Source organism: Cygnus olor, chromosome 6, assembly GCF_009769625.2.
Source record: "Cygnus olor isolate bCygOlo1 chromosome 6, bCygOlo1.pri.v2, whole genome shotgun sequence".
Taxonomy (NCBI): Eukaryota; Metazoa; Chordata; class Aves; order Anseriformes; family Anatidae; genus Cygnus; species Cygnus olor.
The window spans coordinates 11877001-12281985 of NC_049174.1; the positions used below are offsets into that span (position 1 = coordinate 11877001).

The 404985-nt window shown below is 42.4% G+C and overlaps 12 protein-coding genes and 2 long non-coding RNA genes across 28 annotated transcripts; 6 read left to right on the forward strand and 8 right to left on the reverse strand.

The window, feature by feature from the left end:
• Nucleotides 1-814: 814 nt before the first annotated feature.
• On the reverse strand, nt 815-56230 carry FAM207A (family with sequence similarity 207 member A). Of its 5 annotated transcripts, none has more exons than XM_040561770.1 (6): nt 56114-56230; nt 53614-53722; nt 14682-14750; nt 9943-10096; nt 3860-3928; nt 815-1466 (listed from the first exon to the last, which is right to left on the reverse strand). In XM_040561770.1, exons 1-6 carry the CDS (start codon nt 56213-56215, stop codon nt 1340-1342), a joined length of 630 nt encoding a protein of 209 aa, XP_040417704.1. In that variant the 5' UTR covers nt 56216-56230; the 3' UTR covers nt 815-1339. The 5 variants fall into 5 exon arrangements, with proteins under 5 accessions (XP_040417704.1, XP_040417700.1, XP_040417701.1 ...); XM_040561766.1 differs by lacking the exon at nt 56114-56230 and adding an exon at nt 55704-55851; XM_040561767.1 differs by lacking the exon at nt 56114-56230 and adding an exon at nt 54187-55334.
• A 4016-nt stretch (nt 56231-60246) lies between these two features.
• Nucleotides 60247-75557, forward strand: ITGB2 (integrin subunit beta 2). Of its 2 annotated transcripts, none has more exons than XM_040560822.1 (16): nt 60247-60446; nt 67464-67530; nt 67883-67971; nt 68245-68428; nt 68844-69014; nt 69277-69518; nt 69910-70065; nt 70666-70761; nt 70886-70975; nt 71298-71438; nt 71724-71908; nt 72741-72985; nt 73337-73556; nt 73662-73867; nt 73950-74116; nt 74392-75557. In XM_040560822.1, the coding sequence occupies exons 2-16, from the start codon at nt 67467-67469 to the stop codon at nt 74455-74457; spliced, it is 2322 nt and encodes a 773-aa protein (XP_040416756.1). In that variant the 5' UTR covers nt 60247-60446; nt 67464-67466; the 3' UTR covers nt 74458-75557. The 2 variants fall into 2 exon arrangements, with proteins under 2 accessions (XP_040416756.1, XP_040416757.1); XM_040560823.1 differs by having other exon boundaries at nt 60284-60446; nt 67434-67530; nt 74392-75556.
• Nucleotides 75558-77921: 2364 nt separating this feature from the next.
• On the reverse strand, nt 77922-91302 carry KMO (kynurenine 3-monooxygenase). Of its 2 annotated transcripts, none has more exons than XM_040560825.1 (15): nt 91169-91302; nt 89152-89221; nt 86395-86492; nt 85475-85564; nt 84866-84914; nt 83417-83504; nt 82601-82766; nt 81993-82064; nt 81349-81470; nt 80067-80214; nt 79536-79593; nt 79358-79440; nt 78945-79046; nt 78792-78851; nt 77922-78132 (listed from the first exon to the last, which is right to left on the reverse strand). In XM_040560825.1, the coding sequence occupies exons 3-15, from the start codon at nt 86482-86484 to the stop codon at nt 77959-77961; spliced, it is 1302 nt and encodes a 433-aa protein (XP_040416759.1). In that variant the 5' UTR covers nt 86485-86492; nt 89152-89221; nt 91169-91302; the 3' UTR covers nt 77922-77958. The 2 variants fall into 2 exon arrangements, with proteins under 2 accessions (XP_040416759.1, XP_040416758.1); XM_040560824.1 differs by lacking the exon at nt 91169-91302 and adding an exon at nt 90887-91025.
• Nucleotides 91303-97225: 5923 nt separating this feature from the next.
• Nucleotides 97226-105313, reverse strand: C6H21orf58 (chromosome 6 C21orf58 homolog). Its single transcript, XM_040561513.1, has 8 exons — nt 105126-105313; nt 103909-103966; nt 101913-101980; nt 100757-100900; nt 100570-100684; nt 99627-99766; nt 97740-97936; nt 97226-97241 (listed from the first exon to the last, which is right to left on the reverse strand). Exons 1-8 carry the CDS (start codon nt 105183-105185, stop codon nt 97226-97228), a joined length of 798 nt encoding a protein of 265 aa, XP_040417447.1. The 5' UTR covers nt 105186-105313.
• A 6976-nt stretch (nt 105314-112289) lies between these two features.
• On the forward strand, nt 112290-215183 carry PCNT (pericentrin). Its single transcript, XM_040560982.1, has 54 exons — nt 112290-112470; nt 117106-117318; nt 119283-119333; nt 120046-120225; nt 121614-121757; nt 123196-123360; nt 124555-127026; nt 127133-127225; nt 127442-127618; nt 128569-128824; nt 130664-130722; nt 130899-131073; nt 132687-132823; nt 133299-133410; nt 135023-135055; nt 137240-137504; nt 144865-144952; nt 145972-146188; nt 147893-148131; nt 149314-149789; nt 150861-151437; nt 152227-152460; nt 154468-154632; nt 157566-157712; nt 160546-160697; nt 161659-161873; nt 162342-162553; nt 164324-164486; nt 165606-165749; nt 171499-171728; nt 172189-172308; nt 172841-172861; nt 176967-177194; nt 182268-182438; nt 183780-183932; nt 184509-184679; nt 184938-186060; nt 189044-189573; nt 191392-191491; nt 191925-192079; nt 193747-193944; nt 194233-194406; nt 195060-195255; nt 195839-196061; nt 196574-196724; nt 198550-199257; nt 199751-200028; nt 200801-200903; nt 203174-203338; nt 205289-205527; nt 207252-207340; nt 208781-208934; nt 211941-212068; nt 214797-215183. The coding sequence occupies exons 1-54, from the start codon at nt 112399-112401 to the stop codon at nt 214838-214840; spliced, it is 13485 nt and encodes a 4494-aa protein (XP_040416916.1). The 5' UTR covers nt 112290-112398; the 3' UTR covers nt 214841-215183.
• On the reverse strand, nt 138967-141889 carry LOC121071990. Of its 2 annotated transcripts, none has more exons than XM_040560981.1 (3): nt 141358-141889; nt 139441-139537; nt 138967-139007 (listed from the first exon to the last, which is right to left on the reverse strand). In XM_040560981.1, exons 1-3 carry the CDS (start codon nt 141877-141879, stop codon nt 138982-138984), a joined length of 645 nt encoding a protein of 214 aa, XP_040416915.1. In that variant the 5' UTR covers nt 141880-141889; the 3' UTR covers nt 138967-138981. The 2 variants fall into 2 exon arrangements, with proteins under 2 accessions (XP_040416915.1, XP_040416914.1); XM_040560980.1 differs by having other exon boundaries at nt 139441-139540.
• Nucleotides 215184-221971: 6788 nt separating the features above from the next.
• On the forward strand, nt 221972-339724 carry DIP2A (disco interacting protein 2 homolog A). The gene is given in 44 exon segments (XM_040561434.1): nt 221972-222183; nt 254797-254868; nt 267200-267319; nt 273452-273571; nt 282380-282625; nt 287340-287468; nt 289416-289535; nt 291729-291926; nt 293613-293704; nt 293937-294047; nt 294825-294948; nt 295224-295333; nt 295741-295843; nt 296920-296984; nt 297309-297402; nt 297875-297994; nt 300209-300323; nt 301450-301589; nt 308775-308911; nt 310082-310130; nt 310133-310161; nt 310655-310782; nt 311890-312004; nt 313147-313348; nt 313895-314004; nt 314148-314228; nt 317460-317492; nt 317494-317523; nt 317525-317585; nt 318423-318487; nt 318489-318545; nt 318883-318994; nt 319189-319298; nt 319777-319907; nt 321081-321249; nt 322395-322443; nt 322446-322564; nt 324489-324518; nt 325695-325756; nt 327504-327561; nt 328042-328116; nt 328775-328949; nt 331592-331715; nt 334422-339724. Coding segments are annotated over 44 exon segments (4740 nt in total). The 5' UTR covers nt 221972-222086; the 3' UTR covers nt 334675-339724.
• Nucleotides 321075-328113, reverse strand: LOC121072149. Its single transcript, XR_005821031.1, has 3 exons — nt 327980-328113; nt 326298-326391; nt 321075-321154 (listed from the first exon to the last, which is right to left on the reverse strand). It is a non-coding gene; the product is annotated as an uncharacterized LOC121072149 (long non-coding RNA).
• On the forward strand, nt 330119-331440 carry LOC121072150. Its single transcript, XR_005821032.1, has 2 exons — nt 330119-330264; nt 330589-331440. It is a non-coding gene; the product is annotated as an uncharacterized LOC121072150 (long non-coding RNA).
• Nucleotides 336768-352431, forward strand: LOC121072144 (zinc finger protein 664-like). 6 transcript variants are annotated; one of them, XR_005821028.1, is made up of 4 exons: nt 336768-337957; nt 340087-340238; nt 351457-351493; nt 351751-351833. XR_005821028.1 is itself a non-coding variant. In XM_040561438.1 (3 exons), exons 1-3 carry the CDS (start codon nt 336768-336770, stop codon nt 351928-351930), a joined length of 1407 nt encoding a protein of 468 aa, XP_040417372.1. In that variant the 3' UTR covers nt 351931-352431. The 6 variants fall into 6 exon arrangements, 3 of the variants coding, with proteins under 3 accessions (XP_040417372.1, XP_040417373.1, XP_040417371.1); XM_040561438.1 differs by lacking the exon at nt 340087-340238 and having other exon boundaries at nt 351751-352431; XM_040561439.1 differs by lacking the exons at nt 351457-351493; nt 351751-351833 and adding an exon at nt 340351-340722.
• Nucleotides 342491-364837, reverse strand: S100B (S100 calcium binding protein B). The gene is made up of 4 exons (XM_040561442.1): nt 364535-364837; nt 345708-345958; nt 343908-344060; nt 342491-343417 (listed from the first exon to the last, which is right to left on the reverse strand). Exons 3-4 carry the CDS (start codon nt 344043-344045, stop codon nt 343277-343279), a joined length of 279 nt encoding a protein of 92 aa, XP_040417376.1. The 5' UTR covers nt 344046-344060; nt 345708-345958; nt 364535-364837; the 3' UTR covers nt 342491-343276.
• On the forward strand, nt 352508-363250 carry LSS (lanosterol synthase). 2 transcript variants are annotated; one of them, XM_040561436.1, is made up of 21 exons: nt 352508-352627; nt 352977-353115; nt 353243-353351; nt 353713-353834; nt 354069-354165; nt 355020-355155; nt 355380-355488; nt 355836-355954; nt 356393-356490; nt 356625-356652; nt 357068-357124; nt 357689-357760; nt 358466-358516; nt 358667-358816; nt 359623-359719; nt 359895-360000; nt 360553-360618; nt 360952-361032; nt 361319-361489; nt 361899-361977; nt 362192-363250. In XM_040561436.1, exons 2-21 carry the CDS (start codon nt 353037-353039, stop codon nt 362375-362377), a joined length of 2013 nt encoding a protein of 670 aa, XP_040417370.1. In that variant the 5' UTR covers nt 352508-352627; nt 352977-353036; the 3' UTR covers nt 362378-363250. The 2 variants fall into 2 exon arrangements, with proteins under 2 accessions (XP_040417370.1, XP_040417369.1); XM_040561435.1 differs by lacking the exon at nt 352508-352627 and adding an exon at nt 352747-352906.
• Nucleotides 364838-365363: 526 nt separating the features above from the next.
• TMEM237 (transmembrane protein 237) lies at nt 365364-380776 on the reverse strand. Of its 2 annotated transcripts, none has more exons than XM_040561441.1 (13): nt 380693-380776; nt 378212-378243; nt 377230-377240; nt 376636-376692; nt 374878-374991; nt 374507-374621; nt 373664-373824; nt 372940-373063; nt 371730-371921; nt 370690-370763; nt 370065-370158; nt 369704-369825; nt 365364-367812 (listed from the first exon to the last, which is right to left on the reverse strand). In XM_040561441.1, the coding sequence occupies exons 1-13, from the start codon at nt 380720-380722 to the stop codon at nt 367745-367747; spliced, it is 1194 nt and encodes a 397-aa protein (XP_040417375.1). In that variant the 5' UTR covers nt 380723-380776; the 3' UTR covers nt 365364-367744. The 2 variants fall into 2 exon arrangements, with proteins under 2 accessions (XP_040417375.1, XP_040417374.1); XM_040561440.1 differs by lacking the exon at nt 380693-380776 and adding an exon at nt 380332-380581.
• Nucleotides 380777-381731: 955 nt separating this feature from the next.
• Nucleotides 381732-403193, reverse strand: MPP4 (membrane palmitoylated protein 4). The gene is made up of 21 exons (XM_040561444.1): nt 403005-403193; nt 401037-401158; nt 399984-400061; nt 399400-399480; nt 398708-398839; nt 397936-398017; nt 396934-397019; nt 396393-396464; nt 395759-395955; nt 394506-394570; nt 393692-393709; nt 392629-392667; nt 391346-391366; nt 390076-390090; nt 388882-388923; nt 387842-388012; nt 386736-386816; nt 385713-385806; nt 384781-384889; nt 382993-383127; nt 381732-382154 (listed from the first exon to the last, which is right to left on the reverse strand). Exons 1-21 carry the CDS (start codon nt 403060-403062, stop codon nt 381963-381965), a joined length of 1890 nt encoding a protein of 629 aa, XP_040417378.1. The 5' UTR covers nt 403063-403193; the 3' UTR covers nt 381732-381962.
• Nucleotides 403194-404985: the final 1792 nt, after the last annotated feature.

Below are 404985 nucleotides of genomic sequence, written 5' to 3' on the forward strand. Positions count from 1 at the left end.
TCACAAGCACATCAGATGGAAAAAAAAAAATCCCTGCTCTTCCTTACTCTACAAGTACCTCCTTGGAGAAAATATCCATCAAACCCCTCTGCTCCCCTGGGCATGCACCTTTTCTACAGCTGTGCCAGTTTCTGGAGACGGACACTGAAAGATAAAGCAAGTATGGGGAGAACACTGTACTGGTAAAGTGACCAACTGACCAGTCTGCCTAGACTGTCTTGCTGACTGAGATGGAAATCAGAAGGGGCTAACAGAGAGGAGAGGAGACTGGGGAGGGGAGGGAAGGGAATGAAATGGAGAAGGCAGGCAGTGTCTATTGCTAGCTCAGGGATGCAGGGCGAGAGGGCTGAAGGACTTTGGAGAAGGGGCTGCAGGTTCTCATAGTCCTAACCCCAAATTAGAGCCAGGCCTTCTTGTGGTGCCTCCTGCCTCGTGAAGTCTGGCAGCTCCCACCACTCCCACTGGTCCAAAAGCTCACCTCCCACCAGGTCCCACCCGTCCATTTCCCTCACTCCTCCCACCACAGCAAGTCACACTTTTCATTTGCTCCCAAGATTCCCAGACTCCACTCCAAGCGATCTTCTTGGGGCTTTCTCCCTACCCCTGTGTGACCATGGGCTGAAGCAAGCCTTTACTGTGAGTTAAACATAACCTGCAATGATTTCAGGTGTCTTCTGTTGCATGCTGCAGCAGCAGTCTAGCGGTTCACTATATACTTGGAAGAAAAAACATTCTTCTAAGTAATTTTTCCAGTGATGGGAATAAGCTCATATTTCAATTAGTATTTACCAAAACAAGAGCCAGACAAACTCAGTACTGTGTGAATGCATTTATTCCAAAGCTAAATTCTTCACATAAAACAATGTCTCTGAACAGCAGCATCAGTCCTTACACAGATCTACAACAACCTTCTGGGCCTCAGGGCTTGGGGTCTTAAACAATCACAAAAGAATGGCAGTGAACTTCTTTTCATAGTTGTCAGCAAGGATTGGGAGGGAAGAAAATGCAGATACATTGCTACTGGCACAAGTTAAGAAACTGTGCCTGCTCACAAGAAGAGAAGAGGTGTCAAGACACTTCACAGGGAGCTTAATGTCTGCACAAAGATCACACAGAACACCCTGCTCTCTGCAGGCTGCTTGCCAAGGAGCAGCCGCCACTGTCAGGAGAGAACTGCATTATTCCTGCAGACAGAAAACAGGACTGTTGGGTTTAAGAATATGCTGGACTCTTTTCTGAGGACTGACATGGCTGAGAGGTCATGTTAGTGATGTGTGCTCGTTTGTGGCCTGGAGCCCTTGCACCAGCTCCAGCTGCACATTTGGTCCCAGCTGATGCCCTAGAGGGGTTTACCTTCCTCTTCCTGCCTCAGCCTCTTGGAGAGATGCTCACTGATGGCCATGAGGGGGTTGGCTTTGTACGTGGGATTTGCAATGACCTCATGAAACCATGCCACTTCCTCCTCTCTGAGGAGAGAAAAAAAAAAAAAAACACACAATTGGTTCATGCAAAAGGAACTGAGAAGGAAAAAGCTCATAAAGCAGTGGGTTTCTATACAGACAGAATTGCCCTCAGTGTAAACCTCAGAAAGAAATGATGCAAGAAATGGACATAAATTACCCAAGGACAATGCTCAAATTGCTGCTAGCTCTGTGAGAGCCAGCGGCTCAATCTCATGTCACAGTCAGAAACTATCATATTAGTGTCCCTCATCACTCGGAAATTTTTCATAGCTTTTCGCTAGTAAATCAGGAAAAAGAGATTGTGGGTATCTGGTAAATCCACACAGAATGAAAACTACTTCAGAGTGCATGAGCACAGAAGCAGATTCTGCACTTGAGAGCTCATCTACTGACTGTTTATTGCTCAACATAGAGGCTTGGTAATCCTACAAGCAACACTCCTTAGACACCATGACAGAATTACCTTTCTGTAACACTTAGTCACAGCTGTTTGCTCTGAAAATGATCTTGTTTTAAAAAGTAAACAAGCAGGGAGGAAAAAGAACAAAGCAGGAGTAGTATAAAATTAAAAATATATATATTTTTCATATAAGTCACATCCATTGCGGCCTCCCCGTCTCCCCCAGACTCCCTGGCTCTCCATACCCCAGCCAGACACATTTCCGTGTTCTTCGTGGTAGTTGCAATCAGCAGAATGCTCTTCAGTTTGCAGCATGTAGTAGCTCATTTCCTCCCTACTACAGCCCCTTCCCCTTCAATGTTGGTCCTACCCCTCAAGGAGGAACACAGAGAAGTCAAACCTGAAGCTCGGGTTTTGGCAGCCAGGGCAATGTGGGGAGGCTTCCTCCAGTCCTAACTAAAGTCCTAGATAATAAAGCTCAAGATCTTCCTCCAAACTTTTTCCCTCCCAAGAACCACAGACTTCCCAGACCACCAAGGTAGTATACATGCCAGTACTGACTGCATCTGTCCAGTTTTGTACAGAGGGAAAGACAGAGGCAGGCAGGCAATCTCACATCAGCTTGTTGATAAGGAAGATGGTGGTGGAGTTGCCTATTTGGATCTATTCACAAGTCCCTCCCCCAAGGAGTGTTCTTTACCCATGATCTCCACCACAAAGGGATGCTGGTGGCACTCCAGGCCATGACCCTTCAGCTTCTGCAATAAGCCAATGAAGGACTCATCCAGAAAGGCAGAACTGAGCAAAAAAGGCATTGCAGCACAGATACTAGGGAGTTTCAGGCAGAAAAGGATGTTCACAGAGTGCTGAAGAGTAATGCTGGGATCTGCAGACTGACTGTTCTCAGCCCCAGTGTGAAGTGGAATGGCCCAGAACTGACGGAAACAGCAGAAGAAGGCATCACAGAAAGCAAACACTCTCAGATCACAGGGTCTAGCTCCAGGAGAGCTGCGCTGAGGGACAATGAAGTTCTTGATGCCTGGTGTTGGTATAAAATATCCAATAGATTATACAGAGGAAAAAGGAATTGCTAGACTCTTAGCAACGTCCAGGAATTACTCAAAAGTAATTGAGTGCTTCATTTCATAAGAAACTGGCAGATGCCAATGCACAGCTGTCCCCATAAGGGATGTAAGGCTTTTAAGTTGACATTCCAGAGGTGTTCCAGCAGAGCAGCTGTAAGCCGACTGCAGATATTCAAGAGCTCCTCACCTACACGACTGCTCAAGGCTTTCCAGAAGTGTATCAGCTAAAACTACACGGGCCTAGTGTCTTAAGAGACAGAGCCACAGCTGAGTGTTGCAGCCCCAGCTCAGCAAGCTGAGAAAAGGGATGTACCTCCTGGTTGATAACCACATTGTCTGTGCCACACAGAGGGACAGAGCATGTGCATTGTTGCTTGGTACAGCCAAAAATCAAGACAACTGCGGCCAGTAGAAACAGTTGGTGTGGGTTTGTCCTGAAAGCCCAGAGATCTTACACAGAAGGCCCAAACCAGGTCCTTCTTTTCAATACGACAGGAAAAATGAATTCTTTAAGGAGCAAGTGCAGCTTCCTGTGCTCTTAGATGTTACATGAAACAGAAGTGCAAATGGACTGAAACCATCCAGAACTGACTGAGTCTGGTAGAACTGAAACAGAAGGACACCTGCAAATAGCCTGCACTATGTAAAGAGGAGATTCAAAGCTGCCACCAGTTCTAGGGCCTTCAGGTGTGTTAAGACTGAAACACTGGAACTGTTTGCACAGAGAGGTTTTGTGATCTTCATCCTTGGAGATACTGAAAACCCAGTGGGACGTGGTCCTCAGCAACTGGCTGTAGGTGACCCTGCTTGAGCAGAGGGGTGGACTAGAGCACCTCCAGAGGTCCCTGCCAACCTCAACCATTCTGCGATGCTGAGCAGGAAGACTGGACATCTGATAACTGAGTACTTACAAAAGCCTGTGTTTCTGAGCTTGTTTCATCAGACAGAAGTCCACTGGTTCTGACTTTGCTTTTACATGCCTGTGGAGAGAAGCAACACAAGTGAGTAAGTGCTACAGAGGAGAGATAATTTATCAATTGCTGAGGAGATGGAAGGAATCCAGTGACTCTGCATCTGCCTTCCCAGAAAGTACAGGTAATTGTCCTGTATGGAAATTGTCCTGAAAGGCAATTATTTCCACAGCCAGACAGTAATGGAAATATAGACTCCTTCCGCCACACACTGATGACAGCTCTGGAGTCATGACTGAACATGCAGGAGGTAAATGAACTAAAGAAAAATCGGATTACTTAGTTCTAGAATGGGTCATTAGATGACCATGCCTGGATGCCTGATTTCTGCTTATCTGTAACTTCCAGGTCAAACCAATACTGTTGCTAAGAGAGAAGATCCCACTGAACTTCCCCTCCCCACCAGTCATACATTACCCCTGCACATCTTGTGTTCCTTGCTAACACTGCAGAGCTCTAGCATTTGCACACGTAGTTTATAGGCAGCGCCATGGTTACTCAGCAAGAATAGAAAGCTGCCAGCCTTGCTACTGACCAGTCCTGCAGTGGGACCACTGGTATATAATGCATCAGTTATATTTTAAGAATAGCAGTCAGTATTCCTTTCTCCCTGCGAACACATACTGGCAAACCTTTGGTGAGGATATAAGTTAGCTGCAAACAGATTAGCTGAAGGGAAAGCACAACAGAGCCTTCTCTTTTGCAATCAAATATAGGCCCTATAAACCCCATAAAATTACTAGACAACCAATTCATTCTCAGGAACACAGGATGATGTGCAGCTGAGGTACAGCGGCAAGCACAGATCTGCACTCTCTGCACCCATTTCCTATTCCTGGGCAAAGTCCAAGGAGACCAGAGGTGTAATCCCATTCTGCACAGGTGCTGAAAGCATGTGATGCCTAATGCCAAGCAGCAATAGAGATTTATAATAAAGACAACTGCTGAGCCCAAGCAAGGGACGCGCAGGAACGGCAGGGGCTGCTTTTGGGACTTGAAATGCATAAGGAAGGAAAGCTGTGGGAAAACTAGAGAGCAGGAAAAAAAAAAGCCACTGAACTAGAACAGCAATGGCATGGTGGCAGCTGATGAGCAGAGCTTCTGCATGCAGGTGCTCTGAGTTCAGAGAAAATCAGGACCTTGAAGGGGAAAGAGGGATCTGACTGAAGATGAGAACTAGTAAGGGACAGCACAAGGCATTGGTTGCTGCAGTATCAGAGCCCACGGCTGCTCCTACCAAAGGATCACATGACATAAAGCCTTGGGCAACACAGTGAAAATAAACCAAAAGGCAGGAGCCTGACCCCACACTAAAACTATGCGCCAGGCTCCCAGCCTGGCCACAGCAGGACTACCTGACTCTCCCTGCTGTCACCTCTGAGAGTGTGTATTGGGAAAAAAAAGTCCCCTTCTGTTTTCCTCTCTGACCTTCTACCCTCCATTCTTTTATTCTGCTATTTTCCCGTTCTCCCTTTCCTCCTCACCACCTGTCCCATGCCCCTCCATTTCATCATCCCTCCCCATCTGATCAGTTCCTGCTCCTCCTCCTCATCTTTCCCTCTCTCAATCCTGGCTCATTTCATTCTTCCTCAAGGGGGATCCTGGTGCACTCAAGCTGATGAGGGCTGCTCTCACCACTGCCCCAATCACATCTGATTTCCCTCCATCCCAGGATGGTGTGCCCCAGTGCCAAACCTCTCTGACAAACCAGACAAACCCAAACATGGTTAATGCACATCAGCCAGCCTCCGCAGCACACAGCCTGCAAAGGAAACGGAAGCCAGGCAGATCAATGTCCACACACTGCTCGCATACCCTGCAGTCCCTCTCAAGGTCACCCTGGCACTGCTGGTGTTACACAACAGACCTGACAAAACATGAGGAACCGCGATCAGCAGGAGCAGACAAACAGCTCTCATCATGCTGCTGCATCCACTGGTATTGCAAGACACAGAAAAAGCAGGAAGCATCTCTGCTCTCCTCACATTCATTAACTACTTGGCACAGGAACAGTTTCCTGGTCACAGTCCCAGTTTGCCTGGCTTGCTCATGGAAGCAGAGAGAAATCCCTTCAGAAATTGGATGGCAATCCATGGTCACCAGAGCAGGGGCTTGCAGACTCTGTATGCACCACCAATTTGCCATGGCAGGCCCTTCAAAGACGAGCAGCTCTGCAGAAAGTGAGGACGAGTGAATAAAAGCCTTTCTCAAGTACATCACAAGGCCCTTCAAGATCATGTGCCTCAGAGGGACACATGCCTCTGCAGCGTACCAGGAGAGCTGGGCCCGCATTAGGGTGCACCAGCCCACTTTTGCTTTTAGCCACTCCACTATTTTAAAGGGCTCAGTGCTTCTGAAGGCTTTTCGGTGCTGTGCAACAGCTCTGCCCCACTGGTCTGACACGTTTGAAAGGTTGTTGCCTGACCTTCCCCTACCAAACCACAAACATGCTGCCTGCTCACTTGGACTGCGAATGCTAGCCCTGTTTCACTACACTTCATTGCCTTCATCCATTATAAAACTGAATAAAATCTCACTGTAATGCTCTCTTACCCAGCAGGAGATCAAATTCCTGGAGAATCTAATCTTTTATTAATAACGCTGACAAATCACCAGAGTATTACCCTCCATTTATGTAATGATTCAAATCCTATAAAAGCTTTCTCTGACTATTTCAAACACTTTAGTGCACGCATCCTCATGCAGTACTGGAAACCACAAGCCAGCAAACAGACTGCTTCCATGGAAAAAGAGCACCGTAGATCCTTCATGCCTCTACCAAGGGGGACTGCTTTTTGGTTAACACGTCACAGGCAATCTGCGTGACACCAGTCGAAGCCGAGCTCCCACATCTGCTGTGCCACCTGCAGATAGTGCTGACCAATTCCAAATTCTCAGCCAAAGCAGGACTTCTCTACCCTCCTGTGCCACAGCCCCACTGGGCTTTCTAGGTATCACAGCAGTGTAGCATGAGCTCAGGCTTCCAGCAAGAGAGGGGGGCTGCCATGCTCACACAATGAGATCTGGGTTTGGAGAGAAACAGAGCCATCAGTGCTTCTCCGAGGACATCGAGCTACAGATCTGTGCAAGACAACAGAAATCTTCCATGAGTACCACACATCTTTTGCCACAAAATGTATTACAGAACAGAGGAGTGATTGTAGTGAGTCAGCTGAAAGGACTGCTTTGGCCAGTACTCTGCCTTGAATTCTGCAGCAGATGGCCAGGGAGGGGTAAGAACAGGGAAAGCATATGGCCACATCCTCACCAGCATTCACAGCTCAGAGACTTTGAGCCAGTTGCTGTTTATATACATGCAGTAACCCTCCACAGCACTCTCTGACTGGATTTGTAGGTTTCACCTGAACCCACAGGTTTCCCATAGTCACAATATCCCTCAGCTAGGAACGGTGCAGCACAAGAGAGCCTCCTTCTGTTTGCACTGAATCTGCAATTTGCTAGCTTTGTTAGATGTCCTTTATCTCTCATAACAGAGAAGACAAACTATTTCCTAACCACATAACACTTGATTTTATAGACTATTACATTCCCAAGCCTTTTTGTCTCCAACTCCTGTCCAGGCTGAGGACTCCCAGCTCACTAAGCGACCCCTTGGTGCAAAAGCTGTGCCAGACCCTTCATAACCATCTTTGTCAGCCTTCTCTGAGCCTTTTTGAGTTCTACTCTATCTTTTGAGATTGAAGTAGTAAATTATATATACAGTAGACTATACATATATATATTTGTAATGGGAAAAGCAATCCTCAGAGGAAGTAACCTACCTGTTTTACTTCCCCTGTACATAGTTTCCGCAAGCCATTTCCCCAGATAGCTGGGACTCAGCCTCCAAGAGGGCTGGGAGGCAATGATGAGGGCGAATAGCTCCTGAACACAACCTGGAGTAAGATGCTACATATGGTTGTGGCACATTATCACAGAAAGAGGGCAAACCCACCTGCTTATGCTCAGATTAAGCCCTGGCCCAGAACTCCACTCAACCAACTCTCAGTGCTTTGAGGTACTGTGTGTGTACTTCTGCTACTTATTCCCACTGAAAGAGAGGACAGACTGACTGAACGGCTGTTTAAAAAAAAAAAAGTTATTCAAACAATTAGGAGCCAAGTTAAGGAAGAAAATATTTTCCCATGCTTAGATGCAAGGTACTTAGTTGCTGTTTGTCTGAGGGGTAACTTTCCAGAAGAACAGAGAACTGCCAACTCAGCCATGCTCTGTAGCTGGGCATCCCATCTGGGTCAGAGTTCATTTCTGGGGCATCCAGCAAATCACACGAGGTTTCATGGTAGTTCCAGCCTTGATCTTCAACCAAATAAGAGGGTGCTCTGCCAGGCAGCTTTATACTTGGCTGTTCTCTAATCCAAATGCTTGCTTATTATGGTCAAAACAAGTCTCTAGTTCCAACCCATAGCGAGCAACTGGAGAAGAGGTGTGAGCAGTTGTGCATCATGTAGAGCTTTTATTCTGCACTGGGGGTTGCAAAAGCAGTTGCAGCACAGACTGAAGAGCCAGGCAGAGCACTGTGTTTCCTTTGAAAAGGAAAAAACACAAGGGCAATCAGAATGTACCCTAAGCCTGGCTGGGATGGTTGAAGTATTATTGTCAGAGGGTCAGAAACAGCTCTTCACTTTCAGTACAGCAAAGGGAAAAGGAAAAACATCTTTCTGCTCTCACCCAAAATCACATTCCAAGCCAACAGGGTGAACAGAGTCTGGCCAGGGAGTAAAGCTCTGCTCAGAGGGCTTGAACTGCTTCAGGAGGAAGCCTGAAGGTCTGAAAGGACAGAATGCCAGGCTGCCACACAGCCAGAGGCTCAGGCAGGAAGGAAGCCAACAAACCTAGCAGGCAGCATTGTGCTTTGAATCCTAACCCTCCAGATCTGCTCTCCTCTGTCACACCACAGCTCTGTGAATTTGGGTAAGCCATCATCTCCATCTTCACCACTTGCAAAACAAGAATTAATCCCCTTTGAACGGTACAGATATAACCTCCTAGATGATGAAGCATCACACACCATTTGCTGAAAGTGATCTTGAGAACAATTTTCATTATAAAAACACACCTCAAGTGCAAATTCACAGGTGGGCTAAGCAGCATTACATTCTTGACACTTGTGTGTCAGTCCTGCAACTCCCAGAACATCCCACTTCTCCCAGCCTGTCTCACGCCAAGTCTCATCTGAGCAATACAGGTCCTCTCTTAACTGTGGATTTAGAAGTGTAGTGGGTTTACATAGCAAGGTTTTGGTAGTGGGGAGCTATAGGGGTGGCTTCTGCGAGAAGAATCCAGAAGCTGCCCCATGTCAGATAAAGGCCCCGCCGCTGGCCAGAGCCAGGCCAATAAGCGATGTTGTTTGCGCCTCTGTGAGAGCATATTCTTGAAGAGCTGCTGCCTGTGGAAAGCCCATGCAGAATCAGTTCGGGAAGGACGGCATCCTGTGGGAGGGACCCCACATTGGAGCAGGGGAAGTGAGTGACCGAGAAGGAGCAGCAGAGAAGAAGCGCTATAGACTGACCGCAACCCCCATTCCCTGGTCCCCTGCGCCACTCGAGGGGAGGAAGTGGAAGAGGGTGGATGGGGGGAAGGTGTTTTTGGTTTCTTTCCTTTGTTTCTCACTTCTCTAGCTTGTTAGTTAATAGGCAATAAATCTTAATATCTCCCTACTCTGATTCTGTTTTGCCTGTCATGATAATTGTTGAGCGATCTCCCCATCTTTATCTGTACCCTTGAGCCCTTTGCATCATATTTTCTCCCCCTTTCCCTTTGAGGAGGGGGAGTGAGAGAGCGGCCGTGTTGGAACTCAGCTGCCCACCCGAGTAAAACCACAGACACATTTAAGCTTCTTGTAGAAAATGATTTCATGGAAAAGGGTGAAACGTAGTTGAGAACGAGCTCCTGTTCTCCTAACTGGACATCAAGCTTGCAGTGCCAATAGCTACAAGCTGAGCTGAAGGCCACTTTATCCTGGAGGAAAAAGAGAAATACACAGCCCATTCCAAGACACATACCTCTTGGGTGGCTTCCTGTCCCTGACACCTGCGGTCAGGTCAGAGAGCTCAGGTAGGGCTTCCATCAATGGCTGCATGTCTCCCACAACAGGTGTTGCCTTCCGTTTTGCTTCAGCTTTTTGCTTCTGCTTGGCTAGCTTCACACTTTCTATTTCTGAATCAGAAATAAGACGTTATTCAGGTAAGCGGAAATGTTTTTCAAACCACGATCTCCTCACACAGGCATACAGTAGACAAGGGAGAAGTATTTAATTTCAGTTGTTCATTTAGGATTGGGCAAGTCATGGTCTCACCTTCTTGGCTCATGGTAGAGCTTAAGCACGCATACACTGGATAAACTGGGCCCTTGGAAAAGCATGGTACCCAGGGGTAGGCACAGAGGCAGCTGGATTTTCCTTGTAACCACGCTTACTAATCTCCTTGCAGCAGCTCTGATCAAGGCTGTGTGCACATAAGGATCCAGCATGTTACAGATGTCTCCCTTCTGAACCAAGGAAGCTGGGCACAGAAGGCTGCAGGCTCCTGCCCCAGTCCTTCAGGCTCCCTGCTGTAGAAATTGGTCCTGCAGCTGCCCAAGCCTTATGGAACCAGCAGTCCTCCTTGCAAGCCCCAGCAGAACATGTTCTCCTCCAAGAAAGCCCACAGAAGCCCAGCACTGTGACAAACCTCCAGCTGAGCTGCAGGATGTCCCCATCTGTCCCCAACTCCCCTTGGCAGCATCACCAAAACCAGCCAGAGTTCAGCAGGATGCACAACCTCCTTTTCCTCATGCCACTGGAACTGGAAACCCACTGCACTGCCTTGACAACCATGCGGCTGGTGCTGTGGGGGACACAATGGAGAAATCCTACTTCCTTCATGTGCACCCAAGGGAGGCCACACCAGAAGTACAGGCCTCTGCTTATGGCCTTGGACAAACACACACTGCACTCCTCACAGCAAACCATACCCTTCTGACTCAAGGCAGCCAGTTTGTCAGCACTGTTTTTCCTTTACCACATCCATCTTCCTCTGAATCAGACAAACACAACATGAACATATTGCAAGGATGAGCCTCTAAGCTAAGCTGCAAACTCCTCATTTGGACAAGATGGCGTGCAGTAACAGCAGTTACACAGCCAAGCACAGACACAGGAAGGCCAAGGGCTTCCAACACAATCTGGCCACAGAAGCAGGACTAAATCAGCAGAAGTATTTTTGGTGGAAACATGAAAGCAGCCAGTCTACAGAGCACAGGCAAGATGCCACTTAGGATTCTGGGTCTAACCCAGCTGCCTACATTCAAGAAAGATGAACTCAAATTTACTCGCTAGCTGCTTGTTCCTTCAGTATTTTTGTCTCATTTGCCCCCCAGCTAAGCTGTTTCAGTTGAAGAACAACAGTTTTTGATGAACTGCAATTTTTGCTGTACATGGATGTTTGTGACAAATCTGGATTGTAAATGCTTCTCTTCACAGCAATCCCTGCCAAGAACACAGCTTTCTGTTCTGCATCACTTCTTTTTTTGGTCTGGCTTTATGAAGCTGACTACTTCAGTGCTTTCATAAACAGTATGTGCTCAAAATTTTCAGACACCTGATTCTGCACAAACATCCCAAATTCTTTTCCTATGAAATCTTCTGTGTCTGAGGAGCCATACGATATATGTATTCTGAAATGTGCATACTTCTAATCTCTGAAGCATTGCATAATTTTTTTCCCTCTCTAGTCTCTCCTATGATGATTTATTGAAATGAAAAATTTCCAAGTTTTCCATTTGCACTAATGGACTGAAATTTAGTTCTCAGGGTCCTGGCATCCAATGTCAAGAAAGCAGCCCTGGGTTAAGAAGAGACAAACTCTTGGAAAGATTTACGACAGAAATTTAATCATAACAACTTCAACTGTCAAAGCTGTGTTCCCTTTTGAGGATAAGGGGAGCAGGCCAAGCAAATATGGCAAAATCAACAGTAAGTATTAAGTTATCTGCATCAAATAAAAATCAATGAGTTTCTGTTTCAGTTGATTGAAGCTCCTTAAAGTCAGTTGTGACAATGTTAGAATGCCAAGCTTCATTAAAGAATCACCATCCCTAGAAATATAATTTCATTTTGTTCTGCCAGCTAATAACAACAGTTTTTCTTATTGATGTTTATATAAGCTCTTTCCAGCTGTTCTCAGTTTTTCCTCAATAAAAAGCTGCACATCTGGTACTAAAATTTGCCTTTTTAAAAAAAAATCTCAGGGATTTCTTACCCTCAGTAAACCATTTGCTAGAGAACACTGGCCACAGATTTAGCGAGGAAGTGAAGTCAGACAACAATTTAGGCACTTCTGTATCTCTGAAGCACTGCTAATAACTAGTATCTTCTTAGACAGAGGTAGTTTGACCTGAAATTTTCTATCCTGGTGTTCTTTGAAAAGCAAAGCCAGCGCATTTCAGTTGTTTTCCCTCAGTTTAGTAATTTTAGAGCCAAGAGAGGAGAAAAGGGGCCATTGCAGGGCCAAAGCATCATACATAATCTTGAGAAAGACTTATGCAAGACAGACATATAAGCAGGAGGGCATGATTAAAAGAATGTAGAAAGTGTGCTTTTAGGCTCTCCTCACCTCCAAAGTGACTGACCTGAACTATGGGAGCAGTGCTGTCACCTAGCTCCAGGAGCATGCCCTCTTTCTTGCAGAAGACATGAGTCCTGTGTACCCCCTTCTACTGTTGATTCTGTGTCACAGAAAACTGCTGAGGGCTTACTTTTCTCCACAATATCTGGTACTGGTCACGGTTAGAGACAGGATATCAGGCCAGGAACATCTCAGCTGTGCTCCAGCAGTCCCTTCCAATGTTTCCCCAACAGTAACAGATATACACACAAACAGAGAACTTTAAGAGCACCAAAACAAAGTGGCAGTCCAGCTGTTAGGACTGCCACAGCCATCTATGTTTTTTGCTCAACAGGGACAATGATGGTTGTAGTTGTGAACGGAATTTGTTGTTTAATGATAGGGAAGAAGCTTCCTTAGCAGTCATGGTGTTAAATTACCATCTTTTAATGTAAGGGGAGACACCTCCACTGTGACTGGTGCAATGACAGGTTGATGGACTCAAGCTCAAAGCACAGTGAGAGCTCAGGAGCAGAGAGCATATGGTGCAGCAGAAAGCCACATTGCTCAACACCAAACACAGTCTGTCAGCAATTCTGTTGGGCAGAAAGGTGTTAAGGGAAAAGCCTGTCCCAGGAACAGCTCCAGGTGGCAAGAGGAATCCCTCTGCTACTCCCCATCCCACCAGCAGTACCTCCGAAGCTGACATGGAGAGGCTGCTTCTGCTGCCAGCAGAGATGCCAGTGAGAGAGGAGCTGTGATGTTCCCTGCTCCACCAGGTGAGGAATAGCAAGCCTCTTGCACACCCTCTCAAAAGGTCCCCAAACAAGGCCACCTCCAACTTGCAGGATGAGGTTCCCTGACTCCTGGCTCCCACTGGCACCTGCAAGTGGGTCCCACACACAGCTGCACAGAGAAGGTAAGACCTGACCTTTAAAGATGATTCACCTTGGTGAAACCATGCTGGCTGTCTTAGATCACCTCTTTGTCTTGTATGTGCCTTGATATTGCTTCCAGGAGGATCTTTTCCATGATCTTGCCAGGCACAGAGGGGAGGCTCACTGGTCTGTAGTTGCCCAGGCCCTCCTTTCTACCCTTTTTTAAAATGGGAGTGATATTTCCCTTTTTCTAGTCACCAGGGATTTTGCCTGACTGCCAGGACTTTTCAAACATGATGGAGAGAGGGCTTTTCAGCTATATCAGACAGTTCCTTCAGGACCCTGGGATGTGTGTCATCAGGCCTTGTAAACTCGTTCAGTTTCATCAGGTGGTCTTGAACATGTTCTTCACTTACAGCAGGAGGGACTTTGCTCCCTCAGCCCTCACCTACAGGTTCAGGGAAACAAGAGTTGTGGAAAGCCTGACTGGCAGTGAAGACTGAGGCAAAGAAGTTGTTGAGTACCTCAGCCTTCTCCATGTCTGTTGTTACCAGTTCTCCCTTCTTGTTTATCAGAGGGGTTACACTCTCCTTGGCCTTTCTTTTCTGAGCAAAGTACCTATAAGAATCTCTTCTTATTTTTTGCATCCCTTGCCAAGCTCAGTTCCATCTGTGCCTTGGCTTTCCTGATCCCATCCCTGCACATCCGGACAGCATCCCTGTACCACATGTTCCCAGGCCACATGTCCCTGCTTCCACTGCCTGTGCATTTCCTTCTTGTCCCTCAGTCTGACCAGCAGGTCCTTGCACACCCATCCTGTTTTTCTGCCCTTCCTGCTTGCTTTCTTACACAGGGGAATTGAGAGTTCTTGTGCTCTATGAAAAACATCCTTAAAGAGTTGCCAGCTCTGTTCAGCTCCTTTGTCCCTAAGGACACTGTTCCAGGGGATCCCGTCCACTAAGTCTTCTTTAAATAGCTGAAGGCTTTTAAGTAGTCACATTGCACATGGAGAAAGATCAAAAACAAGGACACAGACTGAATTTCAGTGTAAATGCCCTTTGGAGAGGGGGAAAAACAAAAAAAAAGGACTTTTATCCCACATTCTGTGAAGCGGACTTGAAGGTTTCTGAGAAGTGTTCAGACTCCCTGACCCCCAACCCTCATCTTGCCACAACCCAACACTTTCACCCACACCCCATCTACAGAAAAATACATCAGGGTTACCCAGGATTACCCTGTGAAATGTCCCCCCATACAGCTGTGCTTTGGAGGAGTACTTACTCTGTAGCCATCTTTCTTTCCTCAGCTTCATTTTTTCTTTTTTTGAAAGAATTGGTTTTTCTTCTAAACCTAGAAAAAAAGAGATATGAGATGGAGCTTGGCTTCTGCACACTAATTCTCTGCTGGACACTTCACAAAGACAGTACTGCAGAGTCTGTAATCTTTTGCTCAACCTTTGTCGCCTTTGGATGTGTCAACATGTTGGACAGGCTGCCCACAGACTTACATCACATCTCAACTCAGAGCTGAACAAATCAAAATTGGCTCCCTGTCAATTACAAAATAAGAAGGCAACAAGATCAGCAGCATAGGCCCTGCTTTTTGGTAGCTCAAGGCTTTTCATGAGAATTTTGCACCTCATGTTCTGCATTCCCACAGGAACCTGGCCTGAGTAGCTGGCATCTCCTTCTGAAAGCTAGCCACAACCGTTCATCACTCCACAGGCATCCATGTACCAAGACAAGTTGCCACAGATCTCTGTTAGGTCTGGGTTTATTTCCTTTTTGAGGCTGCATGAGCAACAGATTGCTAAACCAAGATAAATCTAATAAACCAGTGAGGACAGACCCAGAGCGCTTACAGTTTCCAGAAGTGGAAGCAAAAAGCAAGTTTCAGTCTGAAAATATGCATACTGATAAAACTAGGAAGACAAGTAATACAGACTGCAGGCATGCAGGGACAGAAGGAAAGGCCTTCTGACACAGCTGCTGGGCATCCACGTAAGCAATTGGCCCATCCTCAGCTTCTGCCCAGACTGCAAGTGGCAGGCAGACAGAGGTCTGGAAATGGTCTGAAAAATGCAGATCTGTGGAATCCCTAAGTAGCAGCCCGTTATTAATAGCTTAGAAAAAGGCTAACACGTACTACACATTAAATTTGCTATTTGGAAAATGGCAGTTAATTGCTGATATTCAATACCAAGTCCCAAATGTTCTTAATAGAGGTGCACTTCAGACACTACAAATTTTTATCTTACCTTCCTATTTTTTTGTTTTGAAGGAAAAAAAAAAAGACTTTATTCAACTTTTCTCATGAAACATCCTGTGAATATTGCTACAGGAATGCCAATAGAGGAATAAGCTCCCCAAACACTACTCCTCTCAGCTTAGGCTATTCTTAAGCCTAGAAAAGAAAAAAGTGTCCTTTCTCTCCCCCTTCAAACAGAATTCAAAAAGAATAAAGGAATTTAATACAACTCTGAAAACAATTCACTGAAGACAACAACTCTGAAGTTTCAAATCTTTCAGGATGATTTAAACAAAAGCAGGATCAGAACTTAATAATTTCAATGTGTGAAAATCAGAACAAGCCTGATGAGGTTGGGGGGACTTTTACATAAAGGCAGCAACAACAGCAACAAGTTGAATTTGAGTTTCTAAAGGACACAGAGAATGAAGCTGTTGCTTTCATTGCCTCTTGTCCCAGAAAAATGTTACTGCAATTAATATACCAAAGAAGCAAGAAACAAACCATATCTAGAAGTGATCAGTTATTTAAAAAGCTCATCTAATAATTTTAAGGGTAAATTTCATAAATCCATTTACTGTAGCTTCAAAGCAGATGCTACGACAACTGACTTATGTAAGTTTAAATCATGATTAACTGCCCACCTCTCTTGATTTAGTGGGGTCTGGGACCCCCCTGAGCCTACCCTCCCACTGCATTGTCTGAACTGGGAATCCAGCCCACTAGGCTCCCTATCCAGCCAAGGGACAGACAAACGTCAACAATCCCACTGCAGTCTGCTGCTCATCTTCTTGAAAGGACAAGATTCCAGATGATGCCTAGGCAGCTGGTCTCCTGACTTCTTGCCCCAGCCAGGATCTATGCTGTGCACAGTGGCAGAGATTCAGGCAAATGAGAGCACATGGCACCAGTCTCCTGGCATAATCGCATGTCCCCGGTAACCAACTTCCAGCTGTCATTCCCCCACACCATCACCACAAATTCCTGTGATTTCACTGCCAGGGAAACAATAATGGATCACAAGAAGCCAGAATGTAAATAGCAAAACACATCCCAATGATGTCTGAGCGGGTGCTCAGACTGGAAGCCTTCTCCCCGCATTTCTAGCGGATCCCAACTATATGAGCAGTTTCAGATTTCAGAAGCAAAAGCAGGGGGGAGATTTGCCCCCTTGTCTGGAAACATGCTCATTACTTCATTGGGAAAACAGCGCCCAGTGGGATTTGTTAATGAAAAAAATTCAGCCAGCTGGCCAATTCTAGTAATAACATCAATTCAGATATTTATTTATTTTTTTTCCCAAACAGCAGCAGAATATTTAAGGAAACACAAAAGCTGTTTTCTTGGCAGGAGCCCAACCTCTACAAGCAGAATGACAAGCACTCAGCACTGGGGCCTTGAGCTGCAGATTTCCAGGGCAGTGCCAGGGAAGGGGAGCATCCCTCCACAGTCCGTGGGATGTGGACTAGGTGGGCAGCCTAATCTATCTGCGTTTTGGGGCTAATTTTAAGGGAGTATGGGGGGCAAATCTTATGGACCAGTGTTAGTCTTGACAGAATGGTGTTCGGGTGTTTATTACAGAGTTTTTAGATGCTGTCTGACACATTAAAAACCACATCAGCCGTGACAGCTAGGCCATATTAACCGTCAGAGAGCAATTAAGGTCCCACGGGCCAAGACAGCTCCACAAATTCAAAGGCCTTACCATTGGTGATTATTCCCAAGGAAGCACACATGTCTAGCAGCTCTCTGGCTGGAAGGCGCTGCTTGTGAACACTTGTCAGGGTTTCAGCCTCCCATATGCCACAAAGGCATCCAGCCCCCACCTGGGGAGGTGACAAGAGTGAGGTGCCACTTCATCAATTCATCCCACGTATCTGCAGAGGTCACCAGCACTACTCCTCCTGCAGCGCATGGAGTGGCCAACCCCTACCCTTCCGCACCAAGCCCACAAAGAATAGCACTGCATATTCCAGATATTTACACTTTGTATATCCCTCCCCACCCATCAAAAAGGGGTTTTTCTGTTGTTGCAAGTTGCCAAGTTGTGTTTGGCAACTTCCAGTTGCAGTGGTGAATGCCAAAGCCGCTGAAAATTTACTGGAGAACTTTTCCGTCAGAAGAGGCAGAATTCAGTTAGTTAACTAACAGCACAGGCTCTCCCCAGGCAGTCTTTATTTTTATTTAGCTTGCAAGCACCTCTGAGATCAAAAGTCAGACTGCAGCTCCATTTTAATTATTTTTCCATGAAATACAAGGGGCTTGGGTTCTCTCCCTCCCACCAGCCCATTCTACATCTAATTTAACAATGCTTGGCTTTGAATTTTTTTTCACAGGAAAAGAAGGTTACCAAAACCATTTACATTAGCTGAGGGTAATTCACAGACTGTAACTTGACAATTATTCCTTTTAGTGAGGATGTGCTTTTCTTCCCTCCCATCTGTACAGTACAAAACATCTTAAATAAAAACAAATTATCAAAATAGCAACATCTTTCTGCCTCCTACATCAAACGTTTGATACTATCCCTGGCAATTCTCAGGATCCTGCTTTCATGGCAGAGAAGCAGGTTATTTCAGCACAACTTCATTTCAGGAACAGTTATGGGTTGTTTTTGTTCGTTTGTTTCCGTTTTGTTTCTCAAGGACTGCTGTCAAGGTATTTACACGAAAAATATATACATCTCCTACCTTAAAAACTCCCAGTTTACCACTGCTAGGCATTCAGAAACAAACCTGCAACAAGCACAGACACAAGACTGGGTTTAAGGCATGATACCACAGGTTTCTCTAAGCCATAGGGTCTCACTTTCCAAGTTTCAGTCCACAACAAAGAAGATGAAAACAGGGGCTTCACAGGCATATTGAAACAGTTCCTGGAAATCACATTGGTTCAAGGATTCAGTTGTGAGCAGAAATATCAGACACAAAATTGCACCTGTGCTACACCACACTATAACAGAGGGTTCTGCAACACAAGCATCTGCTCCTTCCTCACAAAGCTACAGCAAAGCACCAACTCCCCTTCTGGTAAGTTATTAAAAAATAGCATGTAGTATTAAGCAGTATTCCCAGAACTCTGGTGATATGTAACAGTGAGGCAGCTGCTGCTTGAAACATAATATTTTGGCAAAACAGGGTACAGTATAAATTGAAGTTAAACAACAACAGATGTGTTAATTTCAGCCCCAGTTGTTTAACTGCAGCAAAAATGAGCATATGCCTACAGCTGCTGAATAAATTCACTGAAGAAATTTTGTAAAGAGTACATCCGAAAGTGGAAGACTGGGTGGGTTTTCTGTTGTTGGGTTTTTGATGGGTTGGTTGTTTAAAATTACACAGTGTCACTTGTGAATTGTCTGTTATTCTTTTTCACTGAAAGAGCCTGAGAAACAGCAAAACACTTGCATTTCTCCCAGTTTCCTGGTGGAAAGCAACCGTGGTGTGACCTGACAGAAGCCCAAGCAGAAGCCTGAAGGTGTTCATTTTTTTCCTGCAAGAAAACTGACAGACAGCACAAGCCAGGAAGAAAGTCAGCCAAAATGTTCCCCAACAGTGAGGCAGCACTCCCTGGGCATCCTCATCCCATTCAGCAGCTCAGCTCCCAACAAGGCAACTTCAAGTTCTGCTTCTCCTCCAGAAAGCACTGCTCCAGAAGCGTCTGAGGAGACCAGGGTACATGGGACTACTGAGACCTAGACGTGAGGTGGTATGGGGACATGGTTTAGTGTGTGACAATGGCAGTAAGAGGATGGTTGGACCAGATGATATTGGAGGTCTTTTCCAATCTTAATGATTCTGTGAAGGCCAGGGGCAGGGGGCTGATATTCTGGCTATTTGCCCCCTTGCTCTTATAGAAGACCCCAGAGACAGCTTAGTAGCCTGCACAAAACGCACAGAGACCATGGCAGGGAGTGCTTGGGTTTTACTGACTCCAAGTCCTGGTACCCTCAGTAGTCTTGGAAAACAATACTGAAAAGCATATGATAGCCCTCAATGGGACAGGACAGGTTTCACCATGGATACAGTGTCTGCTTTTTATATTCCAGAACAAGCTACATTATTTTTGATCATGTTTAATCATTACACCAACACACAAGCTTTCCTTCTTCCCCCAATGAGAAAGGCATCCTATTTCAAATACTATCTGCACTCCCAATCCTTCCAGAACCCCATGGTTATTTAAACAGCCTAGTTCCAAACCCCGCTTCGCACCCCAAGCAAGGGTGACTAATGTCCTCATATTGATGTCACGCCTCCAAAAGGCCTAGTAAACATTCCCAGACTCCAACCAGCTACAGCAAGGACGCCAAACCTCCCTCTGCAAAAGATTCATCTCCAGTTAGCAATACAAGTGACGTCACTCTGGTCTTCAAAAAGGGCAAGGAGGACACAGGTAACTATAGACAGGTCAGCCTCACCTCCATCCCTGGTAAGGTGATGGACAACTTATCCTTGGCCTTGTCTCTAGCCACATCAAGGATAAAAGGGTCATTAGGGGCAGTCAACATGGCTTCAGCAATGGGAAGTCGTGCTTGACCAACCTGATAGCCTTTTATGAAGACATAGCCAGGTGGATAGATGATGGAAAGGCAGTGGACATGGTCTATCTTGATTTCAGTAAAGCATTTGACACCATCTCCCACAGCATCTCCACAGCTAAACTGAGGAAGGGTGGTCTGGACGTTTCGGTAGTGAGGTGGACTGTAAACTGAAGGAAAAGGCTGAAGGAAAGAAGCCAGAGAGTTGTGGATAATGGGACGGAGTCGGGTTGGAGGCCTGTATCTAGTGGAGCCCCCCAAGGGTCTGTCCTGGGACCAGTACTGTTCAATATATTCATCCACGACTTGGATGAGGGAATGGACTGTGCCATCAGCAAGTTTGCTGATGACACACAACTGGGAGGAGTGGCTGACACGCCAGAAGGCTGTGCTGCCATCCAGCGAGACCTCGACAGGTTGGAGAATGGGGTGGGGAGAAACTTAATGGAATATAATGAGGGCCAGTGTAGAGTCCTGCATCTGGGCAAGAACAACCCCAGACACTAGTATAAGTTGGGGACTGAACTACTGGAGAGCAGTGAAGGGGAGAAGAACCTGGGGGTCCTGGTGGACAGCAGGATGACCATGAGCCAGCACTGTGCCCTTGTGGCCAAGACCAATGGCATCCTGGGGTCTATCAGAAGGGCTGTGGTTAGTAGGCCGAGAGAGGTTCTCCTCCCCCTCTACTCTGCCCTGGTGAGACCACATCTAGAATATTGCGTCCAGTTCTGGGCCCCTCAGTTCAAGAAGGACAGGGAACTGCTTGAGAGAGTCCAGCACAGTGCCTACTACCGATGTCACCCACTAAACCATGTCCCTAAGCACCATGTCCAACCTTTCCTTAAACACCCCCAGGGACAGTGACTCCACCACTTCCCTGGGCAACCCGCTCTCCAGAAGTCCCCGGTCTGCTCCCATTTCAGCAGTCCTTCCCACCACTAAGGCTAGGTCTCAGACCACACACACGAGGAGTCAAAGGTGTGCAGCAGAGCCTCAGCTTTTCTACACTTAGCCAAGAAACCTCCTTCAACCTCCTGCCTGCTACAACAAGCAGAGAAAACTCACCGGCCTGCCTCTGAGGGCAACTTAATGGCCCCAGCCACCACAGAGAGAAGCAGCAGCTGGGCTTTGTTCACTTTCTTTATCACCACTGAAGCTTAAGAGTCAAGTCTTCATGAAGTGCAAGACTGGAGCTGAGGCCAAAGTCTGCTTCAGACAGCACCAGGGGGGCCACCATACATTTCCTTCCCTCTCCTTCAGGAGAGTCTGATCTGCTCAAGATACTCCATAAGAAACAAACCAGCACAATTCTGCCAACGCCAGGTTATAAAGCTGATGAACTTGTACAGCAGTATTGAACATTACGATAGAGGTAAAGCAACTTCCTCTGTTGTAATTCAGACATAGGGGACAATGGAGTTATGCAAAGCCCTTAAGTCCTGACTCTAAGTGGGGAGATGTCACTGAGCGCATGGGCAGTCCTCCCTTCTCAAGGATGCCAGCCTTCTCAGTGTAACTGCACCCAGCCCTAGTGCAAGTTTTGCAAACAAGCTGCACGTATACCCCCTTGGGAGAATACCAATATCCCTGCTTCCTGGTCCTGCTTGGAAAGACACTGGCCCAAGATCTGCGGTGCCTGTTCCACTGCCAATTCCCAGCCTTGTCTGTGGAAGCCTATCAAGTTGCTCCTCCTCTCCTCTCCTCTGGCACACATTATTTCTGTGAAATAGCACAGGTGCTTGGGGCATGAAGCACTACACCAGTGCATGCATTTGTAGCCTGGGTCACACATAGTGGAAACTAGGGCTCATAACTGCCACATTACTATCCTCATCTCTGCCACAGACACTTCTGGCCTATTTCTTTCTCAAGTTTTGTACAAGCTGACATTTCTTCAAATGCAGCAGAAAAATAAAATTCTGTTCCCTTCAGCAAGACAGCTGGCACTTTTTCTCTGCAGAGATGGTTTCTAAAAACATCCCTAGAGATCCAAGAGTTCAAGCCCTTAGCTCTTATTAGCATGCTTTCTCAAATGCCATGCTTCTAGTTGAATAAATTCAAAATATCTGTATCATTTTCCAGATTGCATATAGGGGAACAAAGAAACTTATAATGGGGCCTCTGTTTTTAACACTTTCATTGTGCAAAGGTGACTGACAAACATAGTACCTTCAATGTGAAAAGACTACAGAGACAAGGAGGTCAGCCCTAGGAAGAGGTAGTGATGAACACTGCAAGTGTTATGTCATATGTAGAAGGTCTAGGGAAAAGACAGAGAGAATACATCCCCATTTATGAACACTGACCTTTGAGAAAGGCTTGCAGCAAGGGCAGACCACGCAGTGCTACAAGGTACTGGGAATCCCTCTGTTGAACTCTACGTGGAATCATAAAACAGTTAAAAGATTCATGGAAAATTAGTAAGAAAGATCAAAAACAAACCAAGGAGGTTAGACCTGACCACCTCCTTAACACCTGATCATGCAGAGTATCAGGGTTTTGTTTTCCAGTTAGTTTTCCAGACAGAAAGAGCATTAGAAGAACCTAGAGCCAGAGCCTCTCAGCTCTGCTGCAGAACATGACCCTCCTTCCCTGGTTGGTGTGATCTAGACAGGTCCAGTCTCTTGTGAGCCCATCCTCAGTTTGTGTAGGAAGGAAAGTGCACAGATCTGTGGCTCCCTTCTCAGAAAAGACCTGCCCTTGCAAAAATAGTATTTGAAAAGTCACCTTGGCAACAGAATTCCTTCAAGCATGCATACATAAGGCAATGACTCATAGGTTTGCCATCACAACCTGAAAACAAGGTACCAGGAACACAGGGAGGTGTCATTCTCAGCTGCCTACCTCCCGCAGCCAAGTATTTTTAAGGTTTGTAAAAAACCATGGGCACCCCCAACATGAACGACCAAAGCAAACTCCAGGGAGTCCACAGTCTGGACAGTCCAACAAGTCCCCATCCACAGAGGACAAAAGCTTATATAACTACAAAGAAAGATATAAAGACATTTGCGTTGGTACTGTACTTTGAATAGGGAGCAGTAGGAGGAACAGCAGGATCAAATAAAATGCATTTTCTATAAAAGCTTAGACAGCAATAAATGAATGAGGTTTGCTTCAAGACCAAAATTGATTCATGTTTACCAATGGAGAAATTCCATCCTTAGGGCTTACTAAGGAAGACAGAATAGTGAAATATTGCTAAGCTTTTTGACAATGCCTCGCAGGTTGGTATTTTAAAGAGATTTTCCTCAAAATATCATTTCCATTCCCACTGAAAAGATTATATTTTACTATATTCTCCTTTGAGGAGTTTGAGAAATTAGTAGTTCAATACCTTCTGCAGTATTAGATCTTGTAAGATCTCAATTTGAAAGCAGTACACTATTTTATTTTACCCAGTGCTTGTAATTTATGCAAAATGTAAGAAAAAAAGTTAATTTACCTTAATTTGCTTGTCTTTTAACAGTATATTAGCTACTAGATAACTAAATGGACATTGTCTAGGGAAGTCTGCAACCAAAAGCAAAAAAGAAAAATCCACATGAAAGTTTGGTGCATTGGAAACACTTGAACCTTCAGGTCACACAGACCTGCTCCATCTTTGCGGCCTACAGCTTCCTCACGAGGGGGAGTGGAGGGGCAGGCACCGATCCGTTCTCTTTAGTGACCAGCGATAGGACCTGAAGGTATGGTGTCAGGCTGCGACAGGGGAGGTTCAGGCTGGATATCAGGAAGAGGTTCTTCACTGAGCGGGTTGTCATGCACTGGAACAGGCTCCCCAGGGAAGTAGTCATGGCACGTAGCCTGTCAGAGTTTAAGAAGCGTTTGGACTGTGCACAGCTAAATACACAAAACTTGATTCAAGGCTGCACCTTCAATCCTCCCTTTGCATCTATTTCTACATAACTACACATAAAGGTGTACAAAGAGATGCTGTTTCTCCAGTAACATGCAGCTTAAGATTCCCATACAGGCCAAAAGAGCTGCTCTGTCCTTTCCCCACAAGGAATTTACCAGAGGAGTGCACAGCAATCCAAGACTGTCAGAACAAGCCATACATTTAAATGTGGCAAAGAGTAACAGCGACAGCACGGGTATCCCTGGGCTGTGAGAGTTTGCATCCAGTCGGCAGCATTTTCTGTAAAGCACAATGTCCTTTGGCTGGCTGCTGAATGCTGTCTGCTCTCCATGCAGAAGCATACTGCAACTCAGCATGGGTTTTGCAAAAAAACCCATAAAATGATAGGCAGCAAATTCTCTCCATGGCTTGGGAAAACCCATGGATAGAGTACACATTCCAAATTACCACATTCCAAATACAAACAAACTCAGAACTTAAGGAAACATGAACTGAGATTCCAAAACTGTCTTCATCAAAATCCTTTTGTTTTGATGCTTTCTACTTTAGCTCATTTGTTTTGGAAATGCAATGTTGCAAAACAAAACAATTTCAAGGCTTTTTCCTCATTTTCTTTGACTATTCCTCACAAACAATTCAGGCTTGCAAATGAAGTTTTAGGCATTTTTTTTCCCAATAGAAATGCAGATCAGGAACAACTCTATAAAGAAAAAAAAAAAACATCCTTAAGATTCTCCTACAGTAACCGGACATCCTGCAGCACAACTCTGTCAGGCATCTTAAACAGACAGAAGATGCTATATCTACACTACTAGACTAAAAAAAAAAAAATAAAAAAACACATTGTACAAAGTTCTGTGCTCTAACAGACATCAACAGCATTTCTCCAAAGGGGGAAAATCACACAGCAAACCATTGTGTAAATGGTATTTCTAATGACAAACCCTTTCACACTTTTCCATGCAGCACACAAGCTTGGTTTCGTGTATGGCTACTTCCAAGCTTTGAATCTAAATGTTCTCCTAACATTCATGCCCTACAAGTCAAGTCACAGGTCAGCCCCCTCCATACAGGGCAGGATATACCATGAGTACAGTGGTTTACAACTCTACAGCCCACCCACTCTATTCTAGGAAAGCTTGACTTAAGTATTTGAAAATACTTCTGGCCGGTTTGTTCAGATGGCCAAGACTGGTTACTCTCTGTACCCAGAGAGGGAGACGGACCAGTTATAATAACTGAATATTCGCAGCTCATCATCAAGCACTTGCTATACCACAACTGTGCTGATTTAAACAGCCACATAATAGGCTAACCTCACATTTAAGCCCCCTAACATTTTAAAACCTTCATAATAAAACTGGGTTGAGCTCATGAGAGATCACAGTAATTAAAAGGGAGGGACACAAAAGGGAAAGCTCTGTACCTCCCACCATGTTCACTAAACTCAGGCTACATGATACTTTTATATGCTGCTTGTAGCACTTGCTAAGCCAGCACAGGGACACAGTTTCGCATTAAGCACATGGCTCATATTAAAGAAGTTCTCCGACCAGAGGTTTTGAAAGATTTTTCATGGGCAGAATCCAGTGTGATCTGGTACCAAGACATCAGAGTAGAGAAACTTTTTCCCCCCCATTTGTGCTTCTTGAGTCCTGTATCCACAATGTCTGTCTGTAATCTCTCTGTAGGTCTAATGGAGGCACAGGACTCTGAGCAGAGTGGAGGCCACCAGGGGGCAAAGAAGACAAGTTCCATCTATCTGCACACTCTGTAACAAAAGACCTGACAGAGGAAGATACCTTACAGCAAACAACTGATCAGCTCCCCAGTCAGGTCAGTCCCTGAAAGCTACTCACTCCATCCAAGTAAAGGAGATGTTGGCATTTACCAGGTCTCCAAAAGGTGGGATATTAACTACAAGTATTTCAGCTTGGCTTCCAGCAAATGAGAAGATTTAGCAGTAACCAGTGGGGTGGCATAGGGCTTCTCCTGGAAATTTATGGCCAGGAGAAAATAACAAGCAAGAACATGTCAAGAAATGACAGCACCAGCAAGTTATCAATGCTCAGACCATCACTGACAAAAGGACTCAGAACTGTTAAAGACTAAGATGAAAGCAAACAGCACATGCACACTACTACTTAAACTGTTAGGTACCAAACATTATTGGAATGGCACATTGTTATACATAATTAATATATTAATTAATTTGTCTGCTGAGTGCACACTGATCAATACTTAATTTCATTCCTAGGCAACACAACAACGTCAGCCAGAAATTGAATTGAGTAGACAATGCAGATACATAACTTCAGGGTAAAAACAAAATCATCACAAGAGCAACAGTAAGTGGGACCTGTACAGAAGTCTCAGCAGTATACGCAGAGTAGAGAGATCGTATCACAGACATCTTCACAGTGAAGGAGGAAGTAGAGCTTAGCTGCAAAGGTCAGAAGAATGTCATAACTGGCTGAAAGTTCAGGTTCAAGTGACAGAAAGATCTTGTGCAGAGGGGAGGAGGAGAAAGGCAAGAACAGATAGGGAAAGGGCAGAAACAGGGACATTAAGTGTAGTGAGACATGCACAAGGCACTATTAAATATACAATGAGGTTTGTCTTCTGATAGATCAGTCCAGGGCTGCCAGGCAATGGATGACCTGGTAAATACAAAGTACACAGAAAGCCCACCTGGGCAGAAGCAGGGAGCCATGCTTTCAGGAAGGCAGGGGAACCATTCTGTTCTCAGCCTGGCAATTCAAAGAGGTTATCCATTCAGATTACTCCTGCCCACAGGACACATGAGGGGCAGATAAGCCAAATTTTATCTCCTTTCATTAATGGTTAGCGAATATGTATTCAGAGGCAAAACAGATGGCAGAGAAGAGCTGGGAGAAAAGTTTGTTGTTTTTTTTTTGTTGTTGTTGTTTTTTTACCCCTCCATTATTTCCTCAGTTTCCAGTTTGCTCAAGAGGCACCAAATACCTTATCCAAACATCTTCCCTTTCAGAAATAGCTGTGATCGTGTCAATCAGTGCTTTTCGTAAAAATCCAAACCTATTACTTTTCAAACAGGACAGCCGTCCCAGAAGTAACATCCAAGTCTGATCTCTGCATCCCAGCCATTCCCCGTGGCAGCCACTGATCCAATGGCAGTGAGGACTACAGATTTGAACTTGCCCAAACTAGGAGAGGGCTACCTAAAATTAATTTCTGCAGTCCTCCCTGTTTCACAAATATCCAGAAATACAAGCTCACAATGAAGATCTCTGTTAAGCAAGAAAGAAAGCATGTGTGTGAAACTGTGGGAAATCCTATGATAACTCTTAAAGATCCACACAACTGTTTGTTTTCCCTGTCTTTTCTTGGGAGATTCATGAAATCAGCACCTGAAGTCTGCACAGGTTTCAGCTGTGAGAACCATAAGCCCTGTCCCAAATGTTGCAATCTTGTCCTAAAAAAAAAGGATTTGCCAGGTGGCCCTGACTGAACATACTCCTGTAATACCATCACCGCAAGTAACTCTCAAAAAGCCTTTTCAGCAAGGCTGTGCTCTCAGAAGGCAAAAGACAAGTGTCTTGATCTGCAGGAATGACCATCTTGTCTCCATGGTCCTGAGAACTATATGGCCTTTGGCTCAGTATGCCACTAAGCTCCAAGCACAGTGGCAGAGATGTGACAAGGAAGCTGAAACGAGACCTCTCTTCTTCTCCGCTCCCCCACACCTTCCATTAAACCTCTGTCAAGCTGGGATTCCAACAGCCAACACATTGTTCCAGGAAAACACATCAGGCAAGAGACAAAAAGCCTGCGGTGTAGGCAGCCACACCTAAGGTATGCAGTCCTCAGCCTCTGATAGGCTCGTGCATCAGAGAAGTAGCCTTGATTTAACAAACTCTCCATTCAGTAAATCTCATTTCTTGGCACACTAGCAGCCCCTTCCACTACATGTTTGTACAGGCCATGTTTCCAGCATGCCACTCAATATGCTAGTGCCCCACCTACTGTTAAAGAGAATGCTCCCTTCAAGCAGCAAATGCTCAAGCACAGCAAGATCAGTTGCTCCTGCACAAAACTCAGGGACCCAACATTCACATTAAAAATCAGAATAACCTACCTGCAACACAACTGGGAGAGAACTAATTTATGTCTCCAGCATGGCTTTCCACCAGGATGCAATTCTAATACAAAAATGGGACTGCCAATACAGGCACACTCCTCAAACTCTGCTGAGAGGTTCAGTGGGAGTCTGGGGAGCAGGGAAGAGGCCTGCAAGGTGCCGACCTGCCCCAGGGGACACAGAATGCCATATTGTATTGCTCATCTCTAATGGAACTAGAGAAAAAAAAAATCAACTGTGATCGACTGCTCTGTTATTAACGACAGAGAGACAGGGCTCTTTCCTCTGGAAAGATCGACATGCAATGTGCAGCCATATCAATACCAGCGGCATTATCAGCACATGACACTAGGAAACTTGGCATGGAGACAGGAACAGGCAGGCTCCAAGAGAGAGCAGCTTTGGGTGTAGGGAAATGAGAGCTTAGCTTGCCTAAGAGCTTGCTGTAGCACCAGAACAGCAGTCCTGACCCCCTTCCACCATGCCTTCCCCACAGCCTCCTTCCCCAGCTCCGACGTGCATCTACAATGTGCAGATGTAGCTTACTTCCACCTGGGTTAGTTCTCTGCTAGTTTAGTAGGCTGAACCAAATCAAGTCAGCATCAGGCCAGGAAGACCACATGGTCAGGAGCAAGCCACCTCATTTCAGGAGCAGAAAGTTGTTCTGAGACAGCTGAACTGATCATTCAGACTTCATCCCGGAGACGTGAACCATCTTTAATGTGTTATAGACAGAACTTGAAATAGATCAGTAGCAACACATCTCCAGGCCAACTGTTTCCTTTATTCTGGCCTGACATGAAAGAGCACAGGAGCACACCACATGAACTCACAAGGCAGGACAGAGGGAACTTCTGAAGAAACGCTTGGGGCTGCAGGAACAGAGGGGCTCAAAGGATTTGGCACTGGCAGTATCTACTACCTTCTGCTTCTTCAAGCTCACAGGTTTGTTTTTCATAATGGTTATTAAGCACTAGAAGATGCAAGTTCCCAGCCGCAATGGAGCATTACACATGATAAATAATTCATTGAAATGTCTTTCAATACATATCTGCTAGGGTTCTTTAAGGAAATATTCCTTGTGACAATTCAGCCACTGTTACCATCCCCAGTGTTACCACTGCACGTCTGAGAAGATGCAGCACACAACCACAGCACCAGGCATTACAACTTGGCAAATGAGGGCGGCATAGGATCAGCATCAGTTTCTCATCATCTCTTCCAATACAAAACTGGGGGAAACCAAATGAATCATTTCCTCCAGGATTTAATTTTGATCTTAACCCCCACTGGTTTCTTCACATAACGTGGAGTACTGCTGTGGAGCACCTTCTCCACTTCTAGGATATTGTGAATGCCAATTATTTCTATTCTACTTACAGACGTTCAAAAAAAGCAATTGGACAACTCTGCAAAAGAACAGAAGCAATACTGTACTGAGATGATGTCTTGGTTCAGAAAAATCTTAAAACCACAAGTTGCTCAAGAATGAAAAGTATTTTGAGGAAAGTACTGCTTCTGGGAAGTACTGCAACTTTCCACTGCTGATTGCTGCCAAAAGATACGATTACCCAGCTTGGCTATCCTTTTGTTCTGACCCAGCACACCCAGTTGTGTAGGAAGGTGGGTGAGATCTTGTCACAGTCAGAGGTTCAGCAGTGACAGTACGAGGTCCAGCGTTGACCAAGCCCTGATAAACAAGAGAAGCATGGAAATCATTGCTTCGTGTCTCTGGCCTAGAAATCTAGCTTGGTATTACCAGCAATGGGCATGACACTGGAAATTAAGTACAATTTCAGCAGTTTGACTAGTGAGGATCATTATCATTGGTTGTTGTTACAGTTTCTTTCACAGATGTCTCTAGACCAGAAAGCCCTCAATGATCAAAAGCCTCAAAGCCTCAATGATTGAGGCCACACCTTGAGTACTGTGTTCAGTTTTGGGCCCCTCGCTACAAGAAGGACATGGAGGTGCTCGAGCGAGTCCAGAGAAGGGCGACCAAGCTGGTGAGGGGTCTGGAGAACAAGTCTTACGAGGAGCGGCTGAGGGAGCTGGGGTTGTTCAGCCTGGAGAAGAGGAGGCTCAGGGGCGACCTTATCGCTCTCTACAGTTACCTTAAAGGAGGCTGTAGAGAGGTGGGGTTTGGTCTATTCTCCCACGTGCCTGGTGGCAGGACGAGGGGGAATGGGCTCAAGTTGCGACAGGGGAGGTTTAGGTTGGATGTTAGGAAGAACTTCTTTACCGAAAGGGTTATTAAGCATTGGAACGGGCTGCCCAGGGAGGTGGTGGAGTCACCATCCCTGGAGGTCTTTAAAAGACGTTTAGATGTAGAGCTTAGTGATATGGTTTAGTGGAGTACTTAGTGTTAGGTCGGAGGTTGGACTCGATGATCTTGAGGTCTCTTCCAACCTAGAAATCTGTGTCTGTGTCTATCTACTAAAATCATGCTAAAAAATAATGAGGGGATGAAAGACTGCAATCTGTGAATACTATTGCCTTACACCTAAATTACTCTAGGAAGATCAGCTGAACTGTCATGGCATGCGATAAATTTATTCTAAGTGCAGAGAGAAGTCCTGCCCTCTGCTTTTTGCATGCCATCAAGAGCCCAGGTGTGAAGCTGCTATTTGTATTTTCGGACAGAAGCAGAAAGGCTGACCTGGATCCTGAAACGCATCCTGATTTCAAGGTTCTAGATTCATTCAAATCAAGCAATAAAAATGCACAGCTGTGCTATTTTGATGGCCAAGACCGTGTTTAGGCTCCGCATTGCTGAAAGCAAATGACATAGCCAATTGCCCACAGGCCTGGCTGACCTACCCCATCCCTCGCCTTGTAGACACAGCTTCCCCAAAGCAACCAAAGAAACACCTAATTCTCACCATCAGACAAGGAGCTGAAAAAACTAAGCTCCTAAAACATCCCAGTACTTTCTACTCTGAACAGCAGCCTGAAAGTGCAAAACAGAAGCAGCATCAGAAACAGCTCAGAAGGTCAACATCAAACCAGCAGTTTTTGACCTGCATTAATACCAGCCCATCCAAAGCCTGAAAACAATTTTTCATCCTCCCCCATTTCATATTTTCCTTTAATGTTTCCAGCTACAGATTTCTCAGTTGGGTTCTGCCTCTTCCTGAGGACCTAATTAGAAGAACAGACAGCCAAAAGGCAGCTGCCACTATAGGGAATAAGGCAACATGTGGCATGGGAGAAGGAAGGCAATCAGAGGTATAGAGTTGGTTGGAGCTGACTTGACACCATGGCTTCCTTTCCCAGCCAGACTTGGACTCTTCCATTTTTACTCCACAAGAGCCATGTTGTTAGACCATGGAGAGAGTTAAGGAGGGGGAAACAGCTGGCAGAGGAATCTTAACTGGAAAACTTGAATGCATGCTCTGAACAGACAGCTTTTTGGTATGAGCCCTGAACATATTTCCCAGATACATGTGTTGAAAGAGTTATGATAAACACACCCTAAGACCTCTTCCCTCTCTTCTTCCTCACTGCTTACTTGGGAAGCAGCTGAATAGTTTAGTCTCTTGTGGCAGAAATGCCCCTCCTCTTGTCCTACAATCCTGTTAACTGTCCAATGAATGAGCCACCTCCACAGTACTCTCTTGCTTTCCTACTCACTCTCTAGGGGTACTGGAACATCAAGACTTTCCTCTCAATACAAAGAAAGAAGATTTTGGTAAAAGATCAGGCCACCAAGACTAACAAAACACAAACAGAATATCAGCTCAAAATTGTGCCAGGAATCTGGTGGTAAGAGGCTATGCAAACACACCAAGGATACAGGAGCTTTCAGGTACAGATGAAAGGGCACCGAAGAAAGTGTCCAAACGGGCTCTTTCAGTCCAGTTGAAGCAAAGAAAGCCAGAGAGAGTTCTCTCCCTTTGCAAGACTAGGTATACTCTATGCACACCTACTGCATGCTATCTGAGCATCTCAAATGCAAAGGTTTCAAAGGTGCATGCAGAGGTGAAGACCCTCTGCCCTGCAAATGGAGGAGATACATAGGAGAGGACTGAAAGCCTTAGCCTGTTTTAGAAATGGACATAAGGTGAGAAGGATGGTTAGGGCAGGTGGCCACACGATCTAAGACTTTGCAGTGTGCAGAGAATGACCATCAGAACTGCATTTGCCAGAGTCATCGCGTGGACAACAGCTCTGTTAGCTAGGTCAGGCAGCTTCCTATTCATTTCAATCCTCTGTGTAGGATGGGCTGAAATCTAGTCCTACATAACCTCACAGAAAACAGATAAGATGGAGGTTTGTGATTAATTAAGCTAGCAGAGAATAAGAGTAGAGAAACAGTGAAACTGAAAGGCATATCCTGCCTGCAGCTTGATGGTACAGCAAGACTGAGCTACATGAGTAGCTACATGAGTACATTAAACCATGACAAAATGGACATAACATTTAACCTGAACTGTTGCAGAAATCCTGCCATGTATTATAGGGTAGAAATCTATCATCGCTGCAGCTCCACAGTGCTGCAGACACACCATGGCAGGGCTGGGGAAGAAGGGAGGATGTGGCAAGAGAGCTCTCTTCCTTCAGGTCAAAGCTTGCCACACGACAGCTCACCTCAAAAAAAAGGAAACACCACTTCCTGCAAGTCAGCAGTATATGCAGGCAGGACAAGTTTTATCATATTGACACAGATGTGTAAACACCTTCATCTCTAAAAAACACAAGTTATCATGAGAAATGTTATCTTTATTGAAGATCATTTTGTGTTTTTTTGTAAACATGTAAGTCTTAATTCAGTGGACCAGTGCCTGCAATTTGTTAATGCTGTTCGTAATCTTTACCTTGAATTACAGATTCCATCTCCTGGGCACTTCAAATCCAGTGTAAGAGTCTGATTTTTTTTCTACCATATATGGCTTTGTAATAATGGAAGCTAGAAATAGCTATTTTGTATTTGTCATGATGAAGCAATCACAGAAATAAAAATTGTCACCCAGCAGAACCAAGAGCATGTGAAGGAAATTACTAACTGCAGAATGAACTACCAAGCTTTTTGACAGGACAAGAGGCATAAAATGAAGCACAGGAAGTTCCATCTGAACATCAGGAAATGCTTTTTTGCCCCCCCCCCTTCTCTTTTCTTTTTTTTTTTTTTTTTTTAAACCGTGCATGTGACCAAGCACCAGCAGAGGTTGCCCAGAGATGCTGGGGAGTCTCACTCATTGCAGATACTCAAAAGCTGTCTGATCTAAGCATGGCAGTAAGTTCATCTCACCCTAAAGTACTGAACAAGCTACTCCGTCTTCCCTGAGTCGCATTCCCAAAGCTCCAGGAAGGGTCATACTCAGACATTTACCAGGCTCGTCCTTTGCTGGGACACAGGGACAGGAAGCATGTGTCTTGGGTTTATGTGGCAAGGTTTTGGAAGCAGAGGGGCTGCAGGGGTGGCCTCTGTTAGAAGAGTCCGGAAGCTGTCCCATGTTAGATAAGGGCCAGTTTCAGCCAGCTCCAAAGGGACACGCCACTGCCTAAAGCCGAGCCAATAAGCAATGTTTTGTGTACCTCTGTGAGAACAGATCTAAGAAAGGGGAAAAAAAACTGTGGTACAACAGCAGCTGGGAGAGTGAGGAGTGAGAAACAGCCATGCAGACACCATGGGCAGCACAGGAGGAGGGCAGGAGGTGCTCCAGGCGCAGGCTAAAAAACTTACAGGTTTTTCACAGCACACACAACATAAGAGCACCAATGTTGTGACACATGTGGCTACACATCTCCTACTGCTGCAAGGACAGATATTACTGCAGTGTAAAAATATTAACTCGCAGAAAGGATGAAAACAAGAAGTCTTGTACATCCTCTTGTACACAGCTCTTGGGATCTTTGCGTGTCCTGAACCCAGCATCTAGTTTCACTTCATTTCTTGCATGTATTGCATTGGAAGAAACTAGGAACAAATCTGATTTCTGTACACCTCTGTGGCAACCACATTTTACTAAACTTCATCAGCTCCTCTGTTCTCAGACAGTCATCTTTTCCAGGCAAAAAAGCTCTGATCCTTTTAATCACCACTCATATTCCATGCCTCAGCATCAGTGCTGAAAAACTGAACTACAGATAAACATGGATGCTCTGAAAAGACTGCATTTGACTGCAAACGCTGTTTTTAGTTCAGATCTCCAGGTTGGCTAATAGCTTTTCCCTTTACTGTGAGACACGTGTGCCATTTCTGTCCCTGTGCTAAAGATGTTCAAGTGATCCCTGGCATCACCTTCTACACATTTACAGTCAGGCAATGCCTGTACACCACTGTAAATAAAAGCAGAAGCAGGAGTTACTAGAGATGCTTCCTTAACTGCTCTGATCAGTCTTCATGAAGTAATTGCTCTGAAGCTTACTTAGAGCTCATTAAGACCACAGCAAAATTTCCACTAGGTTATTTTAACTCTTGATTAATTCTCATTTCCTGGCAGATTTTCTTAGACTCTTTAACATGTCTGTTCTTAGGTTTCCTGTATTATGGATTCTTTTCCCCACTCCTAACATGCCACACATTGACAGGGAAATGAAAAAAGTAATCACATGTCAGAGCTTGCCCTTGATTTTTAAGTCTTTGTAGTAGATTAGTGTACTGCACTCTTCCCACCCCCATGCTGTCCTATCTATTGCACAACCGCACGTCAAGGAGTTAATCCAGCCATCTGCAGCTGTCAGAGTGCCTGCACACCAAGAACCCAAACACTTAACAGTTTGAGAACATCAAGGGAACAGAAAGGCCAACCGTATCTTCTGTCATTTAACACCCATACGTTAAATGTCATCGTATTTACTACTTCTACCTGACAGCCTGCTCAGTCAACATAAACAAGATGACTTTGACTCCACACATGGAGAAGAGCTCGACAACTCAGCCTGTATAATGCCTGCAGTCTTTCATTATTTATGTAATCTAAGAATTGTTAGCTAGATATTTGTCACATTTTGATCAGTTGGTTCCCACATCACTTGCGCTGTAAATGGCTTTATAAACTGCCACACACAGAAGCGTGACTGCAACACTGACATAAATGTAAAGTAGGAAGGAGGGTGAAAGCATCTGAGAAAGCTTTCCAAATTGTTTGTGACAGGCACATCTTTGACCTCCAGCTCGCAACTCACTGCTCACCTTTGCCTACATGCAGTTTGGCAGCAAGCAACACAGAGCAATGCCCTTGCACAACATTGCTGGCACCTCATTACCCATTCTTCCCCTCTCCTGTTTATCGAAGCGTGTATAGCAGATCTTAAAACTAAAAAGTATTCGAAGAATGGAGCTAAAGAAATAATCACTTGGGGAAGTACAGGGCAAGTAATCCAGGCTGTTCTGATCTGTCATAGGGTGAAGAGGTAACTCAATCCCAAACCTGAGCAGCTACTCTGCAGGCGAGCACCTGCTGCATCCGGGTATCCTTTCCCGGACGAGATATGCATGTGGCCATGCATATGTGTAAACTGAAATTCATAATGAAAGCACTCATTCCAGGAGGTACCCAACACCTCAGGTTTCTCTCCCTCCTTATGGGTACAGGCTGCCCCACAAGTGGAATCGGTCCAAATGCTGCTTCACCACCTCTTACAGCCTCCGACATTTCCAATTGCTGCTGTTTTTGTGCTGTCTCAACTGCTCTTCTGCTTCAGCAAACAATTTAGAGCTCTCGAAACCCCTGAGGCACTAATATGATCACCAGCTCTGCCATCTTATGCAACACACTACAGTCTGACATCTCGCTCTCTGGACAGCCCTATGTTCCCACCCCCACTTCTGCCTGGCTCCGGGAGACACACGGACGCAGCCCCACAGCTCAATCAAGCCCCTAGACAGACCTCACTGGACACCTCCTAAAGCATTCCTCACCTCCTGCCAAAGCTAAGCTTTATGACCCTGCTGGGTACCCTTATCTTTTCCGTAACAATTTTCATATAAGACAATTTCCTTTTTTCAAACAAATCTTAAATTAGAGCAAGCGTCTCTAATCAAGTATGCCCACTTGGCTCACTAAATGAAGATAAAATCTTAAAAAAAAAAAGAAAAATGAAGATCAGGGCCCTCTAGGAGAGGAGCAACCTATTGTTTTCTCCATACTATTACCTCTCCCCCTTTCCTTTGTTTGAAGCTTGCAAGACAGGATCCATCACCAACTCTGGAATGACGTTCTGATGTTAGAATCTATTTCAAAGCAAGGAAGTTTTACAGGATGTCAGGACTCCACTATGTTGTACTTCATGCTGCCAGCAGCATGCACAGACAGTAACAGGCCTCAGCAGATGGCACGCACAACTACACGGCATTCGTAACATTAGCAGAAATGGGAACTCTCACCACAGCTCCATCTACCCAACACATCGATGAGATCAGCAACCGCCAGAAGCAAGCTGTTGTAAGGACAACCATGTTATGAACGGAAGGCAGGGGCTGAGGAAGAACAGAGTAGGTGTGAAAACAGAGTAGGTGCTTATGTGACACACCCTGCTCTGCTCTCAGCTTTCAGGGCTGCCAGACATTTGGCATTCCTTGATCTTAGCACCAAAACAGAGAGCCCCATGTTCCTCAAACAAACAACAATAAAAAAAAGACTACACACACTTTCCCAAATAACAGTCTTTCAGTATTTAAGTTTACTATACTCAAAATACACCTATCCAGAACACCAGCATTCCCATCAAAATACCTGGTTAGTTCTCAGAAGAGAGGGACTTTCACTGGAGGGGGGAGCAGCAAATTCTTCCACACTGCACTGGAGACAGTGCAGGAAGAGCACTTCTTTATGGTGATGAAGACTGCTGGCACAAGCCCTGTGTCTGCTCATTTCCTGATACATACTAAACAGTCAAACAGGTTTAGACACCATGCACCTACAGTCTCATCACTGGTCTTATCACTGTAGCATAAGGCTGAGTTTAATCTCTTTATCCTACTGACAGGATATTAATTTTTAACTCATATGCCAAGAGCTGCCCAGTGCTATGCCATATTTTTCACATTTTTCTGGCTTTGTTCAGCATCTCTTTCCTGGCAAGGAACTACCCACTAGTCCTACCTTTGCTGAGGTGTCACAATTAAGACATGAAGAAATGCCAGCTTCTTGGTGGATCCCAAACCCAGAGTGGAAAGCATAATTTGGACTTCTCCAGGATGTAAGAGCAATCCAAGCTGCTATGCCAGGAATAAAGCTTGCCAGTATCAAGAAGGCTGTTCCACTTGAGAGGTTCGTGAGCTTGAATATTGCCACCCTATAAAATATCATAGGACAAAACAGGGCAGCCAAATGCTGTGCTAGAGCCCCCCACCCATGTGACCTGCGGCTCAAGCCTCAGCAGAACATGTGAAGATGTGTCCCTTAGGGTGATGGAGAGGGAGGGATGGAAATCTGTAAGACCATGTGCAGACACACAATACATTCTGGGAAAGACAGAACAGAGTCATGTCCCCCCAGACAACCCTCACGCACCGGCTACCATTCTAGGCCAAGGAGCTTCAGAAAGATGAAGATTCAGCAAAGGTTCTCAAAACACAAAACCTATTTGTACATCTTCTGAAATATTGATTTTCTTCTAGTTAACATAGTTTGATTCTACTGAGCACCTTGCAAAATCAGAGCCATCTGCTGGAAACCAACAGCCAATGATGCTAAAACTGAAAGTGCTAAAAACTACTAAAACTGCTAAAACTGCTATTCCAGCTGCTTTGAACCAGCTTACATATCCCAGAGAGGTCGCCAGTGTGCAAAATATTGCTCATAAACAAAACATGCACTGATGATTTTCACTCCTAGCCAGGATTTCTACACAGCTCTTTCTGAAGGCAGAAATACACTAGCTGCCAAAGCGAAAACAGGGCTATAGCCTTCTTCTATGGATGTTACATAATAAATAAGGCATTTAAGTATGGTGATGTTGGACTCCAAATCAAATCCTCACTTACCCTTTAAAAACTATGCCATAATTATTTATAGTATTTATATATTATGGAGTATGCGGGGGGGGGGTACTATCAGATCTCATTTAAAGATTATATTTAGATGAAAAAGTCTGGTTCTTTAAGATTTTCTTCAAGCAGAAAAAGGTAGCAGCAGCAGCTGGGGTACAGCAAACAAATCAATAGATCCATATTGACATATAGGTCATATAAGAATTAGGATGAGCGAAAAACCCGTTAGCTGTGAAACATTCCTTTGAATGCTTTTTCTTATAGGATGTTAGCCGCCTGTGGTTTAATGCTCAGAAGCTCCATCTCCTTAAAGCCTGCAACATTTACAAGCTCCCAAGAAGCAGGTTTTACTATAATTGCTCTATTCAGCTTTATACTGGGTGGCATTTTCATATGAACATCATTGATTTATATACCTATTGCACTAGGAAAAGCTGAAGGAAGAACTGGAAAATTTTGTTTTGCATCCTGTAGAGCAGAAAAATATCATTCAAAAACACAGAGCTGACCTAGAAAAAGGAGGAGTTATTCTACTGCCCTCTAATGAGCACATCTAACATCTAAAAAAGAGCACTCTCAGAGAGATGTTCTGTTCTGCCACTGGCACGTCCTCTCCTGCTACAGAGCTGTTAGCAACGTGGTCACTGCTGAAGCAATACAGCACATCTTACAGACGTGCAGGAGAAATACCTGGATGGATCTAAGACCTATTCTGTTTTTTTGTTTGTTTTGTTTTTGAGCTTTAACTAAAGTATATGACCATGTACTGTTCTGTTCCCCTTTCCTTCTCCAAATACAGGGAAGAGGAGATAAGCTCCTAATTCCAGTCAGGATACAAGCAAATATACCAGCTCACCTCTGCAGCTTCCATGAGGATCATACTCCCACCAAAGTTCTCTCCAAAGTACATTTGCTGTATTCACCTTTTGTGTTCCTTCCTTGGGTCCATCTGGATGCTACTAATACGTTAGATCTCTTCATTCAAATGAGCAAAGAAAATACCATACCTTAAGGTTTGAAGTTAGACTATACATTCCACTTCCAGAGAGGGACAAGATGTTGCTAAGAACAAATGGTCAACAAGAATCAAGAGGAGAAAGGAACAATAACTAATTCTGGAGCGTGTTGATATGACAAGACAGTTGCCTTACAGCTTCAGCTAGCCTCTGAAGAAGTAACGAGTAACTAACTTGGGGGGCAACATCTGCCAGCCCCAAGGTTCTTACTTTCTGTGGTTCTCTCTTGGACTGGAATTAATCGGTCTGCGTGTCTAAGCCAAACAGACCAATGTACCAAGCCTGTACAATGGTTTGTGCACTGGATAGCAAAGACAATCTGTCCTGTCCTTTCAGTTCCAACCTGCTTTTGAAGGCTGTAATGTGGCACATGAGATGCCAAGGCTTTCAAAGAACACATCACCAAGTAGGTCACATCTGCAAGCATCTGTAACCTAACAAAATCATTAAGTTCAGGTATAACATAAACATGGAGGAATGACCTTCTTCAACAGCTGTCCGCACTAATGAAAAGTGAGTCACAGGAAAGGAATTCAGTTCTCTTGTGCAAAGGTTTCTCTGAATCTGGCCAATATTCAGAGGATATTCAGTCCTACGATTCTATAACTTTCAGTTAAAAGAGACGGCAAGGAAGGCAGAGGAACAGCCACAGAGCAACAATTCTACCTGGTAATGAATTTAATCACAACTTTTACAGAGCTACAGTAATGTGGTGGGTTGACCTTGGCCAGCTATCAGATGGCTACCCAGCTGCTTTTGTACTCCCCCACCTCAACAGGGCAGAGGAAGAAAATAAGATGGAAGAATTCATGAGTTGTGATAAAGACAAGGAGGTCACTTATCAGCCATGAGTAAAACAGACATTGGGAAAAATTAAGTTAATGTATTGCCAATTAAGAACAGCTGGATGGTGAGAAATGAAGACAAACACTTGAACACTTTCTCCCACCCCTCTCCTGGGGAAAGGGTGAAGCGTGGGGAAAAGCAGGTTTGACTTCAGTCCTTCATCCGTGACTCCTCTACCTCCTCTCCCAAAATCCAGTGGCACAGGGGAGTGGGAAATGGGGGTTGCTATCAGTCTGTAACACTTCATCTCTGCTGTTTCTTCCTCCTTCCAAACTTCCCCTACTCCACCATGGTCTCTCCATGGGCTGCAGGGAAACCTCTGCTCTAGCACATGGAGCACCCCCTTCCCTCCTTCTTAGCTGATCTTGGTGTTCACAGGTCTGTTTCTAACTTTTCTTTCCTACGCCTCTGCTTGTCCAGCATTTTACCCTTTCCTCATTATATGTTTTCCAAGAGGCGTCACTGCAGCGGTGCCCTGCAGCGGGTCCATTGGAGCTGGCTGTGTCCAGCATGGGGCAACTCTGGTATTTTCCCACAGAGGCCCCCTGCAGCCTACAGCTAGCAAAACCTTGCCACCTACCTATCCAACACAGGTAAGTAGGCCAACACCCTCTTTTTTGGGGGAAAAAAAGACATGAAGTTTTCATAATCCCATATAAACAGTATCTACAAATTTGTATGCTATTTCCATAAATAAAAACAATACAGGTATAGGTACTAAAGCGTCACATGTACCTGCGGTGGCAGAGAAGTACATGTAAGCCCAGCCTTGGGGTCAAGAACAACAGACAAGGACCAAAGCGATAGCCAGATACTTCACCAAGAACCATCTTAAAGATAAAAGTGCTACTGAATGAAGCAACTTAAACTCAAAATCATGGTTTTTGCCAGCAGATTTCCTGCAGTCTGGAACAGCCTTCATATACCTCACTGTAAACAGGCATGCCATGTTGTTTCAAATCAAAGCACATTACAACACAGCTCCTATGTGTATAGACACAGCCTGTATTCATAGCAGCTAGCAATGTCTCACCTATGTAAAAGAAGCCCTTTCTCAGTTATATAAGAACACCCAGTGTCCTGAATTTACAAATCATCTTTATTTTGAAAGGAATGATCGGAGAACAGGTGTAATTAAGTAAAAATAAGCCACGTAACTAGGAAATGCACTAGAAACAATCCAGTGCAACGCACACGCATACACAGCTATGCAAGGCATGAGTGTCCACGATATCCTTAGAAGCCAAAATTCTTGACGCAGACCTGTCGACTACCTGTGTGCTTCTCATGCACAATCAAGCAAGAAGCACTAGTGGGCCAGGAAGCAAGTTTGCCTCTCCCATTTTCACTGAGATATCCTGTCAGACCCTCGGAAACAACGTTTCATTGTAGTTCGTTGTCAATATCACGTACTACATATAATGCTTCAAGCTACCTTCATGCTGACAGTCACTCTTTGCCTGAACATCTGCTGGACAGTCTGTTCTTTTGGAGGATCCAGGATGTGTTCTGTGGTTAGCTTCACTGCATATTTATAACACTTAGTTCAATATAAACCTGTCCAAATTACCATTTCCAGCTACCCAGAATATTCCAGAACCCACTGTATTTAATCCTTCTATATTCTCAGTTCCTACATTCAGCAAAGATAAAGTCTGTCAAGATTTACAGTGCAAAAAACTCCCTCTATCAAAAAACAAGCAAAATAAACCTTACTTTCCATAAGCCACTTGACCAAAAAGCTAAACCCGGATTACGTGCCGTTACCAATTATGCCACATATGAGCATCAGTAATGCTACTTTTGGAACAATTCAGTAGACAAACAGACTTTAAGTTTGTGCACAAAGTTCTACTTAAGCGTAAAGAAAATCTTGTCCACAAGTTGTTCACAAAGACTCTTTTAATACCTCTGTATCTCAAGGATCCCCTGAACAGAATGGATCTCAGCACAGAAAACAGCATTATATACTATTTCTTAAGTATGCATTGTGATTTTGGTGGACTGAGAGAGAAAGATGGCTCCAGGAGAGGACCAAGTTTTCCCGTGATTACAACCTATTGGCCATCCTCACTGTAACTGAAGGATTACAGGTTATCTGCGAGTGAGGACCCCTATCAACTGATGCTATAATAAAAACAATTAAAGAAAAAAAAAAAGCCACCAACCACCCCTCTGGCAAGCTACTATAGTATAGTATAGCTACTATAGTAACTAATACTAGTTACTATTCCATTAAAGGATAAGGATAACTTAGATGCAATAATACTGTAAATCCCACTTAGTCTGAATTATAGACATCGACTCTTGAGAGATCTACCATTAAATACACAATCTATAATTCAGATAAAACCCACATTAGCAGGGCAGAGATTTCTCTCTCAGTAGATCAGCAACCTGATTTAATATAGATGGCAATCTTAGTGTAGTTGCCCATTGAAAGAATACCCAGGTAAAATAAGCTTCCTCACATGGACATTTTCCAGTGGTATTATCAGAGGAAAGAAGAAACGGACTTATTCTTGCACCCCAAAAGCATGTTAAGGCAAGCCAGAAGGGGCAACCAGGAAGAGACAGAGACCTTTCTTCTCATCCACTTTTACCAGTCTCCAACAGTATTCTAAATAGAGTATATATTAAATATTAAACTTCCAGGGTGCATATTTTAAAAAATATGTTTGACAGCTTGACATCCGTTCTGGTGAGAAGAGAAAGGCTCCAACTTCCAGAGCTGTCATCCTGGCCCTCTCCACAAGCACTTCTTCATCCCTCATGGGATTCTCTTTTCTCAATTCACTCGGTATTTAACTGTGTTTCCTGGGGCATGGAAGGAAGTTTCATTTCTGAGACTTGGGTGATATCTTTGCCACCAGTGCAGAACTATGCCTCCTCTCTTTTGAAGCATTTGTAATTGTATAACTCAATTATGCCAGAGCTGTAACATTAGAACATCAAAGACATGGATTTTAGTTTATAATGCTCTTTTGTAACACCGCAGCTCCAGTATTCTCCTAAGTAGGGCTGACTTATTTTTGTGTAAGTAAGGATGTCTGAACATATTAAACTGATTTAACATGAGAAAATCATGATGGATTAGTATCCTTTTAAAGCTTTGGGAATCATAATCACACAGAGCAAGACACTGCATCACACACAGGCTGCTGTGCCCCATCTGGTCTCAGTGCTGCAGAGCCCTTCAGCAGCACAAGGGGCTGCCACATTTGACCTAAAAGCACATACTTGAGCACTCAAGTCTTACAAAGGCCAGAGGACATGGCATCACAGCAGCACAGAAAAGTGCCCCAGAACACTAGCCTCACCACGGGAGTCCCAAACCCACTGTTCATTGAGCCCTGCCCTCCTCACAGCCCAAGAAGCAGCAGGCAAAGGCTGCTTCCCCAGCAGCACAGCGCTCTGCCCCGTGAGGATGACTCCAGCAGCTAGTCTGGGACTCTCTCACATCCAGGTGAGCGCACACACTTCTCTCCATCAATGGTGGCAAATGTCACGCAGCAAACACAGCCACAGGAATCAAACAAGAATATGAAATAAAAAGGATCTGACACATCTTGCAAACTCCCAAGATTCTTTCCATGCTCTTCCTACTACTGATGGCCTCCTCTCCCTTAAGGCAGGCTGCAAACATTGTGGCAGCTCCAAGCACTCTGAAAAATGTTACTGTTTGTGTAGTGCTGAGTACCATGACCACCAGCTAATTGTAGGTTTCTATTTTAAAACATTAAGAATAAGGACTTAGCCACAGCTAGAGGGAGAGGAAGGAAAAAAAAGTTAATTACTTCCATAAATATTAACACAACTGATTTCTGTGATCTGGCAGAAGGCACTCACAACATGGAAACAGTCTGTCTCCAGAAGAGAAGGCAAAGCACTTGAAGCAGTGCAGATTTCAGGCACTCATTTAGCTCTTTTCATTTAATTGCAGTGACTCTAATTAAGTTGGTGTTTCACACAGCTATTCTCACAGCAGGCACCACACTGCACAGACAATTAATTGCTAAACCGATTTTAAGCAACATGGATTTTTCTCTCTCTTTTTTCGGGGGGGAGGGGGGGGGAGGGGGATAGTGTGTGTAAGACACCAGTGTCTTCAGCTTACAATAGTATTCTCACTCCAAATTCTCCCTGAAATTCTCCCTGAAGGTAACCATCCACAACAGTTCACTGTTTTCCATTTTGAGCAGTCCCCACAGCAGTTTTGGATTTGGACAACTTGATTCTTGAAGTAAGGCTCCACTGATACTCATCCTTTAGACCTAAGCAGCAGAAGAGCCCTCTGGCATTGTGGTGATTTGTTGCAGCCTACAGGCTTCTGTTAGAGGGTTATGCAGACTGAGATTATCTGACCTCACCAGAGAGGCCTCCCATACCATCAACCACTGTCAGAGTTCCTCTCAAACACTATTCAGTTCTATAAAGGCCTGTTTATTAGTCAGACACCAAAATTTCCCTTACAAGGTCATCTAGCTCTGTCAATGTAAGAGCAGCTCCGAAGGACGCAGCTGAAGATCAAAAGAATTTTAGCCAAAAAGCAATGAAGTAGGAAAGTATGGTAAATTGCCACCTTGAGAAATTTACCCACGCATGGTAAATTGCCACATGTTGCCTTACAAAGCTATCCTGGACACAGCCTCGTTCTGCCATCCTGATCAGCACAGACTGTTCCCAACTCTGCATACACTCTCTCCATTTTAATTCAAGCTATGGCAGTCTCCTCACAGCTCTCATCCACAGTCAAAAGCAGCTTGCCAGTACTCCTACGGCCTATAATGAAATTATTTTCAGCTACCATCAAGCCTATAAACATATTAATAAGTTGTATACTGGGTATACTGGGTTTAGATATAGATATACATATATTTAGACATAGATATACAGGCAACGTCATTCACAGCCATTTCTAGATAACATGCCATTAGTCTTGGGGCTGGGGGAAGAGATACAGAGTATCATTTTTCCTGCTTAATCCCCACCCAGCACTTCCCTTTTCAAGGAATTTTTGCTTTCTTGGAATTTTTTTTATTAAGGTTTCTAGCATTTTCACAGAAAATGTCAGAGGAAACATCAGCTTATGTTACACGCATGAATGTTGTCAATTGCCAGATGCACGTCTGCACTCTTTTCTGTCCTCCACCCTCTCTCTAGCTCCTGCAAAAGCTGCCAGCCTCTGCATATTTCTTTCCCACTGTAGACTCTGGTCTTGCAAGACAATTCAATTTATCCCTCCTGGAGGAAAAAAAAAAAAAAAAAGAAAAAAAAACGGATGCACAGGAACAACTATTTCCTACTGTTTGAGCAAGATTCACATTTGTATGAAAGACAAGAATAGCTGAAGAAGGGGAAGGGAAAGCCAGCAGCCTGAGGGTCTGCCAGTTCTCTGCAGAGGCCCAACCAGCCCACATGCCAGTTTAAGGTCTACGGCTCTACGTGGCACATGTTTATTATATGCATCTTAATCATATGTGTTCAATAGGAAAAAGCTCCTCCATAGTGCTGGCCAGCACTAGGTGAGAAGAAAGGAATGAGGCAGCATGGTCAGGGAAGAGAGCACTGCAATCTGTTCTGACACATTGAAGAACAGAAACTGAAGTCCTGGGACACATTCTTGACCTGTACTGGCTTCATGAAAAGCACAGACAGCTTACACAAAACACGTGGATGGGAAGGAGAAAGGCATGCAAAGGAGGGGGATGCAGCACATGCCTGTGCAGGGAGACAGCACTCTAGGGCTGAGGGGAGGAAGAAGGGGGCTGTGCTTTGACCATTCCTGTCTGCTGTTTGGCTAAAGGTACGGTAGACAGAAGAATACGAAAAAGAAATGAGGAACTGCCAAATCATTTGCTGGCTGTCCAGAGCCTTTTTTTCCCTAACGTCTCCCAGGCCTGTGCAGGGAAGGGGAGCTGCTCTCTACTACAGGCTGGAAACCCACAGGCATCTGTGACAGTCTTTTAGGGCAGGAGGCGAGGGATACTGCAGAATTCCTCTGCCTGTCCTGAGACCACAACAAACAGCAGCAGCAGCAACAGCCACTCACATCTAGGGCAACAGCTGGCAGCTTCTCCCCCCACGCAGGGGCTGCCTGTGCTGCTGGGAAGCATTGCATAATGCAGCCTTCACAATTCCATGGGAGTGAGTGGCATCCCCTCCCACAAGCCAACCCCCCTGCTCTGCTGAAAGGGTAGGTACAATCATAGAATCATAGCATGGTTTGGACTGGAAGGGACCTTAAAGATCACCTAATTCCAGCCCCCCTGCCATGGACAGAGACACCACCCACCAGACCAGGTTGCCCAAAGCCCCATCCAACCTGGCCTTGGGCACTGCCAGGGATGGGGCATCCACAGCTTCTCTGGGCAGCCTGGGCCAGGGCCTCACCACCCTCAAAGCAAAGAATTTCTTCCTAATATCTAATGTAAATCTACCCTTTTTTTAGTTTAAAGCCATTACCTTTACCTTGTCCTATCACTACACACCGTGACAAAAAGTCCCCCTCCTGCTTTCCAGCAGCCCCCTTTTGGTACTGGAAGGCCACAGTGAGGTCGCCCCAGAGCCTTCTCTTCTCCAAGCTGAGCAACCCCAGCTCCCTCTGCCTGTCCTCATAGGAGAGGTGCTCTGGACCTTTGATCATCTTCACAGCTCTCCTCTGGACTCGTTCTAATAGGTCCATATTCTTTTTGTGCTGGGAGCCTCAGAGTCAAAATGCAGTACTCTAGGTGGGGTCTCACTTTAAGCCCACAACAAAACCCACAACAAAGCCACGTTTTATTTGTATGGGTTCTGCACAAGTTCTGGCAGTACAGCTTCAAGTGACTGTGGTGGAGCTTTATTCAAACTCCAAGAGTTCCTTTAACTGGAACCAGCTACACTCTGGGTACCCAGTTTCATCTTGATATCCAGTCCCCAACCATAAAAACAAGAAATCCCAGCTCAAATGCTACTCAAATAGCAGTTTCTCATAGGGCAGTGTCCACATGACAAGTAGAGATTTTCAAAGATATTAAAAATCATTTCAGTGCAACACAACCAAAAGCATCGTGAATAAGCTACCTCTGATGTCAGCGTAAGGGAGAGCATCTCAACACCCCCAGATAACACACAGACTAAAACCTGGGCAGTTAATAACAAAGACAGATGGAGCAGGAACATCCTGTCATTTTGGACTATCACAGCACATCACATTTTACACACACGTTAGAGACGCTACATGAACTTCTCATGGGCCACTTGCTGTCATCGTCAATTTGCAGAGCAAACCACTTTCACCTCTTCCCGTCTGCAAAGTGCTACAGTGGGGAACAATTTAGGAAGGTAGCTCCCCACAAAACAAACAGAAGACAGACATGACAGCTACTGGTACAGAATTAAAAGCTGAGGAAAGCTGACAGCAGCAGAATCACGAGATCATAGAATATCTGGATTGGAAAGGATCCACACAGATCACTGAGTCCAATTCCTGGGTCGCCAAAGGAACACCCATAAATAAATAAATAAATAAATCCAGCAGCTTTCTGTGACAAACACCCAAAGCTTGCATTAAGAAAAAGCAGCAAAGGCTTAAAACTGATGTCCACAAAGGATGCAATCATGAAAACAGAACAGGATTAAGATGCTTTTAGTCGTTCAATTCCTAAATACTCCAACATGCCAGGAAAGAAACAACCTGGAAACCCAGCTGCAAAAGGCCAGCACTGTACAATACACAGGAAGGCAGAGCTGCTTCCAGGAGGCTACATGACATGGCAGGCAGCACACTGTACAGAAGGTGAAGAAGCCCAAAAGGTCTGCAGTGGTAATACTGCCAACATCTCTGGCCTGTTCTGACATCATTATCACATCTCCAAAAATCTGCCTAAAGAAGGCACACAGCGCTAGCGTTAGACACAGCAGGAAGGGCAAACTCACACCATGCTCTGCAGGGTAACACAGCAAACACCTTACCAACAGAACAGACCTGCTCCTACTAACAGCACAACTCTGATTCATGCAGAAACATTGCATGCAGAAACATGATCAGAGGTGAGGACAGAAGAGAAAGAACTGCAACATTTAAAGGCCACAAACAACCAGCCAACCCAACGCTTTTCTACTTCTTGCTTGAGGCTACAAAAGGAGAACAGAATTGGACAAGTAGCTGCAGAGCCCATGTAGAAGGAAGCAGTTATCTGATATACACAGCAAATCTGGAATGCCAGAGCAGAAGTTGAGGTGCAAACAGAGGGGGATAGTCAGTAACTTTGCAGAGGCAGGCTCGCTAAGAAAAGGAATTCACAGATTCTCCATGAAAGGGGAAAAGTAAGGCTATGACCCAGTCTGAAGATTTCAGCAACTCCAAGACATCCAAGTCTTGCTTGGCCCAATTTTATTCTCTCCTATTGTCACATTTCTTCAGGGGGAAAGGGACTTCCTTCTTTGTCAGGTGCTCAGTCATCTCACTCCTCTGATCCACTGATGCAGGAACCTATACTGCGGAAGTGCACTGGTCAGCAGAGGACCAAACCTCTCAAGATACGATGAGTATGGCAGAGATACTAGGCAGCAAACATGCCTGAAATGTACCTAGAGCATCATGTTGTGCAGATCCTGGCTTCAACAACAGCACAACCTTTGTTCAGTCTAATGTCAGTCTGTGTCCCCCACCTTAGTAACTCCTGCCATGCTCCCTTACTATCTCCTTAAGGATCCTTAACTGGTGCAGGATGAGACATAACAAACAGTTTCAATTTGTATTTCACATTTCCCTGTCTCACTAGTGGCACAGAAGAAGCTAGCGCAATCTGCAGGAAAAGCTACTCTTGCCACAACCTCAGAAATCAAGGTGACAAACTAAGGTTTTGCAAGCAATTCTAAGCTGACAGTACTTGCTGCCACAGTACTGTTACATTCCCAATAACACATCTTGTCACAATTCTGTTCTGGAGAAGCTGAATATAAAGCAGAAAGCTGCCAGTCCAGTTGTTCAGATCATTCCAGAACTGGTTCATTATCCATTCAAGAAAAAAAAAAAAAAAAAAAAAAGACATTCCCAGGCATGTAGTCTGCCAGAGTCAGAGTTGAAGAGACCCCGGCTTCAAGGAGTAAATGCTGAGGAAAAGCTAAAGCAACTGATCAAAATAATAAATGTAAGAAAATGTTTTGGGTGGCACAATATAAGAACAACATAAAAGTATTAGAGAGCACCCAACAGAGGGCAACAAAGATGGGGAAGGGTCTAGAGGACAAGACATACAAGGAGCAGCTGAGGTCCCCTGGTTTGTTCAGCCCAGAGCAGGCTAAGGGGAGGCCTCATGGCAGCCTGCAGCTCCCTCACAAGGGGAGCGGAGGGGCAGGCGCTGAGCTCTGCTCTCTGGGGACAGCGACAGGACCCGAGGGAATGGCACGGAGCTGGGACAGGGGAGGGTCAAGCTGGGTGTTAGGGAAAGGTTCTTCTCTGAGAAGGTGGTTGGGTGCTAGAACAGGCTCCCCAGGGCAGTGGTCAAGGCACTGACCTGCCGGAGTTCCAGAAATGTTTGAACAACACTCTCAGACAGATTGTCTGATTTTTGGGTGGTCCTGTGTGGAGCCAGGAGTTGGACTCAAAGATCCTTGTGGGTCCCTTCCCACTCGGGTTATCCTATGGTTCTGTGATCCTACCATTAAGAAGCAACTCCCACTCCACATGACAGGCCATTATTTCTGAGTTAGTTGGAAACATCGAATTCCCACGCTACAGAGGCTTACCCAGATGAGATTTATTCACTCGTACTAGTAACAGAGGTCCTTGCATGGATTAGATTATGGCAAAGCATTTAATTTGCATTACGTCAGTGGCTAAGTAAACTACACTGATAGGAAGGAATCATTCAGCAAGCAAGTAACTCATGGACTTAACTCCCAGTGTTCACAGTAATGTTGCTGGCTTTTGTCACCGACAAGCATGTGGAATCCAGTGTTAAGATGAGCCAATGAATGAAGACAAGGAGTGGAGCAGGAAAAGTAGTTGCAGTAGGTCTGCTTCACATCAGGGCATGGGTTAGAGCTCCTTCTATTAAAATACTTTCTGCTTTAGACCACTGGCTTTCTACCATCACAGATGCAAGAGTCACCTCAAATGAATGCCACTTTGGTGACGTTTTTTTATTACAATTCCACCTTCTCCTTCTCATGCTGCATGAACTACTGATTTCCAAACAAATTAAACCAATACCTTTCAGCAAACACAACAGGCATTCTGAATCAGCCTTGTGTCTAAGGAAAGCAACGTGATGATTGCCACAAGAATAACAGACATTCTGAGAGGGAGCCTGGCCTCCACCAGAGGCAACAGAAATCCTCATAAAAACAGGACCTTCAGCCAACGAGAAAGAACACCAGTTTATCCTCCCAAAACAAGAGGAAATACAGTGTAGAAATTCAGTACACAAGAGATTTTTTTTTTTGCCACTACCACCTGATTTTACAAATATGCCAGATGATTCAGTGAATTCAAAATGTTATCTCTGCCTCCTGTGCAAGCCGACTGCCCATGTCATAAGGGAAAGAGGAAGGAATCACACAAGCATGTCAAATGGGCAAAGGATGGACAGAGTGAAAGAGGGGAACCATGAAACACATCCTGTATATGAAAGGTTAAGACAGAGGTCAAGGAACCTGAGTAAAGTATCCAGCCAAAGATTGCGGACCTGATGGTACCCACCATAGTAACCTGCTCATTTGAGGTAGAGAAGGACAAACAGACAAGAAAGGGAGCTCCACAACTCTCCAAGCCTCCCAAGCAGCCCCACAGAAGCAGGCCTAGCAGCCTCTTCCCCGTATACCCACGCTTTAAGCTGTCTGAGGAGACCAGGCTTTCCAGGTCTCTTCTGCTGATTCAGCCAGCCACCACCTTCTCTTAAAGAAGCGAAGGTGTGCACTGACAGGTTGCAAGCCAGCATCACCATCTCTTCTTCCTTACTTTTTCAGCAACAAGCAAGATCTCAACCCCACACATCCTTCTGGCCGCTCCCCGTCTTGCACCTTCAGAAGCACAAGAGAACATTCCAGCACACAGAGCCTTTCTACTCAGGCTCTGCCAAGACAACAGCTGGGTCCCATACTTCAAGCCCAGAGACAAAATGTAGAAGTCCAAGTGGAGAAAGGAACAGGGGCAGGACAGAAGTAGGAAGGTTGAATGCATTACCAGGAAACATCTTATGCAGACACCTTTAATAAAGTTGAAGTGCCGTGGAAGCACAGCTTCTCTTGGGCGAATTAAAGGGCTGGTTTTCTGTCAACTGTAATGACTCCCTTGCTGCATTCAAGCCTTGCAGGCCTCTTTAAGCCCACACTGAAGTCTTCCTGGCTGTCCCTAAAAATGTCCCACAGTACAAGGCCAGATTGTAACAAAACACAGATACCAGCAATGTTGAGTAGTGTTAAGCTTCCAGAGGCATGCACACACACATGCAAGGACAAATATACGAGACTTCTCAACTGCCACATTAGCATCTTTGGCAGAGGAAAAAAAATCTTCAGCTCTGAAAAGCACAGAAGATAAAGAGAGTACCTACAGTCTGCCAACTTGACCTTCTCAGAGCTTGAAAAGCGAGTGGGAGAGCAACACTTCTTTGTCTTGCTATTAAATCTTAAAATAACAGTGCGTGGGAGAATCCTACCCTCCTGCCCTGTGCAGCAAGCTAAGAGGAAGACAGGAGAAGCTCAAGTTGAATTTTCTGCTGAACAGGCTCACAGCTGACCAGAGACCCCAGGAGACACAACACATCTGCGTAGAATCTCTTTTCTAAGCCTAGGATGTCTGTCACTGTATGAACAGCCAAATCACAGTTCACTGCATTAACATAAAAAAAATGTATTGATTTCCATAATGGAAAAGCCTCCGTATGCCTCCAGACGATAAGATACAAGAAAAAAAGCACACAGCAGCTTGGAAAGGTTGAAAAAAATAAATCACTTTTTGCCTCACTGAATTACAGTTTTGAGTGTTCAGGCAAACAACTATTTTTAGCTGATTGTTCGGAAAGCATGATGGAGCACAAAGGATTGGGTCAGCATCGCTATCTGCAGGAAGCCAGCGTGCAGCCTCGGGAGAGGGTTAAACATTGCCAGGCATTGCACATCTGCATCATCAGCACTGCACAGGGACCAGCAGCACAGATCTATTTATAAACCAGATGAGTGCAGCTGCAGCTGGCAATGAAAGACTGGGATTGCAGGCTGTCAACCTTCAACAACGTTGTCTAATTTAATTAAAAAGATGGCCATGTTCACATGCACATGTCCTTTTCCCAAGAGACTTATGAACAATAACCTCACAGTTTTGAGAGCAATATACTTCATAAGGGTTTCTGTGCAGAGAGCAAGCATCCTCACACAATCTTCCCATTCCCTCATTCTGTGACCAAAACGTGACTGACAGGCTATGGCTGCCACAGCTCACCATCACTTGGGTAACCACAGCCCTCGGGTAATTGCTGAGTTTGTTTAGAGCGCCGACTATGTGGTACATGCAAACAAACTCACTGCAGCAGTATTAATCTGCATGGAGACAGAAAATTGATTTAGTTTGTAAATGAGGTATTTGGGAGTCACATACCTTTTCAAGATTTCTGCACCAGGTCAGATCGCTTGTGCTATCAGTTTTCATTTAGGGAGGGAAAAAGTTTCAGATATACAAAGCTCTGCCTGCCACTAAGCAGCTAGAGGGAGCATTTTCTCACCGTGGAACAGGAAACAAAAGCCTCTGTCATCTCCTCCTTGTTACCTCTCCCACTCAAGACACTCCCTGCTGAGCTGGACTCTCCTGCCCAAAAATCCTTGAGCAGGGGACCTAGCAACAGCACAGGACAGGAGAAGAGAACTGGCTGCTCTCAGGTTGCCATGGTTAAAGCACTGCTGAGGAACAACAAGCAAGATTAGCCTGGTCAGGACAAAGAAAGCCCCTGAGATTTGCTGACAAAATATGGGGGCCTGAATTGTACCTGCTGGGGTAGAGGAAGCCTGGAGATCAGATGACAGCCTGGACACTGCTGTCCCCTCAGACCCTGGGGGCCAAGAGCCTTTGGCTGTGTGAGGACAGCCCACACATGGGGGCTCCAGCTGCACAGTCCATCCCAGCAGCAGCCACTTAGGCTGAAGCTAGCTCCCCACTCAGGGAACATTAAGGACAGACGGTGCATGTGCCTTTCTGCCTCCTCCAGCCCCAAGCTGAAGCCACCTTTAAAAGTCCCTAAGGGAACACAGGAAGCTGGGCCAATATTCATCAAGCTACTGCCAGGCCAAATGCTGCAAATGCAGTCCCAAGTGAGCCAAATGGGTGTTTGCTCACAACCTAAACATGGCATTCGAAATACAGCACCTCAGCCCCATGTTAATACAGAACAAAAATATACGTTTTCCACCCTGATGGCCACCAAACAGAAGTACAAAGGCAGGACCAAAACCGGATGGCTTTCTGAGCCATCCCTGGTTATTCTGCTCAGGTACCAGATGGTCCAAGCCAAGCGCACAGCATGGAGGGTACCCCATTACCACAGACTTAATCCTGGCCAAATAACCACAGTACCAGTCTACCCACCCAGCTGGACTTGCACAGCCTCTTTCTTCGGCTAATCAAGCCCTGTGGGTACCTGCAGACCAACATGCTGCTTCTCACCTGTTCTAGATGAAATGATGCTTCTGGAGTCCAAGTCAAGTTTCTTCACCAGTGTATCGGGGTCAATATTCAGCCCAGAAAAGATGTCAGATGAAGAGAAGTCCCAGTCCTTATCCAAAAGGAAATATTAAACAGGAGTCAGTACCAACACCACCAAACAACATTTAAAAAAATAAATTAATTAATTAAACCCAGTACCATCCCACCAGGAGCATGTCATATACTCCAGCACTAATGTGCAGGTGCCTCTCCTGAGCATATACTGAGTCACCTTGCTGGCCTGGTACCCCAGGGCTCTGCCACCCAGGAGGAAGTCTCACAAAGTCAAGCACTCCCATTTTCATGTTTTGGAACCTGGCTCTCATTGGCTTCCTAACAGATTTCTACCTCAATCCCATCTCACCTCACTTATTTGAATGCAGGTGTTACTCCTAGGAGAATTATGAACTGCACCCCTAGGAAAAGCCAGATTTATAACACGTATGTAAATAGAGAATGATACAAAAAGGATTTGCCCAGTTGTTGCCTATGTCTGTGGACATTAAGCAGGTTCAGTGACTATTAGCAACTTACCAGATCTTCAGTATCAAGTTCCTTTAAGCATAAAGTACTTCCATAAGCCCTAAGCTTTGCATTAGCCTCTCTGGTTTGCTTAGAAGAACGTACTATTTTAACCAGGAGCATCTCTCAGTACAGGCACACAATTTTATGGAGGTATAAAAACATATAGACATGGTGCAACCTATTCCTCCCTCCCCAAAGGAAAGCTGTAGATGCATAAAAATCATTTACTGCTGTTCCTGCATTCTTACTGCAAGGGTGGAAGGTATCCAGCTTTAACCTGAACAGCATATTAATAATACAGCTGCTGAAACTTGACATGATGTAAGTCTCCTAAATGCTTATGCATAAAATGACAGCTCCTCTCCACCTGCCGCAACCAGAAATCAACAGAGACGCTGCAAAATGAGCCAGGCGGTCTCTTACTCCTCCGGTCCTGACACTCACTGGTAACAACGCCCGCCACTGCACCCAAGTTACCTGCTACAAGGCAGTGCAGGCACACAGGTACTCCCACCCTCAAGCAGTAGCATAAAGCCTAGCAGATGTTTGTCACTGCCACCTCCCTTGGCAGCCTCTCCTTTCCACACAGCCTGGTGCTGCAGGTGCACAGACACTGCATGCCAACTAAGAATATTTTGGAGTGGCTGTAACAACCACCAGAGCAGCATGCTGGGACCCTCATGGCACACATGCCAGCGCCTCTCGTCTCATCTCCCTGCCTGTTTTGGTAAGCCACTACCCACATCAGCTCACCCATGCTAGTGACAACACGGGCAGGCACCCAGCAAAGGACAGTGCTACAGCAGCTTCAAGGGCATCACGCAGCTTTTCTAAGAATGAAATGGAGGCCCACATTTAGGAAATTTTACTCAGTCTTCAGCTGTTCTGACATCCTGCCAGTGGGCACTAGGCCTGTATCACAGCAGTTCACCACGTCAAGGACCGCTTCCTTTGACATCTCTGCTAAGCCACACCTGGAGCTGCAGAATAGTGCCTCCCAGAGCCTGCCCCTTGCATAAAGAAGCAGGGGAGATATGCCAACCCCAGCAAGACATCACACCGCCGTGGGGACAACCTCCAAAGGTAGCATGGCAACAGCCACTAAATGAGATTTCACAGCTCCCCAGAAACTTCAGAGATCTGCGCAGAGACGAAGCAGCACCACCAACAGATACCAAACGTCAATCCTTTGCGTTCACAGCTCGGATAAGAGGAATCACCTCCACGACAGAAGAAGGACTTAGCTACACCCGTCTGGAGAAGCTTTTAAAAGCCAGGCCCGTGACCACCAGCAGCAAACTATCTCTTTACTCAGGTTCCTTCCACAGGCTATGCCTAGACACCAGCACAGCCACCCCCCTCAGGAGGCGATACACCCCCCTCTCCCATGGTTTATTGAACTGGCCGCAGTCGCGCACGCGCACAGAGCGCCGCATGGGGTGCGGCTGCTGCTGCTGCTGCTGCTGCTGCCGCTGCTGCCCCCGTTCCGCTCCCCTCCCCTCCGCCCCGCTCCGCGCCCCCGCTACCTTCCCGGCGGGCGCGCTCCAGCCGCCGGGGCCGGGGCCGGGGCCGGGGCCCGCCGGGTGTGCCAGGCGGGGCGCGGTGCGGTGCAGCCGCTGGCGCCGGGCTTTCCCCACCATGGCCGAGCGCGGCGCGGGCCGGAAGGGGGCGGTGGCCGCGCCGTGCCGCGCCGACAGCGCTCCCCCGGGGCCGCCGCCCGCCGCGCCGAGGTTAAACGTGGAGCCCGGCTCTGTACCGCAGGGGAAGGGCCGAGGTCTCTCGGCACAGGCGGCGCTGTCCTCTCCGACGTGCCGGAGCGGCTGAAGGCACGATGGACTTACTGCCCAAGAGCGGGGCCAGCGCCTCTGGCTGCCCCAGGGGCACCGCCTGGCAGCACACCCCGACACATACGCAGGCGTGTGGTCACAGGCGTCACCTGAATGGTCTCTCCTGCCCCAAAAATCCCCAGGCCCTGTGGTGCCCCCCCATGTCTGGCACCCCAGGATGGGTGGGCACATGCTCTGCTTCTGCAGGGCATCAGGTTTTGTTTGTTTGTTCCCCCCCCCTTTTTTTTTTTTAATCTGCTTTTTCGAAATCGCACAAAACACCATGACAAATACTGTGCTCATCAGTGATGGGTTTCTCAATGAGAAACCTCTCCCACTGGCAAAGGAGAGGTTCCTGTTTCCTTCTGCGAGATCCTTGCTCAGCCCTGGCAGGCAGACAGAGGAGCAAGGACTTGCTGAGAGGCAGCTTGGAGTACAACAGCAGTTGCTACTTATCACCTACACTTTCCAAAGCAATGTCTACAAGGTTTTGCTCTGCAGCAGAATGAGGAGGAGACTGTGAGCCAGGGAAAGCCAAGACTAGCATCAAGGCATCCGTCTCCCACCACAGTGGCAGGCAAGGATTGATGCCATGCCACGGGGTCTGATCAGTTTGTGGTGGCGGGTACATGAGGTCTGTGTGCGTAGCAAATGATGCACCAAGCCAGTGGGATGCAGCAGGGAGGAGCTGGCGACCTCTTCATGGGGACAAAGGATGTGGGCAGAGCAGGAGGAAGTTCCCAGCAAGGTGATGATGCTTGGGGTAATGGCAAGTCCAGTGTAGACACATGCTCACAGCCAAGGATTCCCCCACATAAACATGCCAGGGAAGAATTAACATTCATCGGGAGCAGAGAATAACAACAGGAAGAGTTCAGTTGCCCTGCCATAGGCTGGGGAGCACTATTCAGGAGCACAGCAACAGCACTGACACCTCTGATCACCAGAACCAGCAACTTGTGGCAAGTACTGACCAGAGACCACCCGCCAGCCAACTCTTGGTCGAGTCCCCAGCACAGGCTGGCCACAACTGCTCAAGAGACATCCTGCAAGGAAGGAGGAGAAGCAGTTATCCATGCTAGTTCCAAATAGAACTAGTAAAAATAAAGGCAGTTGTTGAAAGAAAATAACAAGAAATGGTTAAAACCTTGAAACAGTCAGTCTGGAGAGCATTCAGTGACCCTGTGGTGACAGACTGTGATCAAACATACAGGCCTCTAAGGGATGCCTACCTGCAGCAGGATTAAACAGCAGCAGCAAGGAAAAATAAAATGTAGAAATAAAAAGACAACCTTTAAAAAGTGGAAGTTGTGCCCAAATCAGGAAGTGTGAGAGATTAAAACTTCAAGCAGATGAAAACTGCAGTGGTAGAGCTGCCTTCTCCAGCCCTGGCCCAGTCCTGCTTGTGTCTCTTTTCCCCATCAGCATAAGATCACAGAATAGATCATAGAATATCCCGAGTTGGAAGGGACCCACAAGGATCATCAAGTCCAACTCCTGGCTCCACAAAGGTCTACCCAAAAATTCAGACCATATGACTAAGAGCACAGTCCAAATGCTTCTTAAACTCCAACAGGCTTGGTGTAGTGACTACTTCCCTGTGGAGCCTGTTCCAGTGCATGACAACCCTCTCAGTGAAGAACCTCATCCTGATATCCATCCTGAACCTCCCCTATTGCAGCTTGACACCGTTCCCTCAGGTCCTATCACTGGTCACTAAAGAGAACAGGTCGGCGCCTGCCCCACTGCTCCCCCTCATGAGGAAGCTGTAGACCACGATGAGGTCTCCCCTCAGCCTCCTCTTTTGCAGGCAGAACAGACCAAGTGACCTCAGCCACTCCTCGTACGACTTCCCCTCTAGGCCCTTCACCATCTTCATAGCCCTCCTCTGGACACTCTCCAACAGTTTAATGTCCTTTTTGTACTGTGGTGCCCAGAACTGCACACAGTACTCGAGGTGAGGCCACATCAGCGCAGAGTAGAGCGGGATAATCCCTTCCCTCGACCAACTAGCAATGCCATGCTTGCTGCACCCCAGGATATGGTTGGCCCTCCTGGCTGCCAGGGCACACTGCTGGCTCATATTCAACTTGCTGTCAACCACAACCCCCAGATCCCTCTCTGTGGGGCTGCTCTCCAGCGTCTCATCACCCAGTCTGTACGTATAGCCAGAGTTGCCCCATCCCAGGTGCAGGACCCGGCACTTGCTCTTGTTAAACTTCATACGGTTGGTGATTGCCCAGCACTCCAATCTGTCCAGATCTCCCTGCAAGGCCTTTCCACCCTCAACAGAGTCAACAACTCCTCCAAGTTTAGTGTCATCAGCAAATTTGCTCAGAACACCTAGTCCTACATCCAAATCATTTATGAAAACATTGAAAAGAACTGTCCCTAAAATGGAGCCTTGGGGGACCCCAGTGGTGACTGGCTGCCAGCCTGATGTAACCCTATTTACAATAACCCTTGGAGCCCTATCCATCAGCCAATTGTTCACCCATCAGTATGATGTTTTAATCTATCTGTATGCTGGATATTTTGTCCAGTAGGATCTTATGAGAAACTGTATCAAAAGCTTTACTGAAATCCAGAAAGATTACATCAACTGGCTTTCCTTGATCGATTAGATGGGTGATCTTATCATAAAAGGAAATTAAGTTTGTTGAACAGGACCTTCCCCTTGCGAACCCATGTTGGCTGTGACCTGTGACTGCATTGTCCCCCAGCTGCATTTCAATAACTCATTAACTATGAGATTAACTATGGGTTGGCTAATGCACACAATAAATAGCCTGGACTAATGAGCTACCAGCACTGATGTGCCTGGTGGGGGGGGGGGAGGGGGAGGGGGAAGGAGGTTAAGGTTCCTTGGGAAGTGTTCTGGACAATGCTTTGCTGTGGATATCAACCCAGGCCAGGCTGCAAGAGAGCATGAGGAGCAGCCCAGCAGGATGGGGGAAACACCAGCAAGCTCCAGCTCTGTGCTACAGGGACTCATCATGTGCCCACATCTGGAGCTCCCCACTGCCCTGGCAATCCTACACCCTTCACTTGACCCTTTGTCAGCAGGGCAGAAAGAGTTGGCAAAGCCAATGAAGGAATGGAAGAGAAAACAGCAGCCCAGTAAGGAGTTACACAGGATGCAAGGTCAAAGTAAGAATTACAACAGTTCCTCTCACTTGCCCACACTTCCTCTTCCAGGTCCACAGCACAATCAGAAGCTCTGCCAGCTTTCCCAGCTCCATCCATGCCATCCCACTGCACCAGCGAGGCTACAGCCATGCTGATGCTCCTGAATGTGGGGCATTGCAGCTATCCCTGGTGCCTGGCCATGAGGAAACTAGCTCAGAGCCCTGCAGTTGTCTTCCTTAATAAAAACGTAACATGTAGAACATTTGTCAGAGCTCTGAAATTTGCTGCTGGCTTTGTGATTCTGTACACTTGCTGCAGGAGCTTCAGGGAAAGTAAGCCAAGCTCCATAACTGTAGGGCATGCATAGATGCCCCAAAATGCATCAAAGTCACTTAACATGACCTTGCTGGAACTGAGACGGCAGCGTGCTGCAGTATACTGCCACTATTCATAATGAGCACACCTTGCGCACACTTTATACCAGCTTTTGAAACCAGTCCTCACTAAAGCTGTGAAAGGCCAACAGATGCAACCCCTGCAGCTAAAACCTACAAAGCAGATAACAAGAGTCCCACATTAATTATCTAAAAAAATTAAGACACCATGTATTTTTTCCTTTAGCACCCTGAAGAGGTTAAGAGATAGTTGCTTGGTGTCAGTTCCTCTCTGCTTAGGGAAATTCAGCTGTGGGTGTGCTGGGAGGAGTAACTGCAGCCTGTATGTCAAAATCTGAAGGCTGCTCAAAAAAACACGTCATAAACTGAGCTTTGCCATGGTGAGAGCAGCACTGGCATCCTCCTTCAAACAGGAAGGACCTGTCCAGCCCTGCCACACCAGCAGCTCACCTGTGAGGCAAAAAACACCAGAGCCAGGCTGGGGCTGAAGAGGAGACCTCGCTCCCCTGCCTCCCAAGCCAAGGGTACCAGCAGCTCCCCATGGGACCAGTTTTCCAGTTTCCCCAATACCAGCCTTGCTTGCCCACTGCACTGTTTCTGGTGATCTGTGCAAAACCAGAAATGGGCATTTTTGGAAGGTCCCTTCACCAGGCGGGCTGGGGCATGGGGTCCAGGGGTGGGGCTCGGCCTTAACCGGGGTGCGCAGGGCAAGTTGGGTTTCGGGAAGGCACCCGCCCACAGCCACCACTCTGACTTCCTCCTTTCTCCCCTAGCCAGCAACAAGACAGAAGGAGGAAAGATCTGCACAGTGCAGAGCTCCCAATGACCAGCTGCTGCTCCCAGCCAAGCTAGAGAGCTTGAGGACCACCAGCCTCACTTCAGTCCCAGCAGAGGAGCCGCAGAGAGGGCTTGATGCGAGGCAAGTATTACATTTTGGTTTTGTACACCTCCTTTCTTGGGGGAGGCAAATGGGTGACAAAGCAGTTTCGTAGCCAAGGAGTTTCCAGTGAATTTGTTTCATAATTCTTAATCCAACCTCCTGTCAGGCAAGTGCTTGGGTGTGCTGCAGCTTGATGTACAGCCACGGGGCTCATCGCTCCCTCTGGTCAAGCGCAGCCTTGCCAAAGGCAGACTTGCCTGGTCTGCAACATATCTGCTTTCGGAGGTAGGAGTGAGCCTGGAAGTACAGGTGGTTATTATGGGCAGGTGTCGGACCCACAACAGCTCCTTCCTCACCTGCCTGTGGGCCTGGAAAGCAGAAGGGAGTTGGTGCAGTACAGCATGCTCCTGCTCTGACCCAGGGTGATCCCATTGCACCCTTCCAAATAACTGCTGGGGGCCGCACCAGCTCCTGTGTGGGAGCCACCCAGAGCAGCCCCCGTCCCCTGGTCACTCCTGTGTGGCTGCAGGACGTGATCGCTCAGATGGGGTGAGGGAGCCAGCATGTGATGGGATGGTGTGGCACAAGGATGACAGGAGGCTTGGTGCAGTGCCATTGCTGGCACACAGGCACAGAGGAACTTTCCCTGAGTGCAGGTCACACCTTGCACCTATGAACAACCTTGACTTTATTGTGAGTAGGGGTTGGTGGCAAAACAGTTGCAAATGGTCTGTCCCATCAGGGCTTGCTAAATGAGGATGCCTTTGCCAGGGAAGGTCAGGAAAAAGAGCCAGGAGCGGGTGAGATCCTTGCTCTTCTCCTTCATCTCTCTCTGTATGCATCACCTTCTGCAAATGGCCACTGAAAATGCATGGCAGAGGCAGGGAAAGCAGCAGAGGCTGCAGGTGAGCTTTCCCTGGGTAGAGCAAGTCCTTCGCCAAGTCTCAGATACACAGGCAGAAGCTTGCTCGCTAATGCAGCAAAAGGAAAATGTAGGGCATACGAAGTACACCCCACGTGTTATGGAGAGGCCAGACAGACTGCCACTGTTCAGTTTTGAATCAGACTAAAGCAGACAAACTTCCATTTTCGATGATTTTTAAAAGGCTGTCTCCCAGCCTCACAGGGAGATGAAAAGCAAACTCACAAATGTTCACAGAGATACTGCGCCATGCGGCTGACACGGGTGCTGGTACATAGCTGCTGAAAAGTATGAGAGTTATAAATGTTGCATTTTTCTACCACGGTTTTCACATCCTGCTTTACTTGGTGGTTTTACACTCTGCCGACCATTACTCATCCCAGGGCTATTTCAACTGCAAGTGACCTCAGTGGGCTAGTGATCATGATGCCTGACTTATTTTATCAGAGAAGGACACATTGCTTGAAACATGAGACAGTAGAAGTCTTCCACATCTGCGGCCTCTCTCCTGTGTCTCTCAGCACAGCCCCTTGTGCCAGGATCGGAGGTGGCTGGGCAGGTGCCCCAGTCTGGGTCACCACAGGCAGGAGGCAAACTACTTCTCCATGCCACTGCCAAAGGGTGGGATGCTCGCCAGGAAGCTTGCAGTCAGAAAGCACCAAGGACACAAGAAACAGCTTGTCTGTTCCTAAACAGTGTGTGGGTAAACATGTCCCTGGTTAGTCTAGGACAAGCGCAACAGGACATTGGCACTGGTGACAGCAGGAGGCTCTGATCAGTGATCCAGGCAGACCCTGAAAGGCTGTTTTATATATCCATATTTACCTATCTCTATATAAGCAATGATAGATAGATAGATAGATAGATAGATAGATAGAGATAGATGATGCAGGCAGACCCTTCAAGGCTACTTTTATTTATATATATACACATACATACATAGAGATAGATGTGTGTGTATATATATATATATAAATAAAAGTAGCCTTGCAGGGTCTGCAAGGCTACTTTTGTATGTGTATATATACACATACATACATAGAAATAGATGTGTGTATATATATATATACACATATGCACACACATATTTTGCACGGAGGGGATGCATCTGTCTCAGCCAGAGATTAGCCCTGTGTATGTCTGTCTGCCTTGATGGAAACTATCCATCTTGCCCAAACTAAGCAAAAGAAGTGACATCTACCTCCCCACCTTGCTGCGCCCCACACCACTCATTATGACACGTGTATGGCAGCCTCACTGTCACAGGCAGATGGTGCAAATGTTCTAAGAGTCCTTCCAGGGTACTGCACATGGGAGACCATCCTCCTATTTCACAAGAAAACATAGACAATTAGCAAAGCAGCGACAGAGATTTACAGACAAAGGACCGCAACACCCATCTCTGCTGTTGAACGCCTGTCTTATTTATAGCAATGAGACTGCAGCTAGCTTTGACACTTCCCCTTCAGACCTATTTATAAATCCCAGCTTGCTACCCAGTGCTGCTCTCCAGCCTGCTCCATCCCAGCAGCACCCCAGCACCCGCCAGGTGCCCCATGAGGCTGCCTTGCTCAGGTTTGCTCCTGCCAACATGTGGGATAACAGCACCTGGGGCTGTCCTTGCACATGTCCCCTGGGGCTGCCTTCACACTGCCTGTCTCGCAGAACCTGCCAAGCAGGAGGATGAGCTGTGTGCATCCCTCTGCTTGCTGTAACTTTTGAGAGAGAGGGGAGAAACAAACCTGTCCCCAGCAAAGGACAGGCAAGAGCAATGCACGTGGAACCAGCCATGGCAATGCAAGTCCGGGACTGAGCCACATGGATGGCAAATGCAGATGGAGAACATGCTGCAGGGGCCTCTGCCTGTGGCCTCCTAACACAGTCAGACAGAAACCCTTCTCTGAGTGCTGTGAAGAGGCAGACAAAAGCAGAAGCCCCATTTGTTCCCTTTGAAGGACACCCTACGTCACATACATACTCATCCACCCACATAGCAGTGAATAACTTCCCACCGCAGCAGAAGAAAAGGAAGCAATACACTTTCTGCTGCTGTTCTCCCCTTTACACCCCTGCTGTGGGGAAAGAAACAACTGTTAACGTTATAAAGGCATCCAAATCCAGTCCAGAAAATTAACCCTACAGTATAAAATTCATTAGCAAACAGAGCTGGGTTTACATTGAGGTTCCCAATCTATTTCTGCAGACTGGGAGGATTTTTTTAATCCCGTTGTAATTGGAGACCCACTCCCTTTTATGGGGTGAACCTGTAAGTATGAACCTACTAGTTCCAGCAAGACAAGCGCAAGATGCTCACAGAGCCTCAGTCCACAGCTGAGGCTTATACAAGCTCCCCTCACCCCGGCTTAAATAAGTCACACACAATCAAAGGCTTTTTCTTCCAGAAGAGGGAGAAAGCTGGCATGAGGAGTCATTCTAAGAGGCAGACAAGAGGTGCACCAGCTGTGAAACCCAGCAGGAGCCAGCTTGTGAGAACATGAAGAGTTTATCCTTCTGCACCTACTCCTGCAGAGCAACCTGACTGCAAGCATCACCATCCTGAGCTCACAAGGCCAAATCCCTTCTGACCCCACAACAAGGGAGGCCCCCAGGCTCTCTGCCTTTCTAAGGCAGCTCCCAGCACCACTGTCTCCCTCAAATGCCCTCCTGCACCTCCCCCTCACAGCTGCCTCCCCAGACCTAAGCCAACTTTAGTAGTAGCAGGAAAAACATCTACAGCTCTTTGCTTTACCTTTAAAAATAGAGCTTAACAGAGAGAAGGACCAGCCTTGTGGCTTGTAGAAGCACTGGAGACAAGTTAGACACATTTGGGTGTCAGTCAGGGGAGTGTTGCAAGAAACGAGGGTGGGAGAGGCTCTTCGCTCCTGACAGCACCATAGCTATTGCGGGGGCACAGTCTGTCTCTGTTGTCCCTGTTTCTCCTCTTGCAACAAAGGCTTTGCAGAAATACGAGCTCATGCATTTTCTTCACCCCTGGGCACCACCAGAGCGCACTGTGACCTTCTGAGCATTGGGCACACCTTGTCCCAGGTTACCTCACTGCACTCCCACCAGAACAAGGATCTCTGCCAGTAATAAATCTGCCTTTAACAGTGCAAGAAGGAGCAGGGAGATGAATATGTTTTCTTACAGACCTGGAGAGAGGCAGCTGTAGGTTACTGCAGGGCTGGGAAGACCCTTTACCTTTCATGACTTTAACAACTTTTACCTGTTACCTGCAAGCCTAAGAAGTGCTGACAGAATTTGGAGGTGACAAAAATGTGTTCTTTGGCCAGCTAAGCAATGTGCAAGTGGCAAGTGTGTTTCACGCCTGTGGTCTGGTGGAGACCAGGCCATCACGTGGGCTCAATTCATACCTTACCATGACATTTAAAGCAGCTAAAAATGAGTTGATCCATTAGGAACTAGAAAAATAATAGATGTGGGAATGTTTGGGAAATGCTTACACGGCCCAGGCACTCTTCGCCCCTGGCTTGTTACCTGTGGAATGCCCGCAGAGACACAAGGGGCATAGTCACAGGCAAGGATGGGGCTGCAGTGTGCATGTTTGCTTGACAAAATAGCACAGCAGAATAGAGTCCTGTGCTGTGTCACCACAGGGGTTTGACCTGGTATGTGCAGGTGTGAGGTGACACTGCTGTTGGAGTGCTGCTGGGGAGGTTGGCTCCAACATGGGTCTCCCAAGGCTGCAGATCTTCACATCCAGATGACTTCCACTATACGCCATGGTGGCAGCCAGCCGTTGCAATCCAGTCACATCTCTGAGTCCATAGGACAGCTAGGCACCAAACCTCACTGTGCAATTGTCACAGAATGACACCCATCTATCTCCCTCAGCAGCCTCATAGAGCTAATAGGGTGCATCTGGTCTTTATGTGCCCAGGAGTAGACCAGACCTTTATTCAAGGCTGACCAGCATCATCCTTGACTTCTCTGGTGCCCTACAGCACCTGAGAAGCTAAACAGAGACATTCTCACGCTTCAGCAGCAGATCTGAGCAGCCGTATTTACCAGTCTGGCCTCAGCACCTTTTGAAAGTTTATCTCGCCTCTCGTTTCCTTTTCACTCAGAGCTGCTCAGTTTGGCAGGTTCACAGGAGAAGCTGATGGCGCTTTACAGCACTTGCAGGAACCAGGGAGGGGCTATTTGGTTGCTCAGGGCAGTGTAAGAGCTATTACAAAACCAATGAACTGTCTTTCTGATGCTGTGTCTAATACTGTAAAAAAGGGAAATGTTTATTGTTTCTCTGTGCTTTTTTTTTTCCTTTTTCCTTTTTTAACAAATTTCTCTTTTCTCATTCACCCGAATATGTCCATGTTGTAAGGCCGCAACTCTGTTGGGTTTTGCTCTAGAACTGTGCTGGGGGAAAGCTGTTATGAGAAACAATGGTGATAATGACCATGACTTTATCAACAGCATGGTAAAACCACTGCTCCTGGTGCAGTCCAGAGTGGCCACACTAAGAAGCATGCAGGCTCATGTCAACTTATTCCTGCCCTGCTTCAGCACACTGCAAGTAGGTGGTGGCAGTACACCTCCACTGTGTCCTCCACAGCAGCCCAGGGTGCTGCATGCTCGTTGCTTACCAGCTCACATTTCTGCTGATTCCTGAGAACAATTTAGCCACTGGATGGCTAACATTAGTTTCTGGAATCAGGAGATGTACTTTGGAACAAGAAACAAGTAGTGTGAGCAGCTAGAACAATTTGCACCTGGAAAACAAGTTTGAGAACAAGGATTTCAATCATGCTATGAACTGCTGGTGTTACAGCACAAGTTGTGCCTTGAGGACAACAAGCACCTGGGGGCTTGCAGGAGCCCTGGACGATGTGCTGGGTGTCCTTTCCTGCACACTGGTCAGAGATGTGCAATCTCTGTGCACAGAGATGTGCAAAACCTCCACCCATGGTGTCACCCCCCCAGCCCCCTCCCTGCTGCTCTAGAACAGCATGGATCTGATGCCAGCATCCTGCCCTTCCTCTTCATCCTGCACACTTGCACAAGAGCTAGTCCAGTGGTTGCCACACTGGCAGACTGGATGCCACCAGGCAGCTGGAGTGAGTCTCTCCACTTCCCTTCAGTGGCCTCGCCCACGAGATGGGACATGGCACCCATGGGCGTGTGACCCATCTTGTACAGCACATGTGCCACAGGGCTCACAGGCATGCGGGTGGGAAGGTGCCACCAGCCTCTCTCATCCAGCATGGATGAAAAACGCGAGCCAGGGAAGGAAACGCTGTGTAAAGTTTCTCAGTCTCTCTTCGAAATAGCATCAGTTTCTCCCTGTGGAGAAGGAGAAGCATTTGCTCTTTCCCTTCCGCTCTCCCCTCATCAGAGCTGCCTGGTCCCTAGTCCTAGTAGGGTGGTGCATGCTGTGGGAGCCTTTCTGCGGCGTAAGAGAGCATTTTTCTGTTATTTTGGCCAGTTGGACTAGTTCAGCTCATTTAAAGTTAAAGCCGGCAGTAATGAGAAAGGGGGTTAGAAGTTTTCTTTTCCAGCACTTATCCCAAAATTGTATTTAAGGTTTGTACTGCTTGTTGGAAACCCTCAGCAGGACAACTTATATTAATTCACTACATGAAATATTTAATTTCCTTGATGTATTAGTTAAATGTATAGAAAGTACAAACAGACTTCTTTTCTGTGCTGTTAGTTAATTCATCAAAAGGCTTCTTTTGTTTATTTTATCTCCAATTTCCATCCAAATGTAGCTTAACACAGAAGCTGAAAACTTCACATCTAGTAAAAACTAAATGTAGTGCTTGAGATTTTCCAGTATTGCATATATGTGTAAACACAGATGTAAAAGAGTCTGGATAAATACCACCTCAAGCTATGTAGCAGTTTAGCTGAATGCGTACTGACACAGTGCAAGTTCCCGCCCTGCTGACTTTTGCATTTAGTCAAAAAGATGTATTTAATTGCCGACCGACTTATTTTTCTAAGAGCATGTGAGCTCTCATAGAGGGCACTCTCTCAGGACCTACTCTGCAGCGGGAAAGAGACATCCACCTGGTGCCACCATCCTTTGCAGCCACTTTCTATTGGGTTTGACGTCTCCCTTCCCTGTGGCTGCTGTATGCCAGGCTGTCACAGGGGTGCCTTTTGTCTTGCAGAAAATGACACGTGACTGCTGCTTCTGGCTTCCAGCAGTGACCTGGGTGCTGCTGCTGGTGACAATGGGTGAGTCCCACCTGTCCTTCCTCCCTGCCTTATCCTGGCACCTAACATGGGAAATGAGACAGTGCTGGAGGCAACTGGAGGCAGGCACCAACATGGCACTAAACATGGCACTGAGAGCCATGCAAGGGTCAGCCCTGCGTTTCCCAGGATCGGGTGTTAACTCAAGCCCGCCTGGCCAAGGGACAGCAAGACAGGGCCTCCAGCATAGGTCTTCTAGGCTAAGTGGGCTCAAGGCGGTTAGACAGTGTGGGTGCCCACTGCTGGGAGTCTGAGCACCCCACAGCTGCTGCTGGGGCAGACTGGCTTCTCCTGGGTGTCCCACCATATCAAACTCATCTTCTCCCTGTTTCAGCCTTCACCATGGAGTGCCCCAAGATCAAGGTGGGGACATGCAAGGACTGCATCCAATCTGGCCCTGGCTGTGCCTGGTGCAAGAAGCCGGTAGGTCCATGTAGCCCCCCATACTGTCAGTGAATGGAGAGCCACCCTGCGTGCTGTACTAGTGCGGGCCTACTCCGTGGCGGAGCAGGTGGACAGCATCCTGGGGGAGTTTCATGCCCTACCTGCTTGATGAGGTCAGGAGGGCTTCAGCCTTCCTTTCTCCACCAATATCCCAGAGACCCAACAGACATGGTTCGGGAGCTGGGTAGTGTGGTAGTGTGCCTACTTATCTCCCACTCCTCTGATTTTTCCTGTTGATGTTGCAACACACAGAATTTCACCAAAGCTGGTGAGCCGGACTCCATCCGCTGCGACACCAGAGAGCAACTGCAGCAGAAGGGATGCCCACAGAGCGAGATTGAGTTTCCAGTCAGTGAAATTAGAAGGACACAAGACAATGCATTGAGCAATGATATACAGCTGACTCCCCAGGAGGTGCACCTGAAGCTGAGGATAGGTATGGTTTCTGCAGTGTTGGTAATAATCTTCTGCTCACCTCCAGGCTCAGCTGGGTAGCAACTAGAGCTGGCCAGCATTTGTTACACATGCTTTTTGCCCACCCACCCCGCTTCAAAACTGAATGGGCTGTTGGCAAGAGATCGCTCCTGCAGGGGAACTGAGGGCCCTCCTGGAGAGAAGGGAATTACAGAAGCTGAGGAGTCCCAGAGGAAAAGCCCCAGTGAAGATGTGAAGACAGGTGACAGCTCAGAGAGGGCAAGGATGGAGCATGTAGCTATGCTGATGCATGTTGTAGGTCACGTTTCCTCCACATTTCCTCCCAAAGAGAGAAGGATCCCAGCACGGGGTGGGTGATGAGGCAAGATATGACCCTGCACAGCACAGCTGCTGATCCTGCTGTCCCCGTCCCACAGGGCAGCCCGCTGTATTTGATGTGAAGTTTCGCCGTGCCTTGGGGTACCCCATTGATCTCTACTACCTCATGGACCTCTCCTACTCTATGCTGGATGACTTAGAGAAAGTGAAGAAGCTGGGAGGGGAACTGCTCAGAGCACTGGAGAGTACCACACCCTCTCGACGCATAGGTGAGCCTGTCTGGCACAGGGCCCCCACACAGCTGTTTGCTGCTGGGAAGAGCCATGCTTTGCTGGAGGGCAGAGCAGAATGCGGGATGCAGGAAGTGTGAGCCATCCTCTGCCAAGCTGGAGAGCATGCCAGGGCAAGGGATGTGTATGCATACTTGGCACCCCACATGGGAGCAGGAGGTTGTCCATGCCCAGTGCCATGGGGACAACCACTAGCCCCTACCTGCTTTTGCCCCTAATACTGCGGTCCTGGGCACCCTAGGTTTTGGCTCCTTCGTGGACAAGACAGTTCTGCCCTTCGTCAACACACACCCTGAGAAGCTGCAGAACCCTTGCCCCAACAAGGACAAGCAGTGCCAGCCTCCCTTCGCCTTCAAGCACATCCTCTCACTGACCGACAATGCTAAGAAGTTTGAGAGCGAAGTGGGGAAGCAGTTCATCTCCGGGAACCTGGATGCCCCAGAGGGGGGGCTGGATGCCATGATGCAGGCAGCAGTGTGTGGGGTGAGTCCCTAATGGGCTAGCGCCATGTCCTCCCTGCTCGCTGCAGCTGTGGGCAGGTGTGAGGTCTGCTGCCTCTGCTTACGGTTCCTTCATCAAGAGCTGGCTCTGTCCCTCTCCAGGCAGGCTGCAGATACACATTGTGTAATTTCAGGCCTGCAGTCCATGTGAAAGTACTAATTTGGCAGCCGGGCAGGTTATGCCCAGGCTGGGTACAAGAGAGCATTTCAATCCAGAGCCTCCTGAATCTGATCCCTGTAATCCTCCTCCATACCCTCCACCCCTTGCCATGGCTGACGCGTCCCATTCTTTGGCAACAGCAGTGCCATGCCCAGGCACCATGGCCCCAGCCCTGCTCAGGGACAGGTCTCAGTGCTGTCCATGCCACTTGCAGGACTTGATTGGCTGGCGCAATGTGACGCGCTTGCTGGTGTACGCTACCGATGACGGCTTCCACTTCGCTGGTGATGGCAAGCTCGGGGCCATTCTGACCCCCAACGACGGCCAGTGCCACTTGGAGGACAACATGTATAAAAAGAGCAATGAGTTTGTAAGTACTCCAGGCTGTGTTTCCGGGTTTGCTCAGTGGCTCCGCACCCTCAGCCCATGGGGGCAGCTCCTGTTACCTCTGCAGTGGAAGCTGACAGCCCCTGCGGGGCCCCAGGAGCCTGCCCCAGTGTGGCAGGGTGATGGATACAGTGCACCCTGGGAGCAGAGGCAATTCTGCCTTGGGTGCCCCAGCTCACGCCTCTGTTTCACCACTCAGCATCAGGCAACGAATTGCTGTTTGGGGTTCTCTGTGTGACCTTCCTCACAGCAACTGTATCAGCAAAAGCCAGGCACTGACCTCCGAGGTAGCATGGAGGTAACCGGAGACATCACCATTCAGGTGGCAGTCTCCCTGTGTTTTACCTCAACTTCATTCCCACAAGCAGAAAAGAATGTCACTTAAAAGCATATCGCTGAGACCACAAGATCATCGTAACCTAAAAACTGAAGAGAGCTGCGCCAGAGCCGAGGCTTCCTTGTGGCCACACTGCCACAAGCTGCTGGTGGTGCCGGGACTGGATGGCGGCTGCACAACCCTGGTGGCCCACCTGCCTACTGGTGGGGGAGGTCACGCTCAGTGCAGCCCCCTCTCCTCACACAGGACTACCCCTCTGTTGGCCAGCTGGTACAGAAACTTGCCGAAAACAACATTCAGCCCATTTTTGCTGTCACGAGTAAGATGGTAGACGTTTACAAAGTAAGTAGACTTCAGTTGGTTCAGGTGCTTCCTGCCCTTCCCTGTGAGGACAGATGTGCATCCGTCCTCCTGCTATTGCTGTTGTATGGGGGAAACTGCTCACTCCTTTGCTCTCCATTGGCAGAAGCTCAGTGAAATGATCCCAAAGTCAGCAGTGGGGGAGCTGAATGAGGACTCCAGCAACATAATTGAACTCATTCAGGTGGCCTACAATGTAAGTGATGGATGAGGATGTATTTTACCTATCTGGCAGGACTTAAGCAAGGAAAAGTTCCCATCGTGTATCCTCATCATCAGAGAGCTGGTGGAACTGGGGTTTAGGGGATGGGACACACTGAGCCACTCTGCCCACGGCAAGCAAGAAGCTTTCACCTCTCTGATGCCATTGCCTGCCATTCCCACCCCACTGCAGGAGCTGAGACTCTGGCCTGGAGTGCTCCCTGCCCTTGTCCCCTGGGCTGGGGGAAGCAAGCCCCCATCCTCTTGCTTCTATCTCTTCTTGGGCTGACTGCACTCTCTCCACCATTTCCTCACAGAACCTCTCCTCACGGATCATCCTGGACCACTCCACCCTGCCAGATGTCCTGGATGTCAAATATGACTCCATCTGCAATACAAAGAAGGTAGTCTCGGATGAAGCAAGAGGGCAGTGTGACAACGTAAAGATCAATGATGAGGTATGTTCTCCTGTATTAGGAATGCCATACAGCTCGCAAGTTCCTGCTGCCATTCCTGTCTAACTGCAGGAACCCAGCCTGTTGTTCCAGAGTTTTTGTTCTCATGAATTTAAGGTCCAAAGTGTCCGAAATACAGTGGGAGAGGGGTGGATCCTCCATTGTGCTGGATGTGTGTGTGTGTGCGCTCAGCCTAGGGCTGATACCACCCTCTTATTACTGAAGCTATCTGATGGTCTCCAGCCCTTCCCTTCCCTTCCCTTCCCTTTCTCACTCCGCACCTTCTAGGTGACTTTCAAAGTGAAGGTCACGGCAAAGGAGTGTATCAAAAGCCAGTCCTTCACCATCCGGCCGCTGGGCTTCACAGACACGCTCACCGTCCACCTAGACAGCAACTGTGACTGCAACTGCAGAGAGCAGCCTGACCAAACTGCCTGCAGTGGAAAAGGCAACATCGTCTGTGGTATCTGCAGGTGAGTGCTGTTCCACCCAAAATATTATTTCAAATGTGGCCAGTACTGGGGAGCTGCTAGGAGAGGGCTGTTGGGCCAAGCCGAGGGCAGCTGTGTGCTGTGCTTGGTTCCTCACAGCAACTTTGTGCCTGCAGGATGTGGGGCCTGGTGAGGGCTCAGCAGAGAGATTTACACTGGGCAGTCAGTCATGGGCTTGCCCTGAAGCTTTGAACCAATTTTCTTATTTGGAGCAGCAGTTAAAGCTCGTGGTGACAGGGGACACAGTGAGGTCTCTTCTGTTTGTGGAGTCTCTGCTGCTTTCCAAAGTGCATCCATGCATCCGCCCAACCAAACATCCAACCACCCTTCTATCTATCCAACTATCCACCCATCCAACCATCTACCAGCCCATCTGTCAAGCAGATGCAACTTTCTGTAGAAAGCTCTTTAAAATCTCACTTCTGAGCTGCAGTTCATGTATATCTTTAAGCATAATTGTTGCTTTATGGCCCTTCAGTGAGTGGGAGAGGAAAAGACTGGGTTTCCTCAGGAAACACTCAGATCTCCTTGCAAGGGTTTGGAAATTATAAATATAAAAATGATTTCCGGGCAACCGTTTGGTGTTGTAAATATAACCAGCACAGAGAGCAGCATTTCTGAGGTCTCCCACTGACATGCTGCCCAGAATTAGCACCAACACGTGGTGGTGCGGACGCCTGGTGACATGTTTGTTTCCGGTGAGGCTGTCCCAGATTTGCTCCACTTTGGCTGAGGTCTGAGCCCAGCCCTGCACATGCTCTGCAGCATTTCTTGCAGCTGATGACCCAGACTTGCTCCTCTCCTCTCACGGCAGCTGCAATTCGGGCTACACGGGGAAGAACTGCGAGTGCGAAACCAAGGGCAAGACCAGCAAAGAGCTGGAGGGCAGCTGCCGGAAGGACAACAGCTCAGTCATCTGCTCAGGACTAGGGGACTGCGTGTGCGGGCAGTGCGTCTGCCACACCAGCGACGTGCCCAACAAGCAGATCTACGGCACCTTCTGCGAGTGTGACAACATGAATTGCGAGTTCCACAATGGCTCCCTGTGTGGCGGCACAGGTGAGCAGCTGGGCTGCCTGAGCGTGGGCAGAGGGAGGGTCATCTCGGTGCCTGAGCTGCACAAGCACATTTTCATGCTGCCCTCACAAAACCCCTCCTGGAAAGGCAGCCCTAGTCCCAGCGCAGTGGCTTCTTCCAAGCAAGGATGTGGCCAGAGCTGGCAGAAAGTGACCAGCTCCCACTTTTCACTCTTCCCCCATACCCATCCTCTGTGTACCAGGGAAGATACCTCTGGATAACATGTGGGTAGAGTAGACAAGTTGCATTGTCAGGGCAGCTCCCTGCAGCCCCCTCCTCTGTAGGCAGCCCTGAGCCTTGCAGGACCATGAACAGAAAGGTTTCCCCCCACAGAGCGCGGGCACTGCGACTGTGGCAAGTGCAGGTGCACGTCTGACTACCAGGGCAGCGCCTGCCAGTGCAAGAAGTCGACAGAAGGCTGTTTGAACATCCGGGGGAAGGAGTGCAGCCTCCGTGGCTCCTGCCACTGCAACCGCTGCCAGTGCCGGGGGGGCTATCAGCCCCCGTTCTGTGAGGAGTGCCCCGGCTGCCCCTCGCCCTGCAGCAAATACGTGTGAGTGATGGGGCTTAGTGGTGGGGCAGGTGTGGGGACAGCCACTGCTGGGCTGAGGGGCTCTGCCACTGCTGTGGAGATAAGTCACAGCCACCTGTGTTGCAGCTCCTGTGTGGAGTGCAAGGCCTTCCAGAGCGGGCCACTGGAGAAGAACTGCTCTGAGGCCTGCAGCAACATCCAGTATGTTGAAGGGTCACAGGCAGGGAGCCGGCAGTGCAGAGAGAAGGACTCCAAGAACTGCTGGATCTCCTTCCGCATGTCCCAGGATGATGGAGAGGAGATGTACACTGTCACTGTTGACCCTAAGAAAGGTACCCCCACCCCAGTCCTTGTGCCCCTGCCCTACCAGCTCTCCCAGGGGCTGCAGATGAATTGTCTATGTTTGCTCTACAGAGTGCCCGGAGCCTCCCAACATCGCGCTGATTGTAGGTGGGACCATTGCTGGTGTGGCTCTCATCGGCCTGGTGCTCCTGCTGATCTGGCGGCTCTTGACAGAGCTGTTTGACCGCCGGGAATACCGCAGGTTCGAGAAGGAGAAGTCCAAGGCCAAGTGGAACGACGTAAGAGAATCTGTCTGCAGTAGTGGGGCACACCGGGCCTTGGGACACCTGCATGCAGGGAGCATGCAGGGAAGATGGGCACGGAAGGGACATCTCTTGCAGAGGCAGCCACGGCTGGCAGTGCCCGGAGTGTTGCAGACCTGGATCTTCCCACTGCTTGACCTTGGGGCTGCCAGTGCTGTCTGCATCATTCAAAGTCAGGGAGGGGTGGGTAACACACTGCTGAAAATCCAATACTGTACAACACTGAGGGACATTCACCTTTTTCCCTCCAGGCTGATAATCCCCTATTCAAGAGTGCCACCACCACCGTTGTGAACCCCAGATTCGATGGGCAATGAAGTGGAGCAACACCTGTCAGCACTGGGCCTCCCCATTAAATAAGGAATTGCCAAGCTAAGGAAATCTCAAACTAAGGCTCCCACCTCTTCTTTATTCTGCTGGTTTGTTCCCTTCTTCCAAGAGGCCACCAGCACATCATGTGCTGACTGAGGGTCTGCATGGCACCTGTCTCTCTGCATGGCGCTCGCTGGTTGTGTTTTGGGAGGAGAGAACAGCAGCAGCTTTGCCATGGACAGGGCTGCAGAGCATGTCTCACCAGCAGGGAAATACTATAGCTCCCATATCAGTTACCGTCTGTCTCAGCTAACTTTGCCTTGTGGCATGATCTTCAGACATCAAGTTCCAAAAACAGCATAGTGCACATAGTGCTTCCAGCTGTGGTTTCAAAACTGCTATTTCCTTTCTGCTCTAGCAGGCTCTGCTCCAAGGCTCCTCCATGCCCAGCCTTCCCCTGCTTCACTGCTCTCCACTGTTGCATTTGCAGCTCGTTTCCAAAGTACTCACTTCTGAGAAGGATGTGGAGGGCCCCCAGGATGGGGGGGTCTGCTCTGGATGTTGCTGTACCTGGAGGTGATGGGCAGCAAGGGAACGTGCACTGATTTTTTTTCTAAATCACCAGCTGCTCCTCAGTGTTGATCCCTTCTCAGAGCTACTGCGGGCTCCTCCACATTTCTACCTGGGCTCCTGCAAGCTTGGCTTACCTCCAGCAGGCCTTCAGACTGCTGCATGACAAGGAAGCAAAGGAGCAGCAATCTGAACCATAGAAGATCAGCACCAGAGGTAATGAACATGTGAAACATCGCCTGCAGCTCAGACCTCAGCAACAGCTTCTTCTACCATCTTCCAGGTCTAGATCTACATCAGATATGCTCAGGACCAGGAATGCAAAAGACCTGGCATTACACAGAGCATCCCCAGCTCAGTGCTTTTTCAAATTCTGCACAGCAGCTAGTTCCTCTTATGCCATCACCATTATTTTGAAATATGTGTACAGTTTGTATTTGCTTCAAGTTTGGGAATAATTTGCATATAGCTATATTATGTCAAATCTCTGTTTGCCCTATGAATATGTTTAAAGTTAATAAAAATTAATATATAAATACATCTGTCCTACTAAGAATCAGGTGCTAGGGCAGCAGCTGAAGCACATATCAAAAAAACTTCAGCCAAGTCCCATCACGGATGCCAGCATCTCCCACAGATGAAGTGCTTGGGAAAGATACTGGCTAGAGAAACACGCTATCTTTAATCTGATTTGGCAGCTATGTCCTGAAAGGTGCTCCCTTGCAAGTCCAAAACAGCTTACAAAATGATGCAAACCAGTTCTTGTCCTTGCCTATGAGCAGCTACACGTAAACCACCTTAAACAAGAGTGGCTGTACAATATCAGATGAAAGGTTAATTTGGGGCATTTAGCTGTTCTCCAGCAATGACTGTCAAGGTCTGTGGCAGAGTAAGAAGGAAAGCACATCTGATACTTCCCCCAGACTTTCCCAGTTTGCAGCTATTTTTGGCTCAAGGACCCTGATTCAGTGCAGCTCTCATGCACCCCACACCTGGCTGTGTGAAGACTCCAGAGGCACCACTCTAGGGCTCTGGGTCTTTGATGCAATGCCCATTGCCAAGTACCCAGACAGAGGCTTTTATTACTTGAACATGAAGAGAGAATCTCCCTTATCAGTAGTTGCGGGTCTTACTGCTGGCGTATGCTGTGCAGTACAAGTACAAATGTGAACAAGTTTAGCGGAACAGATAGAGAAACTCAATGGGGGATGCAAGCACAGAGATCCAGACCTTTTCAAAAAGAAATATGACCAGTTATTGCATTAGACAGAAGTATATCCTAGGGTATGTACAAAAGCCAAGAGGAAAAACAGCGAGCTAAGAGGGTCCTTCATGCCCCTTGGTCTTGCTTTAGCCCAAAGACTTGGTGGTGGAGCCTGTGGAGACCTGCCTGCAACAGTCATAAGTATTTCACAGGCAGGTGTGAAGTGGCCCTTCCTCCAGACTTCAAGCAGTGACACAGAACATCCTTTCTTAAGGTTTATTTCTATCAAAAATAAATTAGCTGTATTTTCCTTGACTTGGCGAAAGAAAGCTAGCTGATTTTCAACCAAGAACCTTCGAAACGCTGTTTCAAAATCACAAATTAGCTCACGTTCCCAAGTTCACATGAAATATAGCACATCTAAGCAGGGCACACCTTTTGAGCACACTGGCCAGTGCATACACATGGAAGCTGAGACAATGCTGTTTTCAATGTCTTGGTGACTGCTACCTGTGAGGGGCACAGGAGGTAAGGAAGCCAGGATGGAGGCACTTACCCAGATAGCACACAGACAGCAGTGGAGTTAAAAGAAATGTGTCTTGATGGAAAAGCAATAAAGAAAAAGGGTTGCAAATTTTAAATAGCATTTTCAAGTGCAAGAATTGCAGGCCAATTACATGTGTATTTTCAGTACTTAAAGGAGGCTTATAGAAAAGAGAGATAACTTTTTGCTCAATCAGATAATGACAGGACAAAGAGGAATGGTTTTAAACTAAAAGAGGGGAGATTTAGATTAGAGGTTAGGAGGTAATTCTTCACTCAGAGGGTGGTAAGGCACTGGAACAAGTTGCCCAGAGAGGCTGTGGATGCCCCATCCCTAGAGGTGTTCAAGACCAGGCTGGATGAGGCCCCGGGCAACATGATCTAGTGGGTGGTGTCCCTGCCCTTGGCAGGGGGGGTTGGAACTAGATGATCTTTAAGGTCCCTTCCAACCCAAGCCATTCTATGATTCTATGATCTATTTTTCAAACTATGTGGTAGCTTTTGAATTATTTATGTGAAAATACCAGCAATATGACAGGGATATGTTTCTTTCACAGACACGGATTACTAAGGTGTTTCAGAAGGAGAAATGTGACTCTGCCTGCAGAGTGCCTCAAAATGGGTGCTGCATGAGCCTGCTCAGCTCTAGAGCCATGGGTGCAATAGGCATCCTCATGCCTGCAAGCAAAGCCTTCTAAGTATGAAGCTGAGATACCTGGAGATATCTCTCATCCAACTGGAAAAGGATGGAGGGGAGGATAAAAGGTGGGGAAAGACCAGATTTTGGTAAGAGTTGACTTCTGAGCCAGCAATATTGGGACAGTCCCAGTATGGACTGAGACACCCTGACAAATTCAAGTGTCTGGCTGGCTGGGAGGGTGTGTGCTCCCCACACTACTGCACACAAAACCCATGCCCAGCCCGTGACATGCAGCATTGCTCAAGAGGCAATGCTACTGAGATTAGGCAGAGAGACATATGAGCCCTTGCAGAGGCTCCGTAGGCTCTCTGTAACCCAGTGAGTTCCTCTGACCTGGGGAGAGGAAGAGGGACCACTGCTTCCCTTGGGGAGCAGCAGACAGAAGGTCTGCAGGATTTGCCAGGCTACATCCCAAGAAAAAAAAATAATACATCATCAAGCTGAAACAGACACCTGTGCCTTTGCTTTTATTACATCCGGGACCGCCCCTTACATTTGAGCCACTTGGGTGCTGAAGGGAAATTTTCCAGTACTCCTGATGTAATGGCACCAGCCCCACAAGTTCTGTATGCAGATGTCTGAGTTCCATGCCAGTCTTTTTATGAGCAGGTAGGTGCCGCCTAGTCCTGCTGCCCCCATGATGAAGAGCCCTCGATTAATTATCTGCAAGTACAAAGAAATCCTGGCATTGTCAGGAGCTTGCTCCCACCCTGCAGTACAAAGCAAAGCACCTGCAAATCACCTGCAGCAAGCACACACAGCTGCTAACTGGCACTCAGTGCCTGAAGCCAGCCCTCACTGCACTGCAGGCACATGAGAAGGGCTACAGACCTTTAGTCCTCAGAAGCAGGACCATAGGTCACCACACAGCTAATCACAGCACAGGGAGCTCAGAACAGGCCGCTTCCTGCTGCTTTCAACATGTACTGCCTTCTGCTGCAAGCACATCCTGGCACAGTGACCAGCGAAGCCCCTTGGCCAAACAACCCAGATGCCTGGTGCCAGCCAAAAGAGCAGCCCTCGTCCAGCACGTGCCAGGAAGATGTCAGCTGTAAGGATTATCCAGGCCGAAGGAGCAGCTTCAAGCAGGGAGCTCCCAGCACTGGCTAATGAGGGAAACACATGCTGGGAACACACAGGACCCTGCACGTGCATGGCCCCCTAGGCTTGATCCTGTGCCACCCTCCTGCAAGTGGGCTGTCTCAACACCTTCACCCCCCTGGCAATATCCCACCACCAAAGCTCTCTCTACTGCAGCTGGGCAGTGCCAGTATACAGGATGTGGGGCTCACAGCAAGGGGAGGACGGGCACAAACTCTTACCTTTTTCTGCCATTTCCAGTGCTGAAGTGCCTTGTGGTAGCGAATTCTGCTGAAGGTCACCTGCGGGGATTGCATGATCAGGTCACCACCTCTGAGCCAGGTGGGAGCAGCTCACAGAGAGCTAGGATAGTGGGGAGCAAGCTTTGGCCTTACCATTGTGTAGAGTGGGATGATGGTAGAAGGCATGAGGGCATGGAGGAAGTTGTCTACCCGCTTCCGGAAAATGAACCATGTTGAATTGACATGCTCTCGCATCTGTAAGAGAGCAATCCACCACCAGCTTGCAGGATGTCTTGGAAGAGCCCCATGCTCTTTGGTAGCTCTTCCCCAAGCTCTCACTGCATGTCTCAGGCAGGCACCACGGGGAGCAGAGCCTGCCTGGCCTGAGCATTCCCAGCACAGAGTAAGCAAACAGACAAATATGGGTGACCCCTGACAAGGCCCAAAGGCAGCACTGCGAGAGCTGCCATCTCCCTGTCCAATTGTGGGTTCTTCACTGGGTAACAAGGCAGGACACCGCTGCATGGATAGTCCCCAGGACCACAGCCTGTGTGCTGTTTGCTTACCTCTATGTAGTTGTACATGGCTAGATCTGAGATTGCATGGTCATCTGGCACCCTCAGCCTAGAGAACTCAGGGAGGCAGGCACCTGGGAAAAGAAAGCAGCTGCTCACAGGCAGCTCCCCAGCAGGGCCTGCAGCTGCTTTCAGCTCCAGAGAGCTTCCCTTCAGCCATCTCACTCACCAAGGTCATTGTGGAACTGGTCCATTAATTCATCAAAGACCAGACAATCCTCAAAGCCCTGGGAGGAAGATGGGAGGGTAAATAGGCAGCAGGAGTCACACATTCACAAGAAATGCCCTCATATACTCTTAGTTAATGTAGCTGTTGGCAAGCATAGTGTCTCACTGACCACAGCTTCTGAGCAGGAGGCTTCCTGCCAGGGATCTTGCAGAGGAATGGTAGCGGGTGGCCTTTCCAGGCATCCTGGGTCTCCTACTGGACCACCCATCTCCACCCACCCCCAAGCAGTCCTCTGCCTCGTGGAAAGGTGGCACCACCGTCCTGTCCCTTGTCTGCTCCCCAGAATGCAGCCAGGTCCAATCAAGCAGATAGGTATCTGGAAGGAGTTCAACACCTGCCCATGCAGAGGACATCAAACTATGGAATGGGTCAGCCCTTGAGTTCTGTGGAGCTACACTCTAAAAACGGGCATTTCTGGGTGAAAAGAGTGGGGACCTGACTGACACAGTCCAGGCCAAGCTGTGAACTTACTGCATTCATGCCCTGTCCGTAGAAGGGCACAACAGCATGAGCAGCATCTCCCATCAGCACACACCGGGAAGCAAGGTGGTAGGAGGAGCACTTCACAGATATCATGGCCTGGGCTGGCAGCAAAAAGTAATCGTGCTTCAGCTCTCGCCTTCAGGCAAAACAACAGATACTTCACTTGGTGGGACTGCAAGAGACAGCAAGAGCAAACCATGCCACGTCCAAGCTTAGGAAGCTAAGGCCACAGGCACTGTCCGCCTTGGTATGCAAAAATCACACCTGTTCACTGTTATATTTGTGCTGGGAAAAACAAGTGGAACACCTATTTCATGAACTTCCCACTACACATTAAGCAAGCGTGATGTACGTACATTGAATAACATGATTTCACAAAGGCAGATAGCTTTGCTTCCCATAGCCGTGGCACAATATATTCAGACCAGTCTTGCTCAGGATCCTACTGACACCAGTCAGTATGTGTGCTGGAAAGGCTGGTTCTGGTCACCACCACCACCAGGACCCTCAAGGGCAGTGAGATGCTCCAGCTCCATGCTGCTGCCCTGGTGCCATTTGCCCAGTAGTGAGAGCCAGCCAGGGTCCCATTGCACAGGGAACATCATGCTGCTGGGAACTGCCTGCTCTTGTCTCACAGACCTGACTCTCGTTTTAGATACAGTTAAGTGCCAAACTTTGCATAGTCAGCACAGTTTGGATTTTTTTTTCCAAGAATGACATCTGCCAGCCTAGCTTTTCTCAGTCTGTTAGCTGAGTTACACAAATGCTGAGATTTTAGATATTTCAACAGTGGGACTAGCTTCATACTGCTGTTTTCTGTGCACAAACCTCACCTTAGCTCTAGTGGAGCCACTTTACTCACTCAACCCTAATATAAAAAAGACCCACAGGTTATTATCTGCTAATCCATCTCCTGAGTTCGAGATCTTCAACAGCAATACAGAAGCAGTAGGAGGTGACCCACTTTTCACTTCCCACAGTGGCAGGGCCTGGACTGTACCTCCAAGGTACAGAACAGTGCTCAACTGTGACTTAGAGATTACTGCAGGACGGGACTGTGTCTTGCTGCTGAGCCTGTTACTCCACTGAAGAAGCAATGTGGACCCAAGACTCTCTGTTCCCCCTCTCCCACAGACCATGAAGAGCCACTCTAGCAGTGTTCACATGATGCTGGCCCACCAGCTTCAGCAGAGTCCATGTCACAGCAAGCACATCCCCTGGTGTGGTGGTACTGTGCTGAGGAGCAACAAGGGGCAATGGGGACACTTACTCTCCAATGAGGGGGATAGAGTCTGGAAAGTAGGTCTGGAAAAAATCCAGTACTTGCTTGCCAGTCGTTAGCTTCTCGAATTCCTCGAAGGGCATGAAGAGTGTGCAGGTGAAGGACTTGTCCTGTCAGCAGGGGAGGAAGTTTGGAAAGAAGCCCAGAGGCCACAAAAAGTACCTGATGCATGGGACAGCAGCTCAATGCCCAGCCTGTTGGTCACCCAGCTGTTGCAGTGGCCAGTCTACCCAGTGGGGACCAGCGCCTAGTCACCCCATGTCCCATGGGTGTTTACATGTGCTGGGCATTGCTGGGGTGAAAGGGGTGGCAGACAAAGGCAGTGCAGGATTTGCTAAAGCAGGCCTGGCAGGCTGCATTTGTACTCCAATATCTGGTGGATATCATCCAGCTGCAGATAGGGAGGCAGCTGAGGTACCTGCTCAGCTCTGTGGAACAAAGCTAGCTCTGGGGGTGCTGCCCTGCACCCCCCAGGTGGGGGAAACACCTGGCTCACGCTGGGGGTACCTCCAGGCACCTCTCCAAGCAGGCATCAGCCCTCCCAGCCCACGCCACGTGTCTGCCACCACAGCCAGTTCCTTCCCACAAGCTCCATTCCCATGCCCCAAAGGAGCGTGCCTATGGGTTATCACCATGTTGGGCAGTGCAATCATCATGAAGGTGTTTCTCGGCCAGATGTGGAGGTAGTTTGGTTCCATGGCAAACTGAAAGAGAAATAAAATCACCGTGTATCCCCGATCTGCTGTGCCTGGCTTCTCCAGCCTAGCCTCAAGTTCCCTCCACACCAGTACACTAGTTCCTGTCCCTTGTACCTCAGGAAGAAACAATGACCTCAGGGCCCCTTTCCACTTCCTATAGTGTCTAGTGAGACACAGAGCAAGAGCAAGTGCAGGGCAAACCGGGGAGAGATCTGCTGGTTTGTGCTTGCTGTTGTCCACACAGGAACATTTGCATAGCCCCAAGAAATCTCAGAGCTAGAATGAACTCCATAGCTCTGGGGCAGGCCTCTTGGGATTTCCAGAGCCTAGCACTAAGACATTGGCCCCACCAATGAAAAAGAAACTCTGAAAACAGAAAGAGATGCCTGCCTTCTCCTAGGAAAGCTTTAAGCCCTTGGGAGGCTGACTGAACCCCAAGTGAGAAGTGAGTTCCTCTAACACTGCTGTAGCAGAACCATTATGAGAGGCAATGGGTGTCATACCTGAAGGGGCTGCAGCAACCCTGGGACAGGCACACTTACGTCTCCATCCCTCGGGGGGATGGTCAGCTCCATGTAGCCGTGAGGAATGTACTCGTGACTGTAGTTGAAGCGCGTTTGCCTCATGAACTGCTTTCTGACAGTTGAGAAGGCTCCATCACATCCCACAATGAGATCGTAGGTGACTTCCAAGGGCGGCTGGTCAGATCTGGAGGCAGGAGAGTCCCTTGGAACAACCCCGCCATAAACCCCAGGCCAGCTCATCATCCCAGGGCACAGAAGACCTGCCTTTTGCAATTTGCTGCAGAAACGCCTGGGTCACCTGCAGCATTATTAATCTTCCAGGATATGGGGAGAATGCCTTTCACTGAAAACATCAGAATAAATAGTTTTTCTGCAGACTGTCAAATGTGTAATTCTGCCACATCTATCCAAGTACACAGCAGGCACTGTTGGTATAATGCTGCTGTTGCGTAGACCCTCCATCCCCAGATAAACGGGATGACATGACCAAAACTTAACACAACTGTGAAACAAGGTCATTACCTGCCCTTTCCGGTGAGCAATCTGACCCTGAAAGCCAGCACTACCGAGACTGGCACGTTTACTTCTTGCACAGGTCAGCAAGCATGTGTCTCACCTGTTACAAGTCTGCTGGGGGAGGAACTTAAGCTTTTTCAGCCTCTCTGTGAACTCTGCTTTGATATCTCTGCTTTCCAAAGCTGATGCCAAGTTTTGTCCACTCAAGAGTAACACAGTAGTTTTGAACAGAAATTGCTCAATTGTTTGAGGTTTTATGAATTATTAAGCAGAAATGACCGAACACAGCACTTTATCCCAGGCTTGTACAGGACTTACCTGTTTATGGTTAACATCCCCAGCTTTGCATTGCACTCCATGAGCTTGTGTCCAAAGTACAGTCTAGTGTTGGAGTATTTCTCAGCAGCTGTGAAAAGACAACTACAAGTAGAGGCTTGTACTGACCCCAAAAATATTTCCAAGGGATCCCTAAATTACAGGGATTTTTTGCTGTTACTGCAAGTCAGACTGTTGTGCTGAGCAGTGGCAGGCAGGTGGGGCACACTAGGATGTGTTTAGTTAACTCTGGTGAAAACTATTTAAAAACTGCAAGGAAACCTAAAAAGATTTCTTTCTTCCCTGCAGCGACATGGGTATTCACCTTTCTCCACCATCACTATGTAGTATTTCAGGACAGGACACAGTGCCTGCAGCCAATGGGAAGTTCAGGGAAATGTCACAGTCCCTAGGGGTGTTTAAGGAAAGGTTGGATGTGGTGCTGAGGGACATGGTTTAGTGGGTGACGTTGGTAGTAGGGGGATGGTTGGACCAGATGATCTTGAAGGTCTTTTCCAACCCTAATGATTCTATGATTCAACCTGGACAGCACACAGATTACACACTTTGCCGCAGTTTCTATTTGGCTAATACTATCGTGGGCCACAGAAAATGCCACAAGATGTAGCAAGGCTGAGGAGATACCTCCTGTTTTGGCTGGCAAAGCCCCAGTCAAGAGCAAACATGGGGAGAGCTGCTCCTCGGCGGTTTCTGCACCTGCAGAAAGGCCTCAGGGGGACTTGTCTGAATATGCTTTTGCTGCAGAGGAACAGCAGAGAAACAGCACAGGAGGAGAAAGGGAAGACAACGCAGAAGCACCAGCTGCAGCAACGTAGCCAGCGCAGCTCTGCGACAAGCATGTGGCCACAAAGACAGGACTTTGTACATTTTTGTAAACAGAGAGGACTGTACCCAAGTTAGCAAACTGCAGACTGCTCCTGCAAACAAAAACTCTCCCAGACTCCATGTCTTATCTAACCACAAGGGATAAAACATTGTTCTTTCTGAATTCCTCAAGTGAGTCTGAATTCTGCAAATTGCTCAGCTGGCACTTCCCACACTCAGCAGATGATGTGTTGTTCCTACCCACCTCAACCCTCTGTGGAGAGGGTAATTAACTACAGAGCAAACAACCTCACCAGACCTTCACCTCTGTAACGTGCAACGCAGCTCCTGCCTTGTGTTTCTGTTCATTTCTTACCTACAGCTTGCTCTTCCATGGATGCTAGAAGATGGTGTTGAGCACTCGAATCTCAGATCTACAGTGCAGGCAGAGGATTTCATTTCAAGTGCTACTGCTGAATTCTTCTTAGTAATGCAGCTGGTTTGCATATGTGCAAGAAAAGCCTGGGGCTCAAAGGCACTCAGCTGCAGTCTCCCGTTCATCAGGCAAACCCTAAATTTTTGGTGACTAGGACATAAAAGTGTTTGCAAATGGACCTGGAAACTTACCTGTTAACAGCTCTCTGTTTAAGTTTGCTCTGTCCACAGAGAGAATGTACTGCAAAACAAACAAACAGAGAGTGCAGAAAGCATTTCTGAAGGCCATTTTTCACAGGAAGATGACACATGCCACCCCCTCAAAATCCCCTAGTAATGGCCCTACTGAAACTGGGGTGCTTCCTTCATACAATCCCATCCTCACTCACAGCATTAAGACCATAAGCCCAGGCTGGGCAGACGTTCAAGCAGGAAACCAAAATGAGACTGACCCAGGCGCACTGCAATGAATGTACTCAAGACGAGCTGCACAGAGAAGCAAGGGAATCAAAACCTGTACATTGTGTTTGCCAGAAAATGGAAGATCTTTACAGAATGATTGGGATGCATAAACAGCTACATCAGACTAAGTATGGCAAGTCTAATGATGCATAAAATTAACGTTGTGTATTTTTTGCAGGATGGGGAGAGAGGAAATCCTGAGATGAGGGTAACCTAATTTCTTCCAGAATGCTGTTGTCTCCATTTTGGCAGGTGCATCTCACTCCCCTCCCACCATCCATCACAGAGACCCCTTGTACTCTATGAAGCACCTCCAAAGGGAGAGCATGAGACAAGTACCTGGTTCTTCTTGCCATATGGAATGGAGTATTTCTTCCCAGATGGCGTGTGTATTCTCCGTGCATGCATGGGGATGCCTTTGGACACAATCTGAAATAGAAGGGAGGAGAACCCAGTTTTCCCACCAAAGCTAAGCCGTCAAGGGGCAGGACACAACCCACAAAGTGCCATCCCCCAAACACCACTCTCCAGGCAGAATGGAGCAATCTCTGCTCATAGGGTTTCTGCAGCCAGCCAAATTGCTGGGAAAAAAATTGCAAGGTAAATGCAGCAGGATGGAGTTGGGGGTCAGCATCAAACGACAGCCAGGTGCAGGGGTATGAGCTGATGAAGCCTGAGTTCCCCTTTGCAGACGGACAAGGACCAGACTCGGAGAGCAGTGCAAACACCTGGGTGTTACATGGCAGTGGGCACTCCAGGACAGTGCTGGGTCCTGATCACAGAAGTCAGCATGCAGGGGGACCAAGAGTCAGTCCAAAACTTGCTGAGGAAGCTAGAGAGAAGAGCAGGCCTAAAGGTCAAGATCTGGGGGGAAAATACAGAATCTGGCATGTCAGAGGGGAAACTTGCCCCTTCATCACATCCTTCTGTCACTCCAGCTCTTTTGGGAGGCCACTTGCTTCTGCCCTTTCCAGGAGGGAGGAGAGGTGGGCACTGGCAGGAGTTGCCTGAGTGGTGGCCACCCAGCGAAGCTCCCTCTGCCATGCACAGAGCCCAGCTGCCTGGGCCTGGGCATCCCCAGCAGTGGCAGCTGTGCCGCGACGTGGCAGGGAGCCAGGCTGGAGGCATGCTGCCGGGGTGCTTGGCCTCAGCCTCCCTGAAAGCAGAGCTGCCCCTGCAGTGGCACCTGTCCATCACCAGCTGAAGTCAACAGCATCTCGACCCCAGAGACCCTGCATCTATAGAAGCAGTGAGGGTACCTGCTCTTCCATTCCCACAGCCTGGAGGGCCTGGCGTCCTCTGTGGGACAGGGCCAAGTTAATGCTTCTGCCACGGGCAAAGCTGGACATCCGAATATCTGCACAGAGAGAGCAGTTGGTTACACAGACACCTCCTGCATGGCTGCACCACCTGAAATCCCTGCAGCGACATCAGGTGGATGGTGAGGAGTCTCCCACCTTCCCCCATCCCTCCACTGCGACCAGCTCTGCAGCATCCTGCTGAGAAACCTGGTCCTGAGATGCTCCTTCCTCATATGGGATGCTGTTTTACATGCCATCCACACAGCAAAGTGGGCAGGTCACGTTCAGTTGCTGGGAAAGTATCTGAGCCACTGGAGAGGGGAATGGGCAGCTGAGTGTCCCTTCCTCTGTGCCTTCTCCAGTCTCAGAGAAGCTGCTGCAGCTGAGTGCAGCAAAGGAGCCACAGGGTCCTGACACCTCTGTGTAGCACCAAAGGACGTGTTATCAAAGAGAGATGCTTCCCACCTAAGCAGAGGGAGCTGAGCAATTAATGTCTGGCAGCTTCTCATCCTCTGCTGAGTGCCACTGATGCTTTTCAGGACACTGGCAAGTCATGCTCTCAGATTTCCCTGGCTGTCCAGACAGTGTGTGTCACAGAGCCTCGTCCCAATCCTGAGACAGATGCCATCTTAGCAAGAGCCACAGGTCCAAAGATTGGGCAGAGGGGTAGGATTCATCCTCCTTGGAAGGCAGGCGAGAACATCCATCCTCCTGGCAGCAGCCAACTTATGGTGTTTCAGTAGCAACAGAAGTGGATGGACATGTAGTGCTGCTTCCAGCACCTCAGTCACTTCAGGAATGATGAGTGTTATCCTCACAGTAACAGCTGAATGCAGCTTGCTTCAGTTAATTTAACCACAGGGTTTTTTAACCCAAGAAACTTCTAGCACATAGAACATCCGGCAAAGAGTTTAACAGTTCAACAGCTGTGAAGAACCATTTCCTTTTGTTCTGAACTTGCAACCTACTGGCTTCATGTGAGGCTGGCTGCTGTTCCTGCCAGAGTGAGCTGCAAACAGCTGCTCATGACGCAGGTCTTCACCATGCCCTGCTGTAGTTGTGCTTCTTCTGGTCTTAGGAGTCTCGGTTGGGCTGGTCCTCCCTGATGAGAAAGCTGCTCCCCACCTCTGGCTACCCACACCGCCCATCCTGAGACCTTGTCTGTAACTGCTTCCTGCTGCAGGGGCTCAGAGCTGTGCATGGTGCTCAGGATGGATGCCTGGGAGTTCTGGCCTGCTCCAACAACTTCCCAAGCAAGATGCTATCAGAGACCACATTTCACATGGGGCTTCTCCTACTCTCACTGCACATTTCAGTTGAGTTTCACCCTCCACAAGTGTCATTCTCATCTTCCATTTTGCTGCAGAGGTAGTGAAGGCAGACGATCTCTCTTCCTTTCAACAAGCACCTGGGCACCGGGCTGTGCCAGAGCTACAGCCAGTTCAGGCAGGAGCGAGAGCATCTCTCTGCCATGGAAGCCACAAGCTGCACACTCATGTCACCCTCTCTGAGCTGCTTGTCTGGGACACTTCAGAGCATGCCCACACATACTACTGCAGCAGTGCCATGCTGCTGCTCATCCCTCCAGTACCTGTAGTACCAGGTACCCTCCAGTACCTCCACACCTGTTTGCCAAGTCCTACTTCTGCTACAGCTGGAGCTCAGAGTAAGGGCATGTGCAGCTCACTTTTTTCCCCATGACTAAAGGTCTTCATAACCTTCAGCTTGCCCCATACATCACTCCTCAACTCACAGGCACAAGCAGAAATGAGGAGAATGAGGAAATAACCTGACAAGAACCTTGCTTTTCTGACAGCTTAAGAACTCACTTCTGCAAACACCCATGGCTAACACATAGTGCTTGCTGTTGCATGCTGTGCCAGAGATGTGCCCACTCATTCTGTGCATCATTTGGAGCCTTTTCAATGTGGTACCCAAGTTTCTGAGCATGGGCTGTGATGTTCCAGCTCCTTTGACAGCATAATGTAACTAGTAAATACAAACACTTCTGCATTTTGACAGAGGCAGACAGCTCTGCAGTAGTCATGCTTCTGTGTGCCAGGGAAGATTACACTGAGAAATGGAAATACTCCACTGAGGGCCTCTTGTGAACTGTCACACTTACCAAAATGTTTCTTTCCACCCTAATAGTTTCTGAACTTGTAGCTTTCTTCCAGTGCTTCCAGACTTTGCTACTAGCCTTCCTTGAAGGCAAGGACAACCCTCTTACTGAACATGGATTCACTACACTTAGTGACAGGAGACCCTCCTCACCACTATTTATGCTGTTTAGGAGTCAAGTCAGTGCTTTTAGCCCTATGAGCAATGCTGCAGTATTAACAATAGCAATTGCTCCCAAAGTGCTGACAGTTCAATGGCACCGTGCTATATTTCTTAATGCAGAAACTAATTTTTGAAAAATAAGGATTTGAATCAGTATTTAAACCAAGGCCACAAAAAAGGCATAATATTAATATCTGAAGGGCTGGTTCTCTCCACACAAGGCAGTGTATTTCAAATAAATGCTTCCCCCAACCATCACAGAAGCTAAAGGAAAGAGTGAAAAGGACATCCACAACATGACACTTTCAGATTCTGTTTTCTCCCTGCAGCTTCAGTGAGGTCATGCAGTTCCTCTTTTGTTTCTTAAAGGGCTGCTACGAGTAAAGGGACACAAATATATTATTAAAGCAGTAATGTTCAGGCTGCACTTACCTTCTCTGGCTTCATAAACATCAACATGGAAACCTCGTCTAGCAAAGAAACAGGCATTTAATGCACCCACCTACAAGAGAAGGATCGGGAATGATGGATGAAGTGTTTCACTATTAGCTATATCACAGATCAATACTGAACTGCATCTCCTTCACAAGGGAAAACAGCAGTTGGAGGATGCAGTCCAGCAGAGATGAAGAGACCCTTTGATCAAGAACCATAGAGGACTTCTTCCTGGAGAGAGGGACTCTGGCATCCCTGATGGGTCTGCAGAGCCTCCAAGATCATCATTACAAAAGTTAGCCATCACAGCTCATTACATAAAGTAATATCAAGTTCAGGACTTGCTTACTTGTCAGTAACTGTGCAGGACTAACCTATTCAGCCAGAAACAACAGGAGCTGGTGCAGGCAAGCTCCCTCCTCCTCTCTGAGCTATATATATGACACTAAGGGACGTGGTGTAGTGATGGGACTCAGCAAGTTAGGCTGACGGATGGACTTGATCTTGAAGGTCTTTTCCAACTTAAATGATTCTATGATTTTATATTTATATTTCTTGGTGGAATTCAGGCTACTACAGCATTCTCCTGGGAACTGGGGGAAAAAAGGTAGACCTCTGAAAAAGCAAGATACTACCTTAAAAAGGACAGCACACATCCCACTTTTCATTTAAATGGATGCCTTTTTCTTCTTTAACTTCCATCATTAATCACTGTCAGAATGAACAGAACTACAGACTCTTCCCACTCTTTTTTCCAGCAACATAGGGACCAAGAAGCTAACAGCCAAAAAGTAAAAATGGAACTTCAGGTGCTGTAAAGCTACATGCTGTCTTTTAAAGTCAGACAACTCTGCAGCTAGCAATGGAAGAAAAATGGTCCCAAACAAAAATGGAAGAGGAAGGCATTTTCTGTTAGCTTAGCATTTACCAAGTCTCAGTCCTTGCAAAACATTTCACATTAGGGACTTAGTTAAAGCCAGGAACAGCCAATGCCATGGAAGATCTGGCAGTTGACTCTGCTTTAGGTGCCCTGAAAGGACCAAAGTGCAACTTGTTCATTCCCCGTCCCCCTACTCCCGTCCCCCCGCGACTTATACTACTGTGCAGGAAAGAAAAGAGGAGTACCTGTCCTGGTACATGTACAATACCCAAACAAGGGCTGTATTAAGTGTACCTTTAAGTCTCTGCAATATCTCAGCAGCAAAGCTTTCCCTCAAAGAAGATCCCTTCTCTTAGTAAAAAGTCCTAGCTGCACTAACAATCCTTGCTGCCTCCTGCCATGAGACCCCAACCAGCTCCCTGATAATACCCTGCTCTCTGGCAGAAAAAAATAATTTTAAGAAAAATAGGATTAAAAGGAGCATTGAGATTTGAACTCAAGAGAGACGATATTATTCCCTTAATTTGCAAAACAAATCGGTTATTGAACTATGCTTCAAAAAAGTGAACATCATACAAAGGTGAAAGATAATATGGGCAAGAGATTTGACAACATTTTTCCTTGCCCATGCCAACCTGCCTGGTTACACTTGCTGTGTGTGCAGAGCAGCTCACTTGTGCTGGAGCTGCTTTTCCAGAGACCTTCATGTTCAAGCTCAGCTAGGAGCTTGAAGCTAGGAGCTCACCTTCATGTTCAAGCCGAGCAGTCACCCACTCTACTTCCCAGCAATGCTTGCATAGCCCCAGCTCCCTGGGGAGCACAGACAAATAGCAGACAAGTTGCATTTCCTACCAGACCACCTCCAACAATGGCAACTCTTTTCCCACGTGTGTTGCTGGACTCCATTGCTGTAACAGCCTCTCAACAGTGAGCTCTGAGCACTGCTGTCCCTGGGGAGGCTGCTGTCTCCTCTGACCCTGCTGCCTGCTCCCTCCTCACCAGAGGGAGGAGAATGGAGAGGATGTGGGTGGCTGAGTCATGCCTGGGTTCATTCCCTAGTTAATGTTAAAGCTCAACTCCCACCTCAGGCTGCCAGCACACCACGCTGAGCCTTAGGTAGAGACGTTTACCTACCTTGGTGTGAATGTGGTGTCCTTCAACATAGGCTCTTTTGAAAATGGCAAAGCAGTTCTGCAATCTTCAAGCACATAATGAAATGTAGCCTCCCTGCATGTGGAACAAGAGGAGAACTTGCATGGACCTGGCTTTTGGTTGCATTGCACTGCTCGTCCTTGGAATGAGTGGCTCTGCTGAGACAGTGCTGCACACAGGAAGCTTTTAAGAGGGAGGAGGTAATTCACCTGTTTTAGTACTGGGATGTTCAGGAATAAATATTAGCATTCTGCTTGTCCTAACCAGGGGACATATGTGTTTTGTTATCCAACCATAAATGTATTCTCTGACCATCTTGAAATTCAATTTTCTACTGTTCCAATAATGTTTATCCTAGACACAAAAACTAAAGGACAGTGAAAATACGTAAGTTAACATTCAGTAACTACCATTTATTGCAAAGTGAGCAATGCACTGCCCAAAACTACATATCTGTCTCAATGAAGCATGACCGAATACCCACACTAGCACATTGCAGTTCTCCATTGCATGTTCTGGTGCAGCAAGGCCCACCTGCTCCCAACAGGATGGGGAACAAGTGCAATGCCAGCAAGGCAGGGGCCCACTGGACATGGCCCCAGCCCACAGCGCCAGGCAATGTGAACAGGTCATGCCCAGGGACGGCAGCCCAGGGTCAAGGCTGCAAGAAAAGACTATGGAGATAAGAAAAGCCTGAGGTCAGGACCAGGTTCACTGATGGCAGTCAGAGTCAGGCACAGCCTCATAATCACCAGGCACATCTATAGTGGCAAAACCACCCTAAAGTTAGCCTACACCGAAGAGTCAACACGACCCATGAGCCACAGGCCCAAGCTTAAAGAGATTGCTGCCCACCCCTAAACCTCAACCCTGGTGGGGGCCCCAGGTGAGACTATTCAGGGCCATTAAGGCCTGTTAATGTGCTGGCACTACATGTAAACTAGCCACCACGCCATACAATTTTTCTGATCTATGTTACAATGAATTGACCCATGATAGCTAACTAACACATACCAAAGAAAACAGAGTTAAGAAGCTTACTCAAGGCAGGATCCACTCTGTTTTCAGACAACCCCTTGTCTGCCTGAACAGCTCCAGAAGCTCTCTCAGGATGGAGGTTGTGTTGTCTCCCTAGATTTGTTCCAGCACACTATCATTCCTGCAGGCAGCAAGCTCTCCTGGTGCCACGCTTAAATAACCCTTCTTTGATTTTGAGTCTCTTTTCATCCCATTCACAGAGCCTCCATGCAGCAAATGGTCATAGAAGGGGGAGACGTATTTTGAGGTAACTTTTGCGTAGTAAATAGCAGTAAAATTATTTATTGTTTTCAGAGCACAGAGAGCAAACCATTAGCTTCCAGCAGTGACATTTGTTATTTGGAAATATCACTCACAGCACCCTTTGAATACTTGTCCTGTAGGCTTTACAGATTACTCCACCACTGTGGCTTACCAGTTTATTAACAGCATTTTAAGGTATGCTAATTAACTCATGGACTCCTGTGGATAACACACTACACAATCATGTAGTTAAATTTGGTCTTGTAATATTGCTTTCTTAGACAGCTGGATCAGGACTGCACAAGCAGCTTCAGCTGTGGTCTGTGATTTTAGTGATCTGTGGATGCTTTTTCTGGGCAGAGGTCAGTAATGAGTGGAGTTACTCAGGCGTCAATACTGGGTCCAATCTTATTTAACATCTGCATTAACTGGATGCATCTATATTATCTGTATTAACTGGATCTGGATGATGGGGTAGTAAACTCGTGGATAGTAAATTCATGAACAACACGAACCTGGGGGGAGTGGCTGACTCATCAGTCAGCCATCCAGAGGAACCTCAGCAGGCTGGAGAGGTGGGCTGACAAAAATCTCATGAAGTTCAGCAAGGAGAAGTGCCAAGTCTAGCCTCTGGGGAGGAACAACCCCAGGCACCAAGACATGCTGGGAATCACACAGCTGGAAAGCAGCTCTGCAGAGAAGGACTTAAGAGTCCTGGTAGACACCAAGTTGAACATCAGTCAGCAATGTGCCCTTGCCACTAAAAAAAGCTAATGTTATTCACGGCTGCATTAGGCAAAGTATTGCCAGCAGGCTGAGGGAGTTATCCTTCTACTCTACTCAGCACTGGTGAGGCTGCACCTGGAGTACTGTGTCCACTTCTGGGCCCTCAGTACAAGAGAGATGTAGACATACTGGAAAGAGTCCAACAAAGAGCTACCAAGATCATCAAGGGACTGGAGCACCTCTCCTATGAGGAGAGGTTGGGAGAGTTGGGACTGTTCAGCCTGGAGAAGAGCAGGTTCGTGGGGGATCTGATCAATGTATACAAATGCCTGAAGGAAGGGTGCAAAGAGGACAGAGCCAGGCTTTTTTCAGCAGTGCCCAGCGCCAGGACAAGAGGCACTGCGCACAAAATAGAACACAGGAGGTTCCGTCTAAACACCAGGAAGCACTGATGTGCTGTGCAGGTGCCAGAGCCCTGGCACAGTTGCTCGGAAATGCTGTGGAGTCTCCTCCCTGGAAATCTTCAGAAGCCACCTGGACATGGTTCTGGGTGCCCTGCTCTAGGTAGCCTTGCTTGAGCAAGGGGGTTGTACCAGATGGCCTCCACAGGTCCCTTCCAATTGAACCATTCTGTGATTCTGTGAGAGCTCCAGCGATGGAGGCAGGAGGCATGATCCTGTAGGGAGAGCACCTGACCCAGACAGTACACAGAAGTATATAATGAAGTACATGGTCCTTGTAGATGCTGGTCTGCAAACTGACCAAAGCTAAATACTGGAATAAATTGTCCAACATTTAAGGGTTATTTCAAATGTAATGCCTAATCTAGAGGTGGAAGGGAAGGTTGAGGGGGTGCTAAATGTTCCTTGCAAAAAGTTTAGTCCTGCAAACCTGCTTTAAGATACACATCTCTGAAATGACTGCTGTTATCTCATGTTATCTCATGACTGTTATTAGCTGAGTCTTGTTCTCTATAGTTAAGTCATTTAATCTCTGTAGCACTGGGAAGGCCCATCCATAGGAGAACATCTATTGAAATGTTCTAGTGTTTAACATACATAAATTGTACTAAAACCAGTAAAAAGATTTGGGAGGGAGAGTAAGAGACCCATTTGTATAAGTCCCTCTCTTTCCAGCCCAGTTAATAAAGTATCTCTCTGTAAATGTGGTAGGAAATACCTGACTTCTTCTGATCTGAAAACATATTATCAAAGGTGGATGCTTTCAGGAATGACCACCTGGACTGACAGCTTGCTAAGAGCTCCAAGTGTAGTGGAAACTGAGCACTGCCACAGGCTGGAAGTTTTTATTCCAAGATGGTACAGATCAGCTCCTTTTGTCAAGTGTATTTGCTTACCTACTGAAAAAAGTTCTTGGCAAACTGGACTAAATGTAACCTATCAGGGATTATCTATACTGAGTGCAATATCTTCTCTTCTGAGTAGCAATTTCAAATAAAATGTAGGTCCCTGGGTTATCTTCCTCAGACTTGGTCACAAACTGCATCACGGAAAAACAGCGTAAGTTCTTTTTATTTTGGAGGAATGTTTCAACAGTCATGGCAGCATTTAGAGTCACATATCTCCTTTGTCCTACAGCAGATAACTTGTTTAAAAACAGGTGAAGATGGGAAGACTTTAAGAAAACGCTACTAAATCACTGATTTTCCTTCTGCATTAAACATAATTAGGCTGCAGAGAGCATGGAAAAGATATCACTTGGTTAAAACTTTGAGTGGGTCTTCCGAGGAATTCTAAAGGAAAACAAACAAAACACCCAGGATAGCATGGCTTTTATGCCTGGCATCTGAAAATTAGTGGGAAAAGTAAAAAGGGAAAAAGCTTGATTAATGTTCTGTAAGAAAAAATTATACTAAAAAAATAAGGAAGAAACCTGGGATTTTTTTTATTTTATTTTATTTTTCAGAGTCTAAATCCTGATTATGTGAGGGAAAGGTTGAGAAATAATGAAACAAATATACATACACATGTCCAGGCTGCTTAAGTCACTCTCCAAAAACTCTGGAAAGAAAACCATAGGCAGCATTGTGAATGTGAGGCTCAGGAGAGACTGAGAGTCAGAGCCCTCCTGGGGCAGAACGCATGAACTGCAGATAGTTGGAGGTACCGGCATTGCACTTGATGTTCAAATCAGATGACCGCAGAAGCAATTTTCTTTTTGTTTTTCTCCATTGAGAATTATTTATTCAAATACTGCAAGCCATGTCAATCCAACTCATGCAGTTAGGGCAGAGTGCTGATCTTTAGGAAAATCAAATGCCAGGATTTTGCTCTACTGTGCAAGTAACTGGCATTTGGACTGTTCATGTTCATTTTTAATTCCACAGACAGGTAATTCCTGCAGTACAAATTTACCTGTGAGGAAGTAAAGCTAAAAAGGTTGAGAGAGGTGCGGTGGTTTAACAATGCTAGGTAGCTCAGCACCACCACACTGCTCTCTCACTCTCCTTCCTCAACAGAACAGTGGGAGAAAGTACGTTGAAAAAAGCTTGTGGGTTGAGATAAGGAAAGACAGATCACTCACCAGTTATTATCACAGGCAAAACAGACCAAGCATATGAGAGATTAATGTAATTTATTACCTATTGATAACAAACTAGAGCAGTGAGAACTAAAATAAAACTAAAAACACATTCCCCCCCCCCCCCCCCCCCGCCAATCCTCTCTCTCTACCTCCTCCCCCCAAGCGGCATAGGGGAACAGGGGAACGGGGACTGCGGTCAGTCCATAATGCTTCATCTCTGCTGCTCCTTCACAGTCACTTTGACACGGGGTCCCTCCCACGGGATGCCATCCTTCCTGAACTGATCCTGGGGGGACTTCCCACGGGCAGCAGCTCTTCAAGTACTGCTCCCACATGGCTCCGTACCATGGGGTCCATCCGTCAGGAGCAAACTGCTCCAGCACAGGTACCCCATGGGCAGCAGCTCCCCCCAGACTCCCTGCTCCTGCGTGGGCTCCTCTCCACAGGCTGCAGCTCCGGCCCGGGGCCTGCTCCTGCGGGGGCTCTCCATGGGCCGCAGCCTCCTCCAGGCCACATCCACCTGCTCCACCGGGGGCTCCTTCACGGGCTGCAGCGTGGAGATCTGCTCCATGTGGGACCCATGGGCTGCAGGGGGACAGCCTGCTCCACCAGGGGCCTCTCCACAGGCCGCATGGGAGGTTCTGCTGCCTGCCTGGAGCACCTCCTGCCCTCCTTCTGCACTGACCATGGTGTCTGAAAAATTCTTTCTCAGTTTCTCACTTATCTCTCCCAGCTGCTGTTGCACAGCACTTTTTTTCCCTTTCTGCTCTCACATAGGTACAGCCAGCACTGCTCACAGCCCAGCTCTTGCCAGCAGCAGGTCCCTTTTGGAATCCACTAGAGCTGGCTGTTTTCTCATATGGGTAAGCTCCAGCGCTCTGCTCACAAAGGCCTCCCTGCAGCCCCCCTGCTACCAACACCTTGTCATGTAAACCCAGTACACGAAGAACACGTTAGCTGATGAATTTTGGCAATCAATCCCTCACTCAGGAATCCTGTGTTAGTTTGCATTACCCTCCCCAGGAAGGGAGCTGTCCACTCAGCAAAGGGGCATTTCCCCAAGTTACTGTGGGACTGTTTGGGACAGGATGTCTTGGTTCTGTGGAAAAAAAGGCAAAAATGTTGTGATTGCTTGCTGCTGCTCTAGGCTTGGAATATGCGAGGAAACAATGGATAAGCAGAAATGGGTAAGCAGATTGCAGGTGTGTGGTACATTTTTTCTGAGGATCTGCAGTCTTTCTCTTGCTCACTTCTTGTACCAACAATATGCAGATGTACAGGCATCAGGCTGTCAGTCAGATTATTTAGGAACTCTTCAAATACAGGTTGATCTCCATGATGGTATGGTACACTTGCAGAGGAACACATACTGTCAGTATGTGGGCCACCTGCAACAAGAAAAATGTCTTTACTGTGTTTGGTAATAGCCAACAGCCCATGCTTGCTGCAGCTGCAAAAGGACAGTATAGATGTATAGAATTTCATAATTCATGGTGGAAGGTAGCTAAAGAGGGAGAAGACAGATTAAAAGTCATGAGAAGAACAACTTTTTTCTTCCTTTGCTGCCTTCCCCCCCCCTAATTAAACCACTCCCTGTCTCAACCCACAAGCTTTTCTTTTTTCAACATATTTTCTTCCACTGTCCTTCAGAGGAGGGGGAGCTAGAGAGCAGTGTGGTGGAACTTAGTTGCCCATCAGCATAAAACCACCACACCTTGGCATGAGCAGGCTGGCTTATGGGGCAGCATGGCTGCTCATGTGCCTATTCAGGCATTAGTCCCTGGTATCATCTCCTTGCACCTAGAAAGCAGTCGAGGACAGGAAGCAGGAAAGGCACAGGCAAGTGAGCCTTGTGAGGAGAGGGCTGTATACCTCTGCTTGGGGACTTCAGCAGTGTTTCAAGAATATAAATCCCATGGGGAATGTTAGCCTGAATGCAAAACACAGCCAACTCTTATTTAGTGGGTAAAACGGCTCATATCGTCACAGTCCATTGACTTACATCTGCACAGCTGGGAGCATGCTGCTGGCCCAATGACTAGCTGAGGATGTGGGTGGGAGCCTTTCGCTTGGCATCAGGAGACCGGCAGGCATGGCTGGGGGTAGCAGCCCCGGGGGAGAGTAATGGTGGTGGTGATGCACTGCGGACAGCTGGGGCCTGTCTGTTTTCATGGCCATGGGAGTGGCGAGCTGCAGGTCCTAGTTGGAGAGAGGCAAAGGGCGATTTGTTGGATTTGTACCCCCTAAGAAAGGGAGCTTAAGGTCTCCAGCTGAGCAGCTGGTTTCCCAGTCAGTCGCCTCTTGGTACAGGAAGTTCATCTCGTGCCCAGAGATTGGTTTCACAGGCTCAAACATACAGGGCTCAAACATACAAATGCTCAGTGAATTCAGATTTCACCTGGATATTCAGAGTAGTTTGTCACACCACGCTATGTCAGAAAAACCTACATTTTTTTGGTGGAGTAGCCCTGAGAGGAAGGTGGAGAACACTGTTCATCTGCTGCCTCCTTTAGACGCAGCCCCTTTCACCCAAGGTGATGCTAAGCACAGCTCTGACACATTTCTGAGGAACTACCAGTGCTGCCTGCCATGTCCACGATGAATCTGTCCCAGGACAGCTGCTGAGGAAATAGATGATCCCTTGCATGCCATGCTGGCTATGGTGGTGCTGGCTCCTGAGATGTCAGTGTCCTGAAACGTGAGAGTGAGCAGCTGCTGTTGGAGGCATTCCATCTCAGGCAGACATTTGGTCTCAACAGCTGCAAAAGATGTCAGCTTCCAACTGCAGAGGCCATGGGGATGGGTTATGGAAGGCTGTGTTTCCTACCCTGCTGTTAAATGTAGGGCACGGGATTTTAAGCCATTTGTTGCTTTTGCGAATAGCAGGTAGGAAAGGTGGGAGTGAACTGGTCAACTACTGCAGAAGTGTGGGTGTTGCTTTCTTAATAAATGGCAACATCAATCACCAAGACAAAGAGAACAGAAATCCTTCTTGCAGCACTGGGAAGTCATGTTTAGCCTGAAAATGGAAGGGATGAAAAAATATAGGGGAAGACTTTGCAATACAAAGATATCCTCCCTGAAGATTAACAGTCCTTGCTGCTTAGGTAATAAATGCTTCAGACTAGAGACTAGAAATACATTTTTCAAAAGCACTTAAGGTGGCTAAGGAGCTATGTAGCACCTTGTTAAAAATAGCTTAGGAACTGTGCACCTAAGGATATGTTCAAAATTACCTACATTTTGTTAGGCACTAGACATATTTTGGAAATAAATCTATAGGGATCCACACACAAAAATATCTGTAAGATGTCTTTCCAGAGCTTGCTAGCCGTTGATTTTTGGTGAGACAGTAGCTAGAGCTGTGGAGCTCCAAGTATGACCACAAAACCTGTGCTTCAGCTCTAGCCAGTTTTAAACTGCCAGGTCAAATTTCACCAGTTACAGGATTTGTAACACAAGTATAGTCCTGCTGCTTGCAGCAAGTGGACAAAAGTCAAGACATACTGCTACAGACTAAGTAAATCACTGGTGCTATGAAGACACCTGGATACACCAACACAGATGATGTTTCAATGAAAGTCAATAGGTGTCAGGCTCCCAAGGCACCAGGTGCAACAGCAGATGCCTAGCACAGACCTCTTCTCTGTATGTTAGTACTTCAACTGTGTAGGCCAGATACATTTTAAGAGCTAGACTGAATCTAGTTTGCACTTGTGCTTTTGACGTCTTCTGTTGTGTCCTCACATGGTGCTAAACAGGACTGCATGTGAGACCTGCGGGACACCCTGGGCAGCAGAACTTGCATTGTGCAGTCCCTGCAGCCCCCAGAGGACAATAACTATTGTCCTACATGAGCAGGGATGCCCTTTGGACACTGTGTCATTACCTGTTGTGTGTGCTGAAGCAGGGGAGAGCTGGATCCAGCAGGCTGTGTGAATGCCACTGATGGCAGAGACTTCAGCATCATATTCTGCATGATGATCTGGTGCATCTGTGCATTCTGCATCAGCATCATCTCTACCATATCTGTGAAGAGGTCACCCCAAGGAAGAAAGTAAGAGCTTTATCAGCAACAGAGGCATCTCAGTAGGGACTGCCCTCCAGCTTACAGACTGGTCACTACAACTGAGATAAAGCAGCAGAAAGGGACACTTGCATAATATTAGAGTTATGTGGCCAGGTGGTGCAAAATGAATGTCTGTGAATAAGACCATTAAGACCAGGTCTCCTGTTTCTCCTCCCTTCCACAAGAAAGCTGCTGTTGAGCATCTTCTCTCTGTTAGTTCCCCTGCAAGTCTACCCCTCTAGCTACGCTCATTGGCAGGCTGGAGAAAATCTGTGCACTGGAGCTCTCTCTAGGAGACTCTAGGAGCATGGACAGGCATCTTATGGCACTCTCTGTGGCTTTGGCTCAAGATTATTGTTGTCCACATGAGAGGTTTCTTTGACTTTACATGATACTGCAGTGCCACCTTGAGATTCCCTTCCACGTGCATCACATCCATATACCATGATCTCTGGATCCTAATTACAAAGGACCTGCACAGTGGAACTATTTTAAGTATGAGGAGGAGGAAAAAATAAATAAAACCAACTCTTCTTTTTAACTGGTCATACCAAAGCTATTGTAAATATATCAACTTCAGAATAGTCATGTATGAATTTGGACTAATTTGTTTTTGAAAATACATTCCTATTCAAATAAACCCAGTTGCTGAGTTGCATGCTGTCCCCTGACAGCATCCAACTTCCTCTCACAGTGGTACATTTCCTAGGTATTTCCCTGTGCCCGGTGATGGGACCTGACTGCTAGACCCAGGGAATGATACCTTCTTTAATGCTTCCAGAGCGGGGAGCTGCAAAAGGCTGGGCAGGGGGTATCTGTGCTATCAGCGGGGGCAGCTGTGGTAGCTGCTGGATGATAGTAGCAGGCTGAGGAGGCATCTGGATAAGGAAAGAAAATGGAGATGTCAGGATTGGTTTTGGCCAGTGTTTCCTAGGAGTGAGGATCCTTACCACCTGCTGGATAATCCTTGGTGCCTCTGCTTGGGGTGCTGGAAAAGGTAACTGGTAGATGGGGGGGGGGGCAGCTCTGCAGTTCCTAAGGTGTCCCCCAGCCAGTGCAGAAGGTTGTGACAGCTCTTCCAGAAGGTGCTGGTCCTGCAAAATCAAGTATCTTCTTGAAGAAAATTTGGTCACAGAAAGGCTGGCAGTATTGCTACACTCCCTGGATTAAATGGGATGAACCTTTGGAAGTCTGCAGCAGGGCACAGCTTTCCTCACCTAACAAACTGCTCCAAAAACTGCTGTGTGTAACAGGCAGACCGCAAGTGAGTGCTACATGAAGGGAAGAACTCAACCAGAACTGGTGCAAGTATAGAGAAAGTGTTTCTTCATGCATATCTCAAGCATGTACAATCTTCAGTGTGAGCAAGAGGGAATGGAAAGAAGTGAAGACCAACGTGCAAACATGTCTGGGACAATGTTTCATTAATGATTGATTCCGTCCACAAATGAGGAATAAGTAACTGTTGTCCTTATTTTGGCAGCATTAAGAAGTCCCTTATTTGCATTTTGGCATTAACCCAGAGAGCTTCTGATACAGCAGTTCAGAACAAACAGCATCAACACACCAGATAACTGAGGTGGATGCAGATTTTGTTTGCAAGAACTGCTGCCCTCCAGCCCCTCTACCTAACTAGCAGGACCCAGCTAATGACTCTAAATGTGAAGAGAACTGAATACTGCCCAGCCAAAGAATTAAAGAACAGAGAGGAACTGAATCCACATGGGCAGCAGACATGCAGATAACCTGGCCCTTTCTGTTGTTTGTGTACATAGAGGTCTTTGCCTGAGAGGGCTTGGCTCAGGGAAACACAGCAACTCCTTGCCCATGTTTGCAGGAGGCACTAGGATTAACCCGCCTGGATCCACCACTGGGCATGTCCTGAGCACAAGCTCAGTCAGCAGAGCACATGGGCTTTCCTCAACTTCCCATCAGCCTCCTTCTTGTCGTTCTGTTGGGAGGCTCACTTCTCATAAACAGGGCTCAGTGCATTCACACTGCTTGTTTAAGATAACATCTAATTTTATCATTCAAAGTCTACTCTTGTGTTCACCACATTAAACTGCACTCCTCACACAGTTACTTGACAACATGGAAGGCTCTTACCCTAAGCTCCTGCAGGAGATCTTTCCTTCGCCTCAGGGCACTTTGAAGCATATCCTCCTGTCTGTTCCCTGAAGGAGGAAAAGTCCATTATCTTTTTAAAGGATCACAAAGACAGAGCTATTATAACACCTGCATTATGAGTTTAATTCTGGAAAACATGTTATGAGATAGCTTGATTTCTTCCAGAAAAAGCTTTAAGCTACTTTTCTTGTCAAATCCATGAATGGATACTGACTTTATAGCCCATGTAGACACAGCTGCTTGGCAGCTCTACAAAGGCAATGTGCCTTCTCTGAAAATAAACTTTTCAGATTGCTCTTTAAAGCCCCCTTTTAACCTCCTTATTTAACCTCCTTAAAAGAGCTTCAGGCTTAGAAAATCATTACAGCCTGAAACTTTCTAGTTGTACTGTGCACATCCAGAGGATGATTGTAAAAAGTGTAAAAACAAAAAAAAAGTTTATGGCATATCAAAACAAATTCAGTTCTGAAAATCAACTTTTGTTTCCTTTTTGTTCTGAAACATCATCTTTTTCAGATCTTCCCACAGAAGAAGCTGATTTTGAACTCTGTTGAAATGAAAACAAAAAAGAACATTTTCAGATACATTGGAGGCATGCCTAGCATCTATTCTGAAAAGCATCACTTAGTATTTTGAAGCTGAAAGTTGGATTTTTAATTTTTGGCCACCGCATTGGAAATTTCCAACTATTTGAACATCATCTCAATAAATATGAGCTCAGAGTAAATTCTAGAAATGTTACTGATCTTCTACTGGTTGGCTTTAATCCACAGATAATACAATTATAAGCACTGCATGTGTAATTAGATCCTGAATTTGGTTCAGGTAAAGAGAAGGAATCCCAGCTTGCTTACAAAATTTCCAAGGTTTAGACAATTCTTTACGAAAGCTAGAGAACCAGGTAGAAGTTGATAAATAAGGGAGTTCAAAATAACTTGTGTCTTTATAAGAGTCTTTCAACAGCTGCTGTGATGCTTCACTCATGAGTAGCATGTTCCCTTCAACACTACTTGCATGGAAGCTATGCATGTTATGTGCAATGTATTAACCTTTTTGCACGGCATTTCAAGTTTCCTGGTAAAATGAACATTGGTGTTCCAGCTCTTACCAATCGAGTCCTCCAGACCAACTTTTTCAGTGTAACGATCTGTTTCATAAGCTGAGCCACTTTTCTTTTAAATTGGAAATCATGTTCTGGTCTGCACAAGGCTGTGTCATTCAGGTTCAAACGTGCAGAACAGCATTAGTAATAGACTGGGCCTTCTTCTTGAACTCCTCAGAGAGGCATGGCCATCATAACAACTCTTTTTCAAGCACATAGTCACTTATGCTAAGCATACAGCTGGATTGAGACAGGGCTTACTTCTGGGTATAGGTGTTAGTACAACCAAAACAACCAGCAGTGTGCTCCAGCTTAGCCAGCATCCACAGCTGAGAAGCCACAACAGAAAACCTCTGCAGGAAGTCATTCTTTGTTATGGCAGTGGACCTGACTAGCTGATTGTTTGCCTTTAGCCAAAAAAAAAAGTTGGAGAATTTCAGAGGGTAAAATGCAGACAGCTGCAGTGTTTAGCAAGGCCATTCTCCTTGCATCAAGACTTCTAAGGTTACTGGCTTGGATAGGACCAAGACACATATGCTGATTAATATTGCTGTGCATGCTTCACTGGGACTTGCATTGGCTACCTCAGGGCTGTATGCATACTTAGATACCCAGACTGAGCTAAAACAGCACAGACTCAAGTTTGGAGCCTCCCTCCTGTCCTCCAGACAATGTCCATGCCACCAGAAGCTGAGACAGAGAAAGTTCTGATTATTCAAAAGCCCAGACACTGAGCACCCAGGGGCAGAGGCCCCTTCAAATTTTTAGGGAGGAGATGTAATCATCTGATGTGATCCACCGAGGAACATGACTGAGAACATCACTAAGCCCTTTCTGTATCACATCCATAACCAAAAAAAATGTTTCTCTTACTTGCTCTTGGGACAGGTGAATCCATCTTCCCTAGGTTCTCCTGTTCCTTTTCTAGTCTCTGTTGGTAGAGCCACAACAAAAATGATTGTCAGTTAGGCAGCAAAGTTCACGACAATTTTCAACTCCATATTACAGACATAGGTTTGGGATGGAGGAAATAAAGCAGAAATGGAGGCAAGGGACACTTTTAACTGCTAAATCAGCCATGAGGGCTACTAAAAGTATATAGAAGTATGAAATGTCTCACTATAAATCTAGTCATAGCAAAAAAACAGTAATGCTTTCAACTGTCGAGGCCATCCCAGACCTAGAAATTGATAGCACATTGAATCAGAAGACTTATGCATCACTTATTTTGTAGGGTAGAGAGAGAGATCGTATGAAGAACTTGATACCAGACAGTTTTGGATACTCAGTGCACTTACAGGCCTAAGTGGCTCTGACCAGCCTCACCTGGGGCTTCCATCCATACCCCCTGCCCATATGCAAGGGAGCTCCTTTAATCTCAGCTCTAGGTCTTCAGTTCTTTCGTGAGCTGTACTGGATGAATACTGGTCTCCAGTTCAACCACAGCCATGCCTGTGAGTGGCCACAGATCCTATGAACCCTGATCCCAACCTGCAGACATTCCCCATTTTGGCCTCAGATCTGCCTTATCACCATGAGCTTAACTGATGGATCTGGACTTTTGGTTGAACCCTGCCACCATCTCAACCTCTACCCTGCTTGCCTTGCTTGGGCCTGGCCCCTGTCCTACTGGCTGTGCTTTATGGTCAACTCCCTGCTCCGCAGGGAGCAGCTGCCCCTTGTGGCTTCCTGATGCTCAGAAATTGGAGTAGAGACCTTTCCCTGATGGACAGGCTCTTTTTTGTCTCCTGTGTTCTGCCCAGCTCCATACTTGTGAAAGCTTTCCCCTCAAGCGTCTGGAACATCTACGACAAAAGACTACACCTTGAAGAGAGAGGTTAGATGCCACTTCAAGCATTCACATCTCCAGGCAAATTGTTTTTCCTTATAGACAATCTTTAAGTGGCTTTTACTTGTAGCACTACTGCACATTGGTCTGCCTCTGCTTATGCGATGATAAAAGTTCTCAGTTCTGCAGGTCCTCTTAGTATCTCAATAGAAATATAATTGTTTAAAATACAGTGTTAATGCATAAACACACAACAGCAAAAAGTAGAGCAAAGGTGACCACTGTGGAATTATTACCTTACCTTTTCTAGGAGTTTGAGTTTCAGTTGGGCCATGTGATCCACCACTGAAGGATCTGTCATTGTAGTAGTCCCCCGGAAGAGCAGGCAGGCAAAAGAGTGTTAAATAGCTAAGCAAAGGCAAATAGGTTTTCAGTGGTCCCTTCTTCCAATCCACAATCTTCATAGGAAAATTCCATTAGGGGGAAAAAATAAAACACAATTGGGAGAAACAAGGGAAGAAAATAAAAGCTTCAGTTTCAATGCCAGGTCAAAATGAATACAGATGTCCACCACCATATCATAGACACAGCTTTTTTGGTCATTTCTGTCAGTGCATTTTTGTGCTGCTGGTTGCAATGGTCACAGAAGGGTAACTCAGCGTGAGTATTTGTCTATTCTTAATGGTTGCTAGCCTTTCACTGGCAGTGTCTCTAAACCTTGCCCTCTGCATTGATAGGGTAGTCTTCTACATAGCTCTGAGTTTTGTTCCTGTAGCCTGGTTGCTAGGTTTGCAGTGCCAATCCACAGTATAAACAATTTCATCTCCAGGTGTAGAAGTTTGCATGTAAATATCCATTTACATATGGGACAGGGAGAAAAAAATAAACTTTCTTTTTTTTAACCATAAGCCCAATGCCAAGGTTCAGATTATGATCTGACTGATTGATACCTGATAACAATATTTATCTGACTGTAAGAGGCCCATATGCTTTTGACATAGCCTTTCATGAGTTTTCATGACCAGATAGTAAAGAAAAAATGAAAAAAGAAAAATAAGGGGTAGAGCTGGAATTCACCCCAGGATGAGTAAAACAACAAAGAGGCTGTATTATAACAGCCTTTTGTTTACTATCTTCTGAGCAGTCCCCCTGGGCTGCCTTCTCCCTCCTAGCAAAGCCATATCAGCATAAAATGCAAAGCAACATTTACCAGAGACAGCCATAAAATCAAAATCAAGGCATGAGAAAGAAACCAGGTGATATATACTCTTCCTTGATATCGTATTTCAACCCAGCTCTGCCCCTAGGAGAGGAAAGTTACAACCCCTTCCTTACTTGAAGGCCATGGAAAAGCCCCAGTAGAGCCACTGCTGACAGCTGGAGTGGCAGATAGACAATTGTACTTAACTCTGTGGGAGCAGTACAGATCACCTCCTCTAGCTGTGACCCACACAGCACGTATGTGCAATCTGTCCTTAAAAACACACAAGTGGGTAGTCACTAGAGAGATTATAATAACGGAGACGTGGGTCCCAAATATAGCTGCACTGTGACAGACCTGGGGGTCAGCTTTCTTTGACAGGAGTCATTTTTGATTGCTAAGAACAACAAAGCAGAACACAAAACACTGTCATCTGCCAGCAGTTTAACATTTTTGATCCCTTCACCTTTTTGGCAAGTGCAAGAGCCTTTGACAGGGAGTTGCCTAGGTAACAACTTTAGCATAAGCCTCATTATGCAAGTAAACTGTGTAAGTATAGAAATATAGTTTACTTAGGCAAAAGAAACAAAAAAAGAACTTTACATTTAGATTGTTTAAAATCTAGATTCCCCAAAAAATTATTGGAAACTTTAAAATTTGTTATACAAAATAGCATTTGACTCCTCTCCATGTGCTTTTCCTGGTATGGAAAAAGTGGCTTATACTCCTGCATCACATCCCCATTCAGATGTCTCTTTTCTAGGCTAGAGAATCTATTTATTTCTTCCTCAAACAGCAGATTTTCCTTACTTGTTAATTTCACAGCTTGGAGGAGGCTGGGAGAATATAATGCAAGTGCCCACAAGGACAGTTCTTACATCCAACTCTTGGCCTGTGCTATCAGCCACGCTTAGAAGGTGCTGCATGCTACACTTCTGATCAGACCTTGTTTGTCTGGCTGTTTGTCTCATGTTTATCCTAGTTGCTTCTCTTTGTACTGTTGTGGTTTAACACGGCCGGCAGCCAAACACCACACAGCCGTTCGCTCACCCTCTCCCCTCCCTCTCTGGGATGGGGGAGAGAAACGGGAAAGTGAAGCCTGTGAGTTGAGATAAAGACAGCTTATTAAGACAGGATAATAATAATAATAATAATAATAATAATAATAATAATAATAATAATAATAATAATAATAATGTGTACGACACAAGTGATGCACAATGCAATTGCTCACCGCCTGCTGACCGATGCCCAGCCTATCCCCGAGCAGCCGGACCCCCACCCCGGCTAGCCACCCCTATATATTGTTTAGCATGACGTCAGATGGTATGGAATACCCCTTTGGCCAGTTTGGGTCAGCTGTCCTGGGTCTGTCCCCTCCCAGCTCCTGCTGCACCCCCAGCCTGCCCGCTGGCAGGACAGAGCATGAAGTTGAAAAGTGCTTGGCTTGGCGTAAGCACTGCTCTGCAACAATTAAAACATCAGCATGTTATCAGCACTCTTTTCATCCTAATCCAAAACATAGCACCCTACCAGCTACTAGGAGGAAAATTAACTCTGTCCTAACTGAAACCAGGACATGTACGTTTCCATTTCATAAACTCTCTTGTGATGGGGTGACCAGAGCTGCCTGCAATATTTAGGCGGTGATGTAGCAAAGCAAGAGCTGCATTGGTGTTTTCAGACAACCACAATAGCAGCCAGCCTGTTATTATTCATTGCTGATGCTGTAGTAGCCTTTTTGACTGCTGATGAATTTTAAGTTGATGTTTTACTATTAACTGGTTTACTAAAGTGCACCCTAGCAGTTAAGTTTCTAGACCCTTCATTGCAATAGAAATATAGGGTTACAAAAAACGTTGACAAAAACAACCAAGTTGAAGTATTCAATTAAAAATATAGTGAGTGTTAAACAACTGAGATGACATATAAAAAAGAGCAAGAGAAATGCTCTGATGTGATGGGTAGCCCAGAAAAAATACAATATTAGCTAAAAAATGCTTTCCAGCTAATCTGTTAAGAGATTGGGTTTTCTCACACTTACGGATGCCCTGGTTACAGCAGGATCCCTACTGTAGAGATATCTTACAAGCTCCTAATGACTTGCCAGCAATATACCAGACAGACACAAAAGTGTATTGTAGAAAATGATCTATAGTTACAGTGAATTACAAACTAGGGATCACAAATGAACATGAAGATGCAAAAAAGCAAAACCAGACAAATTTAATTCTACAGAGCATTAACAGGAGTGTTATGTGCACCTCACAGGAGATAATTATTCTGCTCTATTTAGCAGTTCTGAAGTTATTTCGAATACTGTGTCTAATTTTAGACATGGCAGTATAAAAGGGAAAAGGAAGTCCAGAGAAAAAAATGCTAATAATGGTAAATTTATATAATATAAGTACTGAAGAAGACTTGGAAGAACAGGCTTTGTTTAATTTATTAAGTAAATGATGAGAAGGGGTCAGCTAGCAATATTTAAATTAGTGAAAGGAAATACAGGTCCCAGTCAATTTATTAGTAAATGATGGAGCAGCAATGTAAGAAAAAGCTTTCACAGAAAGTGTTTATAAACAATTTACAAAAACAGCTGTAATGAACATCATAGGCAAATTAGATCCCTCTTTAGTTACAAGAATTGCTTAGATGATGAGGTCCAAACCTGTACTGCTTTTCTATGATGTCTTTTATTGATTTTGATACTTCATGCCCTCGATTTTAATTACTATGATTTCTGAAACACACTAGAAAAGGAACCAGCCAGACACACATGGAAATATCAGGAGACAATAAACTCTTGTGCTCAGGTTCCATAGAAAGGATTCTTTATCATTTCTTAGAAGAGGGTTTTCATTTATTAAAAGAGAGGTAAAAATAAAGAGGAGTATTGAAAGAATGAAAAACACACACACAGACAAAGAAATACACCAGTGGAGAGGTATATGCAATTTCCTTCCGATCAATTCTTTGCTTCTGCCACTTGTAATGCTGCAAATTAACAACCAAGAGCTCTCAAGCTGCACTTTGGAGCCAGAACTGAAAGATAGGAATATGTCTTGAAGACATTTCACTTAGTTCCTGTCTTCCCCATTTCATGGGTACCAGCGTACTTGCTAGCATCAGAAACAGAATAACTGAAGGCTTACTGTATCTCTCAGAGAAATGATAAGCCACGTACATGGTTGCAATGTGCTACAATGTGATGTCTTATATACACAAACTAATGGTGTAATTGCTTACCTGTTAAGAGACCATTTTCTGTAGGCCAGGAGGCTACCTGGTCCTTGTAAATATTATAAAAATTTACTGTCTACATTTGAAGCTGATATATGAAGGAAACATCACTTGCAATTAGAGTTTTTTAATGCCATCGTCACGTAATAATGTGCAGTTTTGTTTTTTACTATTATTTCTGAAAACAGTGATCCCAGTTTGAAACAAATTATGCTTATGGTTAACTCTTCCTATAAGACAATGACAAATCACTAGCATCTGCAAATGCTGCTCATTTATTTGCAGATATGTTACAGCAGTCCCCAAAGTTCTCGGTGAGGTTTAATTATCAGCCTGATCTTTGCACAGCGTTATGAGTGCTATGTCTAATTGAGTCAAAGTGTGAACAATCTCTGCAGCTTTTATGGTTATGTCAGGTAGGACTGGTCCCAGCAGAAACAGGTGTGATGGGAAGACGCATGTGGCAAAGCTGAGCAACATTGCAGAACCTGAGTTCTGTGCTGACGAGGCAACTTGGCATCACCCAAACTGTGTTGCAGTGATGGCAGCTTGCCAGATAGCTGATGCCCTGACCAAGACAGGCCTTTCTCAAATACTTCTGTTTTTGTCAATTTAATTAGACTGGCACTAGAAATCCTGACACTTTAAAGGATGGGGATGTAAAAAATATATAATGCATGAGTTGGTTATCAGAATAAACAAATAAATACCAATAAACTGAAATAAATTGCCAGGACAAATGCCATGATATATTATCCTTTTTTCATTGAAGAAGCTTCTTTGTTCTCAGCTTGCCTGTTTCCTTTTGCTTCTCAGATGGTGTCAACTACACAAACCTTCGCACTGACAGATTTCGTAGCAGACTTTATCCCTTTTCTTAGCATTGACAGGGAAGGAGCTAAGGTTACTAGGTCACAGCACCTGGTAGTGCTCCTTGGAGAAAAAAAAAGGAGGAGAGGAGAGGAGAGGAGAGGAGAGGAGAGGAGAGGAGAGGAGAGGAGAGGAGAGGAGAGGAGAGGAGAGGAGAGGAGAGGAGAGGAGAGGAGAGGAGAGGAGAGGAGAGAGAGAGAGGAGAGGAGAGGAGAGGAGAGGAGAGGAGAGGAGAGGAGAGGAGAGGAGAGGAGAGGAGAGGAGAGGAGAGGAGAGGAGAGGAGAGGGGAGGGGAGGGGAGGGGAGGGGAGGGGAGGGGAGGGGAGGGGAGGGGAGGGAGGGATGTGTGGGGGGGGAGGGCAGGAGGGGGGGAGGGGAAGGGAAGGGAAGGGAAGGGAAGGGAAGGGAAGGGAAGGGAAGGGAAGGGAAGGGAAGGGAAGGGAAGGGAAGAGGAGAGGAGAGGAGAGGAGAGGAGAGGAGAGGAGAGGAGAGGAGAGGAGAGGAGAGGAGAGGAGAGGAGAGGAGAGGAGAGGAGAGGAGAGGAGAGGAGAGGAGAGGAGAGGCTGACAGGGCAGGAAGTAACCAAGAGCAGTCTCAGGAGCTTGGCTGCTCTCACTGTGTGGTCCGAAGACCCTGTATAGTTGACGCCAGTCTTTTTGTTGTTTATGCTGAAATATTTACATAGGAATAATGTGGCAGACCAAGAGAGTGGTACAAAATATTTATTCCAAGGATGCTGACATGTCTGTCTTCCTTCCCACATACTTTTTGGATCAAGGTTGACATAGCACGGGAAAAACGAATGGCATAGATGCAGTCCATGCCATCCAGTTCTGGCTCATGTACCTGGCCATTGCAATGGCCAAATCTGGGGCAAGAGCCCATACAGAGATGAGCCCAACCTAGGGACAAAATGTATGGAAAGGACTAAGGACAGTGTGGTGGTTTTACCTCGCTGGGCAGCTGAACTCCACCACAACTGCTCTCTCACTCCCCCTCCTCAGAAGAAGAGGGAAAGAAGAAAGTATGCTGGAAAGAAAAAAAAGGCTCATGGGTTAAGATAAGGATAATTTAATTAAAGGGAAAAGGGGGGGGAAAAAAAAGGGCAAAGGCCACGTGGAATCACAGACAGAGAAAAAAATATTACCTACTTCCAATCAACAAGTGATGTTTGGCCACACAGATATTGGGCCTCAATATGTGTAGCGGTCGTTTGAGAAGACAGAGGTCTTCCCAACAAGAGCCCTCCCCTGCTTTTATTGCTGAGTGTGACATCATATGTTATGGAATATCCCTTTGGTTGGTTTAGGTCAGCTGCCCTGGTGATGTCCCCTCCCCAGCTCTTGCCCATCCCCAGCCTGCTGGCTCTTGGAGGGTTGGAGGGAGTCTTGGTGCTGCGCCACTATTGTTCAGCAGCAGACACAACACCAGTGTGATACCAATGCTGTTCTAGCTACAAGTGCAGAGCACAGCACTGTACGGGCTGCTGCAGGGAATGTTAACTCCATACCAGCCAGACCCAGTACAACCTCCACCCCTTATCCTGTACTATTTGTGTCACAATCAGGTTCCACATACTTTAGTATACTGGTATTCTGTGGTATTTAGTATTCAGTGTATATATATATATGTATAGTGGTATATATATATAGTATATATACTATATATAGTGTGTATATATATAGTATATTTAGTATATATATATAGTATATATTTAGTGTATATATATAGTATATATATAGTATAATATATATATATACTATATATGTAGTGGTCTTTAGTAACGGTGGAGTTGGTGAAGTGAACTGAGCGCCCTGCCGCTGAGGGGCCGGCCCGGTGTCCCGGGGCCGCAGCTGCCCTCTTTCGATTGGCTGGTGCTGCCTCGGGGCAGAGCCACGGCGGGCGGCCCGTTTGAAAGTGACCATCCAGCGCGGCCCCGGCCGCGGCCGGCGGCTCTCCCATTGGCGGCCGCTGAGCGGGGGCGGAGCAGAGGGAAGGCTCCGGCCTGTGACGTCAATCCCAGGAGTCAGTTGGCAGGGGCGGGCGGGGCGAGGCCAACGGCTGCTCTCGGTAATTGGCTGGGGGGCAGGCATAGAGCTTCCCGCTTGCTCTCTGATTGGCCGGTGCGGGCTGCGGCCGCCTCGCCGCCGGCCCGTTCAGCCGAGGCGGGCGGGGCAAAGCCCGCGGGGCGGCCATGACTGGAACTTGCCCGCGCGCTGCGCTGTGACAGCGGCGGGCGGCGGGGGCTCGGTCCGCCGGCACCATGCAGCAGCCGGCGGAGGAGGAGGAGGAGGCGGCGGCGCGGCGGCGGAAGGTGGAGGCCGGCAGAGCCAAGGTGCGGGGGGCGGCAGCGCGGGGGCCGGCGCCGTGCTCCTGCCGGGCCTGCGGGCTCCGCTCCTGTCGCGGAGCCGGCGGCTGGGCTCGGGGGGTGGAACAGCCGTGCGCTGCGGGCACTGCGTGTGTCGGGGTGTTGGCAGCGGCCGGCCTGGTGAGCGTTACTGCGGGGCTGCGGCTGGAGCTGCACCGAAGCAGCTCGATGGTGGGCAGCGCAGCTCGTCCCTGCCTCACCTGCTCCACCTGGGCGCTGCCCTGGTTGCCGCAGCACCCGCTCTTGCTCAGCAGCTCCGCATCTACTTTGCCTTCGCAGCTCTCATACATGCCGTGTGGACGCTATCCTCTGTCAGGGAAGGATTGCGTGATTAGTTTTTGGATTAATACTGAAAATGAGAACCTTGAGAATAGGAGTTCCTCAGGTTGAAAAGTTAGATTACCTGTGGCAAGACTTATTTTAATGTTTCTTTTGTAACTCTTCTGTAAGTGTGGTGTCTGCTTATAGTCAGAAAAATGTGTTATACTTGCCTTTAACAAGTTACTAGTTCCCACCTGTTGTACAGCTGTTGTTTGCCACTGGGAAAAAAAAATAAGTAGGGACCTGCGTTAAGTTTCAAGTTATGTCTGCAGAGCCAGTGCTGCATCTTTTTTGTCATTGTTAAACTAGATACTAAATATCTTGTATCTTACCATTTAAAAACAAAAATCATTAGCAGCTTTGTCCCTGGCAGCTCCATCAATGCTGCTGTTTTATGGCAACCTATACTAAGAGAAGAGGAAAGACTGTAGAAGTGTAGAAAGGCAGAGATGGGTGTAGTGCTTCCTTTGCTTACTAAAATGTCACAGAGATCCATTATTTACCTAGCAGACTGTGGGCACTAGATTTTTCCAAAAAAAAAAAAAAAGCAACACAACACCTGGACAAATTAATAGAAGAAATATTTATTGGGGCTCATTAAACACAAAGATACTATGTTTCAGCATAGGAAGGCAACTGCGAGCTATAGATTCCTTGGTATGCTCAGCTAGTTTCTAGTGCATGGCTATGTGCTTGCCCTGTTTTTGTCTTTACTTACGTGCCTGAAGTTGAAGAGCTCACTTCTCTTCTAGTATTTAGCCCAATATAAGATGGACATTTGGTCTTATTCAGTGGTCCTTTTCATGTTCTTAAGCCCACAGTAGTATTTGGTCATGTTGCTGTGTAGGTTGGCTACTGGACTGTAACTTGTTTCAGAAACTTCCTTTGGATAGCTTGTATTTTTGAAGAAATCAGTAGGGAAGCATCTTTCCTTAGTTTTCTTCTTTGTGTTGTCCTCCTTATGAATGCAAATATTATTTTGAAAGTGATTAGGTGCAGTATTTTCTTCCTGTGGTGAAGGCATACAGCCACCTAAGGCTGTGGACCAAAACAGCAGAATTCATTGTTCATCCAGATCAGCTTCCTGAATCATCTCACTGTGTTGCTGAACAGGACAGGAGCATGAGGCTTGTTGTGTGTTGCAGGCATCTGATTACTACAAGGCAGGTTGCTACAACAATGTGGTCATGCTAACCGTGTCTGATACTGCTTGAATCTAGAGGTGTGAATTGTTGTTTAGTATGTTGTGTGTCTCATGCACAGGTCTTGGTCTGCTAAATAATGACTTGGGAAAGGGCGATAATGTGTATGTTTTTCTCTTTAAAACAGTGCCTGTGTTATTCTTTTTCATGTAGGGATAAAAACTCTATTATTGAAATGTATTTGAAGTTGCCACCAAATAATAAAAACAAACCCAACTTCTATGTTAATTACAAATCGACATTTGGCAGCTACTAAATACTGACTGTGTCAGGTTTTTCAAATTTCCATTTTTCATAAATGTAATACCTGATGGTCAGGATAGTAATTGGGAAATGTAACAAAAAAACACCCCAGCAAACAAAAAAAAAATGTGCTTTTTTTCACTCTTCTCAAGTCAGCCAAGATGCGTGTTAACCTGCTGCACATCTGGTTACAGACCTGTGTGTATCATACCTTGTGTGAGATGTTTCTTCTGTTCCTGCATTTTACGTGGTAGGAGCTCAACAAGGAGTACAAGTTTTCCAGGAAGTCTTTCTGCTTCATCAGTTTGAGATTCTTAGAAATTCTTTCTTGGTTTTGTCCAAAAGTACTTGTTTATGTTTACTGTATCTAAGAGGTGGATGTTTGAATAATCTGTTTCTATTTGGGTGCTGATGTGGTTTTCGGTTCTGTTGCATTTTCTTTGGATGTTCTTTTGGTACTGATTTCTGAAATGTGCAAAGCAGTAAGTCAAAGAGTAAATTATGTTCCCAGTAGGCTGGGGAGAGCTGAGCTGCGTTTCATCTGCTGCAGCTTTCCTGTATGCTGGCCTGTGCCACTGGTGTTAGTCAGCTTAGGACGCTGTGCTGGAGGATGTCACCATAGCAGTTCATCAAAGGGGGAAATAAAGCCTTGTGGGCCTGTTGTAGTGCCAGGATGTTCATTTGGCTGTACCAGTCCAGAAGTGCCATGTGGTTGCTGTTTTTTAACTGACTTAAAACCAGCAGCTGACCAGTGGAAGTTAAGTGAAGTTTGAATCTATCAGTATCTGTGAAAAGGCTACTTCTGTGCTGAGAGCTGCTTTGGATACTGTAATGGGCAGTGCTGTTGGTGCAACGTTGGTTTACTAAGTCCTCGCTAAAAGTAAAGGTCTCACCTCTGTATGTGCTGCTAGAAAGCAGACTGAGGATCAGGTCGATCAAAAGGGGCATGACGGGATCTCACTGTAATGGAGGAAGAATCAGTGTTAACTGCTTTCTTTGTATTCACATGCACTAATTAGTGTCACTTGATTGTGTATTATCTGATGACACTGAAATTTGTGTAATGACACTTAAATTTATGTAGCTCATTAAAGGCTTTGGAAACCTGGTAATGCCCTAAAGGATGCTTTTCCTCACCCAGTGATTCCATAAATCTGCAATTTGACTCCAGACATTTTCATGGGATAATAAATCCAGTAGTTACCAGGAATTTTGGAGTAGTTGGTAATTCTTGTATGATGCGTATTTCACTTTCATTTTTTAATATATAAGAATTTGACAAAATTTTTGTTTTTGTTTTTGAGATGTGCATTTAAAAATTTGTACTTGTATAGATGTTTGGTCATGGTAAATCTTATTTTTTTTTAGTGTCAAATATCTTTCTTGGTCTTGCTTCATGAAATCATTGACTCCTTTCTAGGATGAGAGCCCTCTCTGCCTTTTGTTTCTCATATTTTCTATGCATTTTACTTCTATTTTCCCATTTTTCTGCTTCAGCAGCTTCCTCCAGTTTCTGTTATTCTGTAGGATTCCTCCTGTCCCCTTTTCCTGTGTTATCAACTTAATTAGTGCAGTAGCTATTTTTCACATACAATACCATCAGTAAGTGATAGAGTTAGCGCCTGACTTCAGCTAGTAGTATTTGTCTCATTACAGCTTTAATGGTCTACAGGATTTAATCATTAAAAAAAGTTTGCACGTAACTTAAATGCTTGTGAGAAACTGGTGTCTTTCATATCCGCATAAAATACATATTTGCGGAGTGTACATACTGTGTATCTGCTGAGTAGCTAAACTGTCAGACAGAAGTTTCTGTAATGAAATTGGCATGGGTGTAAGGAGAGAATCTGAGCCAAAGAAAGGGGCAAGATTTTTCTGCAATGTTGCTGTACTACAGGAGAACCAAGCTAGGAAACAGTGGGTTCTCTCAGATATTGCAAGTAGAACTTTGCAGTTGTAAGTACCTACATCCTGTCGTCATTTTCACTATGTTCTATCTCATCACAAGGATATATTAACAGTGTAGTCGATAACCTTGGGGAAGGTTTTTCCCTACTCGAAGGATGCCTGGATTTATGCTGTGAGGGAGATGCTACTTGAAAATGTTGCCTAAACATAATACTGGAGTTGAAAATATGATAATCCTTTTTAAGCTGTTTAAGGTGCTAAGGAAAGTTGGGTAATAAATTCTGTCAGTGACATTCTTTGCAAGTCCCTGGTGCTTCACAGAGCTGTGATAGTCTGATAAAGTAGAACATCTGATTCTTCAACAGAAGAAATTAAAATGACCTGGCTTAATTAATTTTCTATTTATGTACTATAGTCTGCTTTCTTGCTGGGAAGTTTTGCTGTATTCACTTAAGGGGGTGGCAGGGAAGGAGCATGAGGACTTCCGTTAATTTTAGTCTTAACGCTTATGCTCGCAAAGATCTGTTTAATGCATTTCTAGGGGGTTATTGGTTTTGCCTGTCTTGCAGAAAGACTGTTCTTTTTTTTTCCTAATGATACTAGTATATTAACAACTTGTTCCTTTACTAATCTGTCCTGCTGTAATTCTGAATTGTCATTGACACATGAAGATTCACCGAGTAAAATTTGATTCCTGTGTTGAAATGAGTCTTTATAGTACTGGTGTGAGATTTCTTGATTAATTGCACAGTTACCCAGTATATTCTGAATGTGTAGGAAGTAGGGAGATAAAGCAGGTTTTCTGCACATGTATATATTTTATCAAGATAGGATAGTCTTTGTCACCCATGAGTGCGTTAATTTTGTGCTCCTGCTACCTTTTTCTCACTTACCTCTCCCTCTACCTGTTCCAATCTTTTCTGCACAGTTTGCTTACTTCAGACAACGAAAAACAAAAGGCGACATCGCGCAGTCGCAGAAAAAGACGGCGAAGAGGAAGGGCTCGTCTGTCCACACGCATGACGTTCCGCAGGAAGAGCACGCACTAGTGGCCCAAGGCTGTGACTTTCCAGATGTTGGTAACAGTATAGAGAATAAGGCTGCAGACACCAGCCTCCTAGAGACAACAACAGAAACAGAGGTAAATGTTAGCATTTCTTGTTTCACTTCACTCCACCTGCAAATAGCAAGTATTCCAGATGATTGTTCTGCTTAATTGGGTATTAGCTCTCTGGCACTGTCAGCTGGCTGCTATTGAGAAGTAAGGAAAATAACCTTTTCCTTTTGTAATAATTAATTCTCTTAAAGTGATATAAATAACTAGAAAAAAAACACCTTATTTTTTTTCACTATTTGAATCTCATCCAAACACTTCCATTTTTTGGAACGGACAGGTATTGTCAAGGAGCTGTTGGTTTGCCTGATAAATTGAGGTCTTTCATCTCTTGCTGCCTTGAATTTCTCTTTGGGCAGATTTCTGATTCTGTGGCTGTGATTCCACGAAATGGCAAATTCAGTCTGAAGTTCATGGTAAATGAGTGAAAGTGCCAGGACCTTATAATACTTGGTTACATATTACTTTGCTGTCTCAGATGTGCTTACCCTATTCTGAAAAAAAAAAATTGTTGCAGCATGTTCTTATCAGTTACTGTAATAATGCGGAGCCAGCACAGACATTACATTCTCTGACAAATTTGTTTAAAAGGTGACTCTGCTTATGCCTGATGTATTTGAGGATGCTTGAATGGATAACCTGCTAGAGGTAGTGTTGTAGGCATGCTAATAAATGTGGAAATATATAGCCTGTGATACAGCCTGAGATAAGCAGTTGTCTACTAATAGGTTTACTCATCTGTTTGAATTAAGCAGTTGCTTTCTTGCTTCAGCTCACAAGCAGTTTTTTTTGTCAGCTGTGGATAGTCACATAGCTTTTTCATCTTTCTCATAATAAAAATGTAGTTTTGAACAATTTTTTTAATAGGAATTTCTTGCTTCAGAAATGGCTGACTATGACTTTTACAAGGCTCAAAAGCTACAATTCAACTTTCTGGCTACCATAACTTGTATCTATCTCAGTCTGGGATTTTATTTAGAAAGTAGTTTGAGTGTGTTCTCTATGCAGAGTTTATTCTCTAAGCAAAGTGAATCTGGGGGGTGGCAGTGCATTCTGCATAAAAAGCAGCTTGATGTATTTTCACAACATACAACAGTAGCATCAAACTAGGATATATGCAGACCTGAAACAATGGAGAATACCATTTTGTTTATTATACTTTCTGTTGTGACAGTATCCCTAGTGCTTTGAGGATATCTTGAATGTATCACGAGAATTAGAAGGGCTTTTATGAAACTACATGCTAAGCTGTCAGCATTAGGAAAAAAAAAGCTTGCAGTATTTTTGTCACTTAACTGTAGCATTAGCAGCAGTGCTCTTGTTAAATTCATGTGAACTTAAAACAAAACTCTTATTGCTACTAAAAAGCTTCTGTCATAATACCCTGCTTATAAAGTAAGTGGAATTGTTTTCTAGGTGATGTAGACAGTGGTCAGTTGAGACTTGGTGCTGATTCAACATAAAAACAGGGTTATTGGCTCCCTTTTCAAAATAGTGCTAAAGTCATTTTATTTTGTCTTACAGGTAAGTTTGGTGATAGTTTAATGTCTTCGAAGATGTCATACAACAGTAAGGATATGCATCAGAAAAAATAGTATTGCTTTTTTAACTGAATGAGTTTCATGTTTCTTAACTCATTCTGTCAATTAACTTACTAATATTTAGTGGTAGATTTAAAAAGAGTGATCAACTGTATTTGCGGGCCACAAAAGCAGGAGATAAAACATTGAATTTCAATGGTGAGACTTAGCCCTAAATTTTTAGTCATTCATAATAATTATAGAATTTCTGCATATATTTCATTGATTTGACCATGGATGATCATATAGATAAATGTTTAAGTCAGTCTCTCTCTCTGTCATTTGTGTGTTGTCTTGCAGTGTGGACCCTTCTCACTTGTGCTTAGGGTGTTTCCAAAATAATTCTGCTTTTCCTTATGTACCTTTAGAATGTCTGTGATTTGGTGTTTGTTTTATTTGTTTGCTTACCAGAGGAGTGCTGATATGTCCATCCATGATGCAGTGAATGATCATGCTGCTGAAGTAAGTGTGAATTCTTTTTGTATGCTTAATAAAAGGTGCTGATATATATCTAAAGGAAGAGTATAACTGGTTACTAAAGTGCAGTGTGTATATATAGATACTGAGCATTGTTATCAAATGCCATTTTACAGTTTAAAGCTGGCATTTATATGCACACGTGTACTAGTTGTGAAATTGGTTGGTAAGAAAAGTGTACTGAAATCATAGGACTTGTCTGGCTGAATTTGAATGTTTTTAATTTAAAAGTAGGCTTATTCTTTAATTGCTTCATATATTAAAAACTAAGTCTGAAGTGCAAGGTACTGTCTCTTACAACAGAATTGTAATGATAGTGCTCCTAAGAAGCCACAGGGTTAACAGTAGCAATTTCTTCTTTTTACTCAGTTTTTGTTTTGCTGTTAGAAGCCAACATGGCACTTTGCCACAGTTTGGCTCTGTAGTATCACAACTCTTCTGCCCTTTATCATGTGAAAATGTTACCTATGGAAAAAAATATTTGAAATTTTAAAGAATTAAATTTTATTTCAAAGGATTTATTTTAAAGAACTTATAAACATTTTTTTGTTAAATACAAAGTTTAGATGTTGATTTATTTTTAAAATAGAATTTGCCCAGGATTTAAGCTTGCATCTGAATTTATAGCCAGAATTGTCATAAAACAGAAAAGGTATATTTTTTTTGGTGAATAAAAACATTTTTTTCTTTTATGAAGACAGTTACAATAAATTCTGCTGCAGAATGCAGTGAGCTTGATGCTAAGATGTGTCAAACTAAAATAGCTGAGTTAGAGAACAGACTTCGGGAGAAACAGGAAGCAGTTGAAAGGCTCACTGCACAAATGGATGAACTACAAGAACAACTTACCCAGCAGAGAGACTCTATGCAGCTCCAGGTATGTTTCATAGAATTAGACAATGGGGTTAGTATGACTTTAATTTAAAAAATATATAGGACACAGAACCCTGTTATTTTTTTATTGAAAAGTACTTCACCTTGTTAGCATGTGTTGCCAAAATCAATACTTACATTTTCTCTTCATCAGTTAGTGTAATCAGTGTCCAGGTCTTCATATTACTTGTATCAAATGTGGATGAAATTGGATATGATGTAGTTTTATTTTGAGAGATTTTGTTGAAATGCTTAGATGAACATTTCTGAGCAGAATTATTTGGATGTTTCCTTTTCTTTATTAATTTTTGTCTTGCTGTATTGAGGAGTGAACATTTACAGAAAGCACTTGTAAGAATCCCTGAGGAAAGTAGTATTAATCATTAATTGAGTTGGGGCTCAATGTAAAAGCATAGAGCTTATATTTTTATAAATACTGATGTTAAAAACATATATATCAAGGTCATGCTTTCAAATGGTGGAAAAACAAGAACAAAACAAAGTATTCTTCAAACTATTTAAAAGGAAGAGCGTACTGAAGTGTCAGCGTTCCTGTGGATATGTACCTGAAAAACACTTAGTAGATGCAGCTAGTCTCCTTTTAAAATATTCGTGTGGGTGGCAGACCTCCCTCTTCCCCCTCTTTGCTGCTGAGATGACCAAGGTCATTACTCTTGGTTGCGTGTTTTGTTCTCGTGCTTTTTTAGGGGTGCACTTTTTAGTATGGACAAGCGATTAAGTAGGATAAGGTAAATTTTATTAAACTGACATGGATCTTTCCATCTCCAAAAATATTAAATATATTTTAAATCCCCCCTCTCTAGCATTTTTGTGTAAAGGTAAGTTATCGGGTGCATCCGAAGAATAATTTTCTCCTTTATGTGTTTTTTTCCTCTTTTTAGGATTGGGAAACAAAGATATTTCCTGTTGGTGAGGAAACACCTTGAAAAGATTGATGTGATTACCAAAAGTTGTTGTTAATGTATCCCATCTCATTAGCTTTCTCTCACGTGGCTGAAGAGCTGACATAGGAAAAAATTTAGGGGGTACTAGATAAATTTGTTACAGCCTGTGAAAGACTTAAACTTAATTGCTTTTACATCATCAATATGAGCTACAAAATTTTCAAGTAAAAATATTTTTTTCATTATGGTATCCTGTTATTTGCTTAAAAAACAAATGAGTTTTAGTTAGCTTCTGTATCTCTTTGAGATCAGTGGAAGATTTCTATTTTGTCACTCCTGTTATCATGTTTTAACAAAAATATTCCTGATCCTATGGTGTTCTATCTAACAGTGGATTCTAACAGCTTTGCTTTAGGCAAGCTCACTCTGTTCATAATATGCTAAGAATATTTTCATTTTAAAAATGTATTTCTTGTGACTCACTTAGGAAACAACTGTTCAAGAGCAAAATGAAGTCATAAGGAAACTAACAAGCTGCCTTCAACAGGCAAAGAAGGATCGAAATGACCTACAAGAAGAGGCTTCACATGTAGCTGATCAGATCCATGACTTACAACTTCAGTTACATCAGGTATGCTCCTTCTCTAATTTTACCTTCCTTACAAAGGCAGGTGGAGGGAGGGGGAACAGATTTCGAATTTAAACATGTAAAACATTCCAAGCTTATTACATACCTCTTCATAGTTCAGTTTGTGATGCAGCAGTGAAAATGATTTCAGGGCAAGGCAGAGTTGTGGTTTAGTGTTTTTTTTCAGTTGCTGGAGAGAACTCCTGGAGAAATCCTTATGTTCTGCTTACTTCCTATGAAATATTTGGGAGGTCATTATGCTCTTGTCCCTCAGTTTAGTACCTGATAGGGAATTTTCCATAATACTTTTGGGATCTGTACACAACAGTTGCTGTAACAATGTGACCAGTTTACCTTGCCTTTGTTGAAGAAAGCTCTGTGTGTATAGAGAGAGATGACTGTAACAGCTGAGCTGTAATACAGAAACTTATGTTGAGGTCATGTGCATTGCTTCAAAGGGGGAGATATAAAATAATTTGAAGATTGTTGATATAACCCCTTGATACATAGGAACCTGCTTCTGTGCAAGAAGTTGATCATGGAACTGAGACCCTGGATGCTAGGACATATTATGTCCTTTAATCTGCTTTTTTTTTTAAATGATGTTCAGTGGCTACTCTCTATTAATGCCTGAATACTTGCTCTCTCAGGAGGCTTGTAGTATATGCCAATAAAAACAATTCCTCTGCTAAATGAAATTCTAACTTTGGAAAAGAACAAAAAAATACTGCTTTCTGTGTACAGTTCTAAATGGTATTGACAAAATATTCAGTAACGGTGAAAACTGTTCCACAAATAACTGTTGGGATTTCCTCCGTAAGCTGTTGAAATACAATAATAATGCCTCTAAATAGCAATTCAGGCATATTCTAAGTAAAGGCTACTAATATGGTGCAAATTGTTCATGGAATCATATCAATTTTTGTAAAAGGTAAAAATATTAGTACTGTCTTGAATATATTGATATTTTATTGGTTTTAGCAAAGTTTTTAGAAAGCGTTTCTTAAAATTAATAAAAATGAATTCTATTTTGCCTTCAGACTTTTTTTTAAAAGTGGTGGTGGTAAACATTTTATTTTCATTTTGGGGGAGTTGGGAAGTGAAAAACCCTTTAGTATTGAGTTGTAAATAGTTTGGAAAAAAGTGTTATTTTTGTTCATTGTCATCTTAACGGAATGTCCAGTCTGTTGGAAATCCTGTCTCATTTTGGGAGCTTCGTAGAGATTAATTATTTAACAATTTAACATTATATTTTTACAGTTCGTAGACACCAGTTATGTTTGAAATACTACTGACTTTTTAGGAAGTTTCTTATCCACTGAGAATGAAAGAGACAGTATATCTATATTAAATGAATATGGTATATTTCATGCATGCAGTGAGATTAGTGTAGGACTTAATATAATATAAATGTTCTGACTGTGAGTACATATGTGCTCAGGTTAATGAGATGCTAAAGAGTAAAAGCCCTGGGAAGAAAGAGGTGTTAGAAGCCCAGCAGCAGATGTCCTTGTTTCAGAACCAACTTAAAGAACAAAATGTACGCTTGGAGATGCTGTGTCAGAGAGCACATGACCTAGAAGTACAGCTTGAGTCTTCTCAGAAGGTAAAACTGCTTGAAGTTCTTTTATAATTAAGAGTTCTAGACAGTCAGGTTTCTGTTTCAGTTGTGTAAGCCAAGATGGTTCTTTTTGGAGGAAGAACCTGTAATGAACGTTTAATTTGTGCATGAGCTAGTATGGTTTCTTCAGGACTGAAACTATTCTTTAGCCTGTAATTAAAACTATTCTTCTGAAGGCAAGAAGATAAGGCAAAATAGCTGTTCACAATTTCATTTTTTGTAAGAAATGAGAATTCAATACTGGCTCTTTAAAATTTGCTTAACTGTTGAAATTACTCCACCTGTTTCCATAACAGAAGAGATGGTCTTTAACTCTGTTACTCAACTGTTGTATAATAAATTGCAGTCAGAAATAGGACCACTGAACTGACATGTGGGAAGGTAATTGGCAGAGGCTTCAAGAGGATGAAGGTTGCTGTATAAGCATGTAATAATTTTACTGTTGTATTTGAACAGTTATTTTATTCTGATACACGTGTTTTAACTGCATGTCTAGTCATGTTAGTTTCAGATACAAAAGAGAGGAAACCTGGAGGGAGTATTTTCATGTAAACATTTCAGGAAAATAAAGTTGAAGAGTTCTGCCACCTTTTATAATATGTTTCAAATTTGGTGATAATTCTGAACTGCTGAAGTGGTATGGTCATGGGACAAAACAAGTCTGTCTTTAGAACCAAATTTATAGGGATTATGGTTGCTATTGTATATTAAAGGAGCATCTTAGAAGGTCTGATTTCCTTTAAGTACACAACCAGCCATGCTGTAGATAGAAGTCTTACATTTTTAAGTCAAAGATGAGTCAAAATTTGACATGGCTGTTCTTTGGCCTGTTTCTCCTGTAGAAGGTGTTTTGTGTGCAAATGGATGTGAGGTGAAGAGGTGTCTGCAGTACTTATTATTTTACTCATTTTTATTCAAAATACACAATTTCAGACAGTCTTCCTTTCTCTCTGGAGTCAGTGGCATATTATTCGTTATTCCATGGAAAACTTGATATTATTACCACATTGATCAGTGTTTCAGTAGTGCTTCCCATGGTCAATGATATGCTTAGAAATCATATTGCCTAGGCCAATGATGCTCTATGCACTTAAGGGTAAATATTATATGTGAAGAGACATGAAAAACAGGAGGTTTAAGGAAAGTAAAACATCACATTTCATGTATTTTATTTTTAAGAATACCAAAGATAAGGAAAATCTGCTTGCTCTAATGGAAGAGGGTATGAAAGATACAATGCAGCAGCTATATGAAAGCATAGGAGAAAAAGAACAACACATTAAAAATCTTCAGGATCTACTAACATCAGAAAGATTTAACATGTCTGTACTACAACATACTCTTTCTCTCCGGGACTCGGAAATAACAGAATTAAAAAATGAAATAACATTATCAAAAATGAAAGAACAGCAGTGTATTGAACTGAAAATGAATTATGAAAAGGATATTTGCAGACAGTTAGAGAACTTGAGGGCTGAGCTAGAGAAATGCCACAGAAAAGAGATTGCAGAAACGAAGCAGATATATGAAGAAGAAATGATTTTAAAATATAAAAATGACCTTGAACAGTTAAAAAAAGAACTCTCTGCTCTGAATTCTGAAGAACACATTCAGAATTTGAACAGCATAATAATCGACTTAAATAACAGTCTTCATGAGTCTGAAATTCATAAAGAAAATTTGAGGAAGAAACTTGAAAACCAGCAGGAAAAATTCCAGAGAGAGAAGACTGAAATTGAGGTTCAATACAAAATTTTAATTGATGTCCTTAAGTCTCGTCTTTCTGAGGCAGAAGAGCAGGTCAAGGAAGCCCAGCAATATAAACAAGAAAAAAAGTACTTGAATGAAGAGATTCAGGAACTGGATTCATGCATCCAGGAATTACATAAAAAGCCTCTTTTTGAGGCTGAAAACAGTGCAGATACAAGGCAAGAGTACAATGAAGAGATTGTCTCCAATAAAAATCTAATGATCTTGAAGGAAAAACACCCTTTACCAGATGTTTCACTCTCTGCAGCTCTGGTACTTGAGGAGATAATGAATAAACCATGTCACTTTAAAGGTGAAGAAGAGTTTGTTCCTGAAGAACTAGAGTTCCAGTGCGAACTGGGAGTAGACTCATCAAGAGGTGAATCAAAAGAAATAATGAGTTCAAGGATCGAAGAAAGCGAAGGTAATGAAGGAGATTACCTGTCTGAAGAACAATTGTCAGAACCTGGGTTTTTCACTGTTGATGAAGACATGTTGGCTAAATATCTTGTCTCCACAGAAAGACCAGAGCAGTCATACGTGTCAGGCAGTTCTGAAGGTTATGCCATTGAAGAAGATAGATGCAGTAGGTACAGATTAGACAGTAATGTGCTTTTAGAACCGAGCATGGATTTTAAACCTCCTCTATTAAACTTTGGCCTTGATGAAAAAACATGTCATAGCAGTTTGGCTCAAGAGACATTTGAAAAAACTGAGGTGGAAGTAGAGGACTTCATTTCGTTTTTGTCAGATGGCTCCCTGCAGCAAAACAAAATAAGCAACTGTGATGTTGTAAAGGATGATGAGAGAGCTTCACACATCTGTCTACTAAACAAGCTAACCGAACAGCTTCATGAAAAGGAGTCAGCCTTGGAAAAATCTCAACAGGAGACCCAAGAAGCTGCTGGAAAATGGAAAAAAGTAATAGCTGAGCTCTCTCTTATGCATGTGGAACTGAATAAGGAACGTGAAGCACGGGTCTGTTGTGAAAAGCAACTTCTTCAGAAAACAGAGAAGGAGAAAGAACTTGAAAACAAAATAAGCCACCTAATAAAGCAACAGGGTGAGGATGGAGGCCAACCTTACCATGCTGTGGAGCCTTTAACACAAACATCAAAATCCTCTACCTGGCAACAAATGCTGAAAGACCTCCAGGAAGAAAGAGAAATGTTGATGGCGCAGCTGCGAACTCAGGAGCAATTAGTGAAAGAAGTACAAGAGCAGAAAACAGCTTCTGATTCTGTAACAAGTGAAGTACAGTCTCTTTTTGGACGTCAGTTGGCTGTTCTGCAAAGTCAAAGGGATCAAATGCAGACCCAGCTTGATGCTCAGAAGGCTAAAAATCTGACAATAACAGAGCTTCTTGGTCAGAAAGCTGTACTTGAAGAGACATTGCTAAAAGAACAGGATCTGCTCAAAGCTGAAATCAGTAACAGAGAACAAAATTTAGCACTCTTATTGAAGGAAAAAACAGTGTTGGGCAAGAGATTATCATCCATGGAGAAAGATCTAATAAAAGCAGAGAATGCTTTAGCAGCAAATGCTAGCATCGTAGTACATCTTGAGAGAAACATATGTGAACTTAATACTGAAGTGCAAAACCTCAAAGAGGTACAGGAGTGTGAAAGATTGGGATATGAGGACAAGTTGAACTTGAATAATGCAGAAATTAATAAACTTAATGCTGAAATAGAGGCAAAAAGTACTGAATACAATGTGAAAGAAAGCCAGCTAATTGAAGAAATAGCTCATTTGAAGAAGGTTCAGCTGGAGCTTGAAAATCGCTTGCAGGAGTCCTTTCAGTCTGCACAAGCTGTGCAGGAGGCACAATCTGAGATGGTGAAACATTACAAAGAGGAAATTGATAAAATGGAGTCTCAGCACCTTGTGGAATTAACTAAAGTGAGTTTGACACACAAGGAGGAGGTAGGCAACACCAATAATGGCAGTTCTTGGGTTTCAGAATACTTAAAGTACTCACTGCAAATGTTTGTATCCCTGTTTTCAGATAGAAGAATTAAATAATGAAATAAAAGATAAAGTTGAAAAGCAGCAGAAGTTGGAGGAAGAAAGAAAAGAACAGCTTGCTTTAATAAAAAAGGTAAATGGTGTAATCAGGCTTATTTCAGAAAAATAAACTCATCTTGCATTGTTTGTAGATAATAGAAAAACAGTTATAAATATTTTGGAGGTGGAAAAATCTATGTTGTCTTTGATTTGGGGTTTTGTGGAAGGGAAAATTTTGGCCTGGTAACTTTTTAGTGGGACTAACAAACACTGTTTTGAAGAAAAACCTTTATCTGAGTGTTCTGTGCAGGTACATGAACGAGAGCATGAACGTGAAATCTCTGAACTAATTACTAAGCATGAAGAAGAAATGGAGGAGCTCCGTGCCTCACTAAACAGAGAACAGCAACACCGGTTGGATGAACTTCAGCAGCAAATGGCAGCCACACACAAAGCAGAGATTGAGCAAGCCCAGCTCCAATCACAGGTAAAATAAAGAAACACAGTAATTACTGTATTTGTTGCAAAGAGAAGGCTCCTTGATTTATTTTTTGTCTCTACTGTGTATGCTATTTTATGAAATGCTGAAATTGAATTAAGAATGTTTCTTTGGTGGGCAATAGTTGATATGCTCTGAAAGAGCTCCCCAGGATCATCCTCGCTGCTATTGTATATTGACATTAATTTCAAAGGAAATCAGATGCTTCAATTAATGGCTTTAAAAAAAAAAAAGACAACAGTCATTTTTCATGTCTTGGTAAGTTTAACAAATTTATAAAATAAAAAAAAAATCCCATTAATGTAATTTGTATTACTTCTGTGTTTAAATGAAGTGTGTAAACCTGACTTCCCCTTAAGTATTTACTGGGCTTTTTAACACTTCCATTAAATGCAAAGTAGAAATGGTAAGAATGTGTCTGGTCGCAAGTCTAATTACAAGATACTGGTATACTGTTTAGTTTATCCAGGAATTGGAAAGTTGTCAGCCTGTTTTAGCTGCCATTTCTAACTGATAGATTTTTAATACTTCTGGTGAACTTAATTTCCACTTTTCCAATACCGCTTTAGAACTTTGCTTTGAACCATTTTATAAGCAATAGCAAATAAGAGGAATTTTGTAATAGACAATGAAGGGATGTGGTGTGCTTGTGTGAAGAAATTGTGAAGAAATGGACAGATGCAAGGTATTTGGTTGGAGACGAAGTTAAGAGGCAGGTAAGGAAAACCACCTACTTTATACTGCAAATAACGTGTAAATCTGTAATAGTCAATTTATTTTGGGGTTCTGTCCCTGCAATGAAGAAATATTTTTCAACTACAGGAAAGCAAAACTTACATGTGTTAGTAGTTGAAAGCAATTCAAACTGAAGCTAGTTATGAAAACAGTGAGCACGTTTCATTAGAAGAGAGGGACATGCTTTTTCTTCTCCATTACAGACACTGCACAGTCTTGAATTGGAAGCTTTACGCCTAAGCTTAAATAATATGCACACCTCTCAGCTTGAGCTTACTCAGTCTAACTTGAGAAAAGAAAAGGAAACTGCACTTGTGGAGCTACGGGAGATGCTCAATGATAAGCGTGCTCAGGAAGTAGCAATTCTGCAAAGCCGCCATCAGTTGGAGTGGGAGAAGACTAAAGAACAGTGTTTGAAGGAAAAAGAAGACCTGAAGTCAAAGTATCAGCAAGAATTAGGTATTAAAATTGAAATCCAATCAGTATTATTCTTTCCTATTAGGGTCTAGAGCTGGCCTTTTGACTGAAGGCTGGCATTGCCTTGATTAGAGGCAGTGGCTCGGCTTGCATGTGCACAATTACATCTTATATGCAAAAATGAAGTTGTCCAGACCTAACCTTAATTCTTCTTCAACTACATGAGTGTTTTGTTACTACTTCTGATTTCAAAAAAAAAAAAAGTATACTGAACTAGTTGGTTTTAGGAAGCATTAGACAGAGCTGTCCCAGAGAATTTAATCGGTGCAAAGTGTAGAGCTTTTACCCTATATTTTTTAAGGGTTTTTATTGCCCTAAGTCAACATTGGCTACTGTGTTCCCAACAAGATAGAAAATTCTTCCTGGCTTGCACGCTTTTATGTTTCAAAAGTAGGAGAAAGGAGTTGGAAAGGAACTGAAAGGCTCAGTGAGAACTTGAAGCCAGATGTTTTGTGTGATATATTTGATACCAGATTGTGTTTTGACATCACCAAGAGCAATGGTGCAGCTATTAGAACTGAAGGCCTGCTGATGGTGGTTGGGGCATTTTGGAGAGTTTTTTGTCCCCTCCCAGATCAGAAGAAAATTTCTGAACTGTATGACAGGGCTTGAGGAATTTCTGGAGAAAGATGAGGCCTGCAGCAATTTTACTGAAGAAATTTTAGGAAAGAAATTCTAGGAAAAGTTGTCCTTCCCTGAGAGGAGGATGATGTTTTGGGGCTCTGTCTTTCAAACTCAAGAACAGAAAGGCATTTGTAATCACCAGTAATACAGTGAACCGATGGCATGGTGGAATTTGGGAACAGGAGGAAGTCTGGGCATAGTTCTCAGGATCAGTGCTGTTTATTTACATTTTCGTGCTGTAACTTGATAGGAATGTAACTGCTTCAGAGTGCTTGAATGCAGGGACTGAGGAAAGTCCAGAATCAGATGAGGCAGGAGAGAGGAGAGAATTGTGGATGCTGTTACCTGGAAGGGTAGAGGAAATTTTCAGGAGGTGGTGATTGGGCATGACCCCAACTCATTTGGGTGCTGTGACACTCATATCTTTTAAAATAGATGAAATTTTGTCCTCTACTTGACCACTGGCTGGGTAGCTGGTACCATCTCAGTCTCTGGGATCTCATCTCTCACTGAGAAACTTGAAGTAATGCCTTAAGATAAGGCAACAGTACTTTGCAGCTGTGAGGAGGGGACTGATAGCACTTTCCAGGGTTCTTACAAACCAAGAAAGGTGCAGAGCCGGAAATTGGAAAGAATCTGGGGATGAGTTGGGAAGGTGTCATTGATAATGGACCAGATAATAGCATCTGACTTCTATTCTGTTTCCTAGGCATTTTTAAAAAGACATTTGAAAAGAGGTTCCTGCTTGCTGCTGCCTGCTAATTCTTTTGCTGTGTCTCTGGAGATACAGATAATTCTAACGCTTAAATGTTGTGCAGTGAAATGTTGGCAACTAAAATGACATTGATATGCATTTGAATAAATATGTTTAGGAATAAAGGAGGTGGTTCATATCCCTTAGACTTAAGTAGACTTTGCTTTGCTAATTAAGCTGACTTTAACCTCCAGACTTGTCTTAGCAGTTATAACTGTTAATGTGTATCATTTTCTAAAATGGAAGTGACTTACTGGGATATAATATAACAGTAGATTTAGATAATGGGTTTAGATAGGGCCCAGCACCTTACACTGCTGCATGCCTACCTACTCAAGCCCTGAGTTTGATGTTGAAAATGTCTATTTCACCTATATTTCTGCTTGTCATTTAAGCAAGATATTTTACGTACATTTACTAATAAATAGTATTTTATTTCACAGTTGATCAGAGAAAGAAAATAGAAATGGAAATGGAAGAGAAACATATCCAGATACTAGAGGTATAAATTTTGTTCTTATACAAGAAAAAACAGAACTTCTTTCACTAACTTTCACTAAACTAGAGTTGGAAGAAGTCTTGCCTCTACTACATATTTATTTAAAAAAATAAAATAGAGGGGGGGAAAAACCAACTAAATGTGTTTGCTTTAACAATGCTCATATCTTGCTCTCTTAGACTATCAAAAGAGACTGGGAATTAGAGTCTGAGATACGTTTAGAAAACATGTGCAAAGAGCTCTCTGAAAAACATCAGACTGAAATGGCAGAACTGCAGGAAACTCTGGAAATGGAATTAGAAAAGGTCAAAGTGGAGCTGGGGCTTCTTTCTCTTGAGAAGGACCAGTCTGAATGTAAGTGCCATGGTCTGGGGAGTGCTTTTCTTTATTGAACAATAAGAAAGCTAAGTGTTTTAGAACAAATATAAAAAGCAAATACAAAATATATTCATGTATTACTTCAAAATTGGGCTGATGACATGAGACTGTCTTGAAAATAGGACCTGAATGGAAAAATGTTGTTTGAAGCCCACCTTCCTGTTGCATTTTGACTTGTATGGAATATGAGATAGACTCTGTTTTCCTTTGGAAGTATTAAAGGGATATGCAGTTTTGCTGACAGATGAAAGCCAGTTTTGACAGTCACTGAATTAATCAAGATTTCTATTAATAGAAGCTTTTTCTAACTAGAATATTTGCATTTGGATTCTCAGTAGTTAAAACTTGATGGAATGGTATCTGTTTGAAATACTGTTATGGAAGTGACACTTCTAAGACTACTGCAATAGGAATTTTCATTACCTCGAAAAATGAGGATCAAGATGGGTACCTAGTTGCATACGTTCTTTGCTGAGGTGCAGATCAGAGATACACCTCTGAAGAGCTTTTGTAGGGCTTGAAAATCTGAAACACTTGTCAGAGTAGTGGTTGACTGCCATAGTGTCAGCCATGCTGGCAGTGATGGCATGAAAAGGACCCACAAGATGCAGTGTGCCATGAAGTGGAGAGAGAGAGCTAGTCAGGTTGCCTAGCCTCCAAGATGCTATGTCAGTGAGATATGTGGGAAATAATACTCTCCTCAAATAAATGGAAATATGGTGTTAAAAGTACTGGAATTCTGGTGCCGGCTGACAAACAGTAATACCACATTTGAGAAGTGAAGGGTAGCCTTTCCTGCGTGCCATGGGCCGGATGCTTTCACTGTGTTTGGGTGGCCTTTGGCTGCTCTGAGGACATCTTTGTTTTAAAAAAAAAAAAAAAAGGCTTGTTCTTCCCAGCCTGCCCTGACTTTACTAGTCAATGTGAATTGGCTGGTAGATGAACCCGTATCTGTAAAGTTTGTTGTATGAGGATAACTTGCATCTCTTGAAGCATGTGGCCAAAATGTCCATCACTTTACTGCAGGTTCATTCTGGGCAGTTAAACATTAATTGACTGAATGAGCTAATAGCAAGTTTATAGGGTTCAGAGAGTGCTCAGTGCTGAGGAAGAACATGTTTGGCATGAGTCTTCGTAGTCCTTCCTGGTCATCTCTTCTACTTCTTGATACTGAGTGTTGTAGGAGGAATTCTGTGTTTGTAGGCCATGAAGAAATGTTTGATTTCCTTTTCCAAGTAAATATGCTTCTAGCTCAAAAATGTGCTTCTAGTTCAAGGTGCTTGTTTATATATACAGAGAGCAGATGCTCATCTCTCTGATACTACTGCTGGTTACTTCTTAGTTAACAGTGTGGGATATAGAGAACTAGGTAGCTCTGTGTAGAAATGTTAGACTTTGAAACCCTTTATTTTTCACGATTTTTGTAATGATCTGGAAGTACTGACACCTATGGCTGTGAATCCTGTAGGAAATGTCATAAGCCAGCATTCTGGTCTGGACATACACATTTTTATTTTCATCACAAAACGGTTACGTAGGTTATTCAGCATCCAGGATGGTGATGTAACAGAATTACTTTTTAATTATAGTAAAACGTATAGATCTTGAGAAACAACACCAGTTAGCCATCACAAACTTACGTGAACAGCTGCAGACTGAACATAACCAACTCCTAGAAGATATAAAGATGAAAAGCCAAGAAAAAGAACAGAATCTTCAGAAGGAGGTAAATAAACTTCTCAACTTTGAATGGTTGATTACTCTGTGTGTCACAAAAATAGACTCTATGCTCATCATTTAAGTAATGTGTTTGTATTTAGGGGTTTTAAAGAAAATACAAAGCATGTTCATAAAATAGGTAAACACTCTGGGTCTTTAATAGTGATTCAAAGTCTTATGAACACAACTGCTGTTCTGCAATTCGGTGTCACTGCTTCTGTATTAATGTACTTGATGTTTTGGTTCCTAAGTTTCTTATCTAATACTTGATTCTTGCTAGTGATGATAAATAGAGCATTGGGAACAAACCCCTCTGTTAGAAGAGAAGGTCTAACAGTTAAGGACTACTCAGTATCTCTGGTAACCTGGGTCAGGATCTCAGAATCTGGTTGTCACTAATGTTTCCACCTTGTCCTGACAGAACTGTCTATGTTGCATGGTAATAATCAATTAGAACAAAATAATTTATTTTTTCTCCATAGCTGGAAAAACTTCATATCGTGCATGAAGAATTCAAGACTCAATCACAAGAAGAAGTCAGGCAGCTTTGGTCTCAACTTGACAGTACCCGAGCAAATCGGCAGGAGTTGAATGGTATGTTCAAAACTGATGGATATTGTTGCCTCTTGTTCATATGGAAGTATGTATTATTGATATGAAGGGCTTTTAATCATGTACCAGAAACACACATCTAGGTCACAGATGTGTAGAGTGGGTTATACCCTAGTGATTGTGTGCCTAAAAGATTTCTGAAGTGAGAGGCAAGTAAGCACTGTATGACTAGTCGGTCCTGCAATGTCAAAAAGCATGGTATGGCTGTGACAAAATGCTCACTCTTGTCATTTTCTTTTTCCTTCCTGCTCTACTCCTGCATGCTATAAAAATCTTTAGTGAAAAACACTTTAATTGCAGCTTTAAATAAATGTAATGCAGTTCAAATGGAGAAAATGCTGCTCTGTGGAACATGCTCCTATTTATATTCAGTAGAGAAAGGGTTATAAATTCAGTTGAGAAAATTGTTAATTGTAGCTAGACAGTAAAGATGACTACTTGGTTTTCAAGAAGTTTAGTGTAACTTTGAAGATTTTTTCTTTTATTTGGATATAATTAGGAGGTCAGTTTTTTTAAGCAGAAATCTTTCAAAAACTGAGTGATTAGGTTATGTCTTGAGGTAAAAATGGCTTTTATTTCCTTTTCAGTTGTGAGATGAGTTAAATAAAAGCCTTTTTCATTGATGCTCAAACTGGAAATTCACTATCTTCTGACACACATAATTCTTAGATATATTTAATCTGGAGCTTTTCTGTACCTGTATTTTAAAAATAGAATAACAACCTTCAGGTAATACTTCTGAAATCAGAATGAATAATGTTGTTTTCCTGCAAGGCTACAAATAGGCTGCTTTTTCCAAAGCGTAGTTTAATTTTAAAAAATAAGCAAGTCCCATAAACCTAAAAGCAAAAAATAAGAATGTATGGAGCACTTAAACAGGAGCAGTGTGTTTTGTTCGTTTGTTTTTGTTAGTCTTATGTGTATCTGCATTAAAGTTTTGAAAGAGTTTTAAAGCTTGAAAGAAAATGTCTGGGGTGTTGATGAAATGTGACATGGTGAGCTTTATATATATTAAGATTTCTTATTGACATTATTAAACGTAGCGTAGTCAACTTCATGGTGTAGTAATCAGAGTTGACACACTTTTGGTTGAAGTGAAGTGTGAATATATCTCAGATGTGCGCAACAGATGTATAATAAATGAAAGAATTTTAAAGAGTTAAAACAGCTAGGCAACATGATTTTAACGTTAGCTGTATGTGTTACCTTTGCATTCAAACAGTAACATTAGATGGCATTCTTTACTTATGCTGGAGTAGTTAAGGATATGTTGCCTATTGTTTTAAATATCGTTTCAAATTTTTAATCAATACAACTAAGTAGCTTTCGAAATATAATAGGGTTTAGTGAGGATGTTTTTTTCAGTCATAAGTTCAATACATTTTTTGATTTAGTCAGATTCTACCTTGACTTTAGATCCATTTTTTGTTATAGATTTATAGTATAGATAGCACGACTTAGTATTTGTTTGAACTCCTATATTCCCTCTCAGTAGCCCTAATCTTTATTAACAATTCAAATGTCTTTCTATGCATCTAATCACCCACATTACCATTATTTGGACCCTTTCTGTTTCTCCTTCATCATGCTTGAGATGGTGAGTCCAAGATGGAAGCCCATGTTCCAGGTGAGGATATCTCTTTTTGCGTGAGGAGATCTTAAAGTTGTTTTGTTTTTACTCTGCTTTTCTCCACTCAAGTCATCATTTGACAATGCATTTGAACTGGTTTGAGGACTTAGCGCAGTGGTTTCAGAACACAGAGCAGCGTTCCAATTATCTAGCTGCTGACTAAAAAATGACATTCTAGTTCAAAATTGTCTAATGCTTTCCTATGTTAATGTCATGCCAGCAGACTTTGCTGGTTAGATAACACCTACCTGAGATTGGACTTTTCTTGCCTATGCCATTAGTGTTTTCACTAGATCCTGCTTGTCACTTGATTCCTCTGGTCCCCGTACCTGTCAACAGCTGCCTTAAGAAGCAGACTTAGGTCATGTGCTTACTGCTCATATTCTTCCTGTTTGCATGTTTGCTGTAAGGATTCTTTCTCCACGTGTGTATTCTCTGGTGGGTTATACAAAAACATACTGTGACAATCAGCTACATTGCTTCTTGAGTGGCAGCCTCTGGGGCTGTCCTGTGATGTGAGTGTGCTGTGCTGCTGGGTGAGGATAGCTGTGCAGCACTGGGAACATGCTTGCCTTTCACCCAGTCTCCTCAATGTGAGTACTGCAGAGCTGAAGTGTGGCTCAGAAGAGAATGTGAGTGAGCTGAAGGTGTCTGCTGTTTATAGTTTGGAGGTGATTCCATGCCTGTATTTCAGGCAGCTTGATTGCATACTGGGGATGTGAGCTGGAGTGCAGTACCAAACAACACTTGAATTACTGGCCAAACCACAGGCCCGGGAGTCTTTCTCTGTATTTCTTGTCAGTCCATACTGGGAATACTGGTTTGTCCTTTAACAGATACCTTTTTATGGCATAGGAACATTTGTTTAACATTCAGATGACTGTTGGCTTGTGTTAACTTTGGGAAGTATCTGCAGTCATTTCCATACTTCTTTCTGAAGCTTCTCGTACAGAATAACATAAGCTGCTGCTTGTCTCTAATTGTGTGGCTTTATTGTTTGTTTTTTCCCTTCCTAAAGTGCAGTTCCATCTTCAGTTAATCCTTTGTGGATACGTCAAACCTTAAGTTATCTAGGCAGTTAAGCCATCTGGGAAACTTTTTTATTCTTCCCTGTGATTTTTGTCCTTTTTCTACCTTTTCACTTCCTGATACATTACTGCTACTTTAAAATGGGAGACAGGGAAAGAAAGCTCTTGGAATTCCTGAATATGCTGTAATTGTCCTTTACTCTCACTTCCTTAAAGAAGGGTAGCTTGCTGAAACAGACAAGATGACTGTTTTCTACTGCAGTTGTTTAGTCTGGAGAAGAGGAGGCTCGGGGGAGATCTTATTGGTCTCTACAACTATCTAAAAGGAAGTTGTGGGGAGCTGGGGGTCGGCCTCTTCTCACAGGTAACTAGTGATAGGACTAGAGGGCATGGCCTCAAGTTGTGCCAGGGGAGGTTTAGGTTGGAAATGAGGAGGCATTTCTTCTCAGAAAGAGCAGTCAGGCACTGGAACAGGTTGCCTAGGGAAGTGGTAGCGTCACCGTTCCTGGGGGTGTTCAAGGAAAAGTTGGACATGGTGCTTAGGGACATGGCTTAGTGGGTGACGTTGACATTGGGTGACATAAGGTGATGGTTGGACCAGATGATCTTGGAGGTCTTTTTCAGCCTTAATGATTCTATGATTCTACTTTTTTTTTATCTAGGTGGCTTTTTGATCCAGTGAATTTGGCTTCTGTGCGAGCTTGTGATGGATAGCCAAACCATTACTAAAGTAGTCCAGATTTTTTTTCTTGTGCCATGTCTTTCTGCATAGTTTTGTGCTAAAATTGTATTTCTTTGGATGTTTTTTCCAGGAGCAAATTAAATGATCTTGACTGAAGATTAAACGTTATTGCAGAGCTCTACATGTCAATGGCCTAAGCCTGAGGCACAAGGAAATTAGGGGGGCTAACAGTCTGCTGAAAGTTTTGATTGTTGTGATAATGGTTTCTCTGAATGCAGTATAAATGACGAATGTTGTTTTACTGTCTTCTGAGGAAGGAATGTTTTGTTTTTCAGAAGTTCATTTTCTTATGCAGCTTACAGGATAGCATTTTACTGCCATCTCAAGAACTAAAATTTGGCTGATCTTCACAGAATGACTTTTTGAGTTGTACACTGTTGAGTACTTATATTGTTCTTGTTTCCATTCCAGAATTAAGAGAGCAGCTCCTGGCTCGTGCATCACGGGTGGAAGAAATAGAGCATTTAAAACAAGAATTTGAACAGCAGCGTCAGCAAAGAAAAAGTGAGCATGAGACTGAATTAGAACAGTTGAGACTTTACTTTGAACAAAAGTTAAGAGTTGCTGAAGAAAACTACAGAGAAGAATTGACTTTCTTGCAACAGAGACTGGAAGAAAAAGAATATTCATTGTCAGAGGAGGTGGTCATGAGCCAGGATCAAGCAGGGGGTATCAGGTAATCAGTTCCTTTTCTTTTCATCTCGTGTTATGATGGAGTGCTTCCATTCGTTTGTATAAAAGGTGATGTTAGCCATTAAGTATGTTGGGACCGGACATGAGGTGATTTGAAGTTAGAAAGTCAGCAATGGAAGTTGGATATGATTTAGACGGGATATTAGAGACAATTTCTTCACTGAAAGGGTGGTGAGGCATTGGAACAGGCTGCCCAGGGAAGTAGTGGAGTCACCATTCCTGGAGGTCTTCAAAAGATGTATAAGTATGGTGCTTAGGGACATGGTCTAGTGGTAGATGTGGAAATGCTAGGTTAATGGTTTGACTAAATGATCTTAGAGGTTTTTTCCCAACGTAAACGATTCTCTGATTCTATGAACCCAAGTGGTGCTGAGTAAGGCAGCCCAATTTACTCCCTGCATAACAACCAGTGCAACTAAGAAAAGATGATGGTTGATAGTAGTAGGAGACTCTCTTCTGAGAGGTAGAGGCACCCATTTGCCAAACTAATCTCTTGAGAGAAGTCTGCTGCTTACAAGGGGCTCATATCAAGGATCACCAAGAGACTGTCAAGTCTCATACAGCCTAATGACTATTACCCACTGCTGTTGTTTCATGTGGGCACCAGTAATGCAGCATGGAGCAGTCTGAGTAGTATTGAGGGATTAAAGAGTCCTGGGAGCAGTACTAAAGTACTCAGGATCACAGGTGGTTATTTCATCAGTCCTCCTGGTCAAAGGGAAGGGGATTGAAAGAGCCACTTGAATCTGTCAAATCAGCAGATGGTTGCGGGACTGGTGCCACAGACCGGGGGGGGGTTGGCTACTTAGACCGTAGGACTCACTTTGAGAAACCTGGTCTGAAGGGGTCCACTGTCAGAAAAGGGGAAGAGCATCTATGGTCATAGGCTTGACAAGTTAGTGAAGAGGCTTTTAAACTTAAGGGTAGGGGAATCTCAATCCATCCCACTCCTCTCAGCTGGAGGAGTGGCATCAGTGATAGATGACCAGAGCCTAGAGAAAAGTCACGGGTCAGCAGGAGAGCAGCTGAAGAGCAGCACAAAGGAATTCCAGCTACTCCTGTCAGTAAATCAGCTTCATCAGGGGCCCAACTTAAATGTCTTTATGCAAACGCATGTCACATGGGAAATAAACAAGAAAAGTTAGATGTGCACACACCTGCAGGGCTATGAACTCGCTGGCGTTACAGAGAAATGGTAGGATGATTTCCATGACTGAAGTGTTAGAATGGAAGGATACAGGTCCTTTAGGAAGGACAGGCAGAGGAGATGACAGGGTGTCCTCCTCTATGTCTGAGCAGCTGGAGTGCATGGAGCTCTGCCTGGAGGTGGATGAGGAGCTGACATAGAGCTTATGGGTCAGTACTAAAGGGACAGAGTGATGTAGTGGGAGTCTACTACAGGCCACTGGACCAGGAAGACCAAGCAGATGTACATACCCCTCTCAGTGTGTAATTTTCCACTATTTAAGCAAATTTGAGCTGGTACCTAGAGAAAGAGACAGCCCCCAGGTGTTAGAAAGCTGAAGAGAACTTGAAACCAGCATAACCGCTTGCAAATAACTGTGATTCCTTCTGCTAGCATAAATGTATGGTTAGTTGATTGAAATCTTGTAAGAGGTTGACCCGAACCAACTTAAAGTAAAAGGGCTATAAGTCACCTTTAGCACCAGGAACGATGATGATGATTTTAAGTTAAGACTCAATAAAACTCCATGTCTCCTATCCAGTATGAAAAGGGACGAAGAAGGAAAAGTAGACTTTCACTAGCGTGACTATCTTCTGAACCAACTAAGAAAGGCACAGATATCAAATAAAAGATGCACAGTAAAAGAAAATTGGGGAAAGTGGCAATGTTAGAATAGTTTTCTCCTGAAGCTATCAAAAAAGTGAAAGGAATCTACAAACAAAGTTGAACTTACTGCTGCCATATTCATTGCTCATCACATCTGTGGCAGATACTCTTGATCTTATGTCATCTTGCAAATCAGATGGGGTTAGATTATCCGCTTCTCTCATCTGCTTGGAAATAATTTTTCACATTAACTTAGTTTTCTGAATCCAGCTGTTGAGCTGTCTCTATTTATAGCACCTTTGTTACTAGTGCTGACTTGAGTAAATGCCTACTCCTTCAAAGAGTTAGAGGTAGCAAATGTGACGACAAATGCAGCACCAGTACTCCTTGAAAACCATTCTGTCTACATTTTTCTCTCTCAGTAGCCTTAAGAAACAGAAGAGTCTTTGAAAGAGAAGCATTCGCATTTAGTCTCAGCTGACGTGTCACTCTGAGGAATACTGTAAATAATTTCCCTCTAGATACTTTTCTTCTGTAGCAAAATGGAAAAGGAACATTACATACATTTACAACTTGCAAGTAGAACAAAACTCTCTTTCTGCAGCATGAAAAGAAATTTCAATACTGGGCAATTTCAAATATAAACTACGGTACTTGAGGAGAAATGATAAGCCTCAACTGAAATCTGTTCAGTTTATCTATGGGGGTATAACAGTGGACTTAAGATTAAGGACACCTCACAATGAGGCTCCCCAAAAGCCAAACTGAAATCGCACACAACATCCACTGTTGTGTCAGCATCCAGAAGATTCTTCATTTTCAAATCAAAAAGGGTTAAAAGTTCAATATAAAGTTACAATATACAAACTTTAATCACCGTTCAATCAGCATCCAACCAGCCTGACGTTAACACTGAAGGGGAACCTCTGTCAGGAATGGCCCTCTGCACCACCACAATAAGAGCCGTGCTAACTTTCATGGAGCCAACAAACCCCAAACCAGCCCAAATTCTCTGGCCTCTATCAGAGCCAGTCAATTTAAGTTGTCTGTGTCCGAGAGAAGCTGAACTCTGCAGGAAGATACTCCCTAAACTTCACCTTTTCAATAAAACCGCAAGTTAACAGTGCATTTAACCCAATGTAACTGCCACTAGAGACGGTTCTGCACCACTTCCTCTTCTGTGCCCATCACATGCTGCAACATCACACGTTTCATCTGTTTGGGATCTACCAATTGGGACAGCTGTGCAGAAACTCAACACTAGTTTGATGAAGTGGTCAAAGCTTAACCCTTGGTGAAGAGTTTTCCACTGAAAGAGTGCCCCAAACTGAGCCAAACCAAACCCCTTCAGTTACATGGCTGCTAGCTCAGCCCATGGGAAAGGGCATGAGGCACATGTTGGAGATAGGAGAACGGGGCATTTTATGTATTTATAATTACTTTTCCTTCAAAAGCAAGGCATAAAAATTGAGAATAAAATGAATAAAATTAATTTTTTGAAGTAGACTATCTTCCTGTGAAAGGATACAGAAACAAGTATATAAAAACTCCCATTACCAAGAAAAACCTTTATTCTCCTATTTTGAAACAGTCTCTTCTAACTCTCTACCACAAAGTTGCTAATCAGTTACTTCCACAGAATCTCGCTGCAAAAGTAGCAGGATTTGCAAAGTCCTCTCAAGAAGTCTTCAGAGAACACAAGAGCAATCCAGATTTTTACTGGTACCAGACCAACAGCATAAAGATGTGTGGGACACTAAGCCTGCTGTAAGCAGTCTATTCTTCAGTTTTAGTATTTGGAAGGCATTTTCACTTATTCAAAGCTGTGGCAAACAATCTTTACGCACAGCCCAGAGTTTGCTCCAGTATCTGACAGTGAGAGGGGTACTAACAACGGTACATCCAGAACAATGCTACTCATACCCCTCTCGGTGTTTAATTTCCCACTACTTAGAGCCAATTGCCCAGCAATGATTTAGGATGGGAACAGAGCTGAGATGTCTTGTGTAAATACAATGAAATCAAGGCATGAAATATCGCTTACCAAAATCTTTTTCTCGGTAACGTGTTCATCGTCGTCAACAGAATAGGTACTTTCAGAGAAAACTGGAGATTTTACATCTGCTTCCACCACTGCTTCTTCACTGCCATTTTCATACAGGTTAGAAAATCCCATCAAAAGAGAATTATCTCCTTGAAGGGATGACCTAACGTGCACCACTTGAAAATCTGTGCTTTCAGCTTCTGAAAAAGGTGTCAGATGAAGCACTGGTTCAAGTTCCACGCTTGTATCTTCCTTCCTCACAATCTCAGGTGAACCCCATGAAGCCATATCCACAATGAAATCCTGGAAATCTTTCCGAGTATCTTTAGTATAGCAGATGTTCAAATTGTTTTTTGGAGAATCAGGACTTTGATCATTTTCCAATGTTAGTTGGCAATGCTTTTTCAGATTTTGCTGCTCTTCAGAGCTGTTCATCACGTCCATTTCCTGAGTTGAGATATCTTCCTGTGATTGTTTAATTTGAGATTTTATATTTGTGTTGTGAGTCATGGAGTCAAACATAACTTCATCTTTTTCCTACAACGAGATAAAACAATTTCTTAATGCAATTTAAATATGATTTTACAAACTGAAAAACATATTTAAAAACTCATTGCAAAACTTATAATCAAATCTATTATTATTCCCAGATTTTATACAATAATCCAACACTTTAGTTTATTTGATATACAAACTAACCAGGCTTTTTTTTTTTTAACAAGTGTATCATCAATGGGAAAAAAAATCCCATACAATAAGAAAATGTACCTATTTCAGCAGAGCTGACTTTTTCATCAAACAGGAAAAACAATATTCCTTGTAGCTATGTAGATGATCTTCCTACTTTTAAATAAATAAAAATCAGAACATGTTGCTTTCCTGATTTGACAAATCTCCCCTAACTATCTTAAGACTTAATTCCTGACCCAGGGCACTGGAAAAAAAAAAAAAAACAACACAAAAAACAGTTAAAAAGAAAAGCTCTACGTGCGGTTCCTGTACCTTCCATTTCAGCCCAGGAGAAACAAACATATTTTTGCTGCACCTCCAGCTTTCATTTTTATGCATTTCCTAATTTTCATCATTCACACTTTTGAACCTAAGAATAACTGTAGGGGGGTTCTTCACTCCTCTACGAGCACTGTATTTGTTTCTGTTAAGTTCACTGTTATATGAAGGCCCTTCTACATTAACATTTTGACCCAGTTCTAATTCACCATTCAGAAGTAATGAGTTGCTTAATCTCACGAGGGTTTTCTGACTCAATATTCCATGCACGAGTTCTTTCTTTTCTTCTGAAGGGGTTCTGTATCACAACTCATAATGACATTTACCAAACTAGAACAAAAAATAGTACCTAAAATATTACTGTTTTTCCCTTCTCCTGCTCTCAGCTCATTGTCACTAACTTGTCTAGATAGCTGACAGTCTAAACTAAATATTGTACTCTTCCTTATTCTAGGATGAACGATCTATACAAATAGGTCTTTTTAACAAATGGACCCCGAGCTCCCCCTGGGGTGGATGAGGAGCTGACAGAGAGCTTATGGGTCAGTACGAAAGGGAGGGCAGGGACAGGCAACATTATCCTGGTAGTCTGCTACAGGCCAGTGGAACAGGAAGACCAAGCAGATGAGGCCCGCTAAAGACAAATAGGAGTAGCCTCATGTTCACAAGCCCTGATCCTTATGGGGGCCTTCAGCCACCCCAATATTTGTTGGGGGGACACCACAGCAGGGCATAGGCAATCCAGGAGGTTCCTGGAACAAGTTGATGGTAACTTCCGTCTCCGAATGACAGAGGAGCCAACAAGGACAGGTGCTATGCTAGACCTCGTTCTTACCAACAAGGAAGGGCTGGTGGGGAAAGTGAAGCTCAAGGGCAGCCTTGGCTGCAGCAACTGTGAAATGGTGCAGTTTAGGGTCCTGAGGACAGCGAGGGGGAAACACAGCAAACTTGCTACCCTGGACTTTGGCTGAGCAGACTTTGGCCTCTTCAGAGATCTGCTTAGTAGAGTACCATGGGAGAAAGCCTTGGAAGGAAGAGGGGCCCAAGAAAGCTGGTTAATATTCAAGGATCACCTCCTCCAAGCTCTGGCGTAATGCATCCCAACAAAGAGGGAGTCAGACAAAAATGCCAGGAGGCCTGCATGGATGAACAAGGAGCTCCTGGCCAAACTCAAGCAGAAAAAGGAGACCTACAGAGGGTGGAAGCAAGGACAGATAAGCTGAGAGGAAAACAGAGAAATCATCCGAGCAGCCAGGGATGCTGGTTAGGAAAGCCAAAGCCCTCTTAAAATTAAATTTGTCCAGGGACATCAAGGGCAACAAGAAAGGCTTCTATAGGTACATCAGTGATAAAAGGAAGACAAGGGAATTTGTGGGCCCTTTCTGGAAGGAAATGGGAGACCTGGTCACCTGAGATATGGAGAAGGCTGAGGTACTCAATGACTTTGCCTCAGTCTTCACCGGCAAGAGCTTTAGCCCCACAGATCAAGTCCCAGAAGGCAAAGGCAAGGACTGGGAGAATGAAGAACCACCCACTGTAGGAGAAAGATCAGGTTTGAGACCACTGAAGGAACCTGACGGTGTACAAGCCCATGGGACCTGAGAGATGCGTCTGTGGGTTGTGGGGGAACCGGTAGATGAAGTTTCTAAGCCACTGTCCATCATATATGAGAAGTTGTGGCAGTCTGGTGAAGTTCTCGCTGACTGGAGGAGGGGAAACATAACCCCCTATTTTCCAAAAGGGAAGAAGAAAGACCTGAGGAACTACAGGCCAGTCAGTCTCACCTCTTGTTCCCAGCAAAATCACGGAGCAGATCCTCTGGGAAACTGTGCTAAGGCACATGGAAAATAAGGAGGTGACTGTGGCTCCCAGCACAAGAAGGACATGGACCCATTGGAGGGAGTCTGGTAGAGGCCCACAAAGAGGGACTGGAGCACCTCTCCTACAAAGACAGGCTGAAGGAGTTAGGGTTGTTCAGCCTGGAGAAGAGAGAGCTTCGGGGAGACCTTATAGCAGCATTTCTGTGCCTAAAAGGGTGTCTACAGAAAAGCAGGAGAGAGCCTCTTTGTCAGGGAGCATAATGATAGGACAACAGGGAATGGCTTTAAACTATAAGGGGGTAGATTTAGATTAGATATAAGGAAGAAGCTCTTTACTCTGAGGGTGGTGAGGCTCTGGAACAGGTTGTCCAGAGAAGACGTGGATGCCCCATCCCTGGAAGTGGTCAAGGCTGGGTTGGATGGGACCTTAAGTAACCCTGTCTAGTGGAAGTTGCCTCTGCCCATGGCTGGGGGGGTTATGGAATTACATGATATTTAACGTCCCTTCCAACCCAAACCACTCTATGATTCTATGAATGTGGAGGATACTTTCACATGTAGCTATTACAGTTGCTCTTTGCCTACTTTCAGTACCATATTGTAAGTCAGCAAGTTCATTTAACCTAATTTGTGACACGTGATATGATCTTAAACTTTAAAACTCTTTTTCTCTTCTCAGTTCTGTCACGGTTTTTGGAGAGACTGATGAGAAAGAGAGAAGAGATCTTTATCTTCATCAGCTAAATCAACAGGTGGAGCAGCATAAGGTAGTATTTCTGAAGTTCTTCTAGTCCATACATGATCTGTTTGAAAATTGATGTCCAATTCCCAGGTGTTAAGACAAAGTTAATTATATTTGAGACATTTATTATGGCTTAATTATTTTTGCCAGATGTGTATTAAATCATCAGTTTTAAATAATTCCCAAGTTAGAATAGATCAAATGTGAGGTTCTGTGTGTCTTTTGTTTGGGTTATCCTGTTCGTAATAAGGACAGAGTTCTTGTCAAATCTCTTCCACACAAGTACAGATTTCACTGTGTTTTCTCTATAGCTTCTGTAGTGATTGTGCTTTTCATTGCTCTCTGTTTTCGTAAGTGGAGATACTAATTTGGTCTCTTTTATGTATACATCTATTTTCACGTCCCTTGTAATTTTAAGATAAAAGTTTTGTTCAATTTAATAGAAGTTGTCTAACAGTTCCCAAAGTTTTTTTGATCTTTTTTCGTTTTAAGATTTTATTTCTAAATTAGCTTTAAAAATAGTAATATTTTTAGTGAGGAAACAAGGCATACTCAAGACAGCATGAGCTCAGTTTCATTAGTAACATACACAAAATCTCAGTTATAAAACAAATGAGAAGTACATATCATTATTTTCTAAATTGCTGTAATTTGTTTCCTAGCTGAGTGTGAAACTGCATTCACAGATTGATGTCTAGGCTTTGTACATGGGGAAGGAGGGCGGTCTCCTCAGTGTTGAGCGTTGATGGTTTCTCCACCCAGATGCTTGTGGGACCTTCTTCTCTATTATACTGTCAAATGGCTCCCAAAACTCTGCTCTGACTTGTCGCATAATTCCAGAGCATATATATCTTGAGGGATTCTGCTGCAGTAGTAGCAGATGAAGTGGCAGGAGCAAATCAGCAGGGTTTTTGTAAGCCAGATAGATAAATGTCAAGCACACGCTTCATAGTGGAATTAATCTATTGCTCTCCTTGAAAGAATCTTGGCATAGTTTCCTCAACACAAAGCTGAAGATGTCTTTTTAATCCATTTTTTATATAGGAAGAACTTGCCTGTTTGCAGGTACAACTTAAAGAACAGCACAAACATGAATTAGATTCCTTAAGGTCTTCCCTTGCGCTTCAATATAAAGAGGACCTAATGAAAATGAAGAAGGATCTGTCAGGCAAATATATAGTAGAAATAGAGGAAATGAAAAGAAAGCATTGTTTGGAACTTGAGCAGCTCCGTGCTAGGCTTTCAGATGAACATATCAAAGGTAAGATAAACTGACAAACTGGGAACTAAAATGGTAAGCTGCTTGTGTGGCTTATGCTTTTCTTTAAATATTTAAAAGTTATCTGATGAAATTAACCTTTTTTTATATATATAAAGAACACTTAACACTTGTTAATTCCTAGTGTTGAGCACTTTGCTTTTGACTCTTATGATTATGTTGAGTTGTTCATGGCACCAGGCCTGTTGGGCTTTAAGAAGCGTTTGGACTGTGCTCTTAGTCATATGGTCTGAATTTTGGGGTAGACGTGTGTGGTGCCACGAGTTGGACTTGATGATCCTTGTGGGTCTCTTCCAACTGGGGATATTCTATGATGATGATAATAGGTCTCATTGGTGGAGGCAGCAGATGACAGCACACTGTCACATCCACAAAGCTTATGACATTGTCTCACACGACCTTCTCAGAAATTATACAGCTAGACAGTCTAGGAGACTAATTACCTAAATGAAAAAGGTTCCTTTCAAAGATGTGGTGACCTGAGGTTGCTTATTCTATGGTAAAAACCTACTGCAACTGAGGAGTAGTTGCTAGAAGGAGTTAATTAAGTTTGCATCCTTGATGTCTGGAAGGTTGATGTCAATTTGTGAATTAACACTAAAAATTTCAAATAAATATCGTCTGTCAGACATGTTAAATATTCGTCGTGTTTCGGTGAAGTAGGACGTTTCTCAGTCCATTCCACAGAGTACGCCAACTTCTGTTCTTTGTTCCACACCTCTTTTGCCAGTGTTCATTTTGTAGATTTGATAGCCCTCTGTTCATTTAACTTCAGTATTATTTTCCTCCCACGTTTTCCAATAGTTGGTATACGTATTGGAATGAATTTGGGAACAAAGAGGAAAGTATTTATGGAGTGCAGAATTTACAATAGGTAACTTCTGCTGTAGAATTCAGGATAAAGTTCTTCTTATGGCCAAGTTTACATGAAACTAGCCACATAGGAAGTTTCATTAATTTCTTAACAGTTGCTGCTTTTCTTGGAAAATGCAATCTTGTAATTTAGATAAATATGCTGGCTTGTATTCAATAGGAAATGCACGTATTGTTGAGGTGCAGATAAGGGATCATGGCAGTTCTTGTATTTGCAACCTCTTTCTGAGAGCACAATATTACACACGTTTTAACTCATCCATAACTCACAGCTATGTAACACACAACTATAACTATATTCCACTGTAAGTTGGTTAAAAAGATAGGTGCAACTTCTTAAATTTTCAGCCATACTACTTATGTTCAATTGGTTTTTTGTTTGTTTTTTCAACTAGCAGACAATGTATCAAAACTGCTAAATTAGGATGCTTAGAGTTTTCTCCAGTTGACTTTTTGGAGAAATTCTTTACGTGAATTCTGTATGTGAAAGAGGGGAGAAAACTTCCATAAATCTGCCATTATATTGTCTAAAAAGAAAATCAACTCATGGCTGTGCTGTTAGCAGGGAAGTCCTGCCACAGGTTTTGTGTGTGTTGATACTGACAAATTTCAAAGGTGATGATAAAGCAAAGCAGACTACAAAATAATTTTTGATAAGTGATTCTTGTTTGCCTGTAGTTAGTATGACTACTGATGAATTGCATACCTGACAACATTCAGCTTTATTGCTGTGCATTACTGTGACCTGTTAAATAAATTCTAGAAAGTCATTTCAGTGTTTTTTTGTGTTTTTTTTGTATTTTTTTCTGATAGAAATCACCAAATTACGCCTACAGAGTGCTCAAGATGCAGCACGTCAAGTTGAAATGGAGGTGGCCACACGAGTGTCTGTGCTGGAGGAAGAGCACAAAGTCAAGCTTTCTCTCCTCCACTCTGAGAAACAGCATATTGCAGAGCTTTCAGATGAAATAAAGTGTTTAAAGGAAGAGATTGCTAAACAAAAAGATTTTTCAGTGCAGAATGAAAAGCATCTGAAAAAGGAAATGGAACAGGTAATCCAAGTTACAGGGCTGTTTGTATAGAGTTGGGTAAGTGCAGATCTGCTAGGAAGGCCAGGAGAAGTCCATGTGGCACTTATTTTAAAATGTGTCTAGTTGGTGATGGTAGCCTCAGGTTTAAATAGAGTTGCATGGATACACTTCGATATTGGAATGCAAGTCTGAAGTTCAGAGCACATTAGCATTGAAGAAAAGTTAATCTGCAAGGGAACTAAGCGTTTAAGAGCACAGACAGTGTGAGAGGACAAATGTTTCAAGGGTTGGTCCAGTCTACCATTTTCATTAACGTGGGTCAAGCATATGTACACTGCTTCTAATACAGGCAAGTACATAAGTTCATCTTGTGGAGCAGCATCTTATAGCTCTAAGTAGGGTCATGCACTTTCATACTGTTGTGTCACGCAGTAATGGAGAATTGAGCAGAAAGCAGTGTGGCAGATAGAAAAAGCCCTTCTGCTGAATATGTCACCCCAAAGCATTTTCTGGTTTTGATAGCACTGTCTTCTGAAGCAAACAATCAGATATTTTTTTTCAGAGCAGTTTCTTGGGGAAGAAGAAAGAATAGGACAACGGATTTCTGTTTTCATTTTATTCTGGTGTGGCTCTTTATGGCTCTTTATTATTATCATCAAAGCCTTTGAGCTGAGAATCAGAATCAGTTAGGTTGGGAAAGAACTTCAAGATCAAGTCCACCTGTCATCCTGACCTACTGAGTCCCATCACTGAACCCTCAGTGCCATGTCCACACTTCTCTTAAATATCTTCAGGGATGGAGACTCTACCACTTCCCTGGGCAGCCCATGCAATTCTTAACCACTCTCCCTGTGAAGAAATTCTTCCTAATGTCCAGTCTAAATCTCCTCTGACACAATTTGAGAACACTTCCTAATGTCCTGTCACTTGTCAATTGAGAAAAGAAACTGACACTGTCCTCACTATACAACCTCCTTTCAGGTAGTTGTAGAAGAGAGTTGTCAATTTATTATTTTTATATTTATTTTTATATTTATTATTTTTATAGCTACTTGAATTCATTTCAGCCTTTCTTTTGTTTGGAAGGGTGACTTGTCTGCAAGGATCGAATCTCTCCAAGGCATTAAATGCCTGGTAGTGTTTACTGCAGACACTTCAGTTGCATTCTGTTATTTTATGCAATTTTAATAAATGTGTTCACAGGTAAAATATAAAATTGCTGAGAATCACAAGAATGAATTAAGGGAAGCCAGAGAAGAAATCCAGAAAATAGAGACTATGTACAAAGAAAAAGAGAATAAATGGAAACATGAAAGTGAGGACCAGAGAATCCAAGCAGAAGAGAAATTATCATTGTTGCGTTTAGAACTGCAAAATAGATTGGAATGTGAGAAAGAGAATTTGCAAAAGGAATTTGAAGTTCGTGAAGCAGAAATGAATCGGCTCCAAGATTACCAAGCTGCCAGAATTGTAGAATTAGAAAAGTTAGTAAAAGAGCAACAAAACAACTTGCAACAACTGGAGGACAGCCTTGCAAGTGCACAGGCTACACACAAATCTCAGGAACAATATGAGAGTGATCTGCAGGCAGCCAGAGTGCTCATGGAGGAAGAAATGGAAAAGGCCATGCTTTGTCTGCAGGAAGAATGTGCACTGAAACTTATGGAAGCACAAAACAAGTAAGTCTTAAGTGAAAATGCTCAAGTACTCATTAGGAATGATTAGTCTCTCATTCAGATATTGTTTTCTTATTTTAAATCTAGTAAGTGACAGTGATGTAGGTTTGTCACTTGGTGGCACCAGATTACGTACATATGTAAAGCTTACATTATCAAGGAACAGTAATGCTGTCCATTACAGTTTCTATAGAATTTTACTTCATGTAAATGCATTAAATCTAGTCTAGCAAATCTGGTCTAGTTCTGACTGTTACATTTCACTTCAGTTAAGAATACACCATGCAGATGAAAATCATATATTAGTCTTGGAGGAAAGGAAACATTCAGGACATATAAATGGGAAAAATCTTGAAATGTTTTCAAGGTTGTTCGAACTATTCAAATGAATTTGAGCAAGTCTTCCCCAGTAAATGAAGCTTTTGTTATCCACTGAATGCTCAGGTTGATGGTTGATACTATAATTAATGATTACTGCAAATTGCAGCATTTAAGACATTAAATCTTCTGCATCAAGCTTTTAAGTAGACCTCAGAAAGCTGAGATTAATTTGGAGAAGCCCATTTCCTTCATATGCTTCCACAGTGGTTTTAAGTCTTAGTCTAAACCTCATACATTTAGAGATGTTGTCTGCAAGTAAACAGTAATAAGGCACACACTTGAAAGGTATGTACTGTTTCCTAGATGATCTCGTATGGCAATATTTGCTCAAACTGCTTTTGAAATTCATCTTGTATTTGTGGGCTCTTTGTCAGTGTTAATTTCCCGTACTACCCCATCAGTGGGCTTTAAATGAGACTGAGAGAACAAGGTTTGTGTGTTACTCTGTATTAGTAGGAATTTAATAGGGGTGCCAGTCTAGCTAATAATAACCAGATATGACCAACTTACATTGCCTAAACCATTAATTATGTGGCTATGAAATCATCGTTGTGGTTTGCTTTGAATTAGCTATGTATTAGAAACATAAAGCTGAAGGTATGGAGGCTAAATAAGGCCTACCTCTTTGTTTATTATTTCAACAAAAAGTGCCTTTTTGACAATATTCTTTCAACTTTATTGGAAATAATTTAGATTTATGGAGGAACACAAAGCTATGACTCAGAAATTCACTACTGAGCAAGAGATTCTTCTCCAAGAACTGAAGAAGAAACATGTTGATGAGCTAGAACTCCAAAGTCAGCGGTTACAGGAAAAGCATAAGGAGCAAATTTTGTCTCTTACAACTGAGTTTCAGACAAAGCACCAAGCTGAAATTGAGATGCTTAAATCTACACTAGAAAGTAAACAGCAGATTCAGATTGAAGCTTCTGTTGCTGAACTGCAGACAAAACATCAAGCACAAATTGATGAACTGGAGGCTAAACACTTATCAAACCTGGATTCCTTGGAGTCATCCTACCTGTCAGAAATTCAGAATATAAGAGATGAACACAAGCAGGTTCTTGAGAAGCTACAGCTGCATCACACAGAACAGTTCCGTGAAAAGGACAAAATGGATCAAGCACACTTGGCTCAAGAGATAGAGATGTTGAAATTAAAGTATGCTGAGGAACTTCAGCTTGCACAAAACAATTTGAAAATTGAGCTAGCTACTATGCATGTGGAAAAACTTAAAATTATGGCTATGGAAGCAGAAGAATTTCATAAGGTGAGTCAGAAAGAAAACTTAGCATAGAAGGTGAAATTTCATGTTACATTTTTAAGCCTGCCTAAGTGTGAGGAGATGTTGAAATGTGTGGGATCACCTTTTACCCATGTTCTTTGGGTGCATTTTCTACAGGCTCCTCTGTGCCAGCACTAAAACTTGCATGGTCATACTGTGAGTTGAAGTAGGAAACCGAAGATGAAAAAGCCTGTCATCCCTTCCCCAAACACTCAGACTAATGAGTTTTCTATCTCAGTGTATGGAGAATATACATGAGATGCAATTTTAACATAATTTCCAATTGGAGGGTCTCCGCTTTGTGGCTTGGAGTTTCTTTGTCTAGTAGAATTACCGTGTCATTCTTTAGAACTGATTGGTATTGAGTAAATGTATTTCTGTAGGTTAGGGTACATCTTTGTGAATTGAAAGCTCCTCCTCAGTGGTACAGACTTGAGGGGAAGAATAGAGGAAAGGTACTCTGAGTCCTAGATGGGATTTGGGGAGTAGGTGGTGAGAGAGTGTGCCTTGTCTTAAGGCCGTTAACAGGAGGAGTACATAGCACAAGAGTGTATGGACAGAGGTCTGAGATCTTTTAGAGTTTGGGTATGTAAAAAATGATACCAAAATTTTACCTCATTTTACCTCATTCATGAGGCAATGTTGATCATGTTTACTTAAACTTTGATAAAGAAGGACATGCACTTTCCAAATGGGTTACAAAAATATTTGTACTTTTATGCCCTTTTTGTTTACCCTTTTTATTTACCCTTTTTTAAATTAATGCGTATACAGAATGATTTGAAAACAGCTCTTCAAAATCAAAGATGTTTGTTGGAAGAAGAAAAAGATCTAGCCCTGGATATATTACGTGAGGAAGTAGTGCATATGGAAGAAAAACATAGGAAAGCACTGCAAGAACTTCAGGATCTTCATGAGGCAGAAATTAAGAAACATAAGGAGGAATACTCCAGGGAGTTGGAGAAAGAACTGGGGAAACTAAAAGCACAACATGAACATGAACAAGAGGTCAGAGTATTGCAAATACCTAAACCCAAAATAAGCCATTCATTCACACTGAGTAAATTCAGTTTTATTAATTGTAGAACTTAGGGAATATTCCTAGATGCTTTTTTGGTTTTCTTCTAGTAGTGTCAATAGGTAAGAAGAGACAAAAATAATATTTTTAAGCCTTGCTCTATCTAAAAAGAACTTAATAGTTCATATATGCATATTAGCCTTAATTTTTTTAGTTTAACTCCTTGTTTATAGTGTTTCCTCTCTACCTTTGGGGCGGGAGGGCACTTGCTTTTTATTTTTTTTGAATTCCTGTCCTTTTGAATTCAAGATTTTAAAGCTTCCATATTTGATCACAAATGAATAAATAATGAATTGGGTTATTAACTATTTGTGGAAAGTAACTGCTCACTTTAAGCTTATATTAGTGAGCAACTTTACTAACATTCATTTTTCTTAGTGAAATTATAGTTTGTAATGTTTTTCAAATAGGTCTACTCAAGGAAGATTTTCAAACTGTATTGTCATTAAAGCTTTTCAATTTCTTGTTGAAAATGTTTATGTATAAGTTCGATGTTTACTTTCACAATGAAGGCTAAAAATCTGATAAACGAAGTTTTTATTAAACACTGAAATGGAAAATTCTCTTATTTGAGTCTGTTATACAATTACATGTGTTGATGCAAGGAGTCATGAGTGATCAAGACTTTTCACTTTTATGTAGTATATATTACACTTGTATATTGGGAGAATTCACAAATGAAATAAACTTTATCTAACTGTAACCAAACAATAGAAGGCATGTTATAGACAACAAGTATAACTTGCTTTTTCACTTACTGATTTGAAAACTGGGTAGTATGTTAAGTAACCCCTAATCCCTGGGGCACTTATTTTATTACTTTGGGCACCTCACGAAAAATGCTGTTTGTTTGAGCAGATCCTTCATGTTCTTTTGGATCGTCAGACTATAGAGCTGTTAGCTGTTTCTATCTGGCAACATTGAATTTCAAACTCTCTACTTTTGGAAGAAAAGCCTGACAGGGAATTTAGTTTTGTTCATAAGTGGAAAGTTCTTTTCTTAAGACATGACTAAATGCCTTAAGCCCTTGATTCAAGAAACAGGATTTCTCTCTATTCCAGTGACTACAGTGACTCTTGTTAGAGAGTGTAGTTGGGAAGCGTGGAGGGGAAACTTTCTCTGTACATTTTTGATGGACTACCTTGTTTGAAATATAGCCACTCATGGCATAAAAGCATTAAATATAGCTACCTAACAATTAATCCTATTTGCAACAAGTATGCTGTCTGTGTATTTCTTTCCCTCCTCTTTTTCTTTTTCTTTTTGGAATCATAGAATGCTTTGGGTTGGAAGGGACCTTAAAGAACCTCTAGTTCCAACCCCCCTACTGTGGGCAGGGACACCTTCCACTAGACCAGGTTGCTCAAAAGCCCCATCTGGCCTGGCCTTGGGCACTGCCAGGGTGGGAGCATCCACAGCTTCTCTGGGCAGCCTGTGCCAGGGCCTCACTGCTCTCTGAGTGAAGAATTTCTTCCTTATATCTAATCTAAACCTACCTTCTTTTGGTCTAAAGCTGTTCCCTCCTCTCCTATCACCATATTCCATGATAGAGTCCATCTCCTGCTTTCCTGTAGGCCTCCTTTGGGTACTGGAAGGCTGTTATCAGGTCTCTTTGACTTTAGTCTTTTTTTCTTAGGCGTATGTCTGTTGAGGAAAAAAAAACAAATAGGGTCTGTTAGGTTGACTTGATGGTCTCATGAATATAGGAGATGTTTGGTACCTTAAGTATTTTTGTTGCTTCTTACCTGTTTTTATCAACTTGCTTTTCCATAGTCAGCGTGATGATAAATGGCACCTCTGTATGGCTTTGAGGTCTGGAGACAACTGTTATGAAAATTCTCTTAAGAGTTTGTCTGGGCTTTATGGTTTGTTTTTATTTTTGTTTCTTCCTTAATTATAACACTAGCTCAAATATTTTGTTATTCCCTTGTGTGCAGATGTATGCTTCTGCATCGGCCACTGAAGTAGAAAATGTGAGGACAGCTCTTCTGTCTCAGTTTGAGGAGGTAAAAATGAAGCAACAGCTTCAGTTCCAGGAAGAGATTGAGCTGCTGAAGTGTCAGTCAGAAGTACTCCTTGAGCAGCAAATTGCACAGCTGAAGGTAAGGTCTAATTAAAATGAACTTCAAAGAATGTACTGGTAGCTTGCTTTTTTTGAAAATGAACAATTAGTATGTTATTGTATTTCAGCTGTATTATATATAAAAGGCAATCCAAACTAGTTCTCTTCCTTGCTTCTCAATGTTAGAACTAGAAAAGCAGTGCTAAAAATAATACAGTGTTCTGTGAAGGAGTTATAGTATTTACCATAGGATTCATTTAATCCTGAATTGGTTGTGAAATGGTGCCCTTTAGATAAAAAAAAAAAAATCAGTGCAAAATATTTGCTCTGAGAAATAGTCCTTGTGTAGATTTACGTTCATTTTGTTGCTTGAAACTTGATTTTCTTCTTAGTGTCTGCAGAGACTGTACTCTTGACCAAGTATTTCCTTGTCTACAGCACTTGTGTATGTACAGCAAAAAATGTTCAGTTATCTAAGCTTTTGTCAACTGTGCGATGTCTGAACACTTTGTGCATGTGAATTTTGTTTTTCTTTTCTGCATTCTTGGGTTCATCATTTTGGTTCCAAACTTTCATCTTGATGAGAATATCTAAAAATTATCTCTTTTTGGCACTGTGTATGATGTAGGAATTGCCTGTCATCTTCTGTGCCTCATGCCAAATGCCTTGGTTGGTTGGTTAGGTGTCAAGCACATACTCAGTTATGAGATGAGTGGAGAAGATGTATCGTGCCTCAGAAGAGAGGGGGAAACTCACCAACACCAAGAGCAATGCTTGCATGCATCTCTGTTATCACTGTGCTGAGCACATGTTGAGCAAAAATAACCTGTATTTGGTGATCGACCATTCTCTGTCTTTGTCTCCCTGGGAAATGTCAACAGAACCTTACTGTATCTGTCATCTCTTCAACTTCAAGTAGGATGCTTCCTGAGAGTTGCACAAACAGTTGGAACTGGATGCTGTGGACATGCAGATAATTCCTCTTAACTTCCTGCCTCTGGCCCGCTGCAAGGTCCTATCACTTAGATTCATTTTTGACCTCTTTGTGTCTGGAGTATCTTTTGAAACAGAGGATGTAAGTGTATCTTGAAAAGCTGCTCATGGTAGGGCCATTGCTGTGCTCACCACAGGACTCTGTGAGTTGGTTTTGGTTTGTTGATTGCCTTGATGACCAGTTTCTTGTCCTGACTGCATCTCTTGCAGACTGATTGCATCTCTTTGCAATGTCAGGCTGAGCTGCATTATAGTCTGCTACAGGTTTTTACAATGATCCTTCATTGCTACTTCCCCCATGCTTGTTTATGGGGTTGTCTTTGCGCAAGCCAGTTTCCGTGCTTATTTCCCTCTAAGCAGGAAAACTGATGGAAGATCTGACAGAAATCTGGTGCTTTAAGTCATTCAGAGTTTCTTTTGTACAGTCTTACATTCCGTATTAGAGGATGCATTGCTTCTAAGAAGAGTAGGCAGACTGAGAGACTTTGACAAGCAACTGTCCTGGTTCTACGTAGACTTCAGCAAGACCCCTTAGTCTCCCCCAGTATTCTCCTGGAGAAGCTGGCAGCCCATGGCTTGGACAGGTACACTCTTTGCTGGGTTAAAAAGTGGCTGGGCAGCCGGGCCCAGAGATTGGTGGTGAACGGAGTGAAATCCAGCTGGCAACCTGTCACCAGTGGTGTTCCCTAGGGGTTGGTGTTGGGGCCCGTTCTCTTTAATATCTTTATTGATGATTTGGATGAGGGAATTGAGTGCACCCTCAGTAAGTTTGCAGACGACACCAAGGTGGGGGGAAGTGTTGATCTGCCAGAGGGTAGGAAGGCCCCACAGAGGGAACTGGACAGGATGGGTTGATGGGCAGAGGCCAACGGGGTGAGGTTCAACATGGCTAAGTGCCGGGTCCTACACTTTGGCCACAACAGCCCCATGCAGTGCTACAGGCTTGGGGCAGAGCGGCTCAAAAGCTGTGCAGAGGAAAAGGACCTGAGGGTGCTGATTGATGCTCTCCTGAACATGAGTGGGCAGTGTGCCCAGGTGGCCAAGGAGGCCAATGGCATCCTGGCTTGTATCAGGAATAACGCAGCCAGTAGGACCTAGTGAGGGCTGATCCTGGCTCTGGTGAGGCCGCACCTCAAGTACTGTGTTCAGTTTTGGGCCCCTCACTACAGGAAAGACAGTGAGGCCTTGGAACGTGTCCAGAGAAGGGCTGCAAAGCTGGTGAAGGGCCTGGAACACAAGTCCTATGAGGAGTGTCTTTTTTTTTTTATTTTTATATTATTTTATTCCTTGGGGAAAAAAAAAAGCTGTTTTCTTCACTTATCATTATAGAAAAAAAAAAAAAAGCATCTTTCACCCTGAAGTTTATTGATGTTCATATATGTGAACTTGCATATATTTTTTGTAGTGTGATCATGACAACTCATTCCCCAGTTCGGATCGTTGCAGGGTTCATTTTAGCCTCTTCATGAAGGGATCCCTGGGCCTTGTTTCATCTCCCTTATTTGCTGATTCACAAGTGGGTCATATCTAGAGTAAATACATTCTTCTGAGGTAGGCAAGTTACACTTTGTAAGTTTACAATTTGTTCTTGAAAATCACTTGTCCTGTGTGGAACTCAGTGCTATGTATATTGTATTACTTGCAGTTGATGAAAGTGGCATTTGTCTGTCTCCATCTATCAGTTTTCTGTTTCTCATTACTATCTCAGCAATTTTAAATGACAAAGGTCTTAGGAAGTGCACTCAGGTAGTTAATTTATTTAACTAGTCTTAAATCATAGTTTTGTCGTTAAAATCATAGTTTTGGCGTTATTTTGTTGATATGGGGTGTTAACTGTGTAATTTACTGCTAATTAATCTGAGAAGTAAGGCTTTGTGTATTTAAACAAAAAAGGGGGAATGTGTTGATGTGTATGGCTCTTTTCGTTTGCTTTTCTCGTTTATTTCTCTCTGTAATTCAAATTATATGTCACTAATGCAGGAGGAATTTGAAGCTGAAAAAACAGTGTCACTACATGAGAAGGTGCAGGTGGTAATTCAGGAGAGGGAGAAGGCACTGGCTGCTTGCCAGAAGGAGAAGGAGACATTATCAGCACAGCTACAGGAAAAAGCAGCAAGAATTATCCAGGTGTGTGGAAAATATTTTAAATCTAAATTTTGGTTGTCGTGATTGTATTTTAACACAGTGCTTTCACCTTTCTCAAGATATATGTAGAGAGACTATGGGCGTAATTCTTGTGATTGCTAGTTTTCAAGGTATAAAAAATATATCATGGATTCTGTGTCTGAACTGGAGTGCTATGGTAGTCATGTAGAAATTGAAACTGGGTAGTAACTTGAAAACTGCCCTTTTACAAGAGAACGTTGGATGTTTGCATTTTGTCTATGTACTGATGCCATTTGTTTTTATTGCATTTTTTTCCCCTAGAAAATAGTGTTCTAGCTTTTGTTAGACCCACTGACCTATAATTTGAGGCAGATAAGACAGGCAACTGAAAAGTATGGATCCAGAAGTGGCAAAGACAATATTTGTTTGCCAAACAAAGCAAAATCTTATGCATCCTATAAAGCAAAACTAAAAGCTTTCTGGGTAACCTAGATTCAGCTTAAGATATGGAGGAACAGCATGAAAAGGGTGTTTGTCTTACACTTACAGAAATGTAAATTGTTTTCTGTGATTTAAAATAATAGCTTTGAGTTTTACTTCGTTATTATCTTCTGTTTTGAAAATATTGATGTCTTCTTGCATTTCAAAAGGCTCTGACCAAATGTAAATTTGGTGTATTGGAATGTTCTGTTAGACTTTTACGGCTAGCAGGAAAACTGAGAAGTGGTAGGAGTAACGTTAATGCATTTCTTACAGTAGGTGAAAATCTTACTGTTTTCCTGTTGTTCATGCAAGATTTAATGAGAGGTGAGAAAGTTGGTAGGGAAGTAGAACGCTTTTCTTTCCTTGCTGTGCTGTCCCAAATAGATATTTTGATTAATTTGTTGGCTTACTTTTGAGACAGTTTGTAACAAAATAGTACCAGTTTGGTAGCAAAATTTGGGAGTTAGGGGTGTGCGTATAAACCAGTATAGATACTTATTTATATTGTTAGTGGGATAAAGGTGTCATCTGGAAAGAATTATGGGGAGACAAGGCACTTTCTAGAAAATCCTTTCACAGAGCTTATAAAGGAAAGAAGAAAAGTGGCTGAGTGGTTATACTGTATCAGGTTGCTGTTCAGGTTTGTGTTCTAGTGTCAATTTATTCTTAGGATATTGCTTTGCGTTTTTAAGGCATGAACAATGAAAGCAATCTGAAAGTAAGGTAAGTTTTTACAAGTTCTTGTACTGCTTGTGTGCATTGAGTCTGAATGCAAATGAGGCAGCCTCTTGAAGTAAAATCTGCATGAGAAAAGAACTTTAAAAACTCATACAATTTTAGCCTTCCTGCTGACACAGTGAAAACTCAATAACCAAAATTATTAGGCAGGTATTCTTTATTACGGCACCGGGTCTGTGGGGGATTGCTCCGCCTAACACACAAACACTAAGGGTTACTGGCAGTGTGCTTATATTAGTGGGACAAATACATGTTAACTTCATTTCCCATAACTCTCCTGCATATTCATCAGGTCTCCAAAGAATCATTAACATAGGTTCCCGCTCCTATTAGCATGCGTACTAGAGTCATTGGGTGGTTGTCCAGCGTACTCTGGTGGTCTTTTGATGAAGGCCAGAAGTCTTCCTTGCTGCTAAATTCCCGACCCTTCATTTCTTTGACAGACTTCAGCAGTCAAGCCAGTTCTTTCTGATTCCGTTATCTATGCATACAGTCTTCTACTTCCTTATCTTTGGGGTCATTAACATACAATTGTGCTAGCTAAGACCTACAGAATCAACATCCTTTATCTTGTTCCCTGTCTCACTGCTGTCCATTTCTAGTAACTTTGGAAGCAAGTTTTCATAACAGGTGATGATTATGTGACTATACAGAAAGTAATGGAGGGTAAGATCACAGAGTCACAGAATGCTAGGGATTGGAAGGGACCTTGAAAGATCATCTAGTCCAAGCCCCCTGCTGGAGCAGGAATACCTAAATCACATCACATAGGAACGCGTCCAGGCAGGTTTTGAATGTCTCCAGCGAAGGAGATTCCACAACCCCCCAGGCAGCCTGTTCCAGTGTTCTGTCACCCTCACCGTTTGAAGAAGAAAAAAAAAAAAAGCTTTGTCTCATATTTAAGCGGAATCTCCTGTGTTCCAGCTTGCACCCATTGCCCCTTGTCCTATCATTGGATGTCACTGAGAAGAGCCTGGCCTCATCCTCCTGACACTTGCCATTTACATATTTATAATCGTTAATAAGGTCAACCCTCAGTCTCCTCTTCTGCAAGCCAAAGAGACCCAGCTCCCTCAGCCTTTCCTTGTAAGGGAGATGCTCCACTCCCTTAATCATCTCTGTGGCTCTGCAGTGGACTCTCTCAAGCAGTTCCCTGTCCTTCTTGAACTGAGGGACCCAGAACTGGACGCAATATTCTAGATGTGGTCTCCCCAGGGCAGAGTAGAGGGGGAGGAGAACCTCTCTCGGCCTACTAACCACAGCCCTTCTGATAGACCCCAGGATGCCATTGGCCGCCTTGGCCACAAGGGCACAGTGCTGGCTCATGGTCATCCGGCTGTCCACCAGGACCCCCAAGTCTCTCTCCCCTTCTCTGCTCCCCAGTAGTTCAGTCCCCAACTTATACTAGTGTCTGGGGTTGTTCTTGCCCAGATGCAGGACTCTACACTGGCCCTCATTATATTCCATTAAGTTTCTCCCTGCCCAATTCTCCAACCTGTCGAGGTCTCGCTGGATGGCAGCACAGCCTTCTGGCATGTCAGCCACTCCTCCCAGTTGTGTGTCATCAGCAAACTTGCTGATGGCGCAAAAGATCACTGATTTGTCTGGTGCATTGTTATTTTATTTTCCACAGCTGGAAAAGGAAGTCGAATCTTTAAATCATAAGATAGAGGAGACCAACTGTGAGCTGGAGACACTTCTACAGCAGCGGGACAGAGAGAACCAAGAAGGAGGGAATTTGATAGTCATGTTGAGGTCTGATATTGAGCAGTCCAAGGATGAAAGGTTTGTCCATCATGGGTCATATAATGCTTATTGGTTGTTTTTATTTTTCTCACTTTTTCACAAATAACTAAATTAAGCCAATTTAAATTAACAGAGTAAGATAATGATAGTATTGGCTTTATTTGCAAACATGTTTGAGTTCCGTCACTACCAATCTGTGTTGATATGGAGAGCAAGTTTTTTTTCCTACCTTCCCTCCCTCCCCCTGGCCCCTTGTGGTCTGACGGAGACTTTGGTGTTTTGGGGTCCCCACTGTCTGTAATCTTGGCAAAAGCTAGGAAATACAGAAAGCGCCTCTTTATTCTAGAAACTTTTCAGTGCAATGTACATCACCGATATGTGATTGGAATGTGTGGATTAGAGAGAAGCTGTCATGCTGAATAATCTTCTAGAAGAATTCCATTTCTCACCTTTTTATAAACAAACAAAAAAAAACTTGCTTACTGTTTTGTAAACTTGCAGGGCTTAGTGGAGCTTCCATTCCATTGTTTGGTTTCCTTTAGGATATTAAAGTATGACAGACTACTAGTTGTTGGCTGTTCTGTGCCTGCCTTGGGTATTTCTGCTTATTTGTTCAAACTGTCATGAGTACCTGTAGCAGGAATTATACAATGTTGCATGCTTCAGAAGTCGTATCAATATTTTCTTCCCCTAGTTATTTTAATGTCACAGGTACTGTAGTAGTAAACATGTTTTCCCTGCTGGTGCTTGCATAGATAGGAAGCCTGAGATGTTTCTGACTGCAGTATGATCTCTCCATCCACTTATGGAGAAGACAGGTTTTTCGAGTCTGCTCTGTGGAAAAATGGCCTTTTTTGTGAATCATCTGAATCATCTTCACTGATAATTGTCAAACTATGGCAAGATACCTAATTTAGACTGTCAGGTTTTCAGTAGGTTTGAAGTCTCTTCAAAACAAGTATATGCATTTTTTGCCATGTTCCATGTATTTTTGTTCTAGGAAGAAAATGCAGGAATCTTATCAGCATATTTTGAAATTGCTTATGGAGTTGGTGAAGGCTACAATAGCTATTGAGGACCTTATCTGTAGCAAGATTGGTCTTTGCCTTGATGACAGTTTGGCTTCTGGAGATTCTAGGGAAGGTCACAGTATTATGGAAGAAATGGGATTTGCACAATATTTTAAAGCCAAAGAGAAGCATCACCTAGAAAAATGTGAGTACAAATCAGCATAACTGTATTTAGTTGATTCATGTTCTTGAAAAAATGACTTTTCATTTCATGTTATATGAAGGAGGCTCTGAATGGGTATCTCTTATGTTTTTTTCTTTGTTTCAAAGTTTTTCCACACTTAAGATAGTATCTATCAGTGTTCTTTCATTTTAATTTTTAGTAGTGAAAATACTAAACTGTGACTTGAGAAGGCTGAATGGATTATAGGACAGGAAAGATTAATTTGATGGATATAGAACCTCAGTCCCTCTTGTATATAGCGCAATATTTCCAGGCATTATGAAAGACTGTCTTAATATGTCAGCATGGAGTTATTTGATGTTTACAAGTTTTTTTACCTTGTAATATGTCTTCAGGATTAAGCAGTATTGCTGGCTGATGTCAGTTGTTATTTGAGTGGCCGGTTCTGTGTCATTTTCCTATGTTTTTAAATAGATTGCTTATTTTCAGTAGATGAACAGCTTGATGAAACTCTCACAGAACACAACCAGCTGTCTCCAGTGAGTGAAGAGGGGTCTGAGTTGAGTCAATACTTATGTGAAAGTGTTTTTGTGAAGCCAGAAATGGCATGTGAAAATGAAGAAATGGTTATGAAAATTAGTCATCGTTTGCGCACTGCGGTGGAAAAAATGTTGGAACTTGTTGCAGAATCAACTAAAGAAGTAAGATAATGTCTTTACCTGTACAGAGGTATAATTATTCTGAAAATGTGAAATCTGTTTTAATGCTTGTATATTTAGCACCTTGTGGGATTGGCTACCATGAGGAAAAATATCTTTTCTAAATACATGACACATTATCAGTAAAGGGAAGCATGTAAATCCCCTGCTTCTTACAATGAATATTTGGTCTTTATTTGAGTATTTCTTATAAATGAGAGTTAATGTGTTTTTTTTGTTTTGTTTTGTTTTTTTCTTAGAGGAGATCCTGTATGAAAGAGATAAGTTGGTTGCCTTAAGTAAATTTAAACTAGTATTTTGGATGCATTTGGTAACTTCTGGAGAACAGAGTTAAATGTGATAAAACCTCTCAAAAACTTGACATTGATGCTTTTTCAACACTGATGAGTAGATTAAAGAAAATTCAGTCCCATCTTAAAATATGTTAGGAATATGTAGATGGGAGCAGGCAAACATCTTTGTAATTATATACTACTGAGTTTTAATAAGAGGAGCTGGACTCAATATCACAAAAGAATTTCAGTATTTCCCTACTGAGATTACTGTCAAGATATTCAGCTTTGGGAATAGGCATCATAAATCTGAGGTAGGTGCCAGAGTACTCTATACATTTAGAGGACTTAATTCAGTATAGTAATTGGTATGAGAAAAGAAGCCCCTAATTTAAGAGAAAGTATGAAGGGAAAAATGTCTGAAATTAGTCTTCCTTTTAGATGCTTATCCCTGGATTGCACAGAATACCGATGTGAAATGTTATACTCATGGTCCTTAAAAATCCTTTCTAGAATGAGGTGATGCTGCTTTTGGGTACTGATGCAAGTTTAGTACCATGTAGCCAACTTGTTAAAGAATTTGCCTAAGCCATGGCAGATCTAGATTCTAGGTCACCTTCATCAGCTGCATTCAATCATACTTTGCTCACTTCTGTGAAATGTCTTAATCTGCTGGGATAGGTGCCATATCTTGGAAACCAGATGATGCATTTACTTCACTGTCTGTTAGTGAGCAAGACAGAAGGAGAGGCTGAGGTCGCTTGGTTTCTTCAACCTGGAGGAGACTGAGGGGAGACTTCAGGATGGCTTGCACCTTCCTCACAAGAGGAGCGGAGGGACAGGCACTGACCTCTGGTGACCAGCGACAGGACCCAAGGAAATGGCATAAAGCTATGACAGGGGAGGTTTGGGTTGGATATAGGAAAATGTTTTCTTCACTGAGAGGATGGTTGGTACTGGAACAGGTTCCCCATAAGAGTGGTTGTAGCACCAAGCCTGCTGGAGTTCAAGAAGCGTCTGGACAATGCTTTCAGACTGATTATTAGGTAGGTAGATTATCAGGTCTGATTATTAGGTAGTCCTGTGGTGTTGGACTCAATCCTTGTGGGTCCCTTCCAACTTAGGATATTCTATGATTGTTGAATTTAATAAGTGCAAGGATGCTTTGAACCGTAGATGGTTCAGGGAGTTGAGCAGCCTGGCCAACAGAGAGATATCTCTTTATGCACAGTAAAGAAACTTATGTGCCTAAAGAAGTTTTGCAGTGAAAATACAAGTATGTGAGTACATGGAATCACTAGAATGCCCAGGGGTCTCGGGCAAAAACAACCCAATACTAAAACAAAACTTCAAAAGCTGGCCCTTAATTTTTGATAGTTATTATGCATTAAGGGTAAGGTTTTTGTTTAAATGCCTGTAGTTATCATTGCACTGCATGTGCATCCAAGTTCTCATGCTAAGTGATATTGCTCATTTTTAGCTGGAGAAAAGGCATGAAATCCATGCGCAATTTGAAGATGAATTCAGCCGCCAAAATCAGGAGACTGCTCAGGTGGTTAGTCAGCACCAAGAGCTAATGGAGTGCCTAACTGAGGAAAGTGAGGCCAAGAATCAGCTGGCACTAGAACTTCATAAAGCAGAGGGTAAGAGAATGAAGCCAATATGAAGAGATTTCTATGTCACTTACTCATAACTCACTCCTCCAAATATGTATGATATGCGTTTCATTGTTGCTTGCCTGTCTGTAATCTATTTTTTGCATTTCAGATTACTTGGTTACTTGAAGCATGGATTGTTTCTTTCAAATCTAGTACTTAATTTACTTTAGCAGATTTGTATTTCCCTGGGGCAAATATGATAGTGTTTAGTCCTATACTTATTCGATTGACTGCATGTGAAAAACACCTTAATTTTTAAAACAGCAGTTTGTATTCCTGCATGTCTAAACATGGGAGTTTGGATTATTGTAAAGATGATGTACTCCCGGTATAGATCTGCCCACCTGTATGACCCTGGAAATGTTCAGCATGAACTAAGCAATGTTTGATGGTAGTACAAGCATAAAGAGATTCTAGAGGAGACATGAAGGCTGAGGCTGTTGATCTCAACACTATCACAGGCTGCGTATCATTAGACTTATTCCCCTTTGTGAAGATTAAGACCTGAAGTATGCTGACTTGGCCTGTATTTTTTGCCTTTATGCAAGGGAATCTTTTATGGTTTCCATGTTCTAGAACTTAAGTCCTTAAAGTTGATCTTCTCTTCCTAATCGTGGCATCTGCCTTCCATTCCTCTTCAGTCATATTCCTTTAGGCTTACGTGGTCTCCAACATCCTGTTTCCTTTCTTTCTGTGAATCATTTGTGGATTTATTGGGCTCTGAATCTGGCACTTGATATTACTTTTTGGAGAGTTTCTATTTCTTTGAAGGTTTGTCCCCTGTAGAGGACATGTCAGGCTGCCCTACATTCTGAGGTGATCCCAAGCCATCAAGGCTTGATAATCCCCATGTACATTCCACTTTTTTTGAGGAATTTTGTGACATGACAGCCTCATAAAATCTATTAGAGTATATAACTGGTACATTTTTTTCCTCAAGATACTTCAAAAAGCCTAGCTACAGTGTAAGTTTGTCATCTTGTACTTCCTTTCTACATCATTCCATTCTTTGTATTAAATTGTTTACTCATGTTTTCAAGCTGTTTTTTTTCCAATAGATGAGTTTGTCTGCTGCTTTATTTGCATTCTGACTTGGGATTTCAGGCATTATTGAAGGCTATGTTGCAGAAAAAGCTGCATTGGAGGAGGCTTTGAATCTGAAAGAAGAATCTGAGCGTCGCCTTGTTGTAGAGCTGGAGAATATGCGTGAACGCTTCCAGGAGCTAACCCAGGAGCAGGCAATTCTTGGTGAGGAGTGGTTCTAACGGTATTAGTGAATTATTGTCCTGATCTCACTATCCTTCTCTGTTCTGCTTTTTGACTCTGCACTGAACATTTCAAATAGTGCAATCAGAATACTCAATATTGAATCGGAATGTTGTACATGTGTCAGTATTAAAAGTTGTGTTTATCTCTGAGCTGTCATATGACATATCAATAATATATTGCTGTTATGATAGAAGAAAACGTGTGTGAGATCACTAATCAATTGTCCTGGCTTACAGAATCTACAATTGTTTGCCACAGTAAGCAGAGGAAAAAGTGGGGGAAGGTCTGTTATCCTCAGTGGAAAGACAGAAGAACATAAACTGATTCAGGGTCCATAATTGAAACTGAAAGCATGTCATTCTTGCTCTAGAATAGTGATTATAGTTTCCCAAAGGAAACACAAAGTTGTTCTCTGATACTGTCAAACACAAGTACTTTTCTGGCTGTCATGGAAATGTATGACAGACTGCAAACACTGTAAATTGTGCCAGTGCTTTGAATCCCACTGGACTGAACCCTGCTTTGATTACCCTGACTGGAACTAAAAGGGGGGTTAAGGCATTAAGTATTCCATCTCAGTCTGGGAAAAATAGTGAAGAGAGTATCAATTGTTTTATGAAATGCATGACTAGTCAAGAATGTTCATAGAATCACTTAGGTTGATGTTGCAACAAACTTCAATGATTAAAATGTAAAAGTATTTCTTTGGTAGTTCTAGTCCAATTATAGGCATGGGTTGACTGATATGGTAAGGAATTTTGTGTCCTAATTAAGATGAAGTGGTTTTTTGCTGAATAAAAGGAACTGTCTGTGTTATGCATGAATTTCCAGTGGTTTAGAATGGATCAAAGTATCCTGTTCTTGCCTTGTACATGTGTCTGTTTTTGATTTCTAGGAACACAAATATAGCACAGAAAGAAGGATCAGGTTTGTAATATGTGTCTTTTTTCCTGGTCTATGTTGCTTTAACACTGAGTGAATGAATTAATAGTTTTGATATTATTTTTACAAAGAGGAATAGTACTTCATAAATAGGCCCAAGAAATTACTGTGATTTTGAGTATCTTGGAAAAAAAAAAATACTTACGTGACTAATCAGAAAAGAACTATAAAACTAAGAGTATTCAATTTACTGATCAGTGCTTTAGGGAAAAAAAAGTGTTTTGCTGCTGTTGGGTTTAAAGTGCATTGTGCCATTATCATCATGTTTGACAGCTTTCTTTTTGCTGTTGAGGTGATAGTGCCTTTTAAGCTTGCTGTGAACTTCTCATGATATGTAGTGGGCAGTTGAAGTAGTTAAAGGGGGGGAGAGGAGAAAAAAATCAATTGAAGTAATAAAATAGAGCTAAAAGATACTGTGAGAACTGAATGAAGTCTAGAGGAGATGAGAAATGTAATTGAATGGATAGGTAGATCAGAAAAAAGAAGGGGGAGGAGAGTAGAATGATGAAGGATGGTTATGGGAGAAAAGAAACAGAAAACAAGCGAGAAGGACCCATAGAGTTTTACACCGACTTTGGAAGTCTAATGCTGAAGTAAAATTTGCAGACGCAAAATGGAATGATGTGCCTTTTTTTACTAAACAGAAGTGTGCCTACCTTATTCCTGAGTAGCAAACTTCTAGGTCTGATAAATTCATAGCTGCCACGATTTGGTTTTCTGGTCTACACAAAATATCATTTTCTTAACACGTTCTTTAATTCTTATTATTTATACACACACATCTGGTAAGTTCTCTGGTGTATTTGCCCCCCTCCTCTTCCCGAAGGTTATGAGCTGGATATACCAAGTGTCTTGGGTGGATAAGGAAGAATTATCTAGATACATTCCAGTTAGAGCAAAAAAACTGCATTGGGCTGTCTTGCCAGTTACTATATTTCTATTCCTTCAGATCTCCCTCAAACTTCTTATTTAACATATTTTTTTAACCACCTCACTGAAATTTGCTGCTGTCCACTTGAGGAGGGAGAACATATAGCCTGTTTGGTTAGTGTGTCTGGGGATTTCTGTTTTCCTAGTAGCTGCGTTCCAGGCAGCTTATTAGAACTGGAACAGTTGTTTGTAATAAGTTGTGAGCTCTAAAATTCACCCTCTTTCCCCCACCCAAGCCTTCTATGGTACTCTTCCTCTAGTTTGAAATTTTTTAGTATGTAGAAAATATAATTAAAAATAGTATTTGGAGTTGATTTGATATGGCTTATTCCTTGAAAAGCTGACACCTCCCCTCTTTTGTTTTTTTTGATGCATAGCACTAATGTGAGTAGAATGGCCTTGCTAGTAAAATGCACTTAAAGTGGAGCTTGGCATTTGCTAATGATGATCGTGCCAGGACACTGCCGAAGTGGAATTGCGTGATTTGAATTAACATTAATAAAATAGCAGGTTTGTCCCAATGATAAGCAAATGTCTGGTCTGATGATCTAGTCATGTTGCTTGAAACTACATTTATACACTTGGGGAACGTGTGCTTAAAAAAAGAAATTGTTGTTTGAACAGACTACGCTTATTGACACTGCCAAATTTTGGTAAGTGCTTTCTACTAATCATTTTCAATTTCAAGTAAAATCTGTTAGGCTAGCTACTTTTTCCACTAACTTGCATTTCTGTCTGAGGAGGTGTCAATAACTATTTCAGTTTTATCTAATCGTCATTTTGTTTCTCAGAACGCAATAGCCCTGTTTTTCAAGTTAAAAAGAAGCCATCAACTCATTAATTACCATGTTACTTAGAATATGGAAGAAAAAATTCCTGTGCTCATTTTCAAAAGAGAATCAGTTCTTCCCTTAGGGGGCCAGTCCATATATGTGTCCTTGCTGTGGGTATACATATATCTGTATGCAGTATGCTTGTGTTTTGCCATCTGTTACGCACTAGGTGTATGCAAGTGGATACAGCAGAGTGCTAATTTATTCCGGTCTCTCGCATGGCAAAACACTGCTCTTCATAGAAGATATTCTCCGTTGTGCAGCTATGGCTTGCATATATTGCTTGCTCAGTTGCTTAATAGAACTGAGGCTGTCCTTGGCATTTACTGGACCATCTGTTTCAGCCCTGGATAACTTGCTCTGTTGCATCTCTTGATGACAGGATGCTCTTGTAGCTCACTGCCCAAGTAGGTTGTGAGAGAAATTGGTTTGGCAGAGTCTCTTTGCTTGCTTGTATGCATTCTGCAGAGCTTGAGTTACATCTGCAACTCAATGAACATTTGATCTGGAAACACCAGAGCTTAATTCATGTGATTATCAATGGCACAGTCCTAATGCGCTCAAATGTTAAGGAGCATGGCATAATGATTGCATGGTTGCTGTTATTTTGTAGGCATCTGAGATGCCACTGCTAATAATCATAAGTTTGCAAAATCAGTGCCTGGAGTGAAATTTTGTTGTAATATATTTGTAGACTATCAGTCAAAGACAAAAATAATTTAGCAGGAGTGGAGCTTTTTAAGATATTGTAGTGTACATGTATATCTGCTTCTCCAGTGGTTCCTTAAAGTCCTTTGTTAATTTTGTGATCTGTATTTTTCAGCCAGGAGCAAACTTAAAATGTCAGCACAAGCCTTGTGACAGTGTAACTGTGTGTAAGTGAGGGAAGAGCACCTAGCACGTTGTCTCACGTGACTGCAAAACAAAATGTTTTTTTTTCTTCCAACTGGTGCATCTTTTGCTCTCACATTGTCAATGTACATTAATGCTACACATCTTCAAGAAATCAAGTTAATGATATGCAATTTTGTCACTGAAAGCATTAGCCATTTCAATCGGTTTTGAAAGTTAACGTGGGTAGCTTTTTTTACTGGGGGGTAGCAAATGGTTAAAGAATTTGATACAGTTCCATATCTCCTGAATTTTCTCTCATTCAATTAATTTTTACCTTGCATGTCTTAATATCCTCTTAATGTGAAGGAAGCACAGCTAACTACAGTAAGAGACCAGGGTGACTGAATTATGGAACAGTAAGGTTGCTATGGACCTCAAGATCTCATTTAGATCACATTTTTGTCCCCAGATAGAACCTACTTGTTACCTTTTTCACCGTCTTAATTTCCAGAGACAGACTTCAGTCTCTGCAGTCTGTTCAAGTGCTTCATTATCCTTATTGCTGTGACAGTTTCACCAATTTTTAATGTAAATATTATTGCTGCATTTTAGGTTTGTGACACACATCCTCTTAAATGTGAACACAGAAATGTTTGTTTCTTTGCTTATTCTGAAGCATATATAAATTTAATTAAAACTATGAGTATTGAAGTAATAGTAAAGATGTTATAATGAAGGTACAGTACTGCCTTATTTTTGAAGTTTGTAACAGTAACTTGGAAAGGAATTAAGCCAAAAATCATGTGGATTGATTTGATCATGCTTGGAAAAGGGAATTCTGCCATCCTGGGAGCCAGTCTAGAATGATCGGTTAAGGTCCTTGCTGGAATCATAGACTTACATTTCTCCTCTTTGACTGAAAATATTTCAGATGGAAAAAAATGGAGCATTTGAAAAGTGAAATAATGAGTTCTTGCAAGACTTGCAGTAGGTGACCCTGCTTGGTAGGGGGGTTGGAGCAGATGATCTCCAGAAGTCTCTTCCAACTTCAACCATTCTATAATTCTTTGACTTTGCATTAAATAGTGAATAGCCAGACTCTATTTTTGTGTTTGGGTCATTTTTATCTATAATCGCATCAAAATAGTTTTACTCCTACTTTTGTGCTCATTCACATCAGTCTTGGTTTGGGTCACCTAAAAAGTGTATCCAACTGGTTGACAATACAGTTTATAGGTATAAATCAGCTTTGGATAACTTGAGCTTTGCACATTTTCATGGTTATGGTATTTCCACTATCTGTATAGCACAAATGTGACATCTTTTTCCCAGGTGTTTCTTGCCTTTGTAGTCTCAGAACTGAATTGATTTTCTCCAGGCATGATCTTTCTGTGTTTTAATCTCCACTCAAATTCAGGAAAAAGGCTAACTTTGCATTCATACAGCAGCTAGCTTCAGGGTAAGGCTGGGCACTATTGGCCACTGTGTAGATGGGCTGGGTGTTGACTCCACAGCATGGACATCAGCAGCAGTATCCAGTACAGCATGAGGTAGAGGAGTAATTGAGAGGTTAACCTGAGATTAGATGTTGGAGGTCTAAGAGGATCCTAGCATAACATTTTGGAGGAATTCAGAATTCAGTATTAGAAGGCTTGGTTTCGAAGAGATTTTAAGCAAGGTGGGACATTGGGATGGAAGTGGTGGCATGGACTTGAGATAAAATAGTGAAGAATGGGGTAGTTGGAAGGATGTATTTGTGAGACTGAGTGGCTGAATTTGGTGTGTGGGGCTTAAACATGGGGTTGGAGCACATCTGGAATGAAATGAATTTGTAGGAGTGAGGATCTTGTGTGCTTTGCAAAGAACCTCTGGGGCAGGAGGGGTGTGGAACTGGGTTTGAAAGGGCAGAGACTGAGGGAGGGAGTTTGAATGACTCCTAGTTAGGAGTCATTTTCTTTTGTAAATATGGTAGTCTTAACAAAGAGATTTTTAAATTTTTAAGGACACGGTGGGCAGCCAAGTATCTGACTTTCTTTTGTGTGTCTTTTTAAAACTTCTGGGGATGGTCAATTTGATTTTGTTGCTCTCAAAGTACCTGAACGTAATACTTTAAATTCAGAATGGCTTAGGGTTTTTTGTTGTTTTTTTGTACTCTACTCTAATAACCTTTTTATTTTTGTGTTCTTCAGGTCTACTCAAGGAAGTAGAATTTTTAGCAAAGGAGAAATTAGAACTTCAGTGTCAGGCAGAGAAGGACCATTCCAACTTACGCTCTCAAATGAAAGTTTTGGAGGTGGAACTGGAAGAACAGCTGCATAGTAATCAAGACCTGGCTAAGCAGTTACTGGAGGTTGCTGAATTAAAACAGCAAATCCAAGTCCTTGAAAAACAGCTTAAAAAACAGCGGCAATTCATGGACGTAAGCAAACTTGATATCATGCTTTCATGGTTTTGGATGTGATAAATATTCTTAGTTTGTGATCGTGACTTGGAAGATGGTTCCTAAAATATGATGCTTCTTCTTTTCTTTAAATCTTGATCTTGATATTCTAGTCTTGCAAGACTAGACTTAAAAGAAAGATGGGAAAAAATAAATCTTTTTCTGTAATATTATGAGACAATTTTTCCTTTTTTTTAAATTAATTGCTGATGTTAGTTTGTATGTACATTGGAGTCAATTTTTTGTCTTCCACTAAAATTTTAGCTAAACTTTACTTCAAAAAGCTTTTAGTTACTTGTAAGTGAGCATAGCTTCTTCACAGCATTAAAAAAACAAAACCAAGTAAATTTAAAAAAATAAAGATTTTTCTTTTTCTCAATATTTTAATGAAATTAAGAGTTTCTAAAAAGGTTTTCATTTTCTCTGTCTGGGTCGGTAGGAACAAGCTATAGAAAGGGAACATGAACGTGATGATTTTCAGCAAGAAATTCAGAAGCTAGAAGAACAGTTAAAACTTTCAGCAAAATTGCAGACTTCAGGAGAGCTGAGAAAGTATGGGGTGAGTAAAATCACGTTTAGTGGTTAATGGAGGCTTACTACAATTAAATGCCAAAAACTGTATCTGCTTTCGGGGACTGGCTCTTGAGAGACTTCTTTCCTGTTGTCCAACAGAGCAGGTTCAACTGCCCCCACACCCTTTACATGCGCTCCATGTCTTGGCTACATTTAGGGGTGATGGATTACTTGTATTACTTAAAGAGGTAGAAATAAATGTTTTATTTGAACCTGTGCATTACAGTAAACGTTCACAGCCTATGCATCCAGTTTACGTAACTATGGAGGAGAAGAATACAGACACTCTGCTCTACAAAGCACGTCTGAGGAAAAGCTTCTGGGTTCCAAACTGGTTTAATTTTTCCAGCTATACCAGTTCTAATAAAAGATATTTTGTCTTTATGTCATGTCCTATTTAAGCTTATAAATCAGTCCTTTTGTTCAGATGCTTGTTTGTTTGGTACTTGGTTTCAAAGATTAACTTTTGTTTTTCTTGTGTTTTTTTCTTTTTTTTTGCATAAATGAACATTATACAGAACTATGAATTGATTCTACAGGTAGGGAAAACAACATGAACATGTCTTTAATCTTTCTTTCCTTTTCCTTTCAATCTCTTCTACTAGATATTATTAGATATACTTTTTTTCCCCTGTTCTTCCTTTGTCAAGTGTGCTTCAGCTTGACTCAGAGATAAGGATGCAGGTTTTAGAGTGGCAGAATTCTTGCAGGGGCTGGGAAACTGCTTTCAACTTAATTTCCTGTCCATAAGTACTTGATTGTTGTGAATGGAGTACTGCATCCAGTTCTGGGACCCTCAGAACAAGAAACATGTGGACCTTTTAGAGTGGGTACAGAGGAGGACCCCAAAGATGATTAGAGGTCTGGAGCACCTCATCTATGAAGAAAAGCTGAGAGAGCTGGGGATATTTAGCCTGTACAAGAAAGTGTTCTGGGGAGACCTCATTGCAGACTTTCAGTATTGAAAGGGGGCTTACGAGAAAGATGAAGAGAGACTTTTTACAAGGGCGTGTAGTGATAGGACAAGGAGTAATGTTTTTAAGTGAGAAGAGGGTAGATTTAGGTTGGTTATAAAGAAGAAATTCTTCACTATGAGGGTGGTGAGGCACAGGCACAGGTTGCCCAGAGAAGATGTGGATGTCCTATCCCTGGAAGTGGTCAAGGCTGAGGTTGGATGGGACCTTAAGCAACCCAGCCTAATGGAAGTTGCCTCTGCTCATTGCAGGGGGGTTGGAGTTAGATGGTCTTTAACGTCCCTTCCAACCCAAATCATTCCAGAATTCTTCTGGCCTGTTGTTCAGATATATTATATTCAGTTACTTACATTAAAAGTGCCTTTTGGCATGCAAGGGGAAGCTGAGAAATATAATAAAGATAATGGAATTATGATGATATACTGTACCACAGCCTTCAGCTTTTGTTTGTGGCACTGCTCTTAATGAAACTTCAATGTGTATACTAGCTAATTTTCTCTCCATCAATTCATTAATGTGCAGTCTATGAAATTAGAGATGAGGAAGAGGCTGAGGTGCTCAATGCCTTCTTTGCCTCAGTCTTTAGCGGCAAGACCAGTTGTTCTCTGGATACCCAGTACCTTGAGCTGGTGGAAGGAGATGGGGAGCAGAATGTGGCCCTCATAATCCACAAGGAAATGGTTGGCGACCTGCTACGGCACTTAGATGTACGCAAGTTGATGGGACTGGATGGGATCCACCCAAGGGTACTGAGAGAACTGGTGAAAGAGCTGACCAAGCCTCTTCACATCATTTATCAGCAGTCCTGGCTATCAGGGGAGGTCCCAGTTGACTGGCAGCTGGCAAACATGATGCCCGTCTACAAGAAGGGCCGGAGGGTAGTCCCGGGAAACTATAGGCCTGTTAGTTTGACTTCAGTGCCAGGTAAGCTCATGGAGCAGATTATCCTGAGTGTCATCACGTGGCACTTGAAGGGCAACCAGGCGATCAGGCCCAGTCAGCATGGGAATATGAAAGGCAGGTCCTGCTTGACAAACCTGATCTCCTTCTATGACAAAGTGATGCGCTTAGTGGATGAGGGGAAGGCTGTGGATGTGATCTACCTTGACTTCAGTAAGGCTTTTGACACCGTTTCCCACAACATTCTCCTCAAGAAACTGGCTGCTCGTGGCTTAGACTGGCATACACTTTGTTGGGTTAAAAACTGGCTGGATGACCGGGCCCAAAGAGTTGTGGTGAATGGAGTCAAATCCAGTTGGAGGCCGGTTACTAGTGGAGTCCCCCAGGGCTCAATACTAGGGCTAGTTCTCTTTAATGTCTTTATCAGTGATCTGGATGATGGGGTCGAGTGCACCCTCAGTAAGTTTGCAGATGACACCAAGTTAGGTGTGTGTGTCAATCTGCTCGAGGGTAGGAAGGCTTTGCAGGACGATCTGGATTGGCTGGACCAATGGGCTGAGGCCAACTGTATGAAGTTCAACAAGGCCAAGTGCCGGGTCCTGCACCTGGGGCACAACAACCCCAAGCAGGGCTATAGGCTGAGAGATGAGTGGTTGGAAAGCTGCCTGGCAGAGAAGGACCTGGGAGTATTGGTTGATAGTCGGCTGAATATGAGCCAGCAGTGTGCTCAGGTGGCCAAGAAGGCCAACAGCATCCTGGCTTGTACAAGAAGCAGTGTGGCCAGCAGGGCTAGGGAAGTGATTGTCCTCCTGTACTCGGCTCTGGTGAGGCCGCACCTCGAGTACTGTGTTCAGTTTTGGACCCCTTGCTACATGAAGGACATGGAGGTGCTCGAGCGAGTCCAGAGAAGGGCGACGAGGCTGGTGAGGGGTCTGGAGAACAAGTCTTACGAGGAGCGGCTGAGGGAGCTGGGATTGTTCAGCCTGGAAAAGCGGAGGCTCAGGCGTGACCTTATCGCTCTCTATAGGTACCTTAAAGGAGGCTGTAGCGAGGTGGGGGTTGGTCTATTCTCCCACGTGCCTGGTGACAGGACGAGGGGGAATGGGCTAAAGTTGTGCCAGGGGAGGTTTAGGTTGGATATTAGGAAAAACTTCTTTACTGAAAGGGTTGTTAGGCATTGGAATGGACTGTCCAGAGAAGTGGTTGAGTCACCATCCCTGGAGGTCTTTAAAAGACGTTTAGATGTAGAGCTTAGTGATATGGTTTAGTGGAGGACTTGTTAGTGTTAGGTCAGAGGTTGGACTAGATGATCTTGGAGGTCTCTTCCAACCTAGATGATTCTGTAATTCTGTGATTATGTAAATCAGTGCTATAGAAGCAAATGCTGTATAAACAACTGAATCTTTGGCAGAGTGAATTTTCCATGCTGAAAGACACCAGATTGTCACTTGCCTTCTGTAACCTCTGATAGGAGTTCATTAGATTTTGTTAGAAGTAGAGAGATTACATATCATTCTGTACCCATCTTGGCTTCTCATTTACTTGAATACCGTGCATTATGACTTTCTGAGTCTGTATCACACATATAGCCTACATGTTCTTTGTATTGTGGCAAAGATCAGAAAAAGAATGGCAGAGACTTTGCTTTGAAGGCCATGTGACTTGTTGAAGATACGTCCTTACCCAGAAGGTAGGCCTCTGTGGCAGTCTTTCCTTAAATCTTGAACATACAGAATCATAAAGGATGTGTGTAAAGTTATTCAAAGTATGTCAGACTGTTCAGGCCATTACCTTGCTTTTCATTCAAGATTGTTAGATGGATGATAGCTGTTTACGAACCACTAGTGTTTATGTGGCTTAGTAAAGGGAAAGTTCTGAAAAACATAGGACTAGATGATGTAACTATTTGCAACCTCTCTCAAAAGGATTAAAACTTAAATGGAGAAAGGGACACAATGGAGGTAGCTAAGCACATGACATTTGTGGGTAGGATGAGGTATGTCTGCAGTCTGCCAAAACACATCAGAACGGTTCTTATACAGTTGCTTAATGAATCTGTATTGTCAATAACTGCTTACCTTGCACTGAAACAATTCAGTTCATTTTAAGTTTTAATTTCTGCATGTAGTAGTTAGAGGTTCATAGTTTTTCCCTTTGCTCTTTGAGGTATATGAGCAGGATTGTTTTGTGAAAAAGTGCTGACTGGTGCTTGGAGCTACCATCTGAGAGTTTTCCGTGGGGGTGAAGGTTGTGAAAGTGTTTCCTTATCTGCAGAATTGCAGCACGAGCTTTCTGGCAATGTGATATTAGACGTTGATTAAGTTGCATAGTTTTCTTTCAATTCTTGGTATTTTCTTTCAAACTGCGGTTTCCAGAAGTAATAAAAAAGGGTTCTGAGGTTGTAGAAATACATCCAGTGCTATTAGTAATAATCCATTTAATCTTGTTTTTTATCTTAAATCAAATAAAGTTCACTCTAGTCCCAATGCTCATCAGAAGGTATACTTCCTTGCAGCATTTTGCTAGAATACTAAAAATATAAAGTGTGTGTAATCAGTTGTGTACTTAAGAGCCACTGCATTTGGAAAACAAGACTTCAGGAAGTTACTTTTTCATCCTTTCTCCACATCTGATTTTATTCTTTTCTGGGATCTTAGTATTAGTTTAGTTCATAGTAGAATTCTTCATGCTTAGCCATGAAATGACTCTTGCCTCCAACTGGAAGCTTAGTATGTTGCCTGAATATCTGTGTAATGTGTTTTCCGTACAGGTAGACTCTCTGCAAGCAGAAATAAAAGAGAAAATGGATGATTACAATAAGCTGTTATTAGAAAAGGAGGAAAAGCATCAAGAAATCATAGCTCGTGATAAAGAGATAGAAAAACTGGTGGCACAAGTTCAAGAACTGGAGCAGAGCAGTACTGAAGTCTCAAAGACCGTTAACTACTTGGAACAACAACTACAGAAAATGAAGAAAGTAGAAACCGAATTAAAACAGGTAACTTTAAAATACTTAGTTAATTGGAAAGACATTAGGCAGACAATTTCTTTGTAGCAAATATCAATGACTCTATTAATAGTGTTCTTTGAGACTATTCCTTGCATTCAAGGGTGAGTTAAAGCATTTTATTAGTGGCAGACATTGCAGCCAATGTTTTAAACAACCTATGCATTTATGGACCATTAGCTGACTTATTATATTGACAGTTGTCATGTTTCAGTGGATCAAAGGTTTTCTTCTCTGGAAGTTCCTGAGAGATAGTATTACTGAATATTAAATCTGGTGGGTCTTCAGTAAGCAACTTTGTTAAAATCATATAAGCTTAACCAGTAGCTCTTCTTACTATATGCCACTGGAGCCAGTTTTTTTGGCATGCTCCCAGAATTTGTTTTGTTACTACAGCAGATTTAAATACAGCTTAATTAAAGGAATTACATACTGTTTAGCAAAATTGTCTCCTCACAAACATCTGAATAACCTTTCCTGCCTTGTTTCCTACCTAAATATTTGTTTCCTCCCAGCAATTTTCCTTCAATAAATGTTGTTTGTGTGTCTGTCAAGTTTGAGGATTTGAGAGTAGCGTGATCTAAACTAAATATTCTCTATTATTCTGTAAATAGTTGCTTCCATTATTTTTTACTTTAAAAACTGAACAAAATATTTTTGTTTTAACTTAAGCTGAATGTGATATAGAGTAGCCAGTTTTAGTGTAAGTACTAATATTACTATTTGGCACTTGTGAGATTGTATCTGGAGAATTGTTCAAGACTCCCCTGAACAATAAAGACAGAGGAATACTAGATCAAGTTTAACAAAGGTCCATCAAGATAAGATGGTTGGGGGACTGAAGTAAATGATTTATGAAGGGAAGCTGAAAGACAGGGTTTGTTTGTCTTTGTGGAGATCATATTGTTGCCAACAACCATATAATGTGAAGCTATAGAGAATATGAAGCCTGACTTGGGTTGCATGCTGAAAGGATGAAAAAACACAAGCGTAAACTGCAACGAGGAAAATTCCAACTAAATGGCAGTGGGAAAAGTCATACTGGGGTCAGTCAACATTTGAAAAAGATATTCAGACTGGCATTGGTTTCTCTGAAATGTCTAGAATTTGGCTGTCCAAGGCCCTGACCAGAGCCAAGTTTGTTCTGCTGTTAGAGGTTGAACCAGAGAACTCTAGAGACCTAAGCTATTTGGTAATTTAATACAAATACATGAAAGCTTTTTTTTCTGTTTAGTTTGCCTTGGAATGGACAGACTGCAATACTCTTGTCCCTGAAATTTTGCTTTTTGTCCAGGCTTTCTTTTATCCATGTGAATTAAAAACATTTTTAGCTCTCTGAATGTCCTAGTCAATTGGTTGTTCTTAAAAATCATAAGCCAAATTTAGACTCTTTCGAGAAACTAATTCACCAGTTTTAAACAAGGTTGCAGCTTTGAATTTATTAACTGTAGTGATTGTAATATTTTGACATGAAGCAATTTTGTGCAGAAAATAGATGTCGAATGAGCTCTCGATGATTGCAAGTCACGAAGTTTTTCTATAAAAATACATTTGATTTGAATGGCAACTATAATTTTTACTACCCCCAAAATTTCAACAAACAAAAATATAGGCACTGCAGCTAACAGAGACTAGTGCTAATAAGAAATAGGCCTTGGAAAGAATAACTTTGAATATGGAACTGTATCTTTTTGTGAAGAACAGTGTCTTAATTCACAGTTACCATATCTATTTATCATGTCATCTGCCTAGAGTAGGTATTCCTTGTTCTTTTCTGGCCCAATATGTTTCAGTTGCCCAGGTTGTTGGTATATAACATTGATGGTTTTGGTTAGGGTTGTGCTGGGAGAGGCTTGGTCCTTCTGAGTTGATGGCCGATTCTTTTGCTTTGAGGTCTTGAAAGTGGGACTCACTTAAGGAGCCTGTTATCCTTATCCGACATGTTTTGGAATCAGGAAAAGGTGGTACCACAGTATGCCCTAACTTCACAGGCATCCAGAATCAGGTTTTACATTGATGCTTTGCATAAAGCTCTGTTTTTTGCCTGGGTTGCTGCTTGCTTTTGCTGGGTCACTGTTATGACCTTAGAACGTAGCAACAGAAGAATGTTAAGAGAAACATCACTCTTGTGTGCAGAACTGTGCAGACACCATGACACACTTGTAGCTCTGCTGTGCAATAAATGGAAGAACATCTGAGGGGAAGTGGCCTGGTTCTGCAGTAATCCAGATTTGCATGTAGTTATTGGGAGCTTTTTGTGAGTGATCAAGATGAGCTTCAGAATGGTGCGGATAATGTCTGTCTTTCAGTTGACATCAAAACTAAAGATAGACACCAATGTTGTTTGGGTTTCATCATAGTGTATGGCAGCAAAACACTTGAGGGGCTGGTTAATATCACAGATACTGAGTGATGGAAAGAAAAATTCATCATACCTTAACTGGCTGTATCCCCTGTAATTTCCCCTTTCCTCTCGTGTGCTTTGTGTATGTGGGGACTGCCCCAGAGCTGCCAGAAGGCTATTGGGGACTGCTTAGAGGCTGGTGGGTGGAAGTCCAACGGACTCTTCAGTATCTGCATGAAGTTTTGGGCACCTTTTTTAAATACGTGTTGTTGGGCATGCTGTTTTGGTAGCGTGGTACAACATAAACTTTCTAATTTTTTTTTACTTTTATTGATGTCTCTTTCATTTTAAGATCAGAAGATGCTATCCATGTACTCTGGGTCTTAGTTCTCTTTAATTAGAGAAAAGATAGTCAATTTATTTTTGGCAAATTATATAACGAATCTAAAATAATCCTTCTATTAGAGGTATGTTTATTGAGCTATGGTCAGAATAAGTGTTGAAGAGGCAGTTCCTGCCATAGGTTTCATGTCCAGCTTTCCTTTATCGTTTTAAGTACAAATATGTATGCGTGCTATTTGGATGACTTCGCAAGTGAAGCTTTCTATGTTGGACTGACCCAGATCCTAAGGACTGTGTTAGAACCACAGAGAGGACTGAAGGAGAAGTTTTAAAAAAATAAATAAAGGAAGAAAACTCTGTCAACTTGTCAGACCACAAATCTGACGCAAAAAATGTAGTGCTGGTGCTTCATTTTTTGGTTTATCATGATATATTTAGTAGGTGTTTGGTCTACCCAAAACTCTCCACCTCTTACATTTAGCTTGGCAAATATATGGTACCATAATCAATTTGGAAATGGCTACAAGAGCAAGATGTTTAGATTATTAAACAAATATACAGTACACTGTATAACAGAGAAAGTATAGTACCACCACTGATTGCTAAATTTTTGGATGTTAAACTTAGATTAGAAAAAATAAAGGGGTAAAAACCTACAGGTGAGCTAAAAACATTCAGTTATCAGAATCACAGAATCATCTAGGTTGGAAGAGACCTCCAAGATCATCTAGTCCAACCTCTGACCTAACACTAACAAGTCCTCCACTAAACCATATCACTAAGTTCAACACCTAAACGTCTTTTAAAGACCTCCAGGGATGGTGACTCAACCACTTCCCTGGACAGTCCATTCCAATGCCTAACAACCCTTTCAGTAAAGAAGTTTTTCCTAATATCCAACCTAAACCTCCCCTGGCACAACTTTAGCCCATTCCCCCTCGTCCTGTCACCAGGCACGTGGGAGAATAGACCAACCCCCACCTCGCTACAGCCTCCTTTAAGGTACCTATAGAGAGCGATAAGGTCACGCCTGAGCCTCCGCTTTTCCAGGCTGAACAATCCCAGCTCCCTCAGCCGCTCCTCGTAAGACTTGTTCTCCAGACCCCTCACCAGCTTCGTCGCCCTTCTCTGGACTCGCTCGAGCACCTCCATGTCCTTCATGTAGCAAGGGGCCCAAAACTGAACACAGTACTCGAGGTGCGGCCTCACCAGAGCCGAGTACAGGAGGACAATCACTTCCCTAGCCCTGCTGGCCACGCTGCTTCTTGTACAAGCCAGGATGCTGTTGGCCTTCTTGGCCACCTGAGCACACTGCTGGCTCATATTCAGCTGCCTATCAACCAGTACTTCCAGGTCCTTCTCTGCCAGGCAGCTTTCCAACCACTCATCTCCCAGCCTATAGCCCTGCTTGGAGTTGTTGTGCCCCAGGTGCAGGACCCGGCACTTGGCCTTGTTGAACTTCATACAGTTGGCCTCAGCCCATCAGTCCAGCCTATCCAGATCCTCCTGCAGAGCCTTCCTACCCTCGAGCAGATCGACACGCACCTAACTTGGTGTCATCTGCAAACTTACTGAGGGTGCACTCGATCCCCTCATCCAGGTCATCGATAAAGATATTAAAGAGAACTGGCCCTAGTATTGAGCCCTAGGGGACTCCACTAGTGACTGGCCTCCAACTGGATTTGACTCCATTCACCATGACTCTTTGGGCCCGGCCATCCAGCCAGTTTTTAACCCAACGAAGCGTACGCCAGTCCAAGCCACGAGCAGCCAGTTTCTTGAGGAGAATGTTGTGGGAAACGGTGTCAAAAGCCTTACTGAAGTCAAGGTAGATCACATCCACAGCCTTCCCCTCATCCACTAAGCGCATCACTTTGTCATAGAAGGAGATCAGGTTTGTCAAGCAGGACCTGCCTTTCATAAACCCATGCTGACTGGGCCTGATCGCCTGGTTGCCCTTCAAGTGCCGCGTGACGACATTCAAGATAATCTGCTCCATGAGCTTCCCTGGCACTGAGGTCAAACTAACAGGCCTGTAGTTCCCCAGGTCTACCCTCTGGCCCTTCTTGTAGATGGGCGTCACATTTGCTAGCCGCCAGTCGACTGGGACCTCTCCTGATAGCCAGGACTGCTGATAAATGATGTGAAGAGGCTTGGCCAGCTCCTCCGCCAGTTCTCTCAGTTCGTTTATTTTGCATTCCTCCGCCAGCTCTCCAGTTCGCTTATTTTGCATTCCTGTCTTTATAGATATGGTATTAATATTTTTGTTCTTACATTGGGGTTTTTCAGGGATAAAGAAGTATTCTGGTAGGATTATTCTGTCCAGATGGGTTTGTATATTGACAGCAATTAACTCTAACATAAAAATTACTTTGCAGGATAAAGAAGCATTGCAACAGCAGCAGTACAATAACCTTATTCAGATCTCTGCCCTACAATCTAAATTGGATGAAGCGAGGCACAGAGTACTCACAGAAGGCACTTCTGACCAAGGGCTGAAGGAACAGTTACAGGCAGAACAGGAAGCACTTGAGAGGAAAGAGGGAGAGGTAATTTGAGTTTTGTTAGTGTTCTGTAGATTTTGGGGTCGCTCACATAAATCTAGAATCATTTTGTGCAAAGTTGTAGCTGAGAATTTAAGCCATTCAAAAATCAAATGACGAAAGTTCTTGTAGTAAATGTGCCTTTTTGACTTGTATTCTCTGTGGTTTGGTGTTAACTAAACTTCGTTTTTTTTCTTTGTTTTATTGTCCCTTTGTCTGTCTGTCTCCCATTCCTCTGGAAATTGTCTTGCGATGATTCACATCAGCTTTGATTGATCAATTGATCAATTTCTGTTGTAAACTGATTTTCCTTTCCTCCCAAAGTTGAGGTGCAGCAGGAAACAGATACATTTTTGTTTCGCTTTGAGAGTAAGCGATGATCCTTTTAAGAACAGGAGGGCCAATGATGCATAATGGTGTCATCTGACCCTCTACAATTTGTGGGGCAGAGAATTTTAGCGATGAGTACTTATACCAAGCTAAGCTAAAGTGCAATATAACTGATAACATTATTTAGACCTTTTTTGGGTGCACGTGTACAGATGTGTGCACACCAACACACTCATCCCACGTGCAGTATTTTTATGTAATTTTGCATAATTACTTTTGCTTGTGTAATATACAAACATACAGTCCAATTTAGGATGTGTAAAGAAAATAAAGCATGGATGACCCTCCAGTTAACTCTACACTTTTGTTTCAGGAGCAGTAAGCTAATAAAAACTCATTTTGTACACATTGAAGTTTTGTATCTCTAGAAGTCTTATTTCAGGAGTCACCAGTCCTTCTTCTTAAAGCACTTGAACCTTGCTACACAATAAGGCAAGAGAGAAAAACTGTGAGAAATGTGTAGTTATTGACTCTTACAGGGCGAAGTTGTCAATGTTCAGAATTTTTTTGATAGTTGTGTACTGGGATTAGCACTGCAGTGCTAATTTCCCTCTCTTAAGAGGAGGAGAATGGTGTTTGGGTTACTGCTTATGATTACATTAAACATCAAATGCTAACATTTCTCATTGCTGTCTCAAACTGCATCAGCGGTCAGACCTTGATTGTTCAGAACATAAACAAACACATCTTTTATGACCAGTTAGATTTTATTTTAAAGAAAACAAACAACCACCATTGCAGCAGTTTGGTACCTAGCTGAGGAGCTGGAATACTAGCTTCTTACTCTTTTTATGTCTCAGATATTTTGTTAATTTATTTAATTTAATTAGGGAGAGTTTAAACCATAGAATCTGCTGAAGCTACTTGTTCTAACTAAACATAGCAATGAATGAAACTTTATTTCCTGCTTAAATAGGAGACTAAATTAAAACAGCTATGCATTTTCTTTATTTCTAGATTGCAAGCTTGTTAGAGCAACTAGATCAATATAAAGATAAATTGACCAGTAAAAATGAGGAGATATTGCAGCTGAACTTGCAGCTAGAGGTGCAAAAAAACCTTAGCACCTCCAGCATCAGCCAGCTTCAGCTAGAGAATGCGTACTTGAAGGTAGGTTTTCTTGGCTTTAGTGGTACCAGGTAAAACTTCGGATACCTCCTTTCTTGCGTGTTGTGGTCTTTATCTCATAATATGATAAATATGTACTTCGTTCCTGTTGTCAAGAGATTATTGTATTCCTGTTGGGAAAAGATATCTAGAAAAAAAAAAATGATACTGTAGATTCGTGCTTATGGCAATATCTTCCATGTTCGTTTGACATTAAAAGCTTAGCTTTTTTTCTGGTCCTGATAGATTGAGCCTGCAGCATTGTTGTTTAGTAAACATTACACTATTTTGTATGCATTCCTGACTGACTTCTATGGCCACAGCAAATGTTGTTAAGTTATAAAACTGGTTGGTTGTCAGTATGGCAATTAGTGTTTATCTGTTACCTTGAAAGTTAAGGAACATTGTGGCAATTTAATCCAGTGGTACAAAACCAAATAAAGTAGCTATTGTTGTTTTTTGTAAATTAACACTATAGTAAGGAGGAGAATGTTTAAATAAAGCCCTTAGGTCTGTTCTGCTACTAGGCTGGGGGAGAAAGTAAGTCCTTTTGAATGAGACTGCTGTTTTTCTTATCAGGAGGATCTAACAAAACTTCACGTAAAGCAAAATCAGGACTTAGGTGTTAGTGATACCTCAGCTCTGTCATTCCCGCAAGCACTGCTTAAAGAAAAGAATCAAGAAATTGATCATTTGAATGAACAAATGAAGAGACTCAAGCAAGAGCTAGAGAACACTCTGGAGAATACGGTAAGAAAATTTACTAGAAGTTTATTGCTTTATTTTGATGTAAACAACGTGTACAGAATCATATTGCAAATGAAGACTATTTGATAATTCTCTGAGGAAAGTAGAGAGTATTCTGAGTAGCTACCCACCTGAAATCTGTAATTGTTTCTTCTGTCAAATGTGTGATTTTAAAAAACAAAACAGAAGTAGTTTGAATTCTATGTGCAATAGCAATTCTTCCTACACATGTTAATATTCAGACCTTATCCTTTTGCTAAGGTTGTGGAAAACCAAAAATCTGAAATCGAAGAACTCAGATCTCTTATTGAGCACCTTCGTAGTGACCAGGAACGGCTGCGTAAGGACAAAGATGAAGAGGTAGAGCAACTTCATGGTGTAATTGAGAAGCTTCAAAAAGAGTTGGCACAGTTTGGACCAGCATGCCATGAAGTTAGTGACAACCAAAGTGATCTTTATGAACTTGAATTGGAAAAATCAGTGGAAGACCTTCAGAATGAATTGAAGGGATTGACAGATTGTCAGGGTGATACTGATCCGGACAGAAGAAATGAGTTGTTAGTCACCAATGTGAGAGAACTTCAGGAAAAGCTAGAGCTTGTCTCAACTGCTAGAGAAGCTCTGCAGCAGCAACTGGAAGACAAAGAATCACAGTTAAAAATGGAAGTGGAAATTTTAGAGAAAAAATGCCAAAACGCACAGGAGTCATCAAAGCAGCGCTTTGCAGAACTAACCTCTCTAAGAACACAGTACAATGCACTTCAGGAAGAATACAGCCTTTTCCAAAAACGTGCATCTCAGAGAGAGGTTGAAGCAAGAATTACTACTTCTCGCATTCAAGAACTTGAAGAAACCCTGAAAGAGAGGGAAGCAAGTATTCTAGAAAAAGATACACAGATGAAGATAATGGCAGATCAAAGAGAAGCTGACAAAAATGTGTTGCAATACTTAACAAAACAAGCAGCAGAACTTGAAACTGAGTTGAAAAGGAAAGATGCAAATCAGGCTCAAGATGTTTATAGTCTTCAGTTAGAAGTTTCTAGACTTGATTTTCAGGTGCAAACACTGAATCAGAAAGATGCAGCTAATCAGAGAGAAATCAATGAACTGCAAGGTAGCACTGCAAAATTGAAAGATCAGATCAAGGCATACGTGAAAGAGCTTGAAGCCTTACAATTGGAAAGAGATGAACTTATTTCACAGTTGAAGTTGTTCAAGTCAGAGGAGCGATGTAATAATGAAGAGGCTAACTTCCTCAAGGTCTTCTGCCAAGCAGGAAGAAAAGGTGAAGCCCTTAAAAAAGGAACGGAGGAATTGGAAGGAGTGGAAGCTTATGTTGATCAGTCATTTCCAGTTTTGCTTTCCCCAGCTGATATATTGGTATGTAATTATTTTATTAATAGTATTATGCTGCTGTTTTAAGCCAATATTGTGAGTCTCTACAGCCCTATAGTTTTTCCTTTCAGTGCTGTAATAGTAGAAATAAAAGTGCTGATGGCCCGTACTACTACAGCTTCTAAGAAAGGGTGAAAATGAATACTGTGTTATATAAATGGCTGTTGTCAGTCAGTTTAAGGGTCTGTCTTTACATAGTTTTTCCAGCAGTGGCTAGAGATACATAATTTTATTAGAAGCCTTTCTTTACTCTGAATCTTTTCTAGATCCACTTGCTCACATAACTGAATGTGAACTTGTATTAAATTACCTGATTTTTGAAACAGTAAAATCCAGGTGATTTTTTTTGAGAGCTGCAGTCATCTGTCATATACCAAATTACTGTCTGTTAAAGCTGGTTTATGAAGGTGGTAAGTGTTAGTAAGAGGGCTTATATGAAAAGAGTTTGAGAACATAGGAAATTTAGAGACAAGAACATCATGTAGAAAAATGTCAAATGCTTCGCACAAGTACAGGTAGATGATGTCAATTGCTCTACCCCTATCCACCAATGCAGTAAAATGCAGCAAGATGTAGAAGGCCAACAGATTTGTCAGGCATGATCTGCCCGTAGTGAAGCCATGTTGTTTGTCAGCAGTCACCTCCTTATTTTCCATGTGCCTTAGCACAGTTTCCCAGAGGATCTGCTCCGTGATTTTGCTGGGAACAAGAGGTGAGACTGACTGGCCTGTAGTTCCTCAGGTCTTTCTTCTTCCCTTTTGGAAAATAGGGGGTTATGTTTCCCCTCCTCCAGTCAGCGAGAACTTCACCAGACTGCCACAACTTCTCATATATGATGGACAGTGGCTTAGAAACTTCATCTACCGGTTCCCCCACAACCCACAGACGCATCTCTCAGGTCCCATGGGCTTGTACACCTTCAGGTTCCTTCAGTGGTCTCAAACCTGATCTTTCTCCTACAGTGGGTGGTTCTTCATTCTCCCAGTCCTTGCCTTTGCCTTCTGGGACTTGATCTGTGGGGCTAAAGCTCTTGCCGGTGAAGACTGAGGCAAAGTCATTGAGTACCTCAGCCTTCTCCATATCTCAGGTGACCAGGTCTCCCATTTCCTTCCAGAAAGGGCCCACAAATTCCCTTGTCTTCCTTTTATCACTGATGTACCTATAGAAGCCTTTCTTGTTGCCCTTGATGTCCCTGGACAAATTTAATTTTAAGAGGGCTTTGGCTTTCCTAACCAGCATCCCTGGCTGCTCGGATGATTTCTCTGTTTTCCTCTCAGCTTATCTGTCCTTGCTTCCACCCTCTGTAGGTCTCCTTTTTCTGCTTGAGTTTGGCCAGGAGCTCCTTGTTCATCCATGCAGGCCTCCTGGCATTTTTGTCTGACTCCCTCTTTGTTGGGATGCATTACGCCAGAGCTTGGAGGAGGTGATCCTTGAATATTAACCAGCTTTCTTGGGCCCCTCTTCCTTCCAAGGCTTTCTCCCATGGTACTCTACTAAGCAGATCTCTGAAGAGGCCAAAGTCTGCTCAGCCAAAGTCCAGGGTAGCAAGTTTGCTGTGTTTCCCCCTCGCTGTCCTCAGGACCCTAAACTGCACCATTTCACAGTTGCTGCAGCCAAGGCTGCCCTTGAGCTTCACTTTCCCCACCAGCCCTTCCTTGTTGGTAAGAACGAGGTCTAGCATAGCACCTGTCCTTGTTGGCTCCTCTGTCATTCGGAGACGGAAGTTACCATCAACTTGTTCCAGGAACCTCCTGGATTGCCTATGCCCTGCTGTGGTGTCCCCCCAACAAATATTGGGGTGGCTGAAGGCCCCCATAAGGATCAGGGCTTGTGAACATGAGGCTACTCCTATTTGTCTTTAGCGGGCCTCATCTGCTTGGTCTTCCTGTTCCACTGGCCTGTAGCAGACTACCAGGATAATGTTGCCTGTCCCTGCCCTCCCTTTCGTACTGACCCATAAGCTCTCTGTCAGCTCCTCATCCACCCCAGGGGGAGCTCGGGGTCCATTTGTTAAAAAGACCTATTTGTATAGATCGTTCATCCTAGAATAAGGAAGAGTACAATATTTAGTTTAGACTGTCAGCTATCTAGACAAGTTAGTGACAATGAGCTGAGAGCAGGAGAAGGGAAAAACAGTAATATTTTAGGTACTATTTTTTGTTCTAGTTTGGTAAATGTCATTATGAGTTGTGATACAGAACCCCTTCAGAAGAAAAGAAAGAACTCGTGCATGGAATATTGAGTCAGAAAACCCTCGTGAGATTAAGCAACTCATTACTTCTGAATGGTGAATTAGAACTGGGTCAAAATGTTAATGTAGAAGGGCCTTCATATAACAGTGAACTTAACAGAAACAAATACAGTGCTCGTAGAGGAGTGAAGAACCCCCCTACAGTTATTCTTAGGTTCAAAAGTGTGAATGATGAAAATTAGGAAATGCATAAAAATGAAAGCTGGAGGTGCAGCAAAAATATGTTTGTTTCTCCTGGGCTGAAATGGAAGGTACAGGAACCGCACGTAGAGCTTTTCTTTTTAACTGTTTTTTGTGTTGTTTTTTTTTTTTTTCCAGTGCCCTGGGTCAGGAATTAAGTCTTAAGATAGTTAGGGGAGATTTGTCAAATCAGGAAAGCAACATGTTCTGATTTTTATTTATTTAAAAGTAGGAAGATCATCTACATAGCTACAAGGAATATTGTTTTTCCTGTTTGATGAAAAAGTCAGCTCTGCTGAAATAGGTACATTTTCTTATTGTATGGGATTTTTTTTCCCATTGATGATACACTTGTTAAAAAAAAAAAAGCCTGGTTAGTTTGTATATCAAATAAACTAAAGTGTTGGATTATTGTATAAAATCTGGGAATAATAATAGATTTGATTATAAGTTTTGCAATGAGTTTTTAAATATGTTTTTCAGTTTGTAAAATCATATTTAAATTGCATTAAGAAATTGTTTTATCTCGTTGTAGGAAAAGATGAAGTTATGTTTGACTCCATGACTCACAACACAAATATAAAATCTCAAATTAAACAATCACAGGAAGATATCTCAACTCAGGAAATGGACGTGATGAACAGCTCTGAAGAGCAGCAAAATCTGAAAAAGCATTGCCAACTAACATTGGAAAATGATCAAAGTCCTGATTCTCCAAAAAACAATTTGAACATCTGCTATACTAAAGATACTCGGAAAGATTTCCAGGATTTCATTGTGGATATGGCTTCATGGGGTTCACCTGAGATTGTGAGGAAGGAAGATACAAGCATGGAACTTGAACCAGTGCTTCATCTGACACCTTTTTCAGAAGCTGAAAGCACAGATTTTCAAGTGGTGCACGTTAGGTCATCCCTTCAAGGAGATAATTCTCTTTTGATGGGATTTTCTAACCTGTATGAAAATGGCAGTGAAGAAGCAGTGGTGGAAGCAGATGTAAAATCTCCAGTTTTCTCTGAAAGTACCTATTCTGTTGACGACGATGAACACGTTACCGAGAAAAAGATTTTGGTAAGCGATATTTCATGCCTTGATTTCATTGTATTTACACAAGACATCTCAGCTCTGTTCCCATCCTAAATCATTGCTGGGCAATTGGCTCTAAGTAGTGGGAAATTAAACACCGAGAGGGGTATGAGTAGCATTGTTCTGGATGTACCGTTGTTAGTACCCCTCTCACTGTCAGATACTGGAGCAAACTCTGGGCTGTGCGTAAAGATTGTTTGCCACAGCTTTGAATAAGTGAAAATGCCTTCCAAATACTAAAACTGAAGAATAGACTGCTTACAGCAGGCTTAGTGTTCCACACATCTTTATGCTGTTGGTCTGGTACCAGTAAAAATCTGGATTGCTCTTGTGTTCTCTGAAGACTTCTTGAGAGGACTTTGCAAATCCTGCTACTTTTGCAGCGGGATTCTGTGGAAGTAACTGATTAGCAACTTTGTGGTAGAGAGTTAGAAGAGACTGTTTCAAAATAGGAGAATAAAGGTTTTTCTTGGTAATGGGAGTTTTTATATACTTGTTTCTGTATCCTTTCACAGGAAGATAGTCTACTTCAAAAAATTAATTTTATTCATTTTATTCTCAATTTTTATGCCTTGCTTTTGAAGGAAAAGTAATTATAAATACATAAAATGCCCCGTTCTCCTATCTCCAACATGTGCCTCATGCCCTTTCCCATGGGCTGAGCTAGCAGCCATGTAACTGAAGGGGTTTGGTTTGGCTCAGTTTGGGGCACTCTTTCAGTGGAAAACTCTTCACCAAGGGTTAAGCTTTGACCACTTCATCAAACTAGTGTTGAGTTTCTGCACAGCTGTCCCAATTGGTAGATCCCAAACAGATGAAACGTGTGATGTTGCAGCATGTGATGGGCACAGAAGAGGAAGTGGTGCAGAACCGTCTCTAGTGGCAGTTACATTGGGTTAAATGCACTGTTAACTTGCGGTTTTATTGAAAAGGTGAAGTTTAGGGAGTATCTTCCTGCAGAGTTCAGCTTCTCTCGGACACAGACAACTTAAATTGACTGGCTCTGATAGAGGCCAGAGAATTTGGGCTGGTTTGGGGTTTGTTGGCTCCATGAAAGTTAGCACGGCTCTTATTGTGGTGGTGCAGAGGGCCATTCCTGACAGAGGTTCCCCTTCAGTGTTAACGTCAGGCTGGTTGGATGCTGATTGAACGGTGATTAAAGTTTGTATATTGTAACTTTATATTGAACTTTTAACCCTTTTTGATTTGAAAATGAAGAATCTTCTGGATGCTGACACAACAGTGGATGTTGTGTGCGATTTCAGTTTGGCTTTTGGGGAGCCTCATTGTGAGGTGTCCTTAATCTTAAGTCCACTGTTATACCCCCATAGATAAACTGAACAGATTTCAGTTGAGGCTTATCATTTCTCCTCAAGTACCGTAGTTTATATTTGAAATTGCCCAGTATTGAAATTTCTTTTCATGCTGCAGAAAGAGAGTTTTGTTCTACTTGCAAGTTGTAAAATGTATGTAATGTTCCTTTTCCATTTTGCTACAGAAGAAAAGTATCTAGAGGGAAATTATTTACAGTATTCCTCAGAGTGACACGTCAGCTGAGACTAAATGCGAATGCTTCTCTTTCAAAGACTCTTCTGTTTCTTAAGGCTACTGAGAGAGAAAAATGTAGACAGAATGGTTTTCAAGGAGTACTGGTGCTGCATTTGTCGTCACATTTGCTACCTCTAACTCTTTGAAGGAGTAGGCATTTACTCAAGTCAGCACTAGTAACAAAGGTGCTATAAATAGAGACAGCTCAACAGCTGGATTCAGAAAACTAAGTTAATGTGAAAAATTATTTCCAAGCAGATGAGAGAAGCGGATAATCTAACCCCATCTGATTTGCAAGATGACATAAGATCAAGAGTATCTGCCACAGATGTGATGAGCAATGAATATGGCAGCAGTAAGTTCAACTTTGTTTGTAGATTCCTTTCACTTTTTTGATAGCTTCAGGAGAAAACTATTCTAACATTGCCACTTTCCCCAATTTTCTTTTACTGTGCATCTTTTATTTGATATCTGTGCCTTTCTTAGTTGGTTCAGAAGATAGTCACGCTAGTGAAAGTCTACTTTTCCTTCTTCGTCCCTTTTCATACTGGATAGGAGACATGGAGTTTTATTGAGTCTTAACTTAAAATCATCATCATCGTTCCTGGTGCTAAAGGTGACTTATAGCCCTTTTACTTTAAGTTGGTTCGGGTCAACCTCTTACAAGATTTCAATCAACTAACCATACATTTATGCTAGCAGAAGGAATCACAGTTATTTGCAAGCGGTTATGCTGGTTTCAAGTTCTCTTCAGCTTTCTAACACCTGGGGGCTGTCTCTTTCTCTAGGTACCAGCTCAAATTTGGCAGCTAAACTAAAGCAGGAGCTACAACCATCAGACCATCTAGATGCTAGTTTCATGGCTTACGTGCAGTACCATGGCATGTTTTCAGATGTTATGGAGTCAATGAGAGAACAGGAAGTACTTTCACCACAGCTGAAGGTAATATATTGTTAATATAAACACGCTATCAAATTAAAACTGAAACAGTAGAAATGGAAAGCTAATATAAAATGGAGTTAGCTGTTAGCTGCTAAGCTAGCTGCTTTAGAAGATTTACACTGTGAACTGTTCTGTACTGTTTTAAACCTTCAGTTGATTATGATTCTTGAGACAAGCAAAAATGACTCTTATAACAAGCCTACTGACATTTGTCTTGCTTGTACTTGCTAGAATTGCAGAAGTTTTGCTAGGACAGCACTGGTGATGTTCCAGCATGTGGCAGGACTGATCTGTTGATTGATGGGTTTGTCTCAGAGGCTTTACAGAAAGCTGTTTCATAAATAAATATATATAGTTGAAATGGTGCTCCCTTGCCTATTTTTGACATTCTGATCTGATGGAGATCTGTGGAAACACCACTGTATGGAGGGATCTTTCGGATGGTTCAAGGAGGAGGAAGAATGTACAGAAGACTGAGCAATGATTGCTTACTCCAGTCATTAAGGCGAGTTCAAGAAGGTATATATCCCAGGGACTCTCTTTTGGTGCTGTAGCTGAGCAAGCTCTCTGTGATTCCAGAAGTTTCAGCTGGTGGAAGGGAGAAATTCAGTGCTCCAAATCATCTCCTGTGTGAGGCTGGCAAGAAGTACAAGGCTTAGTGTGGTAGACTACAGGGAGTTTGAGTACAATACTATTTGAAGAAACTTGAGTAATATAAAACTAGAAGTATACTTCCCAGTGTGTACTTGCTGCCTCCCAAAATGTCTAACAGACGCTTTCATCTAGCTCGAAAAATGAAGGAAGATCTGAAAAAGCAGAGAATTTTTTTTAGTTGCTTTCATGGATCATCAGTTACTGACTGGAAGATCTGAGTGCATGTTCCAATGCTGAATGTATAGTACGACACTTTAGTGTGCTTCTGCTTCTCTTGTTAACGTTTACTAAAGGGTTGCATCATTATGCATTCCTTCTTGAAGTATTCAGTATTTCGATTCCAGCTGCAGAAAAGCAAGTTGGGTTGATTCAAAAGTTAAGTCATGCAGAGAAGTGCAAAGAAGAATACAAAGAGTTAAGGAAAAGTACCTTGTATTGTTGTTGTAGTAGTAGTAAGTAGCAGAGAGAGAGAGTTCTATGTCAAGGCTGGGATATTTTTGGTTAAATGTACGTAGAAAATGACTTAAATCTTCAGTGACCTTCCTCAAAATGAGACCAGAAAACATTTGTGCATGGTGTAATAACTTGCGAATGGAGAATTTATTTAAAAGAGATTATTTTGCCCGATAATATCAAAGGAAACAGTTTCTACTGTGTAAATTAAGATCATGTACAAATAACATCTCTCAAAATAATCAATCTGCTAAATTAAGCTAAGGTTGTCTAAATATGTAATTCAATTTTCTGCCATCACTGAGTTTAATAATATGACTTGATAGAACTTGATCTATTCCCAGAAAAACTGTTTAAGAGGTGTGTGTGCATATTCTGAGTTTACTAAGCACGTTAAGTACCAGGGCAGAACTGCATGCCTTTATTGATGTTACAGTCTAGGACAGCCACCTTATTTTTGTTGTCTAGTTCAATCAGATTCCACTCATACGTTGTCAAGATGCTGATGCCTGTTTCCTAATATTGACTATTTTGGTTTTGTTTTTTTTTTCCCTTGTCAGACTGTGCTGAAGATGGTATATGAGGAGAGCTGCAAAATATTGGCTTTGTCAGAACATTCCTTTGGTTTTAAGGAGCAGAAAAATGTTCTTCAGACCACAGCAATGATGGAGGGATGGCAGAAGGAGGGCTTAGCCTTGTTGGAAGCTATACAGTCACTGAAAGATCATCTTAGCAAGGTGGCAGATAGAGGAAACAAGGTATGACAATAAAGATGTCTTGTACCCTTTAAAAACTGGTTAACTTGTTTTGTGTGTGTATATATAGAGAGAGAGGTGTGTGTGTATATATATATACACATATATAAAATAAGTATATTAAGTACTGTATGTGTGTATATATGAGGAGCAGGGGACTCTTTCTGAGATTCGAACAGGCCTCTCAGACAGCTTTGGTCTGCTTGAATTAGCAATTAGTTTTACTCTTATGCAGTAATGATATCAAAGACAGTAGGTTACAGATTGGTAATAGGTGCTTTTTTTTAACAGGAACGTTCAGATATTGCTGCTGACTGGAGAGCAGAATTTCTCCAAGCAGTACAGAGTGTGTTTGAGAAGGAGAGAAATGTGTTGCAAATTGACTTGAAGTCTCACTTCTCCAATCCTGGGTGTGGCGATGAAGTTTCATTAGCGGAAAGACTAGAGTATATCATGAAACAACAAGTAAGAAAACCTCTTAGGATTATGCTCCTAAATCACTTCTATTCCCCCATTCTTTATTTGGGGTTAGATCTGGACATCTTGCATGGATACTACCATTATTTTTATAAGTTTATTACTTCTATTGTTAAATAATGCCGTGTGCATTAATTTGGATTGTATAGGATTAGTAGGCTTTTCTAGTCTGTTTTGGCACTGTTGTTCTCAAGCTCTTCTATTATAGAGCTTATTGATTATTTTACCTGGCAGCCAGAAAAAAATAGTGAGCAGGAGACTGCGATAGGGAAAAGGAAATATTTGATTAAAAAAATCCATCTGGAGCTTCACAAACTTCTCTTGCAAAGGGCATATCCTGAGCTAACTCCATATCTGTTTGGGATTTTTTCATTATAATTAGTTTTCAGCTTGAGACCAGATGGTTTCTGGTAACTGCTATGTATAAACTATTATTATTACTATTATGCTATTTGGAAGCTAGTGAAGTGGGGTGTTTTGTTACTTCATTTTAATTCAAACAGTTAATGTTAAATATGTATTTAGTCATTTGAAGTTGCCTCTATGTAAAACTTGTACTGAGTGGTTCTCTAGGGTTTATCTTTGTATGAAAAAAAATGGGGATAGACTCATAGATTTAATAGGAGTTGGATCATTTTCAGGAGGAACAAAGGCAGATGGTTGTAGAACATCTTTTCTCTTCAGACCGAAATAGCTTGCTCTCTGAGATACAGGACCTTCGAGCTCAGCTACGCATGACACACCTTCAGAACCAGGAGAAGCTGCAGCAGTTACAGGAAACTCTTACAAATGCAGAAGATCATGGGAGCAAACAAGAACACCAGCTTCGGAGGAAAGGTAGTAATTGCCAAGTCCTCGGTGCCCAGTTTTCTATGTCAGTTCTTTCCTTTTTGCATAGCAGATAAAATGCCAGTTTTAGCAGAGGAAGAAGCGGGCCTTTCCTTCTTTCTAATGTTATTGTTTCAGATAAATCTGTGAAAAGCAAAGAGAAGCTTTAAAAGAACCCAAAGCAATGGAGTTGAATGCTGACTGTATGTATATAGGAAAGAACATTAAGTCTAGCAAGACACCCTTGGTGGTTTTCAGGGAATTCTTTGTATATATATTTGCTAGTAAATGTATCATTTTGTTTAATGAGTTATAGAATCTATGAGTAACAGGTTATTTGCAGTATATCACAGTAGGTCATACAGTGTCACTCAGCTTTTATATCCTCACTTTTCCTGGTCCACTAGCAGGCAAAGCTGTAGCATATATGTGCATCTTTCTGCTTTTTCTTATCATATTTGAAAATAAGTAACTTCTCCAGACAAGAATGCTTTAATACAGCTATTTTTTCTGCAATTTGAAGCAGTGTAACTGACAGTATATTGTCAAATTCTCTGGAATATAAATAACTGCTAACATTTTCTTATCCTAGTTGAATTGTTAGAATATAAACTTCAGCAGGAAAAATCAATTGTAAGTGACTTGCATAGCTCATTGTCTGAGGAGCAGAAGAGAGTCTCTGAAACATGTGAACTCTTGAATCAAGAAAAAGCAGCAGTATCAGCCCTGAAGTCAGAGCTATATGAACATAAGCAAGAGAATGAAAGGCTACAAAAATCCCTAGAAGAGCATGAGAGGGAAATAAACAAGTTCCGGTGAGAAGTAGATTTTATTTATTTAAATTTATTGACAGGTCTGAAAAAGCTTTATATTCATTGGGTTCGCAGATGTGCCTCTGTCACTTTTCATGGATATGTTTGTTTTTCTTTAGTAACAAATTTATTTATTCCTTGATTCAAATTTGAATATTTACCTTCCCAGTAGCACTTAGTTCATAACCTTCTCAGCAGTCGAGGCATGTTGTGTAAGTGTAATAAAAGTAAACAGAGAATTGCCTCTTAGAACCACTTTTGTTCTGCCAGGATAGATAATTTATCTATATCTTTTAGTAGGTACTAAATAGGACAATTTTAGTTTTGCTTGCACAGAAGTAAACTGTTTTAAAATGCTAAACAGCTGTGACTTGAAACTGACCTTTGTAACTGAGGCTATCTTAAATAAGTCTATAGACCAACTCACAAAAAGTAATCCAAAATGTCCCACTTGCATCACTTGCAATGGATGTTCTGTTCTGAACATAGATAAAGTGTCATTTTGAACTTTTCAGTTTTGAATTGGAAAATAAAGAAAAGGATTTGACAGCTGCTCTCCAAGAATTGCAGACCAAACGCCTGACAGAAACAGAGCTGCGAGGCTTGTATGAGGAACAACAGTTTCAGCATAAGAAAGCAGAAGATGAAAATAAAAAGGCCTTGGAGGTAATGCCCTGCATCTTAACTTCATGTACCAAGAGAAGTGAATGAAGGGGTTTTTGCACTGTTTTTTGTATCCGGTGTTTTTGTTCAATAACAGTTTTTAAAAAAGAAAAGTTACTTCTACCCATTGTGCATGGCATTTTTTCCCCTGCAGAATTAAAGCTTTCAGTTACTGTCTGCACACATAGAAATAAGCAAATGTTGTATGCATGTTTTTTATATCATCTTAATGTTTTCAGAGCCTTAAACTTTCTCTTGGGGTCAGTTTTGTACTGCCTCTACTGTACAGGGAAAGCCAGATTCTACAATTGTGTAACTGCATCCTTTATTCCAGAGCAAATATGCCATGAGGATGTGCTGTGTATGATCAACTAAGATTATAAAGAAAACTTTTAATGATCCATATGCTTGGCAGAGAGTATCTGGAACCTTTCTGATGTAAATGTATCTTCGGAGGTTAACCGAACTTTCTTTATTTCTGTACCCTTTCTTCTGAACTGAATAGAAAACAAATGAACAGCTTTCTCACTGATACTGTGATAGCAATGACTTAGTTCTTGTAAAAGACTTTAAAATGACTAGAAAATGAAGATGATTTAATGTAAACCTTTTGTAAAATTAGAAACCAAAGCCAAACTCTAACTCCAGAACAATCCTGGTTAGATGGCCAAAATGGGGAGAGACAGTTCTGACTATTTTTTTCTAGTCTTTCTCGTTTGTTATCTTTCTGATAGGTGTTTAAGTGTGTAGGTGGTTTTTGGTTGTCTTTTCCTGTTTGTGTGGTAGGCATGGCACTAACATGCTCCATCTTGTAAAAGCACTGCTCAGGCAGACCATCTTACTTAAAGGCTAAAAAGAAGTGCATTGCCCAAGATATGGAGTTGTGCAACAGATTAAACTGTTCACAAGTGCCACTGCAGAATGCTGATGGAACACCAGTTTGTGCCACATGTCTGCCCTGTAGCCATATGACCTAGATTCCTATATGGTCAGAGAAGATATGGTGCTGACTGGAGGGAGAGGGTAGAAACTCCTCATAGGACTTCAGCAATGCTAGTTCTGTCTGCAAACATTGTGAGACTGCCCATTCAATTGCTTCCTTTCCTTCTAAAGGTATGGTGATGACAATGCACTAACTTGCAAAATTGACCTGAGAATGGATTATCATCATCAGTCTATGCTGTGTGCTTCAAATAGATGGGCTGTAAAATCCAGAGATTTTACAGATGCTCCTACTGCTTAAATGTTTGGTTCTTTTAAATCAGTACAGTTTTTTTCTGCTTCAGGTGTCATTTACTAAGGCATTTGAGTGATGTAAAGAATATTGACTCCCAATGAGGATCGTACTGATTGAAGAGGGAAAAAAAAAAGTACTGCAAGATATTTTAGTATGATCTTTGGTTTTGTTACTTGGTGTCATGATGGTTCAGGTTGGAAATTAGGAAACATTTCTTCTCAGAGTAGTCAGGCATTGGAACAGGTTGCCCAGGGAAGTGGTGGAGCCACCATTCCTGGGGGTGTTTAAGGAAAGGTTGAACGTGGTGCTTAGGGACATGGTTTAGTGGGTGACATTGGTAGTAGAGTGATGGTTGGACCAGATGATCTTGGAGGTCTTTTACAACCTTAATGATTCTATGCTTCTGGCACTCATAATTAGAAAATTAAACTTGCCATTTTTAATTAAACTTTTTAATACCTGAACTGCTCTAATTCAATCTTGAATTTCTCCATGGATAAAACAAAAGGTTGAAAATTGCTGAATGCTTGCCTACCCCAACAAAGGAATGCTTGTGCTAGAATATTAATTCATGCCTCTCCTTTTGAGCAGGATTTGCAGGCTGCCTTGGAGCTGCAGTCAATGCAGAATAGCCAGCTGTCTGTATCCTTAGAGCATGAGCAAATGATAAATGATAATCTCCGCAAGGAACTTCAGATAGAACATTCACGCTGTGAAGCATTGTTGTCTCAAGAACAGAAAAAAGTGTCAGAGCTACAGAGAAATTTGGAAGCTGAGAAAAATCGTTCATTGGAGCTCTTGAATTCCTTGAATCATGAACGTGTTTTGACAGAACAGTTGAGCATGAGAGCTAAGGAAGACGCTTCTTGTCAGCACAGGGCATCATTGCTGGAACAAGCCTTTATCCGAGAGCTTCAAGCCAAGCTGGCAGAAGAGAGGTCCCGAACAACAGAGCTTGCTTGTATTATTGACGAAACACACCAGAAGGCTGTTCATTCTAAAAGGCAGCTAGAGGCTGAAGTATGGATGTGTTGCAAAGAAACACGGAAGGAGAGAGAGATCAGTAACAAACTACAAGCTACAATGGAGTCTCTTCAGAGTCAAAATCAAGAGGTAATCCGCTCCCTAGAGGCCCAGAAGGAACGAGAGGCAAAGCTGAAAGCTGATGGGGAACAATTGCAGTTAGTCTTTGAGACAGTGCAAGAACAAGATAACAAGAAAGAGGAGAAAGAGCAAAGGCAGCAGCAACAAACAGAAATGGAAAAAGAGACAGTCAGGCAGAGAGATCAAGAAAGACTGGTAATAATGTTTATTCAAGTCTTCTCTTACATTGAAATAGCCATAAACAGAGAACCTGTAAATAGTATTCTTCAATTAAAATGCCTGAAACAAATTGCTATGAAAAATTCAGTAGTCAGCTGTTTTTCTGCTTTTTTCACCCTTCTTGTTTCCAGTTTCACCCTTCTTGTTTCTCAGCTCCTTCATTCTCATTAGAGGAGGAGGGAGGCTTTGTAGACTCTCTGGAGACTTGTCAGTCACAGAGTCTGGAAGTTTTTGGAGAAGATGCCTAATCTATAGTAATTAAATGGCTTACTGGTGGCCCTGGAGTGCAGTAATATGTCTTCTCCTGTAAGGGGTTTGTGGGTTAAGGAACACACTGAGATGGGTATGTTAGTTGGGTGCGATGCTTTTATTTCTGTATATGCAGACTGAAAATATATAATATATTTTTATATAATCTGTATATGTATGCATAAGTAGCAATTTATTACTATCTATTCTGTTCAAATAGCAAAATTTGGAACTGCAACACAAGAGGGATGAACAAAAAATTAAAGAGCTGCAAGGAATACTGGCAGTATTAGAGTTAAGAGAAAGTCCTTCGTCTTCCAACAATCAACGAGAACTGTTGTGTGCTTTAAACAAAGATCAAAATGCCAAACAGCCCATGACAAAAGAAAGTGAAAAATTGAACTTGCAACAGCAGCAACAACAGCTGGAGAAGATAAGACAGCAGTTGCTTTTTGTAGCTGCATGTCTGAATGAGTTCATATATAAAACAGTAGATAAGTGAGTAGCCATTTAAACTCTGTTATGAAATAGTAGTTTTCTTTCCATCCTTCTTCTAAACTTGTGTGGGTCATGGCTGAAAGCCCTGTGCTGAAGGAAATAAGTAGTGTATCACTTCCTCTGCTTACAAGACCTACCTTGTGTGAAACCATGGTTTCATGGTGGCAGCAGACTCTATTTAAAAGGTTGTCATCACACTGTAGCCATTCCTGTTAGAAGCTTGTGTGCCTGCTTTTGAACCAGATCTGTGAAGTGACCTTGCTAAGAAAGAACAAATCCATAAAGAAAAACCTTGAGTTGGAAAGAATTTTGTCAGTTTGATAACTGCAGGACTTTGATTGGAGAGCAATCAAAAAAAAATCAACACAGCTTCAGGTTTGGAATGGGAAAATCCATTGAGCATGGAAGAGAAAAGGTAGTCATCAAGAACGAATGGCCAAGCAGCAGTAATTTTTTTTTCTTTGGCAGCAAAGTAAAATACTGTGGTAACATCTAGCTGCAGCCTGAATTTGTATAATAGAATTTCAGGCTGGCATAAAGTACTGACTTCTGAATAAATTCTTGTGCAGCACTATTTAGAAATTCTACTCTTTAATAAAAGCTGTTAATTTCTGTGTGTATTTGTAGTATTTTGTGTGATAAATAGTACATAAGGACAGCATCAAGACTTAAAAAGGTATTTCAGTGGGGAGAAGGAATCAGGTGTATACTAATCGTAATATGAAATTACTACAAATCAACCTGATACTGAAAAAGTATTTCTGTTTAACAGAACAGTTAATGATTGGTCTGCATCAAATAATGAAGCTGTAGCATCTTTACTGCAGATGTTAAAGGAACTAAAATCAGATTTATTGTCTCCTCCTGCATCTCAGGTGAGGAAAACAGCATGTATGAGTTCTAATACACACTTAAGTTGTAGTGGTAGTGATTATTGTGTTGTGTGTTTTAACAAATTTTCCTTTTTGCCGTGGGGATAGGAAAAAAATAGGAACTCTTCTATTCATACCATCTTTATGTTAGCATATTTAATATCATACTCTTGCACTTTGTATATTGCAAAGTCTGCTTCTGAAACCATTTTTTCCTAGGTATGTAATAAGTATGTAATAAGCTTGAGGTTATCAAACCCTGGGAAGTGTTGCTGCTTCTTTTGTATGCATCCAGACACAGTTGTTTTCCAGTAAATTGCCAAGCAGTTTTCAAAAAGCGTGGTAGTGGTTTGTCATCTCAGGAGGCATGTCTTGTTTCATGTTTGCAGTATTACAGATATCTTATACCTAGGAATTATTGAAAATTGAACTCAGTTCCATAAAATTTCATATTATTCACCACATAAGTTTGTGCTGTCATAGATATCTTTCTTTCCTATTTAAGAGAGCTCTTCAAATGCATTGCAGCCATTCTGGCCTTTTTTGATTTATGGCTAACAGTCTTCGTTCTGTTAAATTCATCCTTCCTCTACTCCCTCACCTGCTTGATCTACAATTTTGTAGAAGATCCCCAAAAAACCTACCTTTGAGAAAAAGTTGTGAATTTTCAGAACATGAGGCTTTTGGTAACTTCTTTTCTCATGTTCTTTGTAATACAAGTCTGATCTATGAAAAGCTGGCTAGGCATGGTGAAAGCTCTCCCTGTGTTTAACTGCTTACAAAAAACACTAAACAGTTTCCTTCTATCATCTGTGCAGCCACTTAGGTGGTTGCCATAAAGATCATTTCCGGCCTTGAGGGAGGGAGATGTAACCTTTTCTGGGTAGGTGTCTCTGAAGTTTGATTTGACTAAGCCTTCTTCTCACAAACCTATATGGCCCTCTGCTGTGGACAAAATGGTCAGAGAGCCTGTGGGGAATAAGGACAACCTTATGGCTCCATTTAAATCTGACTTAGCAGAGGTAAGCTGCTTGTCTGGCTTAGCTTAATCCAAGTTATTACTCTACTGGAATAGGAAAAAAAAAAAAAAGCATATTTGGGCTCTTTCTTTTCTTTCCTCTGATGTAATTAGGGCCATTGTCTTTAGAAACTTTGCTGTAAATGCTTTTCAGTGCTCCTAACTTTTTCCGAGGTCATCATCTTCTGTTAGCAGGCCTCTTAACATTTTGTTTGAGCGTTTTTAATTGATTGTTTGAGCAGTTTTAATTTTGTTTGGCATTCACGGTATAGCAGTCTGTTCTGTTGTTGGATCAGACTTCGGTGCTGGAGGAAGCAATTGTAATGATCACAAAAAATACAGGGACTCTATTTTTGTTTAATGAGAGGTTCCACTTAAAAACCTAAAGACATGTGCTTTTCTTTAGCTTAGAGAACAAATGCACCTTGATGTCCTTAGTTCTGTGGTCACAAACATCCCTGCTCTCTGCCCTCTTTTCAGGCTTTTACGTTCTCCAGAATTGCCTCTTGTTTCAGGTTCCTCCCTAAATTTCTCCTTCAGTTAAGTGTGCTGAACTACATGCTCTGGAAACTGAAGGAATTTACTTTTGTTACTTCCTTGGGTTGTGATAAGTAGAGGACTATTAGATATACAGGCAAAATGCTACAGAGGAATTTGTACCAAAATGAATAGGCAGTAATCATGCCAACTGATGCAGTGGAAATCAACCTGATGTATATCAGATAGGACTCCTCAGGTATTACAGGGATCTGTTACTGCCTTCAAATTGAGCTTTTGTAGCTCTGTCTACAGAATGCCTAGGATGGCAGGACTGTAATCCTTACTGGGATGCTTGCTGGCAAGACTAACATAAAGCAGCTTCCCTCCAGTTCAGTGTAATACGGATGGGTTTTGTTTCCCATATTTGAACTATTTTTAATAATAATTATTTGAAGTGTGTTTTGTAGATGATGTCCTCTGCTCTTGTTCTCAAGATGCTATTTTGTCCCACCTCTGTAAGTATAGTGGCACTGATCAGATATATACAGAGGGAAGGAGTAATTTGATTAACAATTAATTTGTAACTTCTTAACTAGGGCTGCTTGTGTATTTCTGTTTACTTTTGTACCATTTAACACCTGAATGCCACTAGTGACTATCAGGATAGTTTTTTAGTTTGTCCATAAAGTTAGGTTATTACTTCTACAGGCAAACATCTCAAGTCAAATAATGTGTGAGAACTATCATAGCTCGTGTACTTTTGTTTTCTTTTTAGATCAGATCTACAGATGATGCTGATTCTGTTCAACAACTGGAAAGAGACGCTTGGCAGCAAGAGAGAAGCATTCTGCAGAATGCATTGAAACGGGCAGAGTCTGAACTGGCTAAAGCAACTGTTGAAATTGAAAACAAACCAGTGGTAGAAACTTCCAGTCCTAAGGTAAAATGATAGTGATGGCTAGCCAATGGAGCTTCTGGAGCTAGTCTGGAGCTTTAGGAGCAGACAGTGCTGTAACCATTAGCACATCATTTAAACCGTTGGCACTTTGCTCTCAGTATCTTGCCTGTTGCACAGATTTGCTGTGTGAGAACTATTACCAACTCAAGGTCATAAAACCATCTGGAAAGTTCAGTCCTTGGTATTATCATTCTTGATCATTGCCTAAGTGATTATTGTCACATGTAGAGCAACTAATTTAGTAATTCTGCTTGGGTTGTCTTTATTATTAATATGATAAAAACTTGCTGTTACAGGGGGGCCAGGCATCATGCAGTTCAGATTTATAGGGATGAAATCGTTTAGGTTGGAAGACCTTTAAGACAACCAAGTCCAACCATCAGCCTGACTTACTGAGTCCCATCACTAAACCAAGTCCCTCAGTGCCATGCCCACACATCTCTTAAATACCTCTAGGGATGGGGACTCTACCACTTCCCTGGGCAACCCATGCAATTCTTAACCACCCTCCCTGTGAAGAAATTCTTCCTAATGTCCAGTCTAAATCTCCTCTGACACAATTTGAGAACACTTCCTAATGTCCTGTCACTTGCCAACTGAGAAAAGAAACTGACACTCTTCTCACTACAACCTCCTTTCAGGTAGCTGGTAGAAGAGAGGGATGAGGTGTCCCCTCAGGATCCTCCAGACTAAACAATCCCAATTCCCCCTCACAAACCTTGTTCTCTACTCCCTTCACCAGCTTCATTGCTCTTCTCTCCACAAACTCAAGCAACTCAGTAGCCTTCCTGTAGTGAGGGGCCCAAAACTGAACACAGCATTCAAGGTGCGGTCTCACCAATGCCGTGTACAAGGGGACAATCACTTCCCTAGTCCTGCTGGCCATGCTGTTTCTGATGCAGACCAGGCTGCCATTGGTGTTCACTGCTTGCTCATGTTCATCCAGCTTTCAACCAGCATCCCCAGGTTCTTTTCTGCTGGACACCTTTCCAGCCACTAAGGTTTTAAGTATCTGTCAGTTTATGGCATTTAATTTGAACTTAATACTGTAATCTTTTCAGTTGCCATTTTAAAAGGTGATCATATGGTTAAATGATTTTAGAAGCTGCATATTAAATTAGGAACATTCTTTCCTCATATGTCCGATGTCAGAAAAGATACTTTTTAACTTTCTTGATATTAGACAGAGACTTGCACCAAAAGTCACCTACCTTTTGTAATCTCTTTCTACATTTAAATGTGAGGGAGATCCAGATTTGTTGTCTAAGCATGAAATTATCAAACATCTAGATTTTTATATTTCTTTTTTCCTAATCTTAAATACTTTTATTCTGACAAATTTAATTATAATTAAGTTAGGTGGGCACTTATACTGATGTGCTTTATGGTTAATATTTAATACAAATGCTATTTTAATTGTTGAAGAGTAAAACAGTGTTAGAATCTCAGGTATGACAATTTTGTTGTGAAACTTTCAGATTTAAGGCAGTCTGACACTCCAAAGTTGGGTGCTTTTAGCTAGGTACAGAGGTGTTGCAGCTGCCCTTGTGTCTGTAGTACAGACAGTACACCAATGAGAAATCATGACAAAACTTTAGTCAAGTCAATACTCCATGGGTGTACAGAAATTCAGTAGACTACCACAAACCTTCTTATATGGTGTTCAGAGTACAATACCACTACTTTGTAACTTGGACAGTTTTGGTGCAGAGTTGGTAGTACAGATACTCGTTCAAAAATTCATTTTAAAGAGAAATGTACAATTCTTCCATACTTCATAATTATTAAATAGCTTTCCACAGTATTGCAAAGCAAAATAAGTTTAAATACTGATGCATAACTGATTTGTGGGAAACCTCGCTGGAAAAAACAATCAACTTTTCTGGGCTTAATGTAGCTAAATTTTAATGGCTAGATTTTTTTTTTCTCCAGATGCAGAAATTATATAGGAAGTACCTAAGAGCAGAGAGCTTTAGAAAGGCTCTAGTTTATCAGAAGAAATACCTCTTGCTGCTCCTCGGCGGATTTCAGGACTGTGAGCAAGCAACCCTGTCTCTAATAGCACGTATGGGAATCTACCCTGCACCTGCAGACCTGCAGCTTTCTGTTTCCCATTCCCGCCCTTTTACCAAGTTCAGATGTGCAGTCAGAGCAGTCATCGCTGTATCAAGGTAAAACCAGAACACTTGTTTTCTTGGAAATATAAAAAAAAAATGAATAGTTCCGATGGTTTGTTGTACTTAATATTAAGCAAAAGATTTCTCCAAAACTAGTTCAGATGTGACTCATTAGCTGTAACTTTGGCCAGATTTCTATTTCAGAGTCAGTGCTAAGTTGCATTTGTACTAAACCAAAGATTTGCAAAAGCTGTATCTGTCTTCTTGAGAGATGCTCAGATGCAATATATTTGCAAATCAATGCATAGCAATTACAAACTGATGTCCTTTCAGTTCTTGTCCATTTGGATGCACTGGATATTCTCTTTTGTATCGTAATGTTATTGTCTCATCAAAGATGATTTTCCTGTTGAGTTCAATAGCCCTTGTTTCATTGGGCGTGATTCTGTCATACGCAGTTGTTTACTATGGAGTGGATTTTGATACCTGTGCTTAGAACAATACACCACCTCATAATGTCTTTCGTGTCCATCTAATGAAAAAAGTTTTAAATTTAATAGATAGTTACTTCTGAGCAATCTCCTTGTCTTGTAAAGAATGTTATTAAGAAGCTTAAGACTTTCAGGAGATGGTACAGGATGTCTTTGTACTGTTGTCTTTGAGGTGGATGCTATGATAGCCGTATCAAAGGATGGAGGAAAAGTGACCTCCGAACTAATCCTTTGAGGCAGGAGGAGCTGCCACAAAACTCCCTGGAGGTTAGAGCTGGAGTGGAAGAGCAGTGCCAAAACTTGCAGACATTTCCAGTGCCTCAGGGCCAGATACAAACCAAGGGTGTTATCTGCCATCCCACAGCTCGCAGCATCTGCATCCCAAGACTCAAGAGGATGTTGTGGTTAAGCTCCAATGTCTGTTCCTTTTTTGCCATCCAAACTTGAACCATTTTGAGGGACTGGCTTACTGGATTTTTCTTCTTCCCTAGATGTATAGGTTCACATGGTTGTGTCCTCAATAGATTTCTTCAGTGTTTAGTAACTGTGGGGAAAAAAAAGTACGTAAAAAGATTAAAAAAAAAAAAAAAGTAATGTAAACAATCTGCTGTTACCCCAGGCTCTTAAGCTCAGGTCTTCATGGTGCTGCGTAGGAGTGATGGGTGACATAATCCTCATTGGGAGGACACTGGCAGTAGCTGTGCACTGCACACTGCTGGCTCTGCTGTAAGCAGAAACTTTCAGTGAATTGCAGTGAATTTAGTTTTCTGACATGGCCTGTGGCAGATTGGAGAAGAGCTGGGGTTTCTCAGGCAGTGTTTGCTTGCTCTTTTCATCTTCTTCCCTTACCTGGCTGAAAGCAAGTTTTCTGTGGGCTGGATCTAGCTGTGTCTCCATGATGAATCATATCCATTCAGTTAGCAATATAATGAAAATGGCATTTGAGTCAGTGAAACCAGGTGTTCTGGGATTTTATTATGACAGACCTCTGTCAGCTGTCAAGAATTCTTGTGGATTGTTGTGTTGACCTGCTAGACTTTAAATGTTATTTAATGTAAACCAAGTGTAAATTGTGCTGTGCCTCTGGAACCCTCGGAGTATTGTTGTAAAGCAAAATGGTATAAGCCTTCATTCTAAGGACTGAAATTGAAGAATTCTTTCTCCATTCCTACAAGGATTGTTACTTGTGTTGTTTCATATGATTTGTACCAACAAAGAGTTTAATATTAAATCTTAGTTTATTTTTGCTTGTTGTTAATGATTGTACAAATTAATTTTGTTATCAAGGTTGAAGTTTTTGGTGAAAAAGTGGAACAAACTTTACAGAAAGAGTGCACAGGGTGAAACCATTCCTCATAGTATAGGAGGTAATACAGGTAAGGCGTTGGGGTAGTTATACTTCTTAAATCATAATTTTTCTGTAGTGATGTGTGTCATTAAAAAACAAATAAAAAACACAACAAAAAGGCAAAGTATGTTTGTGTTAACAAAGATCTGTTTGTTTCCTCAGCATATAATGATTGAGTTTAAAATGACATTGTAATGACATTGTAAGAACTTAAAATTGAAAACTTACAGAATTCATAATTTTAAAACAGTAGCCAGCTGTTCCTCTTCTCCCTTTACTGCAACTGCTCAAGCTCATTGAATGACCCAATGTTCATTAAACTTATCAAAGAATTTTCATACAGTTTAAAGCTACTTATAGTGGAAATTAATGCCATGAGTTAATAAGATAAGGACAAATACTGCTGTAACAGTACTGAAATTGGTACATGCAATATCAAAAATAAGTCTGAGAAGGGGTGTACTTGTGTTGCCAGAGGTGAAAAAGGGTTTTAAATGGTTCCAGACATATAGAAGAGACTTAATCTGATGACAGGTTAACTGTTTTATCTGTTAAGTGCTGTCGTAGATGACAAACAGAATCAGATGGATGGATGGTCTGATAGAATTCAGTAAGGGTTGTGTTCCTTTGAGTTGCTTACGGATATGTTTATAAGAACTCGAACAAACATCCTAATATGGGACTCAATATTGTACAACTGTCCCATTATATGTAATATTCCAATTGTGGCTTTGAACACTAAACAAAATTCAGATTTAATGGTACATTTTCCATTACGTGATACATGAACACACTACATCATTTTCAGTATTCTAAGTCAGGAATACTTATTAAAAATAAATAAATAAATAACACCCTTCCTATATATTATTGTTGTGTTCCTACAAAACTTGAATCCTGAAATACATTCTTAACTTCTAACCTCACTACAAAATTGCATCTGGCAGCCTCACAAAAGGAGAAATCAAATCATTTATAGTGATTTAAAAGAGGACTTATCTGTCTGGGTTATTTGTTATTAAAAATACAACAAATTCCTCTTCTTTTTCTGCTATCTGTGTCGCAACCAGAAAAGTGTAAGTCAACACTTAACATACATAGTTAGAGAAAAAAGTAGTTATTAGAATTTCTTGGGAAAAAAAAATTTGCTTGTGTCAGATGTTGGAATGTGCAGATATGGCAATAGCTGACGAGAAAGTAAGTCTGGATAAGGAAAACAATGCAAGTTCTCCATTTGCAGAAAACAATTTGAACACTGAAATGTCAAATTTCTGTTAAATCTGATTTAAAAATATAAAAAAGGCATTAGTTGAAATATATTTTCTATCGGTGCATTTAAAACCAAAACCAAATGTATGCTGCTGCAATTCTTGTGTTTTTATTTATTTATTTATTGGTTGTATTTATAATAGGCTGTTTTGAGTGGGTTCTCAGTGAATACTTTTAAACTGTTTTCTTCTTAATACAGCCTCTGGTGCTAGAACGGAAATTCTGAAACAGCAGCAGCTCCTAGCTGTTAATGTCAGCTCTCCCCCAACCCGGGACACTGGGTTGTGTCACAGAACCAGCTCTGGGAGATTTTTGAGCCACTCCCCCAGATCCTCTCACTGGTCACACAACAGGTCAGTCTGCATTCTGTGTAATCGCCATATTGGACAGTCTTTCCTAAAAACGTAACAACTTATTGGAGGAGGTACTTGAACAAGAAGAGGTATTTGTTTTCTTAGGTCTGGTAAGTATTTAATTTGGTTCAAGATGCCACAGGAGAAGAAAATTTCTCATTTTCTTTGAGTATGTCTGATGTTCTTGGACTGAGAATACTTCTAGTGGTATTCCCCAATTTCATTTGGACAGGCTGAAGTATTTAAAATGGTAATGTCTGTTATCTTCTTTGAGGGGTAATTCTTGTGCTTTTGCCTTCTAAACTGGAGATTTATTTTAAGAATGCAAGAAAGTAGGTTCACCTTCCAGCGGAAGTGGCTCTTCTACCATAGGACAGTGTTGCATTAGTATTAGTTGCCTTCGGACAGTGAACACGCTGAATGGGAGGTGGGGAACTTGCTGTGTGTGTTTTTTCCAGTTTTTCATGAATTATGTCCAGTTCTGCACAGGAATATGATCCCAGATGATTGTTGCTGGGTTGGATGTCACAGGTGGCGTTTTGCACAGTGCTGCTAAGAAAACGCCTGAGCTGCAAGCTCAGTGCTGGAGCTGGAGGGACGTGGCCTTCATTTGTTGTTGATCTTACCAGTTCCAGGCTCTCCAAGCTCCCAGAGTAACCTCAAATAATGCATAGCCACAAGTTATTCCTCATCTGTGGCTTCCTTCTTATAATACAGACTTGTAGCAGTTGATGTGAATGGTAGCATTTCACAGTTCCATCAGCTTGGCATGTTTTTTTTAACTTTCTTGTTATAAATTGGATACTTTATGAATAAAATCGTCTGCTGGTTAAAGAAAACTGAGCATTGTGATTTAACCAGGTAGGCTGCTGAGTACCACACAGCCTCTCTCTCACTTCCCCTCTTTGGGATGGGGAAGTGAATTGTAAAAGTTAAAATGAGAGAACTTGTGGATTGAGATAAAGACTCGGGTGGGGGGGGGAGGGGAGGGGGAATGGGATGGACAGGTGATGTACAAGGCAATTGTTTACCTGGGCTGACATGCCCATCCAGATCTTAAGCAATAGTAGCTTCCCTTGGCCAATGCCCCCAGTTTTATTGCTGAGCATGATGCCGTGGTATGGGACATCCCTTTGGCCAGTCTGGGTCAGCTGTCCTGCTGCTTCTGTCCCCTCCCAGCTCATTGTGTACCCCCAGCCTCCTCACTTGCAGGGCAGCATGAGAAGCTGAAAAGTCCTTGACTTATTTTATTTGTTCCAGAGCAGTGTTTACATTATCAATGTGTTATCAATGATATTTTCATCCTAAATCCAAAACACAGCACCATACCAGCTGCTATGAAGAAAATAAACTCTATCACAGCCAAAACCAGGGGCACTGAGTAACAAGAAAATAGCTGTGGTCATCTATGGGTGCTCAAAGTCAGCAGATGCTCCAAATTGTTTTAGTTGTTGATTTTTGTTGTTTTTCTGTCTTTTAACATTTCTGACTAATTTGGGAAACAGGATCGGGCAGCGCTTGTTGGGAAGGATAGATAGTACTTTGTTTTGCATAGAACTTAGCAGAACATTTTGGAGAGTTGTAGACTTGCAAGCATTTCCCAAAAGCCTAAATTCTACCCTATCCTATTCCTCTGACTCTGCATGCATCAGGGTCTGATAGAAACAGTAGCCGACAGCTTACCTATTGAGAAGTCAACCGTATTGTATGGAACAAGGATAATAACAGTAATAGGCACCGACTGTTTAGTCTGAATGATTGGGTTAGTGATAGCTAAAGTCAAATGTGGATGCAAAATAGGTGAAATGATGTCTGTTCTTTCTTATTTCCTGGCAAAGATACACAGAAGGAAATTAATGGATAGGAACTACCTTTCATTAATCAAAAGGTGCAGGGGAAGGAAAACCTGCCAACTCTGGAGTAGCAGTATGTTTGCATAGAGTGTCCCCACAAATGTATCTTTCTTATCTGTTAATCATGTAGAGAAAAGAAATACAGACAGTGTATCACGTAGAGGGTCCTATGAGATTTTTCAAGATAGCCCTTTACCTGCTGACCAGGAGAGTATGCACTCGGATGCAGCATACTATTCTCTAGTCCTTCTCCACAGAAGTAGGACTTTTCTCACTTGGGCATTTGATCTTACATCTGACTGCAGCTTTCTTACCTGAGGGACTTCTGGTTGCATATCAGGAGAGTGAGAGTTGTTGGTATTCCAGTTCTTACCAAAGCATTTTTTTGAATCCCTTGTATACAAAGCTGCCTAGCCTATTTTGTTTTCAATCCAGGTATATGTGAGGTTTTGGTGATGGTGGTGTTTACCGATTTTCTAGTTTGCTTTGTATTATTTGTATTGAAATACTGTCTGTATGAATAAATTAATTAAATTAGAGCGTGTGTTGTGGTTTAACCCAGCCAGCAGCTAAGCATCACACAGCCGTTTGCTCACCCTCCCCCCTCCCTCTCTGGGATGGGGGAGAGAATCAGAAAGAAATGAAAGCCTGTGGTTTGAGATAAAGACAGTTTATTAGGACAGGAAAGAAAGGAAAATAACAATAATGATAATAGTACTACTAATAATAGTGTGTACGACACAAGTGATGCACAATGCAATTGCTCACCACCTGCTGACCAATGCCCAGCCTATCCCCGAGCAGCCAGCCCCCCCACCCTGGCCAGCTCCCCCATATTGTTCAGCATGACGTCAGATGGTATGGAATACCCCTTTGGCCAGTTTGGGTCAGCTGTCCTGGGTTTGTCCCTTCCCAGCTCCTGCTGCACCCCGAGTCTGCCCACTAGCAGGACAGTGTGAGAAGCTGAAAAGTCCTTGGCTTAGTGTAAGCACTGCTCTGGAGCAACTAAAACATCAGCATGGTATCAATATTATTCTCATCCTAAATCCCAAACACAGCACCCTACCGGCTACTAGAAGGGAAATTAACTCAATCCCAGATGAAACCAGGACAGCATGCAATAAGAACAAAATTCTTTGTTTTCCTTTTTAAGATTGACTCCATCCACAAGTTCAGCTTCAGAAAAGTCATTTGTGCCTATTCAGGATCCTGAACGATCACTAACAGAATATATCCATCGCTTGGAGGTTATCCAGCAAAGACTAGGAGGTGTGCAACTAGGTAAGAGGAACCATGCTACCTCTCAGAACTGCAAGCAGTCTGGGTTTCTTTTAACAAGGGTCTTCCTACAATACTTAAGGACTCTGCCTATATTATACTCTGCCTATAATACTTAAAGAATGTAAAGAGTATCATTCATCATTTTAATGAATAATTTGGGGGGGGATAGAAAGAAATAAGTCTCTGAAACTAAACCTTTTTGTGAATCATATCTAAAATTAGTCCAAGTGTGGCATTTCTCAGAATATAACTTCAGTGAAATTCTTCAGAGATAAAGGTGAATAATTTCCATGCAATTTTTTTCCCCTCCCGTTATCAAAAAGTCTAAGTTAGCAAGTTGTGTATTTTAAATGAAGTGTATGGAGTTAACTTACAATGATTCTCTGACTTAAAGGTAATAGTTGAATAGGGCTGCCTCTGTAGCATGAACTATCATATTTCCCTCATTTGTCACTGTAGAGGTATTACTCCATGTAGCTAACACCTCAACCACTCCCCCTCCTCAAAGTAAAATGGGGAGAAAATATGACGGAAAGATATGATTAGATGTGTTCTCCATTGTTTTCTTATTTTTGGGACTTAGATCTAAACTGTTTCTGGTGTATTAGTATTTCTGGATTGCAAGCAATGTGGCTGTGATTGTCAGGAAAAAGACAAGTCTGCTTAATTCAAGTACTTATTAACAAGAAGTTATAAAAGTATAGTGAAGTTAGTGAAGCAGTAATTCTAAATGAAACACCTATTAAAACAGCAGCATAATATTTACAATATGCACAAACACAGGAGTGGCTCACACAGTCCATCCCATGGCTGCTCCAGGAAAGATCATGCTTCTGCACACCAATCCCAGCAGGTGGCTGGGGGAGAGGGCGCCCATGCTAGCTTAAGTCACCGACAAGAATGAGATCATGCTTACCATGGTCCAAATCATCCCCTTACCAGGGAGCAGTACAAGGCTCCAGTGCCTCCTGCTGCGTGACTCCACTGACTCTATGCAGTTAGAAGGACCTGCTGGCAGATATTCCTCTAGGGTCTTTGGAGCATATTCCCCAAAACTTGCTTTACCCATCCAGGTTTATGTTACTGAGTTTCCTGGTCTCAACATCTGTGGACCATCAAGTCAGATGATGTTATTAATGTTTTTGTCCAACTGTTACCCCTTTCATCTGCTATTGCTCCTTCCTTCCCTGTATTGCTTCTGGCTGCTCATTCCCAGGATCAGTTGTTTAATTCAGAAAGTCAATCTTGGGTCACTACGGTCACTGTTTTCTAGGTGACAGCACCTATATGTTTCTTTCACTGAGCATAACCATTGTCAACTGCTGTTTCCCAGGCAGTCTTTCATTTTATAACTGTCCTTCAGCTTATGCCCAAAGATGTGTGGTTTTATGTTGGTTGACCTGAGATGAGGAAAAAAATACTTCAGTGAACCTGCAGACTGACTTCTGTGGCAGTCACTTGTATTCTTATTGCTGACCACTTCTTTGGTCTTTACCAGCAGATCATCTCTGAGGTGATTTTATGGGAGAAGGAGTAGGCATTCAATTGCTGATCACGGTATTAGTGACTCTTGGCCCTGCAGTTACTGCAGATACTCATTCAAAACACATCTACTTCAGTGGTTCCTCAATTCAATGTTCAGTCTGAACATTTAATCTACATTGTAGAGATACTGTATTCTCATTCAGTTCCCCACAAATTATGGAAGGTATGGGTAATTGTGAGTAGTACTGGTTTATGCATTTGGAAAATAACTTTTAAAGTTAACTTTGAGGCAAATTCTTATACATGTTGCAGTCATAGTACATTTTTAGTGTTCACCTTGAAAATTTAAACTTGAAAATCACATGATTTTCTCTCTAGAAAGAGAGAAATGCTGGCTTTGAAGTTCATAGGAGCCTGGTATAGCTGGACAATAGCTCTGGTGAAAGTCCAGAACGTTGCTTGTTTTTCTCTCTGGCTTGATCTAATACAAGTTAAAAAAAAAAATAAGCAAAGTTAGACTTTTAACTTTACAACTCCTAGTCTTGCTTATATCTCTAAAACCAACAGCTACAATGACACTTCCATGTGGAAACTTGGACATTGTTCTCAGCAGGACTTTTCCTAGAACCCTTAACATGATTGCTTTTTTTTTCCTTCTCCTGAATACTGTAATCGTTTATGGCAGATGCAGATAACCAAATGTTAGAATTGAAACCTGATAGTATTTCACAGACTATTTTGTGTTATGCTAGGTGTGAAGTACTTTACTGGAACACAATTTTTAGAGCACAGTGCATACCATTTTTGAAATTTTCATGTTACCAGAATGACATTGCAAGGAGTTACAGAATGATGCAGTGATTTAGAACAGCGCTTTGAGCAAAATGAGTTCCTAGGTGCTAATGAACTTTACAACATCTACTCAATCACAATACTTGGTCCAGCAACAGAATGCACATTGAATCATCGCAAGACGGGTTGGGTTGAACTAAGCAATTCTGTTGCTGTGTGTAGAGTATACCCGTGATTGAGCATTTTTCTTAATGTGTGACTGTTTGCTTTGTCAGGATTGTAAGCTTTCAAGTCTTGTTTTATATTGTTCCTAGGTGGCTTGTGAAAATGGTAATTGCTTTCAGTGTAGCTCATGTGAAGCACATTGAGGAAATAACATGCTGCTAACTGCATCCTGTTGGTTCATAACACAAGCAGTTTTCTAATATTGATTTGTTTTATTTATATTTAGGAAAAGTTCCAGGCCCACCTCGACAGAGAAACATGAAAAAGTGATCCAAATGCTTCTGAAATCTGAACCGCGAAACCTCCTAGTTACTGGTTCCTTCTGAGTTATTCCCTAGCAAATGGAAGCATTTGTCATCTCTTGTGCAAATGAATAAAGGGCAGTGCTTTTGCATCAGATTTTTATATGACTTTTTATTATATTTTAGTACTTTTAAGAGGAAATTACTTTTCGCTAAGAACAATGTTTTACGTTGTCATATGGAATTAATACTAAGTTAACAGCTGAAGTGTGCTGGCATCACTATTGTCAGTTGTCTGTTTATTTTTCTATAGTGTATAGCTGGATTCTTTGTTTAAAAAAAAGTTATTAAAATGGCATTTTATTAGTGAATTCTTACAGTGTATGGTTATGTTTCCACCTTACAAATCTTTACTTTTTTTTTCTGTTAAAATTATTTGGGTTTTAATATTTCTGTAAGATCATTGACTAACAGAATATCAAAAAAAAAAAAAAACCTCCCAAATCTCAAAGATGCATGTAGCCTTCTGTGAATTTAGGATTTGCTTTTTTTTTTTTATTTCCCTCAGTCTCTCATGATATTCCAGTTCAGTGTCAAGCCACTACTCCCTGAACTCTTCTGTGATTGAGCTTGTTCTAATACAAGTAACAAAAAAAGTCTAACCTTGCTTTCAAATCCTAGTCTTGCTAATATCCTTAAATCAACAGCTACAGAGGTGCTTCCATATGGAAACTCTGATATTGTTCTTAGGACTTTTCCTAGGAACTTTAACACCATGACTACACTCATGATATATTTGGTGTTCCTGGATAATCAGTATTACTGAATTCATGCCAGAAGTTTCTGTGCCACTTGGCAGTATGGATGTGGAGGTCTGGTACCAACCTTTGGAGCAGGAAGATAACGCTCCTGACAAGAGTTTTGGAGGTGCTGGACTGCCCCTGCTACTCTTGGCTCCTCAATAGTTGTTTCTGTCTGTTGATTGTAGCCTGACTCAACAAACTGTTGTCCCTGACAAATCTGGGTATTTTTGTGATTTTTCTGGTGGGAGCATCCAATGCTGTATTTCTGGGTCACAGGAGCAAAGCGAGACACTCTGCAGGCTCATGCCTTCAGCCCTGAGAAAGCATAGCTGCCCTTGGGCAATGTTGTGACTTAGTGATGAATCTCCTGTGAGTCATTCCGCACCTAGGTGCTATTTCCCACAGGCCTGCTGTAGGTGGAGTAGAGAACATTTCAGTTCTTCCTTTGCCCCTTGCCAGGCTGCTGGTTCCAGAGGCAAATGTGCAAACAGGAGCCACATGGTGCTCTGCAGACCACAGCTGAGCTTTGCGCCAGCCCTTTAAGAACTTCTGTTAGAGACAACACAGTATGACATCCTGGCTATTCTTCAAGAAATTAGTAATGCACTGCCTTCTTGATGTTCAGTAAGAGCTTCTCCAGTGCCTGCTGTCACTAATAGTGAGCTAGCACTGTGCTAATTCTATAAACTTTGAGAGCTTTTACTAGGCTGGCTGAAGGTTGCATTGGAAAAAAATAATAATAGCAAACAAGCTAGCTAGCTTTGGAAATGAGCTTTGGCCTTCTCATCAGTATTGTGATAACAGGTAAGAAATGTCCTGTCACTTGAGCTAGAGGTACTAGGTAACTTTGCATGGAAGAGGAAATAAAAGTTCTGCATATTGTAGGATCCCACCCACGTTGCTGCAAAGGCTGACTCAGTCTTCCACTATCCCTGGTAATGGACCTGTACATTGTCCTATACCTGGGTTAGGGTCAGTGTGTGCATGTGATCCAGTTTGTGCAATGTGCAAATTACTGACTATTATCCTATGACTGCTACTGGAGAACCTATTACACCTGATTTGGCATAAATTTAAGAGATTTAATGAACAAAACCAGTACCTAATTTGGTATAAAAGCTTGCCAAGAAGGAGTTAACTTCTGTAAAGTTCTAAACCCATTCAAATTGACAAAGTAAATTTATGCTGGATCAGTAACTTATTATTTTTTTAAAATCTGATTCTAGTGCTAGATTTAGAATTCTGTCAAACTGCACACCTCTGAATGCTGTTGGTGTCCTTTTTGTCCTACACAGCATTCGTGTATCTTCCATTATAAATAATGTCTGTCCATTTCTAGACCAGCATTCAAGACTGACACTAAATAAGACTCGTGATTTCACGCTTGTATGTGAACCTGTCGCATTAAGGGGGTGTAGGTGATTAACCATTACGGGCCAGATTCACGGTACTGGACTATCACGGTCACAGGTTTGCTAATAACGTATTAACCAATATGGGTCTGGTCGGGTTCTGGGTACTGAACTATCACGCTCACAGATTCACCAACAATGTAACACGCCCGCACTCTAGTCACGTTCAATGAGAACTATCATGGCTAGGAACAATGCAATTTATTACAGCAACAGGTACACAGGTTCTTTGAATTACCGGTGATAATTACTGTCTGCAAAAGCAAGCTGGCATACATGAAATACACAGGAACACAGCCTGGCTATTAACACGTTAAAAGGCACAAAGACTATAGAGATTTCTAAGTTTCCACAGAGACACCCAGTAAAACCAGGTGTTCATATCTCACCCAAAGGCATCCTAATGGGGGGGGGGGGCGGGAAGAGAGGCTCAGCCCATCGACTGATCTCAGAAGTCAGGATGTCCTCATGATGGTATCTCCCCTGACAATAGTAGCCTCCCTACCATCCTCTCTCTCTCTCTTAGGCCAATTTATATTATTTTTTTATCTTTTAGGTGGAGCTTCAGTGACTAGTCAGGCATATCTTGGTTATGATTGGTGGAAAGTTTTCCTGTCTTTGTTTAAAGGTGTAGGCTCCAAGAAATTCAGAGCGTGTGCTCAGTGATGGGTGGTCGCACCTTGGAGGTGGGCAGCTTTTGGGATGGAGGTGTGTTTTGGTATTATAATGAGCAAAAGTTCCCTAGAGTACAGTATGTTGTCAAAAACATGACAGGTCGTTGGCTCAGGGTAGCAAAAGTGCAGCTAATCGGTCTCGGTGTGCACAAGAACAATCGAGTCCCCACCTGGTCACAGAGCTTAGCCACTGTGTCTCCACTCCACTCTACGCTCCTTAGAGTCAGCACACCAGGTTCCCCCAGTGCAATAGCATCTAAAGTTGGAAGCCTAGGGAACGCTCAGGTAATGCAGCTACGCTCTTCCCTGAAAGCCTCTTCAATGCTATACATTTACTTTATAATATGAATATTAGTTTTATTTCCTAGTTACTTTAGGCAATTACACCACATAATCCACCCCGTGACTATAGTCACTCAAGCTTCACAACATTTGGAATGTGTCAGGTATATCACATACATTCTTGGAACGAGATTCATCAAGTATATTATGTAGGGATACTAAACGTTTCATCATGATTCAGAGTTAAACATACAAACTAATTGTTATCATAAAGCATAATACAATGAGTATTAACAAAACAACAACAGGGTGAAGAATTTTGTTGAAGATTCCTGTGGCAGTTGGTGACTATCCAAAGTGTCCCACCAATGGTGTTTTTCATCTCTCTTTACTCTTTCCATCACTCAGTGTACTTCAATATCATGATGGACAGTAATCAGAGTCTTTCACCCATTTTCTCGACCTTGTTTCATCAGCTGCTTTAAGTCTTCATGTAACAGTAATTTCTTCATCAAGGTAAGGTTCATTCCAATTGGAGTAGGCGGCAGATCATGAAGCAAGATATAATTGGACGCAATAAGCTGATAAGAGGTGACGGAGCTGAGTAACTAAAGTCACATCCTGGAATTTTGGTAAAATTACAAACACAAGCTTTAGAATGATTACTGGTATCTACAATAGCATTATCTATGACTATAGAATCACAATGGAAACACAACCATGCAAACACAACCTTTCCCAATATATACAAGTACAGTTTCAAGGGTCTCATTAGGATGTATCTCAAAGTAGCAAATACTTTGTTCAGTGTCAAGATGAATGTCTTGGGCTTCGAGTATGTTACTCTCACAGATGAAGCCTTTTTGTTCATGCACAATACATGCATTCACATCAATTGTTTGCCACTTTCCTCCCTTTTGATGGGCCCATACTTTACGCTCTTTAGGATAAAGTATAGTTCCATTATGACTGAGTCCTAATGCAATGTTTGGATATACATTGTATACAGTGGCATTGCTTATGGTAAGTATAAAGGCAATAATTTTATCACTTTCTGCATAATAGGTAAAGTTGACTAACTGCCACCATGCTTGAAACTCCTTTTCAAATTCTGAAGCATTATCTCAAATCAATTCTTGAATTTCAGTGGGTAAAGTTCCTCTTTCTCCCTCTCTAATAATAGCTGCTGCTACAGACTGTATCCAAAACTGCACTTGGATGCAGCTCAAGGCAAGGGACGTATTGCCTTGGGTTTTTCCAAGGGCATTTACAATTAATTGATGATCCTTTTCTTCAATTTGTTCCCAATGGGGTAAAATGTCTGATAGAAGCCATTGACTTGCTCCTAAGGCCAATAAGGATGATTTTATTGGTCATTCCAATTTCCTTAGGTTGTGTGTAGTAGCAGTTATTCTACTCATTAGGACCTCAGCATCAATGCTATTTAATGCACCTAATCCTGTTCCCAGTAACCCAGTTGTATCCCGTGGCATGCACCGAGATTGTTTCAGAGAACGTAGATATTAAAGTGTAGCGCTAGGTCTACCCTTTAGAGACCAGCTAGGGTTAAAGAGAACTTGTTGTCCCATATTTTTAACTAGGTAAAGACCTGTGTTGAAGATGGAAGGAGTTAGACTAATGGGAGGCCGAGTTGGTACATTTTCGAATATCTGCAGGGGCAGAGGCTTCTTATCCTTTGCAGTCAATGAAGATGTTGCTGTATTGATCATAAATTCAAATAGTAATTCTGTGCCTCTGTAACCCCAAAGACAGTACACAATTATAGGCTTGGTGAAAGTAAAATTCTGCCAGCAATCAGAATTTGGTTCAGTTATTTTGCTACAATCAGTACTATAAGTCTGTGGTCTGGTAGAATCAGCATAAATTATCTTAATTTCAGTCAGCCTATTGTAAGTAGATCCGTTAGTTATTCGGCAACTGATTTGTATTGTCTGGCCAGAAGTGACTTGAAGTTCAGCCATTCTTAGAGAATCATTCCAACTCCATTCATCTTTTGAAAATATTTTGTATCCATGTAAAACTAAAGTAGAGAGATTTATTTCCTTTTTGTTTTGAGATGTTCCAGTGATTGCTCTATACCGTGACAATGCAAGGTTAGATGTCATGGTGAAACACCGCAGCTCCATGCACAACCACAGTAGTGAAGTTTAAGTTTTCCCTGATGGCACGTGTTCCCATAATCCAGTGTATTTAACATGGGCTTGGGACCATGGCCATTTTGTGACTTTTTGGCTATGAACCAAACGGGATTGCATCAAGGTCAGGGTAAAGAATAATATTATTAATCCAAACTGTTGATTCATCATTCTCCAGCTTCCAAATATCTGAATTCCAAAATATCGGAAGTCAATCAGGCGGGGCAGTAGGCCGGCTTTGTTGACCAGGGAGGGATCTTCTGGATCTTAGGCATAAAAAGAAAGTGTATGGCTGCTGGAAGCAGGGTCAGGCAACATGGAAGGACTACTGGGATGATGTTCGCATTTGTAGGGAGAAAATTTTGTGCGGCCAAAGCCCAACTAGAGTTGAAGCTGGCCAGGTCTATGGGAGACAATAAAAAGGGCTTTTTTTAAATATGTGACGAAACATCACACCAAAAAACATCACACGATGGGTGAACAGTTGGCTGACAGGTAGGGCTCAAAGGGTTGTGGTAAATGGGTTACATCAGGCTGGCGGATGGTCACCAGTGGGGTCCCCCAAGGCTCCATTTTAGGGACAGTTCTTTTCAGTGTTTTCATAAATGATTTGGATGTAGGACTAGAAGGTGTTTTGAGCAAATTTGCTGATGACACTAAACTTGGAGGAGTTGTTGACTCTGTTGAGGGTGGAAAGGCCTTGCAGAGAGATCTGGACAGATTGGAGAGCTGGGCGATCACCAACCAAATGAAGTTTAATAACAGCAAGTGCTGGGTCCTGCACCTGGGATGGGGCAACCCTGGCTATACATATAGACTGCAGGACGAGACGCTGGAGAGCAGCCCCACAGAGAGGGATCTGGGGGTTGTGGTTGACAGGAAGTTGAATATGAGCCAGCAGTGTGCCCTGGCAGCCAGGAGGGCCAACCGTATCCTGGGGTGCATCAAGCACGGCATTGCTAGTCGGTTGAGGGAAGTGATTGTCCTGCTCTACTCTGCGCTGGTGCGGCCTCACCTCGAGTACTGTGTGCAGTTCTGGGCACCACATGCCCAGAAAAGAGGAAAAGAGGAGGCTGGAAAAGAGCAGGCTGAGGGGAGACCTCATCACGGCCTACAGCTTCCCCACGAGGGGGAGTGGAGGCGCAGGCGTCGATCTGTTCTCTTTAGTGACCAGTGATAGGACCTGAGGGAATGGTGTCAGGCTGTGACAGAGGCGGTTCAGGATGGGTATCAGGAAGAGGTTCTTCACTGAAAGGGTGGTTGCGCTCTGAAAGAGGCTCCCCAGGGACGCAGTCACAGCACCAAGCCTGTTGGAGTTTAAGAAGTGTTTGTACTGTGCTCTTAGTCATATGGTCTGAATTTTTGGGTAGACCTTTGTGGTGCCAGGAGTTGGACTTGATGGACTTCCAACTTGGGATATTCTATGATTCTACGATTCCTTACACCTGTCACACATGCACCTCACTAGTGAGTTGTCCTGTATTCAGAATAAACAGAGACTCTTCATCCTCTGTCATTTTCCTTCCTGCTGAAGAGGGAGGGCCCATAGGGATACCAGCTGTGGTGGAAGAGACATGTTCTTCTGCAACACCACTCAAGGAGGAGAAGGTGCAGAGAAAATGCCTACTTCGAAGGGTCAGGGGGGTTGCACTGCCACTGCCTCGCGTGTGAGGCCCTTCCGCGGGCGTCGCTACCGGAGGGCGCCGGCTCCGCTTGAAGCCCCTGCTCCGGGCCCACCGCCACCGCGGGTCCTCGCCCTGCCTGCGCCGCCAGGGGGCAGGCGCCCGGGGCTGCGGCGGCGGCTGCGCGGTGCGCGGGGGCCGGGCCGGTGCGGCGCGGCGCTTCCTCCCGCTCCCCGCCCGTCGCTTCCGCGCGTTGCGGCCGCGGCCGCTCCCCGTCCTCCCGCCTGGGGCCGTGCTGGGCGGCGGCTGCGGCGGGGCCCGCGCCATGGCGGCGGAGCGGGGGGGCTGCTCCCTGGACGCGGTGCCGCTGCCGCCCGAGGTGCGCGAGAGCCTGGCGGAGCTGGAGCTGGAGCTGTCGGAAGGTGAGAGCGGGGCCGGGGGGGGGCTCTTCTCCCCGGGCCGGGCCGGGGCGCGGTGCCTCTGCTGCGGCAGGAGGGCGGCCGCTCGCTTCCGCTGCGGCTGCAGCCCGCGGGGGTGCCGGGGGACGCCTGGGGGGCTGCGAGGCCGCGGCCTGGCCGCGTTGCGCCGCCTCTCGCCGCGCTGCGGCTCTCGCCGGGCGGCTGCCGGACTGCTGCTGCGGGACGCGGCCGGGCGGGGTGGGCCGCAGGGGGGCTTCGTTCCCGAGCGTGTCGTTTCAGCCAGCCCTGAGCGGCTTCTCAAGTGAATGCGGACTCGGGCTGAAATGTCTTCTGCTCGGCTCAGGTCAGAGGGCAGTCGAGTTTCTTTTTAAACAGTCATTTGAGTTCCAGAAGGCGGTGTTGAGTCCTGTTAGTGTCTTTCGCTTGCGGTCTCTGTTTGCTTGTTGTGCGGCTGGGTTCTCTGAAAATATCAGCCTTTTTTTTTTTTTTTTTTTTGTGTCCCATTTCTTAATAGTACCTAAGGTCTTAACCCTTTAGCTACGATTCAGAATGTTTTTATGTTTTTACTGTCTCAAGGACCAATAAGGGAATGAGGTTACATTCCTTTCCTGGCCTGATTTCACAGAGATGGGGTGGCAGACCAAGGTTTCATTCCTGATGCTGTAGTTAAGCCTTTCTGTCTGTTTGCTGTCCCCAAAGGCACGGTTTCTTCCTGCTATCTCCGCTCATGTTTGATGATGATGATGATGATGCTCCTATGGCCCTGTGGCAATTACATTTGTGTTCTTGGATTGCTTTTGTTTGTTTGTTTTGTGTTGTTGTTGTGCTGTTTTGTTTGTTTGGTTTGTTTTTTTTGTGTATTAGTTGCCTGCCATGGCCTGGCTGGCCACATGGACAGGCAAGCTCTGGGTGCAGCAGAGCAGGCAGGGCAGAAGGAGACCAAGACAGCACCTTCTGGGAGCAGGTGCTCATTATGCTTCCCCCGGCTATGTGGTTGGACTATACCTCGAAGTAGAATAGATAAAAAGCTATTAATACTGTGGCCCTGAGGTAGAAGCATCTGATCTGCTCCTTGAGTGTTGCAGTTTTCAGATCAGTGTGTTCAGGTGGGCAAAACCTGGGTTATTTTACCTCAAGTGTGCCGGCTGAAACGTGGTAGTTTAGGAAATGGTTCACAGGTCAGCTGTCTTTCCTCGGGTGTGGGACCATTGCTGCAGAGGCAGGGGAGAAGCAGAGGAATAGTAATGTGGGGTTCTCCGCATTTAACCTGCTGCTGCACATCTGCTGGGTGGCTGAAATAGCACCAGGGCTTATCACTGACTGTGTGGGGGATCTTTGATCTAAGGTGCAATTCCTTTTCTGCCTTGGCCAAATGTCTTGAAAGTGTTTCTGGGTAGGAATCCTTCAACATCTAATACTGTTTTATGCATTTGTGTTCTCTGATCGCCTGGTGTTTGCATGTGCAGCTTTAGTGGACATCTCTGTCATCAATATTCAGATCTTGTTTACTTGGGCAGGAAGGAATAGTGATCTCAGATTATATATTTGCATTTCAATCTATGTAAAATAGGGTACAGTACAAAATTCGTATCTGCTTCTGGAAAGAGTAAATTGATACTTGCAGACATGGTCAGTTATTTTCGTCTTCTATAGACAGGGGAGTATCATCCTCCAAGATGGACTTACATGATGGGATTCTTAATGCTACAACAAAGCAACAGGTATTTGTGGTCTTTAACAGATCACAATCCAAGGCCACTGTTAGCTTCAGTTTGCTGAAGTTGTCAGAAGCCTTTTTCCTATATGCACAATTCTGTCCTGAGCTCTGCGTGTGGATGTTGTAGTTGGCCTCTGCCTTAACCGAGGCTGAGACTTTTGTTTGGGGGGGGGGGGGGGGGGGGGAGACTGCACGGAGCAGTCTGCACGGAGGTTTAAAGAGGGATTTCTTATGGTGAATAAGCTCTAGATTAGATAAGGTCACACTTGGAAGGATGTTTCCATAATGTGAGAGGAAGTGTGAAGGGAGGAAAAGGAAATTTGAGATCAAGTTCTTTCCTACTTTGTATGTGTATTTTGTTAGTTGAGATGTCATGCATGCTATGTTGGGATAGGAATAAAATATGTTCTCTTTAATTAAATTATTGTCATCTATAAATAAATCAGGGAGATGATTAAAAATTTCCTCTCCTTTTGCCACAGGTTGTCATAATGAAAGTTAGGAGAAGTGTTTGCCTTTAGAGGAGGAGAAAAATGAAAACAGACAAAGCACATTGCTTCTTTCTGAACAATTCAAAATCTGAAGTGCAGCAGTTCAACTTACAAGAGTTTTGGATGGGAATGGGACTCTGACATGCTGCAATTCTGATCTTGTGTGATGCATCCTTACACTTTTACAGGAGCTCTTTTAATGTTTTAAATGACAATTATTTGCATTCTTTATGTAATGGAAAAGTAATAGGTGGGGAAAAAACAGATGAGAAATTCTACTATGTTGCTTTGTTTTAGCAGCATCGTAATTATTTTTATTGCTTGACTAATAAAGATATGAAAACTAAAAGGTCTGCCACAACCTCTTCGGGAGATGAGGACAATTTTGAGGAAGTCAGCAGCAGCTAAGCTGAACCGTATCTCGTTAACCTGTGGACTGTGTGGAAGTTTTCCTAACCTTACGACTGTAAGATGCTGCAACTTCTTGATATTATGGAGAGATGAGGGGGTCCTTAATCAGCTTGCCAGGATGCTTGGTAAAAGCACAAAAGTAGTGATGATAAAGTCAAGTACTTCAATTCTTTATTAGTCAGTATAGTTCTCCTTGAGAGGAAAAAAAATCTTCCTTTTTTCCTTAAAATTCAGTCTGCGGTGGAGATTTTGTAAGATAAATATCAATGTGGTTTTTTTTAAAGCCTCCATTTCTTTTATGATAGTATATCATGTTTATGTGTATTTTTATGTCTATAAAGTATTTGTAGAGCGCTTTTCATTAATGTGTGATAATGTTGAAGAGCAGTTCTCATTTAGACACAAATGCTACTTGTATAATTTATCCATTCATTAAAACCACATTTTATTTTAAAACTGTGTCAGAACATGTTTTGACTGTTCTCTTGTGCTTTCTCAGGTTTTTTAGCTATATTTTTTCCATGGTATGTTACTGCAATTTGCTGGCATTTGCAATTAGATGCCTCTTTTGGGTAAGAGAGAAAAGCTTGAGAGGTCATCAAACACTTCCTGTGATAGAAATAGATCCTGATGTTTAAAGAATTTCTGAAGCTCCAGTTTGTCTTCTAGAGATGTTGGTTATGGTACGTCCCTCAGCTTGTGGCTCAGGATCTCACACAACATAAGACTATACTCGTATCTTTTGCTGGACTTGTGTTGTTGTACTTGTTGTTAGGTGGTTCTTATGAGACTGGGTCATGTGGATGCATAACATGATTTGCCTTAAGTAAATGTTAGACATTTAGAGACAAATGTGGGATAATAGGCCTTCAGGCAGCTGTTTGACCAGTGTTGCAATGGTACAGGGCTTTTCTGTTTGCTTTTGTTTGTTTTTGGGGGGAGGGTGTCTTAATTTTTGATCAGCTTTAAAATTCAAATAAAAGGACTTGGGTTTTCGTCTGTTTCCTGGGAGTTTTATAAGTCAGACTTATTTTGGAACTGAACTGAAACTCTTAGCAAAGATTACCTACTCTAAAAAGGCTTTTTTTTCTTCTCCCAATTCAAATAGTTATCCCCAATTCAGTTTTCCCTCAATACAAATAGCAGTTACCCTGCTGATTGCAAATTTGCCTCATGGCAAATTCTCCTCTTGATGACTTCTGTCAAACAGTCTTCAGAATCCGTCTAGAGACAAATGTGTTTGTATTTACTTAGTTATGACTTTATTTTATTATTTATTTGGGGTGTTATGTTTTCCAACCCTTAACATATCACTCCAAAGTGTTTTCAGTACCTAGTTAAGTTAGTGGAAAGCATGACATTTTAGCCCGGGATTTAGATAGAAAGTTTGATGTGCAGATTGCTCTGGTTCCCGATGAGATGTTTGTGTCTGCCTAGCAAAAAGCTCATTTTTGCATAATACTGATTCAATTATTTATTTCTAATTTAAAAAAAAAAAAAAAAAGTGTCTGACAAGGAGACTTGGTCTGTTTGTCTTGGCATCTTTTGAGATACTGCAGTTAGTATAATGCATACGTCTGAGTGGAAGAAGGTGCCAGCTAAGAAGGGTTTCCTGAAAAAAAATCAAGATGTTTTGTGTCTGACTTTTCTGGCTATTCTTTGACTCTAGCAAATGATTTTTGTAATCTCTGCTAGTCAGTGTTTGCCTATACTAACTCTCAGGTTGGGTTTTAAAAATACAATTGATGACAACACTTTTTTGGACAGAACACCTTTGTTAAAATATCTAAAGGTAGAAGTTAGAACTGAAGTGCTTAAATTAATTTCTTTTGTTACACTAGCAGGATTGATGTGGTATTAAAATACTGTATATAAAATCAGGTGAGGAAGATGCGCACATACTTTAACCTGTTTTCCTTATGATAAAGTGTGGTATCTATTTTTTTCTGGTCTTAAGGTGGGAGTTTTCTATTCTGAAAGTCTTGAAAACATATGTATGTAAGTTATGTTTGTTTACCGCTTCTGTGATCATTTTAATTTTGGAAGCAAATATAATCTGAAGATTGCAATGAGAAGAACTGTTGGGACCGTACAGACAAATACTTCACAAGTGGATGGTAATCTGTAAAACTTGACCTGCAGCATCTTCGTTGCTTAATTTCTGGGCCTCTCCAACAGAAACTGTTAATTGTATGATAATATGTGAGGTATGCCAAATGCCCATTGGGGTTGAGTAAGTCTACAACACTTGTCCTTGCATGTTACACTTGATGCAGTTCTCAAGTAGTGGTTCGCTGATGAACTTCCAGGATACTTGATACCCTTTGATCTGGTTTGCTACTGAAATAAGTCACATTCTATGTAAAGGGAAGCAGATTTCTGACGTTTTTCAATTTATTTTATAATAATGGTCTGACAGATTTTGATTGTAAAACAAAAGTGAACATTACCCTCCTGAAATATTTGGAGAATATAATTATCATGGTTTGACCTTGTGGAAATCATTCTTTCACTGCTGTGTCTCTAAGTGCATTCACAACTTTTGTCACTCTTATACTTCTGTTGTGTAATGCATGTATGGGAATGTTACTAATACGAGAGAGTTATTTTAAGAAGATCATTGATTTGATAGTGCAAAGGGGGGATTTACACAGCCTGTAATGGACCTCTAGGTAGAGGATTTCACTTCCTACTGGTTGAAATGAAGATGGTGAATGTGCATATGGAATTCCAGTCACAGCCATCCATGAGGACGTCTTCTAAGAGATTAAAGCTGTTCTGAGTGGTTGGCCAGACCAGGTCAGTAACGGACAGGAACTCGAGTGCTTCTTTCAACTTTCTGAGGCTGTGTTCTGGTCACAGTGAGATTTTCTATTAAAACAGTAGCAGCTGAAAGGCAGATTCCTTTTAAAGCCCCCTTTTCCGAGTTAAACTTTCTGATTATCTTCAGTTTGCTGATGACACAAAGCTGGGAGGAGTGACTGATACCAGAGGCCTGTGTTGCCATTCAGTGGGACCTTGACAGGCTGGAGGGATGGACCGAGAGGAACCTTATGGCGTTCAACAAGGGCAAGTGCAGGGTCCTGCTCCTAGGGAGGAATAACCCCGAGCACCAGTACAGGCTGGGGGCTGACCTGCTGGAGAGCAGCTCTGCAGAGAGGGACCTGGGAGTCCTGGTGGACAGCAGGCTGACCATGAGTCAGCAGTGTGCCCTTGTGGCCAAGAAGGCCAATGGGATCCTGGGCTGCATTCGGAAGAGTGTTGCCAGCAGGTCAAGGGTAGTGATCCTCCCCCTCTACTCAGCCCTGGTGGTGAGGCCACACCTGGAGTACTGTGTCCAGTTCTGGACACAATAGTACCAGTACCAGAGGGACATAGATCTACTGGAGCGAGTCCAGAGGAGGGCTACTGAGATGATTAGAGGACTGGAGCACCTGTCATACGAGGACAGGCTGAGAGAGCTGGGCCTGTTTAGCCTGGAAAAGAGATGACTGAGGGGAGACCTCTTCAATGTGTCTAAATATCTGAGGGGAGGGTGTCGAGAGGATGGAGACAGTCTCTTTTCAGTTGTGCCCAGTGAGAGGACGAGAGGCAAAGGGCACAAACTGAAGCACAGGAGGTTCCGGCTGAATATGAGGGCATTTCTTTACTGTGAGGGTAACAGAGCACTGGAACAGGCTGTCCAGAGAGGTTGTGGAGTCTCCTTCTCTAGAGGTACTCAAAACCCGCCTGGATGCCATCCTGTGCTATGTGGTCTAGGTGATCCTGCTTGGCAGGGGGGTTGGACGAGATGATCTTCAGAGGTCCCTTCCAACCTCAACCATTCTGTGATGATGATGATGATGATCTGTGAGATGATGAGGGACACCTATGTATAGAAATTAACAACTTAAAAGGAACAGAAACTCTCTGGAGCTGGGAACCATGTTAACATCTCTACTACAATTCTTCCAGATGATTCCATTTTCCAAGTAAGAATTCATATAGCAAGTCGATAAAGAAGGAGTTTTTTTGGTCACTCATCCTGGAAAAGGAAACCAAGCGAAGCTGCCTTCCCATCTTTCAGGTCCTGGCTATTTGAGGTAGGATCTGTTGCCTGAGTAGGAATTAGCCAAATAGGTCTCGGAGGCACATTACTGATATGATTAGAAACTGTTCCACATGGATATAGTTCCCTTTCTCTTCCTTTTGGAAAACTATGCAAGGTTTCTGTAGTTTATTGTGTGCTGTTCTACAAGTTTCTATTATTAAAAGCAAGGTCAATAAAATTTCACTTTACCTGAACCAGGAATGAGAGAGAGCCACAGAGCTACGTTTTGTAGACTTTCACTCTGTGGTCTCTGAAGCAGCCCGTGCCTCCTGCAGCTCTGTACTAGCATTTCCAGCACACAAAGTTTTTGTTTTAAAAGAATCTAAACAGCCTGAAGTACATCTGAAAAACAGCTTTCATAAGCAAGTGAAGATTCTGATTTGCTGTAGCTTAATGGCCAGTATCAGGTGCTGATAAAATTGTAACTTGATATCTTATGAAAATAAAAATAAACCAAATCAGAATAGTGTCGATATCTGCCAAAACCCCAGTTTGAAGAAAATCACAGCTTCACACTCATTTAGGCAATAGTTGCTGATACTTCGAATCATGGCATCACAACAGGTTTGGGAAGTCTAGAAATGAGAAGTCTAGAAATACAGGTGTAAATTGGTCCAGCCACTTTAATTAGAGCAGCATTTCCTGCTATAAAAAAAAAATACTAATTTTCTTGACATGTTCCTTCATCTGTCCCACAATCACATTAGGCAACTACTATTGCAATACTTCTGTGACAAACCAATTCGCTGCATTGCTCAAGAAAAGTAACCCAAACCCTCACAAACAAGGCTGATGTAGCTGAAAAGGGAGCACAGAGACAAGCGCACAGTAACTCTAGCACTGTGCTACTGCTGACATGTCAGGCTATGTTTCAGGATTTGACCACCACAAGATAGTTTCTCAGTTTACTAAACTACTCAAGGAAGACAAACTCAAAACCAGCAATGCAGAAACCCAAAGCAGCCAAAATAATCCCTTTTCTTACTGGTGTCCTTTGGGTAAATTATGCATGCAACCAGAAGTCAACGGAGAGCATACTGAACCAAACTGGCAGAGCTCTGGAGTGAGAGCCCTTGATGCACATACTCATCAAACCGCAACACAGTGGCACTAGAGCAAGGAGAAAAGACCTCTAACTCCTGCTTATTGAGGACTCTGGGTTCATCAGTTTTGACTACTAATAAGTTTCAAGGTCATGAATTTTACTATGCTCAAACGAAAACCAAGGACATTAGAAACAAGGCAGAGAGCAAGAATGAACAGTCCAAAGTACAGCCATTGTAATTCACACAATACATACTGCAACCTCATCTAGCCATTTTCAATAGTTTCTTAGTGAGGTCTACTCAGACAAAAAAAAAATGGAAAAAAAAGTGTCCGTATGTACTTGCTTTCTTCAAATACTAAGTTTCTGTTTTTTTTTTTTTTTCTGAGCATTATTTTTTAAAGAAAAATCCTTACTAGGTTCCTGTCTCTGGAAACAGTGAGTACTCTTTGCAGATTGAAAGAATTCCCACCAAGTACAAATTATACACAAACACCTGAAATTTGAAACTTAAGCATTTTTGTTAGAAAACAATTGTAAACAAACATTTTTCCAGTGATCTTAAATGTTAGTTCCAAATCTAGCCTTCCCAGCGTGTTTTAATGACACAGTATGCCAGACGTGTTTTCTTTGCAAAGACAGATCTCTGCATTTTCTTAATATTCTTTATAATATAGGAGATATCTCATTTATCTCATTCCACTGAACTTTCACAGAATTCAGTCGTCACTCCAGGAAACAAAAGGACCTCAAAAGATGACAAAACACAGTCACATACCTTTTACCCCTCAGCTGCCCCTTAACACAGTTTTACCACGTGCAGAGAGTTGCTGCCAAGAAGTTGATGCACAGATCAAAGGTGAAAGGCATATAGTTGTAAAAGCACACGGCATGCAGGGGTAAGCTTGAAGCCCACCTCATTTTATTAATAACAGGATTGTAATTCTGAAGCTCCAAGGTGGCACAGAGCCTCGCATATGGGGCAGTAGCAGTCAGTTGCTCATACGATGTTGCTCATACACAGCACGTGCCGCTAGCATCAAAGACGGACCTACCAGCAGGTCCTGAGCAAGGGGCTCTGCTGACATGTAACATGGCCATGTGAAATACTAAGATGGCAGAGAATCTTTTAAAGCCTGGTGAAGAGGGAAGGCACTGTATCAATGCTCACCATTAGCCCCACCAGCCCTTCCAAATTACATATTCCCACTATGCATAGCACGTGGTGCTTAACAGAAGTGGTAAACTGAATCTGCTCAGCACAGAAAGTGGTCACCCATAATTTTTATACCACTCACAGGAATACTCTTTTCAGCCTTACTGTTGCATTGTTATCTTCCATGGCACATATGCCCTTTACTGTTTCCCTTTCCACCTATATACCTTGCTGTGAGACAAGGGAAAACAGAACCTCAAATCCCCAGCTTTTCTCATCTCCAGAGAAGCTGCAGTTCCAAGACCGGCCTGCAGAATCCTCTTTATGGTGGGATGGAGCTGAAGGCTCCAACCTATATTCAAACAACTTACCATCACACATTTTCAGTTTTCTGTATGCAAGTGGCTTTTTCAGACCCTATCTGGTAACATATCAATTAGTTTGTATTTTCCTTGCATCTGATTAATCACAGGTCTATGGTACACTAATGTATTGATCTCGCACCATGCAATTTTTTATAATTCAAGTTCTAGAAAAGTTCTAAGCATTGCTGTAACCAGCAAAGAAAATGACTCATTCCAGACTGAATCCAGGACAGTTCTGGAGGAAAAGAAGCCCAGATACAGGCAGACACCAAAACAACTTATTTTGGGCATAGACTCACGTTGCAGTGAAGCTAAATTACTAAACCCTGCTCCATCCTTCTCCTCAGAATTTAATCCTCCCAGTCAGTGTAAAGCCCATCTGCTTATATGCTAAGTCAATTCAACTCACTAACTTGCTTTAAAAAAGTATGCTCTTTCTCTCGTGTTAATTCTTCACCACTGTACCACACCACCAGGCAGGCACCAGATATATCTCAAGATAAAAGCCTGTGGACAGGAATTCTGCTTCTGGGCAATAGCTGCTTAGTCTGGTGAAAGAGCGCCCTACACAGAGAGGGGGGACTGCAAGAGACAACCTCCAACCCCCCTTCATAGCAGCCAGAAAACAAAAAAGGCAAACAAGATCCTCATTGTAAACACTGAGAATCTTTTGTGCCTAAGACGGGAAATGGAAAGAATGAGCTCTTGCAGAAGCAGAAGGGTGCCCCAAAACTTGATCAGAAAACCATGACACAAAGGATAATAGGGCACAGAGGAAGTAGCAGAAATGCAGCATTACACTTTTCCAGTGGGAAGGAAGGAGACGGCCTATAAACTGATACTTCCTGTAGATACATAGGCGCACACACACTTTCTAAACTTCGACATCAGCCTGTGAAGTATAAAGAGCGTGCAGTAGCAGAGAGTATTGTTTTAAGGATAAATGAGAAACTATTACCTCACATCTGTCTTCTAAAGTAGCTGTTTACTTTGAAAAGCAGTCTAGAAAAAAAAAAAAGAATTAGAAATGAAAGAAACAAAATTAGGAAAAGAAGAAGAATGGATGTCCTTACATCCGCAGATTTCAAGTAGGCAACGCTTTCAGTAAACATGCAACTGCTTTCAGTAAAAGCAGCAGAAGATAGGAAGTGTAAGGATACTCTTGGCTAAGACACACACCAGACTCATCCTCACATGTCCCAGAAGGTAGGAAAAAAGGTGGGGAGAGCAGAATAACACTGCAAGAAAATTAAAACGATGGAGAAAGAGGGAATCAGAGCAAAAGGGAAGGAGCATTATAGACAAAACCAAGGTTAACCATATTACTCCACTGCTCCAGTAAGACTTTCCAACATGGTTACTGCTCATCTTTAAGGCCAACCCAATACTCCATAATGACAACCCTCAAAATCACTTCTCACTACCCTCTAAAATAGAGGGGAGAAAAAAATCCACTCTAGTTTTATAGATCAATTTGTTTTTATCTCACAGCCTTAAAGAGGGATACATAGGACTTTGAACTCTTCACATCAGTTTTCTAAACTGCCATCTCTCTTGAGGCTTGGATAATAACAATAGTACACTTCCTCTGCAGAAGTAACTGCGCCTCCTTTTTGAGGAAGAGACTTTTAATATGAAATAATTAAAAAGGGGGGTGTTAAATGCACCAGTAAAAATGTGAAAAACTCATTTTCACTGTAGTAATCCAACAAACAGGTAAAAGACTCCCATTTATTACTGCTGCAATTATATTAATGTGCTTGGATAACTCTGAAACATTGGGGATAGTTCCAGTTACAGCATCTCTCAGTTTACAAAAAAAATCTGCCTCTGATTTTGGACAGAACACCTCAACAGTACCACTCACCTGCCCCATCACAGATGAGAACAAGCTTTACAAAGTCAGGAGGCTGAGGCACAGGGTGGAGGAGGACAAAGACATATGGGACAAACGCTGTCACCTGAGTGCCAGCAGCCTGGCTAAACCACAGTTCTGCTGCTTAACCCAACAGCAGTGCCTTTCCCCTCGGTCTCTCCTTCCTTCTCCTGCTCCACCAGCACACCAGTTCACTGTTTTGGTAAAGTTCGATGCCTGAACAGTTTTAGAAACGTGCTCCAGCCAAAAATAATGTTTTGGATGGAGGAAGCATCCCACAGGCCCAGTGCCTACTTACCTGGCAAACTAGCTGAATAGCGTTAATCTGAGAAGACACCTGGCACTTCAATCCTACCTACCCTGAGCCAGTGAGCAGCAAGAGTCTAAACTCACTTTCCAAAAGAAAACACCACTCTAGACCATACAAAGTAAGGATGCTATTTTCATTTTATAGTCTAATAACAATGATATCACTGAAGTCATCGTAAGTAACTGTCCAGTAAGGGAAAATCTTCATTCCAACCATCACCTTAATAGGCAAGTTAATTTGAGTTTTCTGTCAGAATCACAGATCATCACAGAATGGCTGAGATTGGAAGGGACCTCTGAAGATCATCTCGTCCAACCCCCTGCCAAGCAGGGTCACCTAGAGCACGTTGCACAGGATGGCATCCAGGCGGGTTTTGAGTACCTCTAGAGAAGGAGACTCCACAACCTCTCTGGACAGCCTGTTCCAGTGCTCTGTTACCCTCACAGTAAAGAAATGCCCTCTCATATTCAGCCGGAACCTCCTGTGCTTCAGTTTGTGCCCTTTGCCTCTCGTCCTCTCACTGGGCACAACTGAAAAGAGACTGTCTCCATCCTCTCAACACCCTCCCCTCAGATATTTAGACACATTGAAGAGGTCTCCCCTCAGTCATCTCTTTTCCAGGCTAAACAGGCCCAGATCTCTCAGCCTGTCCTCGTATGACAGGTGCTCCAGTCCTCTAATCATCTCAGTAGCCCTCCTCTGGACTCGCTCCAGTAGATCTATGTCCCTCTGGTACTGGTACTATGGCCTCAGCATTGTAATCTTACACTAGTGTTAAGATTATAAATAATATTTTAGATATTAAAATGGCTGCTTATAATTCCTGTTATTTATAACTCTTGCCCCAGCAAGTTATATGGGTCTTAAATTTTGAGAAAAGTCTGTGTGCTGTAAAATCCTAGCAGGCTTGCTGTGGTGAAGAAGGTAAACCCCTAAGTAGTGATCACAAACTAAAAGTGACGTCAGCTAAATAATAACAAGAGGTAGTCTTGCTTTATTAAAACAAGCAATGTTTTGAAAAGGCAAAGTAGAATTCACTAATTGTTGTAATTCCCTGTGGTGACTGAAGTGTATCATTGGACAAATCGATGGCTCGTGCAGTACTGACGTTATGAAAACTGTTATCACATGAAATAGATTCTCAATGCCCTTTTATAGGGAAATTCTGAACTTCAAGACTTGAGAACTTATGTTGCAGTTGCTTTCACTGGAAATCATATTTGGTAGAATGACTGTAGTAAAATTGTTGACCGTTGCTGTATATAGACTGTTGTGCTCCTAGCACAATACCAGGCAATATGACTGTTTATTGGAAAGGGAATAATACTGTTGTGTGCAAGTGGTAGAAATATCTTTGGCACAATGTGGTTCCAATTATTTTAAATCAAGATATTTCTGTAAGTGCAACACTTCTCCATTGTGATCAAAGGGGGAAAAAATGATTACATTGATGCACTGCTTTCAGTTGATGAATCAGATGATAGAATAGTAACTCTGTGGTGGTTTTATGTTCACAGAATCACAGAATGCTAGGGATTGGAAGGAACCTTGAAAGATCATCTAGTCTAATCCCCCTGCCAGAGCAGGAATACCTAAATCACATCACACGGGAACATGTCCAGGCAGGTTTTGAATGTCTCCAGCGAAGGAGACTCCACAACCCCCCTGGGCCGCCTGTTCCAGTGTTCTGTCACCCTCACCGTAAAAAAAAAGTTTTGTCTCATATTTAAGCAGAACCTCCTATGTTCCAGCTTGCACCCATTGCCCCTTGTCCTATCATTGGATGTCACTGAGAAGAGCCTGGCCTCATCCTCCTGACACTTGCCATTTACATATTTATAATCGTTAATAAGGTCAACCCTCAGTCTCCTCTTCTGCAAGCCAAAGAGACCCAGCTCCCTCAGCCTTTCCTTGTAAGGGAGATGCTCCACTCCCTTAATCATCTCTGTGGCTCTGCAGTGGACTCTCTCAAGCAGTTCCCTGTCCTTCTTGAACTGAGGGACCCAGAACTGGACGCAATATTCTAGATGTGGTCTCACCAGGGCAGAGTAGAGGGGGAGGAGAACCTCTCTCGGCCTACTAACCACAGCCCTTCTGATAGACCCCAGGATGCCATTGGCCGCCTTGGCCACAAGGGCACAGTGCTGGCTCATGGTCATCCGGCTGTCCACCAGGACCCCCAAGTCTCTCTCCCCTTCTCTGCTCCCCAGTAGTTCAGTCCCCAACTTATACTAGTGTCTGGGGTTGTTCTTGCCCAGATGCAGGACTCTACACTGGCCCTCATTATATTCCATTAAGTTTCTCCCTGCCCAATTCTCCAACCTGTCGAGGTCTCGCTGGATGGCAGCACAGCCTTCTGGCATGTCAGCCACTCCTCCCAGTTGTGTGTCATCAGCAAACTTGCTGATGGTGCAGTCCATTCCCTCATCCAAGTCATCAGTGAATATATTGAATAGTACTGGTCCCAGGACCAACCCTTGAGGGACTCCACTAGATACAGGCCTCCAACCCGACTCCGTCCCATTAACCACAACTCTCTGGCTTCTTTCCTTAAGCCAGTTTACAGTCCACCTCACTACCGAAACATCCAGACCACCCTTCCTCAGTTTAGCTGCGGGGATACTGTGGGAGATGGTGTCAAATCCTTACTGAAATCAAGATAGACCACGTCCACTGCCTTTCCATCATCTATCCACCTGGCTATGTCTTCATAAAAGGCAATCAGGTTGGTCAAGCACGACTTCCCATTGCTGAAGCCATGTTGACTGCCCCTAATGACCCTTTTATCCTTGATGTGGCTAGAGACAAGGCCAAGGATACGTTGTCCATCACCTTACCAGGGATGGAGGTGAGGCTGACCTGTCTATAGTTACCCGGGTCCTCCTCCTTGCCCTTTTTGAAGACCGGAGTGACATTTGCTTTCCTCCAGTCCTCAGGCGCCTCTCCCGATGCCCATGACTTACCAAATATGATGGAGAGTGGTCTAGCAATGACTTCCGCCAGCTCTGTCAGCACCTGTGGATGGATCCCATCAGGACCCATGGACTTGTGGATGTCCAGCTTGCTTAATCAGTCCTTAACCCAGCCCTCATCAACCAAGGCAAACTCCTCCTTTATTCTGACTTAAATTCTTTCTGCTCAGCGTCGGTCACTTGCAGTAATTGTCTTCTAATTCTTATTTGTAATAATACTTTCTTTTTTCTTTTTTTTTTTTTACTGTGTAAAGGAAAACCTAACAGCATACCATTCCTTTGTAATTGGAGATGACAGTACAGTTGGAGATCAGTTTAAAAGATATGACAAGTGGAGAAGAATATTAATTTTCTTTGGTAGTGCTTAGCTAAGGTGTTTTTATTCTGTATCTCCCTCCTCCAAGGCTCAGTTTCAAAGAGGCTTTAATTTGCTCTGAAAAATGCTTGGTCTTATCCTAAATGCTTGCAAAATCTTAGGGAGGAAAGGACTTCAAGAATATGTAGGTGTATGTTCCCAGATGGGCCTTAGCGATGTGTTTTGTGATGTAAAATCCTGCAGCTTTTTGTCAAATGCAGTCCTTTTGTTGTCCAAGGTAGATGGGAACCTGGTCCACACAGAAACCCATCACACCTTATGGTTACTGCTTTACAAACAGCATGCAAAGACCTAAGTGTGATACTGTGGTGTTTCCAGCACGAGAACACCTGTCTGTGCTCAGTTTTTCCTTTGGCTGCAATTAGAAGGGGTGCTGAAACAAGCCCTTGAGGGCAAACAAGACTGAGGAAGCAGTCTAGAAGGTTCCTGGAGTGCATGGAAGACAGCTTCCTGACTCAGCTGGTTAGTGAGCCTACCAGAGGGGGTGCCCTGCTAGACCTGCTGTTCACTGTCAGAGAAGAACTGGTGGGAGATGTGGCAGTAGGGAGTTGTCTTGGGCAGAGGGACCACGAAATGATAGAGTTCTCTATTATTGGTGAAGTCAGGAGGGGGGTCAGTAAAACTGCTGCCTTGGACTTCTGGAGGGCAGACTTTGAATTGTTCAGGACACCGGTAGGGAGGGTCCCTTGGGAGTCAGTCCTGAAGGGCAGAGGGATCCAGGAAAGCTGGACGCTCCTCAAGAAGGAAGTCTTCAAGGCGCAGGAGCAGGCTGACCCTGTGTGCCGTAAGTGCACCCTCAGGAAGTTTGCAGACGACACCAAGATGGGGGCAAGTGTTGATCTGCCAGAGGGTAGGAGGGCCCCGCAGAGGGACTTGGACAGGATGGGTCGATGGGCAGAGGCCAGTGGGGTGAGGTTCAACATGGCTAAGTGCTGGGTCCTGCACTTTGGCCACAACAGCCCCATGCAGTGCTACAGGCTTGGGGCAGAGTGGCTCAAAAGCTGTGCAGAGGTAAAGGACCTGGGGGTGTTGGTCGATGCTCGCCTGAATATGACCCGGCAGTGTGCCCAGGTGGCTAAGAAGGCCAATGGCATCCTGGCTTGTATCAGGAATAGGGCAGACAGCAGGACCAGAGAGGTGATCATCCCCTTGTACTCAGCTCTGGTGAGGCCGCACCTCGAGTGCTGTGTTCAGTTTTGGGCCCCTCGCTACAAGAAGGACATTCAGGCCCTGGAACGTGTTACGAGAAGGACTACGAAGCTGGCGAGGGGTCTGGAGCACAAGTCTTATGAGGAGCGGCTGAGGGAATTGGGGTTGTTTAGTCTGGAGAAGAGGAGGCTCGGGGGAGACCTTATTGCTTTCTACAACTACCTGAAAGGAAGGTGTGGGGAGCTGGGGGTCGGCCTCTTCTCACAGGTAATTAGTGATAGGGCTAGAGGGAATGGCCTGAAGTTGTGCCAGGGGAGGTTTAGGTTGGAAATTAGGAGACGTTTCCTCTCAGAAAGAGCAGTCAGGCATTGGAATGGGTTGCCCAGGGAAGTGGTGGCGTCACTTTCCCTGGGGGTATTTAAGGAAAGGTTGGACGTGGTGCTTGGGGACATGGTTTAGTGGGTGACATTAGTAGTGCGGTGGTGGTTGGACCAGATGATCTTGAAGGTCTTTTCCAACCCTAATGATTCTATGATTCCATGTTAAGAATGTTACTAATTTCCAGCTTCTGCAGGAATGGACTTCACTGGTAGCTCTTATAGTGAATTTTATTATCAGTTATAACAAAGAAAGTTGCAATAAGACCTCAAGGAAAATCTGTGTGCAGAATAGTGACTTTGAAATTACTCTTTGTTTTCCTAGCTGCAGTGACTTGTCAGCGATTAGCAAAAGCTGTACGAGTCATCAGAATTGCTTGCTTTCAGTCTTTCTTCTTCTGAGATGAAGGTAAAATAGTGTTGCTTTCAAGAATGTTAGGGGAAGGGAAACATTAACTGTAAAACTTTTAGAATTTTAAACTCTTAAAATATTTTCCATTATCTGTGAACTAAAATTACTTTCTAAATTTTTGAAGAAATCAGTATACCTGTTGAAAGAAGACTTCAGTATCTAAGAGAAGTGTATGAGGCTTTAAAATTATTATCCACTTATGTCAGTTTTTAACCCCATGGTTTATGTGTTAAGTCACGTACACTGAAAAAGATGAAAAGTAAGACAGTTATGGAAAACTCTCTTGCCCTTGTTCCCTAGAGAAGCTAAAAATGTTGCATCTCATTTCTGAAGTGCAGGAGGATTTATCCAGAAAACTATAGAGAATCTAGGAATATTATGATTGAGTTACTTTCTTACAGACCAACATATGTACTAAGAAACATTGACTCATGTAACATCAGAAAAATTTTGCAGATTGTGGATATTGAAAAAGTTAAAATTTGAGAGCTTTGAAAAACAGAATTTTTAGTAATGTTTAGTAAAACAGTATTTTTAGTAATATGCTAAGGTAGTTTTCTTGGGAAAGGAGTTACATTTCCAAAACAGAAATCTTGTACAAATATGCCTGTACTAGTACTAAACAGATTTTGAGCAGTAAAAAATCTGCACATAAGGAATAAAGGTGGTACGTAAGTGAGAAGTGAACTAGATGCTGCTCAGGCTCTGGGGGGCTGGAGCTGTAATAGAAGAGCCAAGTTCATAAAATCTTGGTTGTATTACTTAATGTCAGTATATTCAGAGATTGCGTATTAGCCATTTATTGTTACCTATCTGTCACTTGAATTTTTAAGGAGGATTCTGTTACACAGCTTGGGAGGTTGTTCCTTGGGTTATTCCCATAGAAAATGATTTGTAGTTTTTTTGAAGGGGACTCGGGCTACCTCGCTGTCATTTTCTAGTAGAAGCTTATTACTTAAGATTGCCGGATCCTGCCTTAAAGAATATAGTAACTGTTACATAGAAACAAGCTGAAATAATGGTTAGGATTAAAACAGTTTGGGATAGTATTGTCCAGCCTTCTCTATTTTAAAAAAAATGAGTTTAAGTGTCATACTAACAGATAATGGGGAAGCTGATGTAACTTGGGACATATGCTTTTATGGCTTATAAGAAGCTATCCAGCAAGCCTCTGGAAAGGCTATATTTTCCAGGAATGAAAAAGTAAAATACTGTTGTGACTTAATAAAGCCATGGTAAATTCGTGGATAGTAGCTCGATTGGATTTTTTTTTCCTCATATAAGGTAAGAGTGGAGAGAGAAGACTGGGAAATTTGTGATAATCCTAATCAGTTTGGATGAATGAGCAAGTGAAACTTGCATTTGTAGATGAAATGTGGGGAACTTCTGCATATTAGATTAACTGGGATTTAATTGATTTTAAATTCCACAGCCATTTATAAAATGCGCTGAGGCTATTAAAGTGTCTTCTGATCATCACTCAGAATGAAGGGACTAAATATAGCTGTTTGAAATCCTTAACTCTAACAGTACCTGTATTTTTTGTATTAGTTATATATGGACTTCTTCATTCCAGTGTAAAATAATATGCAGCATTGAAACATTTATCTGTTGGAAATAGTAAAGACTTTGTCTTATGAATGTTTAAACCAAATCATCAAACAATTTAAATGTGATTTGGAGTGTCAATTTAAAAATGCTAGTGCACTTCCTTTGTTATCTCACAATCTTTGAAGTCTTGGTGGTAATTGAGATAGCCATATAAAATGTGGTGTTGAGTCATAACTGTGTATTATGTAGTGCCTTATACTGAAAAAAGTAACTACAAATTCATAACTTTCAGATAGAACAGGCCATTTTTTTTTGTATTTGTATGGTTAGATGTCTATGCCCCAGTCCTTTCTGGTGGGAACAGAAGGTAAATATTGTATAGCTTTGTAATACTTTCCTAGAATTACAGTATTCAGACCTCATTGGTTACTTAAGAAATAAACAACATCCTTTTTAGAAGCACTTCTGCAAAACAGATTTTTTATAAATTAGTGAACTGCTGTGCTGGAAACAGAATTCAAGTAGCCTGTTAAATAAACATAGACTGAGCCAGTACTGGGACAGGAAATCACATGGCATCCATGCCATGTCCCATGTCATCCCCCTGCCTGCCTGTCCATCTTCCCCGCGTTGTGTGATCCCCATCCATAAGCTCTTATCTATTCTGGAAGTCCATTTGCTCGAACTTTAAAGGAAAAAGCAAGCAGCCTTTTAGCTTGATCTTCTGACAATTTTTTCTTTGTTCTGACACCTAAAGATTTAATAAAGCATGTCCAGACATTAAGTAGTTTAATGTGTTGCTATTAAACATAACCTCCTAGTGAGAAAGTGCTGCTGTAACATTGCATTTGGAAGGGTAATGCCTGTGGTGCCTTAAGTTTGCCAAGGCTTATGGAGTCAAATGTCAAAATCTATTGTTTTTAACTTTTTTTTTGGGGGGGGTACCACAGTATAAAAAGGACATAAAACTATTAGAAAGCCTTCAAAAGAGGGCAACAAAGATGGTGAAGGGTCTAGAGGGGAATATGTATGAGGAACAGCAGAGGTCCCTTGGTTTGTTCAGCCCTGACCAGAGCAGACTGAGGGGAGGCCTCATAGCGGCCTGCAGCTCCCTCACGAGGGGAGCGTAGGGTCAGGCGCTGAGCTCTGCTCTCTGGGGACAGCGACAGGATCTGAGGGAACGGCATGGAGCTGGGACAGGGGAAGGTAGAAAAGGTTATCAAGAAAAGGTTCTTCACCAGGAGGACGGTCAGGCACTGGAACAGGCTCCCCAGGGAAGTGGTCATGTCACTGAGCCCGCCGGAGTTCAGTTTGGGCAACACTCTCAGACACATGGTCTGATTTTTGGGTGGTGCTGTGTGGAGCCAGCAGAGGACTTGAAGATCTTTGTGGGTCCCTTGCAACTCAGGATGTTATATGATTCTATGATTCTAGCACGATTCTGCTGCTAGTGAGTTTTCCAGATACATTTTCTATGTTCTGATCTCTTAAATTGAATTGCAAGAGACTGAGTAAAAAGCAACTTATCTGTTGATAGGTCAGCTTTATTCTGCAGATATCAGGAAACTGTTTTGGAAATGCAGGTTATACAAGGTGAAAACAGATCCAGGTGTTATCTTTGGAGACATTGACTTCTGTACAAGTGGTGCTATTTTTTTTTTTTTTAATTGTGGTGTCTTGCTTTCCAGACTGATACCAGACCCAGGTGTTCTGCAGGTTGTTGCTGCTTCATCAGGCTCCAAACACCAAGAGCTACCGCTGGGAACCTTAGGGGCACCCCTGAAATAAATCCCCATGCAGACTAATCTGAAGATAGGATCAGATGACTTCTTGTACCATAACTTACCTGAATTGAGATCATTTTGAGCATAAATAAATTCAGATTTTTCGAGGGTGAAAAAGTGTGGCCACATTGATAGCGGCCCAGTAACCTCTTCACAGCTACCCCCCATTCAGTGCCCTGACTGTGACCTTCTTCTTCCGGCATTCCTCTGATCCAAAGCCTGTTATATCTTGGCAGGAGAACTTGAAACAAAAAACTATTCAATATTCTGTTCATTGAACAATGTTTCCTCAGTGTACTGGATGAGTCAGAGGTCTTATTGAGAAATAAATGTGATCATGTAGATTTTCTCAGTACTTGCCTGCAAGGGGACTACATTGGATTGAATAGACAAGCTTCAGTCTGATGTTTTTGTCCCACATTTGTCTTTGTAACAGTAATGTTTGTCTATGCTTGTAATTTGTGCAGAGTTTTTATATTTGTACTGAGTGGCATTGTTTTTGTTTTTTGTTTTTTGTTTTTTTTGCCTTAGAATTGCAATTCTAGAGGAGGTTGTGCTGTGCTTCACTGTTACGGCATCCAGTAGGTGAACTTTAAAAATTCATAGATGAGTACCATATTAAAAGTATATATTAATAAAGAGTTTTCAGGTGATTAAGTGATTAATAATCACTTAATTGTGATTGCTGTGGAGGAGCTGTGGTGAAAGCTACTAGCAACAGGAGAGCTCAAGGAAAACACAACTGTGTGCTATTATTACTAAAGAACTCTTCTACCAGTGGCTGGGATTGATCCTCTATGCTAACTGTGGGACTTAACAGACCCTTCTGTGAGTCAGTTCAGATCACTCACTTGAAAGAAAAGAAATCCTCCCTACCCATCTAATTTTTTCTCAAATATATGTAATAGATTTTGCAGGGTTGGTGAGCTCAGTCAGGCTTTGGAAGGGTCTGAATGCTGGTGCAGCGTTGTAGCAGAAACTGTTGTTTGGGGCATGCTGAAGGGGAGCAGGTTGGTCTCTTCCAGCTGCAATCCTGTCTCATTCAGCCCCACCTTTTGCCTGCTTGCCAGGGTGAAAAATAGTTTTGCTGCCACACCCCTCTGCAGCCACCCTCTTAATGAACTGAAGCAATTTTCAGCACATTTCAATGTCCTTTCAACAGCACTTGTATTAATAACAGCACTAAACTTGCAGACCAAATATGATACAAGCTCTGGATAAAGCAGTATGGTATGGTCATGAGAAAGATGGCGATAGCACGTGTGTTAAAGAAGAAAAAGGAAAAGCTCTTGAATGAGTTTGCCTGACTTTGGCACTCATAACTGTTCTAGTACAGTTACATTTTCTCTGTAGTTTATTGATATTTCCTTGTAGGCAGATGTCAAAAGTGAAAAAGAGGATCTAGGATCTATAGGAAGGAAGAAGACCTAGCAGCTTACCTGGCACTAAGTGAATCATCCTGGCTTTTTCTAAACTTGCCAGGTTTGTGTTTAATTCAATGTCCTTTGTCCAATGCCCTTTAGAGCTCACACGAGCTCTAAAGCTGAGAAGATGCAATGGCTGGGGGATGTAAGCAGAACTAGATGGTCTTTCAGCAGCAGTAACCTCATCAATTTTCTTCAGGGTTTTCTTTGTATGCTATTTTCCTTGTTGTCTTTTGGACTTGCCTTAGGAACTTCCTTAGCTACTACACCCACTACCTTCTGTTATGTACCTGGTAACTTTTAGAATCTTCACCTGCCTGTTGCTGCTGTTGAACCTGCAAGTGTATTTTGAGAGAGAGAGAGAGAAAGTCTATGATCTTTTGAGACATGGTTTTGTGCTGCAGATACTTCAGCCACTCTCCCACTGCTGATCAACAGTCTTTCTTACCTGAAGCCAGACTTTCTTTGTACAAGATGAGTATTGGGGGTTTGGCAGGAAGGAAACACCGTGGTTTGGAAAAACAAGCTGTGGCAATACAGAGAGTTGTCTAAGTAGTTATCATTGTCTCCAACCTGATTTGGGAAGAGCTGTTTCTCAGACTCAAGAAAGCAAGAAACTGGCCACCATGAAAACAGAGGTTTGATATTGGCAGATTGTAAGAGCTAAAGCAATTTTATTCTCCGTATCTGGAGGCAGATGAGAGAAAGTGCTATGAGCAATATAGAATACCTCCTCATCTGTTCTTCTACAGTTACAAATGTTGTCATGCCTGGGTTCAGAGCACAGAAACATCAAAGCATTTTTTGAAAGGTACATAGTACTTGGTTGGATATTGCAGTTCACAAAAGAACATGTGCCTGTGGAGAGATTTACAGTCCTTCAAGGATGGCAGATAATCCTGATGTGCAGGAGACTTTGGTTAAAAACCTTGCCCATTTTTGATGCCTATCAAAAGCAACTATAAAGATTAATTAGAAAAGGGAAGAATGAAATTGATGTCAAGTTACATGAGTTAGAAATTTGGAGCTACCGAGCAGAAAAAAAATGTGACCCACTGAGACTGAAAGAATAAGTAGATTGAGGACGAAGGAATCCTAAGAAGTATAGATTATTATCATATCAAAATCAGAGATTTCTCAAATAATTTGGGAAAGGTATAAATACTTAAAGGAATTCCCTGTTGTACATAGGGAAAGCATAGAAGATGCTCTTTTTCAGCGGTAATTGGGAATGTTTAACCTAGTCCACTGGAGTGAGACAACTTTAAATCAGCAGTTGAGGGCAGTTTGCATGCATGAGCCTTTGAGAAGGGGATGGAGGAATTCTAGTGGAGAAGATTTTTGAACTGTTGTCCCTGATCTTCGAAGAGATTATCCAGAAGATGGAGTCAGGCTCTTCACAGTGGCACGTGCAAGGAGGATGGGAGGTAGTGGACCTGAAATGAAGCAGGACTGGATCTGGCAGGAGATATGGAGAAGGTTTAGGATTGCCCTTTTTCACCCTGAGGGCAATTGGAGTACCCAGAGAGGATGTGCAGTCTTTGTTTCTGAAGGTTTTCAAGACTATGTAAATACCTGAGCGACCCAATCTGACCTTTTAATTTTCCTGCTTTTACCAGGAGGTTGGACTAGAGGTCTCTTAGGGTCTCTCCGAGCCTGAATTACTCTGATGTTAATTTTTTCAGTGGTACTAGAAAGAGAAGGAGGAGAGGAAACGTTTCAGGAAGGCTTTGCTTGAGAAATGGAGGAGAAAGATTTGGGAGGCTTACCAGGAACATTCCACAGCTCAGAAAGATCCGTTAAGTATATCCTTTGAATGAATTAGGATGCGCTGAGTAACACAGGCAGCTAGCAGATAATAGATGAGCATATCCTAGGACAGGATGAGGTACATATGAATACAGAAGACTTGAGAACCTTGTTTGTCTTTAAGGACCAAGTACTGAATTGTAGGACCACAAGGGATCTCTGAAAAAAGTGGTCTTTGAAGTTAGTGATGTGATTGTAAGAAACTAGGAAGATTAAGTCACTCAGAGTCATTTAAAAAGCAACTTAAGGTTGGGACTTTAAAAATGCAATTATAAATAGGGCTACTTCCTGAATAGAAACATTTTTAGTAGACTTCCTAGGTTTGGCCTGATTATAGACACTTTATTTATCTCAAGCAATTGTCATCTGAATACTAAATTTTTAGATTACAGTGAGAGTAATAAAGGTAAGTAGATAAGTAGCTTGAGAAGTAGGTTTAGAGGCAACATCAAGTATATCGCTGAATCCATTACTTATTTGTAGTCCTTATTAACCTTAAACTCAAAAAAAAACAAATTGGTTTTGTTAGTCTTTGCAATTTTGAAGGTATAAAACCGTATCACTAGTCACAATTCTAGCACTGAAAAATGCTGTATTTGTGTGTTTGTAACACTTGAGTAGCAAATAAAAGTTTGCAATGGAATATAATTTTTGTAGATTAGTCTTTTACCTGCAGTTTACATCCCAAGCAAGTGAAGGTTGAGTCTGAGCTGTTAATTTGAGCAGATACGTAAAATATGTGACTACTTGGAGAAAGGTAAGTTGCGAGGTTCTCTCTGATGTCAATACTTTGAAAGTAGTAACGCTTTCAAAGTTTGTGCTTGGAAAAAATGTCAAGTTGATGCTGCTGATGTGGTTCTTGATGACAGTCAATAATATATACCAAGGGTTTAGTTGGGTGTGGGAGTAAGAGAAAGGAAGGAAGAAACTGTTACCAGGTCTTAAGTAGACTATAATAAGTAGTCAAAGATAACTGTGCCAGTTTGTTGTGCTTTCCTCCTCTCATGCACTGTTTTGATTTCCTGACTGAGCTGCCAGCCCACTCCTCAGTTATTTTTATTTTTTCAATTTAAAGTACTCATAAGGCAGTGCAGCTTCCAAAAATGGGATTGAATTTTACTTAACACATTTCTCTAATAAAGAAACAGCTCAGACAAAAAACACACAATAGTTCACTTAAATCAGACTGCACGCCATGTGAGTTATGCTGAAAGCTATGCATTAGTAGGTTTGAATTATAAAATAAAGGTAATACATTTCAATTTTATTAATACGAAGTCTGGACCATATATGTTATTCAACTGAACAATATTTTGAGTGGCTGAAATAAAAATCAGTTACTTGCTGGAGTAAAGACCAGGTGAAATTGGCTGACACAACCTTCATATGATGTTTATAAAACTATTAAGTAAGTGTTACATTTTGGTTAGTCCTAAATAAGGAAGTATGTCTTTGCTTGATAACTAAAGTGGATTTAGCAGCTAAGCACATGGCTTCCAGATACATTGGGGTAAAATGATATCTGTACAACCTGATTGGACCAATTTATTCTGACAGAACCCACAGTGCTGTTGGTGGAGGGTTGCTGACCCCTTGTGCTGGCTCTTCTGTCCACTTAGTTATGCCAGCAGCTGGGTTAAGCTTTGAAGTGAACTGTCCAAGCAAATCTGGCAGGAAAAGGTTCTTTTTAGCAGGTGGTATGTTCAGTCCATACTACAGTTTGTTTTGAGTAGTTACACAGTCCTACTCAGTGGATTATCCACAGATGTAGATTTTTAAATTATTTCAGAAATGAAAGAAGTGGACTTCTAAAAAGATAAGAAAAGATAAAAGGAGTACAAAATTGAGTCATTTTTCTAGTAAGTTTGAATCAGAAGCCAAGTAAAGTTTTATTCTCAGTTTTTTAACACTCAGTTTGCCAAATAAAGTAATGTTGGAGTGTAAATCAATTTGACAACAGATATTTTGGCACTGGTTCGCTAAATGCAGTGACATTATATATCTCTTACTTAATTGATGGTGACTGTACTTGAGATAGGAGATGTATTGCTGCAGGGGTGCTCCTAGATTCCCTTCTACAAGATCACGTTGAACCTCTTTTACAACACTGTTATATTGGCAACTGAGGGTATCTTATTGCAAAGGAGTATTTTTCAGTCACACTGCAGCCCTTGGCTATGAGTACTACTCTTTGTGTGAAATTCTGGAAACAGATTTTTTGTTTTGTTGCTGGAGTTGTTTCACTTTCTCTCAGTAACATACTTTGTCCTCCCTTCCTCCCTTAGTAGCCAATTAAAAAAAAAAAAAGTACTGCATTCAGTACTTTATGTAATTAAAATGATGCATTTCATTACTTGTGTTCAATAAACGTGACTTTATAGAAAATAGTGCTAGTTAGCCACAGCCTCAGCAAGGAAATGGTAGCAGTGTGTTATGTTGAACCTGAAGCATGGTGGTAGTGGTGTGCTTAAGAATTCAATACCCCAGATGCCAAACTTGGCATTTGTTTGGTTCTTTCTCATGAGGTAAATGAGGATAAAGCGTAGTTGGCAGAAATTGCAATTTTTGTCCTTATTGTTCTGAGAAGGTGTGGAAGAGATGGCTCCTGCTTGCGAGGAAGGGCGTGTCTGTATGTTCTAAGAAAGATTTGTCCAGTTAAGGATGTGAAAATGTTTAGGAACAAATTGGCATTTTGCTTTTGAAGAAATAGTTTTCTTCATATCAGTAGCAAACGGATGGCCTCTGGTCATCAAATAGGAATAACTGAGGAAGGTGGACAGAGGAATAAACCCACTTGTCCAAAACGTGTGCTGGCAACGGTGGTGTGGGACAGTCTCATTAATGGCCTTCTAAGCAGAAAGTCACAGCAAGGTGATCGTTCCATTTTTGTTAGCACTCACAGCTGCTGAATTTGAATGTGGGTATTGTGTATGCTAGACAAACACAGCTAAATGTGACAGGTAAAGCCATGTATAGGAATGATCAACGTAGGCCTTTGCAAACTGTGGTCTTGGACTTTCCATGTCCCTGGTTCAGCAAAGTGCTTCATGTTTGCTGGCCATTCATGACTTCTTAACTCGAGCTGCATACCAGCTAAGTAGCGTTGCAGCTGTATATAAGCGCAAATAAGTTCAGCCATCGCGGGGACCCATACTGGGGCTTCCCAAGATTTTGAACCCTGAAGAGTTCTGCTTGTAGTGGGGGATTGATGTGTGGTGTTTTTTGTTGTTGTTGTTGTTTTTTCCTGCTCTGAAAGCTGTGCACCAGCTCTTTCGTTTTTCTGCATGTTTCTGAGAGTAATTCAGCTGGTTTTTTTTTTTCAGTTTTGCGGTATAGTTACCATGTTGTAGTTCATCCAGGAACTCTGAATCACTTCACTAGTTTCTTTGAGATCACAGCAGATGATTTCTGTGGATGTAATGTAAAATATTTTTTAGTGAGGCCTAATTTCCTAAAAAAATTATATTGCATTGTGTTATTTTGTATCTTTACCACAGATACTGATAAAGATTTTTTTTAAATACATACTACCTTTTTAGTTTAAAAAGTCAAAGTGACTGCATTCGTACTAAAACTTGGACAACTAGCCCCTTCTACCCGCACCCCAATTATTTCATGATAAACTTTAAACCCCTTTTGGACTTTCCTCTAAAACCATGGTTTGTAAGGGTCAGTGTCACAGGACACTGCTCAAACCTGAAACCCAGACCTAGAAGTCCGTTTGAAAAAGTTCAGTAGCCTACAAATTTAAATAATTTGAGTTCTATGTAGTCTGCGGGTTCCAGGTTGTGTGACTTCTGTTTGCATATTTTGAATGCACTCTGTATTTTGAACAAAGTGTAATCTTAGGGGGAGGGAGGAAAGGGGGACACTTCTGGTGACTTTTAAAAGAAGATTTTCATGTTCTGATTTGTGTGTTGGATCTTCCCATATTCATGGATTTCTGAAGCAGGAACTGCTTCAGTCTTTAGTCTTGAGCATCTTTGCTGTGATCTATTGGGCACAGTGGTTACTATGAATATGAGCTTTTTGCAACCCATAAGTCAGAAATGCTCGGCTGCTTGTAAAGGTTATACAGCTGATGGGGTAAGTCCTTAGGTAGGACTTAAGAAAAGATGAATGTCACTGATATTCAAGAAGTGTACTGAAAAAAAATAAATCATATATGATGTAGAATTTTAATATTCTGAAATGTCTTCTCCTTGCTCATAAATCACTGTACCTTATGTAATGAGAACGTGGAGGATGTGAAAGAGGTAAAAATGTCATCTTGGATCAGAAAGGGAGATCTAGAACAACTTAACAGCTTCAAACAGCATTATATGGTGCATATATCCATTTTTATTTTTACACGCAGATTCTCCAAGGTGAGGGATGACTTTAAGGCATTTAATGCTAAGTTAAATATGTATTTTGCTTTCTGTTCTGTTGTCTTAACTGAGAAAATCCTGTCTAGTCAATTTTCCTTACAGCAGTAATGGAAGGGAATAGATATTAATGTTGTTGCAAAAAGTGCTATAGAAAATGTATTTTCTTTATGTTCGCCTGTCTCTTTGTCTGTTTGTTTCTGTATTTAGATCTTTAGGGAGAGTTTTCAGAGAGTCTTTTGTGGTACCCAGTGGTCTGAGACTGGTCCTGGACATTTTGGTAGTAGAAATTGTCAGTTTGGGGAAGAGAAGTGTATTTGTACCTAGTAGCAAAGTATCTCTCCCATCCCTCCCCACTACGTGCTTTATGTTAAAATGACTTGGTTCAGACAATTAATTCTGGCCTAACTCACTATAACACTTGGCTACTACATGCCAGGCATAGTCATTCTACTTTTAGACTGTGTCCCTGATGCATGTAGGAAGTCACAAACAAAATGTCTAAATACTTTAATCTCTGCAGATCTGAGATTTTTGACTATATTGAAATATCACTTTCTTAATTGTTTTAAGGGGTAGACACATTGCTTACAGCATCCTTTTGAAAACATTTAAATTTTATATATTTTACCAATGTAATTTTTAGCTGTGACAGAAAATATTTTAGCTCAGATTTTAAAATGTCTTTTTTTGTCTTCCTGACCACTCCTAGTCCCTCTCCTCCCCCCACCCCTCCCCTCCCCCTCTTTTTTTTTTTTTTTTTTTTGCTTTTCTGGGAAGCAGATAGTACATTACCAGTGCACCACCACTTCCCCCGATGCATGTAGCTTTCTTCAGCTTGTAAGAGGAGACAGCTATACTCATGATTTATGTCATAATGCTATAGGAAAGCTGGTTCTGGTTTGATAAATTGCATTTATAAACTCTGGGTAAAGATTCTAATAATGTCACAAAATATATCAATTGAGTGATTCAGAAAGAGTTTTCATACTTAATGCATGATGAAGTTGCAATGGTTTGGAAATGCATTATATTTTGAAGCTCGTGTCTGTGTGGAAATTCAGACTTGTAACTTAACAGGAACTTAATGAAAATAGTTCTTCATTTCATCTTCTGGTGCAATAGGAGATAAGATTGTGTTTCATTGAAGGGAAGCATCTCAACTTTTTAAAAAGAGGGTTATTTAAAACTATAATTTCTAATAATTATAAGGGCAGGAGCCAATGTCAGACTGGTATACCTACAGAGGTAGCTGACGTCTATCAATCTGTTTCTCTATTCTGTAGAGAGCCCTAATGGAGTAGAAGGACAGTGGCAGAATTTGAGCTTTTCCTGTCTCTCTGTGGAGTGAGCTTGAGGATTTACTGGAGCCATGTAATATCAGTGCATTAAACAGACTTACTGAGCCTGGAAACTTGCCAGATTACTTTTGTGATCCAGTTATTTAACCTTCTTCTACCCTGTCTGACTCTACCCTGTCTACCCCCAATGCTGACTGGCAGAAGAAATAAATAATGACTTGTGACTTGTGAAGTAGCACTGAGAGCTGCAGAGCTGCTCTGTTTTCTTTTCCTACATGCTTCTGTCATTAGCAATTTCTTCAGGACTGGTTGCTACATTATTTACTCTGGAGGACGGATGACATGGGAAACCGGGCCATTTCTTCCACTGTCTGCATGGTTCAGTGTTTGTCAGAGACACCTTTTGATTTCCCAGCTGTAACACCAAGTGTAACTGGCTTTTCTGATTGTTGATTCTCATCGTAGTTCTTAGAAATGCCTTGCTTTCACAATGGACAAAAATCACAGATGCCAGAGTAATTATATCTTCCTCAATTATTTTTGTTTGATTTTGAAGTAAGTCAAAATCAAGTAGCAATGCACTGTTCCTTTTATAATACTCTAGAATTATGTAAAATAAAATTTCAAGTTGTTTCATTTAAAAAATACTTACCCAAGCATGTCTAAGAGGTAGAATGTGATGATTGCTGGATCAGTTCTCCGATCCCCATCAATGCTCCAAATATGGTGACAGCCTGTTCCCAGAAACACTGGAAATATACATGACATTTTTCCACAGGTGACTTCTGTGTTATGTTTCAGATAAGTAACTTGCCTGCCTGTTCAAACCACCAAAGAACCATCTCTTCCGGCAGTGCCAGTATTCACACCGTTGACTTCCACTTTATAATGAAGGAATGGTAAAAGCTGCTTCTGTGATTTGTCAATAGATGATAGTCCTGAGATTGTAACTGTGCTTGCCAGCACAGTCCATACTAAACTGTGGAATCCTTAAAGATCTGTTAGGCTTGCAAGAGAAAACATTTTTCTTTTGATCTGTATGTTTAATCCACAGTCATCTTGTTCAGAAATGTCTCCATTGACCTCTGCGGATTATCTACCAGGAGCCATTTCCTCATCTGTAGGAAGTACTGTGCTGTCACAGTACCTAGAGCTGCTCCCAGCAAGAGTTTAAGTGCAAACGACTGATTAAGGACTGGAGAAGTTGCTCGATTAGTAGCAAGCTCACCTTTCCATGAGCTTTTCTCCTGTCTCTGTCTGCTTCTTATCCAGCTCATCTCCATCAGAAGCTTCTTAGGACTCCTCAGTGCATGGAGCTCAAGCCACAAAGGAGCTTGGCTCCCTTAATCAGAAGCTAAATGCCTGAATGGATTTGGGGTAACTACATTATAGATTCTTTGTGCACAAATTAAGAAAATAATGGTTATAGATCACTTCAAGAAATTCCAACATTTTCATTTTTGTCAAGATTAATTTTGTTGGAGCCTCTGACATATTTTAAAATATCCCAGGCAAAGAACTGACAGCTCAAACCACTGCCTAACTTTGTAGTGTTCCCAGCTGGTTCAATGAGGCTGAGAAACCTCAGATTGCTTTTGTGTCATCTAATAACCAGGGAGAAAGTGAGGCTAAATGACAGCAGCTGTGGCCCTGATGTACCAGATGTGGCTCAGCATCTCTTTTTGGAAGAGATGAAGGATTACAAAGAACCCAAAGTGATGGGTTAATCCCACTGCACCATAGCGGGCAAGGGGGTGGGGAGTGATTGTTGGGGAGGATCCCGTCGGAAGAAAGGAATCCTCGTTAAGCTTCTCTGAGGTGCCATGGGGGCTGCAAAAGTCTACGGAGATGCTTTTGACTTTAGACTTTTCCTAACATGATTCAAGGAAAATGCTTGGAGTCAGCATTCTTTTTTTATCCACTAAAATCAATGAATTTGCAAATGCAGTGGGAAGCAAAAGTTTGAGATTCTTGTTTAAATGAGACTTTCTTTTCAACCCTGTCTTTTGAGCTGCTGCTTCTACAGCATACCACTTCAGCTGGCTGATGCCTGACAAGGTAGCTGATCTGCGCAGAGGTTTGATCTGAGGATTGAATCCTTTATGGAGCTGTGAAAATTACTGTCCTCAATGAAGTTGCGGTATGGAAAATTTGTATTATGCACAGCTTTTGTCACTTAAAAATTTCCTGAGGGATTGCTTTAGTCTTCCAAAATTACTTGTGTTTTAAGATACTGTTCTTCCTGCTTGTGCTTCTTCTCTATTTTCCTACCACCACCACTGAAAATGATACATCTTTTTTTTCTGGTATTTTCCTTCCTTCTTTGTAGAAATGACTTATTTAAAGAACATACTTTGTCATTTTTATCATCTATACCCAGACACATCTGACTGTGCGTTTGTGGTTTTGTTTAGGTTTAGTTTTTGTATCACATTTTTATATAATTGTATAATGATACATAATATTAAATATTCATAATTATATTTCCACATATTTTCTGTTAAAAACTTTTCTGCTTAGCAAAGGTGATAGCCAAAGCATTGCTGTCTTGTGTCCTAAGTTTGATATGAAGTATTCACGCAGGTTGCTGAGGAAAAAGTGGCACATTCTGTTTGGTTGTAGTGTGAGATACCTGCAGTGACTGAGGCATTCTGGGATTTACGTTTGTGGGTTTTTGTTTGTTTGTTTGTAGCAATATCTTCAAGCTCTCATTGATTGTTTTTTTGCATACTGTCAGTAACTTTAAATGGTGCGTATTCATGTAACTGGTGGGATTAGTAGAACGAAGTGACTTTATTTCTGTTACCGGTGATTGCTAATGTAGGAGGGAGGTGGATGGATGTTTGAGGAAATGTTTAGAATACTTACAGCCGTGGATGGTATTTAAAACCAAACTTATGTTTTAAGACAAATACCTGAGGAACATTCGAAATACAGAGGGAGAATTTTTTTTTCATAATATCCAATGAATGAAGAAAAGTTGTGCTGAGTTCTGCAAGCCTTTGAGAAAGTGTGAATTTTGAGAGTGGGAGTGGTTTTAAGCTTGTTTGTGATTACTGTTTTCATGTCTATGCTGCAGTCTAGAAAATGGGTGAAGCTCATTAGTTTTAAAAATAAAAACAACTTGTTAAGCTGGCCGTTAGCAATGCATGAACCCTTGTTCATGCATTCATGCAAGGCAGAGTGAATGGTACAATCTAGTTTTGAAAGGTCTTGCACAAGTATCCAAGAGCGTGGTCTCTTAAGTTTTGTTACAGGGAGAGTTTCTGATGCCACAAAAGTGTGCAGAATCAGGTTTGTCATCTTCAATGGCTTCTATTACACTGCAAATCTCTTAGGCTGTGTCCTGCATTATGGCAAATATCTTCAGAACCAGGTTCAATGCAGCGCTGCAGACAAAATAATTATTCCCATATTGTATAGCTCTAAGATTTAAGACACTTGTACTCATATGTGGGCAGGTAGCACTGCATGGGTGTGTATATGGCTGTGAATTGTTTCTCTGACATGCTAAGTTCTTTGTTGCTAATCTGACTTTTCCAAAGCTAATGAGTTTATTCATAGCTATTAAGAAAATAAGGTTTATTTAAGTACTGTTCCAAACAATATGAATTTATTTCTTTGTTTCTTTAGGAGACATCACTCAGAAAGGGTATGAAAAGAAAAGAGCAAAGCTGTTAGCACGGTACATACCACTAATTCAAGGTAAGAGACTCGTAAGTTACACCTTTTACAATAAATCTGTGAAAATACGTAATGGAAAATTATCTTCAAGAATTAGTAACATTTGATTGACATAGCATCTAACCAGTAGTAAAGAAGGGCTACTTTTGTGGAAAAAAAGAGGTCTGCAATGTTTTTTAACACTATATGAAATGTTAAATGGTAACGTTTTTTTAACAAATTTCTGTTAGCTTGAGAGCTGCATCTCAGACATTAAGATAACTTCAATAATGAGTAAAGTTATTCCTGAAAGCAAGTTGGCCAGTTTCATTAAATGAAAATACTTAATCATCACTCCTGTACTTTTGCTTCCTCTTTACCCTCCTCCCAATTTCTTCAAAATACAGACTTTATTATAAATTACTGCATACTACAGCAATTTATTACCATACTTTATCTTCAATGGCCAAAAAGTGAAATGCCCATCCTGTCTGTCTGTCTGTCAACAACATGACACTTGTGATTTAATCACAATTAGCTGTTGTGCTGTCATTGTGCTTTGGTCTTAGAGAGCCCAGAGAGTGGTGGTGAACGGAGTGAAATCCAGCTGGCGATTGGTCACCAGTGGTGTTCCCCACGGGTCAGTGTTGGGGCCCATCCTCTTTAAAATCTTTATTGATGATTTGGATGAGGGAATTGAGTGCACCCTCAGTAAGTTTGCAGACGACACCAAGCTGGGGGGAAGTGTTGATCTGCCGGAGGGTAGGAAGGCCCCACAGAGGGAACTGGACTGGATGGGTCGATGGGCAGAGGCCAACGGGGTGAGGTTCAACATGGCTAAGTGCCAGGTCCTGCACTTTGGCCACAACAGCCCCATGCAGTGCTACAGGCTTGGGGCAGAGCGGCTCAAAAGCTGTGCAGAGGAAAAGGACCTGGGGGTGCTGACTGATGCTCTCCTGAACACGAGCCAGCAGTGTGCCCAGGTGGCCAAGAAGGCCAACAGCACCCTGGCTTGTATCAGGAATAGTGCAGCCAGCAGGACCAGGGAGGTGATCATCCCTTTGTACTCAGCTCTGGTGAGGCCGCACCTCGAGTGCTGTGTTCAGTTTTGGGCCCCTCACTACAAGAAGGACATTGAGGAAAAGTGTCCAGAGGAGGGCTATGAAGCTGGTAAAGGAACTGGAACACAAGTCCTGTTGGTAATTGCCCTTGCACTGCAGACTGAAGATGTATAAAACTTGCACTTGACCACCAACTTTGTCTTTAGGTTTTCTTGAGGATAGGTCTGTTGGTTTTAAAAAAAATAATCAGATGCTCTCTTAAGGAACATTAAGAGCCTCTTAGGAATTGGTGTTTTATTATAACTCAAAAAGAATTCCAAGCCAAAGCAGAAGAAATGAGATTTAAAAAAAATATATATATATATATAAAATATACATATATATTGCCATCAAATCCTGAGATGACAAAAAAGACCTTTATTGACTACAGGTAATTGCTACATTTTGAGACCATATTTTTGCAGTCAGTAGTGGATCTGCATTGAAATATCCAATAAAAGATTTGTTCTGGGTCAGCTACATGGTTGTAATCGGGCACAATGCATAACAGTGTGTTCCTGTTAGCTTTTTTAGTGCTGAGGGGGTAGTGCATGTCTGATCTAATATATAAATGTTCTTGATGTAAAGTTAACTTTTCAACTTTATGAATACGTTTGGATTAGTAGAACATACTGGATCATTTCTTCATAAACTGTGATGAAGCTGCTGTTTCTGAGATGCCAGCCTTTGGTCTTCAGCTTGAAGGTCTTGGAAGTTTGTTTACTTCAGTCATGTCAGTTGTCTAATAAAATATTACCTGGCCCTCTGTATATCAGTTCTTTCAAATATTTTTACAGTGAATTAACTAGAATAATGGATGGACTGACAAATCTAGAGGGTCTTTTGTAGTTAGAGAACTGACTTCTTGTAAAAAGTACATGCATCTCTTGAAGGATATCTGTTTGTGTTATTGATTAGACACCTAGTGAAGAGAACTTTTACAATATGGATGTTTTCCATTGTGAACTAGTATGCTTCAAGTATCACCAAGGCGTCATGTCTCTTGGTAGGTATAGAAACAAATCTGGTACAATAAGAAATGAGCCAACAAAGCCAATCATATCTCAGGCTGCATCAAAAGAAGCATGGCCAGCAAGTCAAGGCAGGCGATTTTCCCCCTCTACTCCACTCTTGTGAGACCTCCGCAGGGTACTGCACTCAGGTCTGGTGTTTCCAATACAAGAGAGACATGGATCTATTAGAGTGAGTCTAGAGGAAAGCCATGAGGATGGGTGACCAGAAGGCTGGAGCACCTCTCCTACAAAGAGAGGCTGAGAGAGTTGGGGTTGTTCAGCCTGGAGAAGAGAAGGCTCTGGGGAGAACTTACTGTGGCCTTACAGTAACTAAAGGAAGCCTACAGGAAAGATGGGAAGAGGTGCTTTACCAGGGTGTGTAGTGATAGGACAAGGGGTAGCAGTTTTTAAACTAAAGGAGAGTAGATTTAGAGTATAGTGAGTGGGAATATTGCTAGTGGGAGTATCGCTTGCTAGCCATATAATAAAAGGGAATTCTACCATCAAGGTTTCTTTAAGGAGATAAGTATTCTGCTAGCTGGTAAGTCTGGTAAAAGTGAAAAAAGGGATTTTATGATAAATCTGAAATATTTTTTTCCTCTTCTACTTGTCTAATTCTTCCCAACTATTACTGGTTCTAATAAAAGATAGTATTTTTCTGCACAAATTTTGATATGATTTGCTTTGCAGTTTTCCTCTGCTCCAGATTTACCATTTATGGCTTTCTTTGGTTTTGGTTATTTAAAATCCCAAAATCTTAAGTGTTACCCCTTGTTTCTAATTTAGGTATTCTTGAAAACAAATGAGCTACTGTGGTGGTTTTACCTTGCTGGGTGGTTAAACTTCACCTCAACCGCTCTATCACTCCCCCTCCTCCTCAGAAGAGGGGGAGAAGAAAGTATGCTGGAAAGAAAAAAATAAAAGGGCTCATGGATTGAGATAAGGATAATTTAATTAAAGGGAAAAGGAAGAGGGGAAAAAACAAGCAAAGGCTGTGCAGAAGCACAGAGGAAAAAAATTATATACTTCCCATCAATGAGCAATGATTGGCCATGTCCTGGGAACCTGGGCCTCAATATGCATAGCGGTTGCTTGGGAGGACAGATGTCTTCATAACAAGAGCTTCCCCTTTTCCCCCTTTTCTTGCAGAGTGTGACATCATATGGCATGGAATATCCCTTTGGTTGGTTTAGGTCAGCTGCCGGGGGGGTGCAGGGAGGTGATACCAATGCTGTTCTAGCTACAAGTGCGGAGCACAACACTTTATGAGCAACTGCAGGGAAAATTAACTCCATCCCAGCCAGACCCCAGTACAACTACTTTGGCACCACGGCATAGTCAAAAGATGGGGGAGGATTTATTTACAGGGAGATTAGGGAAAGAGTTTATTCCTCAATATGAAACAGGTTATGTAAGTTGGATGGCTGCCCCAAAGAATCATATTGCAAAACTCCTTAAAATGTTTGCAGAAGGGTGTGGTAATGGCAAATAGGAATTAGTTGCATATTAGTTTAGCAGCTGAGAGGTTTGACAAAGGACTTTTCATAAGCAAGCCTCTAGATAGGAATACCAGCCAACTTTTCGAGCTCGTTTAGAGTTTTCCTAATTGCTTAAACCTAGTGTTAGTAACTATATTCTGACTAATTCTTTGGTAGTGTCTGAGCAGGGAAAGCAACCGTAAAATCCTGATACTGTCAGAAATCTTCATAGGTGGTTCACAGTAGAAACACCTAACACAGTAGTTTCCTTTTTCAGTGGGATTCTTGCCCCCAGAGAGATATCTATCAATTCAAAAGTATCTGTCTGTCTGATAGGGCAGACACATTTATGGAAACATTCCTCTTCATTAGGTTGCTGCCTTCTCACATGGAAAATTCCTTCCTCCATTAGGACTGCTAATATGGAAGTAGGATTTCTTTGTGATCTTGATGTTGTTGAACCTCTTTTCTCTCTTTTTTTTTTTTTTTTATTTTGGTGAACTGGATCTTAAGACTGTGGGCCATTGGCCAACTGCACTGTGCATGCTCACATGCTGGGCAGGTAATCATTGCATCTGCTGTTACTGGCAAGGCTGATATGTGCTATCTTTTAAACCTTTTCTGAAAGCCTGGGGCTCAGGCTTCTCTGAAGAACCAGGTTCTTCATGTTTGATAAAGAAGCAGGCCTTCTGTGTGATTTGAAGAACTTATACTAAAGGAAAAAGTTATTCTTGCATGGGTATCTACAAGGTTAAAGGACCTTGGTTTTGGCTAATGGTCATATGAAGTCTAGAAAATAAAGGACTTATTTCTTACACTATAACAGTTTTGGCAACTTGATAAACGATGAGTGCACATTGTTAGCTGTGCTGAGTGGAAAGGCATGGTATACTGAGATTAAGACATAGCTAATATAGGAAACTAGGTTTAAGACTACAGTAATTGGAACTTTCTGAAAAAAAAAAGGTCTCTGAAAAATGTTTCTGCTGATAGCAAGGATACATGCTCTTTCTACATAGCTGTGATTTATTTATATATTTCTGCTTGTTGTTTTCAGCCTAGTAATTCTATTAGAATGGGTCTAGATTCACAAACCTTACAACACTTTGTTCTCTAGCTCCTTGTTGAAGGAATGTGCAGTTTGCTCTCGTGCTTTGGAGTCTGTGATAGCATACATAATTTCTTTATGGACAAAACGAAAAATACAGTTGTCTTTCTTGATGCTACTGAATTAAAAACTGCTATTTTGTATTTCAGGCATAACAGCTATGATCAAATTATGTCCAGATCTTAATAGGTTAATTTGATCTTAGTATAATTAGTTAAAATGAAATATATGAAAACTAAATGTGATCAGGTGGGCTAGTTGAAGAAGCTGTTTATAGCTTGACTGTTAACAGTTTCTGAAAATAGCAAGAGATTACTGCTCGTTTGCCTTTTTAATTAAGTGATTTTAGTAATGCAATGGTAAACCTTTATGGTCAAATATCCTACTACGTTGTTTTGGGAGTTGAATGTGGAAATTGGGCTATTGGATTGACTTTTTACTGTGGTAAATCAAATTTTCATAGTTTTTTTTTTTTTTTTTTATCCTACCACCAGTCTAGCTGTATCTGTCCAGGTACAGAAAATGTTTTCGAGTTCCCTGCCAGTGGAAGAAACAAAATGATTGCAATTTCACTCTCTGAATGTGAAAAGAAACAAACAAAACAAAACACAGAGAAATCAGTCCTCCAGGTGGTTCTCAAGTAATCAAATTCAGGAGTCAAGTCCAAGCAATTCGTCTTTTTCCATGGTTCATTTGGTAATAAGTTGATGGTTGCCACCTAAGTACCTGATGGCTAAGTCCGCCTACATAGCACAGAGCTTAGTAATCAAGTTTTTTAAGGGTGGTATATTCTGTATGGATGTTTCTGCTATAGAATATTTAGTTTGGGATTTAGCAGCAGTGCAAACTTGGCCTAGGCCTTTTGACGTAATCAGGAGCAAATGGTCAAATGCTGTAGAGTAGCATATTAATGGGGAAGGTGAGAGTATTTCCAGCACACTTGGCCCTGCCCTTGCTCCTTGCTTATGTTATCAAAGGGCTGAGAACCCTGTCAGGAAAGACCTTACCTATTCTTATAGGTGACCTGTTTCTTAACTGGGAAACTCCTGAAACTCCTGCTCCTGTAGGGCTGGCAAAAGTAGAGAGGAAACGAAGAAGTGCTGCACTCCTTGGCAAAAACCTCCCTTAGTGTGGTCGGATCCTGGTGTGAGCACCAAGTGAAGTTCTGTAGGTCTTGGATCCACAGAGAAGTGAGGTGGAAACCAGGACAGGAGAGCAGGGGATGCACTGAAGAGTAGCAGCAACAGGCTGGCCTGGGGGTGCCAGAGGCAGTAAGGAAAGGAGTATGCCGCAGACTGGATAGCCAGCCAGTCTCTGAGCAGAGCCGGGTGCAGAGGGGACAACAGAGAGGAGACTGGAGCAGGACTGAGAGGTTGGCCTAGAGCCTGACCAGCTGTTTCCTACCCTTGTTTTATTTTCTGCCTCGTCATACACCTTTCCCTGTCTTTCAGTGCTTTGAACATGTTGGTCTTGTTACTTTCTAAATTACAGAGCCAGTTCAACAGCAGCAAAACAGTATAATAGCATACAAAGAACCTAAAGCTTCAGCCTCCTCTTCCCTTGTCCTCTCTGCAAAGCTCTTTAATGTGCTACATCATATTCTGTAGATAGTGGATGGTTGGAAATGTGATGTATAACTGTGTGGCAATGCAAGGAAAACCAAGATGAGTGATTTGTTGCCATGCTATTTTAACTGCTTTGGCTTTACTTTTCAATTTACCTTTAAAACTTTGAAAAGTTGAATCTTTCAAGAGTATTCTATCAATTTAGAACTGAAATTACTTTGGGGAGATGAATTTCAATATCAGTGTTTCTGCAAAGATAATTAGATTTGAGTGTTTAATAGCTGTTTCAAATAAGAGTTTGCTGAGATGTTGAAAAGTCTTTTAAAATGTTGAGTTTGATGTTAAGACATCATGTCTTATGCAGATGAAATGAAAAATGTGATAGGGCAGTTGCTGTGCAGGTGGGTTGCCCAAAAAGGTTGCCCAGGAAAGTCCTCTAGCAATAAAGTCGGTGCTTTTGTTAGATATGAAGAATAAAGCTTTTTGAATCAAAAATGGGCGACTTTTCAGGATCAACTATTAAACAGGAGTTTTTAGTTGGTAATATGTTCTTTACTCAAATGTTACTCTTTACAGAATGAAGCTAGAGTAGGTTATGACACTTAAACTTTTGCTTTGCTTGAATTTTTTTCTTCCCAGCTTTCTTAGGATTGAGCAACATGTTTTCATATACTACATGGTTCATATTTCTTGCAGTAAAATATGTTGCTCATTTTTCTTAAAGTGGAATCTGCATGTCTCTGAATCACAAATTTTCTTACTTTCAAACCTGAGTCTTCTCTCTTCATTGCAGTGTGCTGTGGTTAGATGTTGTTGTTTGGGTTTTTTTTTGATGTGTGCAGGCATAACATACTAGTTATGGGGCTAAGTATGAAAAACTTGTTTGTAGCTATATTTGTTAACATACAAAATAGTTTGCAAAACACTTATCTCTAGCATTAGTAAAATACTAGTCTTATAAGATCAGCGTGCCTGCAGGAGTTCAAGAATCGTTTGGACAACTCTCAGACATATGGTTTAATTTTTAGGTAGTCCAGTGTGGAGCCAGGATTTGGACTCTGATCTTTGTGGGATCCAACTTGGGATATCCTATGCTTCTGTGAACATTAAGAATATAAGTTGTACTTGTTCCATCAACGCCATCTGTTAGTTGATATTTATGGCAGTCAGAGGTAGATGGTCCAGAGCAACTAGCTATATAGGTGCCTGTGCCTGAACAGAGGGTTTAGATGAAATGACCTCCAGAGGTCCCTTCAAATCCTTGTTGTTCTATGGCTCTGTGAAGGCAAGTGTACTTTTTAGACAGTATTTATGGAAATATTACTTCAACATTTGTTTTATTCAGAAATTAATATATTGAAGAATGTGACTTTCCTACTGATAAGAACTTCAGAGAAAGTGCAGGAAAAAAAAAGTGTATTCATGTTGCTATTCACTATTCTGTGCAATTTCAGGTGAGGTATTTCTACATTGTGCTGAGATTCTGTTCAAACATTTAAAAAAAAAAAAAAAAAACAGCACTTAACCCCAAAAAGCTCACAAACTCAAACTCTGTAACCTGAATGAGAGATATCTACTGATGCCTTGTTTTTGAAATTTTTCTCTCTGCATATCTGATTACAGATGTGTTTAGCTAGGCATCTTCCTGAGCAATGCTAGCCAAGTGTCTTTGTTCAACTGTAAATTGTTCAGTGCTGTTACAGTAAAATAATTTTTGCTTGTATGAAATAAAATTGCTACAAATGTCATGGTTATCTTTTGATTCTTCAGTGTTAGTAGATGGAAAAACAATTCTAATTCAAATAGTAACTTTAATCTCTTCCTATAGAATCAAATCATTCAGTTAATTGGAATAAGTGTATACCTAGTGGCCTCATTAAGATGGCATTTTATTTTTGCTAGTTTTGGCTAAGTTAAAAACAGACAAACTACAGTGATAGTGGATCATGTTTCATTAATTTGTATCTCTTAAAATGTTTTGTTTGTAAAGATCTTCAATGTGAATAGAGGGAGTTGGCCTAATTATCTAGCTGCTTTTGCTGAAGGTTTAAGGTTGTGATTTGCACAGAACCAGAATAAATTAACAAATTCACCAAGCTTGTGAAACAGGATTTTTCTGGCATGTAGTTGTGGGAGAAAAAAAAGGAGAAAGGAAAAAAAAAACAAAAAACAAAAAACATTTAAGCTGAAGAAAAACAGTCATGGTTTCCAACCGTGCCACTGATTTTGAGCACCATCTTAATTTAAAGGGAACTTCTGAGGTTTATTGGTCACTTCATCACAGTACTATTGTCCTAATGCTGATCCACAAAAATCTGTTTTTTAAGTATTGGAGGAGGAGAGGTCTCATGTTTTGGAGTTGGTAAGCTTTGTTCATTTTCTTGTGTTTATTTGAGGTCCCTTCTCATCCCTGACAGCCCCCCCCTCCCCCTTTCCCCCCCAGCAGCGTTTATCATTGCTCAGGTAGCATATGGCTCAGGAGCATTACACGTACAGCTTGTCAGGTGTTGATGGGTTATTCCTGTTAGTTCATCATTCCATCTGAAGCCTCATGCTTTTCAAAGACAAAAGCCTCGTACCACATGCAGCAGTGCCATTGTTCGCAGATAGTGCTGGGCAGTTTTGCCAGTACCACAGAGTGAGAAAGGGGCTGGTTTGTGTTCTGATGGGTCCTGACTCCAAGGCTCTAGTTACTTGATTATGTGTATGCAACATGTACAGCTGCAGAAGTCCGAAACAGTGATTGATGGGATCTATGGTGTCTGGGGAGAGAAGCAAGCGGGGAATGTTAGGTACTGAACTATAGGACTGCTAAAAAGCAAGGGGTTTTGAGTAGGACATTAGCCTCTTCCCCCACTCTAACAATTAACCTACCTTTGAAGGAAAAAAATGGCACACAATCATTCTCCCCCTCTTTTGTTGCCTACTTCACCCTATGTCCCTTGATAAGATCACCCAAAACTAAGCACATTGTTGGGTAGGAACTTTACTAATGAATAATTACTGTTTTTTGAATGTTTCATAAATGAGCAGTCTATTTTAGGGAGACTTCCAGTTTAGCTGCTCCTCTTTGTTCTCCTCCTTTTCACCACCTTCATTATCATGTTATCTGTTGGCATCTGTTCTTGTCTTGGCTCAGGATTTTAGGTGGTGACTGGCCTCAATCTTTTTTATGAAATATGAAGTTGTTTGTAGAGCAACAAACCTCACTGGACTGCTGACTTGTGGTTATGTAAAACTTTTTGTTCAAATGAAAATTAAAATGCAGTTCTTATGTGTTTTAACCACTCTTTGAGTATTAGATGAATTGAATCAATTCCGTTTGTAGAATAAATCTGCTAAAGTGTTTCAGGGAACATTAGCCCTTTATGTTGGGTAGTATTGGGTAGTAGCTGTGTCCTTACTCGGCTCCATGTTCTGCTGTTTTCCTTGGGAACACTTCAGTTTCTTTACTGGTCCATGTTATTTCCCCTATTGTCAGAGTGGTTGATGTTAGTTTGTCATCTACTTTAAAAGTTTTGCTTTTAGAGAGTGGGAAAACTCCAGTAGGTTAATTTATTTGGTTTCAGTAGTAAATTGTAAAAGACAAGCATTTCTCTGGAGCTGGGTTAACTTCTAAAAACTTAGATAAGTGTGGTTTATTTTATGTTACTTCCTTTTCCATTACTGAGACTCATACATTTTTATTCTTTTTCCCACTAAGAACTCCTGGGCAATCCAGGGCTGACATTCTGAACATCTGGAGGTTTTGCCTGTTAGCTGCAGGTTGGGGTGGGGAAAGTGTTACAGGCTGCATTTACCTTGTGGTCTTAGCAGGTACCTAAGAAAACTGTTGTATAGCAACTGCTTCAGTCAGGAAGGCGACAAAACACTTTTCCTGAGGATATTATATTTAAAGAGAGTATTTGAAAGTTACTTTTGATCAGCTGAAACAGAACTGGTATATACTGCTTGAAAATTTATACCTCAAATGTAAAGGCCAGGTCTTACTGAAAGATCTTGATAAAAATCTCTGATAATTGCTAGATTTATTAATGATTGCTGATTTCTTTTTTGGTACACATTTACGGGAAAGGGGACGGAACAGAAACCCCCAAAGAGAAAGAGGAATCTTTTCTTACTTTTTAAAGTAACACCTTTACTTCCAAAGAAGCTGGCAGCGATTCTTCTGAAGTGTCATCTTCAGTGAAAGCCACTATCTGTAAACAGCTGCATTTTGAAAATACTGTTTCTAGTTCTAGCAAGACTGAGAGCAGGCAGGAGGGCAGACGCTATTCAAGGGAAGCAGAGATCAAAATGACAGATAGTACTCAGCCCTGTATGGTACAAGGGCTAGAAAGATAGTAAACTTGGTGGAACAGATCTTCATGATTTAAGGAAAGTTTGCTTATGAATGCAACACTAATTCAAATAGCCACATTGATCATAAATTGATGATAGGTTAGCACAAAAAAAAAAAAAAAAAGACATTCCTACTGCGCTGTAATGCTTTGTATGTTCTACATGTTCTGTAGTGGCTGTTGCACTTCTGAAGGCTGCTGTCATTCACCAGTCTTAAAACAGCACAAGCTACATTACTTCTTTGTTCCTTTATGTTCTTTCTGGTGTCTCAGTGCTTTCAGTGTGACATGCATCTCCAGAACACCTGCAGGGGATTCAGTTCTTGGTTTTGTACTTGTGTGTAGATATATAAGAGATGATAAAATTGCAAGTTCCTCGTTCTAATTCATACTTGTGTAGTCCCTGCAGATGCACCAAGAGCCAGTAGCATGTCTCCTTATTTGGGTGGATGGGGAGTAATAGGGAATATATATTTGTAACTGTCTACCTCTTTGATTTCTGATTTCTCCTATGCTAGAATATAAAGCTGAGATTCACCGTTCTGAAATTCAACCAGCCTAGAGGGCTGCTCTGGGTTATCCACCTAGAATCACAGAATCACAGAATCTTTTAGGTTGGAAGAGACCTTCAAGATCACCTAGTCCAACGTCTGACCTAACACTAACAAGTCCTCCACTAAACCATATCACTAAGTTCAACACCTAAACGTCTTTTAAAGACCTCCAGGGATGGTGACTCAACCACTTCCCTGGGCAGCCCATAGAGTCCTATTCTAGGCAGGTGTGGAGAAGACAACTAGAGAGCAGTTTGGTTCTTTTTATTTTGTGTACCTTTTATGGGGGTGGAAAGATCTGTGTTCTTGTACTGAGTAGCCAATCTAGATTAGAGGAGTTGTTTCTTAGACAGCTGAAGGTGACAGAATAGTTCTGCCCTTAATATCTGTGAGGTGTTTATTAGAGAGTTGTAGAGTTCTTGTAAAATGTGATTCTTCTGGTATTATTCCATTAAATGGGTATAGATTAAGCAGACATGCACATTCTAGTTTTTGCTTAATTTAGCAGTCTTGTTTTTAAAGTTTAAATGAATTTGACAGAATGGTTCAAGTTATATCTAAAAGGTAGAGCAGTGTAATTGTTATTTTCAGTATCCCCAAGTATGATGTATAATTGTAACCATATTTGTAGCATGTTGCTTGTTGTCTCAAGGTGAGTTGGGGGAGAATAGGTTCCCTCTTCTCCCTGCCCCTTGCCCCCACCACCTGAAAGGTTTTGAGATACAAAACACCTAATTGCAAATGATAGTAAACTGAAATGAGCAAAGGATTTTTTGTTGTTGTTGATTTTTTGTTTATTTATTTATTTTTTATGTTCTGGGTGAAATGCTAATCACAGAAACATAGAATGGTTTGGGTTGGAAGGGACCTCAAAGATCAAATAGTTCCAACACCCCTGCTCTGGGCAGGGTTGCCAACCACTAGATCAGGTTGCTCAGGGCCTCATTTAACCTGGTCTTGAACACCTCCAGGGATGGATCATCCACAGCCTCTCTGAGCAACCTGGTACAGTGTTTCACCACCCTCTGAGAGCAGATTTGGTTTTAGTTTAAAGAATTTAAAATGTAGATGGAAAATTAGATTTTTAAAGGTACAGACTTTGGGCTCCAGTACAATTTGTAAGTAGGTGTCAAGGCTGGTAGAAAATGTTAAACATGAGGAGCACATATTTTATGTGAGAACCTGAATTTGTATTGAAGGAAAACTATATTTCAGGTGTGGATCCATCCCTGCAAGCAGAGAACAGAGTGCCAGGCACCTCGCAAGCTACTGCTGCTGTGTCTAAACAGCAGAAATCACGTTCTACTAACTCAAGGGATGAGCGCTTCCGATCTGGTAAGTAAAGATAAGTAGCTAAAACACCAGGTGTCTTAACTAGAAAAAGATTACCAGTACAGTAGTATGTATGCCTAAAGAAGAAGATGGAAGGAAAGATCTAATGAGTATTTTTCAAGTAGCTTTATGTGTTTCTACACACAAGAGTTTTTGTTCAAATCCGGAATGAAGGAAGTACTAGGAGAGGAAGAAATTGCATCCATGCTTTGTGACTTTTTTATTATTGTGAATTTACAGCATGCTTAACACTTTTCTCTTGTTTGTTGATTGGGTTTCTGGTCTCTAATACAGTTACTTAAATGTTTACCAGAATATAATATGTGGGCTGTGGGTTTAATTTTGTTTGGTTGGCTGGGATGTTTTTTAAAGGAAGGCTATCAGATTTGAGTATTTGCTGTAGCTCACTTTCAAATATTTCCTGGTTTAAAACAAGTGCACAAAAAAGGGAAATGTCACAATGGATACTCTACATCAGTTTTAAATGGACACCACTGTGACAAACCTGTTTTGGAAAATTATGTGAAAATACCAATGTCATCATCACATCCTGTATCCATTGTTACTTTTCAGGTGGTTACAATACAGTTTCCCTGTGAAATTCCTTGTCACAATAGTGAGAAAAGGCAGGTGTTTGGAAGCTTTTCTCTGCTAAATACCTTTGGACTTCTAACTGGAATTTTTGCTTTTGCTTGCAATGGAAATTATATGTCTTGGATTTGGGTATGAGGAGTGCAAGTAATGATATGTACCATATTGGTACATGTGACCCAGTTGATCTTGGGTCACCTTGCGTTGCAATTGCTTCATCACGGTAGCTTATTGGATCATATTTACATTGCTGACATTTAAAACCTTGCTCCAGAAATGGAGTTGATATGTCTACATGGGTTCTTTATGAATAATTGAAGGATGAATGGGATCCTTAAATATTCCGAGGAACATACATTGATTCCTTGGAAGGATGTATATAGTCAGCTGCACAAAGAAACTTCTGGATTTCAGTGAAGATTACGTAGTATTAAAATTAACAAAAGGAGAATTTGATTAATGTACAAATTAGTCATTGAAATATATTTTTGCATTTCAAATGTATCTTCAACAGTAGAATCTGTTGAATATATACTGAAAAAGTAGATTGAGTGGTTGAATTGCAGCCATGATTTCCAAGTTACTTTGTGAAAAAAAGAGTTTCCAAGTAAATTACAATCTGAGTCATGAATCTGATAGAAAGTAATTCATTTAAGTAGCACTTATTTCTGTTAGTTTAACAACATCAAAATTTGCAAGAAGAGCACAGTTACAACAGGGAATACTTGGAAGCCATTAGCCAGGAGAGCTAAGAGGTTCTAGAGCAATGTTTTCTACATGGCTACTTTTCCTGTCTTAGAGCCTCAGATGTCTTACTTAATTTGCACCAAGGATACTTTAAAGCAAACAAATAAAAAGCAACTAAACAGCCCTGCCATATTACTGGTATTGTTTGGGGCAAGTTTAGCATTGGTCTCTTTAATTGTACAATGCAAGACATATAGCAAGTAGTAGGTGGATATTAAACAAGTTCAGCTAGCATATTTGCTTATAAATGTACCTTTTAAATATTAGTCTATCAATGCTTCATCTTTTCCTAGAGTTAATATTTCTGTGGTCTTGGTGATTTAAATTTCTTTAAATCAAGTTTCAGTAAATCTGTACAACTCTGCCTTGTTGGTCTACAGCCTAGCAAGTTCGCAGATGACACCAAGCTGAGCGGTGCAGTTGATACAACAGAGGGAAGGGATGCCATCCAGAGGGACCTGGACAGGCTGGAGAAGTGGGCCCATGAGAACCTAATGAGGTTCAACAAGGCCAAGTGCAAGATGTTGCACTTGGGCTGGGGCAATCCCAGGTATTTATCTAGATTGGGAGAAGAAGTTGAGAGCAGCCCTGCGGAGAAGGACTTGGGGGTCCTGCTGGACGAGAAGCTGGACATGAGCCAGCAGAGCACGCTTGCAACCCGGAAGGCCAACTATGTCCTGGGCTGCATTAAAAAAGGGGTGGCCAGCAGGGAGAGGGAGGTGATTGTCCCCCTCTACTCTGCTCTTGTGAGACCCCACCTGGAATACTGTGTGCAGGCCTGGGGCCCCCAGCACAAGAAGGATGTGGAGCTCTTGGAACGGGTCTAGAGGAGGGCCACTAAGATGATCAGAGGGCTGGAGCACCTCTCCTGTGAAGAAAGGTTGAGGGAACTGGGCTCGTTTAGCTTGGAGAAGAGAAGGCTCTAGGGAGACCTCATTGCGGCCTTCCAGTACTTGAAGGGAGCATGTAAACAGGAGGGGAAACGCCTGTTTACATGTGTTGATAGTGATAGGACAAGGGGGAATGGTTTTAAACTAAGACAGGAGATTTAGGTTAGATATTAGGAGGAAGCTTTTCACTCAGAAAGTGGTGAGGCACTGGAACAGGTTGCCCAGGGAGGTTGTGGGTGCCCCATCCCTGGAGGCATTCAAGGCCAGGCTGGATGTGGCTCTGGGCAGCCTGCTCCAGTGGTTGGCAACCCAGCCCGGAGAAGAGGGGTTGAAAATGGATGATCTTTAAGGTCCCTTTCAATCCAAGCCATTCTATGATTCTATGTTAAATGTTGTGGAAGATAAGCAATAATTTTGGACACTACTGCTTCTTCCATCAATTACGTGCCGTATGTGTTCTTTAGACTTGAGGGGGGGAGAATCTTGTTTCTTTTTCTTTTTTTTTTATTTCCTTCTAGTCTTCTATTTATATCTTTTCCCCCTTGCATCTTTCAGCTCTGCTGTGTCCTTTGCAAGGGTAGCTGATGAGGTTGGAATGCAATTTTTTATAGAACAGGATCTCTTTCTGGAGCAATTATAGTACTTTAGAGCCATCAACATAAATTATTTTAAATAAGCAAGCAAGACAATTATGCCTTTTTGTGCAATTAATCTGCCACTTACTAGCTGCAAGCAGATTTTTTTATAGTTTTCTGGAATTGTCTTCTGTTTAAGTTAACTAAGTTTTATCATCCACAGATTTTTTTGTCTTAAAGCAGTAAATATTACCCAAAAATTTGCAACAGTGAAAATATGGTCAAAAAATACTGTAGGCTAATAAATTACCTAAGTGTTCCCAGAACAGCAGTTAACATTACAGTGCTTTAACTAGATTTGCATTCTGTTGAATGACAACAGTGTGGTAGAAAAGGTGAGAAAAGCAGAGACTTTGCAGGCATTTGTGCAGGCTGATAAGCACTTAGTACCTTGTATTCCACAATTCAGAGGACACTTTAAGCCACTATATTGCTGTTGCTGCTGGTAGTTCTACCATGAGGATGTGCAATTCCTAGTGAAGACTCCTGTTCCTCCTCTTGCTTTAGCCCCCACTTCGGTCTGGTTTTGGCTAAGAAGACGTGAGTTAGCTGGTGAGCCCTTAGGGTGTTTGAAGATGCTTTCCCAGCACCTATACTTTCTCTTTCCACTCTTTCACTTTTTTCTAGCAACTGTTCTTCAGCCTCTAACAGCTGGGTCTTTACTGCTAATGCCCTGTTGGATGCTACTGCTGCAATATACAGCCTGTTCTCCCAACTTACCTGAAATAGGCTACAAGGATGTGTCTATTCCAGCTGATAAACAAGTCTGTTCAGTGTGCAAGTGTGACACCTGTATAGCAGTGTGGAAAATACTGTATTTCGTGTCATGTGACAGAGCTTGTTCCTACAACAGTCCTCTCTTCTCTATCAGCCTTGCCAGTCATACTTGCTTTCTTATTGTGGGAAGCAACATTTCAGTAGTAAATGCAAAATTCCAGTGGAAAATACAACAAACTAAAGAACTTCTAGTGGAAGTTTTTAATGAAAGAGAAAACCAGTTCCACCAAGAAGTGTAAGGGATGCAACGGTGAGTTCATAGCTGCTTACACAAGTGTCAAATTATCAATAAAACCCAGTTATTAGTTTGCATGGTTTCCCAATGGGTCGGTTAGCTGGTATAACCTCTCTAGTCTATACACAGTGCTACTTACAGTTCAAAAGTTAATCCCAGTGTTCTCTGAATGTCATACTATAATTAAGATACATCCTGAAAATATTCTTTTTTCTTTTTTTGGCAATCCTTGTCATGGGCATGCAGTCAGATGGGACACTAGTAGTTTGCAGCAGCCGTTGTTAGAGGCCTGATGCTTGAAACTATTCCAATTTTCATTAAAATATATACTGATTACCTGTCCTTTAGCTATCTCTTGCTTTGTTAGAGTTAATTGGAATTGATTGGCTTATTTGAAATTATCTGGGAAGAACCTCATGCTCAAGGACCAAAGAAGTTGCCAGGACTAGTACCAGAAATGAGTTCTTATGATTTTTAACATGCCTTCTAGCTCTGCGTTTGTCTATAGACAGATTTTCTGTCAAATCATTACTGGTCATATATTACCATGAAGCAAGGTTTAGGATTCATGCATCACGAATGAAATAACATGCAGATTGTTGTTGTATCTACAGGGTCGAACATGCATGGAATTTACAGCTACTATACTAAACTTGAGCTGTTGTTTGTAATAATTGTAAACAGAGTAAATTATGTATTCCTTAATTTAGGAGTACTTTTTAAAACTCTGGGATCCTTTTCATAACACAGTCCTTTAAATATGGATGGATGTATCGCAGGTGAGCATGACAAAGGCTTGTGTCTGGTAATGCTGCTAAGGAAGTGAGAAGGTGCAAGTTTTCTTCGGTACTTTTTGTACTGCTTAGAAACAAAATCAGCACAGACTTCAGTAACTTTGTTCTGTTGCTGTTCTGTAGTAGAACTGAGGAGCTATAGCTCAATGAATATTATTTGTTGTTTTGTTTTGTTTGTTTGTTTTTTTAAACGGACCCTAAAATACAGAGCTGTGGCTGACAACCTGTAGTTGGCATTAAGGTTTATTGCTCTAGGTACAGGACAGAGAAAGGACATTTCTTTTAATGTACATTGTGTAAGTGTATTGTCACATGCCTCTGGGTTTCATACCTTGCATATGTCTATCAATCTCCTGTTACATATTTTCAGCCTTAGATGACCTCTTAATACAAGAATGCATTTTTATATATTTTTCAAAACTGAACTTAGGGACATGGATTATTGGTAGAGTTGGCAGTGCTAGGGTAGCAGTTAGACTTGATCTTAGAGGTCTTTTCCAACTTAAATGATTCTATGATTCTTGTACAGCATCTTCCATGTGAAACATGTGGTCATGCTTTTATCCTACCACAGTACTTGCTTTTTGGCCCTTCATCAGTACATGTTGGTGCATATCCATTTTATCTATTTTTCATGAGTTTAAATTTTAGTTCATAAGTCAGTATATTTTTGGTCTGTCTCATTTCTCCTTGACATCTGTTCACTTCTCATGATATTTTTTTTTACCTAAGCTTTATGTGTTTAAATGATGATGTCAAAAGCTATGTTAAAGAGAAAAATCTATTGAAGACAATTTAGAATTACTTGAATACATTATTTTTTATCTGCAGTATAGTCTTGATTGAACACTAATTCCTTTTTACTAAACTCTTTGTTTATGGCTTAAAAATAACAATTTACTGTATATGCATTGGAATTTACCAAAAATTAAAAATAAATGAGCACTGAGAATTAATGTGTTAGGTGTTCTGTAACTTCAATACCGGTTGTCAGGGTGTTCTTTCTAATGATACTAGCAAAGCCTTTTTAAGCTGACTTCATGATGAAAATATGTTGATTCGACCTCCTTATATTCTCCCTTGAGTCTCTAATGAATTGCTTCTGAACTGCATTTGAGTGGAGTGGGTGCCAAGTGTATTTGTTCAGTCCTACTGAACACCCTTGAAGGTTATCAGGCAACTGATAAACTTGTCATAGCTTTGAGTTCAAAACCACATTACTGGAATTCAACTTTGGACCTTTCTGCTCTCCAAGAAATGCTTCTTCCTTTGAGATTGAAAACCTGTTGCTCTTCGTGAGCTAAGCAGTTGGACTAAATATAGGACAAAAGCATTAAGGGCCCTAATGTGCAATTCATATTTTGTATTTGAGCTGTAAAGGATGACATTCATGCTTTCTATGTTTTTAGAAAGAAATTATGATTGAACTTAATTACTCTTAACCTTTTTGTTTGTTTTCTATGTAGATGTCCATACTGAAGCAGTACAAGCAGCTCTTGCGAAATACAAAGAGAGAAAAATGCCCATGCCTTCCAAGAGACGGTCTGTTCTTGTGCACTCTTCAGTAGAAACATACACACCTCCAGGTATCTATCGAGTTAATGTATTTAAATGTTGCCAGGTAAACTTGTTATCAAAACATAAAAGAGCAAGTTGCAGTGAACTTTTTCCATATTCATAGCTGTATTTGCTGATAACCATGTGTTGCCTGGATTTGTTCTTTGATGTCTTTCCACAAAGCTTTTAGTGTTTCATCTAGAGATGCTGTAGCTAATAAAGATACTCTTGAAAGCTACAAGAGAGTGTGAGCAGTTGCCCTGTCCGTTCTCTTACATAGTCTTACTTGGAAAGAGAGAATCTTGGCAAGTATGTCAGAGTTCTAAGTACCTTATTTCATGTTGCATAAGATTCTTTTTCTTAAGAATTAAAAAAGATATACCAGGGTCCATTAGCTTGCAGAACACTCATCAGATTGTTTCAATTGTGAGCCATTTAAGCCATTCAATGTCATATGCTATAATTGTTCAGATTGTTTAGGTCAGGATGTTTCCTTAAATTTTTTAGGAAAAATGATAATCTTCCTATTGCCTCAGAATGAATTCTCTAGAGGTTAAGCAAATCTTTCTCCAGATACATCTTGCTAGCAAGCCAAGTATTTTGGGTCCAGTATTGTATACAAAGAAGAGCTTAGCTCTTAAGCTGTGAATGATGTGCTCTTGCCATTTCTAATATGCCCCTAGAGTAGAAGCACGCTGACCTCTAGTGCCCTTCTCTATCAATTCTATTTCTTAGTCCTGTAAAAGAGCAGATCTGCTGTGCTGCTCTGTTGCTTCCTGGGCTCTATTTCTTCTGTCTGTCATTTACAGGAAGTTCCAATTTTCTTTGCTAGTTTCTCAGTTGTTGTATTTTTTTTTTGTTTGTTTGTTTTGGGTGGGGGTGTCTTTGGTTATTTCATTAGTTAAAAAAATAATAAGTATCTTCTATAGTCTTAAATCGGATCTGTCTTCCCCCTTACAATTTCCCTTTAAGATAGGTTAAGGTATCACACTTCTTGATTAGATTATTCTACTTCTTGTATACTTGGATGCCCATAAGGACAATTAGTGCAGTAGGGCGGTTATCATGCTACTGAATTTTCTTGTGTACAGGCTGTTTATGTATATATGAAGGTTATTGTGAATTGCATAAAGTGAAATCTTGGAGAAAATTCAATTATAGTGACTATCTGTATATTGAAGCTTCAGGAGAGAGGCTGTAAAATTTCTGTTTATAGCTTTTGAAAGCACTATTAAGTCTTACTGTCCAAAATAAATTCCGATGTTACAATCAGTAGTGCATTTGTGCTGCTTCACTCTGTCCTTCTGTCATTCGTGTAGTTTGCCACATCACTGTGTGTTTGGAGTGAAGTGTATCACGATAAGAAAAGAACATGCTGTTATTCTGCCTAAGATTTCCTCGCTGAGGCGATCGGCTCTGGGGCAGATGCGTTCTGCAGCGGAGTGGGGGATCAAGACGGGTGGGGCTTTTTTTCCGGCATTAAGGCCACTCGAGGCAGCTGAGGGAGCTGCCAGGACCCAGCAGCCCTCGCGAGGGAGGCTGATGAGACATAGGCAGAGCCAGCAGCGGCAGGCCTTTCAAATCGGGCATCGCCACCATTTTGTAGCCACTCGCCGAGGTGATCGGCTCCGGGGCAGACAGGGTTAAAAGTTGGGTTAAAAACTGGCTGGATAGCTGGGCCCAAAGATTCCTGGTGAATGGAGTTAAATCCAGTTGGAGGCCAGTCACTAGTGGAGTCCCCTAGGGCTCAGTACTGGGGCCAGTTCTCTTTAATATCTTTATAGATGGTCTGCATGTGGGGATCGAGTGCACCCTCAGTAAGTTTGCAGACATCACCAAGTTAGGTGTATGTGTCGATCTGCTCGAGGGAAAGAAGGCTCTGCAGGAGGATCTGGATAGGCTGGACCGATGGGCTGAGGCCAACTGTATGAAGTTCAACAAGGCCAAGTGCCGGGTCCTGCACCTGGGGCACAACAACCCGAAGCAGGGCTACAGGCTGAGAGATGAGTGGTTGGAAAGCTGCCTGGCAGAGAAGGACCTGGGAGTATTGGTTGATAGTCGGCTGAATATGAGCCAGCAGTGTGCTCAGGTGGCCAAGAAGGCCAACAGCATCCTGGCTTGTATAAGAAGCAGCGTGGCCAGCAGGGCTAGGGAAGTGATTGTCCCCCTGTACTCGGCTCTGGTGAGGCCGCACCTCGAGTACTGTGTTCAGTTTTGGGCCCCTCGCTACAAGAAGGACATGGAGGTGCTCGAGCGAGTCCAGAGAAGGGCGACGAAGCTGGTGAGGGGTCTGGAGAACAAGTCTTACGAGGAGCGGCTGAGGGAGCTGGGATTGTTCAGCCTGGAAAAGCGGAGGCTCAGGCGTGACCTTATCGCTCTCTATAGGTACCTTAAAGGAGGCTGTAGCGAGGTGGGGGTTGGTCTATTCTCCCACGTGCCTGGTGACAGGACGAGGGGGAATGGGCTAAAGTTGTGCCAGGGGAGGTTTAGGTTGGATATTAGGAAAAACTTCTTTACTGAAAGGGTTGTTAGGCATTGGAATGGACTGCCCAGGGAAGTGGTTGAGTCACCATCCCTGGAGGTCTTTAAAAGACGTTTAGGTGTTGAACTTAGTGATATGGTTTAGTGGAGGACTTGTTAGTGTTAGGTCAGAGGTTGGACTAGATGATCTTGGAGGTCTCTTCCAACCTAGATGATTCTGTGATTCAGTATACAAAAAATAGCTGGCATCCAGAAGCTCTGTTGGGAGAGGTAAGGGAGTGGGAGGACAGCTAGACTTCCCTGTCTCCCTTAGCATTTAAACTAGAATCTCCTGGCAGTTTTTTGAAGAAAACCCAAGTATTTCTTTTTTGGATTCCTTCAGGACAGATTTGGAGCAGCTCTTACAGTGTCCCTACCTGCTCCATCTTAGGTTTGTGTGCTGTATTAAAGAATCGAAATCCTGGGGGCTTGAGAGAATCTAGGTAAAAAATGTGATAGCTTCCCTGTATATAATGTGGAGAAGCTGTGAGGTTATGTGATCAGGGCTCATCTGCACACCTTCAAAGGAGTACAGACAACAGTGGTAGGTTGGGGAGCCCGAACAACACCTTGCCCCAGCTACTCCCAGGCCCATCCCAGAAGTCATCAGCACATCACAGATCCACCTTCACAAGCCCACAAGAGCACAGAGAACAGTGACAACGAAAACCCAAATCAAGTATTCAGAGGAAGGGTTCACCCTCTCCAGGCCCCTCCAGGACTGTTCCTGGAGAGCCTTGGCCCGGTTGTCCAGACATGAAACCTATCAAGTCTGGTCAGTACAAGAGTACCTTCTGGTCTTGGAGGGCATGTGCTGCCGGGGGTATGGGACACATTATGGGATGCAGGGAAAAGGCATTTTAGGATTGCACAAGATTTATTATAGGTGTTTAGGTGAGGAACCAAAAGTGGGGGAAAGGATGGATTTGGGTGATTTGTGGAGAAACAAGTATGGGGAAAACAAAGGAGTAAGGAGACTTAAAAAAGAAAAAAAAAAAGGCCAATTGTATAAGTGGTAGGCTTCCCTGGCTATGCCCTGCACATGACCAATGTTGTCTGTCCGATCTTTGTTACAATCTATTTCTGTTGATTTTTCTGGGTGAAGGACTTCCTGTTCAGTGTGCGGGGAGAGGCTGAGGTCTGGCAGCTGAAGTTGGACCATGGGTTGGGGGACTGTGTGCCTGGGTTCCAGCAACTGGAGGGACCAGTGTGAGTGGACTCAAGTGTCATCAGTGAGTGGGACCACAAGTCACTCAGGCCTGTGTGTCCATGGTGCCAGCAGCAGGAGTGAGAGCCTGAGTGCCAGCCACTGTGCTGGGACCAGCAGCCAGAGGCTCTGGGTGCCACTAAACAGAGAGATCAGAGTGAGAGAAACCAAGCACCATCCCCTAGCGTGGGACTCAGGTCAGAGGCCTCTGTCATCCTGGAAAGGAAGCAGAATGAAGCTGTGGGTGCTGCCAGTGTGTGTTATCTGTGTGGCCAGCAGTGTATGCATGCATGTGGTGCCTACATGTGCTCTCTGCATGTGTGTCTACTGAGAATACATGCTTGAGCCTCAGTGCTGCTTGGACCTGGGGCATGGAGCTGTGGCAGCCTCGCCCCTCTTGGGTTAGCAGATTCAACATTGTATATTTTCCCTTAAGAGAAACCGTTTATATAGCTGCAGTCATATCAAATTCCAGCCTCCTTTGTTGTCAAGTGTGGTTACAGAATATAGATAATCTTCTGTGAAGTACCCTGGTTAGGAATGCAGCTGGATTTACCAGTTAAAGGAGAAGAGAAGTTTTGGCTGTTTCTTCTTGGGGGGAGGGGCAAAAATGCAATCAAACAGGAGCTGATAGAATGTCATCTTCTAACATGTCTGTCCAAGTGGTTAGCACAAAAGTAAAAATAGCCAGTCTGGGCTTTAGTGGGATACAGAAAAACCCGAACCAAATTATTGTGAAAGAAGAATAAAGTGTTGTCTCTGGGATCTGTTGTGCAGCTTGTAAGAGAAGATAACTTGTTATGAGATACCCTTAGAAGAGATAAGACAACTAGATGTATTACTGTATCATGAGAGACCAGGCCATTCAAAAATACCGAGGAGTTGCTTCAGCTGCATCAATTGACAAAAATAATTGTCTTTTTATGGGCCTTATTTTAGAATCACAGAATCGTCTAGGTTGGAAAAGACCTTCAAGATCATCTAGTCCAACCACCAGCCTGATCTGCAGAGCCCCATCACTAACCATGTCCCTCAGTGCCACATCCACGTGTCTCGTAAATAGCTCCAGGGATGGGTACTCAACTGCTTGACCACACTCTTCCTAATCTAACTGTGTGGTCTGCTTGACTACTCTTCCAATCTAACCTCCTCTGGCACAATTCTAGACTATTTCTTCACATCCTATCACTTTTCACCTGAGAAAAGAGACCAACACCCTCCTCCCTGCCAACACCCTCCTCCCTGCAACCTCCTTTCAGGTAGCTGTAGAGAGCATTGAGGTCTCTCTTCAGCATCCTCTGCTCCAGATTGAATACTTCCAGTTCCCTCATCCACTCCTCACAAGCCTCACTTTCCTAGTCCCTTCATCAGCTTCATTGCTCTTCTCTCCACAAGGTCAAGCAACTCAGTAGCTCAGTAGCCTTCCTGTAGTGAGGGGCCCAAAACTGAACACAGCGTTTAAAGTGTGGTCTCACAGTGCTGCATACAAGGGGACAATCACTTCCCTAGTCCTGCTGGCCGCGCTGTTTCTGATGCAGACCAGGCTGCCATTGGTGTTCTTGGCCACCTGGGCACGCTGCTGGCTCACATTCATCCAGCTGTCAACCAGCACCCCCAGGTTCTTTTCTGCTGGGCAGCTTTCCAGCCCGTCTCCCCGGAGCCAACACTGCTGCATGGAGTTGATGTGACCCAAGTGCAGGACCTGGCACTTAGCAGCTGAATGTCTTGCAGCTGGGCTCAGCCCATTGCTCCAGCCTATCCAGATAACTTTGCAAAGCCTTCCTACCCTCAAGCAGATCACCAGTACCACCTAACTTGGTATCATCTGCAAACTTACTGAGGGTGCACTTGATCCCCTTATCCAGATTGTTGATAAAAATGCTGAACAAACCTGTCCCCAGCATTGATTCCTGGAAAATGCCACAGGTAACCAGATACCAACTGGATTGAACCCCATTCACTGTGAGCCTTTGAGCCTGACCATCCAACCAGTTCTTCACCCAGTGAACTGTCCAAGCCATGAACAGCCAATTTTCCCAGGTGACTTCTGTGGGAAACAGTGTCAGTGTATTTGCAAAATTAACTCAGCAAGAAAATTGCAAAGAACCCAACTGGCTTTGAAGCATCTAATTTTACTGTCGAGCACTAGTAACAAAGTTTTTTACTCTGGCAAGGAAGTTATGAGACTTGCTGGATCTGGTCAGTCTTCTTGAAAATAAATAAATCTGTCAGCCTGTATTTGCTGGTAAAGGTTTCAGGAGATAATGTTCTGTAAACATTGTCATGTTACCAGAGTGCATAGAGCTTTATCTAAATGTGAGAGCTGGGCAAAAGATTTCAGAAGTCTCATTGCTCACAGCCCACACACTCTCTGCACCTGAATGGGAGGCATTGTACTACCTACCCTGAATTATCCTTTTTAATAGTGCAATAACCATGAACTTATGATGGGTCAGGAGTTCCACATGCCTTTGTTGTTACTTATTTTTGTGAGTTCAGATCTCTTTCAAAATAATTTTACTAGTTGATTTAGCATGCTGAGTTTAAAACATTTTTTTTCCCATTTCACATTACTGGGGATGTGTAGACCTGAGCCAGTAAGCCACTACCTTACAATCCTTGTATTTGCAGAAATGAATGCAATTAAAATCAGACATTGTTAATACTTAATAACTGAAACGTTGTTACATATAGTTACCATCCATCACCAGGAAGGAAGCATTGTGTTCTAGTTACACTGTTAACTTCAAAACAAAGTCCCCTGGCCAGTAGTAATGGAAGTGCTTTTATTGTCTGTCTTTCCAAAAATTTTGATGTGCTATTGTTTATGCCTCATTGAGTCTCTCATCCTTCCCATACACATTTCACATGATCAGAACTTGAGATGTTGTCTTGGTACGTGTTTGGTCCCTAAGGCAGTGGTTTCTGTGGCTATCATGGGTAAGCTCCCAGACAGGAAGAGCTGCAAGCCAAGTACATAGTATTCTGTCCACAGCACACTGAGAACCAAGATTTAACTCCTGTGATTGTCGCACAGCCAGATATTACCTGGCTACTTTTCTGTTTCTGGTATAATTGTTTTAATATTAGGAAGTTTTTACTATGAGTATTTCCATTTCATATTCAGTTAATACTTTACATTCTTTACATTTGAAAGTTTTTTTTCCCTCTGCTTATATAAGATATCTGAAAGAGTAGAAATTTTAGAGAGACTTTGTTGAACTTGTAACTGGGTAATGAACACCATCAGAATATGTATCCTCTGAGAAACCTGTGTTTTTCTGTACTTTTGTTTCTTACTCTAAAGTGATAATATACCACAAATGTGTTTTGTGTTTTTTTTTCCAAACCTGACTATGATCCTATTTTGTTATATCTTCCTGGAATTGTTTATTTTTGCCTTCCGTCTAAAAGAAAGGGAAGGTTGCAAGCACTAATGGGCTGGTTTGGCTCCTCTCCAGGGGCAGATGGAGTCAGAAGCCAAAAACTACAACTGTCGTCCACAGAAATATAAGGCGCAGGCCCAGGAATGGTGATCCACAGCAGTATCTTCTCAAAGATCAATTGTTTGTGTATATTTATTCAAAGCTTGTCATATTTGACTAGGGATGGCCAAGTAATGAGAGATTTGTGATTTTAACTTTGAAACGGCCACTAAGTTAAACTAATTTGTGTTTTCACACTATTTAAGAACAATTATTCTAGAGCTGTTGGAAATACACATATTCCTGAAAACAGGAAGTTAAACACCTGGTGGTTGAAAATTGTTCCCAAAGATGAGGAAATGATTTTAAGTATGGCTTCAACAAAATTTTGCTATGAAATTATATATTGCTTAATCTTCTGTGTTCAGTAGATTTAGAAAAATGCCAAAGCAAAGGCCGCAAGTTTCTGAGGTAATCAATCTATGTTGCCCAGGAGCTCTGTGTCTGGAAATGACTCTGGAGTACAGCAATGGACACCTTGTCATTTTCATCAGTTGTTTGTTTGGTTTTTTTTGCACATGCTGACTTCTTCCTGCAGTATCTTTTCTAATTTATTCTCACCATTGTGCGTGACTTAAAACCACTCTGCACAAACTGACTTGATGTGAGCTTTATCAGTATATGGGCAACACATTGTTTTAGGAGCTTCCTTTTGATTACCGGAATTGGAGGATGCTATGTTGAGGATCAAGTTCTTAAAATACTATCGTTTCTTTAGGAAGAGACTGAACATCCAACTTATGTAGTGTGTTTTGTGGCAAGCCTCAGTTTCACGTTCAAACAATTTTGACAGGAGATCTCAGACTGAAAAAAGACAATATGTCTTTCTTTAAAAAGTTTCTTTTTTTCACTCAAAGTCAACAGATTTTTTTTATATATATTTAAAAATATATAAAGACCTTTTTATTTGCTTTTGAGTAGATAAATATAGAAAGATTGGATGCAAAAGGGAAACTTAGAAAAATCTGTGAATAACTGGATGGTGGTAATTAAAATGGGAACATTTCATCAGACTTCTAACAGCAAAAAAAATACATCTACAATGAAAAGATTCTTTACTAAGCATTTATATATTGCTCACATTAATATCACTTTATGTGGTTAAAATTCATGCTTTTTAGTTCCTTTATTTATTCTTAGATTAATGAAATGACTTTTTCATTGAACTTTATAGCACTGTGGGTTTTTTTAGTAACTAGTTAAAAGAAGTCAGAAGAATCTAAACATGAAAAATACCCAACATGTTTTTTCAGTTTGGATGAAATTTCACTTTATCTGTTTAGAACATAAATATTCCATAAGCGTGGTATGCTCACTTAGCATAGTTAGTAAGTACACTAGGTACCTTAGGTAGAAGGTTTCTTCAAGCATTATGTCTTTCCAAATACAGGAGTTAAATGAAACTTTCCTTCATGTGTTTTCTTGTTATAACATGTAGAAGTTGTTGCATTACACTGAAAATGACAATAAGCAGGATTTGTGCATGTGAATATACCATTAGCTTAATACACGCATCTCATGTGCAGCACATGAGAACACTATGCGAAGAACATGGAAAAACTTCATGTTCCTGTCTGTTGGGTCATTCCTACATTACATGGCTGTCATCGTTATTTTAATCACAGACACATCGTCAGCATCAGAAGATGAGGGCTCGTTACGTCGGCAAGGGCGGATCACCTCCACTCCGTTCCAGAGCCATTCCAACGTAGAGCCCTGGCTTAACCGTGTTATTCAGGGCTCGTCCACCTCATCCTCTGCATCCTCCACCTCATCTCATCCAGGAGGGAAACCTGCTGCTGCTTCCAATACTGCTACTGCCACCGCTGCTGCCACTGTGCTTGCAGATCTCATGGCACACACCCAGCTAGGTCAGTAAAGACATGCCTGTGTGGTTGCAATAAAATCTAATTTAAAATCCCAAAGCAGAGCTAAATGCAAAAGTCAGGTATGAATGCTGTGCTTCACGAGGAGATATCCACAAATAGCCTTCAAATGTTTTTAAGGGCCAGGTACACATGATATATGTGTATTTTAATTTAAACCAAACCAGTTGTTCACGAGATCTGAACACACATTCTCTTGATAAAATGCTTAATTTATCAAGAAGCAGAAGTTAAAGTTGTAGTTGTCTAAAAAGTGGAATTTCAAAAGGATGATATTCTTTGTGCATGCTTTCTGAGCGACATGTATTTACACTAGCGAATATTAGTTGGATTTCAAAGGCAACTCGATTGGTAAACGTCAAAAAAAAAAAAAGAAAAACATCCAGAATCTTTTGGAATTTTATGAAATTAGAGGTACTAACAAAGCTAGATTTCAAGCTAAAAAGTGATTTTCTTTTAATTAAAGTTTGTCATGATAAAATTTGTCCTTTATTGTGGGATTAGAGTGAAAACATAGAAGTACTGTTAAGCCGAAATGCAAATGTGAGTTTTTTCTCAATCTCTGTAATGCTGAAGGTCTGGAACTTCATGTTACCTTTTTTTTTCTTTTTTTTTCTAAATGCAGAACATTAGTCTTGTGCCTGTGGAATATTTGGTAGGAAGGGAGAAAGGCCATCTTTTGTGCTGTGGAAATGATTTTTATAATATCTTTGTACACTGTGTAGTGAAGAATGACGGTGGATTTCTGTGTGTGCAACAGATGCACAGTAATGTAAAGCTACAGGAAGGGACTTAGTGGCACAGTAAAAACTTTGTATTTCAAATAATTTATCTTTTTTTCAACATAATTTAGAAAACCTAAGCACTACACAGACTCATAGAATGGTTTGGGTTGAAAGGGTCTTTAAAGACCATTTAGTTCCACACGCACCACACCACACTCACTTCCCTCCCTGCCATGGGCAGGGACACCTTCCACTAGACCAGGTTGCTCCAAGCCCCATCCAGCCTGTCCTTGAGCATTTCCAGGGCTGGGGCATCCATCTTCTTTGGGCAGTGTGTTTCAGTGCCTCGCTACACCCAGTAAAGAATTTCTTCTGAATATCTAATCTAAACCTATTGTTTTTTTTCAGTTTAAAGCCATTACTCCTTGTCCTGTCACCACACTCCCTGAAAGAGTCCCTCCCCAGCTTTCCCGTGGGCCCCCTTTAGGAACTGGAAGGACACTATAAGGTCTCCCCGCAGCCTTCTCTTTTCCAGGCTGAACAACCCCAGCTCTCAGTCTTTCTTCTTAGTCTTCTTAGGAGAGGTGTTAGGAGAGGTGTTCCAGCCCTCTGATCATCCTTGTGGCCTCCTCTGGACTCACTCAAGCTGCTGTGGGCCTCAGAGCACGGTCCATGATGAAGTTCTTGTGTTTTTAGTGCTATGCAGTGTGTATCAGATGCATTATTCCTGATGATTTCAGATTTTGGCAGCTTTAGTACTCACCTTCCCCCATCCACCCTCTTCTATCTCCTCCCCCTGAGCAGCGCAGGGGAACAGGGGAATGGGGGTTGTGGTCAGTCTATGGCACTTCGTCTCCGCCGCTCCTTCTCAGTCACTCTCTGCCCCTGCTCCACGTGGGGTCCCTCCCACAGGATGCTGTCCTTCCCGAACTGATCCTGCGGGGGCTTCCCACAGGCAGCAGCTCTTCAAGAACTGCTCCAGATACGGGTCCGTACCATGGGGTCCATCCATCTGGAGCACTCTGCTCCAACCTGGGTCCCCCACAGGTGGCAGCTCCCCCTAGACCCCTGCACCTGCATGGGCTCCTCTCCACAGGCTGCAGCCTCCTCCAGGCCACATCCACCTGCTCCACCGGGGGCTCCTCCACGGGCTGCAGCGTGGAGATCTGCTCCATGTGGGACCCATGGGCTGCAGGGGGACAGCCTGCTCCACCAGAGGCCTCTCCACAGGCCCCAGGGGAACTGCTGCTGCCTGCCTGGAGCACCTCCTGCCCTCCTTCTGCACTGACCATGATGTCTGCAGAATTCTTTCTCTCTGTTTCTCACTCCTCTCTCTCCCAGTTGCTGTTCCCCAGCAGTTGTGGTGTGGTTTTTTTTGTTGTTGTTGTTTTGGTTTTTGTTTTGTTTTTTGTTTGTTTGTTTTTTCCCTTTCTTAAATATGCTCTCACAGAGGCACAGATAGTATCGCTTACTGGCTTGGCTCTGGCCAGCAGCGGGGCCCTTATCTAACATGGGGCAGCTTCTAGATTCTTCTCCCAGAGGCCATGCCTATGGTGCCCCACTACAGAGGCTCCTTCTCACTTTTCTAGCTTGTTAGTGAGAGGCAATAAATCTTACTATCTCCCTACTCTGAGTCTGTTTTGCCCATCATGATAATTACTGAGTGATCTCCCCATCCTTATCTCAATCCTTGAGCCCCATGCATCGTATTCTCTCCCCCTTTCTCTTTGAGGAGGGGGAGTGAGAGAGGTTGTGTTGGAGCTCGGCTGCCCACCTGAGTAAAACCATCACATTAGATCAGAACTTTTCTAAAGTCTTTGAATCTTCAGTATAAATTTCTTCTTTAGAGATCACTTTCTGACTGATGTCTAGCTTTTAGGTTTCTGTATTGTATATCATACTTTTTTTTTCTTGGGCTACTGCCTTCCTTTACATTTATCTCTGTGCCTTCTAATCGGTAATTGAAAGGTACTTCAGTGTAAATCCAATTAACTTTAGTCCCCAAGTTACAAGTCTGTTCGCAGACGCTTTATCAGCTTTTCTCTTTATGTGCTTTGTCACAGTATCTCTAGATGATACAGATTAATTTCATGGATTTTTATGGGCATATATGAATAAAATGCCTAAATAATTAATGAGGCTAATGTAATTTTCATCTGAACGTAAATCCTGAAAATTGGAATTACTCCTTTTACATGCATAGAAATAATTTTGCCTTCTCAGGGCAGAATTGCGAGGGAGGATCTGTTCTCTGCTGTGCGTAGGATAAAGTACCTGTGGACAACAGGGCTGTTGTTCATAAGCACCCCTGTCATTTTCTTTCTGTGATTAGGGACATTGATTTGCATGAAACTTGGCTCTGAGATGCTTGTGAAATACCTGAGTGCTGTAGAACAGCACCTCCATATAGTTATTTTATGTGTTTGTTTTCAGTTGGGATGATTGTTTTTTGTTTGTTTTCCAAGAATTTTCATTTTCTTGTGTGATTTCTTTGAACTGTTCACAAGTACACAGAACTTCTGTAACTGTTCCCAAATAGCTTCTTCCTTGTGCTACTCTCTGTGCATCTAGTTGCAGAGTTTCTGTGTTTCAAAAATCCGTCTCGAGTATGCGGATGGAGGATTGCTTTTTGCCCAACAGGAAAGTGCATGGCAAAACCCGTATCCTTTCAGCATTTCAGCTTCTGACCCAAGTGCACCAAGTCGCGTAGTGTGTGTGTGTGTATTGTTCTCTCTCTTGATTGTTATATTTGTATCCATATGCACATGATGTCAAGTGCATGGAATAGATTTATGCTCTGAGTCACTTTAATGCTTAGTGGTTATGACATATTATATGCAGAATGGTAATTTGGGGATTTCCACTGATAAAGTGTTGTGGCTTAGCTGTGTTGCCATGTTTTCTTGTTACTGGTTTTAACTCCCACCTTTGTCGGATCAAGTGATGTTTTGTCCTTCTTGTATCTTTACCCATAGGAAAGAAATTTGTGGTCCTTGCTTAGTACCTGGCAAGACAGATCTCCCTAATACAACAATTGTCATTGCAGTGATGATGGCTGGAAAGTATGAGAATGGATTTAACATTTTCTTCTGGTGATCCCACTAAAACTGCTTAGAGCTGTATTGGTGGTTTGTATTAAGCTCTGGAAATCTGTGAACAGAGCTGGAAATACTTTTTATGTTAGTGCTAATCAATTCCTCAAAAAGAGTGGGTTAATACATGTATTTCCCAGCATTGCCTTTATCTCCCTAGGCTTATTTACCTAGGCTATCTCCCTAGGGTTCTTACTGCAGAATTTGTGCCATACAAAAGTTCTTCAAGCGTTCTATCACTGGCAAGCTGTGTGACCGCATCCAGTTCTTCCAGCACAGTGCAGCATTGTGTTCATAAGATTTTTCCTGTTACAGTTCTGTTCTTATTCATTAGGATTCTGAACATTTCAGGCCTCCAATTCTTGATAATAGTACTTCAGGTGTTCCTTATTTAAACACTTCTTCCAAATACTTGAATATCTTACCTTTGATTGCACACAAAATCATTCCATAAAATAGGTCACAATTTTGGGATGACAATACTTGCTAGCATTCTTTAGTAGTACAGAAACACGATGCAGTTCCAAGCAATGCAGGTTTTTGCCTCAAGGTTGTTATAAGGTGTTTCTCAAGCCCCTTGAGTATATGAGAATTTGAGAATTGCCCTGTTTTCCCTATGTAAATGTACATTATAAAACATTTAAATTTTAACTGCTTGTATCACACACCATTGAAATTAAACAGCTTGTCACGTCAGGCCATACCACATCATGCCTCAGAAAACCCATTGCTTTTTCTGTTGTGAGCAGCGGTGCACAAAACGTGTGAGGAATAGCAAGAAGGCTGTAACAAGAATAGCAAGAAGGCTGTAACAAGCAACTTTGGATGTACTGAGTCTTAACGTGACTGATGAGTTCCCATGTCATTCTTACATTTCTACAGATAATCACTCTGCACCTCCTGATGTAACCACTGGTCTGGTGGAACACTTGCATCATGAGCGACCACAACTAGCATCAGTACGAGGAGTTCCCAGAGGCTACAACAGCAGCATTTTGGAAACTGCAGATGGTGATTGTATCATAAACCTCCCACCTTTCCATCTATGTCCCTTTTTCTGAATAAGCAGATGGATAACATCGTGTGTCATAACCCCTCCAAAGCTCTGCAGTACTATGCTGTATATGTGAGGCTGCAAGAGGAAAGGAAGCTGTTTTGCATTTCCCATGCTCTGCCACTGGGAAGCCAGTGGAATCCATGTCACCGTTTCAGTATATTTTTATAGTAAAAGGCAGCAAAAGCCCTTTAATCTCACATTTTAAATATGTATTGTCTCAAAAATTTAAATATAAACAAACATGCATTGTTAAATGCTGTTGAATTATAAATAAGTATACCACATATACAAATGAAAATCAGCATACAACATGGTTTTGTGTTGTGGTTGTTGTTTGCTAGCAGTATAAAATATTGAAAGATTCACTTATTTTTTCCAAAGCTATCTTTATTCCATTTTCACACTTCAGTACTGACTGAATGTAAAATGTAGATTAAAGTATGAGAAGGTATATGTATCAGTCAGATAGCTAGGAAACAGCATTGTTTAAAAGGACTGTGGTGATTTTACACTGATGCCTAGCTAAACTCCACAACGCCACTCTCTCACTCCTCCTCCTGAAAGGAACAGAGGGATATAATACCATGAAAATAGTCTCAAGGGTTGAGATAAGGATAGAGAGATCACTCACCAATTACTGTTACAGGCAAAACAGACTCAGCATAGAGAGATTAATTTATTGCTTATCACTAACAAACTAGAGCAGTGAGAAACTAAAAGCAAACTAAAAACACCTTCCCCCCTCATCTGCCCTCTTCTACCTCCTCCCCCCAAGTGGTGCAGGGGAACAGTGAATGAGGTTTGCAGTCAATCCATAATACTTCATCTCCGCTGTTCCTTCATGGTCTCTCTCTTCCCCTGCTCCAACATGGGGTCCCTCCCACAGGATGCAGTCCTTCCTGAAGTGATCCTACATGGGCTTCCCACAGGCAGCAGCTCTTCAAGAACTGCTCCAGATATGGGTCCATACTGTGGGGTGCAGTACTTCAGGAGTGGACTGCTCTAACACGAGTCCCCCATGGGCAGCAGCTCCCCCCAGACCCTCTGCTCCTGCATGGGCTCCTCTCCACAGGCTGCAGCTCTGGCCCAGAGTCTGCTCCTGTGCGGGCTTTCCATGGGCCGCAGCCTCCTCCAGGCCACATCCACCTGCTCCACCGGGGGCTCCTCCACGGGCTGCAGCGTGGAGATCTGCTCCATGTGGGACCCATGGGCTGCAGGGGGACAGCCTGCTCCACCAGAGGCCTCTCCACAGGCCACAGGGGAGCTTCTGCTCTGGTGCCTGGAGCACCTCCTGCCTTCCTTCTTCACTGACCATGATGTCTGCAGAATTCTTTCTCTCTGTTTCTCACTCCTCTCTCTCCCAGCTGCTGTTCCCCAGCAGTTGTTTTTTTTTTCCCTTTCTTAAATATGCTCTCACAGAGGCACAGATAATATCACTTACTGGCTCAGCTCTGGCCAGCAGCTGTTGCACAGCAGTTTTTTTTTCGTTTGTTTGTTTTTTTTTCCCCCTTTCTTAAATTTGCTCTCTCAGAGGCACAACCAACATTGCTTGTTGGCTCAGCTCTGGCCAGTGGTGGGTCCCTTTTGGAATCAACTGGAGCTGGTTTTTCTCTAACACGGGGCAGTTCCTGGACTCTTCTTGCATACGCCAACCCCCATAGCCCCTCTGCTACCAAAACCTTTCTATGTAAGCCCAATACAAACAAATAAATCTGTGTTTGAAACTATTATTTATTAAAGCTTTTTTTTGTTTGTTTTTCCAAACAAGCTACTCATTTGAGTAACTCTTCCATCTGAAAACTATACTGAGCTTTGAGTGATGTTGTCGGCAGTGTGGAAGCTTATATTTTATTGTATGTTTATTAATACATGGTAAGTAATACATCTTTTCTCCTTGACAGGTGTCCCAGTGAATAGCAGGGTGTCCTCTAAAATCCAGCAGCTTCTAAATACCTTGAAAAGACCAAAGCGCCCACCTTTGAAAGAGTTTTTTGTTGATGATTTTGAAGAACTGCTAGAAGGTTAGTTTTCTTTTAAATAAAAATTTCACTCTTTGTGTAATCAATTCAAGAAAGAACTGTTATGTCTTAACAAGTATTGTTTTCGTCCTTTCTTCTCCCACCAAAAAAAATTGTGATAGAATTATGGTATCATACGACCTTTCTGTCTCCAATATAACAACAACAGAAAAAAAAGCTAATCTTCAACTCAACACTCCTACTCAGTGTACTTGTACTCTGTTTACCTCCCTTGCTTTGGAAAATCTGATTCAGCTCAGTTTGGACCAGTGTGATGAGCTGGTGAATACTAGAGACAGTGATTTACATATATTTGGAGAATTTCTATTCACACCTTTGTTAAGAACTACACTGGGAGATTCAGAAATTGTATCATGTTTTGTGATGGGCATACAGTCACTTTTTGCTGCAGACATTCTATACCTGGTCTTACGGTAATCAGTGAATTTGTAGTGGGTACTCACTGGAGTAAATCAAGGCATAACCAAAGTGTAACTGATGACAGGATGGACCTCTGGAAGCCTCTGACCAACCTGCTGTTCAAAGCAGGTCTGACTAGGTCAGGCTGCTGAGGGCTGTGTCTAGTCAAGTTCTGAGTTCTCCTAATACAGGAATTCCATGGCTTGTCTGGACACTGTGCCAGTGTTTGACCAGCTTCACAGCAGAAAAAAGGGTTTGTGTATATCTGGTTGGGATTTCCCATGTTCCAGCTTTTGCCTTTTCTGTCTTTCTTCCATCACAGTGCAGCTCTGGAAGAAATCTCTCTCTTTTTCCATGTCCTCCAATTAGGTAGCTGTAGACAGAAGTAGGATTCCCTCCTTAGCTGACTTTTCTTAAGGTGAACAGTCCCAGGTCCTGCAGCCTCTCCTCATATGTCATTGGCACCAACCCTGTAGTGACCTTAGTGTTTCTCCAGTGGATTCCCATCAGTGCATGAATGTCTTTGGGAACCCAGAATCAGAACAATACTCTCCAGATAGGAGAGCTTTTGATGAGTTACCAACACAGGGAAATAGTTCATCCTCTCACCCTTCTGGCTATATGCCTGTTCACCAAATAGCCCAGGATGCCTTTGACTCTGTGCTATGAGAGCACATAGTTGACTCACATTCAGCATCTTTCTATGAACACCCCCCACCTCTTGTTCTGATAAGCTGCTTTTTAGCTGGTCAGTGCTGAAATATGCTTAAATGAAAAAGGTTACTTATGTGTAACTGGAATTTATTACGATAACATTGCTTGCATGTGTGTTAATACCCTCTTTTTGGAATGCAGAATGTTTCATGATATTAGAGGTTCAGAGGAATTAAATGCCTAGAGGGCACTGTGCAATGTCACATGTACTGTATGAAAGTATAGTGCTTGTTTGTACTCTGTAGATATTGCTCAGCTAAAAAGTTTCATTTTCTGTTCTGCATGCGTATTTCTACGCAGAAAGAAAACACAGTCACTTACTAATATTTAGCCTTCTTTAAAACCAGCAGCATCACTTAATCTTGGAGAATGATTTTTGCTTTTAAGATTAAATAAAAATTTTGTTCTCAATGCTACATTCTGAGCAGCTGTTAGTAGATTCCTTACAGTATTTATTTGATCCTTTAGAATAGGAAGTTACTGCAGTTCTAGTATTTCCCTGAAGAATTTTCAGGCAAACTTTTCTTGAAGTGTATGAAATCAAGCAAAATTCTCTGTGAGCTATGCAATTTTTTATTAGTGGATAATCCATACCAGGAACATTTCAACTGACTTGTGTTTTGAGGTACTGTAACAGAAGCATAGTGTTTTTCTTCATTGCCTTTTGAGAATATGGTGCAGTGAGAACACTTGTTCAATTGGCACTGAAGGCGTTCTTTCTGATGATGATTCTTGATTTGGAGTAGGCTTTCATTTAAATAGATGTGCAGAACAAACAGAAGAAAATAATATCCTCCCATAGTAGAGAAAAAGTGAAGTCAGGATTCAAATTCTGTTCCTGTGGCCAGCTTCTTTGAACAATGTGGAATCAGAACTACAAAATGATGGTAATTATTTTTTGTGAAGCCAACAGATGATTAACATGGCATCATCATAAAGCAGGGTAGAAGCAGTGATAGCTCTGAGGAAGGATGAGAATGGTTCATAGAATTATCTTTTAAGTGTAATTTGCACTTTTGGTAAAGATTGACATTCTGCCACTTTACTGTTCTCCGGTTTTAGTGCAACAGCCTGACCCAAATCAACCAAAGCCTGAAGGAAATCAGATGAGCATTCTTAAAGGTGAACCTTTAGGTGTGGTAACCAACTGGCCACCTTCTCTGCTGGCTGCCCTGCAGCGCTGGGGAGCTACGCAGCCGAAATCCCCATGTCTGACTGCTTTGGATACAACTGGGAAAGCTGTTTATACACTTACCTACGGTAGGTATTGGTGAAAACTGTAAGAAGGAATTAGGTGTTCATTGTGAAATGAACAATTGGCTTTATTTAGGAGGGGCTGACTGTTCAGGACAGATCACTTGAGATTTCTATTCAAATACAAGTTAAAAGTTCATTGTATATGAAAAAGAATTTTGAAAGTTAACAAAGGGAAAATAATAACATCAGTTCTTTACAAGTGGCTATTTATAAATTTCAAACAATTTTGCTTAAAAAAACCTGCAAAAGAAAGCTAAAAAGAGACTGATGTAAAATAGAAGAAAGTAGCAGATGACTACTAATGGACTCTTAAGATTCCCAAAGTAGATAGAATGCTTTAGTGTGCATGTATGTTCTTGCATATCCTTTTAGAGAAAACTTGTACTTCAGGATATTATTGAGGGAAGCGAGACTTGACTGTATCAGTGAACTAGAAAAATGACAGTAATTGTGGGTTTTTTTTGAAGGTAATCTTATCCCTCAGGGTAGCTAACTCTGCAGCATGTTGCTTACATTTAATCACGCAGTATGTTGGAATATTTAATTTTCTTGTTTGCATTCTTGCAGGTGAAGTATGCTTAGGGAAAATATAATTGAGTAGGTGCATTAGTTTCATTAACTTGCAGAGGAATTTTAAGAAATTGAAAACTGTTTAGAAGATCATGTTTAGTTGTATGTTTAAAAAACAAAATGAACAAACAAAAATAAAAAGAAGCCAAGTTCTAAACTGTACTTGGACTCTGCCAACTTCTCTGGGCAGATCACAAAGCCATAGTATTTATTTTAATGAACTTGAGTCCTGCACCTGTTTTGTGTTTTTGTTGTGTGTTGTTTTTTTTTAATATACATATATATAAAACTTATAATATATAAACTTACACATATAAGTTACACAGCAAAAACAATGTTGAATTGAGGAAGTTTGAGACTGACAAACACAAATTAACTGATGGTTGCTACATGGTCTGAAGGGATTGAGCATGGACAGGAGTCCGAGACACCATACTAGAAAACTGTACCAAATGCATGCTACAGTGTGGCTCCCTGGGTTCTACATGCTTTAATTTGCCATTAACAGTGGAAGGGTTTTGCTGTTGCTTAACTTTTTATGAAGAGTTGTTTGTTTTAATAAATACTCTTCTTTTTGGAGGATTATTGAAGATTGTCTTTTATACTGCGTCAAATAAGTAGTTAGGTTTTTGTCTTTGTATTTAATAGTTTGGATGCATTTTTTGTTCTGAATTATTGAAGGCTGTGTAGATGACTATTGAGCACTGAACTGGCATTTTACAGAGCTGGATATTATGGCATTTTTTCGTACCCTTTGTTTCTTAAATTTCAGTTATTTTTTGGCCAAATTAGGATTTTTGTTTTTATCCCAGGCAGTTTGATTTCTCTAAGAATCCTTAATAAGGAGTCTTACTAGGTTTTTTTTGGAAATGCACTTAGGTTATATCAACCAGACTATGTGTTTGTGTGTGTGCATGTGCACTGATACCTTGGATGAGATCAGCAGGTTTCTGTGGTAGGATTGCTTTTGGAAAAGCAATGTTCACTTTTCCAGAATACTTGTGTGACCGCTAATTCTGTTCTCATACAACCAACTTGTGCGTATATAAAGCATCGACATTTGCCAGCTAAATGCTGCGATTTTAGCCTCTATTTCTTTGATTTCTGCATCATCTTTAGGCAAACTGTGGAGTCGGAGCTTGAAGTTAGCATATACCCTGCTAAACAAGCTAACCACTAGGAATGAACCACTGCTGAAGCCTGGAGACCGGGTAGGTTTGTTTGAGGTGGTCTATGTGGATAAAATAGTGTGGAACAGTTTTAGCTAAAGAAAGCTTTGTAATACTGTGATTTTTAATACTGTATTATCACAGCATTCAGTATTTCTGCTCCTAGTTTGTGACCCCAACAGTGTTATGACAGTTTTTTCCCACAACCTTAAAAAAACATCCCCCTCCAAATAACAACAAAAAGCATTTCATGTTTTTTAATGTATTTTTGTAGGTAGCTCTTGTATTTCCTAATAGTGATCCAGTTATGTTTATGGTGGCTTTTTATGGATGTCTCCTGGCAGAACTTATTCCTGTCCCAATAGAAGTTCCACTAACCAGAAAGGTAGGCAAATATATTCAAAGTTTTTTGGCTTCACAAATGAAGTGGTGCAGTCCAAATCTTAAATGGGATCCCTCAGACCCTGCACTTTTGAAAGCAGTATGATGCATCAGCTAAATTACTAACTCTGCTTCTCAGTAGTTTACCAACTGTAAATACATGTTATATGTTCATAAAATGTATAATATTTAGAGAAGGGAGAAAAATCTATGAAGCTAAGAAGTTAGCTATTTTAGGATGTATACTTGTAGATTTATTTTTTTTGAAAAGATATGTGAAATTATTTCTCAAAATATAACACAGAAATGTGGTATTTTCAGCTCCCAGTCTAAGTAATGGGAACAGAGACAGGCAGAGACATCACAGTTTTGCAAATATGTGGATAATCCCACAAATGTTGAAGTTATTAGAAGAGGTGTGAAGTCAGGCCTGAAAAGCTACAGGCTCTGTTCTTCAGTGCCTCAGGACTAAGAGGCAGCATAAGACCAGCTCTGTGTTTTTGCCAGAACATATGAACTTCCCTGCAGGGTTCGAGAAGCATGCACAAACATTGTTTTGCTTCCATTGTTTGTCAGATCTACTGCCAAATAGTTGGCACTAAGCAAAAGTTGATGCATTTTGAGTGTAAAGTTCAGTGCTAACAAAAAAAAAATCTTTTGACCTAGGATTTTCTTTTCCTGTGGTATCATTCATCTTAATTTCAAAACATGGAAAAGTTGCAGTAAGCTGTGCTAAAGTGTGATTTATTACTAAGTTTGCTAAAACATCGTTTCTCTGTAGGATGCAGGCAGCCAGCAAATTGGATTTCTTTTGGGCAGTTGTGGAGTAACACTAGCTTTAACCACTGATGCTTGTCAAAAAGGCCTTCCTAAAGCTCAGACTGGTGAGGTAGTTACGTTCAAAGGTATGTTTCTGAGCTACTCAAGTTTCTTTATGGGATAAAGGATGTGTATATTGATTGTTGGTGTTAAGCCACCTCTTTGAGATTGCTTGCATGCTTCTAGCTTATGTATAAAGAAAAACTGCCATAATTGTCAAGAGAGTACTTAGTGCTTCTTCTTCCTGTCAGGGGTGTGATGCTGCAGCCTTTACTTGCTACCTGTTGTTATCCCAGAGTACTGGGGGGAAAAAGTATTTTGGAAGTGTAATGATACTTTTTTTTTTTTTTTTAATTTGAAGGTTGGCCTCGTCTCATTTGGTTTGTGATTGATGGGAAACATCTGGCAAAACCAGCTAAGGACTGGCATCCGCAAGTACGGGATGCCAGTGCTGAGATTGCTTATATTGAGGTGATCCAGTATAATATGCCTAACTTATTGTTACACTATTCCCATTTATGTCACAGCACATTTTCTTCCTTTAATCTTCTGATGCTACAAAAAAGATGACTATAATATGTATAATTGTGGAACGAGTGTTTTCCTTAAGGTTACCAGGAAAACTGGCGTGTGAGTGGTTATACTGGCATTTTGGGATCCCTGGGAGAATTTATTTAATTGGGGTAGAGAAATGGTCAGGTTTCCTATATTAGACTATTTGCTGAGCATAAATGCATCTCTTACGTAGCTCTTCGATTTAAAAAAAAAAAAAAAAAAAAAAGTTCACCTCCTTTTTATAATAAAATATCCTTTAAGTTCACTACTGTAAATTTTATTTTGTTGTTAAACTAATGAGTGTGTAAACTTTCTCTTTTCAGTACAAAACAAGTAAAGAGGGGAGCACAGTGGGCATTACTATATCTCATGCTTCCATGCTGGCACACTGTCATGCATTGACTCAGGCATGTGGCTATTCAGAAGGTAAGTTAACTACAACTTTAAAATGATAATTATAGCTTTGATTATCCAGGAAAACTGCATTGCAAAATCATGTCTACTGTCTTAAAAGAACTTTAGATAAGCTTTAGATACTTTCTCATACTTCAGATTCTCTCTCTGAGCATCATACAAAATCTGTCACAAGACTGTGAAACTGCCGACAGCTTTCTCCAGCCAACACTTATATATGCACTCCACTTTTCCTGATTGTTGAAAATATTTGAGGATATAGAAGATGCACATTTCCTTATATACAGGCTCATGAGGGAGGTGGCGGAGTCACCATGCCTGGGGGTGTTTAAGGAAAGGTTGAACATGGTGCTTAGGGACATGATTTAGTGGATGGTATTAGCAGTAGGGGGGTGGTTAGACCAAATGATCCTGGAGGTCTTTTCCAACCTTTATGATTCTATGGCTGGGAAAACTTATGTGCCTTAGAGCCCTTGGAGTTCTCAGTCACCCACGGAATGAATGGATATGTGGCTGGCTTGCTGAAGTATTGTGTTTATTGGGAAATAGCTGTGTATTTTCTTGTATTTTCTGAAAACTTAACAAGAATAGTAGATACCTTGAAGAACCATTTCTTTTACATGTAATCATCCTACATCAGTGATAAGCAAATTTCACCAGATCAATAAAAGACATCCTTTTAAAATCAGGTTAGATCTTATGCCAAACTTCGATTTTGTGTTTTGAATCACATAAGGCTTTTGAATTTCTCAGAGAAAGCATGGAAGAAAATTTAATACAGCCATGATAATATTTCTCACTAATTTAATTCTTTCAAATATAGCTCAACAATTTTTAGTTGAAAATTTCAGCAGTTGGCATCAAAAGCAATGTTTCAGTCTGCATAGCTCTTTGGCAAAGGTAACAAACACATGGAAGTGGTATTAAACTGAAAATTAGGTCTTAAATTCTTTGTAATAATCTAGTCTATAATTGTACTTTTAAGATGATTGTAGTAAGTAACATAAGACACTTTCAGATTAAGCAGGCTATATACCGCTTTTTAAATCTGATTTTTCCTTTTTTCCTGTTTTTTCCTTTGTTTTCAGCTGAAACACTAACAAATGTCTTGGATTTCAAAAGAGATGCTGGCCTTTGGCATGGAGTACTAACAGTAAGTATTTGAATGAATGAAACTGCAGCAATAAGATTCTCTTTGGGGTAGTGCATTAGCATCAGAATGCAGTCATAAACCATAGTTTGAGAACTATATTTAATTATTTATATTTTTATGAATAAAATAGTCCCTTTTCACTAACAGACTGTACAGATATATCTTAAATTTTTATTGATTGTACACATAGTTTTCACTGATAGTGAAACATGAGATTTATGCTGTAGCTGTGTTTTTTAAAAAAGATATTGGTGTATTTATTAAAAAGATATTCTGTGTGTTCTTTGAACCACTTGAAACTTTTTTTTTGAATATTTTTCTCAGAGTGTTATGAACAGGATGCATGTCATCAGTATTCCCTATGCGCTAATGAAGGTTAATCCACTTTCGTGGATACAGAAAGTCTGCTCATACAAAGGTAACCTTAAAGTATTTATTACTTTACCTACCTCTTCTCTGATGATTTATTAAAAAAAAAAAAAAGCATCATTAAATTAAAATCTGTATAAGATGTCTGCTCTAGGTGAGGCCACTGGTATTTTATCCAGCTGACTTCCTTTGCCACCGTGATGCCTCAGCTTTAGCAATCAAGTACTGCAAGTACAGTGTTAAATGTACTGATGGATTGATTGATAAGCAACTTTGATGGCTTTTTCTGATAGATCTTTAATGATGACTATTTCTCATCCTGTTAATTGAGTTTATAGTAAGCATTTGAATTCTGTAATCAAGTCCATCTGGAGACAGGTCATAGTAATTAAATAGTAGTAGTTTGTAATTTGTTTAATAAATTTATGTAAATACACAAAAATATTTATATAATTTAATAAATTTTGCCCTTATTTTGTTCTGCACACATGCCATAATTATTTTCTTCTTTTAATTTTCAGCCCGTGTCGCAGTAGTAAAATCACGTGATATGCACTGGTCACTTTTGGCTCAGAGGGATCAGAGAGATGTCAGTCTAAGCTCTTTACGAATGTTAATAGTGGCAGATGGAGCTAATCCATGTGAGTACAGGTGTATTTTAGAGCTGTCAGTCCAAGGTGAACTGAAGTACGTTCTAAATCACAACACTGTTTCTGTACTGTAGGAGCTCAGCAGTTCATCTTCAGAAAGGCAGACAGCAGCATTTCTTTGCTAAGAACACTGGAGAGAAACTTTCATAGAAAACATTTTGTTACTCTTCATATAAAGAATAGTTGGCAATGTAATTTGAAACAGGATTTTTAAATTTAAAGTAAATCATAATGTCAGTTTTGAAGTAGTTGCTCATGTAGTGCAGGTAGAAAAAATATTTGAGTTGCAATGTGTCTGATTTCTGTACATTCCCATAGGGCTTCCAGCTCTTCCTGTTTGTTGCCCATGCTGCGTGCATTGGTGTAGATGCACTTCAGTTTCACCGTTGCCCTCACCCCCAACCCTGGCATTGCTCCCTCAGACTCGTGTCTATCGAGCCTCAAATTCCCCCCTCATCCACCTGCACACCTAGTTTAAAGCCCTTCCGATGAGCTCTGCCAGCTCCTGGGCTAGAATCCGTCTCCCCCTTTGAGACAGGTGGGACCCTTGGGCAGCCATCAGGCCAGGTGCTGAGTAAGCCTCCCCATGATCAAAAAAACCCAAATTCCTGCAACAGCACCATCCTCTCAGCCATGTATCAATCAGCTGGGCCTTCCAGGTCTGCTCAGTATCCATCCCCACCACTGAAGGGATAGAGGAAAACACCACCTGCTGTGGTGGTTTAACTTGGGTGGGCAACTGAGCTCCACCTCAGCCGCTCTCTCACTCCCCCTCCTCAAAGGGAAAGGGGGAGAAAATACGATGCACAGGGCTCAAGGGTTGAGATAAGGATGGGGAGATCACTCAGTAATTATCATGATGGGCAAAACAGACTCAAGAGTAGGGAGACAGTAAGATTTATTGCCTCTCACTAACAAGCTAGAGAAGTGAGAAACAAAGGAAGAAAAACAAAAACACCTTCCCCCCATCCACCCTCTTCCATCTCCTCCCCCAGAGCGGCGTGGGGGAATGGGGCTGTGGTCAGTCTATAGCGCTTTGTCTCCGCTGCCCCTTCTTGGTCGCTCACTTCCCTTGCTCCAATGTGGGGTCCCTCCCACAGGATGCCATCCTTCCTAAACTGATCGTGTGTGGGCTTCCCACAGGCAGCAGCTCTTTAAGAACTGCCTCAGATACGGGTCCATACCATGGAGTCCATCCATCAGGAGCTGTCTGCTCCAACCTGGGTCCCCCATGGGCTGCAGCTCCAGCCTGGGGCCTGCTCCTGCGGGGGTCCTCCACAGGCCGCAGCCTCCATCAGTGCAGGTCCACCTGCTCCACTCTCGTCTCCTCCATGGGCTGCAGCGTGGAACCCTGCCCCACCGTGGTACTCCATGGGCTGCAGGGGGACAGCCTGCTTCACCATGGTCCTCACCACAGGCCTCAGGCAAACTTCTGCTCCGGCACCTGGAGCACCTCCTGCCCTCCTTCTTCACTGACCTTGGAGTCTGCAAGGCTGTTTCTCACTCCTCTCTCTCTCCCAGCTGCTGTTCCGCAGCAGTTTTGTTTTCCCTTTCTTAAATAGGCTCTCACAGAGGCACAGATAGTATCGCTTACTGGCTCGGCTCTGGCCAGCAGCGGGGCCCTTATCTAACATGGGGCAGCTTCTAGATTCTTCTCACAGAAGCCATGCATATGGCACCCCACTACCAAAACCTTGCCACGTAAACCCACACCTGCGCACCCACTCCATCCAGTAACCACACCAGTCCCCTGAAGTTCCTTTTGATAGCCCTCAGGCTTCTCTCAGCAGTGTCATTGCTGCCAGCCTGAATTATCACTAAGGAGTAATTCTGTGGCATATGAAAGAAAAACTTGTATGGGAACTGTAAGATCTGCATCACTGGCAGACTTTCAATGATGTTAAGTTTTATGGGTCATTCCCTCAGAAAAATTATGCAGAATTTCATAAATCTGTTCTGAGTATGCAAAGAGTCACAGAATTTCATTCTGTGAATTTGTTGTTAACCACTTTTTTTTTTCTTCAAATCTGGAATCTAATTGTAGGCTACCGTGTCCTTTAGGCAGTTTGAAAGTGTGTAGTTTCTGTGCAAGGATACAATCTTTGTACAACTGAGCTTAGGGTAAGCATAGATTTTGAAATTCTGCAGATCAAGCTTTCCTGCACTTGGCAGAAATGTTTCCAATTGTGTGACTGTTCTTTTTAGGGTCAATATCTTCTTGTGATGCGTTCCTGAATGTATTTCAATCCAGAGGTTTGAGACCAGAAGTAATCTGCCCCTGTGCTAGTTCCTCAGAGGCACTAACTGTTGCTATTCGCAGGTAATTCTTTTTTTTTTTTTTTTTTTTTTCTGAGAACTTGGCTGAAAACATTTCTTGACTATTGAAATGTATCTGGTGCTAAGGTAATTGTCAAAAAAAGACAACTACATACACAAAGGTGATCAAAGACCTAGACAGAGGAAGTCTGAGGCTTGTAGGTTTCATCTTCACTGAAGGAAGTGGGGATTTATATATATATATATGTATATTTATTTATTTACTTACTTATTTATTTAAAATGTAATATTTTCCAGAAGTAGTCAGCCATACTATTTTTTAACCGTTTGGAAAACGGGGTCTGATCCTCACTGAGTTTGCTGTAAGACCTTTAGGAAATGCCTCTAAAATCAAGACTTTTGCTTACTTGGGAGGAAGAAGATACTGAAAATTCAATTAATCAATGACTTACATATTGTCTTGTAATAAGGGGCCAAAGAAAAACAATAATAATTGTAATTGGCCTGGAAAATACCATTCAATTTCTAGAGATAGAAAGTGATGTGCTGAGAAAACAGAATGCTTTGCTTATGAATAGGCACGTGAATGCTGTATTTTTTGGGGCAGTGGTTTTGAACAAAATGTACTTTTGGGGGGAAAATACATTTCAAGAAAATTTGATTAAAAAAAAAAACTAAATATTGGAGAATATTCTCTGGTACAAGAACTGACCTTTCCCAGTAAATAAAAAAAAAAAGTTTTTTTTTTTTTTAAACACTTGGATTCTTCTATTCTATGAAATCACAAAAGGTGAGCAACTGCACAAAATGGAGTTGTTAGTCCTCAACCAATACATCTCAAAGAGTACTGTCAAGCCTACAAACACTTCCTAATTTTTCTGTTGAACAGAAGATACAGCCTTTGAATACTTATTCTTGACACTTTGTCCATAATAGATCTAACTCCTCTCTGTAACATTTTAGGGTGGGAGGAAGCTATGTGATGTTTTAATCTAACTGTTTTTTTAATCTAGTAAAATACATTACCAGTCTTGAACTCTTGCTTATGTAGGATGAAAAACCATTCTTTTGGTTAGCCTTAATAGACCTGACAGAATTTCGCTATGTTTTTGATGACCCTAAGCCCATTGGTCTGTTGGTTCATTCTGATTTGACTTTCTGTTTTTCAGACCTCCAGAACTGGGTGGGCCTCCTCCAGGAAAAGCAGTGTTATCTATGAATTGTCTTAGTTTTGGTGTGATAAGAGTGGATACAGAAGAGAAGTTGTCCATTTTAACAGTACAGGATGTTGGTCAGATTATGCCTGGAGGTAGGAAAACATTTCATGTAGGTTTACACAAACTCCATGTAACTTATCTTTACTATCGGCTTGTGCCGATGAAATAAATGAAATTGGTAAATGAGAATTATCTTCAAGGTAGTATGACTTACATTTTGACACGTTACCTGAACACTTCAGTATTAAGTACTGTCTCAACTAAATTATTAAACGTTTGCAGTAGAAATTAACTGATGATAAATTTGAACAACTATAGGTTTTGGTGTGAGCAGATGCATTTGACTGGTTTTCAGAGTTGTGGTTTTGTACATTTGTTAGCATTAGTGCAGACTGATTTACAGCTATGTAATAACAAGTACAGCAGAAAAAAAAAACACACCTTAAGTCTTAGTAGGAAATGTTATGTTTTATCCGGCAGTTGTTTCTCGTAGCGATACTCCAAGTGTTCTTACTGAGCTGCAGCTGCTCTGTGCGTGCTGTGACAGTTCTTTTTCTTCAGCAGCACCTGCAGCAGTTCTCTAAGCCTTTTTGTGTACCACAGGAGCATATGTAGTCCAAGATACCTGCTTTGTTTCTCTCAGCCCTTCACAGTGTGATTTAGAACAAATTCTAGCTGAGATTGTTCGATATCTGGCAGCAATTTACTATTTTTGAAGGCTTTATTTTTATTGCTGCTTTTTTGTTTTTATCTTTAACTGTCCAACATTCCAAGACTTAGCTTTGTCCTGATGTGGTTTTACCCACCTTTTAGTGTTTGTTTATGGCCTAGAAACTTAGGTTAGCATTGAAATTTTTCATCTTTGAAACTAGTAGTGAGTGTATGTGCTGCTGCCAGACTCTCATTTTGAATTGCTCTAGAATCTTTGTGAAGAATATGTTTTATCTGGTGCTGGATATGCAATTAACAATAATAACTTAAAAATTCAGGAGGCGGCAATTTTGGTATTTCCTCTTAATAAATCTGTGACACTGAAACTCTGGGAAATCAGCATGCTGGGATGCCTCTCTGAAGTGTATTTACACTAATGCACGCAGCATGAAGAATAAACATGAGCAAGTAGATGTGTGCAGTTGTGGGTCTACAGTTGTGTTGGGATCACAGAGACATGGTGGGATGGCTCTCATCACAGAATATTAGGGATTGGAAGGGACCTTGAAAGATCATCTAGTCCAATCCCCCTGCCAGAGCAGGAATACCTAAATCACATCACACGGGAACGCTCATGGCTGGAGGGTTGCAGTGGAAGGCTCTTTAGGAAGGAAAGGCTAGGAAGATGAGGAGGAGTTGTTTCCCTTTACATGATAGAATAGTTGGAGTGCATGGAGGTCTGCCTGGGGATGGATGAAGAGCCATCTAAGAGCTTGTGGGTAAGGGTAGAGCAGATTTGTACAGGTGACATTGTAGTGGGTCTCTACTTTAGGCCACCTGACCAGGAAGAAGTGGATGAGGCCTTGTACCAACAGCATCTTCACATCTATGGGCTCTGCTCTTCATGGGGACTTCAAACACCCTAATGCCTGCTGGAGGGACAACCCAGGAGGGCATAAGCAATCCAGGAGGTTCCTGGAGTGCAGTGATGACAGCTTCCTGACACAAGTGATAAAGGAGTCACTGAGGAGAGGTGCTCTGCTGGACCTCATACAAAAAAAGGAGAGGGGAGATCATTGGGGATGTGAAGGTTGAAGACTACAGTGATCATGAGATAGCAGTATTCCAGATCATGAGAAGAAGGAGCAGGGAAGAAGCATGATCACAATGCTGGACTTAAGGAGAGGAGACTTTGGCCTCTTCATGAATTGGCTTGAAAGAGTCCCGTGGGATAACATTCCGGGGAGGAGAGAGGCCCAAGAAAGCTGGTTAATATTCAGAGATCTAAGCTGATATGTTTTAAGATGTCATTTACAGCCAATTGTAATCACTATCATGATTTTATACATTAGTGAGAAACATGGAGTGACTTGTCTGATATGAGGGATAGTGAAGTGTGTATCTGTCTTATGCCTTGAAGTGGTATGACTTGTTGTGGATGGCTATTGATGTTTTAAAAGATAGTGCTAAGTGGCAAAACTACTTGTAGGTTAAGCTGAAGTTAGGTGACTTAATTCATTAACTGTTTTAAAACTCTCATCAGCATCAAGCTATTAGTCTATAGGGCAGATTAATTTCAATTTGACAGAATGATAAAAATTCCATGTCTGAAAGTATAGTTTAGCAGAAACATCTCTGTACATTCTTTAAGTCAGAACATAGATAAGAGGGTGCTTTCTAGGTGATAATCTAAGAATTTTGTTCCCTGTGGCTGTCTCTTTAAAAACAAAAACAAAAACAAGCAGTTGTTTAAATCAGATTTATGTCAAATGAAAAGAAATTGTTGTCTTAAAGAACTTAATGAATTCTTTCAAATGAGTCTGCGTGTACATTCTAGTATTGGATATACTTGTGCCTTGCCTTGTAAGTTTTATGCTTTTTCCTGTGTAGTATCATGGAGGATGTGCTCTGTCCCTTCTCACTTCGTGTTTGGCACACAGGAGAGAACATACCACCATTTCCTTGCCTGTCACTTGTCACTTTGAATTACTCTGCAGACTGATGAGTCTTGATCTTTCCCTGTTTTTTCCCTTTCTTTAGATTGCAGTGCTTTCACCAAAGGCCTAATTTGAGTGTCATGCTGTCCCTGAAGGCTGTATTCCATACTTACTGAATAATTCTGTAAGATATTGGAAGTCACTATATGCCTTAGTCATTCAAATATCTTACAACATAGGAGCTCACATTCCTGAATTTTGTTTGGTCAAATGAAGGTTGGACTAGATCTCAGGTCCCTTTCAAGCTGGGCTTTTCTATAATTCCATGAAATGTGCTATGAAAGTAGTCTCCTAGCCAAGAACAAGTAGTCTTGCTGAGGCTTGTTCAGTCAAACCAAATGGTTTTGATTTCAGTACCCTTGAAGATCCCTGGTGTGCTTTATTCAGGAGCCAGCTGCTTAAAAGGTCATGGACATAAAGTGTCCGCTTCTGCCCTCCTTTTCTGCAGACCTTGCTATTCGTTCTGAGACACTGTGGGTCCACCTTCTTATAGTGTCTTAATCAGCAAATAAGACAGACCCCGTAGCACCAGCATGATGTCTTATGTTGCTGCTGTTTAACCCATAGGCCACTCTAGATGCTATATTCTCTTCAGTTGCCTTGGCTGTTCACTTTGATTATCTAGCATGAATGCCAATCACAAGAGCCACCAGGGAAGTGCAAGCATCCACAAAGAAATGTCCGCATGAAAGATAGCTTGGGAATTTGTAGGAGAGAATCTAGTACACATTTCCCTGAAAACTACTATGTAGCTCCTGGAAGGATGATGTTTCGTCTCACCCGTTGATGAGCTTGGGCTATTTTGCATGCTTTCTGTCTCGGAAGCAACCTTGGTAAGAAGCAGTATTCGGCTCATAATGGTCTTTAGTTCTTTTTTTTTTTTTTTCAAATTGGACTGGTAAAGATGGTAGTGAGAGTACCAAACCTCTCTTCTTCCTGTTTTCAGCCTCCAACTTTCCCATCAATTGGGATGCAACTGACATGTCACCTATCATCTTGGAAGCTTATAGTATCTTACGCTAGGATGTGGCTGGTCAGGGGGACTCAGTTTTGCCTCCCTGCTGCTTACCATTTCCATTGTTTTGCAGAAATTGTCCTCACATTGTTTCTTTGACAGTAGAATAACCCTATCTAATCCAGATCATCTATATCCCTACAGCTCCTAATCATACAAAACCTGGTTCATAGAAAAAGTGCTGCAGCAGTTACTTTCTTACATTCAAACAGAAAATTTTAGGTTGGAGCCAGATTTTAAGCTTCTGCAAAAAGAACAGGATGTTAGGATGCTTGCTTTGTCATCAGTTTGTGGATGTCTGTGTCTCAGCAAACATTTATGCAGATTCTGGTGGTCATCATGATGCCTCTTCATTGCAGAAAAATTTAGTTCCTATATCTCAGTGCCTTTTACTGATTTTTGAAAGGAGCTGTTACAGGACAACTTCATGATGCTTTTAGTCTTATTCCTTACATTGCGAATGTGAAGAAACAGTATTCCATCTTAGCCCTCAGAATTTATCATAGTAGTCAGTTCTGTGTTCCATTTGGCTTCAGACTGTCATGTGACAGCACAACATCCTCCCACTATAGATCTACTTTTGGAGATCTGTGGTGATGGGTACAGTTAAGATAAGATGTTCTCTTCCAATTTAAATGTTGTGCTCTGGATACTTGCATGACCACCTTTAGAGTCTAGATTCTTGTTCATCTTTGTCTAGGAATGCCCTTACTTTATGCCTAATGCCCTTTCCAGAAGAGTGGGAAAATATTCAGGTCCTTCCATTGAACAGCCTCATATGCTGTTTTCTTCAAGGATTAGGTTTCTCTGGAACTACTGTGAGTGCCTTCAACAGTGGTGGTTAGAGGTGTTTTATGCTAGCTTTTTGTTATTTTTCCTGAGGTTTCCTGCTTCTATAACAGAAGCTGTAACACCTGCAGTGCTAGGAGGGCCCTCTCTTTATTTTCATGGCCCCAGGCCTTTCAGGAAGACTTGCTTCCTACAAGAAGATCCTGGAATTCCACTATTGGCACACTGTAACAGTTGCATATGGATCTGCTATGAAACCATGAAAATGGAATGAAAGCACTTTCTAACACATATCAAGCATCTTTGGTGGCAGTAGTTTTCTGTTCTAGCTATCTGCTGTGCAGACCTCCAACATTCTCACATTCATGTGGTGCTATTCCTGAAATATTCAAAGCTAAGTCCAGTCTTCAGTAAGGGTATCAGTTCGGTCATTTGTTTGCACAGTAGGATTCTTATCCTCTGCCAGAAATCTTGTGGCAGGGCTAACTCCTGAGACTCCATCTGTAAGAATGTACATGTGGACTCATTTGAAGAAAGTTTTCCTACCAGTAATCAGTATTCTTCATGATGTGTAGTCCACATGTACATTCCTGTCCCATCTACCTTTCCCTTCTCTAATTCTTTTTCAGATGCGATGCTGTTGAGAGACTGAAATGGTGGTAGATGCGCTCTCTTGTATAGCACACATGAAGCAGGAAAAAAAGAAGCCCAAGTACAGGCTCTACAGGTACTGCAAAAGGAAAACCTTGCAGTAACACATGGCAAGGCAGAACTATGCCTGCTGTTAGAATGTATGTGTAGACTACCTATATCATACGTTGGTTACTGGTAAGTATTTTTTTGACTTGATCAGGGTGATAGGATTGTCCTTAGGCTTCATGGATGGATCATCAGTTCAGAACCGCAGGCTAATCGGCTGTGCTCTCTGTGTCTGTGAATGAGTTGAAGACTATTATTTCTTGTGGTAATAAAGTATCTGTTTCAATTTGTCACAAAGGTATAAACTGCCTTTTTAAATGTTTCTAATGTTTCTAGTGAGTTTTTCTGAATGACTAAATTATGAACTGGTGGTTCTTTCCAACCTCGTAGTTCACACATATTTTCAGCAGCTGAAACTCTTGTTCTGCTTTGGAGTTGGAGCTGTACCAGCCATTGACCATGCAGTCTCCTTCTTTGGTCAGCGAAGGTTAATATCACAGGGTCCCACACTCTTTATTAATAAACATCTGTTGTTCTAAAAATTATCTAATTTTTATGAAACCAAGATGATCTAGAGGTTGGTCTACTTGTAGGGTGAATTACTGTCTTTCCTGTTCAGACATAAGTTGTTGAGGACTGAATACTTCACTGAGACTTGACAATGTCCTTATTCGCTTTATCAACTAGCAACTTGGTCCATGCTTGCAGCAGAACTGGCTGTATCATGTGTTAATTTCAGATAAAATGTGCTATGTTCCACTTAGGATTTCTTTTTGTTCTGGTTGAACAATGGTAAAAGTAAGGGCTGTCTGTAGTATCAGTTAAGACTGGCTAAATTGGAATGCAGTAATACACTCCTTCATAATGGCTGTTGTCAGCCTTATCTAGGTTTCATATCTGAGATATGTTCCATGTCCAAAACATTCAAAGGGTCCTGATAGAAATCTTTCCTTTTTACATACAGTATACTTGACAACAAAATACTCTGATAATCTGGATTGGAAGCAGGTGCAATGGGAAAGGGCAGAATATTAATTCATGGCATAGTTTGCGTTGTTTTTCAAAGGCTCTGTTTATTTCATATTGGCTAAGATGACCTTTTTGATTTCTTTTTAATCTTGTCTGTAAGTGCTAAGCTAAACTTCGTTGCTCTGTTGTGCCTTCTCCTTTCTTATCCTTTTTCTTTTCACTTTGGTGATGGGAAGAGACAAATCCCAACCGCTATAAGCAAAGGGTCTGCCAGAGAAAAGGTTCCTGCCAGAGAAACTTCTAAAAAACAGTTGCTTCAGAAGTCAGATATATAACCAGTGGCCAGAGCAAAGATCAGTGTTACATTTGGTTTACAAGTGTGTATTTCCATGATTAAAAATAAGAAAATGTCAGTGTTGGAAGATCTGAGATTTCAGAAGAAAATTGGTTTTCTTCTAAGTAACAGGAGGATAATAGTAGTAGGACCTTTATGAAATTAAATACTCTTAATGATTTGAAGAAAGTTGTCACACTGAAGAAGATGAAGTCGTCACACTGAAGCTTGGAAAGAAATAATGTGTAGTCATGGGATTAGGTTCAGCAAGAGACATCTCTCTGAAAGATGGTAGTTGGAAGACTGCTTTAAAAGAAGATGGGACATAATGCAGAAAAATCATGACCTGGCAGTGAGAAAATATAATGGCCTAATTTTCTCTCCATTTCTAATGTGTTTCTCATATAACTTAAGGTATGATACTATGAAAACAAAAGTGTAATAATAAAATAAAAGGAGTGGTATGTCTGTAATTTAATATCTTTTCTTTTTCATCTTTATTCTCATATGAGCTTTAATTTGAAGAAGCCACCTACCTTCATATTGAAAAGCAATTGCTACAGTTTTGGAGTCAGTTGCAGCTGATACATAGGCTGTGAAGCGCTGTTAAAAAAAATGCGTTTGCAAACTTGCATCTTTCATCTCAGAGATCATATTGCACAGGCTGTCAGAAAGAGAGCTCTCTTACATGCTGTGTTTTTTCTGTAGCTGGTAGATAAAGTATATTAAAATTTTTATTTGTCTACCAGTAGCCAAGTAACTTCTGTATCAGTTGCTGAAATATACCAATGTTATGATTCTGTTTTTTTTTCCTCTCCTTTAGCAAATGTTTGTGTCGTGAAGGTGGATGGGACTCCTTATCTGTGTAAAGCTGATGAGGTTGGAGAAATATGTGTGAATTCAGGTGCAACTGGAATGGCATATTTTGGCCTTCTTGGAATCACCAAAAATGTGTTTGAGGTTTGTATTTCTCTGTGTAATGTACAGTTCAATTGTTGTAACTCTGGTATTTCTTCTTGAAAATCATATATTTTCTTCCACTTATTTATTTATTTATTCATTCATTCATTTTTATTTATTCTACTTTTTATTTTTTATTACTTTCCTTTTTTAAATAAAAAGCCATGGTGAAATACACTGTCCTTCATTCTTCATGTCAGAACTTGAAATTCCTTCTCTTACAACCAAAATACAAAGGACCATCAGCAGGCAGTCAGCTGCCTATATATTCTGCAATCCAGTGTTGTGTCCGTGTTGGCATTTAAATTTATCTCCATTCTGTATTAACCCATAAGTCTTATGTAAAGTTACCTGAAGATATTTCAATTTATTGGTGCATAGCTTGGGACAGAGAGAAATTAGTTTGGTATTTGTGAGCTTCTTCATACAATCAATTTGCATTTGTGCAGATAAAATAAATTATTGAAAAAGCTTCATTTGTGTATTGCAAGTAGTATGTACTCTTCAAAGTGAACTCTAGTGTTTGTTTGTTACAATGCTTAGAATGCCAGAAAGTTCGGATATGTGAAATTATGTTCCTGGGTATTTCGATGGAGAGAGTAAGGATGTAAGTCATAATCATTACAGTTTCTCAAGCTAAAGCAAAAGAGCTCTTTCTGCCCAGATTTTTCCTCACAGTCAGTGGTACCCTAATTTCAATTTTTCCCTGTTCTGGCAAAAAAGGAGGGGAAGTAGTAGTTTTGCAGTATATTGCAGTGGGTGAAAATTTGAAGACTTGGCTGAAGTATGGAATTCTAGCAGAGAGGTGAGAGAAATCCTGACCATGATCTTCATTTTCAAAAAAGCCTCTTTCTGTCAGTTTGCCTAATCTTAACATCTTAAACACCTTAGCTTTCAGCACTATTGTTAGCTAGTGAGAACACCAATGAGATACCTGATGTAATGCAACAGTTGAAGAAAAAAAAGGCAAGGAAACCACCTGAGTTAGATGGACGGGTGTGTTCTTCATTATTCTAAAAGATGTTGTTCATACTTGACATGATAGTGAATGTTGTCATCAAGTAATTATTCAGCTGATTTTTTCAGCTGCAATGAAACAGAGGCAGAAAGTATTTTAACTTCAGTTTTCTTACTACTGTGTGTGTGAATATTTCTTCTGTGTTCTTTCAGGCCATTCCAGTGACAGCCACCGGTGTGCCTGTTTCAGATCAACCCTTTACAAGACAGGATTACTTGGCTTTGTGGGTCCTGTAAGTGTGAATGAGCAGTTTTGGCCTCACTTTTTCCTGACTCCCACCTCTGAATGACACATGCCCACCCCAGTAATCTGGTATATAATGAAGAGGAGACAGGTTGCCAGTGGGGAAACAGAACAGAAGAGCTCCTATGACAGCTTGCAGAGGAAGTGAAGCCAGAGTGAAACAAGCTAGCATCTACCCCTTAAGGGAGCAGTATTTTCATTTATTTTCAGTAATAGTTGGCCCATGTCTTCAACTGCCTCTTGACTAGTGGCAGCTGTGGTGATACTATTTCAAGTCCATGCTGGAAGTCAGTGTCTATATACCTTGAGCTGTGCAGCCCATGTAGGCAGCGAGCTGGCTCCTGTGTGACCATAGATGCACTGAGCACAATTCTATGTCAGGGCAGTGACCTTATACCAATATTGTGAATATCATTGGTTTTAGTCAGGCATATTGCCAGGAGGTTTTTCCTTCTCTTTTTCTAATCTTGTCTTCTTTTCAGGACTATTTGGTGTTTGTGGTAGGAAAATTGGATGGCCTAATGACAGTTAGTGGTCGCAGACATAATGCAGATGATGTAGTAGCCACAGCATTAGCAGTAGAACCAATGAAATTTGTCTACCGGGGAAGGTGAGTATATTATAAACTCCACCACCACTGATTGAACTTCGTTGCTCTTTTTTCATCTGCAAGCAATGAACAAGCAATATAGTGTATATGGGAGTTCCTCATGTGAATTTTTACATGTGTACTTTCCAGGAAAGATAGCACTAGGTTGTGGTATGCCAAATAAGAACTCGGCTGTCACTGCTAATTTGGAAGACAAATAGTGACATCCTGCTTCTTGCATATTAGATTTCTGTATAATTTACAATTATCTTCAGATATTATAAACATCAAACTTTAAGTGTCTGTTTAAAACTTCTTTCAAAGCTTCTCTGAAGACAGTCAAATGAAGCTTGATACAGAATGTAAAATACAACTCCCCTTTGTCCACCCGAGCAGTCTTACGCAAAGTGGCCTAGGGAAGAGCTTTGCAACCTTCTAAAGAACAAACTGGAAGTGCTGTTGAAAGACTTTCAGAGAGTGTGTGTGCTGTATCAACAACCTTACTGCTCTTCAGTTGAGAATCCTTTAGTTCAAGTATTGTTCTTCTGCAGCTGTGACAGTGACACAGAACCATTACCAACTCACAAAGTCGAGCTCTCATCATTTTTGCATCACTTGCTCAATTCACATGTCATAAAAATAATGGCAGATACCTGGTTAAGACATGATTAATATTTTGTCCTAGAAGTTGCAAGCCTAAAACTAATTTAATTCACAAAAGGGGAGTAAGTATTAATCAGTGCAAACATCACTAGACATGCTAGCCAGTAATTTGGCATAATTGTTGTCTTTCAGGACAGATGAAGTACGTAAGAGCAACAGGTTTAGTGTGCATGATGGAGCTATATAGGCAAGGTTTGCCTAGCCCTTGCATGTATGGAACCTGCCCACGTTAAACACATACTACATTAGTGACTGCAAATTCACTTGACCCCCAATAGAATTTTACAGAAATAAACTTGCATTTGTTCTAAATTTGTCTGTGGTTTTGCAATGATCTGGCATGAATAATACTTGTGTGTGTTGAAGCAGTACCATTGAAGATTGCAGTCATTGCCATATTATAATAAGCCATGCTATGTTCATCATATGTTGCATCCTATCATTCTTCTATCCTTTGCGTTTTAGGATAGCAGTTTTTTCTGTGACCGTTTTGCATGATGATCGAATAGTGCTTGTGGCAGAGCAGCGCCCTGATGCATCAGAGGAGGATAGTTTTCAGTGGATGAGCAGGGTTCTACAGGTAGTCAGATCTGTCCTTTCTCTCTTTCCAGGTGAATAAGGCTAATGAATGAAATGAGAATCTTAGAGCATCTGTTTTCCATAAGAAAAAACTTTCAGTGTAACTAGATTTACAATATGCTGACTTAGAATGTGTTTCAGAGCTGACAGTTAACAAAAAAAAATTGTAAAAAGTAAGACTTCTTTTCAGAATGTTTTTGAACTTAGTATTACTAGAATGACGGTTTCTGTCTGTTTTAATTCTATGTATTTCTGCTGATTTCATACTGGCTGGGAGAGTTAAGACTGAAAATGTTTAAGGTTACTTAGTGCCAATTAGCAAAATAGACCCTAAAATCTAAGTCACTAATGTTCTTATTCTACATCTCCAACAGTACGCAGTGAAAACTTTTTCCCCTTGCTTACTGTATTGTGCTTCTGTAGGGGTCAGGAGGGAGTGGACTTCTGGTAGTTGCATTTAAGGATTTCGGAATGAATTGAGCAGTTATAAGGAAGTAAAAAGTGAGAGCACAGTTATAGAAGAAGACTCTGTAGAGGGGACAAATTAAGGGAAAACTGGAGAAAACAAGGGAAAAAAGATAGATACCTCTTAAGGACAACACAGTTCTGTAGTTACAGTTTCTGTCTAATTTCAGTTTTTAATCTTTTTGGAGGGAATACCTGGTAATAAGCTGTTTTTCACAAGAGAAAATTTAGTTATTTCTGTTTTTAAAAGTGTCATAGCTAAAATGGACACCTAAGTTTTAGGCAGCAAGATGTTTCCCTTCCTATTTTTGTGGTTTTTATGTTCTACTGTGCTTTTGTGATCGTGCCATACGTGCTAAATTTGCTGTGATATAGTTTTGGCTTTTTAAAATCTCTGCACTTGTTGCCCACTTTTAAGAGACTTTCCTAATCCCTGATGTGCAGGTGGCATCCCATTGATAGCGTGCACAAGCAAAGTCCTGGGTCTGCTCCTGCTCCCATTGAAGTCATGGCACAACTTCTATGAGTTCAGTGAGTGCAGAATTGGACCCTTTATTTGCAAATTATGGTGCAAGTAAAAATTTTAATGTTATTAAATGACTAGAATTCTTACTTTATCTACATCCCAGTTGATAATGTGGAATATTTTGTTGTTTGTTTTTTTTTCTCTCCATCAAGGCAATTGATAGCATTCACCAAGTGGGCGTCTACTGTCTTGCCTTGGTGCCAGCCAACACTTTGCCAAAGGCACCACTTGGAGGAATTCATGTTTCAGAAACCAAGCAGCGCTTTTTAGAAGGTGCTCTGCACCCTTGTAATGTCTTGATGTGTCCACATACTTGCGTTACTAACCTGCCTAAGCCTCGACAGAAACAACCAGGTAAGTAAAACAGAACATGTTGCTTAGGTCTACGTGTCTGTTTCTGAGGGCATGTGTAGAGTGACCTGGTAGCAATGTGAGAGCTCAGGGTTGTGCATCTTGGATGGCTTCAAGATGCCTAACTTGGCAGAGCTAGTGGTGTTGTCAGAGCAGCCTAGAGCTCAGGTGGGGGCCTTATGGTCTACCTTGAATCCAGGTAAATGCAAAGACAGACAGCATGTCCCATTTTCATGCTTCCATAACTATATTGTAAATTGTTCCAGTACTGGCAATCTTGCACAGACGAGTCTTCTTACATACTGTAACTCACATAAGAGAACAGAAGTACAAATAGACCACAGCTTATTGAGTCAGTACTAGACTGCTTTAGTGTACCATATTATCCTCCTCTCTCTTATTCTATGGAATATGATCTTTGGTTTTAGCTTTTCATCTTTCCTGTCTATATTCCAAGTGGCATTTATAGCAATCTGCAGTCTGAATTATTGATTGTTGGATGTTTATTACATATTATTTTTCTTATTTGGACTGTTTTTTAAAATGCAGATGTTGGTCCTGCTTCAATGATAGTAGGAAACCTTGTTGCTGGAAAGAGAATTGCACAAGCCTCAGGGAGAGATGTTACCCAGTTGGAGGATAATGATCAGGCAAGAAAGGTAATTCAAGCATCCTAGTAATATTAAATATTTGAGTTGGTTTCTTCAAAGTTAGGGAAGAACAGTCATGGTATTCTGCTGAAACTAAGCATGGGGCATTGTAGTGAATCTGAATGTTTTCTATTATTCTTTTTCTGTTTCAGTTCCTGTATTTAGCAGATGTTCTTCAGTGGCGAGCTCAGACAACTCCAGATCATCCCCTCTTCTTGTTGTTGAATTCCAAGGTGAAATGCATCTTAGATTTTACTTTAAGGTCAAGATCAGTAAAGGATTGTTTGAATTAGATTCACTAAGGTTGGAAAAGACCTCCAAGATCTCCAAGAATTCTAAGACAATAACAAATAGAAGTCTTTTTCCTAAAATGCTTCAAGTTATTTTAATGTGTGATGTCATGGTTCTGAAGCAAATATAAATCATTGGTGGTTAGAAAGCAGCATAATTTTTCTACATCTGGAATTTTATTCCATGTCTAAAATTCTAGTGTGCGTTTTGCATTTCTAACTTAAAAACATGGCAGCAGTTGTGTTTCCTGCTGGAAAACAACTTCCGTCATATTAATGTAAGTCACAGTTTTGTCTTTGTTTCTGAGCATAAGGCTAAGAGGAAATCACAGCTGGAGGGTTTTTTTCATTAGAAGATACAGAGCCTAGGCAGAGAGCCCCCGGAACAACTTTGGAGTCCTGTTTTCCAGAAGCACTGCATACTCTTCAGGAGACACTGATGCCTTGTCTTTATTAGCCTTTCCCCCCTAAAAAGGATGTTACTCAAACACGAATAAGTAAATGCTTCAATTTTGGAGCACAAGCGGTGTATATATATTTATATATACATATTATTAGGGCTTTTCTAGCCCTTATGATATATGACAAGGCAACAGTCTTGTTTCGTAGCAGATAGATCATATTTGCTTGTAGTCACTCTGTTCTGTACTTGACTATCAGTAGTTTTGGAGTGTACACAAACCCCAAGCATCCAACACTTTGTAAGGAGGTGTACAAAACCCCAAAACTGCTTTTTTATGTTCCTCAGTATTTCAGCATCCCTGAGGTTGAGGAGCAGTACTGCTGTGTGTATTTCATAATATTCAGATGATTTAGATTCTTCTGCTTCTGTTCTGGCATATTTTCCCCCCTTGTTCTACCTTCCTTTCTTTCCAGGAGGCAAGATTAGTCTCCAGGAGTCAATTTGGTTTGAGCCTGTACTCACTAGCTACTCTTCCAATGATGATAACAGCCCAGTGACAAATTGGGTCTACCCTGTGCTGTACTGTACTGCAGATATGTGAGATAACAAATGGGCTTCCAGAAGGTCCAGCAACAGTCCTGTGAAGTAAGGGATTTGCCTTTGGGTCTCTTGTTCAGACAGGCAAAATGGTTTAGGACATGGTTCAAAGTTCTGACTTTTCTCCTGAGACTCTGGTTTAGCATAAGAAGCTTCTTTATTATGTGAAACTGCTTCATTATGGTTATAGTTAAAAGCCATCCGTAGAATTGGTTTACCTCTCAGAGTAAAGAGGGAAGTTTTCTAATGTGAAGAAGTCCCTTTCTGGGTCACTTTGTTCAGGCAACTTTTACTTTTTGCAAAAAGACAAAGGGCGACTCTGCAAAAAGGTGATACAGAATTTAAGCACAAATAAATTATCTTACGGTGAACACGTGCCGTAAATAGCTTGGACTAATAAGCTGCAATGCTAAACATTAGTGTATTCACCACTCCACATGAGAAACCCTTCTGTTTCATACCTTTTCATGTCACTATTTTCTCCCAAGTCCTTGGGCTGCTAAAGTTCCCATCTCCTTGTCTGATTTTACTGTTCTTATTGTGCATGATTAGCTCACAGACTTGCACTTCAGCAAGTTTTCTTAGTAAAACCGAGCTGGATGACAGTGCTGTTCTGCATCAGATTAGGCTTTGGATCAGTTTGGGCTGAGGCAGCTTGTTTTGGATGTGAAACTGGATACTTATGTAACAGACATTTGCTGTGATAATCCTTATCTTATAGTGGGGAGGCTTGATTTAAGTCTCTGTTTCCCTCTGAGGTGGTTGTCCTACCAGTTTTTCTTATATCAGATTGTAGTCTCAGAAAGGATAAATCATTTCCTAAGACTGGGAAGCAAAACGACCTTCACTGTCTTCACATCAAAATCTGGATTAAGCCTTCAGTAATCTCCATGGCTTTTTTGTGAATGCCTAAATTATCCAAAGATACAGCTGTTTCCATTTGAAGACTGTCCAAATACATAGTTGCAGGAAATGTGCTTTCTACAACATCCAGGTGCACTGATGTCGTGGTGACAGTGCATACGAACTGCAGCTCTGGTTGCTTCTCTGTCCTTTTAATAGCAAATCTGTATCAAAGGCATTGCAGAGTTCTCTTCACACTCTTGAGAATGCTGATTGCAAAACCTGGAGATTTAGGTGTGTATGGTAGAGTAGTTCCATAGTCACCTAATTCCTGAAAGATAAGGTAACTTTCAGGTAACCTACAGCTGTGAGGTTTGATTGCTTAGTCAGCCACTGTATGTACACCTGGATAAAGTGCCATTGGAAGGAGATAGGAGGGTAGGATTTAATTGCCTGTAATTTGAAGTTTTTGACCAGGTGCATACCTGCCTTCTTCTCTGTTCCAGAAGCTCTGTGGTTGACTTAAGATTTTGTGATTATTATTCTTTTGTTGTGAATGTAGAGAAACCATTAAGGTTTTTAGCCTAGCTATGATACAGCAGAGCCAAAGCCTCTGGGCTCTGCTGTTTATGCACTGTGTGATCTCACAGTGTAAACATAAGTTTGGACAGTGCCTTCCAGATACATATATTTGGCAGCCCTGCCCAGAGCAGGGGGGTTGAAACTAGATGATCTTTAAGGTCCTTTTCAACCCAGGCCATTCTATGATACTATATGGGCCCCTTTCTTAGACCCCTTCTCCACACAGTAGAACAGAAATGATTACAGTCACTACCAATCTTCAGAAGAAGGTAATAGGAGATGAGGAAATAGAATAAAGAGTTGTTGAATAAGAGGAAAGCACTGTAGTCAGGGTAGCATTAACAATTTGAAAACAGTGTTTGATTGATAGCTTTCTGTAACCCATGCTCATACACTCTGAAATGAAACAAAGCAGTATGAAGTGCTTCACTTGCTGCTAAAAACAACTGTGATACTACTGTTTTTTTCCTCCCTTGGACTATAAATTTCAATATTTGTAAGGTATTATTTTTGTGGTACCAAATACATTTAAGAACTGCTTCTGATATATCTGAGAATTCTCTAACATGCTAAAAGTTCATATACCAATTTCCGAAATGTGAAGCATATTTTGACAGAGTCTTTAAATCTGCTGCATTGTTAAAACAACTGCAATGAAATGGAAACATTGCATCTGCAGCATGTACTTTAGTCAGCGTCAAAATGTTTTCTCTGCAAAGTTTTCTGAAGTTTGCCTCTGTTCTCTGCAGGGCACTGTAACTAGTACTGCATCATGCATACAATTTGCACAAGAGAGCAGAGAGAGTGGCAGTTTGCACTGATGGAGAAAGGACGACTGAATGTTGGTGACCATGTAGCCCTAGTTTATCCTCCAGGTAGGCAACACAAACAGGAAAAATCAAAGCAGACATCATAAGAAAAGAATAGCTCTTGCCAAGGAAAACATTCAAACATCCTTTTAATATATTGATATAGTGTGTGACCTTAACATTTCAAGGGAAGAGACTTTGTTTTATTAATAAGCCTGCTTCTCAAAATGTCCAAACGAATTTACCAAAGTTTTTATTTAACACACTCCAAGGTCTGGACAGTAAGCAAATATAGTTTGATCTAAACCACATGAAAAATTCTTGGATTTTCAGCCTCAGAAAATTGAATCATATAATAACTGGGATATGTATCCATGGACAAGTAAGATTAGGGATGTCCAGTGTTGGTATTTTCATGACCACCTGTTCTTTTCTGATATGACTGGTCTACAGAAGTGAAATCTGGACCTCAGACTTGCATTATTAGTGTGTATTTACAAGTGTACCTCAGGAAAAAAAATCCTCTAAAAGTTAGGATGACTGAGTATTTCATAGTTACAATTGTGAAAAAATACTTTAAAAGAATTTGAGTCATCTTTCAATAACCTTACAGTACCTTGTTTTTTTATATATTTTGTTATGCTACTGTCCATGAAGATAAATTTATACAAATTTTAAGTTTTTAGATTTTAAATACTTTTTGCTACTCTCAAATACAAATTATTTAACCTTATAGGATTGGGTGTGGCCCATGAACAGATGGTTGCTTTGAAAAGACCTTTGTGACAAATCCCTTAATCTTAATAAAATAAGATTTCTCAGTGCATATTTTGATCTTGCTGAAAGGGTTTTGGCCTTTTGTTCTGATAAAAATAGCTTTAATTTCACAAATACTCTTTACAGGCATAGACTTAATAGCGACTTTCTATGGCTGCTTATATGCTGGCTGTATACCTATCACCGTTCGCCCCACCTCATCCACAGAATCTTGCTACCACTCTGCCCACTGTCAAAATGATTGTAGAGGTATGTATAAGACATTTCTCTTTTAATGTTTGTGGTGGGTGTAGGTCAGTTGATGCAGATAGTGACATTGCCTGATAAATTATTTTGCCACACTCAATGTAAAACAAGCCAGAAGAAAATCAGTGTGCCGTGACTGAGTCAATCAATACTTTTTTAAAAATGGTTTAAAATGTTCTTTCTGCTGTTGTAAATTATTTTGTTTTACTTCCGCTACTTTTCTTCATGTACTCAGCTTACTAGTTATCTCGTTTGCATGGATATGAAATTACTGGAGAATTTGTTAACTGGTTTCACAAGTGTTTTTAATGCCGTGTTTTGTTTTGTTTTGTTTTTACAGGTCAGTAAGTCTGCATGTATACTTACCACACAAGTGATAATGAAACTTCTGAAGTCCAAGGAAGCTGCGGCAGCTGTAGATATTAAGACTTGGCCCACTATTTTGGATACAGGTACAGAATGTTTGCCCACTAGATAAAATAAAATGTATATAAGTTGGAGACTGGTATAACAACAACAACAAAAATCATAGCTGCCTAATTAAATGTGTGTCTCTTGCATTGCATTGACATAGCCATCCAGAACCTATAGAAAGCATCCAGTGTTAATTCTGTAAAGATATATTTTAATCCTGTGGTCTCTGTAGATGATATGCCGAAAAAGAAGCTGACTAATATTTTCAGACCTGCATCTCCAGATATGTTGGCATATTTGGACTTCAGCGTGTCTACTACTGGCATATTAGCAGGAGTAAAGGTAGAGTACTTGAAAAGAGACTGTTAAATTTAATTTCCTTATATATTGGCATATTCCACTTTCATTCCTCCTCCAGTGGGTCATCTTAGTGTTCAAAAGGCTTGTTCTAAAATTTGCATGACATTAAAGTTTCTTGATGCACTTTTTGGAAGCATTCATTCCTACCTGGTTGTATGTGAGGAATCACTGAGGGGACTAAAGGGAGGGTGATTGTGGTGAAGTTCACAAATGTTTTCAGTTGTGATTTATCACAGCAATATTAGACATTCCTTGACATTATTTGACATCACAGATATCACTTACAGATAGCCTGAAAAGTAGCTAAAAATTTGGGCTTGTATCCCTTTCCTGTTTCACAGGCATGTAAAAAGAATCACTACCAGTTGCTGTATCTTCTACAACAAACATTTCTGTTGGTATTAAATGTGATACCCCTTTTTAAAAAAATCCTTGAAGACAGCCTGCTTTCTTCTTACAGATGTCACATGCAGCTACAAGTGCCTTATGTCGTTCTATAAAGCTACAGTGTGAGCTATACCCTTCGCGTCAGATTGCCATCTGCCTTGACCCTTATTGCGGTTTGGGATTTGCACTATGGTGCTTGTGCAGGTATGTTACTGAATCATAGGTTTTCTCACGTCCCCATCTTTCTCCTCGCTTCTGTAGAATCCCAGCTAGTTGTAGTGGACGAGACTATATAGAGTAACCCCAGATTAACTTTTTATAGGCATTTCATAACAACATACAACATTCATAACAACATACATTTTGTAGTAAAAGAGTTCATTTAAGTCAGTCAGTTACTTAAGTAACTTTGGTTTTGCAAGTGGAATTAATTAGACACCAAATCCAAGGGGGGAAAAAAGGAACTTAAGTGTTGTCATGGTTATCTCTCTGATGGTTTTGAACTTCTGAAAACTTTGAAACTCTTTGAAACTCTTTTCTTTGAAACTCAGATGGTTTTGAACTTCTCTCTCCCCGAACAATGTTCATGTTTCCTATTCTGTCTGTCAGCTCCTTGCAGAAATATCTTTCCTACCAAATCTCTCCTCTCATTCACCATGCAGATTTAGACAGGTGCTTTTCCTAGACGCAGACGTGAGTGGCGTTTGCTGCAAGGCACACAGTCTGTGCTGGATATTGGGCGCTTGTGGAGAGGGTGAGAGAAGAATGAGGAGGGGCAGTGAGTGTGAGTAAGGTGGGAGCCAAAGAGCATGGATGCTTCCTCATAGCTCTGAGTCCGCAGTGAAAGCTGCCAGGGTGATGTTGATTCTTAGGTCAAGGCTAGGCAGGCAATGCCTGTCGTGCAAGCTGTGTTGACTACATGCTATGCCTAGCAGGCAGACAGAGATAACAGGTCTGAGAGACAGAGCTGCAACCACAGCCTGCCATGGGAACCAGGCTTTGCAAAGAAGGCAGAGGTTTGTGGGATGGCACATGTATTCTTACCCTCTCTCTTACTGTAGTTTACATATGTGAAAATGAAAAGTTGCCTAAATTTCAAGGCATTGAGAATTTATTTGCCTGTAGTTCAATGCAACTTACTGCAGGACAGATAAGTTCACCTTAAAGTTTGTGGCTTAACTTTAACCCATAGTGCCTTGCCAACTAATCAGTTGAAAACCCAGTGAGACGCTTGCTTTCTAAAGAGATGAGTTGAAGTTCATATAGATATCAAGCTCTCACTTTTCCTGTAGTTGTTTGCTTCCCTTTGTCTTTATGTAACTTCTCACTTTTTATGATGGCTTGAAATTTTCATGCTTGTTTTCTTCTTTTCCTTAGTGTATATTCAGGTCATCAATCTATTCTTGTCCCTCCTCTGGAACTGGAGAGCAATGTGTCTCTCTGGTTGTCTGCTGTAAGTCAATACAAAGTGCGTGTCACTTTCTGCTCGTACTCGGTGATGGAGATGTGCACCAAAGGGCTTGGAACACAGACTGACATGCTGCGGGTAAGTGGACTTGTCTTTTCAGCACGCTGACATACAAATACATGTATTTTCCTAAAAATACTTCATTTTGTCCTGTAGAACATGGTCCTCTAAGTGTTTCTTTGAGAGCTTTTAATTATCACTTGTTTTTCCGGAAATGTTGTGATTGCTGAAAGTTTCATCTCTTGCATTTCTGAGGGGGAGACATCTTATGTTCTCAACTGTTTATTTGCCTCCTCTGTGCTGCTGGGTATTTCTGAAATTTTGGACAAAATACTTAGGAAGGCAAAAATAAAATAAAAACCCAGCCAAACAGACAAAACAAACACACATGCAAAAAAAAAAAAAAACCTTCACCCCCTTGCCTGCCCAACCCCACACTTGCCAAGTCTCACCTGCTTTTGGGTCTTCTCACACAAACAGTATTGAATTCTAAAACAGATGTAATCTTCCTAACGGCTGTAATTACACACTTTACACCCATTTATTTTGAGGGAAATCTCTTAACTGAAGTTTAATTGATTTGAGAAAGCACTTCTGTCTCAGTCGTAGGAGAGTTTCCATGGCTTTAGTAACTAAGCTGCTCAGGACCTCTGCTGGGAATGTTTGGCAGCTTGTTGCGCGCAGGAAGGCAGCTACATTGTGCTTATTCTCAGTATAGAAACAAAACAAACAAACAAACAAAAACTTCTGTTCCTCTGTTCTCCTGGACCTCACTGAAGGGAATCTTGGCCCACATCCAGTTGCTGTGGTTTCATATTGATACTGATGATGTTCATAACATCTTGAGTGCTCTCCTTTATTCTGAACTGTGTAGCACTTGGAGCAAGCAGGCATCTTGTGAGCTTCATGTGGATGCCTGCCCCTTCCTGAGACACAATAATGTTTTGTGCTATTTCAGCTCAAAATGATGAGTGTCTGTATCACAGTTATGTGATGTGAGTGGTTTCTGTCTTGTGCATCACACTGTGCCACAAAACTGCTTGGCACAGTTTTAGAGGGCTGTCCTGCTTGGATGGAGCCAAACTTAATGCAGTCTGTGTCCATATTGTTTAACCAATTCGTGTCAGTTTTTAAAGACAGCCAGTTCCACAAATTAAAATGCTGATTTGTAGAAATGCTGATTTCAGACTTAAAATGTATTGTTTTCTTTATTTAATCTCCAGATGAAAGGAGTTAACTTGTCCTGTGTGCGAACATGCATGGTGGTTGCAGAGGGAGACCAAGGATTACATTAACACAGTCTTTCTCTAAGTTATTCAAAGACCTGGGCCTCTCTGCTCGTGCAGTGAGCACTACATTTGGGTGCAGGGTCAACGTAGCAATTTGCTTACAGGTGAGATTAAACTGCTTATTTCTTACACTTGCACACAGTATCTCTGGGAACTTTATAGGAAGTCATGTTCAGCTCTGTGTTATTTTTTTCTAATAAACTACATAATCTAGAGCTCCATTGCTTGCTGCTTCTTCACCAAGTTGAATAAGCTTAGAAGTTGTGGATTATGATAGTATTGATTTGCCTGTCTAATTTGGAGGATCAGCATTACAAAACTTGTTTCCTTTCTGCTATGCAGGAGCAATACTAAATTAAATACACATCTTCTTGTTCATAAATATGGTAAATATTTTGAGCAATGCAATTTCAGCTTTCATGTGATTCATTTTGCCTGTTGAAAAATAGCTGATGTATATGTAGAATTAAATGAAGATAAGAGTGCCTCAAATAAAAACTCTTACCTCAAAGACCCAGGAAAACTGTCAAGGTTGACAGTTTTCTTTTCACTTTGAAAGATTTCAAATGAGCACTATCAACATGCAAATATGTTTGTCTCACGTCATATGAGAGTTGGACTTTTTTTCAATTAAAGGTATAAAATGGGAAGCTTTGAGAGGGAGAATAGGCATGTGTATTACACAGCCCCGCTTCACAGACTGAAGACAGTGACATGCAGTTGTCCAGACTTGTCTTTGATAGCTTAGTATTCAGTTGACACTAATCGCGTATGTGTAATTTAACCAACAGCTTCTTAAATATGTTGTCATTCATAACTGCTCATTTAGTTTCTTTATTTTTTTACACATATTAAAGGAGAAAAGATTAACACCCTCTAGATAACCAGTTATAAAGAAATATGGCCAGAGTGATTTTATGAATCAGTAGAAAAATAGAAAAAATATGGATATAGATGAAATGAAGAAGACTGTGAAGAAAGACTGTAAATTCCTTGAATAGAATATTTCAGATGCCAGGGGTCAAAAAATAGCTTTCTGAATGGCTTGTCTGAAAAAGGATTTAAAAATATTATGATGGCTGTCTATTGTTCAAACCGTCCAAACTAAGTAGAAAAATATCAGTTTGGGGCCAGGTAAGAGCTTCCTGTGCAGTCTAACTTGGAGGCACATACCTATGACAGTAATCTAAGAGCAGCCTTAATAATCTAGAAGACCATACTTAGAATAACACTGTGCTATTCTATCTTGATATCAAGAACTTCTGATAATTCACAAGCAGCAATATGAGAAATCGTCAGTCTCTTTTATGGTAGAATACTCTGCTTTATGCTAGTTTAAGAAAACAAACAAACAAAAAACCAACAACAGAAACAAACAAACAAAAAAATCACCAAACCAAACCAACATTTTTTCCAGGAGAGTATTCCAGGATAATTGTGAATAATGTAGGACTTCTGGGCATTTAAGCTTTCTCCGCTTTTTATACCTCTTTATCTTTGTTTTCATTCTTTTTTTAGTTTACTTTTACCCTTTCCCACATTCTTCCAAAGCAATAACTGTATTTGACATTTTATGTTGTTGAATTTAAATGAATAGATTTGTAGCTAAACTGAATATTTGATACAATTTAGCATGCAAATAAATCAATAACAACTTTTACCACCTTACTGGACTGGTCTACTGAGAAATTATTTCTGAAGTTACAAGTAGCATTTAGATACTTGCAGACGGAGGAGGGATTTACGATAGGACAGCAGACATTATGTATGATCTGCCTTAAGCCTCTTCTTGTTCATTTACTGGGACTTGCATGTTTCCCAGTGAACCACTTTAAAACGCCAGGCTTTTAAGTAATCTGAAATGGGAATTTTCTTTTCACTCTAAAACAGTATGAGTTTTGTTTTCTGTCTTACTGTGTGTATCTTATGTCTCCAGTGCCTCTTTGTTTGTATTTTCTTCTTCCCCTTTTTCACTGTTTCACACACTTTGATGGCTTCTGTTACTTCTGTTTGTGGTCCCACTGTCAGCCAAACAGGCTGGGCAAGCTGGCTGAGCAGGTATAGTGATGCATGTGTGTGCTTGTACTGTCCTAAAGTCAGTCTGGTTCAGTGGTATAACTCTATAAAGAATGTATCCTATTTGAGGGAGTTTTCACTTGAAAGAGGTCAAGTGTTTTTTTTTCTAAAGAAGTGATTTTTTTTCCCCACAAAAACCGCTTGTAGCTGAAGTACAAAACCTCTTTCTCAAACGTGCAATAGGGGGCTATAGCAAAGAATGATGTTAATGAGTGGTATCTTCCTAAAAAGTAAACAGCATAATGCCAATCTGGTATGGCCATCAGTTTCCCTGAGCCTTAGCAGTGCTACAGATTTAGAAAGCAATGCCATTATAAAGACATTTTACCGTTCTCCAGCTCCCTGCTCTGGAGCAGATAACAAAGCAGCCTCATTTTTCAAACCTTCTAAAATGAGCAGCTATGCTATGTTTCCCTGCACGGGAGAGAATAATCACTGACTCTTTGCCTACATTTTTAGCTTAAATACGCATTTCACAGTAGTTTCTAGTTGCCTTGAGATTAAACTATGCTGGAAAAAAGAAAAAAAGTCCCCTGTTGCCATGTTGGGAAATTAATTTATTTTAGGAGTCTGACCTTCCTCCAGAGTTGGTCAGAAGGTTTATCTTCTGACTGCAAGATGTCTGCCTCTGTCTAGGCCATTACTTGCAGGAGCATTGAAAAGATAGCGGATGGTTAGAGGTATGTTTAGTTGAATGTTTTTTTCTTCAAAGTTAGCAAAACTTTTATGAAGTAGAACAGCTGAGCTTTAGGAAAGGGGTTATGCCCATGTAGGTTTATGCTTACGTACTTTGCACTTGCTATGTAGTGTTCTTAAAGGAGGTGTAATTTTGTAAAAATTTTGTAAACTTAAAGGTTTAGCTGTATATATACATATTTCACTTGTGCATTGATTTACTAATTTCTACTAATAAATTTACTAATTTCTATTGTAAAATTCAAACATTTCTGAAATTGTCATATAATTGCATAAAACATCAATGCTTTATGGCAGTCACTCTAGAGGGTGACTACTTTGACTATATTTTTGGTAGATTAGGACAGTACTTTATAAGTGTCAGTATAAGAGGGAGAGGAATTTTTGAATTTATGTGGACATGAAAATGAAAATAGGATTTTCTGGCTTCTGTTGATTTTGTTTCATCCTTTGTATTCATAGGGAACAGCAGGACCAGATCCAACAACGGTCTATGTAGATATGAGAGCACTTCGACATGACAGGTACAGATTATGTTATGGTAAAGCATTAACCATTAAATGACTGCAGAGGAGAAAGTTCAGCCATGTTGTAATCACCCTGGTATATTGAGATATTCTTGGCAGTAGCTAATTCCTCATCACTGAATTAAAAGGAACTCCCATCCTAGAGAATCCTTTAATGATGACTGTGTGCTAGAGGTGGTCCGGTATCTCCTCCTCTATCACTTGTTCTGCTCTTCCTTTTTAGACCCCCACCTAAGTTGCTGTCTGCTCATCCATATTCTATAATCCAGACTCATTAGCTGTTTCGTAGTTAACCATACCACCAGCAAAAGGTGATTTGCCAGTTGGTTGGTTAGTCACAGAATCACAGAAAGATTTGGGTGGGCAGGATCTCAGGACGTCCCTCATGCTCAAAGCAGGGCCAGCTTCCAAGGCTTCATTGCATTACTGAGGGCCAGGACCAGTTTTGTTTGGAAAATCTCCAAGAATGGGGATCTCCCTCCTCTCTGGGTATGTGTCCTGAGGCTGACATCCAGCTGTAGGAAGATAAATTTCTTACTGGCATTTCCTTTCTTGCAGCTTATGTGCCTGACCTCTTCTCCTTATGATGTACAACTCACGAGTAATCGGGCTTCATCTTCTCTGTAACAATCCTTGAAATAGTGAAAAAAGTACAGTTAGCTGTACTTAGACTTTTTTTCTTCAGACTGAACATGCAAACATCATCTGGAATCTTGAGGATACATTCTGTCAGTCTTAATTCTGTAGTCTTAATTTTTGCATTATCTTGTCTCTTGGTTAACTTAGCTGAAAATTGCTGGCATTACCAAGTTCAGACGAATTTTAGTAGTGTTCATACATCTATATATTTGTTTCTGTACTTATTTTAAGAAACTTAATATCAATACTTGGTATCGATATAAAAATATTTTTTTCTTAATTGATAACTTTGAATCAGGGGCTTAACTGGCAGCTTTTTTGACTACTGTTCTGTAATTTTTGGAAGGTTGAATCTTAGTTATTAGAAAACAAGCATCATGTGCATGATCTTGATCTGGCGTTTGACCAGATCAATGTAAATTGCTCATTTTTTCTTTATTTAATATAGCACTATGATTTGCCGGAGATATATTGTTAAGTTCAGCCATAGACTCAAAGCTCCCACTGTGCTAATCAGTTCTAGCTTGTGTGTGTTGGGATAGTAAAATAATGCATAATGTATAGGAGCCGTTTCTCTTGTATGCCTCTCCTATTGCACTTAGTTTTTGCTCCTTCTGCAACTGTGATATCTTCATAAGTTATGCCACTAATGGACAGTGTAATGTCACTTCCTTCATTTTAGGTTTCTTGATGCTTACTTTTTGTAATTCCTGCTGGTGCTGCTATGGTTCAGTGTGGCAAGCAGAGGTCCAGGAGAGTTCAATAAAGATGTTGAAAGTAAAAAATGCTGGTGAAACTGCAACCTTAAAGCTCTTCTGGAATGAGTTATTCATCTCTCTGGAGAGATGAGTTTCTGATTCTTAAAAGAAACTTGATATAAGGGAATGCTAATACTGAAGTCTTGAAGACAGCTAGAAACTCTTAACTATCTTGTGAATATCTGAGTGTAAGAAGTTAAATAAACTTAAATAGACGTGTTTCATGATATCCGTGCAGCAGGATAGGATGACACTGGATATCATGAAACATGTCTATTTAAGTTTATTTAACTTTTATTTAAGTTCATAGATATTTGTACAAATGCATTTTTCTTTTATTTTCTCAGGGTACGTTTGGTAGAGAGAGGTTCTCCACACAGTCTGCCACTTATGGAGTCTGGGAAGGTGAGAGACTGAGAGCAATCCTTTTTCCTCACTGTCCCTATCTGGGTGGTGAACTGTTTCTCTCAGTACAGAGTCTGTGCAATGACAGACTGAATGTGCTTCACTAATCACAGTCTATCTAGGAGAGGCACTAGAGAGGGCATGACATGAACAGCTGACAAAAGCGAAGCAAGGATTGTAAAATGAAGGAATAGGTAGCATATGTTGCTGTAGCTGAAAAAATCACAGGCCTTCACACAAGGCATTTTTCAGGTGTGAAAGATCAGCTCTGTAGCTAAATACAAGCTGCAAAATAGCTGCTTAGAATTTAAATGATTGAACAACTTAGTAGGAAGAACTGATTGATACCCATGGAGTAAAGAGTAGAAAGGGAAGAATTGGATGGATTGACTTCTGTGGCTTTGCATTATTAACTTACCTTTCTTTTGATGAATTCAACTTCTGTTAACTTCAGTTTTAAACATTTGTTTCCTGTTGAAGATTCTTCCAGGAGTAAAGGTCATCATAGCACACACAGAAACCAAGGGACCTCTGGGAGACTCGCATTTAGGAGAGGTAAAGCTTCCGATACCTCATACTTTGTTTATCAGCAGTGATATAATATATAGATAAATATTAGTAGATAAATGCATGTCATACTTAGACAGCCACAATCAAATTAATGTGGCAAGGAAATGAATTCAGCAGAGAGGTGGAATGGTTCACATACTTATGTGAACGTCTGCATGGTTTTCTCCCTCCTGTGCCAAACTGTTGCATGCCAGGACCAGGTGGTATCAGTTAACTAGTCTGTGTCTGATTGGTAGTTACATGAGGCAGTGAGTAGGTACTGTGTATCATTATATACTCCATCAGTGGATAGTAGTAATGAGGTAATTTGCCGCTTGGTTTAATCTGTGTTTTATATACATTTGGATTTGTGCTTATTAAGATGCCCTTCTAATAGAAGATAGCTGGTTGGTGGGTGTCCCTTTCCAGTATGTCAAATGCCTAGTTCATTTTTTCTCTTGACCATCCCCAATTACATGTATGTAAAATGTTTTTCAATCCTTTTTCCTAGTCATTTACTGTGAGGCAGAAGTTAATTATTTTAATAAAACAGCTCCTGTCATTTAAATCAATAAATTATGCTGCCCAGATCTGGCAAAATAACCTATATTTATATTGGAATAGTTCCCTTCTTTTTTTCTTTTTTCTTTTTTTTATCCCCTAGATATGGGTGAGTAGTCCGCATAATGCTACTGGTTACTACACAGTGTATGGAGAAGAAGCACTGCACGCTGATCACTTTACTGCTCGATTGAGTTTTGGAGACACTCAGACCATATGGGCTCGGACTGGATACCTTGGCTTTCTGCGCAGAACTGAACTTACTGATGCTAGTGGAGGTGAGAGGAAACAAATACACTTAGAGAAGCATGTGCTGAAACTCATTGGGATAGCTGAGCTAGCAAAGAGTAAGTTGTCCTGCAAGTTTATCCCGGCTTCCATAAGAGAGTAGTGCTGAATATAACAGGAATCTTTACTCTGTACATATTCATTGATTATAATGATACTGGGTAATCATGCAGAAGGAGAAATTTGTAATGCGCTTTTCATTTAGAAAGTAGGATCCTCTTTATTTCCATTTAAACAAAATACTATGAGCACGCTTGTTAAGAGCACGAGAGCCTTTCTACTTACTTTTTGTGTAAACCTCTTTCCTTACAGAGAGAATACAGTATTTCAGTGCTGATCTAGATAATACTAATAATGATAATTCATTCAGCAGTTTTAGGACTTGCACAAATATCAGCGATTTCCCAGCCTTTCAGAAGTGAAAGGTCTAGAGGAGTAACTTATCCTTAATTTTTTTCCAGTATATAAATAGTGTTCGTCTCCTTTTTTTTCTCTTTTTTCTTTTTTTTTTCTAATTTAAACCACAGTGTCTAAACTTGAGAAATGTACACAGATGGAAGAAAAACTGCTCCATTTGCTGTTTAGACAGAATATGGAATAGGTATAACTCTTGATTATCATGCTTTAAAAAAAAATATATATATATATATATGTTTCTAAACATCCTAAGAAAAGGAATTTGAATGCTTATCACTTATTAGCAATGTACCTGCCATTGCTTGTGATTGAACTTAAATGAATGGTGGTATCTCTATTGCTAGTGTCTGTCTCCCCCTCATTGCTGTCACTGGATAAATAGGGGGTTCACAGATACCTTTTACAGTTCCTGTAATCACCTATGGTACAAGACAGAAAAACATTTTTTTTCCACTTCTGGAATATAAATGTCTATTTGGGGGACCCTATATGCTTCACTCCTACCTTTATTTCTCCATTATGTGAATAAAGAAGGGTGAGCAAGGAGAGCAGTTTGTTGAAGACTCAGCCTTTTGGTGAGGAGTTACCCTATCTGTTAATGTGGATACTAGCTTAGGGCTCAGAATTTGTCTGTGATGTAGCTCTGTTACATCAGCCATTAAGAAGTTAGCCAAAAGATTAAAAAATTTAATTAAAATTAAATTAAAAGATTAAAAAATTAAGAATCAGCCAAAAGATCTTCCAGTCTACTGTTCTGGTGTGCTATTCCGTCTCCTTGGGGCTCTTGAGAACAGAAAAGGTGGTTGCTGTTGCTCCAGCTGAAGAAGTCCCTGCAGCTCCCTAATTCAATCTCCTCCATAGCAACTTCTGCAGACTTTCTGCATTCCGGTAAAGAAACAATCTTCATCAGAGATTCGTGTATTCTCTACCCACGGCTAAACCCATTGTACAGAAAAGCCCCTTTTTTGCCCCAGGCCTCCACCTGTTCAATCCACTTAGTACACTGAGCTGTTCTGTGATGGCCAGCCCCTCCTGAGTCTATTCTTGAAGCATTAAACGGATGTGGTCTCAGGATATGAGTGCGAGCTGTTGTAGAGTAGATCCAGGTCCCTGAAAAAAATTTAGTGTTATCTTCCCATTTAGAGCTGGTAGATCATGTTAGAAACCGCTCAAATGAGGTGCTCAAGCTTTTCTTACCTTCTTCACTTTCAGATTTTCTAGGGTAGTTACCTGACCTCTCCTGGGCACATTGTACTGCTGCTTTAGTGCTGGTTCTGAACCGGATGCTCTGACAGAGTTGTCCTTCTCTTGCTGTTCAAAGTGGAATGGCTCCCTCTTCTGGAGAAAGCTGGTAGTGGAAAGAAAGGGGAATTGCAAGCAGACGTTCACAAAGAGAAGTTGCAGATGGCAAGGCACTAGATTACTACAGCACTTTTTTGTGTCTTGGAGCTTTCTGAAAAATCACACATCATAAAAATTTTCCTGCTGTGGAACAATGTCATTTGTCCTTAAGTTTGTTAGCATTTGAGAGAACAGCTGTCATAAATTACAACATTATTAGCAAATGTGGATGAAATATTGTGCTGCTGCCCAGCATGTTTTTAGTCTCAAGTTACATGACTGAGCAGAATTCTAAAACAGGCACAGAAAAAAAAGAACAATTTCTCTGGTCAGAGTTACAGGATGACTATGTCAGTTTGGAGAGCATGTTCTGTAAGGTCTAGAAGAGCTTTGTGTGTTTAACCTAGAAAAGCTAAGGCAATAGGTTTGTTCTCTTCATTAATTGTGGGGAACTTAAGTTGAGAAGAATGTTGCTGTCATGAGAACAAGTGGGTATAAATTCTTTAAAAATTAAAAAAATAAAAAGGAAATCTTTTGATAGGAGAGACGTTCTTTGGTAAGAATAGTGGGAGGAAAAGATGGATTTTGATTTGTTTTGTGAACTGAGATCACGTTATATAAGAGAAGTGGCAGAACTGGATAACAGAAATTATTTTTAGTCTGGTTTATTTTGCTTTGAGTCAATAGACAGAAGTGTTAGATGACCTCACAATTCTTCTTCTTCTTTAAAAATGGTAGTGCATGATGTGTATTATGGACTCTTTCTCCTCAGAAGCACCAGGAATGTCTTAGAACATCAGGAATAAGCACGTACAAATGAGGATGTCTGTTCTTCAGATCTGTTGATGTTTGGAATGTCTGTGTTCTGTTGCAGAGAGGCACGATGCCCTATATGTCGTAGGCTCTTTGGATGAAACACTGGAGCTCAGAGGAATGAGGTACCACCCCATTGATATAGAGACATCTGTAATAAGAGCACATAAGAGCATTGCAGAATGGTAAGAGTCTCAGTTATTTTTCTGTATCCTTTTATATCTTCCAAAGTAGAAGGAATCAAATATTACAGGACAGCAAGCTAGATTGAGTTAGTTGTCTATAGCAAGCTATAGAGTTGAGCTTACTAAAGCCTTGCTTAGAAAATACTGCAGTGAGAATAACTGAAATATAACACCTGTTTGTACCACTCAAACAAACAAACAAAAAATAACAACAATAAAGAACTCCACACCTTCATCAGAGTTTGATCTTCAGTCAAAGACAAGGAGAGGGCATAATATGAACAGGGTGGGAGAATACTTCCAAGTTGTATTGCTGATTTTCTTAGTGGTCAGAATGTATGCCCTTGGATGTTGTACATCTCTAGGATTTCTTGAATCATAGAATGATATCTTCTAACATATATTATTCTCATTTTGTACTAATAAGACAATATATGCCATTTGGCTGTAGGTCCTCTTCAGTCTCAAAGTGTTAGTGCTTGCTTGTTGTAATTATTGTGCGTCTTTGTCTTCAGGGTGGTGAGGATGTGGAGGAAAGTCACACAGGAGATTGTCTAGGGCAAGGAAGTCGATTCCACGCCTCAATACTTCCTTCACCAAGAAGGAAAGAAGGGTAATGGTCGTAGGCAACTCCCTTCTGAGGGGAGCAGACGGCCCCATATGTCGGCCAGACCCTCCCCATTGGGAAGTCTGCTGCCTACCTGGGGCCTGGGTCAGGGACATTACCAGGAAACTTCCTGACCTTGATCACCCCTCCGATTATTAGATAATTCAGGCTGGCAGCTGTGAAATTGCTGAGAGAAGCCTGAAGGCCATCAAAAGGGACTTCAGGAGACTGGGGCGGTTAGTGGATGGAGTGGGTGCGCAGGTGGTGTTTTCCTCTATCCCTTCAGTGGCAGGGATGGATACTGAGCGGACTTGGAAGGCCCAGCTGATCAATACATGGCTGAGAGGATGGTGCCATCTCAGGAATTTGGGTTTTTTTGATCATGGGGAGGCTTACTCAGCACCTGGCCTGATGGCTGCCCAAGGGTCCCACCTGTCTCAAAGGGGGAGACGGATTCTAGCCCAGGAGCTGGCAGGGACAACAGGGGATTAGGCCCAGTCAGCATGGGCTCATGAAAGGCAAGTCCTGCCTGACCAACCTCACTCATCTCTTTCTGTGAATGGGTGACCTGCCTGGTGGATGAGTGAAAAGCTGTTGATGTAGTCTACCTAGACTTCAGCAAGGCCTTTGACACGGTCTCCCATAGTATTCTCCTAGAAAAGCTGGCAGTCCATGTCTTGGACAGGTACACTCTTTGCTGGGTTAAAAACTGGCTGGGCAGCTGAGCCCAGAGAGTGGTGGTGAACTGAGTGAAATCCAGCTGGCAACTTGTCACCAGCAGTGTTCCCCAGGGGTTGGTGTTGGGGCCCATCTTCTTTAATATCTTTATTGATGTTTTGGATGAGCACACCCTCTGTAAGTTTGCAGGGGACACCAAGTAGCGGGAACTGTTGATCTGCCGGAGGGTAGGAAGGCCTCGCAGAGGGAACTGGACAGGATGGGTCGATGGGCAGAGGCCAACGGGGTGAGGTTCAACATGGCTAAGTGCCGGGCCCTGCACTTTGGCCACAACCCCATGCAGCGCTGCAGGCTTGGAGCAGAGTGACTCAAAAGCTGTGCAGAGGAAAAGGACCTGAGGGTGCTGACTGATGCTCGCCTGAACATGAGTGGGCAGTGTGCCCAGGTGGCCAAGAAGGCCAATGGCATCCTGGCTTGTATCAGGAATAGTGCAGCCAGCAGGACCTAGTGAGGGATGATCCTGGCTCTGGTGAGGCTGCACCTTGAGTACTGTGTTCAGTTTTGGGCCCCTCACTACAGGAAAGACATTGAGGCCCTGGAGCGTGCTAAGAGAAGGGCTACGAAGTTGGTCAGGGGCCTGGAACACAAGTCCTATGAGGAGCGTCTGAGGGAGGTGGGGTTGTTTAGTCTGGAGAAGAGGAGGCTCTTATTGCTCTCTACAACTACCTGAAATGAAGGTGTGGGGAGCTGGGGGTCGGCCTCTTCTCACAGGTAATTAGTGATAGGGCTGGAGGGAATGGCCTCAAGCTGTGCTAGGGGAGGTTCACGTTGGAAATTAGGAGACATTTCTTCTCAGAAGAGCAGTCAGGCACTGGAACAGGTTGCCCAGGGAAGTGTTGGAGTCACCAACCCTGGGGATGTTTAAGGAAAGGTTGGACGTGGTGCTTAGGGACATGGTTTAGTGGGTGACATTGCCGGTAGGGTGATGGTTGGACCAGTTGATCTTGGAGGTCTTTTACAACCTTAATGATTCTATGATTCTCTGAATCTCTGGAGATTTATAGAAGTACATTAATAGCAAGCATGCACACAGTGACTGTGAAATCTTAATGGTACTTATGTTAATACATAAGTGTAAAGGACTTTTTAAATACATGATTGCATGCATATAAAAGAAAAAGACCCACTGACAGTTTTTACAGAGACAATTTGGGAAACAGTTGGCAGAGAATATCCCAAGAAGTTACAGCTTTGAAATCTCTTGATTTATACATGTTCATATTATTATATTGCTTTTTCACATTACTTATATTGTTCAAGTCCTTACACAAATTATTTGCAGTAAGTCTGTCTTTGGTAGCTTCCATTGACTGTGGTTTGTTTTCTTTTTCTCACCATTAATATTTATATCCTGCCGACAGTGCTGTATTTACATGGACCAACTTGCTTGTGGTGGTTGTGGAATTAGAAGGCTCAGAACAAGAAGCATTGGACCTGGTTGCATTGGTAACAAATGTGGTTCTGGAGGAACATTACCTCATAGTAGGTGTTGTAGTCATTGTGGACCCAGGTGTCATTCCTATCAATTCCCGTGGTGAAAAACAACGAATGCACTTGAGAGATGGATTTTTAGCTGACCAACTGGATCCTATTTATGTTGCCTACAACATGTGAAACCAGAAAATCACAAGGCTAAAGCACCAAAATCTAGGGACTTTCTGAATAGCATCTGAATTCATTTGTTATGTTTTTAAAACTGTTGAAAAACTTAGGAAAATGGAGATACTAATCTTCACAGACCTTCACTTTTCAGATTGCATTTAATTTCATAAATCCATTATAACAGTTATTGCTGTCTTAGAATGGAGAATTTACTGGAATTCCTGAAGGAAACTTATGGGAACTATCATGGACCAATGTGTTTTGTTTTGTTTTTTTACAATAATTATGAATGTCAGTACTTGATGCACTGCATAAAGGGACATAAGGTGGGGTGGGGAGAGTACACCAGCTGTGAGGAGGACTTTTGGAAATAATACTGAAAGTTGTGAAAAAACATTTGGAGTTAACCCTCCATGAGATTGTTTGCAATATATTGGTAGTACCTGGGTTGGGACATAACTTTCAAGATTGCACACATCTCTAGCATATTCTCCTACTGTACTGATAGGAATTCTGCACATATTTCAGGTTTAAAAATGCAGCCTTTTTATTTTAAATCACTGATTCATCCCTATTCAGAAGAAACAAGTTCATTCCAATTCCAGATTCAATGTAACAAGAGTTATGCTGCTGTTCAGCTTTTTTGTACCAAGCAAAAGCAAATACTGCATCTGTAACAAGGTTACATATTGTGCCATGCTAAACTCTGTAATGCTATGAACTTTATAATAAAAAATTAATATTCAGTTTTAACTACTTGATGCAGGAGCCTTCACTGCTCTTGCTGTTGTAACTTCATGCTAAAAGTTGCTTGTTTTCATAGCATTAGTTGTTAATTATGGCCCTGCATAACACCAAGTATTTAAGAACTCATTCCAAAGCCAATAGTCTCTGAATTGTTTGTAGAAATGTTTACAAAGCATGATCTTACAGTATGTTTTCCATGAATATCCTGTGCTAAAACTTATGATAGTAATTTTTTCCACCATGGAAAAGATATTCAGTGTTAGGTGGATCTGCTAAGGTACAAACCTTCGTCTTTTAGTTCAGTTTAGACAGACCTTCTGTTCAAGCTGAAATAGCCAGGTGGTTGAGTCACACTGACTAAATACAGTTTTGAAATTTCTGCCTGATCTAATACTGCAGTGAACCTAATTCAGAAAGAGAATGTGAAGTTATTCAACTACTTCATGCGTTTGAAGGTAAGTAAGAGACTAGCAAATAATTATTTTTATAGAGTTAATAAGGAGTTTGAGCTACGTTGTTTTTTTGTTTGTTTTTTTTTAGTAATGCTTGGGTTTGGCAAAAGAGCCAGGTTTTTCTGCAAGGCAATTTTGCCTGGATCAGTGCCTAAGAAAGATGGATATCAATATCCTGATAAGAGGATATCAAATGACTCTTGGTCGAATGAACTATAAAATCTTCTACAAAGTGCTTTCATATATAGTAGTTCTTTGCCCTCATGGTGTTTGACTGTGGTGTATTATACAGCTGCATACCCTACTATGACTGTAATTATGTACAGCATGTGTGTAACTTATTGTCTAAGTACAGCAGCCTTTAGCAGTGGACTGTGGGACGCTCCTCGTAACACAACAGCTGGCAAAAAAAAGAAAAAAACTACCTAACCCCAATTTGAATGTTGTAGTTTTTTAGCAAATAAAACATTGTAAGATTTTTGTATTGAGATATTGGTTGACAGTGAGACAAGTTGCCTTGTAAAGTAAGACTTAAAACAAAAAGCATTAAACATTTCAAAACAGCTCTTGAAAATCTGACTTGATGAATGTTGACACTTCTGCTGTTAGATCAAAAACTAACTTGTTTACAGTACACAGTTTTCACCTGTATTTTGGACAGTTCAGTGCTTGAAGATCTTTTACTAAAAAAAAAATAGTAATCTTTACAATTGCTTTACAATTAAAGCAATTAAAGAGCCTCAGTGCTGCATTTCATGTTTTCACTGAGTTCTGCGGGGGGAGCAGTGTACTTCACCAGAAAATAAAATGCTATCTGGTGTGGCATGAAGACTCCTCTCCTAACGGCTGAAAACTCTCCGGACTGCGTTTACGCTGTGCTGTGAGCAGGGCTGGCAAGAAGGGCGAATGGGGGCGAGCGAGGCTTGGGGCGTTATAGCCACGCCCCGAGGCTGGAGGGTGCCGCCCGCTCCACACCGCCACGGCTCCATCTTGAAACCCCTCCCGCTGGGGGCGCTGCGGCTCCTCCCCAAGATGGCTGCCGCGGCGCCGCTGCCCGGCGTCAGCAGCGGGCGCCGCGGCGCGCAGGGCGGTGCCATGGTGCCGGCGGCGAGGCCGCACGGGTGCGAGCGGTGCGGGAAGGCGTTCGCGCAGGCCGGCGCCCTCGCCAAGCACCGCCGTGTGCACACCGGGGAGAAGCCGTACCGCTGCCCCGTCTGCGGCAAGGCCTTCGCGCTCTCCTCGGGGCTGGTGCTCCACAAGCGTACCCACACCGGGGAGCGGCCCCACGCCTGCCCGCTGTGCGGCAAAGCCTTCATCTCCTCCTCGCACCTCGCCCTCCATCTGCGCTCCCACACGGGCGAGAGGAAGTACAGGTGCCCTGCCTGCGGGAAGCTCTTCCTCCAGTCCTCCCACCTGGCACGCCACAAGGCCATCCACACTGGCGAGCGGCCCTTCAAGTGCGAGGACTGCGGCAAGCACTTCGGGCGTGCCTCGCACCTCCAGACCCACCGCCGCGTGCACACTGGCGAGAGGCCCTTCAAGTGCCTGCAGTGTGAGAAGGCCTTCACGCAGAAGGCGGGGCTGGTGCTCCACGTCCGCCTGCACACAGGGGAGAGGCCCTACAAGTGCAACAAATGCGGGAAGAACTTCCGCTCCTCCGCTCACCTTGTCTCACACCAGCTTCTTGAGTCTGGTGAGAGGAACTTCAAGTGCTCCACCTGTGGGAAGGCCTTCAAGCAGGCCTCGTCCCTCAAGCAGCACCTGAAGACCCATGAGGTACGTGAGCCTCACCGCTGCTCAGTCTGCAGTCGAGCCTTTTCCAGGTCCTCGTACCTCCAGCTTCACATGAGAACACACAGCAGTGAGCGGCCGTACCACTGCTTGGTGTGCAACCGGACGTATGCCAAAATCTCCACTTTTGAAAAGCACTGTAAAAAGCACCAGCAGGAAGAGGAGAGGTCCAACGTCAGACCTGGTTCAGTAACCACCAGGGCAAAAGCACTGGCTGAAAAAAAGACTCAAGAACTGCAGCACCAAGATGATGACTGTGAGCAACCTCACCAGGCTGACATAAGACGGCAGCAGGAGGAAAGGCTGTAAGAGTTACTAAAATGAGCTGCTCCTTGTCCTCCGCAATGTGACTGGGGAGAGGTACTGTCTGGTTTAATTTTTATTGAATGAAAATGACATGCTGCAGCAGGGCTCTCCCAGAGAGCATTTCCAAATGGACTTCTTCGTCTGACTTAGTGATTCAGCGCAAACGCTTTTTTGGGGCATAGCAGATAGGTAGAAACTTGCAGAGGCTGCCTGCAGCCAGTGTCATATGCAGAACTCTGTGTTATGGAAGGGCTCACCCTGTTCACGTGCCCTGGTGAATGTTTTTACACAAGTAGCACTATCTAACACTGACTTCCAAAGGTTTCTGAGCAACTGAAGCACCTGCTTTTACAAAGAGTGATAAATGGATACTTCTGTGTATGTGAGAAATAAATTAAGTTGTAGTTTCTTAAATGAAGATAGATTTCATTTGAAGAGGAAAGGGAGGTGGCACACCCACAGAAAACAGATGGGTAATAACAGAGGGTTTAGGAAACACGCAAGAATTTTTCCTGTAAAGCGTGATTTGTTTTTAAAAGCATTGTACATAGCCAGAAGATAGCAACTTTGAGCCTTTTTCATTTTTCTGTTAATTACAAGGCTTGTACATAGTATCCAGATACTGCTGCACTGCATGTTTTATTGTGACATTACCAAAGCAGCTAAACTCATCAAATCTAATGAGGGCAGGTTTAAAAAAATCCATATTTTTTTATTTTAGACTAAATTAGTGGGCATGGAAAACACCATAACAAACAAATGGTAAGCCCTGTTTTCTCCTGAATTAAGAAATTGTAGTTGGTTAAGCAAGCTGGTTACCATACTGAGGGAATGATGGAAGTTGTGGTGAAAGGGTTGCTGTAAAAGCAGAATTTTCAAATGTACCATTGTGTTAGGTGGGATTCCAGTGACTACTGAATAATTCTGTAAACATTAAGAAAAGCACCGTTAATGCAGCAATGTTCTGAGCTAGCACTTTGTACTGACTTTTTATAAGCTTTATGTCATTCTAGAAACAGTACTGTGAGGCTATTTTAAGCCTTTATTTGTTGCTTACTATTACCTAGGAATGTATTATAGCAGAAAAAAAGGAAACACTGAGTTAATTTTAAATGCGTGTTCCTAATTTTCTGTAGAGTTAATGATTTTTTAAAGCGAACTATTTTTTCCCTGCTATCCTGTGAATACATGTATTTTGCACTTCAAGGATCTTAAAACATCTGGTTCTGGTTTCTGCAGCGTATTCATAACTGTGTTTTAGCAATTTTATGAAAGAAAAAGGGAATTTATGAAAGCTTGCACATATAAAGCATTTAAAGTATTGTAGTGTATCCGGTCAGAAATCACGTTAGTGGATAATAGAGCTGAATTACATCTAACTAGTTTACAGTTAATGAAACTGCAACTTTTTTTTTTTTTTTTTTTTTTTTTAACTTCTTGCACTTTGGGATTTATTTGATGCTGGCTATACTAAGATATAACTCTTATTGTTGAATTAATATTTATATTTAGCTGGTTAACATACTTTTAGTATTTACGTGGCCAGATACTTTAAATGAGATGTTTCTAAGCCAGAGTTTCTTGTCATGACAAATTATAATGCAATTTTTTGCTACAGTCTTTAGATGTTGTTGTGTGACCAACGTTGCTGTTTAGAAGGAACACACTGTGTTTTATTTACAGTTCTGTTATGCCAATGCTGTAAAAGCAGAGTTCTATCATTTTGTATTTCAATACATGTTATTATTAAAATAATATACACTGTCTTTTCCTGTGGTCACTTTTAAAATCCTCTTCTCACCTAAAATAAGAGCTTGCTTATAGAGGTGACAAACATTTGCTAGTTCTGTTATTCCTTAAAACTTAGCTTGTCAAGGTAACTGTAAAACAGCAGTTTGTTTTCATTTCTGGCATTTTTCCTTGCCAAATGTGTACATTAGTGCCACAGTGACTGTGATTATACTTGTAATGTTGCAGTGGCAAGAAAATACAAAAACAGCCTTAATTGTTTTGGGGTAGGATTTTTGTTGTTCGGTTATTGAGATTGGTTTCTTTTCTTTTTTTTTTTTTTTTTTTAAACAGACGAACAAACAAATGGACAAAAACACTTTGCATTTTCCTCTTCTAGTTTCCTGCTCTGTCAGCTGCCTTCCCCCAGCAATTGGAAATCCACACTATTCAGGATGCAGGATTACCTCAGACTTTGTACAATAAAAGCCAAGAATATTTCAGAATGAAGAAAGTGAAATTATACTCTATTGCCCTGACTGTTGCAGTACAGTAAGTAAAGCTAGGCAAATCCTTTAGATTTAATATCTGGTAGGGGGAATAAATTAAAGTCACAGATCACTCACAGAAATGCTGCCACTTTCTTCTGAAATGTACTTTTCAGCTTAATGTACAGAGAGAGCAGGAATGTGCTTCCATGTCATTTAGACCACCAGGACAGAAGAGCACCTCTCATCTTGCAGTGTGGATTTTTGAACTTGTGAGAAATGTGGCCCAGTGCTTTGTTTACATGATTGTTTTACTCCATCCACGAAGGTCAGGAATATTTCTTCTCTGAGGACTGTAAAAGTCCGCATTTGATTTGTGGGAAAACTGTATTGTGTTTTTCTGTTTAAATCTGTTGGGTAAATTATTTTTTGTACTCTTAGCATGCAAACTCTATCCTATGACTCTTCTACATTGTTCTAATTCTTGTTAGAGCCTAGAGTGCGCTCCTTCTCCAGGGATGGTGTCAATTGCAGTCCCTGTCTCCCCTCCTGGAGCAGCTGCTGCTGCCTCCGGTGCAATATTAGGATTATAGGGAGCATAACTTGATTCCTCCTCTGAAAAAGGAGCCTTATTGTTTACATATAAATTTAAAGCCTGAATTTTCATCAGACCCATAATTTGGCCAAAATACTGAAGTTCCTTTTATTGGCTTTTTAGCCCAGACAATTACACAATATCTAACCATTGTTTTTTTAATCTTTTTCCCTAGTTTTTGGGTTGTTTTTCCAATTCCTTATTATTCTCTCTAAAGGACTATCTTTAGGCACAATCCCAGGGTCTCTGCCCCCATGCTGATGGCTCTTGGAACCCTTAATCCCCATCTCTTCCTGACATGCTGCTGTGGACTTTGCCTGTGGTGTGTCTGTGCTGGCCTCCCTTCTTCCCAGTGCTTCACAGAGCCTTTCTTCAGGTTAAGTGTCTCGGTCCTTTGTTGGCCATTCCGAGACAAGCCACCACCCCCGACAGGAAGACATATGCTCTTCCTCCCTGATGAGAGGCACCAGCTCTGCTGTGCCTTCTGTGTAAGGCGAAGTTCCTGTTTATTTCCAGCCGTGGTGTTGCTAAGGCAGGATCAGTCTTACTGCCAGAAATGTGTGCACAAACCTACTGTTTTACTCCCGGCTCCTGCTCTCATGGCTGGCCAGGGGACAAGACAGCCTGCCCTGTGTCTTGCCAGGTGTTGCACTGCAGTTCTCTGCTGCTGCAGTGCTGTGCAGGCTGTCTTGGGGAGGGATTCCTTGTATGTGTGAGCACTGGCAGTGCAGTGGGGCAAAAGGCAGGTGGGTGCCAGACAGCCTCACGTGCAGAGCCTTGTGCAGAGCGTTAAACCACTCTGCTAATCTCAGGTTGAGGTCTGAGACAGGGTTGTGAGCGTTACAACTCCCCTGACTAACCTTGGGATGCTCTGGGACTGTGTCCTCAGTCATTGCCCTCACACGTGGCCCTAGGTCTGTACAAGTGCTCGAAATGGCTGAAAGAGAGCAGTACCAGGAACTGATGAGGATGTTAAAAATGTGATAGAAGTAACCTGGATGCTAAACAAGTTCTCGGCAAATGAGTACTACCCTAGCATGGCAAAACTGCCTTTTTAAATTCTTGATGGAGCAAGAGATATCTTTCTTGTATGCATGTCTCTGACTGAGTGTCCTCTTTTGTCCTCTTGAGGAGACAGACAAGAATAGTTAGATGGTCTCTGTTGGAAAACAAGTCATTCTGCTCATCGAATCTTTATGAAGTAAAACGATGGTGACATCCAGAGTCATCTTTATTGTGAATTTATGAGTAGAGATGTTGCTGTGTTGTTCCTATCCATGAATGCCTAACTTACAGGTGTGTCTGATCTGGATGGCAAGTGCAGACTGAAAAAAGACAGGAGCACAGGCTTCAGGGAAATTGTCCTAGGCTCAGTTTTGGCTCTGCAGAGGCTCATCAGTGCAAGCCTGAGGATGACCCTGTCAGAAGAAGACGCATCCTGAATGGCAGCAATCCTGCTGAGGTGCATTGTGTTCCTTTGGCCTCACAGTTTGGGCAGCCTGGCAGAGCACAGTGGTGGCAACAGCCCTGAGCTTTTTGACTGGCAACAGTGGTGCCAGGGAGGAGTTGACGAATCGATGCCCAATTATCAGCCTACTGCCAGTGTGTGCCATAGTGGCACTCCAGGCTGTGTCCTTCAGCCTTTCCCTCTGACAGTGCATGGTAGCCATAGAGGTGCACGGAGCCTGGGACAAAAGGACACATTTTTCACTAGAGCCCAGTTATGGCCTAGGTAACAAAACATTTTATTCTCGTTGTTTCCACACACTCTGGAGGCTGCAGGTGATAATGTTGTATGGATTCCCCCTTTTCCTTGGGCTGAGCCTGGAGACCTTACCAAGGTGCATCCCAGGCACAGAAACTGCCCCCAGCCCAGGAACCTCATGTGCTTTCACTTCCAGTTCTGCAGGCTGCTAAAAGCAGGAGGATTCATGGGCAAGAGAAAAGCTTGGTCTGTTACATGGTTATGCTTTGCCTTTCAAACTAGGAGTGTCTCAAGTTGCCAAGAGCTGCATGGTCTCTGCTGAGTCCCTGTGATGGGACTGGGTTAGTACCATGTGCAAGGTGGTCAGAGCCCACAGAAGTCAACAGGAGCCTTTCCATTCAGGCCAGTGGGCTCAGAGACAGGCTTCTGTAACCAGCCCCTCTGCATTACCCTCCCACCTCAGGTCTTGAGTTTTCCTTCTCCTTTTGCAAACAACCCCAGATTGCAGTGGCCACCTGCCTCCAGCTCCATGCTTGTCCCTTGCATACAGCAACAGGGAGTGAGTTTGAGGTGAGGCATTCATGCACACTGCATCCAACCCAGTGGGCACCGGTCAAGAGGCTTTCCTGAGCCACCTGGGTGTTTCTACTCACAAAGCTGCAGAACTTAATAAGCTGCTTAAGACTAGCACAAGCTTAACTCCAAGGAGCCCCTAAGCATACCCAGTCTTTCCCCAGGAGACGTGGTACTGCTCTGCATCTCTCCAGCTTGAGTGGGAGGTGCTCAGCTGCTTCCCACTGGCTCACTCATGCTCAAAGAACTCATGGCAAGCAGCGGTGACCATGGCGATGAAGGCTACAAACTCCTGGAAGTCACACTCTGCATCCCCATTGCTGTCCAGCGCCTCCATGACTTTGTCCACAGTCTCCTGGTCTTTGATCTCCTGAAGGGATAGAAACAGACAGCCGAAGCTGGGGAGGATCAAAGCGAGGCCTGGACAGTAAGATGTCCCTGTTTCTCGGCCACTCCTATGGCTGAATGTCTGTTCAGACACATCCCTAACAGTTTGTTGCTGTTTTCTGTGCTTTCTGTGCCTGCAGCTACATCTGCGCAACAGCAGCCCTACTGAACTGGAAATTGCAGCCACAGGAGTGCTGGTGGGAAGGGGCATCTTGAGTCCCATGGGGCAAGGCTATCACCTTCCCAGGGAAGAAAATGTATCTAGTTGCAACCCAAATCCCCAGCCCCAACGCAGGCTGTTGCCCTTGTCCAGGCACCTCTTGCTCCTGTGGAGCTGTAGTGAAGTGTTTCACGCACTGCTGCATGAATAAATCCTTTCCCCTGTACTTGCTTCCCACAGGAGACAAGTTAGCAGAGCCAGCAGCTGCTTTGCATGGCTCAGTCAAGCATGCATTGTGGAGGGCAATACTCACGCCAAGGAAATGGGTCAACTCATTGTTAATGAGCTCCTTCAGCTCCGATTTCTTCAGCTTGTGCTTGTCTCCCTCTTTCCCTGAGTACTGGTGGAAGGCATCAATGACGGCGATCATGGCCTTCTCCAGCTCAGACATGGTCACGGTGCAGTCCTGAGGACAGAGGGAGGCGATGGGTGCATTAGCCTAGTCAAGCTGCAGTGATGCCTTTTGCTGTGCAAGTGTGCTGCCCTGGGCTGCCCCCCAACGTCAGCAGTGTCAGACCCTGCACTCCAAGAATGTTGCAGAACAGCCCCCCCCTAGCTGCTCTCACTTCAGGGAGGAAGATCCCAAGAGACCTTGGCTCTGTCTCTGAGAGCCCTGGAGTCAAGGAGAGCTACAACACAAGCAGTGCCTGTAATGGTCCATCCCCGGAGCGGGCACATCCCCTGGGACCGACGTGAGTTTGGCACCTTGGGTCTCTGTTGTGAGCAGAGCACAGAAGAGAAATTGAGGAGGAGAGAGATGGCAAAGCCCTGGGGGCTTCCAGCAGACGTTCCTGCATTTCCCATACATGCAGAGACAGCTGTCAGATGGGATGGGATTATCTGTTAAACCTGTGTTGCTGATGCCCTTTGGGAAATTCTACACATACAAGAAACGGGCTGCAGGAGCATAAAGCACTAGACTGTGCCCGGGACTGGGGCTTCATCCTGGTTCCCCTGTTGCCACACGGTTCCAGGCTGTGCAGCTGGAGCATCTCTTCCAGGTCTTGCTATGGTTTGGCTCCATCTCAGCCCAAGTACCTGGCACTCCTTGTGTGAAGAGGAGGGAAACCTGCTGTCAAATGACTCAGACCTCCTCACAAATCAAAGTGCAGCAGGAACTGGATGGTGTAAACCATTTCTTTATGCCATTTTCTCACTTGATGAAAAATGCATTTATTTAATCATGCATGTTGTCGCCTCACCTATTCTTTGGTTCCTGCTGCTTAGCCCATTGCTTTGCCCTGCTTGCTTGGAATGGGAGCAGGCAACGGGGTGAATTTCCGAAACACTTTGCTTTCTACTTCCATGACATATGCCCTTGCCTCTGCCTTTTCTTGCCTGCAGTCACATCTCCAACTGAACAGTCGGGGGGGATGCAGGCAGGAGTCAATTTTGGTGGGTGCCAGTGGGAAAAAAATAAAGACATCTCTTTTCTTTCCTCCTGCGCTTCATCTGGAGACCTTCTCAGGAATATTAATAATTGCAGCATTTTCTGCAGATTTCAGAAACAGCCAAACCCAAGATATTCTGAAGGGGAGAAATGCAAAAGCACCCAAAGCTGTTGAATGCACTGACGCTAGGGGGAAAAAAGCAAGCGACCATCCAACAACAAAAAAAATTGTCTGACACCCATTTAGTAATGAGCCTCTGCCCTGGTGCCTGGCTCCTGTTTCATCAGTGCCTGGCCTGATGCAGAAGGCACTGAATGTCATCCTGCAGCCTGACTGTCCAGCAGATGCCCTCCCCTCTGCAGCAGTTATGTCTGAACTGCAAGACTGTTTCCAAACAGAAAACGTTTCTGAAGTATTTAATTTATGCATCCTAATAGCCACTCATGTGCTTACGTCCTGCCTGCACCAGGCTGAGCCAGTAGCCAGCAGCACTGCCTGTTTCCCATCCGCTGGACCCAGGATAATTTCAGCTCCTCGATGCTGTCCTGTGTGAGGGCAGAGCGCTACTCCAGCACAGCAGTCCCCGAGCCTCTCCCTCCCAAAGCACCAGCTTGCCGGCTCCAACAGCGAAGCACCTGCCCTGCGTCCCCAGCCCCTCTCACCTCCCTGCTGACGGCGGAGCTGCAGCTCAGCGATGGTCAGGAACACGGCCGGGGCCCTGGCACCTGCTGGCTTCTTATGCTTGGGGGCGGAGAGCCCTGAGCCGTGCCGCAGCGCCTGTGGCACCAATGGTAGCTCGACGCGGGGGTGTCCCGAGCTGCAGACCCGCACTGCGCAGAGATGCACACAGTAAGGCTTTGAGTGGCTGCTGGGCCACAGCAGCTGGCCGTGGGCGCTGCTGCAGAGAAAGCCACTGTTGTGAGAAGGGAAAAAAAAAAAAAAAAAAAAAAAAGGGCAGTCAGCAGCAGAGCCAGCCTGGCAGCATCTCTGGTGCTGCAGCTTTCATCCATAGTAAAGGCTATAGGTTGTGAGCAGCAGCTGGGTCAGGGTCTCCACAGTGGGGCTGAGGTTCTCTAAAGCCAGAGCCAACCACGTGGGAAGGATGGAGCCCCCCTTTTCTTTTGAACCCTGTCCCTGGGCTGCAGCACCCTCTGAGACAGAAACTTTTCATTGTGTGTGTCAGAAGTTTCTCTTGCTGCAGTTTGTGTCTCTGGCCTCTTGTCCCTTGTTGGGCACCTCTGAGATGGGTCTAGCTGTGTCTTCTTTGTGACGCCCTTTAGTCTTAGGGACAGCAAGAACCTTTACATGGGGGGAGATGACTGTATCAGGCTGCAAGTGTAGAATGACAAAGTTGGTAGCAGCTGCAGTTCCTTTCTGATGCATATAACTGACAGATGGTGCCAAATCCCTGGGCTTGACCTCCCACATCCTCACAAAAAGCCTCACTGAAGCTTCGAAGGGTGCTTTCCCAAGGCTGTCACCCAGCCAGGAGCTGTGTCCCCGTCCTTCTGTTTGGGGGCCAGCACAAGCCCATGGTGTACCCACTGCCCACTCACGGCCACCCGCCAGCTCAGAAATCACCCACCAGACACAGCACCCACCGCGGGGACTTTTATTCTCAAGCACAAGCTGTAGGCTGCCATTCCCAGCAGAGCGGCTCCGCGCCTTGGTGCCCAGCCCTGAGGGAGGCGAGGCCCCGCGTGGGACCCTGGCAGCCCGGTGGGGACGGGAGCTGCAGGGGGGCCGCTGAGGAGCAGCTGGAGCAGGGAGCAAATTAATTTCCCCAGTGTTAGACCTGAGTACATTGACACTAGATGTAGACCTGACCACTGAAAGTTTTGCATTTATGGCATTGCAATCTGCTGCAGTTAGTGCTCTCGTAGGACTGGCAGGGCTAGGAGGCAGTGGTGTTTCCAAAGATGAAATCGTTTGTCAGCAATGTTGCAATGTGCTATTTTCTAAGGATAACTGTATTATGTAAGAGCTTGGGTGTAAGTGGTGCTCTCAGCCAGCAGGAAAGAAACAGTGTTTTCTGCATCAATAACAATTTGATTTTGGTAGATATCCTAGCTCAGTAACTAGCCAAGAAACGCATCAAAGCACATCATTTCTAGTCAGAGACAACAAGCTCGAAGCTCTGCCTTGTTCTCCCATTTTCTGATGTCATTCCTGAAGTTAAAACGGACCTTTGTTAAAATGGAACAGAAAAACGAGTATTTGGCAGATCAAAACCTGAACAGTCTTGGAATTCTCTTCCCTGCTTATTCTTATGACCCCAAGTCATTCGGACATATATTTTATAGGGAAAGATCTGCTGCATTGGTAGATAGTGTAGTAAGGAGCAGCAGGATTAGGTGCACACACCAGAAACCTTGGCCGTTTCCTGCTTCTGCAAATGAGCAGCTCCAGGTGACTTCCCAGATCCTCACCCAGGATCACTACATAGCACACAGCACCATCCTGCTCTGGGTCCTCTCCAACCTGGCCTGGAGGCCTGGGCACAGGTGCCAGACTGTGCCAGGCTGGGAGCTTGTGTTCATCTCCACATTTAAATTTACCCACTTCCATGCTGTGCAAAGAACCGCTTCCATTATTTTAAAACTCATGGCCCTGGTCTTTCAAAAAGAGACTGTGACCTTAGGGCTTTTTTCCTCAGGGTCACTGCTTTTTTTGCCAGAGCTTTGGGCCAATGCCTTCAGAGAAACAGAGGGTTTTACATAGCCTGAGGCCGAGCATGATATTTCAACCCTCTCCTTGTCTCCCTCTTCCCAGTAAAACACAATGTGAGCTGTTCATAGCAGGCCCTGGGAGAAAAGCCAGTGTATTTCTTTGTGTCTCTGGCGTGTGTGGCACCAGGCTCTGCCAGACCACGAGACAAAGGCTGGTGGTCATTGAACTGAGAGAAGAAAGTAATGAAAGGAGAGGAATTTGAGTGGGAGGGGGAAGATGTTTCTGCCTCTGCAGGGTCGTGCTTATAGTCCTAGCATATTGGAAGTGGGATTCTGCAGGTTCCCCAGCTCTGTGCCTTGGTCACCGTGTGTATTTGAGCCAACAAATACATTGGCCAGAGATGAGCTGGGAGCCTAGTGGGAAGCCCTAGAAGCAGAAGCACCTGCACACACCTGAGAATGTGGCTGGTGCCCATGGAACTCTGTGGATGGAGGCAAGGGAGGGGTCTCAATTCAGTGCCCTGCACATAGGTTCAGGGCCTCTTCAAGTATCTGATGTGTGTTCTCCCAGCACAACCATGCATCATGTTTGCAAAGGAACAGCTCTGGACTCCAATGCTGGAGCACCAAATAGCCTCCCTTTGGTAGTTCTCGTGAAAAGCACCAAACAGTTCTGCTGCCACTGCAAATTTTCTGAAGTTGAAAACACTCGGATGCTGTTACCTCAGCCAAAACATGGCCTTGAGCTTAGGTCATTTCCTGGCTGAGCCAAAGGACTATTCTAGGTTCATTAAAAATATATGAATTTGTTCTCCATGCAACTGGCCCTGAGAGAAGGCATTACAGCATCAATTTGCAGTGTCCCTTCTGCACCTGGTGCAGAGAGCAACCCCAGAAGGAGAGGACTGCAGGGGGTATAAAGAGGGAAGGCATGCTGGTGCTGAAGGCTCACATCCTTGCAGCTCACATCCAAGCCACAATAACCGGCACAGAGGAAACCAAGTGGCGTGTTTTTTTTTTGTGTGTGTTTTTGTTTTGTTTTGTTTTGTTTTTAAGGTGTTTCTAAAATACCTGCGTTTCTGTTGAAAATATTGTGGCTACCAGTGAGTGATTCAGGTCTACCTTCTGTCAAAGCAGAGATGACTATATTTAGAGCATGTTTTGTAAAATTCCTTTGATCAGATCCCTAAATCCCTTTTAAAACAAACTAGATGATATCCCATGGCTTTAAAGTACCTTAGTAATTTTTGGTCTAGAAACATAACAGGTAACAATTGGCAGATGATACCTTCTGAAGTGAGTCTCATGTTCTAGACTGCACTAAAAGGGGGGAAGTTGTGGTATTTGCTTTGTTGAGCTGACTGCATCCTCACCTCAGAAGAACACTTTCAGCTTCTAAGGTCTCTGCCAAGCAGAGCTCTCACAAACAGCAGGAGCAGAGCACTACCCTGTTAACTCTGATCTAAACCTCAGAAATGTAGAAACTGTTATAAAAATAATGCCTAGTTACCAGGAGTTTGGCAAGTAAAGTTTCATAACTAAATCAATTTTCAAGGCAGATTGATTATATAAAGACAGAATAATAAATGGTTCACCTTCCATCACTGACTTTAGGCAAGTATCACCAGAAATTATCTGAAGATTTTGGCAGCCACAGGGAACTGGAGCTCCTTACAGGAAGCTCATCTCAGGCAGATCATTATGACAACTTTTTTTTTTTTCTTCCAACCAAAATAAATAGGCTAAGCCCCAAATACATCACCCATATCAGTGTTTCAACCAACTGCATCCATTTAAACTGTGCAAAAGAAGCTCCACAGCTCTCCCTAGTGAGGACTGTCAGTACAAGAGTGGAAGTGTTTCTGAGCACAGGTTGAAGACGATGTTTTCCTTACACAGCAACCCCCCAGGGAGTACTCCAGCCCTGCTAAGTCATTCAGACAAAATTATTCTACTAATGAATCACCCACGGCTGAACCTGTGTGTGACTTAAGCCTTATTTACAGAATAAATACCAAATTATTTATCTAATTTCTAAATAAAATTAATAAAATCACTGTATTTTTCCCAGGTAATCCCTGATCTTATGCAGGATGTGAGTGAAAAGCTATTTGGTAGCAGAGGAGTATTTAAAATTCAACTTATAGTGTGTGTGTATATATGGTTGTATGTATTAATTCACAGGCATGTTTCTGTCCCGGGTTGCTGATGAGTGGCACATTTGGAAGTAGAGTTTGCACCCCTGCTGCCCCTCCCTTGCTCCCCAAGGCTCCAGGCACTGCTTTGTGATGCACTGCACAGCCACAGTCCCTGCCTCCCAGGCATTAAAATCAAGGTTGGATGTTAATCACAAGTTTTTATGGCAATGAGTTTGGGCTTTTTAACCTGAACTTCCCACTGTCTCAGGTTTGATCTGATGTCACCTCTGCAGTACAAGGAAATCAGGGTCAGCAGGAATAGATTTTATTGCCAGATTTAAATTAGTATGCATTGAATCGCCACCCAGTTCTTTCAATGAACAACAGCAGCAAGTAAAGCATTCCTGGCTCACATGCTTCCTTTCAATAAGTTTTTACAGTGGCTGTTACAGAAACTGTACATATCCTTGGAGGGAGCGATACAGTATAAGAACTGTGTTTGCAGGAGGAAAGGGGAATTCATCCATGCTGAGGACACATACTTCAAGTCATTGTCCCCATGGCCCTGGGATGGGACAGCAGGACACATGGCATAGGGTGTGGGGTGGGGAGGAACAGACAGCCTGGCACATCTCCGTCACTGGGTCTGATGGCAGATGTCACTTCTGCCCTCACACTGTGGCAGTAGCTGAGCTCAACCTGTTTGTGGGGGTCATCAGCTGAGCCCTGAGCCTCCTGCCCTGCAGCAGCCCCTGTGGGGATGTGACCCCACACACTGGCTCCCAGGCACATCACCTGTGCTGGGGGCACCACGCCAGGGTTCATGGCAGGGACACCTGACTCAACCCATCACCTGACGCCAGCACTGAGGCCACCACCCATCCTCACCCTAACCCTGACTTAGTTTCTCTAAGGGCTGGCAGACCTTTGTGCCCAGTACTGTATGCGACGTGTCTGTACTCCAGCATCTCCATAGTTACATGCAACACTAACACAACGGTTTATGGGGGGTCACACCTGCCTGTCACACCCTTGTAGTCCAGGCAGGGCCCTGTATTTAAGGGGTGCCCAAAGGCCAGCCCCACCACCTCGGGCTGCTGTGCGAGATTGACAGTTGGAGCTACAGCTTTCAGACGGGGCTGTTCTGCAGCATAGGTAAATGGAAGCAGACCCTGAGGTAGCAGTAGCAGTGTCTGGGGGGGGGGGGGAGGGAAGGGCACCAGGGCTGGCACCAGCCCAAGATGCACTGCCCGCAGCCCCTCGTGGTTGGGCACAGGCTGGGCACAGGCTGAGCATATTCCCTGGTGCCTGGAGAGGAGGTGTTGGGCTGGGGTTGGTTTAATGATGGAAACTGTTTGCCTGGGTTGTGCCAGGTGTTGCAGGGGCAAGGGCAGTTGCTCTCAGGGTCTCCAAAAGGGATGGGATGGCTGTGGGGAACTGCAGAGGCCCCACTCCAAGCGTTGCCTCTGTGCCTGGAGCATGTGGGGCTTCACCTGGGACGGTGGCTCATGGCTATCCCCAGAAATGCAGTGCCCCAGGGGAAGCTCTGCACTATGGCTGTGCACTGTGGTAGAGCACTGACAGAACCTGTTCTTCCCTTGCAGCTCAAAGGCCGTGAGAAGATGTCAGCCCCCCACCCAGGTGAGCACCCATGGGTCCGGGTCCAGGCTGTGGGCAGCGCTCTCTGTGGGGGCTTCGGGAAGGACTTGGTGCATCACAGGCACATGCACTCCCAGGCTGCTCCTGCCCCACGTCCCCATTGCACTGCCAGGGGACCTGGTCCTGCTAGGTGCAGGAAAGCCCCTTGCAGTAGCCAGGGTGGTGCCAGGAGGTGCTGTGCGTACCAGGAGAGCCCTGTGGCATCACCTCAGTTCCTGATGTGTTTCCTCTTCCTGCAGGACCACACGGAGGGCCACCACCACCACATCCTGGGCCTGGCGTGCCAGGGGGGCCACCACACCCAGAGCCTGGAAAACCTCCTGCTCCACATGGACCGCCAGGCCCCCACCCACCGGGCCCCCACCCACATGGCCCCCACCCGCATGGCCCCCACCCACCGGGTCCCCACTGCTAGGTGATGAGATGCCAGCAAGCAGCTGCTCCCTCAGGTGTGCCTCCATCTTCAGCCACCGGTGTGCCCATACCACCAGGAGCAGGCTGGGTGAGGGGGGCTGCTGCCGCTCCAGCTGCTCCTCAGCGGCCCCCGTGCAGCTCCCGTCCCCACCGGGCTGCCAGGGTCCCACGCGGGGCCTCGCCTCCCTCAGGGCTGGGCACCAAGGCGCGGAGCCGCTCTGCTGGGAATGGCAGCCTACAGCTTGTGCTTGAGAATAAAAGTCCCCGCGGTGGGTGCTGTGTCTGGTGGGTGATTTCTGAGCTGGCGGGTGGCCGTGAGCGGGCAGCGGGTACACCACGGGCTCGTGCAAACAGAGGGACGGGGACACAGCTCCTGGCTGGGTGACAGCCTCGGGAAGGCGCCCTTGGCAGCTTCAGCGAGGCTCTTTGTGAGGCTGCGAGGGCTCGCGCCCGAGGCCCTGCCCCGCCCGGGGCCACGGCACGGCTCCCGCCGCGGGGCCGCCACCACCGGGCCGGCGGGCGCGGGGCTGGGGGCGGGGCTGGGGCGGGGCGGGGCGGGGCTGCCGCGGGCGCCTCGCGGCCCCATTGGCGGCCGCCCGTGAGGCCATGTGGGCCCAGCGCCGCGCGGCTCGGCCCGGACCAGCCCCGGCTTAGCCCCGGCCCCGGCCCGGCGGCGGCGGTGACGGCGATGGCGGACGGCGGGTGAGTGCCGGCGCGGTGTGTCGCGGTGTGTCGCGGTGTGTCGCGGTGTGTCGGCGGCCTCGCCCGCGGCTAACGCTGCCCGTCTCCGGCAGGGCGGTGCGGAGGCGCGGCGGCCCGCGGCGCTCGGCGGCAGCCACGGCGCTCCCCGCCTGGCGGCTGCGCTGCGAGGCCGGCCGGCAGCGGTGGCGCTACCTGGGCGACGGCGACGGCGAGGGCGAGCCGGCCGGGGAGCGGCGGGCGCAGACGGCGCTGGAAGCGCACTGCCTCGGCCTGGACACGGTGCGGGGCCGCCGGGCTGCGGGTGCGGGGCCCGGGGGCGCTCCCCCGCTGAGGTGCCGTCTCCCCGCAGGACGAGCTGCTGCGCCCCTTGCCGGCGGCCGGCACGGCCCGGGAGGCGGCCCTCAACGGCATGCGGTTCTACGCCCGGCTGCAGGCCGAGGACGGGCACTGGGCCGGCGATTACGGAGGGCCGCTCTTCCTGCTGCCAGGTGGGTCCCGGCCCGGCCGGGTCTTGCCACAGCGTTGTGGTGCCGGGGGCTCTGCTGGCCGGGGAGGGCTGCGGGTCGCCACGCTGTGCTCAGCTTCACAGAGCAGTTGGTCCGTCTGGGCTTCCAGGTCTCCTCATCACCTGCCACACCGCCAAGATCCAGCTGCCAGAGGGGTTTCAGGAGGAGATGGTGCGCTACCTGCGCTCTGTGCAACTTCCAGACGGAGGCTGGGGCTTGTGAGTAGCAAAGATGCTTCTGTTATGATGGTGTGTCTGAGGTTCAGCATGTGGAGCTGCTGCTTGACCTGCCCAGGCTCAGGAAGCGGGATGGTACACCTGTGATACCCCCAGGTGGCTGGACCTGCTTGTGAAGGGCTCTGGGTGCGTCCTTGTCACAGAGGCCGCAGGCCTGGCTACATCTGCTCTGTGGCATTTTATCCTACTGCAGGGCAGTACGGAGCTTTGTTTCTGCCTGGGTTAGCTGAGTCTCCCTTTCCCTCAATCACCCCTGGTATGGCACTTCAGCCCAACACAGAGAGAGCCATGTGCAGTAGGTTGTGTCCAATGGCTGTGCTATCTCTGTGTGTGTTCTCAACAGGCACGTGGAGGATAAATCAACAGTGTTTGGCACAGCACTCAACTATGTTGCCCTGAGGATCCTGGGGCTTGGACCAGATGACCCTGACATTGTGCGGGCCCGTGTCAACCTACACAGCAAAGGTCAGCGCTGTTGTGCCCAGCACAGCAGTTGTGGGTGGCATCTGGGTTTTCAGTTATGGTGGGAAAGTCTGTTACATTTTTGGACCGCTGCCTGCCTAGCCCTTTTCTGGGAAGTGTGTCGCAGCCTGAGTGGCATGCTCCCAAACCTGGGGAGAGGTAGACCCTCTAATGTGGGAGAGAGCAGGGAGCTGATGTGGCTGCATTAACACTGAAAGCTAATATCCATCTCTGCAGGAGGTGCTGTGGGAATCCCTTCGTGGGGGAAGTTTTGGCTGGCTGTCTTGAACGTTTACAGCTGGGAGGGAATGAACACGCTTCTCCCGGAGATGTGGTATATGCCTCCTTCGATGTGGATGTGGGGAGTGTTGTTGGTCCTGCCACCAGGCTCAGTCCAGAGGCATTGGTGCATTGGCAAGGCATTGGTGTTTGCTGGGATAACTCCAGCTGTGGCTTGGATCTGGGGCTGCTCAGACTGCTTGTGAGCTGGGAGGCTAGCAGCAAGGTCAGCTGACAAGTAGATAGCACTGAACACTGCCCTGAGGGATGCAGGCGCTCAGCCCCGCTAGTTTTACCCATAGGGTCCATGATGCATCCATCCAATAGTATGCTCCTTGCCAATAGCATCTTCCACTCCTGTGGCCAGACAGAACTAGGCCCTAGCAGAACAGAGCTTGCCATGTGTACAGCTGCCAGCTCAAACTCTGCAATCACTCAGAGGGTCCCAAGTAGTCGCTGGGTGTCAGAGAAGGGTAGTGTATGTCATTTTCCCTGGGGAAGATCAGAGGCTGCACAGTGCCAAGGGCTGCTGGTGCTTCGTCATTGGATACATTCAACTGTCAGTTTGCACCTCCACCTTCAAAGTAACATGGGGAAGAGCAGGGCCCCTGAAATGAATTCTCCCTGAGCTTGGGATGCTCCTTGCCCTGTCTGAACTGGGCCAGGAACAGTGTCTGCTGATCCTAGTGCAGAAGGATCAGCCAAGGTGGAGAGGGTCTGAGTGGGGTCAGGCAGTGTGAATGTTCCCTTCTTTTTTTGCTGGAACTGTAACCTGCAGTAGAAAGCCTAGCCACGGGGGATGGGGAAAGGTGTGTCCCACCCTGGCTGTCCCCCTGCTGACCCATCATCTCTGCATGCCTCTCTTGGCCCTCCTCGTTGATTCCATAGCACATTCTCTGTTATGAACAGGCTGCTCCCTACGTGGTTCCCAGCGCATCCATCCCGGCTCTGGTGCCACTGCCGCCAGGTTTACCTCCCCATGAGCTACTGTTATGCCAAGCGTCTGTCAGCAGAAGAGGATGAACTCATACGGAGCTTGCGGCAGGTGAGGAGCTGGCCCTCCTGGGACTCCCTAAGAAGGACACGTAGCTCCCTGACTGCTTGCTGTGCTAGCCACATCTCTAGAGCAAGACTGTCTCATGAAGTGGCAGCTCTCATGCCTGCATGGGCAAAGCAGTCTAGGCAGCTGAGCAAACTTCCTGCAGCAAGCTGCCTCTGGGTACTTTTTCCCAGTTTGCCAGGCTGATCACCTGTATTGTCTTCTGCCAGGAGTTGTATGTGCAAGACTATGCCAGCATTGACTGGCCAGCCCAGAGGAACAATGTGGCTGCCTGTGATGTCTACACCCCGCACAGCTGGCTGCTGGAGGTCGCCTATGGTGAGTGTGGCGTTGGCTGGGGTGGAAGGGTCCTTGCTATGAGACTGCCCTTGAGTAGGCTGGTGGTGGAACTGAAGCTGTCTTATACCAAGGGGGCTCTTTAAGGTCTGCTGCCAGCTACTGGTGCATGCCCTGAAGCTGGAATCAAGACACTGATTGTTTGATCTTTGGGCCTTTGCTACCAGGGTAGCAGCAGGACCTCGTGTCCTGGTCCTCGGGCTGCTCTGCAGCAGAGCAGTTCCCATTCTTTCCTTGGCTGGTCATCACGTGAGCAGTGGTGGTCACAGCAAGTGGATCTGTCCACGTGGGGTGAATTTTTCTCTGCATGTCCTTTTCTTTTCCTGCAGCTGTCATGAACCTGTATGAAGCCCACCACAGCACCCACCTGCGGCAGCGAGCCATTGTAGAGCTCTATGATCACATCAAAGCTGATGACAGATTCACCAATTGTATCAGCATTGGTCCAGTAGGTTACATGATATCCTTTCACATTCTTGCTCTTGTCTCTTTAGGAACCTGCTTGGGGTCCTACAGTCCTTTACAGTTGTGGTGTGTAACCAAAACCTTTGAATCTTGCTCAGGCACAACTCCTGCTGCTTCTAATGCTCAAGACCTTAGTGCTAACAGGACACAAGAGAGGCAGAGGGCATGGGGACAGCTGTGGCCCTACTGTGGGTACCTCTCCTTGTGGTCCAGGGACATGATTTGAGGGGAAGCCCTGGAGTAATCTTGTGGAATCTGCCCCACCATCTCAGTTACAGTTAGAGGGATGCCACAGCTAGAGCTGTAAGGGTGAAGCTCAGGACCTCTAGCTTCACTAGGAAGCTAGCTGAGTGGGAGGGATGTGTGTGTCTGGGGCTGGAAGATGCTGTAGCCAGAGCAGTGACAGCTCTGCTTTTAACAGATTTCGAAGACCATCAACATGCTGGTTCGCTGGTTTGTGGATGGGAAGAACTCCCCAGCTTTTCAGGAGCATGTTTCCAGGATCCCTGACTATCTCTGGTAAGGACTGAGTGTGATCCACCTGGCATGGCGTGGGGCTCTGATCCCTGTGATTTTGGCACACTGTGGCTCCCAACCCTCTTCCTGGTGCTCTTGCTGTGCCTGTGCTGCAACAGTTTTCTCTCCTCCCACAGGCTGGGCCTTGATGGCATGAAGATGCAGGTAAGGTGCTGTGGGATTCCAGCTCTGACTAAGAGGGACCCTGGCATGCTGGGAAAAGACATGCCCCTGCCTGCCCTATGGCTCAGAGGCTCTGATATTGCATGTGAACTGAGCTGTGCTTATCTGGTGGCTGTCGTGTCCCTTTGCTCAAAATCGCTAGCCACCTCTTCTGTTACTGCTGTGCACAGAGCAGGCTGAAGCAGCTTTCTCATTTCCTGTTCCTCTGTTGTTCCTGAGCCACTGCATCAGTCCCCTCTGTGCCAGCATGTCAGCTGTGGTGCTGGGTGACATGAAACCAAGATGCAGGCTGGAAGGAACAGCAGAGCTAATACAGGAGGAACATTCTGCCCCAGAGCCCTCACAGCTAGGTCAGGCTGCCAATGGCAGCTAACACTCACTATCCACTTTCTTCCAGGGTACAAATGGATCCCAGCTGTGGGATACTGCCTTTGCTGTCCAAGCCTTCCTGGAGGTAAGACTTCCCTGAGTGTTGCATGCTGTCTTGGGAAAAGGCAGTATCCTAAAATACCAGGGGCTTCTACTCTACGTCTGCTCAGATCTCTGCCAAACAGATTCTGGCATCACATCATACAGCTGTATCAGGCAAATGGTCTTTCTCAAAGAGCCTCTTGGCTGTGGCATGCAAGCTTTCCAGAACAGCTGGTACAACCCATCTTTGCCAGTTGCTTTTCAAGCAGGATGTCACAGTGCCAGACGAATGGGTCAGGTTAGATTTCCCTGTTGCTGCAGTCTTGTGGTAAAACCCGGGCCCTTCCTCCTTGCTGTGCCTAGCCTCAGAGCATTTCTGTTTGTCAGAAACAGCAGGCAGGCCTGCTTTCCTACATAAGGGCAGAGGTAGCTATGGCAGGCGTGTGTTTTGAAAGGTGTTGTGGTCGCCCAGGTAGCCCCTAGCCTGGCTGTATGAAGGGTAGTCGTTAATGGCACCAAGGCCAGCAAGATCCCAGCATATCCTCTTCTTCCTGAGGGGCATGTTTGGTGGCCAGAACTCCTTGCTGACTGTGCGCTCTGTTTCTAGGCGGAAGCCCAGAAGATACCTGAATTCATGTCCTGTCTTCAGAATGCCTATGACTTCCTCAGGTTCACCCAGGTGAGCAGAACCAGTTGGTGGTGTCTCCGCCACGCTGGCTATGCAGACTTGGCTTCTTCTGAGAGCCCAGCTGAATACCTCTAATCCCTCTGAAGAGCTCTTCTTCAAGGCTGGACTAGCATAGTCATGGGAACAGCTGCCTGTATTCTGTGCCATCTTGCTGGGAGCAAGCTTTGCAGCTTGGAGAGGACCTTGGCCAGCCCCAGGCCCTGCTGTGAGGTCCTGTGGGATGTTTGAGTTGGCTGCCTTGGGCTAAGAGAGGCTGGAAAACAGAGCTCAGCCTCTCTGGTGCCCACATTTGAGGTACCCTTCTGGGAAACTCAGCCTCCTTTGCTAGTGACTGCAGAAGCTCCTGCTAGCCAGGCCAGTGGCTCAAGGTGGGGGGGGTCACCAGCAGCTTCATGCAGAAGCAGTTGTAGGTCTTACTCATAGTGCTGTCAATGGGACCCTTGAAAATAGATGTCTCACTGCCAGGAAAGCAACCAAGAGGGGGCTTTAGCCATGCTGAAACATGCGGAAGCCAGGCAAAAATTTGATTTCTCTTCAGCATTCTCTGCTCCAGAGCTGACCTCTTTCCCCATCTGCCTTCCTCAGTAAAGGATAAATGGTGCACAGTTCCACAGGACTCTGCATCTTTGATGGTTTCAGTCCATGGCCCTGCAGGCAGGTAGCTTCAACCTGTCCTCACTTGTTTCTTGTTTTCAGATTCCAGAGAACCCACCCGACTACCAGAAATATTACCGCCATATGAACAAGGTGCAGTGGCTGGAGCTGGCCTACAAAGGGTGCATGCACAGGGCTGAGATTTGGGCAGAGGGGATGGAGTGAATGAGGGGCAGTGCCTTCCCCTGCACAAGAACAGAGCAAGTCCAGGAGAAGACGCTGAGTCCTTCTGCCCCTTTTCAGGGTGGCTTCCCCTTCAGCACGCGGGACTGTGGCTGGATTGTGGCAGATTGCACAGCAGAGGGACTGAAGTCAGTTATGCTGCTGCAGGAGAAGTGCCCCTTCATAGCCAAACTTGTCCCCCCTGAGCGCCTCTTTGATGCTGTCAACGTGGTAAGTGCTGCAAAAATTAGGATCAGGGGAAATGCAGGCAGCTACACCCAGGTAAAATAAGAGAAGTCAAGGTTACATCTGGTATTACTAAGCCATTGTAAGGCCAGTGTGGTCAAAAACTCTTAGAATATCCCAAGTTAGAATGGACCCACAAGGATCATTCAGTCCACTGTCTGACTCTACACAGGACCACACAAAAATCAGACAGTATGTCCAAGAGCATTCTCCAAATGCTTTTTGAACTCCAGCAGGTTGGTGCTGTGACCACTTCCCTGGGGAGCCTCTTCTAGTGCCTAACCACCCTCTCAGTGAAGAATCTTTTCCTGATATCCAACCAGAACCTCTCCTGTTCATGCCATTCTGTAGGGTCCTATCGTCACCGGAGAGCAGATCACCCCCGGCCCCTCCGTTCCCCATCACAAGGAAGCTGCAGGCCACCATGAGGCCTCCCCTCTTCTCTACGCTGAACAAACCAAGTGACTTCAGCCACTCTTTATATGTCTTCCCCTCTAGACCCTTCACCATCTTTGTAGCCCACCTTTGGACAATCTTTAATAGTTTTACATCCTTTTTCTTACTGTGGTGCCCAAAACTGCACATAGTACTCAAAGTGAGGCTGCACCAGTGCAGAGTAGAGTGGGAAATGCAATGGTCTGGATTGGACCTGCCTGCCAATGTGGTTTGAGATGTGGGTAATCTGCCAACCCATGTGAGTTTGACTTTGTCCTCACAATTGACTTGGGACCAGACTCATGTGGTACTGCATGTGAGTCAGCCCCATCCCCTCACTCTGCTTGTCTGTGCAGTTGCTGAGCATGAGGAACTCGGATGGAGGCTTTGCCACATACGAAACCAAGCGAGGAGGTCACTTGCTGGAGTTGCTGAACCCCTCGGAGGTGTTTGGTAAGGGGAGCTGCATGGGCCCAGTCATCCTGCCCAGTGTGAAGGGGCTGGTTTTACCCCATGTCCTTCTGTGGGCTACAAGTGCCATGGGTCTTTGGCAAAGGTTGGTAGCATGTGTCTCGGTGAGCACCCCAAGAGAGGGACTGTTGCACTAATATTCTTGTCCTGCTGGCAGGTGACATCATGATTGACTACACCTATGTGGAATGCACATCGGCTGTCATGCAGGCACTGAGACACTTCCAAGACGTGTTCCCTGAGCACAGAGCCCCAGAGATCAGGTGAGGCACTGGGAAGGCAGTTGAGTAGGGGAAAAACCAGGCCACAATGACCTGCAATGCCTGCAGTGGCCTCTACTGGCACAGTCCCTGCTGAGCGTTGTCAAGGGTCTTGCCTTTGCCTCTGCACTGGAATGGAGCAGCCCCTGGATTGGCCCTTGGTGCATTCAGGGCTGACATGTCAGTGATACATCCAAACTAGAGTGCCCCCAAGATGCTAGCGCACAGTCTCACTCAAGGAAGAGGACACAGGGTGTTTGGGATCATGCTGGGAGAAATTGGAGAATCATCTGCCTTCCTCTTGACTTAGCAGTTGCCTTGATCTTGCAGCCAGTTGCAGGCTAGGTCCCTGCTTGCATACTGGCACATAACAGAAAAATACCCGACTGGTGCATAATTTGAGATTCTGTGTAGCACCACCTGTCTGCTTTCTCTTGCCAATTGAGCCTTTAATCATGGGACCCATCAAATCCTCAGAGGTAATGACAAATGTCTCTACAGAGCAGCCCACAGCGTTTGGGCTGCTTCTGCATCAGGTGTCTTTCTCCTGTCCAGAGACACTCTACAGAAGGGCCTGGACTTCTGTCGCAAGAAGCAACGAGCTGATGGGTCATGGGAAGGGTAAGCTGTGCTCCTACTGCTCAGTTCTCCCCTGGCTGCCCCAGCATGGGAGGGGCCACAGTGGGCAGCATTCATGGCTGGTAGGGTGTGTAAGAACAAGCATGTACGTGCTGATCTCCCTTGGGGCTTGGGGTGTCTCCAACTCTTCCAATCCCAGTGCATCAGCTGCCTGAGCAATCTGCGAGCAGGTGCTGGTGGTACTGGGCAGGGTTGTGCCACAGGTGCAAGCAGGCTGCTGTTCTGCCTGGTTCTATTCTTGCTGTGGATACAGCGGTGTCACAACCTGCTTCTGTCCTAGTACCCTTGATAATACTGGTCTCCCCTCCCTCCCAGGAGCTGGGGAGTTTGCTTCACGTATGGCACCTGGTTTGGTCTGGAGGCATTTGCCTGTATGCAGTACACATACTGTGATGGGTGAGTAGGGGTCTGGCAGCTCCTCTGCTGTTGTCTCTGGGGTAGGGATGGGATAAAAGGGTGGGTTGGGGTGGACACCCTGGCTGCCCATGAGCTCTCCTGCCCGAGATACCACTCCACCCAAATTTGGTGCCTGTGATATGATCAGAGCAGTTTCTTTCTGAGCCTTGAGCTCTTTGGAAAGCATCTGCCATGGACAGGGTGAAGCACAGCTCCCCTTTGCATCTGGGAAACATGTGCAAGCTCTCCTCTGTACCCAGCCCTGTCTGATTCTCTGTCTTTGCAGGGTGGCATGCAGAGAAGTGGCCCAGGCCTGCCAGTTCCTGCTCTCCAAGCAGATGACAGATGGTGGGTGGGGAGAGAACTTCGAGTCATGTGAGCAACGCACGTATGTGCAGAGTGCCACATCACAGATCCACAACACATGTTGGGCCCTGCTGGGGCTCATGGCTGTCAGGTAAGAGTGGCCTTCACCTGATACCACATGGTCCAGTGAAATGGAAAATACCATCCGAATTGTGTGGAAAGGCTGGCACAGGTGCTGGCTAGTGTGGGACATGCACCCAACCATGTTTCTTGGTCACACACCTCTGCAGTGGGGGAACTGACCAAAGCTGTGGTCCAGCCGGTGAGGCTGTTGCTGCCAGGAGAAGGAGAGCCAGAGGAAAGCAAAGGTCTTGATCACAACTGCAGGTTTCCAGCCAGGGAGAATTTTGCTGTATTTGTAATGCCTGGTACCCTGGAGTTGCATGACTCGGTCAAGTCTGGGGCAGACTGGAGGTGGTTGAGTTCCCTAAGCACTTGGGTAGGGATATGCAGACAGTTTGGATGACACTAAAGTGATGGTATCTCCTTTGTACTTGCAGGTACCCTGACATTGACGTGCTGGAAAGGGGCATCCAAGTGTTGATCAATAAGCAGCTGCCCAATGGTGACTGGCCTCAGGTACGTGGATTCACTCTTCTCTCTCCAGGGGGTTCCCCAGTGTTGCATATGTCCTGAGCATCATGCAGCCATTGCAATAGTGCTCTCCCTTACATGGAAGGGAAGTCATGTATGGCTTTTGGTGGGAAATTCAGGAACATGATGAGCTCAGCACAGTGTCCCGGACATCCTGTGGTCTCCTGTCATTCACACCACCTTGCTGTTTCTCTCTCAGGAGAACATTGCTGGGGTGTTCAACAAGTCGTGTGCCATCAGTTACACTGCGTACTGCAATGTCTTCCCCATTTGGACTCTTGGACGTTTCTGCCGGCTGCATCCCAACAGCCCTCTTGCTGAGCAGCTGCAATCCAGACCCTTGGCTGGGGCCGGGAAGACTGCAGAAGCGGCCTTGTCCTCTTGAACCCACACCATGGCCTCTGACCTGCCGTAGATACCACGTGCTGTGTGGGGGTACAGGTGCTTCCTGCACAGGATCTCGGTGCTTATCTTAACACACAGACCACTGCCTCTGCCAGGGAGGAGAGTGCTGCCGTAGTACCATGGAGTCTCTGCTTTCTGTTGACCCTCTTCTAAAAATACACTTCTTTTAAAGGCTCTTGCCAGGTATATTCTTCCTCGTGGAATGTGCAGTGAAGTGCCTTTTCAGACCAGTCTGATGATCTGCAAAGAGAAAGCTGCCAGCTATGTTGTTTTACAAATCTAGACAGACTCTCTCTCTCTCTCTCATCCTGGGTAGAGCAAGGCTGGCTTTGTCTTCCCTTTTTGTCTTCCCACCTGTCCTGCACCCCCAGGTTGGCTCTCTGCAGGAGGAGTGTGGGATCTGGGACTTCTCCTGTGCCCAGCATTGTGATAGAGTGCACTGCACAGTCCATGGTGAACTGGCCTCTGTTGTGGGTGCCAGCAACTGCCTTTGAAGTGCTCTCTGCACAGAAGTCTGTGCAGGATGGATTTCTCTCCTCCCTGAGTTGGGAAAGAGGAGTACTTCACTCAGTTTTGCTGCTGTTTTGTCCCACAGCTGGTGGCACCTGGCTTCCCAGAGCTTCACAGGTGAAGTCATCAGTATCATTCCTACTTTGGAAAATGGGAAACTGATGCAGAAAACACTGAGGTGATTAATGTCAGGGCACAGCCTAGGTCTCCTGGGCACCAGGCTTCCCACAGTGCAGCAGCTACCCCTGTCTGAGTTAGCGTGGGTGAGTATTCCCATTTTGTTGTCAGAGCTGGAAGTCATGTCCACTGATGGGTTAATAAATGGCTAACAGTGTTGCAAGTGGAACTTCCCTATATGTTGGTTTCCTCATAGCCTGCCTCAGTGTGCATCTCAGGCAGCAGGGACCTTGCACACACAACAACAGAGAACCCCAGTGCTGCATACAGGTGGCAGGAGACTTCCCTGGGACTGGCTGAAAAGCAAATCGCAGGAACCCCTCAAGGCAGGAGCAGTGGGTGGAGGGACAGCAAAGGTGGTCAAAGGCCACAGCAGAATGACAGAAGAGAGGGGTGGTGATGGGGAGGCTGTCAGGGTGCCCCGAGCCCCAACCCCAGAGCTGACTCCAGCCCCCAACCCCCGAGCTGACCCTGGACCCAGAGCTAACCCTGAGCCCCAACCCCAAGCCCCAACCCTAAGCCCCAGCCCGGAGCTGACTCTGAGCTCCAAACCTGGAGCTGACCATGAGCCCCAGACTTGGACCTGACCCAAAGACCCAGACCCGGAGCTGACCCCAAGCCCCTGACCCTGAACGCCCCAACACCGAGCCCTAGCCCTGAGTCCCGGACCCCAGAGCTGTCCCAGAGCATCATCCTGGAGCTGAGCCCAAGCCCAGACCCTGGAACTGACCTGAGCCCCAACCCTGAGCCTCAACTTAACCTCAATGCTGGATACTCAACCCCGGACCTTTGAACCCAGAGCCCCCACTGGAGACCTGACCCTGGAGCCCCACCCTGGACCCGACCTAAGTCCCGGACCCGTACTTGACCCAAAGACCCAGACCCCGGAGCTGACCCCCAGCCAGGGACCGGGAGCTGACCCTGAGTGCCAACTCCGAGCTAGGGGTTGAAGGCATCGTAGGGGATGAAGACATCTTACTTCATCCCAACAACCACCCGGATGACCACCAGAGAATACTATACAAGCGCAGAAGGACTGATAATTAGCATATGAAGTGGGGCTAGGCGGAGCTAGGAAAGGAATATGCATAGATGTGTTGCAAAACTTAATGCATATGTAATATTTTAGGGGATAAAAGAGAATGCGAGTGAGCGAATTGCTGCATATGCCTTTGGGCGCTATCCCGCATGCACCCGGCGCCGAAATAAACCACATACCTACTTTATAACTCATTTGCTTTTGAGTTGTAGAGTTCCTCCACGAATCAATGCTACACAACACACTCGGTAAGACTGACCTCCAAAGAGTGAGTACGAAGCATACTATGAAAAAATTATTTGATGCAACAGTGCAGGAGAAATTTAAGGAGTTAGTAAAGAAATCACGGAAAAATTGAGGTAATAACTACGTAGCAGAATAGCGTTTAGTAATTAAAATAATTAATCCTACCCCGATATGTGTGATAGGATGGAGGAATGAATGCTAAGTTTAAACAGGTCCCTGTAGAAATCATCATTCCCAAATGTAATCAATTGGTTGTACTCGCGGCCCGTCGAGGCGGCTCCTCCCCTGCCGTGGCACCGCCCGCACCTCGGAGGCTGACGGGCAGCCTTCTGCTCAGCCCCTTCCTGCCCGCTGATGAGGGGCTCCAGTGATGGCTGCCCGGGGCAGGAAGGACAAGACGGAGAGCGCCGGGGAGCCGCAGGCATCCCCGCCACCTCCCTTTGGCAGAGCCCAAAATGGCGGCCCCACCGCCACCGGCCGTTACCCTCCCGGCGTTCACCTCAGCGGTACCCAGCAGCCGCGAGGGGGCTGTTTGTACTTTTCAAACTAACGCCACCTCGCTTCAAGTTGAGGAAGCAACACGTAAAGGAACAAGCAACGGGAACTTAACCGAATTTTAAATTCCAATGCGTTCTTAGACCAAAATTTCAAATCTCTGATTTATATTTAAAACCCATTTGAGAAGCAAAGGCCTCGGCTCGAGGGGCCGGCTCCCACCTCTTGCTAAGCAGAAGCCGGGCGGTTAAAGGCAGCAGTCAGATTCCCCACTTCGTTCTCCCCGCTTTAGGCTACACCAGCCCCAGTAGCTGATTAAATTCACATTTCAGAAACTAACACATCAGTCAACCTACTTGCTAGTTCTCAGGATTTCACAGCACCGCTTCTGATCATGCAAAAGGCCAGTGCAACAGCAGGAATCTGGCTGGTGGAGAGAAAAGGAAACCATTATTTACATCATCACCACCACAATTAAAGAAAAAAACATTTTCCTCTATCATATCTTCAGAGCTTTAATACAATATATAATGTAGCATTGAAGAAAAAAATACTGATTTATTTTAAACAAACCAATCATTTGGAAACAGTACACAGTAGTACAATAATTTCTAACAGGAGTTTAGATCAGTTCTTTACTTGTTTCAGATATTTAAAAACAAGAAATTGGCACTAACATTTCTTCAGTTTTTTCAACACAAAAATACCCCATTAGAAACAATGGTATGGAAATGCACAGAAGCATTTCAATTAAGGCTCCTACAGTGCACGTTCTGTAATTAAACACATATTCTGTAAACTTTAAAATGTTCTAAAATTTTCCAAGTAACTACAACAACAAAAAAAGCACTGTTAAAACTCAAACTCCATTGTGAGGCTTAATGAAATGAAAAGTACCTTGAAAAATAGGTGATTAATCTCCAAATCATTTACTTAAGTGTGATTTTAAATGGCAAACCTCAAACCTCATTCATTCATCTATGTTTATACTCAGGCCTTCCAAAAAATATAAACTGGAAAGGCAAGCCTGGTTTGAAATATTGATCTCATTAAGTTAAATAATTTAATCCCTGCTCAACCATCTAAACAAACTATTATATTTCACAATGAGAACAAATCTGGCTCCCGGCTAACGTTGCTTTGTTCAAGGGATACTTAGGAGGACAATTCCTAATAATAATTTCAGAAATTAAATCAAGCAGTGATGTTATTCATTTTCTTTCCTACACTGATTTGATCCCTTAACACTGTTGTGTCTAATCCACACACTTTATGGGAAAAACACACTTTTTATCATGCCAAGATGACAAACATCAATCAGCACAGACATTAACAACAAAGCCATTATTAATCTAATCTTTAGGAGCTCAGTAATTCCACCACATTTGAAGAAATTGTGATGTGCATTTCCCACTGTGGTGGAAACCTACGTGGGAACACTAAGTAGCGCCTCATCCCCTATCTCCTACAGCCAAATCACAAGAACTTCCAGTATTACAGTGGCAGGGAGCAGCACCTATCTCTCCATTTTAATGTACAATGCAGTGCCAGCTATAATTTAGCTCTACAGTTTTGCGCAAATACTTAAGAACCGTAACAACTGACAAAAAATTTTAACGTCTCCTTCCCACAACAAAATGAATGCCCTAGAATACAGCCAACAGGTAAAAAAAAAACTCAGACACACACATTAAATAAAATAATGCAAAACTCAACACATATTAAATAAAATATTAGTACTATTATAAAATACTAGTTTTGTGTGACATTTTCTCAGGAAATAGATTTCAAACTAGCTCTTGCCTATGTGTACTATGGAGACTGTTTCATCCTACAAGACATCTGTATTTATTCACATCTTCAGTGCTTTCATTTTGCCACTTTAATACCGAAGAAAAAGAACATTGGCTGTCATCATCAAAAACCACCAACTGCCACTATTACCACTACGTCGCTATGCAGAACATTGGTTGCTGGAGGGTTTTTGCTTTGCTTTAATAACACCACCTAATAATTTTAGTTTAGGAGAAGTTTCCAATTTCATCCTAACACAAAACAACAAAAATCCTTTGGGGAGAAATCATTTTCCAGCAAAACAGGTAGAAGTAGTAACATTTTTAACATCTGTGAAATTCAAGTTTCTTTAGAAAGACCTGTGAATAACACTATTGCTCGTACCATACAAGATAAGGAGAAATCAGTTTTGTAATTGTTATGCATCCTGACTATCAAGACATCACAGGACACACATCTTGTTGGCAAACCAAAACCACCCTACTGTATCTAAGTATTCATTAGCTGACTGAAATGCTGTGAAATTAAAAACTTTTGTTTCCTTTACCTACATCAACTTGAAAGAACTTGTTATTATCAGGATCTCTGTCAAGAGAACTAAATGAAGAAGAGGAAGAATAAATTGTTTTCTTTTAAGGAAATAGCAAAATCCCTGACAATCCAATCCCCTAGGTCTAGAAAATACTTTTTATGACAATTAAAACCAAGTATTATTTTACTATGCTTGTTAACTCAGCTTTTTTTTTTTTAACCCCAACTGCTATCAGAATGAGTCAAAAAAAATATCTGTCAAAAAAGCACTAAATAGTGGATCTTCTGTTTCCATCTATTTCCTTTGGCTGTCTAGGTAGCAACATTTACTAAAGCACCTTTACTTTATGTACTGATCTACTTTATAAAACAAAAAGCAGAAGTATAAAAGTTTTCAGTCACATTTGGATATTTAAAAAGTAGCATACATAAAAGATCCATCAAATATACAGTACAAAAATACATTTTTTGCTTTATGAAAGTTATAATACATGGTTACAATACAGCAGGTGTTGAGCCATCAGTTAGTTACAGCTACAAGGTGCGTGTTCCACACTATGGCTGGACTCTGGGTATGATATCTCCCTGGGGAAATTCCTCGATTTCAGCATGAAACATCAGTTCTGAAAGAGAGGAAAGAATTAGCTTTTCTTGAAAAAGTTTTACTTGGATATAATTTCATTATTCCAGAGAATTTCTCTGGAATTTCCTGAAGCCTCATGCTTTTCTTCCCAGTCATAATATTAGCAACTCAGTAATGGGAAGACCCACCACTGTCTTTAGAAAACTATTCTTGCTCCCCCTAATTAACAGAATTAGCGATGACATTAGCAGCTGATCATAGGAAATATCCTGCATTCAGCCTGGACACATAAATTGGTATCTGAAAGTAGACTGAGGGATTTTTGAAGTTCAGAGAGTGTCAGAACTAGGAAAGAAGATCTCCGTTTAGAGCCTGTTCATTTATGGATGTAAACACCCTATGGATCCCAACATAAGTTAGCAACACTAGAACACAGGACAGAAAGAATCATAAATGCTATTGCTCACAGCTAGTTGTCACCAAGGTAGTTCAGGCACGGGAAACTGCTTAAGGTCAGCAGTGAGGAACTGTGGAGAAATTCAGCTAGGCATGCTAAGCAGCTAATGGAGTAGTCCTTGTGGAGTTCTGTGCTGCTGAGGGCAGTTTTCTCTTCTCTGGGTTCCTTTACATGTGTACTGCGCCCTCAGCATGGGTGTCCTTTCTGGCTTGCTAACAGCACATTCAGCATATAGACCAGGCTGTGTTTGCCAACAAGTTGTCAACATGGTAAGATCACACAAAAATCTGCACGTGCAACAGTGCAGTTTTATCCACTCAAGTGTGAGATTCACACACTTCTTTTTGCTATGCCATCCTTAGTAGATTATCATTTTTCTACTATTTCTGACAGGAAAAAATCCTAACAGAGTTTTTCTCTTGACATTTCTGAAGCAGATTTTCTAATCTTTGTTGGCACCTGTAAATATCTGAAATCTCATTAAAAACTGGACTAAATCTTGCCATTGTCATCCTTGAATAAGCCTATATTATTTTTAAATGGCTTAAAATACAATTTAGACATCTATTAAAAATTTCATGTCCAATGATTGTAAAGGCTGCCAACCAGGATTGTTTAAAAAAGAAGTCATTGAGTTATTAGAAATAAGGAGAGTAACTGGGGCCAACTAAAATAAAGAATTGGTAAATTAAAATTCTAAAGTAATCTGAAGAAGCACGTTTAATCTTCTTTGGCGTCCCAAACACAAATCTGTGCTTCAACTCGTGATGCTCTTTGGTATGTGTTAACTTACAGCTAATACTTACAATTTGTGTGTACAGCACAGATTGAAGTCACAGGCTGCATGCATTTGATAGGAAAGCTTAGTAATGATACACCTTTTGGATCCAAGCTCCAACAACAAAAGGAAGAAGGCTCAGCATGTAACAAAGTTGCTTCTAAGAAAGGGGATAACCTGTTTGCCCCCTCCTCCAACCATGACCACAAGTACTCCTCATTTGATGCCCTGTTCTGCAAACTCAAATTTTACCTTTCAAAGCTTGGGAGTTCCCAAAACTACTGCATTGTTCTGTTGAAAATAATACACAGGTGAACTCGAAATGCACTCAGCATTTGCAAAAGGAGCATTAGTAACATTGGGGAATTTTCTAAATCAGAAGCAGAATAGATACATTTTAAACATTCATTTTGTTGTTGTTAAAGTTAAAATTAGTTTTCTTTTCTAAGAAGAAAAGACAAATATTCTCAAGTTTCAAAAATCAGCCAGGAGAAACAAGGCTTTTCTTTCCTTTTTAATAACTGCTTCTTCATTAGAAGATCACACACAGACATCAGCATTCTAAGAAGCACTTGCTTTTAAATGTTGCTAGTTCCTCAATCACAACATTTCTCAGGACTAGTCCTGAACACCCAATGCAGACCATAGCCAATAAAAGCCCGAACAAACAACATTTAGCCTATTAGTATTTCCTACCTTCACTATGGTCTAGCTCTGGTCGGTAAGACAAGAAGATCCAACTTGCCCCAACTAGAATAGACACTACCAGATTCACCACAATCCATGGCTGAAGAATTTCTTCCTCTGTACCTGCCATCCTGAGAAAAGTACATCAACCAATCAGTCAGGTTACACACCAGTACATAGGTGTTACAATAATAATTTCAGCAGAGTATCATAAAAAACAACTTGCTAAGCCAGGTGTAAAAACACAGCTACTACTACCATCCTGATGGTCTTTCATTACAAAAGCCTGTTAAGGAAAGTGGATTCCAAAGACAGCAACTCAGCTAAGAAACCCCATTAGCTCACAGAAGTAATTTATTATGTTTCCTACCAGATGCTGCCATTTTCCGAAGGTGGTGTGTAGAGGTTAATTCTGTCACATGTCATCTGCTGACTTAAGGATAAGATAAGAGCAGTGAAGTACACTGGAAGAAATGGAATTGGTAATGTCAGGTATAAAGCAAAATAAAACAAAAAAATGCTGTCTTATCATGACATGATAATTATCACTACATTTTCTTTCCTTTCACTCTACTGCTTCCAGATGAATACTGCCTCCTTTACATGATACTGCCTCCTTTAACTCATTCTCTCTTCTTCAGCATTCTCCCCAAATCTGGGAATTTTGACCCATTAAAGTCTGGTTTCTGCACTTTTGCAATCTATCAGCTACATCAAAGGTGTCATCTTGTGATTTTGTTTTTTTGCTACATTTGTGTTCTGTATTCAAAAGTGGGAAAAGAACCATCTCAGTAATAGTCCCACTAATGCTATTGCAAATGCTTTAAAAATATGCAGTGTTCACAGCCCTTGAATGCTATTTTCAACTACTTAGCAAGTCACTTACTCTAAAGCAGAAAATAACCATGGACGAAAAAATTAATGAAAATAGAATGTAGGATTTCTCCAGTTACTTCCTCTTTTGAGCAACTTCCTATCCACTTCAGGATACTTACAGAATGAAGCTATTGCTGCTGGGTCTAGAGTAAGAAAACCCCTCAGCGCAACTGATGCTTTCGCCAAATCAATCCTGATTACAAAAAAAAAAAATAATTCATTAACACAGCCCAATAGGATAATAATATTGTTCCTCTAACAGCATTCTATTGTTCTTCTAATTTTTTTTGAGATACCTTTTTCTGTCTCTTTTACAGTGTCTTAATACACAACTATATTGCACACACATGCAATGATCCTTACTATGCCAACCCAATAAAGTTTGAAACTAAGGAGGATGTTTCATGAGTTTTGTAGCTTTCTCACTGCAGTCATTTCTGGAACAGGGAGAATCTGGAGAGATCTGCGCTCTCTCTAATCCTTGCATTCATTTCAGTGTCCCCAGAACAAATGCAGTTATGCTAATGTAACTGCTTGCAAAGCTTACACTGGTACAGGACCAATTAGGAATAACTCAGGCCTCCTCCCTGCCACGACTCATTGAAAAAAAGACACAATTTCTTCCATACAACAGACTCCTCCCCTGGCTTACTATGCTGCCCTGGAAACAACCTGTCATTAAAAGAAACACCTATGAAACTACTCTGTTTATGGTCTCTTTGTTCATCTTTCTGTTCATTTCCACTCTTGAGCCATAAGGCTCAAGAAACCCCCGCTGAGCTGGGAAAACTGTTTATAATGCTATGTTGCAAACCTAGCTGGGGAATAGATTCACATCAAAAGTAACCTGACAGAAACAGTAGTTGTTCTCTACCCCTCTGCCTCACAAAAACCATCAGCTCTCCTATTTGGTTCTCCTCCTGATTACACAGACAGCACGAGCACATTGATACAAGTCAGCAGGTAATGGACAGAAATCAGTAACATAAGACTGAATGCAAAAGCACACCTTTTAACTATACAGCCATCCATCTGTAAAATCATTCTCCAAGTGTATCACATTAAATTAACAACAGCAGATCAAAATATGCCAGACAAAGGAGGAAAGAGCATATTGCATACAAGTTACACATGCCTTTCAAATACAAACAGATTTTACCTATCAAAGGCTGAGACTGTACTGATAGACAGCAACAAGTAGAACAAACTTTGAGCTGGGTATGCGAGAGTCTTATACTGCTGGAGCAGGTTAGAAACTGTGGAAAGTTGATTTCCTGCCAAAATGTAGATAACAATGATGTTCCATACAGCATACCCAGCAAGAAAGCCGTGGGTAAAGAGTCCGATCACCCTGAATGGACAAAAGAACATTAGAAAAGTTTAATGCCTTGAATTAAAGAACTACAGATGCAAAAGGCCTATGAATCCACCCTTTCAACCCTGCTGCCATGACAGGTTGTTTCTGAGTGTTTTTTCTGATCTAGTTTTAAAAATCCTACGTGATGGGACTTACGCTTCCTCCCTTGACAGACTGCACTGGCACCTGGGCTGTCAACCAAGAAAAAACAGTTTTCATTGATCCTATTGCTAGTTCCCATTTTTACTGCTCCAGAAGTCAAATACTTTCACTCCACACACTCTTCCATTTTACCTGTAGCTACTCAAGACCACTGCCCCTTTCACCTATACAAGACTTCTTTATCAGTCCTTGAGAGAGAGTCAGCCTTTTCAGAATGTCCTCAAGCTGTCTTTACCCTCCTTGCTAACAAAAAGCTGAGAAGCAAGCACAGGTTTCCAAGTAGAAGACACCAGAGATATGAAAATGGATGTCATCTTCTCATTCTGTATCACAACACAACCACTTGTATAAAAATTCATTTTTTGCTACTATGTGCAAACTTATGCCCAGTCCAGTTTCACTCCTCCCTCTTTTTTACCAACCAAGATTTTTCATTGGGAACCATCTCAATGCATCTATTTTCATTCTGGTCATATTGTAGCTGATGGGTGAATCTCATTTCACAACATGTTTTTTTTTGGTAGGTCCCCAGTATTTCTGTTATCATATTAGTCTCTTTCAATTCAGATTTTCTCTGAATCTTTGCAATACAGCTTTCTTAGTTGGCTCCAGCTTGTTATTCTTTTTACATGTTGCATTTCACATGTGGCATCTTGACTAGAAACAGGTATTATTGTCAGGAAAAACAGCTAAAGGACTGAAAAGCCTTATACCAGTTGCATCCCGAACTGCCACCTATCAGAAATATTCAAAATAAATGAAGATATATCACAATGATATGAAAAAGGAGCTAACTTCTTAAGAATGAAAAAAAATACTGCTTATTTATATCAAAATGTTAATCTATCACCTGAAACTTCGGTGCACTGAGAGGGCGACATCTCTAGTGGTCCACGAAGCTTTCACATCCATAAGTACATTGATATTTTCAGTGGTTTTAATCAATTCTGCACGGTCAGCTGCTTGAAAACGCCCTAAATGGATGAGGAAATTAATTTTAGAGACTACTGTTACCTTCACCCATCATTTCTATACTAATGCTTGAACTTCCTCCTGTGAAAAAGTATCAAAATTTCCATCAGATTTCTTCTCCCCACTTCCTAGCCTCTGTCAGCTTACATTCGTATCAGGATGCCTTTGTCAGTGTGATATACCCTGATAGGTCAGGCTATGGATTTACAAATGTGCAGCACACCTTGTGTAATTACTTAGCGTTCCCTGCTACAAAACATACAAACAAAATCTTCTAGTTGAAAGATTTTTTGAAATACAGTAAATACTTTCTTCTCAATATACTGTGACAGTATTAAGTTAAATAAGCTCAGTTCTGTACTATCAAACAGCCTTTTTCTTCCACAGAATTCAAAAATTCAACTAAACATGCCAGCAGAACAACACTAACATTCACTGTTGAATAATTATAATGTGTATTTACTTACAAAGATTTTTTTTTTCCTGGAAAACTTAGTTTTTAAATTCCTCCCACTAGTGCAATACTTGGATTTTCAATACAATTATGCATTTTTTAATTGCAAGAATTTCCTTAAATTACTTAAATCACATGATACACTTACGATTTTTTTCAACAAACACCTTGCTAACAGGCTGGCTAATTCCAGTGGGAGCAGCAAACACAGGCTGCTGATCTGGGCTCTTTCTGTGCTCATCTTCAATGATGTCTTCCTCCTCCACCTCCAGTTCATTGGAACAGTGCATTTCTGCTGGCCGAGGTTTCCTATTATCACAGGACATACAAAGGAGCAGAAAAAGAACAAGAAGTAAAATTTAAATGCTGAAGACTTCTATGAACATTTAACATGCCTAACTTGACTGACAAGAACTGATTAAAAGGACTAAAATTATCATGGTGTTAGCTAACTAAAACCATAAAGCTAATCCTTAATTTTTGGGGTTTTCTTTCAATTTAGATACCTTCTTGTGTCAAAACACTAAGGTGGGAAGAAATACCTATCAAGCGATTAACAGTTAAAAAAAATACATACAAACTAAATATAAGGCCAAGAGAATGGATGCTTGTGGTAGAAAGGTGAATAAAATGTTTTAAATTCATAGCTCTTGGAGGAAAGAAGGATATGAAAGCAGTTGTTTCTCAGCAAATTAAGAAAAAAATTGGAAATATGAAAGTATGCAGTTATACATTCTAATTTTTCAGGTATGTGACTGAAACATTAGGCTCGAGCTAATGCATTCTGAACTGTAATGCACCCAGGCATGCATAAATCAAACAAGTGAAGGAAGTTAGATCCTAGCCCTGCAAGGGACTTCATGAATACAATTTATTTTACAAGCTGAATGGTATCATGGACATTTTTGTAATGTGACACAGTAAAATGTTAATCAGCCATTTTCACTATCGCAGTTATATCAAATCATAAGCTATACTAGTTTCATCTCACTTTGTTCTTTTTCTCTGTTTGCGGATCACTGTTTCTTCAGCTTCAGGAATATCCATGCCATTTCCATTCTGAAATAAGGATGCAACATTCTGCTGGGTAAAAGAGGTCTCAGAATCTGAAGATTTAAAATAAGACACATGACAATTTTATAGCTTTCATAGAACTGGAAATACATTCACTTAAATGCATAAATAGTTATTATACAAAACACAGACTCTAAAGACAGAAACTGAAACTCTAAGCTACCATTCACTCAGATTACCTCCAACTGTTACAAGAGCATCTGATCTGAAATGTTTTAAACCAAAATGCAAATTGGCCAATCATATTTCTGTCACAGACTTTTTTCAATCTACAGTTGTTTCACATACCAGGAGGCACTTTCTTCTTTTTGCGTTTCCTCTGAGGAGGGACATCATGAGGTTCGGGAGTTAGGGGCTCACTGCTTTCAGACTGCCGACGAACAGTTGCTTGGACAATGCCATCTGAAAAGCATAAGAAAAGCTCCAGCAACCTCAATTTAGAGACACTGAGAACACATAATAAAAAGTTGCTATTTGCTATATTGTGCAGAATATCTATGCTTGCTCAGCTCACAGCTGATGAAAATGTATTGGCCAGTAAATATAAGAGCTGGGAAGCAAATACGGTTATAAGATTATACAAAGTGAAAACACACAACACATTTCATCCTGACAATTTCATGCCGGGAGGAAATGAAAGTATCCAAGAAGTAGCATGATTCAAATTTGGGTATATAACTGAGGACTGACTGAATGGAATCTAACGCTGGAAAGAGCAATTCCTCTATAATTTTCCTTTCTATATGCAAAGATAATACTGAAAAGGACAGAAAAATTAACAGTTTGTTACAAGCTGATTCACTCAGACAGATAAACATTAAGGCAAATTAGTGTAAAAAGGGAAATTCAAATTAATTGCTAAACAAACAGCCCTAGAATACAGGAGGAGCAGGAAAAAAAAGCAATGCTGAAGAATGTTTACTCCAGTCTGAGAGAAGAATTACTATGCTTTGGAGGAACTACCTTTCCATGAGAGGTTAACATGAAATTTCATCAAATATTCTAGCAGCAGTAGCATCAATTTGCATCATCTGATGTAGAAAGACAAGCCTTTTTGTAGTACTTTCAAGTACTGCAGTTTTTATCAGTAACAACTGAATCTACCTTTGTTTTCACTTCAAGCAACAGGTTTCCCCACCTTTTATAGAGTTTTACTGTGCTAAAATGCAAAATTAACCAGCAAAGTAATGGCCAAAGTCAATTGGCCATAACTCAGCTTACTAAAAAAAAAATCACAAAACTTGATCCTTGGGAAGCCCTGCTAGCAACAGCTCTACTTATTGCATGCAAGAGTCTTATAACGAGTCTGCCATTACATACCCTTTTAATCAAATAAAGGTTTACTTATCAAACCGTCACATGGTCCCAAGTCAACTGATTTAAAGAAATCCAGTAAATTCTATGAAAACATTTTGCATTATCAAAACAGATCGGACTTGTAACTTTGCTTAAAAGGACATCTTTATTCAGCAGATCCACTTCTTGTAAAAATACAAAGCTCTAGTGTTAGTCGTATTTCAGACTTTTAACACTCAGAAGATAATAGAACAGTCAACTTGTAACTTTATTTGGCCTAGGACTTCCTGAGACAATTTGTTAAATAAGTTTCATTTAAATTCATTCAAAAATTCAAGCACTTAACACACTCAACATTGAAAGCAGCTTACAGATGGAAGTGACTATTTAGTGAAGTATCAAAAATGTTAGAAAGGAAAAAATAAGAGGAATATACATTAAAGCTTTTTTTTTCAGTTCAGTATCAAAATTTGCTCTATCAGCAGTACTAAGAATGGACCTAGGGAAAAAGAGAAGGATTGAAGTTACTTCTGTTAGAATTACAGACTTGTTCTAAAAAGACAGACAGCACTGTAGGCAAAAAAAAAAATGCGGACGTACAACATAAAATCAATTATTATAAATTAGCTGAGAAGAACACTATTCAAAACCAGCACAAGACTGAAAAACATGCATCTGTCAAGAGCTCGTCTACAGTGTAGGTCACACGTAGGACTATAAATCCAGTTTTCAGTCTTGGCAGGACCTTACCTAATGGAGTCTTTCCTTTGGGCTTTCTTTTTTTGGGACGACTGAGTGGAATTTCATCTGCAGAACATAAAACATAAGTCTAGCTACACAGCATGGAGAAACCTCCATTTCCCTTTTTTAACAGTCATACTATTGCAAGTTCAGAAAGGTAGTCCTTTTTACAAGTGAAGGCATCCTCTACCTTTTACAGATAAGATGACAATTCACCAATTTACACAAGCAGTTAGGGTATAGAAGATAGTAGGAAAACAAGATAGGAAATCTGTCTTAAGTGCGACAGAAGTTAAATATGCATATGCACGTGTTATATGAAAAGCTGAAATATTCTGAATAACGCTCTGAAGAATAAACTTCTTGTTTAGAGCACAGTGACAACATTCCAGTTACCTTGATTCCATGTGGAAATAGAAATCAGTAACGAAAACAAAGTACTAGATAATTCTCAAAGTGGTAGTCCAGGTATCCATGCAATTTACGTGATTATCAGCCTGAATTTAGGAAAAGCATAAGGACCGATCTTAAAAGAGAGGATGCAGTGACACCAAAATGAACTATTGATGTTTACGATTCTCTTTTTTTGCCAGAATAACTCACCCTGGTTTCCACTTCACATTTAGGAAGAAAGGTGTTGAAGAGCAGTGTAAAAGGAACAAAGGTAAGAAGAAAGTTAGTTTTGAATCAATGGCAATTCATGAGATTGACATTCTCACTATTTTTTATTAATTTCCTTATCCTCATCCCTATTTCTTTTTATGAACAATTGTGTACAACAGGGTTAGGTGTACAAAGCAATCATCAAGACTCAACACTTTGACTGTGCACAGTTTCTCAGTTGGCTAGCTGTAGATCAGATTAGAAGCTGTAATCACCTGGATAATTGAAACTCGTCTTACTGCTTGGTATGTAACAAACCAACAAAAGAAGTTATGAAACATTTGAATACATACATTACTAAAAACACGCTGTCTTTATACATTGTCAAAATATCACATTTGCCTTATGGTACTTTGAAGGAATCTCACATACCACACCATAAAAAACTATTTAATTGCCTTTCTTTACACATTGCCCATTATGATGCTGGAAAAAAAAATCCCAAATTTCTCCCTATACTACGTAAAAGTGATAGATGCCTATAACCCTGTTTGATAATATCTAGTCTGAATTCAAAAATTCCTATTATGAAGGATTTGTAATTTAAATAAACTACAGAACATGAAACAAAGCAAAGATCGAGTTAAGGAAGAAGAAATTGAAAGGAAGGACATCAGTAACACTGAAGTAGATGTTAATAAAACTGAAGCTGCTATTTGTCAAAATCTCTTTAAAGAGTTTACCTCTCTGAATATTAAAAATGAGATAATACAGTAAATTTTCTCAGCCTCTGTAAAACTTTAAAATGCTTTGTATTCCTTGTAAGGGATTCTGGAACAACAAAGTAGCAAGAAAAGCAAGTATTTTTAAAGCCATTATGGCTACGCAGATACTTGTTAAACTCATTATTCTTCATTTCATTACCTTTAAAAACATAGCAGTACAGAACCATGACCCATTCCATAGAATGACCTGATCTTACCTTGGCACTGGAGGAAGGGCACGCGGGGGGCACTGAAAGATAGAGACAAAAGTCAGCTTCTGTCAGTGTGAAACCACCTCTTTTCTGAGTGCCTGTTAAACCACTTCACAGAAAACAGCTCCTTCCAGATACAGTCTGAACATACTAAATGTGTTTTGCTAACTATGCTTCTGAAACCAGATTCTAAGCACCTCATACATAATCAGGTACAGACATACATAAATTGTGAGAAACTCCTGGTGGACATGTTTCATAGATGTGTACAGCGTAACACAGGAAAAACATGTTCTTACCACAGTTCTGATGGGCACTGCACCTGGGACATTCGCCTAAAAGCTATGTGTAAGGTGCAGCTTGCATTTCAACCTCACTCCAATAATTTTCATTGTGCATAGAAGGTACTGTGTTCGCCGGTACAGCTTGCCAGTCATTCTACTTAAATAACAAAATACTGCAATAACTTATATAATTGATATACTTGCACAGTGTATACCATGAGCAGCATATTTTCTATTAATGAAGTTGTAAATTCAGAACAGAACAATACTCAATTATAAGAAAAAAATATAAAATAATCTTATTTATAGAAAAGACTTATGAACTTTGCAAATATTTACCAAGAGGTTAAACATAACTAAAAACAAGTATATCCTGTTAACAATCTAGAACTCATGCTGGATGATTTCCTCACCTAGGAAAAGGAAGGTACTTTCAGATTTTGCATTATATAATTATATTTAAGAGGTACACAGGAAGAAGTATTTCCCATGTTCCAAAAATTCAGCTGATACCAGAAATAAAAAAGACTGTACAACTAGCAAGACTCAAGGATCCAAAAACTTACCACTTGTTTTTTTCCCATATCATCTGAAACTCTTCCCTGCAAGAGGCACTGTGAACAGTTCTCTACTCCTGATGCTGCTCACGCTGAACCTCTGCTAATTCTGAACTAAAAATAAGCTTCTAGCAGCCAGGATTAGCTGGACGTGAACCTTCCTGCCCCCGGGCTAGGGTCCAGTACTACTCCTGTTTGAAATGACTGCAGTTTGTTCTGGGAGTTTTCCATTGCAGCAAGAGGATGTCCTAAAATGTCCTAAATGGTGCCTGTACTGAATGCCACAATTCCGTACGCTGGTGAAGGTTCAAGTGAGCAAGTGCTGCTAGGTTTGCTTACCTTACACAAATGAAACACTTTGTGAAGGAAGCACTTGCAGGATTAAGTCTCCAGTCTCTAACCTGGATTTTGGCCATGCTGAAGACTAACAGCAAGTGCTACTCACACAGGTAGGCAGCAGCACACTCTGACCAGCATCCAGCAGTGGCCAGCACTGCTCTCACCATACAGGCACACAATAAGGGAGAAGAAACATTGATAAAATTTAAGCTCAGAGCTCATTGCTTTTACTGATTCCTAGTTTTTTGTGGTAGTGATTATGAATTCTTTAGAATATTTGATATTTTCAAAAAGTAAAGTCCAACAGCTTTTATGCAGCATTCACTGCCAGTGCAGTAGTGTATCTCTACTCGGTTACCTTCTGCAAAACAATTGAAAATGAATTTCTGTATCATTTATTTCTGACAACAAAGGAAATCACATGCAAGCAGCTAGTGGCTAATACTCATCTGTCCCACCTGTATGAAAGTCCCAAACTCTGCCACACAAATAAGAGCTTTATTTCCTTGAAGTTTCCAGTTTCTCAGAATCCGAAGGAACTCACTGCAAACCCCACAGAAAAGGTGAGTTTGGGTGCAGGTTTCCGGGGATGTTTTGTTACTGACGGGAGCTGCTGACCAGCCTGCCACAAAGCACATGCTCGCTGCCTCACTGCAGTTCTGGGTTTCCTGGAGCCACAGGCAAGTAGCAACAAGCCTGGGAACTCTCACTCAGGAAAAAAAAAAAATCTGCACAGCTCCCCAGGTGGTCTGTTCAGAGATGCAGAGCAAAAAACACCTTTACTTTCAAGTTCAGCTCACATAAAACGGCACCAAGCAGACGTATTTACTCTGCGAGTGTGCTGAGGGGAGCTGCTCTCCTCAGGGGTACCAAGGGGGCAATCATTCAAACTCGAAGGTTTAAGAACACCTAACCGCTCTTTACGGGTTTAAAGCTTTTTGCGCACCTTTCTTTGCCAACGTGTACGAAGGAGAATACGAAAACAACAAGGAAGCCCTTGCTCGCCCTCAGCGAAGGCGAGGAGCATCGGGGGGGGGACGACAGCTGCATAGCGGGGACGCCGCACCGCACCTCCCGCCTCTGCGTCCCGGCGGGCACCGCTGCCGTCCACGGCCGGCCCCTACCCAGCCGCCGCCGGCCACTACCCAGCCGCCGCCGGTGCGAGCTCCCGGCCCCGCAGCACTGCGGACTCAGGCGGACGAGGAGGGCGAGGCCCCCGCCCCCAGCCGCCCACCGCCCTCCCAGGGAGGCACCGCAGCCCCGCCGCGTGCAGAGCCGCCCCGCGCCCGGCCCCACGGCGCCCTCACCCGGTCGGGGCCCGCCTGTGGCGCCGCCATGGCCGCGCGCGCCGCCGCCGCCGCCGCCGGTCTCCCGGGCGCCGCGGGGAGGAGCCGGAGCTCGCTTCCGCCACGCCTCGGCCCGCCCGTGCCAGGGAGCCGGGTGCTCCTCGCTTCTCAGGGTGAGCGGGCAGAGCCCGCGGCACAGCAGGGAAAACACGGGGGCCGAGCTGCCCTCACCGTGGGGCCACTGACACCCTTTGCGAAATGAAGTTAAAGGGGAAAAAAAACACCCCAGGGAATAAACGCCACAAGCGAAGCGTTAGGGACAGCTGCCTCGCCGTTGCTGAGCGGCACATCTGGCACCAGGCTTTTAGTCTCTGCCTGGACTTACCCCACAGCCCTGGGATGGGGGGCTCTGCTCTGCTCTGTCCACGTTTGCTTCTAAACAAGGACTGCTAGGTCTGAGTTTACAACATGCAGACATACTGATAGCTGCAAGAGGTGGTTGGGAGTAGGCTTGCTACGTGAATAGTGTCTCTCTAGCCTGTGAAACTTGCTCTTGTAGATTTTCTGCAACATGAGCTGAGCCCCCCTTCAGAGGGCAATATACCTGTAATGCGAGATGAAGATAATAAACTTGTTTGCCATAAACACTGCACCAGTTGATGAAGAGACGGTGCTGCTTTAGATTAAAGCAAAAGGAAAAAGGGACTCCAGAGTCTGTGTCCCTCTTTAACAAATGGATAGTGTGGCAGTTTTTACTCACTTGAGTTGATGGGACAGAAGAAAAGAAATGCTACACGTACTGTGAGGATAACTGGTTTCTACAGCCATTTTTCTTGTAGCTGAGACCATGATTCTCCTGTCTTAAAAAGTAAATATGACAAATAGCAAACATACCTTTATAAATAATACTCTTTGCTCAAAAAATATATTCTGGACCAAATAAATAAGATTTCCAGCATGTACAAGTATGACAACACCAGGGTGACCCTAATAAAAAGGAATCAGGGAAATGATTTTTTGATTTTTCTATAGTTTTGAATGAGTAAATTATATGAATACATGCACCAAAATATATTTTCCTTTATTCTTGTAATTGAGAGCTTGCAACATTTCCTTTTTTGTACAAAAATGGATGCAACTATAACACAGTATGATTATATCTCCTGTAGCAGCTTCTTTCCTAATCCTCTTCCAAATCCCTTGCATACAAATTCTGACAATCCTGACATTAGGATTATTCGTGAAGTAAAACATAAGCTATAATCTTTTTGAAGCTGCCTGCCACTCAGAATTATGGCTGAGTATCTGAGCATATCCACATTGCAGGGACCCACTGGGGCTCATCCTGTGCACGATGGACTGCAGATAGCAGCTGCGCAGATGCTTCTTGTAAATTGTCATTCACAATCACTTGATCAAAAAACTGACCAAACTGATCTTCCATTTTCTTAGCAGAATCCTCCATCTCCTGTAAATCTTCTTCCTGTGACATACAATAAATGCATAAAGCTCTAGTATCGTGTAGATAAACATATTTGCAAGGCATCTGCAGAACACCTTGGGCCACATAAACAAGAGGCTCCAAGCCTCTGAAACAGTCAATTGCCGTATCTTTCCCAATGAATTATCTTGTGTTTCAGCATGTTCCATTTGCTCCCAAAAGCACCATGTTCTTATATTTTTATTTTCCCAACTTTCATGTTTCTTCATCATTGCAATTATGATTTATTTCCATATGCAGTTATACACTTTCTCCAATATTTTAAGATCCTAAACTGGATTATTTTCATGGAAACAGTGGTGACAAATGCACTAGATGCACTGTAAATACAAGCTATATATTTCCTACAAGATTTGTGTTTTATCTAAAGAACTCACTGTGGAATTGATATCAATACTGTAATACACTACACAGCATTACTATATATAACACACCAATATATTAAATATTTAAAACATGGAAAAAATATCTGATTACATCACTGAAATGAAGTACATTCCATCTACACAATTCAATGCAAACAGTAAATGTGTTGAGTCAAGTCTTGTTAAAAGTCAGTTAGTTAAAACAGAAAATACACCAAATAGTCTCCTTGTTTAAAGGCGTTTGATGCAAATGCCTCAATACCCTACATATGAATTACAACCCCTCTACTTCAAAGAGAATTTAGAGAAAAAGGCAAATAAAATGACAAAAAGAACTTAGATATGATCCTCAAGACACCTTTTTTTTTAAAAAAAAGATGTTACCTAACAACATAGTAGAATGCATTATGTTCTGAAGTGTAATAAATTGTGTCTCTTCCATTTCCAAATCTCACCTTGAATTTCATGTTCACATAATAATCTGTAATGATCCTGGCATTTTTACGAGTTTGCCTCATGCAGCTTATGCTGGATGGCTTGATGAATATAATATATGGCTTCAATTCATGAGTCCGGGCTATTTGGATGCCCTGCAAATTAAGAATAAAAATAAGTTAAAGTATTTCAAGTGTATTCATCCCAGCTTTATTCCCCAAAAAAGCCAATTGTTTACAATGCACTATTATCTCCAGACCTAGCAGTAAGCTTTTCCATGAACACCTACTTTAAAATGACCTCACTAATAATCCCTGGAGCAGACATTATTAAGCAACTGTAGAATACTGGTCATTTAATTCTGCTTGGTAACCTTATTAGGAGATGCTTTCAATGCCTATGAGTGTCTGGACATTGTCACTAACAAATCAACAACATTAAAGAGGAATCTGACTTTTTTTTTCCCCTTTAAAATACCGGGTAGCTACCTGTAAGAAAGTACACCTTTACTCCATAGAAGAAGAAAATATCCTGCTTTTGGTAATCTCTGTGCTGTGTAACATTCCCTGATGCTAGCAAGCATTTTTAAACTACTCCACTGCAAGCAGTGGAAGGAACTGAAATAAAGAAAAAAGAAAAAAAGAAAAATTGCAGCACGTAAACTTGGCCAACCTGTCAGATTTAAAATACAAGTAGGCAAGTACACAGTAATTCTCCTACCTCCTGGTAGTTACTAAAGAATAGTTATGTGCCATTGCTTCATATCCTTACTAAATCTTGCCCAAAGTCATACCCTAAAAACTGATAGTGGCACATACGTTCAAGCAACAAGATGACTTCTCTCCCTTCTCCTCCCCCTTGTTTACGGGAACTGCAGCAGAAGAAACCTATGGACAGTTTAAGAGTTAAAATGAAGACTGAAGTGAGGCCTCATCTGCCCCTGTAGCCATGTGGATTTTGAATAATACCCCCAGAAGTGATGTAACTTAACTTTTATTTAGAATAACACAAACTACTGCTAACCTAAGGCTCTGACTAGCTCTGTGTAAGTAGAGGGAAGTCTCTAGAAGTGAGTGAGTTGTGGTTCTCTTTACATTCAGTTATAAGTGATGCTCAAACCCAGCAGCCTAAACAGCTCCTAAGTACTAAACATAAAAATAACAGATATGTTTAAAGCTGCGTCCAGCAAAATCCTACAAGTCTTATGCCCCTTCTCAAACAGTTAACATCTGCAAACTGTGGTCCTTAGACGAATTGTAGTCTACGGAGCAAGCATTCCCTTGAAGTTCTTGTACAGCTATTTGGTTACATGGACCAGCAGCTTACTCACAGCTGTTAAGTTACTTCTAAAGAGAAAGAAATGCATGATATAATTCCCTATTTTCGCTTAAGTTGTTGCTTTTGCTAAAGGGTGTTTGGAGATTGCTAATGGAAGCACAGAGCTCTTAACTAACAGACCTTGGAGAAACAAGAAATACCATGCAAGAGCTTCCACATGAATGAATAATCCTTGCTGTAAGCAAGTATGAAAACTTTTCTGCATCACTCCAAATGATAATGCAGCTGTTGACTTGGAAACAAATAAACAAGAGAAGTAAGCAGATCTGTATGTACCTGTCGCTGTAGTATTTTTTCCCCACCATTAAGACCCATGCAAAGAATGATCTACTATTAACGAGCACCATAAGCTAACATGAAATACAAGACAAACCATCTAAGAGTGTTCCAGTAGCTCAAGAGTGTATATAAAATTATTTTTTCCTTCCAGGAGATACCAGTTGTAGATTCCCTGCCCCTTTACAACTCACCTGTGGTTCTAAATCTATTACACAGATCTTCCCTTCATCAAGGACTGTTCGCACTGCATCAACACTGGTACCATACAGGTACCCTTTGTATTCCCCATATTCCAGCATCCTGCAACAGCGGCGAGGAAGAAGGAAAATGAAAGAGTGCTTGAGTCTGAAAAAGGTTCTATTTAAGGTTAAAACATTCAGATCTAATCCGCTGATCAAGAGTGAATAATGATAAAATGTAAGGAACATTGCTGAACAACCTCCACCCTTGCTCTTGCTTGCTACACTGGGCACAAAATCAGGACTATTACAGCTAATCTGAACATCTCAAAGCATGCATTTCTCTACTTATTTTGCTATTACAAATGATGTGTTCAGAGGTTGTGATTCTAGTATAAAAGGCTTTACAATGGTACAGTACTAATAACTTCATAAATGGGAAGATCTCAAAGCACTTTGCACAGCTAAAGAACTGTAGCTTCTGGTGCTAAGTTGGTCTGTCTTAGTATAGAGACCGTTGAAGCATACAAAGGAGCAGACAGTTCTGAAAGTTTGGCCCTTACAGTTCAGGTGCTTATATGAAGATGTCATGACTGCAAAGGTTCTGCAGTGGAGATGTATGTAAGGAACAGGCCTGAACTCTTTCGTTTTAGAAAGCACTCCAGTTCTAAGAAGGGCTAGACTCCTAACTTACAAATGACATCACATGAGCTCAGCAGTGGAGATCACACTTTTAGAAGGATTCCAAAATTGATTATAGAGGAGTTTATTTGCAACTGCTTGAAGAGTTTGAGACAATGGGCTCAAGTAATTTGACCAAAATTTACACCAAACATACAGCAAGCATACAGAGAGGAGCGCAGACCCAAGCCCTAACTACAAAACCATCTTTCCTTGGAGCATATTATAGTTTAAATAACAAGAGTGTAATTTATCTTAGTTACCTGTGGCTGTACACCATGTTTTCAAAAGTTTCTTTTGATACATAGTGATATTCACGACCATTCATTTCATAACTCTTCTGAACACGAGTGGTGTCTGAAAGTAGAGATGGGATGGAAATCAATTGCAAGTAAGTTCTTGTAATATTATAAGTGAAAATGTGACAGCCTTCTTGAAGACATAACAATATTTACATAAGTAATAAAATTAGTTGTTTTCATTTTTTAGTCTAGAGTAAAAACATTGTCTGCTACTGGTTGCCCAATAGTAAGTGCTTGAATGGAAGGAGAGTGTTTTAATCTGAATATCAGCGACTCAAACCAATCAAGAACTGCTTTTGAACTGGTACACACAATTGCTTTTCCTCTTGAAGTAAAGCTAACTCAAGTTCATTCTGAAACATTCTGCCAGCCTTCCCACATTTACAGTTTACTCATTTTTTAGATCCTAAGCATAATAGAATTCCTAAATTTTCCACGAGATTCAGATTCATATATTGCATGATTGGTTTTCCAAATGGAGAACAAAATAACCGCAAGTAGAGACCGTTTCTATGATTATATCAGAAATTAAGCTGTGTCTAAGTCTCATTCAAGACCAGAATGCTAATAAGGAAACCTGCAAAGCCTATTAAGCATCAACTTCAGATGCCTTCATTCTCATATCCGATCACTTGAATACTATGAACTTACATAGTTCATAGCCTAAGAAATATTCTTATTTCTTAATCTAGAAAAAGCTCATGTCATGATTAAACAAAACCACACAGATTTACTGCTATGTAAAGTTCTAATGGTTTCAGGAGCTGAAACTTGAAAGTATCTTTGACTGATTTGCCAAAATGAAGAGAAAGGTAGTATTTTAAACTACTTAAACCCTTATAAAACCAAGCAACTCTGGCTTGCAGTAAAAACCAATCATGCAGCAAAGAGCGTATGAATACTCAACAACAAGAGATAGTACCTGACATTTCCTAATCACCACTTTTGGAAGGGGATGGGGGGAAGAGGAAGAATGCTACATACGAGGTACAGCACTTTGAAACTCTCGTGGGTTACTTGAGATAAGCCTTCGCCGTAGCTCATTCACACCCACTCCTGCAGGACCTGAATAGTTGAAAAAACAACTAATATTACTGACAGAGGCAACTTTGGCATGCACAACTCCCATTTTCCAACACTTTACCCACACAAGTGAATTGGTAAATACAATAAACTCATGGTTTTAGTAGACAATGCCCTACCACCAGCATAGAAATCAGATAGCTACTTCCGTTGCTGGATTCCTTCACAAGTAATCACTCCACAGTTTAATCCTGTGGACTTAAAGATCCTGAAAAATGTACCAGAAGTGACTGAACCATCTTGATGGATCATGGCACAAATCAGTTCCCAGCAATAGTCACTCCCATGAGGCAACTCAGCAGTACCATTTTAAAGTAAAACATTACCAAAACTTCTAGACTTAGAAAGGACAAGCAATTTGCCTTTACTAAATCTGCTTCGTTAGAACACAGAACAATGCAGAAACACAGATTCCTTTCTCAGTCACTATGATTAAAGACTACTTAAGAGACTGTAGTCTGTTTAATACAATATTTACTATAGCAAACATTATTAAAGGCTTTGTTTTCTAAGCTTTCCCTTCCACCCATGACTGAGATTTTTTCCAGTCAAGACTTTTCTAGTATTCTTCTTTGTACTGCCATATTCAAGTATTTTAAATTCTGTTTGTGGAAATGCCTCCACATTTTCCTAGTGAATTACACGTTTTCTCATCACTTTTTTTTGTATCAGTCCCAACTGAATATAAAACTAAACCGCTTCTCTAATAAAATGCATTTTTAACAAGAATTCATGACTGCATGACTACTGCTAAAGACTTCTTTTTTAAAAAAGGAAAAAAAAAACATTCCCTGTTTCAAGGAAACATGATGCATATATTAGACTTTAAAATCAACAGTGAGGTCAAGTTACAATCATACTTGAAATGTTGCTTTCAGAGCTACCTACACACTAGCCACTACCTGTTGCAATCAGCAGCAGGAAATCTCAATGGATTCAGACCAAGACTGTTTCCTCCCCTCCATTACAGGCTGTGAAATTTGCATCAGAAAGTAATTACAGCTTACCCACTAGTACAATTAGTCTGTTCCGGTCTGCTAGATGCCGCTGGTACCTAACCACCTCCTCATATGGAGCTGCAAGAGTGCTGTAACAGCTGCGGGGGCACCGAGCATAGCATGACTGCTGGTTGTTCCGGGATTTCCTTCGACACAGGCGCATACTTCTGCGGAATCCAGCTGTAAGAAACAAAGGCATTAGCACCAAAAACCGCAACTGAAATGCAAGCAGCTAGTTCTGTAGCCTAGAGTGTCTTCTTCTAAGCTAAACATATGATGCATTTTTGAGGTGTTTTTTAAACATTCATTTGACTGCTGTACTTAGTATATCAACTTGATCAAACCTCTGAGCATTAGAAGACAGCTAGAAATGAAGTCAAGTCTCATTGAAAGCTACCTGAAAATTAGCCCAGAATTGAAGACCCCAAAAAGATGCCCAAAACAAGCCCAATGAGAAGTTTATAGCCATATAAAGCATCACTAGGAACAGACCAATTGTGCATTTTTTTTGGTGGTGGTGGTTGGTGGTTTTTTTTTTTTTGAAGGTGTAGCTGTTACACTCTGCTAAAACAAATCTGGAATATTTGCTCCAGCCTACGGAATGAATCTCAGTATTTTACAGTGATCAATATGGTTTAGTAACAAGGACAAGTTTGTTGCTTCACCTTACCATCCAATTCTGAAAACCTCACTTTTAGGTCTACTTTTCTAATGAAAGCACTCAATTATTCTTGATGTATGACAGACAACAGAACATTATGCTCTAATATAGAGAATCTTGAAATCAGCGAAGTCTAGCGGCCAGTCAAATAAAATGGTGATGGCCAGGTCTCTGTAGAAATCTAACGTGGAGAGGCTCAAATGGAGAGAACAAGTATTAGTATAAGGCAAATGACTTCCTGAGGTCTGGAAAACAGAGCAAGTAGAATTCAATTCAGTAAGTCTTTAGGTGAAGCGAAGAAACTTGAAGAAATTTAATTGAAACTTCACACAAACATTTAATCTAAATCAAGCCCCAAACACCTTACTTATCTTTAGTCACTGCATACCAATAAAGACGCGTTGACCAAATTCACCAAATTCTTCCTCTTCTAGAACAAGAAAAAAATCTCATGAAGGTAAAAGGAGAGTGAAAGTTTAAGAGCTAAATGGCTAGCAATTATTTCTGATCCCACATGAGAAGTCTTGCAGTAAACATAAGCCAGTGCTATGATTAATCTAATTTTAAAAGCACAATGCTCCATAATATGAAATATTCAAATGTGACCAATATTTCTATAAGAGAAAATGTTAGCTTAGAAAGTCATGTTGTTTTTAAGTTAGATCTGGAACTTGACGTTTTATTTGTTCAATTTCTAAGATACCTAGATACCAGACAATGTTTCTAAATACTTCAAGTACAGCGAGAACTCTGCATAATTTAAACTTTGCTGATTAAACCTAGCTTAGAAGAATTCTTTAGTTATAACGTTAAAATAACCAACAATTCAATAGCTTAAAACAAGAAATAAAAAATAAATACACAAGTCAATTTCTCTGCCCAATAGCATATTTGGAAAATGCAATACACATCTGCTCAGATCATTCAGGTAGAACAAAGACAATTTATTTTTTTAAACATCTTTATCTGTACACCTCAATGTCACAGAAAATTTATTTCCTCCAATTTCTTTTGCCCCCATTCTCACAATGTTTCTTGTAATAATGTAACCACTCTGGTAAGCCTTCTGAATCTTGACATGCATTTTAAAGTGAAATTTCTTCTACGAAGCTCAAAAATATCAATTTCCCAGTAAATCGATGCTCTAGCACAATACTCTAAAAGCAATTTTATCAATGTGATTTGAAGGCAACTAAAAAAAATGGTGATGGTATTTACATTTCTCTTCAAAAAGGACTCCCAATTTTCCCTAATTGTGCATATAGTTATCCAAGCTTTGTATTGCCTTTATTTAGGCCTTGCTAAATCAAGAATGAGATACAGAAGACGTAAGCATAGGCCTTTTTTTTTTTTTTAATCTTCATTTATTTTGAGCTACTATTCACATCTTTTTATGGACTTCTGCTTTATCTACCCTCTGTTCTATGGTATAGAGTGCAGCACGGAGTCCTACAGTGAACAGGCAAATCAGCTATCAGATATCGTAAGTGGAGTGTAGTTCCTGGTAATGCAATAAACTCTGATAAATTCTAAAAGCCTACTGCTTACAAGAAATAGGGAGGAAAGAAAAGTAAAGTGTTACCTTCTTTAAGCTCCTCTGAGCGTTCAAACAAAGACAGACATAGAACAATTAGTAAAGACTGTTTTCTCAAAATTAAGATAAAGTAACCTACCAGCATGACCCAAAACTTTTAGGAAATTTGGGAAAAGGTTATTGCAGGCTTTAAATCCAAAAAGCACCCAACGAAGCATGAAGCATGAATATTCAGTTCCCAGAAGACGACATTCAGCTACAGTGCCTACTTCAGTAATGGTACTTGCAAAATATCTCAAAGGTGTCCAGCTACTTGTTAAAGTAAAATGAAGGATAGAAAATATTTGTGATTTTATTCCTCTGTCTAGACACAGCAGAGAGCTGACTCAGCAGTGAGTACTGAATAGGATTTGCAAGTGTAATCCCCAAATGCAATTACCACTAATGTCCTAGTCTGAAAACAAAACAAAAAAACGTCTTGTAGATCTGCTGGTTCTGTGTTAAAAGCTTTGGGCACTGCTTGAGGGGTGGAAGAAAATCAACCATCTGTGACAGGAGAAGATCCTACTGGCAAGTCAAATGGATTAGCAGCAGGAAAGGTAAGGCGGAAACATTTTGCCCACAAGATCGCCAAATAACTCAAGCAAGAAGTTTAGCAGTAGTAGATTTATTTTAGTGGAAAACTTATTTATTTCAGAAGATTTAAGTTTCGCAGAACTCTGAATATGCAGTAAATATATAGCTTCTCCCTACAAGAACCAGCTTGGTTAAAAAACACCACTGATGGACTGTATGTCTTATGCATAAAGCATTCATTTCATAAAACCATTTTGTTTCTTGCATGCCAAACATGCATGCAATCAACAATTCAGAACAGCTTTCTTCTCTACTACATCAACAGCTCCTACAGGCACTGTGGAGTCAGACCTTCTGTCACACTCAGTAAATCCCATTATCTTTTCTGACATCAATGCAGCCCCTGCTGTCGCAGCTTGCTCAGGTATAACTGATTAAGATTTGATACACATATCTGTTACTGATGCATAAGAAACACTCAATTGCATTGCCTCTGTGGGATAACAGAATAAAAACTTTACTGCTAAGGTAATCTGAGAGGAAGAAAAGACTAAAGCCAACAGGATTTTACAGAATGGCCTTTCAAGCCAGAATGGCTTTTAAAACTACAACAGTATTCTTGTTTTTGTCCTCTGCTTGTTTGGTTTTTGTTGGTTTTGTTTTTAATCCACTTGCTTTTCTGTGGACACACTTCTCACAGCAAAACAATAGCAAGGAATTCGGTTAGGCCAGAGGAACTTACCAGACTCAAAAGTTTCTTCATCTTTTTAGAAATCCAGATAGCAAAGATATTAAAAATAAATTTTAAAAAATAAATATTTTCCTCCTATAGAACTTCATAATCAGAAAATAATTTTTCAGGCTCCTATCAGTCTGTCTCAAACACAGTTTTCCCCATTTCCTTCTACACTGAGGTTGCTAAAGTGCAGCTTGCCATTCCTGAATTAACAGTCTGGTCTCTCTCCACAGTCTGCCTTCTGGAAATCTGTTCAGAAACTGAAAACATTTATTCTCCAATAGCATAACATGCAGTAAGCAGATGGGTGTAGGAATCAGAAGACTCTTCATACAGAGTCCATTTTGTGCGTGTGTGTGTGACTGCAAATCCACAGTATCTACTTCCATGTGAGACAGACACTTTCATATCCCCTGCACAACACCAAAGGGGACTCAGGCTCATATCTGAGCCTACAGTTAAGGATGTGACTGTGACCGCATCCTTACCCTCCAGTTAAGGATGTGAGGGGACTGAGGCCACCATGTTCAAGGCACTCCCACCATGTATGCAAAATCTGACACTGGAAGGCACGAGGCAGCTGATGGCAGTGGATCTCAATGGATTTAGGTACCCACATGCCCTTATAAACGTATTACTTGGGGGCGATATCTCAGATTTTCAAAGTTGCATTAACATGATAAAAGTCATATGCTGGCAGTTTTTCAAGCCTCCTAATCCAATCCAAGTATAGACCGTACCAATTGCTTCAGAAAACTACAAGAAGTTCTGCAGCAGGTACTTACAGGATCACATCCCAACTTTCTGAAATGCTTCCTAAAGTGGCATATCTCCTTCCTCCTCTTCTTGAAGTAAGTACTATTTACATAAATAACTATTCTTGCTCAGTTCCTAAAACTGTATTCACCTCAGATCAGATTCTGGACAATCAATTGTGTGGGTACTCAAAGATTAAATAATCTCTAGCACGAAATCTAGAATAGACAAAAATTATGTTAACATTACACAGTTCAAACCTGAATCAAACAAGCTGGATCTTAGATATGTTTTTTGGGTGGTCCCTCATTTCAGCACAATACCTCACTGTAAGCAGTCATTCACTGTACACCAGCAGTGCAGAAAGCCCATTTTAATACACTATCATGTTTCCAAAGTAAAAAAAATAAAAAATAAAAATTCTACAACTAAGTTCACTTGGAGAATGATTCTCTTTACCTGGGAAACAAAACTACACTTTGATTAGCTACTACTTTGAAGCAAACAGAATCATCTCAAGTGAATTCAGTTACCTGTTTCCACACACTTCTCATCAATCTGCATGTCATCCTCTGCAGATCAACACAAGAAGAAAAAGTTATGTGAATCAGAAAAAAAACGTGGAGGAAATAAAATCCTTACAGATCTTACAAGACTGAACTCAGACATCAGAAAGAAAAGATATGAAGCTCAGATCAGTTTTAGGCATCTTCGTGGACTTCAAGCACTGCAACTCCAACATCACCATCTTTAGTGCGCAAAAGACTGCTCTTAAACTAGTGCTTTGAAGCGTTTATGACCAAGAGGTGAAATGTCTGATTTTAATTGTTTTTGAAGTAGTAAGAGTTTTAACATGGCTGTTGCTCTATTCATCCTATATAAATCTATATATTAAATATTATAATGACAGAACAATTTCCACTCACTCTATTCTCTCATAGCCTGCGTGTACACCTTTCTAGTATGTTTTGCTCAATAAAATGGTTTTATTTGGTTGATCTTTAGTTATTTTCAAATGGAAAAAGAAAGAAAATATCAATTCAGCTCCCTCTCCATGCCCAGACTACATCAATTCATGTCCCTGAAATCTAACGTCAAGGTTTGGGCAATCTCATGGGCTCACAATACTGTACTGTTTGGGTGTTCTTTTCTTGTATGCCCCTGCAGACAGGCCCAACAGCAGCTATTTTCCAGTTTCAGGGCATCTGTCAACCATATTCCTCCAGTCTCAATAAACTCAATAAACCTAAGCATTTGCCCAAAGGTATCCTTTAAAGAAATACTCTTGGAGTTGCTCAGGTGAGCTGCTGAAGATGGGAGAGAGTGGGGAAAGCAGTAGTTCTTTCCTTAAAGCACCCCATCCAAAATCTCAGTTACCTACCAGATAATGCACAGCTTAATTTTCCACTATTAGAAAATGTAGGCTTCTACTATTTCAAGCAAACAAAAGACTTGCACACAAAACAGGACCTAAGCAAATACATGCAAAAGAAACTCAAACTGCCTTATTTCTGGCAACTTTTTAAAAAGCTAAGAAAAAAAGCTACGTTGATTCTAGGTACAGACATGCAGTGTAGCCCAGGAACCATCTCCTACCTTCTTCCACAGTGCTTACTGCCCAGTGTATCACATCCATTGAAGCAGTTAAAATGCAATAAAATTATTGTGAAAGAGAGCTCTAACAAAGTAATCACGTGTGATAAGAATCCTACACAACGAAAAACACTTAATCTGAGAGTTATCACAACAGGAAAAATGATAATTTTATGCAGGTATAAAGAAATAGTGGAAAAAGTGGTGAGAAAAAACAGGATGAACATTCTTTGTTGGGGAGTAAGTACCAATTTACAGAAAGTTAAATGATAATTGGCAGAGGATAATGTTTCTGGATTGTCACCACAAGTAAACCCACAGGCAGTATAGCTTATCTTACACTGAGGAAAAAAAAGTTCTATCTTTCTCTCAATACTGTTATGTCGAAGAAATTTTCTAAACATACTGCAAAGCATCTTGCAGTGCAGAACTGTTTTATGTGTCTCTGGAAAGTCACTAGGCTAGTACCTTTGTCACTTCAGACTTCCTCGCACCCAATTCTATGGACACAGAGAGCTCCTAGCTCTTACATATTTCAGAAGGAAGTTAATTCTTCGCTTCTCTCAGACACGTCCCAAGTACACTGGAGATGACCACCAGCACCAGTCTGCCATGTAATCTATCATTTAGTAGGTATTTTCAAGGGAATACTCTAAACACCCTTGTGAAGTGTCTCCAGAAACAATGTCTTTTAATTAAACCAAATTTGTATTGGTATATAATATATAATTTGTATTATACTGCTTATATTGCAGTATTCAGGGAAGTAGAAACAAGACTTCTTCCTACTCTACCATTCCAATAACTTTTTACTCACACATTGATGATTTGAGACAGAGGTGGGGCTGGAAAGGTTGAGACCACCAGAATTCTCGCTGCTTCCTGCGAAGAAATAAATTTAGCACAGTTTGAAAAAAAAAGAAATAATCTGTCCACAAGGGCATTATGCTCCAATCAGATTCACTGACTATGTATAATATCAATCAGTACAGAGCTGGTAGAAGACACCAAGAACGGAAATATTAACAATGTTTTAGTCCATTGCAGAGTGCTCAAAAATAGCAGACACGCTACCATAACCACCTAAAGGCAATTTCCAAATCAGCAGCCCCGAAGTATTTTCAATTAACATGTAAGGACAGGCACATTAGCCATACTGTTCTACAGACTTGTAGAAATTAGAAGAGAGCCTTCTGCTTCCAGCCTCAATCACAGTTCGGTGTGATTTCAACTTCCATTATAAAAATTTCAGCCACATTTATATGTAGCATAAATCAAAGCTTATCATATGGCCCTGCTTGAGCAAGGGGATTGGACAATATGACCTCCAGAGGTCCCTCCCAACCTTAACTATTCTGTGATTCTGTGATCAGAAGACCTTGCGTGGCCCTGTATTTTCCTGAGGGTAACATAGATGGGACATGGTAAGAGGATCGAACAAGTGTGCTACAGCAGTTTAACTTCTGTTTACAGTGGATGCTTTCAGAAACAAACAGTAGGATATTTATGCAGAAAACAGGCAAGGAATCCTTGTTTCTCCTCAAGCATTCCCTCACCCCTCCCCAACCTCCTTTTCATCTGGTCATATGAGTTTTGACCAATGCTGAAGAAGTTACTCGTGCCTCAATTCTTTCATTTACATTTTAATTTTCAAGATAAAACTATGCTCCTATACCATACATTTTAATATCCCACACTACTCCCCACAGCTTTTTTTTTTTTTTCTTTCAAATCATTAATGATGGTCCTAAACAGTCAGGGCCCTTAATTTCAGTTCAACTTTCAGATGCTACGCTCCACTAGACGGCTTTACAACTAGCAAAAAGACTATACAACTGCTGTGGACTTCTTAGACTTGGATTTCAGATGAAACAGGTATTTTCAAAAGCATGTTCTCACACAGGTACTCTTAAGGAAGGAGCAAGAAGACCAGTAAAAAGAAGGATGCTTGCCCTACCACCGAATCCTACTGCTATGACTGGTAAAAGTTGAATAGTAGCAAATAGTAGCAAAAGCTGAATAACTGGATTATTTTTGGACTGGAAAGCAGACAAATTAAGGCTTCTTTACCTTTTAAGAAGATGATTTGAGGGTATAAGTCCAGCACAGGCACTGAGATCTGAAACTTTCCTGGCCTGCCACCAGAGAGCATCATTCTGGTCCACAATCTGAAGTATTTCACCCTTCTTAAAAGGCAAACCTGCATCAGCACACGGTATGGCAGGATCTTGCACTGGACAGTAATCTGCCATTGCTCGCACATATAGCTGGCAAACAAACAAAAAAACCACAACATGGTACAACATGAGCTTTATAATCACAAAGCCAGGTGTGGCTGCTACTTAAGTCAATTAATGATGAAGTCATGTTCAAAAAAAAAGATCAAGCTTCCTATCTATTCACTGGGTAAAGGGGGGCAAAGAAAGAAGCATTGTAAATCACAAAAATTCACCTTTATTCTCTAGATGACTCCAAAACTGTCTTTACCTCTAACACAACTATATTTCAGCTTACTATATTAACTGCTTCAGCAACAGCATATTGACATCAGATGAGAGGCAGCCACTAAGGCAAGTAACACTTTAAGGACTGTGGTAAACTTGTAAGGAATGCCATGTCTTTATATACCAAGGCATCACACCCCTATGCAGATACTATTGTTGCGACTGCTTACATTAACAACCTGGAAAAAAGTGCATCTTACTGTTGTTTGGTTGCTGACAGGACGATCAGAAACTGGAATCAACTTGAACATAATTGTCCCCTGAGACAAGGCCTAAACGATAAAAGAAAGGAATAAAATATAGTATTACTGGTATTCAACATAACCAATTTTCGTCAGCACAAACTTAACACTGCATGGCTTTGTGGTTACTATATATAATGGCTATATTACAGCTGGAATTAGGCAGACTGTTAATATGACACCACTTTTTTTTATATATTTTTTTTAAGTAGAATCAAGAAGGAAACTTCAAAATCCTTCTGAAAAATTTTAATTCTGTGAAATCAGTGTGTGGTGTGGTTTTTTTTTCCATACATGTGTAGTTTCTTTAAGCCTGAATTTGCACAAGACATTCTAATTTCATGAGCAGCTGTGAACTTCATCCACAGCAAAGAAACAATCTGAATTTTCTGTTATAAATTTCAGACTGGGCAAGGGAGGTGGAGGGTGCAGACAGGTAGGGAAGAAGAACAGCATACGGTTACTCCTCAAGTAGAAAATAATTCAATAGATTCAATACCAGAATATTAATAACTTGCTCAGGCTCAAGTCCTTCAACAGGAACTCCATTTACTTCCACGAGTTTGTCTCCAGCATACAACAACCCTACAGGGAAAACAAGGATGAAAGCAGCAGCAGAAACATTTAAATAAAGCTTTATTTCCTAAAATCATTTCTGAACATCTTCCACCTAAACCCATTACACTAATAAACCATGAGACTTGGAAACAGACCTTTAGAAATTCCCTATCACTTGGGTGCAGAGGGAGCCCTTGGGACCCCTTTAAATCTTTCATAAAGCCTCCACAAGATTGTTTACTTTTACTGAACAATTAATGTCAATTATAATAACTTAAATATTAATCCAGCTAGAAACACACTCAACTATTGCCTACCGTTTCTGTGTAGAGAAGAAAACAGAAGCCAGACAACACCAACAGAAACATTATAATGATTGCAATTCAATTTTATTTCCGATGTTTTACATTTTAGTTCCATTTCCGAAGGAACATGGAACACATGCAATTCTAGGATGACTAAGTAGTAATGTTTCCAAGGAAACTCCATTAAGTTTGCTTAGCAACTAATGCTACCAAAATGTTTAGTTGACTAGCGTAAAGAAGTATTACTACGTATTCCTTAGAGCCCTTTATCTTATGGAAGGATGTATCTGTAGTCTGTGATTTTATTTCTCCATTAGGGAATGAGCTGCCAGTATTCATATTACAACACAGTTCTGGTTATTAACAATCAACCTCATGACAGATTTATGTATTCTTTCTGCCAACATCTGGATAACGAAAAGCTGTATTTGTACCTCAACTCTCAAAATATATCATGTTCATATGAAAATGAAAGCAGAATCAAACCCACTACAACATATCACTGCTTACACAGTGCTGTCCAGTGTACGTATCTCCTTGCTCATCACACAAGATGAATTGTAGAAGCAAAGCTATTTATTTCAAAATATCTTATTTCAAGTTTAATTTTGTATTATCTTGCTTCAAATTATACATACCACTTCTGTCTGCTAGCCCACCATGGATCACACGGGCAACTGTTATGTCACCCGTTATCTCATGGCGCTTAATGGTGGCACCCTGGCAAATAAAGAAAAAAACACTGAAGAATCTTTAAGTTTCCTTTCAAATCATAAGCCTGATCTCCTTTGCAATGACAAAAAGGCATTGAAAGATGCATCTTTTAAACACAACACACAGATCTAGCAAGAACGTATCAATAGTAGTACTATTGCACTGTACTAAGTCGTTCAACATCCTGAAGTCCCATCATGCTAAAATAACCACAATGACCAACTGTGAGAAATCTTTACCTCAAATATTATACCTATCTTTTCCTAAAGCAGATTAGTCAAACTATACAATGTTCTCAGCCTATAAGCACAAATGAACCTTTCTGAGTTTTTCTTCCTTTCCTTCCTTCCTATTTTGGCCAAGGGAATAGCTCTCGGTCCTATTCGCATTTTGAATTTCCCAAGATAAAAACATCTGCCAGATGTTCAGAGCCTGACTGGACAAGGCTCTGAACAACAAGCTCTAGTTGTGCCTGCATTGATCAGGAATAGTTAGATGGTCTCCTAATGCACTTTCCAACCTCAACAATTCTTGTGATTCTCTGATTCTCTAAGAACTAGACAAGTATGCATACAATCTAATCTCTGTAATGTTCCTAGGAAAAAAAAAAAAAAAAAAAAAACAATATGCACATGATGCATTATGCAATACTCAAGTAAGATTAAGTATTTTGACAGACATCAGAAAACTCCCTACCAGAGGCTGGTTATTTTTCACTAAGCAGACAATCCTCATGGCTTCCTCATTTTCAGGTACGTTGTCTGGCAGTGGTGGAAGTGTTGGTTCAAAATCTTTCTGGGCCACAGTATCATGAGCAGATAGCATGGCCTGTTACAAACAAAAACAAACAAACAAACCCATCAACAAAGATCAGACAATAAAATAGATTTTTAACTGTGACAGGTCAGGAAACAGAAATCAGAGACTAAGTTCTCAAGTAGACATAAGTCCTTTTCACACCTTGATGACAACTTCTTTCCGCTTGGAAATTTAAACTGTGAAAGAAAGTTTTAAGAACAGTTCCTCTCTTTACTTCCTCTAGAAAACTTACAAAAGATGAAACATTTCTATTTGGAGCTCTAGGGTAAGAACACAAGTTACACACCACATAAACTTTGGTTTTGTAGGTCTGTATCAACTGCTCAGAATTTAACTTTGTAAGAAACATCTCTCTCAAATGTAGTCCCTAATAAAATGCAGCACACTGCAGATGCAGGTACTTCAGATACAGTCCTCATCTCAATTCTCAACTAGGTTAGCTCACGACTAAGGAAACTAAGCCTCTTCTGGGTCCTTGGCCAGTTTCCATGAGCAGCTGTCCATCTGTTCTCATTCCCATTCCAGATACCTCTATGAGACAACTCTTTCTTTTCTTAAGCAGCACTTGCCCTTAAGTGTGGGGTTTGCAGTAGTCGTCTTAGCTCTTTGATCTCTCCAGACTGAGGGGCTTCACGTAGCAACTCCACCACCTGATAACATAAGAGAATAAGCACAGAGACTGGTTATGCAGGACAATAAAGTATTTTAAGATCTGCATATTATATGACTAAAGAGCAGATATATAATGCTCTAGAATTAGACCATATTACCATAGTTGCACATTACTCAAGGCAGGCATAGTTTAGTTCAGGCACAGTGCCACGTGCTCTAAATTAGCTTTTTATATGCCTCAACTGATATCATCAGTGTCAGTTTCTCCACTTGATCATTAACTCTCATTAATTCAGAAATTTAGTAGTTAATTATTAATTAGAAGAAATACAAAAATATACTTGTCAGGGCTCATGCAGTCTAGCAGTGACAGCTGTATTTATTTCTTATCCCTCTCAACACAGGGACAGTTACCAACTGTTGAACATGTGAAGAGAGAATCTTTCCAGTTTATATACTGTACTCACACCTGAGACAAAATAAATATTAAACACAGTTATTTGCAGCTAAGTAAAACAATACACTGTGTACATAGTCTTACCTCACGATTCAATGCACGCGCCTGCAGCGTGACAGGCATGGGCCTTTTTCCAAGGTAGTTTTGGAGGCATTCGTAAATCTGTTGCATGCCATGATAGACAAGACAATGCAATGATGACATGATCTGTTCTCTTGACTACATAGATACATACACAACACGCAAAGGATAGTATTGCATTTCCAGGAGTTTCTCAACACAACTAGAGCCACAGATCTCAATCTTTATTGGATCTTATTATCTTCTGATCTCAATCTTTAACGTCTAAGGGATCTGGAATTGATTCTATAATTAATGGTCTTTCCATATTATCATCCAGCTAGCCAGGTATGCTGCAGTTTTTAATTTTCCAATGAGAAAATCTGATTACACAGGACAGTGGCATGACAGCATCGATTCTTTGAGTTGTGGCTTACTTTCTTTCCCAAGTCGTGGGGCCTGATTAACAAAGTAAAATTTAACTTAAAATAAATTGCATTATTTAGAATAGCCATACAAGCATTATTATCCATTGGATTTTTTTTCTTTGTTAAAATGTAAAGATTTTTTAAAGCCTTCTTAGAACAAAAAAATTGTATAGAATTTGTCTTATAAAGAGATGTTGCTGTTTCAGACAGAAGCACCCCTCAAAATTCTGCTCTGTAACAACGTGCAATGTTCAACTGAACACAAGATCAGTGTGGCCAAAATCAAATGGTGCAATTTCACAAACATCCATGCCAAGAAATGGGAAACAATGCCACAGATTTAAGAGCACAAAAAGACAGCTGAACAGTGCTGTGCTCAACCTCTGTTTCCACACCCACAGCCTTAGTGCAGACATGTCAAGTAAGGACTTTAGTGTCTAGGACGTTACAAAAGAGAAAACATTTTTTTTTATCCTTAAAGCAAAAGGGGTTTTGTTCACCTTGACTGCTGCTGCTAGTCCCAAGATTATGACTAGTAGCAGTTAGTGTAATTAAATTTTTATTGTTCAGACATGGCAAAATAAAATAGCTATTCCCTAGACACCGCTCCCCAAGAAACCTTCACCCTCATAGCTGAATATTATTTTACCTTTAAAAGTGCTTGCAGCCAGTGAGATCTGAGCAGGTCATATAACATGCCAACACCATTGACATCTCTTTTACAGAGCAAACTCAGTTCTTGTAGCACTAGGGTCAGAACATGAGACAAACCTGAGTCCAAGAAACAGAAAAGCGCAACACATTTCAGTACAAATAGATCAACCAAAGCCAATCAGTGACCCAGACCTCCAAAAAGCAACTTGCCTCAGTTTATACTTTCAAGAAATATATACTGATTTTCTGTCTGCTCTACTTGTTCCTTGCAATCAACTCTGTTGTATAAGAGATTTTTTCTATTATGTTATTCGTTAGGGTTTGGTCAATACCAACAATTTTAAAGTGACCTGTGAGAAAAAACGCATGGGGAATCCCATATGTATCAGAAGTTTGAGTTCAAACTCAGACCTCCTACTGAGAAGAGGCAGGCATAAAAAATTGCCTTGTTCATTTTATAGGCTTCTCTTTTAGATGACCCACTGTTCAAGCCAGGGACCACGTCTTTCTTCATGTTTGAGAAGTACAGACATTCTGGAGGTCATCACTAATAAAATGCATCATCCCATTAAATATATACTGCTGCCAGACACTCAGAACACTTCCCAGGAAATAGGAAGAGCTGTTCTTACTGTTCAAAAGTAGCATTTGATCTGTTAGGAACAGTATTCTAGTACAGTGGGGGGGTGGGGGAAAAGACAGCGTTCTTCTAAAATCTCAAGGAACCGAAGGTAAGATGTGACAAATAGATGAGATTTTATGCAAAACCAGGTCTAGATACCGAACAGATTTTAGTGAGTGCATGGAATTTACTTTAATCTCACCAATAAGACTGTAACTAGAAGCTTTACTTTTTTTTTTTAATATAAAAAAGCAACATTAAACATAGCATTTTTTAACAAGCAATACCATAATACAGGAAAGATGTTGAAATAGAAGCTACTAGCATCTTGATTTTAATTAAATCAAAATAAAAAATATTTCTTAAAACTACAGCTCATCCAGCAGACTCACAATGACCAAGCACTCTCTGATGCACATAGCATAATCAGCTGCCATTATCCAGTCACCACAGCAAACCTGAACACAGAAACCAGCTCTTCTCTACTTATTTCTCTCCTGAGAACAATTTTTACAGCCACTGACAGCTGTTTCCTTTATCAACTCTAGACTGTGATGCTACCAACACTTGTGTTGGATCTGTCTTCAAATTTAATTTAATTATGCAAACATTTATACAGGTGCTTCCTTGCTAAGTTTCTGCAGATAGGACTTCTACCTCTATCATTAGGCAGAACTGTTGAATATCCAAACTTTGAAGCCTGGGAAAGTACCTCATTATCAATTATCTGTTTCTGGAAAGCAGACATCTAAGCACTTACATAAATAATGATTAAGATCCATGAACTCTGTGAACCCTGACTGTAAGCCCCATAGGAAAGTATCTCCCACAACACAGTTAACTTTAAAAAGATTCTCTTCTATAGGCAATTCCTACTGCCTAGTAGGATGTTAGCTTTAGTTGAAATACTTGAAGACCTTTTTCCTCATTACTGGTTACCTCTACTTGAGGACTTGCACCACCTAAACATCTCCGAGAATGCTATCCCTATACAAAGTGGTCAAATAGACTGGTACATTCAATACAGAAACAAATCTTTGAAATATAGAGAATCGTTTCCTTCATCAAAAAAAACCTCTTGCAGTTATTAGTAACTCTTGATACAGCTGCAGAGACCCTTGACTTCATAAGCCAGAAACAAATGCCAGGTATTCTCTTCTGACACTATAAATTAACTGCCTACCACCATTACAGATTAAGAATCATTCCCATTACTAGGTAATAAAATTTCTAGATATGTTCATCTCTCACATGACTCACATGAGAGTCACATGTACACAGAATAAAACTTTTAGCCAGTTTTCCTTCTCCTGGAAAAAGAGATGCAAGAGTTGTAAGTACCATTATCTTGACTGCAGACTGCCGGCACCTCCATCTTCTTCATTCCAGGAGATTCCATCCACTTGTTTAGAGCGCAGCATTCACACCAAGTAGGTTTCACAAAGATAGATGCTGAACTAGGGAAAAGAATATGTTCATATCAGAAAACCATCAGGTATTTTAAATTGATAAGGAAGTAGAATAAAAAAGAGTGGGGACAATCATTCTTATTTGAAGGGCGCAACTGGTTGCAAGCACAAACTGAAGGCATGAGCCCCAAGTGTAAATTCAGTTACCCACTAGCAACCAAAACCCAAGACAACTACAAAATTACCATTTTACTTCTTCGAATTGCCATTATTTTAGACTACTTAATGCAGCAAGCTAAACTGTTCTGTGTATCTTTTGTTCCCCAGCTTTACGTACACCATGGGAAGTTATCTTTTTCTCCCCTAGAATTTTAAAGCTTGTTTGACACAATACAAAATGCTTTACACAACTTTGAAAAGAATCATATTCAAAGCAAAATTAAATATAATTATTCTCATTGATACAATACTAAAATGTAAGGATTCTGTGAGTTTCTGTTGAATTTTCATTGAGCAAAGGCACAGTTTTGTAAAGAAAGGAACCCTGTTTCAATCACTTAAATTTTAAGGTCTTTGGAAGTATTTGTTTTACAAAGATTTCATATTTTCCTTTTTATTACCTCAAAGTGAATTGAAAAATAAACAAAAACCCAAAACCAAACATCCACACCTTACCTCAATTGTATCATCATCTGCCTTGGGCATTTATAGTTGCCTGCTACTTTCAGAGAGAGAAGTTATTTGCTAATCTAATACAACTCCTACATCATCTTTCATTATAAAAAACAGCATAAACTACTTTATAATTTTTTCTTTAAATTTTAACATAAGATTTTTAATTTTGTTTTTAAGAAGTAATACAGAACCTCGTGTTAAATTCAGCATGGCTTGTATATGAAATCATTTCCACATGTAAGAAGTAAGACTTGCAAAACTTCTTCCAGCTCCCTTCCCTCCGATAAACTTCTGTGACAACCTATCACTACACCATAATGGTTCCTTAGACCAGAAGCGGAAGAAGGTCTCCAATTTGTTTCTAACAGGAAACAAAGCAGTAAGAGACTGTGTTAAAAGAAGAGTTCTCAGAACTCTCCGAAGTTGCATTAAATATGGAAATTAACCAGGTAACACATTTTCCATCATTCACACAGTCCTGTCCTGACTGATTTCTCCGAACTTGTAAAATAATATGGTGCATTTCTACAAAGCATCAAGAATCCACATGAGAGATTTGTATTAATTCAGCATCTTTGTTACATCTTAGTTCATCCAACTTCAAATAACGTTTGAAATCATTCAAATCAAGTTTGAAGATATTGTCATGATTGCCATTACTGTAGGATTACTTGTGAAGGGCTAAATATTTAAACTGATCACTTGAGAAGATTCAGAGTACAAATTAAACTGTAACATCATGTAACTGAGCACCTCAGCCAACAGCGAACAGCAGTGTGACACTATGCATGGTATAAATTCTGTTTCAAATTCTGTTAAATATATGATAGCTTATCTCTCAGATTAGTAAAGCATAAAGGCAGTCATTTCCCTCTAAATTGTTCTGTGGAAAGAAAATATCAAAAGGTACAAACAGGAAATGTATTATCTTGATCTGCTTATAAAAGCAGAAGACATTACTGTCACTTTTACTGCAGTTCTTAATACTTATTTTTAGGCCATGTTTACTCTCTCCTGTTAAATCACAAAACTGCTTTCAAAAGGCAGAGGGAAATGAAGGGAGACACATACACACAACCCTGCCGCGAAAGTCAGGAAATAACAATTCAAGCATTTTATTACTGAGTATTGGTTATTCATTACAAGCTACCTCCATAGGAGGTTTACACGTTTTACTGAGATTCTAATACAAAAGATTTATTTTTACAATTATAACTTCTTTCAAAAGACCAACAAAA

Bases quoted from the DNA above. Each gene is read 5' to 3' on its own strand.
- PCNT (XM_040560982.1), top strand. From the start codon at position 112,399: ATGCAGCAGCCGGCGGAGGAGGAGGAGGAGGCGGCGGCGCGGCGGCGG. The intron at 172,862-176,966 runs GTAGGGAAAACA...TTTTCCGTACAG, and splicing joins ACTATGAATTGATTCTACAG to GTAGACTCTCTGCAAGCAGA. The intron at 195,256-195,838 runs GTAGTAATTGCC...TTCTTATCCTAG, and splicing joins ACACCAGCTTCGGAGGAAAG to TTGAATTGTTAGAATATAAA.
- C6H21orf58 (XM_040561513.1), bottom strand. From the start codon at position 105,185: ATGACAGATCCTTCAGTGGTGGATCACATGGCCCAACTGAAACTCAAA. The intron at 103,967-105,125 runs GTAAGGTAATAA...CTCTACCAACAG, and splicing joins AACTCAAACTCCTAGAAAAG to AGACTAGAAAAGGAACAGGA. The intron at 100,901-101,912 runs GTAAGAGCCTTC...TTGATTTTGCAG, and splicing joins ATCTCCTGCAGGAGCTTAGG to GACCAGCACCTTCTGGAAGA.
- FAM207A (XM_040561766.1), bottom strand. From the start codon at position 55,817: ATGGTGGGGAAAGCCCGGCGCCAGCGGCTGCACCGCACCGCGCCCCGC. The intron at 10,097-14,681 runs GTAAGTACTCCT...TTTCTGATTCAG, and splicing joins GAAAGAAAGATGGCTACAGA to AAATAGAAAGTGTGAAGCTA. The intron at 1,467-3,859 runs GTAAGTACTCAG...TTCTCTCCTCAG, and splicing joins GCTCAGAAACACAGGCTTTT to AGAGGAGGAAGTGGCATGGT.
- LOC121072144 (XM_040561437.1), top strand. From the start codon at position 336,768: ATGGGGGCGAGCGAGGCTTGGGGCGTTATAGCCACGCCCCGAGGCTGG. The intron at 337,958-351,456 runs GTAAGAGTTACT...CTTCCCTTGCAG, and splicing joins CGGCAGCAGGAGGAAAGGCT to CTCAAAGGCCGTGAGAAGAT.
- LSS (XM_040561436.1), top strand. From the start codon at position 353,037: ATGCGGTTCTACGCCCGGCTGCAGGCCGAGGACGGGCACTGGGCCGGC. The intron at 353,352-353,712 runs GTGAGTAGCAAA...TGTTCTCAACAG, and splicing joins CCAGACGGAGGCTGGGGCTT to GCACGTGGAGGATAAATCAA. The intron at 355,156-355,379 runs GTGAGGAGCTGG...GTCTTCTGCCAG, and splicing joins TCATACGGAGCTTGCGGCAG to GAGTTGTATGTGCAAGACTA.
- TMEM237 (XM_040561440.1), bottom strand. From the start codon at position 380,412: ATGCTCCTCGCCTTCGCTGAGGGCGAGCAAGGGCTTCCTTGTTGTTTT. The intron at 374,992-376,635 runs GTAAGGTCCTGC...TATGCTTTTCAG, and splicing joins CAAAGGAAAGACTCCATTAG to ATGGCATTGTCCAAGCAACT. The intron at 369,826-370,064 runs GTAGGAAACATA...TACTTTTCTCAG, and splicing joins TCGGAAAATGGCAGCATCTG to GATGGCAGGTACAGAGGAAG.
- S100B (XM_040561442.1), bottom strand. From the start codon at position 344,045: ATGTCTGAGCTGGAGAAGGCCATGATCGCCGTCATTGATGCCTTCCAC. The intron at 343,418-343,907 runs GTGAGTATTGCC...CTATCCCTTCAG, and splicing joins AGTTGACCCATTTCCTTGGC to GAGATCAAAGACCAGGAGAC.
- ITGB2 (XM_040560822.1), top strand. From the start codon at position 67,467: ATGACACGTGACTGCTGCTTCTGGCTTCCAGCAGTGACCTGGGTGCTG. The intron at 69,519-69,909 runs GTGAGTCCCTAA...TGCCACTTGCAG, and splicing joins TGCAGGCAGCAGTGTGTGGG to GACTTGATTGGCTGGCGCAA. The intron at 70,066-70,665 runs GTAAGTACTCCA...CTCCTCACACAG, and splicing joins ATAAAAAGAGCAATGAGTTT to GACTACCCCTCTGTTGGCCA.
- KMO (XM_040560824.1), bottom strand. From the start codon at position 90,940: ATGGAGTCCAGCAACACACGTGGGAAAAGAGTTGCCATTGTTGGAGGT. The intron at 84,915-85,474 runs GTACTTGTCTCA...TTTGTTTTGCAG, and splicing joins CATATGGCAAGAAGAACCAG to TACATTCTCTCTGTGGACAG. The intron at 82,065-82,600 runs GTAAGTGTGCCT...TTTCTCTTTCAG, and splicing joins TCCCCCCGAGGGATGGAGAC to TTTGCCATGGAACCAAACTA.
- MPP4 (XM_040561444.1), bottom strand. From the start codon at position 403,062: ATGGAATCTCCTGGAATGAAGAAGATGGAGGTGCCGGCAGTCTGCAGT. The intron at 398,018-398,707 runs GTAGGGAGTTTT...TTTATTTGCCAG, and splicing joins TGAAAAATAACCAGCCTCTG to GGTGCCACCATTAAGCGCCA. The intron at 384,890-385,712 runs GTAACTAAGATA...CCGCTGTTGCAG, and splicing joins AACATGGTGTACAGCCACAG to GATGCTGGAATATGGGGAAT.
- LOC121071990 (XM_040560980.1), bottom strand. From the start codon at position 141,879: ATGTTTGACTCCATGACTCACAACACAAATATAAAATCTCAAATTAAA. The intron at 139,541-141,357 runs GTAAGCGATATT...ATTATTTCCAAG, and splicing joins TTACCGAGAAAAAGATTTTG to CAGATGAGAGAAGCGGATAA. The intron at 139,008-139,440 runs GTAAGTTCAACT...CTCTTTCTCTAG, and splicing joins GAGCAATGAATATGGCAGCA to GTACCAGCTCAAATTTGCTT.